The sequence below is a fragment of the Bos indicus genome, chromosome 13 (genome assembly GCF_029378745.1).
Source record: "Bos indicus isolate NIAB-ARS_2022 breed Sahiwal x Tharparkar chromosome 13, NIAB-ARS_B.indTharparkar_mat_pri_1.0, whole genome shotgun sequence".
Taxonomy (NCBI): domain Eukaryota; kingdom Metazoa; phylum Chordata; class Mammalia; order Artiodactyla; family Bovidae; genus Bos; species Bos indicus.
In genome coordinates, this window is record NC_091772.1 from 37496470 (window position 1) to 38036311 (window position 539842).

Below are 539842 nucleotides of genomic sequence, written 5' to 3' on the forward strand. Positions count from 1 at the left end.
AAATATACACTATGTCTGCAATTTCTGCACATTTATTTTAATACATATTTCATAGTCACTTTAATATAACTTCATGCTTCACTGACATCAGTTCTTCCTGTTTCCCACAAGGAAGAAATTCAGCTCCTAAAGTAAAGTGAAGCGTTTGAAGAAAGAGGAGGGAACAGTAGTATGGTTTAACATGTGCAGAATGTTGTCCCTGAGCTACCTTGGGTATCATAGGGCTCAGGATGTAGAGTGGATGCAGAACAAGAGTGATCTGGTACAGCCTTATCTTTTAATTGGAATTTCTATTTCTGTCACTGTTTCATTTGCTCGCCATAATAGTTTAAACCATAGCAATTGGCAGAAGCATCATTGTTGGTTTGGACCGCAGACAAAAGGACACATGTGAGTGTTTTATTTCCAAAGAGGCTTGGAGAGGAATTTAGGATTTTGCCTGGATTTTGCTTGGAAAACAAATTTGATCTGAAAATAGCTAAGCACACACTGAAGCCAGGTTCCTGAGGCATCTTTGCATCCAGCAACACCTGATGAGTCCTCCCAACTCTTTTTACCTCTGCTGCCCATTTCTAGCTAATGGTTAATTTTTAGAACTTGAAAGATGTATTTTCCTGAAAACAGCATATGAGGAAACTTGGAGCCCTCGTGTTTGTTGGGAGCTAATGTCCAAAAGACATCAACACATTTATACACATAAAATGTGAGCCAACAACTTTGTCCTCACATAATAGATAGCGACATTTCTGATAATTTCTGCTCCAGAGACAGTTCACAAATGGAATAAGAAATGTTGAGTCTAACTTGCCTGGAGAATAGTATTTATATCTGCTGTTCACGGGTCGACATGAGCTATTAAGGACTACTTTCTAAGCACCCTGTCCTCTCTTGCTTCCAGTAGTTGAGTCCTGTTCTTACCAAGAGTCAGCTGTGCTTGTTCCTAAGCTTCTTTATCCCAATTTCTGAAATATGCTAGCTGTTTGAAAGTCACATAAAACAATGAAATATGAATGAAAAGACATTTTAAAAAATAAAATGAAGTTGAGTACTTTGAAAAGTCTCAATCCAGATGAATAGAATGTGAGTGTGATCTCACTCTTGGAATAACTGATTTAGAGCTTATTATTAAGCTCAAACCAGCAAAGATTGGCACAAGTATGCCACTCATTGTAGCAACCCAAGAACAGAAATTTTTCAGACACTAAACATTTGAAAAGAATTTGGTGGATATTTATTATGGATAAGATGTCGGTCTGCTCAGGAGAGAATGCCAGAGAACTAGTAAAAAAAAAAAAAAGAGTCAAAATAAACTACAAGTGTGTGTTTAGATTGCATTTTTCAAAAACAGCCACATCAGTGTCTCCACATATACTCCTATATGGTGATTTGACAGTCCTCTCATGGAGAGACAGGGTCTCTGTCCCTCTCCTCAACTCTGGGTAGATTTTGTGACTACAGCAGAAGCGGCACCATGGTTCTTGCAAGGCTAGGTTGTAAAAGGTGACAGAGTATCCAGCCGCTCTCTTGGGATGCTCCTGTTGGAATCCAGCCACCATGCTATACAAAAACTCACAGCAGCTCCATCAGAGAAATGGCATGAACAGGTCCTGTGTGATTTTCCAGCCAACAGCCAGTTTTACCATCAGACAGGTGAGTGGGGCCACCTCCAGGTCATTCCAGCCCCAGCCATCAAGACAAGTCTCCTTCCAGTCTTTTCAGCTAAGATCCCCAACATCCTGGAACACACACAGGCCATCTCCACAATGCCCTGCCCACATTTTTGACCCGCAGAACTCACACTCCTAACAAAAGAGCTGTTTTATGCCCATGCACTTTAGGGTGCTTTGTTATGCAGCAATAGATAACCAATACAGAATGACCAAATTTTCTGTTGTTCCTTATAACTATAATATCAAGCTTTCGGGATAAGTGAACAATTAAATCTGAGGCTGTTACATGTAACTTAAGGATGTTAGAAATTCAGATGTATAGCTTACAGTCTCTGTAGTAAAATTAAAATGATAGGTGTGTTTTAAATACAAGATGAAATAAATCTAAACATTAAACACTGTGTGATGCTAAGAACACATCAGTGAATAGACGTGCATATAGTAATGGGAAGAGAAAGTGTGAGTGCCAAGCTGTGATTCAAACTCAGTACATTAAAGAGCAATAAGGAAAATGCCAGGTTATATTTTAATGACCTACTTAGGGATCAGTTCAGTTCAGTCGCTCAGTCGCGTCCAACTCTTTACAACCCCATGGATTGTAACACGCCAGGCTTTCCTGTCCTTCACTATCTCTCAGGATCTGCTTGAACTCATGTCCATTGAGTCAGTGATGCAATCCAACCAGCTCGTCCTCTGTCATCCCCTTCTCCTCCTGGTTCAATCTTTCCCAGAATCAGGGTCTTTTCAAATGAGTCAGTTCTGCACATCAGGTGGCCAAAGTATTGGAGTTTCAGCTTCAGCATCAGTTCTTCCAATGAATATTCAGGAATGATTTCCTTTAGGATGGACTGGTTGGATCTCCTTCCAGTCCAAGGGACTCTCAAGAGTCTTCTCCAACACCGCAGTTCAAAAGCATAAATTCTGCGGCACTCAGCTTTCTTTATAGTCTAACTCTCTGAGCGACTTTCACTTCACTTCACTTACTTAGGGATATAAAGGCACAATTATAGCCAAGACTTCATTTACAAATGACAAAATACTTAATTACATTTTATTTAAGCAAAATGAAGGCAGTATTCTTGCCTGGAAAATCCCATGGACAGAGGAGCTTAATGGGGTACAGTCCATGGGATTGCAAAGAGTCAGACATGACTGAGCAACATACATATATATTAGTTTTTTAATCCATATTATGAATATATATTAGTTTCTATAAACGTATTAGTAGTTTTGTGAACAGATTTCATTTCCTTCAAAAATTTAATGAGTTGCTAAGTGTCCCCCATTTCGGAAAACTGCAAAACTAAACATGGCTTACAAATATAATAAACATACAATAACGAAACAGGCCAATCAATCACATTACCACTGTGCTACAAGGTACCTGCTTTGAGACTGGTTCTTCTCTTCTCATGGATCCAGGAGCATGGACCTCAGGGTAAACAGGCTAAAAAGGGACGCTGTGGTCAGTTTCTCCAACATCCACCTCGAAGCTCTAGCACTGTGGGATCCCAGTTCTAAAGAGTAGCTCTTGGCAAAGCAGAAACAGAGACACAGACGTAGAGAACAAACATATATACACCAAGGCGGAGGAGTGGGAGGAGGAATTGGGAGACTGGGATTGACATATACACTATGTGTGAGTTAAGTCACTTCAGTCCTGTCTGATTCTTTGCGACCCTATGGATTGAGCCTGCCAGGCTCCTCTGACCATGGGGATTCTCCAGGCATTGAAACCCACTCCGGTATTCTTGCTCTCCTCCAGGGGATCTTCCTGACCCAGGGATCGAACCCATGTCTCTTGTCTCCTGCAATGCGGGTGTTTTTTTAACCGCTAGTGCTCCTGGGAAGCCCAATAATAGGTATATATATCTACTATAATAAGCAGGCGATATTTAGATCTCTTAAAGTTTTCCTTTTTTTTTTTTTGACTTACAGAATTTTCCACTCCAACAAGCTGCTTGCCTTAAAGGCTTGCCTGTTGGGGATATGTATGGCACTGGGGTAAGTCTTGTTTATTTTTCTCTTAATTTTGCCTGGAAGACCATCTCTTTTTGAATCTCAATCATACAAATTGTGGATTTGAGTAGAAGGCTGAGCGCCGAAGAATTGATGCTTTTGAACTGTGGTGTTGGAGAAGACTCTTGAGAGTCCCTTGGACTGCAAGGAGATCCATCCAGTCCATTCTGAAGGAGATCAGCCCTGGGATTTCTTTGGAAGGAATGATGCTAAAGCTGAAACTCCAGTACTTTGGGCACCTCATGCGAAGAGTTGACTCATTGGAAAAGACTCTGATGCTGGGAGGGATTGGGGGCAGGAGGAAAAGGGGATGACAGAGGATGAGATGGCTGGAAGGCAGCACTGACTCAATGGATGTGAGTCTGAGTGAACTCCGGGAGTTGGTGATGGACAGAGAGGCCTGGCATGCTGCGATTCATGGGGTCGCAAAGAGTCGGACATGACAGCGACTGAACTGAACTGAGAGGAATAACAGGAATGAGAAACACTTCTGGAATATTCAGAAGAAACTGAATCAAATTTGTTTGATGAAGCATCGCTTTCAGTCTAAGCAACTGTAGATGTTAAAACCTGCAAAAATGGCTAATGAAGGCAAGATTCGCACTGTGTTTTCAGGAAACAGGAAAGCACCTGCTGTTTATTTATGCTTCTTCAAATGCAGGTGTTCAGAATCTAAATACAAGTGGGCTTGCATTTCTTCCAAACAAGCTACTCTTCAGCTCTTTAGAGTCCTAAATACCCAATACACTTACAGATGAAGGTCTAACCTGGACCACAAATCAAACACAGCCACTGCTATCTTTGCACCAGAGTCACAAGCTTGCAGGATTGCGGTCTTGCTTCTCATGAGGCTCTGATTGGGAAATGGGCATCATTTAATGGCATATTGAAGAGGCAGAAGCCAGTGAAGGATGAGGTTAAAAACTAGAACCCGGCCATCTCCTGATAACCCAAAGAATTTCCCCAGTGGCCACTGGGTATCACTGGATGTTCTTGTGTGTGTGCATGCATGCATGCTCAGTTGCTCAGGCGTGTCTGACTCTGTGATCCCATGGACTATAGCCCTCCAGGCTCCTCAGTCCATGGAATTTTCCAGGCAAGAATACTGGAGTAGGTTGCCATTTCCTACTCCATCTTGTATACGTGCATTCATGTGAATGCATATATGCCTCAGCACATTCCATGTATGTTCTTACACATGTTAATAACAGTGTTTCATCAAAGACAGAGTAGAGAGGGGCACCCAATTTGAAGTGACATGTTTATAAAGAATGTCTGTGATTTCCAACCCAGTGACCCACTGGGGAGTGAAAGAATTATGTGGAATTGACATTTCTCAAAACTGAAGCATGAGCAACTACCAAAGGTACACATTTCCAGCTCTCAGAACTCCCCGTGGGAAGGAGAGTGGCTAAGAACTTGACATCTAGAATCAGATTGTTTAGGTTCAAGTCCCGGCTCCATTATGTAAGCTCTCGGCACCTCAATGCTCCCATCTGCAAAATGGGAGTGTTCAGATTGGTCAGTGATCTAATGCCTGTAAAGAGCAAGAACAGGGCCTGGTCTCATCTCAGCACATAGAAGCTAGACATTAAGATACGGCAGCAGTGAAGGACCGGCCAGTATACACTGCTTTTCTTTTTGTGTTCCAAGGATGTTGTTCCTTCCATTTTCCTAAGATTACTTTTAGATTTGTTTAGATTAGAACTTTATGCTCACGGCCAGCACCAGAGGATTGAGGGTAAAGTAACCTTCCGACGGTCTCTGCCTCTGCCTGCCTGCCATCCAAATCTCCCATGACCGCCCAGGCCCTGTTTGTTCAGCGCTGCCTCTGCCTCACCACTCAGTACCCCTCGCTCCACACGCAGCCTGTGTCCTCTGCCTGGTTTCCCAAACTCCATGCACTTCTACATAGTGGGGCAAGCCCAGAAATACCTCCCTCTTTTCCTACAACAGTGGCTTCAGTGTGAACTGGGTCCTGTGGATTCTGCTCTTTTTGAGAGGAGAAAGGAAGGGTTTTCCCAACTGGAAAGAAATAAAGGAAGCCGTGAATCAGATGGCCATTTTGAAGTTGGGAGATGGCACCATTTCAAGACTCAAGGAAGAATGGGAAACAGCCTTTTAAAATATATATTTTGTTTTTATTTTTGGCCTCACCTTGCGGCCTGTGGGACCCTAGTTCTTGGACCATGGATCAAATCTGTACCCCCTGCATTGGAAGGTGAGTCTTAACCACTGGACCATCAGGGAAGTCCTGAAAGCAGCTTTATACTCTTAACTCCCTCTTGTCTTCACATCCATGAGCCCGCCTCCCTCACCCAGCACTCGGGACATGAGAAGTAATCAGTGCCTGTCAATGTGCTGGTGATATCACAGGAAGAATTGATGTGTGGCAACCCAGTATTCTTTTTAAAAAATTATAATGGTTGTGAGAGGAAATAATTCAGAGCACAGCTCTTAGCTTTCGTATCTTCTCTTTTGCTCTTCATCCCATGGTGTTTTTGGTTTGTTTTATTTCTGCAGCATCACCTCCACTGTTCTCAGTCACCCCTTCTTATCTAGCTTTGGGTTTCAAGGAGGAGTGCTCGTGGTAGAATCCTGTAGCTCTGACTATAACTGGGCCAAGTGGAGTCCTTCCTGGGAAGTTTACAAAATCTCACCCCAATGCCTGCTCATTGCATTCTCTTGCTCACAGGCCACTGTATTGTGTCCAGCTGGGACCCTGCACACCCCCAAACCCCCCACTCCCGCTTCTGCCTTCACAGACTACCCCTCTTTCAAAAGCTAGATGAATACTTTCTCCAAATTTTATTCAAAGGTTCATTCTCTTGTTAGCATCCCATTCTGATGAAATTCAGAATTTTCACCACCTCCCACTGGCTCCCACATATTACTTCCAGCCACCCTCCTCCCACTGGCACGCTGCTCCTCGAACTTGACAGATACATTTTCCCCACCTGGGGCCTTTGCACAAATCTTTTCCTCTACCTACAATGCTCTTCCCACCAAGAATGGGTCACCCTCCCCTCAAATGGCCTCATGGAGAGGCCTTCCCCAAAGTTGCTACACAAAATAACCCCTGTGGCCACTCTGTCCACACATCCTGTTTTCCTAATCTTCTTAGCACTTGACATGACTTGAGGTCTTCCCCAGTGGCTCAGCAGTAAAGAATCCACCTGCCATGCAGGAGACGTGGGTTCGATCCCTTGGTTGGGAAGATCCCCCAAAGGAGGAAATGGGAACCCACTCCAGTATTCTTGCCTGGAAAACCCCACAGACAGAAGAGCCTGGAAGGCTACAGTCAATGGGGTTGCAAAGAGTTGGACATGACTGAGCAACACACACACACATGACCTGAAATCAGTAGTTGTGGGGTTGGTGTAGATTATCTCTTCTTACCAAAATTTAACCTTCACGAGCAAGGGGACTTTGTTTACTTTTATTCCCTGTTGTCCTTCCAGCACTGAAACAGTATTCCTCAGAGTAGGACCTCAGTAATTATTTTGTTGACGAATGTCTTACTGAACCATTTCCTTGTTGAAAACTCGTACGCTGATGTCCCCAAGCAATTCCTAAAAGACGTTGAAAGGCCACATTCATAAATGTCTTAGGAAATGAATGAACAAGAGAAAGACTCAGAAGTAACCTCATCCAATCTCCTCTTTATTAAGATGAGAACAAGGAACCAGGGTGGGCTGAGTGAAGTGCCCAGGAGTGCACGTCTATTCACGGCGCAGTTGCTTTTGGCAGAAAAATAAAAATCCAGGCTGAAGCTGTTTACTAGTTTCACAAAGGAAGGCACCCAGGCGCATGCGAACCCCTCCTGATTTCAATTACATCTGGGAAGCTCAGAGCAGGAAGCAGGTGCTGGCAGCTGGCTTTGTTGTCTCTCAGGCCAAAGCTATACTTGGCCTCCATCTCCAAAGACAGTCTCCCAGCCCCTTCTCCTGCCTCTATTATCTTTGACAAAGGGACTGAATAAGTTCCTGTAACACAAAAGACTCCCATGCCCCAGAGCCAGAAGTGGGACAGCACAAGGGGACACACCAGAGGTGTATCAGCCGCAGCCCTCTTCGGTCTCGCTCAAGCAAATGTCCCTGTTCCCTCCCTATCTCCATGGTGCACAATTGCACTCCTGAAGGATGGTGAATCACAGTGATAAATGATACCTAGCTTGTTTGATAAGAGAGCTCTAGTCCCAAGAGTCCTGATTAGCATCTCATAGATTCTTTCCACATCCCCTTTGGGAAACGCAGCCACAATAGGACAATGTAAGTCAAGAGGCAGTGCCATTCCTTTGTAGGATTTCTGCAGCACCCAGGTGAGCAAACCAAAGTCTGGGAGGTTTAGAGACAGGCCTCAGGGTCACCCACACAGTTTCTGCACAGTGCACTGCAGGCTGCAAACTTTTCCTCTAAACCAGGCTGCCTATCAAACTATATCAATTTTGGTTTCTGGAGAAGAAGCAAATTCAATTGTATTGTTCTCATTCAGTACAATTCTTAGGGTGTGCGTGGTAGACAATTAAACACTGCAAAGAGTTTTGTGTTCATTTACCTAATGAAATGCAACATATCATGGTATTAGTAGTATTGTTCTATTTGCCTTACTGTATGTCTGAAACTTCATATATGTACATGCAACATATACGTAATACATATGTGTATACATGAGTTCTTTATATATAAATATATGCATCCACTCCAACAAGCTGCTTGCCTTAAAGGCTTGCCTGTTGGGGATACCTATGTACATATATGAAGTTTCAGACATACAGAAAGGCAAATAGAACAATACTACTAATACCATGCACCCACTATCCAGTTTGAGATATGAAACAGTAAAAACACCAGCAAATACTCCTGTCCTTGAACATTATGGTTTTAATCTGAACTGCCTCATTAATAGTAAGGTTGAATGTATTTTCATATGTTTACTGACCACGCGTGTTTCCTCTTCTAGAAATCGACTACTTGGGTACTTAACTGATCTTTCTATTGGATTGCTCATCTTTGTAAGGGTCTTTTATATACTCTGGAATTGAAATCTCATCATGTATATTGATTATACTTCAATCAAATTCATTGGTATTTTCCCCCAGACTGTGACTTGTCTTTTTAATTTTTCATTTTGGCTTACAATGAACGTAGTGTTTTGGCCTAGTATAGCTGGATTTACTACTTTGGTCACCTGATGTGAAGAACTGACTCATTGGAAAAGACCCCGATGCTGGGAAAGATTGAAGGCAGACACAACTGAGTGACTAAACTGAACTGAAAAAATATTTATGATTTTTAACTCTTAGAAATCTTTTCCTACACCAATCATAAAGATTTATTTAAAAAGTTCAGTTCAGTTCAGTTGCTCGGTCGTGTCTAACTCTTTGCGACCCCATGGACTGCAGCATGCACCAACTCCCGGAGTTTACCCAAACTCATGTCCATTGAGTCAGTGATGCCATCCAACCATCTCATCCTCTGTTGTCTCCTTCTCCTCCTGCCCTCAATCTTTCCCAGCATCAGGGTCTTTTCAAATGAGTCAGCTCTTCGCATCAGGTGGCCAAAGTATTGGAGTTTCACTTTCAACATCAGTCCTTCCAATGAATATTCAGCAATGATTTCCTTTAGGATAGACTGGTTGGATCTCCTTGCATTCCAAGAGACTCTCAAGAGCCTTCTCCAACATCACAGTTCAAAAGCATCAATTCTTCAGCACTCAGCTTTCTTCATAATCCAACTCTCACATCCATACATGACCACTGGAAAAAACATAGCCTTGACTAGATGGACCTTTGTTGGCAAAGTAATGTCTCTGCTTTTTAATATGCTGTCTAGGTAGGTCATAACTTTCCTTCCAAGGAGTAAGCGTCTTTTAATTTCATGGCTGCAATCACCATCTGCAGTGATTTTGGAGCCCCAGAAAATAAAGTCAGCCATTGTTTCCACTGTTTCCCCATCTATTTGCCATGAAGTGATGGGACCAGATGCCATGATCTTAGTTTTCTGAATGTTGAGCTTTAAACCATTTTTTTCACTCTCCTCTTTCACTTGCATCAAGAGGCTCTTTACTTCTTCGCTTTCTGCCATAAGGGTGGTGTCATCTGTATATCTGAGGTTATTGATATTTCTCCCGGCAATCTTGATTTCAGCTTGTGCTTCTTCCAGCTCAGCATTTCTCATGATATACTCTGCATATAAATTAAATAAGCAGAGTGACAATATACAGCCTTGACGTACTCCTTTTCCTATTTGGAACCAGTCTGTTGTTCCATGTCCAGTTCTAACTGTTGCTTCCTGACCTGCATAGGTTTCTCAAGAGGCAGGTCAGGTGGTCTGGTATTCCCATCTCTTTCAGAAGAGGCTGTGCAGTGCAGGAGCAAGTGGCTGTGAGGAGATACCTCACGTCCAAGGTCAGGAGCAGCAGCCAAGAGAAGATACTACAAGTCCAAGGTAAGGAGCAGTGGCTGTGCTTTGCTGGAGCAGCCGTGAAGAGATACCCCACTTCCAAGATAAGAGAAACCCAAGTAAGTCAGTAGGTGCTAAGAAAGGGCATCAGAGGGCAGACAGGCTGAAACCACAATACAGAAAACTAGCCAATCTGATCACATGGACCACAGCTTTGTCTAACTCAGTGAAACTAAGCCGTGCCGTGTGGGGCCACCCAAGAAGGACGGGTCATGGTGGAGAGGTCTGACAGAATGTGGTCCACTGGAGATAGGAATGGCAAACCACTTCAGTATTCTTGCCTTGAGAACCTCATGAACAGTATAAAAAGGCAAAAAGATATGACGCTGAAAGATGAGCTCCCCAGGTCAGCAGGTGCCCAATATGCTACTGGAGATCAGTGGAGAAATAACTCCAGAAAGAATGAAGGGATGGAGCCAAAGCAAAAAGAAACCCAATTGTGGATGGGACTGGGGATAGAAGCAAGGTCTGATTCTGTAAAGAGCAATATTGCATAGGAACATGGAATGTTAGGTCCATGAATCAAGGCAAACTGGAAGTGGTCAAACAGGAGATGGCAAGAGTGAACGTTGACATTCTAGGAATCAGTGAACTCAAATGGACTGGAATGGGTGAATTTAACTCAGATGACCATTATATCTACTACTGTGGGCAGGAATCCCTTAGAAGCAATGGAGTAGCCATCATAGTCAACAAGAGAGTCTGAAATGCAGTACTTGGATGCAATCTCTGAAACGACAGAATGATCTCTGTTTGTTTCCAAGGCAAACCATTCAATATCACAGTAATCCAAGTCTATGTCCTGACCAGTAATGCTGAAGAAGCTGAATGGTTCTATGAAGACCTACAAGACCTTTTAGAACTAACACCCAAAAAAGATGTCCTTTTCATTATAGGGGACTGGAATGCAAAAGTAGGAAGTCAAGAAACACCTGGAGTAACAGGCAAATTTGGCCTTGGAGTACAGAATGAAGCAGGATAAAGGCTGATAGAGTTTTGCCAAGAGAATGCACCAGTCATAGCAAACACCCTCTTCCAACAACACAAAAGAGCCTACACATGGACATCACCAGATGGCCAACACCAAAATCAGACTGATTATATTCTTTGCAGCCAAAGATGGAGAAGCTCTATATAGTCAGCAAAAACAAGACCGGGAGCTGACTGTGGCTCAGATCATGAACTCCTTATTGCCAAATTCAGACTTAAATTGAAGAAAGTGGGGAAAACCACTAGATCATTCAGGTATGACCTAAAGCAAATCCCTTATGATTATACAGTGGAAGTGAGAAATAGATTTAAGGGCCTAGATCTGACAGACAGAGTGCCTGATGAACTACGGATGGAGGTTTATGACATTGTGCAGGAGACAGAGATCCAGAACATCCCCAAGAAAAGGAAAGGCAAAAAAGCAAAATGGCTGTCTGAGAAGGCCTTACAAATAGCTGTGAAAAGAAGAGAAGCAAACAGCAAAGGAGAAAAGGAAAGATATACCCATTTGAATGCAAAGTTCCAAAGAATAGCAAGGAGAGATAAAAAAGCCTTCCTCGGCGATCAGTGCAAAGAAATAGAGGAAAACAAATGGGACCTAATTAACCTTAAAAGCTTCTGCACATCAAAGGAAACTATTAGCAAGGTGAAAAGACAGCCTTCAGAATGGGAGAAAATAATAGCAAATGAAGCAACTGACAAACAACTAATCTCAAAAATATAGAAGCAACTCCCACAGATCAACTCCAGAAAAATAAATGACCCAATCAAAAAATGGGCCAAAGAACTAAATAGACATTTCTCCAAAGAAGACATACAGACGGCTAACAAACACATGAAAAGATGCTCAACATCACTTATTATCAGAGAAATGCAAATCAAAACCACTATGAGGTACCATTTCACACCAGTCAGAATGGCTGCAATCCAAAAGTCTACAAGCAATAAATGCTGGAGAGGGTGTGGAGAAAAGGGAACCCTCTTACACTGTTGGTGGGAATGCAAACTAGTACAGCCACTATGGAGAACAGTGTGGAGACTCCTTAAAAAACTGGAAATAGAACTGCCTTATGATCCAGCAATCCCACTGCTGGGCATACACACTGAGGAAACCAGAAGGGAAAGAGACACGTGTACCCCAATGTTCATCGCAGCACTGTTTATAATAGCCAGGACATGGAAGCAATCTAGATGTCCATCAGCAGATGAATGGATAAGAAAGCTGTGGTACATATACACAATGGAGCATTACTCAGCCATTAAAAAGAATACATTTGAATCAGTTCTAATGAGGTGGATGAAACTGGAGCCTATTATACAGAGTGAAGTAAGCCAGAAGGAAAAACACCAATACAGTATACTAACGCATATATATGGAATTTAGAAAGATGCTAACAATAACCCTGTGTATGAGACAGCAAAAGAGACACTGATGTATAGAACAGTCTTATGGACTCTGTGGGAGAGGGAGAGGGTGGGAAGATTTGGGAGAATGGCATTGAAACATGTAAAATATCATGTATGAAACAAGATGCCAGTCCAGGTTCGATGCACGATACTGGATGCTTGGGGCTAGAGCACTGGGACGACCCAGAGGGATGGTATGGGGAGGGAGGAGGGAGGAGGGTTCAGGATGGGGAACACATGTATACCTGTGGCGGATTCATTTTGATATTTGGCAAAACTAATACAATTATGTAAAGTTTAAAAATAAAATAAAAATTAAAAAAAAAAGAAATAGAGGAAAACAATAGAATGGGAAAGACTAGAGATCTCTTCAACAAATTTAGAGATACCAAGGGAATATTTCATGCAAAAATGGGCACAATAAAGGACAGAAATGGTAAAGACCTAACAGAAGCAGAAGATATTAAGAAGAGGTGGCAAGAATACACAGAAGAACTGTACAAAAAAGATCTTCATGACCCAGATAATCATGATGGTATAATCACTCACCTAGAGCCAGACATCCTGGAATGTGAAGTCAAGTGGGCCTTAGAAAGCATCACTATGAACAAAGCTAGTGGAGGTGATGGAATTCCAGTTGAGCTATTTCAAATCCTGAAAGATGATGCTGTGAAAGTGCTGCACTCAATATGCCAGCAAATTTGGAAAACTCAGCAGTGGCCACAAGACTGGAAAAGGTCAGTTTTCATTCCAATCCCAAAGGAAGGCAATGCCAAAGAATGCTCAAACTACCGCACAATTGCACTCATCTCACACGCTAGTCAAGTTAATGCCCAAAATTCTCCAAGCCAGGCTTCAGCAATACGTGAACCGTGAACTTCCTGATGTTCAAGCTGGTTTTAGAAAAGGCAGAGGAACCAGAGATCAAATTGCCAACATCTGCTGGATCATGGAAAAAGCAAGAGAGTTCCAGAAAAACATCTATTTCTGCTTTATTAACTATGCCAAAATCTTTGACTGTGTGGATCACAATTTTTAAGAAAAGTTAATGATTTACTTTATTATCTTTAATCCAAAGTGGAGTTTATATTTGCATACATTATGGAGGAAGGACTGAAACAAAATCGTCTATTCAGTGAATTATCCCACCACCACTTACTGAAAATTCCAGTCTTTCTTAGTATATCTTCATTGCCTGCTCCGCCATTTGTCAAGGTTCCACGTGGGCATGTACCTACTTCCAGGTCTTCTCTTTTGTTCCACTGTGCTCTGTTCTGGAGCCATAAAGCTAAAAACTGATAGGAAGTTGATTTTTCTTTATTTTTGAGCCAATACAACAGCTTGTTTATTTAGTTAAGGTCTTTAAAATGCCTGTTTAACTAAAAATGATTTTCAACCAGCACAACAACTATCCTCATAGGAAGAGATGCCCATATGAATTAATTTCCTTAAATATTTACTACATTCTATGTTTTGTAATTCAGAGTTTCTTTCTTTTGTTTTCAAACTTTATTTTTTATTTTGTATTGGAGTATAGCCAATTAACAGTGTTTCGGTTGTTTCAGGTGAACAGTGAAGGGACTCAGCCATGCACATACATGTATCCATTCTCCCGCAACACCCTCTCCCATGCAGACTGCCACATAATATTGAGTTGTGTTCCATGTGCTATAAAATAGGTCCTTGTTGGTTATCCATTTTGAACACAGCAGTATGTACGTGACCTTCCCAAACTCCCTAACTATCCCTTCCTCCCGGCAACCATAAATTTGTTTTCTGTGAGTGTCTTTCTATTTCATAAGTAAGTTCATTTGCAGCTTTTTTCTTTAATAACACAAGATCACTGAAGCTGGTTGATGGGCCCATGGTACCTCATTCTACCCCCCCCCCCCCATTTTGTGTACATCTGTTAGTTTCCGTAAGAAAGAAATGTGCAGGTGTTCCCTGGTGGTCCAGCCATCAGGACTCTGAACTTTCACTGCTGAGGTCACAGGTTCAATCCCTGGTCTAGTAACTAAGATCCCACACGCTGCTTAGCATGGCCAAAAAAAGAGAGAGAGAGCTGTGCAAGGACCTGGATCTCGGGTCTCAGTGGAATACAAAACTGCTTTACTGGGTACAGGTGGTCATGGGTAGTGCCGTTAGGGACACCAGATCTCTGCTGTTGAATCCTTCTCTGGGAAACATGCTTCCTTTCATACAGCACCCATTCTTCTGGCTAATGAGACTCACCCCTAATGATTTATCCCCTGGAAGCACTTGCTGACAAATCCAGGCTGAACCGTTTGGGGGCCCTTGTCCATACCGTACTCCAAGCAAGGCTCTCACTCCAGCATGTCTGGGTCTTGCCTTTCCTAAGGCTACTGCTACACTGAGCTCCCTGAGAGCAAGAAATGTATCACGTTTATTTCTGTTTCCCCACAATGCAGCACACTTCAGATATCGGATGTTTAATGATTACTGGGTGAATGACTAAATGAGTCTTCAAATATTCTTTTAGGACTAATGATAAGCAATAGGAAAGACATGAGGGGACAAGCAGGATTCTGACTCATAAATTTGGCCTTTAGCGTGTCATCAGTGTTGGGATGATTCCAGTTGTGAGACCCAGACTCCATCAGCAGAAGGGCTGGGGAAACTGATCCTGAAAAGCAGCAGGTGTCCAGAAACATCATCAGAATGTGTGACCTAATATACGCAAAGGCGTCTTAGAAATGTAAAAGCCCAGCCCTTCTACACAAAGTGATGCGATGTTATTATCAGTAGCTTCTGGTAACTCTTATACTATTCCTGATTATCTCTTGCACTCATGATAGGGTGGCATTTTTTAAAGACATTCCAGCTGAAGGTGAAAAATCATCAAGATCATTTTCTAAAAAGGCTAAGAAGTGCAGGATCTATCAACCAAGCAGACAGCACAATTCAGCAAAGAGCTCACAGGTAATATGACCTGCTTGCTTCAGTGAAATGCACTTAGGAAAAAGAAAACCCTTTACTAGCAGAACCCTTTAATTGTCAAAGCGGAGTGATAGAGTCTGTTTTGAGTGGTACAATGTTTTCTTTTTGTTTCCAGGATCAAGCACAAGTGTTTTCATGTGATTGCTAAGAGCAGTTCTCACCGACAGAGGAAAAAGCTTACCTTGGATAAAAGACACTCTACCACTTCCCATCACAGAGTAAACCCTTTACTTTTCTTTGGTTTTCCCTTTATTTCTTCAAAGGAGTAGCAGGAAGCTGTTTCCAAGAGAATAAAAAGGACAACCTACAATGTTAATAAGTAAATGCTGTGCTTAGTCACTCAGTCACGTCTGACTTTTTGCGACCCCATGGACTGTAGCCCACCAGCTCCTCTGTCCACGGGTATTCCCCAGGCAAGAATACCTGACTGGGCAGCCTATCCCTTCTCCAAGGGAACTTCCTGACCCAGGAATTGAACCAGGGTCTCCTGCATTTACAGGCAGATTTTTTACCAGCTGAGCTACCCAGGAAGCCCTAATAAGTAAATAAGTAATGGCTGTCTTGGTTTAGAATCTGGAGCCCAGAGAGATGAAGGGACTGGACCCAAGATCAGGAGGTAGTGAGTGAGCTGCAATATTTCCTGACTTCAGAGCAAATGATCTCTCCCCTCCTCCGTGAATTTATTTTTACTCTGCATTACGACCCAATGAGGATGAATCAAGCAGATAATATGTGATGCCATTTTAGAAACAGAAACAAACTTGGGCAGTTTGGTAATTGGACCACAGATGAAATCAGTGAGAACCTAGGGAAGGATTGCAGGCATTCTTCTGTGGGGTAACCCTCCATCAGATGGTGTCACCTCAGAAGCTTAAGACTAAGTCATCTACCCAGAATCTGAAACATGCTTTGATCTACCTACTTAGCACAGTGTGAGTCTATGAGAAGGCAGTGAGGTGTGGTGTGTGGTTTGATAAAAATTAGTAAACATGGTGCCAGAAGAGAGGGGAAAAACACAAACAGATGTGTAAGCATGTATAATCAGAAAGGCATTATGTGCATAATCCTAGCAGCTTTATTTAATGGCTTATTCCGTTTCGGTGATCATGTTGGTAGATGAGCTAATTGCAAATTTGTTAAATATTCATAACCAGCAATTTCTGCTAAGTGACAATGAACTGTCACAGTCGAAAGGATTACAGACCCTAAGGTGACATGATTCCATACGCTGCCTCCTGTCTTCACCCAGAGATCATATCTACCCGTTTCCTACCTACAGCACAGGTATTAAGGGGCAGGGCAAGTTGGAGGAAGTGCCCAGGTGTGGAAGGACAGAGCATAATCTGGATACCAGATGGAAACTGATGCCACAGCTTTCAACTACAAAGCTATTCTCCAACGCCCAGACTTTCCCAAGTTTGGGGACTCTGTTATTCTGTTCATTCTCAACTCATTTTCTGTAAATACTGCCTTTAAAAGTGGAAAAACTACAGGAACAGGGCAAATTATTTTCACCAATGAGTTTTTCTGTCCCCTAGAGCCTTACTTTTCAAAGTTGCGGTTGGGAGCATGTTCACACCCAGCATCTCAGGCCCCACCCACACCCTTGTGTCCAGATCTGCATTTTAACATGATTTATATCCAAGGTGAATATTATGCAGTTTACTATGCACCACAGCAAAAGGACTTGAACTTTGTCAGGGGAACTGACTGATACCTTTTGTGGTTCAAGATCACATGGGCTTAGAGCCTTAGAGGAAATAGCACAGAAACCTGTGGTTTTCAGATCTGTTAATACCCACAGCGTATTTGGAGGTTAACCCATCTGTTTTGCACATTGCTGTCACAGTTACCGCAGTTGCTCTAATAATGGTCATTAGTGTGTCTCCTTATCCAACGTGTAGGAATTCCTCGGTTCTCTGTTGGCTTTCAGGATACGCTGCCCAAGGTGAACTAAGCCCCAAGTTTCTCCATGTGATGCGATTTACTCTTTGCCAGTCAGTTCCTCAACAGCCTTACTCTTTATTAGGCAGTTTCCTCATTATCCATAGTCTGCTTACATGTCCATGCACACTCCAATCCCTCTTACAGACCTGCTCGTTCGCAATTTTACGTGTTGATTTCAGATGCATGTGTTCACAGGAATGTGGTTTTCATTTAGCCTTGACATTTGTCATTACGGTCAAAATCAACCGACTAGTTCATTGCTTGTTCATTGTCACAATGATCCATCACTATTTATCAAGCACCTACTAGGTGCCAGACACATTGCTCAGTTCAGTTCAGTTCAGTAGCTCAGTCATGTCCGACTCTTGTGCGACCCCATGAATCGCAGCACTCCAGGCCTCTCTGTCCATCACCAACTCCCAGAGTTCACTCAAACTCACATCCATTGAGTCGGTGATGCCATCCAGCCATCTCATCCTCTGTCGTCCCCTTCTCCTCCTGCCCCCAATCCCTCCCAGCATCAGAGTCTTTTCCAATGAGTCAACTCTTTGCATGAGGTGGCCAAAGTACTGGAGTTTCAGCTTTAGCATCAGTCCTTCCAAAGAACACCCAAGACTGATCTCCCTTAGAATGGACTGGTTGGATCTCCTTGCAGTCCAAGGGACTCTCAAGAGTCTTCTCCAACACCACACTTCAAAAGCATCAATTCTTCAGCACTCAGCTTTCTTCACAGTCCAACTCTCACATCCATACATGACCACTGGAAAAACCATACCCTTGACTAGACGGACCTCTGTTGGCAAAGTAATGTCTCTGTTTTTAATATGCTATCTTGCTTGCTTGCTTGCTTGCTTGCTTAAGTTGCATCAGTTGTGTCCGACTCTGTGTGACCCCATAGATGGCAGCCCATCAGGCTCCATCGTCCCTGGGATTCTCCAGGCAAGAACACTGGAGCGGGTTGCCATTTCCTTCTCCAACGCATGAAATGAAAAGTGAAAGTGAAGTCACTCAGTCATGTCGGAATCTTAGCGACCCCATGGACTGCAGCCTACCAGGCTCCTCTGTCCATGGGATTTTCCAGGCAAGAGTACTGGAGTAGGGTGCCATTGCCTTCTCCGAATATGCTATCTAGGTTGGTCATAACTTTCCTTTCAAGAAGTAAGCGTCTTTTAATTTCATGGCTGCAGTCACCATCTGCAGTGATTTTGGAGCCCAAAAAAATAAAGTCTGACACTGTTTCCACTGTTTCCCCATCTATTTCCCATGAAGTGATGGGACCAGATGCCATGATCTTCGTTTTCTGAATGTTGAGCTTTAAGCCAACTTTTTCACTCTCCCCTTTCACTTTCATCATGAGGCTTTTTAGTTCCTCTTCACTTTCTGCCGTAAGGGTGGTGTCATCTGCATATCTGAGGTTATTGATTTCAATTTCTCCTGGCACTCTTGATTCCAACTTGTGCTTCTTCCAGCCCAGCGTTTCTCATGATGTATTCTGCATATAAATTAAATAAGCAGGGTGACAGTATACAGCCTTGACGTACTCCTCGCTGCTCAGTACCACACAAATGTTATCTCCAATCCTCTATGCAAAGAAGCATGTAGTATTTTCCCCAAATACAGATGAAAAAAATCATCTCAGAAAGCTTAAATGACAGGAGAAATGACAATGTCACCTTTAAGACATGAGGGTGCCAGAATCTAAAGTGGCATCTTTTCACTGCCTCACTGGTCCCTATTGCCTTTGCCAACTTACATCATTGTGATCACAGTTTTGCATATGCGTAACAATGTTATGCGTTGATCCTTTCTAGGTGTTAAAAGCATTGACTTCACATTGTGTGATGCATCCATTTCATTTGCAAAAGCAGTGTTGACATTCTTAGCTCCATATATTGTTGAACAGCCAGTAGAGAGAGTCATAAATAATTGTCAACTCAGAGTTGAATTATCTGCCTATAGATTTAACTTTTTTTTTAAATTTCTGGAACATGTAGATATAGAAAAAGTATCAAAGAATTAGGTGGTTATTTTAAAGTTTAACAAGTAAATCTTGTTCATAAACCCTTGGGCACTATGAAATCAAAAGATTTAACCCTAAAATTCCTTTTATAGTAATATCTAATTTATATTTTTTCATTTCCAATTTACATTGAATGTATAGTCTGAAAAGACTATATCATAAATAGATACATAATAATATATGCAGTTTTAGGAACACCAAAGAATGATGTCCAAAATAAACTTTTGAACACCTATTTATACGTATCTGAATATTTTCACTCTAATATTAGGAATTTTGATGAATAGGATGAATTAATTTTAGTAGGGATACCATTTTCTTATCTATACCATAATGGCAAACGTAAATAATATTTTTGTCTTACAAGTTTTAATATGTGAGAGATTTCAGAAATTTGTTATGTTATTTTGATATCCCTTGTCTTTGAAATCTTTACACATTTTCTGGTCCAAAATCTTCAACACATATTAAAATTTTTGAGTGGTGGAGAAAAGAAATGGACTCATGTTCCCATCAGATCTCTTAGGGTTGCAAGAAGGAGAAACTCAAATTAGCTGGAATAAAAGACAAGTGTGAAGGTTCAAGACAAGGAACTCACCTGGGACCCCAGGGACTGAAGCAAGGTGCTTAGAAGACAGGAAGAACCAAAGACATCTCTGGGGTCCATGGGATCTGTCTCAGTCTCGAGTACTTCTGTCCCAACTTCTTCTGATTAGGGACCACCACCAGCTACAGGAAGTGGCTTCCCTATGTCCTAGTAGAAGGGGCCTCACTGTGAAAGAATTCCTCTTAACAGCACAGCCATACCTGCTGAACAGACCATAGTCCCAGTGATGAAGAAGTGAGCTACAGAAATGTCCTAACTTGGGGAAAATCCCAGGGAGAAATGCCTGGATTTATGGTTCTTGTCCTCCTGCATTTTATGTCTTGCCAGACTCCCCTGCGAAATCAAACCCCTTTGAGCTGGAGAATCCTGGCCCAAGTTTCAAAATGTTGTCATGAAATTAATGTCTTATTGTCTTCTCTTCCAGTATCTGGTGGCCCCAAATGGTTATCTTGACCTTCACTTCATATCATTGTATCTTATTCAGAGGGAGGGAACAGAAGAATTTTGTGGACAGAGATGCTTATGCAGCTTAGATGCTGAAATAGATGTTTGAAATCATGTGGCAACAAGTCAAGGAAAGCCATTGGCCACCAGGAGCTGGAAAAGGTGGGGAGTAGCTCTCCTCTCCAGCCTCCAGATGAAGTGTGGTCCTATCTGCACCCTGGTTTCTGCCCAGCGATATTAATTTCCTACATCTGGCCTCCAGAAATACGAGAAAATAAACTTCTCTTATTTTAGGCCACCAATTTGGGGGAATTAGTTATCGCAGCCACAGAAAACTAACACATTTGGACACACCAAAATTCTGTACGTATATGTGAGTGTATCTCTACAATAAACACTCAGAAGATGCTGACCTACAAATGCATAGTTACAATCTTCATGGCTACTATCAACTGCCTCCATAGTAACCATTGAACAGCCCCAGAAGCAAGATTTCAAGCTTGCATATGCTAGTACTCTTAGTATCACAAAGTTACTAAATGCTTTGATTATAAAATTGAAAATTATATTCTAATTGTCGTTTGAAAGTGAATTTCTATTATTCATGGGCTTGTTATTTTAAGATCATTTGTAATATCTGATTGTGTCCACTGCCAATTTTCTGCTGTGCTTTGTTTTTTGTTTACTCGAATTTTTTTTTTTTTCAAATCTTTTGGCCAAGCTGCAAGGCATGTGGGATCTTAGTTCCCTGACCAAACTCTCGACCCAGGCATTAGCAGCGTAAAGTCTTAACCACTGGACTGTCAGGGAAGTCCCTCTGCTGTGGTTTTGATATTTTGTGTAATCAGTGTCTGTGAACATTTTTATGTTCAAGTAATTAATCTGAATATGAATTACAATTAATTTTTATTTATCATTTGATTTTACTTTGCCTACAAGATTTTTACCATACAGGATTTCCTCTTTTTTTATGTAATTAATATTTATAGCTGCTGGCTTTCAGGTCATGCTTTGAAAGTCTTTTCCACATCAAAATTATTTTTTAAAGTCCTCTCTTGTAATTATGAAGAGTTTCAGTTTTGATTATTAAATTTAATTGTTTATCCACATGTGTATCCTGGAGTCCTAATGCTGCTATAAATGATCTATCTTTTGTATGTATTTGGGTCTACTTCAGGACCTTCTCTTCTGCTACAGAGATCTTTCTGTCTATACCTCATTTTAAATAAAACAAAGCAGGCTGTAAAATGTGAATTCTGATTAGGGTGTTGAGTTCCCCCACCATTGATGCATCAACCACCATCAGGTCTCCTGTTCATTTAGCTCCTAGACCAGACGTGAAGGGCCCTGCACCATGAGAAATCCCTCAGAGACAAGCACCTGGCAGCAGCTTTGATGACTGCTTCAGCTCCTGCCCGGGCTCCTGGTGAAGTCAGGCTGCACCCGAAGGACCTGTTCATGAGAGAAACTACAGGACACCTTCCACTTGGAATCAAGAAATAGTCCCTTTGAAGGGATTGGTGAGGAATCAAGTCAGGACAATTGTGGGGCACTTGTGAGAGAAATGACTAAAACCCATCCCTGGTGTTGCCAACGTGGTTACCCCAGATGCAAAATTACAGTCTGGGCTGGGGACGGAGCCAAGCACAGTCACGGGATGTCTCAGGAGTCCTCCAAGCTTCCCACCGCGGGAACTGTGAAATTTCTAAAGCCATTCCGGGAGTGAAAAATAAGGTCGTACATAGGGTCACTGAGTTCTCAGCATCAAAGACTTGAATTGTGTTCAAAACAGCGGCGGGACGCAATGACTGCCTGCTTCCCATAGATCCACGTAGGGGTGGGATGGAGTGGTGAAAAATGTTCTCTGACGTGTCCCTTTCCTGGGATTGTTTACAAATCTTGCCATGTTTTCTATGCCGTTTGCTGCTCCTTTGCAGTCTTTTTCTTGCTTGTTATTCATTTAGTTAAGCCTCTTTGACTGCAGAGGCATGCACCATATGACAATATAGCAGGATTTCTTGTTCTAAAAAAAAAAGTCAGTCAGTTAGCTAGATGCCTGTCACAGGCAAATGCAGACAGGCAGGAGAGGCTAGTTTGCTTGTCAGTCCAGGGTGGAAAGAGGTTTCTGTCAATCAGCTCCATGATAGCATCAGTCTTCTGCATCGCCTCAGAGACAAGAGACTTCACACAGAGCTATCATTGTGTCAGGACCTGCATAGGGTTAGAGATATCCTCCGAGCTCATGAGCAGTAAGGGATCCACCCTCCTTCCAGTTAGTCTAGATGGATCTGCATCTTGGGGGCAGCCTCAGCACCAGAAGACCTTATGAAAATCAAAATTAGGAACCTACTATATAGCAGGAGGAGCTCAGCTCAGTGTTGCACAATGACCTAGAGGGGTGGAATGTGGGAGGGGGGAGGTTAAAGAGGGAGGGTGTATATGTAAGCATGGGGGCACGCTAAGTCGCTTCAGTCAAACCCAACTCTTTGCAACCCTGTGGACTGTAGCTAGGCTCCTCTGTCCATGGGATTCTCCAGACAAGAATACTGGAGTGGGTTGCCATGCCCTCCTCCATGGGGTCTTCCCAACCCAGGGATCAAATCTGAGTCTCTTAACATCTGCTGCACTGGCAGGTGGGTTCTTTACTACTAGCACCACCTGGGAAGCCTGTGTATATGTACACATATAGCCAATACACTTCACTGTATAGCAAAACTAACACAATACAAATTAATAAATAAACACATTTTGAAATAAAATAAAATGTAAGAAAGATTAGCTAAGGAGAGAAAAATAAAACTTCATCCTTCTTCACCTTTAAAGCAGAAAGGTTCATCCACTGGGCTGGAGGAACCGTGTGAAAGGAACGTTGGCCTGGGGTTGACTGGGAGAGGAGGAAGAGGGTGATGGGAGCGACCAGACATAGATCACACATACATGGTGTCACTTGAAAACACTCAGTCTCATCTCAGACCTGGCAATATTGCTTTTCCACAGTAACATCTCTCATCCCTGACAGCAATTTATACTGAGCTACTAACTCTTCCTTCAAGAGGTTATACATGTTTTTTAAAAAAGATTTAAGGGTCATCTTTGGACATCTGAAATAAAAATGGTAAGGAGTAAGACAGGGAACTCTTGGAATCTAAAAATGCACATTCCTGCTGATCAGTATATAGACATACATGTGTGTGTGCTCACACATACACATATGTATGGATATTTTTCCATTCAATATCTTAGGTCATTAAGAGCTGATTAAACTGGAGAGTGACAGTGAAGGGTAGTCTTTCACAAAGTGGATTCTAAAAATGGGATATTCATGTCTTTGATTCATACCTGGCACAGTATACAAAAATTAACACAAAATGTACCATAGAATTCTATGTAAAACCCAGAACTGTAAAAAAAATTAAACATAGGAGAAAATATTTGCAGCTTGGTTTAGACAAAGGCTTCTTATATATGACAACAAAAGTATACACATAAGAACAAACTGATAAATTGAACTTAATCAAAATTAAACCCATCTGTTCTTTGAAAGACACTACTAAGAGAATAAAAAGACAAACTACAAACTAAGAGAAAATATTTGCAAAGCACATAACTGATGAAGGACTTGTGTCTAAAATACATAAAGAACGCTGGAAATTCAATAATAAGAAAATAAACAATCCAGTGAAAGAAGGAAAAGATCTGAACAGACACTTCATCAAAGAAGATACACAGATGTCACATAAATACAAGAAAACATACTCAACATCATTAGTCATTGTGAAGATGAAAATTAAAATCACAATGAGATGCCATTACACATCTATTAGAATTACTAAAATCAAAGACTGACCACTCCTGGTCTTGGTAAGTAGTGGAGGCCTCTCATATACTATTGTTGGGAATGTCAAGTAGTCCAACCACCTAGGAAAACATTTTGGAAAGATACTACAACCAGTTCAATGGAGAATCCAAAGTACCACACAGTTATAGGTATAGACAAGAAATGCTAAAATAAATTAACAGCTATATGCAAAACCAGTTAAAAGCCACAAGACATTGGTGGTGGTGGTGGTTTAGTTGCTAAGTTGTGTCCGACTCTTTGCAACCCCATAGACTATAGCCCACCAGGCTCCTCTGTCCATGGGATTTTCCAGGGAGGAATACTGGAGACGGTCGCCATTTCCTTCTCCAGGGGATCTTCCCGACACAGGGATTGAAACTGTGTCTCCTGCATCACAGGTGGATGCTTTACTGCTGAGCCACTATGGATTTCTCCACAAGGTACTAATCACTTGCATTTCACTGGAGTGAATTTGCATTTCATGGGCAAGACTCATTTGTATTACTCTCAATTTTCTGCAAGTTGCAGAGTTGTGACATGGCTCAAAGACAATGGAAGGTGAACATAACCCAGATGCATGAGCTACCAGTTAAATTATTCTCTGATGGGCGCTCATTCTTATCTGTATAAGTGTCATGATTTTACCTCTTACAAAATTATCCTTTAATAGGAAACTTGAACAATGTCTAACTAATAAGAAATACTCAATAAATAATAGTTTTTATAACATTAATTTTGTTATTGTTCAGTCACTCAGTCATGTTCAACTCTTTGTGACCCCATGAACTGCAGCACGCCAGGCATCCCTGTCCTTCACCATCTCCCGGAGTCTGCTCAAACCCATGTCCATTGAGTTGGTGAAGCAATCCAACCATCTCATCCTCTGTCATCCTTTTCTCCCTAATAATTTAAAATATTAATGTTTAAATATAAATAAGCATTAATTTTATTAATATTTAAAGTGACTGGAGTCACACTTTAAAGTCATCTGGGAAAGGTACACTGTGAAGATGGCATTCATGTGCTCAGTCACTTCAGATTATTCCAGTCATTACTGAGTGATTCCTGAGAATAAGGCCCAGTGTTAGCTGTCACTTATTGATGAGACAGAGTTGGGTGGACTCTTCTGCGGTAACGGGGAGTATTACTTAGCAGGTCTTAGTAGCACTCAGAGGGGGCAAGGTAAAGTAGATTTGAAATCTAGTTTAAAGTGAACCTTTCAGTAGGAGGGGCTGTGAGCTAGGTTAAGAATTATAAGGATCTTGACATAATGCTTTAGAACTGGTAAACACAGCAGGGTAGGGAATTTGTGGTGACGATTAAACTTGTAAGGTTCAAAGCTTCAGGATATAAAATGTCATTTGGTTCTTTCTTTGAAGAGTTGATTAATCTTTTAGGGAAGTTTCTGGAATGACCAATCAAGTTATTTGTAATTTCTTGGGCAAGAGTTATCTGAAACAGTGACAGCATGTTGATAAAGACAGTGGAATATGAAAGTCATTCAATGTAGGCTTTACACTGTGTGGGTACAGATGGTTTGGTTCTCAAGTAACATTTTTCTTTTATACTTGTTGTTGTTCAGTCACTAAGATGTGTCCGACTCTTTGCGACCTCATAGACTGCAGCACACCAGGCTTCCCTGCCCTTCACTATCTCCTGGAGTTTGCTCAAACTCATGTCCGTTCAGTCAGTGATGCCATCCAACCATCTCATCCTCTGTCGCCCCCTTTTCCTCCTGCTTTCAATCTTTCCCAGCATCAGGGTCTTTTCCAATGAGTCTGATCATCACATCAGGTGGCCAAAGTATTGGAGCTTCAGCTTCAGCAAAGTCCTTCCAATGCATATTGATTTCCTTTAGGACTGACTGGTTTGATCTCTTTGCAGTCCAAGGAACTCTCAAGAGTCTTCTCCAACACCACAGTTCAAAAGCATCAATTCTTCAGTGCTCAGCCTTCTTTTTGGTCCAACTCTCACATATATACATGACAACTGGAAAAACCACAGTTTTGACTATAGAGACCTTTTATACTTATTTATCGTTTATCATTTGTGGTCTATCTTCATAATCACATATCCTGTGCTAAATACTCCTATTACTAATAGCAACTACCAATACTACAGCGGCAGCAACTGTTGTGTTTATCCTGTGCTCACTTAGATCTGTGATTCTGAAAGCAGTCTTGTAAATAGCATTTGTTATCCCCACTTCATAGGTGAGGAAACCAAGGCTCAGGGGGTGGCAGGACACAGAACTGAATGTGGGACAGCAGGCTCCAAAGTCTACATTATGCTTTCCAACTAAACAGTAAGCTTCCAATGCCATGCCCAAGGTCATGATCTCCAGCAAGCAGCATAGTCCTGGGCCCAGAGTGTAAATAAGCCCCGAGTAAGTATTTGTGAAGAATGCTGAATAGTGAGACAGTTTGTCCAAAGGCATCTGAGAAGCCTTCCAAAACGGGAGCATCTTCTGACTTTCAATTGAATCTCTATTAGCTGCAGTTGCTGCTCACTTGACTGACCAGGAAGGCGCTGCACAGTTTTATTTCTGTTTAACGACTGAAGTCTTAAAGCTCCCACAGTCACCTGGTCCTTGATTCGGCTGCATAAGACACACAGCGAAAGCTATAAGGACTCTATTAGCAGCAAATTGGTACTTTAAGCCACAATATTGGTTCAGTCTGGATGCATTAAAGGCCCAGCACTAGGTACATACCTTCCTTCTCTAGCTTTTTCCATTATATACAGAAGATCATTGGTCCCCAGGGTGGAATAGAGGAAAAGATGAATTTAGAGCACATGACAAGGAAAGAGAACAAACCTCACGCTTGTGTCCTTTTCACCTCGGTTTCCGTGAAATTATTGTAGCTCTCAGCGTGTGATTTTGTTCATTATTTTGCTTGTGGTATTTTCTTTTACCTGGTGCACATTAATAATCTGTCTATCTAAATGTAATATGTGTTCTCAGTTGCTCAGTAATGTCAGACTCTTTGCGGCCCCATGGACTGTAGTCCACCAGGCTCCTCTGCCTGTGGAATTTTCCAGGCAAGAATTCTGGAGTGGGATGCCATTTCCTACTCCAGGGAATCTTCCCCATCCAGGCATAGAACCTGCATCTCTTGCATCTCCTGCATTGGCAGGAGGATTCTTTACTAACAGCACCAATTGGGAAGCCCCTATCTAAATATAAGATTCAATGTTAACGATCCAACATGCCCGTGCTTTTCATCTGGCCACATAAAGAACGGGTGCCTAGAAAATCTTGTTTCATGGTTCCACTGGAAATCAAGTTTTAGTCGATTTGTCTTATCAGTTTTCTCTCCAAACCTTAAGTCTTTTGAACTTTTCGTCACATACCCTGGAACTGTTAAAAGCAGTGACAATACATGCTTAGGATTCATAGTGGTTTTTATTCACCTGAAGCCTTGTTTCACTTTGTAGTTTAATTCTGTAGGGAAATAAATCAGAACAAGGTGAGTGGTGTTTGTATTCATTAGTGTGAAATGAATCACTTATTGGATCAGATTCTTTCCTTGAATTCATAAACAGTGCAAAGGAAAAAACCCTCAAATAGAATAATCAGAATATTAGGATTTATCATAATCTCTTTTGAAAGTGAAAGTGAAGTTGCTCAGTCGTGTCCGACTCTTTGCGACCCCATGGACACCAGGCTCCTCCGTCCATGGGATTTTCTAGGTAAGAGTACTGGAGTGGGTTGCCATTTCCTTCTCCAGAGAATCTTCCCAACCCAGGGATCGAACCCAGGTCTCCGCATCATAGACAGACGCTTTACCATCTGAGCCACCAGGGAAGCAATTAATTTTACAAAGTTCTAACAGATTTGATGTAGATTTGATAGAAAACTAATAATAAAATAATTTATAGGTTGAAAATATTCTAGAACTGACAGTAGGAAAATGGTTAGTCTACAGAATACTGCATTTTGTTTTGTGGGCTTAATCCCATTAGAGTTACTTTCTAATTTTATTTATTTATTTTTTCACAATACTTTCTCCTTATGTGAAAACTAATCTAAAAATTGTCTTTTTCTAAATGAAACGGGTTAAGTTAGGAAAATTTCTGTTTTTGGTAATAAATGACTAGGTAATACTTGAACTAGACAAACAGAAAAAATATATAAAAGCACCAAAAGCTAACAAAAATAAGGAATTTCTGGACCAAGATCCAGGAGAGAAAGGGAATCAAGAAAGGCAAGCCCAGAACTCTGGGCAACCTTCATCCCAAGGACAACTGTTGTGGTTTAGTCACTAAGTCGTGTCTCACTCTATGACCCCGAGAACTGCAGCACACTAGGCTTCCCTGTCCTTCACTATCTCCCAGAGTCTGCTCAAACTCACATGCCGTTCAACCGTCTCCTCCTTTGTCGCCCCCTTTTCCTCTTGCTCTCCATCTTTCCCAGCATCAGGGTCTTTTCCGATGAGTCAGTTCTTTGCATCAGGTGGCCAAAGTTCTACTATTACTACTATCCTACTAGTTCTACTTTTACAAAGTTCTTCTATTACTACTTCACAATCGTTTGGCCACTATTGGAGCTTCGGTGTCAGCATCAGTCCTTCCAATGAATATTCAGGGTTGGCTTCTTTCAGGATTGACTGGTTTGATCTCCTTGCTGTCCAAGGGACTCCCAAGAGTCTTCTCCAGCACCACAGTTTCAAAGTGTCAATTCTTCAGCACTCAGCCTTCTTTATAGTCCAAACCCTGCATCTGTACATGACTACTGGGAAAACGGTAGTCCTAATATCAGGGCTGATAATCTGAATTGCAGTTTTGAAAAATCTCACCAGGCCATACAAGCCAGAGTCCTGAACCTGCCACAGTAAACCACACCCCATTTTGGTGTAAGATTCCAAGAGTGAAACAAAAATAAACCAGTCTTTATACAGACTGCAGCCTTGCTTCAATATTTTAGTAGTCCAGAAAGTTGCAAATCTTAAAACTGGGTTAAGATGATCCCAGCTAGCCAGTGCCCCTAGGAGCGTAAGAAAGTAAATGGAAAATCTTTGGAGGAAAAAAAATTCATCCTATATGACAAATTATTTTTACAAATAATATTGCAAACACAATTTCCAGCACATAGTCAAAGATAAATGGGCACACACAAAAATAAGACATAGTGAATGAGAATCAGCAGAAAGAGCAAATAGGACTAAGCTAGAATATAAGAAAATAAAAGAAAGAGGTAAATATGTAGGTAAATCTTACTGATGATTGACTATATAAGACAGTAATAATATAATAATATTATTATTTATGATATGCCAAAAAAAAAATGAGAGCAATCAAAACGGCCTTCACTGTTAGGTTGTTTAGTTGCTAAGTCATGTGCTGACTCTTTGTGACCCCACGGACTGTAGACCACCAGGCTCCTCTACCCATGGAGTTTTCCAGGCAAGAGTACTTGAGTGGGTTGCCATTTCCTGCTCCAGGGGACTTCCCAACCCGAGGATCCAACCAGAGTCTCTCACATTGCAGGCAGATTCTTTACTGTCTGAGCCACCGTATATGTATTCTATTTTATAAGAAAAGAAATTTAAAAGGTGAATTGTATGCAAATTAAAAAGAAAACAAAAAAGGAGGAAAGGAGAGAGTGAAGAAACTGTAAAATTTAGCCCACTAGCGTGATTGATCCCACTCCAGTACTTTTGCCTAGAAAATCCCATGGATGGAGGAGCCTGGTGGGCTACAGTCCATGGGGTCGCTAGAGCCGGACACAACTGAGCGACTTCACTTTCACTTTTCACTTTCATGCATTGGAGAAGGAAATGGCAACCCACTCCAGTGTTCTTGCCTGGAGAATCCCAGGGACGGGGACGCCTGGTGGGCTGCCGTCTATGGGGTCGCACAGAGTCGGACACGTCTGAAGTGACTTAGCAGCAGCAGCAGCAGCAGCAGCATGATTGATGTGCTTTGCCAAAATGGAAAAAAAAAAAAAATCTTAAACAGTGTTTTCAACTACTACTTGATTTGATAGGCAATTTTATAGGAAATGACTGCCCATTTATAGTTTATAAAGGGCTTAGCTTTGAGAAAAGGTCAAGGTTCTTGCTGAGAATAAAATATTTATGAAAATAGCCTTGGGTTTGCTTTGTTTCCTTACTGGTGTCCAGCTGCCAAGACTTATGGTGTGCTAAAGACTCGCCCTGGTCTCCATGCCTTTCAGAGATATTTTTGTGACATCTTTTCAAAGGAGCTGAGCCTTTTTATCACCATTGGCAAAGACTTCATTCTTTTTTTTCATTTCTTCTATCTCTCTGAAAATATTCCACTTACCTTATTTTACTAAGTGAGTGACAGTTGTAGATCGTGCATCAGAAGACCTTCAGAGCTGCCATATTGCCCAGCTCCGGGGGCATGCTCACATCATGGCCACGCTGCCACTCTTGAGTTTGCCCAGTGCTCAGATCACCCAGCTTAAGCAGCAGCCTTGTAAGTACTGTGCGGGGGAGTTAGCACTCATATTTCTGTGGGTTTCAGGTAGAGGGGAATAGATTGTCTATTGCATGAAATATTCAAGTTAAACCATAAGTGAAGGGGGCTTCCTTGGTGGTGCTAGTGCTAAAGAATCTGCCTGCCAGTGCAGGAGACGCAAGAGACGTGGGTTCAGTCCCTGGGTCGGGAAGATCCTCTGGGGTAGGAAATGACACCCCACTCCAGTATTTTTGCCTGGAAAACTCCATGGGCAGAGGATCCTAGTGGATGGCAGTCCATGGGGCTGCAAAGAGTCGAACTGAGCAACTGAACCCAAATAGTAGGTGAACTTTTTGCTGTAAAAAATTCCAAGGTATTAGTAGGCACAATGCATTTATAACACTCTGCAGAATACAGAGCTCTATCTAATTTATATACCTTCTGAATTTTCATGTGCTGTGGTAGTAGATTCTCACAATCAAAAACTAATAGCAATAGCCTAAGTAACAAGTTTATGTGAACTGCATCAAATAGACCTGCCCTAACATCTTGGTCTACCTTTCATTGTGAGATCTTGCGCAAGTTGCTTAACCTCTCTGAGCCTCAGATTCATCAAAAGAAAATGATGATGGTGATGAGAGTATCCATCTACCATGGAGACAAAAGTGAGATAATATGCATGAGGCACAGTGACTGGCAGATGTGTGCCTTATAACAATTAGATAATATCTTTATTTACTCTCTGATCATTTCTGCTTCCCTTTGAAAATGTTCCCTTCATCCTCCAGTCCTCTGCTCCAGAAGCTGGGAGGAATCCTCTGCTTCTCTTACTCCTTCAGTCTCCCCACACCCATCTCTGCCACAGCCATGTAATCCCCAAGCACCTTTCATTATCCTTAATCTCACATGCTTCTATTACCTCTTCTCAGACTCTTACAAACCTCTTGAGGGACACATTGCCTCTAATGTTCCCCGCTTCTGTTTACTCGTCCATCCACCCATCTATCCATCCATCCACTCAAAATCATACTGAATACACAGAGTAAGTGGCTGAAGAAGACCTCTCTGAGGAGGTGACATCTGGGCAGCTGGGTCAACTGAGGGAGTGAGCATGGAGAGGGCAGGAGTGATGGGAAGAGAAGACATTCTTGCCAAGGCTCTGAGACAGACGTGTTTGAAGGAATTAAGAAGGCAGCGCATCTCTGCTGGGTGCCAGGAGATGTGGCTGGAGTGGCTGTCACAGGCTGAACCACATCAGAGGTGCAGCGACTGACAGGTTTAAGCAGAGGGGGCGATCTTTTTAGAAAACCTCACTCTAGAGGCAAGGGGGACACTGGGGGACTATAAACAAGTCATTACAGGGGCCGGAGGGTGAAGACCAGCTCGGCAGCAGACAGTCTTCCTAAAACACAGTTCTGAAGGGTCACTCTCCCTATCTGGCCCCTGTTGACACCACACATACACACACCTGACACCAGCCAAAGTTTTCTCCACTGCCCCTGCTGCTGCTCAGTCGCTTAAGTCATGTCCGACTCTATGCGACCCCATAGACGGAAGCCCACCAGGCTCCCCCGTCCCTGGGATTCTCCAGGCAAGAATACTGGAGTGGGTTGCCATTTCCTTCTCCAATGCATGAAAGTGAAAAGTGAAAGTGAAGTCGCTCAGTTGTGTCCAACTCTTAGCGACCCCATGGACTGCAGCCTACCAGGCTCCTCCCTCCATGGGATTTTCCAGGCAAGAGAACTGGAGTGGGGTGCCATTGCATTCTCCACCACTGCCCCTAGAATAAAGGTAAACTCGGGACCCCTTTCCCAACTCCTGATCTATGTGATCCCGACAGAGGTCATGGGTCTGTAACCCCTCCCCCATATCTACCACTCCCTCACCCAGGAATCCTCTTCTCTCTTGTCTTTTAGTTTATTCTCCAAAACTCTGCTTTATGATCATCCCCACCCCCACCACCCCCAGAAGCTGGCCTTGATCCTTTTCCTCCTCCTCTCCCAGGAAGACATTACTACCTCCTCTGCCGAGATGGAAAAATGTCATATTTATCTCTGTCCTGTATGTTGTGAGCCACTTATGTGCGATGTTCCCATGTTTTAATTTCTTATCTTGAGCCCTCTGTGTAATTACTGCCATCAAATATGTGTTTAATCTGTGATTAATTGCATAGTAAATAGAGTTTTCTCTCTGGGTAGAGCAGATTGCCTGGGGTTATTTGGGTATCTCTTTGCTGGAATGTCAAAGAATCTCTGTTCACATCCTTTTGATTTGTTTGTCTCCATGCTCTCATGTCACACTGCCAACTGCTGGATGAATTTGGATTCAGAATCTAGCAATCAGCACCTCCCCCACTATCTTCTCTCTGCTTTCTTGGGTTTTGAGTACAGTTTCAGAAGTGAACAAATGAGTTCCCCAGGGGCCACCCTTCCTGACCTTCAGTCAATCCTAGACCAACTCTCCTTTCTCATCAAAACCAAATAAAAGGCATATACCCTGTCGATTCCATCTTGACTTCAGCTCTCAGAAATTCTTCCTAAATATTCTGTCTTGAAATTCATCATTAATGTTTCACTTAGTCATCATCAAGGGTCTGCTTCACTGAAGTAGGCTTTAAAATGCTGTCTTTTACAGATTTTTCTCAAACTCCATGGATAATTAGCAGAGTGATGCTGAACTCTGGCTTGTGTCTTATTGTGTGATGTGCTTAGGTTCTGGCCTGGACACAATCTTACGTTCTCATGTGAATTGCATTTCCTGTTGCTTATCCTGCATGTTAACTTTCTGCTTGGTAAAATTGCAAATTCCCAATGAAAGCATTCTACAATTGATTATACCCAGGCCATTTGGCAATTTCTTTCTAATCTTTTTTATTGTGCTTTCCATAAAAATGACAGCCCTGGTATAAATCCTAGTTTAAATCAATACCAGTAAGTGCTAATCTCTTCACAGCATTGGAGATGAAAATGTCAAATGGTACCTTCTGGGCATCAGAACTCTTACTGTAAATCATCAAAAATTAAAGCAACACCAAATTGATTTTATTTCACTTCTTTAAAACAGTTACTTTCAGATTCATTATTTTTCTGTTGAGTTATTCTTCTCCCCACCACCAATTATATTCTGGTTGGATGAGATTGATGAACTGAATTTGGCATAGCAAACAGATTGATGTTTCATGGTAAAATATATAGGACCAAGACTTGTACTAGGGAGAGCCCTAGGATAAATTTGATGTCTTAAAGAATGATGCATATATTTAAGTTATATTTCAAACATTATTCATGTGATTGTTGCTGTTCAGTCACCTAGTCGTGTCCAACTCTTTGTGGCCCCATGAACTGCAGCAGGCCAGGCTTCCCTGTCCTTCACTATCTCCTGGAGTTTGCTCAAACTGTCCATTGAGTCAGTGATGGTATCTAACATCTCATCCTCTGCCACCTCCTTCTCCTCTTGCCCTCAATCTTTCCCAGCATCAAGACCTTTCAATGAGTCGGCTCTTCGCATCAGGTAGCCAAAGTTTTAGAGCTTCAGCATCAGTCCTTTCAATGAATATTCAGGGTTAATTTCCTTTAGGATTGACTGGATTGATCTCCTTACCATCCAAGGGACTCTCAAGAGTCTTCTCCACCACTGCAGTTTTTGATGCTTTTGCATCAGTTCTTCAGCACTCAGCCTTCTTTATGCTCCAGCTCTCACTTCCGTACATGACTATTGGAAAAACCATAGCGTTGACTATAGTAGCATCCTGGTTGAAGTAGCTATACCACAAGAAGGTATCTAAAAATGGTACAATTACAGAAAAGGATTTCTAGTCCTTTGTCTCATATCTTTGAAGATATTGTCAAAGTTACTCAAGCTTTAACTAGATGATACATCCTCTAGAGGTTGGGTGCCTAGAATCTGGGCATTTCACAGTCAAGATAAAGGAAAATGCACAGCTTATGTACTAAATTGTCAAGTGACCCTGGAAGAGCTGGGAAATCCCATGGTTTTTAAATCCAGGAGGAACTAACTTAACTAAGCATCTTTTCCAACTTCCCATACTAAATAAAACTAAATAAGAAACTGAAACCTTAGGAGACTTAGTGACAAAATGATGGTCATCACAGATTTAAAGGCAAAGCAGCAGGTCTCCAGATATTTAACCCCCATCTCTTCTTGTTGCATTGCAGAGAAAAATAGAAATGCTCTACCCACATTGAGCGAAGGACATACAAAACTCTGATATTTGTGGATGTGTGTGTGTGTATTCATAAAAAAAGAACAAACTCTTCAAATGTGCCAATAGAACAAAACAGTGGCAGGAGAAAACATATTACGGATTAGGCAAAGACTTAATTTAACTGGCCAATTTCAGGTTTACTGCCACACAAAATATTTTTTATGCTTCTTGCATGGTTCCCCTCTCTCTCTCTGCTAATTAGCAATGACATGCTTAAAAAATATGTGGCCAAAGAAGTGGCAGAAAAACACATCCCATAGAAAAAGCAGGTCATAAAGGACCCAACTTTCGAATAATGGAGGATTAGGGAAACTGCCAAGAACAAACAACAAAGATTTCTCCAATCTCTTTTAGTTCACTTAGTTATTCATTGTTTTGGTGGCTCAGATGGTAAAGAATCTGCCTACAATGAGGTAGATCTGAGTTCAATCACTGGGTCAGAAAGATCCCCTGAAGAAGGGGACGGCAACCCACTCCAGTATTCTTGCCTGGAGAATTCCTTGGACAGAGGAGCCTGGCAGGCTACAGTCCATGTGGTCGCAAAGAATTGGACTCCACTGAGCGACTAACACTTTCACTTTTCTTTCACAACAACAGTAACCAAAGTGCAAGGTTCTCAAAATTACCTGCCTTTTCTCTTATCAGCTTAAGCCCTGCAAGAGTAGCAAGGGCAGGGACTTCACATGTGGTCTGGTTAACAGTTCGCCATTCAATGCAGGGGATGCAGATTGGATTCCTGGTCAGGGAATGAAGATCTCGTATGCCGTGAGGCAACTAAGCCTGCTTGTCACCACTAGAGGAGCCCTTCAGCCTCAGCGAAGACCCAGCAAAAGAGTAGCAAGTACAGGTGACTGTGGGGGTGGGGTGTGGGTGGGGGTGGGGGCAGTGATGAGCAGGCAGGTAGCAGGAATGAGCAACGTGGAATGGGTAAAGACTGGCAAATTTCAAAGCACAACCTGAGGTCACAGCTCTTCTGTCTCCAGTTAAGACAAATTTGAGTTGTAATTTATACTCCAGATCTTCCCTGCAGGACCAGGTGGAGATTTTATTTGAAATCACACAACTGTTCCACCTGCTTCCCCCTTGTTTCTTGTCTCACTTCCCCGATTCCTTCATCAGAATGCTTCAGGAGCACATCTTCAGAGACTACTTACACATGAATCCTTTCTTGGCCTGCTTCTAAGCATCTGTCCTAGAACACCCACAAATGTATTGCCTTATTTTATTAAGAGCTGCATTTCCATCCAAATATTTAAGGTAGTTTTACAAATGAAATGATTGTGTGAATTATGGAAAAGTCATGGTGTGGTATGCTCTGTGTGTGTGTGTGTGTATAAACAGTTACACTTTAAATGTTACATAACAAATATTATTTACATCCTTCAAGACATTACATACAACTAGAAAGCAGTGAGTGATACAAATCTCACTGTGCAATTAGAGATATTTAGGCATTAGACAGGATGTAATGGCCAAGAAAGCAGAACAAAGCCATTTTACCTGATTCTTTAAAGGTAGGATATTATGATGAAAAGTATGATTCTACTATTTCTTGGATTTGACGACTATGTTGCTTATTTCAAAAAAGAGATAAATAATATGGCATTTACAATTACATTATTTTCCCATATCCCCAAATCAAGAAAATGTTTCTTCCACAACACAAGCTACATCAATTAACCAATTCTACAGTAATTGCAAATGCACAGATATGTAATTTAACTAACAGCTATTTGGGCAGCCAATTAGAACAGAAATACTACTGAAGTCATAATGCATTTTTCAAAATAACTTAGTTGAATACTTCAGTTCAGACACATTTGGTTATAATAATTGTGAAAATCAGTAGGTAGATTAATATCCAGGAATTTCCACTCTGTTCTTAAGAACCATGTGCTATTTGTTTTATTTTAATAGCCTGTACAGTTATAGGAATATCAGATCAGAAAAAAATATATCCTCACAGATAGTATAATTTCAAGTCATTTTTAAGAGATTAGAAATGAGAAGAATATTAAAATGTAAAAATGTCTTAGGAGAGTGAAGATTATTTTGTTGTGCTGAAGCAGTTTGCTAAGCCTTATATTGGTGTCTTTCCTCAGTTATACAACCGACTGGTTTTTCAAGGGCTGCTTCAAAAATAGTTTAGTAAATATGAGCACAAGTTTTTATATTAAAAAAAATCTAAAGGAAGAAAGAAGATGGAGTAATACTTTCAAACTTAGAATCTACCAGTAAAAGTTACATTTAGCAAAACTACAGTTTAATTGCAAAGGCAAAAAGTATTCTCAGACACTTGAGGTCTCAGGGATAACAGTGCATGCACGTACACACACATACACGCAGGTGCACACACACGCATGTGCACACACGCGCATGTGCACACACGCACATGTGCACACACACGCATGCACACACTTTGCTGACACCTTCTCAGAAAAGAAAGAAATGAGTTTAGAACAAATCAGTGGCTTATGGGAAGTAAGGGTAGGTAATGAAAAGTAAGCCACATATCTCTTAACTTTCCTAGTCCAGTTCAGTCTCTCAGTCACGTCCGACTCTTTGCAACCCCATGAACTGCAGCACGCCACGCCTCCCTATCCATCATCAACTCCCGGAGTTTACCAAAACTCATGTCCATTGAGTTGGTGATGCCATCTAACCATCTCATCCTCTGTTGTCCCCTTCTTCTCCTGCCCTCAATCTTTCCCAACATTAGGGTCTTTTCAAATGAGTCAGCTCTTCACATCAGGTGGCCAAAATATTGGAGTTTCAGCTTCAACATCAGTCCTTCCAATGAATATTCAGGACTGATTTCCTTTAGGATGGACCAGATGGATCTCCTTGCAGTCCAAGGGACTCTCAAGAGTCTTCTCCAATACCACAGTTCAAAAGCAGCAATTCTTTGGCACTCAGCTTTCTTTATAGTCCAACTCTCATATCCATACATGACTACTGGAAAAACCATAGCCTTGACTAGACGGACCTTTGTGACAAACTAATGTCTCTGCTTTTTAATATGCTATCTAGGTTGGTCATAACTTTCCTTCCAAGGAGTAAGCGTCTTTTAATTTCATGGCTGTAGTCACTATCTGCAGTGATTTTGGAGCCCAAAAAATGAAGTCTGTCACTGTTTCCACTATTTCCCCATCTATTTGCCATGAAGTGATGGGACTGGATGCCATGACTTTAGTTTTCTGAATGTTGAGCTTTCCTAGTAGTTCCCCTTATATTCTAACGAGAAAAACTTTGGGGGCTCCAATCAATTGCACAATCACTTTTGAGCAAATACAAAGTAGAAAGAGTATTTGTTTCTCTCCCCTCAAAATACACACACACACATGCGCATGCACATCAGGCAACCAGCACTCTCTCCTCTTCTCCCCTTATTCAAATTCCAAACCCCTGCTCAAATAAGAGTGCTACTTGCTTCCCACCTGCCAATCAACCCCAGCTCTTGCAGGCAGCCCCTTCTGAGGGGTGTGATCAGGTCCTTCCCTCTTGACTTCCACCAGCAGCATCGAATTGGAGTGCCAATCCAGACTAGACCACATCCCCTACACTAAACTGCAAGGTGGGGGGTATATGCGTAGGCAAGAAGAAACCTTGGGAGGAAATCATCTTTTCCTAGATTTTCAGACTTCATTCTAAGAATGTTCCACCCAGCTGGGATGGTATTCCACAATTGGAAAAATAGATACTTAGAAAGCATACTATCAAAAACACTGCTCCCTTGTTTAAACAAAAAGCACCTGTATAGAGGTTTTTTAAGAAAATAAAAATACAGTTACCATATGATCCTGTGATCCCACTCCTGGGCATATATCTGGAGAAAAACATGGTTTGAAAGGATACGTGCACCTCAGTATTCACTGCAGTGCTGCTTTACAATAGCCAAGACATGAAAGCAATCTAAATTTCCATTGAAGGATGAATGGATAAAGAAGATATATAAACATACATATATATATATGTACATACATACAGAAACATATATACATACTACTGTTCAGTTCAGTTCAGTTGCTCAGTCGTGTCCAACTCTTTGCGACCCCATGGACTGCAACATGTCAGGCTTCCCTGTCCATCACCAACTCCCAGAGCTTATTCAAACTCATGTCCATATACATAAATATGTGTATATGTACATATATATATATATATACATACATACATGCAGACGTATATGCACTGAAATATTACTCAGCCATAAAAAGGATGAAATGATGCCATTTGCAACAACATGGATGGACCTGAAGATTATCATAACAAGTGAAGTAAGTCAGAGAAAGACAAATACAATATGGTATTGCTTATATGTGGAATCTAAAAAAATGATGCAAATGAACTTATTTACAAAACAGAGACAGATTCACATATTTAGAGAATGAAATTACAGTTACCAGGGGGGAAGAGGTGGGGAAGAACAGACAGATTGGGAGTCTAGGATGGACATGTACACACTGCTATAATTAAAATGGATTACCAACAAGGACCTATTGTATAGCACAGGAAACTCTGCTCAATACTCTGTAATAACCTAAATGGGAAAAGAACAAGAATAGATACATGTATATATATATATATAACTGAATCACTTTGCTGTACACCTAAAACTAACACAACGTTAATCAGTTCTACTCTGGAAACAGAACAACAGACTGATTCCAAATAGGAAAAGGAGTGTGTCAAGGCTGTATATTGTCACCCTGCTTATTTAACTTACATGCAGAGTACATCATGAGAAACGCTGGGCTGGATGAAGCACAATCTGGAATCAAGATTGCTGGGAAAAATATCAATAACCTCAGATATGCAGATGACACCACCCTTATGGCAGAAAGTGAAGAAGAACTAAAGAGCCTCTTGATCAAAGTGAAAGAGGAGAGTGAAAAAGTTGGTTTAAAGCTCAACATTCAGAAAATGAAGATCATGGCATCTGGTCCCATCACTTCATGGAAAATAGACGGGGAAATAGTGGAAACAGTGACAGACTTCATTTTTGGGGCTCCAAAATCACTGCAGATAGTGACTACAGCCATGAAACTAAAAGACGCTTACTCCTTGGAAGGAAAGTTATGACCAACCTAGACAGTATATTAAAAACCAGAGACATTAGTTTGTCAACAAAGGTCCGTCTAGTCAAAGCTATGGTTTTTCCAGTGGTCGTGTATGGATGTGAAAGTTGGACTATGAAGAAAGCTGAGAGCTGAAGAATTGCTGCTTTTGAACTGTAGTGTGGGAGAAGACTCTTGAGAGTCCCTTGGACTGCAAGGAAATCCAACGAGTCTATCCTAAAGGAGATCAGTCCTGAATACTCATTGGAAGGTCTGATGCTGAAGCTGAAACTCCAATACTGTGGCCACCTTATGTGCAGAGCTGATTCATTTGAAAAGACCCTGATGCTGGGAAAGATTGAAGGCGAGGGGAGAAGGGGCCAACAGAGGATGAGATGGTTGGATGGCATCATCGACTCAATGGACATGAGTTTGGGTAAACTCTGGGAGTTGGTGATGGACAGGGAGGCAGTCCATGGGATCGCAAAGAGTCAGACATGACTGAGCAACTGAACTGAACTAAACTCCAATGTAAAGTAAAAATGAAATAAACACAGTTAGAATGCTGAAAACAATTGTAGGGCCAGATTTTCTACTAATTTTGTACACTTCCTGATAAATAAATTTAATGCTATAAGAAAGATAAAGCACCTGATCTTGTTTTAAGCCATGCTTCAAGAGTGCTCAACTTGGAAGCGATCAGGTCTCCTGTCTGCTGCTCAATTCTTGCCAACTGAGCAGGAACCCAGAGGCTCCAAACAGCGGCTTCACTTAAGTCATTCATTTTCGTTTGCTCTCCCTTGGTGATTGCACGGTTGGGACAGAACTGCAGTCACCAGAAACAATTGCCTTATTCATTCTGCGGCTGCTCTTTATTGGATGTGTGACTGCTGTCTTCATAGGTCCTGGAGACTATTTAACAGTCTGAAACTGATCAGGCTGGGTGATCCATGCCATATGCCTTATTGCCACCAAACTCAAGGAAGAGAAAAAAAAAAGAACAGCTACAATCTGTCTCTTGGAACTGCTGCCTTCCCCTTGCTCAGAGCCAACTCACAGCCTCTCAAGTCTTTCTGGAGCCAGTCTTCTATGCTCACACTCACTTCCATGCCATGGTCAGGGTGCTGTTTTCACAGTGATCTTGATGTTGTGTCCAACTCTTGTAACCCATGGACAGCAGCCTGCCAGGGTCTTCCATCCATGGGATTCTCCGGGCAAGAATACTGGACTGGGTTGCCATTTCCTTCTCCAATGGTCTTAACGTAGGGATATGAAATCACATCCGTCGTGCTCTGCCACTCATCAGTCCCTCCACAGTCCTCTGAAAAGTCACAGTGTCCAGGTCTCACATTGAGGGTCATTCAGAGTGAGGGTCCTGGGGGATATTATTGACTTGTAAAGGTGAATGTAGATGGTAGATGTTCAGAGGCGTTAACATTGCCAACAGAATACAATAAATAAAATTCTCTAAGACAAGGATGTAGTGGGTTTCAGGGAGAAAGGGAAGAGCAAAAGAGAAGTGTTTCTTCCATGAGAGCCTTTCTTGTCTTCCTGTGGGAAGCTGGAAGGTTTGAAAACCAGCTGCAGAAAATTTATTCCAATTAAGCATGTATTTTGAGTATCTTTATGCTTATATTTGTGAGCAAAACTCTTGAATAGTGGTTTAATTTTTCAGCTCATGGCACCTAGCTTAGTTCTGTACTCGTAGGTGCTCAGCAAGTAAGTAAATTGTTGCTTCAAAAGAATCCTATCTCTTGGCACTTAAAAGAACCTCAGAGAAACTAAGAATTAAAGAGATTAAGCTCAAGGTCACACAGCTAGAAAGTTATGGAATCCAAACGTGAATCCAAATCTGCTCTTTTTCTTGGTCATCAGAAAGAGAACGAGGCACAAAATCATGCCTAAGAGCAAAAACTTGGGGGCCAGACTCCCTGGGTTGGAATTCTAGCTCCACCACTTACTAGCTCTGTGATCATGGTCAGAAGAGTAACTTTGTCTTGGTTTTGGCATTTGTAAAATGAGGGTAAATATGAAATAAGTCAATGTGTATAAAATACCTAGAACAGTGCCTGATATACAGTGAGCACTCAGTTAATCATTTTAGCTATTTTACATGATTACTGAAGGTCAGGAAGTATATTCCATACAGTAATAAAAATTCATGAATTATGCTGTAAGTTCCTGTATGCTGCAACTCTTGAAAATATATACATAAGGAGAGGGTAAAGTGACTGAAAATAATCACAGCTTTTGTTTGCAACTCAAGTGCATCATCATTCTCTTCATCACCACCAACATCTTCATCAGCTTCATCACCACCATTTTCTATATTATCACCATCAACTTCATTATTTTCATCACCAAATTCCATTTTGAGACTTGTTTGCTTTCTGTTTCACTCATAATTACAAACTTCTCTGCCAGAAAAAGAAGGGACCCATGTAAAGGTCCTCATGCTTGAGTCAGGTTAAGAAGGACAGAAATGCTTAGTTTTATTTCACTGAGCCTTGTGTGTATATATCTGACTCTTTCAGCCACTAAGACAGCCTGACATAGTAGAGACAGATTGAAAGTCCCAATTCTTGTCATTCTCCATTTAGCAACCCTGATCTAGTGGCAACTCAGTTTCCTTGTACATGAAATGGAAGAAAAAATAAGATAGAATGATATAGAGAATGTCAAGACCAGATGACGCTAGGTAGTCACTGAATAAACAGATTTTGTCAGTGCTTTGTTCTGTCACAACCATTTCCTACCTGCCACAAGTTAGAGTAAAAAGCAAGTATACTTTAAGATCAAATGGGATTAATTAAATGCATGATAAAGAAGAATAAGCAAATACATTGGAAACGAAGATATTTCTTGTTATTATGCATCACATATATCTCTGAGCCTCCCAGAAGCAAGGGCAAAAATTGAATGTCCTGAAAAGGAAAAAGTATACCAATGTTTCAAAAGAAATAAATAGTGAAATAAATAAATAGCCAGAAATAGTGATACTCTTCTCACATGAAATCTTATAAAGATAATGTTGAGTGACACGATGAACAGGTCTCCTGATGCCATTTTTAATTCAGGTTTTTACATGGATCTTTTCATAAGTAACTTGCCTAACAAGCTGAGAGGTTAACATCAAAATCCATTTCAGTTCAAATAGTTTCTTGAGGGGATTAAGTTGACGTTGTCTAAAAATGTAATCCCATGTACTGATAATATGAGGGAAGAATTTAGAAATCATAACCACTCTGAGCGCTATGGAATAAGGAGTTTATTACAGGAATTCCAGTTTGCAGGAGTGTGGGAGGTGCTGGGGAAGACAGGGTCCAAAAAGGAGAGATGGAAGGTGAGGGGCCAGTCACCAAGCTGGCCTCTGGAAGCACTGCCATGAGTGGATATATTGGAGCCTTCAGAGCAATTTGAAAGCCAAGCACATCCTGCAACTGAAGTGGGACCCTCACCCTGCCAGAGCTGTGTAATAGTAAGATGAGAGACTCCACATGATTGCTTAAAGCTGCCAAGCACACTGCCACTGACATCTTGGTTCTGGGACTTCATCCTAGTATGCCTGGGAAGTCTTCCTCCTTCAAAGACACACAAACCCAGCCTTGAATTGGGCCAGAACATTATATGTCCTCTCACACATCTCTTGCAAGACATTCCTTTAACATATTGTTTTTAATTCCATTGCATCATTAAGGTCTTCATTTTATTGTCCATACATTGGACGCTGGTGAGAAGCTGTAAGCTTGTTCTGATCATGAAAGCACAGCCCCTTATTTTGCAAATGGGGTCAAGGTATCAGTGATCTGCGCTGAAACATGGCAAGAAAGAAGGGTGGTACTCCGTGTTTTGCATCCTCCATAACACATTTATCCAAAAAATTATGACCAAAATCATCAAAATAGATAGTCCACAAACCCCTAAACACGGAACCCCTAAAGACAGACCACAAGTTTCAATAAGAAATGTATTAAATGCCTTGTACTTTATTTTGTTCATGAACAGAAAAACTTTTAATAAGCCAAATTTCTAAGAAAAGGAGGAGCTGTCAGCTAAAAATGACTTACAAATTAAGTTCAAAGCCTGGGCCATGTGCTCTGAACATATTTTTTTTCCTTTAAAACATTTTCTAAGTGCTCAAGAATGGGCACATCACAGATTTGTTCAATTTATTCTCTATTGACATGAACAAGTCATGACTGAGATAGAATAATTTTATCTCTAGTTCTCAGTGTTTTCTCCCTGTAACATTTCACTGGACTGCATCAGTTAGCATTTATGTAGCTCTATTTGAGTAGAGTCTTTGAGTTCTAGTTATTTATTTTTGTACCCTCTTAAGTGGTTCATTCAGTAAAGAGTCTTCCTGTATTGCAGGAGACCCAGGTTTGATCCCTGGGTCGGGCTGGGTTGGGAAGATTGCCAGGAGAAGGGAATGGCTACCCACTCAAGTATTCTTGCATGGAGAATTCCATGTACAGAGGAGCCTGGCAGGCTACAGCTCATGGAGTTGCAAAGAGTTGAACATGACTGAGCAAGTAACACAAGGAAGTTTCCATGGTTCTGTTATCATATGATTAATTTGTTAGTAGTCATTAAATCAATATAACAGGAAAAGTATTTTCACTTTCTATAATTCACATGATTTCTACAGAGGGTACCTCCTGCTAGGTGCACAAGCAAACATACTCTTGAGTACCTTCATGGTTTGAATATTCAGGTTTGAGAGAGAAAATTCAAGGGACTCTGGATCATGGAAAAAGCAAGACAGTTCCAGAAAAAACATCTATTTCTGCTTTATTGACTATGCCAAAGCCTTTGACTGTGTGGATCACAATAAACTGTGGAAAATTCTGAAAGAGATGGGAATACCAGATCACCTGATCTGTCTCCTGAGAAATTTGTATGCAGGTCAGGAAGCAACAGTTAGAACTGAACATGGAACAACAGACTGGTTCCAAATAGGAAAAGGAGTACGTCAAGGCTGTATATTGTCACCCTGCTTATTTAACTTATATGCAGGGTACATCATGAGAAACGCTGGACTGGAAGAAGCACAAGCTGGAATCAAGATTGCCGGGAAAAATATCAATAACCTGAGATATGCAGATGACACCACCCTTATGGCAGAAAGTGAAGAGGAACTCAAAAGCCTCTTGATGAAAGTGAAAGTGGAGAGTGAAAAAGTTGGCTTAAAGCTCAACATTCAGAAAATGAGGATCATGGCATCCGGTCCCACCACTTCATGGGAAATAGATGGGGAAACAGTGGAAACAGTGTCAGACTTTATTTCTCTGGGCTCCAAAATCACTACAGATGGTGACTGAAGCCATGAAATTAAAAGACGCTTACTCCTTGGAAGGAAAGTTATGACCAACCTAGATAGCATATTCAAAAGCGGAGACATTACTTTGCCAACAAATGTTCGTCTAATCAAGGCTATGGTTTTTCTTGTGGTCATGTATGGATGTGAGAGTTGGACTGTGAAGAAGGCTGAGCACCGAAGAATTGATGCTTTTGAAGTGTGGTGTTGGAGAAGACTCTTGAGAGTCCCTTGGACTGCAAGGAGATCCAACCATTCTGAAGGAGATCAGCCCTGGGATTTCTTTGGAAGAAATGATGCTAAAGCTGAAACTCCAGTACTTTGGCCACTGCATGTCAAGAGTTGACTCATTGGAAAAGACTCTGATGCTGGGAGGGATTGGGGGCAGGAGGAGAAGGGGACGACAGAGGATGAGATGGCTGGATGGCATCACTGACTCGATGGAGGTGAGTCTGAGTGAACTCCAGGAGTTGGTGATGGACAGGGAGGCCTGGCGTGCTGCGATTCGTGGAGTCGCAAAGAGTCGGACACGACAGAGCGACTGATCTGATCTGATCTGAGTTCCATATCTGAGTTAATAATGTTGTGAAAGGCTGTCAGCGCATTGCAGAGAAAAACCAATTCTGACTCCACAGTTGGAATTGTTTCTTTAGCTTGCTTTTCATTGCTTTTGTTATTATAATCATACATAATGGCTGGCCTTAGAGAATCCTGCCTCTCTGCCTGACTGTTAAAGTGCCTTTGTTCAGAATCCTGTCTACTTTTGGATGGCAGGAAGGAAGAGGTGAACACATCCCCTGCCTGAGGCTTGCCATTCTAGGAGATATTTGCAAGATTAATGGCCTTTTTACTTTGTTTCCTCACCTCCCCTATCTGTATTCAATAAAAGAACCTGGCATCCAGACCCCAATAAGATGAGACATTATTCTGAGTTATTTTGAGACATTAGTCTGCCTCTTCTTCATCAGCCAGGTTTTCCTTGCATCAGTACCTTGTTTCTGATTTATTGGCCTGTCCTGTGGGGAGCAGAGCAAGCTTGGACTCTGTAGCCAATGGATACAAGGAGTCTAGGAGTGAAGGGGTCTATGATAAAGCAGTCTTCAGGAAGTTTCAGATACCTTGAGGGGGATTAGGATACCCCAGGCCATCTAACTGGGGCTTGGGACAATTCTATATAGATCCCAAAGGCTGGAAGAGTCCATGGAGATCTCTGGGTTACTTTTTATATACGTTTGTCTCTCTTACATTCATATGTGTGCTTATTTAAAATCCAAGGTAACCTTGTGAACAAGATAGCTTGTGTTTGGGGGACAAAATAATGTTTCAAGATGCTACAGCATCTTTATGATAAGGCTGGGAACCTAAATCCTGTCATTACACCAGATACCTTTCCAAAACTGGAGGATGAAAGGTACAAGATTGGACACAAGTTCTTTCAAGTACTTGCCTTTCCAAGTGATGGTGGCTGGAACTGTGATTGGAGGGGTATTCAGTGTTTTTTGAAAACATGATCACAAAACTGGGAAGACACCTTCCTCTTCTGTTTGGTGACCTCATCAGCTTAATTTTCTTCTCCTTGTTGCAATTACTCCCAGTTTTCTTTTCCCATTTTCACACCAGTTCATTCTAGTCTAAGAAGTCACTACCATACTCCCATTAATATTAAATGCAACATTTTAAACTGAAGATCTTTAACATCCACTCTCCAAAACTTCTCAAGACTGCCAGATGCATAAATTTTCTCATTGACAATACATTAGATATTTTCCTGAGAAACTACATTCTTTGGTTCTCTAATAATTATCAGACTAAGAGACTTTAAAGAGCTATCCATTTTCCTTGGTTAGTATTGTTATATGTATCACTTATGTAAAAGGTAAAACTTTAGATTTAAATTTTGATTTCTTCCCAAAACACAGAAGTATCCTTTGTGGTATAAGCTGACTTATTTGTACCTTAGCCTATCCTTTAAACTTAATGTCTTAAATAATTGTATTTATTTATTAATTTTTACTTGTGCTGAGTCTTTGTTGCTACCCAGGGTTTTCTCTAGTTGCCACAAGCAGTGTCCACTCTCTAGCTGTTGTGTGCAGGTGTCTCATTGCAGTGGCTCCTCTTGTTGCAGAGCATGGGCTCTAGGGTGCACAGGCAGCATGTGGACTTCATAACTGCAGCTCAATAGTTGTGGTGCTTGGGCATAGTTTCTCTGAGGCATATGGGATCCTCCCAGATCAGGGATTGAACTCATGTTGCTTGCATTGGGAGGCAGATTCTTTACCACAGGGCCACCAGGGAAGCTCTATCCTTTAACTTTTAAAAATCATTTTTGGGCATACCATTACATAATCATTTTTCAGCCCAGAAAAAAAAATAATGGAAGGTACAGTAGAAATTCAGTCCTGTATTTGTGTACAGACATTTGGAGTAATTCCATCATATGATTTTATTCTCACCTTGGCCTCTTATTTTGAAACTGCTCTTCAGAGTTCTCACATTTGTGCCTATGTTGTGGTAAATTGTTTTAGCATGGTAATATGCTTAGATCAATTGCTGGCAGCAGTAATGTTAGTATCAATCACGTACAAATGTGTAATAACTGAGAGATGGATGGTATTACTCCCCTTCTTTTAGCCTGGTACAGTTTGCTCTTCTGGAGGATGCCTTTAGTACAAAGTAATTTTCAGAGAAGTCTGAAGGCACATCAGTCAAGCATTCAGAATTCTTTCAGCTCCTCTCATCCTCAGAGGGAGAGGGGCAGTCCATGCAGTAGCAGGGACTTGGCCAGCACCATGGACAGAGCCACCACATGGATTCTAGGTGCTTCTGAGTGCCGTCATCCAACAACGTCCTGCAACCTCTAACCCAGCACTTTATGCCCTTCAAACACACACACACATACACACACGCTTTCTTTACTTTCCTCTTTCTCTGTTTCTGTATCTCTTGTTTCCTAGCCCTCAATGTTAAGATTTCCTGACTATTCACAATTTTGAATTCCGGTATTTTGTCCTGGGAACTTTTCTCCAAATTTCTGATTTTCCCATTTTATCTATGCCTCCTAATACAGTTTTTCTTAATATTATTGCATTTGCCCCAATGTATGTCACATTTTTGTTCTTATTTGTTTTTACCTTGGCTACTATTTATATTCAGCTGCTCTCCTGGCAACCCACTCCAGTGTTCTTGCCTGGAGAATCCCATGGACAGAGAAGCCTGGTAGGCTGCTGTCCATGGGGTCGCACAGAGTCGGACACAACTGAAGCGACTTAGCAGCAGCAGCCCTCCCAGGAGGTTGAAGTTTGTTTTGATTATATTTATCATAAGTGCTGTATTTAAATATGTAATAACTTTAATACACATGTATTCTATGTCCTGAAAACACATAGCAAGTGTCATATTTCACATAGGTAGTATGTTGGTCAAGATGTTAGCAAAGAAGAGATGGAATATGCAGATGGGAAGTTAAGGACAATGTATTAAGCGACTGTTTATAAATGTATGGAAGGATCAAGCAAATCCAATGAAACATAGTTGAGCTCCCAGGACTAACAACCTATGGGAGCCATTGTCCTTTCAGCCTGAAGAGACAACGTAAGGGAGTGGTCACCGGAATTGGAGAGGAGTGGGCTTCCCTGGTGCTTCAGGTAGTAAGAAATCCACCTGCAGTGCAGGAGACCTGGGTTTGATCCCTGGGTCAGGAAGATCCCCTGGTGAAGGAAATGGCAACCCACTCCAGTATTCTTGCCTGGACAGAGGAGCCTGGTGAGCCACAGTGCAGAGGGTCACAAAAAGTCAGACATGACTGAGTGATCAACACATACATCATATGGAGAGGGCTCTACAACAAAGCTGTGGCATTTAGAAAAGGGATGAAGTCAATGCATGGTGACCCAAAAAGGAGGGAGCCTAGAAAATAAAAACCTCCTGCCCTACTCTCCAATTTGTTTCAACAGTTCTTCCCATTGACTGAATGCAATGGAATGCCGTAAAGCAATGAATCTCATTGATGTGACCCATAAAAGTCAGCCTCCCAGGGCATAGCACACATTGGAGAAAGGTGAAGAGGAAATTTGAAGAGGAAAATGGTAATTACCAGGGAGATATAATATACATCATTGGAATCTACATAATAAAACAACAATGTTGAAAATTACTAATATATCATAAACTCAGATGTATTATAGACCCAGGTTATCCATATTTACCACCTGATGACCTCATAGCAAGTAGCTGACCTCAAAGGTCTCTTGCTCAGGTATTTTGTTCTCTCTTGAGTGTCAAATCTCATTATTCTTCGTGGGATTCTGACTCAATACCACTCACTCAATAAACTAGACAAATATGAGTAGGTAACTCACCATTGTCTAATGCTCTAGCCTATTTTTGAAATGCCTTCAGGCCAGTATATTCAGCCACATGAGAATGATTGACTTCATGTTCTACCAAAATCTTTTCTTTAATTTGTTCATTGATTTAGCTTTTTAAAAAAATCCCCTTGATTAAGGCTGAATATAACCCTTAAATCTGAACACAGCCACACTGCTGTGGTTTTTGACAAATCGCCTCAGCTAAAAGACGCAAGCTCATGCTTCTTATTTATTTGTCTGCTCTTGCCAACTGAACTTGCCAGTTCCTCCTGGTGTATGTCTCCTGGGAAAGAGGAGAGGAGAAATAATAAGGGCACCTTGAAGAAACAATGTAATTATACATAACGTACTGTGGGCAAGGCATTTCATGTGGAACTGAGAACAAGAGCCCTCCTTTCTTGTCATTGAAAGAAATATGAAGACTCGCTCTAGCATAGGTGTATATCTTGGCGAAGATTTATTTTTATTCACCATTGAATCCTGGAATTTACACATTGCTACTTAGTAAAATGCCTAGCTGACTTTCCCTCGTGAAGACTGAACCCATGACTTGACTTTGCTACCCCTATACTTCAAACAGTTGAGTCAACCCATCATCAACAAGTCACCAGACATGAATTTGTGACATAAGACTTGGAGCTATCATAGCTGGTTGGACACATGAACATGGCATGATTTTTCTTAACATCCACAGACAAATAACTGATGGGGGGGAAGAGGAAGAAGTCAAGAAGAAGGAGGAAGAGGGAGGAGAATGAGAAGGAGTGAGGAAGGAGGAGGAAGATGGAGAAGAATAGAAATTACTCTGATTGTTATAATCTGGAATATGTTCAAAAGTCTAAGGTCACATAACTAGATTCCATTATCTTTTATCAACTCTAGGCTTCACACACTGTATTATGGCTTAGCCTGAGTTGATGCATTTTGAGCCAAGATCAGCCTTACCTCCATCATCCTCAAACTGAAACATTGCCATTTAAGTCAGAGTCAGACCCCAGCAATGTCTACTTGGCTATTCTGAAAAAAATGTCCAGAAGGACACCTACTTTAATTCTTGAGGCCTCTATGAGGAGAGTGATTCATTCTTCCATACAGAAATTAAATTATGGAAATTTCTTTCCCAACACTTTAGAACAATATACCACAGATATATTGAAGATATTAATTTTAAAACTCACCCTTTAAATTAAAAAGTCTGAAGTCAATAGGTTTTCAATCATTTAAACTGGCTTGTGAAAATACACTTTTCAATTAAAATGTCTATAGATGCTGGACTTTGTTTGGTATATGGTCTGGATTGCTGTTCAACAAATATTATTTCCCTTTACTCTCCCGCTGTAAGCCAAGTTAGGCTTGGCAATATGACTTGCTTTGACAGACAGAATACTAGTGGACATGATGCAATGGCAGCCATAAGTGTTGTTCCATGGCTTGGCTTGGATTTTGAGCTCCATTGATAAGTCCTAAGAAGAGCATGCCTCAGGTAGCCACTGCCACTCCAACTTTGGCTTCAGGAAAAAATAAACATGGAGAAGATCTAAACCAAATTCATGGATTAGAGACAAACTGAGCCAACATGCAGCTTAAAGTAAAGCCACTCAGCCAGCCTAGATCAGCCAAACCAGAGGCAACTGTAACATGAGAATAAAATACATGCTCTAAGCCATCGAGTTTAGGGTGATTTGTTACACAGCACTGCCCTGCAATAGCGGACTGCTACACACTTTGTATGACGGCATTGCCATGTTTCATGTACCAAAGCATAGCCTTGTGAAACCAGTAGACCTTAAGAGATACGACAGGCACGAGAGAAATGAGTGCTTGGTAGAAAATATTTTTATTGAAAACTAGCCCTAAACAGAATCTTAGACACAATCAGTCTAAGCAAATACTACCCCCAACTTACATCAAAGCTCAGAGGATGAAGCCACTTACTCCAGGTCCCATGGCTAAAATAAGAGACAGCATGAAACAAAGGAGTCTTTGCTTCCAGCTCATGATCCTCCACATGAACCAAGTCAAGGATGTAAAGCATAGGAGTCATTAGGCTGGTGAACATTCTTGCAACTAGGGCAACTCAGGCCCTGTTATATTTGGTGGTGGGAGGCTAATTGTGACCGAATCACCAAATCTTTGATTATTTTACAAGAAGTCACATTTTGGACTTTGTTATGGGAAATGATTCATTTCCAAAAGATGGTGACTCTTTTTTTAACATTGTAATCCATATAAAAAAACAATACTTGTGAACCAGGTGCCACTAGCATTAATTAATACATCATAGACTGCGTTATTAGACATTAAGAATACTATGATTAGGCCCTATATGAATTGTAATCTCCTGATTGTAGAATTTTGGTAAAGAAAATAATTCTATAAAAGCCCCTAAGTATTGTCTTAAGTAGCTAGTTCTAGAAGTATGTTTCTAAGGTGTAGGGTTTGGTTTACCCTCTTTAGTGTCATAAGAAGAAAAAACAGATATTGTATGATGAAGTTTCTTAAAAATAGATCAGGCCATGTTTCCAAAACCATGAAATTATAGAATAGTTTCAGAAGAAATAGGAAAAGGAATATCTGAGAGCACAGCCATAAATTTATAGCTATTCCTCCAGCATTTAAATTACATGATATATCAATTTCTCTGCTTGGGTGAGGTCATCCAATCCAGTACTAAAGAGTGTATAATTACTGAAAGAATTTAGGTCTAAGTAAGGACTTTCCTAGAATCAGATGCTTCTTGCAATGGCAGAATTAGCCTTTAAAAACTGGTATACACATTTTAATATTTGAACTTTTGTTTTACACATAAAATTCTTATCTTTTCAAATTCCAGTTTATATTTTCTAACAAGCCATGTTCTTTGTTCTCTCTGAATTATTTCTATGTGAGGGGTAGTTTGAAGAGCTCAAAAAATCTCCCTGCTAAAGATAATTTCCATAATCATTCAAAAAAAAATGAATTGAAGATTTGCTGTATTTTTTTAAAGACCATGAAACAGAAAAGGAAATAACACAAGGTAGAGAATTCATGAATAGGTAATCACTTTCTACAGACAATAAGCAATGTTCCAATAAGCCCTGAGAAATAACTAATTAATTTTCCAAGTGAGCAAACATTATTTTGTAGTCCTGTAGACCTAAAGAGGAATCTAAAGATAGTGAATAGCAATGTGTTCCTAATTTTCAAAAGAAGATGAAAAAGGCCCTTGGTCCTCATTGTTTAGCTTCTCCAAATCCTAGCAAAATAATAGAACCTAAATTAGCACAAAAAATAAATTTTTACTGTCCTGAAAAATAAGGAAGCAATGAGTAGCTTCTGTTTATGAAGAGTCAATTAGTCTGAATAAATTTGATGGCTTGTTGATGAAGTTATAAAATGAATACAACCCATTCTAGATTTAATGCCTTGCTGATAATAAAACTCTCACTAAAACCCCATGAGTCCTCCCCACTGTATTAATTTAAGGCAGCTTAGATACAAGAGTCAGCTGAGATTTCACAACTGAAGAAAAAAACAGGGCTAGGTCATTTAAGGAAAAGGTATAAACTGGTAAAAGCTACAGGAATGGGAGATGGGACCATTCAAGTCCCAGTGATTTAAAAGGAGTGAGGATGTGGGAGGAAGGCTCAAAAGGGAGGGGATATATGTGTACATATATCTGATGCATGTTGTTAAACGGCAGAAACTAACGTAACATTGTACAGCAATTATACTCCATTTAAAAATGAATTAAAAAATAAATAAAAGGAGTGGATGCATGCCAAATAGCTAATTAAATTTTTCAAGCACCTGAATTTTTAGTTAGAGCAAATATGAGAATGTAAATAAATACTGCAGGGAAATGAAATGAGATCTTAGAAAATAAGAATTATCTGGAGAATATTTTTTAAAAGCTTGATCAATATTGAGTTCAAAATACGGCAGAAATCTATAAGGTGACAACAGCACTTCAGAAAAAGCCTAAATATGGACTTGGGCGGGGGGAGGGGAGGACAGTGTCATTAGGAAGAATCCACCCGAAGAGGCTGGTAACACACTGTGATCGTAGAGCGTTGTGGCACACTGTGAAATTATATTATTACTGCTCTTAAGGGCTTCCCTGGTGGTTCTGTGGTAAAGAATCCACCTGCCAGTGCAGGAGACACAGGTTTGATCCCTGGATCAGAAAGATCTCCTGGAAGAGTAAATAGAAACCCATTCCAGTGTGTTTGTCTGGAAAATTCCAGGGACAGAGGAGCCCGGTGGGCTACACTCCATGGGGTCACAAAGAGTCGGACATAACTGAGCATTCAGGCACCACTCTTAAAGAGCTCAGAGTGATCAACAGAAATGAAAAAGCCCAACCTGATTTCTAACAAGGCGGTATTTTAAATTGTACCTTCTGTTTTTCATATCTTACTCCCCTTCACCTCATCTAATTTGATTATCCATCCAACCAATTGAAGAGACATGAACAGAATTATCTTTCTGCTAACAGTCCAAAGACTATTCAAAGATCCAGCATCCTCTCCTAGGACTGCTTCTACCTTTTCCTCTCCTCCACGGTGATGGGTTTGCCTTCACCTGACCCTCCCTGGGGCCAAAATTCTCCCCAGAAATACATCTGAATGAGAGGATCCCAATCACATCTTGGGTGGTTCAGACACTTTTAATCACACATAGGGCTGTTGACTTAAAGTTATGAAGCCATGAAATGAAATATTCTGGTCTTTTCAGGACAATATTTTGTTTTTTCAGGACAATTTCTTCAGAGAGACTCGAGAGCGTATGTGTCCTATCTGAACCAGAACCAAATGCCCATGTTTTCTCTACATATACAACAGTATCTTTAATAGTAAGAATCTCAGAACTGATGGTTTTCATGTCGGATACTAAGTGTCAGACAGATCAGTTTATCCGTGCATGTGCACTCAGATCAGTTCAGATCAGTCCCTCAGTCGTGTCTGACTCTTTGCGACCCCATGACTCGCAGCACGCCAGGCCTCCCTGTCCATCACCAACTCCGGAGTTCATTCAGACTCATGTCCATCGAGTCAGTGATGCCATCCAGCCATCTCATCCTCTGTCGTCCCCTTCTCCTCTTGCCCCCAATCCCTCCCAGCATCAGAGTCTTTTCCAATGAGTCAACACTTTGCATGCGGTGGCCAAAGTACTGGAGTTTCAACTTTAGCATCATTCCTTCCAAAGAAATCCCAGGGCTGATCTCCTTCAGAATGGACTGGTTGGATCTCCTTGCAGTCCAAGGGACTCTCAAGAGTCTTCTCCAACACCACAGTTCAAAAGCATCAATTCCTCGGTGCTCAGCTTTCTTCATAATCCAACTCTCACATCCATACATGACCACAAGAAAAACCATAGCCTTGACTAGATGGACCTTTGTTGGCAAAGTAATGTCTCTGCTTCTGAATATGCTATCTAGGTTGGTAATAACTTTCCTTCCAAGGAGTAAGTGTCTTTTAATTTCATGGCTGCAGTCACCATCTGCAGTGATTTTGGAGCCCAAAAAATAAAGTCTAACACTGTTTCCACTGTTTCCCCATCTATTTCCCATGAAGTGATGGGACCAGATGCCATGATCTTCGTTTTCTGAATGTTGAGCTTTAAGCCAACTTTTTCACTCTCCTCTTTCACTTTCATCAAGAGGCTTTTGAGTTCCTCTTCACTTTCTGCCATAAGGGTGGTGTCATCTGCATATCTGAGGTTATTGATATTTCTCCTGGTAATCTTGATTCCAACTTGTGCTTCTTCCAGTCCAGCGTTTCTCATGATGTACCCTGCATAGAAGTTAAATAAGCAGGGTGACAATATACAGCCTTGACGTACTCCTTTTCCTATTTGGAACCAGTCTGTTGTTGCATGTCCAGTTCTAACTGTTGCTTCCTGACCTGCATACAAATTTCTCAAGAGGCAGGTCAGGTGGTCTGGTATTCCCATTTCTTTCAGAATTTTCCACAGTTTATTGTAATCCACACAGTCAAAGGCTTTGGCATAGTCAATAAGCAGAAATAGATGTTTTTCTGGAACTCTCTTGCTTTTTTGATGATCCAGCAGATGTTGGCAATTTGATCTCTGGTTTCTCTGCCTTTTCTAAAACCAGCTTGAACATCAGGAAGTTCATGGTTCACATATTGCTGAAGCCCGGCTTGGAGAATTTTGAGCATTACTTGACTAGCATGTGAGATGAGTGCAATTGTGTGGTAGTTTGAGCATTCTTTGGCATTGCCTTTCTTTGGGATTGGAATGAAAACTGACCTTTTCCAGTCCTGTGGCCACTGCTGAGTTTTCCAAATTTGCTGGCATATTGAGTGCAGCACTTTCACAGCATCATCTTTCAGGATTTGGAATAGCTCAACTGGAATTCCATCACCTCCACTAACTTTGTTCGTAGTGATGCTTTCTAAGGCCCACTTGACTTCACATTCCAGGATGTCTGGCTCTAGGTGAGTGATCACACCATCGTGATTATCTGGGTCGTGAAGATCTTTTTTGTACAGTTCTTCTGTGCATTCTTGCCATCTCTTCTTATTATCTTCTGCTTCTGTTAGGTCCATACCATTTCTGTCCTTTATTGAGCCCATCTTTGCATGCAATGTTCCCTTGGTATCTCTGATTTTCTTGAAGAGATCTCTAGTCTTTCCCATTCTGTTGTTTTCCTCTATTTCTTTGCATTGATCACTGTAGAAGGCTTTCTTATCTCTTCTTGCTATTCTTTGGAACTCTGCATTCAGATGTTTATATCTTTCCTTTTCTCCTTTGCTTTTCGCTTCTCTTCTTTTCACAGCTATTTGTAAGGCCTCCCCAGACAGCCATTTTGCTTTTTTGCATTTCTTTTCCATGGGGATGGTCTTGATCCCTGTCTCCTGTACAATGTCACGAACCTCATTCCATAGCTCATCAGGCACTCTATCTATCAGATCTAGGCCCTTAAATCTATTTCTCACTTCCACTGTATAATCATAAGGGATTTGATTTAGGTCATACCTGAATGGTCTAGTGGTTTTACCTACTTTCTTCAATTTAAGTCTGAATTTGGCAATAAGGAGTTCATGGTCTGAGCCACAGTCAGCTCCTGGTCTTGTTTTTGCTGACTGTATAGAGCTTCTCCATCTTTGGCTGCAAAGAATATAATCAATCTGATTTCGATGTTGACCATCTGGTGATGTCCATGTGTAGAGTCTTCTCTTGTGTTGTTGGAAGAGGGTGTTTGTTACGACTAGTACATTTTCTTGGCAAAACTCTATTAGTCTTTGCCCTGTTTCATTCTGTATTCCAAGGCCAAATTTGCCTGTTACTTCAGGTGTTTCTTGACTTCCTACTTTTGCATTCCAGTCCCCTATAATGAAAAGGACATCTTTTTTTGGGTGTTAGTTCTAAAAGGTCTTGTAGGTCTTCATAGAACCATTCAACTTCAGCTTCTTTAGCATTACTGGTTGGGGCATAGACTTGGATTACCTTGATATTGAATGGTTTGCCTTGGAAACGAATAGAGATCATTCTGTCATTTTTGAGATTGCATCCAAGTACTGCATTTCACTCAGTCATGTCCAACTCTTTGTGACCCCCTGGGCTGTAGCCCGCCAGGTTCCTCTATCCATGGAAATTTTCCAGGCAAGAATACTGGAGTAGGTTGCCATTTCCTACTCCAGGGGATCTTCCTGACCCAGGGATCAAACTCGTGTCTCTTGCATCTCCTGCTTTGGCAGGTCGATTCTTTACCACTGAGCCCCATGGGAAGCCCTGGGATCATTTACTCTTTCCTCAAATTTGCAAAATTAGTAAATATAAGACTCTTTGAGAGAGGTTGTGTTTGTGCTTAGTCGCTCAGTCATGTCTGACTCTTTCTGGCCCCATGGACTATGCCCGCCAGGCTCTTCTGTCCATGGGATTTTCTAGGCAAGAATACTGGGGTGGGTTGCCACGCCCTCCTCCAGGGGATCTTCCCAACCCAGAGATTGAACCTAGGTCTCCCACATTGCAGGCAGATTCTTTACTGTCTGAGCCACCAGGGAAGCCCATGAATAGTGGAGTGTGTAGTCTATCCCTTCTCCAGGGGATCTTCCCAACCCAGGAATCAAACCAGGGTCTTCTGCATTGCAGGCAGATTCTTTATCAGCTGCTCTCCCAGGGAAGCCCCTTAAGAGAGGTTACCTAACAATAAATAGGTCTATTGGCCACCATAATGTTACTGAAAAGGCATGATTGTCTTCAACATTCCTCAAGCTATTGATGATGTTTTCTATGTCAAAGTCTGTACTTGGGCATCTCTTTGAAATTGCTTTCAGATCTGGAAGGTGTCTAATTCAACCGTCTCCTTTTACGGATAAGGAGACAAAGGCTTTGAGAGATGCAACGGTTTGGCCCCAGTGACATAGCCAGTGACAGCAGAAGCTGCAATAGCGTTCTTGTCAACGGCATTCCATTTCAGTCCTTGAAACAGTCCGCTGCCATCTTCTGTTCACCTTTTACAACAAAGTTACTATTGATAATAAAAAAAAAAATGGTAGAGATAGTTATATAAAACACATGATGCACATGGATGTGCATTTGTATTTCAAATAATATCAGTGCATTTCCTCCACTTGCTTACTACATTGTTATACATTAGAAATTTAGTACTTGCACCACAAAAATTTCTATTTTCATTCACTATGCTGTTCTGACAATATTACGATGAGCTGCATTCTATATAAACCACTAAAAATGGCTTATTCTAATCAGCCACCCAGGCTTTATTTAGCTTGTATCCAATTTTACATGGTTTTAATTATTTAAAATGCAGATACATAAGATTCAACACTGACTAGCATTTCATTTTTAGAATTTATTTAGGAAATGAAGTATTGCTCTGTCGTTGCAGAAAAAAATTAATAAATGTCTCTGAATAGATGGTAATTTCATGCTCATTTTCAGAAAGAGTTAGCTACATTAGCAGCACTATTTCCCAATACCCATAATCTTCTAAATTGACTTATTTAATGCTCTTCAGATCTATTTTTCTAAAGACTTAGATTTTTATCTCTGTTGCTGCTTTTGAAATGCTCTCCATGATTGTGAATCCATCTAATGTAATTTTCACATTTGGTGCCATTTTTCTCAAATGATAATACAGGGTAGGAAGAACCACTTAGTATTTCTTCTTCCCAGCCTCATGTGAAAGTGAAAGTGTTAGTCCCTCCATCGTGTCTGACTCTTTTTGACCACGTGGACTGCACCTCTGTCCATGGAATTATCCAAGCAAGAATACTGGAGTGGGTTGCCATTCCCTTCTCCGGGGATTTTCCTGACCCTGAGATCGAACCCGGGTCTCCCACATTATGGTCTCATACTTTGATTCAAAATAGGGTAAAATATAAGGAAGTGAGAGAAAGGAAGAGTTGACAGTCTCTAGATAAGAAAACCTTGTGTTAAAATCAAACAGATGGACTATCAGTGATAAGGGATGGAGTAAGATAGGGTGTTTTTGTTTTTGTTTTTTTTAATCTTAGCAGAAATGAACCTCTGAGCAGTAAAGAACTCAGGAAATGAGAGTAGCTCTGCTCCCTTTTATTGACACTTTTCCAGAAACTTTGTCTCTACTCTAGTCTTGTGTTTTAGCACCTTCTCAGCACCTTATTTAGTTTTTCTTAAAGGAATTCAAGTAGTAGTAGAGGTAGTCATAATAATAATAATAACAACTGTATACAGATTTCTTGTGCTACTATCAAAATCTTCAGTAAAACCTATACTTTTATTTGGTAATGCCTGAACAGGTTTTCCGGGAGCCAACTTCAACAATGAGATCTGCTTCAAAGACAGTGTCCCATGGGACTGTGTATTCATTTCTACCGTTAGTGGTTTTCTTATGTAGATTCCAACTTCATGCTAAAATGAAAAGGAGGAAGTCTGAAATACACACACACATATATGTAATGTGTGATTATTATAATCTCTCTCTCCTTCCCACCTCCCCTGCTCTGGATGTATTGCATATAGTTAAGCGTCTGGGGGCGGGGGGGAACCCTCTTATCTCTTATTCAAGTAAGGCAGGATTTTGAACTTTGGAGCTACACAGTTGAGATCAGTGTACACCTCAATATTGTTTGAGTTGCTTTAAAACAATCGCATTCATTTTATTGCAGACATTGCCTCCCTGCTTCCTCTCACTAGGGCAGAAAGAAGCCAGTAGTAAGCAGTTCCTAGGACATGAGTGCACATTGCTTAACTAGATAACTTAGTTGACCCTCTGCCACTTGGCCTGAATTTGCCCCAGTCGAGGACACTCAGACAGTGTCATCCCAGTGCCTGGATCTGTGGCTGTGCCTTCCCCAAGACGCACCCTCCCTGTCCTTGGGCCATGTCCCCAAGCCTGAGAAGGCACCTCCAGGCGTCAGTCCTTGCCGAGGCGTCTTGAAGGCGGTCTCCGCGGAGCAGCCCAGACTTCTGGAGGAGTCTCATCTGATCCCACTTGCTGGTGGGGGCGAGCCTGGTCTCCTGCCAGGCTGCCCAGCTGTTTCGTTCCAGATCCGCCTGGAGCCTACAAAAAAATTAAAAAATAGCTCGCTCCTGCACTCTCGCCCCCAAGAGTCACCCCAAGAAGGCTACGTTCCCCCGCTCCCCGACTCCTTGCCTGTAAGGGAAGCTAAGCCTGCCCAAAGTGGCGGGAGGAGAGTTAATGTTCGCTTTGTTATTGAGAGAAGGGGAAGCGAGTAGGATTTCAGTGTGTGTGTGTGTGTGTGTGTGTGTGTGTGTGTGTGTGCGCGCGCGCGTGAGTGTGTGTGAGAGAGAGAGGGAGGGAAAGAGACCGAGAGAGTTGTTTTGCAGCAGAAAATAAACAGGGAAGCAGAGAAGGGAGAGGCCGGTGCCCCAGCTGTCCTCGGGGCCTCGGGAGCGGCGCACACCGTAATTCCCTTTGCAGAGCCCCACAGATTTCCACCAACAATGACATCACTCCGGCGCCACCGACCGGATTACAGCTGGGGGGATTTTCCCGGGAGCGCGCGGCCCGGGCGGAGATGGGGGCGCTCTCCAGGGTGCTGAAAGGGGCGGGGGCGCGGGCTCGCCTCACGGCGCCCCCAGCGGGCGGAGGCGCACCGGCCCGGCCGGGGGCGGGCAGGGGCGGGCCCCGGGCGGCCCGGGGCGAGGCCCGCCGTCTCTGCAGCCCTCATTGGCTGCCGGCGGGCGCACGTCACTCAGGCTGGTGCTTTCCTCCCTCCCCGATGGAACTGGAGCCGAGGAGGAGCTGAAAATGCAGATTTAGCATCAAGCACAGATACACTCGCTCTTTCTCTGAGATACACACAGCTCTGCACGTTAGCACCGCTGCGAGCGAGCCGGGCTGCCAGACCACACGGCTTCCCCGCCGGCCAGAGGCTGGAGAACACACACTGATTTGCTGCTTTCCAAACCCCTAATCAGTGTTTTCCTCTACACAAAGATTTTTCAAAAAACAAACACCAACAACAAAAACTACATCTTTTTTTTTTTTTTTTTTAATTTGGACCTTCCTTGTGGGACCCTGCTCCGCCATCCTGCGCGCCTCCTGATACCACTTTTCACTCCCAAAGAAAGATGAGAGGTGGTTGTATCTCCCAGGGGAAGGCGGCCGCGGGGCTCCTCTTCTGTGTCATGGTTTTTGCATCTGCTGAGAGACCGGTCTTCACGAATCATTTTCTTGTGGAGTTGCACAGAGGGGGAGAGGAAGAAGCTCGCCAAGTTGCAGCAGAGCACGGTTTTGGAGTCCGAAAGGTAAGCATCTCCCTTGCATTTCGCATGTTTGTTTCTAAACGGTGGCAGCCCTGCGCAATCTCATTGCAGATTCGCAAGTTTTCTTTCTTGTGCGATGCAGATATTCTGCCATCGGCTCTTCACACGACATCGCCTCCGGTGATCTTTCACGGGTTATGTAATTAAAATGCCCTTCAAATGCTACTCGGAAGGTCATGAAAACAATTGATCGCCCTTTGACTTGGTGGAGAAAACAGGATAACACCTTTCAAACAATGCGGTGCGCCCGGGCTGCTGTCCGAGCGACCAAGTTCTCAAGGCTGCCTGGGGGTGAGGCAAGAAGTGCCCGCCGTCTGGGCTTGGCGTGGCAGACCCGTCGGGGATGTGCCCCCCGCCCCTATCTCCCGGAGAAAGGCTAGTTTCCGAGGGACAGGGCTGGAAGCTTGGACATCGCAGTTCATCTGCTTGCTATTCGAACCCCGCGCCAGGAGGACTTCCCTTGCCTGACTCTGGTCCCGGCCCTTTTCCAGGGAAGACAGCCCCCAGCTCCAGGAGACTTGGAAACAGAACTGGTTTGTCTTTTCAAAATCGAGGGCTGAAACTTGCCCACCTCGCCCCTGCCCACCCACCTCGAAGCGCACTCAGTCGGCTCCCCAGTTTTCAACTTGCAGCGGTAGACGCTGGGGAGGTAGATTTTAATGGGATTTCCCCTCGGAGAAGTCGGGGTATCTCTCCCTGTATGTGGGCAGCCGGCTTGGCTTTCCCACCAGAAAGCGGGGATCCCCATCCAAGAAGTTGTCAGAGTTCAGCCGTTTCCCAGCCGGGATGCCGCGGAACTGCTTCGGAGACTCCAGGGTCCCCAGTCTGCAAGGGCGAGGGAGCGGAGAGCACTGGATGGGGGTCGCGGCTGATCTACTTGCTTCCTGCGAAATGTCCTGCCAGGGATCTGAAGTGTCCTTAGGGGACCTGACGAGGGGTGGGGTGGGGTGAGAGGGCAGAGAGAAACCGGGGCGAGCGGAATCTGGAGGACTGAGGGCTGCGTGCGATCTAGCGACCGGAGGGCTGGCCGGGTGGAAAGTCTGTGGGATTCCGGTCCCAGTCCTCCCTCCTGACCCCAGGAAAGACTCTTGAGCGGTGGGCGCTTCAGGTGATGCTTGTGCGTCGCCAGGGCAGCGCGAACTGGGGACTCGGTCCCGACTTCCCACGCGTGGCGCCTCCTTCCCAGCCGCGGCTCAGGCTCCTTCCACCTGCTGCGGGTTCTCTTGCCTCGGTAGGGCGTTGGCCACCGCGGTTCTGACCCCCAAATGGGTCTGCCAGGGAGTTGGACGGAGGTCCGGGAAACACCAGGGCTGCCGGAGGCGCGCGGGCGGCTCCTGCGGGGGAACTTGTTGCTCTAGGAGGAAGCGTGGGTGGAGCGGGGAGAGGAGACGCGGACCGCGGCATCCCGCGCTGCTGGGGCCCGGGGTATGGGGGCTGTTTCCAGAGTGCCGCCAACACAACAAACAAGCATCCCCTCCTTCTTCCCACCCTCACGCCCCCAAACTTGGCAAGATCCAGGAACCAGGCGCATAAATATAGTACTGATTATTACTAGCTGACAGTCACGGGGGGTTGGGAGGGTGATGGAGTCTCTATACACACTTTTATTTAATACTTTCAACAACTCTGGGAAACTGCTGTTATTATGAAGCCTATGGTTCTGATAAGGAAATTGCCTCAGATAAGGGTCCACGATGAAAACTGTCAAGAATTTAAACCCAGATATTTGCAGGGCAGGAATAGAGACGCAGACGTAGAAAACAGACTTGGGGACACAAGGGAAGAAGCAGAGATGAACTTACGCTCTTCAACCTGTTAGTGTATAGCACTCCAAGCTACCTGCTCTGCAGGGCATGCTCGCCTTTAGGGTATGAAAAGAGATGTGGCAGCAAGCTCTTTAAAAACCCCACCTTTGTAAAAGAGCTGCAGTTGGAGGGGAAAATCTAACCCTCTCCCCGCCCTCCGCGCCCGGGCTACCCAGGTGACTCCGTGGTAAAGAGTCCTGCCTACAATGCAAGAAACACTGGGGACTCGGGTTCTATCCCTGGGTGGGGAACATCCCCTGGAGAAGGAAATGGCAACCCACTCCAGTACTTTTGCCTGGGAAATCCCATGGACAGAGGAGTATGACTGGCTACAGTCTGTGAGGTTGCAAAAGAGTGGGACTCAACTGAGCGACTCAACTGAGCGACTAAACACCAACTCACCCCCTACCAGGCCCTTTCCATGGGATGGGCAGACATCATTATCCTGTTAACTTCTCCTTTTTGAAACTGTGCCCTTAGCATTTGATCTCAGCAATGTAAGCAAACCCAGGTGTAGCTGAGACAGATCATGGCTTAACATATTAATTTTCTAAGAAAGTTATTTCTTTTTTGTATGGTGGTGAACAGCTCAACAAGGGATTTACAGTTTTGGTGATGGGAATTGAGCAACGAGGTGTAGAAAACAATCTCGTAAAAGAATCTAAATCCTCTGCATACACTTACCTTAGAATCTCAAGGAACTCCTATTTTGGGGTGAAATCAGACACCTCAGCCTCTTTCCCATCCTTTGCATTACAGCCTCAAACTTGCAATTCCCATCTAGGAAAGATGGGTTTTTACTTTGCCACATCCTCCTTACTTTTCCACGATCTCTCAGAAGTACTCTTATCCAATGATTTTGTTCTGAGACATGTTTAAGTAAAAGTCAGTGACACTTCCGATGAATTGTTGCATGAAACTACACTTGTTGAGAATAAACGTTCTTTTCCTTCTTTGGATCCATGCCCACCCATCCTCCTAGACTGAGTCCCCAAGCTTCCCTGATGCTATGAGCTTTCCCGTCTCCAAATTCCTGTGGGATGAAAAAGCAAAGACTACGTGACTTAAGCTGTAATGTTTCATTACTTGTTCTCTAGTCAGTTCATGAAACTTTTTGCCATCCTATGGACTATAGCCCCCAGGCTTCTGTGTCTGTGGAATTCTCCAGGCAAGAACACTGGAGTGGGTTGCCATGCTTTCCTCCAAGGGATCTTCCTGGCCCAGGGATCAAACCCATAGTCTCTTACATCTCCTACATCGGCAGTTGAGTTTTTTTTTTTACTGGTAGTGCCCCCTGGGAAGCCCAGTCAGTTCATACATGTAAGTAAACATGGGTGTTAGTGTCTTCCCACTTGAAAAGGTAAATATTCAGGGATGGAATCTTCTGTATTTCTGGTTTTCTTACCAATTCCAGCTATTACTGGATTTGCCAGCCTGTAAGAAAACTTCTTTCCTTACTCCTCTGGGTTTCCCAAACACTGTTCAGTCTTATTTTCATCATGCTGTAATGTACTTTGGTCAACATTTCTTATCTATTTTTCATTTTAAACCCTCAACACTTCCTTTTCCTTCCTCTCCCTATCACCCCATCCTTCTAGATGCTCAGTGTAAGACAGCAGAGACTCTCAGCAGTTATTCATCTGAAGGATGGAGGAGGGCCTGCTATTTTACTAAGTTATTTCATCTCATGCATTGGTGAGATAGAAATTATTGGCATCAGCTCTAATTCTCAGATGAAAATCTTTAAAGCTCCAAGAGGTTAAAAGTACCCTCAGATTTAAAGCCCAATGGAAAATAATTTTGTTTTTCTATCATGCTGCCTCCAGGAAGCTTTCCCTGACTGCCAAATACTTTGCCTTTTGGGCACCATTTTAGAATTCAGTTATTTTTTCTTTTCTTTTTTCTATATTTAACACTTATTTGGTATTATATGAGCATATGTCATTAGTATGCTTGAGTATGCACTTCTTCAGGTAGGCTGTAAATCTTCCAAAAGACAATATACTATGTCTTTTTATCATGTCTATATTGAGCACAGTAGCCTATGTCTAAGAGCCTCAATGAATATTTGTCAATTATTTTGCCTAACTCCACAAGACCATGAGCAAACAGTTATATTTCCTCTTGAAAATGGAATAAAAGTACCTATAACTTTACCCTCAGGAAGGTGTGTTGAAACTAAAGTTTTCTATTTTATCATGATGTGGCCCAGATCTGTGAGAGAGATGTATATGTACTTAAAGTTTACAACAATGACAAAGACATTATTCTAAAGATTGTTTTAAAATTTTCAATGTGCTGCCAATTTTAATTCCTTTTAAAAATAAGATGATGGTACGGGGAGTGGGGTGGGAGGGGCGTTCAGGATGGGGAGCACGTGTACAACCATGGCAGATTCATGTTGATGTATGGCAAAACCAATACAATATTGTAAAGTAATTAGCCTCCAATTAAAATAAATAAATTTAAATTTTAAATAAATAAATAAAAATAAAGAATAAATAAAAACTTAAAAAAATAAGATGAAAATTATTTATCAAAGTAATGTGTTGAGGGTTGACTAAAAAGCATGTGAGAATTAAAGTAGAAATCCAAACAGCTGACAATTAAGTTTTTTTCTTTTACTATAATGTTTTATTTTTTGCTCATGAAGGACTGAGGCTAGGATGATTACACAAGCAAAATCATGTGACCACTTTTATATGTATAATTGTTAAAAAATTTTCTAGTCCAGTAGTAATTATACTATTAGGTAATGAAAGAGTAAATTTCTGGTCATTTTAATTTTATTGAAGTATAATTTAGGAAAGATTTCTTTCCCAGATGCTGGGAAAGATTAAAGGCAGGAGAAGAAGGGGATGACAGAGGATGACATGGTTGGATGGCATCCCCGACTCGATGGACATAAGTTTGAGCCAACTCCAGGAGTTGGTGATGGACAGGGAAGCCTGGTGTGCTGCTTCCAAGGGGTCGCAAAGAATTGGACACAACTGAGCAACTGAACTGAATTTAGGAAAGAGCACAGCTTGAAAATTTTTTGTTAAATGGGCACACATATGTACCCAGCCTCTAAATCAAGAGATAAACTATCATCAGCATTCCAAAAGTCCCCTTTATGCTCACCTGGATAGTTTTTAGCTTTAGGCTAAATTGCTTAAAAAATATTGCTTCTGTGAATATTGTAGTATATGTATGTTGGTGAATACATTTATACCTTTCTGTTGGGAATATTCTTAGGAATATCAGTTTTCCTTTGTTGTATAACGAACCAGTACAAATTTAGTGACCTAAAACCACACAATTTGGTTATTTCTTTTTCTTGCATAAAGAATCTGGCACGTGTTAGTTGGTTAGTGAAGCTTCTGCTTAAAGCCTCACAGACTGAGCTCTGGATATTGACCAGCTGTGTCCACATCCAGAGGCACAACTAAGGGAAAATCCTCTTCCAAGCACATTCAGATTTTAATGAGAGTTCAACTCATTGTAGTTGCAGACCTGGAATCTTTATTTTCTTGCTGGCTGTAAGACCAGGACTACTCCCAGCTTCTAGAGGTGACCCTCATGACCTTGCCACATGGCCTCCTCCATAAGCTTTCATACAATCTCACCCTTCAGATCTCTGCTTTCTGGAAGGGACAGTCCCTGGTTTACGTTAACCTGATTAAGTCAGGCCCACCCAGGAAAATTTCTCTTTTGATTCTTTTGAATCAGACTAAACTGATCTGGGGCCTTAACTACATTTGATAAACCTCTTCACCTCTGCCATGTGATGGAATCTAATCACAGAAGGAAAATTGTCATAGACACCATCCTGCTCTTACTCAAGGGGAGGGGATTATTTGGGGCACAAGGACACAGGGAGCAGAAACACTGGGGGCCCTCCCAGAATTCTGCTGACCACGGACAAACTGGCAAACAGTTTTCCAAAGTAGTTGTGCCAGTTTGCATGCCTGCCAGCCATGTGTGAAGATTCCATTTGCTCCACATCCCCACCAACATTTGATATTTTATCCCTTTTTCCTTTTAGCTGTTTTGACGGGTATGTAGTGTGTCTAGTTGTGATTTGTACTCTGTCTTTCCCTGATGATCCTCTGAAGCTGAATGCCTCTTCACATGCTTATTTGTGTTTTGGATTTTTTTTTATGCAGTATCTGTTCAGGTGTTTTGCCCTTAAAATATTTTCTTTTGGGTTATCTGTCTCAATTTTTGGTTTGTAGGGGTTCTTTACCTATTATGGATAGGACTCTTTTGGCAGATATATGTATTTTGAATATTTATTTTCACCATTTTAATAGTGTCTTAATACCCCAATAATATTGAATCCATATTGTATAACTTTACTTTCACTTCCAATGCAAGTAATTTTGTCAGTCAAAAGAATTCTCTGGCCATCTTCCTCTGTTTGGGGGATGAAGACAGAAACAATAGGAAATAGATTTGATCCTAAGTGTTTCCAAAAGGATTCCTATTTAAGAAGACCTTAAGGGATAGTTTTTCTGACTACAAGATCTACTCCCATGCTAGCTAAAGGAAAAGACCCCAGAACCCTACTTCTCCAACATGGCTGCCATGAATTCTTTTCAGACTCCAACTTAATACATTATGACTTAGGTCAAGTCCAAGTTCTTCCCTCACACCTTCTCTGATTGTTCTAGAACAGAGCATTTATCTTTTGGGAATTTCCATTGCACATAATTTGTTCCTTTCCTTGGACCAGTCACCAGTCACATCTGTCACAGATATCACCATGCCCAATGCCCCTCTTGTAGTTGAAGGAAACCAAGAACAGTAATGTCGAAAGGAAAAGATGATGTGATTTGGATTAGACAGCACTGGAGACTTGGCTCAATAATGAAATCCCTCAGAGGCTCATTTTATTTGAAATGGTTAATAAAATATGGGGGTTGTGAAAGATCAATAATATAGTGCGTGTCAAGTTCTGGACACAGTGCTGAGTGCATAGAATAAAGGTCTATTATTGGTGGTAGCAATAGTAATAAGATGATGACCTAGCCATATTTTTTACTCAAGAAAGCTTTTGTGGGTTGTACCTTCTCAGGAGTGACAATCTAATTAAGTGAAGAATTAAACACTCAACCCAATGGCAACCCACCCATGAATCAGCCATAGTCCATGAGATGGCCTGGCCCAGATAGTTCAGTGATCTATAATTCATTATAGACCATGGTAATTATCTCCACCAATCATACCGGCTTCCTTAGGAAATTTGACTCACTAGTTGCTATAGAATGGAGAATAGAGTATAGTTAGCATGAGAGCACCCACCCAGGTCTTGGGAGATGCAAATATTTCATCTGAGTTTCTAATAATTTCCTGCTCAACTTCTCAGCCAAAGAACTCTGTGACAGAGACTTAAAGCTAATCATCAAACTAACTTCCTCTTCTACATGAGCTACCTCATGTAGAAAGATCTCATTTCCCAGACTGCCTTGCAGGTAGATGTGATCATATGATAATCCCAAACAAGGTATTGTAAACAGAAGTGATGTGCATTTCTTCTATGCTTGATGCATAAAAACTACATACAGGTTGATTTTCCACACTCTTTTCTGCTCTGAGTCTTGATGTGATCGAGAACAGTAACTTTGAAAGCAAAAGCTAAAGATGTCAGAGTCAAAAGATGAGAGGAGCCCACATCCCTGACTCTTGACTTAGATGACCTTATGTGAATGAAAAATTATTATATTAAGGCACTGAGATTCAGGATTTTATCTTTAGAACAACCAGCATTACTCAAACCAATACATTCTCAATAAATGTCCCTTTATTGCTAAAATGATTCTCCAAGCCTTGCAACCAAACCAAGCCAAATTATAGCAACAATAGTATTTTTAAAAGACTTATACATATGTATGTCTTCTTTGGAGAAATGTCTATTTAGTTCTTTGGCCCATTTTTTGATTGGGTCATTTCTCCAAAGAAGACATACAAATGGCTAACAAACACATGAAAAGATGCTCAACATCACTCATTATCAGAGAAATGCAAATCAAAACCACTATGAGGTACCATTTCACACCAGTCAGAATGGCTGCAATCCAAAAGTCTACAAGCAATAAATGCTGGAGAGGGTGTGGAGAAAAGGGAACCCTCTTACACTGTTGGTGGGAATGCAAACTAGTACAGCCACTATGGAGAACAGTGTGGAGATTCCTGAAAAAACTGGAAATAGAACTGCCTTATGATCCAGCAATCCCACTGCTGGGCATACACACTGAGGAAACCAGAAGGGAAAGAGACACATGTACCCCAATGTTCATTGCAGCACTGTTTATAATAGCCAGGACATGGAAGCAACCTAGATGTCCATCAGCAGATGAATGGATAAGAAAGCTGTGGTACATATACACAATGGAGTATTACTCAGCCATTAAAAAGAATACATTTGAATCAGTTCTAATGAGGTGGATGAAACTGGAGCCTATTATACAGAGTGAAGTAAGCCAGAAGGAAAAACATAAATACAGTATACTAACGCATATATATGGAATTTAGAAAGATGGTAACGATAACCCTGTGTACGAGACAGCAAAAGAGACACTGATGTATAGAACAGTCTTATGGACTCTGTGGGAGAGGGAGAGGGTGGGAAGATTTGGGAGAATGGCATTGAAACATGTGAAATATCATGTATGAAACGAGATGCCAGTCCAGGTTCAGTGCACGATGCTGGATGCTTGGGGCTGGTGCGCTGGGACGGCCCAGGGGGATGGTATGGGGAGGGGGGAGGGAGGAGGGTTCAGGATGGGGAGCACGTAAAATAAAAAATAAAATAAAAATAAAAATAAATTATTCCTATAGTACCCATTTATTTATAGGCAGAAATTTAGAAAATAGAAGTTGTTAACAACCAGCAAATCACTGACTGACAGACTCCAGTGTTTCCCTGAAATTCCCAACTTAGAAATTATCAATACTAGAATAGATGAGTTCTTTGAGCAGAGAAAATAAAGCCTGCAGTTAAAACCTAATAAATATAAAAGAAGGGGGAAATTATACCTCTTTTTCTCAAGTGAGTGAATATCTAGAAATCAGTTTCTATTTCAAAAGGTCTTATTAGCTGTAGATCATAATGTTATAGTACATCAGAGAGTGATGCTGATAGTTAAGTTTGCAATAATTGTATATTCAAGTGTAACTACTCAAAGAAGTCAAGCTTTAAAAATAAAATATGAAACCTGATGTTTAAATGATTTCCCCCGACCACAGCAGAAACTTTATTTTACATTAGAGCTCAGATTCATCATTTTGATAGAAACCCTGTACAAAATTTCTGGAATATATTATTTGAGATTCAAATAACCACAGGGCAGTTGAAAAACAATAATTTTAGTTTGTCTTTTTCTACTAAAATGTATCTGTTATAGCTAAAGATGATTTGGTGGCTAAAATCCTCTGATGGTCAGGGAATCAAAAAATTACATCTGAGTTAACTCTTCTAACCTAAATATAATGATTGGGTATTAGTTGATGGCTTCTACATGGCTTTCTACATATAGAAAAAGTAATAAACTCTCTTGACAAGTTATTTTTGTCCCTAAAGCTATTTGACCATGATTTTTTGGATATTGTTGTGATATGCTATGGTCCTCTGATGAGAATAATTGGAAATAATAAGTTCTTAGGTTGCAAATGAAACATTGACACAAACCCTTAATTTTCTGACATAGAATGAAATAAACTTAAGAATGTTACAGCATGTTAACACTTTCTCCCATTATAAAGTTGATAAGAAAATGAAGAAAATTGTAGGATCCTAGAATGGCCCTTCATTTATAACTTTAAATGTGGCGTTGACTCCCCTAAACATCCAATTCTTCTAGTTTTTCCTAAAATCTAATTTCACCACAAGTCCTTTTACCAGAACTTCTTCAATCCCGAGCTCTTCATTTTCGAGCATCTCCTGGTTAGCTGGGTTTTATTTAAAAGTGAAGGGATGAGCCAGCACATGAAAAAGGAACTCTCCTTTCTTTGATATAACAAAGAGAAGAGTGGGCAGATGAAGTTCAGTTTTTAGGTCACAGAGGAAGATATGGGAAGAATATCCACTTAGGAGTCACAGTTATTTCAAAGATGTAGGAGGCAAGGTCAATGTTTAGAGTGAAGAAAGCAGGGCTGGGATGGGGGCTTCAAAAGAGATAAAGTCTTGTGCTCTGAAAATGAGAATGGGAGAAGATGCTGACAGAGGGCTAGCAATGACTTCTGGCCAGTACCAAGGGGCCAAGCAGGATATAGTATTACCAACTGAGTCATTTTCGTAAATAGCACTCAAATGGGGATGATGGAAGTGGGAAGAAAAAGAAATGGGGTTTTTTAAAAAATGGAATATCAAAAAAGTAGAAGAAAAGGTTAATTGAGTTTAGTAGTGAGAGAGCTGAAAGGAAGAAAGATATGGTGAGTAGGGTGTTAAACTCAAGACTCCCCAAATTGAGCACTTCCAAACAATGATAAGGTCTATGGAGGTAAGTTACCAAAGCCAAGAAGAGGTGAAGGTGATCAACTAGCTGAAAGTCAAATGTACAAGCATCCATCCACATGCTCCTCAGTCATGCCATAGCTAAATAGCCATCACCAAGGAAGAGTGTTGAGAGAAAATGAAGTGAAGAGGTTTTAGCACAAAATTTCAGGGGACTTTGGACGCGGAGGGAGAAAGAGGAGCCAGAACTTGGACTGTTAGGGATATGGAAGGATCATTGAGAGAGTGCAGGACTGTGAACAGAATGCAGTTGAGGATTAGGAAAGGAGGGATGGGGCAACAGAGGCCACTGGCTTTAGAGATGAGGTCATTATTAAAATTGGAGGAGCCACCTTAGCACATGGGAAGAAAAGTATGTTGGTTTGGGTCCCCAGGAGTAGTCCTTGGGATAAGGATTAAATACAAGTTGTTTATTCAAAGAGTGATTCTAGTAAATATTGGCAGGGGAGTGGGCAATTGAGAAAGGGAAGGGAAGGCAGGAACTTAGGGTATATCGTATAACAAGTTGTCACTGTGAGTAACTGGGACTCAGTCCCACTAGGAAACTCTGGGAGCTGGTTTAGAATCATGTCCCAGAGTCATACTGCCTGAGTGGGGAGGGAACTGGGGTATTTATACACCAATTGCAATCAGACACTGATTCATGATTGATAGTTTCTTCTGGGTGACATGGACTCTGCAGCATTTTGACTTGGCAAATGTTCAAACAGAGCATAATTTGGTCGCCAGAGAAAATTCTCAGACAAGTAGATCCAGAGGCTTGCATGCACTAAATGCTGAGGCCCAAAAGGATTTGAACAGGAAATGGATAGTGTCTGCTACAGGAAGGAAGCCAAACTGTGAGGCTGCAGTCAGTAAGATGCAGTAGAAGTATCAAGTGTTGACAATTCCTTTATATAAAGGGGGGACAAGAAGAAAAGTTTTGCTGCTCTCCCAATTTGTCTCACCCTCCACCCACCCCGGAGCACAGCCACACATCTGTTCTCTAAGTCTCTGTCTCTATTCCTGCCTTGGAAATAGGGTCATCTGTACTATTTTTCTAGATTTCATTTGTATGTGTTAATACGTGATATTTGTTTTTCTCTTTCTCAATCTACTCTGTATGACAGGGTCTATCTAGGTCCATCCACATCACCACAAATGACAAAATTTCATTCCTTTTTATGGCTGAGTAATATTCTGTTATATACATGTATCATATCTTCTTCATCTATGCATCTGTCGGTGGACATTTCGGGTGCACTGAGAGAACAGCATTGACATATATATATTGCCTATAAAATAGGCAGCTAGTGGAAGCTGCTGTGCAGCACAGGGAGCTCAGCTTGGTGCTCTGTGATGACCTAGAGGGGATGGGGTGGAAGGGAGGCTAAAGAAGGAGGGCATATATGTTCACATATAGCTGATTCACATTGTTATACAGCAGAAACTAATATTGTAAAGCACTTATACTCCAATAATAAAATTTTTTTAAAAACTCAAGAAAGAGGAAAAGTATTATTATGGTGACTTAAACTTCTATGCTTCTAATGACTTTTATGATAATGATTTCTAAACACTTGTCAGACCACTCACCAATTGGTACCCCACCAAAATATTGTGAGATACCTGCTGGTTATTCTAACTGGTTTATCCAGACTCATTTAAATTTTGACAACCAATAACTTAAGTTATGGAATTACAGCTTGTCAGAGCAGGAAGAGATCTTGGAAAGGCATTAGATTAACCCCAAATTTTACACATGAAGAAAAGGAGATGAAATGTGATGTTTATGTTCCCAGAAATTTGCTATGAGCATTTGAACCCTTTTGCTTCCTGCTGTGGTTCAAACGATGCATTCACACTAGACAAGAGAGAGAACCAGACTGAACAAGATTTCTTTGAGTGATTAGGCATGTAAACCAACTTGTTTGCCAGTTCATTTCAGGTCTTCCTGGTCTGCTTTTCAGTTTTGCTCCTACATTTTTTATGGATTCCAGGTTCCCAAACAAAACTGCTCATAGATGCAGAGATTAAAACAATGATCTATTGGATTTATACTTGATAAAAGGTAGAATAAGAATTTTGTATTTCTTTGACTGCCTCCTTAGTGTCTAACACAGTGCTGTACATTTAGCAAGCACTCAATAAATATCAAAATATGTGATTAGAAAAAATTCAAAAATTTCGCAATAGCATTAGATACTCAGTAAATGATAAACAGATGTGTTATGAGATACTGTAATCAGGAAAATCAAGCATGTTAGGAACAGTTATAAGAATATCCTAATTTGTGCCTAATTGTGTTCAATTAATTAATTAACATTAATAGTCTAAAATCTTGGGACTTAAGGAGAAATTAAGAAGCCAGCAGCAGAAAACAGCAAGGAGATCCACAAATTCTGTTTCCTCGCCCTTAGCTTGTTCTCCACATCTCTGAGGGCAGGGGTTGGGGATGGGGGGAGCAATGTCAGTTTCATCAGGACGCTATCAGTTCTCTTAAAAAATGATGGAGTTTGCATGTAAAAAGGTAGTTGGCATGAAAGTTTATTCTAGTCAGTTCTTGTTGCCTGTGTCAACCAAGAATAGGAGACCAAGTAAGACCTTGCAGAGCCCAAGATGTGGGGAGGAGTTTGGGAAACAAGCCACTGTTGGTCTCTTGGAGTCCAGGAGCAGTACCATCAGGGAGTGGGATGCAGAATCAGGCCAAGGGAACCTTGGAGAGTTGTGTCTGCAATGAGGCAAGGTGAGAGCCAAATTTGGACCCAGAAGCTGAAGCCTGAAACAAGCCATTCTGGCCATGAACTTAGAAAGGAGGAAAGGACCAAAAAAAGTTATGGGAGTTTGAAACCAATGGACAAAGAAAGTAACAGGAGCCACAGCCTTAGCAGGGTAAGCATACAAGCAGAAGGTTTAGTCCATTCAATAAACATGTGCCTAGCATACTCAGGCAAGTGTGATATCAGACCCCAAGACATGGACTTGGGGACAAGTAAGAAAGGTTTCAGATATAGAGAAGAGGTCAAACTCTTGTGTGCAAACACTTTTTGAATCTTTGGTTGTGTTACATTTATTAAGTCCCATTGGCCAAAGAAAGCCATCTGGTCAGGTTCAAAGTCAGTGTGGAAGGGAACCATCCAAAGGAACTGATACAGAGAGACATGAGCAAAGTGAGGGGAACTTCCTCAGTGGTCCAGTGGTTGGGACTTCACCTTCTGATACGGGCAGTGCCAGTTCAATCCCTGGTTGGGGGACTGTGGTCCCACATGCCTTGTGGTCAAGAGACCAAGGCATAGCACAGAGGCAGTGTTGTAACAAATTCAATAAAGACTTTTAAAAAATGGTCCACATTAAAAAAAAAAATGAGGACCACTTCTGCAACATTCTCCTACAGGACACTCTGGGAGCTATAGCAACTCTGAGTTATCCCATCCAAGGAGGAGTAAGCCAGAAAATGTAGCCACCAGCCCCTATTCTTCATCAGATTACACCTGAGGGGCAGCAAATCCCTTGTACTTCTGCCCACCCCAAGCAGACCAAGCATGCATCCACAGTCAGAGAACCCCCTCAGCAGAGAGATGCATGAAGACTTTGGCACAGAGAGACACGGTCTACAGTGATCTCCAGGGCAAGGAGAGGGGATATAGGAAGGGCATTAAAACAGTGTCTACTGCACAAGCAGTGGAGACACAGACATTGAAAACAGACTTATGGACACAGCTGCAGGGGGGTGGAAGGAGAGGGTGGGATGTATGGAGAGAGTCACATGGAAACATACATTACCATATGTAAAATAGAGAGCCAATGGGAATTTGCTGTAGGACTCAGGGGACTCAAACCAGGCTTCGGTAACAACCTAGAAGGGTGGGATGGGGAGGGAGGTGGGAGGGATGTGCAGGTAAAAGGGGACGTGGGTAAACCTATGCCTGATTCATGTTGATGTTTAGTAGAAACCAACATAATACTGTAAAGCAATTATCTTTCAACTAAAACTAAATAAATTAAAAAGAAAAAAAAATCGTCTGCTGCACAGAAGGCATAAATAAAATACAGAAATAGAGAAATCCCAGATAAATTGGAGTGTCTGTCATAGGCAACCAGAGTCCTGACCGTGTATTTTGTGATGGATCTGTGATATCCGACATGTAAAGCAGAAGGGGAGTCTTCACAAGGCAGGCAAGGTCAGGTTGAGGTGATTTGCAGTGAGGCTCAAAATTTCAGCAAGTAAAAGGGAGTTTATAAATGTTCAAGCTGGTTTTAGAAAAGGCAGAGGAACCAGAGATCAAATTGCCAACATCCGCTGGATCATCGAAAAAGCAAGAGAGTTCCAGAGAAACATCTATTTCTGCTTTATTGACTATGCCAAAGCCTTTGACTGTGTGGATCACAATAAACTGTGGGAAATTCTGAAAGAGATGGGAATACCAGACCACCGGACCTGCCTCTTGAGAAACCTATATGCAGGTCAGGAAGCAACAGTTAGAACTGGACACGGAACAACAGACTGGTTCCAAATAGGAAAAGGAGTATGTCAAGGCTGTATATTGTCACCCTGCTTATTTAACTTATATGCAGAGTACATTATGAGAAATGCTGGGCTAGAAGAAGCACAAGCTGGAATCAAGATTGCTGGGAGAAATATCAATAACCTCAGATATACAGATGACACCACCCTTATGGCAGAAAGTGAAGAAGAACTCAAGAGCCTCTTGATGAAAGTGAAAGAGGAGAGTGAAAAAGTTGGCTTAAAGCTCAACATTCAGAAAACGAAGATCATGGCATCTGATCCCATCACTTCATGGGAAATAGATGGGGAAACAGTGGAAACAGTGTCAGACTTTATTTTTTTGGGCTCCAAAATCGCTGCAGATGGTGACTGCAGCCATGAAATTAAAAGATGCTTACTCCTTGGAAAGAAAGTTATGACCAACCTAGATAGCATATTGAAAAGCAGAGACATTACATTGCCTACAAAGGTCCGTCTAGTCAAGGCTATGGTTTTTCCAGTGGTCATGTATGGATATGAGAGTTGGACTGGGAAGAAGGCTGAGCGCCGAAGAATTGATGCTTTTGAACTGTGGTGTTGGAGAAGACTCTTGAGAGTCCCTTGGACTGCAAGGAGATCCAACGAGTCCATTCTAAAGGAGATCAGTCCTGGGTGTTCTTTGGAAGGAATGGTGCTAAAGCTGAAACTCCAGTACTTTGGCCACCTCATGCAAAGAGTTGACTCATTGGAAAAGACTCGGATGCTGGGAGGGATTGGGGGCAGGAGGAGAAGGGGACGACAGAGGATGAGATGGCTGGATGGCATCACCGACTCAATGGACGTGAGTTTGAGTGAATTCCGGGAGTTGGTGATGGACAGGGAGGCCTGGCGTGCTGCAATTCATGGGGTTGCAAAGAGTTGGACACGACTGAGCGACTGAACTGAACTGAACTGAAGAGAGGATGGTGTAGCAGGTGAAACAAAATGCACTGGAATTGTATAAGGTTTACTGTTAGTGTCACCTGACTAGATGCTAAGAAAGAGGGGAGATGAAGCCACAGAAGTGTACTGAGGACAGTTCATGAGGGGTCACCCACACCATGTTAGGCATTGGAATTTTGTGCCTAAATAGAAGGGGGCATTGAAAGATTCTTGAAAAGTATAACCAAGTGGCCATATACAGGAAACCCTAGGATAACAAGTTGAGCTGATAGTGAAGTTGGAGGTAGAGGCTGCCTTGCTCTTTTGTCCTAAGAAACCATTCATATCCTGGAAGCAGGTAGCACCATCCCTATTGACAGATGTTGCTATTAGGGAATCAGGTTACCTGTCTTTTATCCCATTGCCACTGGATGATGACATCAGAGATGCTAATAGCCACAGTGAATGGCTCGTAGAGGTGGCCAGTTCCATCCATCAAATATATTCCAGCTAAGAACAAAATGATTCAATGCATCCCACTTCCTCTTAAATACACAAATACATGAATCTAAAACTAGCCCCCTAACTTACAAATCAAACAGAAAAGCCAGGACAGAAATGTCATCTCAGCACACCGGATAAGCCCCTTATTCCCTGATATTCCAAAGGAACGGTGCCTATACTAGATTTTTATTTCTGAGATGATACATGGAAATTTTTCCTTAGTCTAGAAAGGAACTGTCTGTGTGAGTAAGGCTGAGACTCAGCTATTCTTCACCTGTCTCGTTGTCTGTCATTTTAGATTTGATATAAATTAGTTGTGTAGTTCTTGGGGATAAATCAGAGTTTGAATCCCACTGTGGACTAGTAGCTCAGTCCTACAGAAATAAACAATCATGGACATCCCAAGCTGTTTTGCCTTTTGGTGCTCCTAGTTGTAGGCAAGAGAAGCTCTTAGCATGACAGAAGAGAATTGAGTGTTGTCCATGGAGAACAATGCTTAGGAGAAGCTTAGAAATGAGCTGGGTGGGTTTAGAACCAGCTGTCCTGAGTGCTAGATCAAGGATTTTCCCCTTTCTCCTTTATCTTCCTCTCAAAGAGCTGATCCCCTCCTCTTACAAATAGCTAATTCCAAAGGAACATCCATCCATATAGTTATATTCTATTGACAAGTTTTTATTGAGACCTGCAGAGACAAAGTGCTTTAAAAGGGCTAGTTTCTACAGACAGCAATGTGACATACTCAGATTTATGTGCAAAGAAAAGCATATTATAGTTCTCTAGCTTATAAGACTTCACTTGATCTGATGGCTTCATCCAGCTCTTACAAATACCTATTTTAAGTGTTGAAGTGTGGAAAGCTCTGTTTAGCAATTGGCTTCTGGTTCTACATACAAAGGGCTTTCTCACATCAGGTGACCCTTACAATATGCCCTGATAAGTTCGGGCTGAGTAAGATTTTCTGTCACATCTGGTTACTGAAAGACATGACATCCTCACACCACAGGCTTCCTCCTGTTGACAGAGGAGCTGAAGGCACAAATAAATAATTAGGCTCCTCTGCTGTTTGAGCGGCATCTGTTCAAAGGAGCTGTCAAGACTTCCACTTCTCTGGTGAAATCATATTTACTTTATTCATCTAAATAATGTGGCTTATTTGCCTTCAGTATGAAATTGTCTTGGTCTGTTTCTTGTTGATTGATTTTTATGAGATAGCATATCATTTGCTGTGCATCCCTATGCCAGTCTGCTAAGAGTGGAATGACTTCTTATTGAATAGTTCCAATTATTATCTCCTTTTATAGTTTTAGAATCACTGGATTTATTCAAAATGCCCAAGTCCTCATCTCCATGCTATTCACTGCCCAAACATGCCCCTCAAACAAATAAAAGGAAAAGAATGATCAAAAGAAATAAAAATAATAAATAAAAATTGAAAAAAAGAAAGATACATAGTCTATATTCCTGGAGAAGGAAATGGCAACCCACTCCAGTATTCTTGCCTGGAGAATCCCATGGACGGAGGAGCCTGGGGGCTACAGTCCACGGGGTCGCAAAGAATCGGACACAACTGAGCGACTTTACTCACTCACGCACTCACTCTATATTCCATTTCCAACACGCTGCTTTGTTTGGGTAATTATAGCAATTGAAATCCACTGAAATGAGCGTCTTTCCTGGTGGCTCAGATGGTAAAGAATCTGCCTGCAATGTGGGAGACCCAAGTTTGATCCCTGAATCAGGAAGATCCCTTGGAGAAGGAAATGACTACCCACTCTAGTATTTTTGCCTGGAGAATTCCGTGGACAGAGGTGCCTGGCGGACTACAGTCCATGGAGTCACAAAGAGCCAGATAGGACTGAACAACTAACACTTTCTTTCTTAAATGGATTATATTATTTTTAAGACTATTTTTAATATTATTTCTTTTAATTGGAGGATAATTACTTTATGATATTGTGATTTTTTTTGCCATACATCAATATGATTTGGCGATAGGAACATGTGTCCCCTCCATCATGAACCCCCTCTCATCTCCTTCCCCACCCTATCCCTCCAGGTAGTCACAGAGCACCAGCTTTGTGTGCCCTGCTTCACACATCAAACTCGCACTGGTTATCCATTTTACATACAGTAATGTATATGCTTCATTACATACAGTAATGTATATCCATTTTACATACAGAAATGTATATACATCAAACTCACACTGGTTATCCATTTTACATAAGTAATGTATATGCTTCAATTTGAGCTATTCTCTCAAATCATCCCGCCCTCTACTTCTGTCACTGAGCCCAAAAGTCTATTTTTAAGACTATTCTTTAAAAGCAACTTTAAGGCACTTCCCTGGCAGTCCAGTGGTTAAGACTCTGCACTTCCAATGAAGGAAGTACAGGCTCAGTCCCTGCTTGGGGAGCTAAGATCCTACACGCCACATGGCCACAAAATCAAAACAAAACACAGAAGCAATATTGTAACAAAATCAACAAAGACTTTTAAAAAGGTCCACATCAAAAAATCTTTAAAACAAAAGTATACTGCTCTTTTTTAAAAAAAGCAATTTGAAGTGTACAACAAACCTGAGAGAAAGGTACAGATAGTTCTCATACATGCCTGCCCCTACACACATAAGCTGTCTACTTTTATCAACATTTTTCCTCATTACTCACCAGAATGGCACCTTTTTTTTACCAAGGATGAACCTATATTGCCACGTCATAATGCCAGAAATTCATAGTTTACCTTAGGGTTCACTCTTGGTGCAAATTCTGTAGGTTTGGACCTGAGTATAGTGACATATCTATCATCATAATATCATACAAAATATTTGGACTTCCCCCATATTCTCTGTGCTCTACCTGTTCTTCTCAGCCCCCACCACCTCTGGCAGACACTGAACTTTTTTTATTCTCTGCACAGTTTTGCCTTTTCAAGAATTTCAGATAGTTGGAATCATACAGTATGCAGACTTTTCAAACTGGGTTCCTTTGCTTTAGTAATATGTCTTTTCGTGATTTGATAGATCATTTCTTTTTAGCAGTGCATAATAGTCCATTTGGAGAAGGCAATGGCACCCCACTCCAGTACTCTTGCCTGGAAAATCCCATGGATGGAGGAGCCTAGTAGGCTGCAGTCCATGGGGTCGCTAAGAGTTGGACACGACTGAGCGACTTCACTTTCACTTTTCACTTTCATGCATTGGAGAAGGAAATGGCAACCCACTCCAGTATTCTTGCCTGGAGAATCCCAGGGACGGGGGAGCCTGGTGGGCTGCCGTCTATGGGGTCGCACAGAGGCGGACACGACTGAAGTGACTTAGCAGCAGCAGCAGCAATAGTCCGTTATCTAGATATACCACAGTTTATTTATCCATTTACCTACTGAAGGACATCTCGGAAGCTTCCAAATATTGACAGTTATGAATAAAGCTGCTGTAGACATCTGTGCGCAGGTTTTTGTCTGAACATGAGTTTTCTACTCATTTGGGTAAATACCAAGAAGTGCAATTGCTGGATTATACGGAAATAGTATGTTTAGCTTCTTAAGCTGCCAGACCGTCTTTCAGAGTGGCTATGCCGTTTTGCATCCTCACCAACAATGGATAAGACACCCTATTGCTCCACCTTCTCACCAGTCTTTGATGCAGTCAGTGTTCTAGATTTGGGTCATTCTAATAGATGTGTAGTGATATGCCACTGTGGTTTTCATTGGCAATTCCTTATGACATATGATGTGGAGTATCTCTTCATCTGCCTGTTTGCCACTTGTGTGTCTTCATTGGCAAGGGATCTGTTATGGTCCTTGATCCATTTACTTTTTAACAATTAAAAGAATATATATACACTTAAATTTATTTGGCTGCATGGGGTCCTAGCTGAAGCTGCAAGATCTTTGCTCTTTCGTTGTAGCATGCATTATCCCTCTTGCTCTCTCTCTTTTTTTGTTTTTGCAGGAAAAATAATACTAGTTTTTGGTTTTGTTTTTAACAACAGGGAATCCTGCTTAATGCACTCTGGGAAGCTGAATGGGAAGGGAGTCCAAAAGGGAGGGAATATATGGATATGTATGGCTGATTCATTTTGCTGTACAGTATAAGCTCTTTGTACACAACATTGTAAAGCAACTATACTCCAAAAAAATTAATTTAAAAATTTACACGTGTGAACTCTTTTAGTTGTGGCATGCAAACTCTCAGTTGCACCATGTGGGATCTAGTTTCTTGACCAGGGATTGAACCCAGGCCCCCTGCATTGAGGAGCGTGGAGTCTTAGTCACTGGATCACCAGGGAAGTCCCCTTGGCCCACTTTTAAATCAAGTTCTTTATTTTCTGATTGTTGAATTTTAAAAGCTCTTCGTGTATGTTGGATAGCAATCTTTTATGTATCCTTTGCAAATATTTTCTCCCAGTCTGTCACGTGCTCTAAATTCTCTTGATATATGAAGTCAGTACCTGAGAGGCCACTCAGTAAGCTTAAATTTTTGATCCAGGAAACTGAGCTAAATAATCCGTTTCTGTTTGGAGCTACTAAGATTTCAGAGAAGGAAGTAGCAACCCACTCCAGTAATCCTGCCTGGGAAATCCCAGGGACAGAGCAGCCTGGTGGGCTACAGTCCCTGGGGTTGCAAAGGGTCAGACACGACTTAGCAAAACAACAGCAATAAGACTTTCTGTGGTTTGTAACACACATTATCATGATACATGACTGAAACCCCTATGCCTGAGAGGCTTTCTCCAAGATCAGAGAAGCTTAATGAGGACTCCAGGGTCTCCTCAGCCATCAGAGCCACAGACTACCTCCCTGGGTCTGCTGCTGTCTCCATGCTTAGCCACTCATCATGCTCTCTGAGCTTCTTTGTTAATCACCCAAGAGCCTGACAAGAGCTACAATTTATGTTGGTCCTGGGGAAGTGGAAGACAGAGAAGGAGCCTCATGCAGGAGAGGTGGTGGTCTTTACTGATATTCCTCCAGACCCACTTTCTGCCCATCTCTTTTCCCAAAACAAGACAGAAAGAGGTGGGAGTATTCAGATGGCTGAGGTGTGTGACCCTAGGTCCAGACTTGAAGGAGGAGGAACCTTGATTGGGGGATAAGATACAGGTTAGCACAGATGAGCCCTGAGAACCTATTAAACAAGAGATTATTCAGGCTGAAGAATGGGTATAACATAGGCAGGAATACACTTTGGTACCGACCCTGCCCCAGCCCCTGCCCCTTGTCCCCCATCCCCATAAATTCTCCTCTCTTCCTTTCTGGACCTCTGACCCTCCATCCCATCAGCAAATTTCAGTGAGGCCTTTAGCTGACCATGGCTTAGGGTGTCATCCTTCCCAGAGATAATTGGATTTTCACTCAAGTGTTTGATATGAAAAAAGAATTAAATTTAGGATGGAGTTGAGAGGGAAACTTTGGTGGCAAGGAGAGGCCTTTTAATGCTAAATCATATCAACTGAGCTTGCCTCTCTCCAAAATGTTCTCGGGGTACCCCTTCCTCTCTCTTTCTCTTTTTTTCCTTACCTTCTCCTAATTGTGGCTGTAAAGTTGCAATCTCCCTATTTCTGTCCATCTCTGTTTCTATAATATTATATGTTTTTGTCAATTGAACATTGTAATTTTCCTGTGTGTTTCTTCATTGGCCTGTAAGTGCCAGTAGGGCAGAGTCTGGGACCATGGCCCTGCCCCCGCCCCCCCCAGTTCCCTTTCTCCCTCCTCCTTACTGCAAAGTGAAATCCCCCACCCCTAAGAGAGTGCATGCAATCCAGGGAAATTAACCATGGTCTCAGGAAATGTCAGTAAAATGAAGAACTAGGCCCCCTTGTGAAATGCAGAATTCCTCCCCCCCCCCCAATGGAACTGTTATCAGATGGGCCAGTTTTCAATCCTTGATGTTTTATTTCCCAGATTTTACTCCTTGAACCCCGTACAGGAGCTCCCCTTGCCAATAGAATTATAAAATTCTTTATATGTGGAATGAAGTCCAATATTCCACCAAGCTTGACTCTCAAATAAACATGACTAAGCATCATGAAAATCAGCATAAGGGAAAAACCTGCCAAAGGAAAAGTGATGGGTCAGGACCAGAGACCTCCCACCATCACCGTGTTTGGGAGTTCCGGACCCATTTGAGAGCCTGTGAGAAGCAGTGGTCATTCCTAAAACAGCAAATGCACAGAAGCACAAAATTTGAGGTGGAGACTGTTTTCGCAGACCAGCGTCCCAGTGGGTGCCTAAGGGGAAGGGACCCTGGTCTAAAGGGAGACAGGTGTGGGCTCCAGGAGGATTTAGCATGCCTTTTTATCTGTTCACAATCAGGAGCCAGTTCTTGCTGTTGAGGAAAGTGAGCGTGTGGGTTCAAAGAGGAGCTTTAGCTCAGAGCCATGGTTATCCATGGGAAAAGGAGGCAAGAGAGACAGAAGAGAGGCAATGAGAAGCGTTGCTGGGATCCATAACATTCCGTGGCATAATGAGAATTTCTAAAAACTGCAAGTCTGAGTTAGCAGCGTTATTATACTGTCACCCAGCCTGAACCTTCAAGCTGACAATTTGCTGTGAATTCTTCTTTCACTTCTGTTTTCTCCTTCCTTCTGGAACCATGCATAGTTTGCCTTAAGAGACAAAGGTGATGGTGTAAAAGAAGAATAGAAGGGTATGTGTGTGTGTATGTGTGTTTAAATGAAGATAACATTGGTCCGGAAGATCCCTGGATGAGGGCATGCAACCCACTCCAGTATTCTTGCCTGGAGAATCCCCCTGGAAAGAGGAGCCTGGTGGGCTACAGTCCATGGGGTTGCAGAGTCAAACACAACTGATGCGACTAAGCATGCAAACAAGAGTTGAGATATATGAGAAGTTTCTTACTGGGAAACAAGTGAAGCTTTGAGGACTTAAGATTGCTTTTAATATATCATTCCTATTTGGAAGATCAGCATTCTACTTAAGAAATGGAGGAATGTACTGAGGTCTCTGTGGACAGCAGGTACCTTGCACTACTGAAATGGGCATGGCATCTGTCTTTCCCTGCCTGACGTAGGCTCAAACTTGCTCATAATCTCCTCAAACAGTCACTTCTCAGAGGCTCGGAGGCCTGTGGATTTGGAGTCTACACTCCAAAGACAAGAGGCAAAAAGGGCTCAGAAAAATAGCCAATGCCTGCAGGTTAATCTTCTGTTTAGTCTGTGATCAGTCAATTTACCTGTATATTGCCCAAGTTTCCAATATCAGCTCTATGAGATCAAGTATTAGTAACTCCAGGTCTTCTCTATGAGACCAAGTATTAGTAACTCCATGTCTTCTATAACCACGATAGTGCTTCTAGTCAAAGAATCTGGGGTCATGGGTCCCCAGGACACAGCAGAGGTCACTCACCAGCTTGGCTGTGCTTGAGTCACACTCCTCTTTGTCAGGAAGTCCAGCCTTCAATCTCATGAATTCATAGCACTTGTTACCAAGGGGATGGGACGTACATAGCAAGAGATTGCAGTGAAAGCTGTGTGGTGGGGAGGGTCTGGAGGAACAGTCCAGAGACCGAGGATTTCCTTTAAAAGCTCCCCCCCTCAACTAGGAAGTCCTGCTCCTCCATGAGCCATGGTGTCTTTTTCTATAAAATGAGGCAGTTAGACCAAGCCAGGGTGCCACTCAACTGCCCTCGGTTATAATCATGTGGAAGGACTTCAGGATGTGATAATGGGAAGTGATGGGACCTCCAGCTTGAACTTTTTAAACATATGACCCTCTTAAGGCCATCCAAATGTAATTTTAGAAAAATATTTTTACATTGTAAACACTTTCAATTTGGGGATCATTTTAGACTTAAAAATTTTGCAAAAAATTGCACACAGGTACACCCATGTTCACAGCAGCATGATTCACAATAGCCAAGAGGCGGAAGGTGTCCATCAGCTGGTGAATGGATGGACACAACATGGTACATACAAGCAATGGAATATTATTCAGCCAGAAAAAGGGGACAGGAATTCGGGCAATGCTTCACACAGATGAACCTTGAAGCTATTCAGCTGAGTGAAATAAGTCAGTCACAAAAGGATAAATATTGTATGATTCCACTTACATGAGATACCTAGAGTACTGAAATTCTTAGAGACAGAGAGTAGAATGGTGGCAGCCAGGACCTTGGGGAGAAGATATGAGGGGTTATTTAATGAACATAGAGTTAAATGTGCAGGATGGAAAGAGTTCTGGGTATCAATAGTAGTGAGGGTTACACAACAGTGGAGAGATACTTAGTGTCGCTAAACTGTGCACTGAATACTTTAAAATGAAAAGTTTTATATTATGTATATTTTACCACAATAAAAATTACTCCTTTTTAAATAGCAGAAAGTTCCCATATACCCCTTATCCAGCTTTTCCAAAGTCAACGTGGACAAAACCATAGGACAATTATCAAAGCCAGGAAAAACATTGCTACAACACTGATAATTAATCTACAGGTTTGGTTCACATTATTCCAGTTGTTCCACTAATGTTCTTATTTCTGATTTAGGACCCAATCCAAGATAGGAATTGATTTTGTTTTCCTGTATCGTTAGTCTCCTCCAGTTTTGAAAATTTCTACTGTCCTGATTTGACTTTCATGAACTTGAAGATTTGGAAGGGTAGTAGCCAGCTAAGGGCTTCCTCTGACTGAACACAGATTACCTTTTTTGGCAAGAAAATCATATAAGTGATGTCTCCTTCTCAGCGTATCGTATCAGGAGGCACATGATTTTGATGTGTTTCATCTGTGGTGAGATTAACTTGGATAGCTTGGTTGAGGGGGTCTCTGCCAGATTTCTCCACCATAAAGGTATTATTTCTCTTTGTTTATCATTAGATGTGACCCACTATTTTAGCATCCTTTGGTGACACTGGCCAACCACAATTATTTGTGTTTTTTTTAGTGGAGTGTAATTGCTTTACAATGTTGTGTTAGTTTCTGCTGTACAACAACATGAATCAGCTATAAGTATGCACATATCCCCTCCCTCTTGAGCCTTCTTTCCCCGACCCCACCATCCCACACCTCTAGGTCATCACAGAGCAACTGAGCCGAGCTCCCTGTGCTATACAGCAGCTTCCCACTAACCACTGTTTTACAATGGTAGTGTATATATGTGTCAGTGCTACTCTCTCAATTCCTCCCACCCTCCTCTACCACTGACGGTGCGTGTCCACAAGTCCATGCCCCACGTCTGTGTCTACCATCATAATTACTCATGGTGCTTCCAAATGGTGATATTCAGCTTCCTTTCATGACTTCTACTTTTGTTAATTGGAATTCTACTGTAAGAAAGAGTTTTCCATTTGCCTCTATTCAAATTTAATTAAAAAAAAATCAGTAAAACAGAGCCAGAACAATGTCTGTCCAAAGCTCAATGGTGCTTGATAACCCCAAATTTCCTTTCTTGTTAAAAAATTCACAGATTCTTCATGCCTTCCAGAATAGGAAATAAAATTCCCAAGTTTTTACCACCTGATTGTGGTCACAGGCACAAGTCTTTAGAGAGCAAAAGATGAGCACACCTACATTTTTTTTCCCCCTTCTCCATCTTCCCTCTTCCTTTCTGATAAATCTTAACATTTCCCTGAGTGCATCAGCAGGGTTAAGTAGAGAAAACATTCAAGAACCTTTGAGCCTGGAAAGATGCACATGAAATATTTATGTTTAATTTGCCCTGAAGAAGGTGGTTTTAATGAACAGAAGCTAAATCACAAATGCTACAGTGTTCTAAAAAATTTTCATTCACACACCCCTAGCCAAAGTTGCTATGCCCTTGAAGTTCATCCAGTATCTGCTTCCTTGGCCTCAGATCCCCTCCTCCAGTGCCAGGAACATCCCTTGAAGGCCCTTATCTGGGCTGCTCCAGGCTGGTGTCACCAACTGACAGACAGAGCCAATACTATTGTAGAGTTTCAAATACGCACAGTCCTAAAAATGGAAGGAATATAAAACTTTTTTTTTCAGCTACCCATTTGTTCCTGTATTCCATTGCTGAGTAACAAACCAACCCCAAACTTATTAGTATAAAGCAACAACTATTTTTTAAACTTTTTATTTAATAATGGACTATAGCCAATGATTACCACACAACTGCACTCATCTCACATGCTAGTCAAGTAATGCTCAAAATTCTCCAAGCCAGGCTTCAACAATACATGAACCATGAAATTCCAGAGGTTCAAGCTGGTTTTAGAAAAGGCAGAGGAACCAGAGATCAAATTGCCAACACCTGCTGGATCATCGAAAAAGCAAGAGAGTTCCAGAGAAACATCTATTTCTGCTTTATTGACTATGCCAAAGCCTTTGACTGTGTGGATTACAATAAACTCTGGAAAATTCTTAAAGAGATAGGAATACCAGACCACCTGACCTACCTCTTGAGAAATCTATATGCAGGTCAGGAAGCAACAGTTAGAACTGGACATGGAACAACAGACTGGTTCCAAATAGGAAGAGGGGTCGTCAAAGCTATATATTGTCACCCTGCTTATTTAACTTATATGCAGTGTATATCAGGAGAAATGCTGGGCTGGATGAAGCACAAGCTGGAATCAAGATTGCCGGGAGAAATATCAATAACCTCAGATATGCAGATGACACCACCCTTAATGCAGAAAGTGAAGAACTAAAGAGCCTCTTGATGAAAGGGAAAGAGGAGAGTGAAAGTTGGCTTAAAGCTCAACATTCAGAAAACGAAGATCATGGCATCTGGTCCCATCACTTCATGGCAAATAGATGGAGAAACAGTGGCAGACTTTATTTTTGGGGGCTCCAAAATCACTGCAGATGGTGATTGGAACCATGAAATTAAAAGACGCTCACTTCTTGGAAGAGAAGTTATGACCAACCTACACAACATATTAAAAAGCAGAGACATGCCAACAAAGGTCCTTCCAGTAAAGGCTATAGTTTTTCCAGTAGTCATGAATGGATGTGAGAGTTGGAATATAAAGAAAGCTGAGCGCAGAAGAATTGATGCTTTTGAACTGTGGTGTTGGAGAAGACTCTTGAGAGTCCCTGGGACTGCGAGGAGATCCAACCAGTCCATCCTAAAGGAAATCAGTCCTGAATATTCATTGGAAGGACTGATGTTCAAGCTGAAACTACAACACTTTGGCCACCTGATGCGAAGAGCTGACTCATTTGAAAAGACCCTGGTGCTGAGAAAGATTGAGGGCAGGAGGAGAAGGAGACAACAGAGGATGAGATGGTTGGATGGCATCACTGACTCAATGGACATGAGTTTGAGTAAACTCTGGGATTTGGTGATGGACAGGGAGACCTGGCGTGCTGCAGTCCATGGGGTCGCAAAGAGTCAGACACGACTGAGTGACTGAACTGCACTGAACTGATAGCCAATGAACAATGTTGTGGTAGTTTCAGGTGGACAACAAAGGGACTCAGCCATACATTTACATGTATCCATTCTCCCTCAAACTTCCCTCCCACCCAGGCTGTCACATAACATTGAGCAGAGCTCCCTGTGTTATACAATAGTAGGTCCTTGTTGGTTATCCATTTTAAATATGGCACTGTGTACATGTCCATCCCAAACTCCCTCTCTTTTCCTCCCATCCTTCCCCTCTGGGAACTTGAGTTTGTTCTCCAAGTCTGTGAATCTATTAATAAAACAACAACTACTTTATTATGTTCACGGACTTGGGATCAAAGATTTATACAGGCAAATGGGGGGACCTGGGGATGGTCCACATGGGATCCATTTTAATGGCTAATGGCCTGCAGTTTCCTTTTCTTGTGATTGCTAAGAGAAGAGACTAGAGAAGTTGGTGTGGGGATGGACATAAAGGGAAGTCCCTATGGATGAGAAGAGAAGATGAAAAGATAGACGAAAACTACAATAGTGGAAGAAAGAATGGGTTTGGGGGAGAAGGGAGGTGAACATATTACATCAGAAAAGTGGGGAGATGGGGAAGAGAACAGTGACAGAGAACCAGAGGGTCACATGTGGAGTCCCATCCCAGGAGTCCCAGCATGCACCCCGGCTCTGACATCCCTGTCCAGGGGCACCCCCAGAAGCTAACCTTGCCTGTGTCTGTCTGACTTTTTGCAGCTCCCCTTTGCTGAAGGCCTGTACCATTTTTATCACAATGGCCTGGCCAAGGCCAAGAGAAGACGCAGCCTACAGCATCAGCAGCAGCTGGAGAGAGACCCCAGGGTGAGTCTTCCTAGAAACCTGCCTTCTAACGTCTGCGGCCACAGATGAGCCTGTGGAAGGAGTGTGCAAGAGTGGGGCTGGGGGCAGGACTGTGGAGTAAAGGCACTCAGTGGTGTGTTGCAATCACCCACATGGACCCTTTACAGAGTGGTCCTGGGGACTCTGCTCCTCTGTCTTATACATAATAATTTTACCCTCAAGAGGCCAAGGGAAGGGAGTAAACAGGGATACCACCCCTTTTCTGGCCTTTCCTCTTGCATTGTTATGTGAGGACTTCAGGTTGCCAGGGGGTGTGTTTTGGCCTCTGATGGATGGGAAGACACCAGCAGTTTAATGAGTCGTTTTATGGGAGGTTTCTCCTGGTGAATCCACATGCCCTGAGGAGACTGCCATGCCCCATGTGGTGAATGGGAACATGAGAGGGCCAGCAAGCCATCAGCTTGCAGGAGACAGCTGGCTTCTCCTGTCCACACATGACTGAGTCCACGGCCTCCTCTGCCCATCTGCCCATCATGGCACTTTCTGGTCTATGTCACCCAGGCCCCCTGTCTTCCTGATGCTTAGGACTCCCACTCTGAACTCCAATCTTTACCTTCTCTTGGACTCTAGGTCTCAATTTCTACTCCCTTCCCCTCCCTGGAAATTTAAATCCATTTACTTACAACCAAACTCATCACCCTGTCCAAAAGCATCCTTCTCCAGTGTTCCCACTTCTTGTTTTCTCAGAATAGAAACTTTGGGCATCGTTGAACCCTCCCCCTCTAACCCCTTCTGCTTTCCCCACTCATTCAACTGGGAGGTTCTGATTTCTTATAGACAGTTCACCAAGAGGGAAAGTCATCATCCAGGCAGCTTGCTATCTGTACACTGAAGGCTTCATGCCCTCTTGCCCAGGACATGGGGGACACAGATGTAAAGAGGACAGATGTTTGAATTAGACATTTACATATGAGACTCCTTTTGAGCTGGTGGAATCTAGAATCATTCTGGTGGGGCTTTTCATGGAAACATGTGACTGCGCTGAATGTGGACTTTAATTAGGAATACAGATGAAGCAGATTCCCCCAGCCGATCACCAGCTGACATGCCACAGGCAATTTTCCTGGAACTCCTCAACCCAGGGGATCCCACATTCCCTAGAACGGAAACACTGCTTTGAGAATCCACTTTATCTTTGCTTTTGCAGTAGGTTTAAAGATGTCTGTACTGTCATCCTAGGCCAAGCATTCTTAAAGGGTCTGTTGTAGAAGCTGGCACCCTTACTTAAGAGAGAAACTCTTTTCTGTCATCACATCCTTGACCTTGACTGTACTAGTTCAGTGTCTGGGGATGTCCTTGAGAAGCCCATGGGCAGGGAATCCTGCCTGTCTCACCTGTGTACCCAGAGAATGTACCAGTGGACCATGACCACCCTGGTACATGTGACACTGGTTTTCCTTATGCTTCATGCCTGCCCCATGGTCTTACCCTTTATGGTCAATTATTTACTTTTATTTATATAATTCTTAAAAGTCCCTTATGTGTCTCTCCTCTTCCATGATTAAAGACAGTGCCCCGAGATCATTCAGAGAGAAACAATAAAAGAAACTGGGAAAGAAGGAAAATGATGCTTAAGAGGTTTGGATCGGGAAAGAGAACCAAGAAATAGTGAAACTAAGAAGCCATCGTTTGGTTCAGAGAGACACCTTGAGCCCATTAGATTAAGATTGTTTTATTCTTGCACTTACTTGAAACGGTCTTTGAAATGTTGATTCTTGAAGTGTACAGAGATGTTTCTGAAAGAGAAGACAATATGATGGGATGGGGAATAAAGAAGGAAATCCTGCATTGGTGATTCCAGTCACTTGTCTTTCGTCTCAAAGTAGTATCTATTTTATCCAAACGGAGCATCCATTCTCTCTCCATTGCCCATTATAAGGGTCCTGGTAGCCACTTTCCTCTGCCTGCTGGGGGTATCCATCTGCCCTATCCACAGAGAACAAGAGAAGATAACAGTGAAATTGAAGATCATAAATCTCCTGTATCTTTTATCTGCCTTCTCATACAGGTTAGGTGTCAGGGCTGCTGTCATTAATACAATCATTTTAGGAAAAGAAATAAAGCATAAAATCTCATAACTCTTTGCAAAATGAAAAAAAAAAAAAAAAAAAAAACCCTGCTAGTAATGATTGCCTTGTTCCCAAATGTGAGATTAAGGCCTGAGTCTTTTCTGCATGACATGCTTGGGGTCATCTAGTTTTGGCATCAGCTGATGCCAAACATGAGGATGACTGCTCTTAAACAAAAAAACGTTGACCAGGGAGAGTACAAAAACCGTATTATAAGGATGCTGTGAGGCCTGTGGACTTATAGACTTCAACAAAAGACAAATACATTGAGTTAGGATACCTCAGTTTGGGGGTTCCCAAGCACATTCAAACAAGGTGCAGAAAGAGAAGAAACTGGAAGAATAGGAGAGGGGAAGGACTGGGTAGCTGAAAAGGATGTTTTTGTCTCTTGCACAGATGTTGCAAGTTACTTTTCATGAATCAAGATCTTAAGAGCAAGTTGTTTTAGCAACTATATTCCAATTAAAAAATAAGTAAATAATAATAATAAAGAATAACAGAGCCACAATATGGAGAAAGCTTGGGTCCCTAAATTACCACATGGAGGAGAAACAAGGCACTGGCCTGAGTTCCTTACCAGGACTGTTTTAGAAACAAGAATAAATATTCTATGGTTGGAATCATAAAATATTAATAAATAAATGAAATAAAATTTTATAGTTATTTGAACACTAGAACAAAATATCTATTTCATCGCTTTTCTACACCAAAAATCAGTCTCACCAAGAAAAAAAGCTTGATTATTTAAAATACTTGGTGATATTTCAATGAAAAAGGGCACAGGTAAAATAAAAGGGCTTAATGAAAGGGAAAAGAAGACCAAGTTATTTCATCCTTCTTTGAAACATGTTATCTCATAGACCAATCGACTTGAATCATGTTTGCTGCCCCAGCTTGCTTCTTACCCCGTCTCTGCAATATTTCCTGGCCACCCTCACTTGCTATTCTCAGGCTTGTTAAGGCAAATACAGAGTCCGAGGAGCCATGCACATATTCCCAGGATGGTTTTAGCTTCTACAGGCTCTCAGGGCTCAATCTACCTAAGTAGATTTTTAGCGAAAGAAACCACCAAGCTCTCCTATCAACCCAAGAAATAAAGAAGACAAAGATAGAGGACCAAACTTCTGATCAGAAATTTCAAGGATGTTTGTCCTTCATTTCACTACTAAATTTTTTGTTAAAGGAAAAGAAGAAAAAGACTAGAAAGGGATAACATGGGCTTTTGCCCACACAAACACAGTGCTACTTTCAGTATGCTTACCTTTGTTCATCAATATGGAGGGAAGTAGCTAAGACAAATATTCGGATGCAGGACTGTTTTAAAGGTGCTCCCTTGTCTTTCCGCTTCTTTCTGCTAAGAGGATTAGCATAATGCTGTGTAACATCATTTAGATGCTAAAAAGCAAAAATTGTGTCTTTATTTCTAGGTATCTTTCTATAGTACCATTCTGAGTACACAGTAGATGCTTGATAAATGACTGTCAGATGAATAGATGGATGGTTAATATTTTTTCTTCAGGGTTTTAATCCATGAAATAATGTTGTTCTTCTCATCTTATGTTTTCATTATTATTCTAAAGTGGAAACAGAAATATTGCTGTCTTTCCCGGGCCTCCTTTAAATACATTCTTAATTGTGGATGAAAGAAACCACTTCATTTCATCATTTTCAAGTATTGTCACTGAGAATCCCATGAACAGCCAGCTTTTAATTTCCAAAGTCACTCTGTGTTCCTGCTCATATTCAAAGTCACAGTGCAACCACTGAAGCAAGAACAATGTGTTTGGAAAGTACGAAAAGCTAAAATAATTTGAAAATGTAATAAATAAACCCAAAGCTAGAATGAAATAAGAAAACTGAAAATTCCTTCTCAGCATCAAGGTCAAGAACAATTAATCCACGTTCAAAGCCTCTGTGACATTAGTCAAACTTCAGCTAAGAGCAGCATCAACAAATCCTAAAGTCAAACTAAACTGTGGTCCACAGTCTACATATCAAACCCCATACATTCAACAAGTGCTTGAAAAGCCGCTGGGAAATACATTTATTTAAAACATTTGTTTCACAGTCCTTCACATCTGCTCATCTGACATAGAGAGCATTGAAATGAAATATGTTCAAAAATTTAAAGACTCAGTTACTCAATGAGAAACTCCCACTAGTCATATGGAAGCCAGATAATTTACCAAAAAAAAAAAAATAATAATAACCTGAATGTCATTTGTTGAGAAAGTTATATTTGATTTAAGAATTTTAAGCATTTATTTCCTTTTCTCAGCAATGATACTAGACCATCCAATTATCTCTTGGGGTTCTCTTTAAACCTGTTTCAAGTCAGAAACTCCTATCAGTCCACTGAAACCTTTTCTTATTTCCCCTGGTCTCAAAGAATATTACATGTTTCCTCTGCATTCTTTACATTGGAGCTGCTTCTTCCTAGCTTGTTCCACATCCAAGAGTTTTGACAAGTCTTATAACCACAGGTGTCAGCACATGACCCCATAGTGAGTCAGTTTTGTTCTTTAAGGATCTATTCGGAGCATATGTGTGAGTTTTTAGGGCACTCCAAAAACCTACAAAAATTAGTTTCACTGGATAGTACTTCAAAAATCTCACAGACCATGCAACCTGAAAAAAAAAAGAGAACTTTGTCTATTCTTTAAAACTAACTGGACATGTCTGGTGTGATCTGTTTGTAAAAATCTGAATAATGAGTGAATCAGGCTTTCTTTGTTTGTGGGACTTCATAATACCATAATTGATAATGCTTTTTTAATAGAGTCATTATGGTAACTGAAACTCAGGTGGTTGACAGAAGCTGGAAATGGCTTGCAAGTGCCATTTGGGTCCTTCAGCAATTCAAACAAGCAGAGAAATTCATCTACCCTCTTCCTCCACGAGTTACATGAAATTTTGTCATAATCACTAAGCTCTTAGCTTCCAAGCATTTTCAAACACCTGGCATCACTCACAGTAATTTGTAATGATAATGACAACCCACCAGTATGTTTCATGTCTTTCCTTTAATTAATATAACTATTTGATCACAGCCATCCCTCAGTTTCCATAAGGAACTGGTCCCTGGACCCCCGCAGATACCAAATTCCAGATGCTCAAACCCTTTATGTAAGCGGCATCAAGAAGCTGGCCATCCATATCCGTGGGTTCTGCAAGGGCGGATAGAGAAGACTGACAGTACGTAGATTAAAAGTTGGAGAAGAGAAGAATAAAACACAATTATCTTCTGGAAAATCTACTTTCAAATTGAAAATGTCGTGGAGAAAAATGCCTTCCCTCACTTTTCATTTTGGTTTTGACGAAGCCTTCCCCCAGTGGGTATGTTCTGTCCTTATGTCACAGGGACACCTGAGAACATCCCAGCCCACGGGGCTGGTGAAAACAAAAAATCCATCTTGTTAGTGCCTTTTAAAAAGAATTTTTAACAATAGGTTGATTTATTTGGTTGGTTGATTTTTATACCCTAGAAAAATTGTTTCCATTTTGTACATTTCTTTTTTTAATAGGTTGTTTTTTATCTTCATCAGTTCAGTTCATTTCAGTTGTTCAGTTATCTCGGACTCTTTGCGACCCGATGAACTGCAGCACGCCAGGCCTCCCTGTCCATCACCAACTCCCGAAGTTCACTCAGACTCACGTCCATTGAGTCTGTGATGCCATCCAGCCATCTCATCCTCTGTCATCCCCTTCTTCTCCTGTCCCCAGTCCCTCCCAGCATCCGAGTCTTTTCCAATGAGTCAACTCTTCACATGAGGTGGCCAAAGTATTGGAGTTTCAGCTTTAGCATCATTCCTTCCAAAGAACACCCAGGACTGATCTCCTTTAGAATGGACTGGTCGGATCTCCTTGCAGTCCAAGGGACTCTCAAGAGTCTTCTCCAACATCACAGTTCAAAAGCATCAATTCTTCAGCACTCAGCTTTCTTCACAGTCCAACTCTCACATCCTTACATGACCACAGGAAAACCATAGCCTTGACTAGATGGACATTTGTTGGCTAAGTAATGTCTCTGCTTTTTAATACGTTATCTAGGTTGGTTATAACTTTTCTTCCAAGGAGTAAGTGTCTTTTAATTTCATGGCTGAAATCACCATCTGCAGTGATTTTGGAGCCAAAAAAAATAAAGTCTGACACTGTTTCCACTGTTTCCCCATCTATTTCCCATGAAGTGATGGGACAAGATGCCATGATCTTTGTTTTCTGAATGTTGAGCTTTAAGCCAAATTTTTCACTCTCCTCTTTCACTTTCATCAAGAGACTTTTTAGTTCCTCTTCACTTTCTGCTGTAAGGGTGGTATCATCAGCATATCTGAGGTAATTATATTTCTCCCGGCAATCTTGATTCCAGCTTGTGTTTCTTCCAGCCCAGCGTTTCTCATGATGTACTCTGCATATAAGTTAAATAAGCAGGGTGACAATATACAGCCTTGACGTACTCCTTTTCCTCTTTGGAACCAGTCTGTTGTTCCATGTCCAGTTCTAACTGTTGCTTCCTGACCTGCATATAGGTTTCTCAAGAGACAGGTCAGGTGGTCTGGTATTCCCATCTCTTTCAGAATTTCCCACAGTTTATTGTGATTCACACAGTCAAAGGCTTTGGCATAGTCAATAAAGCAGAAATAGATGTTTTTGTGGAACTGTCTTGCTTTTTCCATGATCCAGTGGATGTTGGCAATTTGATCTCTGGTTTCTCTGCCTTTTCTAAAACCAGCTTGAACATCTGGAAGTTCATGGTTCATATATTGCTGAAGCCTGGCTTAGAGAATTTTGAGTATTACTTGACTAGCATGTGAGATGAATGCAATTGTGTGGTAGTTTGAGCATTCTTTGGCATTGCCTTTCTTTGGGATTAGAATGAAAACTGACCTTTTCCAGTCCTGTGGCAACTGCTGAGTTTTCCAAATTTGCTGGCATATTGACTGCAGCACTTTCACAGCATCATCTTCCAGGATTTGAAATAGCTCAACTGGAATTCCATCACCTCCACTAGCTTTGTTCTTAGTGATGCTTTCTAAGGCCCACTTGACTTCACATTCCAGGATGTCTGGCTCTAGGTGAGTGATCACACCATCGTGATTATCTGGGTCACGAAGATCTTTTTTGTACAGTTCTTCTGTGTATTCTTGCCACGTCTTCTTAATATCTTCTGCTTCTGTTAGGTCCATACCATTTCTGTTCTTTATCGAGCCCATCTTTGCATGAAATGTTTCCTTGGTATCTCTAATTTTCTTGAAGAGATCTCTAGTCTTTCCCATTTATCTTCATACTTGACTCTAAATTGGTGAGATTTGTGGTGCTGAGATCCTGCTCTAAGAAATGGATAGGAATTCCTTGGTTTCTCTTCTGAATGTCTTCTCGAGGGAAAGAATTAAAGCTGATAGATTTAATCATTTTACTTATTTAGAAACACAGACACAGTGAGTTTATTATAAATAGTACAGCAAGTACAATAGTATTTTGAATTGCTTTCATGCTTTTATTCCAGAGGGCCTTCATGGCTGCTTCTCTTCATCTTCTCATTACCTTGGAACATGAGTTGGACCAACAGTTGTTATTCCTTCTTGAAATAAAGGTAACAAAGAGGTGGGTGTGCGCTTGAGTCACACACGAGTTTGAAAGCCAAAAACTGACTCAGGTCCCCAATATTGGCCCCATCTTTTCCACCCTGGATTTAGGTCTCTTGGTCAGCAAGGGAGCAACCTATTTGGAATTGAGATTCTTACAAGGAAAGGACCATCCAGGATGCATGATTATAAGAGCTCTGGGGTCCACGGATATGATTGTGTCCGACTCTTTGCCACCCTATGGACTCTAGCTCGCCAGGCTCCTCTGTTTCTGGTGATTCTCCAGGCAAGAATACTGGAGTGGGTTGCCATGTCTTCTCCAGGGGATATTCCCAACCCAGGGATAAAACCCAAGTCTCCTGCATGGCAGGCAGATTCTTCACCATCTGAGCCACCAGAGAAGCCCAGGAATACTGGAGTGGTAGCCTATCCCTCCTCCAGGAATCAACCCGGGGTTTCCTGTATTACAGGTGAATTCTTTACCAGCTGAGCTACCAGGGAAGCCCATGGTCCATTGATAAAGTCATGCAAGTAGAGAGTTAGCCAGTGGTGAGGTTTGAAATTCCTTTAACTCTTGAGGCCTCGGAGACACAGATTAGCTGGAATTCCCAAGAGACACTCCTGAGCAGGATAACAGGATTCATGGGTGCCTCTGGCATGTCTACTGCAAACAGAATAGTAAACTGGGGACATGGGGAATTGAAACAAAGTGAAGGTGATGCCAGAGGAAGATAGAGAAGGTGAGACGAGGCCCAGAAAACACATTTTTTAATTATTGGTGAAAATTGGATGAGACCCAGCCCCAAACCCCCCCCTCAAGGATTGTCTCAATAACACTTGAACCATGTGACCCCTTCAGTGACCTGGACCTTTCTTGCTCTGTTATCGGCTCAATTTTCTATCATGAAAAAAGGAACCACATTGACCACTTTGAAGAGGCAAATCACTTCTCAAGGAGTGCACAGAAAAACTTCGCATCGTTTCTTCCTTTTTCCTCGGGTTTTTCCTCCCTGCTTCTATGCACGTTTCCTCTCCTCGAGAACCCTGAAGTAGCAAACACACACTTTTAGAATGTGGGTCTCAGGGTTCGAAAGCAAAGCTCCTTTACAAAAAATGAACCAAAAATGCAAGGGAACCACTACAGCAACATCTAGTAGGAAGGCATTTGGGCTTATACCTCTCCACACCCAACCAGCCAGCCAGCGACCTTGTGGACGTAAGTGGGGAGAAAGCACTTTACACGGTCTTTACACAGTCCTTCAAGATCCTGCTCATGACACTTCTGTAGGACTCAGATGGCTGAGGAAGAAGAGCCCAGAGGGGAGTCTCTCCAGGGCCTCCTCTCAGTTTAATTTCATAATGGTTGTTAAGATTGGTTCGTGTCTGTTGAAGGCTGCTGTCTTAGTTTGGGTTCCTGCAAAAAGCAAACCCTGGGACAAGGACCTGGAAGAGGGTCACTTATTTGGGAGGTTGATCCTCAGATGCACAAGAGGAAGAGTAAATTGATGGCGGGAAGTGACAAAAGTAAGCAGAGGCTGAGATTTACAGCAGGTCTGCATTTAGACAGCTGAGCCTTGGTTTCACGGGCACGCTTCAGAGCTGTCCCACCAGAAAGACAGTTGCCCTTTCTGGTGTCTCTTGTTTCCGAGCTGTCTGTTTCTGAGCTGATCTGAATGTTAAACCCCTGGTACATCCTGTGCATGAGCCTCAGAATGCGGGAGAGAGTCCCCAAGCAGAGGTAGAAATGGAGATGCTTCATGGAAGAAGCTGTCGGCAGTGGCTGATGATCTCTCGCTACAAATCCTGCTGTCCAACCCATGCTAAGGATTAGCAGGCATCATCTCATTAATCCTCAGAGATCTCCTGTGCATTAAGTGGCATTGGATCCTGAGTCTACAGGCGAGGAAACAGGGGCTTAGGGAGGCTCATGACGTACTGACCATCCCGTGGTTTGTGAGGGGTCCCCACACTGCATGGTGCTGCTGTGTCACTGACTTAGATTTCATAATTTCCCTGGTCCTCTGCACAAAGAGAATTGTAGAACAGGAAGATTCCATAGGAAACATTGATTCAACACTCTGCCTTCCAGCTTTAAAATATCATTGAGATAAAATAAACCTAAGAGGGTGACTTCTCTGGGGTCACACAGTCATGATTGATGGGGAAGAAATCATAAAACTGATGACGCCTCTCAATACCAGAGATGATTTAGATAGCAAGCTAAATGAGGATTGATACTGCTTATGAACTTGTGATTCTTTAAGAACTCGTTCTCACTCACGAGTAATTGGATTCCCTCAATCAAAAGTAGTGTAATGGGAAACTATGAAGATATATCATCAGCTTATGTGATTTATGTGAATTCAACGCTTGAGTTATAAATGGAAATGTGAAAAAGGAAGGGAAATAACAACAAAGTGGGCACTTCTGCTCAGGAGTCTGCTTAACCCATGTGTGCCCTCCAGGGGCCAGAATAAGCAGAGTCATCTGAGGATGCAGCCCACATCCTTCCCTCCCAGGTCATAGTGGGAGCGATTCACCTTTCTGGGTGAGAGCCTTTAGCATTTATAGATAATACTTCTTAAGTCAGAAAGAGAAAAACAAATGTTGTATATTAATACATATATATGGAATCTAGAAAAATGATACTGATGAACCTATTTGCAGGACAGGAATAGAGCCTCAGACATAGAGAACAGACTTATGGACACAGCAGGGGCAGGAGAGGGTGGGACAAATTGAGATAGTAACATGGAAACATGTACGTTACCATATGTAAAAGAGATAGCTAATGGAAAGTTGCCACATAACACAGGAAGCTCAATGTGATGCTCTGCAACAACCTAGGAGGTGGAAAGGGATAGGAGATGGGATGCAGGTTCAAGAGGGAGAGAAACACATGTATATCTATGGCTGGTTCCTGTTGTTGTATGGCAGAAACCAACACAACATTGTAAAGCAATTATCCTCAGTTAAAAATAAATTAAAAGATAATGATAAAGATAATACTTCTGACGCAAAATATTTCCTAAGTACAAGCTAGCTTGTTCATCTGCTGTGTGAACAATGAGACAGGATTGGGTTCCTTGTGGAAGGAAATTCCACACATTTGTGATGCATTGAGACGCAGTATATTGATTTCTAACTTTCCTAAGAAATGTCCGAAGTTCATTTTGACCATGCATAGTTTACATGTTACCTACTTCAGAGCTCTGTCCCTACGGCGGGATTTCTCTACAAAAGAGTAAACAAAGATCGGGCTTTAGCTTGCATTCTGTGGAAACAGACTCTGAGGCGGGGAGTTGAGTGTATAAAAGATGTTTCTGAGAACGGGGTTGCAGTGTCTTCTCCCGTGACTCCTTCATTCTCAGATCAACAACACACATCTGATCCTTCTTGTCTTCACATCCCTCTGCTTCTCTTCTGCTTCAGGCTTCTGGGACTCCATTGGACCCACCCAGATAACCTAACATAATCCCCCTCTCTACATTTTAGCAGATTAGTCACCTTAATTCCATCCCCAAAGTCCCTTTTACCATGAGATATATCACATAGTCATGAGAGTGACACCAGGGTCTGGAGACCATGGGGACCAACATTCTGCCCTAAGCCTTGCCTTTCTGGCAATGTTGGCATGCCTCTAGGGTTGGCAGCTTTCTCTAGGCAGCCCAGCTTCCCTCACTGCCCTCCTCCCAGGACTGCATGAGCTCAGAGGGAAAAGTAAATCTGTAGACATGCAACTTTGACCACACTTGGAGCCCAAAGGGTGAGCCTGAGAAACCCACATGGAGCAGATACTGACTTAGCTTCCCAACTAGTGACCAAATTCATTTTCTAGACCCCTCGTTAAGAGATAGGCTCAGCAAGTATAAACCTTCATGGGGTGCACATTTTTGAGAGTGATGAGAGCATCTGGAGAAGGAACAATGTGTTGGGGGAGGAAGCAAAAGAGAGCCACCTTTAGTGATGTTCTAACCCAAGGGAAACTGAATCTGCCCTAATCTGCTGGCTTCACGATTCAGCAGGGAGCACTTTCTGTGTCTCCTCTGGGCGCTGCAGATGTACCTGGCTTCCTGCCGCAAAGAGCTGCTGAGAGAGCTATAATTAACTCTTTGTGGGGAACAGGGGAGCTGTGTTTACTATGGATTCAGAAAGGCACAGGGAAAGCTGCTAAGGAGTAAGTCAGGCTTTTTCTAGATGTTGTGAGCTTATTTTAAATGATCACTTATGCTGACACTGCCTCACGGCCAAAAGAGAAAGAAGAACACTGGAAGACACCATTCTGGTAGACTTCTGGGGAGGCGTAACTTTCTTTCTAAGAGGTTCTAAGGCAGAGAAAAGCAACATGGAAAGAAGAAAGTGCTTTTGTATCATCTTAGTAATTCACAAGATGATAACTCTCAGAAGGCGAGCTGGCAAACTTTTAGGACTTCCCACCAAAATCTTCAGTGTTTTTAAGGTGAATTTCCCCTGACCTGCCTCCCATCCAGGGCGTGTTTGATGTGTTCTGTGAACAACAAGGATGCCAGTAAGACTGGGAAGATGTGTGCCGAGGAGAACAGGAAAAGAAATGAAGTCAGCAAGGAAGCAAGATCACATAAGACATTATAGGTCAGGATAAGGACTGAATCGACTGACTGAATGAATGAGATGGGATTGCTCTACTTTGGGATGAATGATAGACTATGAGGTAGGCATGGGGCTGCACAATGGAAATTAGGAGATCAGTGCAAGGTGATGTCATCTTTCAAGAATGATGGTGGGGAGAGGATGGCAGCTTAAACCAGGGTAGAAGCTGGTCAAGGTGGTAAGAAACAAGTCTGATGTAGGGATGTTTCGTGAAGGTAGAGTCTTCATATTTGCTGATTCATTGGAGAAGGAAATGGCAACCCACTCCAGTACTCTTGCCTGGAAAATTCCATGCACTGAGGAACCTGGTAGGCTACAGTCCATGGGATCGCAAAAAGAGTCAAACACGACTGAGCAACTTCACTTTGTTGATGGATTAGATCAGGAATGGGAGAGGAACAGAGAACGCCAGGGTAACTAAGGCAGTTGGCCTGAGTTACTCGGGCACAGAGTAGATAGACTTTTATGTAGATGGACAGATGGGAGGAAAAGCACATTGATTGGGAGTGGGTAGGGAATCAAGAGACAAGTTTTAAGCATGTTAACATCTGAGAGTTGCTTGGAGCATCCAAGTAAAATAAGCAAGTACATTTAAAAGTTTAGGATTGAGGTTGGAGTTGATGACATAATTTGGGAGCCACCATCTACTAATAGCGTTCAATGCCATGAGACAAGTTGAAATTATCTGAGAAATGAGTGCAAATAGAGAAGATAATTTGTGTGGGACTGAGCCCGGGGCATTCTATTAATGAAAGTTAGAAATCTGGAAGATGACTGGGAGCCAGCAGAGGAAATAGAGAAGTGACAGATACCAGAGAAAAAGGGTCAGAGGTCAAGCAAAGACCCATGTAGTCAATGTGTCCTACTCATTCACTTTTACCAGAGTATCAAGATATAATTATATTTGTATATAATTCCCTATAATTATTTCTTGCTAAAACCACCTAGAAATACCAATGAAATATGAGTTTCTTCAGTTTTTCCATCTCTAACCTATTTTTTATGAAAGAGTATTGAAATTCATGGCACATACATGAGATTATGAAATAAAAATGGTGGTATGAATTTTAACTCAACCGGACACTGCTGTATCTGGGATGGATGGTGTATTTTTAAGCAGGGAGTCACATTTGACTCAGAATGGATAAGAACCAATCTAAAATCTCAAGGCCAACGAGGCAATATCTCAGAGCCAAGCCAGTTCTGTGAGTTACTAGGCGGAGTTACCCAGAAATAGCCTCTGTTTGACATGGCAAGAGGGACATCTGAGTTGGGCACTTATTTTTAATTTTGCTGCTGCTGCTGCTAAGTCACTTCAGTCGTGTCCGACTCTGTGCGACCCCATAGACAGCAGCCCACCAGGCTCTGGGATTCTCCAGGCAAGAACACTGGAGTGGGTTGCCATTTCCTTCTCCAATGCATTAAAGTGAAAAGTGAAAGTGAAGAACACTGGAGTGGGTTGCCATTTCCTTCTCCAGTGCATGAAAGTGAAAAGTGAAAGTGAAGCCCCTCAGTCGTGTCGGACTCATCGACCCAATGGACTGCAGCCTACCAGGCTCCTCTGTCCATGGGATTTTCCAGGCAAGAGTACTGGAGTGGGTTACCATTACCTTCTCCATCTTTTTAATTTTAAGAAACTAAAAGCTATGAGACAGATCAAGTTGGACTGTAGACCCACAGGTAAGAACCTTAATCACCAATTCAGAAATGCAAAATCCAAGCTCTGTTGATTCTGCCTTGATCACATTTTCATGTATTTCAGAAAGGTAGAGTTCTTAAAATAATTCCCTGTTAAGATATAAAAATCTATCTAGAAGGTAGACAGATCTGAGCGGTTTCCTCACTCTGGAAACCACTGCTCCAGAGTGAGCTGTATTCAATGCTTAGTTGAAGGAGGTTCTCTGTGCTCCTTCATGATGACACAAACAAATGGTTAAAATAAGTATGTCTATCTGGCTATGGGTTTTCCTAAGATCATGATTCATGGATAAACCTAAGAAAGGTTTAAAAAAAAAACAACCCACTCTGAAACTCTCTTGGAGTATTTTGAAACTGGTTTAGCCATTTTGCTTTTATGATGTCCATTGACGTGTTTGTGATCACATCTTCATCCATAAGCAAGCTTGTGCTCTTCAGTCCAAGTCAAAGGAATTTAGAAAAATGAGAGGAAATGAATTCCTACCATTTCCAGTAGCTTCAAACCCTTGTGAGTGGAGTAGAGGAAATGACTGAAGCAGCTGGACAAAGAGATTCACTTCTGAATAACAGTCCAATTGCTAGAGATTATCCAATTGGTTTCCCATTATCTGTACTGAAAATATTGTGTTTCCCATCTTTTCTACGGCAAGTGTGTCCCAGTCAGCAATAAAGAGCTAATTGCCTGAGAGAAAACAGGTAAGACAAAACAATTTTCTGCTTTCCATTCCCCTTGAAAAAGCAGAGCAGGCCCCCTCATATAAAGGACTGCTTAATGGATGTCAGTTTGTAAGGACACCTCGGAGAAATGACAGGGGAAAGCCCTCCCAGAGAACAGGAGTCATGCCCAACTCTTTGTGACCCCAGGGACTGTAGCCTGCCAGGCTCTTCTGTCCGTAGAATTCTCCAGGCAAGAATACTGGAGTGGGTTGCCATTTCCTTCTCCAAAACCAGAGTGGTTCACAAATCCATTGTGTGTAAACAGAATCAAAGAACTGCCAAGGGAGGAGCAAAAGGAGCATGATGGAGGGTGTGCCACCCAAGGTCATTCTTGGGTTCTGACACCAGCTCTGATAATAACTAGCCATGTTTCCTTGTCAAATCATTTTATCCCCCTGTCTTCAGTTCCTTGTCTACGAAGTGAGGAGTGTAGACTGGTTAGCCTTCGAAGGTCCCTTCTGATGTTTATATCTGAGGTTCCTCCATCTGGTTGATGTGCAAGTAGTGAAAGTATTAATCGCTCAGTCACTTCTGACTCTTTGCGACCTCATAGACTGTAACCCACCAGGCTCCTCTGTCCATGGGATTCTCCAAGCAAGGGTAGTCATTCCCTTCTCCAGGGGATCTTCCAGACCCAGGGATCGAACCCAGGTCTCCCACATTGAAGGCAGATTCTTCACCATCTGAGCCCTGGTTGATGTGAAGCCAGAACCAAAACCCAGATTTCCTGCTAGTTTGTGATCCTTCCTTTGCATATCTTTATTTTCATATGAGAAATGGGAATTTTCTTTAAATGACTACTATAAAGCAGGGGTCCCCAATCTCCAAGACCTAAGGCCTGATGATCTGAGGTGGAGATGATGTAATAATAATAGAAATAAAGTGCCCAATAAGTGTCATGTGCTTGAATCATCCTGAAACCTTCCCTCTCTCCAGTCCGTGGAAGGATTATCTTCCGTGAAACCAGTCCCTGGTGCCAAAAAGTTGGGGACTGCTACTGCAAAGTGTTTGGAAGAACTACTGCTTATGTTAGTATCCCCAGCTTTTAGAAGAAAATTTCACATCATGTGTTGTTCAAACCAGGTCATCAGAGCCCTAAAATTCCATTTCTTGCCTCAAGGGAAACAAGAGATGATGAGATAGAGGCTTTTCATTCACTTCAAAGATAATAGATTTTCCTCCTGGTTTTTTTTTTAATTCATTTTTTAATTGGAGGAAAATTGCTTTACAATGTTATGTTGGTTTCTGCTGTACAACAATAGAAATCATCCATAATTATACATACATCCCTTCCCTCTTGGACCTCCCTCTCCTCCCCCGTCTCACCCTTCTAGGTCATCACAGAGCACCAGGTTGGGCTCCCTGTGTTACACAGCAGCTTCCCACTAGCGATCTGTTTTACACATGATAGTGTATATATGTCGATGCTACTTTCTCCATTCATCCCACTCTCTCCTTTCCCCACTGTGTCTGCAAGTCCCTTCTCTACATCTGTGGATTTAGTGTGAGATTTCATTTGTCAAACTGGGTGGCAACGAGCAGAAGTATTGTTATTTCAACTAAAAAAAAAAAGTTTGAAAACCAGTGATTTCTAACTAAATTCTATTCTCCAACACAGTCAATCAGATCAGGATAACAAACAGAAGGCCTTGAGAGGCTAGGCAAATAAGTCACCAGTTGAGATGGGTTGGGTGTAAGCAGAGCAGTAACTCAAGCAAGTGGACACATGATCACTTCTTCTTCTGCCTCTAGGTGGGGACACAACAGGGAGTGGTGGGGAGTGTGGAGAACCAGGGAGCATAATCCTTTCACAGGAGGAAGCAGAACAGCTTCCTCAGATGGTTGTTATCTCACAAAAATGGAGATCCATGGCTACCAGATATGCCAATGTTTCAAGAAAATCAGAAAATGCCTACCTTAGTACAAAATCTTTGTGCTTCTTCAATATATCAGTGGCTTAGTCAAGGATTCTTAACACATGAAAAAATAAGTCAGCAGAGCAAATTTGTCCATGGGGCTCCATTTTTCAATCCCTCCTCTTCAACTTCCCCAAACAGGATGACACAGTATCGGACAAGTCACCTCTGTGCAAGCTTCCCCAACCTCTCCAACCCCTCACTGACCTCACAGTTTGCAAAGGTGGTCCACATAAAAGTTCTTCCTTGGGATTTCCCTGGTAGTCCAGTGGTTAGGAATCTGCCTTCCTAGGTGGGGATACATGTTTGATCCCTGGTCAGAGAACTAAGATCCCACATGCCATGGGGCAATGATAGAGCCCAGGCACTGCAATGAAGATCCTATGTACTGCAATGAAGACCAGATGCAGCACCCCACCCCCCCCAAAAAAAAATCTCCCAGGAAAATGAAAGCTTAAAAAAAAAATTCTTCCTTAAGGCAATCCCAATGCATTGGGACACATCCAGGTTCTGCTTTCTGGGGCTAAATGATCTCTTCCTCCATGTGAGAACACTTTAAACATTTGAATATACTTATTATGACTCTGGACCTGCTTCAGAATAAACATTCCTGGTTCTTGAAGACACTTTAATTTGGTTTGACTTCCTGTCCTTCCTCATCCCACCTCTCTGAACATTGAGAACTAAACACACAATCCAGCTATGATCTGATGTCAGAGTAGCCCTGGAGTCTCATTCCTCATACTTTGAAGGCTGTTCTATGAACACACCATTGGATCACTTTATCCTTCTTTAGAGGTCACGGATCTTGTGTTGACTAATACTGACCTTTCAACTAGTCAGAACTTCTAGTGTCTTCTCGGATGTGCTGCAAATCAATCCATCCTTGGAAGATTGGTGTATTGGTCCTAAAGCAAAGACTTAGGTTTAATTTTTGAACTTTTCATCTTATTTATATTTTATCTTTTCATCTTATTCGTATTTCAGTTTATTATGACCTGTTAAGTTTGTCTTGGATCCTGATTCAGTATCTTTCCCACCTTCCTGTCATTCCTTCCCACAGAACTTCCTGTCCTATTTTGATCAACATCAATATCCTCAACCAGTTCTTAATAAAAAGGTTGAATAGAACAGAAAAAAAAAAAAAGACAAAGCTCAAAAGCCTTTGTCCAGGATGATATAAATCTATTAATATAAACTCCACGGAATATCTCACACTGACTTCATATTGAAAGGAAATTATAAAGTACCCACAACCCACAAACATCATTCAGGTTAAATGAAAAACAGGGTCTTGCCAGGGAGGCTATTTGAAGACTGGGTTTATATAGCTTAACAGCATCACTTTGAATCTAGTTGATTTGTTTGTGTACACTGCTCTCTGAGCAATCAGTTTCTTTCCCAGGGAGCAATCTAATTCAGCTGTTCACATGACCAAAATCACCAGACCAACCAGTTTGCAATCTGGTCTTTAGAGGTAATTTGAATTCAGTTGATAATTTGTCCACACATCTGCAAATGGTTGATGTTTAATCATGAAAATTTTTAATCAAAAAACCAAAATCAATGAGTAATCATCAATGCTAATCATGAGAGCATACCAGGTGGCACTCAAGTGTAGACCAAATCAGATTCTTCTAAAACTTAATACAGTGATTCCTTTTTAATGAGTAAGTTAAACCATCTCAGAAAAAAAATAACTTGGCCAAGGGTCATATTCTCCATGGCTAAAATATAACTTGTCATTTGACTTCTTCAGAGCATTAAAAAAAAAACTCATCTCCTACTTAGTCATGCAACATGGGCAAGTCACTTAACCCTTACTAATTGCTTCTATTTTACCATCCGTAGCATTAAATAACAATGAAAGTCCAAATATCTGAAATAAATTGTCTCAATTTGTCATCTCTATCATGGAATCACAATGCAAGTGCAAATGGCTACAAATGAATGCTCAAGCATTTCAAAGCTATGAGGGTGACTTCATCTTTAAAAATACATATTAGTTTCACAAATAACAATGACTTTTGCCAGAGCAGAAAAGCTAACATTACCATCTACTACTTTTGTGTTTTCTCCCTCTTAATTCTCCATTTATTCTCCTTGCTTGCCTCTACTCCATGAAAAATTTTAGTGTGATTTAGAACAATGTTCCTGAAAGTGTATTATGTTGGGATTCTCGCATTTCCTACCAGAATGTTATGAATAATAAAAATATTAGTTAAGATAAGCTGGATCATGTTGCCCCTAAGTTCCAACAGTTTGATGTACAAATGTTTACTGTTCCTTCATACTGCATGTCCAGCATGGGTCCATGGGGGCTTTGATTCACATAATCTTTCAGCAACTGATGCTGTTGAAGATTCCAGCATCTTGAGATGCCTCTGCTCTAATATGGAAGAGGAAGGGGAAGAGGAAGCATGATGAAATCAACCCACTCTTAAATGCTTTGTTTTGAGAAGGACACATATCATATCTCCTCATCACCTATGGGCCAGAAGGTGTGTGACTCAGTTTGAAGAAGCTGAGATGGATACAGCGCCCACGTGCTCCTGAAGGAGAGAAAAACTGGACATGGGCACAGTAGAAATGCCCTTATATGGTACATTTTTACTCAAAACAGTAATAAAAATACAAATAAAAGCATGCTCTAACTTTATGGGGGACTCCTTGGGACAGAGGCTCTTTTATAAGCTCAGCACTCACATTCATAATTATATTGGCAGCAATTAGTACCATGTAGTCCCTGGTTAATGAGAAAGGATGGGGCATTTGTGCCAAACTGGGGAACTTACATTTTGCTAAGATGTCAAGAACAATATCTCTCATCACATGTGCTCTTCTGCAACATGACTTGGCCCTTCTCCATCAACAAGTGGAGTCCCGTTTCTCCATCCTGTAAATCTGAGGAGGCTTGTGACTTTGTGCAGTAGAATGTGACAAGAGGGATGCTATGCCAATTCTTACATTTATGATGAAGCCCTTAAGAGTAGCTTCCACTCTTGACTGTTGGAAGCCAACTCCATGTAGAAAGTGTGACTATCCTGAGAATACTCTGTTCTGAAGGGAGGCTGAGACACCATGAGGAGAAAAGGATAGCCAAAGTGAATCCAGATACAGCCGTAGGAATGAAGAAGCTTTTGGAAGTGGTCCTTTCAGCCCCAGCGGCCACACCATCTGCTGCTACCCAGAGACAGGTCTCTTCTGAACTTCTGACCCACAAAATCTTGACCCAAATAAGACAATTGACTCAAGACATTAACTCTTGGAGCATTTATCATACAGTAATAGTCAATTTTCTCACCATTCAGGCTAAATATGAAATGTGGAGAACTGAATCAGGTGTGGAGCATGTTACGGTGGACGGACAGTCAGAGCCACTACACCCCAGGGGTCTATATCTTATCCAAAGGGTCTTTTAGTTAATGGTATTTCATTGGGTATTATTGTACTTGTGGTGCTGTTTGTATATTACTTGTAAACTAGTGTTAGTTTCACAGGTATGTAGGAGCTATAAGCCTTAGGAGTTGCTACCAAATTCTACTTTGTGCATATTTTAAATAACATGTCAAAATGGAGAAGCCAAGGAGAAATGATTTTCTTTATAAAAGAGTCCGTTCCTTGTTCAGGTATATTCAAGTTTAAGAAATCAGTGAATCTGAAAAAGATTTCAGAGAGGTGGGCTTCTCCAAGGCATGAACTTTGGCGTGAGACAAAAGCAAAATGGCCCTTTCGGGGCAGAGGCATCAGTGGCGGCCACGTGAGGGGCTGTACGTGTTGTGGGGAGAGTGGTGCACAGAGGATCAGGAGCCGTGAGTTCTGACCACAACTCTGTCATTGTCGTCTTGGGCTACAGAAAGCCGCTTGGCTTCGTGGTCCTCATACCCCATCTGTGATATGATGAATGAACACCCTGCTCATTTTGTGTGTTCCTGTGGCAATCAGAGATGAAAGATGGGAGATGTTGATATTGTTCACAGAGATTCAGGGTAGCATTTTAAGTTTCGTGCTGAAAAATGTAAAAATAACTTGATGAAAAACGTGTAGGAAGTGAGCTTAAAAGAATGTCAAAATTATTTTTTTTAATGCAAACCAGTGCCTTATCAAATAGCAAATTACATTGGATTTGAATGCTCTTTGAAGTACAAAGAAATTTGCCCTCTGCTGGGATGCTTGGTCTGGAATAGAGGGTGAATCTAGAGTTCTGGCCATTCTAGAAATTCCTGTATCCTCCTAGTCTGTCTGGAATGTAGACTCGTGGCCAAGTTTAGGAACTTCGGTAGGTTCAGATTTTAATCACAGGTCCACTAGTTCATTTTCCAGCTGCATAAATTCACATAAGTTGTTTAGCCTCTCATAAGCTCCTCTATGAAATTTGGTTAATATTAACAGCACCTATCTCAAGGGTTGGTGTGAGCATATGATGAGATGGTGCTAATTTGTGATCAAAAGATGATAGCTGTGATTAGCAATATTTCATTCTGTAGTATATAATTACAAAGTGACTGATACTGATTTCTGAAAATTACCTGTTTTAGCTCTTTTATTCACTGTTGTCCTTTAACAATTTTATACATACGTCATGAACACATTTAGTTGAGTAGGTGGTTTTGTTTTCCCTGTAATTTTGCCAAAACAATACAGTTTTAAAAATTAAATGCAAGCCCTAACATTATCGATGGCAATGTTTTGCCCCACCTCTACCAAGTCTCAGCCCCTCAGAGGCATTATTCATCAATGCTTAGCTGTTCCTGTGTTAACTCCATATTTTAAAATAATCTATGTATGCTGGAATGTGCTGTTTCATCTCAGATGTAGTCTATTGGCTTTCTTCTATGGAGGATGAGAATTTAACTTCTTCAGATTCAACATACACACACACACACACACACACGTTTGTATTCCAGTCTTTGAATACCACAGTCCCCATTATACCTGGGGAATACAATCCAACATCCTTAGTAGATGCCAGAAACCACAGATAGTACCAAATCCTACAGATACTATGTTTTTTCCTATACATACATACCTATGATAAAGTTTATTAGGCACAGTAAATTAACAATAATAAAACAGAATAATTATAACAATGTACTTTAATAAAAGTTAAGTGGCCTCTCTTCTCTATCTTACTCAAAAGATCTTACTGTACAAATTCAATGCCTTTTCTATCTTAACAAAGCTTTTATCAGTCACTCTGGGCATAACCTTTATAGTTTGAGGTGCCACAGCAAAACCAGCACAGATTTTTTTTTTTCTTCACAGTTTCATAGATAGAAGATTTGTTCTTACTGGAAATCCTAGCAACTGCATATGATTTTTTTCTTTCTTTATTAAGTATATAGCTTTCATCTTTTCACTTAAGGGAAGCACTTCGTGGCTTCTCCTTGGCTTATTCAAATTGCCAGCATCACTACTCATGTGATTTGGGGCCTTATTAAATAAAACAAAAATTACTTAAACATAACCACCAGGATACCTTGACAGTCAGTTTGATAACTGAATGACTGAGGGACAGACCTGGGATAGAGTGAGATGTTGTGAGATTATTATTGCTACTGATGTTATGTATTATTATGATAATGATATTATTATTTTAATAATTTCTTTCTCTGTTTTCTGGAGACCTATCAGTTAGCTGCTGAGCAAATTATAGGATTAATCTTTATAGTTTTGTTATTTTTCCTTGTTTCCTTTCCATATTCTTTGTCTTTTTGTTCTACTTTTTGAGAAGATTTGTGTGTCCATATATCCACCTGGGCTTCCCTGGTGGTTCAGTGGTAAAGAATCCAGCTGCCAATGCAGAAGATGCAGGTTAGATCCCTGGGTTGGGAAGATCCCCTGGAGAAGGAAATGCCAACTCACTCCAGTATTCCTGCCTGGGAATCTCATGGACAGAGGAGCCTGGTGGGCTACAGTCCATGGGGTTGCAAAAGAATCAGACACGACTTAACTAAATACCAACAACAAATATATCCATATATATGTTATATGTATGCATACATACATGTAACTGAAGCAACTTATCATGCATGTATGCATATAGATAACATGTATATGGATATATATGTTGTTGTTGTTTGTTAAGCTGTGTCTGATTCTTTTGCAACCCCATGGACTGTAGCCCACCAAGTTCCTCTGTCCATGGGATCTCCAGGCAAGAATGTTGGAGTGGGTTGCCATTTCCTCCTCCAGGGGATCTTCCCAACCCAGGCATCAAACCCTCGTCTTCTGCACTGGCAGGCAGGTTCTTTACCACACTAGCGCCACCTGGGAAGCCCATGTTGTGTGTATATATCTATATTCACACATTATTTTTTTTAAGCAAGATTTCTTCCTGTTCCTTTTGTATGGCATCATGCTCTTGTTTCATTGATGAGACTTCTATTCCCTGTAGAGTTTTCCTCCTAGTTCTTTTAAACTTTTGTTCTATACCCTGCATTTTCTCTTTCCCCTGAATTCACTATTTTATGGTTTTACTTAGTATATATTTGCTTAAACTTTTAGATTACTTTTTCAAATGCCTGATTATCTTTAACTGTCCATTCATTTTTAAAAATTGATTTGAACCTCTACGTGCCCTAGTGGAGACAACAGCCATTTGTGAGGAGTAACTCCCAAAGAACTACAGGTCCCATCTCTTGATCATACCAGTTTCCCAAAGAGGCATACACCTACATCCAGCCTGGAGAGCAGCATCTTGCTGCTTGCACTCTGGGGTCTGGTCATGGAAAGGGGATGTTATGGTACAGTGATGAGATCATTTTAGTGAATCCCCACTTTTAACATGACACCTCTTCCCAACTCTTTATATGTTTGTTATCTCCAATATGGAAACTTTCTGGTTCAATAACCAGAAGAGTAACCCCAGTCGTTCTTCATGCAGACTTTCAATCCCTCCCCTCACCATTGACATAGCCGGTGCCTATGATTGTGGAATCTTCCTGGGATGCCACAGTGTGAGTCAGCTTCATCTTCTTGGCTCTCCCTCAGCGCTCACTTGAGTTCCAGCTTCTCAATTCAGCTACATCAGTGATACATTCTGTATGTGGCAAATAACACGTCACATGAAGTTGACCCTATTAACAAACATTTAGGTGTGCAGTACAGTGCCAGTAACTGTGAGCAGATCTCTATAATGTTTTCGTATTGTGTGGCTTAAACTCTCACAGAACAGCAACTCTCCTTTCCCTCTTCCCCAAGCCTCTGACCACCACCATTTGACTTTCTGCTTCTATGAGTCTGGCTACTTTAGATGCCTCCTATGAGTGGAATCGGGCAGCCTTTGTTCTTCTGTAAGTGGCTTATTTCTCTTACGTAATGTCCTCAAGATTCACCCATGTTGTAGCACATGACAGGATTTCCTCCTTTTTTAAATTTGTTTTAGACTTTTCACTATGTGTTTTATGCCGTTATGTGCACACCCACTGTTGCTTCTTTGGGGTAGCCGCCAGAAACAGAACTAATGGGTCAGAGCTGTATTTTGGCCCTGGACTGAGAGTGAGGCTTCATCCTACAGGAAGTGGACGTGGGTCCTTTGTGTTTCAGAAAGTATGACAGAGCCTTCCTCTCACCCTCGGAGTCACCCGAAGGAAGTTCGCTGGTGGCCTTACTCATTACAACGTGTCCTCATTTCCCCTCCTTTTTTCTTGTTTGTCCCCATTTAACTTTATCCCATTTTGCAATGAACTCACACCCCAGCTGTTGAGATACTTGGTCTCTGATGTCCCCAGCATATCACCTGTTACCGCTGTCCATTAGGCTGAACACCACACCCGCTACACCCAGCATCGTGAGCAATAGAATAGAGTAATGAGTCATAAAAGTCACAGGGGACCCACGCCTGAATGTTGTGGAGCATATATAATAAGTAGATGACTTTGCTCCAGAATCCTTTGGTTGGGGAAATACTCCAACATCTTAGATCTATCCAAGACAAACAGAGGATTCTTCATTTATTCATTCCTCCCTTCAGGAGGTGATAATAAGGTACACTTAGTGTCAGGTATTTAAGGTGAAAAATATAACTAAATAATTGCCCTTCTCCATGTCCGTGAGGCTGTCTAGTCATCCAAATAGTTGTAAGTAAGGCATAGCAAATAAACTCCCAAGTCAACAGTTGGGAGACCTTGTGTCTCCTGCAAAAATCAACTGTTTTCTCATTTGCTTCTAAGTAATCTGGCCAGATTATTCCTCTCTACACGCTGAACTTTAACTTGCTCACACCTAGCAAGTGATGCAAACACTACTTGGAGTCAACTCCGATATTCTGCCACCTTTGCCTTCTCTCTGTCTTCCCCGGAGACTTTCTTTATAGCCTTTTTAAACCATTTCACTTGAATGTGAAGTGGCCCTGGTGAAGCTCACCATCAAGCCTCCTGATTTGGGTCCAACCCCTGCAGCTGATTGACCACCATGCTGATGACCCATCTGCTAGGCAGACTTTGGGGAAAACCTCTTTATCCTCCTAACTGTGCAATGGAATTAGACATCTCCCCAGCCTGCAATAGATCTACACCCAATGTCAGTCCTGCTGGAGTACCCTTCTTGTCTAGACACTTCCCTGGGCCCTGATGATGAGGGAAGGCCAGAAGAAAAGCCAATGAACTTTGAAGTCAGGTGCACATGTCCCCTTGGAGGAAAACCTTAGTAAGGTCAGAATCCCAGACTTGGGTGCTTTTATAAAACTAGTTCCAGCCTTTGCTGTAGCTGCGTCCCCACCATGATGCTGAGAACGTCTCAAAGACTTCCCATCTAGTTTGTTATTCTTCCAGGTGGGGCAGCTGGTCCAGGCATGTAAGTGACCCTATGCAATGTTCCTCTTTGTTCTAATTCATCTGCCCACTTAACATGGCTGGGATGGCTTCTTATCTTTGGACAGTCTTTATCATATACGCAGTTTTAAATCAGCTACTTCCTGCAGGTCGCTGTGAATCCCAATGCCTACTGCGTCTGTTGGCCAAGCAGGGTATTTAAATACCTTTTCTTCAGTTCAGTTCAGTTCAGTCACTCAGTCATGTCCCACTCTTTCCAACCCCATGGACTGCAGCACTCCAGGCTTCCCTGTCCATCACCAACTCCCAGAGCTCGCTTAAACTCGTGTCCATCAAGTCGGTGATGCTATCCAGCCATCTCATCCTCGGTTGTCCCCTTCTCCTCCTGCCTTCAATCTTTCCCGGCATCAGGGTCTTTTCCAAGGAGTCACTTCTTCGCATCAGGTCACCAAAGTATTGGAGCTGCAGCTTCAGCATCAGTCCTTCCAATGAATATTCAGGATTGATTTGCTTTAGGAAGGACTGGTTGGATCTCCTTGCAGTCCAAGGGACTCTCAAGAGTCTTCTCCTACACCACAGTTCAAAACCATCGGTTCTTCGGTGCTCAGCTTTCTTTATAGTTCAACTTTCACATCCATACATGACCACTGGAAAAAACCATAGCTTGGACTAGATGGACCTTTGTTGGCAAAGTAATGTCTTTGCTTTTTAATATGCTTTCTAGGTTGGTCATAGCTTTTCTTTTTTTTTTTTAATTTTATTTTATTTTTAAACTTTACATAATTGTATTAGTTTTGCCAAATATCAAAATGAATCCGCCACAGGTATACATGTGTTCCCCATCCTGAACATAGCTTTTCTTACAAGAAGCAAGAGTCTTTTAATTTTACGGCTGCAGTCACCATCTGCAGTGATTTTGGAGCCCCAAAAAATAAATCTGTCATTGTTTCCCCATCTATTTGCCATGAAGTGATGGGACCAGATGCCATGATCTTAGTTTTTTGAATATTGAAATGTCTCTGAACCTTGAACCTTGCCCTGCCACTCTTACCTGACTCCCACATATACTGTTCCTGCCTATGGACAGAGGCTTTCTCTGGGAACTGTAGGCAAATTCTCCATGATCCTGCTTGACTGTTATTATTATGATGCCCCAAATCAACCACTTGACTACTGTCCTTGGATGAACTTCCCTATCCCTGTATCTGTTCTTGAACTCTGAGCTTCCCTGTGTTGTGTGCACAGCCCATAACAGTACTCTCCTGCCCTGTAATATTCTTTATTACTTTGGCTTCATCTTTCAGAAATTTCCCATGGTATATGCTCTATCAAGGGAAGGGAATATTTTCTTATTTTCCAATGTAGTTAAGGGTTTTTAAAAATTATTTATTTATCTATTTATCTATCATCCTATAATACTTAAGAACTCGAAGGAGGCGGGAAGGAAGTGGCTCTCAGATTGGTATTTGTGCTGATTCCTAAGTGACATTAAATATGGAACATTGATTTCTTCCCTTGGCTTGCTTGCCTTTGGCCCAAATATAATCTCCAGGATATGGCAAGCTTGCTCAAGGAAAGAAAGAGGGACGTGCCCCGTTGTTGAATCAAATGCAGATAAGTGCACACCAGATAATACCTCCGCCTCATCTTTTTTTATGTAGCTCAGGATAAAAAGAAAATCTCCAAAGGAGGCCTAGAGAACAGCCACATTAATTAAAGGAAAAAAAAATTTTTTTTCCTAAGAAGGGTCTAATAATGAATGGACCAGCAAAAGAGACTCATTAGAGGAAATATTTCCTCTGAAAGGGCATACATGCTGTGAAAAAGTGTCATGCCAGTTTTTGTTTGTTTGTTTGTTTTAATGAAGTAAGACCTTTTGCCTTTTTCCTGTTTATCCCACAGGCTGGAGAAAATTAATCTGTGTGAGTCTCGTAGATACAGATAAGCTACCATGACTTGAATATTATTCACATCCCAGGTTACTTATTTCTCCCTATTCTTAGGGAAATTTTTTCTTCACTGTTCATGGCCTTGCCTGAAGGATGGTTAGAACAGGGAAACCCCTTTAGGGAGTCAAATCTAAGTGTGGGAGCTTTGACTCCATCATCCCTGTTAACTGATCCACCACTTGCCAATAGTGTCTTTTGTGGGTCTTGCCCCACTGAGCAACTGGGTGGGAACCTGATCTCATCACTCAAGATGCTACAGTCAAACAGGAAAGGAAAAGATGCTACAATAGAAAAATGTATGAATGCATGTATAGATAGATACAGAGATACAGATACATAGATAAAGAGACTAAAGAATAATTGGAGAATAAACTCTGTAGAGGACCTATAATTTTAAAAAAGATATTCACAGGTAAGGGAGCTTAGAATGAGTGAATCCTTAAGGAGCTTTCAAGGAGGTAGGGAATAATGTCTAGTATTTGCAGGGTAAATGGAGATTGCATTTGGATTTCATTTTACCACCCCACTCCCATCATGATGGTTACACTCAGAAACAGCCCTGGAATCTCCAGAAGAAACTGGCCAGTTCAATGAGCACAGTCACTACTTGACCAAAGGAAGAGATGCCTCACATTGAGTACCTAGGCATGAGATCAAGCCTAATTTCTATTTCTCTACCAAGCCAGAGGATGACCACTGTATGATTTTAAGGATGAGCAATTTTTGACAGGTGTTTAAGCCTTCAGTTTCTTGGGCTGAAGAACGAAGTCTATAGTGATCTTGTCACACTAAGGAAAAAGGCAGAAGACAATTAGATTTCAGGTGTAGCTCTTCCAGCTGCTGTGCATACTGTGCTAAGTTGCTTCAGTTGTGTCCAACTCTGTGCGACCCCATGGACTCTAGCCCTCCAGGATCCTCCGTCCATGGGATTTTCCAGGCAAAAGTACTGGGGTGGGTTGCCATTGCCTTCTCCGTTCCAGCTGCTACCGCTCCCTAAATTAAATTAGCAGCTATACCCGGACCAGGATCAGCAGGCTGAGAAATTACTAATCTACTTTAGTTCTATGCAAGTCTTTCTTTATGGGCACAAATGAACAAAATGAGCCTCAGAGAAATTTCGTGACTTTCCTGAGATGATCCAGTTTGCCATTGCTGGTTCCATAGCTAGAACCCACATCTCCCATCTCCAGTGAGTATGGCTCCTCTGGTGTTCTCAGTTGGTATTTAGATCTTTGGCAGGCATCCATGTATATCCATGGTGCATCCATGCTACATTCACGGAGTATCCATGAAGCAGCCACGTAGTCCTACCTCTCTTGGGCGTTCCATAGTATTAGCTCTACCCCCAGCCACATCACCATCTCGGTGAGTTTAGGAGTTTACAGAGCTCTTCATCTCCCTGAGCACTGTGTGAGATGAGCCAGGAGGTATCATTGTCCCCACTTTGGGAACATTGTTCCCACTAGACAGAGACTGAGGTTTGTGGAACCAGCAAGTCAAGGAGTAAGAATAGCATGCAGGTTTTCTGTGATACCAGTCTTGGCCTCTGACTACTTCTTAGCTAACAGGACTGACTCTAATCTCCTGAGACTGCCCCTCATACTTGGCTAACTATAAGGTCCAGCATGCTCTTATTGGCAATAGTTTTCATCCTATCCATGAAAGCGTTTCTCAGTTTTCCCTGAGCCATGTCCTAATTGCTACCAAGGCCATTTGATTCTTCATTCCAGGAATTACATTCTCTGCCTTTTCCCTGTCATTTCCTCATGGGAAAGAGCAGGCTCACGCAAGCTCTAAGTCTGTCCACAGGGCTGAATTCTTGAGGAGACTGTGTTCTGAGCTCCCCCTTCAGAAAGAGTGGACAGAGTGGACCCATGAGAAGAGTAACCTTTCAGACCAACACTTTGGGGAAGTTCCAAAGCCTGGCGCAAATGCTGGACCTCTTTGGTCCCTGGCAGCTATGACCCATCATTACAATGAAAGAATTAGGAGTGGAATTTTCCTTCTTCCCGATCTAGAAGTCAGGCTGTGGTGTCCATCATCCAGGCTCAAGCACATCACAGACCCACCTGAAGCTCAGCACTGGGTCCTCAGAGGACACTTGAAAAATAATCTTACTACCAGAACCCATAGGAACTGCTGCAAATATTCCCATATGACAGCAGCTGCAGATTTATCATTGGTCTTTTCAGTTAAATTATATTTTATATAAATTTTAATTGATAGAAAATATAATTTTCAAACCCTGCAGAAAACGCATACATATAAGCAAAGATGGTCGAGACTTTGTTCCCAAAAAAATCTCCACTCCATCATTCCTGTTTTCTCCACTGTGAACAAGCTTTGCATAATGAGGGAACCGTGCTTGCTGGAGCCCCGCTGCCAAAAATTAGCAATAAAAGAAGACCTCACTACCTGGCACATGCGGCTACTCAAAAATTATCTGAAATAAAAACAAGCCAGAATCAGGATAATAGTGTATAACAAAACCCAGACGTCTCTTGAATAAAAGGTTAATCAAATGCTAATGTTAAATGAAAGAGCTTCAAAGGCAGGAGGAAGAATGTTGAAGATAAATGGGAAAATTAAGTGCAGCCTCCATGCACTGGAGAGCAAGCTCTCTGCACAGAATATTTTTTTTTTAAAGGAAATTAACCTTTTCTTTAACACCTAGGATGTGTCAGATGCTTTATAAGAAATGTACTAAATACCATTCCCGGAGTTTAGGCTTAAAAAAGAAAAGCCACTAAGATGCATTTGAAGGGAGAAAAATGTAACAGTTGCTGCAATGCTTTGAATATTACCCTTCAGCCATATCTCAGATGTTAACATATAAATCCTGGTTTTGTCAAAAATTCAATAGGAGTTTGCAGTGTCTTTAAGCCCACCTGTTCTACTTCCTGGATTGCAGACTCGTCCTGGCCTCACTTCCTAGCACTCCCAGCCTTTGTCCCCACCTTGCTGGAGAGGTCATGTACATAGTGTATATGTCAGTGTTCTCCAGAGAAACAGAGCCAACAGGCTGCATATGTAAAGAGACAGAGATTTATCTTAAGGCATTGGCTCACGTGACTGTGGGGATGCAGGGGGCTCACAGTCTTAAATCTGAAGGGCAGGATGGCAGGCTGGAAGTTCCAGCAAGAGTTGATGGTGCAATCTTGAGTCTGAAGGCACCCTGGAGGCAGAATTTCCTCTTCTTCACGAGACCTCAGTCTTTGCTTTTAAAACTTTCAACTGATTGGACGAGGCCCACCCACATTATGGAGAGTAATACACTTTACTCAAAGTCTACTGATTTAAGTGTGAATCACATTTAAAATATACTCTCACAGCAGCATCTAGACTAGTGTTTGACCAAATATCCGAGCACCTTAACATAGCCAAGTTGACGTATAAAATTAAAACCGTGACGTGGTCCAGTGGGCAAGGTCAGCAAACCAAAATAGCAATTGATGTGTGGGAGTGTTTGGGAGGGTAGCCAAGAAAGGGTGATGAACTGGAGAGTAAACCACAGCAGAAAGGGGGTCAAGAAGGGCATTTCAAGGATTTTCAGGTTCAGAATGTTTTTTTCTATTGCAGTATAATTGCTTTACAATGCTGTGTTAGTTTCTCTTGTAGGACAAAGTGAATCAGCTTCACATATGTATATATCCCCTCCCTCTTGGACCGCCCTTCCCTACTCCACTCTACCCAACTAGGTCATCACAGAACACCTGAGCTGAGCTCCCTGTGCTATATAGCAGCTTCCCACTAGCTATCTATTTTACACTTGGTAACGTATTTATGTCACAGAGTGTGTGTGTGTGTGTGTGTGTGTGTGTGTGTACATGTGCGCTTGCACATGCTGAAGTGGGAAATGGACTCCTGTGATACAAATGACCCAGAAGAAGTAACAGGCCAAGAGGAGGAGGGTTATCCTTTTGTGTCCACTGTGATTTGCTCCTCAGGCATAGAAGCAAACGTGGGTGGATATTTTTTAACAAGTGGATTAGGAATCTCCATACTTACTGGAAGTGAAAGAGTGAAAGTGTTAGTTGCTCAGTCATGACTGACTCTTAGTGACCCCATGGACTGTAGCCCACCAGGCTCCTCTGTCCTTGGAATTCTCCTGGCAAGAATGCTGGAGTGGGTAGCCACTCCCTTCACCGGAGCAAGAAGACCTCAATTCTCCAAGAACCAGGAGCTTCAGGAGCAGCAGTACCACTAGCAGCCATAGTTGGGCAAGCCATGGTAGAGTGAAAGTGAAAGTCATTCAGTCACGTTGGACTCTTTGTGACCCAATGAACTATACAGTTCATGGAATTCACTAGGCCAGAATACTGCAGTGGGTAGCCTTTCCCTTCTCCAGGGAATCTTCCCAACCCAGGGATCGAACCCAGGTCTCCTGCATTGCTGGTGGATTCTTTACCAGCTGAGCCACAAGGGAAGCATGTTCCATGGTAGCCAGGCACCAAACCCACAGCTCCTTGTAGGTAAAATTCCTGTCTGTAGCCACCCAGTGTTTCTCAAGACACCCTGTGGGGAGGCCTGGAAGGCTTAAGGAGGCCTAGGGAAACCAGGGGAGGCTCAGCAGCCTCTCCACTACCCCCCACTCTCCCCCACACAGGCCACAACATGTGCCTGTGTTATGGGCTAAACTGTGTCCTGCCAAAATCTAATGGTTCCTTGGTAAAGAATCTGCCCACAATGCAGTTAACCCAGGTTCCACTCCTTGGGTCAGGAAGATCTCCTGGAGAAGGAAATAACAACCCACTCCAGTATTCTTGCCTGGAAAATCCTATGGACAGAGGAGCCTGGAAGACTATAGTCCATGGGGCCACAGAGTCCTTTACAACTTAGTGACTTAAACAACAACAGCAGCAGAATCTAATGAAGCAGTCCAAACTCCAGTATATCGGAATATAACTCTTATTTAAAGATAAGGTCTTCAAAGTTCTACTTAAGTTAAAATGAGGTCATTGGGATGGGCCCTACTCCCATATGAATAGTGTCCTTATAAATGGAGGCCATTAGGACACAGACACACCCAGATATAGGACTATGTAGAAGGAATCTATGAACAGCCATCTACGAACCAAGGAGGAAGACCTTAGAAGAAACCAACTCTGCCACCACCCTGACCTCAGACTTCTGACTTCCAGAACGGCAGGAAATTAAATTCTGTTATTAAGACACCCCAACCCATGGTATTTTGTTATGGCATATGTGCATATATACTGGGTAATGTCCAACTCTTTGCGACCCTATGGACTGTAAACTGCCAAGCTCCTTTGTCCACAGGATTTTCCAGGCAAGAATACTGAAGTGGGTTGCCATTTTCTACTTCAGGGCATCTTCCCGATCCAGGGATCAAACCTGTGTCTCTTGTGTCTCCTGCATTGGCAGGCGGATTCTTTACTACTGAGCCAGCTGGGAAGCAACCCTAGCAAACCAACACACCCAGCTTTACTCTAAATAAGATTACAGTTAGCAGTTGAAGAAGAATGCAGGAAGCTGTCCTAAAAGGCTACAAGAAATAAAAAGCTGGGTTCTTGGGCTGTGCTATTGGATCATAGAAGGATTATTTCCTTCTATGAAAGGAAAACATACACGTATTTCCACAGAGCACCTTGTGCCTAGAAGGAGACGTCTCATTTCCTGCAACAGAAGAACAGCAGCAGAGTCCCAGGCGGTGCTGAACAGACAGTGATCAGATTCTTTGCCATTTTGAAGATAAATTTATGCAGTGCTATTGCCTTTCAACTTTGCTTGATCTTATGAGCTGGTTGGCTTAATCAATATTTAGGTTGAAGAGCAAAATAGGTGGTGGAGTTGGTCTTTTGAAACCCAAATTTGTACACCTAAAATGAGCCTAATTAATTTTGTGTACAAGAAGTACAAGACCCTGATTCTGGGAAATATTGAAGGAAAAAGGAGATGGGGACAGCAGAAAATGAAATGGTTAGATAACATCACTGACTTAGTGGACATGAATTTAAGCAAATTCCAGGAGATAGTGGAGGACAGAGGAGGCTGGCAATGAGAGTCGCGAGTCAGGCTCAACTTAGAGAATGAAAAACAATACAAGAGGTAGTAGATGCATATTGGAGGGTCTATATGACCCTCTCTTAAAGAGTAACACCCTGATTATAAGAAATGTTCTGCCGATTGTTAATAGTTGGGGAAGTTGTACATGTGTGTGGTGTGAGTGGGGATACATGGAGCCTTCTGAACTTTCCACTCTGTTTGCCTAAAACCTCTCTAAATAATAAAGTTTACTAATTTTTTAAAAAGTACCAAAATAGTAACAATTTAAAAATACTTTCACTATCAAAAAAGGAACCCTTTTATTTATTTATAAATCAATACGTATTTTTTAAAAGTCTAACTTTTGTCTTGATTAGCACAGGCTGTTGTAATAAAATACCAGACTCAGTGGGTTAACCAACAGACACTTATTTTTCATGGTTCTAGAGGTTGAAAGCAGCTTGGGTTCTTGATGAGGGTCCTCCACCTGCCCATAGCATCCACAAGGGCTCCTGTGTCCCCTACCTTTGGTCTCCAGCACTTGTCAGTCACGCTAAAGCTCTGCCAGTACCAGGTCTTCCCAGGCTGAACCCTACCTTCTGTCTCCATCAATGTGCTCTATCCACAAGAGGTCCTCCCCAAGGCTCAGATCTAGAAATGCGATGCTCCAAAGACCTGGACCTTTCATCCAGTCTCCTACAATGCAGACAAAGACACTCGGTGGAAGAGACTGGCCCAGGACCCTCTGCAGTTAGAGATGTCTGGTCCCACGGCTGTTTCTGCATAGACCCAGGACTGTGTGCGTGCATGCTAAGTCACTTCAGTCGTGTCCGACTCTGCGACCCCATGGACTGTAGCCTGCCAGGTTCCTCTGTCCATGGGATTCTCCAGGCAAGAATATTTGAGTGGGTAGCCATTCCTTCCTCCAGGGGATCTTCCAACCCAGGGATGGAACCCACATCTCCTGCATTGGCAGGCAGATTTTTTAACACTAGTACCACCTGGGCTTCCCTGGTAGCTCAGCTGGTAAAGAATCCACCTGCAATGCAGGAGACCTGGGTTCGGCTCCAGGGTCAGGAAGATCCCCTGGCGAAGGAATAGGCTACCCACTCCAGTATTGATGGGTTTTCCTGGTGACTCAGATGGTAAAGAATCTGCCTGCAATGCGGGAGACCGGCTTTGATCTCTGGGTGGGGAAGATCCCCTGGAGGAGAGCATGGCAACTCACTCGTGTTCTTGCCTACAGAATCTCTATGGACAGAGGAGCCCACAGTCCATAGGTTCGCAAGGAGTCAGACACGACTGAGCAACTAAGCACGAAAAGCGCCACCTGGGAAGCCCAGACCTAGGACTAGCCACACGCTTTCCAGGGCCTCTTATTCAAAAATTATTAAGAATTTCAATGATAGTGACACAGAACCAATTAAACCATGGGCAGGGTCCTGTGTGAACATACGAGTCACACAGGGGGCACAAAACCCACCTGTGTAGACCCCTCCTCTCCCAAAGCAATCCCAGAGAGGCAGGTGGGTGCTTTTGAATCAAGGGCGTTTCGGATATAGGAGCTCGAGTTGGACCCCAGCTCTGCTTCCCACATTCTATGTGCCTCACAGGAAGTGCTCACCCCTCTGGCCTGAGTGTCTTCACCTGTAGAATGTGGGTGAGATGGCAGGAGCGTGGCATGTGAAAGGCGCTGACCGAGAGGGGTTCTTTGCCCTCCCCTGACCTTCCTCCACCATATCAGTTATCAGTTTCTTCCCCTCAGGCTAGAAGAACCAGGACATTAAGCTTATCCATTACTGGGAAAAGTTGAAATTCATAGCCTTAAAATATTGGGTCTTCCCCTTCAAGATCACACTATGTTTCCCAATTTATTTACATCTTTTTGTGGGTTCTTCAGTAAAATGTCATACTTTTAGGTTTTTACATATTTCCTTTATTCCCAGGGCTTTTATCATTTGGATTGCTAGTATGAATACTTTCTTTTTACTATTTTTTCTCAAAGACTACAGTCGGAGGAGCCTGGTAGGCTGCAGTCCATGGGGTCGCTAAGAATCAGGCACGACTGAGCGACTTCACTTTCACTTTTCACTTTCATGCATTGGAGAAGGAAATGGCAACCCACTCCAGTGTTCTTGCCTGGAGAATCCCAGGGACAGGGGAGCCTGGTGGACTGCCGTCTATGGGGTCTCACAGAGTCGGACACGACTGAAGCGACTTAGCAGCAGCAGCAGTGTGCAGGAGAGCTATGAAGTTCTTAAATGTCGACTTCCTCCAGTTTGCTGAAGCTTACTATGATAGCCTGTGAAATGGTTCTCTTGAATTTTTTAGGAAGAAACTCAGATGAAGTATATAGATAATGATCATTTGACATATCTTTTGTAATATTTATATCTCATACGTTTTTCTTGACATTTTGGTTACAACCTCCAGAGAGAAATGAACAAGAACTGTCAGTAGGGACGTCCCTGTGTTGTTCATGATTTTAATGAGAGTGCCTCTGTTTTGTTTTTTTATATCCTTTGGTAGTGGTTTCGTCACTAAGTCGTGTCCAACTCTTGCGACCCCATGGACTGTAGCCTGCAAGGCTCCTCTGTCCCTGGGATTCTCCAGGCAAGAATACTGGAGTGGATTGCCATTTCCTTCTCCAGTGGATCTTCTCCACCCAGTAATTGAACCTGAGTCTCCTGCATTGCAGGCAGATTCTTTACCAATTGAACTACTAGGAAAGCCCTTATATCCTTTGAACCTTATCAAATATATCAAATATACTTGAAATATTTATCTATATGATTACAGTGTTTGTTTTTCTTTTAAACAATTAATTTAATATTTCCTAAATATAAAAGCACACCCAAATTGCTAGATTAAATTTTACTTTGTCATGAGATATTATGTTTATTATGCTCTGGATTTAATTTATCGATATTTTATTTAGAATTTTTGAAATCTGTATATTCCTAAAAGGTATTTGTCTGTGGTTTCCCTTTTTGTCAATCTTTTTCTTAAGAACTGTTAAGTCTATAAAATGAACTGGAAGCTTTCTGTTTTGTAATGCTTCTTAACAAAAGAACAACATGCTCTTTGAAATTTAATGTAACTCATTTTAAAATAGGGTTATTCTTGTCAGTCTTTAGAAATGTATCTTTGACAACTTTTCTGCTTCTTTTTAAATGCATATTGCCTATTCAGACTTTCTACCACTTCCTGAGCCCATTTTGGTAATTTATATATTTCTTGAAGAGTACTTATTCATCTCAATTATCAAATTTGTTGCTGTAAACCTGTGTATTTTATCATTTAAAAATCCTTTTAGTATCTATAATTATATGCTTTTATTTCTAATGTACTGTATTGCTACTTTTTCTCTTTCATTTTCTTTTTTATTATACTTTAAAAAGGTTTGTCGAATTACATTAGCCATTACAGAAAACAAAAGCTTGGGTTTATTTATCAATACAACTCTGAGGGGGGAAGGATTTGGTTTCTGCTTTTATTTTGATAATGTTTTATATTATTATTTTATCTTAATATTTCTTATTTCTCTTGAAATTATTGCTCTTGTTTTTTGAGCTAGTGCTATTTTGTTTTATTTGTTATTTTATTTGCAGTAAAACGTGTATATTTCCTATTTATATATATACTTTATTAAAATGTTTTCCTTTGAATCAAGATTTGGATTCATCTCACAGACTTTGTAAAGTGATCTTCCATCATTATTCCCTTCTCCGTAGCCTACAATTATTTTGAAAGTGATATTTGAAGAAAATGTGCAGTAACTCCTTGACAATTGCAGTTTTCCACATAATAAAATATAATAGTATAATAAAATCTGATGTGTTCCTTGTGATACATAAGTTCTCTGTATCCTTATGGTTCTTAGCTCTTCCTAGATTGCCAGTGTTTGAAGGAAGTATGTAAAGTCTCCACAGTAACCGAGGTCCAGGTGACCCTTCGTTTTATTGCTAGGAATGTTGATTTGCAATCCCAAAGCTATGATGATTGTGTAAAAGTTTTTGATTGTTGTAGCTTTTAGATCAGGGTTCCTTTTAATATGAAATATCTCCTCTCGTCCCTTTTAGTCCTTTTCACATAGTTTCTCTTCTGATATTAACATCACCAGCTCTGTGTTTTGAGAAGGTCATCATTTTGCATTTGTTTGGCAAATCTTTCATCATCTGTTTTCAGGTTTTCTCATATAGATGTGTCTGTTGCTGAGAGTATATAACTGGCATTCCCTTTGTTTTATTCAGCTGGACAAACTTGTCTTTTATTAGGTATCTAAATCGTTCATATTTATGATGATCACTGATTTACATGTATCTTATTCCTCTCATATTAAGTCGTCTGTATATTATACTTTTCTATTATTTCCTTTTTTCCCTTTCTAATCTTATGCTAGAAAACCAACTTTAATGTTATTGCTTCTACCCTCATACACAAAGCTTAGTTCCAAGTTAAATTTAGGGGTGGTTTTTGTTCTTCAGTTGCTGAGTTCTGTCTAGCTCTTTGCAACTCCATGCACCACACACAGCATGCCAGGCTCCTCTTTCCTCCACTCTTTCCCAAAGTTTGCTCAAATTTATGTCCATTGAGTTGGTGATGCTATCTAACCATGTCATCCTCTGCCATCCGTTTCTCCTTTTGCCTTCAGTCTTTCCCAGCATCAGGGTCTTTTCCAATGATCGGCTCTTTGCATCAAGCAGCCAAAGTATCCTATCGGAGCTTCAGCTTCAGCATCAGGCCCTCCAGTGAATATTCAGGGTTGATTTCTTTTAGGATTGACTGGTTTGATCTCTTTGCAACCCAAGGCAGGAACTCTCAAGTCTTCAACACCATAATTCAAAAGCATCAATTTATTGGCACTGAGCCTTCTTTATGGTCCAACTCTCAAATCCATACACGACTACTGGAAAAACCATAGCTTTGACTGTATGGACTTTTGTCAGTAAAGTCATGTCTCTGCTTTTTAATACACTGTCTAGGTTTGTCATAGCTTTCTTTCCAAGGAGTAAACGTCTTTTAATTTCATGGTTGCAGTCACTGTCTGCAGTGATTTTGGAGCCCAAGAAAATAAAATCTGTCACTGCTTTCAGTTTTTCTATTTGCCATGAAGTGATGGGACCAGATGCCATGATCTTAGTTTTTTGAATGTTGAGTTTCAAGCCAGCTTTTTCACTCTCCTCTTTCACCTTCATCAAGAGACTTTAGTTCCTCTTCACTTTCTGCCATTAAAGTGGTATCATCTGCATATAAGATCATCTGCATATAAGAGTTTGTTGATTTCTCCCAGTAATCTTGATTCTAGCATTTGAGTCATCCAACCTGGCATTTCACATGATGACTTCTGCATAGAAGTTAAATAAGTGGGGTGACAATATAAAACTTTGTTGTACTCCTTTCCCAGTCCGGAACCAGCCAGTTGTTCCAGGTCCGGTTCCAACTGTTGCTTCTTGACCCACATACAGGTTTCTCAGGAGACAGATAAGGTGGATAAGGTGGTCTAGTACTCCCATCTCTTTAAGAGCTTTCCTCAGTTTGTTGTGATCCACACAGTCAGGGTGGCACAGTGGTGAAGAATCCTCCTGCCAATTCGAGAGATGCGGGAGACCCCAGGGACATGTGTTTAATCCCTGAGTCAGGAAGATCCCCTGGAGTAGGAATGGCAACCCACTCTAGTATTTTTGCCTAGAGAATCCCATGAACAGAGGAGCCTGGAAGGCTCCAGTCCATGGAGTCACAAAAGAGTCAGACATGACTGAGTGCACATGTACTCACACAAAGGCTTTAGCATAGGCAGTGAAGCAGAAACAGATATTTTTTGGAACTCCCTTGCTTTCTCCATGATCCAATGAATGTTGGCAATTGGATCTCTGGTTCCTCTACCTCTTCGAAACCCAGCTTGTACATCTGGAAGTTGTCGGTTCACGTACTGCTAAAGCCCAGCTGGAAAGATTTTGAGTATAACCTTCCTAGCATGGGAAATAAGCACAACTCTACAGTAGTTTGAGCATTCTTTGGTGTTGCCCTTCTTTGGGATTGGAATGAAAACTGACCTTTTCCAGTCCTGCAGCCACTGCTGAGTTTTCCAAATTTGCTGACATATTGAATGAATCCAAGGTACACAATCTCTTTTCCTCTGAATTCTGTAAACTTTATTCTGTCTTGTCCTAGCATTTAATATTTCAAATAAAAAATCCTAGAATCTAAGACTATCTAGGTCCATATTGATTCTCCCTCCTTGGCATAATTTCTGTCTAAAAGTTTACATAAGTTTATCTTTACCCTGAAACTTTAGAAATTTCCCATGGCATGATTTATTTCCGGTAACCTGTCTATCATTCAGTGAGATTTCATTCTGTGAAACAAAGTTTCTGAGATCAAAAATATTTTGCTTACTGTACTCCATTGCCTCTGTTTTCTCCTTCTCAGTGACATGTTACAGATATGAGATACTCTGGGTCCATGTCTCTTACCGCTACTTTCTTTCTTTCTTTCTCTCTCTTTGCACTCTTCTCTGAGAGAGTTCCTTCAGTTCATCTACTTATTTATTAACTTGGCTTTAGCAATGTCTATTTTATTCCTGAATTAAATCAGGAACAGTAATTGTTTCAATTTTTTTAAAAGGTTCTCTTTTTCCTGTTCCTTCTTTTCTCATAGCAAATGGTTCTTGTCATTTTGATAGAAATATGCCTCAGATTTCACTGAGGTTATGAATTCAAAATTGGGATGACCTCCCCTGCTTTTGCATTTGTTTCAGTGAGGTTCACACTTATATTCAGGTAACATTTATGGAGAGCTTAATGTACTCCAGTATTCTTGCCTGGAGAATCCCAGGGACAGAGGAGCCTAGTGGGCTGCTATCTATAGGGTCGCACAGAGTTGGACACGACTGAAGGGACTTAGCAGCAGCAGCAGCAGCAATGTGTTCCAGAGGACTCCCCAGGTGACTCACTGGTAAAGAATCCAACTGCCAAGGCAGGAGAAGTGGGTTTGATCCCTGGGTCTGGAAGATCTCCTGGAGGAGGAAATGGCCACCCACTTCAGTATTCTTGCCTGTGAAATCCCATGGACAGAGAAGCCTGGTGAGCTGCAGTCCATGGGGTCACAAAGAATGGGACAACAGCAATGTGTACCAGATGTTGTTTGAAATGCTTTACATGTGTTAACGCATTTAATCCCAACAACCCTTGCAGTTATTATTACCAAACTTTCACAAGCAAGGAGAGCAGGGTAGAGCCTGGGTGCCAACCTGGCCATCTGGCTCCGGAGCCCTGAAAGCCCCACCACCCACCGAGAAAAGCTGGTTTGCTCTTTATGCTCAGGTAGGTGTCTTTTTTCAAGCTGCTGCTTTTATAGACATATGTCCATGGTTTTCCTGTTATCTGCCTTGTTTTCTTAAATAAAATGTAAAATGTATTCAGATCCATAAGCAGTGTGACCTGCATGCCTGCCCCTCCCTGAGTGAGATAAAATGACCCCAGAGAATCTGGGAGGTGCTTGTTCCAAGGATGTTGAGCCCCAGGGCAAAGCTGTGCAGCTTCCAGGGTGCAGGGCTCAGAGCCCGTCCAGAGCATACTGCCCCCCAACCCCGGAATCTGTTGTCTGTCCGATTCACGGCTCCTGCCCTTGATGCCTGCTGGCAGAAATGCACCTGTTAATGCAAAGCAGCAAGGCTGCCTGAACAAAGCAACAACTCCCTTGGGGCAGAGACACAGTGTGAGGAGGGTTAGTGCCGGGGGCAATAAGTAGGACAGCACCAGAGTCCGCTGCATCTCACACCAGACTCCCAACATCCCAGAGCAAGACAGGGCAGATCTCTGATTCACAGAAATCATGAAACCTAAACCATAGGGTCATTTTTATCTAAAAGTATAAAAAATATTACCAATTTTTAAAGATAGATAATAAATTCAGAGGCCCCTAGATATGACAGTTTGTTGACACCCCACCCTTGAGGCAGACAAACCATATGTGCCCATCACCCTTCACCTGGCCTCACCTTGATGCCATCTGTTTCCCGTCTCCCAGAAATTCTTCCGACCTGGCCTATCAAGTTTGTCCTTCTGGATTTTCAGCTCTGCTGCATATTTAATTTTACATTTACATTCATTTGGTTATTTCAATAGAATTTTTTGTAGGGGGGGAAAAAGAACTCCTGAGCTCAAATCATTGCTTTGAAAGTGGGTCTTGTTGTATTTCTGGCATGTTTTGTGTTGCATATTTTTAAATTAATTATCATAATTTTTCTAATCAGAAGGAGAAAGTGTGGGAGGGATTTCGTTACACAAAATCAGTCAGTCAGTCAGTTTAGTCGCTCAGTCATGTCCATCTCTTTGTGACCCCATGGACTGCAGCACACCAGGCCTCCCTGTCCATCACCAACTCCCAGAGTTTACTCAAATGCATGTCCATTGAGTTGGTGATGTCATCCAACCATCTCATCCTCTGTCATCCCCCTCTCCTCCTGCCTTCACTCTTGCCCAGCATCAGGATCTTTTCAGTTCTTCGCATCAGGTGGCCCAAGTACTGGAGTTTCAGCTTCAACATCAGTCTTTCCAATGAATATTCAGGACTGATTTCCTTTAGGATGGACTGGTTAGTTCTCCTCACAGCCCAAGGGACTCTCAAGAGTCTTCTCCAACACCACAGTTTAAAGGCATCAATTCTTCAGTGCTCAGCTTTCTTTATAGTCCAACTCTCACATCCATACATGACTACTGGAAAACCCATAGCCTTGACTAGACGGACCTTTTTTGGCAAAGTAATGTCTCTGCTTTTTAATATGCTGTCTAGCTTGGTCATAACTTTTCTTCCAGGGAATAAAAGTCTTTTAATTTATTGGCTGCAGTCACCATCTGCAGTGATTTGGGAGCCCCCCAAAATTAAGTCTGTCACTGTTCCCACTGTTTGCCCATCTATTTGCCATGAAGTGATGGGACCAGATGCCATGATCTTCGTTTTCTGAATGTTGAGCTTTAAGCCAACTTTTTCACTCTCCTCTTTCACTTTCATCAAGAGGCTCTTTAGTTCTTCTTCACTTTCTGCCATATGGGTAGTGTCATCTGCATATCTGAGGTTATTGATATTTCTCCCAGCAATCTTGATTCCAGCTTGTGCTTCATTCAGCCCAGCATTTCTCATGATGTACTCTGTATATAAGTTATATATAAGCATGGTGACAATATATAGCCTTGACGTACTCCTTTCCCTATTTGGAACCAGTCTGTTGTTCCATGTCCAGTTTCTTCTTGACCTGCATACATATTTCTCAAAAGGCAGGTCAGGTGGTCTGATATTCCCATCTGTTTAAGAATTTTCTAGAGTTTGTGGTGATCCACACAGTCAAAGGCTTTGGCATAGTCAATAAATCAGAAATAGATGTTTTTCTGGAACTCTCTTGCTTTTTCGATAATCCAACGGATGTTGACAATTTGATCTCTGGTTCCTCTGCCTTTTCTAAAACCAGCTTGAACGTCTGGAAGTTCACGGTTCACGCAGTGTTGAAGCCTGGCTCGGAGAATTTTGAGCATTACTTTACTAGTGTGTGAGATGAGTACAGTTGTGCAAACTACCATACAAATGCAAAATCACCTCAACCCTAATAGTTTTGGTGAATTCACTTCTACTTTAAATGGTAGACAGGAGGCCCATTGGTGATAGCTTCTAACACGTTCACGTGTGTTTCAAAAAGCTCTGTTCATTGGCCCAAAGGTGCTGTGTGAGAGTAAAATATATTTTGTTGCAGATCATGCAGTAATATACTGAGAGAATGACCTTAGCTTAAATAATACTTGAAGTGGCTCCTTTGTATTTGTATATTTATTTTTAAGAGTATTTTAGAGGATCAATGTCTTCATGACAGTGGAATTTAATTACAATTGCATATGTCCCTGGTAGCTCAGATGGTAAAGAATCTGCCTGCAATGCAGGAGACCTGGGTTAAATCCCTGGGTCGGGAAGATCCCCTGTAGAAAGGAATGGCAACCCAATCCAGTATTCTTGCCTGGAGCATTCCATGGACAGAGAAGCCTGACAGGCTATAGTCCATAGGGTCACAAACAGTCGAAAACGACCAAGCGACTAACACACACACAAGCTATAGTAACTAAGCATTGGCATTTGAGCAGAGAATTTAGTGAACGCACAGAGTTGCAGAGTACACGCTGAGTGTTGTACACAATGGGACAGTCAAGTTCAAAGTCAAAAAGATCTGTTTATGTTAGAGACATAGGAAGAGCCAGGCTGGCAGGAGTAGAGGGAGCAAAGGACGACAGGGGACTGAGTGTCTAGTAGAGACCTGGGATCTTGGAAGCCATGGCAGGGAGCTGTGATTTACTTTGGAGAAGGAAGTGAGAAGAGATGGGATTTGGGAGACTAGATCATTGACTCCCCTGAGACTTAAGAAGAGGGTGGAAATCACAGGAAGATACTGGTGTGTGGCAGGTGCTGTGGTTGTCTTTCTGGGAAGAGAAGACAGGGAGATTGTTCAGTGAGAGAGCATTCTCTGGACAGCTGGGAACAGATTTGTCAGGAGGAGGCCAGACCCAGGGCCACCATATCTCCAGTGCTAGCTGGCAGTGAGCCTGAGGTGGGTGGCTGGGTGCTTCAGCCTGTGGGCTGGGTTCAAGTCCATCCGTGAGTCCCTCTTTCCCAAACTAGTGGCTCCCTGGAGCCTCCCTTTTCATGGTGCTTCATCAGCTGAGGCTGCTATAACAGAAATACCACAGACTGGGTGTCTTAAACAACAGACATTTCTTTTTTTTTTTTTTTCTTTCTTTTAGTCTCAATTGACTTTTATTTATTTATTTATTAAACTTTTTATTTTGTATTGCAGTATACCCGATCAACAATCACAGACATTTATTTCCCACAATCTGGGGGACTGGAAAGTCTGAGATCATGGTGCCACACAAGTCAGTCTCTCTAGGGTCAGCTTCCTCTTTCATAAATGACTGTCTTCTGTGTCCTCACTTGCCAGGAGAGCGAAGAACCCTGTGGGCACTAATGCCATTCCCAACGGCCTCACCCTCATAACCCAAGCACCTCCCAAAGCCCCGCCTCCCAACACCATTGCATCACACTGAGGGTTAGGATTTCTGCATATGAATTTGGAGGGGAGACAAACGTTTAGTCTATCACACATGTCAAATGCCAAGAGTGGACTGTGTACTTTGACACAGTATTATTTGGCTCATGCTTACCATTCTCATATCATCACTGTGAACATAATGCCTTAACAATAGAAAGTCACATCATTCAATGCTTTTTGCCTTCAAGTCTACTTTGTCCAACATTAATATATCACCACCCTTGCTCATATGAGTACATGAACCAGATTTGTCTTTGCTAATCTCTTTATTTTTTGCCTACCTGAGTCAATTTCTTTTTTAGGTAATTTTTTTAAATAACGCATAATTCAATTGGGGGTTTCAGTCTCAACTGAAAGCATTTTTCTTTTAGTAAAGCACTCTAAGGCATTTTTATTATTAGAACGAATACATTTATTCTTTTGACTTTTAGACAGCTCTTTTTTTTTTCCATTTTTAATTGTATGGGTTTTATTTGTATTGTTCCTTTTTCTTCCTCTTGTGCTTTAAAAGCTACAATCCATCTTTATTCTCCTCATGGTTACTGTAAAAAAGTTTAAGTATATAGATCCATTTTATCCTAATTATAACATATAGGACTTCGCTGGCAGTCCAGTGGTTAAGACTCCACACTTAGAATACAGGGGGTACCAGTTCGATCCCTAGTGGAGAAACTAAGATCCTACATACTTCATGGCCAAACAAACAAACAAAAATATCTAATTATAAAAAGTCTACATCTAACCCATATTTATTAAAATCATTCCTGAGGCAGATAACAGGTTTCTGCCTGCTGTTACTTCCTCTCCATTTGGCTACCTTCCAATTTAAATTGATGTTGATGGGGGGCAGGGGGTTAGACTTAGCTAAAATCCACCCCATCCCTCGCTGAATCATGGACATTTTATAATTTAGCTTTAGACCAATTGGTCTCACCAGCAGGAGAGGTGATGTGGGCCCCGAGGAGACAGTCGGCAATGCCTACAGACAGTTCAGATTGTCCAGTCGCTCCTGACATCCAGGAGTAGAGACCAGGGATGTTGTTCAGCCTTGTCTAGTGCCCAGGACACAGCCCACAGCAGAGAGTTACCCAAACCCCAAAGGCCAATAGTATTGAGCTTGAGAAACTGGGCTCTAGAGGTTTTGTTCCTGTGATGGTTATTTTAAGTTAATATTACATACCATACTTAGATTACTTTTACTGCCAGTATTTTAATGCCCTCATTCTGAAAGTTTTTAATTGCTGTTTATCCCGTGACTGGCTAGAAAATGTTTTCAAGTCATGTTTTTTCAGAGACCTTAGAGAAGAGCTGTATTTTCTGAGGCTCATAGTGCTGGAGTGTTTCCCACAGACAAGCTCTCCTGAAGGAGTGTGAATCATGCCGCTATGAACACAGGGATACATGCACCTTTTCAAATCAGAGTTTTTGTCTTTTCTGGATGCTTGCCCATCTGTTGTCTCTTATGCAATTATATTCTCTATGGGTAGTAGCCTGAGGTCTGACATATGTATTAATACCACAAATATTTAAACTATGATGTTTAAGATATCATTGACACCTTAGTTGTATTTCAGACTTTTTATGTACAGAACGTTTATTTTTTAATTTACAATCTCTTCCTTTACTTTCTTTTTTTATATAAAGGTTCTTTATTTTTGGTTGTGTGGGCTTTTCTCTGGTTTCGGTGAGCAGGGACTACTCTCTAGTTGCAGCGTGCAGGCCTCTCATTTCAATGGCCCCTCTTATTGCAGAGCACAAGCTATAGGAAGAGCAGGCTTCAAGAGATGGAGCACGCAGGCTTCAGTGGCTGTGGCTCCCAAGCTCTAGGGCTCAATAGTTGTGGCACACAGGCTTAGTTGCTCCAGGGCATGTAGGATCATCCCGGACCAGATATGGAACCTGCATTGGCGGGAGGATTCTTTACCACTAGACCACCAGGGAAACCCTCCTCCTTTACTTTCTTCCCAGAATGCCCTTCTTCATCCTGAGATAAGATATTTTCCTAGTTGTCTCGAGTTACATGTTCAGATGCAATAATTTTCAGCTAACAGGATTCATCTGGGTGTTTGTTACAAAATGATCTCAAACAGTTCGCAGTTCTCACAATATAATCTAGTAAACAATCCATCCTTGCCCCTCTGATTTGAAATGCCATGTTTATGACATGCTAAACACAAAGGCCAGTTTCTGGAGTTTATGTTTTGTTTCATCAAATCTAACTTTTCTTGCGCTAATCTCTGTTTTAATTATTTTGGCCGTATAATGTTTTCATAGCTGCCAGTCGTTCTTCACTACAATCACTGCTAGCAACCGTCCTTTTTAGCTTTTCCAACTCATTTATTCTTCCAGAAGAATGCCTGTAATTTTATCCAATTCCGAAAAATATCCCTTGGAACTTTAATTAGAATTGCATTAAATTTTGGAATTAATGTGTGAAGCATTGACCCCTTTTGCAATACTGGTTTATCTTCCATTTCTCTTTTCTACCTTCATTTTTATATCTTCATCATTTCCTCTGAGTTCAGAAAGAATTTTTCAAATTTACCTTCTCTCTGTCTAATCCGATTTTCTACATTATCTGCCCTTCTCCTGGCATGGCAGTGTTGAATTTAATAATCCTGTTCTGCTCTTCATGCAATCTTTCCTGATATCAGAGCAGTCCCTTTTGAGGACTGTCAGCTCTTTCATAAACCTGGTTGGGAATTAGAAACACTTCACTCTCCCATCCCTTGCCATGGATGTGTTTTGGCAGAGAGCATCAGCTCTAAGTCTGTCATGAATGACCCAGGCTTCCTGGGGTCTGCGGAAGCAGGTGTATTGTCCTCCCTGGCTCACACCAAATGCCTCCCCGAGAGACTGCGGTCCATGTACCTCAGGCCTTAGGGAAGGAAGGAGTGAAAAGCTGAGATTCACTCTGGTTTGATCCTACCTGTTCAGAGACCCAGGGGAAGATGCCGAAGCTGGAGGCACAGTCATTCAGCCAACCCCCTGTCCCCTTGGCGGAGCAGCCACGAATTAGCCCCAGCAGGGTCTTCCAGGCTCCTGGAGGCAGCTGTCCTCATTACAAGTCTGCAGGCCTGTCCTCCCAGCAGGGCCATCTGCGCCCGTCTGGCTCAGAATCTGCACTGCTGTGGGCGCCTGCTCCCAAGTGGGTGGCATTGATGGGATTAAAGTGCATCTCCCAGGGCCTGGCTGGGGGAGCCCTCCCTGAGGGCTGCTGCCCGGCCCATCCACAGTGAATCTGCCAGAAACGCCCGGCAGCTTCTGGAACATTCCTTAGTTTATAGCCTATGCATTGGTTTCTCTGTTTACATCCCTTCTAGTGATCTCCCCAGCAGTTGGGGAGGATGAGATTTTGGTCTCTATGTCCAACCCAGTCTGTGGACACTTGAGAAGTTCAGCGGTGGTCAGGGGGAAGTTGAGCTTTTACTTGTGTTTCAGTGGTTATATATATATATAAATTAACATATTATCATTCTTTTCATTTCTTATTTTCATACTTTTTTGATTAATAATGAAATATTTCAATAATATTTTCAAAATAATTCATAAAATATTGCAGTTATCCTAATGTAAGTTCTGATTTTACTTACTTATAAACAAACCTTTGAAAATCAATTTAAAAAGCAAATGAAGTAAGTCCGAAAGAGAAAAACAAATACCATACATTAACACATGTATATAGAATCTAGAAAGATGGTACTGATGAACGTATTTGCAGGGCAGCAATAGAGACACGACATAGAAAACAGACTTGTAGACACAATGGGCCAAAGAGAGGGAGGGATGAATTGAGAGAGTAACATTGAAACTTATATGCTACCATATGTAAAATAGATAGCAGTGGGCATTTGCTATATGACTCAGGGAGCTCAAACCCAGTGCTCTGAGACAACCTAGAGGGGTAGAATGGGGTGGGAAGTGGGAGGAAGGCTCAAGAGGGAGGAGACATTTATATACTGTTAGTCTCTCAGTTGTGTCCAACTCATTGCAACTCCATGGACTCCTCTGTCCATGGATTTCTCCAGGCAAGAATAATGGTGTGGGTAGCCCTTCCCTTCTCCTGGGGATCTTCCACACCCAGGGATCAAACCTGGGTCTTCTGCATTGCAGGCAGATTCTTAACCATCTGAGCCACCAGGGAAGCCCAGACGTATGTATACGTTCTGGCTGACTCATGTTGTATGGCAGAAACCAACACGATATTGTAAAGCCATTATCCATTATCCTCCAAATAAAAATATATTAAAAAAAAAAAAAAAGGAAGACATTGAGCGTGGAGATAGTGGCCTACAGGATAAATGAAAAGAAGAAGGCTGTTTGATGTAGTATGAATAGGAATGGGGACTTGGGATAAAAATTCCGACACTGGCATCTTATGTGGATTCAAAACTGCTGTATCTCAGATACTCGCAGGGGCAATGGAGATGTTAGAAGCCCTGCCTGACACTGTGATGACTCAGAAAGCATCTGGAGGAGGAGGGTCAGGGTCAGAATCTGCTGTCCGAGGCACTTGCAAAGAGTTTGGAAAAAACAGGGTGACAGACAATGGGAGTGAAAAAGCAATGGTTTTAAATCAATACTCCATAGGTGTCATTTTAAACATGAGTAAACAAATAATCTGATTACCCCACGGAGACATTTGACTGATTCATCTACAGTTCAAAAAGCTTTTAAAGTCACATTGCCCTTAAAACATTTTTGGAGATTCTTCTAGGGAAAATGGGGCCTCGCCTTAGATTTGAGGTCACCTTTTATTTGGACAGATTCAGTATAAACACTGTCATAAAACCTAAAATATTGCAAGGCAGAAGTGGCCCTTTCATTTCATTTTACAACCCAATTCTGTTCATGACCTTATAAAATACCAAGGTTATGAACAATATATAGTTGGCTGTGTCATCCTCTTCACTTATTAGCAAGTTGCAGTATATTCCCAATGTGCAATATGTCTTGATGATTTTAATTTCAATTAAGGAGTTTGAAAGATGATGGTTATTTGGTGCTGGCCACAAAAAAAAAAAAAAAAATTGCTGATGATGAAGTTGTTTGGAATCCTCAAGCTGAAAGATACCCAACATTTTCCAACAACCAGGAGCCAAGAGATCAAAAATAAATATGCGTCCAGATTTCTCCTCTTTCACTCACATACTGGGTACTGCAGCTTTGACCTTCACATCCAAGTCAATGTCTGTGAAAGCAAAAAAAAAAAAAAATCACACATCTATCTGACTTCTCTCCATAAGCCATCTCTGCTTAACCCAGAACTGCAGGCAACCCAGGCCTTGAGGAAACCAAGAACTTTCCTGTTGGAGTCCAACAGAGGCTCCCTGCTCATGTCAGCACAGCTCTCTGATATTAAATTTTCTTAAATCCTAGAATTTCATGACCCAATACCTACTCCTCAGCTCCCCTCCAATCCATGTCAATTTCCATCAATTATTTTTTATCATTCACACCTGGGCGTGATTAAACTGACTTAGGCTAAGATTAAGTCAATTTAGATTGTTGACTTAGATTGCAACTAAGATTGTTCATTCCTGCTGTTCATTCTGGCTTCTTGTGCTTCATTCTTTCTCTCCAGACCTTTATTTCTTGCTTTAAATTCCAACTTGGCCACTTTCTAGCCATGTGGTCGAAGCTAGTCACTGTTTTCTCATCTTTTTTTTTTTAATTGAAATATAAGAGTCTGCCTGCAATCCAGGAGACCCGGGTGGATCCCTGGGTCAGGAAAATCCCCTGGAGAAGAGAATGGCAACCCACACCAGTAGTCGTGCCTGGTGAATCCCATGGACAGAGGAGCCTGAAGGGCTACAGTCCATGGGGTCGCAAAGAGTTGAACACAACTGACCAACTAACATTTTCACTTTCACTTTTCATAGTTGATTTACAATATTGTATTTCGTTTCAGGTGTATAGCATAATGATTTAATATTTTTATAGATTATGCTCCACTTAAAGTTATTCAAAGTTACTGGCTGTATTCCATTTGCTGTGCAATATTTCCTTGTAGCCAATTTATTTCAAGCATAATAATCTATGTCTCTTAATCCCTTACCCCTATCTCTTCCTCCCTTCTTCCATCTCCCCACTGGTAACCACTAGTTTGTTCTATCTGTGAGCTTTTGGTTGCTGTTGTTGTTGTTGTTATATACATTTTTAAAACATTTTTTAGATTCTACCTATAAGTAAAGTCATGCAGTATTTATCTTATTTTACCTATCATAATACCCTCCGGGTCCATCCATGCTACTGCAAATGACAACATTTCATTCACTTTTATGGCTGAGTAATATTCCATTGTATATATGTACCACATCTTCTTTATTCATTTCTCTGTTGAAATGGCAACCCACTCCAATATTCTTGCCTGGAAAATCCCATGGACAGAGGAGCCTAGCAGGCTACAGTCCATGGGGTCACAGAATTGGACCCAACTTACAGACTTCACTTCTCTCTAGGTTGCTTCCGTATCATGGCAATTGTAAATAGTCCTGCTATGAACATCAAGGTGCATGTATCTTTTCAAATTAGTGTCTCCATTTTTTTCTGGATATATATCCATTAGTAGAATTGCTGGGTCATCTGGTAGTTCTATTTTTAGTTTTTTGAGGAAGTTCCATACTGTGTTCCACAGTGGCTGTACTAACTTATATTTCCACTAACAGTGTATGAGGGTTCCCTTTTCTCCACGTCCTCACCAACATTTGTTATCTATAGATCTCTACTAATAGCCATTCTGACAAGTGTGAGGTGATATCCCATTGTGGTTTTAATTTGTGCTTATCCAATAATTACAATGTTGAGCATCTTTCCACGTGCCTTTTGGCCATCTCTCTATCTTCCTTGGAAAAATGTCTATTCAAGTTCTCTGATCAATTTTTAATCTGGTTATTTGTTTTTTTGATATTGAGTTGTGTGAGGTAGTTACATATTTTGAATATTGTTCTCTTATTGGCCACATCATTTGCAAATATTTTCTCCCATTCAGTAGTTTGCCTTTTTGTTTTGTTGATGGTTTCCTTTGCTGTGCAAAAGCTTTTAAGTTTAATTAGGTTTCGTTTATTTTTGCTTTTGTTTCCTTTGCTTTAGGAGACAGATCCAAAAAAAAATATTGCCACAATTTATGTCAAAGTGTGCTTTTCCTATGTTTTCTTCTAGGAGTTTTATGGTTTCCAGTCTTAGATTTAGGTATTTAATCCACTTTGAGTTTATTTTTGTGTGTGATGTGAGAAAATGTTCTAATTTCATTCTTTTACATGTAGCTGCTCAGTTTTCCCAGCCCTACTTGTTAAAGAGACTGTCTTTTCTCCATCATACATTCTTTCCTTCTTTGTTGCAGATTAATTGACCATAACTCCAGGTATATTATTTCTGGTTTCTCTGTTCTGTTCCATTGATGTATAAGTCTGTTTTTGTGCCAATAACATCCTGTCTTGATTACTGTGTATTTATAACATAGTCTGAAGTTAGGGAATGTGATACCACCAGCTTTGTTCCTTTTTTCTCAACACCTATGGTACAAGATCCTTCAAGGATCATTATAAGAACCTAATCAGAAAAAGATGAAGCATACAGCCTATTAAATGTGCATTCAGGACAAGAAAGAACACTGAAAACATAAAATAAGTACAGAAAGCTGTTTTATTTACTTAATTTATTGTTTGCATTTTTAGCACTTGACATGGCATCTATAATAGTAGACATTTATTAAATCTTTGTCAAAATAAATAAATGAACAGAAAAGCTTTGTTAATTCACTGAATGGGTAATTCATCAAACCTTTGTAAGTTTAGCAGGATGCCATATACACAAACATTGAAAAGAATATTACCATTGTCATTAAACTGAACATGATGCATTCCATTACTGTTAGACATTCCTGTTGTAACTGCCACAGTATTGTCCTAGCCAGACATTTTTCTGCAAAAGTGTCATTTCCAAAATAAAAGCAGAATTTGCATGAATAGTGTTTTAGTACTAAACATTAGATTTTGAAGATGAACTATTTTTATAGAGCTTTCTAAAACATAGTGACTGGACATAAAGATGGACAATACAATCTCATCCCCCTTTAGCTAAGAGGATAGTCAATACCATTTCTCCAGAGTTGACATGAACTTCTAGTCCCACTGTTCTTTCTTAATTTGCAGTTAAATTATTCATGTGAAACAGATGATTTGCTATCAACTTGGCACTGACACTAAATGAGTGAAGTGCCATGACTAAGTGACTAAGCACACACACACACACACACACACACGCCAAAATAAATAAATTAATTAAAATGAGCCCTTTGGTGAGTAACCCACATACGGGCTGATTATGAAAGGTGGGAGCTTCCTGAAGAGAACTATTTGAATCCTCAAACAGACAGCCCCATACAGGTGATGACTTACTGTGTCTACAGGGCATTGGATTTTGAAAGTGAACCTGCTTTCCTCTAAATTTGAATGTATGTTCCATGGGAACAATGTCCTCCTACCCCATCAGTGTTTCTCATTAATACTCCATCTATACAAGGCCCAGCTGGACCATTGGATTCATTAACAGAAACTTCAGTGACTTCAGAATCCTTAAGTCCCATGTAAAGAGCTCAGAGCAATATGTAGTGAGTGGCATACAAGCTTTCTAAGTCTTGATACCTTACCTGGAGAAATTGCTGTCAGAATAATTATAACTCTGCCATAAGTCTTAGAGCAAAGTCTCTCTTAAAACTGTATTGATACTTAGAAAAAACTTTGAAATCTAAATGTGAGGTGTCACTCATTTAGATAGCTAATTTGGAAGTAAAAGTGTTCTAAATGTGGCTCACTCATTCATTACATTAAGACTGCTGTGAGATGTTAATTTTTAAAATATTTTTACCCAGCTAGGTCAGCCCTAGAAACAGCCACGTTAAATTGTATGACTACAGTCCCCTCTGCCATGCCGAGTTATTTCACAGATTGTATATTGTTTAATTTGGCAAATGCATATTTTGGGACAGCCTTCTTGCCAAGCACTGGGAATGCAAAGTTAAATAAGTAACAGTCTCTAACTTAAGTGAATTTTCAGGCTATTGGAGAAAATTATCATAGAAACATTTGTGATGAGCTCTAAAAATGTAAAAGAATAATTAATTCTCCTTGGTGACAAGAGATGAGTAAAGGAAGAAACTGAAAGGTGAGCCAAGATCCTTGAGGGTTGGATGGGAGTGTGTCAAAGGCCATTCTGGAGTGGAGGCCTGGTCAGGAGTAATGAGCCATTAGGGAAAGTGACACAGGGCCCAGTGTGGCCAATGGATGGTGGTGTACAAAGAGTGAAGTGTACAGAGAGAAGTGAAGGACTGTGGCCGGTTTCACACAGTATCCCCTAAAATTGAAAAGATTGGCCTGAGACAGATCACAAAGGGTTTAGCAACCTCTGCTGCTCAACTCATGACCAGCAGAGAAGACAGTCAATGAACAGAGAGACTCTTTGCATTTATTGCATAAAATGAAAGTTAAGACTATGGAAAGGAAGAGACAGAAGCCTTAATGATGATCATGATATAATTGTCAAGCTGGAAGAGGCTTTGTTGATCCGAATGCAATTTTCTCCTCCCCACTAAGCTCCAAAGAGTTAACAGATGAGCTGACATTGAAAAGCAGGTCCCCTAATTTCCATCCAGGACTCATTCCATCCACCGTTCTGTCTGCTTAATTAGACACTCTGCAGTGTTTGCTGCCACCTAATAGGCTGGGAAATGTGGAAGCGACGTCTAAAGTTTGACCTTCTTCCCCCTGGGCTCTATGTCCGGAAGTTTGGTTGCTATCAGAAAATGGAAAACATTAATGGTAATAAACAAGCTTGATAATATTTCCTTTATGTGGAAATTTTATCATCTGATATCCTCACCATTTAAAAGAGCTAATGAAATAATAACATGATGATTGCTAACACTGCTTGAGAATTTGCCTTGTTCGTCTTACCTTGACCTCTAAAATGCCAAAAATAAATGCTAATCCATGCATGTGGGATTGTTCAAACCAGATTTTCTTTTATCGAAACATAATTCTCAAAATTGGTCTGTTTCCTCACTGCGTCTCAACTTCCTTGAGGTCGGGGACTAGGTCTCATCCATCTTCATGTGCCCAGTTGGGTCCTCAGAAAATGTTTGTAGAATAAATGAATGAAGTTTCCCTAAAGAACAGGCGAGATAAAAATAAAAAGCCATCTGCACTCCAATGTTCATAGCAGTGCTTTTCTTAACAGCCAAGACACGGAAGCAACTTAAATGTCCATCAACTGATGAATGGAAAAAGAAGATATGGCACATATACACAATGGAATAGTACTCAGCCATCAGACAGAATGAAATAATGCCATTTGCAGCAATAGGGATGAACCTAGAAATTATCATACTAAGTGAAGTAAGCCAGAGAAAGACAAATATCATGATATCACTCATATGTGGAGTCTAAAAATACAACACAAATGAACTTATTTACAAAACAGAAGTAGGCTCACAGACATAGAAAACAAACATAGTTACCAAAGGAAAAAGATGGGGAGGGATAAATTTGGAATTTGGGATTAACAGATACAGACTACTGTGCATAAAATAAACAACCAGGACCTACTGTATAGCGCAGGGAACTATATTCATTATCTCGCAGTAACCTATAACAGAACAGAATCTGAAAAAGGTTCACTGAATCACTTTGCTATATATCTGAAACATCATAAATCAGCCATAACTCAATTTTAAAAATTAATTTAAAAAATTTTAAGCCATCAGAAAGATTCAACAATCAGAGTAATTTGAGGTCATTAAGTGCAGGGCAAATATCCTTGGAGAAACTGCGATTTCATCACTGTGTATTATTTGAGCATCTTAATGGGATATAAAAGGTAGGTATTTTTCAGTGGAAATCTTTCCAAAATCTGTTAGAATGCAAAATGGACGCTAAGGCCATGTCTTCATGAAGACAGTCTACCTTTAAGAAAGGTAAGAAAAAGCCTTAGCACCCATTTTGCATTCTAACAGATTTTGGAAAGATTTCCACTGAAAAATACCTACCTTTTATATCCCATTAACAATAAGTAGATAAGTTTCAGTTCCTGGAGAAGTCACTTATGTGGAATAATTTATTTCCTGATAAATATTACAGAAATATCTCATGTGTATGTATTCATTAAAGAGCTTAAACATAAATAACCAGATTGTTATTCCAACAGGAGCAGTGAAGGGCTGGGTGGTGTCAGTACCATTTAACTTGATGCTGTAAGCTCCTGGTCTTCGCAAGGTGACCCAGAAAGTAGATGACGGAATCTAAAAGTGGGTGATTTATCATTTCATTCTGGGGGAATGAGAAGAAGTTCTTGGCTCTTTGGATGCACCTTGGGTCATTAAAGAGCACGTTGACAGTGATGGATGGTCCTTCAACTGTGTGGTTTATATGGATAGATCAGGTCTGGGACAAGAACCCAGGACTTTGGGGTCTGATAGAATCTCTTTTTAGGAAGCATCACTCCCATCGATGATCCTGCAAGGAATCTGGACTGGAGTGAAACAGGCTGTGGGGTTACAAGACAGAAAACAATGGCCCCAAACCTGGTTTTATAGGTTTAGCAATATCTCTAGGAAATAATTCTCTTTCTCTCTCCCTGATCTGTAATTGGCATATACTCCAAATGCCATTAGAACCAGCTTGCTCAAAAGATCTGTGGAGATAGCATTTTTTCTGGTTCTTTATTCAGTACTCACCCATGGCTAACTAAACAGAGGGACCCAGATAAATAAAAGACGTTTCATTCAGATGCTATAACCTGGCTGCTTTTCTCTGCAACCTCTTTTTCTTGAGAATTATCTATTTCGACTACAAACACATCATTTCAACAAAGCAATTGACATTGAAATGCCGTCTCTCCTTTTTCCATTTTAGAGATTAGGTTTTATGAACTTCAAATTCAGACGTCAGCTCTCCAACTGGGCCAGTCCTCTGGCCAAGCATAAATTCTGAAATCAGAGTGATGACAACCTCAAAGCAGGGAAACGGAGGACTTCTGATTTCCCGTAATTTCTCAGGGAGTAAATTCTCTCTCCTTCTGGACCATCACTCATTAAGAACCATTTATTACTTGCCAAAATACTTCCAAAACTAGGAACTCCTTTGATCAGTTTTATAAGGTCAGTAGGGCAAATACTAACACTTAGTGAATGAGTAAATGAGACACAGTGTTTAAGGGATTAAGCCAAAAATGAATAGAAAAACCAGAGCATCTCTAGAACAACAAAACTCTGACCTGACCCCTGACCAGGAGGTTTTCCACTTTCCCGAAAACAGTTTCTCTTCAAGACTGTGAGGGGGGAGGCGCAGTCTTATGACTGTTTCAATATAGCAATGTCTCAGCAATGGCCATCAACTTGCCCTGAAGAATTGCATCTCAACTAGAGAATGGAGCAGGTACAACTGTGTGTCTGGGCTTCTGACTCTGTTAGATTTATTTGTCCCAAATTTAGGTCTTTCCCCCCCTCCCATCAGACTCTTCCCACAAGCACTAACTTTATTTCCTAAAGGAGCATTTGGGTCCCCTGCTCTAGTCAAAGCATTTTCCCGAATTCACCAGTATAACAAATACTGTCCCTGAGTAAAGTAAAGGGAGCCACAAAGAGGGTCTTAAACTTGCCAGCAGGCACATTTTAAAAGGGGAGACAAAACAAGATGTAATTTTAATAATAGGTTTTATTTAACCCAATACACCCAAAGTACAATCATGTCACCATGCACTCCATCTTTTCAAATATATTCATGAAATATTTACGCTATCATTTTTCATCTTGAGTCTGAATAAGCAGGTACTCCACACTCAGAGCATAGCTCAGTAGGGGCCGCAACATCTCAAGTACCGGAAGCCTCAGATGACATGGTCCGTGGTCGACAGCAACAGCTCAAGAGCTCTCGTGAGCCATTCCTCATCTCTTTGGGGCTGTGCCCACCCTGCCCCTATCACCCCGACTGCTTCATCATCAGAGAGGACCCCAGATGGTCTCATACTGTTGTTTCTAAGGAGACCACAGGTAGCACTAAGCCCAGAGGTGGGGGGACAGTTAGCATTAGACCTCAGAGCGGTGTCTTTGTGGGGAGGGCAAAGAGAGGCTGGTGAGCAAGGCAGCCCCTCACCCTCACCCACCACGTCCACAGCCTCTGTTCCCCCTGGAGGAGGGAGGCCTTCATAGCCCCTTTCTGGGTCACTGCTGGTTGAGCCAAACAGTGGACTGTAATTTACAACGCCTCTCTCTGCAAGTCAACTGTGGCTAATGGTGGTTCAACATTAATGTTGATGCTGACAGACTGGAAAATAAAAAGGTGCGTGTTTGTTCCGTTGAGAAACCAGGACCCAAAGCCATTAAAATTTCCTAACAGATAAATGAGACACAAATCATGTGTACCTGATGGTCAATGAATAGCTCACATGCACAAAGTAAACTCTGAAAACTCCATTTTTCAGCCAAGAGAGCATGGATGAGTGACTCGTTTTTGTTTTTACCAAAGATTGAGGGCTTCTCTTGGGGAAAACAGACCTGTGTTTCCACCCCACCCAGAAAGGCCAGTGACTTTGAGCTCTAACATATGTTTCCAAACAAAATGCAGGTGACCAAACACCCAACAATTGTAGCCATTTAAATTGTCTTAAAACAGCACCTCACCAGATAGATAGACCTCCCACTTAGCAATTTCCAGGATTTCAAATCACTTTAATTTCCTTCCTGTGTAGCTTTAAAAAAGAAAGAAAGAAAGAAACTATTTATTTGGCTGCACCGGGTCTTAGCTGCGCCTTGTTGAATCTACTTCTCCTGACTAGGGATCAAATCTGGGCCCCCTTCATTGGGAGCACAGACTGAACCACCAGGGAAGTCCCATCTACATAGCTTTTTGATTTTGTGTTCCATCGAGCACCAACTTTGAAATATCAAGGGAAAACTGGGTTTGAGAACAAGGCCGGGACGTTGAGATTCAAACCTAGAGCACAAGTGGGCAGAGGTTTCCACATCCACAGGCAGTGAAATACTTCAGTTCTGACTGTTCACCGCCCCTGTAGACTAACAGGGTATTTGTCCCTGTTCTCCAGCGCTCAGTCTCTGCTTCAGGTGTGACTGCCTTGGGGAGGGAACGGGTTCATGTGTGTGACCTATGGGGAATACAGGAGGGTTTCTAGCTGGGCTGCACAGGTGGGCTTGTTTTTTTACTGCACACTAAACCAGATAAACTCAAAGATGGTGGTTTTTGCTTTTTGTATGATTTTTGAAACAATTCCTCTAATAGAAGATATTGATTTACTCTAGATTTTTTTAAAAATCTCTTCCAGTTCTCTAGTCTATGCTAGTCATTGGTCTCAAGAATTAAATTTTCCTGTGTTGCCTTTGGGCTTCCTAGATGGTGCAGGGGTAAAGAATCTGCCTGCCAGTGCCAGAGATGCGGGTTCGATCCCAGGGTTGGGAGGATCCCCTGGAGAAGGAAATGGAACTCACTCCAGTATTCTTGCCTGGAGAATTCCATGGACAGAGGAGGCTGGTGGGCTACAGTCCATGGGGTCGTAAAGAGTCGGATACGAACTGAGCATGCACACATGTTGCCTTTGCCACTAATGTTATCAGATGTTTCTTAAACATTTACTGATCTAAATGTGACTCTTTTCATGTTTGCTGTGTCTGAGTTTCTTTTGTGTTTGCAAATTTGTTCTCTGGTGATATGCTGATTGTTAAATTGCAGCAAGAGAGATTTAGAGTAGACGTAAGGAAGAACTCCTTTACAGCAAGAGGTATTATATGCTGAAAAGCTTCTCAAATCCTTTCTAAAGTAAGCAATGGGACCACTCTAGTGAGGCTCCCTGAGAAGTCCCCATGGTGCTCTCTGTGTGTCCCCCAAGTTGGGAACGCCAGCTTGAAACCTGGGAGTACCCCAGGAGTAGTTCTTGACACAACTGCCAGCCTCTCAAAATGAGGCCTGATCCTGCTGGTGATGGTGATCATCTATGAATGTGAAGGGGAAGGTGGGAAGGGCCAAGGAAAGGAGTTAAGTTGGAGAACTGGAGGAAGGAAGAGAGCTGGAAATTAGTCTTCTCAGAACCTAGGAAAACACAATAAAGGTTGGTCTTAGCAAAGTCGTTTACTTAAGTGAGCTGTGAACTTGGTTAACAGTTGACCCTTCTCCCTGCCGGGCAGGTCCCTCTTAGAGAAGCAGGTTCATGCCTCCAGACAGGGCTGCTCCTCGGCGGCAGCGCTGGGGGGCAGGCTTCATGTCCCTGTGGCCAAAGCAAAGGTGCTGTGAGACCCCCGTGATGCTGCTACCTTTCCTTCCCTTCCCTGTGTCTCCACCCTTCCTGCCCCAACCATGCTTCGGACACAGCACTGCAGGCTCCAACAGGCTAGAGAACCAGGGCGGTGCTGCTAGCCTTCCTCGCAGCACACCCTAGACATCTATTTGGTGAATAATTGAGAAGAAGAAAAACCAAGCATTAAGGTAGACAGGGAGCTGCTGAAAGTAAACTGACCTCAGGGCCTCTTGTTGGGCCTCCCGCTCCCCTGATGGCCTTGCAGTCCTGTGGGTTCACCTCATGGCCAGTTACCTCCCCAGTATGAACCCAGGCCTGTGGACACAGCAGAGGCAGGTAGCTGGGGGTTCTCTAGACACGAAAGCCATGTCCATTCCCGGAATTAAAGATTAACCACAGGGCTTTCCCTGGGTCTCTGTTAACAGCTCCATCATTCTTGCTGAACAGCCCGGCTCCACTTCTTAGCCTTCTTTCCCTGGGAGCAGGTGTCTCATGGGGTTCAAGGACTCAGCCTCTGACATCTGGCTGCCTGAGTGTCACCCCTAAATCCCATCCTCTCGCAGCTGGTTTATCAGCAACCAGGTGGGAACCCTGACCTCACAGGGTCACTCCAGCACCCAAAACACTGGGCACCATGGTAGGCAAGCTACTTTTCTTCCCCCTTCCCCTGTGTCTCCCATCCCCATCTTAGCTCCCATTCCTGCAGCCTGCTCTCTGCTACCATCACTCGTTTCCATTCCCACTTCCAGCTGAACTGTTCCTGACCCATAGTTAGGCTGTTGGAAGCAAAAAACATCAGGAGGGCAAAGTACTGTATCCAAGTCATTCAAGGGTTTTGAAATTATTGGGGGTGTATGGATATGTCTGCACACACATAAACATGTATGTTTGTATATATCAGCCTCTGTGTTTCAGTCACCGTACAAGTGTGTGTAGGGGTGAAGTAGCGGTTCAGCAAGGCTTTGCACAGGTTTCTATAGATCCCAGACTTGGAAACACACCCTCCCCTGCTTTCCTTGCCTTCCCTGGCCCTTCCTTACTCCCCTCCCTGAGTTGCCTTGACTTCCTCCAAATAAGCTCCTTCCTCTGGAACCCCAGGTCAGGGTCTGATTCCATGGGAGTCTAGAGGCTGGCAACATAGCATCCTTTCCCATACTCTAGGATGATAGAAAACCTGCATCTGTGCGGGAGAAAGGGGGTCTTAAGACAGCGTGAACCTACATTGACCATTCAAGGAAGAATAGCCCTCCGTTGTCTCTGTGTTTCTGATATTATGATGTGTGATGTGCAGTGTGTGATGTGACAGCTGGGCTCTAAGAGTGGAGCCAGGAGGTTTTCTGTTACATAAGTAGCTCTCAGGCTCCACACAGTCCAGTCTCAGCCAGCACTGCATGCCCAATCCAATTTAGATTCTTTCCAGTCTTTCCTGATCTCTCACGAAGAATGTCAGTGGGAGCATTTCCACAGTCTGCTTTTCTCTCCTCTCTACTTTCCTCCACTTTGTCAGGGTGTCACATCCTCTCCCCTTGCCCTGATGCCTCCTAGCACCCTGAACACCATACCCCAAAGGCTTTTTTTTCCCTCTCTCAACAAACTCTTTCTCCAGCCAGCTCTCAGGTAAATCACTTGGGTTCTCCATAGGCATTAATTTTTCTCTCAGTTCCCAAAGTCTCTGTAATAATGAAGACCTTGGGAGCTGACTTGACTGATCCTCAGAAGAATATGGTGAGCACATAAATGGAGAAATGTTAATATTTACACATTAATAACTTTTGCCCCATCAAACTTTCCTCCCTGGAGCATCCTTGCTGGTTCTGTGCATCAGGGTCCAGTGGTCACATGAATTCTTCAGAAGCTCCATCCGTTCCTTTGAGTGTCTCTCTCTGACATTTCTGGGCATCATTTCTCGTAGTTTCCTGCTTTGTTGCCTGGCTGATTCTGACTGTGTGCATTCATGCCCCTACTGGCAAACTTGAGTTCAGAAAATGGGTAACTAAATATTCATTTATTAGAGGTGTTTTTCTTTCACTAGCAGCTGCCATCTGTTCCTCTCCACCTCAACATAATCCCCACCGTTCCCTCCAACATCCTCTTGAGACATTTCTGTTCATTGTTCTTTATTCATTTGTGCATTCAATAGGCAGCCAATTTTTGAAAGAAGAGAAATAAGTAATTCAAAAATAGAAATAATAATAAAAATATTACCCTTAAGTAAAAGAGACATGGAAAGAGGTTTTTATTTTTTAAGAACATATAGACAATACATGAAATATTGGGAAGTAACAAAGAAAGTGAATGTTTAAAAAAAAATTATCTAGATGCAGGAAGGACAATTAGGGCATGGCTGGGAAGATGAATAATTACTAAAGAGCTGGAGGACAGCCCATGACAAAGATGAAGGGTATAAATCAGAAAAGGAAAAAAATGTTTGCCTGATTCTATTTTACAGACAGTCCTTTAAAGCATGACATGTCACTCGAATTTGTTTTGATGTGCCAGACTTCTCTGGCGTCCGTTCTGGGCTTCAGATACAACTTGCGTGCTCAATTGCTCAGTCGTGTCCGACTCTTTTGCAACCGCATGGACTGTACCCCTCCAGGTTCCTCTGTCCATGGAATTTTCCAGACAAGAATACAGGAGTGGGTTGCCATTTCTTCCTCCAGGGGAGCTTCCTGACCCAGGAATTGAACCTGGGTGGATTCTTTACGCACTGGGCCACGGGAGAGCTGCTTGGATGCGACTTAGGATATGTCTTAAGAGCTGCCATTCAGGTTACCTCCTGACTTACTGGCAGACAGTGAGTTCCCAGAAGGAACATAGTTCCAAATGCCGAAGAGAGCTGAAGACCCAGAACACGTCCAGTTCCACTTCCATCCACCACGTGGAAACTTAAAAACACGGTCCTCGGAACGGCACTCTGGTCTGTTATTTGCCATTTAGAGTTTCTGCAGGGATGTGGCTTCATGCCTGCCTCTGCAGAGACGAGGGAAGAGCCTGGACCATAATGAATAGTAGGCGTTTGAGATTCAAAATGCACTGAAGTTGATGTGTTTGTCATCATGTTTTCCCTTTGTCCAGGTCCCATATAGACAGAAAACAACATTACCAGCCCCTGTTTCAAAGGCAAAATGCATTCTGCATTGTATATGAGCCGTGTGATGTCAAGTAGCTATGATTGCAGCGTGGGAGTTGTTTTCGTTTGCTTTGTTTTGACTTAAGTCAGGAAACAATGAGTACGCTTGTCATTTTCTAAACATTATAGCCCCAAACCACTTTGGGCTGGTGGTCTTTCATCTCTATGGGGCATTCCACCCAACAGCCACCTCTGCAGGGATGCCTACAAATGTCAGAGTTCTGCTGGCTTTCTCTGAAGCCCGCCTCTGCTTTCAGAGCTCTGAATAAGCTGCAGGGCCACAATTTACTTCTATTGTCATCTCTTCAGAGAGACAGAGAGAAATACAGCTGCCACTTTAGACGAGGAGCCCATGGGAAGAGTACACACACAATCAGAAAGGCCCAGTGCAGGATCATTCAATTCAGCTGCAATCAAAAGGAAGGAGGGAAAAAAGAGAAAATCCCCGTCTCATTATTTCTGCACCAGTGTTTGAGGAAGGAGCATGCTGCTAACTCTGTGAGGGGAAAAAAAAACTACTTTCTTTTTTCATTTAAATAGAGTATGGTCAAGGAAGAATCCATCGTTAGAGTGGGCTGTTAAAGGGTCAGTTGTAAGGGGCAGGGCACTAATTTCTAATGATAAAAATGACATATTTTATCTCCATTGTAAATAACTTTCAACCCCATTGAAGAAGTTGTAATAGAGAATTCAAGATGAAGAAGCCATACCAAACCGTCTTTTGCTGTGTAACCAACCATCAAGGTGCAGTAGCTTACAACCAGCTTTTTTATTCAAGGTTTGTGTTTTTTTTTTTTTGATGTGGCCCTTTTTAATGTCTGTGTTAAATCTGTTGCAATATTGCTTCTATTTTATGTTTTGGGTTGTTTTGGCCAGGAGGCATGTGGGTTCTTAGCTCCCCAACCAGGGATCAAACTTGCACCCCCTGCATTGGAAGGGGGAGTCTTAACCACTGGACTGCCAGGGAAGTCCTGACAACCAGCTTTTATAACCTCCTGATTATCTGGCAACCTGGGATGGTTCAGCTGTGCAGATGTGCTCCCCTGGACTGGGGTTACTCAAGAGGGTGCCATCAGATGGGGGCATGGCTGGGAGCTGATCTGTCTTAGAAGGCCTCACTCACATGTCTGGTATTTAATGCTGGCTGTTAGCTGAGCTGGTGAAAGTGACTCGGCCCTGCACCTCCAAGAGTCTAGCTGAGTTTGTTCACGGGTTGCTGGCCACACAGCTCCCAAGTGCAAACCCCAAGATACAAGCACTTTTCAAGCCTCGCTTGTGGGATATTTGTTGTACCCCACTGACCAAAACCTGTTGTGCAGCCATGCCCATGATCAGGGTCAGGCAGGCAGGAAACACTCAGTGCTGTGTTTATAGAGAGGGATGAATTGGGACTGTCACTCTGACAATTGACCGTGAAAGTATTCTTGGGAATATTTTTATCTGTTTCTATCAGACTGAAATTAGGGGACTTAGAATCATGCAGTCATGGTACAGAAAGGATCTTAGGTGTCTCTGAGTCTAAACCCTTCCTTTGACAGATAAGGCAACTTAAATTCAGATAGATCACCTTTACGCCTAAGATCACATGATGAACTTGATAATCCACTTGTTATGAAGACACGGGAAAGCATCTGGAATCACTGAGACAGTAGTTGATTTAGTGTGTAGAATAAGTTAAAATGGTTTTTACTGGTTAAAAAAAAAAAAAGAAAAACATTTCCTCAGGACTAGACAGTCTGGAAAATATTTTAGGAAAGAAAAGATGGAGCTCAGGTCAGCAGGTGAATAGTTAGATGTAATAAGAGAAAACCAACTGAAAGCTCAAGGTATCATGTTTTCCTCTTATTCTTTTAGATTCACAAGGTAGTGTTTCTCAAATTGTTTGCATATGAATCACCTGGAATCTTGTTAAAATGCCAATTCTGATTCAGGAGACAGAGCCTGAGGTAGCAACAGTAACCAGTTCCCAGGCCAGAGCCGATGCTGCTGGTCTAAGGACCAAGATGGTCCAGAAGCTGGGCTCCTCTATCCAGTTCCTCACCTCTCATCTCTGTTTGGGCTTCCCAGGTGGTGCTCGTGGTAAAGAATCCACCTGCCAGTGCAGGAGATGCAAGGGACTCAGCTTCGAGTCCTGGGTTCGGAAGATCCCCTGGAGGAGGGCACAGCAACCAACTCTTGCCTGGAGATTCCCATGGATATAGGAGCCTGTAGTCCATGGCATTTGGAGTTTCCAGTAGAAAGAATTCTCCAGCACATTTGGCTTTTGGAGGCAGGAAACTAGCATTTGAGAAAGGCCTTCAAGTAGTGAGTCACTGGAGACTGTTTACAGAGGCAGCTCCCTACTGTGGAGGAGAGAGCAGAAGGCGGTGGGCAAGCCTCAAGTCCTCTGCCTCAACCGTCCTGGGCGAACTAACCAGAAAGGCAGGAGGAACTTAAATGTACGAAAGCTGGAACTAAAACCTAGGGAAGTGCAGGAAAACAAAACAGTATTAAAATGAGCTGACTCTTAAAACCATTCGGGTTATTTTTATTTTTTTCTCTCTTGGAATTGACAGCGGTTTATGTTGGTTGGTTAATTGGTTCCGTCTATTTTGTTGTCAACATCATTGTTTTTATGTGAACTAAGAATGCCTGACTGCCTTAAATACATGCTTGGTTGGCTTTCAACTTGGTCTACCTAAATCACTCAACAGGCAAGCAAAGATTTCTTTTCACTGCTTTCTATTGGAAAACGATAGTAGACCTGCATTTCATTCTATCCTAGTCATTTGCCTAACCGATGACCTGGGCCAGGTTACCCTCTCCAAAGCTTCAGTTTTCTCATCTATTAAAAGAGAAGAGCAATTCTGCCTGCACAAAATGGTGGTTAAGGACTAAAAGAAAAGACATATTTGAACCAGTTCACCCTCCTCCTGCTTTACTCTCTAAGACTCTCCTCATTGCTAAAGACTAAATTCTATTCTATTCCATCAATTCATATTGAAGTTTCACTATATGCAAAAAAAAAAAAAAAATCAACGAAGATTCCAGGGGAAATATAGAGCTAGTAAAACATAAGGCGGTCATATAAAGAACTCTAATAAAATCAGATAGTGGTAGGTATTACTTGCAATATAAAGCATGCTATGTTCTGATTTTACACAGAGAAATTACTCCCTATTTTCCTGTAATTTACATAACAGAAGTTGGTCCCATAATTCACACTCAACTGCTGAAGTGTGCAAAATTCCCAGCAACTGCCACATTTGATGGAATTGTATTACACGCCGGAAAAAAAAAAAAACAACAACTTTGAATAAGCTCTAATTGAGTCTGACATTCTGAAGATTACAAGAAAGAGTTGGAAATAATTTGGAAACTGCTGATTTGTATTAGGCATCAGATCAGATCAGATCAGTCGCTCAGTCGTGTCCGACTCTTTGCAACCCCATGAATCGCAGCACACTAGGCCTCCCTGTCCATCATCAACTCCAGGAGTTCACTCAGACTCATGTCCATCGAGTCAGATGCCATCCAACCATCTCATCCTCTGTCGTCCCCTTCTCCTCTTGCCCCCAATCCCTCCCAGCATCAGAGTCTTTTCCAATGAGTCAACTCTTCGCATGAGGTGGCCAAAGTACTGGAGTTTCAGCTTTAGCATCATTCCTTCCAAAGAAATCCCAGGGCTGATCTCCTTTAGAACGGACTGATTGGTTCTCCTTGCAGTCCAAGGGACTCTCAAGAGTCTTCTCCAACACCACAGTTCAAAAGCATCAATTCTTCGGCGCTCAGCCTTCTTAACAGTCCAACTCTCACATCCATACATGACCATAGGAAAAACCATAGCCTTGACTAGACGAACCTTTGTTGGCAAAGTAATGTCTCTGGTTTTGAATATGCTACCTAGGTTGGTCATAACTTTCTTTCCAAGGAGTAAGCGTCTTTTAATTTCATGGCTGCAGTCACCATCTGCAGTGATTTTGCAGCCCAGAAAAATAAAGTCTGACACTGTTTCCACTGTTTCCCCATCTATTTCCCATGAAGTGATGGGACCAGATGCCATGATCTTCGTTTTCTGAATATTGAGCTTTAAGCCAACTTTTTCACTCTCCTCTTTCACTTTCATCAAGAGGCTTTTTAGTTCCTCTTCACTTTCTGCCATAAGTGTGGTGTCATCTGCATATCTCAGGTTATTGATATTTCTCCCAGCAAGCTTGATTCCAGCTTGTGTTTCTTCCAGTCCAGCGTTTCTCATGATGTACTCTGCATATAAGTTAAATAAACAGGGTGACAAAATACAGCCTCGACGTACTCCTTTTCCTATTTGGAACCAGTCTGTTGTTCCATGTCCAGTTCTAACTGGTGCTTCCTGACCTGCATACAAATTTCTCAAGAGGCAGATCAGGTGGTCTGGTATTCCCATCTCTTTCAGAATTTTCCACAGTTTATTGTGATCCACACAGTCAAAGGCTTTGGCATGGTCAATAAAGCAGAAATAGATGTTTTTCTGGAACTCTCTTGCTTTTTCGATGATCCAGCGGATGTTGGCAATTTGATCTCTGGTTCCTCTGCCTTTTCTAAAACCAGCTTGAACATCAGGAAGTTCACAGTTCACATGAAACAGAGATTAAAAGTTTTCAAAGTGAGATTATTTTGTCAATTGGACATGACAAAAGAAGAAAATATAGATTATTTTTCCAAGCTTTGAAAATCCCGTTCTGTTGTGATGAGATTGCACTAGGAGAAAAAAAATAACATTTATTGAACATCTCGAAGTTCCAAATATTAGGACGGAGTCTTCATTTATCATTTTATTTGATCCTGTTGATGTCCCAAAGAACCCGAGAAAGCTATTGATCAGCAAAGGAACACCCTGCAGTAAGGAAGAACTCAGTCTTGAGAAAGAATGGTTTTAGAGCTGAGCTGGTGACTTTGAAGAGGATCTTGCAAGAGAAAGGATTTGTTGGAATTGGGCAAAATTTACGATTTATTATTATTTACTTCAGGTTAGTAAGCACACTAAGGGGAAAATTCTGATGGGAATTGCAACAAGCAGGCTGTTTTTTCCCTTTTCCCTGAGTCTCCTCCTCACCCCTAGTGTCTCAGGATGAGACCGTATTTGGAGGTGGGGACACCTTTGAATAAGACATCAAGAGGGTAAGCGAGGTCATATGGGTGGGCCTTCATCCCATTTGACTGATGTCCTCATAAGAAGAGAACACTGGAACACAGACACACACAACAGGGAAGTCCACGTGAAGACAAAGGGGAAGACAACCATCCAAAAGCCAACGAGAGAAGCTTCAGAAGAAACCAAACCTGCCACAACTTGACCTTGGACTCTAGTGTCCAGAACTGTAAGAAAATAATTTCCTGCTGTCTAAGCCACCCGGGCTGTGGTACTTTGCTATGACAGCCCTCGAAAACGCATACAGCAGGTTCAGAGTCTTTTCTAGATGTGGGCACTTCCAAAGAAGAAGGTTAAGTAACACACCCAAGATGACATAGCTATGAAGGTGACCCAAGAATCCTAACTTCAGTCAACCGGACCTCAAAACCAAGTTCTCATCTATGTTGAACTTTAAAGCAGAAATAATTATAAATACGGACTAAATAGAAAGTACTGGGGCTTTGCTGTACCTTTTATCAGATGGTCGGTTTCATGGGGCAGGAAAACAGCACTGGATGCCCATGGGTTTTTTTCCCTACATCCTCCAGGCTAGGTTAGCTTTGACTGTTCACAGGATATAAGGACCAGAAAGAGAGAATACTCTTGTGTCTCCTGCCCTCCCCCACCCCAACCCCAACACCTCTTCAGCCCTGACCTTTTGTGAGTGCAGAGACTCTGAAACTTCCAACTGCCAGTACCTGCAACTCATCACCTGAGTGGGTTCCCAGGGCCCTGGAGCCCATCTGGCCTGTGTTCAGGGCAGACAGGAGGCTCTGGGCAGTGAGTAACCCTGTCTTCCTGAAGCAGCTCTTAACCAATGACCCATGGAGTTGGTGGATAAATTCCCCAGCACTGTCCTCCCTCAAGCAGAATAACCCTATTCCCACAGCTCCCAGTAGGACTGACCCCTAGAGGTGTCATGCCCATGGAGGTAACTGGCTTGATGATTCCCTCTTTATGGCTGCCATCCCTCCCCTACTGGTGCTTCCAGGATCACCTCCCAAATTAGCTGTTTGCACTCAACTCCTTGTTTTCGTGTTACCAAGCCCAAGCTCGTTCTGCTCACCATGCAAAAGGCCAATAAATCAGAAGACAAGTTGTTGGAGCAAGGAATGATGACTTTAATCAGAAGGCCGACAGACCAGGGAGATGACAGACTGGCGTCTCCAAGAACCATCTCATCTCAGGATTCAGGGCTTCCCTGGTGGCTCAGACCGTAAAGAATCTGCCTGCAATTCAGGAGAACCAGGTTTGATCCCTGGGTCAGGAAGATCTCCTAGAAAAGGGAATGGCAAACCGCTCCAGTATTCTTGCCTGGAGAATCCCATAGACAAGAGGACTGAGCAACTAACACTTTCACTTTCTCACTTTATATACAATAGAGAGAGGGGGAAGGGGCATTCAATGGCCCCTATCAATGGTAGAGCAGAACTATTAACTGGTTTCTGGTTGACAGTTGCTCACTTGGGAGGAGGAGGGGCCCATACAGGTGCCCAACCCATAGCTGAGTAGTACTGTTATAGCCAGGGTCTCTCTCTCAATGGAGCTGCAGGCCAGAGCCAGGGAGGGAAAGGCCCCTTACACCTTGGGTCCCATCTGGGACCACAGCTACATTAGGATGTGAATTAGAGACTTGAAGCTCTAACTCCTGCTCCAGTACCTCTGTGGACCTCTAGTTCTCTTAGGCTAAAGGCACATTCCTCAGGCTGACCTTGAAGACCCAGCATGACCCAGTCCTTATCAGGGTTCTCACCTTTAGCAACAGAAATAGACCCTGAGTAACTAAAGCAGAAAAGTCATTTATTAGAAGGGCTTCCCGTACAAAATCAGCTGGAAGGCAGGGGACCAGGCTTGTTCAGAGCTAAGCAGCCAAGGCACTGCTGAAAGGAGCACCATGTAGGACACCCCTGGGGACCCTGTGGCTACCTTGGTCCTGATCATTCTCCTGGGGCCAGATTCTGCGGCCAGACACCCCTCCCCTCCAACAACTGAATGCTTGGCTATCAGCAGCCCCCATGGGAAAGTCCCCATCCAGCACGTGCCTTCTTGGCCCGTACTCGAGTTATGGCCTGTGAAAAAGCTTTAGGCCTGCATGCAAGCATGGTGCCAGGATGTACACATCATTCTCCCTGCTCCAGGAGCAGGGGCAGTGAGAGTGTGTGTCAGTCGCTCAGTCATGTCCAACTCTTTGCAACCTTATGGACTATAGCCCGCCAGGCTCCTCTGTCCATGGGATTCTCCAGGCAAGAATACTGGAGTGGGTTGCCACGCCTTCCTCCAGGGGATCCTCAGAGCCAGGGATTGAACCCAGGTCTCTTATTTCTCCTGCACTGGCAGGTGGGTTCTTTATCACTATTGTTACCTGGGAAGCCCACAGTGGGAGTGGGGACACCCCAAATAGGCAGCTTGTGCTCAGATAGTGGGTGATCCAGAGCCAGTGCCCTCCTATCCCCCAGACCCCTCCTTGCCCTGAAGTCCAGCCCACACCTCCTTCTGCCATAAAAAGTGATATTCTCTGTTCCCCTCTTCTGTCCCATCAATGCCCATTGCTTCAGAATTCAGGTCAGCCTTCCTCTCTGGGAAGCTTTTCCTGAGACTGCGAACAGGTCAGATCCCCCACAAATGTAGGCACAACAGCTGTCCTCTGAGAACCACAACCCTTGTCCTTGCATCCATACTCAGCCCTTCCTTGAGGTCAGCTCCTTGGGGACGGGGGCCGTGTCCATCGCCTTCGCTCACCTCCTGTGATCAACGCCAAGCAGAAGTCCCAGCACAGATTAGGCACCAACTAGATAGCTGCTGAAGAAACGCACGAGCACATTCTTCAACAGTTCAGTTTAGATTCTACTCAAATCACAGCTTGTCAGTAGCTGAAAGCATTGCCCTTTGGGCTTGGAGGTGAGGCAGCTCAGATTTTGCTCCCCCCCCTTTTTTTTTAAAGCCACTGGTAATTTTTCAAAAAATGGTTACTAATTTATTTGTTCATTCATCTCTGTAGTTTATTTGGCTGTGCCAGGTCTGAACTGCTACATGTGGGATATTCAGTCTTCATTGTGGCATGAGGGATATTTAGTTGAAGCATGTGAACTCTTAGTTGCAGCATTGGGATCTAGTTCCCTGACCCAGGATTGAAGCCCAGGCACCCTGCCTTGGGAGCGTGGAGTCAGCCACTGGACCACCAGGGAAGTCCCGAGGCAGTTCAGATTTTCAGTGACATACCTGTCCTCTTGTGACAGACACTAAAATAATCCAATGAAACCTGTGGCCCTCCTGATTGCTGCTGCTGCTAAGTCACTTCAGTAGTGTCTGACTGTGCGACCCATAGACGGCAGCCCACCAGGCTCCCCTGTCCCTGGGATTCTCAAGGCAAGAACACTGGAGTGGGTTGCCATTTCCTTCCCCAACGACTGCCGCATAACAAATCTCCCCAAAGCCCAGAGGCTAAAAATACCAACTGGTGAATATAGTCCATTCATCTGTGAGCTGGGTGGGGTAAGCTGGTCTAAGCCGGGCTCTGATGAAGGTGGTACTGCTCCTGCCAGCAGTGGGCGATCCTGGACACATGCTCCTAGTGACAACGACCAAAGCAGAGGAGTCCGGGCCCCCTTGAAGCCGCAGCTCAGTTTGGTCCCCTGTCACATCTGCCCACTTGCCTTCGATGATCAAACCCAAAGTCAAGAGGTGGGGAAATATATTGTATTTACAGTGAGGGGTGAAAAATCACGGCCACCAAGGCAGTCAATCAAAAGATCAGAGGTCAAGTACCTGACGAGACGCACTTAGAACAACAAATGGCCAGTTGACATTCATCTTCTCAGTCAGAAAGTAGGTTAGATTTCCTTTGAAAAGCAATATCCTTCAAAACTGTCAAAGAGTCAAAGGTAAGAAAAGTTTATAAATTGTCATAGCCAAGAAAGAATAAGGAAACATGAAGACAAAAAAACATAAAATGTGGAATTCTAGATGGGATTATGGGACAGAAAAAGGACATTAGATAAAATCTAAGAAAATTCAATTAACTTCCCAGGTGGCACAGTGGTAAAGGATCCACCTGCCAATGCAGGAGACACAAGAGACTCGGGTTTGATCCCTGGGTCAGGATGATCTCCTGTAGGAAGCAATGGCAACCCACTCTAGTATTCTTGCCTGGAGAATCCCATGAACAGAGGAGCCTGGTGGGCTAAAGTCTACGGGGTCACAAAAGTCGGACATGACTGAGCACACACATACAAGTATGTGTGTGTACAAGGGCAGATTATTATTGTCAGTTAATAAAAATGCTTAGTTGTGAGAAATGTACCAAACTAATGTGAGATGCTAATAGGAAAGAGAGTGTGGGGAACATGGGCATTCTCTGTACTTCCAACTTTTCTAAAACTGTTTAAACAAAAAAGCAGTCAGGTATGGAATATGGTTTGTAATAGCAAGAAAAATCTGTCCCTCAGAGTCATCAAATACATGGCCTTACTACTGTTTTACAAATGTCAGATTTGCTGCCTAATGGGAGGATGGTGGAGGTGGGGACCCCCTTTTCTGGGACGCTATGACCAGTGATTACTTTCACCTGAGAGGCACTGGACCTATGTAGGGAGGGCTCCCATCTGCCAGAAGGAAACAGCTTCCTGCAGTTGCCCGGGAGGTCATGAAGCTGCCTGCCCTGCCCTGCCCTTAATCCTATCCCTAAAGTGAAGTGATTCTGCATCCAGATTATTCAAGAGACCCCTGCCTCTATTTTCTCAACTTTTAAAAAACTACTCTCTAAAACCTGTAGTAGCTTTCAGCTGCTGCCAAATTATAAAGACCTTTTGGTTACTCTTGCCTGGAAAATCCCATGGACAGAGGAGCCTGGTAGGCTGCAGTCCACGGGGTCGCGAAGAGTCGGACACGACTGAGTGACTTCACTTTGACTTTTCACTTTCCTGCATTGGAGAAGGAAATGGCAACCCACTCCAGTGTTCTTGCCTGGAGAATCCCAGGGACGGGGGAGCCTGGTGGGCTGCCGTCTATGGGGTCGCACAGAGTCGGACACGACTGAAGTGACTTAACCTAACCTTAAAGTGAAGAGAAACTCACTCAGTTGTGTCTGACCCTTTGTGACCCCATGGACAGAAGCCTGCCAGGTTCCTCTGTCTGTGGGATTCTCCAGGCAAGATTACTGGAGGGTGCTGCCATTTCCTTCTCCAGGGGATCTTCCCAACCCTAGGATTAAACCCTGGCCTCTTGCACTGCAGGCAGATTCTTTACTCTCTGAACCACCAGGGATTTGAGGACCCTAACCCTAATCTTAATCCCGGCCCTGGGGCCTTCCTTTGGGCTCCCTCGAGCCTTGTCCCGCTGCAGTCTTGCTCCTCTGGGCACCGGCACCCTCTGGTCATTCCTCTTCTTCTCCTGTTTCCTCAGCTCTACATGAAGTCAGACTGGATAAGTTCTAGACCCAGCACCAAACTTTGAAGATTTTGGAATAACACAATGCAAACAGGCTGACAAAAATCCACACCTACAATGTGATCAGGGGGGCCACTTCAGTTTCATGTATTCCTCAGAATCTAATTTAAATCCTACCTCCTTCTGAGATGGCTTCCTTGACTGCCCCAGCCTTCATCATATGTGCTTCCTCTGGACACATGACATCCTTACATTACAGGATAATATACCTGTGTTAGGGCATCTCAGCCTGACTGTGAGCTCCTTGGAGGAAGGGACCAACTTGAATGCAATATATATCCTCCAAAGATTAATGGGAAGCTAGGTCCTCTGCCCCCAACCTCCACCTGCCAAACACCCAAGGAAGACCCATGCTCTGCACCCCTTCCCTGGGGCAAAACCAGCTGTCTGAGGCTGCAGGCAGCTCACCGGCATTGCTGCTGCCATGGCAACCAGCGTCCCTCAAGCAGACCATGCTCCATGGAGTCCTGGAGCAGCTGCTACCACTGGTCTCCACCAGTGCCATTTCTGCTTCCCTGAATTTGATATTTTCTGGGATAATAATACAAATTAAGGTATTTGCTGGTTTCTATTACCAGTTTTTGGTAAATTGCTTTTTCCATATAAATGCATGGGAAAGAAATTGTCAGCAAACATACCATTTATTTTACTGAGAAAAAGCTTTAAATGCTCAGTCATATTTTTCTAATACAATTCAGCGCTTCCAAATTTATTTACTGCCGCCTCAGTAAGTCCAAGTAAATCATTCTTTTATACACACACGCCATGCCCTTGTTGAGAAGAGATTTGTTAATAGTCTGTTTGTTGGGTCCTGACTATACACCTAGAACAATTGTAATGAAATTCTAGTTTATAGTGGAATGAATGCTAGCAAAGAATTCTTCCTTCATCCTTCAAGGAGTTCTAGTTTAGAGATGCTGGGGAAATGGAAAAACAAAGCAGGCTAAAGGGAATTTAAGCTGACCATCCAGTCCCTAAAATTCAGTTTCCAAACAACAGTTATAAAACATTTTAAAACTTAGGTTTTATTGCATATTTAGAAATATAATTAATTTAATAGTTTTTTCTTTGACTTCTCCCAGAGAAATTTTTGGAGCCTGGGAGTTTGTGCATGTTTTCCACAATTAAGTTTCTTCCTCATGTGTGTCTTTTTAGTAAACATATGCTTATATTTACATATAGTATATGATTATATGTAATTATATATAATATATGCTTTTATACACAATATAAGGTATATAAAATATATTTTTAAGGTAAATGTTTATATTTTGCTTATATTTATATATAATTTATATTATTACATATTTGATAAATCATATTATTAAAATGTAATACAAGATATAATATTTTGTACATACTTATATATAATTTAAATGTTAGTCTATGACTTAACATATAATGTAAATATAGAGTATGTGTAACTAAATAAATAGTTCATACAAATTAATATACATTAAAAGAGAAAAGTGAAAGTCACTCATTCATGTCCAACTCTTTGCCATCCCATGGACTATACAGTCCATAGAATTCTCCAGATCAGAATACTGGAGGGGGTAGCCTTTCCCTTCTCCAGTGGATCTTCCTGACCCAGGAATCAAACCAGGGTCTCCTGCGTTGCAGGTGGACTCTACCAACTGAGCTATCAGGGCTTCCATTGTGGATCAGCTGGTAAAGAATCCTCCTGCAACGTGGGAAACCTGGGTCCGATCCCTGGGTTCGGAAGATCCCCTGGAGAAGGAAACAGCTACCCACTCCAGTATTCTGTCCTGGAGAATTCTATAGACTGTATAGTCCATGGGGTCACAGAGTCAGACACAACTGAGGGACTTTCACTTAATATACATAATGCATATATTTTAGTAGTGAGGACATCTCTAATGTAGACAATTAACTGGCTTTAAATGTCAGAAAAAGCACTTGTTTTACTAATTACATTTGGAGAAAGAGGGTGATACAGAGGGGAAGGAAGAGGAGAGTAGGAAAGGCCAATTCAAAGCTGGAAATGGTTTTTGAGATTATGTTTTAATGGCCTGGAAGATGAGGTCCAAAGCAGGTATCACTATCATCCAGCTTGCCTGTGACTGAGCTGTAGTAAACAATGAATGATTCTTACCTTTTTTTTTTTTTTTTTGGCATGCCGTACGGCTTACGGGATCTTGGTTCCCTAGTTCAGTTCAGTTCAGTTCAGTCGCTCAGTCGTGTCCAACTCTGCGACCCCATGAATCACAGCACGCCAGGCCTCCCTGTCCATCACCAACTCCTGGAGTTCACTTAGACTCATGTCCATCGAGTCAGTGATGCCATCCAGCCATCTCATCCTCTGTCGTCCCCTTCTCCTCTTGCCCCCAATCCCTCCCAGCATCAGAGTCTTTTCCAATGAGTCAACTCTTCCCATGAGGTGGCCAAAGTACTGGAGTTTCAGCTTTAGCATCATGCCTTCCAAAGAAATCCCAGGGCTGATCTCCTTCAGAATGGACTGGTTGGATCTCCTTGCAGTCCAAGGGACTCTCAAGAGTCTTCTCCAACACCACAGTTCAAAAGCATCAATTCTTCGGCGCTCAGCCTTCTTCACAATCCAACACTCACATCCATACATGACCACAGGAAAAACCATAGCTTTGACTAGACGGACCTTTGTTGGCAAAGTAATGTCTCTGCTTTTGAATATGCTATCTAGGTTGGTCATTACTTTCCTTCCAAGGAGCAAGCGTCTTTTAATTTCATGGCTGCAGTCACCATCTGCAGTGATTTTGGAGCCCAGAAAAATAAAGTCTGACACTGTTTCCACTGTTTCCTCATCTATTTGCCATGAAGTGATGGGACCAGATGCCATGATCTTTGTTTTCTGAATGCTGAGCTTTAAGCCTACTTTTTCACTCTCCTCTTTCACTTTCATCAAGAGACTTTTTAGTTCCTCTTCACTTTCTGCCATAAGTGTGGTGTCATCTGCATATCTGAGGTTATTGATATTTCTCCCAGCAATCTTGATTCCAGCTTGTGTTTCTTTCAGTCCAGCGGTTCTCATGATGTACTCTGCATATAAGTTAAATAAGCAGGGTGACAATATACAGCCTTGACGTACTCCTTTTCCTATTTGGAACCAGTCTGTTGTTCCATGTCCAGTTCTAACTGTTGCTTCCTGACCTGCATACAGATTTCTCAAGAGGCAGGTCGGGTGGTCTGGTATTCCCATCTCTTTCAGAATTTTCCACAGTTTATTGTGATCCACACAGTCAAAGGCTTTGGCATAGTCAATAAAGCAGAAATAGATGTTTTTGTGGAACTCTCTTGCTTTTTCCCAACCAGGGATCAAATCCGTGTCTCCTGTGTTGGAAGTGCAGTCTTAACCACTGGAGCACCAGAGAAATCCCCAAACCATTTATATCTCTACTTGAATTGTGAGAAACCAGGAAAACACTCAAAATCTCCACTGTACACACCCAAAGTCAATTACCAGAGCTTTGGCGGTACCCAGCAATCAGCAGCCAGGCTGCCCACAGGCCCTCCTCTCTTCCCCCAGCCAGCCAGGGGGCTGTCCACCACTGGTTTCCAGAATCCTCGATGTTACTTTCTCCTCTAGCTCCATGAGCAGATTGAAAATCGTGTGCTGACTTTTTAATTAAAAATAATAATAATTAAAGGACTAAACACAGAGTTGACTAGAAACAAACCATTATTCTTCCTTAATCACTTAAGGCTGAGCAATTTATCTTTCTATTTGGCAAACTCTCAAAAAGAATAAATCAATGTTATTCTGAAATTCAATGACTCGGAGGTTTTGGAGAAAAATAAACCTCCCAAGGCATCACAAAAAGGCAAGAACCAGGATGAGTTCCACCAGTGAAAACAGATCATCAATTTTACTAGATATATACGAGCTAACCCCAAAGCACCTTAACTTCTTTATGCCATCTTTTACATTTTTGATATCGATTTCATAAAAATGTCCCCAATTATTCAAAAGCAAGCTCACTTTACATATAAAGTTTTCTGATAAAAAGCAGATACATTCTGTTTCATCACCATATTGTCTAACATTTCAAGTTGTAGAGATTTAAAATGCCTGGTACCTATATTCAAGCACAAGTAATGTTACAAAACAGGTGATTATCAGCTTGGAAGTCTTTCAACTTGCATATGCGTGACTTCACAACTGACATAGCATGATCAAAAGTGTTAATTCATTTGTTTTTATCATGTCCTATATTCCTAAAACTCACAGAAGTAACCTACAAAGTATTGCTCATTGTAGAAAATTCAAGAAATATATGTAGGAAGAAAACCCTCCATATCAAGCCCATCTTTCACTTTTACCTCCAGGGGTGACCACTATGATAAGTTTGTTATCTCTCCTTCTGAAAGCATGCTGCCCTAGAGGATATAATGTTAGCTATAAAGGGCTACATGATATTAAATAGCCACATTTTTTAAAAGTAAAAGTGAAATTAATAGTATATTTGGTATAATCCATTATATCCCAAATATTATAATTTTATCATGCGGTCAGTATAAAACTATAGTGGGATGTTTTGCATTCTTTGCTGGTACTGGGTCTTCAGAACCCAGTGTATGTTTTATACTTGCAGAATATCTCACTTCAAACTGATCACATTTCAAGCACTCAGTAGCTACATGGGACAGTGGCTATCTACTGGACCATTTGGCCCCACATGTTTCTTCCTATATAGATCGAGAGTATGGTGTGTGTGTGTGCGGGCATGCGTGAAAAAGAAAGAAAGAGAGAGAGGTATGGGATGGTAGATCAGTTAAGAGGTCTTTGCTGCCAGTAACAGAACTAATAATAGCTTAAATAATAAAAGCCCTAATTAGCCTGTGTAACAGAAATCAAGATTTCCAAAGCTATCATTTCCAAGTCTGGGCCAACAACTAATAGTCAAGGCTCTGGTTTGGTGTCTCTGAAGGTCTCTCAACCTTTCTCATGGTTGCAGGATGGCTGCTGTCAGTTCAGAGAATGCATCTTCATCTACCAGCCTCCAAAGACAGGAAGCAGGATGGCTGGGGAAGTGAGAATAGGCCCTCCCTTTATTCATGGAAGGAAAAGCCTCTCCTAGATTCCCACTTGATAGCTCATGGGCCAGAACACATCACATAGCCTTCCCTAATCACAGGAAAACTGAGTAAACAGGTGTCAAGGAGAGTGGGGTCAAGAAGGGGTAGCAGGTAGGCCCCCATAGATCAAGTACAGCTCTAGGAGTGGAGTTCCCAGCTAAAACGGCACATTCGCTGTAAAGTCAGACAGACTTTAAACACACAACCCACATGGGCTGTGCCAATTTACACTTCCTCCAAAAATAGATTTAAAAAAAAAAACTATGTTTCACCACATCTGCAGCAGCACTGGCATGATTGGATTTTCAAATATCCCTTTACAGTTTACGCTTTTATGAGCACAGCCTTCATTCTGCCCAGAAGTTAGATGACTTCCCCAGGTCATAGCAAGCAGAGACTGACCCAAGAACCACATCTTAAATCCAGGTCTTCTGTTGACATACTGCTTCTTCTATTCTCAGCTGAGATCTGCCTGACAAGAATCGTTTATGGAAACTGAATGCATAATTATAGAACCTTAAACTTAATTTTATGACCAGTCTGAACACCCAGTGTAAGTTTCAGTCCCTTTCTAGCATAATCTCTGGCCTTTGTGAAAACCTATACACCGAATCCTCTTCTGAGCACCAGGCAGACAGATCCTGGGACCCTGAATGACCTTTCTGTTGTGATCTGCTCAGGATAATTTTTATTCTTAAATAAACAATAAAAATCTCACAGTGCTTTGTGCTCATCATCTAATGTGATTTGAAAAACAGAAAAAAAAATGTAAAAACCTGTAAGATTGGCATAAATGTCCAAATTTACTTAAGTCATCATCACTGAGACTTAGAGAAGTAGAGTGATCAAGATCAAATATGTGAGCAGGAACCCAAGTCTTAGATTCTTGAGCATGAAAGAAAGGCTTAGATGCTAGTGGTGAGGAGAGGAGTGGTGAGGAGAGGATTCCATTTCTCATATTATCAAAACCTTCCCAATGGTCTAGGCACTGGATGTAGTAATAATTACAGCTCACACCTACACAGCGTCTACTATGTGCTCATCACCATTCTGAGCCCTTTGTATTTGTTATCATACTGAATTTTCACAGTAGTTTTATAAGGTTGTGTATCAGTCAGCTATTTCTCATAACAAAGAGACTTTCAGGAGCCTACAGTAGGTGTTCAGTTCTCATTAACATGTATGTAGCTGGGCTGCCGTTCAGTTGATTAGAGGAGGCTCAACTAGATGTGGCTCTAAGCCAAGGACTGGGTTCAAGTTTGTTCTGATTATCTTATCACTTAATGACCAATGGGTTATCTGACAGAAATCAAAAATTCCCAAAGGAAAAACAGAAACACCTGATTCCTTATATATGTAGGTTTCCTACGGTCCCCATAATTATACTCACATCCTATTGGCCTAAGCAAGTTACATGACCAAGCCCAAACTCAATAGAATGGGAAATATGTTCCACCCATAAAGGCTGATGAGGACAGAGGGTGACTATCTGCTGTACAATAATTTACTTTAGGAGAATTTTTTTATTATTCCTTGTCTTTAAGGTGCAGAAACTAAAGAGAGATTAAGAAACATTCTGAAAGTTTCTGTGCAGCTAAAAAGTTCTAGAGTTGAGATGAAGTAATTCTAAGATGAGTAAGACTCACTCTGTCTAGAACATGCTTCTCTTTCTTAACTCTCGCATTCATCAGCACAACAAAAAAATTCTGGTGCACCATCTCAATTTCCAGCTTTACTTAATCTTTTCAGCCACATCTATTGTCATATCAACAAATTCACAGAAACCAACCCCCATCGTGTGTCTGTCTGTCTAACGCAAAGGGTTCACACTCATTGGATTGCACATAGAAATCGTATTTTCTCAGTGTTCCTAAATAGGAACTGTAGTCACTCCAGTGTCTGGGCAGAAATGGGAGACCTCCAAAAAGCAGAGAAATTCCACAATGTCCATCTGTATCACAGGATAGAATGGAATTGAGAATAGGTCACTAGATTTGATAAATAGGCGGTTGCTGATTGAGCTGTCCTGTGAAATTCCTAGGTGAGGGCATCACCTGACGTGGGTTTCTTTAGAGCAATATGTGTCAAATTGTGGTCCGCTGGATCAGCACCAGGAGCACTACTTGGGAACTTGATAGAAATACACAGTCTCAGGCCCCACCCCAGACCCACAGAATCAGAATCCGGAGGCGGGAACCAGCAATTTGTGTTTTATCAAGCTCTCAGAGGCTTCTGATGCTGCTTCTAAATTTAAGAACCACTGCTCTAAGGGATTCTGAGCACACAGAGAAACACAGCTGCTACAGTGTTACAGGCGCTGACCTGCTAAAAAGGTTAACAGCTTTCTACTCTACTGTAGCTTTCACACTCTTGGTTCCCTGAGCTCCGCCTTCACTTTACAGCATATACAATGGATGGGTTTGCTTCCAGTCTTAGCCAGTGCCTGCAAGGAGGACCCCACTCTGTGTTAACTTGGGGTTTGGCTTCTCTAGAGATGGAAAGTTGGCAACATTTTCCTTTTTGAAAATTATGTAAATCATCTTGGATTGGATCTGAATCATTTTTTTTTCTTTTGCCATAAAGAATTTCAGTAGGATAATTGATGAAACTTGAATAAAGTGTGCAGATTAGATGATAGTGGTGTTTCAATGTTAATTTCCTGATTTCCGCAATTGAAATGTGGTTATGTCAGAGAATGTAATCGTTTTTAGGAAACACATGCTGACATATTTAAACTTAAAGGGGCATACTATTTACAACTTACTCTCAGATGGTTCAGGAAGAAAAATTGTGTGTATCTGGGTATGTGTGGAGACAGAAAAAATAATGATAAAGCAAATGTGGTAAATATAAGTATTTGGCATGTCTAAGTGAAGAATATGTGGGAATTCAATTTTGCCAACTTTTTCTATTGTTTCAAAATAAAAGTTTAAAACGGAAAAGCAAATAGAATCACCATGACAGTATGCACGCAACCAATTTCACAGGCTCTCAAGTTATTATTACCAAACGTGTCCTCATTATAAGCCACTTCATATACTTGTGGCTTCAAGTCCAGACAGTTGTGAATCCATAGTGAGTTCACAGCATGTTCAGATTTATCTGGTTCACTCTCTCATTTTACACCTATTGAAAAGGAAACCCGACAGGTTAAGTCTCTCCCCGCAGGGGAACAGAGCCTGTCAGGATGACCTACCAGTTCAAGTCATCTGTGCCTGGAATTGCCTCTGCCAACACACTCTCAAGGTTAGGGGTGTGGAAGAGCATGGTAAAGGTGCTCTTTGGTTTCCAGAGAAGGTTTTCAGGCAGGAAACAGCTTTGTCTTAGTATGAGGCACCCCTTGAAGTGAAAATACTATTTCTCAACAGAGTCATCAGAATAAGAAAGGGCCGGGTACTTCAGGAACACTGAATTCATGTTTTTAATGTTTAGTATTTTTGAGGACTATGGGAAGGAGCACAGTACAATTAGAGTCAGAAAACTGTGGGTTAAAATTTACTAATTAGCTTGAGCAAACGGCTTCATTTCTCTAAGCCCCGATCTCTGCCTCCACAAGAGATGGGTGGCAGTACTTCTCTCAGTGCAGTGACTTAAATCAAATGAAAGGATCCTGGGGGGATGTGTCTGGGGCCATGGTGATCGATGAGTTCTTTGCTCCCAAAAAGAGGATGGCTGACTTTTGGGCAGAGAAGCTGATGGCAAAGATCCAGCTTGCAAGGGTCAAGAGGAAGATGCCTGGGCGGAGGGTGGGGGTGGGGCAGGTAGGAAGCAGTTCCTAAAAGGAAGCTTCCGAGGTTTCTGACCTAAGACCTAGGATCGCAGGACAAGGACTTTTCATTCACACACTCATGGGTGTGGGATGAAGACCCTCTCCACCACCTGGATCTTCAGTAAAGCATATAGAATAGTGAGATTTCATTTTTAATTCATACATCCTCAGTGGTGTTGGGTTTCCCCCTGCAATTCCCTGACTAATTAGAAAGGCATTACAGTATAGTCAAGTGCCTTGGTTTCAAACTAGGACAAATCTGACCAAAAAAAAAAAAAAGGCAATTTGAAATTGTGTGATGTGGGGCAAGTTCCTGAAATTTTGTGAGGTTCAATATCTTCTACTCATAAAATGGTTGGTAATTGTTCCGGTTACCAATGCTGTGTCATAAGTCACCCCTGAACTAGAGATGTGAAACAATCACAATTTCACTTTGGCTCATTGTTTCGTGGGTCAAGAATTTGGAAAAGGCTCAGCAGTTTCCATCAACAGGGTCCCTTGTGGTCCCACATGGCTATAGTCAGATGGGCCCCTCCCACATCCACGGGGCCACAGGACCCATGCATGACCTTCAAGCACAGCAGCCTTAGGGTGGTTGGACCTCCTTATGTGCAACTGGCTTCCTAGGTCTATAGGACCAAGTGAGCTTTCTGACCACCTGGTGATACTGGAAGTCAGGGAGCATTTCTTCCTCCACGTCCTACTGGTCGTATTGGTTTACAAGTCCATTCAGAGCACAGGGAGGATGTGGGTTCTACCTATTGCTGAGAGGACCACTGAGGAACTTACAGACGTGTTTTAAAGCTGCCACTGCCCTTGTGGCTCAGATGGTAAAGAATCTGGCTGCAATGCAGAAAGACCTGGGTTCAATCCCTGAGTCTGGAAGATCCTCTGGAGAAGGGAATGGCAACCCACTTCAGTATTCTTGCCTGGAGAATCCCATGGACAGAGGAGTCTGACAGGCGACAGTCCATGGGGTCACAAAGAGTCATACACGACTGAATGACTAGCTTTTTTTTTTTTTTTAAATAAGATTACTGAAATCACTAGACATCCAATAATTGTATTCTACACATTGAGTTATTTTTGAGATTTTTATAGTTACCGGGTTATAGCAGAATAACAGGGTGCTACTTCTCATCAGTCAGAGAGACGTATGTTATGAGAGAAACATGGGTAGATGATATCATTTCATCAAGCCACAGTTTTATAAAAACCTAGTCACTTGAAACCAGGCTAGTGACTAGTTGAATGCCATCGATTGCTCAGATAACCAGACTGAATGACTTCTCCAGGTCCTTACAATGCATGGATCGCTAGTGTCCCTCCCCAGCACTGTGTGAATGTCACTGAATGGTAAGAGGCTGTCTAAATGGGCAGAGATATTGATTTTCTTTTCTACCTTTTCTGAAAGCTCTTTGCTTACCAGGTGCTGAGCAAACATCAGGCAAATAGCAGACCATGTAGAAACAGATCAAGTAAGCAGCAACAAAGGCATCCATGGCTTTCTGACCGTGAGGCTGGTTAAGTTCAGGAGCCCACAACTCTGGTTTTCTATTGGAAAGTACACACCTTTATTCACACTCTGCTCTCTGCCAATTGATAATACAACTCACCTAGTTGGTACTAAGTATCATCATGGAAAATGTTCCCAACCAACCCACAGAAATGAAGAGAGGTGAACGTCTGTTCAGAGTGTGAAGGACAGGGTGTGCTGTGCGTTTCGGAGGATAGGGTGTGCATGCCAGGTGTTGGGGCAAAATTGCTTATAACCTTGGAAATGGTAAGAAAGGTCTGTCTTAGTCTATCTCAGTGGTGACAGATAAACCAGGATTTCTTTAATATAGAGGACATTGGAGAAACCACCCATAGACTCTATATTGTCATTGTCACCCAGGGAAATTGAGTTGTGGTCATCTATTCTCAGGAAGAAAAGTCAACGTTTCCCCAGGGAAGCCAAGGGGAAGCAGATTAGAAGTCACCTGCTACTCACACCATCGAAAGGAAACCAGTGACTAGGATGGAGAAGGGTCCCTCTGGATTCTAATTGGCTCTGTTTCCAATGTGAATTCCTAGAGAACCACAAAAGGGAATCTGCAAAGAGTGATACTTTTTACTGATTTCACCAGATTTTCTATGGACTATAACTTTCCACAATATGGTAAAAAGCATAATGGCCCATTCAAGGGCTTGGTGTTAGGTTTTTGCAACATTCTTTAAGGAAAATTCCATAAAAAGACAGGTGTGCTAGGCTCCTCCTTTGGAGCACATTTTTGGCACTTGGTTTGAAGATCATCAATTTTGCCCTCAACTGTAGATAAGAACAGGATGCAGTGATTTCATTTCAAGCCCGAAAACAAAGTTTGCATTTTCTGCCCAGTTGCTAGAAGGAGCAAAAGAAGAAAGCCACCTTGTCTGACCTTACGAAGATGGCAGTCTTGCCTTCCCTGAAATGAATGGTAAAGTTATTTAAAAGTGTTGAGAGAGAAAAAAGAATAAGGTCTAAATGTCTCCATTCTGTATGTTATTCTTTGGCTTCAAGGACAGAAAACCAGAGATCAGGCAGGCACAGGACCTCTCCCTGAACCCATACACTTCTGCACCTGCCATCTCTCTGCACTCAGGCTTATTCTGCTGAAGATAAACTTGATTTCTTCATGCTATTCTTGTTGCTGTTTGGGTTGTTTTTTTTTTTTTTCTTTTTAAATTTTATTATTTGTTGGAAAACAATTGCTTTACAATATTGTGTTAGTGTCTGCTGTACCATGAAGTGAATCAGCTATACATATATCCCCTCCCTCTTGACCTTTCTCCCACCCACCCCCATCCTACCCCACTAGGTCATCACAGAGCACCGAGCTGAACTCCCTGTGTGGTACATCAGTTTCCCACCAGGTATTTCACACATGATAGTGTATATATATCAGTGCTACTCTCCCAAGTCGTCCCACCCTCTTCCCTCATCCCATGTCTGCACATCTGTTCTCTATGTCTGCATCTCTATTTTTGCCTTGGAAATAGGTTCATCTGTACCATCTTTCCAGACTTCATAAAGTGACCTATTTGCTTTTTCTGTGGAATCATTTCGGAGCATAGCAACCCTGAATAAGATTCCCTTTCTCTTCAATAAATCTTTCATTTTAAAAAATCAAATAAATACTTAATGATTTCCTACTGTGCACCTGCTACATCTGAGAACTGAGAAACAAAGGGGATCAGGGTTCATATCTTCCAGGGCTTTGTCTGCCACTGGGAGGCACAAGTGTACCTTATTCGTAGAGCAATTAATAGATGATGTTGCAGTGGTAAAGAATCCACCTGCCAATGTGGGAGATGCAAGAGACCCAGTTTCAATCCCTGAGTTGGGAAGATCCCTTGGAGAAGGAAATGGCACCCCACTTTAGTATTCTTGCTTGGAAAATTCTATGGATGGAGGAGCCTGGCAGGCTATAGTCTATGGTGTCGCAAAAGTCAGACACAACTGATCACACAGGCACATATGTTGAAATTCAAAGAGAAGACAGTCTCAAAACTCTAGGAGTCTGCTGCTGCTGCTGCTAAGTCGCTTCAGTCGTGTCCGACTCTGTGCGACCCCATAGATGGCAGCCCACTAGGCTCCCCCGTCCCTGGGATTCTCCAGGCAAGAACACTGGAATGGGTTGCCATTTCCTTCTCCAATGCATAAAAGTGAAAAGTGAAAGTCTAGACTCACCTAGAAGTCTAGGTGAGTCCAAATTGACAATAAAAACTTTGAGCAAACTGCCCTTCCTTCAAATTCAAGATAGCAGTCCCAGAAAGGCTGTGACAGTGTTCACACAGCATCTTGCTTTTGGGGTGATTTTGCAGAACACATCAACATGCCATGTGTTTTTTGCCAAGAGATCTATTTTTCAGGAGATCTATTCAACAATTAAATAATAAGAACTTACTCTAAAGACACCTTAAGGGTACATAGAACTTTTCAGTTTTCATATAAATTGAATGTGTAAAAGTGATTGAGAGACTTCACTGGTGGTCCAATGATTAAGATTCTGTGCTTCCAATGCAGGAGGCGTGTCTTTCAGCCTGCAAACTTCTTGGAAAGGGGTCAAAGTCCAAATTCTTTTATGTGAAATAAAACATGATGGAGCTCATCATGGGCTTCCCCGGGTGGCTCAGTGGTGAAGAATCCGCCTACAATGTGGGAGACACAGGAGACTCAGGTTCGATCCCTAGGTCAGGAAAATCCCCTGGAGGAGAGCATGGCAACTCACTCCAGGATTCATGCCTGGAGAATCCCATGGACAGAGGAGCCTAGCCAGTTACAGTCCATGGGGTTGCATTCATGTTTGGAAGTAAAAAAAAACCAAAAAAGTGAATAGAAATCATGACCTGTCAGATAACGTCAGGCTCCCAGTGCAGACGAGGTGGTGGTGGAGCTGGTAAAGAGCTCTCACAGGCCCACTGCTCCATAAATGCAAAACTGTCATACGGAAAGGGCAGACTATTTGTTCTCTGAAAGTGAAACAAAATGTACTTTTACAATTGGTTTTGTCTGCCCCTAAGAAATTACAGTTTAACAGCGGGTACCATACCCAAGTTCAAGAACTGTGTGATGGTGCTAAATGACTATTCAAGTCCCAGCTGTATGGTTTAAACAACTTGTTTTCCGGGGGGTTACCAAAAATGCCAATGGCTGTGATCAGGAAACACAGCAGATATCACAGAATGGGGAGGGTATGGGCAATGGGATGTGTGTGGATTTTCTGACACACGAACGTTGAGGCATGAGTGCCTGCGCCCTAGATAGGAGGCCTGTGAGGACACGTGCAGATTTATAGGGAAACCAGCCTGGCTGGGTCATGGCAGAGGGACTGCAGGCTGGGCAGAAGGGGTGAGAACGCTCTGGCTCCTCGAGTCCCAAACTAAAGCACCTCTGCATTCCCCAGAAGTGGTGCTGGTGACTACAGAGAAAAGTATAGAATGTAGACATGTGACAGGGTGACAGCAACTTCCCTAGCTGACCATCTGCCTTCCCCACAAATCTCTGGCTACAGAGGAAACAAGCCAGGCTGCCAGGAAATGACGTGTTCTTCTGGCCGGATCTGCCTGAGCACCTAACCCAGGAAGGACCATCTTCACACCTGAGGCAGCCCCAGCCCTCTAATCACACCCAGCATTGGAGTCATTGCAGCTGAGGCCCCAGAAATAATGTCACAGACACAAGTCCCATCCCTCTGTGCCATCTCCAAATTCCTGACCCACAGCATCCATAAATTAATGGTTGCTTGAAGCCCCTACGCCTCAGGGTAATTAGTCAGCTGAACACAAACACTGACCTCTTGACCTGTCTCCATTCCCTTCTTGGCTTCTGGCATTTTTTATTGCAGCCCAGTTTGATTTTTCATACCTTTGTGGTTAATACGGTTATTTTTTTTCTGCTTAGATGCTTCTGAGACTTTGTCTCTATTGCTGCAATGCAAATATTCCCTGGAATATGACTAAGTATATATAGATCTCACATTATGACTCTTGCTGAGAATGTGGTGAGCCTTTCCAATTATAAAATCAAGTGTTTTGCTTTGTGTCTCTTCCAGTGGCTCCGAACAGTTTCTCCCGGCAGGAGTACTGTTAGCAGCACTGCCAAGCTGAGGAGCCAGCTCCCTGGTAAATTGGGAACCTTCAGTCTGAGTAACTCCCCACTACTGCGTGCCTCCTATTACTGCCCTAGGTCTAAGGGCCAGCAGCAGGAGACAGTCAAGCAGCTTCTGAGCTGGACTGAAGGCTTCAGTTTACTCTTCATCACAGTGAACACAAGCAGTGGAAGGGTCACCAGTTAACATTCAGATCTCTCAGGACTGGAGGTTCAACCTTTGTCCTTTCTAATGTCCACGTAACCCACCCCTACAGGATGCTGCCTGTTATACAGTCCGTCCGTTAGATCTCAGAAATGATGCCTCACTGGCTATAAACTCTAAGCAAGATAATCCATCCAGAATGCTGGCATCAATACACACAAATAAGACAAAAAAGTCTGGGATCCCCCTGGTGGTCCTGTGGTTAAGACTTTGCTTCCAATACAGGGGGTGAGTGCAGGTTCAATCCCTGGTCAGTGAGTTAAGATCACACATGCCTTGCAACCAAAAAACAAGAACATAAAACAAAAGCAATATTGTAACAAATTCAATAAAAACTTTAAAAATGGTCCACATCAAAAAAAAATCTTTAAAAATTAAAAAAAAAAGATAAGAAAGCCCACCCTTATCACCTCCTTTTGAGGCTTTTTAGTAAGGAGTTGAAGCTTCTGAAGTAAAAACACACAGGCAGCTTGAAGATGGAGATTTCCAGGGCACCAAGAACTGGTTATTTGACCTTAAATTACTCCCATTAGATATCAGTTGTGTTTGCTACTGAGCAGGCATTCAGGAATGTTCCCATCCCCCCATTAACTAGAACTTTTATGTTGAATCTGTTTCTCTGTTGTATTTCCTGTGTGCGTGCTTAGTGTTCAGTCATGTCTGACTCTTTGCAACCCCATGGATTGCAGAGTCTCTCACACTGCAGGCGGATTCTTTACCATCTGAGCCCCAAGGGAAGCCCTATATCCCATGACATACACATCGACAATTTTCTCTTCACCATTTTTATCTCTTTCTGATAAAACTGTGAAAATTTACCTTTATCATGACCAATCTGTTTCTGCATTGTCAATTCTGCTCTTTGCTGCTTTCAGAAAAATGTTCATTTTGCTTTTGTGCTTGGTATCCTCTTATTTGTGCTAGTTGTGTGACTCTGCGACCCCATGGACTGCAACCCACCAGGCTCCTCTGTCCTTGGGGATTCTCCAGGCAGGAATACTGGCGTGGGTTGCCATGCCCTCCTCCAGGGGATCTTCCCAACCCAGGGATTGAACCCATTGCAGGAGGATTCTTTACCAGCTGAGCCAGTAGGGAAACCTGCTGGCTCATGTTTGAGTTGTTCTATGTTTCATCAATTCCCTTTTTGTTTTCGTCCTGATGTGTTTTTTCCTCTCAGTCTTACAAATTTGTAGCATTAAAATCCTGATTTATGTCCTAATCAATATATCAAAGAATATCCTTCTGGCTCTGATGTTGAATCACTTTTTTGTACAATGCTTCTGCCTGAGTCTTCAGCGTGACCTGCCTACCTTGTTCCTAGTATTTTTCTTTCCGGTTCTCCTATATGGGTTCCTTTTCCTCTGGGTCTTTTGTTTGTTTGTTTGTTTATTTACTGCTATTTCTGAATGAAATAAGCTCTATCCAGATCCAGCATTTGCCCTCCGACTCACTGTTGGCTTGCACTTGGTCCTACCTAGCAGTTATACCACCTTCTCAGACACAGTGCTGGGAGCACATAGTTTGCCAAATTTCCAATGTCTAAAGGACTTTCAGGATTGAGATGGAATCTTCTCTTACACTCCCTGCATACTTCCCTGACACTCTGAACAAATGTCATGGCTAAAAATAGTGTGAACTGCCACCAGGGCTCTTCCTGGAAGTTTCTACTCACACAGATGGCACTCGGCTTTTGGGATTGACAGTTTCCAAAGTGAAATGCCCACCCTGGGCATTATTCTTCTCATGGCCATGACTGGAAGGCAAGAAATCTCACAGTGGACAAGGATATTTGTTCCAGCATAAGTCCAAAGCAATACACATGGCCAAACCCATATCAGTGGAACAGAGAAATACCCCTCCTTTAAGTGAGGTGGGAGGTCAGAGGCGGGTAAATAAATAAAAATTGTATAGTTCAACCAGTGGACGTTTCTGAATCAGGCCTTGGAAGATTGTGCCCAACTGGGTCACTGTCAGGATACTCAGTAGCCCCTCCCCATCTGAGTGCCCCCCCACCACTGCAGTCTACCCTATGAACTGAGTTTCTATAACCATCTCCACTTGCCTAATGTGATGTTTCTCAGATTTGTCTTCACACTAGTTCCTTTCCTCTGGACACCAAATCTGCAAAGTGCCCTGTTGAAAGTGAACTCCAGAACCAGACCAGATGTCTCAAAAACATTTGCTCTATCCTTTACCTAGGACCCTATTTCTCCTAAAGCATCCAGAGTTTGACTTTTCTTTTTTAGCTATTGCTCATTAACTATTATTCTTCTTTCATGTTAAGCTATGTGCATGTATGCTCAGTCATGTCTGACTCTTTGCAACCCATGGACTGTGGCTCCTCTGTCTATGGGATTCTCCAGCAAGAATACTGGAGTGGGTTGCCATTTCCTCCTCCAGGGGATCTTCCCAACCCAGGGATCGAACCTGAGTATCCTGGATTGGCAGGTACTTTCTTTATCAGTGAGTCACCACGGAGACATCTGAAACCCTCCCCTCCCACCAAGACACTCTTCTCTTCCCTGTAATTGTACAACGGATTATTTTTAACCTAAGAATAGCATTGGATGTCCATTTGCACTGTCATATTTTATTTAGTCCATATAAGCCAATCACTTCAACATGCTAATGTCCTTTGGTGTGAAGATCCTCGTCCATGAACTGGACCATTCCTCCTGAATTAGAATCATGCCTCAGCTGTTGATAGAAATAGTTCCAGTTACCCCACTATGGTCCTTCTACTACTAGATAAGTTTCATCGGCACCTTGATTCATCCAATAATATAGCTGCTTTGTTTCTTTTTCCAAAGAATTCTGGGTGCTCAGTTTCTCCATCAAACATCCTTCTTTCCTGTATGGGTATCTTCAGTAGAATTGGTCTACACGCAGCCTCACTTTCCCACCATAGATGTTAGCTCCTGTCCTGCATGTGGTAGGAAAAATACTGGCCCCCAAAGATGTCCATGACCTAAACCTTAGGTCATGAATCCTTAGGTCATTCATGAGAGCCCATGAATATGTTATGGTACATGGTGAGAGCTAAGTAAAGTTTCTAATCAGCTGGCTTTAAGATAGGGAGATTATCCTGGGTTATCCAGAGCTTGATCATCACAAATACTTCATCAGATGGAAGCAGAAGAGGAAGTGGTGCCATGTAAGAAGAATTTGATCCACTGTTGCTACCTTAGAAGTTGGAGGAAGGGTTTGTTGTTTAGTCCCTAAGTCGTGTCTGACTCTTTTGCAACTCCAAGGACTGTAGCCCGCCAGGCTCCTCTATCCATGGGATTTCCCAGGCAAGAATATTGAAGTGGGTTGCCATTTCCTTCTCCAGGGGATCTTCCCAACCTAGGGATCGAACCCATATCCCCAGCACTGGCAGGTGGATTCCTTACCACCGAGCCACCAGGGAAGACCTAGAGGAGGGGGACCATGAACCAATGAATGCATGCAGCCTGTAGCAGCAAAAAAAGGCAAGGAAATGGGGCCTTTGGAAGGAATACAGCCCTGCTCACAGCTCAATTGTAGACTTCTAGCCTTCAGGACTGTAAGAAAATAAATTCATGTTGCTTTAAGCTACTGAGTTTGGAGATGTGTTAGAGCAAGCATAGGAAAGGAGACTTCAGAATGAGAGGCTGTTCCCTCCTGGCATTTCTCAGAGTGCAGATCCAAGCACATGATGGTTTCTGTACCTTCCAGGAGCACAACTGCAAAGTCGGTGCGTGACTTTCTTCATTTGTTCTGCATTGCTGGGCTGGGGCTCGTTAATGCCGCGCACTGGGTGCTCTGTGCATTAAGTAGAAGAATTGATCACTCTGACCTTTATTCTTTGTTGGTGTTTCGTCATTCGTGGGCTGCTTGGCTTGACATATGAATTACTCTCCAGCCTCCTGGTGCGGGGGATGCACAGTCACCAGCCCCCGTGTATTTTAGACATATGCCAGTTGTCATTTCTACACACATCTCCTTTTCCACTCTTTCAATCTGGGATTGTTCCACTGGCAATTAATGAAATATGGATAAAAGGAAAGAACCGACAGGGCATTGCTATTGACAAAGAGGTTAGCCTTTGAGGAAGATGAAAAATACATGCCCTTTAGGAAGAACCCACGGAGAAATGGAATATTCAGTCCCCCCTTGCCAGGACTGAACCCTGTTCCTTAATTCATTGGTCTATGGTCCTAACCCCCAAAAACCAAACTTCAGTGTGTGTGAGTTTAAGAAAAGGAGATTGTAAATTTTCAAGACTCCACTTATGTTCTGTAGCGGACTACTTTTTGGCTTGTTCGCCAACTGAAAACGTGTAAAGAAACAATGCAACCTATATTATAGCCAATCAACAGTCAGCATATCCTTCCACGCTGAAGACATACCAGGCGTAAAGAATGTCTCAGGAAGCAAACAAGTCTAGAGGGTTTTCACTGCCCTCTCACCTCCTTTGTCTTAATCCTCCCTCTTCCAGGGCCTCCCGGTTCTAAGCCCTGCATCCTTTGTTATTGCTTTCAGTAAGCACTTCTCCCCGACTTGCAAGAAACTGCCCGAGAATTTGAAAATGACCTTTTCCATAAACTCCCATTCCTTCCTTGCACCAATCTCAATCAGCATCGTCAAGAAAAGCCGTCTCACTAATGAGCTCCTGCACACGTGTTGCTAAGTGGTAACACCTGGATGTGTTGCCGTCCCCAGAGGACTTGTTCTCCAAATCTTTTCAAGCAGAGACATAATCTGGATGCTGAAGGCTTAACTCTTCATGGCTGAAACCCAGTCAGTGTGCCCGTGTTCAGGGGAGGTGATCTGAATCATCCCCGGAAGCTCTCTTTGTGCCCCTCACATCCCATCATTTGCACCGCTGCTCAGAATTCTGCCCCTGCTTCCACACTCATAGAGGAGGTGGATCCCATAGACACGTTATCCATCCTCTGATAGACAGGAACATGTAACGTGTGCCACATGGTGTTCACCAAGGAACGGTCATTCCATATGATCCTCACCATCAGCCTGTCTGGTCAAGAATTCTACCATCTCGGTGCTATACACTGGGGGGTCCACAAACTTTCTGTAAAGGGCCAGAGAACACCTACTTCAGACTTGTGAGCCCCATGGCCTCAGTTGTTTGCACTTGCTCAGTCTCTCTCAGTCATATCCAACTCTTTGCCACCCCATGGTCTGTCGATGGAATTCTCCAAGCAAGGAGATTGGAGTGGATCGCCATTGCCTTCTCCAGGGAATCTTCCCGACCCAGGGATCAAAGCTAGGACTCCTGCATTGCAGGTGGATTCTTTACCATCTGAGCCACCAGAGAAGCCCATGGCCTCAGTTACAACCACTCAAATCTGCCATTGCAGTGAAGGAAGCCAGAGGCAGGAGATAAACAAATGAGCACAGCAGCATTTGACAAACTTTATTTACAAAACACCTCTGACCTAGATGAGGAAATCATGACTCAAGAGACCTGAGGGAGCTACTCAGAACACCTAAATAAGAAGCTAACCCCTTCTGCCAGGACTGAACCTGTTCTTTCCGGTTCTGAGTCCTAGGGCTGGTTCACTGCACCACAGTGCACGGTCTTTCGCGCTCAGGTAGAGCCATGACTTGAACCGAACCACCCACCCTCCCCACCCATCCTCTTTTTCCCCACACACATTTGTGGGGCAGCATCTGGGCTGGGATATCATCAGTACCCTGTGATCATGGAAGCAAAGCGAAGGCAACAAACCCATAGGACCAAGCCAGGTGCCCCTGACACTGCAGTTCTGCCTAAAGAGGCGACCGGCAGTAGACATAATTCATGAGACTTGCATTGTACCTGATGTCAGATTCACCTGTTCCTTCCAGAAGCACACTCTTGAACCCCCAGTCAAGTGTAGAACGGGGACTAGGGATCCTAGGGACATCCTACCCAGCATCCTCTGTTTGGCCCATTAGCAGAAGTGGACCAGGTACCATCATCACTATGGAGGCTGTGCAGGGGAGGAAGTTTCTGGAAGCTGTGTGTTCTAGGTTCAGCTGCAGCCACTCCCTCCCAGCTGGGTGCCACAAGCACCTTCTCTGTGGGCCCTGCTGGCTTCTCTTCACTTCTTACCTCTGTACCTTTCCAGGAAGACGGAGCACTGAGTGGGCGAGTCATGTGTGAGGACACTTGGAGGGGCCGCAGCTGGCGTGGACAGGGCAGAGCCTTCGCCTCACTCCTCCTCCTCCCCGCTTATGACCTCCTGGGAGCCTTCTGTGTTAGCCTGAGGTCCTTCTGCCCTCCTGCAGTGGGAATCAGAGCCGACCACCTGGCCAGCAGACTCTGCATCAAGTCATTATGTGTGTAGCCAAAAACTATTAATATGCTAAAGCCACTGAGCCTTGCTTTGCTTCTTTTCCACATTTCTCAGGAGAACCTCATTGAAAGGGTCACATCATTGTGATCCCAGACAGCATTTAGGGGTTCCTGGCATCCTCAGAAAGTCATCTATCTTCTCAACTGTACCTCAGTCTAACCAGCCCTGCCCCAACACCTGGCACAGCTCCTACCATCTTTTAATGTTATTTTTTGTAATAAAATCCCCGAAACCCAACTTGTGACATTCTCTGTGGAAAGAGAACGTCAAGAGGAAGATTGAGATCAAGACGTTACACACACCTTCCAGCTGTAGTTTACCTCCTACAGGCATTCCCATCTCTGGTCTCTGTCCTTGGCTCTGCTAGAAGCATCTTTTGATCCCTCCCTAATTACACTGACTTAGCTCAAAGTATATCTTGTATACACAGCTTTAGATGATAGATAGCAATTTGTTAATATCTTGTCACTGAGAGGCAGTGACTGGAACTGTGGCCGGAGGCACACAACCGTATCCTCTCTTCTCAATTGATCGCCTTCATTCTTGAAAGATGGGCAAACCTCTCTAAATGAGGGAAATCAATACCGTGCATTCAACCATCGTTATGGCTTAACTCCCTGTTCTTTGAAAAGTTAAGCCCTGTGATTTGCCTATAATTGGACTTGCAGAGAAGTCATACCTGCCTACTCAAGGAGGAAATTAAGCCGCCAGACTCTCTGAATGTTCTCTGCCGGCTCCCTGCCCCCACCTCGGGTGAAGGACACCCGTGGGTCAAGTCTTCCCTCCACAGTCCTCTGCCTCCAGATCTTGACAGCTAAGGCCAATGATGGGTGGAAAGCGATGAATTGGAATATCTGAGTTTATGTGGCCTCCCTCTTCCCTAATCTCCCACCTCATCCAGCAGTGATGGCCTTTCTGGGTTTCTTGTTTGATGAACTGTCTTCAGCTCCTTGGTTCAAACACAGAGCTAACATGCTGCCTCGGAAATTTACCGGGAGAGAGGTGGTTATGTGCATTTCCTGCAGGGGGTCTTCTGCAGTTAAGACACCCATGAGAATGACTTCAACTGGGTACTCTCGCCATGTTGAACTTGATTTGTCTTCCACTAGCTAAGAGCAGGAAGAGTGAATTAAAGACACGCTGAGCTGCTTTGAGGGGCTTCTCTGGTGGCTCACATGGTGAAGAATCTGCTTTCATTGCGGGAGACCTAGGTTCGACCCCTGGGTCAGGAAGATGCCCGGGAGAAAGGAATGGCAAACCACTCCAGTATTCTTGCGTGGAGAATTCCATGGACAGAGGAGCCAGGCAGCTACAGTCCATAGAGTTGCAAAGAGTTGGAGGTGGCCATCTTCATCCTATCCCTTTGTATCATTCCTCCATGGGTCCTTGTTCAGATTTCCTCTTCTTATAAAGGACACCAGCCATACTGGATAAAGGCTCACCTTAGTGACCTCATTTTAACAGAATTATCTAAGACATTGCCTCAAAAAAAAAAAAACAACCCAATCACATTCTGACACACTGGGGATTAGAGCACTGACATGTGACTTTTTTCAGGGGGTCATAATTCAACCTGTAACAGATCTGACTCATGGCTCCTCCTTTGGCTCCCTGCATGACTTTTCGTGCCTTCACTCCTAATCCCTCTTCTGCCCCAAGATTGTTGTGAAAATTATCTGAGATGATGTACGTAAAGGTCTGAAACACCTCCTGGCACACAGTCAGCTCAATCAGTGTGAGTGGGTACTAGGTTTCACGTCCATTTTACAGGTGAAAAAAACAGCCTCAAATATTTTCTGTAGCTTGCTTGAGATCTCATGATAGTGAACAGTAGGTATATCAGAGTCTCTAATTCACACCTGTCTGTCCCAAAGACCAGCTCTTGTCCACAATGCCACACAGCCTGTTCTTCCACGTTTTATATTCAATAAAAGTCAAGCTATATCGTTCTTCCCATGAGATGAAGACCAACTCAATACATTTCAATTCTCCCCAGCAGCTCAAAACTTAAAAGGACAGCCCCCCAGCATGGCTCTGGCATCTCATGCACCAGAAAGGAGGGTCCTTTCCCCACCCCAGGAGAGTCATGACAGATAATCAGGCCAGGGGCCAGAGGCTGGGAAGGGGTGGGGAGTGGGAAGAATATCCAGAATGCAGCAAATTGTCCAAAGAACACAGCTCTTAAAAATAAAAATTAAAACTCTCTTAATTTGTACAGTAAATTACCTAGCCTGTATCAGCTGATGATTGGGCACAATGTTTCTGGAAGAGCTATTTTTGTTTTGTCTGAACCTATCAGAAAAAGAAAGTCCTCAGCCTCCCCTCCCCCGCCTCCCAGCAAGCAACCTGAGATGAATAAGGAGAGATTTAATTTTTTGTAAGCAAATACAATGTATGTTCTTATGGGTTTGGGTTTGGTCTCCTACAGAGAGCACACCCTTGAAGTTGCTTAGTGTAGATGCACTTTGTCCCTCTCTCATCCGTAGTTCGATTTCGTTTCTCTGTGATGTGTCAGAACGGGGTCAAGAGACAAGAAGCGGGGGATAGAGGAGTCTAGCACACAGCTGCTCAAGCCCCGGGCTCTTAGGAATCACCTGGAAAGTTCAAGAGACATGGAGGCCAGGGCTGAGTCTACTGCTCTGTTCATCCAGGCTCGGAACCTCTGCTTCCTGCATCACTGATGCACCAGAGAATCAGGAGGGGATCTTGGAGTTTGGAGTCTCCCAGAGACCTCAGTCCAGGACACACGGCGTGGCCCTCTAGGAGTTCTTCAAGAACAGGTTCCCAGGCGGCACCCCAGGCCCCCAAAACAGAATAGCCATGTTAGGGTGTCTGAGGGCCACACATGCTCAGGTTCCCCACACTCTCATGCACTGTCAGTGAGCATGCAATTCAGTATAAGCTTTCCGGGGGTCGTTTGGCAGTAACTGCCTGATGAGAATTTAAAGTCCTACCCAGTGATGAGTTTATCCTGATGACATAGTCCATAAACATCACCACAGTGTGTGTGTGTGTGTGTGTGTGTGTGTGTGTGTGTGTGTGTGTGTCTCCATCCTCTTCTTATGAGGACACCAGCTGTACTCTATTAGGACCCAGGCTGCCCTCACCTGAACTAATCACATCTACAATGGCCCCGTCCCCAAACTCAATCACTTTCGGAGCTACCAGGGATGACAACTTCAACATGTCTTCTAGGGGACATAGGTCAACCTGTAATAGGCTCATTGGTAAAGAATCTGCCTGCCAGTGCAGAAGACACCAGAGACTTGAGTTCAGTTCCTGGGTCGGGAAGTTCCCCTGGAGGAGGGCATGGCAACCTACTCCAGTATTCATGCCTGGAGAATCCCATGGACAGAGGAGCCTGGTGGGCTATGGTCCATGGGGTCACAATATGTCGGACACAACTGAGCAACTGAACATGCCCATGACACAGAAAAGCGTAGTGTGACACAATCAATAGCATCACAGATCACAAACCAAGTGCCCTCAGCCCCACGTTAGTTCCATGTTTTATGGTTTTTCTTCACAGGCTCACTGCAAGCCTAGATGTTCTCCTACTCTTTGGAGGCAGATTCCTAGATTGCCCCCTTTCTCCTGGCCTCTCCCTTGCCCAGCACAGTCAGTGCTAATTATCAGCTATTTAATTATCAGCACAGCAGGGAAGTGATCCCCGCCCTGATCCTTGGGAAGTTATAGGCGGTGAAGGTCAGTCGTGTCTGACTCTCTGCGACCCCAGGGACTGTGACCTACCAGGCTCTTCCGTCCATGGGATTTTCCAGGCAAGAGTGCTGGAATGGATTGCCATTTCCTTCTCCAGGGGATCTTCCCGACCCAGGGATCGAACCCGGGTCTCCCGCAGTGCAGGCAGACGCTTTACCGTCTGAGCCACCAGGGAAGCCCATTTAATTATCAGCCCGGCAGGGAAGTGATCCCCGCCCCGATCCTTAGGAAGTTATACTCGGTGAAGGTCGACTATGTTCCATGCCTCAGGGAGAGGCTGTGTGCTTTAGCGGAAAGTTCACAGCATTTAGAACTGATCAACTTGGGTGACTGCCATGTTTTCAATTTTTGGCCAATGGTCTCTGAACCTTTGTTTCCTCAAGTTCCTTTGAAACTGAAAGTGTTAGTTGCTCAGTTGTGTCGGACTCTTTACAATCCCATGGACTGTAGCCCACCAGACTCCTTTCTCCATGGGATTCTCCAGGCAAGAATACCAAAGTGGTTTGCCATCCCTTCTCCAAGAGGTCTTTCCTACCCAGGGATCAAACCCTGGTCTCCTGCATAACAGGCAGATTCTTTGCCATCTGAGCCACCAGGGAAGATTAAATGTAGTGAAAGTACCTTGTTAATGCAACTTGTAAAAGAGTATGCCAACATGCAGGGATGTCTGCCTCACCCTAGTACCGTCTGTAACTAGCATATTGTAGATTCACAAAAATGTTTGTGGACTGAAAATCTCTTCATTGAGGGGAGACAAAAGGAAGGGAAGGCAGTAGGTGGAGTTGTTCCAGCAAAATCTGTGTTTGTACATGTTTCCAATTAAGGTTTAAAACCTGAACCTGAATCGTAGAATATCCATCTGTTCATTTGTAATAAAATAATACCCAGTAACACATACACCTGCTTTCTCATATTTTTTTATTTGTATAAATGTTTAAGTCAATGAACCAACTTGGGGGAGCATTCTAAAACTAAATACCGAAGCTAACTGTATGTTTTATATATATATGTATATACATTTTTTTTTTTTTTTGAAAAGGCGAGAAGCCATGGTTAAGTTTTATGTGTGTCATTGATCCTACATCTAAGTGGTAATGAAGGGAATCATCTGTGAAAGGTTACAGTTCATAGGAGGAAGAAAAGAGAATAAAACTGGTCTTTTAGTTATAATGTGAGGGAAGATTATAGATGCTAGGAAATACTTCTCTGACATTAAGAGCTTTATCACACATAGAATTGTAACACTGAAACCTTCCCCAGAGGTCTTTAAAAATAGTTTATAACCTCATCTCTCTGCTCATGGCAATTTCACTTATAATAGAAAACAATTAAATGACCACTAAGAGGGAACTCGTTGTATAAGTTATGGTACATTCCCCTATGGAATGTTTAGGAAGCCATTAAAAATTGAAAGATGAGAGCTATGTAGCAATGTATTAAAATTCTTATGGTCAGATACTCAACAAAGAAAGAGTGCTCAATTTTATCAATGATGTGATTACTATTATGTAAAAATTAGGTTTAAATGCAAGTTAGGATTGAACAAGAACCAAAACACAAAAGTGACTGATGGCAGTATATGGTACCATTGTAGGGGAAACGCTGTTATCTAGTTTTTTGTGTAATAAGTGAAAATATATGTCTTAAAGGTGTTCATCCCTCTTGGAACTCTAACTGTGATCTTCACTGAGGACATGATTCAGAAAGCACTCTGCAATCTTAGGATTCTTGGTTTTTGATAACATAAGGTGCAAAACTATAGACCTCTCAAGTCATACTGTGGCGCTTCTGAGTTACAAGGAGGATGCTGTCCAGTAAGCATGGCATTCCAAAGCATCGCTGGTCTCCATTAAAAACTAATTTATGAAATTAAAAATTAATTTTATGGAAATGAAGTTAGACAGCCTTTTCATCTGAATGCACTTGGTCTGAGTTTGAAGTGACGTTGTGACAGCCATTCCTCTACTGTTATTCGAAAAGATGGAATCTGAGATAGTCTTCCTGTTCTCATGCTTCTGGGAACAACCTGCAGAGTTTTCCAACATAAGTCTATACGATGGGGCCACCGCCAACCAGGGGAGGCCAGGCAAGGTCCCCATCTGAGAGCAGAGCAGGTGAAGACTTGGGTGTGGAACCAAAATGGGTAGATGGGCACTCAGGGTGGGCAGGCAAGCTCCAGTTCCTGTACTGGAAATTCCAGTAACCAGAAGCTTTGAGAGGGGGCATTTGGTGGCTCTTTACAGGTTGAGAGTGTAGGGGAGGAAGAAACCTCCCTTGTGCTACTCACAGGTTCCCATGGCTGGCCTAATACTAAAATGGACTTGAGACAGATTAATGGAAGAAAAAGAAACAAAATTTAATTCATGCACATGGAGGTCTCATAGAATCCACAGGACCTAAGAAGTGGCCAAAGCAGGCAGCTTTTTTTAGACAAAGAAACAATAAATTTGTGAAGAATTGTCAGGACAAAGAAATTCAGGTTTGGAGTGCCCAATCTGTGAAGAATCTAAATAGAATTGAAGCTTGAGGTAGTAAATAAGGGCTTCCCAGAGTTTCAGTGGTAAAGAGATGCAGGTTCAATCCCTGGGTGGGGGAGATTGCTTGGAGTAGGAAATGGCAATCTGCTCCTCTATTCTAGCCTGGAGAATCCCATGGACAGAGGAGCCTGGCGGGCTACAGTCTGTGGGGTCACAATGAGTTGGATACAACTGAGTGACAAACACTTTCACCTTACTTTCAAGGGGTAGGGGTTAACTGTATCACAGGGAATGTCTCTTGTTGGACTCCCCACTCCCCAAAAAGAAGTCACAGAGCAAATGGCACACCCACTACTTCTCTACATGGACAGTTTCTTGCAGAATTGAGAATTTTTCTGGCGAATAAGCCCGGGCCTTCCTGTGTCCACGTGTGGAGCAGGAAAGTGAGGAACTGCTCAGCCGCAGCCTCCCTCACCTCCCAGGGCAGCAAGGAAGGGGAGGGTTTTCAGTCACGCCTATGGTCTCTCTATTCACCCCCTTCCAGCTTCACTCCTAACGTGGAGTCTTCTGTTTTCCCTCATCCCGTATCTGAGTTCATACGGTGTAGGCAACAGAAATTGATTCTGGATCATGTAAGTGAAAGTGAATCTGTTGGAAAGTGGTGCGGAGCTCACGGTCTGTGGGAGGCTGAAGGATTGGTCCTGGGGGGCTCCAGGCTGGGCTGTGGCTAACAGTGGCAAGGATCCTTTAGGGGGTGGGGTCTGGTGAGTGAGCTTCTGATATAAACACCCTCCAAGGGTCCTTTCTGCCCTCACACCATTTCCCCATGATGCAGACCCTGGAAGAGAGACACCCTCTGAGGCAGAGAGGCTTCGGTTCCTTTACAAGAGGTTGGTGCCTGGAATTTCACTCCCACAAACACAGAACCCAGTGGGCTTGAGGTCATCCCCCCAATATACTGGGGAACATGGCAGAAAGAGAAATGAACCTTTGGCAACAAAATATAATTGTAAAAAATTAACAGCATCCAGAACATACCCTTTTACCCATTTGCATAGTCCTGGAGCAGGTAGATGTTCAGCTACAGCTACTGCATGATGAGTTCGTTTTTGCCCAAGTGGAAAGAAAGCTTCCCTTTTGGGACAAAGCCCAGCTGTTGCCAGGAGCCTCCTCATTCAGCTCCTAAGTTTCATTTCCATCCAAGGGCTTGGGGTTCAATCTGACTGTCCCCAGATGAAGTGTCATCATTGCAAAGAGAGCACCAATTAATCTTTGAGGTTCCCTTACTCACCTTCTAGAACTTTGTTGTGGACTTACTGGCTTGTCGGGCAGGTTTTTCTTTTTTTCTTGTTTTGATGTTTCGTTTTGGCTGATTCCCAAATGTGATAGTACAGGACTGTCAATAAAAGTGGCTACTGTTGTTGCGGAAACCAGTACTGGAGAAACCATGCACCACACTCGGAGAGTTGGATAGTCAGGTTTATTACGCTGGCGGGCTTCCGGAAGAGTTAACACTCCAAGCTCTGAGCCCCGAACAAAGGGGTTACAGAGCTTTCTATACACAGACAGGCATGATTAAGCAGGTTTGCAGGGGCTAGGGCAATTGCAAAGAGCAGGACAAGGGTGAGTGAGATAAGCTCCAGTTCCTAGTATTCTGAGTCCCCACTTTCTGAGACCTATGTGATCCAGACTTTGTAAGGAGCAAGCTGGGTTACAGAGGCAGAAGGAGCAGGAGGTAAAATGTCTGTAAAATTTTAACTTTTCCTCTTCATTATGGTGCCTCCAGAAAACTAGGCTGTGATGGGTCCACCCCCTCCCTCTCTGAAATCACATTCATTCCCTTAATGCAAGTGTTTCATTGTTTTATTTCACCTAATGCCCCATACCACCTTATCTCCACCTAATTCTTATTCTCACAAAACTCCCTGAAGGCCATCCCCATGGCCTTTTTGTTCAAAGCAAACAATAGTAAATTATCTTAGGAAATAATCAGAAAGTAAGAGTGTTCATGAGATGAGCTCAGCTTCTACTGAGGGAATGAAAAAAAAAAACATTATATACAAACGGAATTTGAATTTGTGGAAATGAATTCTAGAAGAGGGGTGTTCGGCCAATAGTCAGGTAACACTCAGGCATTGTCATTCCAGGTAAAGAGGGCCTTGCAGCAGGAAGGATTCAACCGGAAAAAGCGAGGGTACAGAGACATCAACGAGATCGACATCAACGTGAATGATCCTCTTTTCACGAAGCAATGGTACCTGGTAAGCATCTCGGTCCCCTTCATAATGGTTCCCATCCTGGGACTTCAGACAAAAGATGCATTTCTATTTCCTCATTAGTCTGTGGGATGCTAGCCAGCGCCAGCTTGGGGGAACTTTTCTGTCCCCTCTGATCAGTATTGATTTTCCATCACCTTCCACACATCTCATTCTCTAATCGGCTTTCTTTCTGGAACTGCTAAACAGCCATAACCTTCTGGGTTCAAAGCAACTACCAAGAGCTGCTTGGTTTCTCCCAGACCAGTGTATAAGTGAAGACTTGCAGAAACATGTGAAAGTCAAGTCAACGTTCTGGGAGGAGTAACCAGGGCCTCAAAAGGTAGAGGACTGGGAGGCAAGGATGGGGCCACAGGTGTAAGAGAAAAGAGTGGGGTGACTTCACAAGGGACAAGCAAGAGAACTCAGAGACTAAAGTCGCAGGAGTACCACCTATTGGTGCTTCCTACAATAAAGGCAGTCAATTCAGTAGAGCTTAACTGATGTAGGATTCAAGGCACAGAATCCTAGTCTGTCTGGTGAAACGAATATATTTTCACAACCTATTTGGGTGGGTTGGGTTATGTTTAAAAGAGACGGGCTCACGTGCCTCCAAACCAACCCAAACCACAGAGTATATGGAATGGAAGGGGTGACTAATTTGTAAATGTTTGTAATTTATAAACAGCCCATTGTAGGAATGCATCACAATTTTTCCCTTGGAGTTTCAGAGCTGGACTATGCTCTAGGCTTCAGGGCAGGGAATTCTATAAATCCAGTCTGGGTAACTGAATGAGTTTATGTGTGTTAGGATTGCCTAGGTATCTTACAATAACAAACAACCCACAAATCAGAGTGGAATAACAACATCAAAGCTTGTTTCTCACTCACGTTATGCATCCAACACTTTGAAATCCCTTAGGTACCCAGGCTTCATCTTAGCTGCATCCCAATCCCTGGTTACAGGAGCAACTCAATGGCGGGAGAAAAGCAAATCACGCGCTGGCTCTTAAAGCTTCTGCCTGGACGTGATGAATGGCATGTAAACTCACATTCCATTGGCCAAAACCAGTCACATGGTTCTAACTTCCAGGGCATGAGGTGTCATCTTCACATGTGCTTAGGAGAAGAGTAGTCATTTCTATAAAGAGCGCTAATAAGAGTTGACTCATTGGAAAAGACTCTGATGGTGGGAGGGATTGGGGGCAGGAGAAGAAGGGGACGACAGAGGATGAGATGGCTGGAAGGCATCACCGACTGGATGGACATGAGTTTGAGTGAACTCCAGGAGTTGGTGATGGACAGGGAGGCCTGGCGTGCTGCGATTCATGGGGTCGCAAAGAGTCAGACACGACTGAGCGACTGAACTGAACTGAACTGAACTGAATGATATTTACATGTTTCAGCAGCATCATACCAGCTACTTGTCACTGTGGGCATCAGTCAATACCAGCTCTAACTTCCCTATTTTTTTTTTTAATGATTTATCTTTGAGAGAATCTCCGCAGGACAAAAATGCATAAGAAGAGGGTAGTAAACATATTTGTATGGAATTTTTCTTTTTTCCTTTTCTTTCTTTTTTGATTTTTTAAGGGGGAAGGCTTTTTTTTATTTCTTATATTAGAACTTGCACTAAAGGTAAGGCAGCTCTCTTTAATTCAGTTCAACAAATAATTTTAAGCGAGACTTGGTGTGGGGGTATTGAACTTAAAAGGTAAATAGAGCATGCTCCCTCTTGCAAAGGATATTATTATTTAGTGAGGAAATTATTCAATCAGAATAAAGCAAAACAATACGAACTAAATTCTGAAAGTGAGGAATAAATACAGAGCTACAAGAGTTGTGAGCACTTAATTCTAAACTGGGGAGGGTTTCTTGCAATGTTGGTCCTCAAGAGTTTAAAGATGATGATCCAGTAATGAGGTAGGGAGACAGAAATTGCATTTGAATATTTCCATGAGACAGAAAATACCGGTGTTCTGTGTATCAAAAAACAGAAGGAGCAGACTAGAAGAGGTAGATGGAGGGAACACCCCTAAGTCCTGTTTCATGGAAGACGTGACCTCTGATCTGGCCCTGAAATATCAGGTGGCTGCAGAGTGTGTCAAGCAAATACTTACCATCTGGTACTTTACCATCTACACCAAACTAATAAGAGCCTCTGCTTTGGCATTCCTGAACCAGATCAATACCGGGCAAGCTGATGGTACTCCCGGTCTCGACTTGAATGTGGCAGAAGCCTGGGAGCTGGGATACACAGGGAAAGGTGTTACCATTGGAATTATGGACGATGGTGAGTATTCCAAAAGCTTCATTCATCTGGAACCAAGTGTGTCTTTTGCATGTCTTTGGAACAGAAAAGATCCATCGTTTGGGAGTCAGAGGTAGGAGGGCCAGAGGCTGGGCATGGTCATGTATACTGTGCCGACATCCTCAGCCTCCTCACGTCAGTGATCCTCAAGCCCTTCACCAATATGTACTGAATTAATAAGTTTACATTTTTTTAATGAACAAATGAAAGTTGACAACCACTGAATTATAATTTCTCACTGGGGCCACTGGACTTCCCCTGGTGGCTCAGTGGTAAAGAATCCACCTGCCAATGCAAGAGACGTGGGTTCGATCCCTGGGTTGGGAAGATCTCCTGGGGAAGGAAATGGCAACCCACTCCCGCATTCTTGCCTGGGAAATCCCACAGATAGAGGAGCCTGGCAGGCTACAGTCCATGCAGGTCACAAAAGAGCCAGACAGGATTTAGCGACTCAACAACAGCAGCAACAAACACTGCTTATATCTCACCTTGAAACAGCTTCTAAACTGTTTATATTTACCACCTATGTCTCTAGATCCACACTGTTCAATGTAGTAGCCACTAGCCATATGTGGCTATTTACATTTAAGTTTTAATTAGAGTTTTAAATACAGTTTTAAATACAATTAAAAATTCAATTCCTCAATCACATTCACTTAATTTCAAGGTCTCAATAACCACATGGGGCTAGTGGCAATTCAGTTCCACTTCATTTCTATCATCACAGAAAGTTCCAGTAGGCAGTGTGGCTCTAGATCCCCAAAAGCATTTTGACTTTATTGCTGCTTTCAGAATGAGCCCTGGTAAAGCAAAGTGATCACAGTTTACTATTCTTGCCCCCCTGTAATGTTAATTCTATCCCACATGCCTGCCCGACAAAGATTTAGCGGAGCTTTATTTTTTATATATCATGATATGAAAGCCAAAGGGTTTGATGAACTGCTGTTTTTCTAACATGTGCCATTGGCTCTGCCAAGATTCTGGAGTACCTCTACCCTGCAGGCTTCTCATTGGGGATGCACTTTCACCTCTCATCAGCCGTCTGGATCCTCCATAAAAGCTCCGCTGGGCAGTACTGGTCCAATTACATATAAAGTCTGTACAGAAATGAAGCAATGGAGCCTTTCTCTTCTCAAGATCCTCAAAGAATATGATGTTCTCTAAAGCAAGCCTTTGAAGCAGGATTGATGGGAAACAAGGACAGACAGCGTGCTTAAAATCAGCGTGTCTTTGTGTGGGCTCAATTAAATATCGACATGAAAACAATGCCCAGTGCTTTCTGAGGTGTGAGATGTTTTGAAGTGGAGGCAAAAGCTTTCTCCAGTGGCCAAGGGCTTTCACAGGGAAAAAAAGGAGCTCTCACAAGAGTGAGTGTATGTGTATATGTGTACGCACACACTCATGCCACTGTGGGCAGCTTACCTGTTTTTCCTTCCTGATGCTTTGGCTCAGAAAGCACCACGGTTGAGGCCAGCTCACCTAGGAGAAAGATGCATGTAGGTTTGGGGGCAACCTGCCTAGATTATACTGGAATCACCATTTCATCACCAAGCATCTGGGGGATCAGAGCAGCACCCTTAAAAGGGGTCATAGGCAAGTGGTTTTGCTCTTACAAAACCTCCAAAGTCTCAACTGAACTGTTAACATTGTAACTAAGGATATGTACATGCAGCCCCTTGTTGATTCCCTGAGGGCTCCAGAACTGCCAGCAATTCCTGAGGATTTGGACTGTTGTAGAGAAGACTTTCAAACTAATGACAGGATACCAGTGATTTATGAACTAAAGTATAACCAAGTATTTGTCATTTGCGCACCATATTGCATCATGATGGTCTGGTGATGAGTCAGCGCCCCCTGTAGACTGCAAGCCTTAGGTGGCTGTTCAGCTCAGGTTCTGTGTCTAAATGGTCTGTTTTTCCAAGACCTGCGTAGCACCTGGCATTCATTGCTGAACATAAACCTGTGAATGAAAACAAGAATGAATCCATTAATAATACAAGAATTGAAAAATAAATAAGCTGATTAAGAAGATGTATTCAGTGTCTTCCGCCTCAAAAGATAATCAAATATACCAAAACATTGAAATACTATTTAATTACCATGTTATCGTTTTCATGCTTAGTTCATTATTATTTTTCTGGATCATGTCTGTCATCCTTAATCCATCTGTCAATAATCTTCCTCAGACCAAAGTCTGTGTCTGTTCTAACTTAACATTCAGTCTTCCACTTAACCTAATTAAAGATCCTTTATTTTAATTAGGCTAAATTTATCTTGTTTTAATTCTGATTTCCTTCGGTCTTCAAATTATCTCTGGGCTTTTCCCATCACAGAGATGAGACTATCACATCTTAGAAAATTCCTCTCCTAAGTAAATTGAATCATCAGAACAGGAAGCCATATTTTAAAAATTAACTGTTAGGGAAAAAAGAAACTTATTCTCTGCATGTGTGTGTATCTTTTCTTTTAAACTTATCTGTTTGTAACATGTTTTGCCTAACAACGAGTGCACAAAATGTTACCAATTTCAACAAACATATAGGACAATTTAATTTCAACACAACACTCTAAAACCAAGTTGCTGCTGTTGTTCAGTCGCTCAGTCATGTTGGACTTTTGTGATCCCATGGACTGCAGCACACCAGGCTTCCCTGTCCTTCACTATCTCCCAGAGTTTGCTTACATTCATGTCCATGGAGTCGGTGATGCCATCCAACCAACTCATCCTCTGCCACCCGTTTCTCTTCCTGCCCTCAGTCTTTCCCAGCATCAAGGTCCTTTCTAATGAGTCAGCTCTTTGCCTCAGGTGGCCAAAATATTGGAACTGCAGCTTCAGCGTCAGTCCTTTCAATAAATATTCAGGACTGATTTCCTTTAGGATTGACTGATTTGATCTCCTTGCCGTCCAAGGGACTCTCAAGAGTCTCCTCTAACACCACAGTTCAAAAGTATCAATTCTTTGGCATTATAGTCCAACTCTCACATCCATTCATGACTACTGCAAAAACCATAGCTTTGACTAGATGGACCTTTGTCAGCAAAGTGATGTCTCTGCTTTTTAATATGCTGTCTAGGTTTGTCATAGCTTTTCTCCCAAGGAGAAAGCATCTTTTCATTTCATGGCTGCAGTCACTGTCTGCAGTGATTTTGGAGCTCAAGAAAATAAAGCCTGTAGACTTTTTGAATTATTTCTTCTTTCTGCACCATCCACAAAACTCTAGTAATGTGGTCAATGAAAGTACTGATGAGGATGCAAGGAATATAATTGGTTACGTGTTTACTGCAAGCTAAACACTTTCAGTGAACTGGCTCCGACCTCGAAAACTGCTTTTCGAGGAGAACAGTACTTCCGTTTCAAAGATGAGGAAGCTGAGACTCAGAGAATCTATGCAGCCAGAGTCACACAAACATTTCGGTGCCTGAGCCCGGATAGAACTGGATCTGGAAGCCTGTGCTTATCCCCAGCTCCATCCCACAGCCTACACTGACATCTCTGAATCAGGGTTGAGAACAAGGGTCTTAAACTTTAAAAATATTAGCCTTTTTATCTTCCTCCCCCATCTTCCTGCAGTTTTGGGGAGCAGGGTAAAGGAGGTGAAAGAGAAGGGCCTGGCTATCGTCTCCCAAACTGTAGAAAGCAGAGTAACATCAGCAGTTGCTTCTGATGTGAAAACATCAGTAGATCAGTGACTCCCAGTCCAGGAATTACTTGTGCAACCAGAAAAAAAAAAGGAAAACTTCCTTTTAAAAATACAATATTTGGATGCAAGTTCTTTTTTGCAGGACAAAGCTACAATGTGGCCCGGCCTTGTTATGCATGCAGCAAAGATGACTGACACTTAATCATGATCAAGACTTAATGATGCCTCTGGCTTGCAAATATTGCAACCCAATAGAGTTACTGACGCCTCTGGAATAAGACGACACTGTTTTCACCCCTACCAGGTTGAGAAGAATGCAAGCACAGAGAAGCCAAGTACCTTGCCTGAAGTCACTCAGCCAGTCAGCAGCATGGTTGGGATTAAAACTCTGGTCTTTGACTCCAAAGACTACACTCATAACCATACTAGGTAGCGCAGGAACCCAGCCAATTTCTGAGAGGGCTGGATGCTCTGATGTTGTTGCTGCTTTTCAGTGATTAGATACTACAGACCTGGATGAGAGCTTTGCAGTTTGCCCTTTGAAGTTCCTCAGTGCTTTCTGAGATCTACATGTTGATGGATCCCAGCAGCATCAGGGACCATAATCCTACTGTTGCAATGACCCTGGACAAGATAGGCCGCATGCGGGAGAAAGCACAGGACTCCCACCAGAAGATTCATGGTCTCAGGCCCCCTGGAAAGCTTTCTGCAAAAACAAGAACCAGTTCCCACCTGGGACACCTCCAGGAAGCCACTTGCCCTTTGCCTAATGGCTTTTCTCGCCAAGCCATGTTTCTCTTGTTATTTCCGTGCCTGGCAATGCTCTCCTAATCCACTGCTGTCTGAGCCCTGTTAAATAATCATCGCTTTTCCTCCCCAGGGCAGGCTTCACTTCAGAAGAAATGCCAGCTGATGCTTTAGAAATGTCAGCACTTCCACAAATCTCTCTTAGATCACTTCTCTGATGAGACGTCCATCAGAAGTGTTATGCTAGGGCCCTGAGCTGTAACTGGCTTCACTCCTCTGACACATCTGGTGGCCACTGGCTCTGCATCTGGGGTGTGGGGGTGGGCAGTGCCCTCCCCCAGGGGTACCTGAGGCGGGGGCCCAGTGCTCACCCCCTCCCCATCTTCTGATGCCCACACAGAAGGTGACTTCTTGAGCAGGTCTCCTGAGGACGCGTGGCAGGTATTAACCCTCTGTTCCTGTGCTCTTGTCTTTTCACAGGAATTGACTATCTCCACCCGGACCTGGCCTCGAACTACGTAAGTGTAAGCTGCCCTGTGTGGGGAATCGCGCGTGTCCTAAATGCTCTGGTGCCCCTGGTGGTGGGAGGACACACGCACACACACACATCTGCCTGCACATAGGCCACACCCAGGGCACACAGGTACCCTGCACATGCACGCATACCAGATGGCCCATCTTATGGAAGCTGAAGCTTGTGTCAAAGACAGACGAGGCGTGGGGCCTGGACCAGGCAAAGGTGAGTGACTTTGGAGAGCAAAAGAAGGAACTGAGGTCTGAAAGGACAAAGTGTCAAGAAAGAAAAGGTAAAGGGAGCAGGGACAGAGCCTTGGCAAAGTTTAAAATCAGCTCCAGCTGAGGACATTGACTGGAGGGTGGAAATGAGCCATTTGGGTTCTTGCTGGACAAAACCTATGGCAAAAAGCCCAAAGGGCAGCAACTTGCACAAAACCCACAGCTTTATGAGAGCAAGCATGCCACCTTCTTAAGATTATCTTTGTCCTGATGACTTTCCCCACAAATTCAAATATGGCATATTGCTTCCCTTGACAGAGGAGAAATATTAACAGGGAATCACAGTAAATGTCTGGGCTCTGACTTTTGATCCAGCAAGTCACCTACTGATTCCTGATAAGATCTGCAAACCCTTTAAACTTAAGTGATCAGTTTACTATAACCCCAGGGAGTATACCATTAAAGCATCAGTGTAGTCACTCAAAATAACCCAAACTATTACTAAGCTATATTTCTCCTACAACTTCCAGATCTAGGTACTTTTTTTTTAGTATTTTGTTTGCTGAAAAGACTCATATATTTAGAGAATATAGATTTAAATAGAGGAAAGATGATTAACAAGAAGTATTTGGGGATCCACGTTCTTCCTGGAACGTGTGAGTGTCCACACTGCAAAACAAGAAGGGAGATTTTACATGCGTGTGGTGGACAGGAAATTAGGAAGCAGAACACAGACATGCTGGGTTTCTATTGATCTCATGGGTCTTATAAACCTAGAAGAGTGTACATTGGGCTGAGCATCTTTTTTAATGGAAAAAAAAAAAGTTAAATTAATCATTGGCGTTGTCCAGCCAATGTGCCTCCAGAGAGAAACAACAGGCATCAATCCAAATCTCACTGGATGAATGAGAATCCACTCTGCTAGATCAGGCAATAAAGAACTTGGACTTCCCTGGTGGTCCAGTTGCAAAGACTTCACCTTCCAACACGAGGGGTGTAGGTTCGATTCCCTGGTCAGAGAGCTAAGACCCCACGTGCCTTGGGGTCAAAAAACCGAAAGGTAAAACAGAAACAATAATGTAACAAATTCAGTAAAGACTTTAAAAAATAGACCAAAAAAAGGAAAGAACAGTCTAGGAGCTGTTTCAATAGATTCAGACTCCCAGCCATCTGCAGAGTCTAAGGACAGCAGGTGCTCGTCCTCTCAGGCCTCCCTGCTGGCACATGGAGCCACTGCCTGGCTGTTCCTCTGCTTCCTTAGAGGGACCGCCCTACGCAGGGCCTTGTCTGTCTCCTTGAAAGCCCCATGTGTGCATTCACATGTCCAGCTCTTCTCGACTCCATGGACTGTAGTCCGCCAGACTCCTCAGTCCATGGACTTTTCCAGGCAAGAATACTGGAGTGGGTTGCCATTTCTTCCTCCAGGGGATCTTCCCCACCCAGGGATGGAGACATCTCTTGCATCTCCAGCATTGACAGGCAGATTTCTTACCACTTTTGCCACCTGGATTACTCCAAAGCCCTGCCTCCCCCAGAAATGCAGAACCATGGAGAGTTTGCCAAGAAGAGGTGGGGAGATGCATGTGCCTCGTTTTCTCCCAGGTTCTGATCTTGGAAGCCCTTCCTTGCAGAGAAATGGTAGGGAAACCAGTTGCAGGCGGAGGTTCGGCCTCAGGGCTGCCCTTGCAACTGAGGCACTTCTAGTTTCCTCCCTGAATGAATTCCTCTTGCAACCTGTAGAGCATCACTGTGGAGTGGCTGCCAGTCAGGCTGGACAGTGGGCAGCACATGCCTCTCTCTTTCTAAGGCTACTTACTGCCCTTACTGGAGATTGACCTGGCCACCCCTGCCCAGCCCAGGTGTTTCTGTGACAGCTGTTCCCAACACCAGTCACCAGACAAAAAAGAGATAGTAATTCAACACCAGTCACCAGATTAAAAAGAGACAGTAATTCAAGTGGGAAAAAAATTCTTCCGGGGCTCTGGTGAATGGTAGGTATAATGCCAGTGGACAGTGTCATTCACCTGCCAAAAACCCTCATCTGAATCAGGAAAGTGAAAGATACACATTGAAGGGTGTCAGCTCCCCTCAAATCTGCAATATCAGAACACATCTGAAAAGTCTATGAGTTCTTTGAGTGCCATTTTCTTTTTTCCTTTTCTTTCCTTTGTTTCTTTCCAAAACAAATGTTTATAAATTAAAAAAAAAAAATGTCCTCTATAGAACATGCGGAAAAACATAAAACAGATTCAGAACTAGCTATATCACCATTCTTAACATTTTGACATATTTTGGACTTCATTTCTATGTGTATATTTCTAATAAAACTGGGCTCTTGTTGCATATACAGTATCCCCCCTGCCATGTGTTATGTCATGATATTTTTATATTATCAAATAATCTTCAAAGCCTGATTATAGAAGCTATACAGTATTGCCTCATGTGATAATTTACTTAAACTCTGCCATCCCCAATAATTGGACAACTAGGTTGCCTCCAATGGGCATCTCACTCTGAGAGAGGTAGTGACAGATGGTGACAAGGGTGGTTGAGGGTCTCCAAACCACAACAGGCTAAGGAGAGTGAAAAGAATTGGGAAAACACACACACACACACAACTTAAGAAGCACATTAAATACGTTTTCAAATATTTCCAGTTCTCTAGAATGGATGAGGCATTCAACCTGTTCAGTAGTTTCTCCCATGGAAATACCCACCAATGAGTGACCACTGCAGGAGGATTTTAGTTCAGTTAAAGCAAAAACTAATGATTAAGGAATAAATAAAAAGCATTAGCTCTCCCAGGAAGTAATGAGCTCTCCTTACCTGAGAATGTTCATGAAGAGCATTGATGGCCATTTGGCAGGGTTGTTGAAGAAATGACTTAAACAAATGACATCTAAGACCCAAATGGAAACGGTGAGCTCTGGACAGAACCGCATGATTCAACAACTTCCAACCAGAGGAAGGGTCCATGTCTTCAGCACTCACCAAAACGCTTTTAACTTTATGAAGTGAGTATGTCTAACTATACTATGCCTTTGAAAATGTCCTCTGTCTTTGGTAGAAGTGAGAAAACTGAACACCCAAATAGCCCATCCTTAACTCCTCAGCGGAAAACTTGAACCAGCTAGTTTTCACCAGTCATGCGTCTCCTTTACCCTGGGTAGAGTTGAGAGTGACAACTTTAAAGCTACTTTAAAGCAACTTTAAAGCTGCCAGATTTATCTTCTTTATTTTTAATTAAAAATTTTACACTACAATTAACAGAATGAGGATGGCAAGTGGAGTAGACCTGCCCAAGAGGGCAGTGAAGTCAGTGGATGGTGATAAACTCAAAAATTGTTTGAGCAAAGGATTAACAGGCAGCTTCACACCTTGTTAGGTGACTTAATGGCTTGGATTCAAGAGCTAGCCAGTGCTCTTCTAGAGAAATGTACTAACTTTGGGAAAGTCCACGTTTGGGTTCCGGCCAAAGCAGACCTGAGACAAGGGTTTGAGGGCAAGTGTTTTATTTGGGAGGTGACCTTAGGAAGCAAGATGAGAGGCAGGCGGAATGAGATGGGAGAGGGAAGGCAGCGGCAGGAGGTGCATTTCAAGCAAGTCACCATGGCAAACCAGCCGGAACTTAATCCCACTGGGGCATCTGTGAGCACATGCTGGGCACCAGAGTTCTCCCACACGGGATGGGACACCTGGAAGCTGGGGTGTTTATACTGCAGCTCCCATTAGTCACTGCTGAGGGCTTCTCCCAGGGGACATTAAGACCCCAGCACCTCTGCCCTCCCCAACATCTCGAGAAGAGCCCTCCACAAACAGAAGTGGGAACAGGCAGCTGGAGCCCATCAAGTGTGTGGAAACGACAGGCTGGGTCCTGGCAACATCTGTCTGAGGGACGGTGACTTGGCAACTTATTAAAGGTTAAAATAAACAGAAACGTGCTCAGTGAGAAGTAAAAGCCCCTATCAGAGGCTCTTAGACAAAAGGACAAAAACTTCTTCATAATCAAGCCAAGAAAAACATTTCCCAGAGCAGAATTATTATCAAAGCTTGTTTATTCTGCACATTAAAAGACAAGACTCAAGGTAGGCTGGTCGTCCAGCATTCTTTCCATTTAAACTGAGAATTTGAATCCTCTGAAAACTGCAAATTAATATACAAATGTAAGTCACTAGTGTTAATTTAATTCAACAACTCCACCCTGAATCTGTTGAGTGTTAGGAGCAAGAAATGATAGCAGCCACTTCCACTGTTGCTCTGTTGTTCTATGATTGAATTTAACCTGAGGATCCACTCTCCCTGGTAAACGCTCACTATTCCAAATAAATAAATTCTCTCTCTTCATCTCAATAGTAACAACATGAAATGAGTCTTGGCCAAGTCCCTATTTCAGACCAAGCTGAAATCAGTGTTCCTTTACCCAGCCTCTCTGGAGAAACAGTCTGGATATGGGCTCCAACTCAATCAGATGGCCATACATTGGACCCACTGTGGGTGAACCCTGAGGAAGAGAAACCAGACACAGGTTCTTCAGAGGAGCCTGTGGTCTGTAATGACATAGGCCCGGGGCATGACTTGCAGGTGAGGGGTGGGCAGGCAGCGGGGGTCACTGTCTTTGTGCTGGGTGGTCCCCTGCAGCAATGATCACGTGTTCACGGTGCAGGTCCAAGCCTGGGGTCCTCCCAGGCCTGCAGAATAGAGGGAGACTTTTGTTCAAGGACAGGCAGGTGTGACCGAGATGGCAGCTTTCAAGGTGTGGGACAGGTGAAGCCGAGCATCTCCCGCTTTGTTCCCAAGCCCGCTCTGCTGAAGCTGATGGGGTGAAGCAAAGGCTGGCAGCTCTGTAAAATCCAGAGAGGGCCTCCGTCTGTGGTGGGGGTTTTCTCAGAGGCAGACTGAAACAAAGACTTGAAGGCAAGTAGTTTACCAGGGAGGAGACCCCAGTGGGTGTCAGCCAGTTCTCCCCAGATTGCCCGCCACCCACACAGAACAGGGCCAGGCAGGGCGTGGGGCTGACACTGGCGGAGCGGCCAGCACACCCCCAGGGCCAGTGTGGAAACTGAGTGAACCCTGAGCGTGACTCCCAGCTTCCCGGCTCACAGACGTGCAACCTTAGACTCACCATGTAAACCTCTGTGAACTTTAATTTCCTATCAGGTGTGCTGTGAGGTATCGTGAAAGACTGTGTGTGTATCTCCTGATAGATAATGTGTGTGCTCAGTCACTCAGTCGTGTCCAACTCTTTGCAACCACATGGACTGTAGCCCTCCAGGCTCCTTTGTCCGTGGGAGTTCCCAAGTAAGAATACTGGAGTGGATTGCCATTTCCTTCTCCAGGGGAACTTCCCAACCTCGGGATCAAACTCGAGTATCCTGCATTGCAGGTGGATTCTTTACCACTGAGCCATCTGGGAAGCCCCTGAAAGATAACAGATGCTCAATAAACATCCATTTCTTTCTGAAGAAAGTTGAGATGACACAGGCAGCCTGTCCCGATGGAGAAACAGGGACATGAGCTTAGTGTTATCAAAAGAGAAAACAGGGTACCTCCAGACTCCGTGTAAGACTGTGAGGCTACGAAAGCAGAGACTGAAAGGTGAAGGTTACCCAAGTCAATCTCAAAAATGGATTTGAAAAAGAACATCCAAGACAACAGAAGAAACAGGGAGAGAGGACCCTTTGCTTGAAGCCAAGATGGAAGGAAGAGGTCCCACTGACATATTAGGGTCATTTTATGCAGCAGCTCTACAGTTTCCCATGCTAGACTCTCTTCCAGGTCCTCTCACAGTCACTGAAGCCATCCCAGCCTAAGAGAAAACAGATTTGTCTGGCCCCATCCCAGACCTACAGGAATAAAATCTCTAGGAATAAAAAAGCCTCATCACATGTATTTCTTTGACAATATTCCCAGATTTTGAGTGCTGAAGAACTGATGCTTTTGATCTGTAGTGTTGGAGGAAACTCTTGAGAGTCCCTGGGACTGCAAGGAGATCCAACCAGTCAATCTCAAAGGAAATCAACCCTGAATATTCATTGGAAGGACTGATGCTGAAGCTGAAACTCCAATACTTTCGCCACCTGATGCAAAGAGTTGACTCATTGGAAAAAACCTTGATGCTGGGAAAGATTGAAGGCAGGAGGAGAAGGGGATGACAGAGGATGAGATGGTTGGATGGCATCATCGACTCAATGGACATGAGTTTGAGCAAGCTCCGGGAGATGGTGAAGGACAGGGAAGCCTGATGTGCTGCAGTCCACGGGGTGGCAAAGAGACATGATGACTAAACAACAACCAGATTCTGATGGTTCACTTCATCATTTGTTTTGACACTTTCCTCATTCATTCATCCATTTATTTATTCAACAATGCTATTTCCAACAAATGTATGACCCTATTGCAACCAGATCACAAGCTCTTTGTAGGGAAGTGAGTACCTCTTCAATTTTGTGTCCTTCTTAACGTTTAGCACAGCACTGAGCAGGCATTTAATAAATCTGTGTCAAATTTCATTGCATATTAATCAATCACAATTGTGTATTAATTAATCAGTCCTTTTGCAAATGAAATCAGGACCTCAGTCACGTCTTGGGCCTCTGTTAGTGGTGATGGGAAATGCTGGTATGCAGCTGTCATCCACCCCCACCCCGTGCTGCACCACCTGTGTCACTCGTGAGGGGCACAGAGGACCACAGAGGTTAACTGAGGCTTCCCCACCACCCCCAACCCTCCCCTGCGGCTGAAGACCTGGAGAGAATGTGATTCTCAGCATGGATAATCCACCTACAGATAACCAAGAGCTCCTTCTTTTCTGTAATGCTTAGAACTCCGGAGGTTGGTAGAAATGAAAGTAAGTTCTCAGATGGGAGAAGACAAATTATGCTCTTTGTTTCAGTTCAAAATTTGGAACATTATTTATGCTCCAGGGTTGTAATTTCACCAACGGAAGTTCTTGGAAAAGAAAAGAGGCCACCCCCTAGGACCTGTACTTTTCCACTCTTTTGATGGGCTCCTGACTGTGACTGGCTTTGAAGAGGGGCCTTTGGAGCGCCCTGAAGGGTTGTCAGAACGCAGCCTGCAGCAGGTAGCTTTGAGCTCGGGCCCTGTGCTTGCTGGGAAGCCGCCATGATGAAAGGGTGGCGGCCGGAAGTGACCAGGCCTCAGTCCTGAATGACTCAGATGCTATGAAGTATCGATTGCATGCATCGCTTCAGGCTTTTAGGCTGATTAATATTTAAATAAAGCACATTAATATTGCATATGCAATTGAGGTTGAAACAACCTTGTTGGAAGAAGGAGCTGGGTTTCTTTTGATGTACTCATTAATGCTGGGCAGATCACCATGCGCACTTGATCACCAAGAGGCCAGATTGAATACTGGGGGGTAAGAACCTTTCTTTTCAGTCCTTTGGACAGACCATCAGTCAAATGAATAGGATCTGACTCAACCCATGTACTAGAGGAATCTGTCCATTTTTAGGAACAGACTTTGACATAGAAATGGAAGAATCTTGATTAATGGAAATGAAGTTACTTACTCGGACCTAGATTTCCAACTCCAGGCAAAAGCCAAGAGGAAAAAAAATCTGGTTAATCTTTCTGTATTGCTCAGTTGACTGGTTTCTTTCCGTTGAACTGAGTCAAAGATTAAGAGAATTGTATTGAATTTCTACTGTGTTGAAGATACTGTGCAAGGTGCCTGAATGGTTGTATGAAAAATCTGGTCCCAGCCCTTGGGGAGCTCAAAGTTCAGTGTGAGAGGCACACCTGTAGATGTGACATGATATCATGACATCATGACACATGCAGTGCTGACCTGGAAGGAAAAACACCACCCACAGTGGGGAAGCAGAAAGGAGAACAAGCAAGTGGGCCCTGAAAGCTAGAGGCAGGAAGAGGCTTGAATGCATTTAAAGAATGTTTTCCTGCATTGATATAACATGGGAACTCATCTAGAAGCTTTATCTACACAATATTGAACAAAGGGTCATTGGCTTCTAATTGGTTTTTCATCTGGAGTTCTGTTTCTACCAAGAAGCCTAGACTATAAGTAACCTGTTAAAAAAATTTTCTTATCCCCAAATTTCCTAAAGGCCTGTGACAGCCTCTTCAACTAAATGTAAGTGACTTTAAGAACAAGATAATATATTCTTATTCTTTTGTTCATGAGAGACTCAACCAAAGGCTTCATTCCCCAAGGAGATCATTAATAGAAACTCTTCTGTTAATGAATGACTGAATCGATGGGTGGTGGATAGATGGATGGTTGGATGGATAGATGCTAATAATATTATTAGGCTTTGAGAGGTGTTTGTGTAAGTCCCTCACTTACTACAGGAGGAAACTGAGGCCCAGGATGAAGGTGAATGGCCAGAGGCCACACACCAGGTTAAAGAAGAGCTAGTCCTGGAGTCGGGTCCCAATCCTGTGAACCCCACAATTCACACCACATGACCAAGGTGCACATCCGGCCAAATCTGGCTCCACTTGGGGAAGCCCCTCTGAGTCCCTCTGCCGGAGCTTCAAGGCCCTCGGCCCCTCCCAGCCAAGTCCTTCTCTGCCAAGTCCTCCTGCCCCACCCTCTGCCACTGCCACCCCTGCCTTCAGCCACCCAAGGGGGCCCTCAGGAGCAGAGTCTGCCTCTCCCACCCTTTGAACCTGATTTCTGCATGCCCCGACCCTGGCAGCCATCTGGTCTTGCCTCAGCTTCCGGTAGCTGTTGCTCTTCTTGGAGGATTGCCCCGGGGCTCCTGGAACCTGCCCTACCCCTCATACGTGGAGAGCTGGTGAGTCCGGGAATGTCCATCCGGTCTTGGCACACCTCAGCTGCCTACAGGAGCATTAAGGCCTTTGGGAAAATGCTGGGCTGTAACCAACCCTCTGGGGCCCCCTGCTGGACGCGCCAGAAATCACACCCAGGTTTGCCTTCCTCGCCTGTTCAGGCTGCTTCCCCACTCCCACCCTCCATCACTGGTTTACCCTGGGAGCACATCTTCAATAAATCACTTGCCCACAAGCCTTCATCCCAGAGTCTGTGTTGGAATCCTGACCTCCTTACATTTGAACAGTCTGGAGCTTCAGGCAAAACAGCATTTTCCATCCTGCATGGCCAAGGCAGAGGGAATCTCTGACGTAGCAATAAGATTAGCTTCTCAACCATGGTAACCCTGCTGGCTCCCAATCTATGGGAAATTATTTTTCACAAAGAAAGAACCGGTAATTACTAACCGATATTTAAAACCTGAAGCCACGTTCAGGACGCCGGGCTCGGCTTGGAGTCGTGCTGCTCACCACCCGTCCCCAGGACGGCAGGGAGGTCTGTACCTTGAACATTGGGCACACAGCCCCTCCACACTGAGAGCTCTGCTGGGCGGAAGAATAGGATGTATTACAGTGTGTGGGAGATATTTTCATTAAGCTATGGAAATAGGAGGCTTATGTTTTATAGCTCAAACGTTGCCAGTTTTTTTAAGTAAGAGGTTTAGTGTAAATCTCAGCTATTCAAGGAGCCCCAGCTCTAGGGATCCCACTGAATCACTGTGAGCAAATAATGCCTCCTTCGATCTTTGCGGTCCTCCGTTTCCCCCTCTGTAAATCAGGGGTGACCAGCTTCCCTGCTTCAGAATCAAAGGATTATAGTGATTGTCCACATTACTGATAAGAACAGTGAGTCTTTGTCCATCTATCCAAAAGTATACACTGAACTCCTCCGAGCTGCTGCAGGCATGGATACCCGTCTGGTGCTGAACCTGGGCCTATCTCCACCATCCCCCACAAACACACACACACATGTTCTCTCTTGTACTTGTAGAGAATGTTCCAGAAGACTTAGCAGGAAGGAGCCAGTGCTCTGTGGGTGCTGGCATGGTGACCAGGCAGGCACTGAGTCACTGGGTACAGTCAGTACCATGTTGGGATTCTTCCCAGGCACCTTACAAATAAATATATATATATATATTCCTGTGAATAAGACCATAGCTCAAGTTCATTAACACTTCAAAAACTAGTCACCTGCAAGCTACTGCAATTATCCTGTCCTACAGGATGGTTTGGTTTGGGAGTTTTCACTGTTACTTATTTCCACGTGGTTTCCTTAGTGTAGTGGTCTTCATGTTTGCCTGACACGTGTTTGTTTGATCTTGGCTCACACATCCTTATATGGAGAGTTGGTTGTTGGCAAGAGAGGGTAAGATCCCTCTTTTCTCGCTGCCTCAGTCCTGACATGTCCATCCTTTGGTATCGAGCAGCTTCTTCTGAACTGCAGAGATTCTCCACCCAGCATTTGTTAGATGGTGCTGTGTGCCTGGCTTTGTGTTTTGCATGTATTATCACATTTAATCTGCATGTTAAAATAATAGAATAGACGGTAAAAGAATCTTCGTGCAATGTGAAAGTCCAAGGTTCAATCCCTGGGTCAGGAAGATCCCCTCAAGAAGGTAATAGCAATCCACTCCAGTATTATTGACTGGAGAATTCCATGGACAGAGGAGCCTGGTGGGCTACAGTCCATGGGGTCGCAAAAAGTCAGACACCACTGAGCAGCCAACACTTTCCCTTTTTTCAGACACTTTTTACCCACCTCTCAAAGATAGGAAACTGAAGGTCAGAGAGGTTAGTCATCTGCCCTAGCTCATATAGTCGGCAAGGAGTGAGATGTGAAGTTTACCATCTGTCACACGACTTTTTGAACTTTGTTCAACTTAGCTCCCCTCCAGGCTCCCACCACTCAGCAAACGGCACCACCATGGACCCAGTGATGAAAGCCCTGAACACGAGAGTGGTCCTTGCCTCTTCTCTCCTCCCGGCTCCTGTCATCTGGTCCTAGCCACGCTCTGCAGCACACCTGCTTCTCTGCCTCCACCACAGGCATCCTGGACCAGGTCAGCATTGCCTGCCTCCTAGACCTCATAGAAGCCCCAGCTTCCTGCCACCACTTTTCCCTCTACAGTGCCCTCTCCCTCAAATCGCCAGTTATTGTAGAGGACAAAAATGACAAGAGGCCACGTCACTGCCCCAGTTAAACCATCTGGAGGCTGTTCCTGCACCCAGAGTCACACCCCTCCTTCCCAGCTCCAGCCACCCTTTCAACCTGTCTCCTCCTCCCTTGCTATATATCAAACTCTACAACTGCAGGATTTGCCCTGATTCGAGACTTACAAGGCTCATACCCTGAGTCTGTTTCAACCTCTGGTTTAGTCTCTTCCTAGTTCTTAAAGCCATTTGTAGTGAAAGTCTCTCAGTCTTGTCCGACTCTTTGTAACCCCATGGACTATACAGTCCATGGAATTCTCCAGGACAGAATACTGGAGTGGGTAGCCTTTCCCTTCTCCAGGGGCTCTTCCCAACCCAGAAATTGAACCAGGGTCTCCTGCACTGCAGGCGGATTCTTTACCAGCTGAGCTACTGGGGAAGCAGTGATTGTTTATTGTGCCTTCCACTGGAATGTCAGCTCTAGGAGCATGGGGACCTTCTCTGTCTCATTCATCTCTTCGTCCTCAACAGGGCACCATGACCATGGCCAGTATGTGTTGGATGACAGGCTAAAGAAGAAATGCTTTCCTTTTCCTTTTCTTTAGCCTTCATCCCTAATTTCTTCTGGCCATGCTTTCCCCTCACAAAACCCCTCTCCACAGCTTTGTTAGGTTCTTTCCATCCTGCTTATAATAGAAATTATTTATGTGCACCTTCATAAACACGGTGACAGGAAGCTTCTAGCCAGCACCACCAGGAGGGTGCTCTACACAGCAAATGAACATGCGTTAGTACTTGCTGGCTTCTGGGGAGAACTGCTGTATTTCTTCATAGCCGCGATCCAAGCCACAGGAGACCCCTCTATCCAGGCCGACCTATGTTTCTTAAAAGAGGAACTAGAAAAAGTGACAGCCATGATTGTCTTGATGTTTAACTCATTCGTTTGTCTTAAGCAATGAACATAGCCAATCGACTTCAGCAAGCATGCATTTTCAAGCTAAAAAAAAAAAAATCAACCTAGCTTTTTTCTACTCTGTTAAGTATCTTAAAGGTTTTGAAAATTGGAAAACAAAGCTGTCTGTGGACGTGTTCTTAGATAATAACTTTGCTTATCCACCATTCCACCAGGAGAAGGGAATTCTGAAATATAGGAATGCTACACACAGGGCTCGGAGAAGGAAATGGCAGCCCACTCCAGGACTGTTGCCTGGAAAATCCCATGGATGGAGGGGCCTGGTGGGCTGCAGTCCATGGTAGGTGGTAGTCCTGGTAGGCGGCGTGTCCACTCTTAGTCCGACCGCTAAGAGTCGGACACGACTGAGTGACTTCACTTTCACTTTTCACATTCACTTTTCACTTTTGTGCATTGGAGAAGGAAATGGCAACCCACTCCAGTGTTCTTGCCTGGAGAATCCCAGGGACCAGAGAGCCTGGTGGGCTGCCGTCTATGAGGTCCCACAGAGTCGGACACCACTGAATCGACTTAGCAGCAGCAGCAGCAGCAGCACGCACAGGACTCTCTTAAGAAACATGTGGTGTCACATGTTCTCATTATTAATATTAAACTCCAGGCACCTTATATACAAAGCCTTCCAAAGGAAAACAAACCTGCCCCAGAAACAGAGCTCATAATTATAATCACAGATGCCATTTGTTCCTCACAGGGAATGCTTAAAATATCAATTTAAATGCAAATGAATCTTATCGTTCCAAATGAGGCTCATTCTATTGTGTTGAAATTAATATAGAAAATAATTTTGAACACTAAATTATGACTAATTAATATTGACACTGCAAAAAAAAAAATACACTTATTTCGATATTCCGAAGCGGAGCAGACTCGTCTGTTTGCTGTGTATGCTGCGAGCAGCGCCCGGCAGGGCTAATTTGTGGGGTTAATACAACAGAAAGGAGGCGTGGGAGACACATGGCAAGGATACATCTTAGCTATTCTTGGATCCAAAGAAAGCACACTTACGTGATACTCATTTATTTTATTTTGTTCTGGCTGCACCACGCAACATGTAGAATCCTAGCTCCCCAACCAGGAATGGAACTCATGTCTCCTGTGGTGGAAGCACAGAGTCCTAAATACTGGACCACCTGGGAATTCCCACTTTTGTGATATTTAAGAATAAATTATTCCAGGAATACTAAAGAGCTACATTTAAAGAATTAAAATCTTTCTCTTAAACATTAAAACAAAAAGGACCTTTGTCTCCTCTACCATCGCATCTAGAGGTTGGCAAATTACCATCCATAGATCACCCACCTCTTTTGGCAAATAAACTTTTATCAGACATACCCATCTGTTGATTGATTGTTGAGGACTGCTTTCATGGTACAATGGCCATGTGGGGGAGTTGGGACAGAGACCATCCGACCTGCAAAGCCTGCAATTTTTACTATTTGACTCTTTAGAAAAAGTCTGCCAAAACCCCCTGACGGAACCAGCTGTGTATCAACAGTTTTTTTTTGTTTGTTTTTAAAAAAAAAAAAAAAAAAACACAACAGTCCAGTGAGTTGCAATGAAGGACCAATCATGGCTGTTTCACTTCCTAGCCATGGGGAATCTGAAAAAATGCTACTTGTGTTGGAAGCATAGCCGTCTCATTTGTAAGCTGAGAAAGTTGGACTCTTGCCTGCTGTAACTCTAAAATCTTATAACTCTCTCCCCCTTTCCAATAAAATCACTGATTAAGAAACAGAAGCTGAATCGGTTTTCTAAGGAAATGAAATTGTCAAGTAGTTTGAATCTCCTTAACTTGCTTTTGAGAATGACAGACATAAAGTCAAAGTTATGCTCCTTTCCCACGCATAAAGTTCTCTGCATTCACCACGGTGCCTGAGTGATTTCAGAGAGTTTTGCACTCATTTACTGTCTTAGTTCAGCTTCCTCTGGAAACCCAGCCTGAGGCTTGTTTATCGTGGTCCAAGGAAGCAGGGGTGGGAGGAGTCCAGACAGGGTGTGTATCAAGTTAGTTACCACTGGGGAGCTCAGGTGTGCTGGGAAATGCTGAGCTGTGGGTTAGAACTTGAGGAGGGAAGAGTTGGGGTGTTAATACACCAGCTCCCATCAGTCATTGATTGCAGGTTGCTGCCAGGATTGAGGGGAGAGTAGTCTCCGCTTCGGGGCTGCCACAGTCATGGGTAGATTGGGCTCTGGAGATACAGAGATGAAAATGTGACAGAGGAAGGTTGAGTCAATATGCATTGAAAAGCTAAAAGCAAGAGTCATGAATGGGATCTCCAGCAGCATTTGCTCACACAAACCACATCTCCAAACTTTCCAATCATGCATCCCCATCTGTAAAACTTTTAAGTAGGCTCTCCAAATATATCGTTATTTATTCACACAGTGTATGTGCTACTGTAATAGTTAACTGTGTTCAGTTCAGTTCAGTTGCTCAGTCGTGTTCGACTCTTTGCGACCCCATGGAATGCAGCACAACAGGCCCCCCTGTCCATCACCAACTCCCAGAGTTTACTCAAACTTATGTCTATTGAGTTGGAGATGCCATCCAACCATCTCATCCTCTGTCATCCCCTTCTCCTCCTACCTTCAATCTTTCCCAGCATCAGGGTCTTTTCAAATGAGTCAGCTCTTTGCATCAGATGGCCAAAGTATTGGAGTTTCAGCCTCAACATCAGTCCTTCCAATGAACACTCAAGACTTATCTCCTTTAGAATGGACTGGTTGGATCTCCTTGCAATCCAAGGGACTCTCAAGAGTCTTCTCCAACACCACAGTCCAAAACCATCAATTCTTTGATGCTCAGCTTTCTTTATAGTCCAACTCTCACTTCCATACATGACCACTGGAAAAACCATAGCCTTGACTAGACCGACCTTTGTTGGCAAAGTAATGTCTCTGCTTTTTAATATGCTGTCTAGGTTGGTCATAACTTTCCTTCCAAGGAGTAAGCGTCTTTTAATTTCATGGCTGCAGTCACCATCTTCTGTGATTTTGGAGCCCCCAAAAATAAAGTCAGCCACTGTTTCCCCATCTATTTGCCATGAAGTGATGGGACCAGATGCCATGATATTAGTTTTCTGAATGTTGAATTTTAAGCCAAATTTTTCACTTTCCTCTTTCACTTTCATCAAGAGGCTCTTTAGTTTCTGCCATAAGGGTGGTGTCATCTGCATATCTGAGGTTATTGATATATCTCCCGGCAATCTTGATTCCAGCTTGTGCTTCATTCAGCCCAGTGTTTATCATGATGTACTCTGTGTATAAGTTAAATAAGCAGGGTGACAATATACAGCCTTGATGTACTCCTTTTCCTAATTATGTATGGTGGTGCTAATGGTAAAGACCCCACCTGCCAATTCAGGAGACATAACAGACGTGAGTTCGATCCCTGGGTTGTAAAGATCCCCTGGAGGAGGGCATGGCAACGTACTCCAGTGTTCTTGCCTGGAGAATCCCATGGACAGAGGAGCCTGGCGGGCTACAGTCCATGGTGTTGCACAGAGCTGGACATGACTGAAGTGACTTAGCACATGCATGTACATTATAAAACATATTCAAGGAAGAAAATTTTAAAAGATAAAATAACAATAAATAACACTCGTGTTCATAACAGCACTGGTGACGAGAGCCAAAAGGTGGAAGTGACACAAGTGTTCATCAAGAAAAGAATAAGAATGAATGGACACAAAGTGGTCTGTACATAGGATGGAATATCAACCAGCAGCTGAGGGAACCGGGGATAGGAAGTTATTGCTTAATAGTTAGAGTATTTTGGGGAGAAGGCAATGGCACCCCACTCCAGTACTCTCGCCTGGAAAATCCCATGGACAGAGGAGGCTGGTAGGCTCCAGTCCATGAGGTCGCTAGAGTCGGACACGACTGAGCGACTTCACTTTCACTTTTCACTTTCATGCACTGGAGAAGGAAATGGCAACCCACTCCAGTGTTCTTGCCTGGAGAATCCCAGGGACAGCGGAGCCTGGTGGGTTGCTGTCTATGGGGTTGCACAGAGTCAGACATGACTGAAGCAACTTAGCAGCAGCAGCAGCAGCAGTAGACTATTTTGGAAGATGAAACATTCTGGAGATTGGTTGCCCAGCAATGTAAACATACTTAACACCGCTAAACTGTGTATTATGCAAGTGTTAAGATGATTCATTTAGGCAATGCCTTTTTTTTGCTATAACTGAAGACAAATACATAACTTAAAATCAGGTTAAAACTAGGAAATTATAATATTTCTCCCCACAGAGGATCTTTTTGCACATCCTCTGTGGTGGGTGTGCCCACTTTAAAGAACTTTGCATTCAACAGCCTGTAATCCTGTCCACAATGTGGTCAGTAAAAGCTTCTGAATAAAAACTCCTTTGGGGTCTTTGCTGGTTGACTCAGTGGTAAAGAATCCTTCTGCCGGTGCAGGAAACACAGGTTCAATCCCTGGTCTGGGAAGAGCCCACATGCCGCGGAGCAAGTAAGCCCGTGCGTCACAACTGTTGAGGCTGCATGTCACAACTATTGAAGCCCGCTGGCTCTAGAGCCTGAGCTCTGCAGCAAGAGAAGCCACGACAATGAGAAAACCACGCACCACAACTGGAGAGCAGCCCCCGGTCGTCACCGCCAGGGAAAGGCTGCATAACAAAGACCCAGCACAGCCACAAATAAATAAATAAATTTATGGGGAAAAAACTGCTGTGGTCAGCTCGATGTGAAGAGTTCTCTCTTCAGGCAAAATAAAAGAGTACAAAAGAAGTGATGCTGAGGAGGTCATGCAAACAGGGGGACCAGCTCCAATCCTGCCTCTAGCTTTTAGTTACCAAGATTTGAAGCAAGTTAATCAGCCTCTCTGAGTTGTATTGGGTTGGCCAAAAGCTTGTTGTGGTTTTTCCATGAGATGTAATGGGAAAACCAGAACAAACTTTTGGCCACCTCAATACATCCCTCAAATGTAGAAGAGAGATAGTAACGGGTTTTCATTTATTCATTCAACAACTATTTATTGAGTGCTATACTATGACAAGATCTGTGGTATATTGTTACCTAATGTATTATTTTGTCATTCAGTCACCAAGTAGTGTCTGACTCTTCGTGACTCCATGGACTGCAGCAGAGAAGACCTCCCTGTCCCTCACCATCTCCCACAGTTTGCCCAAGTTCATGTCCATTTTATCGGTGATGCCATCCAACCATCTCATCCTCTGTCACCCCCTTCTCCTCCTGCCTTCAATCTTTCCCAGCATCAGCGTCTTTTCCAGTAAGTCTGCTGTTTGCATTAGGTGACCAGAGTATTGGAGCTTCAGCATCAGACCTTCCAATGTGTATTCAGGGATGATTTCCTTTAAGATTGACTCGGTTAATCTCCTTGCTGTCCAAGAGACCCTCAAGCGTCTTCTCCAGCAGCACCACAGTTCAAAATCATCAGTTCTTCAGTGCTCTGCTTTCTTTATGGTCCAGTTCTCATGATGTAATATTTAGTCTATAATATTTGGTATGTTAGTCACCTATATTGTATTCGCTGCTTAAAAAATTACTCCCCAAACTTGGACATGCAGTATCTGTGGGTCAAGAATCCTGGGACAACTTGGCTGGATGGCTCTGTTTCATGGTCTCTCATGAGGCTGCAGTCAGGGCTGTGTCATCTGAAGGCTTGACTGATGCTGGTGGCTCTGCTTCCAAGATGGATCACATGGCATGGGGCTGCCGGCAGCAGACCTCCTTTCCTCGCCCCCATGTGGGTCTTTGTGGACTACTTGAGTATCCTCACGCCTAGGCAGCTCACCTCCCCTGGAGCAAGTGATCTGAGAGGTCTGTCTCTCATGACTCAGCCTCAGAAGTCACCCACTGCCACCTCGCAGAATCCTCTGGGTCGTACGTGTCAGTTTTGTTCATCGTGGGAGACTGTGTGCAAGGTCATGATGCCAAGAGGCAGGACCCCCTGGGGGCCAGTTGGATACATCGATGAATAGAGTGGACATGGTCCCCACCCTCAAAAACCTTTTTGACCGAAAGTGTGTCCCCAGATAGACTCCATCCAAATAGTTACAGAAATTACTGTTTATTTACGACTGCGGTACTTGCCTATGATTCAAGAGTCCTAGATCCTGTGAATGTGTGTGGGTTTTTTTTTTTTTTTTTTTTTTTGGCTGTTCTGGGTTTTCATTGCTGCACACAGGCTTTACTCTATTTGTGCAGAGTGGGATCTCCTCTTCATTGCAGTGCACAAGCTTCTCACTGTGGCGGCTTCTCTTGTTGCTGAGCACGGGCTCTGGGCACATGGTCTTCAGTAGTTGCAGCTCCTGGTCTCTAGAGCACAGGCTCAATAGTTGTGAATGAGGGCTTAGTTGCTCTGAAGCATGTGAGACCTTCCCAGACCAGGAATCAAACCCATGTCTCCTGCATTGGCAGGCAAATTCTTTATCACTGAGTCATGAGGGAAGCCCTGAAAATGTGTTTTATGTGAAGAACCTGACCTCATTTGCTGGGTGAGGGAAGAGTTCCCTGCAGAAGAGACACTTATGCTGATACCTTAAGGATGAGGAGGAGTTAGTCAGGTGTCTGGCAGCAGAGGAAACAGCTGTGCAAAGGCCCTGAGGCAGAAATGTGCCCTGCCCTTTCAAGGATCTGAAGAAAGCCAGTGTGTATGTGAGCAGGAGGAGGAGCCAGGAGCGTATCAGTCCAGGGAGAAAACAGCCTGAGTGACACTGGAGACACAGAAAGAGGCCCGATTGTGTGGACTTCAAGAGCTGTAAAGATTTTCTGCTTCATCCTAGGAGCAAAGGAATTTTTTTTTCCTTTGGGTGACAGTGTGGGGTGGAAGTGTGACATCAAATTATATGACTGGGTTTGAAATTTTTCAAAGATCTGTTTGCTTTGGAAATGGATTGGAGGTGGGAAGGAATGGAAGCAGGGAGACCCCATAAGGGGACCTTTCTAGGGTAAGTTATTTGCAAAAGAGCTGTCGTGTTTTTTGTTTTTTTAAGAGAGAGCAAAAGAAAATATAACATACTCTGAATTTAGGAGACACTCACCAAATGTTACCTCTCTCTTCCTCTTAAAAAACAAAGAGCTTGGGAGCATTTAAAATAAGGTGGTATCTTCAAGACCTGTGTGTGCATGCTAAGTCACTCAGACGTGTCCGACTGTGTGCAACTCTATGGACCGTAGCCCACCAGGCTCCTCTGTCCATGGGATTCTCCAGGCAAGAATACTGGAGTGGGTTGCCATGCCCTCTTTCAGGGGATCTTCCCTACCCAGGGATCAAGCCCACATCACTTATGCCTCCTGCAGGGGTTCTTTACCATTAGCACCACCTGGGAAGCCCATCTGCAAGACAGCTATCTTTAAATAGAAGACAAAACCATCATCCAACTGAAAGCCTCACTAGCCACCTTGGAAGCTCAGGGTCCAGAAGGAGCCTTGTCTTGGAAACAGGGAACAAGATTCAGCAGCAATTGGAATGCCTTGCTCCACTGTCAGCAGGAACCCAGACCAGCCCACAGAGAGCTCTGAATAGCATTTATGATCCTTAATCAGCAAGCATGCAGCGTTGATCTGGAAATTAATTGGATGCTCGGGTTTTTCACACACTGTGGAGAGTTAGATATTACAAAGATTTTGACAGGAATATATTTAGTAACAGCATCACTGATGCTCTATGGCATGCAGAGACCCACATCCACTTTGGGACTCATTATATCCTGAGTGACAGTGGATGCTTAGCAAATCTCTCTTGATTATGATGATTAACCACATTGCTCAGTGTCTTTAACAGCGAGTGAGGAGCTGGACCAGAGCTGGGGTTTTCTAAATATGACCCACTCTACTATTATTTATTTAACCATCTTTACTTAATTGACTCATTTATTAGATTGTTTTTAAGGGTAATTGTATGTTTCCACTATAATGGAAAAACCTCACTTGCCATGCAAATAGGACAGTCTTTAAAAACAGATACAGTCCTCCCCTAATCCAGAGTGTGGCCCATTGTGGGTGCGTCACGCCCCAAGAACTGCTGGGCTGGGATGGGCTTGCAGCAAAGGAACTCAGAATAAAGAGCCAGGGTCATGTGTTCCCACAGCTGTGTGAGTCTGCCGTACACAGCAGGTGATACAAGGAAGGGATAAAGAAGGAGAAGGGGACAGTTTCTCAAGTGAACAGAAGTGAAGATCTGTTGCAGTTCCTGGGAGCACCAGCTAAAAGACAGAGAGAAGTGGGTCTTCTGGACTCACCTCCAGGGATCAGAACTCAGTTGTTCAAGGAGGCAGGGACAGAAATGGACAGGGGCTCAGGGTCGTGTTTACTGCTGCTGGAAGTTTCCTTTAGCCTTTACTCTGTTAAAAAATATTTACAAATGTACATAAATGTAGGTTTCTTCAGGGGCAAAACATTGCTTCAACTTCATACATTGCTAGTAGGAAGGTCAAATGGACAACCCCTTTGAGAAGAGGCAGGGTGATTTCTTACGAAGTTAAACACACACACAGCTGCCGTATAACCAGCAAGCCCCCCCCCCCCAAGTATTTACCCAAGAGAAAATGAAAACATATGTTCATTAAAAGACATGTGCAAAAATGTTCACAGCAGCTTTATTCATCTTTGCAAAAAGTGTAAATAATTCAAATGCCCATGTGCAAGGACAAATAAAGTTGAAACATGGTCATACGATGGAACATGGTTCCACACAACCAAATGAACAAGCCACTGATGCGGACAGCAAAGTAGGCAAATCTCAAAAATGTTATGTCAGGTAGAGACGGCAAGCATGGAAAGGACATGCTCTCTGTTTCCATTTACATCAAGTTCTAAAACAGGCAAAATTAAGATGTTCTACAGAGATGGAAAGCAAAAGACTGGTTGACTGAGCGGGTGGAGACTCGGAGAACTTTCCAAAGAGGCGAAAATATTCTGGGTTTTTATTGCCATGATGATTACATGGGGGCATATGTGGCCAAAACTCTTTGAGCTGTTATTTAACATTACATATTTTGCTAGAGGTAAAATATACCTCAATTTTACCTCTAGCTAAAGAGTCAATGTATAAATGAGGTATTACTGAAAATGTCTAGTGAATATGAAAAGAAGCCAAGGGGAAGCTGCTCGTCTCCTAGGAGATGTGCTTTCTCATTGGCCTCCCAAAAGAGGTTGCAGGCCCCGCCTCCTTCCCAGGTCATCTCAGACGCAGCAGAAAGTAACACATGTCAAGACACTTGGAAATCCTCCATTCGATACACAGACTGCAAGGGATGCAGTTTAATGATCACTTTTTTGGGGCTCCAAAATCACTGCAGATGGTGATAGCAGCCATGAAATTAAAAGACGCTTGCTCCTTGGAAGGAAAGTTATGACCAACCTAGATAGCATATTCAAAAGCAGAGGCATTACTTTGCCAACAAAGGTCCGTCTAGTCAAGGCTATGGTTTTTCCAGTGGTCATGTATGGATGTGAGAGTTGGACTGTGAAGAAAGCTGAGCACCAGAGAATTGATGCTTTTGAACTGTGGTGGTGGAGAAGACTCTTGAGAGTCCATTGGACTGCAAGGAGATCCAACCAGTCCATTCTAAAGGAGATCAGCCCTGGGATTTCTTTGGAAGGAATGATGCTAAAGCTGAAACTCCAGTACTTTGGCCACCTCATGCAAAGAGTTGACTCATTGGAAAAGACTCTGATGCTGGGAGGGATTGGGGGCAGGAGGAGAAGGGGATGACAGAGGATGAGATGGTTGGATGGCATCACTGACTTGATGGACGTGAGTCTGAGTGAACTCCAGGAGTTGGTGATGGACAGGGAGGCCTGGCGTGCCATGATTCATGGGGTCGCAAAGAGTCGGACACAACTGAGTGACTGAACTGAACTGAAACTCTTAGAACGACATCACTCTGTATAGAATACTATTCAGTCATAAAGAAAGCTGAGCACCAAAGAACTGATGCGTTTGAACTGTGGTGCTGAAGACTCTTGAGAGTCCCTTGGACTGCAAGGAGATCAAAGCAGTCCATCCGAAAGGAAATCAGTCCTGATTATTCATTGGAAGGACAGATGCTGAAGCTGAAACTCCAATACTTTGGCCACCTGATGTGAAGAACTGACTCTTTGGAAAAGACCCTGATGCTGGGAAAGATTGAAGGCAGGAGGAGAAGGGGATGACAGAAGATCAGATGGTTGGATGGCATCACTGACTCGATGGACATGAGTTTGAGCAATCTCCGAGAGCTGGTGATGGACAGGGAGGCCTGGTGTGCTGCAGTCCATGGGGTCGCAAGGAGTCAGACAGGACTGAGCATCTGAACTGAACAGTCGTAAAAGAGAACAAAATGTTGCCATTTGCAGCAACATGGATGGACCTGGAGGGCATTATGCTTAAGTGAAATAAGTCAGACACAGAAAGACAAATATTATATAATATTTATATGGGGAATCTGAAAAATACAACAAACTAGTGAATAAAATGAAAAAGGAGACACACAGACATAGAGGACAAACTAGTGTTTACCAGGGGCAGGTGGGAGGTACCAAGTACTGGGTATAAGACAGGCTCAAGGATGTACTGTACAACACAGGAAATACAGTAAATATTTTGTATTAACTGTAAATGGAAAGTAGCCTTTAAAATTGTACAATTTTTTTTAATTTAAAAAGAACTGCATCACTCTTGTTTTTTTTTCCATATTTACATTTTTTAATACAGATGGAGGCTTGCTCATCATAAGATTCAGGCAGTACAGAAGTGTAAATAAAATTAAACTTTAGGTCCTCTTCTCTCCCTTCTCCCACCCATCCTCTACAAAGCCTACTCACTTGTCAGTTTGGGTGATGTAACTATTTTATGTGGATCCTTCTAGATTTCTTTCCCTCAAATTGGAATCACAGTACATCCTATCTTACAGTCCAATGTTAATGTACCAATGTCTTCTCTCCCATAGAATGGATATACTATAATTTATTTAATCAATCCCCTAAAAAAATGGTCTTTTTTACTCTCCTGTAATGTTTGCCTCTGATAAACTGTGGAATGAATATATTTCCTTGAAATATATCTCTGAATTCTTATATGAATATCACTGTAGAACAAATTCCTAGAAGTAAAATTTCTGGATCAAGGAGTATATTTTAATTTTGATAAAGCTTATCAAATTATTCTCTGAAAAGACTGAATTAATTTACAGTCCTCCCAAGAAGATCATTTCTTGTTTTGATCTATGGGAGAGGGAAATTAAAGTGAGGAGAATATTTTCAGTGTTGAAAGGCTCTCCAACGCCGTTGAAAAACAAAGGTGATGCAGAGGTCAGCACATCCTTGTTTTCACTGCTGACTTGAAATTTCCATAATGAGGACATAAAACACATCATTTAAAAACAGCTCTTAATCTGTGAGATTAATGAGAGTTGAGAGCTATGACTTGAACATTTGCTGGTTAATAGATTTAGAGATAGAAACACAGTTGCGTCAATTACAGTAATTAATCAGAGATGAAGATGAATTGAAGGGACCCTCCTTTGCCAGCCAAACCTCAATCTAAATGCCGAGTAATGAGCTGCTGGTGGGGAAGGAGCGGCCAGAACTGGACCGGCTGAGAGAAGGATGAGGCTCTCATTCCCCAAAATGTACTGTGGGTTCCCAGAAGCACAGGGCTCCATCCCACCTCGGCTTTCCAGAAAACCCCCATCTCATACAGCTAGCCCTTCAGGCGATAAACTCCTCTTGGCTGTATCCCCAAGGTGTTTTTCTTCCTTAAATGGAGTTAAACTCTTTCTGAACCCGAAAGAATATGACCCTGAAGGAAATGAGCCTGTTCCAGTGATGAAATGCATAAACAGGAAACGCCAGAGGCAGCACTTCCGCATCTTGCCCACCCGGTCAGAGTGAATTCACAACCCACTCATCTAATCATGTTGGAAACAGTTCTACTGATGCTCTTTATAAAGTAGATAACAAGTGAGAACCGACTAGATCACTCAGGGACCTAAGTGCTCTGTGGTGACCTAAAGGGGAAAGAAATGCAAAACTGACAGGATATAAGTACACGTATGGCTGATTCACTTTGCTCTAAAGCAGAAAATAACAAAACATTATAAGGCAACTAAACTTCAATCAAATAAATTTTAAAAAAATAAACTAATATGAGATTGAGAATACCATATATTTTTAACAACCTTACAATAAAGAATTATTTACATATTTAAAACATAAAAAAGAATAGGGGAAAAAAAGATTTGAGAGAAACAGTGGTACATTCCAAAGCTATAACTACAAGTCATACTATATACTCCACCAGGGGAAGAGCACTTCACTTATTGTCACTTAAAGTCACTCTAGTCTGGGAGCCAATTGCTATTTTTTCCAATTCCCTTTTTAGTTACAGAAAATAAAATGTATTCTTTTTGGTGCACGATTCTACGAGTTTGACAAATGCATAAAATCATGTAACCACCACAACCATTGATAGACAGAACGCTTCTATCACCCCTCAAAGCTCCCTTATGCTGCCCCTTTTTGGTCAGTCCACTGCAAACCCACTCTCAGCCCGTGGCAGCCACAGATCTGATCTGTTTTTTGTCCCTGTAGTTTTGTCCTCTCTAGAGAATGTCATGTATAGGGAATCCTACAGTTAAAAAAAAAAGTAAGTCTTTTGAGTCTGGTTGTTTTCCTGCATTTACGATCCATCCATGCACTTGTGTATTTCAGCATTTGTTCCTTTTTATCGCTGTATAGTATTCCATTGTGTGGCTGTACCACAGTTTGTTCATCCAGTCTCCACTTGTGAGACAGTTGGATGCCTCCCAGTTTGGGCAATTATAAATCAAGTCACCGTATACATTCACATACAGGGTTTTGTACAAAACTAAGACTGCCTTTATCTTGAGATTGCTGTGTCATATGCTAACCCAACTGCTATTTAATCTCTAGAAAATATCACTATCTTGAAAGTGCAAGGAGCCTGGAAACAATTCAGTTACCTCTGGGGTGAGCATGCTCTTGTTCAGGAAAACTGCTGTCACACAGCATAGGTCTGGGGGTGGACGTCCATTCCAGCCAGGATAAAGAACCCAGGATCTGAATTCCGATGCCTGCAGTCCAGTTAGTTCAGAAAATCAATTCCCCATTCTTGTTTTAGGCCCTATGTCAAGCTAAACCAAGACACTTTCATTTCCTTTCTTTTTCCCATCAACATTTTTATCTTAAAAGTTTCCTTAAGATTTACACACATATACTGGAATTTTTAACTGAATGAAATAAATTTAAATAGAAGTCGATCAATTTTTTTTAATATATGCATTCCCTAAATTGGAACAGTAAATGGAAATTTATGCCATATATTTCCAGAAAGCTAAAAAAATTCTAAATCACCATAATTATACAATCATTATTATATCTCATCTCTTAAGCATTAATTTTTGATGGTTTGTCCTCAAAAAGATAAGTATTTCAAATATTTCTTTTCTGTCACAACTGAACACAGTGAAGGCTCACTGAGTTAAATCCAGTGAAGGCTCAATTGAGGCTGAAGTTTTACTGAAGTTCTGCTGTTTGTAGCACAGCTAATGATCTCTATCTTGCTTCAATTGAATTAAGTTTATGAGACCTCTATTTTTATCTCTAGCATCAGCTTATTTTATTTTTCCATTTTCCACTTGTTTTTCTAAAATAATAAGGGCAAAATGCAATTAAAATATGCAAATAGTGCTGCTGACAACACCATCGTGGCTCAATGTGGTATGAAGTGGTGTGACACTGCATACAAAAGGAGGTCTGGGAATATCAATATTTAATGTACAAAAATGCAAGCAATGAAAAGGTGACTATTTAAAGATTTAGAAACCCTTGGATGCATGGTTGTACCATTTTATCCAATTCCATAAACAAATGATCTTATTTTAATCATTTTGTTTATGGGCAGAAATTGAGCACACTCCACCTGATTAGTCCCGTGATGTCAAATGATACTGGATCAACAAAATGATTTAGACAATTCTTGTCTTTGTGTGTGCATGCTCAGTCATGTCTGACTCTGCAACCCCATGGACTGTAGCCTGCCAGGCTCCTCTGTCCATGGGATTTCCCAGGCAAGAATATTGCAGTGTGTTGCCATTTCCTTCTCCAGAGAATCTCCCTGACCCAAGGATCAAATCCAGGTCTCCTGCATTGCAGGCAGATTCTTTAATTGCTGTACCACGTGGGAAGCCCTCTTGTCTTTAGTTCATTCACTTATTCAACATGTACTGAATGTTCGCTCTTTGTCCAATAGCACCAAAAGACCCCGCCTCCTTGAACCACTTACAGTGAACTGGAGAGGGTGGCAAGTGAGATGAGGGCTGTGGAGGGACTTCAATCCACAGCAAAGTGTCATGTAGCGGGGGATCTCTCCCTAAATGGGGTGACATCTGAGCTGCCTCAGTGAGCATAATTGAGGGAGGAGAGAGTTCCAGTCATGATCAGCATGGAGTTCAGTCACGGACGGAGAAGTTGACACTAGAGCCATGTGTGAGCTTCTAGGGCTACTGTAAAAACACCACCAACGGAGAGAACCGCTTTGGCGATTCTGGAGGCCGGAAGTGCAAAATTAAGCTGCCAGCACGGCTGGTCCTTCTGGAATGTCTGAAGGAGAGTCTGTCCCCAGCCTCGCTCCTGGTTTCCAGTGGTTGTGGGCAGTTAATTGAGAGACATCACTTCAGCATCACAGGGGCCCATCTAACCTGTCATCCTCCTCCATGTGTGTGTGTTTGTGACACAGTCTCTACACTGACCTTCTTATCAGGATACCAGCCTGGGGACTTAGGGTCCACCTTAATCTAGCTCGACCTCATTTAACTTCTTTACATCTGCCAAGACCCTATTTCTAAATAAAGTCTTATTCACATGGGACACCCAAAGTGCTCAGTCTCATAATTTTTTCTTTTTATCATAGAAAACAGTTGTAGATGCTAGGCACTACAGAAAGTAATGTGACATTATTTGGAAATAGTGGAGATAGGGGGTTAAGTTTTCCATACCCAAGTTATGACTTCAGCATAGCTTTTTGAGAGGGGCTTCCCTGGTGGCTCAGACAGTAAAGAGCCTGCCTGCAATGCAGGAGACCTCAGTTCCATCCCTGGGTCGGGAAGATCCCCCCTAGAGAAGGGAATAGCAACCCACTCCAGTATTCTTGCCTGGAGAATTCCATGGACAAAGGAGCCTGACAGGCTACCGTCCATGGGGTCACAAAGAGTCAGGCATAACTGAGCGATTAACACTACCTTTTTGGGAGATGTGTTTAACTCACAACAAGAAGGGCTCTGCAAACTACAGCCCACCCACTCCTTTTGATTGCTGTTATTTGTAAATAAGGTTTATGGGGACACAGCCACACCCACCAGTTTACACATCCCTGAGGGAGCCCTGCCCCTTCAAAGGCAGAGATGGGTCTTTGGTTCCACAAAGAGACCAAGGCCTAAAACACTTATCACCTGGTCCTTCCAGGAGAAGGTTGGTGACTCCTGAGCTAGAGATAAACTGGTAAAGCACTGATCATGATCTGCCTTGGGGGTGAAACTAAGGGGTGAAAACTTGACCCCCAAAACTCTGGGAGATGCAGTCCAGTCTTGATAGGAAGTATGCAAAATGAGACGGAGATATGGCAAGAAGGAAGTGGAGTGGGCAAGGGGTTTGCAGGTCCTGACAGACTGCTGGGTGATTAGAGGAGGAGAGAAGGAGGGGACAGACAGCAGACGGCAGAGAATGAAATGAGGGCTCTGTGACTTCAACAGAGTCACTGTTTTAGGTTATGACAAGATGAAAGAAGGTGCTGGGGTGAAATTGAAGGGGAGTCGTTGGAGCCTGGGGGAGAGGCCATGGGATTGGAAGGCCAGGAGGCCACATGAGCACCCCCATGGTTCTTAGAAATGCTGGCAACAGGGATGGTCAGAGGAACATGAGTCAAGGGTGTGTTGTCCTCAAAAGGACCAGAGCAGAGTATTTTCTTTCCAAGTGACCAGTGTCCACAATTCAACTGCAGCAACCCCCGTGCACAGACTGTGTGATTAACATGGAGTGTGCTGTTCCACCCTTGTAGCAACTTCACAAATGTATGTGCACAGACTCCGAACAAAGGCTGTGATCACTTTTCCATAGCTTATGAATTATGAAGTTGGATTCCCATCACAAATGCTGTCAGAGTTTTTTGGTTTCAAAACCAATTAAAATGATGAATAGCTGTGAAAGGAACCACAAGCACATTTAATCTTTCTCCAGAATGGGTGGGGATCTGTCCTTTTTTGGTGTGTGTCACATTTCACATCAACTGAGAATATAAACCTGGCCTCATTCAAAGGTAAGATTCAAACAACATCTTCATGAAAGGGAACAGATCCGCTTGGCCTTTTTCTCAGCCATAAACACTGAGATACTTGCAACGTGCCACGTCGCCCTTTCTGCTTATCTTCCAAGGTCACGGCGCTCTCTTTCCATCTCCTTCTCTTAGCAAGGTTATCCTAAAAAGAATCACCAAAGCAGAGATTAGCTGTTTTGAAGCAAAAAGAGACAAGCAAGAAGGTTGCTGACAAGCTTTTGAGTTTGATTTATTGTGGATTTGAAGCTGTGTACCAATGCAGAGTTCTTGCATCCCCACGCCTCATCTCTCTACCATTTCATGTGTCTGAGGTCTTAATGCTCCCACTCAGCTCCAAGGGCATTGGAACAAACAAAGTGCTAAGTCTCATAATTTTTTTCCTTTACTTTTCATCATGAGAAAGAGCTGTTGGTGCCATGTACTACAGAAAGGAGAGGATGAGTCTGAGTCAGAAGACTTAACTTTTAATACTAACTCAACCACTCTAGCTGAAAACCTTGAGCAAATTACATGACCTCACTGAGACTCAGTTTTCTCAACTGTTGTGAGGCAACAACTAGGTCCTACTGTACAGCTCAGGGAACCATATTCAATACCATGATAAATCATAATGGAAAAGAATATGAAAGAGAATATATATATGTATAACTGAGTCACTCTGCTGTATAGCAGAAATTAACACAACATTGTAAATCCACCATTCTTCAACAAAAATTTATCAAAAAAGAAATAAACTTCCCAAGTGGCGCTAGAGGTAAAGAATCTGCTTGCCAGTGCAGCAGATGCAAGAGACATGGGTTTGATCTCTGGATCAGGAAGATCTTCTGGAGGAAGGCATGACCACACACTCCAGTGTTTTTGCCTGGAGAATCCCATGGACAGAGGAGCTTGGTGGGTTACAGTCCCCAGGGTCTCAAAGAGTCAGACACGACTGAGCACACACACACATACACACCCGAGGCTCAACTGAGTTCAATTTGTGTTGAATTATGCACTCCTTAATTTATACGTAAAACTGACGTGTGATGTGTAATAGCAGCAGACGCCTGTGTGATATAGTCATTATTCACAGAGCTATGCTTCTGACAGAAGGAAAAACATTGTGTAAGTGTGTTTAAGACAAAGTCTCCAATAAATAATATTTGGACAGAACAACTCCTTCGAAGAGGTGACTCAGCTATCAGTGAACTCATCTCTGCTATTTTTAGGGCTGGAAAAGCAGAGGCTGGTGGTGCTGAAGCTGTGTAACCAGTCGCACAGGGTGGCTTCTCGAAAGTGGTGGCCTTGACCTCGGTGGCCTTTCACAGGGGAAGTGGAGCAGCAGCCATGAGCATCTGGGCAGCTCCGTAGAGCCCGGTCTGAGGAGGAGAGGGAGACACAGATTGCCTTGTACCTCACCCCCGCGACAGTGCTGAGTTAGACCCCGGCGGCTACATTATCTCCCAATTTCCTTTCCAAAACCGTGTCTCTGTCTGACTTTTAGGGTGGCTGTCACACGCGCTCGACAGCACACTCAGTCTTTGTGGAACTGAGCAAATGGGTTTGAACCGCCTTTAGCCGGACGCTGCCAGCCCTTCAACCTCCTACCCGGGAAGGTGGTGAGAGCAGGTGTGGGTGCTAAGTCGCTTCAGTCGTGTCCAACTCTATTCGACCCCATGGACTGTAGCCCGCCAGGCTCCTCTGTCCGTGGGATTTCCCAGGCAAGAATACTGGAGTGGGTTGCCATACCCTCCTCCAGGGGATCTTCCCCATCCAGGGATTAAAGCCTTGGCTCTTAGGTCTCCTACATTGGCAGGCAGGTTCTTTACCACTAGTTTCCTACCTGGGAAGCCATGAGAACAGCTACTTGAGCCCAACTGTTGGCTGCCCCTTTCTGTCCCAGAACCTAACCTTATCCTCTTAGGATATCATTACTGTTAAATTCAGCTGCCTTTCTCAAACCCATCAAAGAAAACCATCTTTTCATTACACCTGAAATTAGCCATTGCTTCTGCGGCTGCCTCTCCTGAAGTGTAAAGTCTCCCAGCATGGTCCAGAGCTGCTTTATCCACCTCGCTCAAGGTCACCTTCATCACTCTGGGGCACAGAGACCTCCGCAGTAAAGGCCATGGGGGAACCCTGCCGGGCTGGCCTGCAGCTGGGAGGACTGGCCAGTGCTAGGGCCCTTGCCTGAGTGAAACCAGTTAGGAGCTCAGATGAGCTTCGAGCTGCATCCAAGCACAGATTCGGACTGTGAGGCCAAGCAAAGACCGAGCACAGACTCTCTGCACCCCTGTGGTTATCTACGTGTGCCCTCTTTTTTACTAAATCCAAATTAGATCTTACAACACTGTTCATGTTAGCTTGTTTATACCATGTGTTAGAATCCAGGAAACACATATCATTTCTTTTCAGAAACAGAGGCAGGGCATAGAGATAAGCATGCATTGTGATATAAACACATTTTTTAAAGTTTTTAACTCCTATTTGCTGTTCAGGCAGCTTAGCATTTAGTTTGTCTATAATTGGGTATGGTTTTTAAGTTTTGACAGGAACTGCATTTTAAGCAGCAGGAGGCAAAAATAATTCAAAGGTTAATATTCATCAAAATTTATCTAACAGCAGGAGACCCTTCACTCTGAACTCATTCTTTCTTGCAAAATCAACCACCCCCCTCAAGAGCTCTCACCTATCAGAAGCACAGAGAATCCAAATATATGATGCATCCCAGCCACACACTTTATCTTGCTTCTTTTGTTTTCTTTGGTTCATCAGGTCCTTCCTTCAGAACCAAAGGAATCCATAGCAATAACTCTGTTCTTAGAACTGATCTTCTCCATTGGAAGAACTTCAGTCTAGATGCCAAGAAGCTTCTGATGCTCCCAGATCCTACCCTTCAATCTCTGCTATTAGGGACTGAGACCTGTAACATTTTCCAATGTCCATTCTCTTTTGTTAAAGCAAATTATATTGGGAAGGGCTATGTGCTATACTTATCCATACTGAAGTCTGAATGGCTTATCAAACTCAGTTTCTTTCTGTTGTAGAATTTAGGCAGAAGAGGAAGGAAGGAAAGCAGGAGAAGATTCTAACAAGGAAATTATGGATATATTTATTAAGGGGGATGAATGGGCCAAAGGCCAACATGTCCCTATGCAAGTATTTTATAAACAAAAGAATCAAGGTGCACACATGAATTCCCCGAAGATCCTGCTAAAATGCAGGTTCAGATTGTGCCAGTCTGGAGTGCAGCCTGAAACCCTGCGATTCTAACATCTTCTCTGATGATATCAGTACTTCTGGTCCACAGACGGCACTTTACGCAGCAGGAAGGCAGGAACTAGAATGGTGAACAAGGTGTCAGCTCAGTGGTTCTGCATCTTGGCTTAACAGAATCACCTGACGAGTTTTAACATTTTTTTTTAACTACTGGTGCCCAAGCCCCACCCAACATCAATTAAATAAAAATCTAGGGATCACTCAAGTGTTTATATTCCTGAAGGCTCCCCAAGCTATTCTGTTGAGCAGCCTGAGTTGAGAACCACTGTTAGCTGATAAGTTCACTGGACCCTCAGTTCATGAGGGCTAAAGGCAAGATACCCCAGTCAAGGGCATCTTCCTCCCCCGTGGGAGCTTGCTATCACACAATGCCTGGCAAGCGGTTCAGTCAGTTCAGTTCAGTTCACTCAGTCGTGTCTGACACTTTGCGACCCCAGGGACTGCAGCAGACCAGGCCTCCCTGTCCATCACCAACTCCCGGAGTTGACTCAAAGTCATGTCCATTGAGTCAGTGATGCCATCCAAACATCTCATCCTCTGTCGTCCCCTTCTCCTCCCAGCTTCAATCTTTCCCAGCATCAGGGCCTTTTCAAAAGGGTCAGTTCTTCACATCAGGTGGCCAAAGTATTGGAGTATCAGCTTTAGCTTCAGCCCTTCCAATGAATCTTCAGGACTGATCTCCTTTAGGATGGACTGGTTGGATCTCCTTGCAGTCTAAGGGATTCTCAAGAGTCTTCTCCAACACCACAATTCAAAAGCATCAATTCTTTGGTGCTCAGCTTTTTTTATAGTCCAACTCTCACATCCGTACATGACCACTGGAAAAACCATAGCCTTGACTAGATGGACCTTTGTTGGCAAAGTATGTCTCTGCTTTTTAGTATGCTGTCTAGGTTGGTCATAACTTTCCTTCCAAAGAGTAAGCGTCTTTTAATTTCATGGCTGCAGTCACCATCTGCAGTGATTTTGGAGCCCAAAAAAATAAAGTCTGACACTGTGTCCACTATTTCTCCATCTATTTGCCATGAAGTGATGGGACCGGATGCCATGATCTTCATTTTCTGAATGTTGAGCTTTAAGCCAACTTTTTCACTCTCCTTTTTCATTTTCATCAAGAAGCTCTTTACTTCTTCTTCACTTTCTGCCATAAGGGTGGTGTCATCTGCATATCTGAGGTTATTGATATTTCTCCCAGCAATCTTGATTCTAGTTTGTGCTTCATCCAGCCCAGCATTTCTCATGATGTACTTTGCATATAAGTTAAATAAGCAGGGTGACAATATAAATAAGCAGGGTGGCAAGCAGTTGGTACTCAGTAAACATAAGTATGTCCCATGAAAAAATAAATGACTAACTGAATGCATGAATGACTTAAGACCTTTGAAGGCCAACAGTCTGCAAAATGTCAAGGATTGAATTCTCGTTGAAATGACAATTGACAAGGCTAAAATTTAAAGACAGGAAGTTTTTTCCATGGTTCCTTCAAATACCCTAAACAGATACTCAATTGTCCGGCCACTCCTAGGGATGATTCTGCTGACAACTGGAGAAGTCCAAGCCATAAATATCACCTTTGCTTTATTCCAGTGTTTCCTAACCATCCACCAGTCATAACACACACAATTTTTTGCTCTCAGTGCTATTATTTACCTAGCTTTCTTCCTTAAATTGACTCACTTTTTTCACAAATGGATGTATTTTAAAGGGAAACTGTAAATCGCTATTTCAAATATATAGAAAAACAACCAATATCCCTCCACATAAATAGAAGTATCTGTCAAAATAAATACAGTGAAAGCAACTCAAGAAGGATGTTGCTGCCTGCCAACGCTTGCCTCTGTCAGATAAGAAGACGGATTAACCAGGAATAGGATGATATTAAAGACAAGGGCGCTCTTTATGGAGACTTGTCACTGGCGTGGTAAGAGGGATCGAAGGAGTGTTTTGCAAGAAGTCACAGTCAAATTCTGCAATGCCATGTTAGCAAAGCCACCATGCACAAGCATCTCAAAGAATACCTATCTCGGCCAATGATATTCAAGTTGAGCCCAGGAATCCAAGGGCCACCAACTAGTGCTGAAGAGGCTCTGGGAGATAAAAGGAAGTATTTCCAAGATTTCAGTTTCTGGGGAATCCAGTCATCAATGTGATTTGTCTGTACATAGGGTGATGTTTGTTTTCCTACTTCTAAGAGGAACAATATAATCAACAGAGAAATTCAAAACAGGTTGGACCTTGCTGACAAAATCAGGGGAATTAGCTTTCTCTTTGAAGGCATATTTGTTGGCTTAAGGCCTTGGAAAAGAAAAATTCACTAAATAAAATCATGCTGTTATCAAATGAATGGATCAGACAATGTAGCTCTCTAGTGAGGGGTGTCCCAGGGTGGGGGTTAAATTGTTATGTTCATACACTTGGATTTGGACAGCTTGGCCCATTGACATTTTAGGGAATAAACCCACTAAATGATTCATTTTTATCTGCGGGTTGTTTTTCTTTTAAACAACACGTGGAGAATGTGACATTATGATTCTAATGCAGAGGCAAGACAGAGAAGTTAGCAGGGAGGCCTCTGGGACCAGGCTGCCTGGTCTAAGTCCCTGCCCTGCGCCCTTTCCACCTGTGTGGCCTCAGGTGAAATACTCAACCCCTCCGTGCCTCATGCAGTCTCCTTGCTCAGAGGATGTGAGTGATAACAAGGGTACCATCACGTGAGGACATCACAGGAAGAGTAAAGAATCTGAGAGTCCTTTGCACAAAACAAGCACTCAACACGTGTTACCTTTTTCTCATTACCTTCGTATTGTTATTATTATGCTCCAAAATACACAGAACAATAGGTTATGCAATGAAATCTCTTCCACCCCGTGCCTCCCTCTAGACACAAAACAGAATAAAAAAGCTTTTATCTATGTTTATTTATGCATTTATTATCAAGTATGTTTTTCCTCTTCTGTGCTCACGGGGGCTCACCACACACTCTTTTCTCCACTTAACATATCATGGGAAGGAACGATACCTTGCAATCATTTTCCTGGTTCTTTGCTGGAACTGCAGTTTTGATTGTGTGGCTGCACCGTCACTGATGTAGGTCATCCCTCACGTGGGACAGAAGCCATTTCTGGTTTTCACTTTTACAATCATGCTGCCATGAACACACTTAAAAATTCGAATCTTTCATACACATATAAGTATACCATTAGGGTATATACATCCAGGACTTTCCTGATAGCTCAGTTGGTAAAGAATCTGCCTGCAATGTGGGAGACCCCAGTTTGATTTCTCGGTTGGGAAGATCCGCTGGAGAAAGGATAGGCCACCCACTCCAGTATTCTGGCCTGGAGAGTTCCATGGACTGTACAGTCCATGGGGTCACAAAGAATTGGACACTACTGAGCAACTTTCACTTCACTTCACTTCATACCGTTAGGATAGATTCTTTTTTTAATTAATTAATTAATTTTAATTGGAGGCTAGTTACTTTACAATATTGTAATGGTTTTTGCCATACATTGACCTGAATCAGCCATGGGTGTACATGTGTCCCCCATCCTGAACCCCCCTCCCACCTCCCTCCGCATCCCATCCCTCAGGGTCGTCCCAGTACACTGGCCCTGAGTGCCCTGTATCATGCATCGAACCTGGACTGGTGATCTGTTTCACATATGGTCATATACATGTTTCAGTGCTATTCTCTCAAACCATCCCACCCTCGCCTTCTCCCACAGAGTCCAAAAATCTGTTCTTTATCTCATGTCTCTTTCACTGTCTCACATATAGGGGCATCTTTCTAAATTAGGATAGATTCTTACAGGTGGGATTCCTGGATCAAAAAGTCTGTGCATCTTTTATTCTGATAGACATTGCCAATTTCTCTTCAAAAAGATTACACCCATTTGCATACCACCGATCAAGGTAGACAGTGTGTCTTTCTTCTCATATTCAGGAGTATTTTAAATGCATAAGATAAAATCCATAGGATAATCAAGGAAAAGCAATTATACTGAAACAGTTTTCAAAAGATTTAAAATACACTTTTGTGACGTGGTAATGTGTATCCTTCTTTATATATACACTATATTAAAAAAAAAATCTAGTGCCAGATAGGAGTGAGTAGAAAAGATATTTCAGCAAATCTACAACAGTTATAACCTGGTAGGAAAGTACATATTAGTGACAAACTCGCAGGTCCTACTAGTGATATTGTGACTCACAGTCTACACCCACAATTGAAGGAAAGACTAATTTTGAGTTGGCAGCTGGCGAAAAAAAAGATGTAAATTTTTTCCAAACAAGTGTTGGACCCTGGGCAGAGTCAGCTCTTGGAGATTTATTCCAATGAGTGGCAGCTTCTCCTCTCCTTCTTCTCCTCAGGTCAGCCCCAGGAATTCTTGCTTTTAGGGAGCTATTAAAATTCATGTGTGGAAACTAGCCTCAATCTAGCCTGGGACAGGCTTCATAGACCTTCTAAAGCATTGAGAGGAGAGAAAGAAGGCATGAGCAGGCAGAGACACTGCTAAAGGACCATCCAGAGGTGCTGCCTTGAGTGTGTCTTAGAGATAGTAACAGACCCACTTCTGCTGTCAGTATATCTGCTTCCCTACCCTACAGAGTTTTGGAGCATGTTAAATAAAGTAAGAGAACGTAAAGTCCTTTGAAAAATTTAAAGGCACTCTATGAACTTAGGGTGGGGAAGGCAATGGCACCCCACTCCAGTACTCTTGCCTGGAAAATCCCATGGACAGAGGAGCCTGGTAGGCTGCAGTCCATGGGGTCACTAAGAGTCGGACACAGCTGAGCGACTTCACTTTCACTTTTCACTTTCATACATTGGAGAAGGACATGTCAACCCACTCCATTGTTCTTGCCTGGAGAATCCCAGGGGCAGGGGAGCCTAGTAGACTGCCGTCTGTGGGGTTGCACAGAGTCGGACACAACTGAAGCTACTTAGCAGCAGCAGCAGCATGAACTTAGGGTGCTATGTTAGCCATTAGGAATTAATATTATGATTATCTCTTCTTATCTTTAGTGCAGGCTTCCCTTGTAGCTCAGCTGGTAAAGAATATGCCTGCAATGCAGAAGACTGCAATTCGATTTCTGGGTCAGGAAGATCCCCTGGAGAAAGGATAGGATATCCATTCCACCATTCTTGGGCTTTCCTGGTGGCTCAGATGGTAAAGAATCCTCCTGCGATGCAGGAGATCTGGGTTTGATCTCTGGGTTGCGAAGATTCCCTGGAGAAGGCATGGCAACCGCCTCCAATATTCTTGCCTGGAGAATCCCCATGGACAGAGGGGATGACTAGACTGAACAACTGAACAGCTTAGACTGAACAACTAAGCACAGCACAGCATATTTTGTGGCCAGAACCTCCCTTACATCTGCCAATAGGAGTAACATTAGAGGGACTTCCCTGGTGATTCAGTGGTTAAGACTCCACACTCCTGACACAGGGGGCCCATGTTCGAGCCCTGGTCGAGGAGCTAGGTCTTGCATGAACTAAGACACACCACAGCCAAATAAATAAATAATTTTAAAAATTTTTTTAAGAGTGACATTAGGACCAAAGGATGGAACTGCACAGCTTTGGAAACTAAAAAGCACAATGGTTCAGACATGGCTTGGACCTACATTCCTCTTACCTGGAGCATAGTCCATGCCATGCTAATTCGCTTCAGTTGTGTCCAGCTCTTTGCGACCCCATGGACTGTGGCCCACCAGGCTCCTCTTTCCATGGGATTCTCCAGGCAAGAATACTGGAGTGAGTTGCCATCTCCTACTCCAGCGCATAGTCCAGTGAATAGGTTAACATGCTGCTGAAATCTCCTGGTGATAGTAGGAAGTGTCCAATCCACAGAGAACATTCTGTCACTGGAAAAACACATGACTCTGGAAATCTTTGGAGTATAGAAGAAAGATTTCCAACAATTTTCTGACTATTCACCTTTTAAAAAAATTTTTTTTGAGTGCTAGAGAAATGTTAAATTTCATTAAGTTTTACTGCTAGACTTAAGATACACATAAATCTCTTTAATGTTGGTTTCAGTCAAAAGTGAACTGAACATGATCGTTAAACCAGTGCATGTGGGAGAATGAATTGAGGAAAATTCAAATATGCACCGTTGGAAAATTTCCAACGTGTCCACATCAGATGTAAGAAGGCTCAGAGCAAAATTCTCCAGACTCTAGTGGCCTGGGCACTTTTCTGCTCAATTTCCATACAGATGAGCTTTGTTCTAGGACGATAAGGTTGCAGTTTGGGAGTCTATCTGGGAAGCTTGCTCCTGTCTCATTAGTCCCTAAGCACAGAGCAATTTCAGCTGATACTGTTACCAGCTCCTAGCTGGGTTATGTGGTTAAATGCCTTGAGAGAAAAGAGCAAGCCAGAATAAAGGGACAAATGCAACCTACGCTCTTGTTCTGAGTGCCTATTGCTGCGAAATTACACTGGCAACTAATCATATGCCATGATGTACCATTAGCACAAACTCTCACTGCGTGAGATATTATTTGAGTCTGGAATTACCTGACATCTCACAGGGACACATTGTATCCCTGGTACAATTCCTCTGCGGTCTTGGCTTATACATGACTGTAACTAGACAGAAGTATTTCTTGCTGTGGCTCAAACACATACTAGTCCTTACCTGCGTTCTTGTGAAATTGAAAAAAAAAAAAAAAGCTCCCCCTACCAGTGGGTGAATTGCAAAACAGCACCTCCTTCTGGAGAACTTTGACTCTAGGGACCTTTGCCAGCAAGGTGATGTCTCTGCTTTTTAATACACTGGGTATGTCTTAGCTTTCCTTCCAAGGAGCAAGTATCTTTTAATTTCATAGCCTAAATCACTGTCCACAGTGATTTTGGAGCCCAAGAAAATGAAATCTGTCACTGCTTCCACTTTTCTCCCTTCTATTTGCCATAAAGTGATGGGACCTGATGCCATGATCTTAATTTTTTGAATGCTGAGTTTTAAGCCAGCTTTTTCACTCTCCGCTTTCACCTTCATCAGCAGGCTCTTTATTTAGTTCCTCTTCGCTTTCTGCCATTAGAAGAGTGTCATCTGCATATGTGAGTGTATTGATATTTCTCCCAGTAATCTTGGTTCCAGCTTGTGATTCATCCAGCCCAGCATTTTGCACAATGTACTCTGCATAGAAGTTAAGTAAGCAGGGTGACAATATACAGCCTTGTCATACTTCTTTCCCTATTTGGAACCATTCCATTGTTCCAGATCCTGTTCTAACTATAGCTTCTTGATCCCCAGATAGATTTCTCAGGAGACAAATAAGGTCGTCTGGTCCCATCTCTTAATTCTTCAGTTTATTGTGATCCACAAAGTCAAAGCCTTTAGCATAATCAATTAAGCAGAAGTAGATATTTTTCTGGAAATCTCTTGCTTTCTCCATGATCCATCAAATGTTGGCAATTTGATCCCTGGTTCCTCTGCCTCTTCGAAACCCAGTTTGTACATCTGGAAGTTCTCAGTTCACGTACAAGCTAGGGCTTGAAGGATTTTGAGCACAACCTTGCTAGCATGTGAAATGAGTGCAATTGTGTAGTCATTGGAACATTCTTTGGCATTGCCCTTGTTTAGGATTGGAATGAAAATTGACCTTTTCCAGTTCTGTGGCCACTGCTGAGTTTTGCAAATTTGCTGACATGTTAAGTGTAGCACTTTAACAGCATCATCTTTTAGAATTTTAACTACTCACCTAGAATCCCATCACCTCCACTAGCTTTGCTCATAGTGATGCTTCCTAAGGCCCACTTGAATTCACACTCCAAGATGCCCAGCTCTAGGTGAGTGATCACACCATCATGGTTATCCAGGTCATTAAGACCTTTTTTGTACGGTTCTTCTGTGTATTCATGCCACCTCTTCTTAATCTCTTGTGCTTCTGTTAGGTCCTTACCATTTCTGTCCTTTATTGTGCCCATCTTTGCATGAAATGTTCCCTTGTTATCTCCAATTTTCCTGAAGAGATCTCTAGTCTTTCCCATTCTATTGTTTTCCTCTATTTCTTTGCGTTGTTCATTTTAAAAGGCCTTCTTATCTCTCCTTGCTGTTTTCTGGAACTCTGCATTCATTTGGGTCTATCTTTCCCTCTCTCCCTTGCCTTTTGCTTCTCTTCTTTTCTTGGCCATTTGTAAGGCCTCCTCGGACAATACCTTGCCTTGCATTTCTTTTTCTTGGGGTTGGTTTTGGTCAACATCTCCTGCACAGTTTATGAACCTCTGTCCATAGTTCTTCAGGCACATTATCTATCAGATCTCATCCCTTGAATCTACTTTTCACCTCTACTGTATAATCATAAGGGATTTGATTTAGGTCATACCTGAATGGCCTAGTGGTTTTCTCTACTTTCTTCAGTTTAAGCCTGAATTTTGCAATAAGCAGCTAATGATCTGAGCCACAGTCAGCTCCAGGTCTTGTTTTTGCTGACTGTATAGAGCCTATCTTTGGCTGCAAATAACATAACCAATCTGATTTCGGTATTAACCATCTGGTGATGTCCATGTGTAGAGTCATGTCTTGAGGTGTTGGAAAAGCACGTTTGCTATGGCCAGGATGTTCTCTTGACAAAACTCTGTTATCCTTTGCCATATTTCATTTTGTACTCCAAGGCCAAACTTGCCTGTTCTTCTGAGTATCTCTCAACTTCCTATTTTTTTATCCCAATTTCCTATGATGAAAGGACTCTTTTTTTAGGATATTATTTTTATGTTAGTTCTAAAAGATGTCGTAGGCTTTCATGGTCAGCTTGGTCAGCTTCAGCTTCTTTGGCATCAGTGGTTGGGGCATAGACCCAGAATACTGTGATGTTGAGATGGTTTGCCTTGGAAATGAATCAAAATCATTCTGTCGTTTTTGAGGTTGCATCCAAGGACTGCATTTTGAACTCTTGTTGACTATAAGAGTTAGTCCATTTCTTCTATGAGATTCTTGTCTGCGTAGTAGATGTAATGGTCATCTGAATTAAATTTACCCATTCCCATCCATTTTAGTTCACTGACTCCTAGGATGTCAGTGTTCAATCTTGCCATCTCCTGCTTGACCACATCCAATTTATCTTGATTCATGGACCTAACAATCCAAGTTCTATACAACATTGTTCTTTACAGCATTGGACTTTACTTTCATTGCCAGACACATCCACAACTGGGCATCATTTCCTCTTCAGCCAAGCTGCTTCATTCTTTCTTGAGCTATTAGTAATTTCTCTCCACTCTTCACCAGTAGCATATTGGACACCTTCCAACCTGGGGGCTCATCTTCCAGTGTCATACCTTTTTGCCTTTTCATACTGTTCATGAGGTTCTCCTGGCAAGAATACTGGAGTGGATTGCCATTTCCTCCTCCAGTGGACCACAATTTGTCAGAATGGTCCTATGTCCATCTGTCTTGGGTGGCCCTGCACAGCATGGTTCATAGCTTCATTGAATTACACAAGCCCCTTCTCCATGACAAGACTGTGATCCATGCAGGCAAATTCTTTCTGTAAAAGATAGTAAATATTTTAAGATTTGTAGGCTTCTGTCACAACTACTTAAATCTGCTGTTACAGTGTGAAAACAGCCATATGCAACCCATAAGCAAATGAACATAATTATGTTCCAATAAAACTTTATTTAGAAAAACAAGTGGTGGGCTGAATGTGGCTCAGGAGTCATATTTTGTGACTTTTGACATAGATGCTAAAAGAAGGTAAAGCAGATGATAAAAGCAGAAGTGTGAGGTCATCCATAGGGTGCTTCCTGGCTCATATCCCTTCCTTCCTCCCTTTTACCCTCATAGCAATAAACAGTTACCATTTTGTCATTTGCATTTTAAAGATGAGGAAAATTTCAGTTTCCAGAAACTATGAATATTGCCAAGACCAAATAGCCAAACTATGAATATTGCCAAGACCAAAACCAGATCTGTCTGATTTAATGCCTCTTTTCCTTCCCCTACTCCAAGCTGACACCTGCAGACACATCCACTTGTACAACCCAACAAGGAAAATCCAATGGTCCCAGAGCAGGTAGAGTCCAGATTGGGAGGTCAGGGTGGCCGTGCCAGAACTGAGTTCAGTCTCAAAAGTCTCAGAAGCTTCTCTGAAAACGTTAAAGCAATTCAGACATGGTTGCTACCAGGCCCACCACCAGCTTCCACGGTGAGACCAGCCCAAGCATCAGACATGCCTTTAACGGCAGTACCTCAGATATAATGGGGTCAGAAGATTTTGTGAAAATGTGTAAGTCCTTTGTCCTTACTAAGCCAAGAGGGCAGGCAAACCAATCTTATGCGAAATGCACAGGGTAACAGGCAAACCCGTAATTATTACATTTCTTTTCTGAGAGCTAATCTAATATTTTTTGTGCTCCAAACTCACTGCAGATGGTGACTGCAACCATGAAAATTAAAAGACACTTGCTCCTTGGAAAAAAAGCTATGACAAACCTAGACAACATATTAAAAAGCAGAAACATTACTTTACTTACAAAGGTCCATATAGTGAAAGCTGTGATTTTTCCAGTAGTCATGTATAGATTTGAAAGTTGGACCATAAAGAAGGCTGAGTGCCAGATAATTGATGCTTTTGAATTATGGTGTTGAAGACTCTTAAGAGTCCCTGCCTTGGACTGCAAGGAGGTCAAACCAGTCAATCCTAAAGGAAATCAGTCCTGAATATTCATTGGAAGGACTGATGCTGAAGCTGAAACTCCAATACTTTGGCCACCTGATGTGAAGAACTGACTGACTCATTGGGAAAGACCCTGGTGCTGGAAAAAGATAGAAGGTAGGAGAAGGGGACAGCAGAGGACGAGATAGTTGAATGGCATCATCAACTCGATGGACATGAGTTTGAGCAAGCTCCGGGAGATGGTGAAGGGCAGGGAAGCCTGGTGTGCTGCATGCAGTCCATGGGGTCACAAAGAGTCAGACATGACTGAGTGACTGAACAACAATCTATTATTGGGGCTATTCAGGTGGTGCTAGTGGTAAAGAAGCCACCTGCCAATGCAGGAGATGTAAGAGGTGAGGGTTAGATCCCTGGGTTGGGAAGATCCCATAGAGTAGGAAATGGCAACCCACTCCAGTATCTTGCCTGGAAAATTCCCTTGGACAGAGGAGCTTGGTGGGCTACAGTCCATCGGATCGTGAAAGGTCAGACATAACGAGCATCTGAACAATCTAGCTTTGCTTTCTGACTATGCATTCAAGTATTCAGAAACTAAGACTTAGATAACTAATTACTGGATGTATTTTTTTCCCTGCACTCAACTCTTAAAGAATAAATGAGCCATTATCAGAAGTTTCTTTCAGAAATAACTTGCAGAGATGCCCTGAGGTCATTTTGGATTCAACCCAATCTTCCAACTTTCTCCACCATGTTACTCTTAATGGTGACTCTGAATCAGCCTGAGCCTGAATCATCAATGATTAAATTATGTTCACTAAACAGCTAGTATTTTCTAAAGGAAAATAGACTAATGTATTTTTGGACAATGTTACAGAATTCAAACCAAAACAAGCTTCTGGCTTAGCCTTGAATTCCCAAGTATTAAATCTACAGAGACTCTACTTCCTCCCAAACATCCATGTTAATGGATATTTTAGAAAATTCCAGTATAATCCAAGGCCAGTTTAATTTATTCCTGTACACAGACAACTTTATGGATGACAACATTGTAGTTCAGATCAATAAATGATTCAGTTTGGGCTATAAAATTATAAACAGAACACTTGCAAAAAGTTGCTCAGCCTTTCTTGCTATAAACCATTTGATTTTTAGCCAGAAAATACATGACCAAACAAAAACAACTGTTTGCCTTCCTTAATACGCAGTCTCAGCATAGACTATTACACAGGGAATTAGCATTAGTCATCAAATTAATTGTAAAGACAACAAATTAAAGTTCCTATATCTTTGTCCATTTCAACCTTCAGAGGTGAAGCTGACCTCAGATAATACATGGTCTTTCTTCTTGCTATAAAAGTGGTCTCAGAGTCCGTGGCTTCTCAGAATCAAACTCTGTTGTCAGAATTCTCCAGTTCCTCCCTCTGCCCCAAACTCACCTCATGGCAAGCCATTTCCTCCAGAACCAAGACTTAGAGCCAAAGACCTCAGCCCAGACCTCGGGAGACAATTGTGAGTGAGAAACCTGGAGAAATGGGTCAGCTGCTTAGGCAGCAAACACAAAAGTGCAGAAAATCCTGACTTTAATTTTCCTCTAGTGGAAGTTAATTTCTATCCAACAAGCTACTCTACCGATGGTAGAAATTTGACATTGTCCTGCTCAAGTTGTGCCCCCACCCTCCTGCCTCCACCCTCAAGCTTCAAAGGACTAGCACAGAATCAAGAAGAGGGGGTGGGGTCCTAGAGCTCATGTCTTATCACCTCTCCACCTTGGAACCATCAGCTGCAGCCCCACCCCCACGGGCCTCAGTCATCCCTTCTCCTATATTCTCTCTGAACCCTGGATCCTCACTGTCCTGACCTCTGGACTTCCTGGGGCAGCCTGTTCTCTCATCGTGTTCTCACTAATCTCAGCCTCCCAAGATTATTCCACTGCTTCCAGCTCTGCGCTGTGTATCACAGAGCACAGAGGGGGGCCACCCCAAGTCCCTCAACTAACACACCCCATAGAGCTGCTTCTGGTCCTCGGCTACTGTCCTAGAATGAGTCCCAGACCTCTCTGAGGTTCAACATTCCAATGCATCCCCTTCCCACTCCAGGAACCCAGCTCAGAAGAGAGAGGTAGCACTCAGGATCCCCTCTGAGGGCCTCAGGAGGGCTAGTCCATGAATTTTCCATTCAGCTCACCTTAGACTGGGGCCTTTTAATCTCTTTTACATAGGAAAAAACCAAGCTTAGCAAATAACTTCTTCCAAATCAACTGTTTAAAGTTTCAACCTTAGCTTTGAAACCCAAAAGATAAACTATTACCTTGTATTCCTCTTGATATTCCCACTCCACCAACCTTACCTAAGGATGCTCTTGTCTCAAAAATTCAGGGAAGTTTAGAGGTAACCAAACATACTTAGGGAAGAGAAAGAAGTTACTTTTAAGATAGTATCCCTTGAAAGAACTGACTCTAAATAGCTCAAGAAAAGTCAAGGAAAAAAAAAAAAAAAAACGCCAAATCTGAGAGGGTCTCCCAAAGATGGGATTATATTAACAGTGAATGCAGGTGATTTGGGTATTTGCCAATAATTATGGCCAGTGGAGACAGGACATTATCCTCTCTAAAGCCAGGAACTGAAGGAAGACCTAGATTCTAGAACACAGATAGCCATGTTCAGTGTCCAATATACAATGACTGGTCCAAATTTTGAATGGAATGAGGAATTGTTTTTCAATGAATATGACATTTCCTTTACACAAAAGAATAAATTCTAGACCTCTGTCATGTAACAGTCAACAATACAGTATTATATACTATCAAATATGTTCAGAGGATAGATTTCATGGTAAATGTTCTTACCAAAAAAAAGAACACAAGAATGTTTTTGGAGGTAATGGGTATGTGGAGTACCTAGGTTGTGGTGATGGTGTCGTGAGTATATACACATGTCCAAACTCAGCGAGATGTACACATTAAATGTACGGGATATTTTGTGTATCAGTTATACCTCAATAAAGCTAAAAACTTTTAAATGAAAAAATTTTAAACAAATTTCAAGGTGACTTCTGCCCCAAGCACATATATTTTAATACATTAGTATTACAATTCAGGTCGTTCCAGCTACTGATGGCCCTTTGCCTTCCAACAAATGGAAACCCAGACTCATGGAACTGGTCAATTTGCTCTTAAAAACATCATGCAAACATCATGTAACACTATTACAAACTATAGTGTTTTGTCTCATAAAAGGGCACAACTCCTGAAAATGTCTCAAGGTGCCTTGGAATCAAGACATTTCCAAGCTGGAATCCGCACCTAAGCCAGTGATTCCCAGCCAAGTGGATACTGTGAACCAGGAAACCATCTGGGATCTTGGTTGCAGACCTCAAAAACAAAGGAGGGAGGGTGGGATGAGAAGAGAGGAGCTTCATGGAACTCTGCATCCCTGGGCAACCTACAAGGCAGAGAGGAGGAAGGACGGGATTAGCCACCCGATGGTGGGGGACCATCTCCCATCATGGACCAAAATAAAAGACTGAGATGGAAAAAATTAAAACATGAAATCACTTAGAGACAAATAAAGTGAGTACATTATTGATTTCTGAGGAGCAAGACTCTTAGTGGGAAAAATGGAGGTGCTGGACTGCATAGAATTTAAACTCCTCATTGTAATCTGTAGGGTTAAGAGGACCCTTGTTTGCAACCCTGTATTTACTTGTTGGATTGATATCTGTCCCCCTAATCAGGCTGTAAATTACACACGGGCAGGGATGTCACCACTGTATTCCCATCCTTGGAAAAGTCCTTGGTATACGAAAGTGAAAAGTGAAAGTGGCTCAGTCATGTCCAACTCTTTGCCACCCTGTGGACTATCCATGGAATTCTCTAGGCCAGAACACTGGAGTGGGTAGTCATTCCCTTCTCCAGGAATCTTCCCAACCCAGGGATCGAACCCAGGTCTCCTGCATTGCAGGTGGGTTCTTTACCATGTGAGCCACCAGGGAAGCCCAAGAATACTGGAGTGGGTAGCCTATCCCTCCTCCAGTGGATCTTCCAGACCCAGGAATCAAACCGGGGTCTCCTGCCTTGCAGGTTACCAGCTGAGCTACCAGGGAACCCTGGTATATATTAGACTCAATGATATTTGTTGAGTAAATAAATGAGGTTGATATTGTGGCCAGTGTTTGGGTCTTGGGTTTAACACTCGTAATTGTAAAGGAGACAAGCCTCTGTCAGCCCAAAGCTGGGAGCTGGGAATGAGTTCTACATAAAGCAAGAGGCTTCCTCACTTGTGACAAGAGAACTAGAACCTTCTGGCCATCAGTCCAGGGAAGCTTAATGTGAGTCTTGGCTCCAAGTGAGCCCCACTGACCCACAGTGGTCCCTCAACTTAAAATGGAGATGGTCCTGGGTAGCACAGAACCCAAATTTGCTAACACTTTGAGAACCTGGAACAGGATGGGGTGAGGGAGCTTGGAAAAGAGGATACCAGGAGAGGATGGAAACCTCCATGGACACACACCTGCTCTGTCGCCTCTTCAAGGGTTGGTCCAGAAAGCAGGTTGACATAGCCCTGGGTGAGGGACCGTCCACATGAGACAGTTGCGTCTCTTAGCATCTTCTCATGCCCGTGCTCTGGATTTATGACCTGGTGATGCACCTTGTGTTTTGCAGAACGCTGAGGCGAGCTACGACTTCAGCAGCAATGATCCCTATCCGTACCCTAGATACACAGACGACTGGTTTAACAGGTAAACTGGGCCTCTGGGGATGTCTGGGACATCAGGAGTGGGGTTTTAGTTCACTCTGTTCTGTGTTTTAAGGCTTGAATATCACCAGAAAAATAATCTCAGTGCCTCACGAAATTATACTGTGACTTTTTCCTTTATTGTGGCTATATTTTTTAAATTCTCGACTTTTTTTTAATATGGCAACATTCTTCTAGAATTTTCTTTCAACCATATTGTTCAGTTGAATAGGAATTACTTGCCACCTTATTAACGATAAAATAGGAGTAATAAGAAATCCTTTCTGAACTCACCACAAGGTGAATGTAAACCTATGAGTTTCACTTATCTCTTGCAACTGTTGCAGAGAACATTTTTGCCCCTCAGGTCTGTGTCTATATGTTTTTGAAAAGTGTTTTCGCTGTAACCTTGTACAAGCTCATACTTTTGACAAAACAGTACATGTAATTGGCATAGGTTTGAAGTATTTTTCACTAAGGCATAATTAGTGTCAGGTATACAACATAACGGGGCTTCCCTGCTGGCTCAGTGGTAAAGAATCTGCCTGCAATGCAGGAAACCGGTGTTCTGTCCCTGAGTCGGGAAGCTCCCCTGGAGGAGGAAGTAGCAACTCACTCCAGTATTCTTGCCAGGACAATCTCACGGACAGAGGCGTGGCAGGCTACAGTCTGTGAGGTCGCAAAGAATCGGACACGCCTGAGTGCACATGCATACGACATAAGGATCCCATGTTTGTATATACTGCAAAATGATCACCGCAATAAGTTCATTAACATCTTAGTCACATTAACACCCATAGTCACATAAAAAATTTTTTTTCTTGTGATGAAGATTTTCTGTCTTAGCAGTTTTCAAATACACAATACAGTATTGTTAATTTAGGTGTGATATACTGTTTGATATACTATTATGCAACACTACCCAATGGTAGTATGACTTTTCTTCAACCTATTTTGCTACTAAACATGAAAATATAGCCTCTTTCTTCTCCAAGTAAAATTCATGCCTAATTTCTCACATGTAAGAAATATCAAGAAATTGAGACAAGTGGTTTGTCAATCAATATCGATTAAGTTTGAAACCTAATACTTCCCCATTATTGATGTTTTTGAGTGAACTTGATAGAACATATGAACTTCAATTAGTGACTGAAGCTCACTTTAATCACTTCTACTTCTTTATTCCCTTTACTCATCTCTTCTACTTCTCGTGACAAACTTATGGTAATTGAAATAAAGGCTGTCCTCCTCAGTTTAGTGATAAGGAAACAGGCTCGGAAAGACTGCCTCACTTGCCTGGTCAAACAACCAGTAAATATCAAAGCCGACACTGGAACCCAAGCTCTGTGTTTCTAAGTCCAAGTTGTACCATTATTTTATAAGCATCGTTTTTATTATAAAAGGCAGAGTGTATTATAAAAGACCAAAGAATGGCCAGGGACAGGTCCTGAGTGGACCAGGTAGATCAGACTGTGTTCCTACAATTATTGAATTGACCAGAGACTGTCTGGGGCATAGACAAAGCACACAGGGCTTGGTCATTACCGAAAAGGCAGAAAAGAGTAAAGGGGAAAACACAATTCCAATTTGTAGCATTTTAAAAAGATCATTGCTAATATGCAAGACCATAGTCCCCACTCTCCATTAACCTTCAGTTCAGTTCAGTCGCTCAGTCGTGTCCGACTCTTTGCGACCCCATGAATCACAGCATGCCAGGCCTCCCTGTCCATCACCAGCTCCCAGAGTTCACCCAAACTCATGTCCATCAAGTCGGTGATGCTGTCCAGCCATCTCATCCTCTATCATCCCCTTCTCCTCCTGCCTCCAATCCCTCCCAGCATCAGAGTCTTTTCCAAAGAGTCAACTCTTCGCATGAGGTGGCCAAAGTACTGGAGTTTCAGCTTTAGCATCATTCCTTCCAGTGAACACCCAGGATTGATCTCCTTACTTGCAGTTTAAAGTCATCATGCAGAATTTGTAAGTGTGTGTTTAGGATTGGTAAAAGTGAATGAGCTTGAAAGTGTTAGTCACTCAATCATGTCCGACTCTCTGTGACCCCGTAGACTATAGCCTGCCAGGCTCCTCAGTCCATGGGACTCTTTAGGCAAGAATACTGGAGCGAGTAGCCATGCCCTTCTCCAAGGGATCTTCCTGACCCAGGGATCAACGGGACCCAGGAATCGAAACCAGGTCTCCACATTGCAGGGAGATTCTTTACCATCTGAAATACTAAGGAAGATATATTAAAAAGGTTGGAGAACTTTTGATTTGAAGTGTCTCTTACTCCCTGTGACTTACAACCCTAGATCCTTGCTAATAAACCACTTTCAGACACAAGGATGTGAAGTCATCAAATCGAAGTCACTAAACCACGGACAAGACATTATTATAAATGGTGCCTGGAACCTTGCTCTGAGAAGGACCATGAGCGTGGGCCTGGTTTCTGCACTGTCAGTCACCAGCTGTCCACAAGCCATCAGAAAAGGCAGTAGCTATATAGGACAGGGAATTCTGCTCACTGTTATGTGGCAGCTTGGACAGGAGGGGAGTTTGAGGGTGAATGGATACATGTATGAGAGTGGCTGACTTGCTCTACTGTGCACCTGAAATTATCATAATGTTGTTAATGGGCCATGCTGCTGCTGCTACTAAGTCTCATCAGTCATGTCCAACTCTGTGCGACCCCACAGACGGCAGCCCGCCAGGCTCCCATCCCTGGGATTCTCCAGGCAAGAACACTGGAGTGGGTTGCCATTTCCTTCTCCAATGCATGAAAGTGAAAAGTGAAAGTGAAGTCGCTCAGTCGTGTCTGACTCTTAGCGACCCCATGGACTGCAGCCCACCAGGCTCCTCCATCCATGGGATTTTCCAGGCAAGAATACCGGACTGGGGTGCCACTGCCTTCTCCGGGGTTAATGGGCTATACTCCAGTATAAAATAAAAAGTTAAAAAAAAAAGAGCAGTAGCATTACATGTGCCAGCTAATTGCCTCCCCTTCTACAGCTGCTGCTGCTGCTGCTAAGTCACTTCAGTCGTATCCGACTCTGTGCAACCCCATAGATGGCAGCCCAACAGGCTTCCCCACCCCTGGGATTCTCCAGGCAAGAACACTGGAGTGGCGTGCCATTTCCTTCTCCAATGCATGAAAGTGAAAAGTGAAAATGAAGTCTCTCAGTCGTGTCTGACCGTTAGCGACCCCGTGGACTGCAGCCTACCAGGCTCCTCCGTCCATGGGACTTTCCAGGCATACCAGAGTGGGTTGCCATTGCTTTCTCCCCGTCTACAGCTAGGAGATATTAAATTCATCTCTGATGGATTGATCCAAGCACAAAAATATAAACGACAGAATGGTTCCCGTCCCACTCATTTTCTGAACCCGAACACAACCCCCCACAAGTAAGTCTTCCCTTGTAATGAGCTATAAGAATATTCTTTAAACAAAAACAAAAGCAAAGTGGAAGTGTCCTCTATCTTAAATAATTTCATTTGCAAACTTGTTCTTGAAAGTTCAATTTTAAACAGCCTAAAGTCCTCCAGGACTAATGAGTTCTTAGGGTAATGAAATTCTTCATTGCCAGCAGTGAAATCCCCAAGTGTCCAATTGCCTCAGACACAGTCACCATGAGTCAGGCAAGGATGATCCTTGCCTCCTAAGGCGCCAATGACTCAAGACACAGTGGCCACTCTGACTGGTAAATGAGATTTTTCTCAATTATCAAGTGATTTTCAAAGATCCTCATCCATCATGGCTTGTTATTACAAAGCCTGGATGGCACCACAGATCAGATCATGGTCTTTGTTTACTGGTTTACAAAACCAATTTTGAAAAAATTAATTAAAAATAAACAAATAAAAACTACTATTGCAAGTGATTATGGGAGGAAGGCAGGTCAAAGTTCAGGCCCATAGCACTGGGAGGCTCTGTGGTCCAAACAGTAGGGTGCTGGGATCCTGGAGGTGCTTCCTACTTGGCACAAGGAGAATATATCATCATTCCCAGGAGTATAGGATAAGTTCATTAAAAAGTCGCCCTTGGGAGAAATGTTATGCCCAGTATTTCCTTCAGTATAGCTAGGGGCCTGGGGAAGAGGAAAACAGAGTAAGGGGGATTAGAGGAAATAAAACTAGCCATGAGTTAATAATCATAGAAGCTGGATGATGGTATTTACAAGAGATTTCACTCTAGTTTTGTGTATTCTGATGTTTTCTATAGCAAGAAGTAGATTTTAAAGGCAAAGGGCACAGGGACTTCCCTGGTGGTCCAGTGGTTAAGACTCTGTGCTCCTAATGCAGGGGGCCCAGGGTTCGCCTCGGTGAGGGAACCAGATCCCACGTGCTGCTACTAAGACTCAGCACAGCCATATAAATTAAAAACATTAAAAAATAGTAATAAAGTTTTAAAATTAAGTCATAGGGCATAAAAAGAGATAAAGAGAACTGGGGCTTTAGTGTGGTGCTCATGAAGCTATTAGTTTTGGTGGATAAGCTTCTGAGGAGCCTGCAATGTCCCGTGAAGAGGCCACAGAAGCCTGAATCACTGATGCTAAGTATACCCACGGTTGAAACGATACAAGGAACCATAACGCCTGTTAAGCAGTTACTTGGGTTTCCCTGGTGGCTCAGACGGTAAAGAATCTGCCTGAAATTCAGGAGACCTGGGTTCAATCCCTGGTTTGGGAAGATCCCCTGGAAGAGGGCATGGCAACCCACTCCAGTATTCTTGTCTGGAGAATCCCATGGACAGAGGAACCTGGTGGACTACAGTCCTTGGGCCTGCATAGAGTGAGACACAACTGAATGACTAACAGCCACACGTGTTTAAGGCACTGTCTTCGTGTTTTGTGTGCACTAATTCTAAACCTAACCTCCTGAAATAAGTGTGGACGTTATAACCCCCATTTTGGAAACTGAAGCCCAGCAAGATTAAGTCATGTGTGCAAGGTCACACAATTGATGAGTGGTGGAGACAGGACTTGCCACCAGTGAGGGGGGTGGTTACAAGCACTGCCTCGTAGTAAAGGAGAGTGTGGAGAAATGCAAAACTCTTGTCATCTCTGCCTGGGGAAATGGGGACAGGCCTCCTTGAAGAGGTGGCTTTTGGTCCCGGATCTAAACGAAGGTACTAGGCAGACTTTGGAGGAGGGGTGAGTGTATTCTGGGGTGAATAGGGTATTAATAGAAATTTGGCAAAGAAGCAGAGGCAAGGGGTACAGATGTGTTCAGTAGCTGGGTAACTGGTCCGGGAGTTAGAGACTGGCGCACAGGGCAGCAATCCGAGAAGGCTCCATGGAGGAGGCAGGCATGAAAGGTTTGGATGATTGCTAGGAGAAGAGAAGAGCTCTTGTGGTTGCGTGGGGTGGGCACAGAAGAGGATCCTCCAGGCATGCTGCTGCCTGAGGTTCTGAGAGCATTGAGCCCTTGTCTCTGGCCAGAGCAGTGTTTCCTGTCCAGGAAGCCTGAGCCTCTGGTTAGCTGTGCAGCCCCGAGGCCTGCCAGTTTCTTCAGGCATTCTCTTCTGGGCCTGGAGAAGGAAATAGCAACCCACTCCAGTATTCTTGCCTAGAGAATCCCATGGACAGACGAGCCTGACGAGCCGCAGTCCGTGGGGTAGCAAAAAGTCGGAAGCAACTGAGCGACTATCACTCACTCACTCTCTGTCTTCTGGGCATGGGCATAAAACCCAACACCCTATCTTTGCTCTGCAGACTCGGGCTCTTGGATAAGATAGTTTCAGCATCAAAATGCCCATGAAGGGCTGACAGGTGCTGATCGGCAATGAGCTTGCTACTGCTGCCGCAGCTCCAGCCAAACCCCCTGGCCACAGAGGCTGGTCATAACTCTGAGGCAGTAGCTGCCCAGGAAATCTCACGCTCTCCATCACGGTCTCCTTACCGCCATGGAAAGTAAAGGAGAGGGTGGGATGAATAGAGAGAGTATCATTAAAACATATACACTACCACGTGTAAAATAGATAGCCAGTGGGAATTTACAGCCAAGGACTTTTCTGAAGGCAAACTTCATACATGTGCAGGACAGCTTTTAGAGGAGATGTGTATTAGAATCCCTTGCCCTGCGCTTAATTTTATTTTGTTGGTTTCTTCCTTTTTCAGCAGAGAAAGTATATTTATTCTACTGCGAACCATTTGATAATCACATGTGGCATCTGTGCTCCAGGGATGTATTTGAAACACAGTTGAGGAATTTGGAAAAGGAGTGTAATTTCCTCCTCGCTTGCAGTCAGAGAAATACAGACTTGGGCCAAGCAAAATAATAATAGTAGCCACAGTAGCAACAATAACTCGAACCACAAGAAGGCAGAAATAACACACATTTAATAAGCCTCCATAATACCCAGCCCAGCTACAGCTGATATGTCAGGATCCAGCATCACATTTTTTTCTTGTTGGCATTCCATAAATATTGATTGGCTGGTTGATGGATGGGTGGCACACCTTCTCAGCCGGGCCAAGATGTTGAGTGGCCTTGACATCTGTCCATTTGAGAGCTGCCAGCTTCTCCCTAGGCTTGCAGCCCATGCTTTGTCAATAATCTTCCAACCCTGCTGGGTTTAGGTCAGTGTTTGGTGATGCATTGCAGATCCGAAGTCTATTACCATGCTGCTGTCCATAAGAATCTCTCTTGCATAGCATTTCTTTGACAGGTGTGCACCACTGAAATGTCATCCCCGCCATCAGAAATGTTCAGGGAGCATCACCGAGTGCAGCGTGCTCTATCCATTACGCCCTAAAGAGTCAGAGATTTTGGATTTGATGCAATTCCTGGTTATGAAAAGTTTACTATAAATTCAGGAAGAGAGAAGACATTTATTATTCAACCAAAATGAAGGGAAGGGAGGATAAATGGATGAGAAGGATCATCTATCTCTAGGTGAATGTATTTGATTGATAGCATTAGTTAAACCTTCAAATAAGAAAGATTTTCAGTGATTAACTTTTTTAAATTAAAAGTCATATTTCATTTTGAATAACCCAATGCAACAGGCCAAAAAAGAACATGTGAGAAAAATGTCCTCTCTGGTTGGCTATTAGCACAGTGATAGAAACCAATACTTTACCCTGGTGACATCTAATGGTTTAGAAATAGATGAACATCTTTCCCTTTCATCTTCATGGACTAATTCTAAAATCACCTCCTGGATAATAAAATCCAAATTGCCTTCAAAGACCTAATCTAAGTTTTTCTTTCATGTGAGCATTGAGACTACCTCATAAGCTGATATTAGCTCAAACTTTGCTGTTTGTAATCAACCCTCTCTCTATCCAAACCAAAGCACAGTGAAATCCAACACAGTTTAATGTGGAGAGCTCTTCTGAGCCACTGAAGAAATACCACTAGGGCTTCCCTGGTGACTCAGATGGTAAAGAATCTGCCTGCAATGCAGGAGACCCAGGTTCGATCCCTAGGTCGGGAAGATTCCCTGGAAAAAGGAACAGCAACCCACTCCAGTATTCTTGCCTGGAGAATCCCATGGACAGAGGAGCCTGGTGGGCTACAGTCCATGGGGTCGCAAAGAATTGGACACAACTGAGCAACTAATACTTTCACACTTTCTGAGTCACTGGAGAAATACCACAAAGTTCCGAGTTTTTCTTTTTCTATTCCCCTACCAGGATTATGCAAGTTTTCATCGTTTAAGTTTTCCCCTTCGGCTAAAAGAAACAGACATAATGCAGATTTAGGAGTAACGGAGAGAGTGATGTGGATTGCAATAGAGATATACTGGTATAATCATTTCTACTTTGGAAACTTTACCATATAAGGGGGATTTTATGATCCCCAGGTGTTAATTATTCTTAACAGAGAAAAATTCAGTAGATTATAATGGACAAATGCTGCTACTGCTGCTAAGTCACTTCAGCCGTGTCTGACTCTGTGCGACCCCACAGACGGCAGCCCACCAGGTTCCCCCATCCATGGGATTTTCCAGGCAACAGTACTGGAGTGGGTTGCCATTGTCTTCTCCACAGTTAGGCTCACTACAATAATAAAAAATGGACAAATGCAGTAGTATAGTATTAATTGCTTGGTATGAAATAAGAGATCCCTGAATTGAATCTGTTTTTCTTATCTGTAAAATGCAACTAAACTCCACCCTGAAGGTTTGCATGAGGTACTAAGGGTATGCATACAGCCTTGATACAGAGTGTGGCAAATGGTAGGCACCCTCTAGGCGCCAGAAAATGTAATTGTGAAATTCATGGAGAGGATTTCTATAGGATCTAAATCAGAGGTTCTCCACCTAGACAGAAAGTGAGGCAAGTTATGCCAAAGGGATAAATGAATGTTCCCACCATTTTTCCTCAGACATCCATCCTCTCATCTGAGCTTTTGAGGTTTGTTATTTCTTTAAAAAAAAAAAAAAATCTAGGGAATTCCCTGGAGGTCCAGAGGTTAGGACTTGGCACTTCCACTGCCAAGAGTGTGTGTTCAATCTCTAGTTGGGGAACTAAGATCCCAAAAGCCACACAGCAAGGCCAAATTTTTTCTTTAAAAAATCTCTACCAGAGTGAAGTAAGCCAGAAAGAAAAATACCAATAGAGTATACTAACGCATATATATGGAATTTAGAAAGATGGTAACAATAACCCTGTATGTGAGACAGCAAAAGAGACACAGATGTATAGAACAGTCTTTTGGACTCTGTGGGAGAGGGAGAGGGTGGGATTATTTGGGAGAATGGCACTGAAACATGTATAATATCATATAAGAAACGAATCGCCAGTCCAGGTTTGATGCAGGATACAGAATGCTTGGGGCTGGTGCACTGGGATGACCCAGAGGGATGGTACAGGGAGGGAGGTGGCGGGGTGGGGTGGTTCAGGATGGGGAACACGTGTACACCTGTGGCGGATTCATGTTGATGTATGGCAAAACCAATACAATATTGTAAAGTAAAATATATATATATATATGAGACCTCTAGTCAGCCATTCAACTGAAAGGACTTCATTATGAAAAATTTTGCAACAACCTGGACAACATTCTTTCGACTTCTATGATAGCTGTGCATCAAAATTCACTTGACATAAAGAGGTCTGCTATGCTTAAATTCACATTAAAATTTCTAACATAATGGATTAAAAAAAAAATCTCTACCAGTATAAGACAGAGGGATGTGCCCTTGTAATTACTGACTCCTTTGGCCACAGTGAAGTCTGGGATGTCCTAATGGGTTGTGTTCAGAACCACACACTTTGCTTTGCTCAGGAAGGTGGGAATTGGGCTGGGGACCATAACTTCACCACATATTTGCTCTGCTTTTTAACTTTCTTCTGTGAACAGTGTCTCCATGACAAATAAGGTAAATATTCTTTACCTGTCCTTTGTTCCCTCAAGGGTTCATTTTCCTCAAGGCATATGCTTTAAAATTAAAACCATCTGGACTACAACAGGATACAAGTGGGTAACATGATCAAAACATCTCATTTACCTTCCCTGGAAAACTGAAGGTATCTTAAAAGAGCCACAATAGAAGTGCTCGTTATAAGCTAAAGTTCTCTGAACAACATCCCTAACTGTCCATGGCCTTAGTTTTCATCCTTAGCACCTCAGCAATGACCTTCTCATCTTTAAAAAAAAAAAGAAAGAAAATACTTTATTGATTAAATAAGTACATTCTGTTTAAAATCAAAACATTAGCCAAAATAATTTTGAAGCATCAAAAAGCAGATGCAATAGAACAGACTACTGAATCAGCAACACGGAGGATAAATAGAGAACCGTTTATATAATTCAGAAGAATTTTTTTTAAGATACATAAAATGTAAATGAAGGCAGCAGACATGAACAGTCTATAATAGAAGTTTCTGCTGTGAATGACTCTGTCTTTCTGCTCTTCCAGAAAAACAACTACCATTTTGTTAATTATGTTATATGGTTATTTAGGATATCATCATTTTTTAGAGATATATATTGAACAATTTGGGGGAAAATAACATCTATATTTTCCTTTAAACTCATTCACAAAAATGATTAATCAAATATGGTAAATATTAACTGTGCATGTATACACAACGTTGATCATTTGTATTTAACAAAAGAATGGTGATGGTTTAGTAGCTAAGTCTTGTCTGACTCTTGTGACCCCCACAGACTGTAGCCTGCCAGACTGTTCTGTACATGGGATTCTCCAGGCAAGAATACTGGAGTGGGTTGCCATTTCCTTCTCCAAACAGAAGAAAAAAGACACCCACATGTCTATTATTAATAGGGTTCTGATGAACAAACGATAGTATACTCACAAAAAATCTAAGTTATGAGAAGCCCTTGACTTTTATAGACTTGAGTGTTGGCCATCTGAGATTCATTCTGTTATTCACCGAATTTGTCTGTACTTTTTCAATATTTCCTGTTTTTAAAATAATAAACTGAGCTAAATCGGTTATCCCTCCAGCCTTGCTTGTCCAGCGTATCAGTTATCTGTTGCCTAATAATGCTGCATAACAAATCCCAAAATGAATAAGCACCGACATTGCTCACAAGTCTGTAGGTCAGCTGGACAGGTCAGTTGATCTGGCTGCCCGTGCATCCACAGTTGGATGGCAGGTGGGCTGGCGACTGGCCAGCCTAGGTTGGCCTCTCACATTTCTGGGGGATGGCTGGCTATCAGCTGGAGTGACCGGCATGAAGGGTTACCGTCTCTCATCATCCAGTGGGGCAGCCTGGGCTTGCCACTTGGCACCTGGGCAGTTTCAGGAGAAAGAACAGCTGTGGTCCTCTTGGCGGCCAGGCTCATCTCTTCCACCACATCCTTTTGGACAAGACAAGTCACCGGGCCAAACTCAAGAGAGAAATGAGCTTCATCTCTTCATGGAGGAGCAAGAAGACCACACTGCCAGGGGCCTGGACATGGGGGAGCAGAAGAACGGGGCTACTCTGGCAACATGACATACTCCTGACTCCTGTCACTTGCCCCCCGATGATCTTTATCAGAAGGAGGCCAAACAAGCCACCATATGTGTCCCTCACCCCTACCAACAGCTATTCCCACTTTTGACAGATCATGTTTTATTCTAGAGGCAAAATGGAGCTACTGAATGTTCTCGAAAGCCGAGGGGCCAGGTGAACATGGAATCGGAAAATGATTTTCCTAACATTCAGGGGAGCAGGGACATTTGCCTGAGATGATCAGGAAAACAGGACTGAGGGAAAGACATCCAAGGCTGTGGGAATGAAGTCCACAGAGGCCTGGGGCCTGGTGAAGAGGCCTGGTATTACCAACAGGGAGCCACTGCCACTTATAATTAATTGGCACCACCTAATTTAGCAATGATCTCCCTGATAGCTCAGTTGGTAAAGAATCCACCTGCAATGCAGGAGACGCCAGTTCAATTCCTGGGTCAAAAAGATCCCCTAGAAAAGGGATAGGCTATCCACTCCAGTATTCTTGGGCTTCCCTTGTGGCTCAGCTGGTAAAGAATCCACCTGCAATGCGAGAGACCTGGGTTCGATCCCTGGGTTGGGAAGATCCCTTGGAGAAAGGAAAGGCTACCCACTCCAGTGTTCTGGCCTGGAGAATTCCATGGACTGAATATCCATGGGGCTTCCCCGGTGGCTCAGCAGGTAAACAATCTACCAGTAATGCAGGAGATACAGGAGATGCAGATTTGACACCTGAATTGAGAAGATCCCCTGGAGGAGGAAATGGCTACCCACTCCAGTAGTCTTGCCTGGAGAATCCCAAGGACAGAGGAGGGGAGTGGGCTGGAGTCCATGGGGTCGCAAAGAGTCAAATATGTTTCTTCCCAAATGTTCCTGTGGAGGAACCATGACCAGCATCTCCCCATTTAAAAGCCAAAATTAAAGACACAGAAGCCTTCAGTGTCTTTAGTCTGCTCAAGGAAGTTTGCACAATTTTGTCCTCCAGGTTTCTGTGAGCAGTTTTAGGGCAGAGAAGGTTTGTCCCCTGGGTGGGAGGGTGGTGGAGGGTCCAGTCTCAGTCTCAGTGGGTCACTGAGCCTCAATCTCAGACCTGGCCCAGGTCCGCTGAGACTCAACTTGGACATTTGTGAAATAGAACAGTGCCTGCCCGCACAAGGAGTAGAGGCAGTGAGCATGTCACGCTCAGTCCATGGCAAGAGGCTGGTCGTCCTCTCACCCCTCGGAGCTGGGCTCCCTCCGCAGCAATGGTGGGGTCTCCTCCAACACAGTCATTCTTGTTCCCGAGGGAATTCGGAGTCCCTGTGATGTGTAGCTTTCATGGAGGCAGAATTTGCTTTTGCTCATGTAGAGAAAGAAAATACGTATATTTCAATCCTCAGATGTGATTTCTTTTAATGGACTGATGTGGTAGGTTTGCATGTCCCAGGAGAATGTATTAACCAGTCTACACTGCAGAAATCAGGACTTTCTGGGCTATGCAGCCAATAAGCCCCTTCCCCACGTGCCCTCCTGCACCCGCCGTATAAATAGCAAGCAGGCAGCCCTCACTGCCATCACCTCTGCGGGCCAATCAGATGCTGTTCCAGCCGACTTCAAATCTGGCTGCTTCTTGGAGTGTAAGGAAGGCCTTGCAGGGTTGGGGCTGGTGGCTTGCAAGGACATGAACACTAGGCTCCTCCATAGCTGGGATGCTGTTTGGGGTCCAAACACACATTCTGATTGACTTCAAGCTTACGCTTGGTTCCGTTGCCATTTAACAAAAGGCCCTCAAACCTAGTGGCTTAAAAGAGAACAAACCCTTGCTTGCTTGCTCATCATGCTGTTAACGTAGGTGGGGTACCTGTCTCTCTCCATACGCTGCTAACGGGGCGATTGGCTGGGTCTGGAGGAAGAAGACCTCCAGGGGCCTCCCCTGAGGTGCTGTCCGGTCAAGCTCCCTCCATGGCCTTGTCCGTGGCCCAAGCTGCTCTGCACACTCCACTGCATCCAGTGGGCCCAAGCCAGCCACCAGGCGGCCTTGCTCAGGGAAGGAGAAGTGCTCACAGGAGGGAGAACTGTTTGGATCCCTTTGGTCTAAAGGAAAAGGGAGCAGAAGGGAGAAGCTTAATGAAATTACGGTGTCTATGGCAGAACTATGTAGCACCCAGTGCCCCCTGGGCCCCTGCACTAACATGAGCAAACAACTTGCATGCCTTCGGTGATGGTGAACTCACTACCTCACAACGAAGTCTGTTCTGCCTTTGGACTTAAGACAGTGTCTAGAACTTGAGCCCTAAGAAGGCCTTGCTCAGAATTGTACGCTTCAGGCCAGCAAACTTCAGAAAGATGGATCTAATTACTGTCCAGGGTTCTTAATCTGGTCAGCCTCAAAGTTTCTGTGGAGCCCTTCAAATTGAATGTGAAATGTTGCCAGTGTGTGCTTTTTTGGTTCCCAGAGGAAGGTGGGGGTCTGTAGCATATATCTGAAAGGAGCTGTGTGTGCTCAGTCGCTCAGCCGTGTCCGACTTTTTGCAACCCTATGGACTGTAGCCCGCCAGGCTCCTTTTTCCAAAGAGATTCTCCAGTCAAGAATACTGGGGTGGGTTGCCATGCCCTCCTCCAAGGGTTCTTCCCACCTCAGGGATTGAACCCCCAGTCTCCTGTATTGAAAACGGATTCTTTACTGTCTGAGCCACCAGGGAAGCCCAAGAATACTGGAGTGGGTAGCAGTTCCCTTCTCCAAGGGATCTTCCCAACCCAGAGATTGAACTCAGGTCTCCCGCATTGCAGGCAGATTCTTTATCATCTGAACCATCAAGGAAGCTTTAAAGGAGGCTAGAATCCAACAAAGGTAAATAAGCTTTGTCCCACAGCTGACGGGCAGCATTCACTGCCTGGTGGCCACAACCAGCCTTGAAAATAAACACTAGCCCACAATTCTAGCTGTTCAAAAAAAAACAAAGTCAGCTACTTCAACTAGCACCAATCTGTCTATCTCGTTTTTCCTTTTCGCAGCAAGCCTATGACTGCCTTCTGCAGGAAGGCACTTCAGATTTAAAGTAGAGATCACCTTTCAAGGTTGAAATGTCCTGAGAAGACTTCACGGTAGAAACAAGCCAAGGGCGGCTGGGAGGTGGAAGGGGTGAGAGGAGAGACACAGACGGAAGATGCGATGGCCTGGACTGGCTCCAGGCTAACAGAACCACTCAAAAGAATCAAATTGCTTCAACTGACAGAATTTAAGAAACCTTCCCCAAGTCGTCTGACCCTCTGTCTGACCCATCTTCACTTCTCTCCACAGCCACGGGACGAGATGTGCTGGGGAGGTCTCTGCGGCTGCCAACAATAACATCTGCGGGGTCGGCGTGGCCTACGGCTCCAAGGTCGCAGGTAGGCTGTCCCGTCCCTGCCAAACATCCCCAGGAGGCATCACACCCAGTCTCCATCCCAGCCAGGGCCCGGCAAAAACTCCCAGTGGGGCAAGAGGGCAGGGATTGGTACAATTTAGCAAGGGTGAAAAAAAATTTTTTTAACTTAAACTGTATGGCAATATCAGAAAACTTAAAAAATTTTAAGGTGCACAGACTATAAGCCCACAGGTCAATGAAGTTTCACAAGCGAACCACACACACTTAACCATCAAGAATCAAAACATTATCAGCACCCAAAGCCTTCCTTGTGTACCCCTCAGTTGCTGGCCATACACACAAGAACACTCCTGACTCTGACTTCTAACAGCAAACATGGGTTATTCCCAGTTTTTTAACTTTATATGAATGGAATTGTCCTGTCTGTACTCTTTGTGTATCAGTATCCTTAATATCTTTTTAAAAAAAATTTATCAAAGTATAGTTGATTTACAATGTTGTGTTCATTTCTAATGTATAGCAAATTGATTTGGTTATACATGTGTCCGTGTGTGTGTGTACGCGTGCATACGCATGCACGAGTGCTTAGTTGCTCAGTCGTGTCCAATTCTTTGCGACCCCATGGACTGTAGCCCACCAGGCTCCTCTGTCCGTGGGGATTTTCCAGGCAAGAATACTGAAATGGGTAGACTATCCATTCTCCAGGGGAATCTTCCTGATCCAGGAATCCCACCAGGGTCTCCTGCATTGCAGGTGGGTCCTTTACCAGCTGAGCTACTAGGGAAGCCCATATACATATATACACATAAATATATTCTTTTTTATATTCTTTTCCATTATGGTTTATTACAAGACACTGAATATAGTTCCCTGTGCTATACAGCAGGACCTTGTTGTTCATCCATTGTATATATAAGTTTCATCTGCTAATCGCAAACTCCCAGTCCTTCCCCCTCCCAACACCCTCCCCCTTAGTAACCACAACTCTGTTCTCTACGTCTGCAAACCTGTGTCTATTTCATAAATAAGTTAACTTCTATCGTATTTTCTATTTCACATATAAGTGATCCCATGTTACACTTACCTTTCTCTTTCTGACTTGTTTCATTTAGCATGATAACCTCTAGGTCCATCATGTTGCTGCAAAAGGCACTATTTCATTCTTTTTTATGGCTGAGTAGTATTCCAGTTTATGTGTATGTGTGTGTATATATATGGATATACCACATCTTCTTTACCCAGTCAACTTTCAGTGGACTTTTAGGTTTGTCTCCATGTCTTGGCTATTGTGAATAATGCTTCTATGAACATTGGGGCACCTGTATCTTTTCAAGTTATAGTTTTGGCTGGGTATATGCCCAGGAGTGGGATTGCTCAATCTTGTGGCAACTCTAGTTTTAGTTTTTTTGAGAAGCTTGTGTATTGTTTCCATAATGACTGCACCAATTCACATTCCCACCAACAGTGGAAGAGGGCTCCCTATATTTTCAAAGTATAGTTTTGTCCACGTATCCATAAGACATAAATAGGACTCAGATAAAGATGGTAGAAAATGAGGAATGCACAAATTATTGCAAACATACTCCAAACTCTTCAAAATGCTTTTGGTGGCTTGTTTCGTTTGTACCAAGCATCTCATTTTTAAGAGAAAATACTCTACCTAGAAGAATCTTTTTATTAAGTTCTACAGGAAAGATGTTTAACAAATTCCCCTTTATGGGGTCTTTAGAAACCGAGGGTGGCAGGTTACTAGAAACTTAGAAAGAAACACCTTCCCCCTGCCAAAAAAGAAAGGGAGAGAGAAAACGAATGAGGGGATAAGATGCTAGAGAAGGAAGTGGCTCCTCATTCATTCCAAGTTTTGCATCAAATTGGCTTCTTAATTTATTCAGGCTGAGTCACACAACCTTGTTTTTCTTTTTTTACAACCATCTCTATGTGTTTTTTTTTTTTTTCCTGGTGATTTAATGGAACCATAAACATACTTTGTGCTGACACTTGCATTTCCAGGGACCTAAATAAAGCAAGAGAAACCTATACAAATCCATCATTAACCTCCTTCAGCGCTGTCTGCTAAGGTCTGCCTGAGTTGGGTGCTGAATTTCATAGAAGAATATATCCAGAGCGTTCTGAAATATAACTAGGGAGGCTTTGCCCCTCGGGTTTCAGCGCTCTGTGTTTGGTGAGCCTCCAAAAACCTGACATCAAAATGTCAGAGGCTGCTATGAGCTCAGGGGAAAATATAGCACCCAATTAATATTTGATAAGGCAGGCTCACATGTCGGGTGCTATCTGAATGGGGGGAGGGGCAGTTTCCTATTCACAGGACAGAGTGGAGGCAATGGAAAATTTCAAACCTGGATTCCTCACTCACAGTGAGGTTTTCCAAAGAGTTTTTAAATTTTCTTTATGCCCACAGTAACTGGGTTTTTTTAACAAGGGATTCTTAAAAAGTACTTACTGCAAAAATGAAGTGTTGCAATTAGTTCACGGCATTCAGGGATCCATTGGGATCTTTTTCTCCATCGGCTTCTTTTTCTCTCTTGTAATTTGTGCTCTGAAAGCATTTGAGTGTTAGTCGATCAGCTGTGTTCAACTCTTTGCAACCCTATTGGGCTGTAGCCCGCCAGCCTCCTCTGTCCATGGGATTCTCCAGGCAAGAATACTGGAGTGGGCAGCCATTCCCTTCCCCAGGGTATCTTCCTGACCCAGGGATTGAACCCGGGTCTCCTCCATTGCAGGCAGATTCTTTCACCATCTGAACCACCAGGGAAGCCCCAAAGGACCTAATTCTCCAGCTCTTTTTGTTTGAATTCCTTAAAAGCAAACCTGAGGCAAGGATCTGGGTGCAAGGAATTTATTTAGGAGGCAACCCGGGAAGCCAGTGAGGGAAGAGAAAGGAAGATAGTGGGAGGACAGACCAACAGAGGGTGTGTAGGTGAGCTGGGGCTTAAGGGACTGTGGGGACACCCCCTCAGCATTGCCCTCCCTGAGGGGAGGAGGCTGGGAGTTTAACCACCAACTCCCATCTGTCTTCAGTGGAGAGGTAGGGGTGCTCAGCCATGAACCCCTGGCCTGTCCAGCCTGCGGCTCACATGGACTGAGCTCCACCCCAAGGCAGAGGACACGCCCCAGGCAAAGACCCACCCCCTCCCACTCACCCCAGACAGGGCCAGCAGGGCCAGGTGGGATGTGCCAGCCTCTGGCTGATCCCCAAGGTGAGCGAGTGCAGCCTGGCACCTCAAAGACAGAACCTGACTGGTGTCTGTGAACCCCGACACCTCACAGGTCTCACAACAACACTCTGAAAATCCAGAAACTAAGCCCAGAGCCAGTGGGAGGCATTGCAGCCACACAGAGACTCTGAGCAAAGGAGCCGCCTTTTCCACTCCCTTAACCCAGCTTGGCTCCATTGTATCCATTCCTATGGGTCCTAAGTGCTCAGAGCCAGGCAGGTCCAGTCCCATCCTGTGTGCATCCAGACATCCCAGGGACCTCTGGGCTCCCCTAGAGGAGCAGAAGGAATTCTTGCTGACGAACCCCTAGAGAGGCACTCAGGAATCACAGCAGTCTACCTTTCAGACTTGGGGAAACATTTTGCTCATCCTGGCTATCAGTTCCAAACGTTGGCTGGTTTTCATTCTAAATAAGGAATCAATTCCAAAAGTTGGCTGGTTTTCATTCTAAATGAGCTATCAATTCCAAAAGTTGGCTGGTTTTCATTCTAAACGAGCTATCAATTCCAAAAGTTGGCTGGTTTTCATTCTAAGCGAGCTGTACCCTCTAGAGAATCTTTCTTTTCAGGAGCTTTCTGAGCTGGGGTCTGGGGCGCCACCTGGTGGCCAACCAAGATCACCGCAAGTCTCAAAGTGTTGAGTTAGGGGGACAACGTCCCAAAGGACCTCTGTGTGTGCTAAGTTGCTTCAGTCGTGTCCAACTCTTTGCGACCCTATGGACTGTAGGGGCTCTGGCGCGCTCTCTCTCTCTTTCTCTCTCTCTCTCTCTCCTAGTCGCTAAGTCGCGTCTGATTCTTGCGAGGACTGTAGAGTCGTGTCTGACTCTTGCGACCCCATGAACTACATGTAGCCTGCCAGGCTACTGGGTCCATGGGATTCTCCAGGCAAGAATACTGGAGTAGATTGTCATTTCCTTGTAGGGGCTCTAAAGTTGCCTTATTCTGAAGACCCACTGGCATTTACATAATGATAACAACAGTAAGACAAGGCTGTGGTCCTAGTGTGATTAGATTGACTAGTTTTCTGTGAGTATAGCTGTGAAAAGAAGAGAAGCGAAAAGCAAAGGAGAAAAGGAAAGATATAAACATCTGAATGCAGAGTTCCAAAGAATAGCAAGAAGAGATAAGAAAGCCTTCTTCAGGGATCAATGCAAAGAAATAGAAGGAAACAACAGAATGGGAAAGACTAGGGATCTCTTCAAGAAAATTAGAGATACCAAAGGAACATTTCATACAAAGATGAGCTCAATAAAGGACAGAAATGGTATGGACCTAACAGAAGCAGAAGATATTAAGAAGAGATGGCAAGAATACACAGAAGAACTGTACAAAAAAGATCTTCACGACCCAGATACTCACGATGGTGTGATCACTGACCTAGAGCCAGACATCCTGGAATGTGAAGTCAAGTGGGCCTTAGAAAGCATCACTACGAACAAAGCTAGTGGCGGTGATGGAATTCCAGTTGAGCTATTCCAAATCCTGAAAGATGATGCTGTGAAAGTGCTGCACTCAATATGCCAGCAAATTTGGAAAACTCAGCAGTGGCCACAGGACTGGAAAAGGTCAGTTTTCATTCCAATCCCAAAGAAAGGCAATGCCAAAGAATGCTCAAACTACCGCATAATTGCACTCATCTCACACGCTAGTAAAGTAATGCTCAAAATTCTCCAAGCCAGGCTTCGGCAATACGTGAACCCTGAACTTCTTGATGTTCAAGCCTGTTTTAGAAAAGGCAGAGGAACCAGAGACCAAATTGCCAACATTCGCTGGATCATTGAAAAAGTAAGAGAGTTCCAGAAAAACATCTATTTCTGCTTTACTGACTATGCCAAAGCCTTTGACTGTGTGGATCACAATAAACTGTGGAAAATTCTGAAAGAGATGGGAATACCAGACCACCTGATCTGCCTCTTGAGAAATTTGTATGCAGGTCAGGAAGCAACAGTTAGAACTGGACATGGAACAACAGACTGGTTCCAAATAGGAAAAGGAGTTCATCAAGGCTGTATATTGTCACCCTGTTTATTTAACTTATATGCAGAGTACATCATGAGAAACATTGGACTGGAAGAAACACAAGATGGAATCAAGATTGCCGGGAGAAATGTCAATAACCTCAGATATGCAGATGATACTACCCTTATGGCAGAAAGTGAAGAGGAACTAAAAAGCCTCTTGATGAAAGTGAAAGTGGAGAGTGAGAAGGTTGGCTTGAAGCTCAACATTAAGAAAACGAAGATCATGGCATCCGGTTCCACCACTTCGTGGGAAATGGATGGGGAAACGGTGGAAACAGTGTCAGACTTTATTTTTCTGGCCTCCAAAATCACTACAGATGGTGACTGCAGCCATGAAATTAAAAGATGCTTGCTCCTTGGAAGGAAAGTTATGACCAACCTAGATAGCATATTAAAAAGCAGAGACATTACTTTGCCAACAAAGGTCCATCTAGTCAAGGCTATGGTTTTTCCTGTGGTCATGTATGGATGTGAGAGTTGGACTGTGAAGAAGGCTGAGCGTCGAAGAATTGATGCTTTTGAACTGTGGTGTTGGAGAAGACTCTTGAGAGTCCCTTGGACTGCAAGGAGATCAAGCCAGTCCATTCTGAAGGAGATCAGCCCTGGGATTTCTTTGGAAGGAATGATGCTAAAGCTGAAACTCCAGTACTTTGGCCACCTCATGGGAAGAGTTGACTCATTGGAAAAGACTCTGATGCTGGGAGGGATTGGGGGCAGGAGGAGAAAGGGACGACAGAGGATGAGATGGCTGGATGGCATCACTGACTCGATGGACGTGAGTCTGAGTGGACTCCGGGAGTTGGTGATGGACAGGGAGGCCTGGCGTGCTGCGATTCATGGGGTTGCGAAGAGCCAGACACGACTGAGTGACTGATCTGATCTGAACAACAGTAATAATAGCATTTTGACTCTTTCAACATGCCAGGAAGGATGCAAAACCCTTTACTCACTTTACTCTCTTTGCAACTTTATCATACATTGTTACATATTTTATATATGTGTTCCTGCTAAGTTGCTTCAGTCACGTCTGACTCTGCATGATTCTTTGCCACCCCATGGACTCCTCTGCCAGGCTCCTCTGTCCATGAGATTCTCCAGGCAAGAATACTGGAATGGATTGCTACACCCTCCTGCAGGGGATCTTCCCAACCCAGGAATCAAACCTGCATTTCTTATGTCTCCTGCATTGGCAGATGGGTTCTTTACCACTAGCACCACCTGGTAGAACATGAACATGTTTACTATCTATTATTATCCCTATTGAACACGAGACCACACAGCTAGTAAACTGTAGAACAGTGTAGCACCCAGAGCAGCCTGGGCCCCTGCATTAACGTGCATCAACAACTTGCATGCCGTCAGTGATGGGGAAGTCACTCCCTCACGAGGAAGTCTGTTCTGCCTTTGCATGTGTGACTCTTAGAAACTTCTTCCTTAAGATGAGCTCTCTGTTTGATTTTTGTTGTCTGTTCCATGAGCACAGTAGTTTCCACTTTTTCTAGGTAACACTTGGCTGGAAGGGAGGAAAATTCCAATCAGTCCAATTCCTATAAATTCTCTGTAACATGCAGACCTGTGCATTTGAGATGTCCCAAAGTCTTAGCACTGTCTCAAAACCTTCAATTCAGTTCAGTCACTCAGTCATGTCCGACTCTGCAACCCCATGGACTGCAGCGTGCCAGACCTCCCTGTCCATCACCAACTCCCAGAGCTTGCTCAAACTCACATCCATCGAGTCAGTGATGCTGTCCAACTTCAATTTTTTTGAAAGTTTAATTATTTACATTTCCTTACCCACTTATTTACTTTATAAATTTTGAAGGAAAAGTTAATTTCCATTTTTTTAAATTTTAAACATGGCTGTCTCAGACAGTAAAGAATTTGCCTGAAATGCTAGAGATCCGGGTTCAATAACTGGGTAGGGAAGATCCCCTGGAGAAGGCAGTGGCAAACCACTCCAGTATTCTTGCTTGGAAAATCCCATGAACAGAGAAGCCTGGTGGGCTACAGTTCATGGGGTCCCAAAGAGTCTGACACGACTGAGCGACTAACACACTTATCAAAGTAACTCTTTAAGAAGACAGCCTATTTCTTTCCTTAGTTTTAGCATTTAAACCAATGTTTGGCATTTTCAGTCAAAGGGATCAAGATAAAATAATCAAAATTGAAAACGTCTTACACGAATTCACAAAGTCCAATAAATGGACATGAAATATAATGAACTCTTCAATTGATATTTCTTGCAAGTTTGTCAGATATTTACTTCTAAGAGTATTAAAAATGCTCAAACTGCATCAAGCCTTTTGGGAAATACTGTCTCTTGCCTCCAGTCCCTTCCAGGACTCAGCAGTCATGACCAGGGGGTCTACCATATGCCAGTCCTGCTGAGGGTGGGAGGATGCAGCCATGAGCCAGAAGACAAGATACCTACCCTCACACAGCTTTGAGTCTAAGGGGGAGACCCAGACCAGGAGCAAACAGACACAATAATATCAGATCATGACGCCAGCGTGCACAATAACCAGGGGATGATTCGAGGGTGGGTCCTGTAGCATCACTTCTGCGGAGCCCCTCAGAGCAGCCCTGGGAGGGGGCCAGGCCAGGTAGCATTGGCCTTACCTGCCTTCCTCTGAAGGCAGAGCAGGTAGACTTATGCACCTGCTGTGATCTCCGTACAAGCTCATAACAAGCTCTCCTTTCATAACAAGAGGAGAGGCAGAGGATTTAGCACAAATCCTTGGGCCGTGGAGGCCCTAGAGCCCAGGACTGCAATCCTGGGCAGCAGGCAAGACGCTCAGACTCTGAAAGGGAGGAGGGAACCACCGAGTCACCACGAGTCAGGATGGTGGGGACAGAAACGCTGACGTGCCTGTCATCTTGCCATCACGTCGCATCAGCCAGCAGAGCATTTTGCAGATGCTAGGATGCTGAGTCCTGGTTGCCTGGGCTTCCTTGCTTCTCTCCCTTCCCCTGGCCCCGACTCCATAGCTCCTACAGCACTCAGGACAGAGTACCTCCCTAAAAACCCTTGGGTCACCCTGAGCCTTGGTCTTGGCCCGTAATGCTGCTGTTGCCTGCAGACATTAATCCTGTATCTCATTCAATTTATGCATACCTCATTCCTCCCAAGCTTAACGAGATTAAAAGAATGCCCGGGGCCTGGCCCCTGAATACAAATGAGAACTTGGCTCCCAGCCTGTGGCCGTCCCCGCCTCCCTAGATGCCAAGAAGTCAGAAGATGAACACACAACAGCGCTGGCTTTCTGGGAGGCATAAAGGCAGCCAGGGTGGGATGGAGGGGGAAAGAGGCAGAGGACAGGAGCTGCAAAGACAGGGCAAAGGGCACCAGCCAGTGACAAGATTCAGCGGGGACAGTCCAGGCCCACTTAGGCTGGAGTTGAACTTCTTTTTGCCCCCTTCCTGTGGAGGCAGGCTGCTCAGGGCTGGTCATCTGGGCACTGGATGACTTCAAGACCATCTGAGCCTTCTCCTGGCAGTGAATACCTGTCTCCCAGCAAAGTCTCCCCATCCACAAAGTGGATATGACTTAGGAGAAGAAGCTGTGCTGTTCAGTTGATTCTGTAAACTGGTGGCCACCTTTGTTAAATAGGTTTTTTTTTTCCCCCCTAATGGGCAGAATATAGTTGGACCAAGAGCAAAATGTGGAATTTTAGATTTTCCATCCCTAGTGAAATGAACCATAAAAACTTAGCTTCTGGAAAGTTCAAACCAAAGACTATGCTTATTCTGTAGGAGATTTTTTTCCAGGAGAAAGAATGTTAACTAATAATTAGTTAACACTGGCAAAAATGGTGACCTGATCTATGGGTAGAGGATGGAAAAGTCTGGACCTGTTATCTCTGTTTGGGGGAAAATCAACTAAAAGGTGGCCCAGGCACAGTATTTAGGAAGTACTTTCCAGATGATCCTATAATTGGCTTTAAGATAGGTAACGCTATTACCTGCAACTAGAAAAGGAAAATCAAGGCGCGTCTCTAACTTTGTTCAACTATCAGCAGTTAGTTCTCAGGAACTGTCTGTAGATTTTGGGGAGTGGTCACATATACATAGATAACCAACATACATGAATCTTCCTTCTTTAAATTGGTGCATACACCACGTTTCAGGCTGGCCCTTGTGTAATAAAGTCCTCGGACCACTGAGGCTCTGCCTGTATACAGCTCAGGCCTTCACTCCAAATTCCAGTGAGAAGAATGACCAACACTCACCAACACTCTAGGCTCCTTGACTTAAAACAGTGTATGGAGCAGAGAACAATACTGCTTCCAACAGCCGATATTCTGTGGGTAACGATGAAGGGAAAAAAAAACCCTCTCCGTTGGCTGCTGCTCAGTGAACCCCCAAGAGGTTTTTTTCTAAGCGGTCCCAGGGAGGGGGGGTGATGTGAACCCCAGTTCCCCAGATGCTCAGGCCTGAGAACAGAGGACCTCTTCCTCCAGAGTCCCTGGACACACAGACACACAATCATGTAATCAAAGAAAAGCTCCCAGCAGGAAGTCACTCCTTCCAGGCATCTGGGTAGCACAAACTTTACAAAGGTGACCCAGGGGGAAAGGGGTGTCTTCTGCACCCATTTCAAGTATACTTTAGAATTACCTCTTGGACATTTCTGTTGCCCCAAAGCCCCTTCTCAGTTATGATGCAACTGAAAGTTCCTCTTAGACCTTACCCTCCTTCTCTCCTCAAATATCTGAGAGCAATTGCCTCCCGCCACACTGTCATGCACAGTAGCTTTACTTCTCCTCTGAAAGGTGTCCTCCATCAGCCCCCCAGTCCCTGGAGGCCAAGCTTCCACTTAGAAACTGGCCTCATTTAGGAATTCTAGCAACCTTTGTCGGGGGTATAGAATTGCCTCCCAATAGGGACATAAGAAAAGGGGTGGGTGAGGTGCAAGGAGATGGGGTGGGTAGTTCTGTGCATCTTCCTGACCCCCTGATCACCCCACTGTGTGAGGCTGGACTCAGGGTCGCCCCACTGACTCCAGGGCACAGGGACCTGTGGCAGACCCCCCAGCCACATCCAGGACCTAGCCCCCTTCCCCACCTTGTCTCCTGCGAACCCGGGACCCGCCCACAGTGCTTCCCTGCCCCTGCGTGTCCGCAGGTATCCGGATGCTGGACCAGCCCTTCATGACAGACATCATCGAGGCTTCCTCCATCAGCCACATGCCTCAGCTGATTGACATCTACAGTGCCAGCTGGGGCCCCACCGACAACGGGAAGACGGTGGACGGGCCCCGGGAGCTCACGCTCCAAGCGATGGCGGATGGCGTGAACAAGGTAAGGTCACTCCTGTGTCCTCACGGGAATGGGGCAGAATGGGACTGGGTGGGATGAGGTGTGTGGGGGTGGGGAATGGAGAGGAGGTAACGGTGGGGTGGAACAAGGGCAGGGCAGGGGTGGAGGTGGGAATCGACACCTTCTGCCGTCACTCAGGTCCTTTGAGAAACAGATCCCAAAATGGGGTTCAGGGTGCAGACTTATTGGAGGAGTCGCCTGTGAAAGACAAAAGGGAGCAATGGGGCCCTTCAGAGGGCGAGGCTATCCTGGTCCCTGCGAAGAGGGGTGGGCAAGAAGGGTGTCGCAGAAGGGCTGGACTAGCGCCCCCACGGCACAGGCATGGCTGGGAGCAGCCCCGGGAGAGATGGATCTTTGTGCAAACCAGGGGACTTCAGGGCACAGCAGGGGAGCTGCATCCAGCTGCTCCCTTGGCTGGACTCAGCCACCCGTTTCTGGGATCAGCCCGGGAACGGACAGAGCCACGGAGAAGGGATCAAAGCAGCATCTCAAAGGGAGGCAGCCAGAGCCTCGGGGTCACTGAGCAGGTCAGCAGCCCCTGGGGAGGGGAAGGAGGTGGCCTCTGGGATCTCTGGGCAGAGTCCACTGCTACTTAACATAGCCAGGCACCGGGGCAGAGTCTCCCTGGGTTCAGGCCCCTGGTCTGCTGCGCAGGGTCTGAGTGTCTCTCCGAAGTGATCTGACCTCACAGCGTATCAGTGTGCCTGCCTGTAAAACAGTGACAATGGTGCATTTCTCCTGGGGTCACCATCAGATGTGAGATAGACATGCAAGTGTTGGGCCCTGGGAGGTGCCCTGCTAACCACAGTGTTTGTCAGGGTCATTAGGGACCCTTAATCAACTGCCCCCAAACTCCAAGGCATAAAGCGGCAGGTTTCCCTAGGCTTGTGGACTCTGTGGTCCAAGAATTCAAATGGGATCATGGGGAGGGACTGTCTCCGCTCCAATCCCTGAACTTGGCTAGAAGGCAGGGGACTGGATCTCGAGGCTAGGTGTGTCCACTTGTCCCTGGGAGGGACTGGATTACTCACTCTTGATTCCACTGCAGCAGCTCCTCTGGGCACTTAGTCATTTTGTCTAAGTCATCTTAGTCTTTTCCCAGGAACGGACTTGCCCTCTGGTTGATGTGGTGCCCCATCCCCACTCTCGGCTTGTCTGAGACGCCATGAAGGTCCCTGACACTGGAATGGCACAGTGCAGTATACAGAGGGGTTACTGATAACATTGGGAGGTGGTGTAGGAAGTGATGCCGCTACCCCATCTCAGTGCCCAGACCCTTAGGAGTTTACAGGGTGAGACTTCTGACATAGAGACAGCTACTTCCTTATTGAGTTATTTACAGTTTTAAGGAGAGAGAAGGCTGCCCATCAAGCCCAGGATCAGGTGACAGCAGGGACCCAGGGGAACACACCCCCCTCCCCATCAGACACGGTTTTTCACTGAGAAGCATTTTTTTTGACACCCAGAGGCCAAGAGAGTCAGGGAGGAGGTGACATTTGGCCTCAGTCGGAATTTACAATGCAGATGGGCTCAATGGAGTACCTCCTGGGGCAGCTCCTGTCATTCTCCAGGAGCTTCTGAATGGCTCCATCACATCCCCGGGCAGGGGAGTTCTCTCTCTTCCATCTGCGATGTCCCCTGTTGCAATTAAAAAGGCTCTTTCAAGTGTGATCGTTCTGCAAACATGCCAAGTACGCCGAAACTTAAGAGAAAAAAAATTGTTATGACTTATCATCAGACAACAGCATGTAAATATTTTACAAAGTGGAGAGTGGTGAAAAACACACAGTTTCTCATTTGAATCTCCCTCAAACTGTGGGAAAGACTCTTTCCTGGTTTCAAGGTAAAAATACTTTCGGACAAGTTTACAGATGTGTGTGAGCAACGGGGTATTATTACACATGAGCAGAGCCTTCCTCCCGCTTACTCAGCTATCTGGTCCAGTCTAAAGGAAAGCACGCTCTGAAAAGTGATCTCTACCTAAACAAATTCCCTGGTGGCTCAGCTGGTAAAGAATCTGCCTGCAATGCAGGAGACCTGGGTCCGATCCCTGGCTTGGGAAGATCCCCTGGAGAAGGGAACGGCTACCCACTCCAGTATTCTGGCCTGGAAAATTTAATGGACTGTATAGTCCATGGGGTTGCAAAGAGTAGGACAAGACTGAGCGACTTTCACTTGGACCTAAACAAAGGTGTCAGACAATTACCTATTCCACTAAAGCACTTCTGATGCTTGTCGTTGAATTTTAGCATCTTGCAGACAGGTTTGCTTCACCGATATCATAATGATAAAAAGCAAGAAGAAGAGGGACTTACCCGGTGATTTGGTGGGGGTCTGCAGTGGACGTGGCTTCAATCCCTGGTTGGGGAACTGAGATCCTGTGGGCCGCATGGGGTGGCCAAATGCATAAATAGATTAAAAAAATTGTTTTTTTAAAAAACAGGAAACAGAGGATAAGAGAACTTTTCAGGAATGTACCATTTGCCACAAACCACACCACTCCCAATCATATGATACCTTCTTCTCACATGCACATCACCTACGTGGCTCCTTAGGGATTTAAGTCAGTGTTTCCTAAATTTGCTCAGTAAACACTTTAGGGAGGAAGTAAGGACCAGGCATGAAGGAAGAGAGGGAAGCCATTCCCCCTTTATTTCCCGTCTTTCCTCTTTATAGTCTACGTGCTGAATTTCCAGTAAAGACATTCTTCACATTACATATGAGAGTAGGCGACAGACAGAGATCCCTGAATTATGATAGCCAGGAACTGACTTCTCAGTTCAGGGTAACTCAGACGCGGACCCTGAGACAACAGCTGAGTTCAAGTGGTTACTTTGGGAGGTGAATGGGACACCAGGAGTGAGCGGGGAGGTGTAACCGGGAAGAAAGGGGCCAATAAGGGATTTGTCTTCCAGTCAGCTACCATTGAAGCTGGGACTCAGCTTGGATTAACTGGAGCTTAATCCCATGGGAGAACTGGGAAACTTTGCATAACACACGCTAAAGCTAGCAGCACGGTAGCTGGCAGAAAAGTCAGTGGTTGAGGAGGTTCCCAAGTGGCACCTTCAGCCCAGAGGCAGGTGTGCAAGGCAGCCTTCAGCCTCTTGGGAGAAATCCCTTACACGAAGACATGCCTGCACTGACATCTGCTGACGCCCAGTGTACCAAAAGCCATAAGGTCGAAGGAATATGGGCGGCAACCACTACCATCTACCACAATCTCCAGACTGCAGCTTGGGCAAAGCCTAGTTGAGCTTGGAGTCATCTTTCTCTGGGTGATAAAGGACCAACAAGGTAATGCATTTGTCGGTTAGAAAAGGATGTAGCCCTTGCAGAGAGACTGATGGAGAACAAAGGCCTGTGGATACAGAGCACAGCATGTGACATCACTCTGACAACCAGAAGAGGAATTCAGAGACCACTGGAGGCTCTTGAATATGACAACTGACTCATGAACTTCTTTTCACATCTTAAGGAAATGTACCCAGGGCAACCTTGGCCCATGTTTGGCTCTGATGACTATACCCCAACCTCTTATTAATCACACCTCAGGGTTGCTATCAGAGGGAACACCTTAGGAATATTTAAAGATGAAGCAACAGAAAATGTCTGAGGCCCAGATGAGACAAAGCATTGATTGTTTATTTCCTGAGCATGGCAGGGAGGGTTGCAAAGAGCACGGACACAGGTCCCAGATCTTGGAACTGAATTGTACATGGGGTCACTTGCAAGACCCTGGCTTGAAAGGCACCCTCCAGGAAGCGGGGGTGGGGTGCGGGCAGGCTTCCCAGGGAGACAGTGATTAATCAGGATGAGCAAGGATAAGCCTGGTGACCCTGCTGAAATTTAATCAGAGCAGCGGGTGGACATGGTGATGCAAGTGCCGGGCCTCTGGCCACAGTGACGCCTCGTGCCAAGGAGCTCTCAGGACTCCTCCCCAAGCTCTGATTAAGGCTCTGAAATGAAGGTTTCAGACAGAGGTTTTCAACTGAGTGGCAGCTGCTGCTGTGTGGAATGCTTATCACAGTTACAATCCCTCCTTTCATTTCTGAGAAGGAGAAACAGGAGCAAAAGCTGGTGGATTTCTAGTGGCCTTTCCTAAGTACCAGCCAGCCTCAGGCGGAGTGGTCAATCACCCTGGTTGCTCAACGCTTTCCGGATTTTAGCACTGAGAGCCCCACTTCCTGGGGACTCTCCAGCTCTGGACAAACCAAGGCGGCTACCACTCCCCTTAAATAAGCCTTCTTGATGGTGGTGATTATCTGCACCCAGGGAGAAACCCAACTACCTGCTTCACAGATTGATGTGAATGTCAGCCTTCGACAGCCCCCATGACATCAGAAAGGCTCGTCACAGTGTGTCTGGATCTTGTTAGAAAGAGACAGGATGGTATAGGAGCCTGACCTCCAAGGTGGATGTACAGCAGGAGAAGCCATATTTAAAGGCAACCGCAGGTGCAGTGAAACACAGGCTCGAGTGATGGATATAAGCAGAGGCTACAGTGCCATCCTCGTTTGGCTTTCTTGGGACTCAGACACCCCACCCACTCCTGCTGAGCTCCGAGGAACCCATGGGGCACCATGCAGATGCTGGGATCCGGTGGTCTGGCTGCACCTGCCCGGGTGTGGCTTCCTACCCATCACCAGCTGGCCTCTCCCAGTGCTGCTTGTACTTGGGACCTGCTAGCACTGTGGGGGCGGTCCCAGGCCCCGTGCACACAGCCCAGATCATGGGGGAAGGTTTTCAGGGGTCTCCAGGGGCTGGGGGTGCTCCTCATCAGCTCAGCCCTGGTTGGCCTTTCTCCCACTCCTTCCCCGACTCCCATCTTGTACTCACGTGTGCTTCCTGAGGTCACCCCCAAGTCCTGGTCTCAGCAGCTGATTTTGAAGCCACATAAATTGGAACCAACCACTTCTCCCTGTAGATATGGCCCCGCTGTTCTCCAGAAGTTAACCACACTCCCAGGAGGGGACCACTCATCCATCATCCTCATTTAAAGCACTGTGTGACTTCACCCCACACTCCCAACACTCCACGTACAGAAAGGAAGGAATAAAGAATGAAAACATAGAACAGCTACACGGAAATATAATTCAGTCCCTGATATTGTGCCAGAGAGGGACTTTCTAAACATACAAGAGAACATATTTACCCCCAATAAAGAGTAATAAATATTACTCATAAAACCTTTCAAAATTTCTGCAAGTCTGGTTATTGTCAAAGCTGATCAATAGATACATGGGGATTCATTATACTAGGTACTCTAATTTTTGTGAAGCTTAATGTTTTTCAAATTAAAAGGTTTTTATTCACACTAAAAAGAAAAAAAAAGCAATTCAGTAGGTGGTTAAGTTGTCAAGAGTTAGAATATACATCTAGGGAAAAGTGAGAATAGGAACTGTGCTAATATTATACAAATGGCTACTTATGGCTCAGGATAAAATTTTCAGAGACTGCATTATACAAAGTGGTTTTTTTTTGGTGGGGGGAGGTGTTTTTGTGCAGCATGCAGGATCCTAGTTCCCCAACCAGGGATGGAACCCTCACCCCCAACATTGGACGCACAGAGTCCTAACCACTGGATTGCCAGGGAAGTCCCCAGAGAGTTTTTTAAATGCTGTATGTTTTTTAATGTTACATCTATATAAACTGAGTGGAACTGAACACGACCAACTGTATCAGTCAGGAGAGGCTCTCTCATCCTGCAATAACAAACAGCCCCAAAAGTTCAGAGATTTGAAAGCACAAAGATTTTTACTCAATCAGTGACTCATCCACCACAGTCAGTAGAAGGCTTTGCTCACCACAGTCTCCTGGAGGTCAGAGCTGACATCTGAAACATTGCTGCTTACTGTGCAGAGGGAAGGAAGAGCTCTGTGGGTCTGGCATTGACCAGTAAATGGTTCAGAATGTCTTACAGGATCCCATCCAACCACAAGGGGATGCTGTCATGGGCCCAGACAGCAGGCAGCTAGAAATACTTGGCAATCAATTCAAAAGCACAATAATGTGCCCAGAAAATCTGCTCGGTGACCCAAGATGTAACCAGTGATCTTGTGAGGAAACACACAAGTGTCAAAGGTATTTATGAGTAGTTTGAATATAATTCTTCCATGAACTGTGAGTACAAAAAAGCAGTACTTGTAAATCAATACATTTTTTATGTTATTTAAATATAGGTGTGAAAAAATAGACTAAAGTCATTAAAAGGAACATTTTCTGCAAGTCAAAATGTAGGCAAAATACAAAAGAAAAGAGTATATCTACATATGTATATAAAGACATATGCAATATTTGATGACAAAAATTTGGTTAAGTTCTTTAATATAGGAAGAGCTCTAACAAATCAATAAAAAAAAGATATGAAAGAAAAGATATGCATAGGACATATCTTTGGAGACATGGTGCTTTGCTAAGGTATTTATAAAGAATACAAATGAGCAGCAAATATAGAGAAAGAAAAACTCAACTGATAGTGGGAAAAAAAACACAAAAACCTCAAAACAGTGAGTTTTGTTTTTGTTCACTCAGTTGGCAAAACTATTTTTTTAATGATTCTAAATCTTGACCCAGATGAGCTGAATACTGAGTTCTTGTGCAGTACTGGTGAAAATATAGATTATTATTAAGCCTTATAAAACCAATAATATGGCACCATGGGTCAAAAACCTTCAAACATTTGTTCCTTTTCACCCTACATTCCCTATTTTAAAGACTCTGCTTGAGGAAATAAATAGAAATACAAAGACATATATAGAATCATGTTCATGTCAGCACTTTAAAACCTAGAAACAGCCTTCTAAGAACATCTAAGAAAAAGAGTAAATAAACTATGGAATGGCTATCTAAGAAGACGAATAAAAACTTATGGTATAGAAGAGTATTTAATTATGTGAGGAAATATTAATGTAATGGTAAGTGAGAAATACATTTTAAGCAGGGCCACAGAGATAGATGGATTTTATGATCCCATTTTCATTCTTAAACCTGTTCTTATGCTTTGCATATATATATAACTGGCAGGAATCCACCAAATATTACCAGTGATTTTATATTCATGGAAGATTACATAAGATTTTTATTTTCTTCTTCATAGTCTAGATCCCAGTCATTCTACAAAGAACATGATTTTCATAATACAAATACAATGACTTTTTAAAGTATATCTATGTTCTATTAAGATGTCAAGGTGACTGGAAAATAAAAATCAGTGTAATTAAGTGTCTGGGAAAAGGCAAACTGTATCAGGCTGGCTTCATCAGTATCTGCAAGCAGATACCACCACTGGGTCAGGGCCTGGCGGGGGTGGGGGCGGGGGTGGGGGGCGTGGGGGAGGGTAGTCATTCCTCCAGGTCACTAGGCATTGGGTAGGATGAAGGGACCAACTCACTTCAGCCTCAAGCTTCTCAGAGCAGGATTTCCACCTCCTGGCACAGGTGATATGCTGAGAGTACACTGAGCCAATGTACCAGCCTTGAGCTGGAAATTTACATTAGCCAATGGTAAGCAATTTGTGCCATTATTTTTTTTTATAATAATAAATTTTTATTTTTTTTATTTTTTTTAAAAAATGATTTATTTTAATTGGAGGCTAATTACTTTACAATATTGTATTGGATATTTTTATATTAAAAGTGAAAGGTTGTTGCTGAGCCATGAAAGACGCTGGGATTCTTAGCCTCTGGAGGAGGGGAATTCAAGCCGGGGCCAGTGACAAGGCTTGATCCCTCAGAGCTTTTGTGTAATAGAATTTTATTAAAGTATAAGAGATAAAGTTTCTGACATAGACATCAGAAGGGGGCAGAAAGAGTATTCCCCTGCTAGTCTTTAGCCAGATGTTTTATAGCTACTGGGCTTCCCTTGTGGCTCAGCTGGTAAAGAATCTGCCTGCGATGCTGGAGACCTGGGTTTGATCCCTCAGTTGGGAAGATCCCCTGGAGAACGGAAAGGCTGTCCACGCCAGTATTCTGGCCTGGAAATTTCCATGGACTATATAGTCCTTGGGATCGCAAACAGTCGGACATGACTGAGCAACTTTCACTTTCTATATAGCTAATAGCAGTCCGCTAATTAGAGAAAGAGAATGTCTCAAAACTCAGAGACTGGAACCAGGCCCTTCACCCACAACATGCATTTTGAGATAACATTGGCACAAGGTGAGTCATCCCAGGCCATAAACCTATTGACATGACTCTTAAAGAAAGGCAGGTTCCAAGTAGATATATAGTTTCATTAACATAGATTAGGAGAACAATGTACGAGTAAAACAAACTGGTTTGTCGAGCCCTTATCAGTTCTGAGTCTTAAGCGGAACCAACTTGAAGAAAGACAGAGTCTAGGGTAAATACATAGCTCATTCAGTTCAGTTCACTTCAGTTGCTCAGTCGTGTCCGACACTTTGCAACCCCATGAACCACAGCATGCCAGGCCTCCCTGTCCATCACCAACTCCCGGAGTTCACTCAAACCCATGTCCATTGAGTCGGTGATGCCATCCAGCCATCTCATCCTCTGTCGTCCCCTTCTCCTCCTGCCCTCAATCTTTCCCAGCATCAGGGTCTTTTCCAATGAGTCAACTCTTCACATGAGGTGGCCAAAGTATTGGAGTTTCAGCTTCAACATCAGTCCTTCCAATGAACACCCAGGGCTGATCTCCTTTAGGATGGACTGGTTGGATCTCCTTGCAGTCCAAGGGACTCTCAAGAGTCTTCTCCACCACCACAGTTCAAAAGCATCAATTCTGCACTCAGCTTTCTCTATAGTCCAACTCTCACATCCATACATGACCACTAGAAAAACCATAGCCTTGACTAGATGGACCTTTGTTGGCAAAGAAATGTCTCTGCTTTTTAATATGCTGTCTAAGTTGATCATAACTTTCTTTCCAAGGAGTAAGCGTCTTTTAATTTCATGGCTGCAATCACCATCTGCAGTGATTTTGGAGCCCAAAAAAATAAAGTCTGACACTGTTTCCCCATCTATTTCCCATGAAGTGGTGGGACCAGATGCCATGATCTTCATTTTCTGAATGTTGAGCTTTAAGCCAACTTTTTCACTCTCCACTTTCACTTTCATCAAGAGGTTTTTTAGTTCCTCTTCACTTTCTGCCATAAGGGTGGTATCATCTGCATATCTGAGGTTATTGGTATTTCTCTCAGCAATCTTGATTCCAGCTTGTGCTTCATCCAGCCCAGCGTTTCTCATGATGTACTCTGCATGTAAGTTAAATAAGCAGGGTGACAATGTACAGCCTTGACGTACTCCTTTTCCCATTTGGAACCAGTCTGTTGTTCCTTGTCCAGTTCTAACTGTTGCTTCCTGACCTGCATATAGGTTTCTCAAGAGGCAGATCAGGTGGTCTGGGATTCCCATCTCTTTCAGAATTTTCTACAGTTTATTATGATCCACACAGTCAAAGGCTTTGGCATAGTCAATAAAGCAGAAATAAATGTTTTTCTGGAACTCTCTTGCTTTTTCGATGATCCAGCAGATGTTGGCAATTTGATCTCTGGTTCCTCTGCCTTTTCTAAAACCAGCTTGAACATCTGGAAGTTCATGGTTCACATAGTGCTGAAGCCTGGCTTGGAGAATTCTGAGCATTACTTTGCTAGCTTGTGAGATGAGTGCAATTGTGCAGTAGTTTGAGCATTCTTTGGCATTGCCTTTCTTTGGGATTGGAATGAAAACTGACCTTTTCCAGTCCTGTGGCCACTGCTGAGTTTTCCAAATTTGCTGGCATATTGAGTGCAGCACTTTCACAGCATCATCTTTCAGGATTTGAAATAGCTCAACTGGAATTCCATCACCGCCACTAGCTTTGTTCGTAGTGACGCTTTCTAAGGCCCACTTGACTTCACGTTCCAGGATGTCTGGCTCTAGGTCAGTGATCACACCATCGTGATTATCTGGGTCGTGAAGATCTTTAAAACCCATTAGTTAGCTCAAGGTTTGAGAAAAGTTAAGTTCAGGTGGAACCAGGTGTCATCATGGCAACAAAGAATTTTAAGAGAAACCTTTTAATTTTGTATAGAGAAGGGAAAAAAATCTGACACTACTAGTTTGTTTCCTCCTGCCGCTTAAGAGAGATAAAAAATGTCTGACACTTGCAGCCTATTTCCTCTGGTTGGAGACCCTTAGCCTTCCTTCCTGTTACTCTCTCAAAAGCACACTACAGAATCCATATGAACTTTTAAGAAACTTGGGATCTGTGAAAGGCTGCTTTAGGTTATGCTCTTAAAATCACTGCCTTTGCCAATAGGTTAGAGCAAAGACTCAGCCTCTTCTCTATTGACACTTAGTCCCCCTCATTCTTAGTTGTAGCTGGTGGGGGCAGGGGGAGAGGCAGAGGGCTGTCCTCTGCGTTAAATGTTTAGCATCCTTGGTCTCCACCCACTAGATGCTGGTAGTGAGCACCAAAATGCCTCCAACTGTGCCAAATCCCCCCTGGGATACAAAATCACCCCTGGTTGAGAACATCCGTGGTTAAATACCCTCAATAGTGCCTCGGTGACAAATTCTCACTTAGTGAAATCTTTTAAGAGAGATTAATCCTGCTAACCTGCAAAGACTAATACAAAGAGAGAATTCAAAGTGGAGTTGCACCACATATTAAATTTCATCTAAATGCACTTGCCCTTAAAAAATGAGGGGGAAAAAAAAGAGCAGAGGGGTAGGAGAGGCAGAGAAGATAATTCCAGCCTAAACCAGATAAACATGGAGGCAGGTAGACAGCCAGTCTGCTCCAAGCACGTGCTGCAGAGTAAGGGCGGGAGACCCCAGCAGGCAGCCCACCCTGAGCAGTGCAGGCTCCTAGACCATCTCCTCCCTAATCTCTGGGTGACCCCCACACCCCAATTGGGGTTTAGTAAGTAGTAAGTAGGGGCTTCCCTGGTAGCTCAGTGCTTAAAGCGTCTGCCTGCAATGCGGGAGACCCAGGTTCAATCCCTGGGCTGGGAAGATCCCCTGGAGAAGGAAATGGCAACCCACTCCAATATTCTTGCCTGAAGAATCCCATGGACGGAAGAGCCTAGTACTTACTCCCTGGATAAAATTCCCTGTAGTGAACTGCCCAGCATGGCAGAATCTGCCTGATTAAGTCCCAAACGACACAGTGCATCTGTAGGGACCAAGTTAAATTTGTAAGTTAACTTGGGGAAAATCAACAACCCTGTGATGCTATCTTTCTCTCCACTGGTCATATTTTCATCTGCATCCCTCCCCAGAATTTCAAAGTCCTACTTAGCTCTTTTGTTTGTTTGTTGTGTTTCTTATGTATTTTGTCTTCCGTGTGGCTGGTACGAACGGTACTGCCACGCAGGACGGCTGTAAGGATGCAGTGAATGACGATGTAAGGTATTCAGAGTGGTCCCTGCTTCACACTAAGTGCCCTAGAAGTGTATGCTGTGATTATCATCCTAATTTCTCCCTTGTACCCTCCAACTGATTATTTGAATGTGAGTCACAGTTGCTCTGTTTCAGTTTCATCCCAGCTGTGGTTCAAGTGAAGCTGGGGGACAGAACTGGATCTTGGGGTATTGTTTTAACAGGACAGTATGGTGTGCCAGTAACAGACTCATCCCACAGTCAGCTCTCAGCCCTCTTATAGATGCCCCTTCCCCACTCAACTGCTCCCAGAACTGGGGTCTTCTCTTTAGTGGCCCATCTTGCCCAGAAGTCAGGGACTATTTGCTACTGATACCCAATCATTAGAAGCAAGAATATAATTATTATCGCCCTCGTAAACACACACACACAAACAGCTTAGGAAAATGAAGTGTAAAATTCCTAGCAATCAAAATATTCCTGTGGGTTAAGTCTTACAGTCCAAAACAAAACTAATGTTTGCTGCTGACTCTTCAGAAACATGGTGATACTGCTCTCTGTGTATCAGGGAGCAAAGCCAGATAACACACTTCCCCAAAACTCGGTGAGTAACAACCACTTAACTCTGATCATGGGTCTACAGGCCAGCTGGGTTGCTCTGCCAACCTGGGCCATCCTTGGCGAATCTCAGGTGGCCTCACTCATGCATCTGTGGTCAGCTGGAGGGTGAGCCACAGACCGCCTGGTCTAGGGTGGCCTCCCACGTGGGGTCACTGTTAGCTGTGGCAGTGAACCTGACCAGACTATCTGTCATCAGCCACACGCTAACTCAGGTTGGTTCCCATGGTCTCTGAGGGAAAGCGGACATGGGTTGGGCTCCTTGAGACTCATGCTTAGAATCGACCCAGCACCACTGCCCACCACATCCTGTTTGCTGAAGCAAGACAGGAAGCCAATCCAGACTCAAGGGTGGGAAACAGGCCCCTCCTCTTGGTGGGCAGGGCTACAAACTCTAATATAAAGGGGTCATGAACACAGAGAAACCTGACAGGTTAGAGTCACAACCAGTCTCCTGACATCAAGGTGAGAATGCTTTTAGCATTGGTTTCCTTTTAGCAAAGGTTGCCTGTCTCACTAGCAGCCCACCTGCGGGCTGGTTCAGGGGAAGGTTCCCCAGTGGGTAGCCTCAATCACTGATGCTGATTCATGTCTGTTTCACTTTCCAAGGGCAGCATCCTCGACACTGAGCCCAAATCTGAGCCTGCTTTAGAGGGCTGCACCCTCTCGCACCCTCTCAGTTGTAAGGATGCTACGGTTCCTTCTGTGTCTTGGTTTCCGCGGGCAGTTGCCTGCTTGGATGGAGTTTTCCAGGACAGATTTACCAAGACACTGAGGACACTTCTCAGCCAGTGGCTAAATCAATCTTTGTTGATGTATCGACTCAGCCAGTCACAGGCTAATTAACTCCAAGTCCTCTTAGAAGCAATCAAAATGTCACTTCTCATTGTCAGGAGGCAGGAGACCTTGGAGGTAATTCAGACATCTCCTTTCCTCTGACGTGTGTGCGTGCTCAGTTGCTAAGACTGTCTGACTCTTTGCGACCCTATGGACTGTAGCCCTACAGGCTCCTCTGTCCATGGGATTCTCCAGGCAAGAATACTGGAGTGGATTGCCATGCCCTCCAGGGGATCTTCCCAACCCAGAGATCGGTATCATATACATATATATATAAAATCTGTAAGTGTGTATTATAATACTCACAATATCTATATATATATGTAAACATGTAAAATATACATAATACCTGTAAAATGGAAGCTATATATAAATATCTTTTACATCTTACATAGCTAAGTATAAATTTACAGGTTCATTTGCATTTTTGCTAAAAAATGCCTGAAAGAATATGTAAGAATTACATGCAGAGGGATTTGTTTTTTTCATTTTCCTTTCCATATACTTTGACTTTTTACCATGAGGATTATCAATGTTTAAAAAGCAGTCCATTTGTCAGTTTTAAGGAGATTCTTCCAGTCCTTCCCACCTTGTTATTCCCAGATTAAATGTAAATTGAGATGACTTTATATTGAATCCTTCCTGAAAAGAAAAATTCTCAGGGTGCCTGTCCAGAAGGACAGTGGTTTTCAAGGACAGATAGAAACCAAGCCAGTCCTTAGGTTCAACTGCTTAAGAGGCCAGGCGGACCCCGCTGCAGCCCGCACATCCCTCTCTGTCCCCCACCCCCAGGGCCGCGGGGGCAAAGGCAGCATCTACGTGTGGGCCTCGGGCGACGGCGGCAGCTACGATGACTGCAACTGCGACGGCTACGCATCGAGCATGTGGACCATCTCCATCAACTCGGCCATCAACGACGGCAGGACCGCGCTCTACGACGAGAGCTGCTCCTCCACGCTGGCCTCCACCTTCAGTAATGGGCGCAAGCGGAACCCCGAGGCCGGCGTGGTGAGTGAGGGCCGGGGGTGCGCGAGGACATTAGTGACATCATACGCAGACACGGTGACGTCATGGAAGGAGGGCCTGCCTTCAAAGAGTCAGCCCCTGTTCCGAGGGGAGATGCACCCCTCTTCTGGGCTGATGATGTTTGTTATCAAGGTCGAGGCCTCACGAAAAACAAGAGTGCCATGACCTCCTTCCCACTCATGGTCCATAGATTTTCCTGTTTATTGTTCTGGCTTACAAATAATGATGAACTCTAGTTTACCAAGATGTTGCCCCAGCATATTGCTTATAAGGTGACTAATATTAAGAACTGGAGCATCACACCTGCACCCCATCTGAGCCAAGAACATATCCATTTATTAGTGTAATTTAGAAATGGCATCCACGGATGGATTTTTCCCGGTCCCTAGACCTCCCCCAAAGTGGGCACATGTGTGTTTTTGCAAAGGAAGAGTAGTGTGTTTCATAATATTTTAAACCGGGTCCTCAGTTGAGAAAACCAAAAGGTTAAGAATCATAGACATTTATTGCACTCTTCTGAGCAACTCTGCCTTCCTGGGCCCTAGGTTTAACAGTGAATTTTCCAAGTCCGCTAGGCATACAGCCTTTTCTCGGTCCTCCAAGCTAGGAATTTAGTGGGTGACTCAGTAGTCAGGCTGGGCTACATTCTGCCTGGCCACCACCTCCTCCAGGGTTGGGAAAAAGGCAGGAACAAGAATGCAGTCATCAGTACCAGCTAGCCCTTCAGTCCCAAGGTCCTGCCTGGGCTCCACCCGACCAGCTCTCACATGAGCTGGCAGAAGTCCCTTCCCTGCAGGAGACCCAGACCTTAGCCTGGCTCCCCCATGAACCCCCCTAATTTCTCCCATGAGTCTGCTCAGCTCCCCTTAGTCTTGGGGAGGATGGAAAGTGTGTCAGCTCCTCCCAAGTGGAAAGAGGCTTCATTTTCTCATCTTCTGAGCTGTATGAGCAGAAAGGGACGAGCAAGTGTGGCCCCAGTCTTGTTCTGCTTGTAAGCCTTCTCCCAAACACCCCCCAGAAGCTCCCCTCCCTGCCCCAAGGGCCTTCCAGTGGTATCACTCTGTCCTCAACCCCTGTCTGTGACGCTACTCCAGCTGGGGAGGAGCACTGAATTCTCTTTGAATATAGTCACTTTCCCCAGGAGATGACTTTAAACTGCCCGGATGCTTTGTCCCCCAAAATAAAAGACCCACTCAAGGAGCCTACAGACAAACAAGATAAATGAGTATTCTCATGGTTTATAAACAATCTTAATGAAAACCCTGTCTCTCACAAACATTGAAGATGAGGACTTTCTCTGTAAAATCCTTTAAAACTCAGCTGATCAACCTCCCCACTTGGGGTAATCACTGATGTAGCAGTTGTCTTGTTCACTGTGTTCCAGAATCTCTTGGTGGGTTTTAGATGTAGAGAACGTAACATTTTCTCTTTAATGGCTGTCCCTCTAGGCAAACTTTAGCTGAACTTGTTTCATTTTTCCTCTTTAGGAATGCCACCCTTTTTTCCTGAAGGGAAAATAATTTGTTGATGAAGTGGCCCTGCGCTTTCTGAGCCAATCTCATTTTAACAAACCCCACCATTGCATTGAGTATGGTGGTGGTATTGGCTTGTCACTTTAAATATCTCTTTATTAGAATAGCTGCAAAGTTGACTCTCTAAACAGTTGACTTGCTTGTATCTTATGGACACTGTAACTATAACTGATTGTGTTTCCCTTTTTGCATAGGCTACTAGGAAGCTCAGATAAAAATGTGTGGCAAAATAAATACATGAGTGCTAAGCTTATTCTTGCCTTCATCTAAATCATCTTCAGAACAAGGCAGACTTTAAGTAAAAGAAACAGAAGATCTTCTGCTCTGTGTTGTTTTGAGTTTAAAGCAATGGGGCTTCTTTACTCATTCCTCACTCTCTTCCCCTCCAGGCAACCACAGATTTATATGGCAACTGCACCCTGAGGCATTCTGGGACATCCGCGGCTGCTCCCGAAGCAGCCGGAGTGTTCGCACTGGCTTTAGAGGCTAAGTATGTTTCCAGCTTGGGACCAAGGGCCAACTCTTCAGGGTGAACTAACACAAGTCTCCCAACCCAACACCTCCAGTGTCCATGGAGGCAAAAGTGGGTGGGAGAGTCAGTAAAAAGTCAGGGCCAATGAACTCTGCTGGGTGTTGCTAATGATACACACACACACACACACACACACACACCCCACAAAACTACATCCCTAGAGAGCACAAGAGTCCAACACCCAATCACACATGGGGTCACAGAGATATTTTCTTTTATCTGTGGATTTCATGGCTGTTTCACTCTAATAATACTCCCAATCAGGTAAATGAAAGATCATTGCCAAGCTGGTTATCTAGCAAGGTTTTCAGAACATGTCATGGAAACAAGATGCTCTTGCTCCAAATTTGTTAACTTATATGGTGAACTCACTTTAATACTGAGACAATGTGGGCAAAGTCACACAATGTAGTCCAAGAAATGGGCTTTGCTACTACCTTCCAGCTACCGGTGAGAGACCCCCACCCTCTCTGTTCTCACCATCCCACGGAGAAGCCACACATCACTGCTGCTGGACCCACCTTGGATTTGAGCACCAGCAGAGGTCCCTGCCCACCTGCTCCCCTGTCTTAGTGCAAACCAGAGACTTGCCTTTGGTTTGAGCAATGATTTGTGGCTTCAGGCAACATCCATGTGGTGTAAGCGCACATGCCCACTGTGCAAGGAATTATCCGAGAACACAGAACCAGAAACTTGTAAGAAGTTGGATTCTGGCTCCTGGGGAAGGGAAGTTGAGTTCCCATCCCTGTCAGCTGTTGCTAGGCAACCAGAGCTTCTAGCATCAATCTTCAGGCAGCCTACTTGACTCTCCAGCGATTCAGTGCATTTTCTGACTTGCAAAGGAGGTAAGAGCTGATTCCTAGAATAGGAAAGGACTTCAAAAGATTATCTAGTCCAACCCCTATGCCTTCAAGCAGAAAAAGGCATCGTTATCCTCCTTTTACAAATTGGGCCCCAGATTGGGGATGACTTCTGTCTTTGGGCCAAGCCAAACTTTGATTCTGTTAACAAAACTCAGGTGGAAAATTTAAGAAAGAAGAAACGGACACTCTCTTCCTATTAAGTACCAAGACAAAAAAAACCTTACATATTATGTGCATTTCCTAAAAATGAAACTCTTCTTCTCAGGGCCTGTCAGGTCCTAAAGTCTGAGTTGGTCTCGCTCACTCTGATTGGGAGCAGACAAGCAGAGGGAGGCTGGTCCTGCCACAGAGTCTCACAGAGGACAGGGAATAAGGAGTTTCTTGTCTCCCCTTAAATCGAAGAGGAAAGAACTCACCTTAAAGTCTCCCTGGATTCTGACAAGCAAAAAAGTCACTTGCTCAGGCATATATGCCAACAGCTTAGCCTACTAGTCTTCTCTGTCCATGGGATTCTCCAGGCAAGAATACTGGAGTGAGTTGCCATGCCCTCCTCCTCCAGGGGATCTTCCCAACCTAGGGATCAAACCCACGTCTCTTATGTCTCCTGCATTGGCAGCAGAGTTCTTTACCACTGAGCTACCTAAGAATCCTATATGCCAACAAAGTGACACCTAGATCCATCAAAGTGCTTGAGCAGGCTTCTGGAACTTTCAACAGATTTGTGGGCTCTGCAACAATTATTCCTCATTCTTTACCATGCTTGCAGCTTTCCTTACAGAAAAGAATGCAGTCACTGCTTAGGCATACTTCATTTTGGAGCAGTGGTCATCAACTGAGCACTCTCTTGCCATAAACGGGGGGGGGGGGGGGGGGGGGGGAAACGATACCAGGTAGTAGGTGGTTCAAACCCATCTAGGAAGCCAGTCCTCAGATTTCTCAGGACACCAGCCACCCGGGTTGGAAACCCTGAGATTAGAGTTTGGTGCGATTCATTAAGAATGGGCTCCCAGCAGAGACCATTGGGAAAGAGAGGAAGTAGGTTAGAGATGGAAAAGGATCTGAGCAAGGATGCTTTTCCAAAGGTTCTGGCCTCAGCCTGACTCCAGGAGGAGTTCTGGAATGTAAATCTTGCCTCAGAGTTTATTCCAAATCAAGGCAAGGGAGGGGGCTGCATAAGCCCTTCCTGGGGTGGTAAAGCCCAAGAGTTTTCAGTGGGCAAAAGGGCTCTAATATTCATTGGAAGAATGAAGCTGAAGCTCCAATACTTTGGCCACCTGATGTGAAGAGCTGACTCATTGAAAAATATCCTGATGCTGGAAAAGATTGAAGGCAGGAGGAGAAGGGGTCAACAGAGAATGAGATGGTTGGATGGAATCACGGACTCAATGGACAAGAGTTTGAGCAAACTCCCGGAGATGGTGAAGGATAGGGAAGCTTGACGTGCTGCAGTCCATGGAGTTGCAAAGAGTCAGAAACTGCTGAGCGATTGAACAACAACAAAGCCAGGAGTTAAAACCTCTGATCAGCATGAAATAGCCCCGGGAGAGAGCCCAGAGGAAGGAGGCCAGAAGGCTCTCTTTGTGAACACTTCCTGCAGCTCACCTCTCTTTGTGTTCAGACGAGGCACGTGGGAGTCCTTGGGGACATATGTGGCAGCAGTCAGGGCTGTTTCCTGCTCAAAGGGCCAAAGGGAAAGCTTTTCCAAAACAACCTGAATTCAGTAAACAAATTATCCTGTCTAAAACATCTGCCCATCAGGACCATGAAAGAGGGAGAAGGACCATCTCTGTGGCTCCAGGGGACAAAGGGAACCCAGTCCTCTGTCCTGACCAGTCATCACCTTGTTGTTTAATCTCATAAAATGCTTTTCTGCCAAATGCTTGAAAATACCTTCTTGATTCCCCAGAGATCATTGCTCACATTTCCCAGGGAGTCCAATATTAGTTTTGCAGGATATCTCTAGTGGGGGTTAGGTGGCACTATTGGTAAAGAACCTGCCTGCCAATGCAGGAGATGTAAGAGATGCAGGTTCGATCCCGGGGTCAGGAAGATCCCCTGGAGAAGGTAACAGCAACCCAATCCAGTATTCTTGCCTGGAGAATCCTTTGGATAGAGGAGTCTGGAGGGCTGCAGTCTACAGGGTCGCAAAGAGTTGGACAAAACTGAAGTGACTTAGCACACACACACACGCAGCTGTCTTCCCATATGTGGGGTTCTCTCCATGACTCCAGACTTACTGTGGGGTTCTGAGGGGATCATAAGGAGGCAAACTTATGGCCCAGGAGAACCATCCATAGTAAAGCAGCCCACATTCTGGGCTGGGGCAGTGTTTCCAAAAGTGACCTTCCAAGGAATGATTTTGTCATGTAAGCCCCATCAAAGTATAATAAACACAGAGACAAGTGCACACATGTTAGGGAAAGCTCAAAGACTTCTTATAAAGTTAACACATCCATGTAGTATTGGTGTTAGTCACTCAGACGTGTCTGACTCTTTGAGACCCAGTGGACTGTAGCCCACCAGGCTCCTCTGTCCATGGGATTCTCCAGGCAAGAATACTAGAGTGGGTAGCCATTTCCTTCTCCAGGGAATCTTCTCCACCCAGGGATCAAACCCATATGTCCTGTATTGCAGGTGGATTCTTTACCATCTGAGCCACCAGGGAAGCCTTACACATCCATGTAAGCAGCACCCAAATCAGGAAACAGACAATCACCTAAGTATCAGTATGAGCATTTTGGTTCAACATTATGTCTGAGAGATTCCTCCATACTGCTGTTGAATATTACTTCCTTGCAGTCCCACACATCTTAATTCCTTCTCTGGGTGATGTTTCTGAAGATCAGCTCAAGCACCTCTGCCTTCATATCTGTTCCTCAGATAAAGTTCTGATGTTCTAACATGTGGTTCTCTCCTGCCTCAGTCCCTGGCTCTCCCTCCCTGAAACTCGGGGCTCCTGACCTCCTGTGCTTTTTAGAGTTTATCACCTGAGTAATGCTTGCCTTCTCCCACCTCTGGATCCTTCAAGCCTTTGGCAGATGTATGGACAGGTCCATGGAAGCAACAATTCTGGGTCCTGTCTGACGCCATCGTTGTGTTCATGCTGTCCACACGTGCAGCCGAGGCTGTGAACCACCATCTCAGACCCGTGTTCTCAAACCCCGTGTACAGAAGCATCACCTGGGCACTGTCCTAAGTGTGCATCCTCAGGCCCGCAGCCTCCAGGAGGTCCAATGCCGGAGACCTGAGGTTGAGACCAGGAATCCGTGTTTGTCACAGGTTCCCACATGGTTCCAGAGCTGGTCCACGTTCTGTGAGATGCTCTCCTTGGGATAACTCCGGGACCCCATTGTTGGCTCCCTCGGCATGACAGGGAGGGAGCTCAGCTCCCCCCTTTTTAAATATTGAGCTGTCTGTCTATCTGCCCCCCAGACTATAGGCTCTGAGACCTTTCCACAGCCTGCTCATAACCAGTGCAGAGCCTGGACATGATACACACTCAACAGATGCTCATAGAATCACTTCACTGTGCAGTGCTTTTCCTTAGGTCTGTCTTACTTTTCCAACTCTTATATAAACTATTTAAAAGCGTGACCTATTCCTTGCCTATAACACTGAACACAGTGACTTCCATACTGCAGGTGGTCTGTACGTTTATTTTGTATTAGTTAATAGGTGTCACCTACAACCCTTGAGCTGCCATAGAAGGATTAAAGCTTGAAGCAGGTTGTGAGATCCCTGTTTTACACAATGGGGCTTCCCTGGTGGCTCAGACAGTAAATAATCTGCCTGCAATGCAGGAGACCCGGGTTTGATCCTGGGTCAGGAAGATCCCCCTGAAGAAGGGAATAGCAGCCCATTCCAGTATTCTTGCCTGGAGAATTCCGTGGACAGAGGAGCCTGACAAGCTACAGTCCATGGGGTCCCAAAGAGTTGGACACAACTAGACTACTAACACTAACACACTGTCTTCTGTCAGGCCCTCCAGGTGGTGCTAGTGATAAAGAGCCCGCCTGCCAATACAGGAAACACAAGAGACGTGAGTTTGATCCCTGGGTTGGGAATATCCCCTGTAGAAGGGCATGGCAACCCACTCCAGTATTCTTGCCTGGAGAATCCCATGGAGAGGAGTCTGGGGTCACAAAGAGTCAGACACGACTGAAGCAACTTAGCATATATGCACATCTTCTGTCAATTCAGAAGTTGCTCAGAATGTAAAAATAGGAGGGACTCAGTGTTACTTTTCAGGCATAAGCAAATGGTTGTTCAACCGGTGTCACAAATTCTGACACTGGAGTATGGGCCTTGCTCTGATTTAGTTTAGAAATGAGAACATCCTTGTTCTAACACATTCTTTCTCTCTCATGTGCCCCATGAGAGTAAATCCATGCAGAAAGGTCTAATGAGGTCCCTCAGGAAGCATAGCACATTATTGTGGCAGAACCTCTTGCAAAGGTGAGAGCTACTCCACCTGCCAGCCAGCCCTCTGATTACCCTGAAGTTAGCAGTTTATCAACACGTTTGGGTTATCAACACTTTTGGGGGTTATCAACACTTTTGGGTTAAATGAATTCAGAATCCTGTTCCACCAAAGCACTGAGCTTTCAGCCACAATCAACATCAGGGAATTTCACGCTGTTCACCTAGTCCATGTGTCCAGGGGACCATATGTCCAAAATAAATATGTTCTTAAATTTCTCAAATAAGCATTGACTTTCCTTGAAACGTTCTCCTTAAAACCTGAAAGTCTACATTTCAAGAGTGTATGAATCACAAGTGTCTTCTGACTCTGATTCAAAGCTTTGAACCAATGAAACCTGCCCATGATGAGATTTTATCAAATGAGTGATGTTCTTTGAATCATTTGATTCTGAGGAGAACTGTAGTACAAGGTTTTTCCAACATTGTTGACCATGACTCTTAGTGAGAAATACATTTTGCATTCTAACCCAACACATAACACACACACACACACATACACTTTCCCCATATTACAGTCACACTGTCATTCTCTTTTGTTCTCTTCCACTCATGACAGCTTCATTCATAAAGAACCTGGTACTCAACCTCAGCTGTCTCCTGGAATGACCCAAGAAGTGTTAACAATTTCCCAAGCCTGGGTCCCCCTCCCAGAAATTCTGATTTACTTAGTCTAAGATGTGGCTGGAGCGGTTTGGTCTTAAATGTCCCACAAATGATTTTAGTGCGCAACCCAGATACACAGGCCATGCAGTCAGTCTACCTTCTGGCCCACAAATGGGTCGTGGCTGACATCTTGAAAAACACAGTGAGAAACAGTAGACACTAATTTCCAAAGACACTTCTACAAGCCAACTTGTTTATTTGCTGAATGACGAGTGTGCCAAGGAGGGCCATCCTAGGCCTTGGGGAGACAGATGTTGTGGCTGTTGTCAGATATTGTGGCTGTTGTCTCTGCTCTTGAAGAACTGGCAGCCCATGTTCCCAAATGGAATGCTTGCAAGTAGCCAACACTCAGGTCCAAAAACAAAGCTCAGCTAGCACCCAGAAGCCCCTTGTGTCCCTTCCAAACACCAGCTGTGCAAGACCCACCATTAATCTGACTTCCAACAGCATACATTTGTTGCGCCTCTTTCTCTTCTTTAAGTGACTGTAATCGTATAGTTTGTTCTCCTCTGTGTCTGACTTCTTTGGGTCAGCATTCTCTTCATCCCCGTTATTCTGAGTAGCTATAGTTCATTCTCACTGCAGTGCAGTGTTCCATGTCCAATAAATATGTCTCATTTGGCTTATTCGCTTTACTGTGGATGGGCATTTGGGGGCTTCATAGTTTGGGCTTATGGACATTTCCAGTACATGTATATCTGGTGAATATATACACATGTTTCTGTTGGCTACACACCTAGAGATGGAACTTCTGGGCCACAGCTTAAGCATGTGGGCAACATTAAAAGATAGAGTCAAACTGTTTTCCAAAGTATTTGCAATAATTTACACTCTCATCTGCAAAATACTCAGTTGTCCCTCATCTTTGTCAACACTTGGTACTATCAGCCTTTTTCATTTTAGCCATCCCGGTGTGTGTCCGCTTTTGCATTTGAAATATATTTAATTAGGAAAGGCAAGACTTTTAACTGACGTACAGCTATACCTATATTATAAATAATGCATGGATAATCCTCCCTTGACTTGGGGGTTCACAGATGTTCCAAAATCTTACTGGAGGTCTACGTGCTATCTTAGTCATTGTGTCCCTTTTTTCTTCTCTTCACCCCTGTCCCATGCCCTTGTCCTTGAATTCTCTGCCTCCGGTCCACAGCCTGGGTCTGACCTGGAGAGACATGCAGCATCTGACTGTGCTCACCTCCAAGCGGAACCAGCTTCACGACGAGGTCCATCAGTGGCGGAGGAATGGGGTCGGCCTGGAGTTTAATCACCTCTTTGGCTACGGAGTCCTAGACGCAGGTGCCATGGTGAAGATGGCCAAGGACTGGAAGACGGTGCCCGAGAGGTTCCACTGCGTGGGCGGCTCCGTGCAGAACCCAGAGTAAGTGGGGGCAGCAAGCTCTGCCGCTACTCGTGGAAAATACCCTAAAGACACTAGCACCGTGCTGGCGACCGTGTCAGATGCCCTCTTTCTGTCCTCCCAAGATGCACTGGGTTTGATTCGGGGACAGCCAGCTTCCAGGCAGAGCTGTAGCATTGGGCAGTTTCAGAGTATCCAGTCTCCAGAGTCCTAGGGCCTGGAACTTCCATTCCTTATTGCCAAGAGGGAGAGATTTACAAAGAGGGACTTTGCTAAGGGGGAGCCCTTCAGCATCTGTGCCTTTGTAGGCTCTGGGCCACAGCAGGTGGGGGCCGTGGGCAGTGTGACGAGAGCAGGATGTAGTCAGCTGCGTCTTGGCTTACGTTCCCAATTAGCAGAAAGGTGGTACAACCGCAGTATTGAGGAGAATGAGCACTGGGGCGCCGCTTAGTCATGGTTTGTGTTGACATCAGACCTTGTTCTCCACGATGGTCCCGGACAGGAAGACTGGGTTTCTGTTGATCCTCATGCTCTGTGCTTTTGTGGGGAGGGGGGTGGGAAATGGAGAGTGTATGCCAGGATGAATGACGGTCTCCCTCCCAGGTCCAAGTGCACTGAGCACTCTGTCCTAATTCAGATACTTTCTGGAATTTGGAGCCAGAGGCAACACTGGAAATAGGCCATCTGATGCCCTCATGTTAGTTAAGGAATCTGAGGCCCTGAAGTGTGACCATCCCAGAGACTCACAACCAGCTGGGAGCTTACCCAGTGTTAGCAGCATTATATATATTTTTTTAATCTGGAAAAGTCTTTTATTATGTTTCAGCTGTTCAGGTTAAATTCATGTCACTATATATATAGATGTTCTTGCCTATATGGTTCTTACAGGGTTTTATACAAATTCATCAAGAATTTACCTTTCCCAAGTGATCTGTTGAGACAGTTTTATTCTCAGCAAAATACACATGTACACATATACTATGACAGCAATTTTAAACTTTAAAATATATAGAAATTTCTTAGGGGAAAAAAAAGGGGGACTTCTCTGGTCATCCAGTGGTTAGAACTTGGCGCTTCTGCTGCAGGGAACCCAGTTTTGATCCCTGGTTGGGGAACTAAGATCCCACAAGCCACCCAGTGTGCCCAAATAATAGAAAAAGAAAGTATATAGAAATGTGTTGGTTTGTGTGGTAAAATACATCTCTCAAGGCCCCACTCCTCAGAGGTTCTGATTTCTGAGATTTTAGATAAGGTCCAGAAGACTGAATTTTGTGGGTGGTCTCAGAAGCATTATTTTAATGAAAGGAAACTTGAGAGCTCTTTTTTATAAAATTTATTTAATTGGAGAATATATCCTGTACAATGTTGTGTGGGTTTCTGCCATACAACAAGGCAAGTCAGTCATGAAAAGTGAAAGTGTTAGTCGCTCAGTCATGTCAGACTCTTTGAGACCCCATGGACTATAGACCGCCAGGCTCCTCTGTCCATGGGGATTCTCCAGACAAGAATACTGGAGTGGGTTGCCATTCCCTTCACCAAGGAATCAAACCCACAGTTCCTGCACTGCAGGCAGGTTCTTTACCATCTGAGCCACCAGGGAAGCCCCAAGTCAGTCATAACTATATGTGTATATCCCCTCCCTTGAGAGCACTTTCAGCATGAACTCAGTTGGGTTTCCCGAGGACAGGAGCCTAGCCTGTCCCATTTGCTGGTGTGTCCTCAGGGCCTAGAACAGCGCCTGGAATTTAGCAGTCATGGGATCAATATTTGTGGAATGAATGACTATTCAGCCAGCTTCACCTGGGCACAAGGAAGGCATCTAAACAGTGGTGATAGGCAATAGGGCGGTCAGACCAGCCAGGGAAATTTGGGGTGGGGGAGGTCAGGCCTTGTTGGAAGGGCTCTGGTCTCCTGGGTGCCCTCTGCCCCCTCACCCACCCCTTTCCACCTGAACTTGATCTCAGGTGCTGATGAGCAAGGTCTGGGGCAGATGCCATGCTGGAAGAACTCAGAGGCTGGGCAGCGAGGTTCCAGGGGCAGCACCCAGACCAGCTGGGCCTCTGGCAGAAGCAGCCCTCACTGTCAGGAATCAAGCTTCTCTGGGGCCAGCCGCAGGGCTCCATGACCCCGCCGGCAGCGGCCAAGTCTATGCGGGGCTGCTCGGAAACGGGCTGGGAGCCGCTGAGTGGCGACTGTCGGGTTTATGAGTCTCCTCAGTGCTCATCTTCCCAGAGAAGCGGTCAACTCGAAAAGCAGTTTTCTAAAGAGACTTGATCAGGAGAATCCATGAAGGATGCTTGCCTAAAATAAAAGGGAAAAACAGACCTGACTGTGAGGCACCTGCGCTGGACCATCCAAGCCAGTGAGCAGAGGCACCTGGCCCACCACCCCCGCCCCGACAGCGCATTCCCCGAGCATCCTGTCTGGCTCAGCCCCCACCCTCCCCCGCCCACTCAGCTTCTTGAGCAAAGTGTTAGTTGCTCAGTGGTGTGGGACTCTTTGCAACCCAATGGACTGTAGCCCACCAGGTTCCTCTGTCCATGGGGATTCTCCAGACAAGAATGCTGGAGTGGGTTGCCATTCCCTTTTCCAAAAGATCTTTCCCACCCAGGGATTGAACCCGGGTCTCCCGCATTGCAGGCAGATTCTTTATTATCTGAACCACCAGGGAAGCCCCTGAAGGTCATGACAAACTCTGAATTTTAAGTGAATTTGGAAATCAACATTAACACTTGACCTGAATAGCAGAAGCAGCTCAATAGAGAGTGGAGGGTATGCTCAACTGCATACCAGTCAGGTGTGGCTGTGCAGTCACATTGTTATGCTAGTCATAGCAATCACTTTAGCAATAATTTCTCTTTATCAAAGTACTTAGTGCTGTAAAAGAAAGAGTTCTGAGCTCCCGTCTCACTCTCAGTTGCCCTGGTGGGACTTAGGTGCTGACAGTCGTTTTTGTTTTTGTTTTCTTTGAGAGATGATCTCAGGAGACACAGGTGAGGAGGAGGGGATGTAGACAGGGAAAGAGAGCAACCAGTAGAGAGGACACTGAGGATGCACTGACTGGCACCTCGCTGCCCTGGGTAACTAGGCTCAACCCCACTGGGGACACTGAGTTGTCCCCACCAGCAGTGAGGAAAGCAGGCTATATTGACTCACCTCCTCCTGTCAATCATTGGTTAGGGTTTTCCCTTCCGGATCAAATCCCTGACATTTTGCCGTCAGAGCCCACAGGGGCCTAGGCTGCAAGAGAACCCAGCAGAGACCTGGGAGAAGTGGGAAGAGGATCAACTGCATCGGCTGCATCGTACATCCAAACAGATCAGAGACTGCAGGTGACTTTCTCAGGGTCACACAGCTGGTATAATAATTAACCCCAGAGTCCCTGCTCTCCCCACTCCCCAGAGGGGCCTTCAAAACCCTTAGGAATCCCCAGTCAGTCCAGTGATCAAGACTCCGACTTCCAATGCAGGGGGCGTGGGTTCAATCCTTGGTGGGGGAACTAAGGTCCCACATGCCCCAGGATGCAGCCAAAATTTCTTTTAAAAACAACAAAAAACCCTGGGATAGTGTCCCCACCCCTCACTGTGTCTCCTCGCCACTCTGCCCTCAGGAAAATTCCGACCACTGGCAAGCTGGTGCTGACGCTCACGACCGACGCATGCGAGGGGAAGGAAAACTTCGTCCGCTACCTGGAGCATGTCCAAGCGGTTGTCACGGTCAACGCAACCAGGAGAGGGGACCTGAACATCAACATGACGTCCCCCATGGGCACCAAGTCCATCCTGCTGAGCCGGCGCCCCCGGGACGACGACGCCAAGGTGGGCTTCGACAAGTGGCCTTTCATGACCACCCATACTTGGGGGGAGGACGCCAGGGGCACCTGGATCCTGGAGCTGGGCTTCGTGGGGAGTGCGCCCCAGAAGGGGGTGCTGAAGGAGTGGACGCTGATGCTGCACGGCACGCAGAGTGCCCCCTACATTGACCAGGTGGTGCGGGATTACCAGTCCAAGCTGGCCATGTCCAAGAAGGAGGAGCTGGAGGAAGAGCTGGACGAGGCCGTGCAGAGAAGCCTGAAGAGCATCCTTGGCAAGGACTAGCACCTGCCCCCCCTCCCCCATCCCCACCGCCCCCTCCAGGAACCTAGCAGTGACCCTCCCCCTACACCAGCGATGCCCACGTCTAGATCTGAAGCTTCGCTCACTGTCAGTGATTCTTTTCATTCCCATGGAAGCAACCTTTTCTATTCTGTGCCCCAAATACAATGCTCCCACCCATACCTCTGTCCTGTTTGTGACTTCAAGGTCTTCATTTCTATCCTTCAGATAGGTGATATCGTGCCAACCAACCCAGGACAGCTCTCCCCCTCCATTTCTTTCATAGAAGAGAAGAGAAAGCATTTAAATAAGCCAGCCCTGGGGACTCCAAGGACGTTTTATTCACGAGCTCAAGGGAGGACCCGTTATGTAAAAGGAGGAGCCAGGTTTATGAGAGGTGAGCTCTGAGTCTCTTAAAGCCCAGATGCTGTAAATCCTTTGGGGAAAGATGTTTTGACTTTTAGCAAGATTTTCCAGGGATGTAAATGAAGGTGGCGCGAATCGAAAGGTCCCCTAGTTACCAGATGGGGAGGAGAGAGTCCAAAAGCATGAACGCAGGAAATCTTACCACCATGGTCAGCACTGTAGCTTGTCTGGCTCGCCAGTGTAGTAGGCGTAAGAGCTCAGAGGCCTGGCTGCCTTTTCATCAGCCTCTGCTCTGAGTTATGGTAAACTCTGGGAGATGCCCCCTTCACTCTCCGTGTGCCTAGTCTTTCTCCAGCCCCAGTTTTCTGGGGCTCCTCCCATAGTTATGCCAAAAAAAAAAAAGGAAGGCAGGATGGAGACACATCTAGGAAAGAGTAGCTTAGTAGTTCTTAGCACAGGGATGTTCCTTTCTGTTGCTGCTCTGGGGCTTCTTAATCTGATGAAGGGGAGAGAAGGTGAGCATTTTCTAGAGCTTTCCACACACGATTGGAGGAAAACAGCTTCTACAGTTGATGAGTTGGGGAAATGGCCTCTGTTCTGGAAGAGGTGTGTGAAGGCAAGGGGTCAGGTTTGGAGAGGTGGGCAGCCACTTCACAGGAACCCCCATTTGTATGGAGCTCCTTCCCACTGAAGGGGGAAAAGCCAGCTCATCTCCCTGTAACTTGAGACCCGAAGGAGGCAGAAGCCCTTCGCACAGAAACCACTACAGTCAGCTACAGTTGTGGCAGCCAAGCAGTCCAGGAGGGGCTTTAACCTGCAACCCAAAGGTAACATGCCCCCTTCCCCCAGTCACCCCCAGAGACAGCATCTCATCACCAAGTAGAAAGGCTTTCTGAGAGGCTGTCACTTTGTTCTCCTACCCAGGGAATAGCTCACCAGTTCCCCCCCAACCCCCCAGAACTGATGTGTTGGTTTGATTTGATTCCCAAGAACTGATCCACCCCTTCTGGCTACATTTCTCCCTTTCCGTGGGAGTAGCCTGGAGTTCCTCATCTCTAAGTTGGCAACACAGAGCAGGAGGGCCCTTCCTTGAAGGTGGGAAAGCCTGGAAAACCCAGGTTCTTTCTCTTTTCTCCCATGTTGGCATGGATTTCTACCTTCTCTAACACCATATGATCTTCTCTATAGAATGCTTTATGATGTGATAATATTTATGATTTTTAAAAGAAATTTATTACATGTTGCAAAGGTCTTTTTAAACCAGTTTAGACTTAAAGCAAAAATAAATGGAAATCATCAAAATTTCATTTCTCATTAACAGTCTGAAAATAAACCAAAGGACATTAAGTGTGCATGTATGTTTAACTGCACACAGAAATATATATACATATGTAGACTAATACACGTGTGTATATATGTGTATATATCTTTATATACACTTGTATAACTCTATATACACACATATACCTAAAATGTGTGTATGTGTATTTACTGAAGAAACAGATACCACATTCATTTCTAAAAGCATATTCAGAGGATATCAAAATGATTCTGGCTGAAGAAAAAGGCCAGTGGAAATTCAGGTGAAATGTTCATGAATTCCCATTACTTCACCTCTGTAATTTTGCACCTTTCTGTATAAACTTTAAGTATCTTATATAGCAGCACAGATACAAAATAGTTGTCCATATTTTCACAGTTGTGGTGTAATTTATGAAATTAGAGAGTAACTTATCAGCTTCTTAATAGAAATGGCAAGTTTTGATATGAGTATACAGTACATAAAATATATATAGTGCTATTTAAAAATATTTGGTCTCTATTTCATTTTTTGCATCAGTATTAACACTAAAATATGTTCAGCTAGTGAGGTTTTTATGATATCCTGATTCTAATGCAAGAGATAGTTATTTATAGTCATTTATTTTAAAAAAGAAAATAAGTGAATAATAATCACGTTCATATTGTTATTCCCTGTGACAACATTTTATAAGTAAACTTAAAAATACATGATGTAAATTAGGAGATTCAACAATAAAACATTACCTTCCAGAAATTATGTGGGATGTGATATGTATTACATAAAAACACTTCCATCCATTCTGGGAGAGAAAATTAAAAGTTGCCAGAGAAAGAGCTAGAAAGCTTGCTTTCATAAATATGCATGAAAGATTTAAAATTAGCAAATAAATCATACACAAATTATGATCTACAGCAGCATTTTTTAGACTCAGGTTATACCACATTGGCAGTTGTCATATAAATTTAGGACGTTAAAACCAGCATTTTGGAGTAGAATAGGCTAGCATAACAACAGATCATGCATATTAATGATAACAATTGTTTCCTGACTTTTTTTTTCCCAGAAATGTGTGTGTGTGTGTGTGTGTGTCTGAGTGTATTTGTAATACATTTCTTATTGGAGTCATGGCCAAAGATCTTTCAGAACGCTCTTCTAGAATACATTCACCAAGGTAGACCAGTTCTACTGTAGTGAAACAGCCCCCAGATCTCAGAGGTTTCACACAACAAAGGTGTGTTTATCATTTACACAAATTTCATGGAGGATCTGGGTAACTCCCCAAGACCATTTGCCACGCAGTGGCTCAGAGATTCAGGCTGCTCCAACCTTCACCCTTAGGTTTGTCATAACAGCATGAGGCTGTGACGGTCAGTAGGCGAGAGAAAGAACCCATGAAGACTCACCCTCTTCTGCCTTCAGTACGAAGGAGACACACAAGTCATTTGACATAGTGTGCGCTCGCCAGTCCTGGTCAATGACGCTGCTACACAGGAAGCGACAGAGAGATAACAGGACAACCAGTAGAATCCTCAGTGAGCACCGGGGTCTCTACCATGGAGAGGACTTGATAATCCCTTAAAACATACTCTTACATATTGATTTACATGGCAACCTGTTCATGAAAAGTCTCTCAAACTGGCTCCACCCATGTGACCACACACTATTCTAGCAAATCTGGAGAGTTATTCATAAAAATACAAATATCTTACATTTACCATATTTGTTGTAAAAACAATTTTCAGTTTTGTCCTGTGATCCACTACTTACAAAACCCAACTAGTAAAATCTTAAAAAAGCCTGTGGCTGAAAACACATACTGAAAGGCATAAGATCCAATCTGATCTTATGACAGACTGAATGCTGCTTTTCAACACTTAGATCCAAAGAATGATTTCCCAAAGATAAAATTTAAAAACTGATCATTCTTGGGACTACCCTGGTGGTTCAGTGGTTAAGGCTTCACCTTCCAGTGTGGGGGTTGAAGGTTCGATCTCCTGGTTGGGGAGCTAAGACCCCACATGACTCAGGGCCAAAAAACCAAAACATACAACAGAAGTGACATTGTAACAAATTCAGTAAAGACTTTAAAAATAGTCACATCAAAAACTGTTTTTTAAAAAACTGATAATTCTTACAGACTCACTACCATGCATCATTATTGTCGTCACTTATAAATTACGAAGAGCGGTTTTCATGAGAGCGATGCCTTCATGGATTGGCATCACCTGAGAACCACACATTACAAAACCTTTAGGAAACGCAACCAAGCATTTCCTATTTAGAGATAAAAGTGCATTAGGAGGATTGGTGAACTCATAGCCAGAGTAAGTTTTTTGGATGCCAAGAGTCTAATTTGATAGAAATTTCTAGAACTCAGAATGCCAAGATTAGAGACACTGGCTGTAGGAGAGGACAAGGGGATTGAAAAACACTGGGAGTTTGCCGTAAACACAAGCACAGGCTGGGTCTTGGGCCAGGGAAGGTGATTTGATTGTAGCTGCCATGCGGTCTTCTGTCAAAGAAGGACAGAGTTGCGGCGGGGCGGCGGGGGCGTGGTGGGCATGCAGCACATGGGAGCTTAGGAAATGCAGAGTCATGATGGAAGCTGGGGACAGTATCTGAGTGCTCAGTGTAGGGGAACACAGAGGCCGGTATCAAGGGGGATTCTAGCCTCTGAAGAGCTGACGTCAGTTGAGGACCGGGCATGGAGAGGCCCGCCCCAGGCGAGCTCCTGGAAACCCCTCCACCCCCTCCACCTGCCAACGGTGAATCCACGCCCACGCACAGCCTCCCAACACTTTATTCGGCTTCCCAAGGACACTGGCAGCAGGAGAGAGGGTGACCTGCACCTGGACTCTAGGAAAGAGGCTCCCTCTTTGCTTTACAAATTTATCAACTCCTACTTGAGTTGGTCCACTAGTCTCTTGGGCATTTCATTGCCAAGAGGCCCTTTCCTTGGGTTCAAGCACCTCTCTGTTGAATTTGGTTTTGAGCTTATAAGGGGCCAGGAATCAAAATCTAACCTGAAGTAAATTTCCCAAGCCAGCCTGCCAGCTTCATTTTTCTTCTAGAACTTAGAAGACACGCACTGTCAATCTGGGGATAGAATAAACAAACTGATGATGGAGAAATGCGCTCGGCCCCAGAGATGAAGACTCTAATATTCAGTCCTGGGCAGTTTGGGATGGGATGGGGGTGATTAGAAATCTCAGCCCACAGGGTTTTACATGCCCAAACAGCCAAATGAGGCTGGGAATTCCTTAGTTCTAAAGTGAACTGTTACCAGTTCCCACCTGGATGGCTTCAGGCCACCCCACCTTCACCATCCCAGCATGGTGGTCTCATGTCATAGTGCCCTGAAAGATGTTCTGGTTCACCCAAGAGGACAGCCACGGGCTCCTCCAAGCTGGATGGAAGACAGAGACTGCAACTTATCTTTTTCTCTTTTGACCCTATGTCCTGGAACTGGCCACAGGTGACAGAGAAGCTGCCACAAGCACGCTAGCATGCAGGTGAAGGTGAGTTATTGACTAAGGATGTATCTCCTGATAGAATATACATCTCCACTCAAAACCCCATTTATTTGAGTAAAACATAGGTCAGCATGGCTTCTCTGTGGCATTTATTTGCTTTCATCCAAGCACACGGGATCAGAGTCAAGCATTTGCAGTAATTGTGGTACTTAAATGATGCTCTTCATCATCAATGTGCCAAGTGCCATACAAGTTTTGAGGTGACTTTACTCACCACTAACAGTCCAACTACAAGTCTAGGATATAGTACTTAAGGATAAACTTGATCATAATGGTTGCTTGGAGATTCTTTCTTATAATAAAGCTTCAAGTCAAGGAGAGACTTAAATGGAATTTTCCAACATGAAAAAGAAAAGGAAAAAACCAGCAGCAATGCCAGGTAAGCAGTATCTTCTGATGCAAGTTGGATTTTGTATGAGACCTTGTTGGTGCGTGTGCCCTACAGCAGGGATCAGCAAACCTGGTATATAAATGTAAATATTCTTGTTTTGTAAATACAGTTTTATTGGAAGCCATCACATCTATTTGCTTTTGTGTTGTCTGTGGCTGTTTTGAGGCTAACATGGCAGAGTTGTGTAGTTATTAATACAAAAGAGCCCAAACAGCCTATAACCTGGCAGAAAAAAAGTTTTCCAACCTTTACCCTGTATCTCTCTCCCTGGACAGCCCCGTAGGTCACCACACACACCAAGCATGCTCTCTCTGTTAGGGGTGTCCTCTGGCTGCAGAGGTGCATAGGACCTCACGTGCAACAGGCCGAAAAGCCAGGGAATCAGTGCCCCAGAGCCATGCTCACCTGGAGAAGGAGGGGGAGCTGATCCACAGACACCCCAGCTTCCTCACCTCCTGTAGGGATGACTGATGATGCTCTACGTGGCCTCTTCCCTGCAAGTGGACCACAAAGCAATAGCCCGAAGTTAGTGCAGCCTGAAATACCACCGGTGATATTAACAGACAGAACTGAGTATAAGGCGCTATTTGTGTTATTTAGTTGCTAAGTCATGTCTGACTCTGCGATCCCATGGACTGTAGCCCACCAGGCTTCTCAGTCCATGGGATTTCTCAGGCAAGAATACTGGAGTGGGTAGCCTTTTCCTTCTCCAAAAGCACTATAAATAGAGCATAAAGAAGCATTATCTTCTTAATTAGAAAAGCAGAAGAGACCACTAATGCACCACATGGACAAAGCACCTGCATCGAACAAGCAGGCTTGCCGGACACCACCACCCCTGCCCAGAGGTGGAGCGTGAGCACCCCTGGCAGGATGCCCTGGAAGACCCAGGTCTCTGAAGAGACCGTAGTGAGGCCACTTCTGCAGATGTTGGAAAGACGGAACTGGCTTTCAGCTGTTGCTCAGGGAAGGAAGTGCCACGACCAGGATGAAGTAGCAAACGAGGACCACAGTCTCTCTCTTCCTGCCTTCCCTCTCCCTGACCAGGGGGATGATGGTGTATCAGGGATAAGACCGCAGCTTCACAGCCCTGGCACCCACCGGAGGATAGACAGGCTGGCTTGGAGCTAAGAGCCTGGGCTTTCTAATAGCATGCCCAGGCCCTGTGATCACCACTCTACAAACCACCGGCACCTGAGATCTTGTTTAGGGTCTGCTCTGGGGGCAATCCCACCTAACTGAAACCTCCATGAATCTCCACCTTGATACCAAGCCTCCTTCACTGGAGGTTTTCTTGGGGATCTCTGAGGTTGCAAGAACAGAAACCAACTCTGACTCATAAAGACACGGAAGCTGCATATCCAAAACAGGCAGTGTAGCACTCAGAACTGAAGGGAAGCCTAAAGAGCCAGCCTGAACCAGCCTGGAAAGGGACAGAGGCTGTAGCGAGCCCCGGGACCAGAAGGCACAGTGGGAACCATGGGGACCACATCAGGACTCCCCAATCACAGGGCGGCTCCTGCATGTTCATCTTGGCTCCACTGGACTTGGATCTCCTATTCCAACAGTGGGTCTGGTTTGGGACACTTGCCCACCCACGGTGAGAGGAAGGCGGGGTCTCGTGGGTCTGATCAGGGCTGTAACTTGTGTGAAGGCGCAGCTCCTCAGGACAAGATCAGGGCTTCCCCCACCCAGCAGTGGGGAGGGAGGGGTGTTTGCTGGGCAGATGCCAACCAGCCATCTCAGATTGTTCCTCCCAGAAGCTGACTCTGACACAGGAGTCGAGGTCAAGTCATTTATTTGGAAGGAATCATCTTTATGTAGGGAAGCAGGCAGTGGGACAGAAGAGGAGGAGTCCCATTTGGACCACGGGGATGGGTGGGTCTCTCCACCCACATCTGCAGCTGACACCCACTGGAGACCATGTACAACAAGCCTCTGGGTGGTCCCAACGGAACAGCAAGAGAGCTGGGGTGTCCATGCACCTGGACATCACCATTCTAGATGAGGGCCGCTCCCGGAGCCCCAGTACTGACAGCCTGCCCCATGTGTGGACTGAGCTCACTCCTGGGGCTGCAGGAACCCCCAGCAGAGTCACACGTGCCTGCTCTGCTGCTTATGCCTGAACCAGACCAGTGAGGGCTGGAGGACCAACCTGGGGGCCAGCTCCTAACTGCGGCTGAAACAACAGTAGTTACTGGTCACCGTGACTCAAATGCTTGAAAAATGGTGGGTCCTGGGAACTGGGAGGCAGTTTCTTTATGGAGGAGGTGGCTCTGGACAGTCTCGGTCCTGGGCTTGAGGCTGAGTCAAAGAGGAGACCAGCCTCCTCCTGCTCCCTGATACAGCAGTTTGGACCAATCATTCCGACCACTGGCACTTTGGGGTCTCGGTGTTTGGCAAAGCTCCAGCGTTCTCCTGTCATCCATGTTGTTGGGGAACCTGCTTTGGGCCCCTGTGTTTATTTTTTATACAAACTTAAGTGCTTGTTTTCAGAGACCTCAGGAGAGGAAAGCCCAGGAAATGAACCCATTCTGCAGCTCTCCCGGGGAAAACAGAACCAGGTAGGAAAAGTGCAGAGGAGCAGCCAGGAAAATGAGCGAGTGGGGCGCTGGGGCAGGGGGAGCGGGATGGGGGAGGGGGCGCGGAGCGTCGAGGGTCAGAGAGCCCGCCGAGACCCCAAGGAGCTCACCGCAGGCTTCCCTGCACTTCACACTGCAACCCTGGCTTCAAGCAAGGGGGGCTCCGTGAGACGCTGCTCATCTGGTCCCTTGGTCCCCCTGGACCTACCGCCTTCCTCCCCTCCTCCGGGTTCTCCCACACTCCCCCCTTTACTTGTCTTCCTTGAACAGCCTAGTCCGTTCCTGCCCAAGAAAAGGCATGGAAGTAATAAACCCACCGGACTCATATTTCTCGGTTCTTTCACCTGCCCTGGAGTCTAAAGGTGCCCAGGGATGAAAGGTGCTTGGAGTCTAGGTGATGTGCATGGTTGATACTGCGAAACCACCTACCACGGGTGTGAGTTGGGCTTTGCTAGCCGGCACCGCCCTGGAATGGGCGGGGCCGGGGCCCTCGGGGGCGGGGCTTGAGTAGAGGGCCCGTTTCCCGGGTGACGGCCGCGCGGAAGAGGCGGGGCTAGGGCCTCCTGGCTCCCGCGGCCGCGACCTGAAACCGTGGCCTCCGACAGTCGGTCTGTAGTAGAGCAGAAGAGAGCGCCAGAGGCCAGCGGCTCTGGACCGAGCAACTCTAGTCGTGGGGACGGGCGACCGAACGGAATGAGGCTTGGGAGAGGCCGGTCCGAGGGACAGGCTGGGGGCGTGGCCTGTGAGACCCGGAAGCTAGCGAGGCGTGAGTGGGTGTGCCCGGCTCTGGGCAAATAGCAGTATATCGGTAACCCGGAGCTCCAGCTGTGGTCCCGCAGGTCCAAGTGAGCGACCGCGCGTCTCGGGGGCAGCGGCGCGGGCGGGCCATGCCTAGGGACTCCCAGTCACTGTGGGAACTGGTAGAAGAGCACGTTCCGCTCCCGGAGCGGCCCGAAGTGAAGAGGATTCTAGGGGAGACGACAGTGGATCTGAGCCTGGAGCGGGCAGAGGTGGGGCGTAGGAAGGTGGGCCCCACGGCAGACCTGTCCCACGACTTGGATGCTTTTCTCACCTTTTACGGGTCCTTAGCCCTCCCCAGTAACTCTCGAGCTCTTGTCGGATCTCACTGTCCCCCCAACCCTCTCCAATTTAACTGACCGGCCCCTCATTCCCCCAGCTTCCCTGCCTCCCTTCACTTCCCTCCGCAGTCGCCGAGGTGCCCCAGCTCTCCTTGCAGGTAGTGATGTTACAATCATTGCTCCAAGAGGCCCGATCTATCCAAGCCTCTGGATCGCGCCCCACCTCTGACCTCTCCTCCCTTCTGGCACCACCGCCCCTCTTAAGAGATCTTGTGTGCCAGGAACTGCAGCAGCTGCTCCAAGGTCTCCGCCTGAAGGCCATCTGTGAGGGCAGGTGGAGCTCCAGACCCGGGTCTGAGCCCTGTCTCCAGAACTCAGATGGGCTAGCCTGGCAACTGACAAGGGGCCAGGGTCGCCTTTTCTGTGGTTCCCTGGAAGGAGCCCCTGAATTGCCTTTAAATCTTCTGCAGGGACCAGACCCACGCGTGGGTCCAGTATAGCCCCAGCGTCCTGTGCTTTGCCTTGGAGGAGCCCAGGCGTGATTTGCCAGAACAGGAGATGTTCCAGATGAGAGCTGGTGAACCCAGGTATAGTAGTAGGAGAGGCGGAATCTGTCCTTGCTAGGAAAGGGTCCCCAGCCAGCTGGTAGGTCCCACCTGCGGGCATAGAGGAGTTCCTGGTCTGGGACTGACACTTCTACAGCTACCTGTGGTAGAGGTCAGCCCATGAGGGCTGCAGAAGCCCAGGAAACACATCAATCCTGAGAGCTTGGTTCCAGCTGGGTGTTAAAGTATGAGGAACAGACTTCCAGACAGATACAAAAAGAAGTGCTTTGCAGGAAGAGGAAGAAGTACACGAAGATATGAGTGGAAGGAAGGACTTCATCCAGGGGCCAGTTGTCCCTCAGGCTGGGATAGCCAGGCTGCGAGGACTGGGTTAAAGAGGGCTAGGGACTGAGGGAGATAAATGAGCAGCAGCGTGTTCATCAGTGAATGGCAGCAACTTACGTCTCACACATCCTTATGAAGAGGGTGGTGTCCCCATTTTGCAGATGAGGATACTAAAGCTCAAAAAGGATGATTGACTTTCCCAGACTCACACATAGGAAAAGGCAGAACCCATGCGCAATCCCAGGCTCCAGATCTCCTCCTTTTAGTACCATCGTGTATTGCCTTTGTGAGAAAGCACAAAATTATCTAGGAGAAATGGCGATTTTGTCCTGAAGGCCTGGGGTGAAGCAGCATGGGAGAGTGAGGTTGACTTCATCTGCCAGCAGCTGTCACTGGGACCTCAGCGTCATCAAGGACCAGCTGAACGTGTCCCACACTGACCAGGCTGCTGGCCACCTGCGGTGAGGCCCCCAAGTGTGTGCAGTGGGGGTGGAGACAGGGAGGGTGGGACTGCGGATGGACCCTGATGTACTGGGACTACTGGGAGGAGAAGGGACAGAACACACCTGGCTGGGAGACCCAGGAGAGAGGGGCTGAGAGGTGGAAAGGGCAGGATGCTGATGAGGTTGCTGCCAGGAATCAGTCAAGTACAGATGCCTACATGGGCCTTGGCCTGAGGACTTTTATCCTGGGAGGTGGGGAAGAGATGACACACAGAAGAGTTTTTAAAGCAGGGACGGGGCTGTGATGTGAGAGAGAATGGAGGCAGGAGGACCCGCAAGTCTAGTCCTATCATGTAGAGAGAATGCTGCTCCTCAGGGTGGGCACTGGGAGGCGGGCAAGGAAAGAGGACACACCCTGCCCAGGAAGAGGCTGGCAGGGCTGCAAGGCTGTGCTGGAACAGCATGAGGGCAGCAGAGGAAGAGGTGGACTGAGATAGGAGGGCGTAGAGGAGGGTCCTGGGGAGGCTGGGGGTGGGGACCTAGTGGAGGGCTCTGCTGAGACCCGGGCCTGCTTCCGGTGCTGCACTGTCCATGTCCCCGGGCCCTCCTGGAAGAAGAGTGCCGTGCACTGGAGAGGGAGATTCCCATCCTGCAGGTGAGCTGCAATCCTGGGCCGCCCCACCCCCAGCCCTTCTGCTGAGCGTAGACACCTCAGTGTCTTACTCAGGGCATGAGATTCACACACATGTGTCTGTGTGTCTGTGCCTGCAGAGGTTGTGTGAACCCTGGGTCCGTTTTTCCTGTGTGCACACATATGTGTGTCATCCTTAAGTACGTGAACCCATATTCCAGTTGAGTCCCAAAGTCCGAGGTCAGCACTTTCAGATCAACTGCTGGGTCTGCCTAGGTCTTTTGCCTCCTTCTCTTCCCCAAGTCTGGGTTCAGGCCTGCCACTCCCTTGCCAAGCTCAGCTTTTCAGGGAGAGGCTGGTGTTCCTCTCAGGAGTGCCCCCAGGTGGTTGGGAGGAAGAGACTGCACGGGCTGGTTCCTGTGCCTCACACTGTGGGGATCCTGGCCTGGGCACCCTGCCCACTCCTGTCCCACCCCTGCTGTAAAGCCAGGCACTGAGCCAGCCCTCCGTGCAGCGCTGCCTGGAAGATGAGTATTCAGGGGCCCCTCGGCCCTCTGAGGCAAGCCTAGAGCCCACCCTAGCAGGTGAGGACCCTAGCAGGCCCCAGAACACCCAGCACTCTGCTCCCACCCCGTCCCACCTTGCTCTTGTAACACAGCCTGGAAGACCGGGTGCTGTGTCTCAGGCAGAACCTCTCCTCCAGAGCTAAAGCAACAGAAGGCAGCCATGCAACAGGAGCTGCAGGCACCCCTGAGGCCTTCCTATGTCTCCCCCAACCACAGGTAACCCAGAGCAGACAGACAGCTGAATGAGGCAGGCTGAGGGGCAGGCCATGGCCCCCTTGCAGCTACTCCCTCCCATTCAGGCCACAGCCCTTGGAGTCCTCCAGCCAGGGCACTGGACTCCTGCCTTGCCTCCATGGGGCTACTAGAGTTTGGGCCAGGCTTCTCCAGTGCTTCCTGCCCGCTCCCCGTCTGGAGCGCTGCCCCAAACTTCGCAGCCTGGCTACCACCTGCCACTGGGGACAGAAGATTCAGTGCCTCCCTGGGAAAAGGCCAGCTTCTACTCTGATGTCCAGTGTAGCACCCCAGGCCCCAACATGAAGGGCTGCTCAGGAAGGAGGCTTCAGCTTCCATTGGAACTCGTCCTGTCTACTACTGCTTTCAGCTGCCAGGGTCCAGCCCACTTCAGATCTAGTCTAGGATGAGCCCTCCCCAGGATTCCACTGCTGTCTGTCTGTCTGTCTGGCCCCCACCCTACCTTCTTACCAGGGCCTCAGTGTCCGGTCCTGACTGTCACAGCCTCTGGCCTTTCTCCTCCCAGGCATCCCCCCAAAGGCCTGGCAGGAGGAGGTCTTGTCCCAGCCCTGACTCTTGTCCCCCTGGAGGACCCAGACAAAGCACAGCAGCAGCTCAGAAACAGGAATAGAAATTTCATTAAAACCTATGGACTTTAAAATCCTAGTGGTACGCAGATGGTTGGGGGTGGGAGGCGCACTGTTATTGCTACAGAGGATTAGAGGCAGCTTTTCCAGGGCTGTCACTGCACGGAGGACAGACACACAGACCCTGCAGGGCTTGGGGGAAGGAGTTTTGGCTCCAGAGAGTGGTTCGGGCACACGGGCTCAATTTGGCACGTTGAACAAGAGTAGCCCAGTTCAGGAAGACTGGGCTTCAGCCTAGTGGTGGTAGGGCAGTGGGATGTCATTTAGGGTCCATTCCCCGGGGCTCTGGGCTCAAACCTCCTGCTGAGCATCACCCCCAGAAACGAATTCTTTGGGCAGGTTGTTAGGTCATGGGCCTCTGCTGGGCAGGCCCTGACAGCCAGTGCTGGAAGGAGGTGCAGGGACCTCAGAGTTGCCGAGTGACATGCAGGTGTTCCTGGAAGACAGATTGGGCCCGAGGCCAAGGCAAGGGGGTAGCAACCATAGATAAGACAAAAGGGCCAGGCCACACAGCCTGACCGGTAACACTACACAGCCCCCTCCCTCCACCTCCCTGCCTCCAGGTAGGAAGATCTGAATTAGCCTGGGGTAGGAAGATCTGAATTAGCAGAGGCTGGGGTCCACCCCAAGGGCGGGAACACTGGTCAGGAGGCCGAAGATTCAGGGACAGGGACAGGTAGGGGACCCACCCAGAACCTCAGCTCAGGGCAAAGTGTGGGGGCATCAGAGGCCATGTGAAGCCCAGCAGGTGTCTGGGGACCTGACCTGAGACCCCTCCAAAGTGCTACTGGGCCCCCCAGAAACCCCCACATCACCGAAAACCCCCAGCTGCCATCTTGGCATCTAAAGGACCTGTAAACACTAGGGAAATGAGCAGAAATGACCGTGCTAGCAGTGGTGGCCAAGGTGACAGGTGCCACCCCTGAGCAGGGCGTGGTGGGGGCAGGCAGTGACACCTCTCCACTGTCTCCCGAGTCTCTGTGTTGGGAGCACAGGGTGGGGATGGGGTACTCCCCCCAGGAGCTGTGCTCACATCTGGGAGTCCTGCAGACGGCTGGAGTCATTACTGCCCACCATGGGAATCTGGGCCTTGTCCAGGTGCAGCGGCTGGAACTCAAGTCCATCTTCAGGGGAGGGTGGAATGGTGGGGGCGTAGCGCCCTGTTCGGTGCTTCAGGAGGGCGGGACCCCAGTCTCTGCTTGGCTTTGTTGAGTTTTTCAAACGCTGCAGGAGAGGTAGGCATGAAGGAGGGACGGGCGGGCAGAGTGCATCAGAAGGGAGCCCTGGAGCGCCATCCATCCATCCACCCTCTTCTGATTCACCTGGCTGCCCCTGCTCCCCCCACCCCTCACCTGGAGGAGGGTGTCCCCATCTGTTCTCCGGAAGTGGAACAGGGCGTAGAATGGAATGCAAATAACAGAGGACAGAGCCATAAGGAAGCCAATGGCCTCGGCCCAGCTTGGATAACGGTACTGGTTGTAGGTGATTGGCTGGTACTGGATCACCAGGAAGATGAGAATCAACTGCAAAGAGTGGGGGTTGGGAGTGGGCGTGAGTCCTGCCCAGCCCTACCCAGGCCTTAGGCCTCCTATCAGCACTGCTCCCCTCCCTCTCCAGTTTCCCAGACTAGAAAGAGGCATTTCAGGGAGGGCAGGGGTGACATCAACATTTGCTTAGCGGAATAAGCTGATGGCACCAGGGGTCCAGGGTATGATGGGCAGGTGGACACTGTGGAAGGGGAGGGGTCTGGCTTCTGGATAATCCTGAAGCAGGCAAGAAACTGTTCAGCTGCCTTGGCCCTTGGAAGTCAGTTCTACTCAAAGACTTGCAGCGGCCACCCACTGCCTTGCTGAAGTAAGGACGAATCGGTGGCTTTTAAGGCTTCAATGGCATTTTCCATCTACTAAGGATTTTTTGAACTGTGGTGTTGGAGAAGACTCTTGAGAGTCCCTTGGACTGCAAGGAGATCCATCCAGTCCATCCTAAAGGAGATCGGTCCTGGGTGTTTATCAGAAGGACTGATATTGAAGCTGAAACTCCAATACTTTGGCCACCTGATGCGAAGAGCTGACTCATTTGAAAAGACCCTTATGCTGGGAAAGATTGAGGGCAGGAGGAGAAGGGGATGACAGAGGATGAGATGGTAGGATGGCATTTCCGGCCCAATGGACATGAGTTTGGGTAAACTCCAGGAGTTAATGATGGACAGGGAGGCCTGGCGTGCTGCAGTTCATGGGGTCACAAAGAATCGGACACGACTGAGCCACTGAACTGAATTGAAGCATTTTTTTAATGTTTCCTCCAGACCTGGGAGCTCCTGGATTGCATCAGCTCTAGGTCTCCAGTGCCCAGCACAGCGCCTGGCACAATCTCATGTGCTGATCTGAACTGACTTATGCAGGGAGGTGGGAGCAATGGGGGAAAGGAAAGGGAGAAGTCCTGCCAGTCTATGGCTGCAGAGACAGCAGCGGACAGCCAGGGGAGGCTCCGAAGCCTAGAAACCGTGTCAGGCAGGGGGTGCTCTCAGGAACCGCTTTGGAAAGAGCCGAGGGACACCAGAGATAAAGCCTAGGGTTGCAGCAACAAAAATACTACAGGAAGCAGAAAGATGGGCAGGTGTTTCATGGGCCACTTGGAGGGCCTGGAACAATGGGTGCTGCTTGGCAGGAGGCCTCAGCATACACCTACCAAGCCTTCAGCCACATCCTCGAGCTCAGGCCCCTCCAGCCTTTTTAGTGACTAAATTCTAGAAGTCAGGACCTGCATCCGGGGGATGCTGCACTTAGAGGAGCTTATAACAAGTTTCCTGAATGGAACTAGAGCCTGATCTAATGTGTGGACAAATTCCTTATTTGAACTGATAGAAGGATGAGTTTATAAAAAAAAAAAAATCTTTTCAGCACTATGAAGAAGTAAAGCCTCCAAAAGAAAGCTAACAGCCCAGAAGCACACGGTCCACAGAGCCTGGCCTCCTCACCCGAGGGGATTCCAGCCTGGCTTTCTGAGCACAGAGAAGATGCTGCGGGCTTTGCCTCAGTTTCCTGGAGACACCGGACCCAGGCTGCCTCCTTCCTCCTGCCCTGCCTGGGTGGTGCCCTGGGTCTCCCCACAGGGCAGCAGCTTCCTGGGAGCCCTGGAGGATGAGCTCCCCCAGAGCAGGTCCTGGGCCAAAGCCATAACCCCCGAGGGCACAGCGTTTGGCTGTGGTGTCTGCCCTTCCCTCCCTCCCACCACTTACAGGACACTTCCTCTCCTCCTGTTTCAAAGCTGAGCCAGTAGCCAGAGCTGGTGCCTGTGCCAGGCTTGGGAAGATTCCACATTCCATGTGATGGAGGCCTCAGCCCTCAGGGGCCTTTTTTATTTTTTTCCAGAAACATGAGCCAATGTGGAAATCCGGTGCTGACCTCTCTGGGGCACAGAGAAACTGGCACGGCTCGGGGGCATGACTCCAGACACTGCCCTGACCATCGGGCTGACCCCTCTATCACTCAGAGACAGCCCTGCCTCTTCTCTGTGGAGGGACCATTACACTAGCAAATCCCTCCCCGCAACCCCCCACCCCCACTCCCGACTTCTCACCCTGATCATAAAGGAACAAAATCAGGTTTTTAGTCCACAGACCACTCCTCCTCCTAAACTTGTTTCTAGTGCAGCATGGGCCCAGCACACACGCTCCAGATCAGACCACCTGCTTTACATGAGGGCTCTGACCCTTAGAAGCTATATAACCTTGGATCAATTACTTAACATCCCAGGGCCTCAGTTTCCTCATCTGTAAAGTGGGGATAATAATGAAACCATGGAGAGTTGTATCACGAGACTTAGTATATTGTTCCTGGTCATGGTGGGCTTTCCCTCCACCACTTCTACTCCGTGCTGGGGGGTCTGTCTTGCAGGTGTTGAATACTGGTGAAAACCCAGAACTCCCCTTCCCAAGCCAGCCTATTCCAAGGTGGCTTAGGAGGGTGTCCCGGATCCTGAGCTGATACCTGACTTGCACAGCCTGCTTCTGGAACATGCGTTCACACCACATACCCTGAGCACTCCAAGCACCTTGGCTATGAGGGACTAGAAACACGAGCTCAGTGAAGCTGTCAGAGGCCAACGCCAAGGTCAGTTATGATTTCCAAGGCTCCTCTGGGGGGATGCCAGGTTTATACCAGGGAGGGAGGGCCGGCTCTCAGCTGCTGCCAGCCTATTTTCCCCTTCTGAAGCTGGGCACTGTCTTCCATCAAATACAGGGCCCTGTGCTCCATTCCTAACCCAAGGCCAGGGCTTGGGTGGTTCTGAGTCTCCACACCTGTCTGACTCTGTACAGCTTCACTCAGACTTCCAGTGACCTGAACTGTGGGTGTGGAGCCCCAGGGGGAACTCTGGCCTAATGGTTGGGCTCGTGCTCTTCCTTGGCTGGTTCCCAAGAGAAGGATGCTCGCCACCGGGGCAGCAGGGGAGGGGCCAGCAAGGAACTTACAAAGATGATGGTTGGTGAGATGAAGCGCCAGCAGATCTGGAAAAAGCAGGGTGGTGGGAACCCCAGCATCATCTGGACGTCCTCGGAGTAGTTCTGGTGCCCTGGACAGAGGGAGGTCAGCAGCCCACAGAACAGCGTGAGCAGGCCAGGGGCTGGGACACAGGAGGCCGTGGAAGCTTGGGTACTTACCGTAAATGTACATAATGGACACACACATGATACAGGAGATGATGACCAAGGAGTAGCTGGCCGCATAGTTGTCCATCAGCAGCAGCCAGTAGATGCCTGCCTATGGGCCAGTGGGCAGCTGAGTTGGGGGTGGCTGAGGCTACGGGCCCCTTCTCTCTGCTGTCTTCCCCCCACCCCATACCCTGGCAACTTCAGCCCAGCCTTTGCCTTGGTTCTTACCTGGCTGGTGAGGGGGATACCCAGAAGGAAGCCAGCCACAGCCACGCCCAAGGTCACATAAATCTTTTGCTGTAGGATCCACTGGTTCCCTACCTCATCCACAATGGCTGTGACCAGCGTCTCTAGGAGGCAAAACTGCAGGACACGGCCATCAGAGCAAGGGCCTATTCTTGGCCCTGCCTCCTCCCACCCTGAGCCTCAGGCCCGAGTCCCATGCCTCGTACCTGAGTGCCCAACCCCATCAAGATGAGCATGAAGAAGAAGAGCAGGGACCAGAGTGGGGCAATGGGCAGCAGTGTGAGGGCCTCTGGGTATGCCACGAAGGCCAGGCCTGGGCCGTGTTCTGCCACTTGGGACACGTCCTCACCCAGGTGATTCGCCATGGAGCCCAGGACGGAGAAGATGACGAAGCCAGCATAGACACTGGTGACACAGTTAGTGACGCTGATGACCACACTGTCTCTAATGGGAGGGAAACACGTGGTCAGGACACGCAGCTCAGTTCCTCCTGCCCAATTTGGGCCAGCAGACTTGGAGACAGGGAAAGTTCTAGGAACAAAAGTACCCCCAATCTCCTCTCTGGTCTGTTCTGGACCTGTATAAGTGGGTGTGAGGCTCTTGAGTCCCTACAGACCCCTGGGGCATCACTATCATCACCCCTTCTCTCTTCTGCCTAAATGTTCTGTGTTCTGCAGTGACTGGAACCAGACCCGGCATTGCCAGCATCTCCAGGCTGTGAATGGAAGGAAGGGTGCTGGCAGGCCAGAAGGCTGCACTGGATCTGGTGGGTCTGGGGGAAGCAGAGTCAGGCTGCAGAGAGGGCAGGAACAGGGGGCAGCCCCAGCGCTGGTGGAGAGACTCTCACCGGTAACAGTTGTTATGGAACCTGTTGTAGGAAGCCATGGTGATGAGACCACCCCATGCGCAGCCCAGCGAGTAGAAAATCTGGGAGGCGGCATCCCCCCATACCTGCAGGAGGAGCTGTGGTCAGAGGCTGGTGCCTCTCTGCCCCTCCCTATCCCTCCAGGTCACCTTCCACCCACAGCCCACCTTGGCCTCCAGGATCTTGTCCCACTGTGGAGTCAGGTAGTACTTGATGCCCGTGGAGGCTCCTTCCAGGGTCACACCACGGAAGAACAGGATGGTCAGCACCACGTAGGGGAATGTGGCCGTAAAGTACACCACCTGGGGGTGAGAGGGGCCCCACTGGACTCCTCTGGGCTCTTCCCACTCCACCCCTCAACCTGCCCCCTCAACCACCACGGGTCCTCTGGTCCCTCCTACATGCCTTCATCACACACCCCCCCACACACACACAAAACCCAGGCAGGGAGGCAGGATATTTCCGTGGGCACAGATCCTGGAGGGAGGGGACTTACTTTCCCTGAAGACCTGATCCCTTGCATGAGGCAGAAAAAGACGACCACCCAGGAGACAAGGAGGCAGCTGAGGAGGTGCACCTGCACCTCCCCGAAGTTTCCAACGTCATCCGACAGGTTCAGCACGCAGAAACTAGAAGGGGATACTCTGGCACTGAGGGCCAGCCGCACCATCCAGCAACACATTCCCAAGGCCCAGGGCCCAGCCTGGCAGCTCCCTCCTTTCTCACGGAGGCCCAGCAGCCGGCTTGTCTGAGATGGGAGCCTTGGTGAGGCCCCAGCCCCAGCCTGCCCAGGCCTCTCTGCCTGTTGCCTCTCCCAGGATCCTTGAGGGTGCCTGCAGGCCACACCCCAGGCCTGGGCTACCTTCCTCAGCCCCTAGGGTGTGGAGGTCTCCCTGTCCCTGCTCAGACCCGGCACAGGCCTTTCCTTTAGGAAGCCCCTCTCCTCCAGACTAGACGTACCCTATCTGGTGTCACCTCCTCCAGGAAGCCTTCTGTGATCTTTTCACAAACACTAGTCCTCCAACTCTGATGAACAGAGGGAGGCAGTGGAGTACTGAGAAAAGACAGAGGATTCCCAGCTGGCGCTAGTGGCAAAGAACCCACCTGTCAATGCAGGAGACGTAAGAGATATGGGTTTGATCTCTGGGTTGGGAAGATCCCCTAGAGGAGGAAATGGCAACCCATTTCACTATTCTTGCCTGGAGAATCCCATGGACAGAGGAGCATGCAGGGATATAGTCCATGGGGTCACAAAGAGTTGGACATGACTAAAGTGACTTAGCACACACACTGGAGCACACAAGCCTAGACTTGAACCTAAATTCCTCTCCTGAGTATGCATGACTCTCTCTGGAGCCCTATGCCATGCCAGCTGTGTTTCTTCAATCTACTGGATGTTGACGTGCCAAGCCCTTGCTGGGCATATTGACCTAAATCAGGTATTGTGGGCACTGCCAGTAGCGTCTTAACCCCATGGGGACGAACACGCTGGAAGTATTCCTGGAAGAGGGGAGGCTTGAACCAAAGTTTGAAGGATGGAGAAAAAGCGGGTGAAGAGAAATGAAAGCACATGCCAGGCTGAGGGCACGGTCAGGGTCAGGTCATGACGCAGCAGGACAGGGTCAGGAACTGCCTGGGCATGTCAGTAACTCAGGAAGGCTGGAGGAGAAGGGGAGAAGAACAGAGAAGGATAAAGATGGGAAGGAACAAGATCAAGAGAAGTTGTGAAGTCAAGATGCAGAACTTTGAATTTTATTCTGAGATCAATGAGAAGCTTCTGGAGGGTTTTTAGAAGAGGTCTTTCAAGGCCTCTCCTCGGCTCAAAACCTTGTAGCAGCTCCCATCTCTGGCCATGGAAAAACCAAAGTCCATACAGTGGCCCAAAGCCCTTCATGATCCACTATCTCCTAACTGCCGTCTCTCAAATCTCCTCTCCTGCTCCTTCCCCCCTTACTCACTTCTCCAGCTGCATCGGGTTCCTTGTTGTTCCTTAAACGTGCCAGGCCCACTCCCACCTCAGGGCCTTTACACATGCTCTTCCCTGTCTGGTGTACTCTTTCCCCAGACCCATGTCCACATGGGTGTGAGATCTGTGCAGGCACACAGGGCCCCGTGCTTAGAAGGGCCTTGTGCTTGGTTTAATGTCCTGCCATTGCCATCTTGAAATTCTGAACACATTTGAACAAGAGGCCCCATCTTTTCATTTTGCCCTGGGCCCCACAAATTACACAGCTGGGCTTGTCGACATGGTTGCCTCCCTCCTTGCTTCCTTCAAATCTTTACTTGGGTGTCCTCTTTGCAAAGGGGCCTATTCTGGATACCCGGATTAAAACTGCAACCCCAGCCCCAGCCTGGCACACCTTACCCCGTTCTTGGCTGTATTTTCCTCCAGTGTATGTCTCTTTCTATCACACTGTACATTTTACTATTCAGTTTGTTATCTGCCTTCTATGAAGGCAAGGGTTTTTGTCTGTTTTGTTCATTTGCGTATCCCTCCAGTGGTTTGCAAAGTGCCTAACACAGAGCCATGCCCAATAAGCATTTGCTGAATGGATGAATGAATTAACATCATGGAAAATTGACTGGGAAGTATAAAGGGGAGTATCTGGAGGGGGACTGGCTTGGCTGTTGGAGTTGTCCAGGCTAAAACTGATGAGCAAGAGACAAACTATTGAGCCTCAGTTTCCTCATCTTTAAAATGGGCATCATAACTTCAACCTAGGATAATCTGTAGATAAATTTAGAAAAATACGGGCTCCTTTCTTTCCCCTCTTTCACTGAAGACTTCTCAGCATAGCTCATAGGCTGTCCTCTAATCTTAGCTCTTTTTATTTTTTTTTCCAACTCAGTTCTCAAACCTCATGAAAACATGTTTAATACCTTGTGATGGGTGGTCACCCTGGTCCCTCATGGGACAATGTTGCCAGGTCCGGGATTTGTTTGTTTGCTCAGCCCACCGGACTGTCAGACGTGCAAGCACCTGAGAAGGCGTCCTCTGCCTCCAATATTCTCCTAGGCTGCCCTTCATATTGTGAACTGCAGAGGGCGCTGACCAATACATCCCTCTTCTGCCAAACTCCTGCCTCTGTGTTGGTTCGCTTGACCGCCATCAGGGTCAGAAACTTTCCAGGCTCTCAGTCCATGGGGGAACCAAAGATAAAGGGATGAATAAGATCCACCCCCTCCTCCCAGGAGTGGCTCCTGGACCCTTGCGGCTGGCTGTGCTTTCCAATCTTTTTCCCTTTGGGACATGCAGAAAAAAATAGTTTGGGCCCATGGGGCAAATAGACAAGGTCACTCAAAGCTGAAGGCATCGGGGCTGGAGATTCTGGGCTGCCCAAGCCTGACCGGACTGGCACACTATTTGGGGCACGTCATGTTGGGAGGCTCTGCCTTCCAGAACAGCCACCGGGTCAAGCACCAGCATTCAAAGTAAAAAACCCATTCCTTGCTCAAAAGACTCTTCTAAAAACTTTGTCTAGTTACATATGTTACACTGGTAGTACTTTGTATTATTTTATCTTTTTTTGTATTATTTTCTTATTGCAAGAGTTTAGCATACAATACAAGGGTTTAAAGAGTTTGGAAAGCTCATCTTCTGAACTCTTTCTCTTTATGGCACCATATTTAACGTTTGGTTTTGGTTTTGGACCATGTGCTTTTGAGACCAAACAACTAACTGAAAAACTTTTGGAACCACACATATTTACAAGTTGGCTTTCACATAACATCTCTTGACTTATTCTGCATTATTTTTTAATTTCCCCAACCAGATGGTAAATGCCTTGAGAACAGGACACTCATCTATTTTCACTGCATCTCTAGCAGTGGCTATCACTGTGCTTACTGAGCACCCGTCACTGTTCTTAGTGATTTCTGCTACATCTTTATAATAACAAGAATGATGTTGTATCCACTCCCACTTAATGGATGAACAGTTGAGACTTAAAGAGGTTTGGTGACCTCACAAGGCCAAGCTGGTATGTAGCACAGCCAGGATTTGAGTGAGGTCTGTGTGGCTCCGGAGCTGGCATGAAGACACTGAGAGAGGGGTGCTGGGATCCAAGTCCCATTGAGTGTCAGGTGTCTTCTGGGGAGATGAGGGCATGGTCCTGAGCTTAGGGCCTGCCTGGCAGGCATCAGATCAGCTCTCAGAGGACTGTAAGGTAATGCTGTAAAGACGTGGTGAAGGCAGAGAAGGCTGGAGGCCAAAGGGTGGGCGAAAGGCAGACATGGGCTCAGAAATCTGCCCTGGGAACTCTTCTTCCTTTAGAGGAGTCCATCTTTCTCTTGATTTGCTTTGTTCACTTGTAAAATGGGAATATTTTATAAAACCGGCACACACTATCTAATAGGGTTGCTGTGGGGCTCAAATGAGATTGTGCAGCTTTCCAAAGGGTCGCTGGAGACTGTGGACCCAGAATGCCTGCAGAGTATCATCGGCCTAATTCACATTAGGCCCCAGGCACAGCAGGGCATGCATATCCTGACACATGTATATCCTGATACATGTATATCCTGACACAGCATTGCGGCCTAGTTCCTTAACATCGGGGAATCAGTCTCTGAATCTGAAAATGGGGGTGATATCATATAATATGCCTAGCACATAGTTCCCTGGTGGCTCAGGGGTAAAGAACCCACCTGCCAATGCAGGAGACGGGTTTGATCTCTGGGTTGGGAGGATCCCCTGGAGAAGGAAATGGCAACCCACCCTAGTGTTCTTGCCTAGAGAATCCCATGGACAGACGAGCCTGGAGAGCTACAGCCCATGGAGTTGCAAAAGAGTTGGACACGACTGAGCAACTAAACAACAATAAGCACATAGTAGGTGCCCAGAAATGGGGGTGCTTGCTCACCTCATCTCGCTGAAGCCAGCTTGGGCAGCCCTCTCAAAGGTCACTTCCCTAGGCTCTCCAGGAGGCGGCAGCAGAGAGCCATCCTGAAGGGAAGGAGTCCTGCCTGGGACTGCGGCTCCTTAGGGAGGCCTGGCTCGAGCCCCAGACAAGGAGTGGAGTTTAGCGGGCCATCCTGTGGACCTCCTGACCCGTGGCTAGTTTTCTTGGAGGGAAATTCCCCTCTAATTGCACTGGATAAAATCTCCTGATCTTTGCCAAGCAGTAGCCCCACCCTGGAAGACAGCCCCTGGGGTGATAATTTCTGGAGCCTCTCCGGGTTTTATGCTTCTGGAACCTTCCAGAAGGTTCTCTCTAGATCAAGTTGCCCAGTCCACACCATGCCCCAAATGTAGCAGAATAACTAAGTGGGTGGAGTCTCTTAGTCCCCGCTCTGTCCCTGCTCTGAGTACAGTCTTCGGTGCCTACTTGGTGCTCAGGAAATGACCCATCCAATGACTGAACGACTGAATCTGCCCAGAGGTATTTTTGCCCAAACCTCACTGGGAGGCAACGGCTCTATGGTCTCCACCATGAGTCTTGAGGACGGCAAACATATCTTAACCATCTTTGAACATCTGTAGCGCAGCACATGGCCTTCCCAGGTGGCTGCCAATGCAGGAGGTGCAGGAAACACTGGTTCAATCCCTGGGTCAGGGAGATGCCCTGGAGTAGGAAATGGCAACCCATGCCAGTATTCTTGCCTGGAAAATTCCATGGACAGAGGCACCTGGCAGGCTACAGCCCATGGGGTTGCCAAGAGTCAGACACAACTGAGCACGTATGCAGCAGCAACAGCCCAGGGACACTGGGCCCTGAGGCTCTGAGTGCTGGCCCTTGGTTTAGAGGACATGGACGTGCTAGGACTTCAAGTGTCACTGGGACCTCCGCTGCTCAGCCCTGACTCTCCATCACAGCGTGGAGAAGGCCTTGAAGCCTCTGACCGGCAGTGGAAGCCCTGTGTCTTTTGATGTCCTGGCCTCCTCTGTCCCAATACTCTGTCCTACCTGCTCCCAGCCCCAGCTCCAGTCTGCCACCTCCTGGCTGCAGCTCATCTGCCCATGTCTCCCAGTCCTTCTATACTTCCTTTCTCCCTCCTCTGGGAAGTCTTGGGTTTTTTTATGATTTGTTTTTTGACCCTGTCATGCTTGGCATGTGGGATCTTAGTTCCCTGAGGAGGGATTGAACCTGTGCCCCCTGCAGTGGAGGCACTGGAAGCTCGGAGTCTTAGACACTGGACCTCGAGGGAAGTCCATGGGAAGTGTTCTTGATCACCTGCTCTTGCCCTCACCACATCCCTGCATATACCTGCATGAGGCCCCTTCCCCAAATAGCTTTAACTACCCATCTCCCTTCTGGACTGTGACCTCCTCGTGACATGGTCTCAGGGCCATTCATACTCCATGGGCACACAGGGCCCAGCAGAGTGGACGCCATAAATGTTTGTGGAATGAATGAACGAGGTGTGCCCACCAGCCCACAGAGCCCTCTTCCCACGAGCTCCTCAACAGGACATGGGGAATTTCCTCCAGGATGTCCTGCTGGGCCCTCACACCCACCCAGCTGGGACAAGATGTTCCAAACACCCCCAGCAACAGCTTCCCTTCAAGCCAGCCCTGGGACTCCGTTCTCTGTCAGCACAGAGCTCAGGGGTGCCAGGCTGCCCTTCCCAAACACAGCTTGATAATGACAGCTCTGGGCTCAGGAAACTTCCACAGCTCTTCTTTGGTTCTGCAGGGTTAGGTCTATGCTTCTTTCTTGTAAGCCCTCCAAGAGGTCACTTACTCCCTGTAGGCTACCACATGGCTGGTGAGTTCCTGACACACCTGTTACCCCTCGTCACAACGGTTTCCCTCAGGCTTATCTGCAACTAAGGGCCTCTGCCCGTGCTCTTCTGCGTACCAGGAAGCCACCCCTCTTTGCCGCGACCCTCCTTGTTTGACCTGACTGCTGGAGCCTCAGTCCTGCTGTGTAAGGATGCTCACAAACTCACAAAGCCTGTGTGTCAGCTTCTCCTGAAGTGGGCTGCGAGCTCCTTACATTTCTTCCCAAACGCCTGCCCTGCTCTATTCCTGGCACCCTCCCTAGACTGCAGACTACTGCCCTTTAGCGAAGAGGGAGGGCTGAAGATAGGCTCCCAGGATAACCCCTAGAAGCCCAGTTCCCATGGGGGCCTCACCTCCAGTACTCCTCGCTGGGGCTTGTCCTCTGGAGGGTCTGGTTGAGTGCCTGAGAGACGTTGCCAAGCATGGCAGAAGGCTGCGTGCTCTTGGTGATGTTGGGGTTTTCCAATATGCTCACACAGTTGGGCGTGTTCCAAGGGTTATCACAGTAGGTCCAGGGCAGCACGGACGTCAGGGACGAGAAGAAGTAGTAGAAGGCGATGCAGACGACCACATTGTAGTAGATGCCGATGTATGTGGACACCACCATCATGCCGTAGCCCACACCTGGGGGAGGGGAAGGGCAGGAGCAGCCTCACACACCTAGCTGAAGGACGCAAAGCTAATTTTGAAGGGCCTGAGGGGCAGGCTTTCATGGAAGGCCACAGAAGGGGCAGGTCAAAGCCTTGGCAGGAGCGAGCTGGGGGCTGAGTGGGGGAGTGGGCAAAGGGCTTTTGTGTATGCATGTGGTAGGAGGAGAGGGTGGAGGCCAAGTAAACAATGGATCCCAGCATGTGTCCCTGGCCTTGGCCGCTGATGTGGACCTCGGGTCAACACCCGGGTTCCATAGAGGTTGGCAGTCTTTATACAGATGGGTGAGTCAGCACGGCCCCCCGAGGCCCGTGTGTGTGTGTGTGTGTGTACCCATCCGGGCCTCACCTTTGAACATGGGGCTGATCCTCCAGACCCCTAGGCAGCCCTGACTTGCAAACTGGCCGAAGGAGAGTTCCATGAAGAAGATGGGGATCCCGCAGAAGATGAGCATGACGAAGTAGGGGACCAGGAAGGCTCCTGGTGGGCAGGGAGAGGGCTGGCTCAGGGCCAGCTCTGGGGGATCCCACCCTCTTCCTGCTCAGAACCCGACAGCAGAACCTTTGCAATTGGCTGGGCTTCCAGGAGGGTGTGCCATGCCCTGGACTGGAGCCTCAGTCTGAAGCACACTGCTCACGGCCTGTTTTTGAACTTGACAGGGGTTCCCAGGAAATCTGCTCTGAGCTGAACCCAGGTCCTAGAGCTGCCATGTTTGGGTGGGAATTGATGACTTAACCAAGCAATTTCACATACATTAGCTGATGGGGTCCTCAAATATCCCCTGAATCATTTTGGGGGTGGCTGTTGAAATGCTGGGGGGTATAAAACTGAGACTTGGGAAGTTGGGTTTCTTGCCTCTCTATCTTTTCTCCCCTCGAGGGATCAGGCTGCCAAGGTCAGGGGGTAAAGTTTACCTAAGCCAGGGTGGGGGCAAAGGAGATTAGGGCCAGAGGCCGGCCTGTCTGGAGTGGGGTCTGTCCTGGAAGGGGGTGTGGTTGGGCCATGGTGGCTGGGCTCTGTCCATGTGGGTGGTCCCTGCCCTGTGCCCACTGGGTACCTCCCCCGTTGCGATAGCAGAGGTATGGGAAGCGCCAGACATTGCCCAGGCCCACGGCATAGCCCACGCTCGTCAGTACAAACTCGATCTGGTTGCCCCAGTTGCCCCGTTGGAGGCTGTGGTCCTCGTCGGGCATAAAACCATTCTGTGCAGACAAGAGAAAAGCCACCATCGGCAAGGCATTAGCGTGAGGTGCCTGACCCTTCAGACCTCCCCTAGTGGGGACACCATGGACCCTCCAGGCCCCCAGCCCACCCTGGGCTTCCCCTCTGCTGACAGAAGCTGCAGGCAGGCCTGGCAGAGGAGCACAGAGGGAAGACTGGCTACCAGAGGGTGCCAAGCGGGGTCTCCCTCACCAGCCCCCTAGCACCCTGTGCTGGGGGAACCAGCCCACCTGAGGAGCTGCTGCCAGCATCTGAGAGGTGGGACACTGAGAGGGAGCTCGAGTTGAGAGCCCCCCAGCCCCAGCCCCTCCAAAGCCTCCCCTGTCCCCACTGGGTGAGGATCTGGGAGCAGCTGAGCCTCATACCAAGCAGCCAAGCTGGATTGGGCACAAAGGGGCCTGTGTCCAGACAGCCCCGCAACCCACCACCACCATATCGCCAGGCTAAGCACGCTGCCCATAGCAGGTGGCTGTGGGGGAGGGGATGCTGGGCCCCTCCCCCAGCTGAAGGCTTTTTCCAGGGGGCACCTGGTGGTCAGGGCTGTAGGGTACAAGAAGGGGAAAGCAACTGAGCTAGGCCAGACCTGAGGAAGGCATCCTGAGATTCAGGATAGGAGGGCCAGAGGAGCCCTGGGAAAGCTGACCTGGGCTGAGAGCAGGGAGCTGCTGGCCATGAATTGGAAGAGGAGACCAGAATTGTAGGCACCATGCCAGACTTGGAGGACAGACTCTGGGGAGTTCTACTTCCAGTTCCCTCAGGAGAACTAGAGGAAGTGACTCTAGAAAAGGGTCTCTGAGCTAAGAGAGAGCATGAGCTGCAGAAGAGGGGGCTGGTCAGGAAGAGCTGATAAGGGGTTTGCCCAAAAGGAAGGATGCGGGCTTGCCTGGGGAGCTGTGGGGCTGGACTGGGTGGCCTGAAGCCCCACTGAGGACCCCAACCCCACAGTTGGGATTAACCCATTAAGTCCCTTTATAAGTGTGAGCAGACCGGTCCCCCATGCCATGTCCGTTCCACCCCTCCCACTGACTCAGCCACCCTGAACCAGAGCCTGCGGGGTCAGAGGAATCTCAGAGGCAAGGGAGGACCCAGAGAGTCATCAACAGAGAAGCCCAGAGACTCCCTGAGTGACACAGACAGTCTCCCAGAGGTGGGCTGTTCTCCTGAGAGAAATGGCCAGGGTCCTTGAGGACACCCAGGATCAGAGACATAGCTGCACAACCTACCTGAGGTACAGCATGGTAGTGACACTGACCCTCACTTTGAAAGAGACAGATTCAAGGCATGCAGGCAAATAAACAAGTGGGCCTGGTGCCTTGACATGCTGCTGGACTCTGACGCTGACCGACAGGCGCAGAGTCGGGGAATGGTCTCACCGGCCTGCGCCTTCCAGGAAGGCCTATTTGGGAAGGCAGGCCCAGAGGCCCCAGTACCCGATGGTGGCCCTCCTAGCCATGCACACTTTGCTCTCAGAGGGCGCATCTGGGGGCCGCTCCGGGCTTGCACAGCACATGGGCACTACTGCACAGACACCCTTGTCCTTGCCACAGGTGTCACCTCCCACCCAGCACTGCCCAGAGGAGACCCTGAGCCTCACATGGTTCTGGGAGGTTTGGGGCCCAGTACCAGGAACCCTTCACAGAGCACCCAGAGCCGACCAGCAGAGCCTATATGCATTCATTCGCAGAGGTTTACAAACACCTACTATGTGCCAGGCCCTACCTCAGGCTCAGGAAATTCAGAAGGGAACAAAACACACCCAGACCCACTCAGAAGTCCAGGGGGAAGTAAGCCATTAATGAGATAAACACATAATTTTTGCATGCAACTTCAACGTGACCACAACGAGAACGTGAAAGGATGACTAGGGTTGGGGTAGGAGCAGGGTGAGGTCACAGAAGGCTGCCCTGATGAAGAGGCTTGAAGGCCACCTTGGCCCTGAGAGAGGGCAGCTCCTAGTCCTGGTGTGACAGGTCCCTACAGAATCCCGGCTAAGCCTGTCACCACCTCCTAGGGGCTTTCTGGGGGACAGGCCTAGCAATAATAGTGTGGGGTCCAGGGGGCACTTTTTCAGAGGGCATGAGGCCTGCCTGGAGTAGTTTATCCATTCCCAAACAAAGCCCAGCCAAACAGGCTTCCTGTATGTTGATCCTACAATAACAGTTTTATTCTGTCTGAGGCTTGTTTACTTAGGGGCACAATGCAGAGTACATGGGTGGGGTCACAAAGCAGCAGTTATAGCTGTAAGAGAGACAACTGAGGATCCAGGTGGCCTCACGGGTGGAGCAGGGCAAGACCTCTTGCAGAGACCGAGGTCCTAAGGTTTGATATTCAAGGCCTGACCAAGTGGGCCTCTGAGGTCTCTGCTCCTCCCTTGGTGTGGAGGGGTTTGGGAGGGTGGCCAGCAGCGAGTCACAGGCTGACTGAGCCCTCAGGAGTCAGGTGGCATTGACGAGCAGCACACTACTGAGCCTTGCGCTCAACAGTTCAGCCCTGCTGGCTGTGCCCCTTGGAGGCCCGAGCCTGGGGGACTGGAGCCTGGAACTGGAGTTGGGGCTGGGACTGTGGCGGGAAGTAACAGACAACATGAGGGGTCCACTATGCAGAAGGAGGTGCAATGACACAAGTGGTGGGAGGAGCTCCCAGCAGAAGCAGCGCCAGCCGCTACCCCCTGGCCCTGTATCCCAGCCCTTCAGTGCCCCATTCAGGAGCTGTAGAGGGAATGCTGCCGTGGGGGCCTGGTCCACAGCTAGGCCTCTGACTTTTCACTCCAGTGCAGCTATGTGCAGGCAGTCTGACTGGTGAGGGCGTGGCGCTCAGCAAAGGACAGAGGAAGCCCACCTTCCTCCAAGAACACTGGAGGGAAGGGTCCCTCTGTGGGGCTTCCTGGGGGCTCTAGTTCCCTTTCAGCCCTCCTCTGGGGACTCCCCTACACTTCCTTCCTGGACAGCAATGCCCAAGGCCAGTGAGACTTTTCTAATGCTGCACAAGTTTTTTTCTCCTTGCATAATTTTCCTCATTCTAAGCCCTCCATTCTTTTTTACCTGCTGGGTGGAAGGCCTGTCACTGATAGTAACAGTCCCTGTTGGCTCTGAGGTGCCCACAAAAGAATCTCTTTGTGCTCATAGGTTTGACCCAGACTGGTGGCCTGTCTGCCAAACCAGCTCAGCCCTGCCGACTGGCCAGGCTCCAGGCTCCTGCTGCCCATCACCCATCTCCCACTGTCTGCTGCCCCTCGCTGCCCTCCCAACCTCCCTCCCTCGCTCACACCTGGGTGGTGAGTTAAACCAGAGTGGTCTGGTGCCCTTCCGGGTTGGTCCCTCTTCCTTGGGCTCCCTGGATAGCCCCTACCCTCACCTCTGACTCGTCCTCATAGGCCTCATGGGTGATGTCCCGGGTGGGGATTGCCTCGCCCTGTGCCCAAGCTTCCCCAGGCTCAGCAGGATGCAGGCTGTGGGACGTGCCTTCCACGCCTGTGTGGATGGGCTGGCTGATCATCCTCCATGACATCTGCCATGCAAAGACATACACATGTAAGACCCTCAGCGCCCCTGTCCTAAGAAGCTGTCATTGAGGCAGCAGTGTCCATGCCTGCACAAGGATCTGTGACCAGTCTTGGGTTCACAACCTCCCACCCCATCCCTGCCCAGGAGGGTGAGCCACACTGAGCAGTTGCTTATGTAAGTCCTCTCCCTAGCCCTCTGCCCTCTGTTTGTTCACTGTTCTGGGTGAGCTCCTAGAATTCAGGCAGTTCAGCTCCAACGGCAGAAACCAGAGCTCCCCCAACCCCACACCGCAGAGGTGCCCCTCCCTGTTCCATGTCCAGACTCAGAGGCAGCCCAGATTTCTGCTCTGGGTGATAGCTGTGCCCAGGCTGCCAACTCCCGCCCTCCAAGAGCAGTGTCCACTGGATATTACTGTGAATTGAGAGCTCTCTCTTCTGCTCGTGGTGGACACTGAGGACTCCTGGAGCAGGCCAGGCGGGGCAGGCCCTGCTGGGAGCCGGCAGGCTTCTTGTCCAGTACTCTGAAGCCCCAGGGTTTGCTCAAGGGATGAAGTCCTATCCTAGACAAACTTTGCAGAGGAGAACGGGCAAGACCCTATATCCTAGACTGACCTTGAGCCAAATCCAGATCCCTGGCAGCCTTCTCTGAGCTCCAGAGCGGGAATTCAGGCAGAACAGCCATGACAGTAAAGCGTGGCTGCCTCGGGAAACCCTGTGATCTAACGCCCTTTGGTTCTTGGTTCCCCAACTTGTCTTCCTGAGGTAGCACCTGCCCTGCAATGACAGAGCCTTCCATCCTTCAACTGGCTTCCTGATCCAGACCCGTGAAAGAGTCAAGGGCTGGGCTGGAGGAGCAGGACCATGGGAAAATCTATCCCAGACTCGAGCAGTATACAGGGGCTATTAGTGTCTCCAGCCTCAAGGAAAACCTCACGGCACCTCTCAGGAGATCAGGGCCTCATACGGGAGGTGAGAGTGGCAAGGACGTGCCCAGTACTGTTTCATCCCAGAGCCCTGACTAGCAGAGGGCTCTGCCAGTATTGACTTGCCAAAATTGTGGACGGCAGACAGGAGATGCAGCCTAGGCATGCCGGGCTCCACTCCAGACCCTGGGAGTAGTGACGGGACCTTTGGATGGGCTCTGTCTCTGCCCTGGAGCCCAGCAGTCCTGCCCTGCACTGTGGAAGCCGTGAGCAGCCTCTGCCCCGTCGGCTGGCAGCGGGCTGGCATTTTGGAAGTGGCTTTGGTTGCTGACCCTGGCAGTCCTGAGGGTGGAGGGCAGCCCTGCATAATGCTACTCCCAAACCCAACCCAGTTCTCCCTAGAGGACATGCCTTCTCTTGCCTTCTGGAGGTCAAGTCAGAATGAGCTGCAGAGAAAGAAGGTGACCGTCCCAGTCCCCTCTCCCTCACTGCCGTCAGCCACACTGTGCCTGCCATCCCTGCCCACCCCCAGCTTCCAGGGATGAGGGCACACCAGTGGTGCCCACCCCACCCGGGCCCTAGTCCTGAACACTGGCAAACATTCCGCAGGGTCTGTCGCCTCCCAGCTGAGTTGCTTGCCTGCCCCATTCCCCCATCCTCACCATGCAGCCCCTGTACCAAGTTCCCCTGCCCCCTCACCCACTCTCCCCATAGGAGTAACTGCCATGGCACAGACAATGGGGCCTAATTGATTAGTACAATTCCTGGGCACCTCTGGCCCATCTCCCCGGGAGCTAGGACAATGCAGCTTTGATACACAGAGCAGATTCTCAGCAGGTCCTTGGGTTGGGGGAGCCCTCACACCCCCATTCTCCTCTCCCGTGGCCCCACCACACAGCTAACTCTTCCTGCTCCTTTGCACAGTTGCAACTTTCTGCCTCACTTTTGCTGGTGTTTGTCTCTCTGGCTGGCTGTGCCTGCCCCTCCGTGGCACAGACCACTCAGCCCCTCTCCCCACCTCCAGTCCTGCCTCCCAGTCTGCCTGGCACCAGAGAGGGGGCTCAACCTCCTGGAAAATGACTGACCTGTTCTGGGGAGGAGGGGTCCACAGGTCCCTGAGCCGCCGCCATCTTGGGGTGAACACTTGGAGTGGAGTGTGTGTGTCTCCTCCACTCATTCACACCTCTGCCAGCTCCGGGTGACACTGATGCATCCCCTGCCTCTTCCATTGCCTGCTGGGCAGCATCAATTACTTTTACTTCATCTACTCCTGAAGCTCTGCTTACCCCTTCCCCTGGCCCTCCCACTTCGGCCAGTCCCCATGCAGCCCAGCGTGGATGCTCCACAGCTAGAGTGAGGCGTGGGGCTTGTTGTGTTTCTCCCTCTTCCCAGCAAGTTATTGGAACAAAACACACACACACACACTCACAACCACAGGGTGAGGCAGAGCAGGCACAGAAGAGAGAGAGAGAGGGCGGCTCATTCCCATTCTAGAGTGGGGTCTGGGGCCCAGATGCTTCTGAGCATACAGGCCTGGCACTTGGTGGGGCTCCTGGTAACGAGGTTGGGTACCTCTGGGCACTAGAGATGGTGAAGGGGCAGGGAGAAGGGGACGTAGCCACAGGGCACTACCAGAGCATCTCAGACTTCGTAGAGTGCTGTGGCCTGAGGGGTGATGGGCACTGGAGCAATCCCCCAGGACTTGGGGATCTCCAGCTGGCCAAGATGGTAGAGTGTGTCCTCATAGAAGAATGTGACTGACTGAGTTGTGGCCGCAAAAGAGTTGTAGCCTGGTGAACTGTGCTGTCACCTGTCTGAAGAAAGACAGCATTAGCCAAGAGGGCAGCTGCAGAACACGGACTCTTGAGGATTAGCACTGCGTCACCTAGAACCTGAGGAGGTCCCTCTGGAAGAGTGTGCTGAGTGGTCTGGGTAGAACGTCACTCAGACCCTCAATCCCTCTTCTCTGAGGCCACACTCACTGGTCAGTCTCCAGTGGGTGCTGGGACACCACAAACCAGTGACCAGGAAGGTGGGCACGAGCGTTCTGGTGCTGGGAAGACACAGCTTCCAGTTTTTGGAAACTGATGGGTGGGCAAGGTACAAAGTAGGATCTTAGTAACCTAAGATCAAGCATGAATTCTGATGTAAAGGACAGCTTCCCTGTGAGTTTGGTAAGTGTGCTGACGCCAATGGGAACATGGCAAGATGATACCATTTTAACCTTTTTTGTTATTTTCTTAAAAATATTTATTGGGCCTTTTGGGTCTAAGTGCAGTGCACGGGCTCTTTGGTTGTGGTGCCCGGGCTCAGTAGTTGTGGTGCGACAGCTTAGGTGCTCTGCGGCATGTGGGATCTTAGTTCTCTGACCAGCAGCCTCGAACCCATGTCCCCTGCACTGCCAGGTGGGTTCCTAGCCACTGGACTACCAGGGAAGTCCCAACATCATTATTTTTAAAGGGCAAAGTCTTTAGAGTCAGACAGGCCTGGGTTCAAACCCCAGCTCTGGTGGATCTCCCTCTATGTATCTCCTTAGGCAAGTTACTTTACTTGTCTGGTCTTAGTTTCTTTATCTCTATAATAGGGATCATATCTACCCATCTTTGAAGCTAGTAAGCATTATAAATAATAGTAATAGATAATATATATGAAGTGCTTACTGTGAGCCAGATGCTGTCCTAAACACTTCATATTAATATATATTAACTCATTTATTCCTCGAGGTGGGTATGATACTATGCCCATTTTGGGAGAGAAGATGGGGAGTGATCTTGGCTCAAGCAAGTCTCCCAAGAGAATGGCCTCAGACGCTAGCAACTGAGCTGCTTCCAGGCCAGCCTCATGCAGCCGAGTCCCCAGACATGCTCTGCTGACTTCCGCTGACTTCCTGAGAGTCCAGACTGAGGGCCAAGCCCCTGGCTGGGCCACCGGCTCCGGGAAGGCCCAGTCACCCATGATGCCCAAACGCTCACTTCCACCCAGGGTGGGCTCTGCGCTTTGGCTGCCCTGGCCTGGGCCAGGTGCCCAGAACAGGCAGCCCTGGCTGGACAGCTTTCTCTGGCTCTGGCCATGGGGACAGCAGGCGGCAGCAGCCCAGCTGGGTCCTGGCCGTAATGAGGCCTCATTAGTGGGATCCAGCTGCTCTAGCCCTACTCAGGGAGGCCGGCTCCCCCAAGCCCGCCTCTGACTTTTCTTAATAAAAGTGGGCATTCCTCCAGAGGGCCAAGGAGCCGAGGGGCTTTGTTTGCAACCTGTGACTCTGAGGGAAGGTCCTGCTGAGGCAGGACTGGAACGTGCTGGGGTGCTGGGGCTGCTGGGAAGCTGTGTGAGGGGAGGGGAGGCCACAGAGCTGAGTCGGTGGGCTCCAGGGGGCCAGGGTGGGGAGGGAGGCCAAGTGGAATGGAGGGCAGGTCCTAGGTCCAGAGAGGAAGCCTGAGGAGGTTGGGCTTTTTCCTCTGGATCTAGATATTGTCCATTTCACTGGGGAGGCAGCAGTTGTGAATCCAGGATCCCCAGTCATTGTGCAGGCTGCCCTGGCTAGGACAGCACCTCCTCTGTGCTAGTTCTTGTCATGTAAGTAGAGTGCACACTGTGTGTTGGTGCCTGAGATAGGAGAAGACCTACTGTGTGTCAAACCGCACTAGGACGGCACCTAGTGTGTGCCAAGGCCAGTGCTGGGAGAGCACCCACTGTGTGCCAGCCCCATGCCAGGGAGCCCTGGTGGTTTGCTGGGTCCTGCACTAGACGAGTGTCCCATGTATGCCAAATTCTGGGCCAGGTGAGGACCCAGGATATGGTCAGCACTGAGCATGGTGAGCATGCACTGTGCACCTGGCACTGTGCCAGGGGAGTGCCCAATGTGTGCCACGTCACACTGGTTGAGCACTTGCCACAAGCCAGGACCCAGGCTGGGTGAGCATCCACTGTGCACCAGGCTCTGTGATGGCTGCTACAGACAAGAAGCATCTAAATACTTTTGTCAAAGCATAACAGAACACGTCAGGGTGGAACAGCCCCAGGCGGCCTGTGGTGCTTTCAAAGCCTTCTAGGACGATTTAGATGCTCCAGCACCGGGAGCCCTAGCCTGGGTGACTCTGCTCATCATGAGGCTTCCCAGTAGCAGAGGCACCCAATGCAGCAGAGATGTGGGGAGAGACCAGTAAGACTCACCAAGGCCTATCTGCCCAAGATGCTATATGAGTGGGGAGCAGGCACAGGGGAGGGGACTGAGGTGGACTTCCTGTGAGTCCATGGGGTTAAAGCTGACCCAGTGGGGCTCTGCTGTCCCGGGCTCCTCTCTACCAGCTCCCTGTCCTCTGAGCCCCAGGAAACCTGGCCCTACATGTGTATAAATAGAGGCACTAGGTCTCCATGAAGGGAACCACCCCCCGCACCACCCCTGGTGCCGCCAAGCATCCCAGCTGCTCCCAGGCTCAGAAGCACCCTGGCCAGCTGGGTTCCTGCATGGCCCTGTCCTAGGAGCTGCTGAGGCATGAGGGAGGCAGCTGAGCTGGCCTGGCAGAGACCATCTGGGCTGGGAGTCGGGGGGAGGAACATGTGTGGCAGGCAGTGGGCCTGGGCACGGGCTGGGAAGTGGCTTGCCCTCCACGGGGCACCTGCTGCATGGGAAGACCAGCAGAGGCTCCAAGGATGACACATGGTAGACACTGAGAAGCCCCAGGGGCCCATGTCTTCACACCCAAGCCTGGGGCATAGGGGGATGGAAGTGAGGACCTCGTGGCCAGGGCCAGCTGCCTGCTCCCGATACCAGGACACACATAGTGACAGAAGTCACACACCTGGAGGGTCCAAGTGCCCCTGGTTTACACGCATGGCCCTCAGCTCCCTCTGTTCTGCCCCACCGTGGCCTCTAGAGAAGGAGCATCCTTCATGATCTGCCCTTAGGGGACCACGGGCAGCTAGTGAAGTCCAGATACAGCTGCCCAGGTTAGCAAAGAGGGATGGTGCTCCTCAGAGACAAGGGCTACATGGAGTCAGCACTGGTTCCAACTGAGTCCTGAGAATAGTGTAGCCCAGGGTCATAAGCAGAACTGAGAAAGAACAGAATCTCAAGCAACCACTGGGGGTACCCAGGGGACCTGCTATGGAGCCTCAGATGCAGCAGCAGTGGGCACATGTCAAAGGGAACGAAGGAAACTATGCTCTGGCTATCTTTAGGCACATCCTGGTCTGGGAACAGGCGTCCCAAGGCGGCATTCCCTTCTACAGATGCGCTAGCCGGCATAGCCTGGGGTCTGGGAAGCTCAGCCCCGGCAGGGGTTCTGGGACCTTGGGATTCAGGCTCTCTGTGCTGCCCACGTGGGTCCCACATCACCCCTGCTTGCCCGTCCCAGTCCTTTCAGGGTCACTCCAGAGAAAGCAGACCACCCAGTGAGTCTTCAGAGGGTTTCTTAAGTTTCACGGGGCTCAGAATCTCCATGGAGGGAGGGGCAGAGCTGCACTCCACTTTCTGCTACAGGCCCATGGCAATTCCAACACTTCTGGCAAGAAGGAAGCCAGTCTTGATCCTATCATGGCATCTACTCCCCCCTAGCAAGTATGTGGGTCTGGGGACCTCCATGTCTGCCCACATCTGAGCACTCAAGAGCTCAGGCTGGCTCAGGAATACTTTGAGAAGCCTAATTCATTCAGACTTGTTCCAATCAGGAGTTGGCCAGACCAGAGCAGGCCTGAGAGCTGGATGCTGGAAGTTCAGGACCAGGCAGGAGACAGGGTCCTCAGCCTGGAGCACAACTGTTTGGCTCCCTCCCCAACAGCATGTCTCTGGACCGAGGACAAAAGAGTCCCAGAAATCCCTGGTGGGACAGGGCTTGTTTGGGGAGGGCTCTGCAAGAGACCCTGGGTCAGTCTTTCAATGAATCAAAACGGCAACAGGAGAATCCCTGTGGGGAAGGGAGGAGCCAAGGGAAGGGCCATGCTTAGCCACTGGCTTCCTCCCGGGCAGCTGCCCAGTCTCACTGCTTCTTGAGGCAACATCCCCAGAGAAGGAATACAACGGCCGCCCTTGGGGTATTTTCCTGCCTTCTGATTTCAGAGCGGGCCTGCTCCATCCATCCATGAGCCATCCATCTATGAGCTGGCCCTACTCTTGCCCTCTGCTTCGCACCACCTCTCCTGTGCTCTGAGGCAGTGGGCAGTGAAGAGCCGTGACCTGGGGAAAGGGGAGAGGGATGTTTCCTGAAGGACCTCACAAGAGGAATCAACATGAAATGTTCTATGCTATTTTTCGAATGGAAGAAGAGAAAAATCAGTCTCTGAGGACTCCTTGATCAGCCCCTACTGAATGCTCCCCACAGCAGGCAGAGCATAGGATGAGGATGTCAGGGTGTCAGCCGCAGGACAGCCCTCCTGGCAGGATCGACTGCAGCCTGATCTCCAGGGTATCTTGTGATGAGGGTGGGGAGTGTGCTTCCTGCCTCCCAGCAGGACCTTCGGGCCCTTTAGCAGAATCTGTCTGCTGTGGGCTCCAAACCGTGGCAGTATCTAACCTGCTGGGTGAGGGGCTGCCTGCCTGGGCCTGCAATAGCCCTAGCACTCAGGAGTCCTGGCAGTGCCAGACTTGGGCCCCATGGAGCCTCCTCGGCCCTCCTGTCAGGGCCAGTAGCTGACAGCAGGCCCCAGAAGGGACGGACGGTGCTCATAACCCCCAGCCCCTCGCAGCAGTCTGGTCCCTGTACTCACCAGCATCCCTTTGGCACCTTTATCTACCATGGTGGTGGTGGGTTAGGGGCTCTGGAGTGCAGATCACACTCACACGCTTTGTTTCTAGCACCTTTCAGAGTACAGGCCTCCAGAGCTATAAAGAGAGCAGAGAATGAGGTGAGGATTTGGCCCGGAGAAGGCAGGGCAGGACGAGTGTGACTCTCCAGAACAGGTAGTGCAGGGCCCAGACCACCTGCCACTCTTCCCTCCCGTCCTGTTCCTTTCTGGATGACCCTCAATCCAGTTCCTACCTCACTCTTCTCCCAACCCTTCCCCTGAAACCCTTGGTCTCCAGGCTTCCTGTCCTAATGGGCAAAGGTTTAGTTTTGATTCTCCAGATGCCGAATTTTATTTTTTTTTAAAAATGAACACAGAACTGGGACAGGGTCCAATTCATTCATCGTCTGTGTGAACGGCCTCAACCTTTCCCCTGAAGGGGAGTCAGCTTGGATCAGCACATGCTCCCCCACCTCGCCCCAGCCAGGTGGCCAGGATGGGCCTTCCCTATCCTGATGCTGCTCAGCCTGGGCTCCAGGCATATGGCGTTCCACTAACTTGGACCAGAAGCTCTGGGCACAGCAAACAGCATGTGGGTCATGCCTCCATGCCCTTGCTCAGGTGGGCCCCGACCGAACACCTTCCCTCCTGCTCCCCAGGTGAAACTCTACAAACCCTTTGGGACCCTGCCTCAGTGTCACTTCTCCTCTGTTGCTTTTCCTGACACGGCCCCCACTCCACTCCAGAATGAACAAATTGCTTCCTTTTTTGTGTTTTGTGCTACCAGTGTTCTTATAAACTTACTCCAGACATATTTGCTTATGTCTGTCAACTGTGGTTGGGCAGCTCCCTGAGGGATTGCATGTGCTTAATTGACCCCTCTGTGCCCTGCTCAGCCTGCCCTCAATCCTTTCCAGCATAAGAGTCTTTTCAGATGAGTCAGCCCTTCGCATCAGGTGGCCAAACTATTGAAGTTCCAGCTTCAGCATCAGTCCTTCCAATGAATATTCAGGACTGATTTCCTTTAGAATGGACTGGTTGGATCTCCTTGCAGTCCAAGGGACTCTCAAGAGTCTTCGCCAACACCACTGTTCAAAACCATCAATTCTTCAGCGCTCAGCTTTCTTTATAATCCAGCTCTCACATCTGTACATGACTACTGGAAAAACCATAGCCTTGACTAGATGGACCTTTGTTGGCAAACTAATGTCTCTGCTTTTCAATGTGCTATCTAGGTTGGTCATAACTTTTCTTCCAAGGAGTAAGCATCTTTTAATTTCATGGCTGCAGTCACCATCTGCAGTGATTTTGGAGCCCCCAAAAATAAAGTCTCTCACTGTTGCCACTGTTCCTCATCTATTTGCCATGAGGAGTTGGGACCAGATGCCATGATCTTCGTTTTCTGAATGTTGAGTTTTAAGCCAACTTTTTCACTCTCCTCCTTTTCATCGAGAGGCTCTTTAGTTCCTCTTCACTTTCTGCCATAAGGGTGGTGTCTCCTGCATATCTAAGGTTATTGATATTTCTCCCGGCAATCTTGATTCCAGCTTGTGCTTCATCCAGCCCAGCGTTTCTCATGATGTACTCTGCATATAAATTAAATAATTAGTGTGATAATATACAGCCTTGATGTACTGCTTTTTCTATTTGGAACCAGTCTGTTGTTCCATGTCCAATTCTAACTGTTGCTTCCTGACCTGCATATAGGTTTCTCAATACGCAGGTCAGGTGGTCTGGGATTCTCATCTCTTTCAGAATTTTCCACAGTTTATTGTGACCCACACAGTCAAAGGCTTTGACTTAGTCAAAAAAGCAGAAATAGGTGTTTTTCTGGAACTCTCTTGCTTTTTCAATGATCCAGCGGATGTTGGCAATTTGATCTCTGGTTCCTCTGCCTTTTCTAAAACCAGCTTGAACATCTGGACATTCACAGTTCACATACTGCTGAAGCCTGGCTTGGAGAGTTTTGAGCATTACTTTACTAGTGTTTGAGATGAGTGCAATTGTGTGGTAGTCTGAGCACTTTTGGCATTGCCTTTCTTTGGGATTGGAATGAAAACTGACCTTTTCCAGTCCTGTGGCCACTGCTGAGTTTTCCAAGTTTGCTGCCTTACTAAAGTGCAGCACTATCACAGCCTCATGTTTTAGGGTTTGAAAGAGCTCAACTGGAATTTCATCACCTCCACTAGCTTTGTTCATATTGATGCTTCTTAAGGCCCACTTGACTTCACATTCCAGGATGTCTGGCTCTAGGTGAGTGACCACTGAGTTGTGAAGATCTTTTTTGTACAGTTCTTCTGTGTATTCTTGCCACCTCTTCTTAATATTTTCTGTTTCTGTTAGGTCCATACCATTTCTGTCCTTTATTGAGCCCATCTTTGCATGAAATGTTCCCTAGGTATCTCTATCTCTAATTTTCTTGAAGAGATCTCTAATATTTCCCATTCTATTGCTTTCCTCTATTTCTTTGCCTTGATCGCTGAGGAAGGCTTCCTTATCTCTCCTTGCTATTCTTTGGAACTCTGCAGACAAATGGATATATCTTTCCTTTTCTCCTTTGCTTTTCGCTTCTCTTCTTTTCACAGCTATTTGTAAGGCCTTCTCAGACAGCCATTTTGCATATTTTCATTTCTTTTTCTTGGGGATGGCCTCAATCCCTGTCGCCTGTACAATGTCACAAACCAGAATGTGGTCCACTGGAGAAGGGAATGGCAAATCACTTCAGTATTCTTGCCTTGAGAACCCTATGAGCAGTATGTAAAGCCAATAAGATAGGACAATGAAAGATGAACTTCCCAGGTCAGTAGGTGTCCAATATGCTACTGGAGATCAGTGGAGAAATAACTCCAAAAAGAATGAAGGGATGGAGCCAAAGCAAAAACAATACCCATCTTTGGATGTGACTGGTGATAGAAGCAAGGTTCGATGCTGTAAAGAGCAATATTGCATAGGAACCTGGAATATTAGGTCCATGAATCAAGGCAAACTGGAAGTGGTCAAACGGGAGATGGCAAGAGTGAACGTCAACATTCTAGGGATCAGCCAACTAAAATGGACTGGAATGGGTGAATTTAACTCAAATGACCATTATATCTCCCACTGTGGGCAGGAATCCCTTAGAAGAAATGGAGTAGCCATCATGGTCAACAAAAGAGTCTGAAATGCAGTACTTTCAGACTCAAAAATGACAATGATCTCTGTTCATTTCCAAGGCAAACCATTCAATATCACGGTGATCCAAGTCTACGCCCTGACCAGGAATGCTGAAAGAAGCTGAAGTTGAACGGTTCTATGAAGACCTACAAGACCTTTTAGAAATAACACCCAAAAAAGATGTCCTTTCATTATAGGGGACTGGAATGCAAAAGTAGGAAGTCAAGAAACACCTGGAGTAACAGCAAATTTGGCCTTGGAGTACAGAATGAAGCAGGGCAAAGGCTAATAGAGTTTTGCCAAGAGAACGCACTGGTTATAGCAAACACCCTCTTCCAACAACACAGGAGAAGACTCTACACATGGACATCACCAGATGGCCAACACTGAAATCAGATTGATTATATTCTTTGCAGCCAAAGATGGAGACGCTCTATACAGTCAACAAAAATAAGACTGGGAGCTGACTGTGGCTCAGATCATGAATTCCTTATTGCCAAATTCAGACTCAAATTGAAGAAAGTGGGGAAAACCACTAGACCATTCAGGCATGACCTAAATCAAACCCCCACTAGGTTCCCTTGGCCTTTCCCCTGGCCACCAGGTGTCCTGCATAACCTCCTCAGGGCCAGGCAAGGCTGTGACTTGTGGCCGTTTCCCTTCACTTAGTCACCCAGACCAGGTTTCCTGACTCTCTAGATACATCCCTGCTCATGGCTTTGGTCTTCTAGGGGCAGTCAGGAGAAGAGGGAATGTGATCATACCCTTCTTCTCACTCGCCACATCCTTCCCACCAAGGTATAAACTCTAGACATGTTGTTTTCAAAGCTGTCACTCTGTGGCTAACAAATAATGACAATGATGATAGTAATGAAGCACAGCCACCTCATGGCTTGGACATCATGCCTTCTGGTCAGATGAGTAAACTGAGGACACTCTGTCCTGGAACTTGGGCTACAGGGCGATACCCCTGAGTAATGCAATATGGCCCTTGTGTTCAAGGTGCTTCTCTTTCTCGGTGGAAAAAAAGACTGCTTGGCAGCTGCTCCCAGGACAATGAGTTGGGTGCAAAGCTTTGCTACTTCTCCTGCCTCTGCTGTTTCTGTTAACTGGCCCCATCCATCCATTCAAAAGGTACTACCTGAAGGCCTATGATAAGTCAGGCCTTCTGATAGCGGTAGGGCATCCATATTACCCAGGCACCAGGCCTGCCCCTCACCCACATATGGACCACTGTTGACAAGCTGTCTGTGCCATGAGGGTCAGAGTCAGGTTAGCTTGTGATGAAGACCTTGGACTCTGGGACCTGGGACGAGGAACTGACTCTGCCAACTCACTAGGTATGTGACTTCAAGCAAATTACTGAACCTATCTGACCCTTGCTATCTCAATCTGGAAGATGGGGCTAATTATACTTCCTTTGTACCTTCTGAAGTTTCTGCTTAAGTTTCGACTCTACAGGGCCTCCACTTTCTCCTCCCCTCCAATCCATTCACCTTCCCAAAGTCCTGAAACCCTGATTCCCTCCAATAGTCTTCCACAGCCAACAGGATATGTCCTAAATCGTTCAGCAGGCAGTTCAATTCATTTATTCCAAAAATATTTATTTCGGGCTTGCTCTAGGCCAGATGTGTGTTGGAAGCCATGAACTCTTCAGTCTCTGGCCTCCTGCAGCTTACAGGCTGGGTGGAAACAGAAACCAGTGAAACAGGTGACTCAAATACATATAATTAGAGCCTACGATAAAGGGTGGGAAAGTGAAAGATCCTCTTTAACCAGAGTCTACACCAGTGGGGCCTGCCCTTGTCTGAGAGTTACAGAGGACTTCCCTGATGAAGTGATGTTTAAGAGTGAGAGGGGGATGAATAGGCAACAGTGAGCAACAGAAGAGGAAGAGAGATTCAAGCAAATGAAATAATACAGAGAGTGAGGGAGAAAGTGGCCAAAGATGAAGGTGGATGCAAAAGCAGGGTCAGGGTTTTGGGGGCCTTGTTTTGATCTTTATCCTGAGGGCAATGACAGGCACTGAAGTCTTGAAACCAGAGTTGTAACTGAGAGGAGGAGCAATTGGTGGTGTGTGCATTTTGAAAACGCCAACCTAGATTAGTATGGAGAAAGGACTGGAGGGAGGGAAGAGGGGAAGAAAGGAAATGGATTAGGACTAGGCCAGGAGAGGAATGAGGGGGCTTAGCTCAGGAAGGTGATGACAGGGTGGGGAGAGATGCACAGATTTGAGAAAAATATAGAAGGTAACTTTGGTAGGACTTGGTGATGCATTGGACTTGGGGGTGAGGGATAAGGAGGGGCCTCTGGTTTCTAATGGTATAATAGGAAGAAGCCAGTGCTCATCCCAGAGACCAGAGACAGAAACGCTGGGGATGCTGCAGGTTTGGAGTGCGGAGGGGATGAGCTAGGTTGGGTGAGCTGGGTTCAAGTCGCCTGTGAGCCACCCAAGGGAGGATAGTGAGAGGATAGTCATAGGACCTGGTCCATCTTTACTGTCTCATTGCTCAGTCTTCCTCTCCTCCAAACAGGACTGTCAGCTCTATCAATTTTAAGGATCCATCTGGGCCAAGCCTTGAAGTCTTTACTGGGGATGGAAAGATGACAAGGTTTTTATCCCTGACTTCAAGAACCTCACAGTTTAGGAGAAAGATAGAAGAGAAAGCATAATTTCCCATTCACTGCGATGGAGGGAGGGGAGGGGCAAGTGGGAAAGGGTCCTTAATTCTGCCTAGAGCCAAAATCAGCTAACTACAGCCACTTATGGCTACCTGTGGGCCATGTGGGACTATCCTCAGAGCTGGGCACTGAGCCTCAGTCACAGTGTAGGCCGAGTTAAGGGGGCATTTTCTTGAGTTGCTTGGAAACACTTGGGCATGCTCAGTATAGCCCATTAGTCCCTTCCTGGAACCAGTCCCCCTCACCCACTACCCTCCAATCTTCTGACACTCCCTCACTTTGGGGTTCTTTAACCTCTCAGGCCCTTCTCTCCTCCACTCTTCGGCCCCCCAACATTTATCTTCTTGCAGCTGCAGCATCAAGCTTGTTTCAGCAAAGAAAGAGACCTAGGCCTTATGAGAGGTGTCAGGGAGATGGGGACTTGGCCCCTTTAACAGTGGCCAGCGAGGGGGCGTGGCCTGCGGAGAACTGGCCCGAAAAGGGACGCGGCTCCTTTAAGAAGCGGCTGGTTCGGTGAGAAGAGGCCTCTGAACCGCAGGAAAAGGCTAGGTCGCTTTCAAAGCTGTAGCATGGCCTGGAGAGCCTCGATTCCTCGAAGCCGGCGCCTTCGCCTTAACCGGGTGCGAGGTGTCCGGAGCAGCCGTTCTATTAACCGCCACGTGTGGGCCTCTCAGCTGGTGTGGGGACCTTGACCCTGCCCCCGACCCCTGCCCTCGAAAATACCTGGGCGCCCAGGTCCCCGCCCCTGGGCCGGCTCGGGGCCCCTCTGGGCTGTGAGGGAAAGCCTCCCTCCCGCCCCGCCCCAGCCTTGCGGTCAGCTCCCACCGGTCTTTGTCTGCGGGGTGCGAGGCCCCGGCTGGGGGTGGGCGCCCCGGGGTGCTAGGCCCCTACCCTCACCTGCTGCTGCCCGGGCCGCCCTAAGCGCACCTGGAATGACGGTTGGGGTGGGGAGGGCGCGGATTCTTCCGGGAGAGCAACAGCCAGAGAACACCGCGGCCGTAGCCCCTTCCCAAAGCCGGAGCCACAGACAAGGGTCCGAGGGCACCGAGACTCCCTGGCACGGCTTCCCAGGACCTTTGGGCGCGCAGGAACCCGACCCGACCGGCGAGTGGCGGGCAGATAGGGAGGCAGGCCGGCTGGTGGTTCCAGGCGTCTGCAGGGCCCCAGCGCGCAGACCCAACTGGAGCCTCGAACGGAACGGATGCTCTGGTTCCGGCGCTACAGTTACTGCCACGTGCCCGCCGCTGGGGGCCAAACCGTCAACGGCACGCAGCTCCCCTCCTCCAGGAGCAGCCCCCCGCAACCCCCACCCCCACCTCCCACCTTGCCGCCGCCATTCCGCCCGCTGCAGCTCCTTGGTGACAGCGGTGACACCCAGACACAGGCAACTACCCAGCCTTTCTGGCTAGACAGATATCCCCACGCGTGTACCCACCCTGATCCACAGATGCCCGCATGCATCCACGATCACACACACATACTCGATCGCTCTCTCGCTTTTCCTGAGGCTCAGCCCCTTGGAGCCACCAAACACCCAGACCGAAGGCCGGATAGAGAGAGGCTCGGCCGCAGCGCGCCCTTCCCTTAGCCCCCTTCCTTTGATGCAGGCCCTGGCCCAGGCGGGCAGGGTCCGCACCGCGGTGCGCCCAGGAGACTTTCTTAAAGGGAAAGTTGCATCAGCCTCTTGAGGCTCTGTGCCTCCGCGAGTCTGCCCGCCCCACGGTGCTGCTTGTCCGCCCTGTCCTTGTTGTGTTTTGGTTTCGGGGAGGCGGGGGCCAAGAGTTTGGTGAAAGTTTGGAGAGTGAAGAAGGCCTGGGAGACCTAGCCAAGTCCCTCCCCTCTCCCAGCAGCTCCCCTGGCCGCCCTGCCCACCCCTGCCACCCCTCTACCCCATTCTCATCCCCACCCCCGGCCGACTTCTCAGGCTCCTCCTCCCAGGGAATAAATTTACAAGTTGCTCCAAGCTTTCCAAGGACTGAGTCCGATGAACCCCTGGGAGTGGGCTTCACAAAGGAACCTCCTGCCGGCCTCATCCTCACTGCCCTCCAGCTGGGGCCCTTGGAGGAAGTTGATGTCCTCCCCTTGGGCTACGCTGGAATGAAGCCAGAAAGGCCTGGGGCACTTGGGAGACTGGGACTGGAGTTAGCCTGCCAGGCCCCGGCCTTCTGCACCTGCCTTCACCCTAGAGAGAAGTCTGAGCAAATTCCATCCCCTTTGGATCAGTGCCCCTGGGGACTGTGGGCACAGCTGGGTAAGGCCTGGGCCCTACTCCTTGGAACTGGAGGGCTTGGGGGTCCTTTCTCCACCGACCCTCTCACTGATTTGGTCACACCTACACTACCTCAGGTTCTATCCTTGGGTTGGGAAGATCCCCTGGAAGAGGGCATGGCAATCTGCTCTAGTATTCTTGCCTAGAGAATCCCATGGACAGAGGAGCCTGCTGGGCTACAGTCCATAGGGTCACAAAGAGTCAGACACTACTGAAATGACTTAGCACACACGGGGGTTGTTGTATTACAAGGGCTGCAGACACCAACCTGGGCCCTCTGTTCTCACCCTGGGGAGACATGCAGAGGTTCCAATCCTAGCTAAAGAAGACTTTGCCAAAGGGAGCTTTGCTGAGCTTCAGTTTCCTGTCCTACAAAATAAAACACCTTGCTCCGGGCTGCCTCTGAGCAGCAGAGGTTGGCAGTTGGTGGGAAGGGGCTCCCACATTTGCTTGTCTTGAGGCCGCCAGCTTTCAAGGAGAAGGGCCAGTTAGTACTGGCCATCAGGGGACTGTTGTCGCCCCAGCATCTGCTCAGGAAGGGACCAGTCTCTTCTCTGCACCCTGAGTCTGTCCTCACTGTTGTCTGCCCAGGAAACCAGTTTTCTTTGTTCCCTGGGGATAGTCAGCCTCCAAGAAGCTGACTCACACATGCCAAAATCGAACAAGATCAGTTGACAAGTGAGATTCCACTTTACTAATTTACAGAGGCTCTGAGCAAGATAGCAGGTATCAGGCACAGACACTTCCTGCCAAGGAGCGCCAGTCCATTCCACCAGGCTTCTCCAGGGCCCAACCACTCAGAACTTACAACCTATTCACCTTAGAGGCTTGGTCAGAACCAGGAAGATTTGGAGACATTCTTCTCATCAGCAAGATTATTTTTGTTTTTCCTTTGTCCCCAGCCTTGCAGGTTTGTGATTTGTATTCTATGAAGGAACTGCAGGTGTCTTGTGTGTGTCCTCTTCCTGAGCAATCTGTGGTTCCCATGGCCCCTGCCCTTGTGGATTTGTGTAGATGAATCTGTGTTTGGAGGAGAGTGACTGTGCACTGAAGCAGCTCTGGGTCTCAGTGTGCATGTGTGCCCAACTCACGCAGGGCACAGATCACAGGGACTGGGCCCCTGTGATCCAAGTCTCTCTCCCTCTGCCTCTCCTGCTGGGACATAAATTCTCTTTCTGGTTTCTCCCTCCTTCCTGCCCGCTGGGGCTTGTCAAAAAGGGCCACCACACAGGGAAGACAGGATGGAGGCTGCTGAAAGATCCTCCATGGAGTGGAGTGGGGACAAGGAAGCATAGGAGGGTGGGACAATGGCCTTCATTCCCCTTGAAGGAGTAGACTGGGGCTGCGGGCCCCTGAGAAGAGAGCACTGAGTGTCAGTGAAGCTTCTGGAACCAACATGGCCACCCCACTCTAAGGACTCCACGTGAAGTGGGGGGTGGGGAGTGGGCTGAGATTGGATGAAGCAAGGGGAGGAGTGCTCAGGACTCAGTCCTGAGTCAGGGAGAAGGTATATTTGGGATGAATCCCGGGACAGGGAGACAGTCTCACACTTTAGCCCATGGGGTGGGGGAAATAGATTTTCCCTGGGGATTTGGGAAAGTTGGAGATTTTGCCCACATGGGTTTTACTAGACTGATGACATCACACAAAGTACATTTGCATACATACAGAGACTTATAGATCTGTGCATTTTACCCATTTTGATCTAGAAAGGGCTTCAAGCAGATGCACAATGAGGTGAATCCTGAGAAAAAGCTTAGGAGAAAGATTCTGTTTTGAAAAATCGTCTGTCTCCACGAATCAGAGACCAAAGCGGCTTTTTTCTTCCAACCAGAATAAGGCCCCAAGGGAGGCAGGATTGGGCCTAGCCTAGGTCAGAGCCGAGATGGATTCACCCCCACCGTGAGCTCCCCACCCTCGACCGCTGGCCCACAGGATGGGAAGGGCATGGCCAGCCTGAGCCATCGTGGGGAGAAGTGGGGGATCAGGCCAGAGGACAGAGGGGAGGACCGATGGGGTCAGCCATCTCGCTGGCTGGCTTCCTCCTGGGCAGGGCAGCAAGAGGACAGGCAGCGGCCGGGCCCCACCCACTGTGGTCTAAGGCGTGTCTCAGGAGCCTCCCAGTGCAGTGCTATTTCCTGGGAGGGCTGGGTCCACGTCAGATCCCCCTGGTGCTGACTGGTTTCACTTGTCATCATCAGCCCGAAGAAGCAAGGCCTCTGTCGGGTGGCACAGAGTGTGCTTAGGCGTGTGTTTGGTGGGATAAGGGATCAGGCCAGACGTGGGCCACTTCTGGAGGAACTGTAGGAGCTGGTGGCACTGGGCACTTGGTGGAGGGATGCTGGGAGACCCGGCAAAGAAGTAGGGGAAGGGTGGACATTGCTTTGAGTTACAGCCTGGCCTGACCAGGCTTGAAGCCCCAGCCTCAGGATCTCCAAGGCAGCCAGCCAGGGTCAGGGAGCCCTGGCAGAGCCCTAGAAAAGGGGTGGGAGGGGTCCCCAAGACAGCCATGGCTGCCTGCATTCTTATCCCAAGACTTCCACTTGATAGCCAGGTAAACCGGAACCTCCCTTTCCTTGGTATTCCTCAACAGAAGACTATCAGTACTGGCCACCAATCCCAGTGCTGTTGTGGGGATTAAACAGGGTGAAGTAGGCACGGAAGAGGGCCTGGTACCTAGTAAGTGCTCATCCTCCTTCCTAGGGAAGGCCAGGATCCTCCCAGGGCCCTACCTGGCCCAGGAGCAGCTCCCGGCTGGTCTGAGCCTTGCGGGGTTTTCCAGAATCTGTGCAGCCCCATCCCCACCCCATCCCAGTCTGCACTTGACTCCAGACTCCCCAGGAATCCTGGGCTTCCTGGCAGAGTTTCTTCCAGTGCCCTGCACTGACTTCTTGGAGCCCTGGTGCCCTCTGGTGACAAAATCCATCCATGGCAGTTACAGCCTATCCTTAGGGCACATCTGTCCAGACAAAGTGCTGTCTTTATGCCTTCCTCACATCATGTTTCCAAGTAGGAACTATCCCCATCTAGAACTGAGGCTTAGGCAGGGTAAGTAATTTGCCCAAGGGGAAAGAACTAATAAGTGGTAGAACCTGAGCCTGAACACAGGTTGGCCAGTCTCCAAAACCTATGCTCTCACCCTGCGAACCATATACACACACGGTCATGTGGTGACCTAGTCAAAGTTTTATGTGCTGTACTGATAATTGGAATGCAGCGATGCTTGGGTGTGCGCTCACTGAAATTCTTCAGCTGTGAAATCAAAATCGTGTGACTTGGTTTTGAGCACAGTGAGGTTGGGTGTTTGACCATGGAGACGTTTTGCGTGGCTATATGATTGTATTGTGTGAGTGTAACCATAGTTAGACTGGTCATTTTTGTTAGACTGGTCATTTGTGTTGTGTGAAACTAGCCATGGCAAAGTGCAGCTCTGTGTGTGTGTGTGTGTGTGTGTGTGTGTGTGTGTGTGTGTGTGACTGTTGTGGAGGGGTGTGTGGCTAGCTAGCGAGATTGTGGGGAAGTGGCGGAGGGCCCTGAGTTCCCAGCACCCCTTGCCTTTGTGGTCCCAGGACTGTGTGTGCTCACCATGACACGCTTGATGGGTGGCTCCACACACCTGATACACTCCCTTGGGCCTCCCAGGTCTTAATCCTCCCCTCACCCCCACTTTTTTTGGAGGAAGTAAGGCAAATAGTGCTGCCAATGGAATTGGCTTTCAGTTTTTCCATAGGATATTTGTGAGAGCATTTTATGAACCTTTGAGTGATGACTCCATTAAAAAATCATTTAAAAAAGAAAATATAAATAGAGCTATTCTAATTCTTTCATTTGAATTCAAGTGTCAGCTCTTATTCGATCTCCAGGTATGTTCACAGATCCCTGGGGGTCTCCAAGACCCTTCCAGGGGATCTACAAGGCAAAAATGATGTTCATAATACTACTGAATTGTTCTTTGCCATTTTCACTTGGTTGATATTTGCACTGATGACACAGAGCAGCAGCGGGTAGAACTGCTGGCACCCAAATAGGAACCAAGGCGTGGCTCGCAACTGCACCAGCAGTCTCAGTCTCTCTCTTTTTGTCTGTCACTGTGCCAGCTCAGCACCAAAAAAGAAGAAAAGGCTGATTTTGCTGTTGATAAAGCAACAAAATTATAAATTTTATTAAATCTCGAGTTTGGAAAACTTCCATCTGCTACCATGAGTTTGAAAGTGTCCCAAGTTTCATGAGATTGGTAATGACATTAATGAATGTACAGGCTTTTTTGTTTGTTTGGATTTTTGTTTTGTTGGTTGGTTGGTTGTTGGTTATTGTCTATGTGCGATGTGTCAACATTTGGAAGATCTGATAACTAACTCAGTGAACCAATATTTTCCGAATGACCAGGGTACGAGTTCCAGAAACATGCATGGATAAAAGAACCATTTAAAAGCAAGACAGACCAATGGATTTTAATAGAGTATAATCGGTTCACTGATATAGTTTCAGATTCCACACTGTCACTAACGTTTAAGAAATGACACCTGTCAAGTTTTGGTGTAGTACCAAAGAGGAATAGCCACAGCAAGCTAAAAGACTATATATAGTTCTTGTTCTTTAGTGGCTCAGTCATGTCTGCCTCTTTTGTGAATTTTTTTCAACTGTAGCCCTCTAGGCTCCTCTGTCCATGGGATTCTCCAGGCAAGAATACTGAAGTGGGTTCCCATGCCCCTCCTCCAGGGGATCTTCCAGACCCAGGGACTGAACCTGGGTTTCTTCCACTGCAGGCAGATTCTTTACCATCTGAGCCACGCACCTTTAAGGTGCTATACAGTGAAGGTCCTCCATTACTTTTAAGTGTAAAGGTTCCTAAGATGAAAAAGTTTGAGAACCATTGAATTAGAGTTTTACTTTAAAAAAGACAAAACTGTGTTTAAAAACTTGCTAAGAAACTAGATCTAATTTGTCCCTATAATAATGGTTATGTAAAACAATAGAGGCAATAGTTAATGCTACAATGGCTATCACATTGCAATATATAGATGTATCAAATTAATATGTGGTCCCCTTAAATGTACACAGTGTTATATGTTAATTATATATTTTTTAAAGGGGATTTTATTTTTTCTTGTCATTATTAATGTACTATTAGAGAATAAGCTTCTTTTACTGCTTCCATCACAAAGCAAAGAAGTCACAGATTTTCAGCATTTTCACGGTGTGCCTGCTGGCATTGTCTCTCCCTTGTGGAATGTTCACCTTGTCACCTTCTCCCTGTACAGCCTGGTCTTCCTTCATGAGAAGAAAAATTGATCCCTCAGTAGCTCCTGCCTCCAGGAGCGCTGACATTGGCCAGTTTTCTGGCTGGGCTGTCTGTAATTACTGACACTCCTTCTCACCCCGTCTCCCCTGTTTCTAAACACCCTTTTAAAAAAGCGATTATTTGTTAAGGACTGTGTTAACTTTATATTTCTTTTCTCATTTAATCCTCACAATGATTCTACAGGCTAGAAACTATGATTCTCCTTTTATAGGTAAGAAAACTCAACCTCAGAAAGCTTAGGAGAACCCTCTGGGAATGGAAATGACTTGAAAGCCCTTTTAATTCACACATTCAAAAAGTTGCCCAGCTGAATTTTGGTACTTCAACAATTGTTCTTAGTAATAAATTACCACTGAAGGGAGACATGAGCACAGACATGAGCACCCGAACCCTGAGAATGTTTGGGTCCTGGCCCGTAAGACCCCCCCATGCTGAGAGCATGTCTGAGCCCTGCTGATGATGTCTTGCCTGGACTATTTCCAGAAGCTTTGTACCGAAGCTTCATCCCCACCTCACCCCCACATTCTCTGAGCCCTTACGTGGGGCAACATGCTCAAGCTCCTCACGGCATCCTGTATACCTGGGCCCTATGATCCACCATCACACCAGAACCTTACTCCTGGAGTTGAGATCTGGGTGGGTTCAGACTCCAGGATGGCACCTTTTAGGCAGCAGCAGCAGAAGTGGGGGCTGGAGGGTGAGGGGAGTGGGTAGAGATGGAGTGTGAGCTGAGAGAAGCAAGTATGAAGAGGAACCTTGGGCTGTTGGCCCCCAGCCACAGCCAGGAATGTTCCCAGACAGTGCTGACCTCTCACTCCAGCCCTCTTCAGCTCAGGATCCACAGTCCCCACCACTTCCACTTCAAGGACCAGCAGCCGCCTCTGGAGCAACTGGCCATCACCATAGCAACCAGGCCAGACAGGATGGGAGTGTGGTGGAGCTGCTTTAAAGACTTCTTTTGCTTCTAAACATAGGCCTATTCCTCTCATCGTGGTCATGTTCAGGGGCCCTGAGGACTGGGAGATCCAGAGGAGCAAGGACCACCTTCTCCCTCCATGTCTCTCAACTCAGGGAAAGAAGTTTCTGTGGTCTCAGCCAGGTCCTTGCCAACACACTCCAAGGGGAAATTCAGGCTCTCTGTCCAGGCCTGCCCCACCCCAGCACTCTGGATGCTGGTGAACATCGGGCATTCTGGTGGCAGAGTGGGAAGGGAGGCAGGGAGGGGCTGACCCCTTGCCTCTGCCGCTGTGGGCTGAGCCGTATTACGGACAGGACCTTGTCAACTGAGTGCCTGATGGGAGGAGTAGAGGAGTGACTGTGCGAGGTGGGGGCTGCTCAGGGCTCAGTGACCTAGACAGAGGCCTTGTGCAGCCGATGAGCTGTCACGCTGGGTCTAAGCCCCTTACCTCGGAACTCGAGCCTCTCCACCCCTAAGGCTAATCCAGAGGTGAGCATGGGAGGGCCTTGATAGGTCTCCAGTGACCCATGTAGCCTAACCAGCTGTGGCCCCGTGGGGGTCAGGCTTCTCTCCGGCCCTCTCTGTGAATCTGTTTCTGGGACTCCTCTGCCTGCCTTGCCTTGTGTGGTGCCTCTGTGCTTTGGTCTCCCTGACTCCACATGTATTTCGTGCCTTGTCTTTGTGAAGAGCCCTGTGGCCCCGACTCCCTGAAACCCTGGTGCGTTGACAGAGGGGCTCGGACACCACTAGGAAATGGGCTACACAGACCTCAGTGACAGGGCCGTGGTGACAGCAAGTCTTTGGAGACACAGACTGGTAGGTGATGTGAGGTCTTAGACGGCACAGGGTCTCGGTGGCAACGCATTGCGGCTGGCCCAGGTTTGAGGGACGTACTTGGCACACAGATAGGGTGACTCTGAGTTTGTGGTAACACAGGATCTGGTGACTCAGAGAGAGTGATTCAAAATGAGTTCTTGGGCAGTTGGGTTTCTGGCCTTTTTATATCTTGTCCATAATTTGCCCTAACTGCATGTGCACACTTATTTCTCATGCCTTATAGTTTCTTTGTATTTTTGTTGCTCCAGGAACATTTGTCCAGAGGTAAGCATTGCAGCAAAGGGCCCCAAGTCCCAGCTCTCAGCCAGTCTTTTCATGTCATGCAGATGTAGTTATTTCTGAGGAAAAGAGACAAATATCTATAAATCCCAAAGAAATGGCTCTGATTGGCTAAGCCTAGGTCACCTCACCACCCACGTTTTGCAGAACACCACGTAAATAGACTAACTCTTCTATTCTCCATGAGGACTTCCCTGGTGGCTCAGCAGTAAAATATCTGCCTGCAATTCAGGAGACCAACGTTCGATCCTTGGGTTAGGAAAATCACCTGGAGAAGGAAATGACAACCCACTCCAATACTCTTGCCTGGGAAATCCCATGGACAGAGGAGCCTGCAGGACTATAGTCCACAGGGTCTCAAACAGTCAGACACAACCCAGCAACTAAACAACAACAACAAATTTTTCATGACAACTCTCTTGAGTAGAACTCTTACTTTCCTCTTTTAACAACTAAGGAAACTGATGCCCAGAGGTTCAGTAACTTGCAAACCCAAGATGGAATCAAAGCAGTCTGGTTTAAAAAGATGCACCCTTCCTTCACTGCCACCATCTTGAATGTTTATATTTAGATATATCAGGTTTTATTTTTAAATGTGCAAAAAGAAGCAACATTGTATATGTTCATAAGATGCATTCACAGAAGCATTTTCATTACAAAGAGCTGCTCATTTTTCTTTTTCTAAGATAAAGCAATTGCATTAACCATTAGTCATCTGGCTTCTTGAGTGGGCTAATGAGAGAATGGTTGTGATTTTCTTGGTGAGAAAAAACAATAAGTGCTGGTCCTGGGGTGAAGGGTGGGGTAGGACGGAGGAAGGGACCTTGGTGATGAGCAGAACTAAGCCTAGAGAGAATCTAGACTTGTCCTTGTCCTGAGCTAGGACTGCCATGGTTGACAAATTCTTTGTTTGGATGATGACCCACGATGGGACTCAGGGACTTTCCCTGAAGCATTGATAGGGATACAGCACAGAAAAATCAATAATTCACTAATAATACATCTGCTGTCAGTTGCACACATCCTGAGCGAAAGAATGCCTGCATTGTGAGATTTATCTTGTGCTAGGGCCAAGGGTGCAAGACGAGGGGCACAGATAGACCGGTATGCTACTTATATCCTTATTCATATCACCTAATGCTTCTTAGGTGCTGCAGTTCAGTTCAGTTCAGTTCACTTGCTCAGCCATGTCCGACTCTTTGCAAGCATGCAGCATGCCTAGCCTCCCTGTCCATCACCAACTCCCGGAGTGCACCCAAATTCGTGTGCATCGAGTTCGTGATGCCATTCAGCCATCTCATCCTCTGTCGTCCCCTTCTCCTCCTGCCCCCAATCCCTTCCAGCATCAGGGTCTTTTCCAATGAGTCAACTCTTCGCATGAGGTGGCTAAAGTATTGGAGTTTCAGCCTCAGCATCAGTCCTTCCAAGGAATACCCAGGACTGGTCTCCTTTAGGACGGACTGGTTGGATCTCCTTGCAGTCCAAGGGACTCTCAAGAGTCTTCCTCAACACCACAGTTCAAAAGCATCAATTCTTCGGTGCTCAGCTTTCTTCACATTCCAACTATCACATCCATACATGACTACTGGAAAAACCACAACCTTGACTAGAGAGACCTTTGTTGGCAAAGTAATGTCTCTGCTTCTTAATATGGTATCTAGGTTGATCATAACTTTCCTTCCAAGGGGTAAGCATCTTTTAATTACATGGCTGCAGTCACCATCTGCAGTGATTTTGGAGCCCAGAAAAATAAAGTCTGACACTTTTTCCACTATTTCCCCATCTATTTCCCATTAAGTGATGGGACCAGATGCCATGATCTTCGTTTTCTGAATGTTGAGCTCTAAGCCAACTTTTTCACTTTCCTCTTTCACTTTCATCAAGAGGCTCTTTAGTTCCTCTTTACTTTCTACCATAAGGGTGGTGTCATCTGTGTATATAAGGTTACTGATATTTCTCCCGGCAATCTTGATTCCAGCTTGTGCTTCTTCCAGTCCAGCGTTTCTCATGATGTACTCTGCATATATATTAAATAAGCAGGGTGACAATATACAGCCTTGATGTACTCCTTTTCCTATTTGGAACCAGTCTGTTGTTCCATGTCCAGTTCTAACTGTTGCTTCATAACTTGCATATAGGTTTCTCAAGAGGCAGGTCAGGTGGTCTGGGATTCCCATCTCTTTCAGAATTTTCTACAGTTTATTGCGATTCACACAGTCAAAGTCTTTGGCATAGTTAAAAAGGCAGAAATAGATGTTTTTCTGGAACTCTCTTGCTCTTTCCATGATCCAGTGGATGTTGGCAATTTGATCTCTGGTTCCTCTGCCTTTTCTAAAACCAGCTTGAACATCAGGAAGTTCACAGTTCACATATTGCTGAAGCCTGGCTTGGAGAATTTTGAGCATTACTTTACTAGCATGTGCTAAGTCACTTCAGTCGTGTCCAACTCTGTGGGACCCCATGGACTGCAGCCCACCAGGCTCCCCCATCCATGGGATTTTCCGGGCAAGAGTACTGGAGTGGAGTGCCATTGCCTTCTCCATACTAGCATGTGAGATGAGTGCAATTGTGCGGTAGTTTGAGCATTCTTTGGCCTTGCTTTTCTTTTGGATTGGAATGAAAACTGACCTTTTCTAGTCCTGTGGCCGCTGCTGAGTTTTCCAAATTTGCTGGCATATTGAGTGCAGCACTTTCACAGCATCATCTTTCAGGATTTGAAAGAGCTCAACTGGAATTCCATCACCTCCACTAGTTTTGTTCATAGTGTTGCTTCCTAAAGCCCACTTGACTTCACATTCCAGGATGTCTGGCTCTAGGTCAGTGATCACACCATCGTGATTATCTTGGTCATGAAGCTCTTTTTTGTACAGTTCTTCTTGTATTCTTGCCACCTCTTCTTAATATCTTCTACTTCTGTTAGGTTCATACCATTTCTGTCCTTTATCGAGCCCATCTTTGCATGAAATGTTCCCTTGGTATCTCTAATTTTCTTGAAGAGATCTCCAGTCTTTTCCATTCTATTGTTTTCCTCTATTTCTTTGAATTGATCGCTGAAGAAGGCTTTCTTATCTCTTCTTGCTATTCTTTGGAACTCTGCATTCAGATGTTTATATCTTTCCTTTTCTCCTTTGCTTTTCACTTCTCTTCTTTTCACAGCTATTTGTAAGGCCTCCTCAGACAGCCATTTTGCTTTTATGCATTTCTTTTCCATGGGGATGGTCTTGATCCCTGTCTCCTGTACAATGTCAGGAACCTCCGTCCATAGTTCATCAGGCACTCTATCTATCAGATCTAGTCCCTTAAATCTATTTCTCACTTCCACTGTATAATCACAAGCGATTTGATTTAGGTCATACCTGAATGGTCTAGAGGTTTTCCCTACTCTCTTCAGTTTAAGTCTGAATTTGGCAATAAGGAATTCATGATCTGAGCCACAGTCAGATCCTGGTCTTGTTTTTGCCGACTGTATAGAGCTTCTCCATCTTTGGCTGCAAAGAATATAATCAATCTGATTTCAGTATTGACAATCTGGTGACGTCCATTTGTAGTCTTCTCTTGTGTTGTTGAAAGAGGGTGTTTTCTATGACCAGTGTGTTCTCTTGGCAAAATTCTTTTAGCCTTTGCCCTTTTTCATTCTGCACTCCAAGGCCAAATTTGCCTGTTACTCCAGGTGTTTCTTGACTTCTTACTTTTGCATTCCAGTCCCCTATAATGAAAAGGAAATCTTTTTTGGGTGTTATTTCTAAAAGGTCTTGTAGGTCTTCATAGAACCGTTCAACTTCAGCTTCTTTCAGCATTCCTGGTCGGAGCATAGGCTTGGATCACCGTGATATTGAATAGTTTGCCTTGGAAACAGAGATCATTCTGTCGTTTTTGAGATTGCATCCAAATACTGCATTTCAGACTCTTTTGTTGACCATGATGGCTACTCCATTTCTTCTAAGGGATTCCTGCCCACAGTAGTAGATATAATGGTCATCTGAGTTAAATTCCCCATTCCAGTCCATTTTAATTCACTGATTCCTAGAATGTCAATGTTCACTCTTGCCACCTCCTATTTGACCACTTCCAATTTGCCTTGATTCATGGACCTAACATTCCAGGTTCCTTTGCAATATTGCTCTTTCCAGCATCAGACTTTGCTTCTATCACCAGTCACATCCACAACTGGGTACTATTTTTGCTTTGGCTCCATCCCTTCATTCTTTCTGGGGTTATTTCTGCACTAATCTCCAGTAGCATATTGGGCACCTACCGACCTGGGGAGTTCCTTTTTCAGTATCCTATCATTTTGCCTTTTCATACTGTTAATGGGGTTCTCAAGGCAGAATACTGAAGTGGCTTGCCCTTCCCTTCTCCAGTGGAGCACATTCTGTCAGACCTCTCCACCATGACCCGTCCGTCTTGTTTGGCCCCACATGGCATGTCTTAGTTTCATTGAGTTAGGCTGTGGTCCATGTGATCAGATTGGCTAGTTTTCTGTGATTATGGTTTCAGTGTGTCTGCCCTCTGATGCCCTCTTGCAACACCTACCATCTTACTTGGGTTTGTCTTACCTTGGACAAGGGGTATCTCCTCACGGCCGCCCCTCCTGACCTTAAACGTGGAGTAGCTCCTCTCGGCCCTCCAGGCAATTGAACAACTGGATAGCAGATTAAGATTCAGAGATGTATTGAATTCAAGGAAATATCATAAACATTTATTACAATTTACATTGGCTCTGGGTCACAGGAATGAATCCATTTTTAATGAAACATTAAAACCTTTTAGTGGTGATGGCTATTGTAGAAAGAGTATGGAAGTATTGGAAAGTACCCTGGGTACAGAGTGCGTTAGGAGAGTTTTATTGGTCCTATTCCAGCAGCAACCAGAGTAACTTTTTTTTTCTTTTTCTTACATCCTCAGACTTCAAAAGTCTTCCTAGAGGAGGAACACAGGCATTGTGGGTGTCCCAGGAGAATTGATCCAACCACTTCAAGATATAAAGTTTCTTCATGAACAGAAGGAATAGTTGAAGAGCAGAGTTGTATTTTTATCCCTGGATTTTTGATACTCAAAAATTATGTATACACAAAAGATATATATAATTCTCCAAGCCAGGTTTCAGCAATACATAAAATGTGAACTTCCAGATGTTCAAGCTTGTTTTAGAAAAGGCAGAGGAACCAGAGATCAAATTGCCAACATCCGCTGGATAATGGAAAAAGCAAGAGAGTTCCAGAAAAATATCTATTTCTGCTTTATTGACTAGGCCAAAGCCTTTGACTGTGCAGATCAGAAAATTTCAGAAAATTCTGAAAGAGATGGGAATCCCAGACCACCTGACCTGCCTCTTGAGAAATCTGTATGCACGTCAGGAAGCAACATTTAGAACTGGACACGGAACAACAGACTGGTTCCAAATAGGAAAAGGAGTACGTCAAGGCTGTATATTGTCACCCTGCTTGTTTAACTTATATGCAGGGTACATCATGAGCAACACTGGGTTGGATGAAGCACAAGCTGGAATCAAGATTGCTGGGAGAAATATCAATAACCTCAGATATGCAGATGACACCACCCTTATGGCAGAAAGTGAAGAAGAGCTAAAGAGCCTCTTGATGAAAGTGAAAGAGGAGTGTGAAAAAATTGACTTAAAGCTCAACATTCAGAAAACTAAGATCATGGCATCTGGTGCCATGACTTCATGGCAAATAGATGGGGAAACAGTGGAAACAGTTTCAGACTTTATTTTTCTGGGCTCCAATATCACTGCAGATGGTGATTGCAGCCAGGAAATTAAAAGACACTTACTCCTTGGAAGGAAAGTATGACCAACCTAGACAGCATATTAAAAAGCAGAGACATTATTTTGCCAACAAAGGTCCATCTAGTCAAGGCTATGGTTTTTCCAGTAGTCATAGATGGATGTGAGAGTTGGACTCTAAAGAAAACTGAGCACTGAAGAATTGATGCTTTTGAACTGTGGTGTTGGAGAAGACTCTTGAGAGTCCCTTGGACTGCAAGAAGATCCAACCAGTCCATCCAAAAGGAGATCAGTCCTGGGTGTTCATTGGAAGGACTGATGTTGAAGCTGAAACTCCAGTATTTTGGCCACCTGATGCGAAGGACTGACTCATTTGAAAAGACCCTGATGCTGGGAGGGACTGGGGGCAGGAGGAGAAGGGGACGACAGAGGATGAGATAGTTGGATGGCATCACCGAATCAATGGACATGAGTTTGTGTAGACTCCGGGAGTTGGTGATGGACAGGGAGGCCTGGCGTGCTGCAGTAAAGGGATTGCAAAGAGTCGAACATGACTGAGCAACTGAACTGAACTGAATTATTGTATTGTTGCATATTATTACCTTTATTAAATTAAATACCTGTTAATATTTGCCTCATATATTTAGGTGCTCATATTGGGTGCATTTATTTACAATCGTTTTACCCTCTTGCTTAATTGATCCTTTTATCATTATATAATGACCTTTTTGTCTCATAACATTTTTTGCTTAGTCTATTTTTCTGATACAGGATAGCTCACCTGCTCTCTTTTTGGTTTCCATTTGCATGGGATGTATTTTTTCATCTTTTTACCTTCAGCCTACGTGAGTCTGGAAAGCTGAAGTGAGTCTCTTTTAGGCAGCTTATCGTTGGATCTTGTTTTTTATCCATCCAGCCACTCTGTCTTTTGCTTGGAGAATTGAATACACTTACATTCAAAGTAATTATTGATAGATAAAGACTGACTATTGCCATCTTGTTAATTGTTTTCTGGCTGTTTTATAGTTCTGTTTTTCCTTTCTTTTTTTCCTGTTGTCTTGTTTGCGGTTTGATGATCTTCCATAGTGGTATGCCTTGATTCCTTTCTTTTTATCTATTATGGGTTTTTATTTTGTGGTTACCATGAGGCTTACATAAAACAACATATAGTTATTAATATAGCAATTTTATTTAAGCTGATAACTGATCACATACAAAACCTCTACTCTTTGATTGCTCCCCCATTTTATGATTTTACTGTCACAGTTTACATTTTTATATTGTATATTTGTTAAAATTATTATATTTAGCACTTTTGTCCTTTAACCTTTATACTAGAGTTAAATGGATAACACTTTACCATATCACAGTAGTGATCCATGTGAGCTTTATACTTTTCAATGTTTTCATATTACTAATTACTGTCCTTTCATTCCAGCTTGAAGAACTCCCAGTTCTTAGAACAAGTAGGTATAGTGGTATGAACTAGCTTTTGTTTGTCTGGGAAAGTCTTTATCTCTCTTTCATTTCTAAAGGACAAGTTTGCCCACAGAAGTATACTTAGCTGAGCAATTTTTATTATCATTGTTCTTAGGTGGAAAGTTTTTTTTTTTTCTTTTAGTACTTTGTACATATCACTCTATGCTCTTCTTTTCTCTGCTGAAAACTTCACTGATAGCCTTATGGGGGGTTCACTTGCATGAGATGAATTAAATAATTTTTTTTTCTGCTTTCAAAATTCTCTGTTTTTGTTTTTTGAGTTTTATTATAATGTGCTTCAGTGAGGTCTTCTCTGAGTTGAATCTGTATAGGGACCTATGAGCTTCATGTACCTAGATGTCCATATCTCCTTCCAGATTTGAGAATTTTTCAGCTCTTATTTCTTTAAATAAGCTTTCAGACTTTTCTCATTCTCTTCTTTTTCTGGGGCTCTCATAATGCAAATATAGCAAGTCCCCTACATATGGATGAGTTCCTTTCTGAGAGCATGTTCATAAGTTCAATTTGTTTATAAGTCCAACAAAGTTAGCCTAGGTATCCGGCTAACACAATTGATATATAGTGCTGCACTTTAATGGAGAAGGCAATGGCACCCCACTCCAGTACTCTTGCCTGGGAAATCCCATGGATGGAGGAGCCTGGTAGGATGCAGTCCATGGGGTCGCTCAGAGTCAAACACGACTGAGCGACTTCACTTTCACTTTTCACTTTCATGCATTGGAGAAGGAAATGGCAACCCACTCCAGTGTTCTTCCCTAGAGAATCCCAGGGATGGGGGAGCCTGGTGGGCTTCCATCTATGGGGTTGCACAGAGTTGGACACGACTGATGCAACTTAGCAGCAGCAGCAGTGACTGCACTTTAATAGATTTATAATACTCTTCAGACAAGTAATATATAAAAATAAACACAAAAATAAAGAAACTATTTTAAATCTTCCAGTATAGTACCTTGAGAAGTACAGGAGTACAGTACAACAGCTGGCATACAGGGGCTGGCATTGAGTGAACAGGCAAGTTACTGACTGGAGCAGAAGAGGTAGGAGATGGTAGAGCTAAAGGACTGTCAGCAATAGGAGATAGAGGGCAAGTTGCAATTTCACTCAAGCCTGATGTTGATAGAATGCACATGTGCATCTTCAAAAGTTCTCAACTTGAAGGTTCATGTGTATGAGTCTTACTGTATTTTTTGCATAACAGTGTCATATAATTCATGTAGGCTTTCTTCACTCTTTTTTTTGTTCAGTAAGAATGTTCAAGAATGCTCTTTGTTCTCCTCTAACTGGATAATTTCAAAGATCCTGTCCTCTACTTTACAGGTTCTTTCTTTGGCTGTATCCTGTCTGCTGTTTATGTTCTGTTTATTGCATTTTTCATTTCATTTAATGTATTATTTACCTCCAGAATCTGTTTGGAGTTTTTTCCTTAAGTTCCTATCTCTCTATTGAACTATTTTTCAATATTTCAATATTCAATGATTCTACTGAATTATTTTGTTCATGTATTGGTTTCCTGGTTTCACTGAACTATCTTCTTTGATATTTACTTATAGCTCACCAAGTTTCCTTAAAACAGCTATTTTGAATTTCTTATTGGGCAAATTGCAGATATTCATTTCTCTGAGGTTGGTTACTGAAAAATTATTTTGTGGGTTTTTGTGTGTGTGTGTGGTATCATGTTTCCTTGATTGTTTGCATAACTTGAAGCCTTGCATTGCTATCTTCCCACTTGAAGTGGCAATCACCGCTTTCATTCTTTACTGACTGGCTTTGGGGTAGAAATATTTTCTGTCACCCCTGCCAGGCATTCTGAGGCTTTCTCAGACTTTTTCTAAGGGTACATGCTCCATACTTGTCCCCTCTTGTGGTAGAATCCTTAAGCTTGCATACTTTCTCAGTAATGGTACTGAATGCCTCAGTTTGTGCTTTCTCCCAGGCCTACAGAGTTGGACTTGCTTTGCTGTGTGCTTGCTTTGTTGTTGTTCAGTTGTTCAGTCCTGTCAGACTCTTTGAGACCCCATGGACTGCAGCACACCAGGCTTCCCTGTCCATCACCAACTCCCAGAGCTTGCTCAAACTCATGTCCATCAAGTCAGCAATGCCACCCAACCATCTCATCCTCTGTTGTCCTCTTCTCCTCCTGCCTTCAATCTTTCCCAGCATCAGGGTCTTTTCCAATGAGGTTGTTCTTCGCATCAGGTGGCCAAAGTACTGGAGTTTCAGCTTCAGCATCAGTCCTTCCAACAAACATTCAGGACTGATTTCCTTTAGGATAGTTCCTCTTCACTTTCTGTCATAAGGGTGGTGTCATCTGCATATCTGAGGTTATTGATATTTCTCCCAGCAATCTTGATTCCAGCTTGTGTTTCATCCAGCCCTGCATTTTGCATGATGTACTCTACATAGAAGTTAAGTAAGCAAGATGACAATATACAGCCTTGACATACTCCTTTCCCAATTTGGAACCAGTTCATTGTTCCATGTCTGGTTCTAACTGTTGCTTCTTGACCTGCATACAGGTTTCACAGGAGGCAGGTAAGGTGGTCTGGTATTCCCATCTCTTGAAGAATTTTCCAGTTTGTTGTGATCCCACAGTTAAAGGCTTTAGCATACTCAATGAAGCAGAAGTTGGTGTGCTTGCTAACTGACTGCAGAAGCTCATCCTCACCGCTGCTGAGAGCACGGATAGGGAGCCAGTCATGAGGTGGGGGTGTGCACGGGTGAGGCAGGTGGAGTCCTGGGGGTGCTGTGGGACATTTGGGGGGATTTGAAGGTAAAGCATCTCCAGTGGCCCGTGCGCAGACCTCCTGATGGAGTTTGTGACACAGTTACTAGGATCTGTGTCCCTTGGATGCCCTCTGAGGGCTCTATCTGCTGCTCCCTACCTTGCTGTTGTGCAGCACACCTCAGGTTTTGGGATGGAGCAACAAAGAAGTGGGAGTCTTTGGCAGTGGCTTGCACAACTGAGGATGCTGGGCACTCACTCATAAGCTCCTTTACCCCATGGGAGGAATCATGGGCCAAAATGGTCCCTCTTTGCACTGAGCTGTGCCTCTCTGGGGAAAGTAAAGCAAAACTGGTCCTCTTATCATCTTTGTTCAATCTCAAATTGCCTAAATTGTTGCTCTTTGGGAGGAAGATGGTAGAAAGCTCTTCTTCTGCCATGATGATAACATAACTCTTTTGAGTCATTTCAGTGTTATACTATAGTCCAATAGGATTTATTAGTTAATTCTCTAGGGGATGTACCTTTGACTTGCTATTACTACTAATTACAGCCTAGATTCACTGAAGTTACACGTTGACTTGTAGATTTTTGCCTAGTAAATGTATAAATGATATTTGGCCAGTAGAGAAGATAACTCCAAATGTAGTGCAGTACATTGTTTTGCTATAACAAAGTACCATAGACTTGGTCGATTATAAACAATAGGAATTTATTTTTCACAGTTCTGAAGGCTGATAGTCCAAGATCATGGTGCCAGCATGGTCAAGTTCTACTGAGGGCCCTCTCCTGTGCTGCAGACTGCCATCTTCTCGTTATACCCTTACATGACAGGAAGAGAGTGACAGAGCTCTTTGGGGTCCCTTTCATAAGGGAACTAGTCCCATTCATAAGGGCTTCAGCCTCCTTACCTAATTATTTCCCCAAAGCTCCACTTCCTATTACAATTACATTTCAACATATGAATTTTGGGGGACACCAACATTCAGTCCATAAGCCTCTACTTTAGCAAACTTATTTGAATATTTCCTTCCCGTCTAATTATGTAAATCTCATTTCTTTATATTACTGAGAAATGAAGATCTGCTCTATAGCTATATAATGAGACAATTCAGAAAGCCCTTATGATCTTTTCTCCTTCCTGGGGTGGGGGGGGGGGGGCGGTGAATAGAGTAACAGTGATCACCAATGTACTCATCTTCCAAGTTTTTTTCTAGTTTTATTGACATAATTGATACAGTATCAATTATGTAAACTAAATGGTAGTATATCGTTTATTTTTATGTTTTGGTGCTGCCCTGTGGCTTTGGGTATCTTAGTTCCCCAACCAGGGATTGAACCTGTGCTCACTGCAGTGGCAGCTTGGACTTCTACCCACTGAACTGCTAGGGAATTTCCTCACCAATTTTTCCATTAATGTCCTTTTCCTGCTCTAGGATCCAACCCAGGATGCTACATTACATTTGTCAGAGTACATGTTTGAGGTTTATAATGATACATGGCATTCTTTTTTATTCATTCTGACTGAAGATAGAATTCCATTCTTTGACTGTCACCAAGGTATGCATTCTCCTGTTGGTACATGTTTAGGCTGCTTCCAAATGTCCTTTGCTATTATAACCTGGTGCAATCCTAGTGGCTTTCTCCTTATCTTCTTTACGTTGTCAGGAAACAGAGAGAGAGCATCTATCTGTAATTTATGATGAAGCGCCAGCCTATAACCTTCAAACTCTGGCTCTAATTTTCTGTTCTAGCCTCATCTTCTCTCCTAGACAACCTTTCAAGTTCACTACTGACTTCTCTAGCTCTCTAATGTTTTCTACTCTGCCCAGTGCTTTCCTGTTCCCCAGGCTTGCCTTTTCTGGTCATCTGCCTCACCCCACCATAAGCTTCAGCAGTATCTGTTAGAATGCTGTACAGATTAAGAGCAGAATGGAATTATATGTATGGCTGAGTCCCTTCGCTATTCACGACATTGTTAATTGGCTGCTGTTGTTCAGTTGCTCAGTTATGTTCGACTCTTTGTGACCCCATGGCTGCAGCATGCTAGGCTTCCCTGTCCTTTACCATTTCCCAGAGCTTGCTCAAACTCATGTCCATTGAGTCAGTGATGCCATCTAACCATCTCATCCTCTGTCATCCCCTTCTCCTCATGCCTACAATTTTCCCCAGCATCAGGGTCTTTTCTAATGAGTCAGCTCTTCACATCAGGTGGTCAAAGTACTGGAGATTCAGCTTCAGCACCAGTCCTTCTAATGAATATTCAGGACTGATTTCCTTTAGGATGGACTGGTTGGATCTCCTTGCAGTCCAAAGGTCTCGCAAGAGTCTTCTCCAACACCGATTGTATTCTACTAGCTACACCCCAATACAAAATAAAAAGTTTAAAGTTTGAAAAAATAAAAGTGAGCAGAATGGGATTTGTAAGTATGTTTAAGAAATAACTATGTGCTTAATTTTTTTTTAAATGATAAGTATACATATGGAATAACACATCAAGGCATATGAAAGTCAAAGAGATTTACCATACTCACAGGCTGTAGAAGAGAGAGATAAGCATGCCATACAGGGGGCTATGTGGGAGGATCACTAAGGGAGCCAGCTCAACCAAGCATGCCAGGTGCTGCGAGAGACTGAAGATGGTGGGCAAGTTCCTCCCTGAGGGTCAGGGTGATGTACATAACAAAAGGAATGAAGGGATTTCACTGGTGTGCTTGATGTTACTAGGTCACAGTCAGGATAGGACAAGAAGGGGAACTTGTGGCAGGGACCAGCCTCCTCACGCTGTGCGCCTTTTCTCCTGGGCAGGGGGCTCACAGACTGTGGGGTTGTTGAGGCAGCAGGAATGTATGATATCTAGCCTTCCCAGGTGGTCTCATACCTCCTAATGGTTTCAACTCTGATATCTACACCTCCAGCCTAGACTTTGCTTCCCAAGGATCTGACCCATATATCTATCTGCCTCCTGAATATCCCTATTTGGCTATCTCATGTACGGTGCTGTGCTGTGCTTAGTTGCTCAGTTTTGACCTCATGGACTGTAGCCCACCAGACTCCTCTGTCCATGGAGATTCTCCAGACAAGAATACTGAAGTTAGCTGCCATGCCCTCCGCCAGGGGATCTTCCCAACCCAGTGACTGAACTCAGGTTCTCCAGCATTGCTGGTGGATTCTTTACTGTCTGAGCCACCGGGGAAGCCCATGAATACTGGAATGGGCAGTCTATCCTTTCTCCAGGGGATCTTCCTGACCCAGGAATCAAAGCGGGTCTCCTGCATTACAGGCAGATTCTTTACCAGCTGAGCTACAAGGGAAGCCTGGTGATCTCGTAGGTAACCTCAATGTCAACCTGTTCAAAAATGAACTCATCATCCGTTAATATGCCCTGAATCTGTTCCCCTTCCGACGTTCCCTATGTATTAGGGAATGGCATAAGCAAGCTCCCAGAACTCAAGGTAAACACTGGACTCATTTCTCTTCCCCAGCATTAATCTAACACAGTACTAAGTTCTGTCTATTACCTTAGGATAGACACATTTGACAACTGAATTCACTTTTTATTCACTTTTGCATTGATTCGGTGTCTTTTTATACTGGAACCTATCCTGGCTTCTGGGAAACAAAAGCCAGTGCTTCTCAAACTATCCTAATGAAGGACCATTTCTTTTCTTTTTTCTTTTTCCAACCAGTCAAGAATGGATTCTTTGGGGACTTCCCTGCTGGTCCTGTGGTTAGGAATCTACCGGGGTCCAGCCCCGGTTGGATCCAGGGATTCCCTCGGGAGGATGGCATTGGTGAAAAGAATAGATAAAAGGAGAAAGAGACAGGGAAAGAATTTTGTAGTTAAGAAAATAGAGGAGAGAAAAGAGGCTGATATTCCTTTATTTATGCAGAAAGCCAATAAAGCCCCAGCACAGGACATGCTCTGTTCACATAGGCCACAGGCGCCCTCTCGAATCGCGGAAGGTGCCCCACCTTAGGTACCTTCTCGAGTGGGTCTTAGAAGCCCAGGCAGGAAAGTGAACGCAGAGAGCCCCTGCGCTCCAGGGAGATCAGCCTGAAAAGGAAAAGGAAAGAGAAAGAACGATATGGGGAGACCAAGCTTCGGTGAGCATGGCCCGCACTTTATTTTCCAAAGTAGTTTTTATACCTTAAGTTGTGCATAGAGGATAATGGCGGGGGGATAGTCATGCACGGTCAGCAGTCCTTGATCCTTATCGAAGCCAGGCTTTCTTTCTGCAAACTTACCATATGCAAAAGCTTTAGGTGATTTACATCATCTTCTGGCCAGGAGGCCTGTTAACATTTTATGACCCTTTCTTCAGAAAACTTATTTTTCTCTAAAGGTGATTATTCTAAAGTCAGGTGCCACCCTCCGAAAGCATTAGATAAAGTTGCATTCCTATAGGGCAAAAGTGTGGTGGGCTATAACAAGAAAAGAATTAACTCAAGGGTCCAAGGTTACAAACATTAAAGCTACTACTTACATTTCTATACACCAACTATATTGCTCAGTACACTCCCAGGGACACAGTAGGTAAGGGATATGGAAACTTGGCAGCAAGCATTAGCTCAACAAAGAAATCCTCTACTAGTTCTATTTTAACAATTTTAACTCTCTGAGAAGCTCTGAATTGTTAGAATTTCTTAAGCTTCCCGTGCCTCTCATGGTTGGGAGGCTGTGAATCTGAACAAACCTGTCAGGCAAGCTAGAAAGTCATCAGAGGGGTTTGAATTGAAACACACCTAGGAGTGTGCCCAGGAGACTTATTAACTAGAGTTTTAAGTTGATTTTCTTACAGAGAAAGGTGGTCGGGGATAGCCCCCCCTTAATGTCAGAAGAGTTGGTGAAAGTCCTGAAATAGTAAAACAGACAGATTTTGGTTTGGGGGTAGATGCTCGGGCAGGTCCAGGGGGGCTCCTTGAGCCCTGACTTGCCTTTGCATAGCAGGCCTCTCTGCATGACCTTTGTCATGGGTGGGAACTCCCATGCTGGCTCCCGGCAGGAATCCACCTTGCAAGGTAGGAGACTCAGGTTTGATCCCTGGAGAACTAAGATGCCACTTGTCTCGGAGTGACTAACCCACAGACCTCAACTACTGAGCCCACATGGCACAACTAGAGAGTCTGTGAGCCACAATGAAAGATCCCTGTGATGACGCAACAAAAATCCCGTGTGCCTCAACTAAGACCTGAAACAGCCAAATAAATAAGTGAATATTTTTTTAAAGGATGGATTCTTTTATAGAATACAATGAAAATCAATTACTAGAAAAGTAAAGTGAAAAAAGGACATAAACAAGTCCCAGTTTTTCATTACTAGATTCAATTAACAGAAATTACTTGCCAAATTACAATAAAAGTTCATAAGTGTTTCTCTCGATTTCTGTATCTATCTCACTGCAGACTGGTTAAGTTTGCAAACTGGTGTCATCCATGGACCACACTCTGAGTAGAACAGAGGAGAGAGAGCAAACAGAATGGAGTATGTACATGTGGGCCTCACAGTGAGAGGGGGGAAGGTGAAAAGAAAGACTCTTAAGCAAATAAATAATAACTGCATCATCAACAAAAAAGCAATTAGTTATTTGGGCTAAGATGTGGATAATCCAAGGCAATGGGAGCACAGAGAAGGCGCTTAAGCCAGCCTAAGTATCAGCGAAGCCTACCTTATAGGAGGTGCAAGACAAGTAGGAGTTAGTCAGATTGCAGAGGCTCTAATGATGAGCAGGAAGGATACTCCTTGCAGAGAAACACGTTCTGGAGATATTAAGTAGCATATGGCTTTTTAATGACCTTCCTATGATTTGATGGACTCCTTTTCTCTGAGCCTCAGTATGTATAAATGGATGTGATAATCTGAATGATGAAAGAAGTGGTGGTGGTGGGCCAGTTGCTAAGTCGTGTCTGACTCTTGCAACCTCGTGGACTGTAGCCCCCCAGGCTCCTCTGTCCATGGGATTTCCCAGGCAAGAATACTGGAGTGGGTTGACATTTCCTTCTCCAGGGGATCTTCCTGAACCAGGGATCAAACCTGGGTCTCCTGCATTGCAGGTGAACTAAGCCACCACAGAAGCCCTAAGAGAGATAAGGATGAAAATGTAACAATGTGCGGGGGGGATGGAGGGGGAGAGGGGTGCGGTCAAAGATGGCAGAGATATAGGATGGGGAGACCACTTTCTCCCCCACAAATTCATTGAAAGATCATTTGAACGCTGAGCAAATACCACAAAACAACTTCTGAACGCTGACGGTAGGCACCAGGCACCCCAAAAGGCAGCCCATTGTCTTTGAAAGGCGGTAGGACAAAAATATAAAAGATAAAAAGAGAGACAAAAGAGTTAGGGATGGAGACCTGTCCTGGGGAGGGAGTCTTAAAAGAGGAGAAGTTTCCAAACATCAGGAAACCCTCTCACAGGTGGGTCTGTGGGGAGTTTTGGAACCTCAGAGAGCAACATAACCAGGAGGAAAAAAGAAATTAATAAAACCCACAGATTACGCGCCTAACCTCACTCCCAGCAGACAAGTAGCCCAGCAAGCCAGGGCTGAACAGGGAGGCACGGGCTGCATTGCTTAGGGTAGGGACCAGGCCTGAATGCCCTGAGGGCAATCCGAGGGCACTAACGTGAGATAGCAACCCAAACCGTGGGATACCCAGAGAGCGGAAAAAAAGAGGAAAGAGAGAGACAGAGAGAACTTCCCCAAGAAAAGCTCTAACCTAAGGCACTGCAAGAGAAGACTCTACACATGGACAAGAGAAGACTCTACACATGGACATCACCAGATGGTCAACACTGAAATCAGATTGATTATGTTCTTTGTAGCCAAAGATGGAGAAGCTCTATACAGTCAGCAAAAACAAGACCAGGAACTGACTGTGGCTCAGATCATGAACTCCTTATTGCCAAATTCAGACTTAAACTGAAGAGAGTAGGGAAAAACCACTAGACCATTCAGGTATGACCTAAATCAAATCCCTTATGATTATACAGTGGAAGTGAGAAATAGATTTAAGGGACTAGATCTGATAGATAGAGTGCCTGATGAACTATGAGGCACATGACAGAGGTTCATGACATTGTACAGGAGACAGGGATCAAGACCATCCCCACGGAAAAGAAATGCAAAAAAGCAAAATGGCTGTTTGAGGAGGCCTTACAAATAGCTGTGAAAAGAAGAAAAGCGAAAAGCAAAGGAGAAAAGGAAAGATATAAGCATCTGAATGCAAAGTTCCAAAGAATAGCAAGAAGATAAGAAAGCCTTCCTCAGCGATCAATGCAAAGAAATAGAGGAAACCAATAGAATGGGAAAGACTAGAGATCTCTTCAAGAAAATTAGATACCAAGGGAACATTTTATACAAAGATGGGCTCGATAAAGGACAGAAATGGTATGGACCTAACAGAAGCAGAAGATATTAAGAAGAGATGGCAAGAATACACAGAAGAACTGTACAAAAAAGATCTTCACGACCCAGATAATCACGATGGTGTGATCACTGACCTAGAGCCAGACATCCTGGAATGTGAAGTCAAGTGGGCCTTAGAAAGCATCACTACAAACAAAGCTGGTGGAGGTGATGGAATTCCAGCTGAGCTCTTTCAAATCCTGAAAGATGATGCTGTGAAAGTGCTGCACTCAATATGCCAGCAAGTTTGGAAAACTCAGCAGTGGCCACAGGACTGGAAAATGTCAGTTTTCATTCCAATCCCAAAGAAAGGCAATGCCAAAGAATGCTCAAACTACCGCACAATTGCACTCATCTCACATGCTACTCAAGTAATGCTCAAAATTTTCCAAGCCAGGCTTTAGCAATATGTGAACCGTGAACTTCCTGATGTTCAAGCTGGTTTTAGAAAAGGCATAGGAACCAGAGACCAAATTGCCAACATTCACTGGATCATCGAAAAAGCTAGAGAGTTCCAGTAAAACATCTATTTCTGCTTTTTTAACTATGCCAAAGCCTTTGACTGTGTGGATCACAATAAACTGTGGAAAATTCTTAAAGAGATGGGAATACCAGACCACCTGACCTGCCTCTTGAGAAATTTGTGTGCAGGTCAGGAAGCAACAGTTAGAACTGGATGTGGAACAACAGACTGGTTCCAAATAGGAAAAGGAGTACATAAAGGCTGTATATTGTCACCCTGCTTATTTAACTTATATGCAGAGTACATCATGAGAAACGCTGGGCTGGAAGAAGCACAAGCTGGAATCAAGATTGCTGGGAGAAATATCAATAACCTCAGATATGCAGATGACACCACCCTTATGGCAGAAAGTGAAGAGGAACTAAAAAGCCTCTTGATGAAGGTGAAAGAGGAGAGTGAAAAAGTTGGCTTAAAGCTCAACATTCAGAAAGCAAAGATCATGGCATCTGGTTCTATCACTTTATGGGAAATAGATGGGGAAACAATGGAAACAGCGTCAGACTTTATTTTTCTGGGCTCCAAAATCACTGCAGATGGTGACTGCAGCCATGAAATTAAAAGACACTTACTCCTTGGAAGGAAAGTTATGACCAACCTAGATAGCATATTGAAAAGCCGAGACATTACTTTGCCAACAAAGGTCCATCTAGTCAAGGCTATGGTTTTTCCAATGGTCATGTATGGATGTGAGAGTTGGACTGTGAAGAAAGCTGAGCGCCAAAGAATTGATGCTTTTGAACTGTGGTGGTGGAGAAGACTCTTGAGAGTCCCTTGGACTGCAAGGAGATCCAACCAGTCCATTCTGAAGGAGATCAGCCCTGGGATTTCTTTGGAAGGAATGACACTAAAGCTGAAATTCCAGTACTTTGGCCACCTCATGGGAAGAGTTGACTTATTGGAAAAGACTCTGATGCTGGGAGGGATTGGGGGCAGGAGGAGAAGGGGATGACAAAGGATGAGATGGCTGGATGGCATCGCTGACTCGATGGACATGAGTCTGAGTGAACTCCGGGAGTTGGTGATGGACAGGGAGGCCTGGCGTGCTGCAGTTGATGGGATTGCAAAGAGTCGGACACGATTGAGTGACTGAACTGAAGGCACTGCCAGGCCCGCTCACAGAACAAAGGACTGAGCAAATACCAGAGGAGAGTTAGCCAGCTGTGGACCGGCCCACCCCCTCTGGAGGCAGGGAGGCAGGCGGGTGACAGCCAGAGCGGGAAGGTAAGGGGCAAACTCGGCCCCAGAGACGGCATTCCCTACCAAACCGCAAGTAGGCTCCCAGTTGCTAACCAAGTCTTCCTGGGATCCTGGACGGTTGACATCTGTCAGGAAGTTCGTAGCAGGAGATCAGCTCCCCAGAATTGACACAAAGCACACCTGAGATGGCACTTCTGCTATGCACCCAGGAAACCCAGCGGCTGGGACGGAGGAGGTGATAAGATGCACCATCCAGCTGGGAAGAGTGCACTCTGCAACCACTTGGTCGCCTGAGCTGCTCGGACCTGGGAAGGGCACAAAACACTCAGCTGAGTCTGTGTCTCTGTAGGGGTACCCGAGAACCTGAACCAAGTGGCGTAGACCTAGGAAGTGCATGCAACCCAGGGCCCTCCTTAGACAGTTCCCCGGCAGAGCAACCTGGAGCCTGAGCAGTGTAGACTAGGAAAGCACACACCCCGTGAGCGGGGGCAAAACCAGTGTGGCCCAGACACTTCGAGAACTCCCCACACACGCCAGTGATATTTCTTTGCAGTGTTCTTCCCTCCCTACAGCACAATTGAACAAGTGAGCCTAAATAAATGACCACCTTTGCTCCCTGTGTCAGGGCAGAAGTTAGATACTGAAGAGACTTGCAAACAGAGGAAGTCAAAATAAACGAAGAAGAGGGAATGGCTTTGGAAGTGGCAGATGCAACAGATTAAAACCCTGTAGTTACTACTGGCTACACTGGAAAGGACCTATAGACCTTGAAAAGAAGTATAAGGTGGAACAAGGAACTATCTGAAACTGAACTGACCACACACTGCCCTCAACAGCTCCAGAGAAATTCCTAGATATATTTTACTATTATCACTTTATTTTTTTTATTTTTAAGTTCTTTATTACTCCTTTAACTTTCATTTTTAAAACTTACTATTACCTTGAAAAAAGAAAAGACCCTATTTTTAAAGCAAATTTCATATTTTTAATATAACTTTTGTGATTTTTTTAAATATTGTATTTTAGAGAGTCTAACCTCTACTTTAGATTTTTAATCTTTGCTTTTTGGTATTTGTTATCAATTCTGTACCTTTAAGAATCCAATCTTCAGTACCCATTTTTACTTAGGAGTGTGATTACTGGCTTGATTACTCTATCCCCTTTTGACTCCTTTTTCTCCCCCAGGTCACCTCTATCTCCTCCCTCCCCCTGCTCTTCTCTACTTAACTCTGTGAATCTCTTTGGGTGTTCCGGGCTGTGGAGAAAACTTAGGGAACTGATCACAGGCTAGATCGGTCTCTCTCCTTTTGACTCCCCCTCCTTGCCACCTGGTCACCTCTATCTCCTTCGCCCCTCTCCTCTTCTCTGTGGAACTCTGTGAACCTCTTTGAGTGTTCCAGACTGTGGAGAACAAATAGGGAATTCATTACTGGATAGACTGCTCTCTCCCCTTTTGATTCCCCCTCTTCTCCTCCTGGTCACCTCTATCTCCCTCCTCCCTCTTCTCTTTTTCATGCAACTCTGTGAGCCTCTCTGGGTGTCCCTCACTGTGGAGAATCTTTTCACCATTAACCTAGATGTTTTATCATTGGTTCTGTATGGATAGAGAAGTCTTGAGGCTACTATAAGAATAAACTGAACGCCAGAGGCAGGAGGCCTAAATCCAAAACTTGAGAACACCAGAAAACTCCTGACTCCAGGGACCATTAATTGACAAAAGCTCATCCAAAAGCCTTCATACCTACACTGAAACCAAGCTCCACCCAAGAGCCTACAAGTTCCAGAGCAAGACATACCATGCTAATTCTCCAACAATGCAGGAACATACCCTGAGCACAAAAATACAGGTGGCCGAAAGTCACGCCAAACCCATAGACACCTTAAAACTCACTACTGGACACTTCATTGCATTCCAGAGAGAAGATATCCAGCTCCACCCACCAGAACACCGACACAAGCTTCCCTAACCAGGAACCCTTGACAAGCCACTCGTCCAACCCCACCCACAGGGAGAAACCTCCACAATAAAGAGGAACCAAAAACTTCTAGCATACGGAAAGGCCACCCCAAACACAGCAACCTAAACAAGATGAAAAGGCAGAGAAATATTCCGCCTTTATAAAAGGAACATGATAAAAGCCCACCAAACCAAACAAAAAAGGAGGAGATAGGGAGTCTACTGAGAAAGAATTCAGAATAATGATAGTAAAAGTGATCCAATATTTTGAAAACAAAATGAAGTTACAGATAAATAGTCTGGAGACAAGGATTTGAGAGGATGCAAGAAAAGTTTAACAAGGATCTAGAAGAAATAAAAAAAGAGTCAATGAATAATGAATAATGCAATAACTGAGATCAAAAGCACTCTGGAGGGAACCAACAGTAGAATAACTGAGGCAGAAGAGTTTAAGTGAGGTGGAAGATAGAATGGTGGAAATAAATGAAGCAGAGAGGGAAAAAGAAAAAAGAATTAAAAGAAATGAGGACAACCTCAGAGACCTCTGGGACAATGTTAAACACCCCAACATTTGAATCATGGGAGTTCCAGAACAAGAAGACATAAAGAAAGGCCATGAGAAAATACTTGAGAAGATAAAAGTTGAAAACTTCCTGAAAGTGGGGAAGGAAATAGCCACCCAAGTCCAAGAAACCCAGAGAATCCCAAACAGGATAAACCCAAGGAAAAACACCCCAAGACACATATTAATCAAATTAATGAAGGTCAAACACAAACAACAAATATTAAAAGCAGCAAGGGAAAAACAACAAATAACCCACAAGGGCATCCCCATAAGGATAACAGCTGATCTTTCCATAGAAACTCTTCAAGCCACAAGGGAATGTCAGGACATACTTAAAGTGATGAAAGAAAAAAACCTACAATCCAGATCACTGGATTGTACCCAGCAAGGATCTCATTCAAATATTAAGGAGAAATCAAAAGCTTTACAGACAAGCAAAAGCTAAGAGTATTCATCACCACCAAACCAGCTCTTCAACAAATGCTAAAGGATCTTCTCTAGACAGGAAACAGAAAAGGTTTATAAACTCGAACCCAAAACAACAAAGTAAATGGCAACGGGATCATACTTATCAATAGTTACCTTAAATGTAAATGGGTTGAATCCCCCAATCTAAAGACAAAGACTGGCTGAATGGATACAAAAACAAGACCCCTATCTATGCTGTCTACGAGAGACCAACCTCAAACCTAGGGATACATACAGACTGAAAGTGAAGGGCTGGAAAAAGATATTTCACGCAAATGGAGACCAAAAGAAAGCAGGAGGAGCAATATTCATATCAGATAAAATAGACTTTGAAATAAAGGCTGTGAAAAGAGACAAAGAAGGACATTACATAATGATCAAAGGATCAATCCAAGAAGAAGATATAACAATTATAAATATATATGTACCCAACATAGGAGAACTGCAATATGTAAGGCAAATGCTAACAAATATGAAAGGGGAAATTAACAGTAACGCAATAATAGTGGGAGACTTTAATACCACACTCACACCTATGGATAGATCAACCAAACAGAAAATTAGCAAGGAAACACAAACTTTAAATGATACAAAGGATCAGTTAGATCTACTTGATATCTATAGGACATTTCACCCTAAAACAATGAACTTCACCTTTTTCTCAAGTGCACACAGAACCTTCTCCAGAATAGATCACATCCTGGGCCAGAAATCTAGCCTTGGTAAATTCAAAAAAATTGAAATCATCTCAAGCATCTTTTCTGATCACAATGTGGTAAGATTAGATGTCAACTACTGGGGGAGGTGGGGGAACTATTAAAAATACAAACACATGAAGGCTAAACAAAACACTTCTGAATAACCAACAGATCACAGAAGAAATCAAAATATGCACAGAAACGAATGAAAATGAAAACACAACAACCCAAAACCTATGGGATTCAGCGAAAGCAGTGCTAAGGGGAAGGCTCATAGCAATACAAGCCTACCTCAAGAAACAGGAGCGAGATCAAATAAATAACCCAACTCTACACCTAAAGCAACTAGAAAAGGAAGAAATGAAGAACCCCAGCATTAGTAGAAGGAAAGAAATCACAAAAATCAGGGCAGAAATAAATGCAAAAGAAACAAAAGAGACCATAATTTAAATTTGATTAAATTAAAATTGATTAAATTTGATTTAAATTTAAATTTGATTTAAATTTTTGATTTCTTTTTTGATTTAAGTTTTTCTCCTGTAATTGAGATCTAATCGTTTCTATGCATATTTTGATTTCTTTTTTGATTTCTTCTCTGATTTGTTGGTTATTCAGTAGCGTGTTATTCAGCCTCCATATGTTGGAATTTTTAAGTTTTTCTCCTGTAATTGAGATCTAATCTTACTGCATTGTGGTCAGAAAAGATGCTTGGAATGATTTCAATTTTTTTGAATTTATCAAGGCTAGATTTATGGCCCAGAATGTGATCTATCCTGGAGAAGGTTCCATGTGTGCTTGAGAAAAAGGTGAAATTCATTGTTTTGGGGTGAAATGTCCTATAGATATCAATTAGGTCTGACTGGTTTATTGTATCATTTAAAATTTGTGTTTACTTGTTATCTTTCTGTTTAGTTGATCTATCCATAGGTGTGAGTGGGGTATTAAAGTCTCCCACTATTATTGTGTTATCGTTAATTTCCCCTTTCATACTTGATAGCATTTGTCTTACATATTTTGGTGCTCCTATGTTGAGTGCATATATATTTATAATTGTTATATCTTCTTCTTGGATTGATCCTTTGATCATTATGTAGTGTCCTTCTTTGTCTCCTTTCACAGCCTTTGTTTTAAAGTCTACTTTATCTGATATGAGTATTGCTACTCCTGCTTTATTTTGGTCTCTATTTGCGTGAAATATCTTTTTCCAGCCCTTCACTTTCAGTCTGTATGTGTCCCCTGTTTTGAGGTGGGTCTCTTGTAGACAATATATACAGGGGTCTTGTTTTTGTATCCATTCAGCCAGTCTTTGTCTTTTGGTTGGGGCATTCAACCCATTTACATTTAAGGTAATTATTGATAAGTATGATCCCATTGCCATTTACTTTATTGTTTTGGGTTCAAGTTTATACACCCTTTCTGTGTTTCCTGTCTAGAGAATATCCTTTAGTATTTGTTGGAGAGCTGGTTTGGTGGTGCTGAATTCTCTCAGCTTTTGCTTGTCTGTAAAGCTTTTGATTTCTCCTTCATATTTGAATGAGATCCTTGCTGGGTACAGTAATCTGGGCTGTAGGTTATTTTCTTTCATCACTTTAAGTATGTTTTGCCATTCCCTCCTGGCTTGAAGAGTTTCTATTGAAAGATCAGCTGTTATCCATATGGGAATTCCCTTGTGTGTTATTTGTTGTTTTTCCCTTGCTGCTTTTAATATTTGTTCTTTGTGTTTGATCTTTGTTAATTTGATTAATATATGTCTTGGGGTGTTTCGCCTTGGGTTTATCCTGTTTGGGACTCTCTGGGTTTCTTGGACTTGGGTGATTATTTCCTTACCCATTTTAGGGACGTTTTCAACTATTATCTCCTCAACTATTTTCTCATGGTCTTTCTTTTTGTCTTCTTCTTCTGGGACTCCTATGATTCGAATGTTGTAGCATTTAATACTGTCCTGGAGGTCTCTGAGATTGTCCTCATTTCTTTTAATTCATTTTTCTTTTTTCACCTCTGATTCATTTATTTCTACCATTCTATCTTCTAATTCACTAATCCTATCTTCTGCCTCTGTTATTCTATTTGTTGCCTCCAGAGTGTTTTTGATCTCATTTATTGCATTATTCATTATATATTGACTCTTTTTTATTTCTTCTAGGTCCTTGTTAAACCTTTCTTACATCTTCTCAATCCTTATCTCCAGGCTGTTTATCTGTGATTCCATTTTGATTTTAAGATTTTGGATCAATTTCACTATCGTTATTCAGAATTCTTTATCAGGTAGATTCCCTATCTCTTCCTCTTTTGTTTGGTTTGGTGGGCATTTACCTGTTTCTTTACCTGCTGGGTATTCCTTTGTCTCTTCATTTTGTTTATATTGCTGAGTTTGGGGTGTCCTTTCTGTATTCTGGCAGTTTGTGGAGTTCTTTTTATTGTGGAGTTTCCTCGCTGTGGGTGGGTTTGTACAGGTGGCTTGTCAAGGTTTCTTGGTTAGGGAAGCTTGTGTCGGTGTTCTGGTGGGTGGACCTGGATTCCTTCTCTCTGGGGTGCAATGAAGTGTCCAGTAATGAGTTATGAGATGTCTATGGTTTTGTAGTAACTTTGGGCAGCCTGTATATTGGAGCTCAGGGCTGTGTTCCTGTGTTGCTGGAGAATTAGCATGGTATGTCTTGCTCTGGAACTTGTTGGCCCTTGTGTGGTGCTTGGTTTCAGTGTAGGTATGGAGGCATTTGATGAGCTCCTGTCAACTAATGTTCCCTGGAGTCAGGAGTTCCCTGGAGTCAGGGTTTGGACTTAAGCCTCCTGCTTCCGGTTTCCAGTCTTATTTTTACAGTAGTCTCAAAACTTCTCCTTCTATACAGCACCATTGATAAAACATCTAGGTTAAAGATGAAAAGTTTCTCCACAGTAAGGGACACCCAAAGAGATTCACAGAGTTACATGGAGAAGAGAAGAGGGAGGAGGGAGTTAGAAGTGACCTGGATGAGATGAGGTGGAATCAATAGAGGAGAGAGCAGGCTAGCCAGTAATCATTTCCTTATGTGCACTCCACAACTAGACCGCTCAGAGATGTTCACAGAGTTATACAGAGAAGAGAAGAGGGAGGAAGGAGACAGAGGTGACCAGGAGGATAGAAGAGGGGAATGAAAAGGAGAGAGACAGATCCAGCCAGTAATCAGTTCCCTAAGTGTTCTCCACTGTCTGGAACACACAGAAATTCACAGAGTTGGGTAGAGCAGAGAAGGGTTAGGGAGGAGACACAGGAGACCTGGTGGAGAAAAAGGAGAGTCTAAAGGGGGAGAGAGCAGTCAAGCCAGTAATCTCACTCCCAAGTAAAAGTGGGTACTGAAGATTGGGTTCTTAAAAGTATAAAATTGATAACAAATACCAAAAAGCAAAAATTAAAAATCTAGAGTGGAGTTTGGAATTTAAAAAATACAATGTTAAAGAAAAGAAGAAGAAAAAGAAAGAGAAAAGAAAAAAAAACAAAGTCACAAAAATTATGAAGAAAATATAGGTACAAAATTGATAACAAATACCAAAAAGCAAAAATTAAAAATCTAGAGTAGAGTTTGGAATTTCAAAAGTACAATGTTAAAGAAAAGAAGAAAAAGAAAAAATAAAAAAGAAAGAGAAAAAAAACAAAGTCACAAAAATTATAAAAAATATATATATGAAGTTTGCTTTTAAAAAAATAGGGTCTTTTTTTTTGCAAAGTAATAGTAGGTTATAAAAGTGAAGATTAAAGGAGTAATAGAGGACTTAAAAATTTTTTTAAAAAAGAAAGAAAGAATGATCTTAAAAATAATAAAAATATATCTAGGACTTTCTCTGGTGTTGTTGTGGGTATTGTGGGGTCAGTTCATTTTCGGCTAGTTCCTTGGTCCAGCTTATATTTCTCAAGATCTATAGGCCCCTTCCTATGTAGTCGGTACTAACGACAGGGTTTTAATCTATTGCACCTGTCACTTCCAAGGCGGTTCCCCCTGTTTTAGTTTCTCCGCTCATAGCGCGTGTACCCTCCCTGCCCACACTGCTCAGGCTCTAGGTTGCTCCGCCAGGAACCATCCGAGGCCAGCCCTGGGCTGCATGCACCTCCCAGGTCTAAGCCGCTCAGGTTCACGCACTTGAATAGTCCTCAGAGGCGCAGACTTGGTTGGGCCTGCATTTTGTGCCCTTCCCAGATCTGAGCAGCTCTGGTGATGAGATGTTTGGTGAGCGTGGCCGCTGCAACTTATCGCCTCCCCGCCGCTCAGTTTTCTAGGTGTACAACCGGCGCACCTTCTCAGGCGGATGTTGACCGACCATCCAGAATCCCAAGAAGTCTTAATTATCAAAGAAGCCTGCCTACAGTTTTGTAGACAATGTCTCTCTGGGGCTGCGATTGCCCCCTTCCCCCTCTGGCTGCCTGTCACCAGAGAGGGATGGTCTGCAGCCTGCTATCTCTGTTCAGTCCTTTGTTCTGTGCATGGGCCTGGCGGTGTCTTAGGTTAGGGCTGGGTTTTTGCGTGGTAGTTATCCCACAGTCTGGTTTGCTAGCCCAAGTTAGTTCGCTCAGATAGTGCTCGGGGCATTCAGGCCAGATCCTTACTCTAAGCAATGCAGCCCATGCCTCCCTGCCCAGCCCCCCGCTTGCTAGTGGTGGGTGCAGGCGTCTGCACTGCTTCTCCGCTGGGGGAGTTACTGTTGGGCTCGTAATCTGTGGGTTTTAATTATTTATTTTTCCTCCCTGTTATGTTGCCCTCTGTGCTTCCAAGGCTTAGCACAGACTCGGCAGTAAGAGTGTTTCATGCTGTTTGGAAACTTCTCTCTTTTTAAGACTCCCTTCCCAGGATGGAGCTCCATCCCTCCCTCTTTGTCTCTTTTATTTTGTCTTTTATATTTTTTCCTACCTCCTTTTGAAGACAATGGGCTGCTTTTCTGGGTGCCTGATGTCCTCTGCCGGCATTCAGAAGTTGTTTTGTGGAATTTACTTGGCGTTTAAATGTTCTTTTGATGAATTTGTGGGGGAGAAAGTGGTCTCCCCATCCTATTCCTCTGCCATTTTAGCTCCTCTCAAAATTTTTTAAAAATTGTTTTGAAGTACAGTTGATTTACAATATCATGTTAATTTCTGCTGTACAGCAAAGTGATTCAATTATACACACATATATATTCTTTTTCATATTCTTTTCCGTTATGGTTTATCACAGGATATTGTGTATAGTTCCCTGTGCTATAGAGGAGCACCTTGTTTTTTACTTAGATGTAATTCTTATTCAAATTATCTAGTTGCTCCTAGAGTGCCCTTTCCAGTTACTGTGTTCAAACCAAAATCCAATTTAAGTCTCTTTCAAATTAGAGTTTTCTTTTCTCCTGATTGATCTTTCATTTTTCATCATATTAACTTTTGCCTTGTAGACTGTTCCTCCTTGTGGACTTATCAGATTGCTTTCTTGTGGTATGATTTCAGTTCAGTTCAGTTCAGTCACTTAGTCATGTCCAACTCTTTGCAACCCCATGGGCTGCAGCACACCAGGCCAACCTGTCCATCACCAACTCCTGGAGTTTACTCAAAATCATGTCCATGGAGTCAGTGATGCCATCTAACCACCTCATCCTCTGTCGTCCCCTTCTCCTCACACCTTCAATCTTTCCCAGCATCAGGGTCTTTTCAAATGAATCAGCTCTTCGCATCAGGTGGCCAAAATATCGGAGTTTCAGCTTCAGCATGTTGAGCAGTCGAGACTGACTTCCTTTAGGATTGCTGGTTGAATCTCCTTGCAGTCCAAGAGACTCTCAAGAGTCTTCTCCAACACCACAATTCAAAAGCCTTAATTCTTTGGTGCTCAGCTTTGTTTATAGTCCAACTCTCATATCCATCCATGACTACTGGAAAAACCATAGCCTTGATTAGATGGACCTTTGTTGGCAAAGTAATTCCTCTGCTTTTTAATATGCTGTCTAGGTTGGTCATAAGTTTACTTCCAAGGGACAAGTGTCTTTTAATTTCATGGCTGCAGTTACCATCTACAGCCCCCCAAAATAAAGTTTGTCACTGTTTCCCCTGTTTCCTCATCTATTTGCCATGAAGTGATGGGACCGGTTGCCATGATCTTAGTTTTCTGAATGTTGAGTTTTAAGCCAAACTTTTTCACTCTCCTCTCTCACTTTCATCATTATGATTTAGCTTGACCTAAATTATTATATACTGTATTCTCTCTAAAGATCTTAAAGCTAATTGGATTCCTGATTTGGGGTAAGGATGTCTCAAATGTACTATCCGAAGATACATCTGGCTCCCACCTTTGATGACATTAGGTATGGCCCTTGAATTAGGGGAGAGAAAAGCCTCATTGATCTATTTGAACTTATATTTCAGCTTTATTGTCAGAAAGTAATTTGTAATTTTACTTGGGATCCATCCAAATGTCTACCTCCCCACTAATCATTCACTTTCATTTAAACAAATACTAATTTTTCCTTAATCAAAAGTCCCTTAAAGGTTGTAAATTGATTTTCCTTTTCCACCATTCCTTCTGTATGTATAGTTTGTACTCTTCTGTAAAGTAGGATTTTTCTTAAACAACTGGAATCATTTGGTGAATTTGAAATAATAGTTTCCTATCAGATAGAATAAATGCTTAATTTTTCACTTCAGTTTGCAACATTCAGAGCTGGGATAATATCTGACCCATTGTCACTTTTGGTTCATGAATTTTCATAGATTTAATCTATTAAAATCAGCAATTATTCTTTTTGATTCTCAAATTGTTCCAAATTTGGCCAGTGGGAACCCCTTCTGTGCCCCTTTTTAAACATTTTAAAACTTATGGTAAAATCTGTATACCATAAAAATATCATTATACGTAGTGATGTTTATATAGTTCAGTGGGATTAGACACATTTACATTACTACTTTCTGTCTCCTTGAGTTTGACTTCCTTAAGTATCTCATGAATAGAATCATACATTGTGTTTTTGACTGGCTTATTTCACTTGGCTTAATGTCTTAATGTTGAAGCCTGTGTCAGAATTTCCTTCCATTTTAAGACTGAATGATATTCTACTGTATGCATATATCATATTTTGTTTTATCTGTTGATGGACACTTGGCTTGCTTCCACATTTTGGCTATTGTAAATAATGCTGCTTAAATATGCGTGTACAAATATCTATTCCAGTCCTTGCATTTGAATGGGTTGCCTTTAGGCTCTTTTGATAGTGTCTTTTGATACAGAAAAGTTTTAAACTTTGATGAAGTCAATTTTGTCTATATTTTCTTTTGTTACCTGTGCCCGCAGTATCATCTCTTAGCAATTTTTGCCAATGTAATATCATAAAACTTTTCTGTTTTTTCCCCAAGAGTTTTATAGTTTCGCCATTTTTTTATCCATTTTGAGTTAATTTTGTGTGTGTGTATGTTTTTTTTAATTTTGTAAACCCTTGCCTGAGATCAACTGCCGGAGTCCAGCATCAGCAGAGTCCAGGGTTACCCTCAGGATGAACAGCATCGGCGAAAGATGACATGGGGAGACCAAGCTTAGGTGAAGCGGGGTTTGCAGCTTTATTTTCAAAAGGAGCTTTTATACCCTGAGTTACACATTTCCAGAAGTGAAAGATACAGAGTCATGCAGAGTCAGCTCAACATTCCATCAGTTTTGACCTTTATCAAAACCAGGATGTTTTCTGCATACCTTTCCATTTACAAGGGTCTTATGTTATGTATGTTTTCTTCTGGCCTGGAGGCCTGTTGACATTTTATGACCCTTTTCTGATAAAGGTTGGTCAACCAGAGAACTTGTTTTCCCTTAGAGTGTTTTTTCTTTATTTTTCCAATCTGTGTCACCCTCAGAAAGTACTAAATAAAGTTACATTCTTATGGAGCAAAGGTGCAGTGGGTTACAACAAAGAACTTATTAACCCAAAGGTCTTATGTTGTTAATGCCAAGGCTACTACTTGTTTTTCCTGCATTCCAACTTTATTAACTAATGCACTCCCAGGCACACAATGGATAAGGGATATGGAAACTTGGCAGCAAGCATTGGCTCAACAATGAAACGCTTCACCAGTACTATTCTAATAATTTTTCACCCCTCGAAGGGCTCTGTGCCCATTAGGACTTTTAGAATGCTTAGGCTTCCTGTGTCTTTCATGGTTGGGAAGTTGTGAAGAATCATGTGCGTTAGTTGCAAGAGTATGGATAAACCTGCCAAGCAAGCTAGAATGCCAACAGAGGGGTTAGAATTGAAATACTCCTTTCATGTCCAGGAGACTTATTAACTAGAGCCCTAAGTTGATCTCCTTCAGAGAAAGGTGGTCGGGGATAGCCCCGTTAATGTCAGAAGAGTTGGTGAAAGGCATAATATAGTAAACAGTAGACAGACAGACTTGGTTTCGGGGTAGATGCTTGACCAGGTCCAGGGAGTCCCTCGAGTCCTGATCCGCCTTGCCTGTCAGGTCTCCTCCACATGACCTTGTCACGGGTGGGATCTCCTGTGCTGGCTCCCGGCAATCAACATGTCCACACTGCTATATTTTTTTATTTATATTATTTATGTATTTATTTTTGGCTGTACAGGGTCTTCATTGCTGCATGTGGGCTTTCTCTAGTTGCAGAGAGCAGAGGCTACTCTCCAGCTGTGATCACTTCTCTGGTAGTGGAGCACAGGCGCTAGGCCTACTGACTTCAGTAGTTGCAGCACAGGGGCTCGTTAGTTGTGGCTTGGGGACCCTGGAGCATACAAGCTTCAGTAGTTGTGGCTTGTGGGCTCAACTGCAGGCTCAGTAGTGGCGGTGCACAGGCTTAGTTGCTCTGAGGCATGTGGACTCTTCCCAGACTAGAGATCAAACTCAAGTCCTCTGCCTTGGCAGGTGGATTCTTATCCACTGCGTCCACCACCAGGGAAATCCCTGTATATGGTGTTAGGTAAGGGTCCAACTTCATTTTTTTCCATGTGGATATCCAATTATACCAGTACCAGTTTATTGAAAAGATTGTCCTTTCCCCTACTGAATGCTCTTGTCATCTTTTGACAATCATTTGACCATATATGTAAGGATTTATTTCTTGGCTTTCTTCCTTTCTGTTAGTCTATCCTTAATGCCAAATATACTGTTTTGATTCTGTAGCTTTATAGTAAGTTTTGAATCAGGAAATGTGAACTTTCCAATTTGGTTCTTCCTCTTCAAGATTGTTTTTGGATATTTGGGACTCCATATAAATTTCAGGATGGATTTTTCTATTTTTGCAAAAAGTAGATTTTGACAGGGATTGCATTAAACCTGTATATTGTTTTGGCTATATTGTTTCTTCCCTTTTTCTCTATGTCTTTAATTTCCTTCAGCAGTATTTTGTTGTTTTCAGTGATTAAGTTAAACTCTGGTTATTTCTAAGTAATTATTTTTAAAATTTTATTTATTTCTGGCTGCACTGGGTCTTTCTCTAGTTACAGTGTGTGGGCTTCTCATTTCAGTGACTTCTCTTGTTGCAGAGGGCCAGGGCACTCAGGCTTCAATAGTTGTGGCTTCTGGGCTTAGTTGCCTTGTGGCACATCCCTTCCTGGACCAGGGATCAAATCTGTGTTCCCTGCATTGGCAGGCAGATTCTTCTTAACCACTAGAGCACCAAGGAAGTCCCTAAGTAATTATTTTTGATGCTATTGTAAATTGTTTTCCTACTTTCATTTTTAGGTTATTCATTGCAGTCTATAGAAACAGCGAATTTTTGTGTGCTGAATTTGTATCCTCGTAGTTTGCTTAATTTATTTATTGGTTCTAACAGGTCTGTATGTCTGTAATCTTGAGGATTTTCTACATGTAATATTGTACCATCTGGGAACAGAGATAGTTTTACTTCTTTTCCCGTTTGGATGCCTTGTATTTATTTTTCTTGCCTAATTGCTTTGGCTGGAACTTCCATTGCTATGTGAATAGAAGTGATGGAGGCAGGCAACCTTGTCTTTTTTCTGATCTTAAGAGGAAAAGCATTCAGTCTTTGACCATTTACTGTGATGTTAGCAGTGGGTTTTTCATGTTGATTTTTTTTTCTATCCCTAGTTTCCTTTAGTTTTTGTTTTTTCTTTTTCTTAATCATGAAAGGGTATTGGATTTTTCAAATGCTCTTTCTGCATCAGCTGAGATGATGTGGTTTTTTCACCTTTATTTAACTTATGTAGTATATTATATTGATTGCTTTTTGTATGTTGAATCAGCCTTGCATTCCTGGATAAATTCCACTTGGTCATTTTGTATAATCTGCTTAATATGCAGGTGGATTTGTTTTGCTAGGTTTTGCTTTTTTTCAGGATTTTTGTACCTATTTTCATAAAAATGTTGGTTTATACTTTTCTTTACTTGTGATATCTTTGTATAGCTTTGGTATCAGGGCAGTGCTTAGCTCATAGAATAGATTAAGAAGTAGTCCCTTTTTTTCAGTTTTTTTTTTTTTTTTAATTATTTAGCTGCATTGGGTCTTGGTTGTGGCACTTGGGATCTTCATCGCATCATGCAGGATCTCTAGTTGTGGAGCGTGGGCTCAGTAGTAGCAGCACGTAGGCTTAGTTGCCCTGCAAAGTATAGATAATTCCCCAGCCAGGGACTGAACCTGGGTCCCCTGCATTGTATGGTGGATTCTTAGCCAGTGGACTACTATTATTTTTTGTTAGAATTTGAGAAGCATTGACATTTTTTTTTTTAATGTTTAATGTAGGATTCAGCATGAAACCATCAGGTTCAGGATCTTTCTTTGTCCTGGAAGTTTTTGGTTACTGATTTACTAGTTGTGGGTGTATTCAGATTTTCTATTTTTTCATAATTCTGTGTTGCTATGTATTGTTTTTCTATGATTTTATCCATTTCATTTAGGTTACCCAGTTTGTTGGCATGCAACTGTTCCTAGTATTCTATTCTTACAATTCTTTTCATTTCTATATAATTGGTAGTAATGTCTTCACTTTCATTTCTGCTTTCTTGATCAGTCTAGCTAAAGGTTTGGGAATTTTGTTAAGCTTTCCCAAAAGCCAACTTTTGGTTTCAGTGATATTTCTCTAATATTTCTTTCCTGCTAACTTTGGGTTGATTTTATTCTTTTTCTAGTTCCTTAAGGCAGAAAACTAGGTTGTTGGTTTGAGATCTTTTTAAATTATAAGCATTTACGGTTATAAATTCCTTCTTAGCATTGCTTTTGCTGAACCTTGTAAGGTTTTTAGTGTTGTTTTCATTTTCGTTTGTTTAAGTATTTTCTAATTTCCCTTGTGATTTCTTTTTTGACCTATTGGTTGTTTAAGAGTATGTTGTTTAATTCCATAAATTTGGATATTTTCCAGCATTCTTGCCATTATTGATTTCTGTCTTTTAAAACCTCTTAAGCCTTAATTTGTGACCTGACATATGCTCTATTCTGAAGAAGAATGCACTATGTGCATTTAAGAAGAACGTGTATCTTGTTGAGTAGAGTGTTCTGTATATGTTTGTTATATCTAGTTGATTTATGTGTTGCTCAACTTGTTTCCCTACTCATCTTCTGTCTGGTTGTTCTATATTTGTTATTTAGAGTGAGATACTGACATCTCCAACTGTTACTTAGAACAGTTTATTTGTCCCTTCAATTCTGTCAGTTTTGGTTTCAGATACTTTGACCTATTATTAGGTGTAAATCTTTATAATTATGTATCTTTTTGCTGTGTTGAACCTTTATTAATATACTGATATATATTATCCTTTGTCTCTTGCAATCTTTTTTGATTTAAAGTCTATTATATTTTCTAGCCACTAGTCAAGGCTATGGTTTTTCCCAGTGGTCATGTATGGATGTGAAAGTTGGACTGTGAAGATAGCTGAGCACCAAAGAATTGATGCTTTTGAACTGTGGTGTTGGAGAAGACTCTTGAGAGTCCCTTGGACTGCAAGGAGATCCAACCAGCCCATTCTAAAGGAGATCGGTCCTGGGCGTTCTTTGGAAGGAATGATGCTAAAGCTGAAACTCCAGTACTTTGGCCACTTCATGGGAAGAGTTGACTCATTGGAAAAGACTCTGATGCTGGGAGGGATTGAGGGCAGGAGGAGAAGGGGACGACAGAGGATGAGATGGCTGGATGGCATCACTGACTCAATGGGTGTGAGTTTGAGTGAACTCCGGGAGTTGGTAATGGACAGGGAGGCCTGGCATGCTGCAATTCATGGGGTTGCAAAGAATCGGACACAACTGAGCGACTGAACTGAACTGAGTATAGCCATGTGCCGGGAGCCAGCGTGAAGAGCTCCGCTCATGGCAAAGGTCATGAGGAAGGAGGCTCGGCATACGCAAAGGCGAGATCGAGCCTCAGGAGTCCCCCTGGATATTCTCGAGCATCTACCCCCAAAAACCAGAGTCTGCCTACTTTACTGCTTTGTGCTCTCACCTCTGACTTTACTGGGGGCTGTCCCCCATCACCATCTCGCTCTCTCTGATAAAGAGTTAACTTACAGCTCCAGTTAATAAAGTTCCTGGGCATTAGGAGTGTTTAAATCTAAACCCCTCAGGAGTTGCTTGTATATTTTTGAGATTAGTTGTTTGTCGGTTGCTTCATTTGCTATTATTTTCTCCCATTCTGAAGGCTGTCTTTTCACCTTGCTAATAGTTTCCTTTGATGTGCAGAAGCTTTTAAGGTTAATTAGGTCCCATTTGTTTATTTTTGCTTTTATTTCCAATATTCTGGGAGGTGGGTCATAGAGGATCCTGCTGTGATGTATGTCGGAGAGTGTTTTGCCTATGTTCTCCTCTAGGAGTTTTATAGTTTCTGGTCTTACGTTTAGATCTTTAATCCATTTTGAGTTTATTTTTGTGTATGGTGTTAGAAAGTGGTCCAGTTTCATTCTTTTACAAGTGGTTGACCAGATTTCCCAGCACCACTTGTTAAAGAGATTGTCTTTAATCCATTGTATATTCTTGCCTCCTTTGTCGAAGATAAGGTGTCCATATGTGCGTGGATTTATCTCTGGGCTTTCTATTTTATTCCATTGATCAATATTTCTGTCTTTGTGCCAGTACCATACTGTCTTGATAACTGTGGCTTTGTAGTAGAGCCTGAAGTCAGGTAGGTTGATTCCTCCAGTTCCATTCTTCTTTCTCAAGATCGCTTTGGCTATTCGAGGTTTTTTGTATTTCCATACAAATTGTGAAATTATTTGTTCTAGCTCTGTGAAGAATACTGTTGGTAGCTTGATAGGGATTGCGTTGAATCTATAAATTGCTTTGGTAACTCCTACAGCTCAACTCCAGAAAAATAAACGACCCAATCAAAAAATGGGCCAAAGAACTAAATAGACATTTCTCCAAAAAAGACATACAGATGGCTAACAAACACATGAAAAGATGCTCAACATCACTCATTATCAGAGAAATGCAAATCAAAACCACTATGAGGTACCATTTCACACCAGTCAGAATGGCTGCGATCCAAAAGTCTACAAATAATAAATGCTGGAGAGGGTGTGGAGAAAAGGGAACCCTCTTACACTGTTGGTGGGAATGCAAACTAGTACAGCCACTATGGAGAACAGTGTGGAGATTCCTTAAAAAACTGGAAATAGAACTGCCTTATGATCCAGCAACCCCACTGCTGGGCATACACACTGAGAAAACCAGAAGGGAAAGAGACACATGTACCCCAATGTTCATCGCAGCACTGTTTATAATAGCCAAGACATGGAAGCAACCTAGATGTCCATCAGCAGATGAATGGATAAGAAAGCTGTGGTACATATACACAATGGAGTATTACTCAGCTCAGTATTACTCAGTATTACTCAGTATTACTCAGTAATAGTATTACTATTAAAAAGAATACATTTGAATCAGTTCTAATGAGGTGGATGAAACTGGAGCCTATTATACAGAGTGAAGTAAGCCAGAAGGAAAAACATAAATACAGTATACTAACGCATATATATGGAATTTAGAAAGATGGTAACAATAACCCGGTGTACGAGACAGCAAAAGAGACACTGATGTATAGAACAGTCTTGTGGACTCTGTGGGAGAGGGAGAGGGTGGGAAGATTTGGGAGAATGGCAATGAAACATGTAAAATATCATGTAGGAAACGAGTTGCCAGTCCAGGTTCGATGCATGATGCTGGGTGCTTGGGGTTGGTGCACTGGGACGGCCCAGAGGGATAGTATGGGGAGGGAGGAGGGAGGAGGGTTCGGGACGGGGAACACATGTATACCTGTGGTGGATTCATTTTGATATTTGGCAAAACTAATACAATTAAGTAAAGTTTAAAAATAAAATAAAATTAGAGAAAAAAAAAAAAAAATCTAAACCCCTCAGATAGCTCTCTAACTCGCCTGACAAGTTTACCCGGACTCCTACAGCTATGCATATGATTGTTTACAGTCTCCCAGCCTCGAGAGGCACGGGAAGCTTAAGATATTCAAATAGCTTAGAGCCTCTCAAAGAATTAGAAACTGTCAGAATAAAACTAGTAAAAGATTTCATTGATGAGCCAATGCTTGCTGCCAAGTTTCCACATCCCCTGTATTGTATTCTTGAATGTGTATTAATTAATATAGTTGGTATGTAGAAAAAATAAGTAGTGGCCTTGGTGTTAGCAACTTGAGACCCTTAAGGTAATAAATTCTTTCCTTTGTTGTAAACCCACCGCACTTCTGCCCTATAGGAATGCAACTTTATCTAACACCTTCAGAGGATGGTGCCAAACCTTAAAATAATTATTCTCAGAGAAAATAAGTCTTATGGATTGACAAACCTTTGTCAGAGTCATAAAATGTTAACAGGCCTTCTGGCCAGAAGATGATATAAATCACCTAAACCATTTGTATACGATAAATTTGCAGAAAAGTAACCCTGGTTTCAATAAGGATCAAAGACTGCTGACTTTGCATCATTTCACACCCCCTATTATCCTCTATGTACAACTTATGGTATAAAAGCCCCTGTTGAAAATAAAGCTACGGGCCTTGCTCACCGAAGCTTGGTCTCCCCATGTCATTCTTTTTCTCAATTTCTGGCTGAGTCTCCATCTGGAGCGCAGAGGTCCTCTGCGACCATTTATTTGCCTGGGCTTCTAAGACCCACTCGAGAAGGTGCCTAAGGTGGGGCACCTTCCGCTATTCGAGACGGCGTCTGCGGCCTCTGTGGTCAGAGCTAACCTGATGTCACAGGTTATACTGATTTTCCGCATAAACCAAGCTACTCAGCCTCTTTTCTCTGCTGAATTTTCCTACTGAGCTATCCTCATTCTATTACTCTTTATATCTCTAATTCATATTTAAATAAAGCTATTGTATCCAGTGAACTCGCTGAAGCCGTCTCCCCTTCGAACTCCCTGGATCAGCTGGGGCTGGACTTCGGCAGCCATGCCAACTCTTTTGTTTACTATTTCTATGGAATATCTTTTTCCATCTTGTCACTTTCAGCCTATTTTTAGTCTCTGGATCTAAAGTAGTCTCTTCACTGATGTATAGAACAGTCTTTTGGACTCTGTAGGAGAGGGAGAGGGTGGGGAGATTTGGGAGAATGGCATTGAAACATGTATAATATCATGTATGAAACGAGTCGCCAGTCCAGGTTTGATGCACGATACTGGATGCTTGGGGCTGGTGCACTGGGACGACTCAGAGGGATGATACCGGGAGGGAGGAGGGAGGAGGGAGGAGGGTTCAGGATGGGGAACACGTGTATACCTGGGGCAGATTCATGTTGATATATGGCAAAACCAATACAATATTGTAAAGTTAAAAAATTAAAAAATAAAGTAGTCTCTTGTAAACAACATATAATTATACCATGTTTATTTGAATCCATTCTTCCAAACTCTGTCTTGATTGGAGAGTTTAAACTGTTTATATTTAAAGTAATTAATGATAAGTGGGGACTTCTGTCATTTTGCTCTTTGTTTTCAGTATGCATTTAGCTTTCTTGCCCCTTGTTTCCTGTATTATATCTTTTGTGTTTGGTTGAATTTTTTGTAGTGAAACTTTAATTCCCTTCTCATTTCCTTTTTTTTATATCATGTAACTATTTTCTTTGTGTTCACTGTAGGGATTAAATTTGACATCCCAAAACTTTATCATACTAATTTGAATTTTTACCACTTTAATGTGATTAAAAGCTCTATCCAGTCCTGTCCACATTCCAATTCAGTTATTAATGTCACAAAGTTACATCTTTATGTATTAAGAGTCCAAAAATACAAAATAGTTGCATTTTTTATGCATTGATACCTAAGAAAACTGTTTTCCTTCATTCTCTCTCACACAACACTTATGACATCAGATATGTGGGTTTTCTGCAACAAGAAACTAACTGCCTGGAATTAGTGCCCAGTCCTACAGGTTAAGGGCTTAATCCCACAGACTGTCCCCTACCCTTTATTTCCTCTTTTCTTTGATATTTATTTTTAATTTAAAAAATAATTTTATTTATGTTATTTATTTTTGGCTGTGCTGGGTCTTTGTTGCTGTGTGGGTTTTTCTCTAGATGCAGTTTGAGGGCTTCTCGTTGCAGTGGGCTCTCTTGTTGTGGAGCACAGGCTCTATGGAGCTTGGGCATCAGTAGTTGTGACACATGGGCTCAGCAGTCACAGCTCCTGGACTCTAGAACACAGGCTCAGTAGTTGTGGTGCACAGGCTTAGTTACTCCACGGCATGTGGGATCTTCTCAGCCCAGACATCGATCCAATGTCTCCTGCATTGGCAAGTGGATTTTTGTACCACTGAGCCACCAGAGAAGCACCGTTATTTTTATTTCTTTGGCTGTGCTGGGTCTTAGTTGTGGCACGCAGGATTTTTAGTTGAGGCATACAAGATCCTGTAGTTACAGCATGTGGGACCTTGAGTTGTGGCATGGGAACTCTTAGTTGCAGCATGTGGCATCTAGTTTCCTCACCAGGGGTGGTGCCCAGGCCCTCTGCATTGGGAACATTGAATCTTAGCCAAGGGACAAGCAGGGAAGTCTTTACCCCCTGATTCAGACACCAATCACAAGTCCAGGTTGTCACCTTGGTATCTGCCCAACTGTCTGTAAATTGGGACCAGTTTCTATGACCTCCTCCTGAGATCTGATCATTTTCTAGAGCAGCTCACAGATCCCAGGAAAAGTTTATTTACTATTGCTAGTTTATTACAAAATGATACCTTAAAGAATACAACTGAACAGCCAGGTAAAGAGCTACATACAGGGTGAGGTATGGGAAAGGGGCACAGAGCTTCCATTCCCTCTCTTAGGTACACCACCCTCCTAGCGCCTCCATATGTTCAACAACCCAGAAGCTCTCTAGTACTTTGGGGGTTTTTATGGAGACTTGATCATGTAGACATCATCAAATATTAATTCATTTTCTAGGCCCTCTCTTGTCTCCGGAGAATGAGGGATAGGGCCCAAAAGTCCAAGCTTCTAATGATGCCTTGGTCTTTCTGGTGACCAGTCCCTATCCAGAAGGTCACCAAGAGTCACCTCATTAGAACAAAAGATGCTCTAATGGTAATAAACTCTTCCAGCATTTATCTGGGAATGACTTAATACCTCCTTCATATTTGAAAGACTGTTTTGCCAGTTATGAGATTTGTGGTTAGACAGTTTCTTTCAGCATTTTTGATTATATCAACCCACTGCCTTTTGGCATCCAAGGTTTCTAATGAGAAATCTGTTAATAATCTCATCTGGGATCCCTTATATGTGATGAGTTACTTTCTTACTGCTCTCAACATTCTCTTTGTCTATAGACAGTTTGATTATAATGTGTCTCAGTGTGGAGTTCCTTGATTGATTGTATCCTACTTGAAGTTCACTGAGCTCTTTGGAGGGCTATGTGCATGTTTTTCATCACATTTGAGATGTTTTCACCCATTATTTTTTCAAGCAGTCTCTCTGCTCCTCTCTCTCTATCTCTTCTAGGATTCCCACAATGCATATGTTGATCTGCTTGATGTTGTCCCACAGGTCATTTAGGCGTTCATTTCAGTTTTCTTCAATCTTTTTTTTTCTTCCTGTTCCTCAACTTGACAATTTCAATTGTCCTATCTTCAAAGTAGCTGATTCTTCTGCCTACTCAAATCTGCTTTTGAATCCCTTTAGTCAGTTTTATTTTAGTTATATTTTAAACTCCAAAATTTTTTAGTTTATTTTTAGGTTTTCTCTCTATTAAAATTACCATTTTGTTCGTACATCAGTTTTTTGACTTTGTTCACATCTTCTTTTAGCTCTTTGAGCATCTTTAAGACAGACAGTTGTTTTAAATTCTTTGTGTAGGAAGTTCACCATCTGGTCTTTCTTAGACATTTATTTTTTCCCCTTTGAATGGGTCATAACATTCCTGCCCTTTTATGACTCATGATATTTTTGTTGTTGAAGCAGGACATTTGAATCTTATGATGTAGGAATTCTGGAAATCAAATTCTTCCTCTTCCTCGGGGTTTACTGATTTTGTTTATAATTTAAACTGGTGTATGTTGTCTCTGTGACAGCATCAACCTGATACTTATCTGATATAGTTACCTGATGCACAGGTAAGCTTAAGGTTTCCCAGATGTTTTATGAGTCTGGATCTTTTCTTAAGTATGTATGGTGACTTTCTAAATTTTCTATATATGTGGTTGCTTTTGAGTGTGTGTGTGTGTGTGTGTGTGTGTGTGTGTGTGTGCATGCACGTGTGTGCATGCGTGGCAGTCGCTTCAGTCATGTCTGACTTTTTGTGACCCCAAGGGCTGTAGCAGACCAGGCTTCTCCATTCATGGGATTCTCCAGGCAAGAATACTGGATCGGGTTGCCATTTCCTCCTCTAGGGTATTTTCCTAACCCAGGGATTGAACCATTGTCTCCTGTGTCTCCTGCATTGCAGGCAGATTCTTTACCCACTGAGCCACCTGAGAAGCTTTTGAGTATACTAGTTCTTAAATGTATGGTTTCCAAAAGGTGAAAAAGGGAAAAATGAAGGGAGAAAGAAACAGATGCCAGGGACTTCCCTGGCGGTCCACTGGTTAAGACTCTGTGCCTCCACTGCAGGGGGCACAGTTTCCATCTCTGGTCTGGGAACTAAGATCCTGCAAGCCATGCGACATGGCCAGAGAGAGAGAGAAACAGGTGCCAGTCCTTTGAAATACCCTGTAGTTTGTCATTTGGAGGAGGAGAGGTTTGTGACGATTGCAGTGGGAGTTGCAACAATGGCTTCCCACCTCTGTCTGCACATGATCAGAAGCAGCAATTATAACACAGATTACCCGTGATTTGGAGCACAAGGTTTTCATTGCCCACTCGGACTCCCACAAGCTGAGGCAGGCTGCTCCAGAAATGTGTGCACAGCCTCCTGGTATGGGGCCCAGGCTGTTTGGGGACAGCCACTAACTGCCTAAGAGCTGAAACTGTAATTAACTGCAGTATACCTTTCCCAACTTCCCTTGAAGTCACAAGCATTTAGCAGACTCCTTTGTTCCAAAGTAATTACATCAGGCAAATTCTGCAGTCAGGGACGTGAATTCCTGGTGCTTCCTACTCTAATATCTTCCCTGGTGTCACTTCAGCTGCGTCCATTTGCTGCTGCTGCTGCTAAGTTGCTTCAGTCATGTCCGACTCTGTGACCCCAGAGACGGCAGCCCACCAGGCTCCCCCATCCCTGGGATTCTCCAGGCAAGAACACTGGAGTGGGTTGCCATTTCCTTTTCCAGTGCATGAAAGTGAAAAGTGAAAGTGAAGTCACTCAGTCACATCCAACTCTCAGCAACCCCATGGACTGCAGCTTACCAGGCTCCTCCACCCATGGATTGTCCAGGCAAGAGTGCTGGAGTGGGTTGCCATTGCCTTCTCGGCGTCGATTTGACACAGTCCTAATTATCTTGTGAAGTTCCCTTATTTTCTGGCACAATAAGAGCACCAGGTTCACTTATTCATTCCTTGTCCCAGACTTGAAGTCAGGAAATTCTCCCAACTCTTCCTTTTAGTAAGGAATGGAATAGAAGGCAAAAATCTGAGCATGAGGGATTTGTGCTTGTATAAAATATTTCCTATTTCAATCTAGCATTATTTTTTTCTGATTTTTATAATTTCACTTATGCTGAAAATCCGCATTTCTCACAGTATTATGTTAAAACCTTTTTATTGTGATAAATAGCACTCAAACAGAAAAGTGAATGTAAGTGCACAGTTTAATGGATTATTATAAAGACCTTTGAAACATTGTTAGCACCAGGGAAGCCCCTATAGTTTCCCTTATCATTGTCTCCTCGCCTCCCTCCCCTCTATTATTACTCATAGCCTATTGTCTGGACATAACTTCTTTGAATTCCTCTGTCTGCCCTGTGGTGTTCCTGTAATTGGTAAAAGCTGCAATTACTTTCTTAAGTTTTGTTTTCTTTTTAATTTGTGTTTCAATGTTAACTTTTCCTTGATCTTCAACAGCAATTTTCTATTGAATTTTCTCTCTTGAGAAGTTACAATCTTCCATTTCTGTTTTGGTGTTTTAGTATCTTCTGTGGATACTGTATTTTACTCATGTTTTGGTTTTCATATTTGAATGGATTGGTCTTTTCTGGAGAGATATTGGAGTTGTGTTCCCAGTTTCTCAACTCAAGAGCTCTCTCTATTGGAACTGTAATTGACATCCTTAAAAAATATGATTCTTGGATCCTGTTCTGTTTCAAGAAGTTCTACCACCAATCTTCTGTTTTCCCTTAATATCAGTCAGTCAAGGAATACTGCCCTTGACTTCCAAGACAATCCCTGACACTTGTAAACACTGCTCTTAAAAGTCTTCCCCTTTTCTTTACTTCCTCCAATGCTTGATCTCAGACTTAGCCACTGCATTCCTACTCAGATGAGAGCCTTTTTTTCTTCCATAAATTAGTACCTCTAAAATTTTTAAATGTATTTTTGGTTGTGGTGGTTCTTTGTCGCAGCACACAGTGTTTCTCTAGTTGTGGTGAGTGGGCTCCTCATTGCAATGACTTCTCCTGCTGGAACACGGGCTTTAGGAGAGTGGGCTCAGTAGTTGTGGTGCTCAGGCTTACTTGTTCTGTGGCATATGGGATCTTTCTGGACCAGGGATCCAACCTGTGAACGCTGCATTGGCAGGCACATTCTTAACCACTGGACCACCAGGGAAGTCCTGAGAACCTCTTCTGTAGGAAAATATTTGTGAATGGTTTCTAAGTTTTGCCAAAGCCAAGACCTTTCTGAACCCTCCATTCTTCTTAACTTCATGGTTTTCTGAACCTGTTCTGCTAGTTTGGGATGATCTTTCACCCTCACACTTAAACACAGTCTGGAATTTGAGAGTTTTCTCAGAGTCTTAGCTGAAAATGCAGGTTGTCGAATATTTTATGATCCCTTTGTACATTTGGTCAGGCGAGTGTAATCTCGGTTCTGTCTCAACAAAAATTTGAAGCGACGGACATTAAAGTCCTCAGCGCGTCACAGCTCTCGGACACATCGTGTTTTAGCTCTTGGGTCTTGAACAGACCGTGCTATACCCCTTATATCAGTGTTACAGCTCCGTGTTACAGCTCAGTTTTATTTAGAAAAGAGCAGGAAAATACATCCTCGAGGCGTGAGAGCATGTGGACCCAGAGACATGAAGAGAAGACAGAGCCCTGCCTCTTTGGCTCCTCTTATGTTTTTTCCTCCCCCTGGGCCTGCCCTATGTAAATTGGGCAAGCCAGGAGTGCCACTTGTTCCACCTGAGGTCCTCACTCTAGTCCTCGGACCTTCCTTTGTTCTATTTTCATGGGCTTTTCCCTTCCTTGTCTTTTCACCAGCAGCATTATGGTCCCTCCACAGAGAAGAGGCAGGGCCATCTCTGGGTGACAGAGGGGTCAGCCTGATGATCAGGGCAGCGTCTGGAGTCGTGCCAGTTCCTCTGTGCCACAGAGAGGTCAGCACCAGATTTCCACATTGGCTAATGTTTCTGGGGGGGAAAAAGGCCCCTGAGGGCTGAGGCTTCCATCACATGGGGTGTGGGATCTTCCCAAGCCTGGCACAGGCACCAGGTCTAGCCACTGGCCCAGCTTTGAAACAGGAATTAAACTATTCTGTAAGCGGTGGGAGGTGGCGGAGGGCAGACGCCACCCCCAAGCACTGTGCCCTCAAGGGTTGTGGCTTTGGCCGAGGACCTGCCCTAGGAGAGCTCATCCTCCAGGGCTCCCAGCAAGCTGCTGCCCTGTGGGGAGACCCAGGGCACCGCCCAGGCAGGGCAGGAGGCAGGAGGCAGCCTGGATCTCCAGGAAACTGAGGCAAAGCTCGCAGCATCCTCTCTCTGTGCTCAAAAAGCCAGGCTGGAATCACCTTTGGGTGAGGATGCCAGGCTCTGTGGATGCATGCTTCTGGGCTGTTAGCTTCGTTTTGAAGGCTTTACTTCATAGTGCTGAAAAGATATATATATATATTTTTTTTTTTACAAACTCCATCCTTCTGTCAGCTCAAGTAAAGAATTTGTCCACACATTAGATCAGGCTCTAGTTCCATTCAGGAAACTTGTTATAAGCTCCTCTAAGTGCAGCGTCCCTCAGATGGATGCAGGTCTTGACTTCTAGAATTTAGTCCCTAAAAAGGCTGGCGGGGCCTGAGCTCCAGGATGCAGCTGAAGGCTTGAGAGCTGTATGCTGAGGCCTCCTGGCAAGCAGCACCTCAGACCCTCCAGGTGGCCCATGAACCACCTGCCCATCTTTCTGCTTCCTGTAGTATTTTTGTTGCTGCAACCCTAGGCTTTATCTCTGGTACTCCTTGGCTCTTTCCAAAGCGGTTCCTGAGAGCACCCCCTGCCTGACACGGTTTCTAGGCTTTGGAGCCTCCCCTGGCTGTCCACTGCTGTCTCTGCAGCCATAGACTGGAAGGATTTCTCCCTTTCCTTTCCCTCATTGCTCCCACCTCCCTGCATAAGTCAGTTCAGATCAGCACATGAGATTGTGCCAGGCACAATGCTGGGCGCTGGAGACCTAGAGCTGATGCAATCCCAGGAGCTCCCAGGTCGGGAGGAAACATCCAAAAAAGGCTTAGTAGATGGGAAATGCCATTGAAGCCTTAAAGGCCATGGATTTGGCCTTAATTCAGCAGGCAGTGGGGGGCCACTGCAAATCTTTGAGTATAACTGACTTCCAAGGGCCACGGCAGTTGAACAATTTCTTGCCTGCTTCAGGATTCTCCAGAAGCCAGACCCCTCCCCTTCTGCAGTGCCCATCATACCTTGGACCCCTGGTCCCATCAGCTTCTTCTGCTACCCAAACGTTGATGTCACCCCTGCCCTCCCTGAAATGCCTCTTTCTAGTCTGAGAAACTGGAGAGGGAGGGGAGCAGTGCTGATAGGAGGCCTAAGGCTTAGGTGGGGCTGAGCAAGACTCATGCCCACTCCCAGCCCCCACTCTTTGCAGTTGATTGTCAACTTCTCAGTGACTCAGTACCAGACAATCAGGTACAGCCAATCCCAGTATCCAAGTTAAGCCAAGATCATTGGCTTCCTTATGGTTCTGTCCTTGTCATTTGTATTACATTCTACGCCCTGGTCCACTTAAGGACAACAGATGGGGACACCCTCCTCCAGGTGAGGGGTGGGGGCAGGGGCAGCCAGGTGAATCAGAAGAGGGTGGATGGATGGATGGTGCTCCAGGGCTCCCTTCTGATGCACTCTGCCTGCCCATCCCTCCCCCATGCCTACCTCTCCTGCAGCGTTTGAAAAACTCAACAAAGCCAAGCAGAGACTGGGGTCCCGCCCTCTTGGATTACCAAGCAGGGCCCTAAGCCCCCACCATTCCACCCTCCCCTGAAGATGGGCTTGAGTTCCAGCCACTGGACCCGGACAAGGCCCAGATTCCCATGGTGGGCAGTAATGACTCCAGCCATCTGCAGGACTCCCAGATGTGAGCACAGCTGCTGAGGGGAGTGCCCCACCCCAACCCTGTGGTCCCAACACAGAGACTGGGGAGACAGTGGAGAGGTGTCACCGCCTGCCCCCACCATGCCCTGGCCAGGGGTGGCACCTGTCACCTTGGCCACCACTGCTAGCACGGTCATTTCTGCTCATTTCCCTAGTGTTCACAGGTCCTTTAGATGCCAAGATGGCAGCTGGGAGGTTTGGGTGATGTGGGGGTTGCTGGGGGGCCCAGTAGCACTTTGGGGCATCTCAGGTCAGGTCCCCAGATGCCTGCTGGGCTTCACATGGCCTCTGATGCCACCACACTTTGCCCTAAGCTGATGTCTGGGTGGGTCCCCTACCTGTCCCTGTCCCTGAGTCTTTGGCCTCCTGACCAGTGTTCCTGCCCTTGGGGTGGACCCCAGCCTCTGCCCAGGCTATTTCAGATCAGTCTGAGCCAATCACCTACAAACAACAGAAATATCCAAGCTGGGCCAAAGTCATTGGCTTCCTTATGGTTCTGTCCTTGTCATTTGTATTACATTCTACGCCCTGTTCCACTTAAGGACAACAGATGGGGACACCCTCCTCCAGGTGAGGGGTGGGGGGAGCAGGGGCAGCCAGGTGAATCAGAAGAGGGTGGATGGATGGATGGCGCTCCAGGGCTCCCTTCTGATGCACTCTGCCTGCCCATCCCTCCCCCATGCCTACCTCTCCTGCAGCGTTTGAAAAACTCAACAAAGCCAAGCAGAGACTGGGGTCCTGCCCTCTTGGACCACCAAACAGGGCCCTAAGCCCCCACCATTCCACCCTCCCCTGAAGATAGGCTTGAGTTCCAGCCGCTGTACAAGGCCAGACAAGGCCCAGATTCCCATGGTGGGCAGTAATGACTCCAGCCATCTGCAGGACTCCCAGATGTGAGCACAGCTGCTGGGGGGAGTGCCCCATCCCCACCCTGTGCTCCCAATACAGAGACTGGGGAGACAGTGGAGAGGTGTCACCGCCTGCCCCCACCATGCCCTGGCCAGGGGTGGCACCTATCACCTTGGCCACCACTGCTAGCATGGTCATTTCTGCTCATTTCCCTAGTGTTTACAGGTCCTTTAGATGCCAAGATGGCAGCTGGGAGGTTTGGGTGATGTGGGGGTTGCTGGGGGGCCCAGTAGCACTTTGGGGGGGTCTCAGGTCAGGTCCCCAGATGCCTACTGGGCTTCACATGGCCTCTGATGCCACCACACTTTGCCCTAAGCTGAGGGTCTCAGTGGGTCCCCTACCTGTCCCTGTCCCTGAGTCTTTGGCCTCCTGACCAGTGTTCCCGCCCTTGGGATGGACCCCAGACTCTGCCCAGGCTAATTTAGATCAGTCCAAGCCAATCACCTAAAAACAACAGAAATACCCAAGCTGGGCTAAAGTCATTGTCTTCCTTATGGTTCTGTCCTTGTCATTTGTATTACATTCTACGCCCTGTTCCACTTAAGGAGAACAGATGGGGACTCCCTCCTCCAGGTGAGGGGTGGTATATCAGGGTCCATCCGCAGTCCCACCCTCCCTGTCTCCACCCCCACTGTACACACTTGGGGGCCTCACCGCAGGTGTCCAGCAGCCTGGTCAGTGTGGGACATGTTCAGCTGGTCCTTGGTGACGCTGAGGTCCCGGTGACAGCTGCTGGCAGATGAAGTCAACCTCACTCTCCCATGCTGCTTCACCCCAGGGCTTCAGGACAAAATCACCATTTCTCCTAGATAATTTTGTGCTTTCTCACAAAGGCAACACATGATGGTACTAAAAGGAGGAGATCTGGAGCCTGGGATTATGCATGGGGTTTGCCTTTTCCTATGTGTGAGTCTGGGAAAGTCAATCATCCTTTTTGAGCTTTAGTATCCTCATCTGCAAAATGGGGACACCACCCCCTTCATAAGGATGTGTGAGACATAAGTTGCTGCCATTCACTGATGAACACACTGCTGCTCATTTATCTCCCTCAGTCCCTAGCCCTCTCTAACCCAGTCCTCGCAGCCTGGCTATCCCAGCCTGAGGGACAACTGGCCCCTGGATGAAGTCCTTCTCATATCTTCGTGTACTTCTTCCTCTTCCTGCAAAGCACTTCTTTTTGTATCTGTCTGGTAGTCTGTTCCTCGTCCTCTAAAACCCAGCTAGAACCAAGATCCCAGGATTGGCACGTATTTCCTGGGCCTCTGCAGCCCTCATGGGCTGACCCCTACCACAGGTGGCTGTAGAAGTGTCAGTCAACACCAGGAGCTCCTCCATGCCTGCAGGGAAGGGAAGTGAGTTGGACTTCGTGTGAGACCGTGGGATTAAAGCTGACCCAGTGGGGCTCTCCTGTCCTGGCTCCTCTCTACCAGCTCCCTGTCCTCTGAGCCCCAGGAAACCTGGCCCTACATGTGTATAAAGAGAGGCACTAGGTCTCCATGAAAGGAACAACCCCCCGCACCACCCCTGGTGCCGCCAAGCATCCCAGCTGCTCCCAGGCTTGGAAGCACCCTGGCCAGCTGGGTTGCTGCATGGCCCTGTCCTAGGAGCTGCTGAGGCATGAGGGAGGCAGCTGAGCTGGCCTGGCAGAGACCATCTGGGCTGGGAGTCGGGGGGAGGAACATGTGTGGCAGGCAGTGGGCCTAGGCACAGGCTGGGAAGTGGCTTGCCCTCCACGGGGCACCTGCTGCATGGGGAGCCCAACAGAGGCTCCAAGGATGACACATGGTAGACACTGAGGAGCCCCAGGGGCCCATGTCTTCACACCCAAGCCTGGGGCACAGGGGGATGGAAGTGAGGACCTCGTGGCCAGGGCCAGCTGCCTGCTCCCGATACCAGGACACACATGGCGACAGAAGTCACACACCTGGAGGGTCCAAGTGCCCCTGGTTTATACGCATGGCCCTCAGCTCCCTCTATTCTGCCCCACCGTGGCCTCTAAGAGAAGGAGCATCCTTCATGATCTGCCCTTAGGGGACCACGGGCAGCTAGTGAAGTCCAGATACAGCTGCCCAGGTTAGCAAAGAGGAATGGTGCTCCTCAGAGACAAGGGCTACATGGAGGCAGCACTGGTTCCAACTGAGTCCTGAGAATAGTGTAGCCCAGGGTCATAAGCAGAACTGAGAAAGAACAGACTCTCAAGCAACCACTGGGGGTACCCAGGGGACCTGCTATGGAGCCTCAGATGCAGCAGCAGTGGGCACATGTCAAAGGCTAAAGGGCACGAAGGAAACTATGCTCTGGCTATCTTTAGGCACATCCTGGTCTGGGAACAGGCGTCCCAAGGCGGCATTCCCTTCTACAGATGCGCTAGCCGGCAGAGCCTGGGGTCTGGGAAGCTCAGCCCCGGCAGGGGTTCTGGGACCTTGGGATTCAGGCTCTCTGTGCTGCCCACGTGGGTCCCACATCACCCCTGCTTGCCCGTCCCAGTCCTTTCAGGGTCACTCCAGAGAAAGCAGACCACCCAGTGAGTCTTCAGAGGGTTTCTTAAGTTTCACGGGGCTCAGAATCTCCATGGAGGGAGGGGCAGAGCTGCACTCCACTTTCTGCTACAGGCCCATGGCAATTCCAACACTTCTGGCAAGAAGGAAGCCAGTCTTGATCCTATCATGGCATCTACTCCCCGCTAGCAAGTATGTGAGTCTGGAGACCTCCATGTCTGCCCACATCTGAGCACTCAAGAGCTCAGGCTGGCTCAGGAATACTTTGAGAAGCCTAATTCATTCAGACTTGTTCCAATCAGGAGTTGGCCAGACCAGAGCGGAACTGAGAGCTGGATGCTGGAAGTTCAGGACCAGGCAGGAGACAGGGTCCTCAGCTTGGAGCACAACTGTTTGGCTCCCTCCCCAACAGCATGTCTGGACCGAGGACAAAAGAGTCCCAGAAATCCCTGGTGGGACAGGGCTTGTTTGGGGAGGGCTCTGCAAGAGACCCTGGGTCAGTCTTTCAATGAATCAGAACAGCAACAGGAGAATCCCTGTGGGGAAGGGAGGAGCCAAGGGAAGGGCCATGCTTAGCCACTGGCTTCCTCCCGGGCAGCTGCCCAGTCTCACTGCTTCTTGAGGCAATATCCCCAGAGAAGGAATACAACCGCCGCCCTTGGGGTATTTTCCTGCCTTCTGATTTCAGAGCTGGCCTGCTCCGTCCATCCATGAGCCATCCATCCATGAGCTGGCCCTACTCTTGCCCTCTGCTTCGCACCACCTCTCCTGTGCTCTGAGGCAGTGGGCAGTGAAGAGCCGTGACCTGGGGAAAGGGGAGAGGGATGTTTCCTGTAAGACATCACTAGAGGAATCAACATGAAATGTTCTATGCTATTTTTCGAATGGAAGAAGAGAAAAATCAGTCTCTGAGGACTCCTTGATCAGCCCCTACTGAATGCTCCCCACAGCAGGCAGAGCACAGGATGAGGATGTCAGGGTGTCAGACTCAGGACAGCCCTCCCGGCAGGATCGACTGCAGCCTGATCTCCAGGATATCTTGTGATGAGGGTGGGGAGTGTGCTTCCTGCCTCCCAGCAGGACCTTCGGGCCCTTTAGCAGAATCTGTCTGCTGTGGGCTCCAAACCACAGTAGTATCTAACCTGCTGGGTGAGGGGCTGCCTGCCTGGGCCTGCGATAGCCCTAGCACTCAGGAGTCCTGGCAGTGCCAGACTTGGGCCCCATGGAGCCTCCTCGGCCCTCCTGTAGGGGCCAGCAGCTGACAGCAGGCCCCAGAAGGGACGGACGGTGCTCATGACCCCCACCCCCTCACGGCAATCTGGTCCCTGTACTCACCAGCATCCCTTTGGCACCTTTTCCTACCATGGTGGTGGTGGGTTAGGGGCTCTGGAGTCCGGATCACACTCACACGCTTTGTTTCTAGCACCTTTCAGAGTACAGGCCTCCAGAGCTATAAAGAGAGCAGAGAATGAGGTGAGGATTTGGCCCAGCGAAGGCAGGGCAGGACGAGTGTGGCTCTCCAGAACAGGTAGTGCAGGGCCCAGACCACCTGCCACTCTTCCCTCCCGTCCTGTTCCTTTCTGGATGACCCTCAATCCAGTTCCTACCTCACTCTTCTCCCAACCCTTCCCCTGAAACCCTTGGTCTCCAGGCTTCCTGTCCCAATGGGCAAAGGTTTATTTTTTATTCTCCAGATGCCGAATTTTATTTTTTTAAAAAAATGAACACAGAACTGGGACAGGGTCCAATTCGTTCATTGTCTGTGTGAATGGCCTCAACCTTTCCCCTGAAGCGGAGTCAGCTTGGATCAGCACATGTTTCCCCACCTCACCCCAGCCAGGTGGCCAGGATGGGCCTTCCCTATCCTGATGCTGCTCAGCCTGGGCTCCAGGCATATGGCATTCCACTAACTTGGACCAGAAGCTCTGGGCACAGCAAACAGCATGTGCGTCATGCCTCCATGCCCTTGCTCAGGTGGGCCCCAACCGAACACCTTCCCTCCTGCTCCCCAGGTGAAACTCTACAAACCCTTTGGGACCCTGCCTCAGTGTCACTTCTCCTCTGTTGCTTTTCCTGACACGGCCCCCACTCCACTCCAGAATGAACAAATTGCTTCCTCTTTTGTGTTTTGTGCTACCAGTGTTCTTATAAACTTACTCCAGACATATTTGCTTATGTCTGTCAACTGTGGTTGGGCAGTTCCCTGAGGGATTGGATGTGTTTAATTGACCCCTCTGTGCTCTGCTCAGCCTGCCCTCAATCTTTTCCAGCATAAGAGTCTTTTCAGATGAGTCAGCCCTTCGCATCAGGTAGCCAAACTATTGAAGTTCCAGCTTCAGCATCAGTCCTTCCAATGAATATTCAGGACTGATTTCCTTTAGGGTGGACTGGTTGGATCTCCTTGCAGTCCAAGGGACTCTCAAGAGTCTTCTCCAACACCACTGTTCAAAACCATCAATTCTTCAGCGCTCAGCTTTCTTTATAGTCATACTCTCACATCCATACATGATGACTGGAAAAACCATAGCCTTGACTATACGGACCTTTGTTGACAAAGTAATGTCTCTGCTTTTTAATATGCTGTCTAGGTTGGTCATAACTTTTCTTCAAGAAGCAAACAAGCGTCTTTTAATTTCATGGCTGCAGTCACCATCGACAGTGATTTTGGAGCCCCCAAAATAAAGTCTGTCACTGTTGCCACTGTTCCTCATCTATTTGCCATGAAGTGTTGGGACCAGATGCCATGAACTTAGATTTCTGAATGTTGAGTTTTAAGCCAACTTTTTCACTCTCCTCTTTCACTTTCATCAAGAGGCTCTTCAGTTCCCTTCGCTTTCGGCCATAACGGTGGTGTCATCTGCATATCTGAGGTTATTGATATTTCTCCTGGCAACCTTGATTCCAGCTTGTGCTTCATCCAGCCCAGCATTTCTCATGATGTACTCTGCATATAATTTAAATACACAGGGTGACAATATACAGCCTTGACAGACTCCTTTTCCTATTTGGAATCAGTCTGTTGTTCCATGTCCAATTCTAACTGTTGCTTCCTGACCTGCATACAGGTTTCTCAAGAGGCAGGTCAGGTGGTCTGGAATTCCCATCTCCTTCAGAATTTTCCACAGTTTATTGTGATTCACACAACAAAGGCTTTGGCATAGTCAATAAAGCAGAAATAGATGTTTTTCTGGAACTCTTGTTTTTTCCATGATCCAGTGGATGTTGGCAATTTGATCTCTGATTCCTCTGCCTTTTTAAATCCAGCTTGAACATCTGGATGTTCACGGTTCACATATTCTGAAGCCTGGCTTGGAGAATTTTGAGCATTACTTTACTATCATGTGAGATGAGTGCAATTGGGCGGTAGTTTGAGCATTCTTTGGCATTGCCTTTCTTTGGGATTGGAATGAAAACTGACCTTTTCCAGTCCTGTGGCCACTGCTAAGTTTTCCAAATTTGCTGCCATATTGAGTGCAGCACTATCACAGCATCATTTTTTAGAATTTAAAAGAGCTCAACTGGAATTCCATCACCTCCACTAGCTTTGTTCGTAGTGATGCTTCCTAGGCCCCACTTGACTTCACATTCTAGGATGTTTGGCTCTAGGTGAGTGATCACATCATTGTGATTATCTGGGTCATGAAGATCTTTTTGTACAGTTCTTCTGTGTATTCTTGCCACCTCTTCTTAATTTCTGCTTCTGTTTGGTCCATACCATTTCTGTCCTTTATTGAGCCCATCTTTGCATGAAATGTTCCCTAGGTATGTCTACCTCTAATTTTCTTGAAGAGATCACTAATCGTTTCCATTCTATTGTTATCCTCTATTTCTTTGCATTGATTGCTGAGGAAGGCTTCCTTATGTCTCCTTGCTATTCTTTGGAACTCTGTAGTCAAAAGGGTATATCTTTCCGTTTCTCCTTTGCTGTTTTGCTTCTCTTCTTTTCAGAGCCATTTTGCTTTTTTGCATTTCTTTTTCTTGGGGATTGTCTCAATCCCTGTCTCCTATACAATGTCACAAACCAGAATGTGGTCCACTGGAGAAGGAAATGGCAAACCACTTCAGTATTCTTGCCTTGAGAACCCTATGAACAGTATGAAAAGCCAACAAGATAGGACACTGAAAGATGAACTCCCCAGGTTGATAGGTGCCCAATATGCTACTGGAGATCAGTGGAGAAATAACTCCAGAAAGAATGAAGGGATGGGCCAAAGCAAAAACAACACCCAGTTGTGAATGTAACTGGTGACAGAAGCAAGGTTCGATGCTGTAAAGAGCAATATTGCATAGGAACCTGGAATGTTAAGTCCATGAATCAAGGCAAATTGGAAGTGGTCAAACAGGATATGGCAAGAGTGAACGTTGACATTCTAGGAATCAGTAAACTAAAATGGATTGGAATGCGTGAATTAACTCAGATGACCATTATATCTCCTACTGTGGACAGGAATCCCTTAGAAGAAATGGATTAGCCATGATAGTGATCAAAAGAGTCTGAAATGCAGTACTTGGATGCAATCTCAGAAACGACAGAATGATCTCTGTTCGTTTCCAAAGCAAACCATTCAATATCACGGTGATCCAAGTCTACGCCCTGACCAGGAATGCTGAAGAAGCTGAAGTTGAATGGTTCTATGAAGACCTACAAGACCTTTTAGAAATAACACCCAAAAAAGATGTCCTTTCCATTATAGGGGACTGGAATGCAAAAGTAGGAAGTCAAGAAACACCTGGAGTAACAGGCAAATTTGGCCTTGGAGTACAGAATGAAGCAGGGCAAAGGCTAATAGAGTTTTGCCAAGAGAACGCACTGGTCATAGCAAACACTCTCTTCCAACAACACAAGAGAAGACTCTACACATGGACATCACCAGATGGCCAGCACTAAAATCAAATTGATTATATTCTTTGCAGCCAACGATGAAGAAACTCTATACAGTCAGCAAAAATAAGACTGGGAGCTGACTGTGGCTCAGATCATAAACTCCTTATTGCCAAATTCAGACTCAAATTGAAGAAAGTGGGGAAAACCACTAGACCATTCAGGTATGACCTAAATCAAACCCCCACTAGGTTCCCTTGGCCTTTCCCCTGGCCACCAGGTGTCCTGCATAACCTCCTCAGGGCCAGGCAAGGCTGTGACTTGTGGCCGTTTCCCTTCGCTTAGTCACCCAGACCAGGTTTCCTGACTCTCTAGATACATCCCTGCTCATGGCTTTGGTCTTCTGGGGGCAGTCAGGAGAAGAGGGAATGTGATCATACCCTTGTTCTCACTCGCCACATCCTTCCCACCAAGCTATAAACTCTAGACTTCTTGTTTTCAAAGCTGTCACTCTGTGGCTAACAAATAATGACAGTGATGATAGTAATGAAGCACAGCCACCTCATGGCTTGGACATCATGCCTTCTGGTCAGATGAGTAAACTGAGGACACTCTGTCCTGGAACTTGGGCTACAGGGTGATATCCCTGAATATGCAAATATGGCCCTTGTGTTCAAGGTGCTTCTCTTTCTCGGTGGAAAAAAGACTGCTTGGCAGCTGCTCCCAGGACAATGAGTTGGGTGCAAAGCTTTGCTACTTCTCCTGCCTCTGCTGTTTCTGTTAACTGGCCCCATCCATCCATTCAAAAAGTACCACCTGAAGGCCTATGATAAGTCAGGCCCTCTAATAGGGGTTGGGCATTCACATTACCCAGGCACCAGGCCTACCACTCACCCACATATAGACCACTGTTGACAAGCTGTCTGTGCCATGAGGGTCAGAGTCAGGTTAGGTTGTGATGAAGACCTTGGACTCTGGGTCCTGGGACAAGGAACTGACTCTGCCAACTCACTAGGTATGTGACTTCAAGCAAATTACTGAACCTATCTGACCCTTGCTATCTCAATCTGGAAGATGGGGCTAATTATACTTCCTTTGTACCTTCTGAGGTTTCTGCTTAAGTTTCGACTCTACAGGGCCTCCACTTTCTCCTCCCCTCCAATCCATTCATTGTCCCAAAGTCTAAAACCCTGATTCCCTCCAATAGTCTTCCTCAGCCAACAGGATATGGTCTACATTGTTCAGCAGGCAGTTAGGGCTAGCCACAGTTCAATTCATGTATTCCACAAATATTTATTTCAGGCTTGCTCTGGGCCAGACCTGTGCTGGGCGCCATGAACTCTTCAGTCTCTGGCCTCCTGCAGCTTACAAGCTCGGCTGAAACAGTAACCAGCGAAACAGGTGACTCAAATACATACAATTAGAGCCTACGATAAAGGGTGGGAAAGTGAAAGATCCTCTTTAACCAGAGTCTACCCCAGTGGGGCCTGGCCTTGTCTGAGAGTTACAGAGGACTTTCCTGAGGAAGTGATGTTTAAGAGTCAGAGGGAGATGATTAGGCATCAGTGAGCAACAGAAAAGATAGATTCAAGCAAATGAAATAATACAGAAAAAGACCAGGAGCCTGGGGCTCAGAGAGTGAGGGAGAAAGTGGCCAAAGATGAAGGTGGATGCAAAAGCAGGGTTAGGGTTTTGGGGGCCTTGTTTTGATCTTTATCCTGAGGGCAATGACAAGCACTGAAGTCTTGAAACCAGAGTTATAACTGAGAGGAGGAGCAATTGGTGGTGTGTGCATTTTGAAAACGCCAACCTAGATTAGTATGGAGAAAGGACTGGAGGGAGGGAAGAGGGGAAGAAAGGAAATGGATTAGGACTAGGCCAGGCCAGGCCAGGAATGAGGGTGCTTGGCTCAGGAAGGTCATGACAGGGTGGCAAGAGGTGCACAGATTTGAGAAAAATATAGAAGGTAACTTTGGTAGGACTTGGTGATGCATTGGACTTGGGGATGAGGGATAAGGAGGGGCCTCTGGTTTTTAATGGTATAATAGGAAGAAGCCAGTGCCCGTTCCAGAGACCAAAGACAGAAATGCTGGGGATGCTGCAGGTTTGGAGTGGGGAGGGGATGAGCTAAGTTGGGTGAGCTGGGTTCAATTTGCCTGTAAGCCACCCAAGGGAGGATAGTGAGAGGATAGTCATAGGACCTGGTCCATCTTTACTGTCCCATTGCTCAGTCTTCCTCTCCTCCGAACAGGACTGTCAGCTCTATCAATTTTAAGGATCCATCTGGGCCAAGCCTTGAAGTCCTTACTCGGGATGGAAAGGTGACAAGGTTTTCTCCTTGCCTTCAAGAATCTCACAGATTAGGATAAAGATAGAAAAGGAAGCGTAATTTCCCATTCACTGCTTGGAGGGTGGGGAGGGGCTGTGGGAGTGGGGAAGGGGCCCTTAGTTCTGCCTAGAGCCAAAATCAGCTACCTACAGCCACTTATGGTTACCTGTGGGCCATGTGGGACTATCCAGCATCCCCAGAGGGTTCTTGCCTTCATTCCGTGGCTTAGGCAATTCCCTCTTCCTTGAGCACCCTTGTCCCCATTTCCTTCTGTATATACCCCACCCATCTTCAAAACCTGTTCCAAAGCCATTACCACCAAGAAGCCTTCCTTTCTCTTGCATTTGCAGTCAGCCTTCCCACTGTGCCTCCGGTTACACCCAATGCACGCAGTGTACATCTGATCAACACGTTCCTCACACGCAGCCATTGTAGCATGTTTGCTGCTGCTGCTGCTGCTGCTATGTCGCTTCAGTCGTGTCCGACTCTGTGCGACTCCAAAGACGGCAGCCCACCAGGCTCCCCCGTCCCTGGGATTCTCCAGGCAAGAACACTGGAGTGGGTTGCCATTTCCTTCTCCAATGCATGAAAGTGAAAAGTGAAAGTAAAGTCGTTCAGTCGTATCCGACTCTTAGCGACCCCATGGACTGCATCCTACCAGGCTCCTCTGTCCATGGGATTTTCCAGGCAAGAGTACTGGAGTGGGGTGCCATTGCTTTCTCCGTGTAGCATGGTTACTTGTGTCCAAATCTTCCTTCCCCACCAGCTGGAGAAATCCCAGGGCAGAAGTGTGATTCTTCTGCATCCTCAGAGCTGGGCACTGAGCCTTAGTCACAGTGTAGGCGGAGTTAAGGGGGCGTTTTCTTGAGTTGCTTGGAAACACTAGGGCATACTCAGTGTCGCCCATTAGTCCCTTCCTAGAACCATTGGAGAAGGAAATGGCAACCCACTCCAGTGTTCTTGCCTGGAGAATCCCAGCGACGGGGGAGCCTGGTGGGCTGCCGTCTATGGGGTCGCACATAGTCGGACACGAATGAAGCGACTTAGCAGCAGCAGTAGCAGCAGAACCAGTCCCCCTCACCCCCTACCCTCCAGTCTTCTGACACTCTCTCACTTGGGGGTTCTTTAACCTCTCAGGCCCTTCTCTCCTTCTCCACTCTTCGGCCCCCCAACCTTTATCTTCTTGCAGCTGCAGCATCAAGCTTATTTCAGCAAAGAAACAGACCTAAGCCTTATGAGAGCTATGAGAGACAAGGGCGCGGCTCCTTTAACAGTGGCCAGCGAGGGGGCGTGGCCTGCGGAGAACTGGCCCTAAAGGGGGCGCGGCTCCTTTAAGAAGCTGCCGGTCTGGTGAAAAGAGGGCCCTGAACAGCAAGAAAAGGCCGGGTTGCTTTCGAAGCTGTAGCACCGCCTGGAGAGCCCGGATTCCTCGAAGCTGGCGCCTTCGCCTTAATCCGGATGCGAGGTGTCGGGAGCGGCCGTTACATCAACCGCCAAGAGTGGGCCTTTCAGCTACTGTGGGGACGGTTACCCCGCCCCCGGCCCCTGTCTTGGAAAATACCGGGGCGCCCAGGTCCCCGCCCCCTTGCCCCGGCCCTCTGGGAGAGCCTCCTCCCGCCCGGCCCCAGACTTGCGGTCAGCCCCGCGTGCCGTTGTCTGCGGGGTGCGGGGCACCGGCTGGGGGTGGGCGCCCCGGGCTGCTAGGCCCCTACCCTCACCTGCTGCCGCCCGGACCCGCCCTAAGCGCACCTGGAATGACGGTTGGGTGGGGAGGACGCGGATTCTTTCCGGGAGAGCAACCGCCCGAGAACACCGCGGCCGTAGCCCCTTCCCAAAGCCGGAGCCGCAGACAAGGGTCCGAGGGCACCGAGACTCCCTGGCACGGCTTCCCAGGACCTTTGGGCGCGCAGGAACCCGACCCGACCGGCGAGTGGCGGGCAGATAGGGAGGCAGGCCGGCTAGAGGTTCAGGGCGTCTGCAGGGCCCCAGCGCGCAGACCCAACTGGCGCCTCGAACAGACGCTCTGGTTCCGGCACTACCGGTACTAACACGTGCCCGCCGCTGGGGGCCAAACCGTCAACGGCACGCTGCTCCCCTCCTCCAGGAGCGGCCCCCCGCCCCCCTCCGCCGCCATTCCGCCCGTTGCAGCTCATTGTTGACAGCGGTGACACCCAGACCTACGCATTTACCCAACCTTTCTGGCGAGACAGACATCCCCACGCGTGTACCTACACTCATCCACAGATGCCCTTATGCATCCAATATCACACACGCTCGCTCGCTCTCTCGCTCTTCCTGAGATTCAGCCGGGTGGAGCCACCAAACACCCAGACCAACGGCTGGATAGTGAGAGGCTCGGGCCGTAGCGCCCCCTGCCGAAAGCCCCCTTCCCGTGCTGCAGGCCCGGCCCAGGCATACTGGCTCCGCACCGCGGTGCGCCCAGGTGACTTTCTTAAAGTTACATCAGCTTCTTGAGGCTCTGTGCCACCGCGAGTCTTCCCGCGCGGCGGTGCTGCTCCTTGCTCCTCCTGAGCTTGTTGTGTTTTGGTTTCGGGGAGGCGGGGGCCAAGAGTTTGGTGAAAGTTTGGAGAGTGAAGAAGGCTTGGGAAACCTAGCCAAGTCCCTCCCCTCTCCCAGCAGCTCCCCTGGCCGCCCTGCCCACCCCTGCCACCCCTCCACCCCATTCTCATCCCCACCCCCGGCCGACTTCTCAGGCTCCTCCTCCCAGGGAATAAATTTACAAGTTGCTCCAAGCTTTCCAAGGACTGAGTCCCATGAACCCCTGGGAGTGGGCTCCGCAAAGGAGCCCCCTGCTCTGCCCCATCCTCGCTGCCCTCCAGCTGGGGCCCTTGGAGGAAGTAGATGTCCTCCCCTTGGGCTACGCTGGAATGAAGCCAGAAAGGCCTGGGACACTTGGGAGACTGGGGCTGGAGTTAGCCTGCCAGGCCCCGGCCTTCTGCACCTGCCTTCACCCTAGAGAGAAGTCTGAGCAAATTCCATCCCCTTTGGATCAGTGTCCCTGGGGACTGTGGGCACAGCTGGGTAAGGCCTGGGCCCTACTCCTTGGAACTGGAGGGCTTGGGGGTCCTTTCTCCACCGACCCTCTCACTGGTTTGGTCACACCTACACTGCCTCAGGTTCTATCCTTGGGTTGGGAAGATCCCCTGGAAGAGGGCATGGCAATCTGCTCTAGTATTCTTGCCTAGAGAATCCCATGGACAGAGGAGCCTGGTGGGCTACAGTCCATAGGGTCACAAAGAGTCAGACACTACTGAAATGACTTAGCACACACGGGGGTTGTTGTATTACAAGGGCTGCAGACACCAACCTGGGCCCTCTGTTCTCACCCTGGGGAGACATGCGGAGGTTCCAATCCTAGCTAAAGAAGACTTTGCCAAAGGGAGCTTTGCTGAGCCTCAGTTTCCTGTCCTACAAAATAAAACACCTTGCTCTGGGCTGCCTCTGAGCAGCAGAGGTTGGCAGTTGATGGGAAGGGGCTCCCACATTTGCTTGTCTTGAGGCCGCCAGCTTTCAAGGAGAAGGGCCAGTTAGTACTGGCCATCAGGGGACTGTTGTCGCCCCAGCATCTGCTCAGGAAGGGACCAGTCTCTTCTCTGCACCCTGAGTCTGTCCTCACTGTTGTCTGCCCAGGAAACCAGTTTTCTTTGTTCCCTGGGGATAGTCAGCCTCCAAGAAGCTGACTCACACATGCCAAAATCGAACAAGATCAGTTGACAAGTGAGATTCCTCTTTTCTAATTTACAGAGGCTCTGAGCAAGATAGCAGGTATCAGGCACAGACACTTCCTGCCAAGGAGCGCCAGTCCATTCCACCAGGCTTCTCCAGGGCCCAACCACTCAGAACTTACAACCTATTCACTTTAGAGGCTTGGTCAGAACCTGGAAGATTCGGAGACATTCTTCTCATCAACAAGATTATTTTTGTTTTTCCTTTGTCCCCAGCCTTGCAGGTTTGTGATTTGTATTCTATGAAGGAACTGCAGGTGTCTTGTGTGTGTCCTCTTCCTGAGCAATCTGTGGTTCCCATGGCCCCTGCCCTTGTGGATTTGTGTAGATGAATCTGTGTTTGGAGGCGAGTGACTGCGCACTGAAACAGCTCTGGGTCTCAGTGTGCATGTGTGCCCAACTCTGGGGACTGGGCCCCTGTGACCCAAGTCTCTCTCCCTCTGCCTCTCCTGCTGGGACATAAATTCTCTTTCTGGTTTCTCCCTCCCTCCCTCCCACTGGGGCTTGTCATAAAGGGCCACCACACAGGGAAGACAGGATAGAGGCTGCTGAAAGATCCTCCATGGAGTGGAGTGGGGACAAGGAAGCATAGGAGGGTGGGACAATGGCCTCCATTCCCCCTGAAGGAGTAGACTGGGGCTGGGGGCCCCTGAGAAGAGAGCACTGAGTGTCGGTGAAGCTTCTGGAACCAACATGGCCACCCCACTCTAAGGACTCCACGTGAAGTGGGGGGTGGGGAGTGGGCTGAGATTGGATGAAGCGAGGGGAGGAGTGCTCAGGACTCAGTCCTGAGTCAGGGAGAAGGTATATTTGGGATGAATCCCAGGACAAGAAGACAGTCTTCACACTTTTAACCCATGGGGTGGGAGAAATATATTTTCCCTGGGGGTTTGGAAAAGTTGGAGATTTTGCCCACATGGGTTTTGCTAGACTGATGGCATCACACAAAGTACATTTGCATACATACAGAGACTTATATATCTGTGCATTTTACCCATTTTGATCTAGAAAGGGCTTCAAGCAGATGCACAATGAGGTGAATCCTGAGGAAAAGCTTAGGAGAAAAATTCTGTTTTGAAAAATCGCCTGTCTCCGCGAATCAGAGACCAAAGCAGCTGTTTTCCTCCAACCAGAATAAGGCCCCAAGGGAGGCAGGATTGGGCCTAGCTCAGGTCAGAGCCGAGATGGATTCACCCCCACCGTGAGCTCCCCACCCTCGACCGCTGGCCCACAGGATGGGAAGGGCATGGCCAGCCTGAGCCATCGTGGGGAGAAGTGGGGGATCAGGCCAGAGGACAGAGGGGAGGACCGATGGGGTCAGCCATCTGGCTGGCTGGCTTCTTCCTGGGCAGGGCAGCAAGAGGACAGGCAGCGGCCGGGCCCCACCCACTGTGGTCTAAGGCGTGTCTCAGGAGCCTCCCAGTGCAGTGCTATTTCCTGGGAGGGCTGGGTCCACGTCAGATCCCCCTGGTGCTGACTGGTTTCACTTGTCATCATCAGCCCGAAGAAACAAGGCCTCTGTCGGGTGGCACAGAGCGTGCTTAGGTGTGTGTCTGGTGGGATGAGGGATCAGGCCAGATGTGGGCCACTTCTGGAAGGAACTGTAGGAGCTGGTGGCACTGGGCAGTTGGTGGAGGGGTGCTGGGAGACCCTGCGAAGAAGTAGGGGAAGGGTGGACATTGCTTTGAGTTACAGCCTGGCCTGATCAGGCTTGAAGCCCCAGCCTCAGGAGCTTCAGAAACCCACCTGGGCTCTGCTCTCAGAATCTTCCTCCCTTGAATGCCTAGTGGTCAGTGCCTAGCACCTTCCCTATCCTGTCCCAGTGCAAGGGAGGGATCTAGGTTGGTTCCAGAAACAAGAGCTGCCTCTGGGGCTCCGTGTGCCCTTCAGGCCATCCTGCTGTGCTTACTCTGGCGCTGGTCCAGGGGGCAGCATGAGCCAATTACAGGAATCAGAGCAGGGGCCCAGCCTGGATCTCAGCAGCTGCAGGTAAAATTAGAAGGAGAGATTGGAAACAATGACTTTGGCCTGTCTGGGGTACAGCCTTGATGTCCAGAGCATTCAGTGTTCAGATTTCTAAATACCTTAGCGCTCTCAAAATCCAGGATTCCCAATGCCAAGGGTGCCAGAGCTCTGAACACCACAGTGAACCCGAAAACTAGAGTTCCCAGCACCCAGAGGCCCTAAATGCCCAGAGCCCCTCATGTCTAGATCTCTGGGGTTCCTAACATCCACTGCTCTGAGTGCCAATTCACTGGGAAGGAATCTGGAGTGGGGGGAGTGGCGGCCCTGTTGACCCAGTTCCCTTCAGTGACTGGCACTGCCTGAGGAGTGGCCATCACAGAAGCTGGGCCAGGGGTGGTGCTGGAAGCAGCAGCAATGCTTCCCTGATGCTCTCATCCTGTCCTGAAGTGGGATGAAGACTGATGCCCTTTCCTCCAGTCCCTCCCCACCCCCGGTCACATGACCTGTGTGAGTGAATGTCCACTAACTCACACGTATGAATGTACATCTGCTCTGTGCTGGGCGCTGTGCTGATTTCTAGGAACTCAGCCCTGAGAGGAGAGGAACTCCTGCTTTCCTGTATTGGAACCTGACCCTATGTCATGTGCTGGGGTGAGACAGCATGTTTCTGAGGCCCACGTGTAGTCAAGGGCTTGGCTGTGGATGTCAGGCTGTGAGCACAGACAGTCAGCAAGTTGACGTGTCTAACAGAGCGGATCTGACTATGTCTCTCCATCAGGCCGTCTCTGCCTCACTGCTTTCTTAACGGGTGGAGGTAAGGCCCCTATTCCACCGGATCGGGCCTCCCTGTGAGGAGCAGGAGGCTAGTCCTGGGCTAGAGGCTGACACCCAGAGCCATCCTGTTGAGGGATGAGGGATGAGGGATTCCTCCCACTGCCCCTGCCCACGCTGAACCCAGAGCCTCCTTGGATTGGGAGAAGTGGCTATAAGTGAAGCAGCCAACACCAAAAATGGCCATCCACCCTGGAGAGAATCCTGAGACACCACCCCCTCCTCCCATCCAGCCCACCCAGCTTGCCGACCTGGAGACTGGATAAGGCTCCTGTCTGACTCTGCTTCCCCGGGTCCTGTCTGAGTAATCCTTTCAGACTGGGAGAAGGAACAAAGCCATGATGTGCCTACCAATGGACATCACAGGGAGCTGTGACATGATGGGGAGTGATACCAAGCGGGTGGTATCTGGCGGCCTGAGTGGGTGGGTCTCCATCAGCTGGCAGCACCCCACAACTCCCAGCAGCTGAAGATGGCGACACTGGATAAGGTTTACTGGAGGGCCCTGCCTTACCAGTCTCCCCCACATGCCTTATAGCCTCTTACCCCTGGGCTAGCTCAGAGAGCAGGCTGGGAGCAGGCTGGAAGAGGGGAAAGGGTCAGCTGTGGCTGGCTGAGCTCCAAGGCAGCCAGCCATGGTCAGGGAGCCCTGGCAGAGCCCCAGAAAGGAGGTGGGAGGGGTCCCCAAGACAGCCATGGCTGCCTGCATTCTTATCCCAGGACTTCCACTTGATAGCCAGGTAAACAGGAACCTCGCTTTCCTCAGTATTCCTCAACAGAAGACTCTCAGTACTGGCTACCAATCACAGTACTGCTATGGGGATTAAACAGGGTGAAGTAGGCACAGAAGAGGGCCTGGTACCTAGTAAGTGCTCATCCTCCTTCCTAGGGAAGGCCAGGATCCTATAAGGGGTCCACCTGGCCCAGGAGCAGCTCCCAGTTGGCCTGAGCCTTGCAGGGGTTTCCAGAATCTGTGCAGCCCCATCCCCACCCCATCCCCGTCTGCACTTGACTCCAGACTCCCCAGGAATCCTGGACTTCCTGGAAGAGTTTCTTCCAGCGCCCCGCACTGATTTCTTGGAGCCCTAGTACCCACTGGTGACAAAATCCATCCATGGCAGTTACAGCCTATCCTTAGGGCACATCTATCCAGACAAAGTGCTGTCTTTATGCCTTCCTCACATCATGTTTCCAAGAAGGAACTATCCCCATGTTCTAGAACTAGGGCTCAGGCAGGGTAAATAATTTGCCCAAGGGGAAAGAACTAACAAGTGGTAGAACCTGAGCCTAAACACAGGTTGGCCAGTCTCCAAAACCTATGCTCTCACCCTGCGAACCATATACACACACGGTCATGTGGTGACCCAGTCAAAGTTTTATGTGCCGTACTGATAATTGGAATGCAGGGATGCTTGGGTGTGCGCTCACTGAAATTCTTCAGCTGTGAGTACAAAATCATGTGACTTGGTTTTGAGCACAGTGAGGTTGGGTGTTTGACTATGGAGACGTTTTGCGTGGCTGTATGATTGTATTGTGTGAGTATAACCATAGTTAGACTGGTCATTTGTGTTGTGTGAAACTAGCCATGGCAAAGCGCAGCTCTGTGTGTGTGTGTGTGACTGTTGTGGAGGGGTGTGTGGCTAGCTAGCGAGATTGTGGGGAAGTGGCGGAGGGCCCTGGGTTCCCAGCACCCCTTGCCTTTGTGGTCCCAGAACTGTGTGTGCTCACCATGACACGCTTGATGGGTGGCTCCACGTGCCTGATACACTCCCTTGGGCCTCCCAGGTCTTAATCCTCCCCTCACCCCCACTTTCTTTGGAGGAAGTAAGGCAAATAGTGCTGGCAATGGAATTGGCTTTCAGTTTTTCCATAGGATATTTGTGAGAGCATTTTATGAACCTTTGATGACTCCATTAAAAAATCATTTAAAAAAGAAAATATAAATAGAGCTATTCTAATTCTTTCATTTGAATTCAAGTGTCAGCTCTTATTCGATCTCCAGGTATGTTCACAGATCCCTGGGGGTCTCCAAGACCCTTCCAGGGGATCTACAAGGCAAAAATGATGTTCATAATACTACTGAATTGTTCTTTGCCATTTTCACTTGGTTGATATTTGCACTGATGACACAGAGCAGCAGCGGGTAGAACTGCTGGCACCCAAATAGGAACCAAGGCGTGGCTCGCAACTGCACCAGCAGTCTCAGTCTCTCTCTTTTTGTCTGTCACTGTGCCAGCTCAGCACCAAAAAAGAAGAAAAGGCCGATTTTGCTGTTGATAAAGCAACAAAATTATAAATTTTATTAAATCTCGAGTACATCTTTTCAACATTTCATGTGACAAAGGGGAAGTGTGCATATAGAAGTATGACAGTTATCTCCAAGAAAAGCACTCAAAACGACTGAGTTGTGCGCCGAGGGTCACTTTTCTCACCGACTGGCTTCTTTCACTTAAAAGAGCACATGACAAAATAGTTACTCGGACTTGAGTTTTTGGCATGATTTTCTCAAGTGAATGAAGTGAGCCTGTCACTTCAAGGGAAAAAAACTATTGGTGTTGTGGCCACTGATACAATTAGAGCTTTCAAGTGAAAATTAGAGTTTGGAAAACTTCCATCTGCTACCATGAGTTTGAAAGCGTCCCAAGTTTCATGAGATTGGTAATGACATTAATGAATGTACAGGCTTTTTTGTTTGTTTGGATTTTTGTTTTGTTGGTTGGTTGGTTGTTGGTTATTGTCTATGTGAGATGTGTCAACATTTGGAAGATCTGATAACTAACTCAGTGAACCAATATTTTCCGAATGACCAGGGTACGAGTTCCAGAAACACGCATGGATAAAAGAACCATTCAAAAGCAAGACAGACCAATGGATTTTAATAGAGTATAATCGGTTCACTGATATAGTTTCAGATTCCACACTTAAACATCACTAACATTTAAGAAATGACACCTGTCGAGTTTTGGTGTAGTACCAAAGAGGAATAGCCACAGCAAGCTAAAAGACTATAGTTGTTGTTCTTTAGTGGCTCAGTCGTGTCCCACTCTTTTGTGAACTTTTTTCAACTGTAGCCCTCTAGGCTCCTCTGTCCATGGGATTCTCCAGGCAGGAATACTGAAGTGGGTTGCCATTTCCTTCTCCAGGGGATCTTCCCCACCCAGGGATCAAACCAGTGTCTTCTACATTGGCAGGTGGATTCTTTACTGCTAAGCCACCTGGAGGCCCAGAAAGACTATTAACTTCTCTCTTTTCCAACTACATATATTGTGAGACTGAGTTTCGTTCACATCTTGCAACCAAAACTATTTATTGCAACCGATTGAATACAAAAGCAGGTATGAGAATCAGTATGAATCAATATGAATATCAACAGATAAAACTCAAAAATGTTGGTGTCCTCAATATTTTAAAAATGTTTTATTTTATATTGAAGTATAGCCAATTAACAATGTTGTGATAGTTTTCAGGTGGACAGGAAAGGGACTCAACCATAGATATACATATATCCATTCTCCCCCAAACTCCCCTCCAGTCCAGGCTGCCACATAACACTAAGCAGATTTCCCTGTGCTATACAGTGAAAGAAAGTGTTAAGTAATCACTTAGTTGTGTCCAGCTCTTTGCGACCCAGGGGACTGTAGCCCTCCAGGTTTCTAGTCCTTGGGATTCTGTAGGCAAGAATACTGAAGTGGGTTCCCATGCCCCTCCTCCAGGGGATCTTTCAGACCCAGGGACTGAACCTGGGTTTCTTCCATTGCAGGCAGATTCTTTACCATCTGAGCCATGCACTTTTAAGGTGGTCCTCAAATTGAGTGAAGGTCCTCAATTACTTTTAAGTGTAAAGGTTCCTAAGATGAAAAAGTTTGAGAACCACTGAATTCGAGTTTTACTTTAAAAAGGACAAAACTGTGTAAAAACTTGCTAAGAAACTAGATCTAATTTGTCCCTATAATAATGGTTATGTAAAACAATAGAGGCAATAGTTAATGCTACAATGGCTATCACATTGCAATATATAGATGTATCAAATTAATATGTAGTCCCCTTAAATGTACACAGTGTTATATGTTAATTATATCTTTTTTTTAAAGGGGATTTTATTTTTTCTTGTCATTATTAATGTATAAGAGAATAAGCTTCTTTTACTGCTTCCATCACAAAGCAAAGAAGTCACAGATTTTCAGCATTTTCATGGTGTGCCTGCTGGCATTGTCTCTCCCTTGTGGAATGTTCACCTTGTCACCTTCTCCCTGTACAGCCTGGTCTTCCTCCATGGGAAGAAAATTGATCCCTCAGTAGCTCCTGCCTCCAGGAGCGCTGACATTGGCCAGTTTTCTGGCTGGGCTGTCTGTAATTACGGACGCTCCTTCTCATCCCGTCTCTCCTGTTTCTAAACACCCTTTTAAAAAAGCGATTATTTGTTAAGGACTGTGTTAACTTTATATTTCTTTTCTCATTTAATCCTCACAATGATTCTACAGGCTAGAAACTATGATTCTCCTTTTAGAGGTAAGAAAACTCAACCTCAGAAAGCTTAGGAGAACCCTCTAGGAATGGAAATGACTTGAAAGCCCTTTTAATTCATACATTCATAAAGTTGCCCAGCTGAATTTTGGTACTTCAACAATTGTTCTTAGTAATAAATTACCACTGAAGGGAGACATGAGCACAGACATGAGCACCCGAGCCCTGAGGATGTTTGGGTCCTGGCCCGTGAGACCCCCCATGCTGAGAGCATGTCTGAGCCCTGCTGATGATGTCTTGCCTGGACTGTTTCCAGAAACTTTATGCCGAGCCTTCACCCCCACCTCACCCCCACATTCTCTGCAATGGCCACTCTGAGCCCTTACATGGGGCAACATGCTTGAGCTCCTCACTGCATCCTGTATACCTGGGCCCTGTGATCCACCATCACACCAGAACCTCACTCCTGAAGTTGAGATCTGGGTGGGTTCAGACTCCAGGATGGCACCTTTTAGGCAGCAGCAGCAGAAGTGGGGGCTGGAGGGTGAGGGGAGTGGGTAGAGATGGAGTGTGAGCCGAGAGAAGCAAGCATGGAGAGGAACCTTGGGCTGTCGGCCCCCAGCCACAGCCAGGAATGTTCCCAGACAGTGCTGACCTCTCACCCCAGCCCTCTTCAGCTCAGGATCCATAGCCCCCACCACTCCCACTTCAAGGACCAGCAGCCACCTCTGGAGCAACTGGCCATCACCATAGCAACCAGGCCAGACAGGATGGGAGTGTGGTGGGGCTGCTTTAAAGACTTATATTGCTTCTAAACATAGGCCTGTTCCCCTCATCATGGTCATGTTCAGGGGCCCTGAGGACTGGGAGATCCAGACCAGCAGGGACCATCCGCTCCCTCCGTGCCTCTCAACTCAGGGAAAGAAGTTTCTGTGTTCTCAGCCAGGTCCTTGCCAACACACTCCAAGGGGAAATTCAGGCTCTCTGTCCAGGCCCGCCCCACCCCAGCACTCTGGATGCTGGTGAACATCGGGCATTCTGGTGGCAGAGTGGGAAGGGAGGCAGGGAGGGGCTGACCCCTTGCCTCTGCCCCTCTGGGCTGAGCCGTATTACGGACAGGACCTTGTCAACTGAGTGGCTGATGGGAGGAGTAGAGGAGTGACTGTGCGAGGTGGGGGCTGCTCAGGGCTCAGTGACCTAGACAGAGGCCTTGTGCAGCCGATGAGCTGTCACGCTGGGTCTAAGCTCCTTACCTCGGAACTCGAGCCTCTCCACCCCTAAGGCTAATCCAGAGGTGAGCACGGGAGGACCTTGATAGGTCTCCAGTGACCCATGTAGCCTAACCAGCTGTGGCCCCATGGGGGTCAGGCTTCTCTCCAGCCCTCTCTGTGAATCTCTCTGCTTCTGGGACTCCTCTGCCCGCCTTGCCTTGTGTGGTGCCTCTATGCTTTGGTCTCCCCGACTCCACATGTATTTCGTGCCTTGTCTTTGTGAAGAGCCCTGTGGCCCCGACTCCCTGAAACCCTGGTGGGTTGACAGAGGGGCACGGACACCACTAGGAAATGGGCTACACAGACCTCAGTGACAGGGCCGTGGGTGACAGCAAGTCTTTGGAGACACAGACTGGTAGGTGATGTGAGGTCTTAGACGGCACAGGGTCTCGGTGGCAACGCATTGCGGGTGGCCCAGGTTTGAGGGACGTTGGGCTGTTCGTACTTGGCACACAGATTGGGTGACTCTGAGTTTGTGGCTAACACAGGATCTGGTGACTCAGAGCAATTTAAAATGTGTTCTTGGGCGGCCGGAGCGACAGCAGTGGTTCTTGACTAGGGCAGTTTGTCCCTCCCCTCCAGGGACGTTCGGCTGTGTGTGGAGATGCGTTCGGTCGTCTCATCTGAGGGGAAGCTGTGCTATTAGCGCGTAGCGTGCAGAGCCAGGATGTTGCTCCACAGGCCACATCACAGGCCCGTCCCACACAAGGACCTAAATGTGGGGCCGACTCTGAAACCCGACTGCCAGGCTGAAATCCTAGCTCCTGCCTTCTGTGACTCTGGGTGAATCTTCTTATGTCTAACGTGGAGTACGCAGGCAGTACCCTTCTGGAGTGCTGGGATTGCTGAGCTGACTCTTGTCAAGTGTTTGGAATTGGGCCTGGCACAGAATAGGTATCGTTTTTTTGACTCAGGCCTGGAGAGAACAAGGGTAGGTTTAAATTCAGTGACTCAAACGTTCTCTCCCTTTCTTATTACAGTTTCTACTTCAGACAGCCTTCTTCCATCAGGAAACCACGTGGCCAAAAGCGCTCCTGTCTTATAGTTACCAACCAGGGTTCTTGGCCTTCCTTGTGAGTCAGTCCCTAAGTCGTGTCTGACTCTTCAACCCCATGGATTGCAGCACACCAGGCTTCTGCACACGTATCCTTCACTATCTCCGCAGTGTGCTCACATCCAACTCACATCCATTGAGTTGGCGACGCCATCCAACCATCTCATCCTCCGATGTCCCCTCCTCCTGCCCTCAGTCTCCTGCCCTCTTCAGGATCTTATTCAATGAGTCGGCCCTTCACATCAGTTAGCCAAAGTACTGGCCTTCCTTACTCAATAAAAAATAAGAGGCCAGACAAGAAATTCACACAAGGACTTTACTGGGGCTTCTACCGCAGCAAGGGGACACGAAAACAAATAAGTTTCGCTTGCTGGCTCCCTGAGCAGGGAGGGCAAGGTGGTTCCGTATATGGGGTGAACTTAGGGCTCTGTCCAGGGGTTGGGCCAGAGGGGTGGCTTGGGTGGTTTGCCCACCCCGAGTTGGTATTGAGTGCAGGTGGCATGTGGAATACCCTGCTTTTGTTCCTGACCCCCGCTTTTGTTCCCAGCTCTTTAGAAGTGGCAGTTGGGTTTCTGGCCTTTTTAATATCTTGTCCATAATTTGCCCTAACTGCATGTGCACACTTATTTCTCATGCCTTATGGTTTCTTTGTATTTTTGTTGCTCCAGGAATGTTTGTCCAGATGTGAGCATTGCAGCCAAGGGTCCCAGGTCCCAGCTCTCAGACGGTCTTTTCATATCATGCAGATGTATTCCTCTTTTCTGAGGAAAAGAGACAAATATCTATAAATCCCTAAGAAATGGCTCTGATTGGCTAAGCCTGGGTCACTTGACCACCCACGTTTTGCAGAATACCTCGTAAATAGACTAACTCTTCTATTCTCCATGAAGACTTCCCTGGTGCCTCAGCAGTAAAGTATCTGCCTACAATTCAGGAGACCAAGTTTCAATCCTTGGGTTAGCAAAATCACCTGGAGAAGGAAATGGCAACCCACTCCAGTACTCTTGCCTGGGAAATCCCATGGACAGAGGAGCCTGGAGGACTATAGTCCATAGAGTCTCAAACAGTCAGCTACAACTTAGCAACTAAAGAACAACAATGACAAATTTTTCATGACAACTCTCTGGAGTAGAACTCTTACTTTCCTCTTTTAATAGCTAAGAAAACTGATGCCCAGAGGTTCAGTAACTTGCAAATCCAAGATGGGATCAAGGCAGTCTGGTTTAAAAAGATGCACCCTTCCTTCACTGCCACCATCTTGAATGTTTATATTTAGATATATCAGGTTTTATTTTTAAATGTGCAAAAAGAAGCAACATTGTATATGTTCATAAGATGCATTCACAGAAGCATTTTCATTACAAAGAGTTGCTCATTTTTCTTTTTCTAAGATAAAGCAATTGCATTAACCATTAGTCATCTGGTTTCTTGAGTGGGCTAATGAGAGAATGGTTGTGATTTTCTTGGTGAGAGAAAACAATAAGAGCTGGTCCTGGGGTGAAGGGTGGGGTAGGAGGGAGGAAGGGACCTTGGTGATGAGCAGAACTAAGCCTAGAGAGAATCTAGACTTGTCCTTGTCCTGAGCTAGGACTGCCATGGTTGACAAATTCTTTGTTTGGATGATGACCCACGACGGGACTCAACCTTTCAACTTTCCCTGAAGCATTGATAGGGATACAGCACAGTCAAATCAATAATTCACTAATAATACATCTGCTGTCAGTTGCACACATCTTGAGGGAAAGAATGCCTGCATTGTGAGATTTATCTTGCCCTAGGGCCAAGGGTGCGAGACAAGGGGCATAGATAGACAGGTGTGCTACTTACATCCTTATTCATATCACCTAATGCTTCTTAGGTGCTCAGTATAAGGAATAAGCAGATGAAAACATGTGAGTGGGTTGAACAGGAGGAGGAAGTTTCCCTTGGGGAATTTGGCATCAGAGGTGGGGTTACAGTGCTCTCTAGTGGACACTTTGTGAATTTACACAATATCAGACGATGAGGCAAGTTGGTTTTTGTTTTTGTTTTAACCAAGGGGTTCCCTCTTCAGAGTGTTTGGGAAGCAAGCCCATAAGAAACACTGTGTGTGTGTGTGTGTGTGTGTGTGTGTGTGTGCGCGCGTGTTGGGAGCTATGCAGCTTTGCCTAACTTCACCATGCAGAAATCAGGAAATGATTAGAGAAGAAAGCTGTGCGAGTAGTTGATGGCAATAACCCAAAGATTTTATTTAAAATGTGAGAAAACCCAAGGCTGTGGAGATAGGAACTTCTCCCCTCGCTTGACATGGACTAAGGTGATTTAAATAAGGCACAGCCAGTAACTTTCCAAGCAGACCTGGATGACTGCCTGGCTGATTCTAGATGTTAGTTAAACTGAGAAATACTCTAATTCCGCTGATTCCCCTGATTCACCCGGAACAAGAAATAAAAAGTGCTTTGCCATTATTTAAAAAAAAAACAAAACAAAGCAAAAGAAGAGAAGGACCAAGAGATAGTATGCCCACAGTAAACAAAAGTACATTTTTTTTTCAGGATGAGAAAATAGAAGGGTTTGGGGGGAAGGGCATGTAAGAGGAGATGAGTTAGAGATTTCATCTTAATGGTGAATATTTTTGTCTTTAAATATGTGTTTAACTTTTTCTCCTTCTGAGAGGGTAGCACACTCTGTTTCCAGCCAGAAACTGTCTTTGATCCAATTGGATTTAGAGCTCTTTGGTTAAAAATTAGTATCTGGGGATTTAGAAAATATTTTGTTTGCTTGAATGGCTTCTCTTAAGTTTGTAAATGAATTGTTCTACTATGAGCCTAAATTGCTCTTGGCAAAACTGTCTTTATGTGTTTAACTGGCCAAGGTAAAATTTGTTTCATTTATGAACACAGTAAGATGAATTAAGAGACATTGAAAAAGCTGAGTTATTCTGATAATGATGTTAAGATGTTTTTGGTTTTGTGTGTGCAAATAATCGATTAGTTTAATAAAATTTAATTGAAATTGCTCATTAATGCACCATTATAACTTGAACACATCTGTGCAAATATAACTGTTTTAGTCTCTTCAGGTCATAACAAAATACCATACACAGAGAGGTTCAAACTTCAGGCATTTATTTCTAACATCTCTGGAGGCTGGGACATCCAAGATCAAGGTGCTGGCAGATTCAGTTCTTGGTGAGAGCCTTCTTCCTGGCTTCCTGGCTTGCAGAAAGTTACCTTTTTGCTGTGCATACACATGGTGGGGAGGGACGAAGGGAGAGAGAGAGGGAGAGAACGATGGAGAGAGAAAGTTTTTGGTTTCTTCTCATAAAACACTAATCCCATTATGGGGGCCTCACCTCATGATCTCATCTAAACCCACGCACGTACCTCCCCCAAGTCCCACCTCACAATATAACAGAGAACAAACCTGACTCCATATTGGAGCTCTTGCTTTAGCTCGAACCTGTGTGCTCTGTTTCCTGTGCCTACTCCTGCTGGCTCTGCACCCTGGAAAGGAATGCTGCCTACAGCCTGAAACACACACCATAGCTCCTTTCCAGGGCTCTGACTCCCAGGCTGGACTATTGAAGATATCACAATTTACATTCATATGGAGATAATTTTTCTCTTTTGGAGATTTATAGGAATATGGTGATGAGACCTAGAGTGGACAAGACCAAAGGATATCACATTCCCTCTGGGGTCTGGTCAGCACCAAGAAGTTTGCAACAACCAGCCACATCCCCTACCCTTTCAGTATAAAAGAAGCCTGAATTCTAACTCGGGTAAGATGGTTCTTTGGGATACTTGTCATATGGTGAGCAGTATGAGCTTAGACTCGGTAACAATATTATCATATTAGGGGTTAGGGTTTCAGCACAGAAATTTTAACACATAAACACTGAACTGAACTGAACATAAATTTGGGAGAACACAAACATTCAGTCCATACACGAACCATCCAGGAAAGATACTCCTGATCACTACCTTCTCTGTCCTTCCCAAAGCAACCATTACCCTGACTGCTGATCCCCCACAGTAGATTTGCTTGGTTTTGAACTTTTTATAGTTAGAATTATACAGTATATATGCTTCTGTGTGTGTGAGATTCATTCATGTTGTTAGGTGTAAAAGCAGCTTATTTGTTTCTATTGCTGTATAGTATTCCATTGCATGAATACGCAACTATTTATTCATTCTAGTTTTTCAGTTTTTGATGACCAGAAAATATAAATATTTTGGTACACATACCTAGGGTTTGGATTGCTGTTCCCCAGCATTTGCATACATTCAACTTTTACAGATATCATCAAATGGTTTTATAAAATGGTTGTAGCAATTTACACTCCTACCAACAAATTGTGAGAGTCAGCCATGGTAAAAGTATTTATCCCACAGAAATTGGCAACTTCTACAAATCACACTTTCTTTCCTAGTGAGCCAGTTGTTAAATAGTTACCAGGACACCACAGCCAATACACACTGTCACAAAAACTTCATATGTTTTTCAATTCTTGGTATTATCAGTCCTTTTCTCCCCTCAAAAGAAATAATAGAAGATATTTTAGTTCAAAATTTTAATTGAATGTATTTTAACTAATATAAGACAGAATTTAGAGGTATTATTTTTATTTTATTAAGATAAAAACTAATATAACATTGTAATCATCTACTCTCTAATAAATTTTTTAAAAGATCAGATATACAAGCAATCAGATATCTTTTACTTTCTATACACATATACCCCTCAAGTTTAAAAATGATAAACTTATTTTTCAGTCTTTTCAAAATCATACATACTTTTATGAAAAATTAAGTTTTATTGACTCAACTAGGGTTTTCTTTTGCTCTGCAGCATGCAGGATTTTCATTCCCCAGTCAGGGGTTGAACCCGAAGCCCCCTGCATTGGGAATGCAGAGTCTTAACCACTGGACTGCCAGGGAAGTCCCAAAACCATACATCTTAAAGTCAAGGATGAGGAAAAGCCAGGATAACCTTACATTGTTGGTGCATCTCAAATCTGTCAGAATGTCTATCATCAAAAAAGAACATAAATAAAAAATGTTGGCGAAGATATGGAGAAGAGAGAATCCTTGTACACTGTTGATGAGAATGTAAATTGGTACAGTCACTGGGGAACACAGTATGAAGATTTCTCAAACAACTAAAAGTGGAACTTCCACATGAACCAGGAATTCCTCTCCTTGGTGTATATCCCGCCAAAAATCAACACTAATTTAAAAAGATACATACATCCCAATGTTCATAGCAGCATTATTTATAATTGCAAAGATGTGGAAGCAATGTAAGTATCAACACATGAACGGGTACAAAAAATACAACTTTATAGATGTGGTATATACCACATCTCAGCCACAAAAAAGTATGAAATTTTGCCTTTTGCAGCAACATAGATGGACTTGGAAGGCATTATGCAAGTGAAATAAGTCAGACAGAGAAGGGCAAATATTGTATGATAGCACTTATAGGCGGGATCTAAAAAAATACAACGAACTAGTGAACATAACAGAAAAGAAGCAGACTCGCAGATACAGAGAACAAACTAGTTGCCAGTAACACTGACTGTAAGAGAGAAGGAAAAGAACAATTCATACACCCATCGACCACAGAATGGATAGTTTGTGGTGTAGTCACACATGGAATACCACACAGCAGTAAAAAGGAAAATGATATTCCTTTTTGTGCCACAACATGGCTAATCTTCATAATTATAATTTTGAGTGGAAACGCAAGTGTCAAAAGACTACTTTTTTCACTAAGATCAAAAGCAAATAAAAAAACCAATAGCTTATTTAGGCATCAACATATGTGATAAAACCCTCAGATAATTGTGACCTCCTAGGGGAGGCATGAGTATTGGATGGAAGAGGAGTGCGTGGTAGACCTAAGTTACTGATAATAGTTTAGCTCTTGGGATGAGTACCAAACTCATGGGTTCTCATTATATTATTTTAAAAAATGAAATCAAGAAATGAATAGTCCTCACCATATCATCCTTTACTACTAACAGGATCTTCATTGCATTCAAACTCAACCAGAGAGGATGACCAATCTCACCCCTAAGGATGCCAGACTCTCAGTCCCTTGAGCGTTTATTGCTGCAACTATTTTTGGTGTGAATCACTGTATTGGTCAAAGTGCTTTGTGCAAACTACAGAATCTAATACTCAGTTTAAAAGAAAGGGATGCATTACAAGGTACTAGGTACTGTGTGGGCTTCCCTGATAGCTCAGTTGGTAAAGAATCCACCTGCAATGCAGGAGACCCCAGTTCGATTTCTGGGTGGGGAAGATCCACTGGAGAAGGAATAGACTACCCCTTCCAGTATTCTTGAGCTTCCCTCGTGGTTCAGCTGTTAAAGAATCTGCTTGCAATGTGGGAGACCTGGGCTGGACCCCTGGGTTGGGAAGATTCCCTGGAGAAGGGAAAGGCTACCCACTCCAGTATTCTGGCCTAGAGAATTCCATGGACTATACAGTCCGTGGGATCGCAGAGTCGGACCCAACTGAGTGACTCACTCACTCACTCACTCAGGTACTGGGTAAAGCTGAATTTTTGAGGCAATAAATTGTGGCTGATGCTAATTATGAATAACAAGAGGCTGTCATAGGGTGGGGTCCCTAGAACAGAGTCTGCAATGGAGATTTTTTTAATATTTATATTTTTATTACTATGTGTTGCTGTGCTGGGCCTTTGCTGCTATGCGTGGGCTTTCTGTAGTCGCAGAGAGTGGGGGCTGCTCCCTAGTTGCGGTGTGCAGGCTTATCATTGCAGTGGCTTCTCTTGTCGTGGAGAACGGGCTCTAGGGTGCGTGGGCATCAGTTGTTGCTGCGCGTGGGCTCAGTAATTGGCTCAGCTTGTAGGCTTCAGAGAATAGGCTCAATAGTTGTGGCCCCGAGGCATTTGGAATCTTACTGGACCAGGGACTGAAGAGGTGTTCCTTGCTTTGCAAGATGGATTCTTAGCCACTGGACCACCAGGGAAGCTCTAGAGGTTCTTACTTAAGATTCTTATTTAAGAGATTTATTTTACATCTTAATTTAAATTCATCGATATTAATTTAGTTAAGATTAATGAATCAATCTTAATTAAGAGATTATTTATTTGTTTATTATATTTATTTAAGGAGTGCTCTTGGGAGTTGATGAGTGAGGGAAATGAGACAGGACAAGAGGAAGAAAGTTAAACATGAATTTGGAAGTGTTCTCATCTGGAGACTGTCCTCAGCCTGGATCTCAGGGGAGCATCAGAGCATAATGATACCACAGAACTGGCTCCCGCTTCAGGCAAGTGGGATAGGCTAGCCCTTTGTACCTGAGAGAGGGTACCTAGCTTCCAGAGGAGTTGATTTCCATTTGGCTGGGAAGGGGCCACCGGCTCTGACAGAGATTGGAATTGGGTGCACTGAGCAGGGCAGAGCCCTGTAAGTGACTCAGCACCAACCTGACCTCACTGGGAAGGGCGGGGGAGGTCAGGGGTGGAGGAGGGCAGAGGTGGGGAGAGCAGAAGAGGGGACTGTCTGTGCACCCTGGAAGTGCAGCCTGAGACCTGGGGGCTTGGCCTTGCGAAGCAATGACCCCTCATCCCCATGGGTATGCAGAAGGACAGGCCAAGCCCTCCCCTTAGCTTCTCATTCCAGAGAGTGCCAAGCACATCAACCCACCCCAGTCATCAGTATCACCCTTCCTGTTACTCAGGCAGAGTGAACTAGGCTTCTCTCTTAGCAACCTGCTTCCCCCTCCCTCCTCACTACTCTCTGCAGCCCCAGCCTTGGCCTTGATCTCAGGCTTTGAAGGTGCTGGATTCAACGTGATGGCTGATTCATTGGGTGATAGGCAGTTTTCCCCCAAGCTGCCTGCCTCAGTCTGGAGTGGATCATTCTGGCCTCATAGGACAGCAGACCAGGAGGCATTAACCCCTGCTCTGCCAGCATGTCTGTCTAGGACCAGAACCCAGGATTCTGGAAATTTTTCTCTCCAAGGTGGCACCAAAGGGAGCCTTGTGGAGGGCTTTGGCCACTCCATATACTTCCTCATTCTCACCCAGGCCATCCTGGAAATACTTAATCTGAATAAAAGCAGTGTCCCCTGGCCCGCCCCTTTTTGAACACAATTGCCACCTTATGTCTATACTTTCTAGAGCCACCTGTGCCTTCTGCACACTTTCCCCTGCCATCTGCTCCCAGGGGTCAGCCCCCACCTTCAGCAGAGATTTATACCTTTCCGAATACTCACACAGGAAGCCAAAGCCAGCACAAGCTGGTGCCGGAAGTTCAGAGGCTGAGACAGGCCTGGGTAGGAGCTATTTCAACATTCCAGTTGTCCCATCCTTCCGGGTGGCTGGCGGATGGGGGCATCTCGGCAGTGTGGGGTGGGGGGCCTGAGCATGGGGTAGGAGCTTTCTAGGAGGGGCCTTGACCAGATGAGGCTCAGCAGGATCCCCCCCAAGTTGGTGGTCCCTCCTGCACTTAGTCCTGTCTTGAAGGTGCTGAGGGAGAGGGTGTAATTTATGACACTATTAATCTTCTGTAATGATGTGTGGTTGTCTTGCCAGATTGGAGATGCAATAATCCATTTCAGCACATTTATTCACTGTCTACAATGTATTTTGGAGCATCTACATGGAGAAGGAGTAATTTCTTATTTGGCTAAGCAAAAAAATACTTTTGGACTATTAGCAGAAAAAAAGAGATGCCTATAGGCAACACAAAAATGTTTGTAAAGATTCTGGTTTCAAGTAATTTCTGTTTCCTAGGATGTGACACTGCAGATACCCGAGTGCACATTTATGCACAGGAGAATACACATATGTGTATTATGGGACATTATATTATGATAATTGAGATCATTAATAAACTTGTAAACTCTCCCTTATCAGCACTGCACTCTGCCTGGCACACACACAGAGTATGTTCAGTAAATGTGCATCTGTGCTCAGTCGCTCAGTCATGTCTGACTCTTTGCAACCCCATGGACGTAGCCCTCCAGCCTCCTCTGTCCATGGAACTTCCCAGGCAAGAATACTGGAGTGGGTTGCCGTTGCATCTCCATGTGATCTTCCCAACCCCAGGATCAAACCCGCCTCCCCTATGTCTCCTGAATTGCAGGCAGATTCTTTACCGCTTGAGCCATCAGGAAAGCCCCTCAGTAAATGTTAGGCGAGTTCATTAATTAACTGCTGAACAAGGAACTGTGTGGTGACATTTGATTCTGCTTTTGCAGCCCAACCCAGGAGTGCAATCTCTGAGTGAGAAACTCTTAAGTGACTCAGCCAGGACACAAGGCACGTGTGCTATGCAGGCGGCCCTGGCACCCTGCTTCTTGCCCATGACCCCTATTGCTTCCATGCATCTCCACGCCTGGCGTCCAAAAGCCCACCTGCACCTGTGATTCTCGGTTGAGGGCTGTCCTGGGCCCTCCCTTCTGGCCAACAGGGGTTGGTGGATCAACACCCAGCTCCCACACCCTCGGGCAGTGTAACTGAAGACCGAGTTCCGCCCCGTCTCCTAGAGCCCCCAGGTATGGGGGCTGAGCGCCAGCAGCCCACAGTGCCAACCCACCTGGTAGCGCCTCTCCTCTCTGATGCCCTGCTGCCTCCACCTCCGTCTCCTGCCCTCCTGACGCTTCTTGGGACCACGTCCCCAGAAATGACATCAGATCCTTGCTGCAGGGTCAGCTTCTTGGGGAACCCAAACTGAGACAGACACATTTAATCACCTGACTTCTAACAAAGCACCCGTCATGCAATCGTGTGCTTGTGCCTGAAATGCGGTGAAAACAAGCCGAACCATCACCTGACATGTTTCAGGTGTGAAATCCAGACTCTGATCCTCTAATGAGCCCCGCGATGCCCCAGGGCAAAGGGCTCGTCTACTTTCTTAAATGAGCTCAGCTCAGTGGCCGTTAGCAGGGCACCCCTGTCCTGAGTGAGGCTGGCCCACCTGCAAGCCCAAGGCCCCTGTTAATCAGACAAAGGATGTGCAAGCAAATAAAACATTTTAATTAAGGCTTCATTGGTAAGCCAGATGGGCCAACCATGATCTAATCCAGAGAACCTTGTACCCCTGTAGCCTCTGTTCTAAAACATCCAAGCACGTGTCTACAGGGGCCTAGAGGCACCTCCTCCCGGTTAGCTCAGGCACTGGAGGATCCCTTCTCTCCCAGTTTCTTCTTGTTTGCCTTCGTCTTTTCAATCATGGTCTCCACAATGACAGCAGTCTCTTCGTACGTCTGGATGCTCTCGGTGGAAAACTTCTCTATGGATTCCATCACCTCCACCTTCTCATAGGCCAGCTTCCTGGGAGGGCTTCTCGCCAGCCGGCTGCCGCTCCGAGCCCCATGCCCCTCGGACCCACCCAGAATGACCTGAGGCCCTTGAGACCGGGGTGTAGACGGCCCCTCCGGACCAGGCGCCACCATGGGACAGGGCCCTCTGGCCCCCTCCTCCTTCTGGTCATCCTGTTTCCCCTGAAGCCCCTTCAGTTCTTTGGCATTTTTCTCATCCCCTTTGTCTGCAGGGTGCGGGGTGGGGGGGCGTCCATCTTCTTTCTCCTGCAGGGGCCCCTCTTCCTCCTTCAGACCTTCTCCTTTCCCCTCAGGGGGCTCCCCTTCCTTCTTCACACCATCTCCTTTCCCTTCAGGGGGCCCCCCTTCCTCCTTCACACCGTCTCCTTTCCCCTCAGGGGGCCCCCCTTCCTCCTTCACACCGTCTCCTTTCCCCTCAGGGGGCCCCCCTTCCTCCTTCACACTGTCTCCTTTCCCCTCAGGGGGCTCTCCTTTCCCCTCAGGGGGCCCCCCTTCCTCCTTCAGACCATCTTCTTTCTCCTGGGGGGGCCCCTGTCCCTCCTCCAGAGGGGGCTCAGGCTGCTGGGGAGAGGGTTCCACGCCGCTGTCAGGAGGCACAGAGTCGTCCCCCTTAGACACCACCACGCCCCCTTTGGCTGGGACAGAGAAGACACAGAAGCCAGGATCCACGAAACTGCCATCTCCGGAGACCATCACGTACCGCCCTTTGGTGTACAGGTCGGCGGGGGGCTCGGGTTCTTTGGGGCCTTTCACCTTCTCCTTGATCATCTTGCCTAGTTTCTCAAAGGCTTTGCTTATCTTGCCTCCATCTGGGACATCCTCCGGAGCCCCTTCCTGGGTCGGGGGACTTGCTTCTTCATCTCCTGGTTCAAGCTTAGACTCGCCCTCTTCTTTGATTACCACCCGCCCCGGCTTCATGTCCTCTGGACCTCTCAGCAGTGTCTCTTCCAGAATTTCATCTGCTCTGTCTTTTGCTACCATCTCCTTTTTCCTCGGAAGGTTCTTGGGGAGGCCTTTGAGTCTTGGTTTCGCCGCAGTTATATCCTGCACAGCCCTGGTGAGATCTTTGAAAAAAGAAAAAAGGAGGTGGGTGCAATGAGTAAAGGCCAATGAAAGAGGAAGAAAAAGTATTTGTTGAAAAATACATGCCTAGCACTGAGGTGGGGTTTCCTGGTTGGCTGGTTGGCAACAGGTAGGATACATGGCCCACACTGAGGACCCAGCCCTGCCGGCCGCTGTGTAACTTTGGGACAAGTCACTTGGCCCCTCCGGGTTTGCAGAGCAGAGGGGAGGCCCCCACAGTTCCCTTCATACTGGGTACAACTTACTGAGATCCGTGTTTCTCCTGCAATAACATTCTGTGGGAGCAGGGCCTCTGCCCCACCCCAGCACCCTCACCTCGAGGTCACAGGGGACACTTGGATCCAGACCAGACCAGGAAATCCAGTCCAGGGAGTCACTGTCACCTCAGGCTTCCCCAAAGGAGCAACTCAGAGTCAACCCACCTTCCTCTGATGGGTTTGGAATAGCCTCCAGGCACACCCTTGTCCCCCTGCACCCCAAACCAGATAAACACCGCCACTCCTTGCTCACCACCCCCTTCCTCCTGTGGAACAAGAGGAAACGATGCCCTTAAACCCAGAATGGGAATCCCCTGGGCCAGAGGCCACATTCACTGCTTCAGACCAGCCAAGAGGAGAAACTTAAAGTTTCAGAAAACACAAAGTTTCACCCTGTCTCATCCAAAAGGCAGGCTTTTAGTTCCAGGTGGCACTGGTGGTAAAAAAAAAAAAAAACAAAAAAAAAACCCGCCTGCTGTTGCAGGAGACATAAGAGACACAAGTTCGATCCCTGGGTCAGAAGGATTCCCCTGGAGGAGGGCAGGGCAACCCACTCCAAAATTCTTGCCTGGAAAATCCCACGGACAGAGGAGGCTGGCAGGGTAGAGTCCATGGTGTCGCAAAAGAGTCAGACATGTCTGAAGTGACTTAGCACACACACATACATCTGAAAGGCTTTCGAGATTTACTAACACAGTGATTTTTTAACTTTTTAACCCCAAAGTCTTCTCCAGCTACCCTCCTCCCTTTGTTAACCAGAGGACTTGGGTTCACAGAGCCAGGGCATCCCACAGGGGTGACCCTCAATGACAGAGCTGAGTGAGCAGGCATGGCGGTGCAGGTCATGAAGCCACGGGGGAGGGACACAAGGGGGACATGTCAAAGCAGGTGTCCAGAAGCAGGTGCAGAATGGGGTGCTTGCAAGACCAGTTGCTGAATTTCAGGGCCTGCTGTTCAAAACTGTGAAGAATTTCCAGACTGCGACAGTAAAGCATCAAGCCCAGCACCCTGCACACAGCTACGGGCCCCTGGAGCCAGCCTGGGTGTCTGGGGACCCCTGCCCCTTCTCCCATCTCCACAAAGCCCTCTGAGCTTTCTGAGACCCTGGGATTTGACGGCACTGGAAGCCAGGCTTTCCTTCCTCCGGGCACCGTTCTGTTCGGTCCTGACTGGGGAGACTGAGCCATGAGTGGACATCTCACAAGTGCGGGAAACCGCCACAAAGGACCAAGTGTTGAAGGCAGAAGCTCCACTGCCCACCAAGCTCTTCCTGCTCAGCTTTGAACGGAAGAGAAAACGAACAAAAGTTGAGCATCTCCTCTGCTCCTGATGCTAGATTAAGCACCTTTGCTTAAAAGAGTTCATTTCACTGGGGGAGGGGGAGGGTAGATAGATACATTTCATTATCTACTTCTCGCCAAACTAAATGTTAATTGCGATTTTCCTCCCCAGTTAAATGCCTCACGCTCATGGATGGTGGCCTCTCGTGTGGCCTGACTTTCTCCTTGTAAACTTTTAGACTCAGTCACTCGGCACCAGTGGGAGGACATCAGCAGAAAGAGAAAGGACCCCACATAAAAGCACTGAATTTCCAGCTGGATCGGAAGGGAGCATGAATGTTACATTTGGAGACAAAGTCGCTTGATTTTTTCCATTTTCCTAGGACAGAAAAGTAGAACAAGCCAGAGTTGGGGACTCACCTTTCCCACCGTGCCGAGGGCTGAGGGAGGCCCCATGGCTCGCAGTGTACAGGGTGATTGGAGTTTCAATGAAGGCAGAGCTCAGCCTGACAGGAAGAACCAGAAAGAGGGAGGTCACCATCGTTAAGTCATCAAGGCAAACAGAATGGGGTTGTGGGGTAAGAGGGAGGCTCTAGTGTCCAGCAAAAATGAACAAGGCTTCCTCTAGATCCAACAGCTCAAGAATCACAAATGTACTCACACATTGCATGATGATGGGAAAGTCATGTCATAAACTGTGAAACACACATAAAAAATGGTAAGGTATAAATGACTGATAATCTAAATATGCCACTTTTCTGTTGAACAGGAGTTCTCTGTGTTTTCGGGTGTTTTGTAAATAAGAGAGGGTTTCCCAGGTGACTCAGTGGTAAAGAATCCACCTGGCAATACAGGAGCCGCAAAAGACATAAGTTTGATCCCTGGATGGGAAAGATCCCCTGCAGGAGGCAATGGCTACCCACTCCAGTATTCCTGCCTGGAGAATTTCATGGACAGGGGAGCCTGGTGGGTTACAGACCTTAGGGTCTCAAAAGAGTCAGACACGATTGAGCATGCACACCACCCCTAAAATAAGAGAATGGCCAGCCCAGGATAAATTATTTAGGGCAACCAGCATATGATTCTCCAACTTGTTTTTTAAAGAATAGTTTCTATAACCAGAGATAGCAGGAAGATAAAAGCAATTGAGACAAAATGTAAACAGCTAGTGAATCTAAGAGGATTCAGAATTTCCTTGCTCTGTGCCTGCAACACTTCTATCAGTGTGAAATCATATCAAAATTAAGAGTTCTATATAAACACACAAAAGAGGTACCCAGTTACCTTTTGATGAAGTCCTGCCTCCAAAACAAAACTTTTCACAAAGACATTTAAATACCAGTTCAAGACATTTTGTATATGTGTGCATGAAGCATTCACTGTGACATAAATATAATTGAGTTCAGCACAATACATTGACCGGAACTAGAGAAAACAAAAGAAAATCTTCCTTTTCCTGCAACACATTAGAGCACTCATATACCAAGACAGAGCCCCAGAGAGAGGACAGAAGTGTCCCTGGGGGAACACCTGGGTGTTTCTCTTTTATCTCAATCTAAACCCCCCAAACACACTCACACATTGCATGATGATGGGAAGGTCAATCATAAACTGTGAAACACACATAAAAAAATGGTAAGGTAGAAATTGCTGATAATCTAAATATGCCACTTCTTTGTTGAACAGGAGTTCTCTTTGTTTGGGGGGCTTTTTAAAATAAGAGAGGGCTTCCCAGGTGGCTCAGTGATAAAGAACCCGCCTGCCAATACAAGAGCCACAGGAGATGTAAGTCCAATCCCTGGGTTGGTGGAAAGATCCTCTGGAGAAGGCAGGGGCTACCCACGCCAGTATTCCTGCCTAGAGAATCCCATGGACAGAGGAGCCTGGTGGGCTAGGCTGAACTGAAGAATCTCCACTTAATAGAGAAGCAGAGTCCTTACACTGGGAGGCTGGCCTCAATCCATTCTCCACACATCTAGGGCTATAGGTACACAGGTGGATACAGTCATATATGTAGGCATGGGTACGGATAGGAATAATGGAGACACCATTGTAGATGTGTATGTACACAGAGACAATGCAGGTGCCAATGGTTTATACATGTACATGAAGACGACGGAGGTGTAGACAGTTTATGCATGTACATAAAAATAATGGAGATGTAAACAGTTTATACATGTACATAAAGATGACAGAGACATGGACAGTTTATGCATGTACATAAAGACAATGGAGGTGTAGACAGTTTATGCTGCTGCTGCTGCTAAGTCACTTCAGTCATGTTCGACTCTGTGCGACCCCACAGACAGCAGCCCACCAGGCTCCTCTGTCCCTGGGATTCTCCAGGCAAGAATACTGGAGTGGGTTGCCATTTCCTTCTCCAATGCATGAAGGTGAAAAGTGAAAGTGAAGTCGCTCAATCGTGTCCGACTCTTAGCGACCCCATGGACTGGAGCCTACCAGGGTTAGGGTTAGGGTTAGGACGTGTACATAAAAACGATGGAGATGTCGATAGCTTATATATGTACATAAAAATGACAGACATGTATACAGTTTATACATGTACATAAAGATGATGGAGATGTAGACAGATGAAAACCATGGAGGTATAGGGTTAGTAGAAGGAAAGAAATCTTAAAAATTAGGGCATAAATAAATGTAAAAGAAACAAAAGAGACCATAACAAAAATCAACAAAGCCAAAAGCTGGTTCTTCAAGAAGATAAATAAACTTGACAAACCATTAGCCAGACTCATCAAGAAACAAAGGGAGAAGAATCAAATCAACAAAATTAGAAATGAAAATGGAGAGATCATAACAGACAACACAGAAATACAAAGGATCATAAGAGACTACTATCAGCAATTATATGCCAATAAAATGGGCAACTTGGAAGACATGGACAAATTCTTAGAAAAGTACAACTTTCCAAAACTGAACCAGGAAGGAATAGAAAATCTTAACAGACCCATCACAAGCACGGAAATTGAAACTGTAATCAGAAATCTTCCACCAAACAAAAGCCCAGAGCCAGATGGCTTCACAGCTGAATTCTACCAAAAATTTAGAGAAGAGCTAACACCTACTATCCTACTCAAACTCTTCCAGAAAATTGCAGAGGAAGGTAAACTGCCAAACTCATTCTATGAGGGCACCATCACCCTAATACCAAAACCATACAAAGATGCCACAGAAAAAGAAAACTACAGGCCAATATCACTGATGAACATAGATGCACAAATCTTTAACACAATTCTAGCAAACAGAATCCAACAACATATTAAAAAGATCATACATCATGACCAAGTGGGCTTTATCCCATGGATGCAAGGATTCTTCAATATCTGCAAATCAATCAAAGTAATACACCACATTAACAAATTGAAAAATAAAAGCCATATGATTATCTCAATAGATGCAGAGGAAGCCTTTCGACAAAATTCAACATCCATTTATGATAAAAACCCTCCAGAAAGCAAGAATAGAAGGAACATACCTCAACATAATAAAAGCTATATATGACAAACCCACAGCAAACATTATCCTCAATGGTGAAAAATTGAAAGCATTTCCTCCAAAGTCAGGAACAAGACAAGGGTGCCCACTCTCACCACTACTATTCAACATAGTTTTGGAAGCTTTGGCCACAGCAATCAGAGCAGAAAATGAAATAAAGGGAATCCACATTGGAAAAGAAGAAGTAAAACTCTCACTGTTTGCAGACGACTTGATCCTCTACATATAAAACCCTAAAGACTCCACCAGAAAATTACTAGAGCTAATCAATAAATATAGTAAAGTTGTAGGATATAAAATCAACACACAGAAATCCCTTGCATTCCTATATACTAAGAATGAGAAAACAGAAAGAGAAATTAAGGAAACAATTCCATTCACCATTGCAACAAAAAGAATAAAATACTTAGGAATAAATCTATCTAAAGAAACAAAAGACCTATATATAGAAAACGATAAAACACTGGTGAAAGAAATCAGAGGACACAAATAGATGGAGAAATATACTGTGTTCATGGATTGGAAGAATCAATATAGTGAAAATGAGTATACTACCCAAAGCAATCTATAGATTCAATGCAATCCCTGTCAAGCTACCAATGGTATTTTTCACAGAACTAGAACAAATAATTTCACAATTTTTATGGAAATACAAAAAACATCGAATAGTCAAAGCAATCTTGAGAAAGAAGAATGGAACTGGAGGAATCAACCCACCTGACTTCAGGCTCTACTACGAAGCCACAGTCATCAAGACAGTATGGTACTGGCACAAAGACAGAAATATAGACCAATGGAACAAAATAGAAAGCCCAGAGATAAATACATGCACCTATGGACACCTTATCTTTGAAAAGGGAGGCAAGAATATACAATGGAGAAAAGACAATGTCTTTAACAAGTGGTGCTGGGAAAACTGGTCAACCACTTGTAAAAGAATGAAACTAGAACACTTTCTAACACCATACACAAAAATAAACTCAAAATGGATTAAAGATCCAAACATAAGCCCAGAAACTATAAAACTCCTAGAGGAGAACCTAGGCAAAACACTCTCCGACATATATCACAGCAGGATCCTCTATGACCCACCTCCCAGAATATTGGAAATAAAAGCAAAAATAAACAAACGGGACCTAATTAAAATTAAAAGCTTCTGCACAACAAAGGAAACTATAAGCAAGGTGAAAAGACAGCCTTCAGAATGGGAGAAAATAATAGCAAATGAAGCAACTGACAAACAACTAATCTCAAAAATATACAAGCAACTCCTACAGCTCAACTCCAGAAAAATAAAAGACTCAATCAAAAAATGGGCAAAGAACTAAACAGACATTTCTCCAAAGAAGACATACAGATGGCTAACAAATACATGGAAAGATGCTCAACATCACTCATTATCAGAGAAATGCAAATCAAAACCACAATGAGGTACCATTTCACGCCAGTCAGAATGGCTGCTATCCAAAGTCTACAAGCAATCAATGCTGGAGAGGGTGTGGAGAAAAGGGAACTCTCTTACACCGTTGGTGGGAATGCAAACTAGTACAGCCACTATGGAGAACAGTGTGGAGATTCCTCAAAAAATTGGAAATAGAACTGCCATATGACCCAGCAATCCCACTGCTGGGCATACACACCAAGGAAACCAGAATTGAAAGAGACACATGTACCCCAGTGTTCATCGCAGCACTGTTTATAATAGCCAGGACATGGAAGCAACCTAGATGTCCATCAGCAGACGAATGGATAAGAAAGCTGTGGGTACATATACACAATGGAATATTACTCAGCCATTAAAAGAATACATTTGAATCAGTTCTAATGAAGTGAATGAAACTGGAGCCTATTATACAGAGTGAAATAAGCCAAAAAGAAAAACACCAATACAGTATACTAACGCATATGTATGGAATTTAGAAAGATGGTAACAATAACCCTGTATGAGATACAGCAAAAGAGACACAGATGTATAGAACAGTCTTTCGGACTCTGTGGGAGAGGGCAAGGGTGGGATGATTTGGGAGAATGACACTGAAACATGTATATTATCATATGTGAAACAAATTGCCAGTCCAGGTTCGATGCATGATACAGGGTGCTCGGGGCTGGTGCACTGGGATGACCCAGAGGGATGGGATGGGGAGGGAGGTGGGAGGGTGGTTTAGGATGGGGAACACATGTACACCCATGGTGGATTCATGTTAATGTATGGCAAAACCAATACAATATTGTAAAGTAAAAAAAAAAAAAGAAAACCATGGAGGTATAGACAGTTTATACATGTAAGTAAAGACAATGGAGATGTAGACACTTTATGCATGTACATAAAGACGATAGAGATTTACATACTTATGTGGAGATGAGGTGCAGGCTTAGGTGATAAAGATGTAACTATAACCATAGATAATGTAGACACAGGTGTATGTAGATACAGATATAAGTGATATAGACGTGGATACAGATGATGTAGATGTGGGTGGAAGTAGAGATGCAGATGACATAGAGGTAAGTGCAGGTGTAAATGTAGGTGATGCAGGCATCAGCATAAATAACAGAAGTGCTGAAGATGACGCAGGCACAGAAAATGCAGATGTGGGGTAGACATACATGTAGATGATCCAGACAGACGTAGATGGCAGAGTAGGTGTCAGATGTCGATACAGATGATGTAGGAGTAGGTGATGTAGAGGCAGGAGTAGGTGTAGATGATACAGATGTAGGTTAGGTGATGTGGGTGTAGCTACAGATGACGTAGAGAACGCAGGCATAGTGTAGATGTACACATACAGACGCTGTGGACACAGATGTGGACATAAGTATACGTGTAGGTGCAGACACGGTCACATAGATGAACACGGAGGAAACAGAGAGTAGCTGATGCAGGTGTAGATGTGAATGAGGCTGAGACAGAGACAGAGACACTTGCCAGCAGACTTCACATCCCAATCCATCGTGCAGAGGAGATCAGACAGCCTGTTGGTAGCCACAGTACTGGCAGGCCAGGTGCTCAGAGTCACCATGGCAGCAGCAGTAATAACACCAACCTCTCTGAGCACTGGTCCAATTCCAGGTACTGTGCAGGCATCTCACCTGTAGCATCTCAATAACCATACCTGGTCATCCTTTCAGCTAAGACATTCCTGTCACCAGAAGCCTGTGGAGCTAAAAGGCACCTTGACATCCAAACACTCCCACAGTCATCTTCATCACCTCTCCCCTCCCCCCACCATCACTCACGCCAGAGCCCACATCTCTGTTGCAAACCCATTCATCCTCTGCCTCCCCCACTAGCATTCCAGCCCCATGAGGTCCTGGATTTGGGGGTCTCTTTCTGGTGGCTCAGACGGTAAATAATCTGCCTGCAATGGGTCGGGAAGATCCCCTGGAAAACAGAATGGCTACCCACTCCAGTATCCTTGCCTGGAGAATCCCATGGACAGAGGAACCTGGCAGGCTACAGTCCAGGGCGGGTCACAAAGAGTCGGACACGACTGAGCAACTAACACTCACTTTCCTGACACATTCCCTACAGCCTGGAACTTGCACATGGAAAAACGTGGAACAAGTAAGTGTTTCTGTGCCCATGGGCTCTGCCCACCCTGACCCCACCTGTTGCCTTCATTCTCGATGATGCGATGATACCGGTCCAACTCGTTCCTCAGGGTCTGCTGGACGACCACCAGCTGCCGGCAGTCATAGGATGATCTCTCCAGGCTCCTCTCTGCCTCTTCAATCTCCTTCCGCAGGGTGTCTATCTGCTCGTTGTAGAGCTGAATCTCATCATCATAACACTCGTGGGCGTCTCTGATGGCTTGTTCCAGGGCCGCAGTCTGCGGGCAGAGACAATAGTCACAAGAAAACCCAGCCACCCTCTCCCTGCAGACACAGACACAGCAGGGGAGAATCTGGACGGCGTACCCAGTTGTATTTGTTTTGTTGGTTTGTTTCTCTGTCCGCAGAGAATCTTAAAGCCACAGAAGGATGTGACAACTGAACCCCTTCCCCTGATGCTTGTATCAGCACCCCAGGAAATCAGCCTGTAGCGGAGCCCCCGACCCAAGGCAGTAGGAAGATGAGAAACTCAGAAAATAAAAACTGCCATCCCTGGACTAACATGTACAACTCCGAGTACATTCTTCGTACTTTACTGAGTTAGCATGAAAAAGTAGTAAAAAAAAGAACATGGACTAAATAGATAAGATGCTATAATAATAAAAAGGGGGGGATCTCCTTGATCTTATTCAATCACTACGGCACTTTAATTTTCTCCTGATTTCTGACCAGTAGAGTTACATATATGTTTTGATAGCTAAAATGTGTGTGTTTGTGTGCGCTGGCACTTTTGTAAAATAACTTCAGAGAAACGCTATTTATATATTAAAGCAGGACAAGTCAAAATTAAGGTAGGAAAATGAAAAGAGGTTCCTCGTCTTCACTTTTAGAGCTATGACAACCCACAAGCAGCCATAAGCTTCTTACTTATTTATAAGCAAACTTATTTACAAGCTCAGTACAAGCTTGCTTTCCCACAGAGAAAAGATCTAACAGGCGTAGCCAGTCCTCAAAAGCAAAATAAAACATGTAGACTGAAACCCACTTCATCTGGAAGAGCATTTGTCAAACTTCAACACACATATGAACCACCCCAAGGATACGGTTTTGCTCAGATTCTGGCTCAGTAGCTCCAGTGGGACTGGAGGGGCCGGGTTTCTAAGTGGCTCCTCCACAATGCCCGTGGCTGTGGCTCTGGTCTCCGGGCCACATTCTTTGAGTCGTGGGGAACTAAGCAAAAGTCTGAATCTATCCTCATGTATGTGCATCACAGGATGCCTGACACATGCAGCTTAATGAACACACTGGACAACATGGAGGGTGATTGTTCCTGAGAGCCTGACCCTTCACTATGTACAGATAAGGTCATGAGAAACAGAGATGGGCAGGAACTGTCCCAGCCTCGAGGAGGCTGAGGAGACAGGACACCTGAATGCAGGCAGGACCCAGGATCAGGCAACCTGTGAACAGGGTAAGGGGTGAGATTTCAGGCAAGTCTCTCACCAGTCTGGTCTGCTCACCAATGTCCTGGTTTCAACCTTGGTGCTTTGCTATTTGGATGTTGACTTTGGGGGAATTGAATGAAGAGTATGGGAAAACTCTGAGCTATTTTCACAGCATCAGAGAAGTCTAAAATTATTTCAAAATAAACAAAGAGAGTTTGGCCAGGTTTCTGTTCCTCATTTAAAACTGCCTCCATTCAGGAAACAATCTAGATGTCCATCAACAGATGAATGGATAAAGAAGCTGTGGTACATATATACAATGGAATATTACTCAGCCATAAAAAGGAACGCATTTGAGTCAGTTCTAATGAGGTGGATGAACCTACAGCCTATTATAGAGTGAAGTAAGTCAGAAACAGAAAACAAACATCATATACTAATGCACATATATGGAATCTAGTGATGAACCTCTTTGCAGGGCAGCAATGGAGATGCAGACGTAGAGAACAGACTTGTGGTCAAGGGGCAGGGAAGAAGAGGGAAAGAGTAGCATGGAAACATACACATTACCGTATGTAAAGCAGATCACCAGTGGGAATTTGCTGCATGACTCGAAATAGCAACCCACTCCAGTACTCTTGCCTGGAAAACCCCATGGATGGAGGAGCCTGGTAGGCTATAGTTCATGGGGTCCCTAAGAGTCAGACACGACTAAGCGACTTCACTTCACTTCAGACCTCAAACCAGCACTCTCTGACAACCTAGAGGGATGGGATGGGGTAGGAGGTGGGAGGGAGGTCCAAGAGGGAGGGGACATATGTGTACCTATGGCTGATTCATGCTCATATTTGGCAGAAACCAACACAATACTGTAAAGTAATTATCCTTCAATTAAAAATAAATAAATTTTAAAAAATAAACAAAATTGTCTCCATTCAAACAGTCTCCTAGGACATCAAACACCAAGGCACAGCCTCTGACTCCTGGTGTGGCCACACCCTCTTAACCATACCAGCGTCTACACGCTCCAGGAAAGGCTTCCATGAAGGGATTCAAAGGACCCCTCCAGACCTGAATCTCAGAGACAAGAAGCCATCCAGGAGTGGGTGAATCCCCATGTAAGACTCTCCGTTTCCATGGAGCGGTCCTGAGAACAAAGCCTGCAGGTCACAAACCGGTGTGGCTGGGCTCCATCCATTCCAGAGTCAGCTGGGCAGTAGGGAAACATGAGAGCTGGACACACTTTCATCAAAGCTCACCCTTCTACCACATGAATAGGAAAGAGATGTGACCGCAGCACCCATGTGTTAAAGCTCAATAATTGAAACCTCCTCCATCAGAAGGAGGGGTGCTCAGAAAGAAACAGTAAAAGCCCCCCTTTCGGCAGCTCAAAGGGGGCTAACGAGATGTCTCTGAGGGGACTGACTTCCATGTGGGCTTCAGACACCGTCTAGCACCAGACTGATCGTAGGAGAAAGAGACCCTCCTTCCTGGAGCCACAGTCCAGGTTGGCCACAGGGTCAAGCACAGGGTGTCAGAGAACCCACGGAGAGGCCCAGGGTGCTGGGGAGGTGGGGGGAGGGGGGAGGGGGCGGGGCATCACGGAAGGCTTCCAGGAGGAGGTAAGTCCAGTCCTGGGCACTGCAGAAGCAAATGGACTTGCAGAAAGAGGCGTGAGAAGCAGAGAGGCGGGCGCCAGGTCTGCAGGGGTGGTCAGGAGAGGAGAGGGGAAGAGAGCTGCCCACTGACAGCCCTGGGTCACTTCGAGAACAGTAGTCAAGCTGATACAGGGGGCAGAGGCAGGTGGCAGGCATGGGCCTCAAAGCAGCCTGAACTTCACTGTGAGCCAGGTAACTGGGCATTTCTGCCTGGACCATTTGGATCGACCAGCTGATATTCATCTCCCCACTTGGCTGCAGGCAGGAGCCCAGCCAAGCTCTGCTTGGTGTTCCCGGACCTCACATGGGGCTCGCCAGAAACATCTGAATAAAAGACAAGTGTTCTAGCTCAGTTGTGGGGCTTGCCTTTGCACACACAGTCCTCAGGGATCCTGAGCTACGCCTCATGTGAGCCCCGTCTGGAGGGGTAACCTCCTGCCTCAGTCCTCTTAGGCCCCTGGACTCCTTTGGGTTCAAGGTCATTTCAAAAAGGAAAAAGAAATCATATCCTTCCGAGATTACATGCCATCTTACCAAAACCTGCCACCAGATGGTGCTAAGGGACTTTCACAAAAAATGACGTCTGGGCAACACACTCGTAAAAATCTGCATTTTTTCACTTCCTGTCACAAAAACTCAACTGATGCAACTTAGAGAATTTAGAGAGCCTGTCCTTTCTCGGGCACCTGGAATAAGTACCATCTCATACATCACGTTCAGGGATCTCATGCGTGGTCCACGTTCAGGGATCTCATGCGTGGTCCACGTTCAATCTCAAAAGCAGGGGCCCCCAGCTCCAATCGTGGGTGCTGTTGCGGGCAACCTGCAGACCAGTGTTCTCAAAGCTGGCAGAGCCACCTGGGGGGCTTGTTGAAGGAGATGCTGGCCCCTCGCCAGTGTCCCTGATTCCACAGGTCTGGGGCGAGCCTGTGAATGCCCTAACCATAGGCAGAGCCAAGGAGTGCTGCCCCACAACATCCCCACCACATCCCCAGTCCTAGCCCTGGCCCCACTGAGGGGCTATGATGACTGGTCTCCCTGGGAACGTACAGCTTAGCTACTCCATCCGAAAGTCATGGCAACATTTTAAAATTAGCAAAAAGCCAGCTGTAAATATCTCATGAATCAGGCTATGGAAGGCCCAGGCCAGGAACATGAGTGGCCCAAATGTAGAACATCCTGACCCAGCATGGGATTCCCACCCCCGCCTCCCCCCGCCTCCCCCGCACAAATTAGTGACCTCCAAGTGTGGTTCCTGGGCTAGCAAGCAGCACCTGGACTTCAGAAAGGTAGGTTCTTGGGCCACAACCCAGACCTACTGAGTCAGAAACTCTCAGGTGGGTCCAGACATGTGTGTGTTTTAATTTGAGCTAATCAGGCAGACTTTTGGCCCCAGTGACCTTTACCCCTTAGCTTCTGCCCAAGACTCTGTGGTGTTAGTTGGCAAAGGGACTTTGCAGATGTAAGCAAGGTTCTTAAGCAGTTGAGCTTAAAAAATAGAGAGACTATTCTAGATTATTCCTGATCACATGAGCCCTCAAGAGCAGAAATCAAAGAGAGTAGATGCATGAGAAAGAGTCAATGTCCCTGAAGATGGAGGAGGCCACCCACCAAGGAGAGTGGGCAGCATCTGGAATGACTACTGGCAGTAAAGAAACAGGATCCTTGTTCCCACAGGCACACAGAACAGAATTCTGCCAACGTGACTGGGCTTGTGTCCACTTCTCCAAATGCTTAGTCACACGCACACATGTACACACACACACACACACACACACACACACAACTTATACACACATATATGCATACACATGTACACACATTCAAAAATATTCACACACATTATACACACATGTGCACACACACACACACCCTCCCTCTATCCTCTCAGAACCTCAGAGAACACTACATACTCATCAAGTCACCAAATCAACGTGCCTGGTCCTCAAGCCACAGTTTATCACCAGAGCAGGATGAGTTCTAAGGGGTCTCTGCAGCTGGGGTCTCTGCCTTGGGGACCATCTGCAGACCCCCATGTGCTTTCCGAAGCCCCTGAGTCACTGCACAGTGAGGGGTGTGTGGTGCGTGGGGCAGGAATAGAGATTCTGGACTCAGGTCCTGAAATTTGGTAACACTGAGAACCCACGAAAACCACCACACCCCACAGGGCTCCACCATGTGATTCTTCTGTCGGCATTGGTGGAGTTCAGTTCAGTTCAGTCGCTCAGTCATGTCTGACTCTGCGACCCCATGAATCATACCACGCCAGGCCTCCCTGTCCATCACCAACTCCCAGAGTTGACCCAAACTCATATGCATCGAGTCGGTGATACCATCCAGCCATCTCATCCTCTGTCATCCCCTTCTCCTCCTGCCCCTAATCCCTCCCAGCATCAGAGTCTTTTCCCATTGAGTCAACTCTTCGCATGAGGTGGCCCAAGTATTGGAGTTTCAGCCTCAGCATCAGTCCTTCCAATGAACACCTAGGACTGGTCTTTAGAATGGACTGGTTGGATCTCCTTGCAGTCCAAGGGACTCTCAAGAGTCTTCTCCAACACCACAGTTCAAAAGCATCAATTCTTCAGCACTCAGCTTTCTTCACAGTCCAACTCTCATATCCATACATGACCACTGGAAAAACCATAGCCTTGACTAGATGGACCTTTTTTGGCAAAGTAATCTCTGCTTTTTAATATGTTATCTAGGTTGGTCATAACTTTTCTTCCAAGGAGTAAACATCTTTTAATTTCATGGCTGCAATCACCATCTGCAGTGATTTTGGAGCCCCCCAAAATAAAGTCTGACACTGTTTCCACTGTTTCCCCATCTATTTCCCATGAAGTGATGGGACCAGATGCCATGATCTTCGTTTTCTGAATGTTGAGCTTTAAGCCAACTTTTTCACTTTCCTCTTTCCCTTTCATCAAGAGGCTTTTTAGTTCCTCTTCACTTTCTCCCATAAGGGTGGTGTCATCTGCATATCTGAGGTTACTGATATTTCTCCCGGCAATCTTGATTCCAGCTTGTGCTCTTCCGGCCCAGTGTTTCTCATGATGTACTCTGCATATAAGTTAAATAAGCAGGGTGACAATATACAGCCTTGACGTACTCTTTTTCCTATTTGGAACCAGTCTGTTGTTCCATGTCCAGTTCTAACTGTTGCTTCCTGACCTGCATACAGGTTTCTCAAGAGGCAGGTCAGGTGGTCTGGGATTCCCATCTCTTTCAGAATTTTCCACAGTTTATTGTGATCCACACGGTCAAAGGCTTTGGCATAGTCAATAAAGCAGAAATAGATGTTTTTCTGGAACTCTCTTGCTTTTTCGATGATCCAGCGGATGTTGGCAATTTGATCTCTGGTTCCTCTGCCTTTTCTAAAACCAGCTTGAACATCTGGAATTTCACGGTTCACATATTGCTGAAGCCTGGCTTGGAGAATTTTGAGCATTACTTTACTAGGGTGTGCTGCTGCTGCTCCTAAGTCGCTTCAGTCGTGTCCGACTCTGTGCAACCCCATAGACGGCAGCCCACCAGGCTTCCCCGTCCCTGGGATTCTCCAGGCAAGAACACTGGAGTGGGTTGCCATTTCCTTCTCCAATGCATGAAAAGTGAAAAGTGAAAAGTGAAAGTGAAGTCGCTCAGTCGTGTTCAACTCTTAGCGACCCCATGGACTGTAGCCTACCAGGCTTCTCCATTCATGGGATTTTCCAGGCAAGAGTACTGGAGTAGGGTGCCATTGCCTTGTCCGTTACTAGGGTGTGAGATGAGTGCAATTGTGCAGTAGTTTGAGCATTCTTTGGCATTGCCTTTCTTTGGGATTGGAATGAAAACTGACCTTTTCCAGTCCTGTGGCCACTGCTGAGTTTTCCAAATTTGCTGGCATATTGAGTGCAGCACTTTCACAGCATCATCTTTCAGGTGGAGTAGAGACAGAGTAACATATAACGTTTAATGGTATACGTAGAGGTGCAGATTGTTTAAATTCTTGTTCTCTTGTCCTTTACATGTACTTGTCAAACCGAACATCAATTTACTTTTGGATTTGGGAAATGTGGTCAAACAGGAAGGAGCGTGTTCTAACCCAATGTCCCCATCAGAACAGCCAGATACATGGAACCACAGAAAGAAACTGAAGGAATCACGGAGGTGCCCCGCAAAGCCTGTGAACCACAAAAGAAGCCTGTAGAAATAGGACCGAGCTTTTCTGGTGAGTTCAGTTTGCAAATTAAGCTTCACCAAGAACAGAAAAGGGGTGGGGTGAAAATGCAAAGTTTCCACTAACAAATTCTGAGCAGGAGCAAATGCAGAAACAGCCCCTCTCTCCAGTCTCCCCTCTGACTGGAATCTGCAGTCAGATTCCAGAGGAGAGAGTTCAGGTCAGAAGCAGGAAGCACAGATTCAAACGAGTGGAGGATTAAAATCCCCAATCTGTGACCATTTCTTATTTTTTACAACAATTTTAAACTGGGAAAAATGGGTCGGTTATGCACAGGTGGGAGCTTACCCTTGGTGGGGGAGGGGGCCTGAGGGAACCTCTCGGGAGCCAGAAATTAGTGGGATCTATTGTCCCTGCTTCCCTGGTGGCTCAGACAGTAAAAGTGTCTGCTTGCAATGTGGGAGACCCGGGTTTGATCCCTGGGTCAGGAAGATTCCCTGGAGAAGGAAATGGCAACCCACTCCAGTACTCTTGCCTGGAAAATTCCATGGATGGAGGAACCTCGTTGGCTACAGTCCATGGGGTCGCAAAGAGTCGTACACAAGTAAGCAACTTCACTTTCACTTTCTCTGTCCCCTCTGGCGCAGGCCCTTTCCAGTCTGAGCAGGAAGGGCAGTGCCCTGGGCAGCCCTCTGTCTATGCGGACAGCTGGTCACCCCCCTAGGGACGCTGTCTGTCACTTGAGGGCTGGGCACACAGGTGTGCCAAGTTTGTGAGAATGTACAGTGAGACAGGTCTTCCCTGGTGGCTCAGTGGTAAAGAATCCATGTGCAATGCAGGAGATGTGGGAAATTTGGGTTTGATCCCTGGGTCGGGACGATTCTCTGGAGGAGGGCATGGCAACCCACTCCAGTACAGAGGAGCCTGGCAGGCTATATAGCCCATGGGGTCACAAAGAGTTGGACACAACAGAGGGACTAAACAACAACAAAACAACACAGTGAGACAAACGTGCGCAAGTCTCTCGGGCACGTGACACCAGAATGAGCCTGCAGAGGGTGGGGCGCACCTGGGCCTGCAGCTCGGTTCTCTGGGCTTGCAGGAGGCAGATCATCTCCCTGCCGTCCTCCAGCTGGCACTGCAGGGCGGCGGCTTCCCGTTCTGTCAGGAGCTTCTCCTGTACAAAGAAGCCAGACTCAGCATCACACACTTGTCATGGGAGGAAACACGTAGAGGAGCGGAGAGGCCTCCTGTGTTCTGCACATTCACATCCCCCTAACCCCGCCCTCAGATTCACAGGCTGAGGCCCTGACCCCCTCCTGCCATGGGAAGGCATCTGGGCTGGGACTTTGGCAGGAAGGGAGGTGGAGATGAGGTCACTAGAGTGGGGCCCCCATGGTGGGATTAGTGCCCTTACAAGCAAAGAAGGAGGCACCAGGATCTAAATGTGCTTTGCAAAGTGCACATGAATCCCTGAGCATCCTGCTGAAATGGGGATTGTGACTCAGTGGGTCTGCTGGGGGGTCTGGCTGGAGATTCTGCATTTTTCTCAAGTTCCCAAGTGATGCTGAGGGTCTCTGACAATCACTGACGCCATCAAACTAAGTCTAGATGGTTCTACATTCCTACAACTCAGACAAATGGGGCTACAAGAAAACAGACTATTATGATTTTATAAGTGTGCTCTGATACAAAACACCTTTGAATTAAAGGGGAAAATGTTTGCAAAATACAATAAAGCGTCTGGAAAGAAATCTCTGACAAAGAAAATTATGTTTTAGGAAAAGCTGTGTTTTAGACCAGTTCACTTGTGACTTCCCAGGTGGCACTCGTGGTAAAGAACCCACCTGCCAACGCAGGAGGCGTAAAGAGATGTGGGTTTGACCCCTGGGTTGGGAAGATCCCCTGGAGGAGGATATGGCACCCTACTCCAGTATTCTTACCTGCAGAACCCCATGGACAGAGGAGCCTGGTGGGCTACAGTCCATAGGGTCACACAGAGTTGGACACAACTAAAGCAGCTAAACACACATGCACACAGTTCACTTGGGGTCATTGGTGAGCAATGTGGACAAGAATATCCCCATCAAGGCCAAAAGAAGTAACCCTTCTGCCTCTCAGATGTTACTTGGCAGGATTCAACTATGTTCCAAAAGCAAATTTGGGGATTTCTTTAGCTTTGATATAAAAAGTTAGGTTCAAATAAACATAAAGCAGTCAGCTACCCTTGCCCACTGGTTCTGCAGGGTGTGGGCTTGAGCAGACTTCTATCCTAAGTCATCTCTGCAGAAAAACACAGAATCTCATCAGCTGAACAGTCCACAAAACTCTGACCTCAGTGTAACACTTCTCCAGAGAAAGACCACATGACATTTCTGTTTTAATCTGTATCCTTCTCAGTCTGTTTCTACACATACCGTATCATGCATCACAAAATCCCATAAACCACAGTAGGAAAAAATATAGGTCAACATCCTGTTGAACTGTTAAAGAGCTGAGTGAGGAAGGAATCTGGAACATTATACTGGGAATACAGTTTTACACCCAAATTCCAAAACAGCTTCAACCATCTCTAACCGGTCCTGACAGTTTTCATGCCCCAGACTTGCCTCCTCATTAGTAGAGCCTGACCTGAAAAACAGAGTCACTCACTATCTTCAATTTTCTGGATTCAAAATTATGGTCAAATTGATAAGGGGAATAAGAAAACAAACAACCCAATAATATATAGATATAGATATAGATATATATGCAAAAGACTTGGGTCTTGGTCCAACACAGAAGATACGTGAATCATAGATACATGGATGGCAGATAAGCATCCATATGTCTTGACTGAAAAGATACTCAACAAGGAATTCCCTGGTGGTCCAGTGGTTAGGACTCTGTGCTTTCACTGCTGAGGGTTCGATCCCTTTCGGGAACTAAGATTCCTGCAAACCATGTGGTGTGGCTTAAAAAAAAAATGCTCATAACAAGATACACAACACATTTATTAGAACAGCAAACAGCAAAACCAAAATAAAAGCCCAACATCCCAGTGCAGACAAGAAAGCAAAGCAACAGAAGCTCCCATCTGTGGCTGGGGGCGGGGATGCAGTGATGCTACAGAGCTTGGGAGATAGTCTGGTAGTTTCTTATAAGCTAAACAAGGAAGAGAGGACAAACACCTAGGAAGACGGTCAGCAGCAGAGTTTACGTCCTCAAATGTCTAGATACCCTTGTTCACTTACAGACTGAAAGAGCAAAAGAGTAAACTTGAATATGAATGCTCAGGTTGGGTTGGGGGCCCCAGACAGTCCAACCTGATGACTCTCCCTGGGCCTCTGGGCACCAGCTCTGGGGCTGCAGGACCAATGCCCACGTGTGGCCACCCTGCTGCTGCGGCTCCTGCTCTTACCTCCCGCATCCCACTCGTTATGGCAGCTGCCTGCGGCGTGGTCTGGATGATCTGCTGCAGGATGGTGACATAGGTCTGAATCTCCAGAAGATTCTGTCAGGGAAGGAAAGAGTTCTCATTAAAACCTGAACTGCCTGAGTTTCTCCCTCCGGGCTAATGTGACCCTCGGGATATCAGACAGTGACCTGCTCGGAGGGCGCCTGATGCCTCCTTTTATCTACACAAAAGCCGCCCTCTGCCGCCTGGAGCAGGTCCTGAGGCAGAGACACAGACACTGAAGCTGGAGGGAGGCCAGGTCCCCGGAGAGGTCAGCCCTCAGGTCTGCTGTGCTCAGGTGACACAGCTGGGCAGGAAAGGAGTGTCTGGCACTTGCATTTTCAAGATGCACAAGCTCAGAGAGGTTAGACCACTGGCCTTAGGTTACATAGCTCCGGGACTGGACTTTCCCAGAACACCAAGCACCCCCACCCCACCGCAGCATGAGGCTACGAGAAGCCGGTAGGGCTGTGGGCAGAACACAGCAGTACCTGAGAGAAGGCTCTTGCTATTGCTGTTTAGTCGCTAAGTCATGTCCGACTCTCTGCAACCCCGTGGACTGTAGCCCACCAGGCTCCTCTGCCCATGGGATTTCCCAGGCGAGAACGCTGGAGTGGGTTGCCATTTCCTTCTCCAGGGGGCTCCTGCGGGCCACATGTTCCCTCAGAGGCAGCAGTGAAAATTTACAGTTTTTGCATTTTCTCCATTTTCTGATCTGAACCAGTTTTGCCTAATCAAGACGGATTCACGTGCAATCACTCTGTGGAGTGTAATGTCTCCCATAGATACTGGCTCCCACCCCATCCCCTGACACACACACCCCACAACCACCCCCCCCCTCTGCACGTCTGGTTCACTAAGCACTGTCCAGCCCAGTTCACCTGGGCAGCCCACTGCAGCCATCTCATTTTTCAGCCACGAGAGCCCCGGACTGGTTTCCGGTGGGAAAGGGCTGCAAGAGGGGTTGTGGTTACCTTTTTGTACCTGTCCTTGGCTGCACTGATGTCATCCTGCAGAAACTGGGCTTCAATCTGAAGACGCAGGTTACGTAGCAGGGCTTCGTCTGCCTCCTGCAACAAGAGGGTCACAATTCCGATTTGGAGAGGCCATGGGGTGGGTGTGAAATCTGAACACACAGACCACTGGGGGTCTGGTTAACAGGCAGACTGCTGTTTGGTAGGTCTGGGACGGCGTCCGGGATTCTGCATTTCTAGCAGAGCATTGGGTTAGCCCACTGGACCTGGTCTACCACAATAGCTCTCAGGCAGGGGTGATTCTGCACCGCCCCCCCCCGGGGACATTTGGCACAATCTGGACATACTTTTAATTGTCACCATTTGGGAGGTGGAGTGCTACTACCGGCATCGAGTGGGTAGGGGTCACAGATGCTGCTAAACATCTCACAATACATAGGACAACCTCACACAACAAATAAACCTCCAGTCCCTAATGCCAATAGTGCCAGGGCTGAGAAGCCTTGATCTAGAAAATTCAGGGAGAAACAGTATGCTTGCATGCCAATAACCTTAAAATTGCTTCCCTGATGGCTCCCGTGGTAAAAATCTACCTGCAGTGCACAAGATGCAGGTTCCGTCCCTGGGTGGGGAAGATCTTGTGCAGGAGGAAATGGCAACCCACTTCAGTATTCTTGCCTGGAAAATTTCATGGAGAGAGGAGCCTGGTGGGCTACAGTCCATGTCCGGCTCTCACAAAGAGCTGGACATGACTAAGAGACTAACACAGTTTCGAATTATGGTGCTGGAGAAGCCTCTTGAGAGTCCCTTGGACAACAATCAAACCAATCAATCTTAAAGGAAATCAACCCTGAATATTCATTGGAAGGACTGATGCTGAAGCTCCAAAGCTTTGGCCACCTAATGTGAGGAGCCAAATCATTGGAAAAGACCCTTATGCTGGGAAAGATTGAGGACAGGAGGAGAAGGGGGCGACAAAGGATGGGATGGTGGGATAGCGTCACTGAATCAATGGACATGAATTTCAGTAAACTCCAGGAGATAGTAAAGGACAGAGAGGCCTGGTGTGCTGAAGTCCATGGGGTCGCAAAGAGTCAGACAGGACTTAGCAACTGAACAATGATAACACATACGCAACCTTAAAATCTGACACATCTGTATTTGTTCTAGAGCCTCTCATCAGTGAGTTGAGTTTCTAAGACTAAGAAACAGGTTTCCCTTAACACTGAAACCTTTACTTTAGAATGAAGCTAGAGCCCTATTTTATACCATTCAAAAACGAACTCTAAATGGGTTAGCTGCTGCTGCTGCTAAGTCGCTTCAGTCATGTCTGACTCTGTGCAACCCCATAGACGGGGGCCCACCAGGCTCCCCTGTCCCTGGGATTCTCCAGGCAAGAATACTGGAATTGGTTGCCATTTCCTTCTCCAATGCATGAAACTGAAAAGTGAAAGTGAAGTCGCTCAGTCGTGTCTGACTAGCGACCCCATGGACTGCAGCCTACCAGGCTCCTCCGTCCATGGGATTTTCCAGGCAAGAGTACTGGAGTGGGGAAATGGGTTAGAGACTTAAATAATTTTATACTGAAACAAAACTCCAAGAAGAAACAGGAAAAAACCTCCCTGGCATGGGTGTTGGCAATGAATTTTTGGACGTGACACTTAAAGCACAAGCAACAAAATAAAAAATTGGCAAGTAAGACTATTTCTTGCTGCTGTTTAGTCGTTCAGTCATGTGGCATCTTTTGCCACCCCACAGATTGTAGCCCACCAGGCTTCTCTATCCATGGGATTTCCCAGGCAAGAATACTTGAGTGGATTGCAATCTTCTTTTCCAGGGGATCTTCCCAACCCAGGGACCAAATCCACATCTTCAGCATCTCCTGCACTGCAGACGGTTTCTTTACCACTGAGCCACTGGGGAAGCCCAAGCAAGACTATATCAAACTCAAAAGCTATGCATAGCAAAAGAAACCATTGATGAAGTCAAAAGACAAACTCTCAAGTAGGAAACCTTAATTTTAATAGCTTTCTCCCGAGGACTGTTGACACTTACCTTGGGACCACCCATCTTCAATACAAAATGCATTTTTTTAGCATGAATGCTGAGGTGAAGAGTGTTTGCTCCTTTAAAGTTGGAAATGACACAACAGAAGGTTGAATGTTCTTACCAAACTTTTTGATAATTCACCAACTTTTATCTCATCAATCTTCCTTTGACCAACCAAACAGGTGTGAAGAAGTATTTGTGCTCTTAATAAGAAAGTAATATGATGTGTGGAATTGACTTAAATGCTTCAACAATTCAGTGAGATGTTACAGGGCCAAGGACCTTGTTCCTCTCCCAAGACACCTCTGCCTTGCATTTCTACCAATACCTGAGGCCTTGCTAAGTGCGTTTTTACTGACTTCCTAATGACTTATTAAAAAGCACTATGAATGTTAGCAACAGGCTCTCATCCATACAGGTAGAATGTGGTCTGCTAAAATACTTAAGATGTTCTCCACCCCTGCATGAACAGAGTTAAGACAGTCAAGGTATGTGGACAGGACAAGATATTCTGAGACACTTGCCCTCCTGGTACTAATAGGGGTTAGGGTCATCATGATGAATTGTCCCTGGGAGAGCACAGCATTACTGATGGTCTCACGCAGATGCTCCAGGGAAGGTGGAAGGCCCCTTGGAGGTCCTGGTGAATGGGCTTCTGAATTACTCAGAATTGTCACATAGCCTGAGGAAGCCTCTTCAACAGAGAAATGCTGAAGGAAAGGAAGCCTGGTGTCTTCCCAGCAGTGGAAAAGGGCTGAGGAGCCAGAAATACCCCAGGTAATCTACAGACCCCAAGGGAAAAAGAGTCAGGCCTCAGGAAGGATAGAAACCAGTGCAGTCCCAGCAAAGCAAGTAGCAGCGGGCTGTGGCCTGGACACCAGGATGACCAGCTCCAAAGGCACTTATCTCTGCCCCTCAGGAGCGACATCTCTGAGAGAGAGCTATGATTGGCCCACATGATCACGTGACTGTTATCTTGCTGACAGTCCTACCAGGACCACACTGACAGGAAGGAAGGTCCAAGGGCTCAGGAGTGCAGCCCTGCCCACTTCAGGCACGGTGGTTCCTGGTGGAAGCGCCTCTCAGCTCCAAGGAGTGAGCCCTGCTTAGTAGGAACAGCTAGCCCTGGGGCCAGAGGCGGGGCAGTGCTGGGTGCAGACGTGTGAGGCAGCCCTTTGGGATGTTTTCCCACCTGCCCCATCCCTCGACCCCTCAAGACTGCTGAGGATGGGGTGGGATAGGGAATTCTCAAACATCTGAAACTTTCACCAAAAATTCATCCACAACTGATACACAATTACTGGACTGAAGACCTTTTGTGTAATGACTTACAAAGGGCTATCCTTTTGTAAAAGTTTTAGAAATAGAAGGGACCCTAGAGGCCATGGGTCCTCAGACATTTTGTAGCCACATCCTGCAAACAAAACATCTCAGGGAAGCCAACATATAGAAGCAAAGCAGAGATGTGTTTCATAAGGGACATGATGGTTGGTCGGAGGCGGGCGCGGATAGGAACCCTGACTGTCCAGCAACCCTCCTCCATCAGATGCCCTTCAAGCAAATCCGAGGACCTTAAGGGCTCTGCCTAAGACAGCTCAGAAACGATAGAGTCTCAACTTACAGACAGGGAGACTTGGAGCCAGTGGGTCATTCAGATGATTAACAGAAGTTAACAGGAGCTAACAGGCCTGGGGTCTGTCCTGGACTTCTCCCTACTAGTCAGGAGTTGAACGCTGAGTCCTGACCCCACCCTGCAAGGTGCCTTCTGCTCTTCCCTGACCTTCCTCAGGGTCAAGCCCAATAACCCCTTAGGTCCCATCAGCCAACTTTTTAAACTGCTGAGAATGATAACAAAAGGCCAGCCCACATTTGCCCTTAAAAGAGAGATTAATCAGATGCCCTGCAAGCACATTCTCTCGCTTTGAAGACAATCATCTGATAAACTGCCCGGAAAAACTCCCGAAGGTGAGTCGCTGCTGCTGGAATGTGCAGCTGCTGGTAGAGGGGGGTAGAATTCTTTTGGAAGTGTTTTCTTTTGTTTGCACCAGAATTCAGCAATGTGTGGACGCTTGTGTTTTTATTATGCTTTTGGATGCTGTCAGCTGCAGTTTCAAAAGCTCCACCAGCAGAAAAGCGTCTAGATTTTTCCAAATCAAGACTCTGAGCCAAAAGTCTAATTTTAGAAAATGCTCCAACCCTGATACTGTGTGTTTTACATCTAGTTGAGTGGTTCGCAAAGTGTGGTTCCTGGACCACACTATCTGGAAATGATTTGAAAAATGAAAGATCTGGTGGATCCCAGACCTATTGGATCAGAATTTCTGGGGTGAAAGGACGAGGAAACTGTTTTAACACACCTTCCACGTGTTGCTGATGCTAGATCCACTGGTCTAGACCATCTTTCTTCAGGGGGGCTTCTCGAGTAGCTCACATGGTAAAGACTCTGCCCACAATTCGAGAGACCTGGATTCGATCCCTGGGTCGGGAAGATCCCCTGGAGGAGGGCATGGCAACCCACTCCAGGATTCTTCCCTGGAGAATCCCTTGGACAGAGGACCTGGCAGGCTACAGTCCACTGAGTTGCAAAGAGTTGGACACAACTGAGCGACTAACACTTTCACTTTTGAGACCATGTTTTAGAAAGGGACTGGAGAAACTAACTGGAGTCCAACATACCCTTGAAAAATCAACCTTGCTAACTCAGCCACAGAGATGCTGGAAATCCATTAAAAACTTCAACTGTCTGTCAGTTCAGTCGCTCAGTCGTGTCGACTCTTTGCGACCCCATGAATCGCAGCACGCCAGGCCTCCCTGTCCACCAACTCCCAGAGTTTACCCAAACTCATATGCATCGAGTCGGTGATGCCATCCAGCCATCTTATCCTCTGTCGTCCCCTTCTCCTCCTGCCCTCAATCCCTTCCAGCATCAGGGTCTTTTCCAATGAGTCAACTCTTCACATGAGGTGGCCAAAGTATTGAAGTTTCAGCCTCAGCATCAGTCCTTCCAATGAACACTCAGCACTAATCTCCTTTAGGATGGACTAGTTGAATCTCCTTGCAGTCCAAGGGACTCTCAAGAGTCTTCTCCAACACCACAGTTCAAAAGCATCAATTCTTCAGTGCTCAGCCTTCTTCACAGTCCAACTCTCACATCCATACATGACCACTGGAAAAACCGTAGCCTTGACTAGACGGACCTTTATTGGCAAAGTAATATCTCTGCTTTTTAATATGCTATCTAGGTTGGTCATAACTTTCCTTCCAAGGAGTAAGCATCTTTTAATTTCATGACTACAATCACCATCTACAGTGAATTTGGAGCCCCCAAAAATAAAGTCTGACACTGTTTCCACTGTTTTCCCATCTATTTCCCATGAAGTGATGGGACCAGATGCCATGATCTTAGTTTTCTGAATGTTGAGCTTCAACTGTCTGTATCTACACCCAAACCAGTCCAACTAAAAAAATTTAAAAAAACAAAAAAACCAGCTGCTGGGACTTCCCTGGAGGTCCAGAGGTTAGGACTCCACGCCTCCACACTTCCAATGCAGGGGGCACAGGTTCAACCCCTGTGAGAACTAAGGGGAACTAAGATCCCACGTGCTCCCAGATTGGGCCTAAACAAAAAAAAACAAAACCAACTTCCTGCCTTCCACCACCAGCCTCCTCCAAAACTCTGCTTCCCAGATCCTTCTCCTCTTCTCCAGAAGTTCATCCCCAGCCTCAGAGGAATTCTTGTACGTACGAAGGCTTGTAGGCCTGAAAGCAAAAGTGCTTTCACCTCTTAAACTCCCTCACCTCTTGCTCTTTTCCAAACATGTTTAAGATTCACGACTCACACAGAAAAACACACATGGCAGCTTTAGGTATTTCTTTACCCTGTTTTCAAGTGAAAGCCTTCAGCTAGAACTTACAGCATTTTAAGATTCTGGGAATTTTTTTTTTAAAAAGAGAAATCTTGAAGTCTACACCTTACCATTTATATATGTAAAACAATGAGTCCTAGAGATTAGCCAAACCCAACTATTTAAAAATCATCAGGTCAGTTCTAGTAACTTCTAATGGAGCATAGCCTATACAAATACTGAAACCCTATGCTGTACACCTAAAACTAACATAATATTGAAAATCAACTATTACTTCATTAAAAAGTTAAAAATAAAAAACAAAACAATTAAATGCTAATGGAAAAAATAAAGGAAGACCCTGTCCATACCTACTAAGAGTGAATGGGGGGCTCTGAGTCATTTAGATTCAGTGAGGGTGAGCTCCAGCCCTGACAGAGATGTGATATCCCACCTCTTTTTTTGGGGAAAAAACCCAAAATCCTCAAGGCTGTTCTGAGGTTCCGAGAGCTGATGCAGGGACCTCTCCATTCACTGCATTTGCATCCTGTGTTCGTGATTTCTGACACATCCAAATCTACTATTCACCCTGTATTCTTTTCCAATTGATTCATGTTTATTGACATGTATTTAAAAAGGAATTTTTTTAATTTCTTAAATTTTTAAAATTTTTAAAGAATTTTTTTTTATAGTTTTAAAACTATTTTTGATCCAGCCCTGTCAAATCACTTTACAGATAATTTTCTCATTTTGGCATCAAGGTTGTTGATGTTATAAATACATCTTTTCATTACCTTAATTATTTCTAACATTTCTTTTTTTTATTTATTTAACTTTACAATATTGTATTGGTTTTGCCATATATCAAAATGAATCTGCCACAGGTATACATGTGTTCCCCATCCTGAACCCTCCTCCCTCCTCCCTCCGCATACCATCCCTCTGGGTCGTCCCAGTGCACTAGCCCCAAGCATCCAGTATCGTGCATTGAACCTGGACTGGGGACTCGTTTCATATATGATATTATACATATTTCAATGCCATTTTTAAAGAATTTTTTTATGTCATCCGCTATAGACAAAAGGTATTCACAAAAATAAATTCACAGCAATTCCAAAGCTATCCCTCTACACACTCCCACTCCCCTGGGGTTACACAGCCACATCTAGAGAGAACTAAGCTGGTGTCCATTGTATCAGGTGACCTACAGTAACAACTGTAGCAGGCAGGTCACATCTACGATTGTGTCACTGAACCTTCACCAGCCATGCAGACAAACACCTGCTCTTGAGGTGGGAACCGACATTGTTCCCATTTTCCAGACGGAGAAACTGAGGTGCCGAGAGAGGAAGCCACTCGCAGTGGAGTGAGGGGTCCTAGTAGCAGGCCACCCTCCTGCTCTGGACGGCACAGCTCTCGCGGGGAGCAGGGTCTCCCCTGCACCCGGGAACAGCCATGCCGAAGCCTGTGTGGCCCCTGCCCACCCTACTGCCTGGTCCCATCCTCCCACGGAACCTTCATAACATCCCCACTGGACTCAGATCCCAACCGTCCACACGCTACATCACAGAATGAAGCGGGGAAAAGGGTGGAATGCCTTTCCCTTATTTTCCATTTTCTATTTCTTATTTGTCTACTGGGAATACGCACTGCTTTTGTAATAGCAGAAAAATTGAAGGTTTGAGCTTGTTTTTAAGTCGCATCACTTGCCACCAAAGGTTAAACGGACTAAGTTCTGTCTCTTGCCTCTTTGAGGAAGGCCCAGGATGACACTCTGCAGGGCAGGCGACAACCTCAGTGCCATGTCCAGAGGGGGCCCTACCTACGGTGAGGACAATTACAAAGCAGAGCGAGCCGTTCGGGGCGCGGGGAAAGGGCTGAAAAGTGCGTAAAGCTGATGGCGGTCAGCTTTCTCTGTTCCCAGAGGCCTCGGTCTGTGGACACAACAGTAGCCCCACCTGGGAGCCTGGAATTTCTGCCAAAAACAATGGGGATGAGCCATGGGTGTCAGTCGAACTGCTGAGTGAAGTCGAAGGCTAATAAGGCCCAAATCAACTCAGACTTCCAACCCAGCTCAGCACACGGCCAGTCACTGAACTGTGTGCACAGGACCCCTCTGCAGGACACCCTCCCTGCCAACTCTGGGCTCACGTCTGGGTGCCCACCTGCCCAATTGGCCTGAGACCGTCCAGTTTCTATCAATCGACATGTGTGATTACTAACATTTCCTTCACTCAGTGTCCTGACTTGGACAACATGTCAGACATTCACACATGGACAGACACAGAAGAATCACACAGTGGGTGATATCCACGAAGCAACACGAAGTATCCCAAGTGTAGTTCTGACCCTCCCACCAACTGGCAGAATAGTCCTGGACAACAGAGATCGGACAAAGCCAGGGGACTAGTAACCAACACCCTGAGCAAACCCTGACAGTCTGAAGTCCCTGCCTGGAGTTCCATGTGGAGAAGAACCTTTTTTTAATTTATTTTATTAAAATGCAGTTGATTTACAATGTTTTGTTAATTTCTGCTGCATAGCAAAGTGACTCAGTTATATACACATAAATATGTTCTTTTTCATATTCTTTTCCATTATGGTTTATCCCAGGATATTGAATATAGTTCCCTGAGCTCTACAGCAGGACCTGTTAATTTCTGCTACATAGCAAAGTGACTCAGTTATACACACATAAATGTGTTCTTTTTCATATTCTTTTCCATTATGGTTTATCCCAGGATATTGAATATAGTTCCCTGTGCTCTACAGCAGGACCTTATTGCTTATCCAGTCTCTATACAATAGTTTGTATCTGCTAATCCCAACCTCCCACTCCATCCCACCACCATGCTCCTTCTCCCTGACAAGCACAAGTCTCTATATTTGTGAGTGTGTTTCTATTGTATAGATATGTTCCTTTGTGTCATAGTTCAGGTTCCACATATAGTAATATCATATGATATCCGTCTTTCTCTTTCTGACTTACGTGATTAGTACAGTAATCTGTAGGTCCATCCATGTTGCTGCAAATGGCATTATTTAATTATTTTTTATAACTGAGTAATATTCCATGGTATATATGTGTGAATGTGAAAGTTGCTCAGTTGTGTCTTAGGGATCCCATGGACTATACAGTCCATGGAATTCTCCAGGCCAGAATACTGGAGTGGGTAGCCTTTCCCTTCTCCAGGGGATTTTCCCAACCCAGGGATCAAACCCAGGTCTCTCGCACTGCAGGCAGATTCTTTTCCAGCTGAGCCACCAGGGAAGCAGCTTCTTTATCCATCTGCTTTATTCATTCATCTGTTGATGGCTATTCAGGTTGTTTCCAAGTCTTGGCTACTGTGAACAGTGCTGCTATGTACATAGGGGTGCATGTATCTTTTCAAATTATGGTTTTGTCCGGATTATGGTTTTGCCCAGGAGTGAGATTGCTGGATCATATGGCAACCATTTGGAGAAGACTCTTAAGGCCACATCTGGGTGCAACAGGGAAGGGTGACAGATTTTATCAGCAATGAGGTTATGGGTGGGGAAGAGGAGAAGGTGAAAGCAGCCAGGTACCCTGAATAAGCAGCCCTTCAACTCATCAGTCCCCGTAGGTCCTTCCTTCTGACATTTGAGCTCCAAAATGATCAGAAAAGGACCATGCTCAGACCTATTGGCCACGGATAACCTCTGCAGTCCAAGATCACTCTGCTATCTGGTAGTCGAGCTCTCCTGGCTACAGCAGAAAGATCCAGTCAGTTAGGAAATGCTGGAGGATCCAGAAAAGGAAACTGCCCCGGCAGAGAACAGTTCCCCCTAAGCTCCGGTACCTCCCTCACGGAGACAGTTCATACTTCGAGAGTGAGGAGTTTGAGGGGAAAAGGAAATTTCGTCCTCTGTTCTCGTGGGACTTTCCCCGGGGAGGAATCTTCTCAAGACTCTTAGCCAACAGGATACGGTAGCACTGATCCAAGTAACTACTGCCTGGAGCAAGTCCTCTCCCAAGTTTGGTGCAAACCACAGCCAGCCTCTGTGACACTGACATCCTGATGGCCGAACAAAGCAATGAGCTTCATTGTCTAGAGATCTCTCACAAGCTCGTGTAGCTTGTGGGATAGGAGTGCATGGGGGTGTGTGCACTCACTCACAAAGATTTCATTGAAGTTACAAAGCCATGAAGGATGGCAGCAGACAGACACAGAGAACAGACTTGTTGCCAAGTTGTGGGGGGAGGGGAGGGATGGATTGGGAGGCTGGGATTCGCAAATGCAAATTATTATACGTAGGAAGGATAAACAACAAGGTCCTACTGTACAGCTCATAAAACCATCAGTTCAGTTCAGTTCAGTCGCGCAGTCATGTCTGACTCTTTGCAACCCCATGGACTGCAGCATGCCAGGCCTCCCTGTCCATCACCAACTCCCGGAGATTACCCAAACTCATGTCCATTGAATCGGTGATGCCATCCAACCATCTCATCCTCATCCTTAAAACCGTAATGGGAAAGAAGATGAAAAAGAATGTACATATATGTATAACTGAGTCACTTTGCTGTACAGCAGAAATTAACATTGTAAATCAACGGTACTTCAATAAAACTTTTTTAAAAAGGAGAGTGACCCCAAAAGACATGGAGGAGTCTCGAAAGAACACAAAAAGGAGGCGTGTGGAACAACAATCGTTCAGCCGCTTAGCTCAATCCCACCATGCTATGCTATGCTATGCTATGCTAAGTCACTTCAGTCGTGTCCGACTCTGTGCGAGCCCATAGACGGCAGCCCACCAGGCTTCCCCGTCCCTGGGATTCTCCAGGCAAGAACACTGGAGTGGGTTGCCATTTCCTTCTCCAGTGCATGAAAGTGAAAAGTGAAAGTGAAGTCGATCAGTCGTGTCCCACCCTCAGCGACCCCATGGACTGCAGCCTTCCAGGCTCCTCCATCCATGGGATTTTCCAGGCAAGAGTACTGGAGTGGGGTGCCAATCCCACCATGAATCTACTCAAACCCCAGGTCCGGTTCTGCTTACCTTGTTGAGTCGTTCCAGCATCTCCTTCAGCAGCAGTTGACACTCACACTCATTTTCATACCTGCAGACGGGACACAGAAGGCAGAGTGGGACATTCAGTCAGCCTGAGTCCTGCGCCCTCTCTTTATGGGAAGCAGGAGCTGATGCTGTCTTTCGGAGCCCACTCACCCTTTCCCAACCTTCTCCATGGTATACATAGGGGGCGCCATACATGGAGACCCAGCCCCAAGCCCCCAGCACCCCCTCCTAGCCACCCAAGGATGCAGGAATCAGACCTTAGCACAGCTGTCACCCTAGGATCGCAGTTACAATCCTGGGGGCTGCCCTAAGGTTCTGCCTCAAACACCACTGCCCTGACCTCACCTGGCTATCCTATACTATTGTATTCATCCACCTGAGATAGCTTTTCTAGACTGTGTCCTTTGATCCTTACAAAACCCTGGAAGAGAGCAGCTGCTGTTACCCCTATGTGAAAGATGGGGAAACTGAGGTTGAGAAACTGGCCCGAGGCCCCTGTAGATGCTCTGGGCGCTTCACTCACAGCCTCAGCATCTGTCAGAACCGTTCCGCACACCCAGAGCCTCCCCTGGGCTGGGGGCAGGGCAGACTGGACAGGTCAAAGAGCCAGTCAGCCTGGAAGCAGCCTGCAAGCTCCGGAGTGGGGACACACATGCCCCGGCTCCCTCCCTCCCAGATGGGACCACAGACAAGGGCTCTCCACCCCACAGGTGGGCGCCAGTGGTCACAAAGGGTAACTTGCCGGATGAGGCACCACTTGGTCTTTCCCTGCCTCCCTCACTTCCCCACTCCCCAACTGCTGCTCCCTGACACCATCCCCCAAATAAACAACTTTCTCAGGCTCAGCTCCTGGAGGACTTCACACATAGAGGGGTGAGTCAGGATTCAGATGTGAGCCTGCCACATCTACCACACTGCCTGGGTAGAGCGGGGACACCACCAAAGTTATAAGCATGCACAAGATTAAGAAAGCAGCCAGTGCTAGGAGCACGTGTATTTTTTTCTCCTAGTCTGCTTCTTCCCTGGAGTCCTAAAAAAAAAAAAAAAAAATGCTAAAGATCAAGGAAGCAGAGAAACACCAGAAATCATTCTGATCAGAACAAGGTTCCCTCTAGGGGGAATTTCATCCCCTGAAGAAAAAGAGAAAGCCCCTTCCGCAATGACCCCCACCTCACTTCCTGTAAGCTGTCCCCAGTATCCATCCTAATAGGAGATAGGAAGCCATGTTTGGAAGCCACAGGGCTGCCTAGAATAAAGACTACATTTCCCAGCCTTCCTTGCAGCTCAGTGTGGCCATGTGACTCAATCCTGACCAATGGGAAGCAAGCATGCCTGTGGCCACTTGAAGATATCTTTGGTAAGAGATGGTGTAGGTATGTCCTTCTACATCCCTTCCTCCATCTTGTCCCTTGAAACACCAATGCTGCCTTCTTGAAGGCCACACACAGCCTTGTGGGCCTTGATTACCCTAGGGTGCCATACTAAACTGCTAGCCCAGACCTTACACAAGAAAGAAACAATCTTCCACTTGGAATAAGCCAATGTTAACTTGGAATTTATTTGTAGTTGAAACTAATCCTACTTAGCACTTAGCCCAACCTACAAAGCCTGGCTTTCTGTATCCCTGCACACCCATGCCACAGGTTCAAGTTAGGACTTTACACTGACAGGTGCTGGGAAACTGCAGCTCAAAATCATAAGTCCTGACCTCGGGGAAGAACACTGTTCTCAGTGTCCCCATTTCCAGAGCCATCCAAGAAGCTCAGCTGTAACCAGTAAGCAAAATATATGTGCATAAGTTTTTCTTTTCACACCAGGATGTCACATTTAGCAGTTTGTTTTCTGTGTGGCTCTAATGAAGCCAGAAATGATTTTTTTTTTTAATAGTTAATTCCCTTTAAAAATAAAACTGTTAACAAAATTTAATTTTCTTACTGCTTTTTCCTGCTAGAAACATCCAAGAATTTCTATACCTTAAAAACATATTTAGGGATTTCCCTGGTGGTCCAGTGATTAAGACTCCACACCTTCAGTGCAGGGGACCCAGGTTTGATCCTTTGTGGGGGAACTAAGATCCCACATGCTGCACACAGCCAAATACTTTTTAAAAAATAATTTTTAAAATGTTTAAAACATACTTAATAAACAAGATATTAACCTAGTTTCATGCTGTAGACAAGTCTAGGTATTATATTAAAGACGGGTGACCTCATTATAAAGAATTCATGGTAAGAATTCATAATATATTCATATATTCATAGAAGTGAATATAGAAGTGAATTCATAAGGTGGAAAAAACCACTTTGGCTTCAATCGTCTGACTGACAGAATTAATTTTAGCTTTCAGCAATTTGGATAATTGACTCATCATTGTATTTTGTATGCATCATTGTATTTATAGTATTTTGGTAGTTTTGTTTTATAGTTTTTATTTTATTTAGCCTTTCTTTGATGTGCTAAAGACCTGATTTTGAAATTATACAACTATCCAGGTAAAGAATATGCCTAACAAGGCTGCATATACCTTCCTGTTTCTGCATTAATTTCACCTATTTCTGGCTAGTCATCACCACACCTCTGGAATTAAACCAAACTCAGTGTATGTCCCCAATGTATTACAGATGTGTATAATTTTTACAATGATTTTCTAATCTCACTACCCAATTTTAATTATCAAAACTTCTCTAAGGGGGCACTGGGAGGGAATAAACTAATGAGAATTATCAAATAAATCAGAGAGCCTGAGGGGCCTGCTCCATGATGGACACATAACCCAGAATCAAGTAAAATCAGGAAAACTCAACACAGCCACCCTCCATTGAGGGCTCCCAGGAGTCATGCTTGCCCAGTCAAATCACAGCCGACTGTGACCCAAGGACTGTGGCCTAGGTAAAGGCCATCTAGGGATCTGGGGTATCCAGATGACCCATGGAGCTGCCTTGTGTCATTCACCAACATTCACCTCCATTGCTTTAGGTAACATGAACTTTATATGAGTGAAGGCCTCACTCCACAGGCGTCCAAGGAAGGTTTCTCTCCAGACACAGCATTCTGGAAAGGGTGTGGGCCTCCAGGCGAAAAACCCAAGTTCAAGTCCTGCCACCCACAGGCCCTCTGCAAATCTCAGTTTTCCCTTGAAGAGCTATAGGGATTTTCAGGTGCCTTCTTCCAGGATCAAAACCAGAAACAGGGACTTTCCTGGCAGTCCAATGGTTAAGACTCTACACTTCCACTGCAGGGGCCAAAGGTTCAATCCCTGGTTAGGGAATTAAGATCCTGCATGCCACACAGCACAGCTAAAAAGAAAGAAAACCAGAAACAGCAGGACTGATGGAATGAATGCTTATGATCAGATAAACAGGCTCGATATACAATGCTGAATAACCTGTTCACATCTGGGGCTGAGAATATGTAATACAAACACAGAGCACATTTGAAGAAAACTCTCCAGCTACCCTAGACCAGAGATCCTCAAACCTGGCTGTTCACTGAAATTACCAGTGGAGCTCATTAAATATGGAAATCCTGGGCTCCACTTGAGGCCTCAGATCAGGTCTACCTCTGAATTTTTTTCATTAATTTATATAATTTTTAAACATATAAATCTCTTACATGGTCAGAGAATTTTTTAAATGACATCAGAAAACATTAAGTTAAAATTCTCCCTCTACCTCTGTTCGTCCTCCCTTATCCTCATAGGTAAGCAGTGTTGTTAGGTTTCTGTGTGTGCTTGTGTCCTTTTGCAAGCAAAAAATCTCTATGCCTCCCCCTGTCTTTTTAAAATAGATAATAGTAACACTATTTTTTTTTTTTTACAATTGCATAGAATTCCATTGCATGAATGAAGCACAATTTCATAACCTGACTCCTATTAACAGGCATTCAGGTTCCAAGTCTTAGTTACTGAGATCATGCTGCAGGGAATATCCTTGTGGACATGTCCTTTGACACCTGCTTGAGTATCAGAGGGAACTGCCCAGTGGCGCTAGTGGTAAAGAACCCACCTACCAAATGCAGAAAACATTAAGAAATGCTGCGGGCTCGATCCCTAGGTCAGGAAGATTCCCCAGAGAAGGAAATGGCAACCCACTCCAGTATTCTTGCCTGGAGGATTCCATGGACAGAGGAGCCTGGCGGGCTACAGTCCATAGGGTCATAGAGAGTCAGACTACACTGAAGTGACTTAGCACACGCACACACAGAATATCCGAGGATAAATTCCCTGAAGCACCCAGCTGAGTCAAAGTGCACACTCATTTATAACCTGGAAAAATGTTGACAAATTGCTGAGCATCTTTTTTTTTTTTTTAACAGCTTTTAGGGTGATTTTAAAGCATTATTCATTCTATCAAAAGGGGGCACATTGCCCAGGACCAGGACTTTTGAAACTTCAATGTTTAACTTAAATGCTGAATCACCTGGGGGGGGGTCTTGTAAAAGTGCAGTCAGATCCAGGAGCTCTGGGTTGGGGGGGGGGGGGGGGGCCAAGAGTCTCCTTTTTTAACAAGCTCCTGGGTGATGGGAAACTGCTGGTCCATGGATCGCACTTTGAGTAGCCAGACCCTAGAGGACACAGGTTGAAACAATGTCCAGGTGTCAGCTGTGATACAGTGAAGACAGTTAGACTTTGCAAGTTCAAGACCTGAATTCCAATCCTGATGCAGCAGTCACCAGCTGAGTGACCTTTCCCCTAAATCAATACATTGTCTGAATCCCAGTCTGTGAAATGGGTGCAATACCCTCTATAACAGGATGAGCCTGGAGCATTAATAAACATCCATCATGGGGTGGCAAAGAGTTAGCCTCGACTTAGCAACGAACAACAACAATCTCAAAAACACTATGCAGAGCAGAAGGAGCCAGACACATAGAATATGTCTAGAAGATTCCATTTTTTGTGAAATTCTAGAACAGGCAATAGTAATCTATAGTGACAGAAATCAGAACCCTGGGCGCCTCCGTTGAGGGGACTGGGGAGGGGGAACCAAAGACTGGGAAAGGGCAAAAAGGAACTTTTTGGGTAGAGGAAATATCTTGTTTTAGTAGTTAAATGGGTACCTACGTTTCTCAACTCATTACACGATGCTCTTGAATGTGTGCATTCTATTGCATGTAATTATATCTAGATATTAAGATAGGTTTAAAAAGTAAATTACACCATTTCATGTGACACGGCGTCACAACGGAAGCTAGCCCTAGCTCAGGAAAACGCACCACGTGCGTGCCTCCGCGGAGATAAAGTCACCGGTCGCCCGGAGATCAGAGACTGCCCTCCCAGCCCAGTGGCCGCGCGCTCCCGGCCCGCGCCGCCTGTCACCCTAGAGGCGCCGCTTACTTGCTCCGGAACTCGTCGAGCGCGCGCTGCGCCTCTGCGCCCTGGCGCTCCAGCCGGGTGCGCTCGGCCGCCAGGTCCCGGGCGCGCTGGCGGTTGCCCTCGACGTGGCGGGCCAGGGCATCCTCGGGGCCGGCCAGCTCGTCCAGGCGCTGGAAGGCGTCCAGCTGCCTCCGGAGGACGGCATGGCGCTGCTCGAGCGCCCGGGCCCGCTGGACGTGAGCGGCCACGCGCTCGCCGAGCCCCTGCAGCGCCGCCAGGTTCGGCGCGGCCGCCCGGGCCTCCGCCAGGCGGTCCGGCTCTGCGGCGCGCGGCGCCTCCTCGGCGCGCTCGTACTGCTCCTTGCGGGTTTGGAACACGTAGCTGCGCCGGTACATGGCTCCTCCGCGGGCGGGCGCACGGCTGGGTCCCGGAGGCACCTAGCCGAGCCAGCAGTCCGCTAAATAAACATCGGAGGCCCAGGGTGCGCAGCTGGGACGTTCCAGAGCGTGTCAGCTGTCTCTCCACGCGGCGCCCAGCCTCGGGAAGAACAAAAGAGCGGCGGGGCCCGCTTTTGTGCGCTGGCTTAGCGGCCCATAGAGCTCTGAGGGTTGGAAGGTTACCCAGCGCCATGAGGGTTTTGTTCCGGGATTGTCGAGCCCGTTGCTTTTGAGTAAATGGAGGGTCAGGAGGACAAAAGAAGCATACCTTTCTTCTGACTTGTTTCCACTGTGGAATTGCGAAGAAAGCCCAAGGGGGGCTTGTTAACCTTGGTCTAGCTGGAGAGCTCAAGGACCCCTGGCTTTGTCCCTTCTCTCTCTTTCTGTCAAGCTCTCAATTCTAGAGCTTTTTAACAATACCTTTTTCTTTTCTGATTACTTAAGCAGCTACTTTTCGTAATTACACCATGGCATTAAAGACCCCTCTTTAAGTGGTTCTTAACCTTGGATGCAATATCAAATGGCACTTCTCAATAAATTGTGCGGTGTGTCGCAAGATCTTACTGATACTTGTACGTGTTTGTAAGGAATCTCTTCTTTGCACAGTAACCCAGAAAACCTTGCACAGTTGTTACTATTAATACTATCCTGAGGCTCATGGATTCTGACAGCCTTTTGAAGTAGGAGATGCAAGCCGAGCTCCATCCGGACATTGGCATAATAGATTCTTCCAACCAAAGAAAAAATTCTTACAGCCTAAAGATTTGATAAATTGGCCAACTCTAAATTAGATATATAAAGGAATTTGTGTCACTATGTTTCATTTTAATTTATATTATGGAAATAATAAAGCTAGGCTTTGACGAATTTAAAAGTGAATTATGGGTGTTGAAAGAAATGAATAGCATTTGATGAGACTGTTCCTAGATAGAAATATTTGTCCTATCTCCAATTTAACAAATCATTATCAAAAGCCTGTTTTCATAAAAAGATTAGCAGTACCATATAATTAACAACTCTGTTGATTGTATATAGTATACTACAAATTAAAGTCATAGTTAACAAAGATGAAGAAAATTACACAGATCTTTGTTGGGTTTCTCGGAGTTTATTTTTTCTCCAGAAAGACTAGGACATGGATTCAGTCTAGGATGAATCTATGTAAGGGCCAAAGTTGTGCTGGTAGTGTAGTTATTCTATTTTCTTGTGTTAAGTCATTTAAAAATAGATTTTATGATCAAATCAAGGAGAACCAATGCTTATTAATATTTTATATAGTATGGCACACATATACCATGCTGATGCCATAGCAAATTGGTTTCAGGCTTCCTAGAGAGCAAAACCAACATAGAACAAGAGTTGATTTATATAAAAAAAAATCATTCCTTCCTTTTGACATCATGTGTCAGGTATTTCAACAAAACACGCTGACACCCCCCCACCCCAAACTCAGTAGCAGATGAAAAGTCATTTTTTGTCCGATGCTTAGTTTGCAGGTCGGCTGCAGAGCTTTTGTGCAGGCTTCAGGTCTTCTGATCCACCAGGGCAGCTCTGCTCCCAGTGGAGCTGCTCTTCCCGGAACTCACAGTGACAGAAGGACGGGAGCCAGCGCAGATACACAGACCACTCCAAGCCTTTGTTGGCTTTATGTCCACTAACATCCTTTAGTGAAACCAAAGCACAGGGGGACTTTCCTGATGGCCTAGTGGCTAAGACTCTGCACTCCCAATGCAGGGGGCCCATGTTTGATCCCTGGTCAGATTGAAGACAGGAGAAGAAAGGGACGACAGAGGACAAAATGGTTGGATGGCATCACCAACTCGAGGGACATGAGTTTGAGCAAGCTCCAGGAGTTGGTGCTGGACAGGGAACCCTGGTGTGCTGTAGTCCATGGGGTTGCAAAGAGTCAGATACGACTGAGCCCCTGAACTGAACTGAACTGAACTGAACAGGGAACTAGATCCCACGTGCCACTGTCGTAGCGATGTGTTCTGGGAAACAAACTCACTCAGAAGGACAATGTATATAGTGGACTGCAGTTTATTACACCAGCGTGCCCAAGGCAGAGTCTCTTCTTAGCAAGGACCCTGACCAGTTTTTTGTGAAAACTTTATATACCCTACCACGTGCACAAACCCACCTCCCCAGATTTCCTGACAATCAAAGTTAACCCATAATTCATATGCTTAGGTAGTTAACAGTGGACAATTATCAATAGGCCTGTGGTCATACCCCAATAAGCATAATAGAATGTATGATTCTATTTGGTTACACAGATAATTAGGGTATTCTTTCAGCGATGTCGACGTTCTAGGAATCAGCGAACCGAAATGGATGGGAATGGGTGAATTTAACTCAGATGACCATTATATCTACTACTGTGGGCAGGAATCCCTCAGAAGAAATGGAGTAGCCATCATGGTCAACAGAAGAGTCTTAAATGCAGTACTTGAATGCAATCTCAAAAATGACAGAATGATCTCTGTTTGTTTCCAAGGCAAACCATTCAATATCAAGGTAATCCAAGTCTATGCCCCAACCAGTAACGCTGAAGAAGCTGAAGTTGAACGGTTCTATGAAAACCTACAAGACCTTTTAGAACTAACACCCAAAAAAGATGTCCTTTTCATTATAAGGGACTGGAATGCAAAAGTAGGAAGTTAAGAAACACCTGGAGTAACAGGCAAATTTGGCCTTGGAATACGGAATGAAGCAGGGCAAAGACTAATAGAGTTTTGCCAAGAAAATGCACTGGTCATAACGAACACCCTCTTCCAACAACACAAGAGAAGACTCTATACATGGACATTACCAGATGGTCAATACTGAAATCAGATTGATTATATTCTTTGCAGCCAAAGATGGAGAAGCTCTATACAGTCAGCAAAAACAAGACCAGGAGCTGACTGTGGTCAGACCATGAACTCCTTATTGCCAAATTCAGACTTAAATTGAAGACAGTAGGGAAAACCACTAGACCATTCAGGTATGACCTAAATCAAATCCCTTATGATTATACTGTGGAAGTGAGAAATAGATTTAAGGGCCTAGATCTGATAGATAGAGTGCCTGATGAACTATGGACGGAGGTTCGTGACATTGTACAGGAGACAGGGATCAAGACCATCCCCATGGAAAAGAAATGCAAAAAAGCAAAATGGCTGTCTGGGGAGGCCTTACAAATAGCTGTGAAAAGAAGAGAAGCGAAAAGCAAAGGAGAAAAGGAAAGATATAAACATCTGAATGCAGAGTTCCAAAGAATAGCAAGAAGAGATAAGAAAGCCTTCCTCAGCGATCAATGCAAAGAAATAGAGGAAAACAACAGAATGGGAAAGACTAGAGATCTCTTCAAGAAAACCAGAGATACCAAAGGAACATTTCATGCAAAGATGGGCTCGATAAAGGACAGAAATGGTATGGACCTAACAGAAGCAGAAGATATTAAGAAGAGATGGCAAGAATACACAGAAGAACTGTACAAAAAAGAGCTTCATGACCCAGATAATCACGATGGTGTGATCACTGACCTAGAGCCAGACATCCTAGAATGTGAAGTCAAGTGGGCCTTAGAAAGAAAGCATCACTATGAACAAAGCTAGTGGAGGTGATAGAATTCCAGTTGAGCTATTCCAAATTCTGAAAGATGATGCTGTGAAAGTGCTGCACTCAATATGCCAGCAAATTTGGAAAACTCAGCAGTGGCCACAGGACTGGAAAAGGTCAGTTTTCATTCCAATCCCAAAGAAAGGCAATGCCAAAGAATGCTCAAACTACTGCACAATTGCACTCATCTCACATGCTACTCAAGTAATGCTCAAAATTCTCCAAGCCAGGCTTCAGCAATACGTGAACCGTGAACTTCCTGATGTTCAAGCTGGTTTTAGAAAAGGCAGAGGAACCAGAGATCAAATTGCCAACATCCGCTGGATCATCGAAAAAGCAAGAGAGTTCCAGAAAAACATCTATTTCTGCTTTATTGACTATGCCAAAGCCTTTGACCGTGTGGATCACAATAAACTGTGGAAAATTCTGAAAGAGATGGGAATCCCAGACCACCTGACCTGCCTCTTGAGAAACCTATATGCAGGTCAGGAAGCAACGGTTAGAACTGGACAAGGAACAACAGACTGGTTCCAAATAGGAAAAGGAGTATGTCAAGGCTGTATATCGTCACCCTGCTTATTTAACTTATATGCAGAGTACATCATGAGAAACGCTGGGCTGGAAGAAACACAAGCTGGAATCAAGAGTGCCAGGAGAAATATCAATAACCTCAGATATGCAGATGACACCACCCTTATGGCAGAAGTGAAGAGGAACTAAAAAGCCTCTTGATGAAAGTGAAAGAGGAGAGTGGAAAAGTTGGCTTAAAGCTCAACATTCAGAAAACGAAGATCATGGCATCTGGTCCCACCACTTCATGGGAAATAGATGGGGAAACAGTGGAAACAGTGTCAGACTTTATTTTTGGGGGCTCCAAAATCACTGCAGATGGTGACTGCAGCCATGAAAGTAAAAGACGCTTACTTCTTGGAAGGAAAGTTATGACCAACCTAGATAGCATATTCAAAAGCAGAGACTTTTTTTGCCAACAAAGATTTGTCTAGTCAAGGCTATGATTTTTCCTGTGGTCATGTATGGATGTGAGATTTGGACTGTGAAGAAGGCTGAGCACCAAAGAATTGATGCTTTTGAACTGTGGTGTTGGAGAAGACTCTTGAGAGTCCCTTGGACTGCAAGGACATCCAATCAGTCCATTCTGAAGATCAGCCCTGGGATTTCTTTGGAAGGAATGATGTTAAAGCTGAAACTCCAGTACTTTGGCCACCTCATGCGAAGAGTTGACTCATTGGAAAAGACTCTGATGTTGGGAGGGATTGGGGGCAGGAGGAGAAGGGGACAACAGAGGATGAGATGGCTGGATGGCATCGCCGACTCCATGGACGTGAGTCTGAGTGGACTCCGGGGGTTGGTGATGGACAGGGAGGCCTGGCGTGCTGCGATTCGTGGAGTCGAAAAGAGTCAGACACGACTGAGCGACTAATCTATCTGACCTGATCTTCAGCGATGGAGAGCCCTGGTTCTCTTCCTTCTGAGGGCCCAGTTTTCCAGTTGGTATGTTGTTTCCAAAGATACTGGGCATATAGCTCAAAGTCCACAGTCTGGCCCAAGATGGAGTCCTGCTTTCAAGATAGAGCCTGTTCTCTTTCCTCCTTCATTCCCCCTTCTTGATGCTCTTAACTCATAGTATGAGCATCATTCATAGGGATATATTGCACCCTGGCTCTCCGACTGCCAATTTGGGAGAACACCACCAACCTTTGGGTTACAAAGTTCATAATACATTGTAAGATGTTGGGTCCACAAAGCAGAACTATCAAGGCAACTATAACAATGTTCCACCAATCACCCCTCACACAAGATAGTACCGAGGTCCAGAAAGGAATGTTTTTATTTGACATTGCTTTTACCTGGTTTTTCATGTCATCTATGAAGTGACTTAGCAGTAGCAGCAAACCAGCTGATACATTGCTGGAGAAGGCAATGGCACCCCACTCCAGTACTCTTGCCTGGAAAATTCCATGGGCGGAGGAGCCTGATAGGCTGCAGTCCATGGGGTCGCTAAGAGTCAGACATGACTGAGCGACTTCACTTTCACTTTTCACTTTCATGCATTGGAGAAGGAAATGGCAACCCACTCCAGTGTTCTTGCCTGGAGAATCCCAGAGACAGGGGAGCCTGCTGGGCTGCCGTCTATGGGGTCGCACAGAGTCAGACACTACTGAAGTGACTTAGCATTAGCAGCAAAGCAGCTGATACATTGCCAGATAAATCAAGAATATATACACAACATTCAGCCTTAATTATAGCACAGGTACCTCCTTGAGCAGCTGTAAGCATGTCCAAAACCATTCTGTTTTGAATTACCGCTTTTGTTACTTCTATGAAACTGGTGTTTACATAATATGTAACCCCATGACCCAAGCCTATTGACTGTAGATCTGGCTTACACCGAGAGAACAGGGAGAGACTATGATTGACAAGAGAAAGGAAAGTCTCTTTTTGTTGTCCCAGAAAAGAGTAGAGTGGTTTAAAATCTCCTTGGCAGAGCGGTGACACCTGCCAGGAATGTCCATCCATCACAGACAGAGGCACAGCCCCACAACAGGCCCCCTTTGGGGCCTCCCATATACAACTTCATCCACAGAATAGCCATGGAACCACGGGGTTATCCTGAGTCTGAGCAGAGCCGTTGGAAGCAAGTCCACCCAGGAGCAGTCAGTCTCTATGATCCATTTGGAGAGTGTCTCTTTAAGTGTCTAGTTGGTTCGTTCTACCATCCCAAAACTCTGGGGCCTATAGGCAGTGTGCAGTTTCCATTTGATGCTTAAAGTTTTGCTTACTTGTACTAAATCAGCTACAAAAGCTGGGCCATTGTCTGATCCAAAGCTGGTAGGAAATCCAAATCTGGGAACTATTTCCCTAAGCAGGCACCAGGCTACTTCTGATGCTTTTTCAGTCCGGGTAGGAAAAATGTCTACCATTCCGAGAACGTACATACCATGACAAGCAGGTAATGGCAGTGTCGGTGAGGTTTCATTTCAGTGAAGTCTGCTTCCAGGTGTTCAAAGGGAAGCGTGCCTTTCAGCTGAATCCCTGGAGGCTTCTGTCTATGCCGAGAGGCAGCATTACCCTGTGAGCAGGCAGTGCAGTTCTGAGATTCTGTCCTGCCTAGGGAAGAGAGGCGGGGAACCAAGAAATATTTTCGAATTAGCTCTTCCAGTTTATCATGGCCTAGGTGGGATGCTTGGTGTGTTTGGCTTACCAGAGTGGGTGCCAGCTCCTCCGGTACCAATAATTTGCCACTTGGAAATTCCTACCATCCCTTTTCAGTCTTGATGGCCCCTTCCACTTTGGCTAGTTGGTTTTGGGCTTCAGTGTATTTTGGAGACGCCAGAGTTAGCTCAGGCAGCTCTGCCAATACGAGAGCTTTAATAGGGGCTTCACTTGTCACCTCCAAGCCCTCAGCTGCTTGTTTAGTGGTCTTATCTGCCAGTTTGTTTCCCCGAGCCTGGGGGAACATCCTCTTTTTGATGTCCTCGGCGGTGTATGACTGCAACCCTTGCTGGTTCCCAGACAGCATCTAATAGGGTCAGAATTTCTTCTTTACTTTTAATGACCTTTCTGTTGGCTGTCAGAAGACCTCTCTCTTTCTGTAAAGCCCCATGTACATGTAAAGTAGCAAAAGCATACCTGGAGTCTGTGTAAATGTTTGTCTTCTTGCCTTTTGACAGCTGGAGGGCCCAGATTAGAGCATATAGGTTGCCCCATTGAGCAGACCAGTGTGATGGCAGAGAGCTAACCTCACCGATGGTTTCTTCCATGACTACTGCATATCTCGACAGTCATTGTCCTTGTTTCACCAGGCTGGTGCCATTGCTGTACACGACCCAATGTGGGTCTGGGGTTGGCTGGTCTCTTAAGTCAGGTCTGCTGGCATAAACTTCTAGGATTTCCTTGCAATCATGTGAGGGCCAGGGCTTCCCTCATAGCTCAGTTGGTTAAGAATCTGCCTGCAATGCAGGAGACCCGGGTTCCATTCCTGGGTTGGGCACATCCCCTGGAGAAGGAAATGGCAACCCACTCCAGTATTCTTGCCTGGAGAATCCCATGGACAGAGCCTGGCAGGCTACAGTCCATGGGGTCGCAAGAGTCGGACACGACTTAGCGACTAAGCTGCTGCTACCACTACTACTACATGTGAGGGCCCACCTTCTCCCACAGGAAGGAGAGTGGCTGGATTCAGGGCCTGACAAGGCTCAATAGCAACACGGGGGTTCTCACATAACAGTCCCTGGTATTGAGTAATCCGGGATGTCGACAGCCATTTATGGGGGTCCCCTCGCAGGAGAGTATTGGCCTCATGCATGACTTTTATGATCAAATCTTGGCCCAAAGTCAGCTTGGTTGCCTTCTGGACCAGTAAGGCAACCACAGCAACTGCCCATAAGCATCCTGGCCACCCAATGGCAACATTGTCCAGCCGTTTCAAGAGATAAGCCACAGGTCTGTCCCATGTCCCCATAGTCTGGGACAACAGTCCCATAGCTACCTTGTCCTTTTCAGTCACGTAAAGAGTAAATGGCTTAGCAAGGTCTGGCAGGCCCAGGGTGGGTACTGACATAATTGTAGTGGGTTTGAGTTCTATTACCACTGGGACTTGTTTTGCAAGCCTGGGAGGGTTGTCTTCCAGCCAGACCTGAGGGAATTGTTGAGTTAACTCTCTCTCTCAACGGTTCAGCCCATCCGGTTTCCCTTCCAGGAGATGGTGTAACCTCCATTCATCTTGGGGGTTACTGAGAGTAAGAGTAAATAAGTGGTGAAGCCCACTCAAAAAGTGGGTCTTTCATGGGGGGGAAAGGTCACTTGTGCCCCCAATTTAGACAGCAAGTCTCTTCCCAACAAAGTTACTGAGCATTTAGGGATGTATAAAAATTCATGAGTCACTTGGTGTCCCCCCATCTGACATTTTCGGGGTAGACTTGAAACACAAAGTCTGCATTTATCACCATCTGAGACCCAGCAGCCTCTGGATCTATTGGCATATAAAGTACACAGGCCTCGCACAGTCTTTCATAGAACTCAGAGGGTGATTCACTTTCCCTTTGAATCACTTTGACGGGTTTTGCCCTATTTATAGGTTTTTGGCCCCCCTCTTGAGACCTTGTAAAACAGCTGCCTGATCTCTCCAGGCGGCCCCTCCCTTCCTCTGTGTTATAGTCCCAGCTGGGCCTCTAATCGGGGGTGGCTAGCTCTGCCCACTGCTGCGGGTTTGCAGTACCCTCGGGTGCCACTTCTCTTAACCATTTTCTGGCCTCGGGATCCTGTGTCTGTTCTCAGTGATGAAGAGGGAGACTAGTAGTTGGATTATGTCATCCCATGTAGGGCTGCTGCTGCTGCTGCTGCTGCTAAGTCGCTTCAGTCGTGTCCGACTCTGTGCGATCCCATAGACGGCAGCCCACCAGGCTCCTCCGTCCCTGGGATTCTCCAGGCAAGAACACTGGAGTGGGTTGCCATTTCCTTCTCCAATGCATGAAAGTGAAAAGTGAAAGTGAAGTCACTCAGTCATGTCCGACTCCTAGCGACCCCATGGACTGCAGCCCACCAGGCCCCTCCGTCCATGGGATTTTCCAGCCAAGAGTACTGGAGTGGGTTGCCATTGCCTTCTCCGCATGTAGGGCAGTGGGTTCGAAAAATAGTCTCCATTAGCCTAATCTGGTAATAATAGGCTACAGGGGGCTGATGGTAGTGGCCGTCTGCCCCCTGAACCGGAGGCTGCTGTAACTCTCTGAGGGGCATTTGTAGCGGGGCCCTTTCCTCTGGCTCCTTAGCAGAGCGCAGCCTCTGTTTGATTCTGGTGTCTCCTTTCCCCTTCCTGTCAGTACTCACTGGGAGAGGCGGGTATAGCTTGGGCGGTTCGGCTGAAGCCGGATCCTGAAAGTGTTGGCCAGAGGCTTCTGCACTGGGATCAGAGCCTGCCAAGGTGGTGGCTCTACGACCTCTGGGAGAGCTGGTGGAGGAGCAGCGGCTGCTGCAGGAACTTCACCTGGCCCTGGATTGGGCGTTAAGGCAGCCTCCGGTCCTAGTGGAGCAGTGGGCAGCTGGCACGTCATCATCCAGTATGGCGGGGGCATGGGGGGGGGGGCAGGTCATCCTCATCCAAAACCTTCCAGATCCCAGAGGGAGAAAGGGGACCGGCGTGTCTTCACCTGCCGGTCAGCATGGCCAAACCAGAACACCACACGGTTCAAGACTGTTTCTCCCTAAAGTCCGTTCTGCCTTGATGGGCTTGATCAGGTGCGGATGAAAACACAGAGGGGTTAAATATCCCATGTCCCAGGCCGTCTCCAGAAAGGCCAATTCATACTCACTTATGTATCCCCTTCCTTCTAGCCTGACAATTATGAGGGGGTCAAGAATTTCACAGCAGACAGGACACCTCCTGGTGGAGGGAAGAATATGAGCACACAAGGACCAAGTTTCTTCTCCTAAAAAATCCCCTCGAGATTGCTTGGTAATAATTTTCCCTAAGACAGCGTAGACACACCTCCTAAATGACCTTCACAAATTTCCTCCCTAAACCCTAACATGCTCGTCGACCTGTGTAACAAGCAATCGCTGCCTGCCTATTCCAGGCTCCTGTGGGTCTGTGCCCCTTCTAGTCCCTCCCAGGCAGGTGATCAGGCCCCCTCTTCCACTCTGCCAGGTAGGTTCCTCCTCACCTGAGTGCTAAGTTCCCCTGCTGCCGGCCACTACCTGCTAACATGAAAGGTCCAGACGTTGAGAAGCAAAATCCTTCCAGAAGGGCGAGGCGCCTTCCCCCCTCTAGAAGATTCAAGTCGGAGTAGTCCCAAATGGGACTTGTCTCCTCAAAGTGAGGAGTTTCCTGGCCAATGCACCAAATGTTGTAGCCACACGTTCCAGGAAACAAACTCATTTAAAAGGACAATGCATATAGTGAGTGCAGTCTATTACACCAGTGGGCCCAAGGTAGAGTCTCCTCTCAGCCAAAAACCTGACCGGTTTTTGCGAAAACGTTATATACCCTAAGTGTACGTGCACAAACCCACCTCCCCAAATTCCCTGACAATCAAAGTTAACCCGTGATTCATATGCCTTAAGCTTAGGTAACAGTGGACAATTATCAATAGGCCTGTGGTCATACCCCAATAAGCATAATAGAATGTATGATTCTATCCGGTACACAGATAATTAGGGTATTCTTTTACAATGGGCTTCCCTGGTGGCTCAGAGGTTAAAGGGTCTGCCTGCAATGCGGGAGACCCGGGTTCAATCCCTTGGTTGGGAAGATACCCTGGAGAAGGCAATGGCACCCCACTCCAGTATTCTTGCCTAGAGAATCCCATCGACAGAGGAGCCTGGTGGGCTACAGTCCACGGGGTTGCAAAGAGTCAGACAGACTGAACGACTTCACTTTCTTCCGGGGGCCTGGTTTTCCAGTTGGTATGTCGTTTCCATAGATACTGGGCATATAGCTCAAAGTCCATAGTCCAGCTCAAGATGGAGTCCCGCTTTCAAGATAGAGCCTGTTCTGCTTCCTCCTTCACCACAACTAAGGGTTTGCATGCTGCAACTAAGACCCGGTGCAAGTCAAATAAACAAATAAAAATAAATGAAAGGTTTTCCTGGTGGCTCAGTGTTAAAGAATCTGCCTGTCAAGGCAGTGGACACCGGTTCGATCCCTGGCCTGGGAAGATCCCACATGTCTCGGAGCACTCAAGCCCATGTCCCAGGACTACTGAGCCTGTGCTCTAGAGGCCAGAAGCTACAGCTACTGAGCCCACGTGTTGCAACTACTGAAGCCCACATGCCCTAGAGCCCGTGCTCCGCAACAGTGAGAAGCCCTCAAAGAAGAGTAGCCCCTGCTCATCACAACTATAGAAAGCCCTCACAGCAACAAAGACTCAGCACAGCCAAAAATCAGTAAATAAATGAATATTAAACAAAGCAAAGTACCCAGCCACAGTCAAGGGGCAAGGAAGAGACGTGGCCCACCCAAGGGCACTTCAAGGGTGTGGTGTGTGACTCTATCACAACAGAATGAAGCGTTGGGACCAGCCACCCAGTCTGTCCCCCATGGAGAGCCCTTTGGGAAAAATACAAACTTCCAGAAACATAACAACAGAAAAAATATTAATTCTGTTTAATCCAGTGGAACACTTAGAAAATATCTACTCACAAAGCATCACCTGGAAGAGTTAAATATTGGACAAGGTCAAGTCCTTACCCTTAAAGGGCAGGAGACAAATTCCTACTTAACAAATGAAGATACAAAGAAATCTGGGATAAGTTCAAAAACAGAGATGGTAACAAAGCACTGTGGTTGCGTCAGGGCAGCAGCAGTGAGTGGTGGGTGGGCAGGTAGGCAAGTTAGAATTCCAGATGAAATAGCATAAACGAGGTGTGTACTCTGAGTTCCCTGAACTTGTAGCTAAACCGGGGCAGGTGTGGCAAGAGGAGTCCCACAAAGGAAGGCTCAAAGGCTCCACATGAGTGACCCTGGAACATGGGCATTACCTCCATTCCTTTCACCAAGCCCCACCAAAAATGAGAGTAAGGAATCTTTTGAGATTAAAGTTTCACAAAAATAAGGAAGAAAAGATGACAGTGGACAAGTTCCGTCAACAGATTTTCAGAAGGCTGACCAGGGACAGATTCCGGGAGACTGATGTGGTGCTGTGGAGAAAGCTGAAACCCAACTGTCTCCGGGACTGTCTCCGGGGGTGGGAGAAGAAAGCTGGTTCACGCAAGAGGATCTCAGAAAATTTTAGGAATCGTACGTAGCAGATACAGGAGAAGATGGAGGTGAAGGGTAGTGTTTGCCAGTCCAAGTTCGTACTCCTTGCCACATGACAGGTCAATAACTGGAGAGATGAGTTGTCAGGGCAAGGAACAGAGACTGAGAAGATGGTGGACTTGTGTCCCAAAGAACCATCTTCTTTGAGTTAGAATTCAGGCCATTTTTATACTAAGAAGGGAGGGGGGTGTGGCTGGTTGTTGCAGACTTCTTGGTGCAGGAATCCTTTGTTCCAGCAGCTGTCCAGGTACATCTGGTCACAATGTTCCTATAAACCTCCAATAAGACAAGTGTTATTCTCTATTCTGCAACTTTTTATCTCTATACAAATGGAAAAGTGTTACCCCTTTAAAGGTCAGAGCTCTGAGAAAGGACTTTCAAGTACATTCCAGACTATAGGCAGCACGCTTTGACAGAAGGTGCAGACCCCGGAGAAGTTAGCACAGGTGACAGGGCACAATGGTTACGGCTAGAGGAACAGACCCAACATGGAATCAGGTTTGTTCATCTCTGTCACAGTAGAGCTGAAACACAAGAGGGCTGCCTGAGAGTCTGCACGGGAGCAGTTAGCATTTCAGATCTCACACTCTATCCTGCACAGCCAGGCAACCAACCAATCTTCATCATGACAGGAGACCTGAAAGTTACTCCAGGTAAATTTGAACAAGAGATGTCTTGACTTCAAGGTGGCTGGGCATAGCCAAGGGCAGGACGGTGGCCAGATGAAGCAGCTGTGGGTGGTAGGAGCTCAGCCAGCAAACCCATCTGGCCCCAGTATGGTAAAGGGGAATAGTCACTTACAGAACAAGGGTCACTGTGCCTCCCAGTTCACCTGAGACCATCCACATTTACCCCCTCTATCACAGTGTGAGTATAGGTGGCTCCCTCTTTCACTCCCAAGAGTATTGCGGTTTGTCTGAGGACACAGCATCTCATCCCAGCCTTGAATGCATCCGTTTCAGTTCAGCCGCTCAGTTGTGTCCAACTCTTTGCAACCCCATGGACTGCAGCACGCCAGGCTTCCCTGTCCATCACCAACTCCCGGCACCTACTCAAACTCATGTCCATCACATTGGTGATGCCATCCAACTATTTCATCCTCTGTCATCCCCCTCTCCTCCTGCCTTCAATCTTTCCCAGCATCAGGGTCTTTTCCAAGAGTCGGTTCTTCGCATCAGGCAGCCAAGGTATTGGAGTTTCAGTTTCAGCGTCAGTCCTTCCAATGCCTAAATCTAATCATATAAAAACATCCAGACAAACCCCAAATAAGAAATGTTATTAATAAAAATAGACGGGAACAATATTTTTTTAAATGTTAATATCATAAAAAATGAAGAGAGACATGGAAACGTTCCAGGTTAAAGGAGACATGACATCCAAATGCATAGTGATCCTAGACTGGATTCTGTACTGAGGAGAGAAGACGCTGTAGGGTCACCTCTAGGTCCACTGGCAAAACTGGAAGATGGACAATAGATTAGAACTGAATCAATATTGAATTTACTGAAGTTTATGACTACTCCACAGACAAGTAAAATAATGTCTGTATTCTTAGAAAATATCCTCTGAACAATTTGGGGGTAAAATGCATGATGTGTGCAACTTACCCTCAAATGATGGTTTAAAAATTACTTGTATACATGTACACATAAACATAAATATTGACACATATAGACGGACTTGCCTGGAAGTCCAATGGGACCCGGGTTCCATCCCTGGTCCAGGAACTAGATCCCATATTCTGCAACTAAGAGTTCACATGCCACAACTAAAACTCACACACACCACAGCTAAGACCCAGCACAGCCTAATTAACTAATCAAATGTATGAAAAGAGAAAGGAAGTGGGGCATAATAGCAACAATAGTAAGCTGATAACTATTAGTAAAGGTAATAATAGTAACTAATTAGTTACTATTCTAATAGTAACTAATAATAGTATTAATTAGTATTGTTACTAATAATAGTAACAATGAATCTGGATAAAAGGTGTATGGGTGTTGTTTGTACTATTCTTGCAGTTTTTCTTAGGCTGAGATGATTTTCAAAACCCTTTGGGAAAACTGTGATCACCTTATACATGAAGCACTTTGCAATGCAGACATCTGAAAAAGATTCCTTGCTTCACTCTATAGCTGTGTAGCTATGAAAAAAGCAAAGAGAGGGAGGGGGACAGAGAAGAAGTAGTTTAGTCAACTGGGCAAAAACAATAGGAGAAAATGGTCTGTAACCATTGACCAGTTTTAATCATGGGGAAATACGTGATGACATCAGTGAAATGTTTATAACAAACATGAACGGGAGGAGATAAAACAAAAAGCCACATGCATGGTGATTTCAGTCATATAAAAATATATATAATTAGAAATTAGTTTAATCTACCAGGCTTTATGTTCATCACATCTTTTTATTGCCATGTTAACTTGCTTCAATACATGATATTTTAAAAAAAATTTGATTAACTTGTTTATCCACTGAACAAATACAAAAACTAGGCAGAGATGGTTTGTCTTTTAGTCAGTTTCATACCCTATAGAGTTTTAAACCTTCCCTTTCAGTTAAGATACATTCTGAGTTTGCTCCGGGCTTTTTATAAACATAAAGGGTAGAGGGGGGTTCCCTGCCGTCTGACAGTTGTGTGGCCTTGAATGATTCCTTTAACCCATTTTCTAAATTGATAGATCTGAGCTAAGGTGTCTGTATGAGCTTCCTGCTTGTTATGGGCTGACTTGTGTCCTCTAAGATTCATATGTTGAAGTCCTCACCCTCTGGTTCCTCAGAATGTGACTGTATTTTGGAAACAGGGCCTTTGAAGAGGTAACTCGGGGGAAATGAGGTCATGTGGGTGGGCCCTGATGAAATATGACTGGTGTCCTGATAAGAGGAGGAGATTAGGACACAAACAGGAAAAGTGAAAGTCGCTCAGTCGTGTCTGACTCTTTGTGACCCCATGGACGATACGGTCCATGGAATTCTCCAGGCCAGAATACTGGAGTGGGCAGCCATCCCCTTCTCCAGGGGATCTTCCCAAGCCAGGGATTGAACCCAGGTCTCCTGCATTGCAGGCGGATTCTGTACCAGCTGAGCCACCAGGGAAGCCCAGACAGGAACAGAGGGTGAACACCTCGTGAAGATACAAGGAGAAAAACAGCCATCTACAAGCCAAGGAAAGAGGCCTCAGAAGAAACCACCCTGCTGACACCTTGATCTCAGACTTCTAACCTGCAGAACTGTGAGAAAATGAATTACTATTGTTGGAGCCCCAGGTCTGCGGGACTTTGTAATGGCAGCCCTGATCGTCTAAGAGGCTGCGGGAGCATTCTGATTCTATACGGTCTCCTTTGATAGTCTATCCTTTCCCAGGACATAGAGATGTGTGCCACAAGAGGGCCACGCTGCCCTGAGAGTGGACACCTGCCTCCTGACCCCTAGGGCAATTGCAGTCAGCAGCGGGTGGCGGTGGGGGGAGGCTGGGTGCACAGATGCACAGCTTGAAGCCGTGCCACCAAACTGGAACAACAGGTCCTGCAGGAGAGGCTCTTACTGAGTAAAGTGGCCAACAACTCCAGAGTGAAAGGGCAAACCTCTGACTCCCAGGCCCTGCTCCTTAAACCGACCTCCCCATCAGCTGTAGAGCAAGCTCGGCTGCCATATAAGTGATGTGTCACCGTGAAGGGGGACAACGGAGGGAGAAAGACACTCAAAAGCAAGGCTCTCTCTCTAACTGCACATGCACTGTGGATGCTACAGGCTTTCGGGAAAGTGAAGCTGCAGGTTCTCTCACTGTCAAAGCCAGGAGGGCACTAAGCATCTACCTGCTTTCCTTCGGGTTCAGTACAGACACCGAAGCAAATATCCAGTGTGCTGATACGTGTATTCCTTGAGGTTTTGGATTGATGGGACCGAAAAAGTATGACAACTGGATTCAGTGCATGAACTTGAATGGGATTCTAGACCAGAAAAAACAAAAACGCTACCATGAAACATTACTGTGACGTTTGATGAAATTCAAGTATGGAAAAATGGAATAGATAGTAACAGTATGTGTTAAACTGCCTAATTTTGATAATCATTCAATGGCGTATGAGAAAAGGACCTTGTTCTCAGTAAATACATGCTGGTTTAAGGAATAATTAGGCACAATATCTAATTTACTGGCAGTGTTTCAGAAAACAAATAATATATACGTGTATATATGATACAGGAGGGCATGGCAACCCATTCCAGTATTCTTGTCTGGAGAATCCTCATGGACAGAGGAGCCTGGCCAGGTACAATCCATGGGGTCACAAAGAGTCGGACGTCACTGAGTGACTGAGCACAATATATGATACACACATATAAATCAATTCATAGAATAGTAAAACAAATGGAGAAAAATGTAAATAATTGGTGGATTTAGGTAAGGGGTATAGTAGGAGTACCCTGTACTATTTCTGCAACTTTTTTGTAAGTTTGAAATCACAAAAAAAAAAGAGAGAGAGAGAGAAAAAGCTGCCCTCCAAAATCCCAAACACCTCTGGAAAATGTGTGCTGAGAGTAGATGCTTCATAATGATAGCAAGAAAATGCAAAAATGCTCCTTTGATTCACCAGGATTTCATGGTAGGAGTTTAACACACAAATGACGAAGGGGTTTTGAAATATACCTAAGCTCACCTTCCCTGAGCACCAGACGATGGGGCACAACCATGGAACGTGGTCGAGACCTTGTCACACCTACTTACGTGTCATCACTCTGGTTATGCATGAGAAGTGATCGTATCCTTGACCCCAGGGATGCAGCAATGAGTCATTGTCCCAACAGGCAGCATTCTCAGGACCAAGTTTGGAGATGTCTCTTTCACAGTTATAATTTCTTGTGGATTTCAATCCAGCCATGCTGTTCACATTTCTGCTCTGTACTTCAAGATATCATTAAATGATATCTTAAATGATATCACTACTGCCACATTCAAGTTGGGTCAGGGTACATCTGAACCACCCTCTTCTCTTCTAGGAATAGATTGTCCAGTGGTTTGGTGTATCATCAAGCCACAGTTGGCCAAATGGCGTGCTCACTGTGCCCTAAAAGGAAGCTGTTCCAGACCCCGATTCACACCACTTAGGAAATGGATCCTAAGGAATTAGACACAAACATCCATGAAGGCATTTCTATTAGGAATACACAGCCACAGATTTAAGCCTACATCTGGTGTATCCATTGTTTCTACGGGTCCATACTGCTTTCTTACGGAAAACAAGAGGAACTGATTGAGCTATTTTACAAGAGATGTCTTATCTTCCAAAGTGTACCAGCTTACCTTTGATCTGAAATCAGGAGGGATGCTATTCCAAGTTATATCTTTACTTATTACTCTTATAAACTTTTAATTTTTTGGCCATACACACGGCCTGTGGGACCTTCAGTTCCCTTAACCAGGGGTGGAACCCATACCCCCTCCAGTGGCCTCACAGTGTCTTAACCACTGGACCACTAGGGAAGTCCCAGCAATGTTCTTTTTCAATATATGATTCATTTTCTCCATTTTTCCTATTGATGGTGGTCTCCAGGATGAATCCAGTTTCAGTCAACATCCAGTGCTTTAGTCATTGGTTATACTGGAGACAAAGTGGGCTCCTTATCACTTTGAAGGCTGTTAGGCCTCCAAATTGGAGAACAGTTCCCTTAAGGAGAACTTTAACTACCTCAGAGTTTCTTTGTCCAGGTGAAATATGCTTTCATCCATCCTGCAAAAGTGTCCACAAACACTAAGAAGCATCTGAAGTTTTCCGCAGCCCCTCTGCTTGCCAGTCCTCAGTGGGGCAGGTTCCTCTCTAGGACTGAGTTCCCGAGGGGCGAAGGGGTGTCTAGAACAGGTTTTGGATTGTTTTTTTAGCACAAATCACACAATTCTGAGTGACTCGCTGGATGGTTCTTTGCAGATTAGGGCCCATTATATGCTTTGGAATCCTTGGTAAGGTGGCATCTCTCCCGTCATGGGTTTTATTATGAAGGTGCCTCCGGAGAGCATCTAAGCCTCAGGGATCAAAACAATTCCTTCTGCACTGTATTTCCAGCCCGGCGAGGTGTGATCAAGAGTGAATTCCTTTTTTCAACCCCTCCCTTGTCCTTTCCTGAGTACACTGGCTGGGATTTTGACAGAGCTGGGAAAGACGTGACCCTCTCATGTCGTGATGACTGCCTTCTTTGCAGCGTGGTCAGCTAACTGCTTGCCTTTTATTGTATGAGTTTCGCCTCTTTGGTGTCCTGGGAGGGACATTACGGCCACTTGTGAGGGCTTATGGGCTGCCTCTGACAGTGACAGGATTTCAGCAGTGTGATTTGTGTCCTTAGTATTTGAAGTGAGGAAGCCCCTCTCTTTTCCGATTGCCTCATGTACATATACTGCAAAGAATGCAGAGCGAGGGTCTGTATATATGCTCACCCACTTCCTTCAGCAGCAGAGACGGTTCTTGTTAGAGCAATGACATCTGCCTTCTGGGCTGAGCTCCCTGGACACAGGTTTCACTTCAACACTCCTCTCTGGGGTATTTCTGTGTACCCAGCGCATCACCTGCCTCGTCTGTGAAGCTGCTCCCATTAGTGAACACCTCCAACTCCGGGTCAGCCCAGGGTTGGTCTGTTAAGTCTGGTCTGCTGGAGGACACCAGCTCTGTGTTGTGTGGCTCCCATCAGGAGCAATGTGGCTGGATTCAGGGCTGAAGAGACCTGCTGTCTTACACTGGGATTGTCTAAAGAGAACGGCTTGGTACTTTCCCATTCTCCCAGAGGTCAGCCAATAGCCCCCTTTTCATTTCAGTAAAGAAAAGACCTGGTGAGGGACGTACATAGTGAGGAGCTGCCCCAGGGTAAATTTCTCAGCTTCCTGAAGTCTGTCACAAGTAGCAACTACAGCTTGAAGGCAAAGGGACCACCCCTTACCAGGATGATCTAGCTACTTTGAGAAGTAGGTGACAGGCTGAGGGATGTCTCCCAGAACCTGAACTAACACCCGAGACTTACCCTTGTCTTTCACAGATTTTCTTCAGATGTGGTAGTCCAGAAGCGTGGGCTGAGATTAACTTTGTTTTTATTGTTTCAAAGGCTCTCTTGTACTCTTCAGCCCCAGTAAGGGGTTTGTGTTCTCTATGTGAATGGGGAAATGTTATACATTGGCAGATTGGAGTTTTGAGAATGGGCTCTTGGGTATATTCCAGGCTACAGTCAATATTCTTTTACCAAAAGTGCAGAGCCCACAAGACTAAGCCCCAACAGTAGAGAACAAACCTCAGAGCTGAAGGAACTGATCCAATATGGAGTCAGGTCTGTTCTTCTTTTTCACAATAGATTTGGCCCAAATCCAGAGAACGACTGATTGCAACCATGTGACTTGTTGGTTCATCTGGATAAGGCTCTGAGTGATGTGGGTGTTCCTGCTGCTCCACCCTCTGCTTCCTGCTCCCGGTTGATTTCCGTTGACTCCCACCACTTCATTAATTTCAAACTTGTGTCATCTGGCTTTCCTTCTCACCCTATAGATACCATCCTTTTCTTCATTTGTCTACATCCCTTGGTTTGGATACCAATACGTTCCTTTGCATCTCTTACACCTCAGCTTGTGCATATTAATTCATGAACATGGATGTCAAGACAGGTCTCCACACCCGAGCCCCCATGGCTGAGCCGAGATACCTTCTGGCTAAGGCTCCACCTCTCTCTCTACCATCCTGGCTACCAGCAGCTCTTTGAGGGCGGAGCCAATGATATTAATGCTGTTCATTCTCCAAAGATCGTCACTGCCAGAGGATTGTCCCAGAGACCCACCTTCCACGCTTCTCCAGGCCGCTCTAAACCCCAAAGGGCTGGGCCTCCAGGGTTGCATCGCCTATCTTCCATGTCCTCTGATTTCTTGTGCAGTTTGGCAAACAGGAGTCACCAGCAGGAGGTCAGGGAGACCCCTTTCCTACCTCCCTCTTCTTCAAGCATGACCCCTACCTGTTCCTGCCAGTTCCTGGGCCCCTCACCATGCTTGGTGGATTGAAACACTTAACCCCGCCCAGAACCCTAGAAGTTGTCCCTTGATTAAATCCTCTCTAGCTAGACTGTTTGTGTCATTATTTCCTGCTAGATACAGAAGAACCCTGATGGGTATCTCATTCATCAACTAGTAGAGCTTCTGATTCAGAGTAGGTGTCTGATAAAAACCAATTAAAGAGCAAATGAATCTTAGATAGAAACTGGACATGAAAGACACATTTTTTGAATGTTGGGAGGTTCGTGTTGAAACCTTAAAATGGGAAAGCTGAGTATTGCTGGGTATTCAACAATGAAGCACGAAGCTCTGACCAACAGCTGGACCTGAGGCCTGGCCCTTTCACCCCACATTTGCTGACGGGGCTGTTTCAAAGTCAGATTTAGTAGCGGCTCTCCCCTGTGATGGTTCTGTTCAAACTTTCATCTTTAGAGGAAATACACAAGGACAAAACAAAAATACATTACTTGTGGAAGAAAACAGTGCACCAGTCAGCAGAACGACTGCAGTTACAAGACACATTCAAAGGAAAAATTAATTCCTTGGAAAAGAGCTTTCTATTTTAAGAGGATGAAAAAAAGAAGAGATGTCCTCAAGTGATACATAATGAAGACACTTCCCAGGCTCCTCCAAGGCTGTGGCTTTTCAGATGTAAACATGAAACAAAACCCATCACCAAGGGTGGCATCCAGGGTACATTCTGGTTGCTTATTTTGTTCTGCGGTCAGTCTCTGCTGAACACGGCAGTTTAAACTCCAGCCACAGAGCTGCCGGCTGCCCTGGTCTCTAACATGCCTTGGACTGTCCTCGATGACCCTAACTTGGGTCGCAGTCCTCCCAGGGCACATTGCTTTTTTCCAGGCAACCTGAGTTTAGGGGTAACACACACATAGTGGACCTGAAGATGCCACTTTGCCAGGATTTGCTACGTGAAGTCGAGGGACCTCTAAGACCAATTCCAGAGCACCTCAGAGCTAACAAGCCAGTGGTCCCAAGCATGCATTTGAGGCTGCTTCTTAAGAGCTAATAAGACCCAACTGTTAGGTTTTCAGGAATTTGAGGAGTGGGGGGACACCTCATTAGTAGCTTGAAATTAGCCAGATGGGAATGTCTACACCACAGTGTGGAACCCTATACCAAGGTCATGGGTGTAAAGCCTTGTATCAAGGCCATAGATGTGGAGCCCTGTACCAAGGTCAACTCTGGACTGAGCCCCATAGCAACTGTTACCATGAATCCCTTCCCATCTATATCAGTCAGCTTTCTGATTCCATCTTAGATAAAAATACCCATCTTATTACCCACCTATAGCATCCTAACCAGTCACCTAATGCTACCCTTCCAGCAGGAATTTTGTCTTGAGGCTGTAAAAATTGGTTACCAACCCATAAAAGTCGTTGGCTCTCACTTGAGCCAGACCACTGTACTAACAGCGTCTCTTGCTCTAATAAACTCTATTCTGAAATACTCTGTGTCTGGAAATTCTTTTCCAACCCACTCACAGACCATGATGCACAGGAACTGACAAACACCATAAACACACTCGGGGCACATGCCCCTTGAAAGTCAGGTGCTCAACATTTACTCTATCACATTACCTGTGAAATAATACAGACCCAGCTCTCCAGTCGGAGAAGGCAATGGCACCCCACTCCAGTACTCTTGCCTGGAAAATTCCATGGATGGAGGAGCCTGGAAGGCTGCAGTCCATGGGGTTGCTGAGGGTCGGACACAACTGAGCGACTTCATTTTCACTTTTCACTTTCATGCATTGGAGAAGGAAATGGCAACCCACTCCAGTGTTCTTGCCTGGAGAATCCCAGGGACAGCGGAGCCTGGTGGGCTGCCGTCTATGGGGTCACACAGAGTCGGACACGATTGAAGCGACTTAGCAGTAGCAGCAGCAGCAGCTCTCCAGTGGCAGAAATTCATGTGGAGAAATTTTTAATGTCCTTTCTTCTGGCTCTGCCAACTCAAAGAGAATCAGTCTTCCCAAGTATGTAAAGTGGTACCCTAACTTGAAATGCTCAGTTTAAGAAACAATTAGACTATATAGCCTGAGAAAATGGCTTGTTTTCATGTCAAGTTGGCTCAAGAAGTTTCTGAAAAGTAATTTACAATAAATTGCCTTATAGAGTTAAAACAGCTTCCAAAATGTTATGGGGCCATTTAAAAAACTGGGGGAGTCAGCCAGTAAATTAAAGTATAGCTCTATAAAGGAAGAAAAAAGATTAATCTCAAAAATAATGCAGGCCCAGCTGGAGGAATCAGTCTCTATTTTAGTGGAATGGTAGACAGCAATCCTTAGCTAATCTCAGGACCTTTTTTCCCCCTGAAATAATGGCTGACCATTGGCTCTGTTGTTTTTGGCCAGATTTTCTACCCAAACAAGAATTTTGCAGCTGCAATGACCTAACTTGGGAAACAATTTGATAACATTTTCTAGAAAACACACAACATTTGTTTTACTCTTTCTGAAGACCAACAGAGGGACTGAGAAGACAGCATAGTATTTTGCCTTGAAACAAAGAAAAACGTTAATAAGATCAGTGGCTGGAAGAATATTTCAGTTCAAATAAAGGTCATCTGAAGCCTGTGAAACGTTGTCTTTCAAACCAGTAATGAACATGTCTCACACAACCAGCTAACATCCTGGGTCCTTTCAATTGGTTATTAGGGCATAAATGGAAACCCTTAACATATGAGAAATTGTAAGCTTGGTAGCTAGCTTCGACAAAAACAACAGGAATGGTGATTCGCTAAAAAAAAAACAGACTTATGTTTTAGAAAAACCAGGAGAAAAGTTATTGTTGTGGTTGGGGGAAAAAAAAAGGCAGCTTGCAGTGACTCAGATTTCAGTTGGATGGTAAGAGAGTGTAAAAACAAAAACTGTATCAGCTCATCTCTCAGCAAAATGCCCTCCCAAAGCTGATTGAATACTCACGTGCTTCATCCCTAAGCTGGAGATGATATTAGCTCCCAAAAGATGTTGTTAGGGTTAAGTGATGTGCTTACAATTGTTGTTACTGTTTAGTGGCTAGGTCATGCCCAACTCTTTGCAACCCACATGGACTGCAGCCTTCCAGGCTTCTCTGTTCATGGGATTCCCCAGGCAAGAATACTGGAGTGGGTTGCCATTTCCTCCTTCAGGAGATCTTTCCAACCCAGGGATCGAATCTGTATCTCCTGTATTGCAGGTAGATTCTTCACCACTGACCCACTAGAGAAGCCCTTTTGTGCTTACAATGGTAAGTTCTTAATAAATATTAGCCATTATTGTTTGCATGTAGCCGACTTACTTTAAGCATTTGTCTTGGCTTGGAGTCCCCCAAAAGCAGACCCTGAGGCAAGGATTCAAATACAAGTATCATTGTCATTCTGCGTCTGTGGGCTCCACCAACCGCAAATTAAAAATATTTGGGGGAAAAATTGGAAGGAATTTCCTGGTGGTCCAAGTGGTTAAGATTTTGTGCTTTCACTATTTCGGGGGGCCGGCTCAATCCCTGCTTAGGGAACTAAGATCCTGCAAGCCTTGCCACATATATCATGAAAAATTATATATAATTTATATAGAAAAATTTTACATACATATGAAAAAAATTCCAGAAAGTTCCAAAGAGCAAATCTTGAATTTGTCCACATTCAGGCAACTATTTACACAGCATTTATATTGCATTTACCACTATTTACATAGCATTCTATTAGCTATTATAAGTAATCTGGGGATGATAGAGAATGTAAGAGAGAATGTGCATAGCTTGTATGCAAATATGACACCATTTTATAGAGACTTGAGTGTTTGGGGAAGGGGGTCCTGGAACTGACCCCCCATGTATATTGAGGGGTGACTGTAGTGTACTGGGTAGAGGGTCCTGAGGCACCAGTAGATGCTTCTGAAGAAGGGGGATAGAGAGAGAAGGCAGCAAGTTACAGGGATGTTCCCACAATGACCATGGAGGACAACTGGAGCTCAGTGTGAATGTGTGCTCCAGGAGACTGAGCAGGACCCCCAGAAAGACACCCCACCGAGGGGTGAGGGGGGCTGGGTTCTTACCCACCAACTCCCTATCTCTGGTTGAAGGCTGATCCCAAGGGCAGCCTTCAGGTTTAGAGGAACAAGTTTAGGGACACGGCGAGGTGGTGGGGCAGGGGGTGGGGGAGGGTGGGGAGGGGGGGGTTGGGCCTGGCAGAGCTTCTAGAATCCGAATCCTTGTTTTCTGATAATTAAATGAGTTCCTCTACATACTCAGTGGGTCGACCCTATAGTCATAATAATGCAACAAAACAACTGTGTTCATTCTCTGCTGGTTTTAATGGAGATATTAAGATAGGAAATAAATTATGTAACTTAAAAACATGTATCCTGGAGAAGGAAATGGCAACCCACTCCAGTATTCCTGCCTGGAGAATCCCATGGATGGAGGAGCCTGATAGGCTACAGTGCATGGGGTCGCAAAGAGTCAGACACGATTGAGCGATTTCACTTTCACTTTCAAAAACATGTATAAGTTTCTATCAAGTCAATACAGCATCGAGAATAATATGTGAAGTTTAAACTCCAACTCTGCCTTGAATTGCTTAACATTACTTCAATACTTATCACCTGAAGCTAGAAATTGTGGCTAATATTTTTTCACATTGCTGTGGAATTGCCAAGTTTTCATGAAAAAGGGAAAAAAAAAATCCCTCTTTCCCCCCCAAATCACCAAACTTTAACAGATGCAATAACATGCTTTCCCAGTAACTGAAACCACTCAAGTTTTTAGGAAAAATAACATATTAAGTTCCCAGGACTTCCCTGGTGGTCTAGTGGTTAAGACTTTGCCTTCCAATGCAGGGGGTGAGGGTTCAATCCCTGTTCAGGGAGCTAGGATCCTACATGCCTCTGGGGGCCAAAAAAAACAAAACATAAAACAGAGGTAATTTTGCAACAAATTCACTAAAAACTTTAAAAATGGTCCACATCAAAAAATCTTAAAAAAAAAACCACAAAACTTTCCCATGCATCCAGGAAAAGATTCAGATACTAGAGTGATATTAACACTTATGAACTCCATTCCTAAATTGAGAAATTTATGTTACATAATCTGATCATTTGTGTCTTTTTCATGTGAAAAGAGGAAAGTAGTTGACATTTCCAAAATAAATAACTGCCTCAGAGAAAAAGAATGAATGATTTGGCCACATAAAATATACTCTTTTGTGCTACAAAAAACCCAAAAAACACCCAAACAAAAAACCTAACGGCAACAACCCCAAAACAATGTTAGAGGCTAATCAAAAACAGGGGGAAAGTTTGCATAGTAGATAAATGACAAAGTATTATATAAAGATTACAAATCAATCGAAAAGGACAAATATCTAATAGAAAAGTAGACGAAGATCAAAAGCAGTTGAGAATTTTTTCTGTTACAGAGTCTGACCATTCGTAATATTTTCAAATGAAAAGGAAAATCATATATAAATGGCCTAGGTTTCTAGAGGAAATAAGTATAGAGTTTGATATGAAATGTTAAAGTATAAGGAGGAAGGTGCATGGTCAAAAATATGAAAAGATATTCAATCTCGTTATTCATCAAATATTGCAAATTTAAAACGAGAAAGTGGCACCTCCCAACAAATTGGTGAAGGTTAGAAAGATCATTGAGACTTACCTCACACTGAAGTGGGGCCAGGGACCCAGACATCATTACACTGTTCCTAGGAATGTAACATTTCTAGATGGCAAACTGACAACATGCTTCATATTTCTTTAGATAGCTCAGGAATTTCGACCGAGCAAATTCTACTCATAGGAATTCAGCCTAAGGAAATAATTGGACAAATGTCTGAACATATTCTCAACAGACGCTGTGTCAGTCAGGGCTTTCCAGAGAAACAGAACTAATATATATATGTATATATATATTTAGAGAGAGAGAGAGAGATCTATTTTAAGGAACTGGCTTATGCCATTGTGAGGGCTGGAAGGCTGGCAATTCATCTAAGAGTTGAAGTGCAGTCTTAAGTTTGAAATCCATCAAGGCAGGTCAGTAGGCTGGCAATTCAGGAAGAATTGCTACCGTTACAGCCTTGAGGCGAATTCCTTCTCCAGAAACCTCAGTTTTTGATGTTACAGCCTTTAGCTGATTGGATAAGGTCCATCCAAATCAGTAATCTGCTTTACTCAGAGCCAACTGATTATAAGTGTTAACCACATTATTTTATTATATGCTATATCTACAAAATACCTTCACATCTACACCTTGACAAGTATTGAACAAGCAACTGGGCACTGCAGCCGAGCCTCAGAGACACATAAAGTTAATCATAAAGATTGGTCAAGACTGACTTCACAGATTAATAGGAGTCAACAAAAGATGCTCTTAGTCCAACACCCCATTTCCCCTTCTTGTGTCTCCTCACTAACATTTGGGTGTTGACCACATGCCCTTACTTTTCTTTTTAATTTTTAATGGAGTATAGTTGACTTACAATGTTGTGTTATTAATAGTTTCAGGCATACAGTACAACGAATCAGTTATACATGTACATTTATCTACTCTTTAGGTCATTACAGAGTACTGAGTAGAGTTCCCTGTGCTATACAGGAGGTCCTTATTAGTTATCTATTGTATATATAGTAGTGTGTATATGTCAATCCAATCTCCCAGTTTCTCTCTCCCCCCTTACCCCCTGGTAACCGTAAGTTTGTTTTCTACATCTGCAACTCTATTCCTGCTTTGTAGATAAGTTCATTTGTACCCTTTTAATAGATTCCACAAAAAAGTGATATCACATGATATTTGTCTTTGTCTTCACTCAGTATGATAATTTCTAGGTTCATTCGTTTTGCTGTAAATGGTGTAATTTCATTCTTTTTATGGCTGAGTAGTTTTCCATTGTCTATATGTGCCACATCTTCTTTATCCATTCCTCTGTCCATGGACATTTAGGTTGCTTCCATGAACCACTCTTTCTTAGGTCCAAGATACCATGTGCTTCTGGATTTCCCATTTCTTTACTCCTTCTTAGCCTCTTGAAGATATCCTCTTCAAATTCACATCTTTGAATTATTGGGGCTCTTGCATCCGGATACATGGAACAGGCACCCAACAATAGCTTAACCAAATACAGTGGGGTGTAGAGGCAGGCAGTTTAGGGCTGGCTTGCTGCTGCTGCTAAGTCGCATCAGTCGTGTCTGACTCTGTGTGACCCCATAGACGGCAGCCCACCAGGCTCCGCTGTCCCTGGGATTCTCAGGCAAGAACACTGGAGTGGGTTGCCATTTCCTTCTCCAATGCATGAAAGTGAAGTCGCTCAGTCGTGTCCGACCCTTAGCAACCCCATGGACTGTAGCCTACCAGGCTTCTCCATCCACAGGATTTCCCAGGCAAGAGTGCTGGAGTGGGGTGACATTGCCTTCTCCAGGGCTGGCTTGGTGGACCCCAATTCCTTCCCACTCTTATTCTGCTGACCTGGGTTTGTGGCTCTGGTGCCCATGCTCACAAGATACCTGCTGCCCTCTAGCAGTGTCTACACCCACAGGGTCTACACCAGCAGTGTCTCCCCACCAACTCTTTGGAATCAGATTCATTTATTTATTCAACAGGTGTTCTTCACAACCTATGATGTGCCAACACTCTCCTGGCACTGAGATGACAGAAGTGAAAAAATATATAATGATCCTTGTTCTTGGGGAGCTTATATTCAAATGACGGAAACAGAAAGTAAAGAAGATAAACAGGTGAAACCTGCCCTGTGTCATATGGTGGTGGGTAACATGGAGAAAAATAAAACCGGGAACTGCGCTTCTTACTGTGCATTTTCACCTGTCACACACAGGTTTAGGGGTGGGGTGGACCCAACATTTTTCAGGGAACCTATTTAGCCATATTGGGTCTCTTTTAGCCTTGCTCAATGGCACCCCACTCCAGTACTCTTGCCTGGAAAATCCCATGGATGGAGGAGCCTGGAAGGCTGCAGTCCATGGGGTCGCTGAGGGTCGGACACGACTGAGCGACTTCACTTTCACTTTTCACTTTCATGCATTGGAGAAGGAAATGGCAACCCACTCCAGTGTTCTTGCCTGGAGAATCCCAGGGATGGGGGAGCCTGGTGGGCTGCCATCTATGGAGTCGCACAGAGTCGGACACGACTGAAGTGACTTAGCAGCTTAGCAGCTGAAGCCTTCAGTACTCTCTATTCTTTTTATATGTATATATTTTTATCTCTGAATTTATAAAAGTCCCCAAAGTGGGTAAAACCACTCTCAGTGACTGGTTTAGAAGGTGTGTTAAGAAATGGAGATGCTCAGAGCTCAACCTCATTGTTTTTTTTTTGTTTGTTTGTTTGTTTTTTTCAACCTCATTGTTTAAGCAGCAAGACCCACCTCCCTACAATCCTCTGAAGGTTTTTACCTGAGTCCTTTCTGCTTCTCCAGAGCTCTTTCCCTTCACATGGACCTTGGACATAATTTCTTGGATGTGACTAGGGAAACTCCCAGGCAATTAGATCAGTATTAACCAGCTCTCACGGAGGTGTGCGGACATGCTTCTCATACAGTTTCCCCCTATTTTAAAAAAGGGATATAAAATTTGTTTTTTCTGTAGAATTAAATATTAAAATGGAAAAAAAAAACAACATTAAAAAGCAGAGGGGACAGGATGGCTGGGGTGTGTGTGGTAACTTCAGACAGGGTAGTCAGGGAAGGCCTCGAGGAGGAGGTGACATCTTAGCTGAGAACTGAGAGAAGTGATAGGCAAGGATCAGGGCGTCTTCCCTGCACAGGGGTACTCGCTAATGATAGAATATGATGCTGGTCATGGCTTTGAAAAGTCATAGGAATGCAAAGCTATATCTATCGAAAGATCGGTTGTGTGTGTGTGTGTGGTTGTGTAGGTGTACAAACTAGAAGATACATTCCAAACCAATGCGAGAGCTTCATCTTGGTAAGGGGCAAAGAACTGCAGGAGAGAGAAATTGAAATTTTCTGTGTTTTTTTTTTTTTTTTTAATGAGAGAAACTACTCCAGGTAATTTGTATAATTACATTTTTTTTTTTTTTAAATCACCTTCTAAAATGACTGGCTTAAGGCAATGGGGCAATGAGTGGGGAACATTTTCTTTCTAATACATTTTCAGAACTAAAAAAGTAAGCCTGCATTTTTAAACAACCAGGAAAAAAAATGCAACAAGGTGATCTCTGACCTGTAATTATTTTTACTGTCCTTTGGCCCAGTCAGCAGATGACCAAGGGAAGCTCTTATCAGGCTGCCTTCCTCCCACAATGTCTGGCTCTGTGCTGCCAGCATCACCATGGATAGCTACGGGCACTCCTGCCACAACCTCAAGGGTAGAAAGAGCTTCCCCCTAGCAGGTGACAATACTTATTAACATAAGATGATGGAGAAGCAAAGGGAGAAAGAATGCAATGGGCTGGGCCTCCGGAAGGCAAAGTCCCAGATCTTCAGCACCCATACCCAGCCCGGGGCTCATCTGCCTGATAACCTGGTTCTCACAGTTTCCCTCCCTCCGGGAAACTGGAGATAAGCTTCCTGGACACCGGGGCAAAGGGCAGTCGGATGCAGTGTTTGGCTGCCCTCTTGCCATGGTCCAGGCTGGTCAATGGCTTCCCTACCAAAGCACAGATAAAGTCACTTTATCATGTCTCTGCCCTCTGACCTCCCTTACAAACCGCTCCAGGTTCTCTGTCCTGCAGGTCTGCATCAATCCCACCATGGTCTTCTCTTCCCAAGGAAGTCTTCGTGCTGACCTCGCAGATGGACAGAGACGTCTTTTCAGATCTGTGGCCTTGTCCCGGGTCCCTGGCTCAGGACCCTCACACGCCTGACAGTCATTAGTCCATTTTCTCTGAGGCATGGAAATGTAGCCTGAGCTTTTTCTCACTGTTTTTAATTTTGGCAGCACCACATGGCTTCACTTTATTTCTTCATGCTATGGTATGCTAAGTCACTTCAGTGGTGTCCAACTCTGTGCGACCCCATAGACGGCAGCCCACCGGGCTACCCGTCCCTGGGATTCTCCAGGCAAGAACATAGCACCTCCTTATTATGGATTTATGATGACTCCAGACTGTAAAGTGCGTGTGTATGTGGAAAGCCAGTCCTGAATAACACTGTTGTTCTTGTTTTTAGTCTCTAAATTGTGTCTGACTCTTTGTGACCCCATGGACTGCAGCCCACCAGGCTCCTCTGTCCATGGGATTTCCCAGGCAAGTATACTGGAGTGGGTTGCCATTTTCTTCTCCGGGTATCTTCCCAACCCAGGGATCGAACCTGAGGCTCCTGCATGTCCTGCATTGCAGGCAGATTGTTTACCACTGAGCCACCAGAGAAGCCTCCCTGAGGAACACTACTAGTAAGTAAAGCTGCTCTGTTAATAAACTTACTTTGGTCCCATAGGATAAAGCAGCTGAAAGGAAGATTTAAGCTACTTATTACCAGGTTTTGGTAAGCTGTGACATCAGTCTTTGCACTGGGTATGAATATTTGTATACTTTCTTTAGAAAATATGGAGAAGGGAATTACTACCCACTCCAGTGTTCTTGCCTGAAGAATCCCATGGACAGAGGAGCCTGGTGGGCTTCAGTCCATGGGATCGCACAGAGTCTGACACAGCTGAGGGACTAACACTGTAGAAGATCAAATCAGCTGATGGAAGTTACATAATGCTGACTTTGTTTCACGAGAAATGAAAATCCTACTCAGGAGTCCAACCATTATTTATGGCTCAGACTTTCTAAGTTTTCCCTGAAACAAGTTGGCATTCTGGATTCCCAACATTCTTCCCAGAATGCTTCATTGCTTCTACACTGAGAGATGGAGGAATTTTTACTCAGGAAGGAAAATATTTTTCTTTTCTGAGAGGAAAATATTTCCAACTGTACCCGCATCAATTTTTATGTTTGGTAAAGTATTTTCATTATATTAGTCAGAAACAGTCAGGCCTAAAGTACAAAACCACAGGTATCTGAAATGGCTTCCTAGTCAGGAAGGTCTCACAACAGCTCAGTTTTTGGACTCAGGAAAAACACACGAGGTTGTGGCTGGCCAGGAAGGCCACCTCACAAGGGGGCTGACTCTTTTTTTCTCTGAAAGCTTGGAAGTGGAGTCCCAGTTTATTTGTTGACTACACTGTTCTTGTTTCTTGTAACCATAGAGTCTGGTTTGGTTCAGTGTTTCTTCTGTCAAGGCTCCTGCCGAGCCAATATTTATCATTTTAGAAATTTCCGTGAGTCATAAAATAAACCCGAACTCCGCTGTACCTTCTATGGGTACTTCTTTGCTAGAATTATTTAAAATATAAGGAAGAAAAAAATGCTGGAATCCAACACAGCATTTACCAGACCACATACACACTTTCTTCTGCATTGAGGGTCCTTCTCTGAGACGTCAAAGCCATTTAAGCTGTGCGGCCTGCTGCCTGGACCCTTCCTGCTCACCAGTTCAGAGCCCTGGCTGGAGAGTGCGGGGGGAGATGGGCGGGAGGGAAGGAGAGCAGGCTGGGGCTGGGAAACAGAGGAAGCTGAAGTTTGAAGCCAGGAAGTGACTCACTGGCTCACAGCACGAGAAATACAAATGAGCAAGTGATTCCTTCCAGCTCCAGCATGGAAAACCTTGCCAGGGGACCACCTCTCAATGACTGAGCCTGAATTTACTGACCAAAAAAATAAAAATAAACAAATGACTGTATGATGTGACATGTCAGCCTCTCACTGACATGGATGAGTACGTGACATTAATGCTATTTTCTCCCTTTGTGCCAATCAGCTCCCTCCCCCTAGGTGTGGCTGCCTGAGAGAAGCCCATGAGGCCACCACCTGGACAATTATAACAACTTGTTGATTTTGCTGTAAAAATAGGCCCTGTGTCAAGAGCCCAAGGCCGAGTTTCTCAACCAAAATTCAAGGGTCTGCCTTAGTAACACCAGAACAGGATATACTCTACAAATGGCTGATACTGCACCAGACGCTCAATAAATCTTCTGTTTAGTGTAGGCATCACATTTTTGAGCTAAAGAAATTAAACTAATCAATACCTTGTTTGCAGGTGAGGACAAGGCAGCCCGGAGAGGGGCACTGTGCAAGGGGTTACACAGCCAGTCACAGCTGGAGCTGGCCACAATGGTATCAAACACCGCACTGAGAGACTGATGGCAGAAATACCGGTGTCTTACAGTAAAAGACCCTCGAATGTCACATCACAACTACGGTCCCTCAGCTGTTTCCCGTATGGGAGCTGTCATAGAGCCTGCCGCAAGCTCCTCATTGGGCAGACCTGGGTATCTTTGGCTGAATTATCAGCTGGCATCCTTCTTCCCATCCCCAAAGGAAGGGAAAACTAGGAAGCACAGCAAAGCATCCCCTCGGTGGGGGGGAAATCACATTTATATCTATCTAGGTATCTTGGTCTGTGGAGTCTAACATTTTGGTAGAAAGGCTTTGTGTTTTTTCCTTCCAAACATCAATCTCTGAGCGTCCCCTCTGGACTCGTGTTCCCCAACCTCAGTAAGAAATCATGTTGGGAACAAATGCTTTCTTCGTCTCTCTCTGGATGCCTTTGCTCATTAAGCTCCAGTAACATCTCCCTGCTATGATCTGCCTCATCAGTGGGAGTTTGAGAATTCCCAAGAGATCCTGGGTGGCGTTTATCTTGGCATCGATCTGTTCGCACTCGTGATCTCCTTGTGGCAGGGCCCATGACTTATTCATCTTCTTGTTCCTGGTGGCAACATGGCCACAGCTGGCAAAGAGTAGGACCCCAGTTGTCAAATCTAACTGAAAAAAATGCAAAGTGGTGTCCTGCTGTGAATGCAATGTTTTGCCTCCAAACACAAACTTTCATTTTTTAACACCTCTTTTTCATGAGAAATTCAGGTGGTGAAAACAGATGGGATGGTGCAAACATCCTTTCAAAAGGCCGGCTGCTAGGACTCCTACTTGGTTGGTGTGCATTAGGCTGAACCATAAGAAAGTTCTGTTTTTGTAAGTCAGAGGTAGTTGAGTGTTGCCCATTTTCTTTGTTTAGACTAACAGAAGTGAAAAGAATATAACTGCAGATACATTGCTTTTTACTTTTCACCAGACTCTTGAAGGGAATGTATAGGCCAAGAGGGATGAAAACTCACTGATCAGAATAATTGTGTGACATTCTACCCCATTTTCTCTAGTAGTACACTATCATCTGAAAAACACATGTCATAGGTGTTCAAATTTTATGTTATATAGCAGTATATGACTTTAAGGATTAACAGAGAAATCGATAGTGTTACCATGTGGGACTATCCTGTTCCGATGAATACACAACAATATATTTAGCGCTTTTCTAAAATAGGCCCTTGGGGCTGCCTGGACCCGCAGAACTAGGCTACGGTAAAGGAATGCCCAGAATGCCATTTGCCTTGGTTTGTATACCCCCACCCCCTGTGGTATTTAGGAAGCAGCAAAGAGTCCCCAGTTCTCTTGTTGGCACCACTGTGAGTGATGTCATGTGGCCTGATGATAATAAACAGACAACTTACTCCTCTGGGCTCCTAGAGACCATCTCCTCCCCTCACCACATCTGTAGAACAGGACTAACAATTGTTTCTACCTGTGCCCATCACCGCTGTCACCTCCCAATGTTCCCTTCTTCCTCAGGAAAGGAACTCCAGCTTCTTAGCCAAGCGCATTGCTGCTCAAAGAAAAGACCACACTTCCAGACTCCCTTGTAGCCATACAACTGAGTTCTCGTTGGTGAGATAAAAGGAGAAGCCCCGCCTGGCACTTCTGGGAAGTTTCTTTAGAAGGCAGAGGTAGATGTCACATTTCTACTTCTGCCCTTAAGGAGCCTGGAGGCTGCCACTCTGTCCTAACCACAAGTCAGAAGCTGGACAGACTACTCTCCTTGGATCCGTAAGAGAGAGAACTGGGGCAAACCGCTGCCCCTCAAACTGGAGACAGACAGGAAAACACAGGGAGCTGTGGCTTCCAGATCAGAAACTCACAAGGGGAAACCGCCGTGGGAACCAGTGCTGTGTGGGAAGCTCTGAACTGTGATGGACATGTTGCTGGAGGCTCAGGGTGGACAAGTCTGACAGTGAAAAACTCCAGAGACACTCAGTCACAGGGGGACCCCCACACCCTCTGTTTGCCTCCTGGAGCTCCACCAGATTCCCACAGTAAATATCAGAGAGAAATTCCCTCCTGCTTGCAGTTGGGGATGGGGAAAGGAGCCACTCTGAAATCCTTCAGAGCAGCGGTCCCCAACCTTTTGGGCACCAGGGACCAGTTTCATGGTAGGCAATTTTTTTCCATGGACTGGGGAGATTTGAGGATGCTTCAGCACACTACATTTATCGTGCACTTTATTTCTATTATTATTACATCAGCTCCACCTCAGATCATCAGGCATTAGATCCCCAAGATTGAAGCAGATCCTTGCTCCAGAGCATTTTCTTCTTCTTTTTTAAAACATTTATTTGGCTGCATTGGGTCTTATTTGCAGCATGTAGCACAGGGGCTTCTCTTTAGTTGCCTTGCGGCATGTGGGATTCCAGTTCCCTGACCAGGGATTGAATCCAAGTCCCCTGCACTGGAAGACAGATTTCTAACCAATGGACCACCAGGTAAGTCCCACTTTGTTCTTCTTCACAAGGCCTGCCCTCAGGGTAAACTAGTTAACCAGACCTTAACCAATCAGGATTGTACTGAAGCCTAACTCCTCTGGGTTAGGGAAATACCTAACTGGACACAGCTGAGCTAGAGAACACAGCAACAAAATCCTCAAAACCAAAAAGGAAAAAGAACTAAGACTGAAAAATACAGAACAGATAATTCAAGGACAGAGGGACAACAGCAAAAGGTGACTTACAGGTAATGAGAAAACCAGAAGGAGAAGGAAAAGAGAAAGGAATAGAAGAAACAATAGAGACTGAGAATTTCCCCTAATTATTTTCACCAAACCACAGACCCAGAAAGCTAAGAAAACACCAAGTGGGATGAATAACAAAAAAAACAAAACCAAAAACCTACATCTAGGTCTATCATTTTCAACTTACAGAATATCAAAGACCAAAAACAAACAAAACAAAACACAACACACTGAAAGAAGCAAGGAGGATAAATCTTATCTGTAGAGGAAGAAAGATAAGAATTACTTTTTCCACAAAGCTCATTCAAGCAAGAAGAGGGTAAAGGGAAATATGTAAAAGTGTTGAGAGAAAAAAGCCCACCAACCTCAAATTCTGGACCTTGCAAAATTATCCTTCAAAAGGGAAAGAGAAGGGATTCCCTGGCAGTCCAGTGGTTGACTCTGCACTTTTTCACTGCTGAGGGTCTGGGTTCAATCCCTGGTTAGAGAACTAAGATCCTGCAAGCCATGAGACACAGCCAAAAAAGAAAAAAGTGAAGCAGCAATAGACTTCCTCAGACTAACAGAAATTAAGAGAACCTGTTGCCAGTAGATCTGCCTTGAAAGAAATGTTACAAGAAATTCTTTAATGAGAAGGTATAGAATAGAGGTCAGGAACTTGGATCTATATGAAAAAAGAACATCAAAGAAGTGAAGGGAAAATAAAAGGTTTTATTTTTCTTATTCTTAATTTGATCTAACGATTGTCTGAAATAATAGCAACAATGTATTCAATTAAACATGCTTTTGTATATATCATATGCATGCCTATCTATGAGTATCTACAGATGAGATGAATCACAGGAATAATATAAGAGGCGAAGGGCAGCAGGATTGTTACTGCCAGGTGCTCGGTGTGGCTTTACTTGAAAGCAGACCTCACTATGTGTCTTCTGAGGACGAGTACCATGTGAATCACCTGGGGCATATGAGACCCCACTTCTAAACACCTGAACTTGCATTTTAACAATATCTTCAGGTGGTCTGGATGCTTATCAAGATTTGAGAAGTGATGAACTGTGGTACTAAAGAAGGACCCTCTTTTTTTTTTTTTAATTTCAATCTTTTAACACCAAAAAATATTTTGTATGGGGGCATAGCCAATGAAGAATATTGTGGCAGTTTCAGGCGAACAGCGAAGGGACTCCGCCATAGGTATACGTTTATCCTTTCTCCCCCAAACCCCCCGCCCCCGCATCCACACAGGCACATCATCACACTGAGCAGAGTTCCCTGTGCTATACAGTAGGTCTTTGCTGGTTATCCATTTTAAATATAGCCGTATGTACATGACCTTCCCAAAGTCCCTAACTATCCCTTCCCCCTGGCAACCATAAGTTCATTTTCTAAGTCTGCGAGTCTCTTTCTGTTTTGTAAGTAAGTTCATTTGTATCACTTACTAAGGACCCACTTTTGATCCCTTGGAAAGTGGTCAGAGATCTCCAGACTCCTGGAAACATTCCAGGATGAGACTGGCAGGCCTGTGATCATGACAGAGTAAGAAGAGTTCTGGAATGAGAAGTTTAGTTGGGAAGGAAATTGGGAAATTTGCAAAATGTGGAAGACAGGACAGAAAAGGTAGGCTGAGGCCAGAGGCAGGAGGGCCGGACTGACCTGCTGAGATTTCTGGAGGAAGTCACAGAAAATTTTAAGCATTAAAGAAACAGGATCAAATTCTTATTTCTGGACGGAACTCTGGTGGCAGCGTGGAGGACAAAAGACATAAGAGAGGCCGGAGCAGGCCTGACTTGTGTCCTTAAATGAACACGATTCAGTTTGGGACTAGAAAGGAAGTCTTCGAGGACTCAGAGGTGGAGGGTGACTCCAAGTCCCAGGCCAACAGGGTTCCAGACACAGGTTCCAGTTTCAGGTGGATACAGGTGGGTTCTTTCCTCTCAAAGTGCTAATACCCAACAGCCACATCAGCATCACCCAAGAATCCTTAGAAATTCCTGGGTCTCACCTGAGATATACTATCAAGAAACTCTGGGATAGGGCACACAAATCTGATTTTAAGTTCTCTTTCACGTTGAAACCCACTGCTCTAACCTGCCAAAAATTCTGCAGTAGCTGCTAAGGCTTAAAAATTGCCACTTTTAAAAACTTTTCCTTAAAAACAAAACCAAACAAAAAAACAGAACAGTAATGAGAAATGGGTTTCTATGCCAAATGGGCAGAATAAAAAGCTACATATTATCTAGACCTTATATAGTGCCCAGGAAAAACAAAAAGCGTATTGATTATCTCGTCCAAAAACCTAACATTGGGAGAATTAAAATAGTTCTGGTAGAGGCCTGCTGGGGCTTCTCTTGTGGCTCAATAATAAAGAATCTGCCTGCCAATGCAAGACGTGCGGGTTTGATCCCTGGGTTGGTAATGGCATGGCTGAGCGACTAAGCATAGCAAAGCACATAGCTTCCCTGGTGGCTTAGATGGTGAAGAATACGCCTGCAACGCAGGAGACCTGGGTTCAATCCCTGGGTCAGGAGGATCCCCTGGAGATGGCAATGGCTACCCCTTCCAGTATTTTTGCCTGGAAAATCCCATGGATAGAAGAAGCTATTGGGCTACAGCCCATGGGGTCGCAAACAGTCGGTGGCGACTGAGCACAAAGCACATAGGATAGGTGCGTTATGCTCTGGGGAGCCTAAATTAAGTAAAACGTCATCATGCAGGTTGTAAATTCTCTGTTCCCTTTATCCTCCATTGAAACGCCCTCTGAAAAAAACGCTGGGATTCCTTCTGGCCCTCTGAAAAGTGTGTTTCTGATGCAACTGCCCATGAAACAAACGGAATCCCAAATTAAAAAACCCCCAAAGCCGGGCAGCGGGGCCGGCGCCACCCTCCCTAGGCGAGCAGGCCGTTTCCAGCCGCACCCTGCGGGCTGCAAGGCCTTCCTTCCCCGCGCTGTTCTCGAAGATAAATAAATCGCTCCTTGTTTTTTTTTTTTTTTCCAGACCTGAAATTAGCGGTGACTCAGAGAACTCAGGGCTGCCACAGTCGCCTTGGGAAGGAGGAAAAATGCGCAGACTTTACCCCTCGCCCGAGGGCCTGACGTGCCGGGGCTGGGCCAATCATTGGAGGCTGGCGGGAATCGCACCAAAGTAGGTAAAAAAATGCGGGACGCGCCCCCCATGAGGCCGGCGCCGGGCTCCAGCGGACCCTCCCTGCGGTCTCCACAGCCGCGGGCCCCGCCCCTCTGCCTTCCTCGGCCCTCAGGCCCCGCCCCTCGGCCCTCCTCGGCACCCCCCCCCCCTCGGTCCCGCCCCTCGCCGCGGCGCACACCTGGCCAGGTGGCTACTTCCATGTAAGGACAACGGCAACGCAGTGGGCGGGGCCCCACGTGCCCCGCCCCCTGCTCAAGCTCCGCCTCCTCGTCCGAGCTTGGGGAGGACCTTGTCAGCGCCCCTAATTGATGAGGGGTACTGGGTCCACCCCCCGGTATCCGGAAGCTGAGGAGGACCCCGCCTGCCCGGAGTCAGAGGAGGCTGAGGGATGGAGATGGGGGAGTGGGGCGGGTCCGCGGGGACGGGGCGTTGCCAGGCCGGCCGGTTGCCTAGCAACGGTGGGCAGCGCGTGACGTGCGCAGCCGCGTCGGGGCCCGCGGTGCCCGCCCACCCCCGGGAGGCTCGCCCGGGCTGCGGTGAAGAGGACGCTCCGTAGACTCGGCGCCGGCCGGCTCCCTCTCCGCGCTCTGCGACCGCCGCGGCGAACATGGTGAGCGGGATTCTGGGGCGCCTCGAGGTCGGGGCGGCAGGGGAGGGAAGAAGGGACCCCGGCTTCCGCGACCCGCCGGGCCGCGCGCCGGGGCGACTCGCCGGCCTCCACATTCTCGCTGTCGCCGCCGCCGCGAGGCCTCCCGCGCGGCCTCGGCAGCCCAGCCGGGGCCGATCGCCCGGCGCCCCGGCTTCGCCGCCAGGGCCCACCTGCCCTCCCTCCAGTGGAGGCTTCGTCGGCGCTGGTTTGGCCGAGGCCGGGCGCGGGCGGTCAGCGACTCGGGTGGTTTCGGCCCGGTAGGTCTGTGCATCTAGAGAAAGGAATGAGGCCTTGATTGAGCCACCTGGGGCGGGGGAGGGGGGGCGCGGGATGACCACCTGGCCTGACCCTGGTGATTCTGAACCTGGCCTGTGGCACTTGACTGCTGCCCCCGACGGTTCGGTCCGCGTCCCTCCGGTCCGGCCGGGCGGTGGCCTGTCTGGCTTCCCCGTGTGGTCACAGATTTTCTTTTACCTGCAGGCAGGTTGGTTCTGCCAGCCCTTGGCGTACAGCGGGGTGGCCCTGACGCTGGGATGCTAATAAAAATAAATGAAAAAGCTTTGTCAAGTCTATCAAGTTATCCGAGTTGCTTAAAAGTAAACAGATGTTCTGCATATTCTAGATGTTGGACCTTTTGTTTAATGTACCTATTTTTCCCTCCAAAGTAGCATTCTAGTTTGCTGTAGAACCGTGGTATTAACTGGACAACCAAGTAGAACGTTTAGTCATTTTCTTTAGTCCGCGCACACTGTTACCATTTTTGGTCAATGATTTGCAGGCGAAGGCTTACCAGACTTTGTTAGAAATATTACACTGTTATTGCATCTGTCTGCCTGAAAGCAGCTAGTACCAGTTCATCTGCATACAAAATGTTTTCACTGAGTAACAGTTTGGATTTTCTTAAGGTATTCTTTCATAGTTATGCCGAGTGGCTCATTAGTGGAAGAAAAAAGATTAACCAGTAGTTTCTTAATGACTGAGAATACGGAGTAGGAATTTGCTGTTCGATTTTTGATTCTTCTTTGGTTTAATTCTGTGAGCTACAGAGAGGATCAGCATCTTACAACTTTTTAACTGCTTTAAGATTATACTACTTTATATATTACTCTACACTAAAAGACTTCATCCAACGGCTTTGAGTTTTCATCAATTTAAGGCCATCCACTCCAGTGAAAGTGCTTTGAATCAGATTGGAGCCTGCTTTAGTGCTTTCTGATATGATGTAGCTTCATTTTCTGTTTGAAAAAAGAATCAAACCTTTTTACTTTAGTTAAATGCTTGAATTTTAAAGCTTAACTTCATTTCTGTACATTCAAATAAAATGGTCGGTTTTATTTATGGCTCGAGGAGGAGAAATAAAAATCAAGATGGGTGGAGTCTGAATACGTTTCAAACTTAGGAAGAATTTATGAACTACTCTTGTTTGGATGCTTTCAATGTGAGTTCAGAATGCAGATGACTATTTCTATTTTTTTAATTGTGTAGTTGATTTACAATGTGTTAATTTCTGCTGCCCAGAAAAGTGCTTCAGTTGTACATATATATATATATATACACACACATACATACACATGTATACATTCTCTTTTTAAGTATTCTTTTCCATTGTGGTTTGTCACAGGATATTTGAATATGATTTATTTTGCTGTACAGTAGGACCTAGTTATCCATTCTCTGTATAGTAGTTTCCATCTGCTAGCCCCAAACTCCCACTCCATCCCTCCCCTAACCTCCTCCCCCTTCACAACCATGAATTGAATTTGTTCTCTGTGTCTGAGACTCTTCTGTAGATAGGTTTATTTGTGTAGATGACTATTTTTAAAAGTTACTGTTCGATTTAGGCTTATGAGCACAAGAGCATCCTCCCTTCAATCCAGCTGTTAAAGAATATAGTGAAGATTGAAAAGATTGAAAGTTATTCCAGACTGTAGCACTTTATGTCTGTGTTTGAAACTATTTAGATCTGTTGGTTAGATGCTTGCTTCCAAGTTTCTTAGCTTTTTTTTTAGGATTAAGTATTAACTGCTGATGAGTTTGTTCTACATTAACAAAATCACTTCCTGGTACTCACTAACTTCTAGAAGCACTTGGGAATAAAGTAACTTGAAACCAACCCCCAAAATCACCCTGGGCACTTTAAAATGAGATTTCATGTTTGCATAGTCTCACTTTACAGTGCCAAAAAAAAGAAAAAAACAAAAAACACCCCATAAGCCTGCCCTTCACAGGAACCATATACACACTCCAAACAAAACTTTGGTGTGCATGTGTACTGGGTGTGCCAGCTTCCTCATACGAAGATTATTTACCAGCCTATCATCAAATTCCTAGGGTTATCTGCTGAGTAGTTCTTCCTGTTGGGTATGGATTGACACATCACAGGAGACTGGCCTAGCTACTCTTGTGATAATGTAAATGCATTTGCAGCATAGCTGTGTGGCTCTCTGGCCAGTCAGTGTAGTCTTGCCCCCGAAATAGTAAAGGTCTGCATGATAATCTCACCCTTCAGTCGCTCAGTTGTGTCTGACTCTTTGCGACCCCATGAACTGCAGCACAACAGGCCTCCCTGCCCATCACCACCACCTCCTAGAGTTCACTCAAACTCATGTCCATCGAGTCGGTGATGCCATTCAACCATCTCATCCTCTGCCATCCCCTTCTCCTCCTGCCTTCAATCTTTCCCAGCATCAGGGTCTTTTCAAATGAGTCAGTCAGTTCTTCCGTCAGGTGGCCAACGTATTGGAGTTTCAGCTTCAACATTAGTCCTGTTCCAATGAATATTCGGGACTGATTTCCTTTAGGATGGACTGGTTGGATCTCCTTACAGTCCAAGGGACTCTCAAGAGTCTTCTCCAAAACCACAGTTCAAAGGCATTAATTCTTCCTTAACCTCACCCTGATCAGAACTCGGCTCTAACAGACTGAGCTGTTGGCTCAGAATGAATTATAAGTGTATCCTGCCACCTGATGATTAGCAAAAACGTTTTTACTTACAGCCATCCAGTAGAAAAGGCTGGTCATGTATTATTCCTATGCCTGTTTAACATATTTGAAAACAGTCTGTAAAGGATTAATTGACTTGGGGCCTTTTCTGCTCCATATCTGGTTTTAAAATAATTTAAAAACTGATTTTGAAACATTTTAAGCAGGAAGGTACACAGAATTAACAGTTTCCTATGTACAAAAGAAGATTAACTTTTTGCCATATTTCAGGTTTTTATGTTAGATAAATTATGCATCTTCATCCCATTTCCTTCCCTCCCTAGAGGTAACATCTCCTTGTCAAAGAAGTAATACACTTACTGGCCAATTAAGGAGATTATTTTTGCAGGCTGTTGGGATTGAGAGAACATTAATTAAAATGAGGAACATCTGCAAAAAAGAAACCTGGGGCTGATAAACTGAGAAGGGCAGGGTCATTTTGTTACCCTGAACACAAAATGATGGGAGTGGATTTCTTAATCATCTCTGCTTTCCAGGAGCACAGGGCTCAGGTACAGTTCAACATGGTCACCTGCAGCTGATTCATTTGATTCTCATTGATGTTCCACACTTTGAGCTGTACATGTGTGTATCTGTATTATGTTTCCTTGATGTATTGTTAGTTTTTATATAAATGTTACCATGCTTCATGCATCCTTTTGCAACTTTGAGAAAAAGAGCTTTGTGAGGTTTAGTTCTAGTTTGCATCCCATCAGCCAGTTACTCTATGTCTTTTCATTACTTGGCATTATGTGACCTTGAAAACCAATCCAGTAGGTGTGAAGTGGGTTCTCATTCTTTTAATTTGTGTTTCTCTCATTAGCAATAGCTGAGTATATTTTCATTTTTTACACGCATACATTCTCAGTGAGCCTGACATTGTTTAAATACTCCTCATGTCTTCATCTCAGCTCATTTGTGGATCCATAAAATCCAGCCTTAAAAGAATATTAATGAGACATTTCAGAACCAGACCTGCGTAATGAAGACTGATGTCCCTCATCTCTGGCACCTGCTTTTCTTTAAGCTCAATACTCTTAATTCTAGCCAGCTGCCCTTGTGAGGCTCTGGTAGTGGTAGAGTGATCCAGAAGAGAGTTCTATGTTTGGGTGTGGAGATTAACATCCTCTGCTTTATCCGTATCCTTTTCTTTCTTTTTTCCTAGGCAGTATATTTAGCCAAGATATTTTAAAAAGAAAAAAGAAAACAAACACGGGGATAGATGGAAAATCTGTACTTTCTGCTCAATTTTGCTGTGAACCTAAAACGTCTCTAAAAAAAAAAGTTTATTAAAAATAAGCAAAAATAACCATTATCGTTTTTCACAAATAGAACTGGTTTAAGTCAAAATGATGTTTTTAGTATATAGGAAGACTAAACATTTGTGTTTTTATGACAATGTAGCTATTTTCTTTCAGTAATAATTGAGCTGAACTCAATTTGAAATTTAAAAAAAAAATTGAAACTCTTTAAAAACTGTTTTTTTAAAATGTACATTGTTTTTATCTGCAGAGTGACTGATCTGATCTGATCTGAAGGCTCTAGTCTGAATAGCCAGGTCTAGTCTCTGTTGGACTCTTTGGTATTTGCATACCTAAATAATGCTTGTCATTTCAGCATCTTGAGCTTCCTACCCACATAGCATAATATTCCTCTCCAGGTTGTCCATGAGAGATATACCCAAAGATTTGTATTATACATCGCACTCAGAAATGTTTTAATTCCTTTTTCTTCTGTCCCTGCCTCCTTGCCTCAATGTTACAAGTGAGTTTCACTTGGAATTGTTCTTCTAAAAGCTGTCCCCTATTCATTTTGCTTGAAATTTTACATCGGGAGAAGCATAGAAGAGAGACGTCAGATTGGTCCATCTCAGTAATGCTTTGACAAACTTGTTGCTTAATTCATCATGGACTCTTCTGTACAAGGACTGCATAGAGTTGAGTGATCTTTAACTCTTTTAAGATTGCCTTCTAGTAGCTGACATTGTAATGCTTATGTGCTGTTTACCCTATTTCATGATGTGTCTGCTGTGTTAAAATTGAAGAATCTATTTTTTGGTAGATCTTTAAAAAATACCCGATTTCAGTAAAAATGCAATCAAAATTCTTAAAATTCATATTTTAATTTGTAGTGTGAAATAACGAGACTTTGGCTTTACTTATTTTTGACCTGACAAGGGACCATCAAAGAACTCTTATCTTACACTGTTACAACAAGGTTTAGGATGAGTGCTTGAAAGATGGAAACTTCAGTGCATACTATAGCAGGAAACCTAATTTAAAACTAATTTATCTTTGTTTGTGCTTTTGGATCATGTTAAGGAAAGACTGTTTACTCCTTTCAACATTTTTGCGTTACTTTATAGGTTGTTGCTACTCTTTGTCTTATCACAGAAAAGAAAGATGAATTTTCTACCCATATTCCTATCTTGATCTGTTTTCAGGAGATTGCCAACTTGTAAATGTAATTAGTGTTTATTTTTTAATTGTTTCATGTAGCCCATTTTTGCTCATAGTTTTTTTTTTTTTGGTAGTAATAGAGCTGAAAGTAAAGCATGGGCAAATATGGGTAAAACTTCTCTAGGTTGCTAGGGAGCAATCTTATAAGTCAGTTGTCGAAGCTCTGAGGAATTCTCAAATTTCTGTGTTGAGAATGTTTTAAGTCATCTTTAGACCAGTGTTGTTGAATAGAAATAAAATGTGAATTACTTACGTGTTTAAATTTTACAGTAGCCCCATTAGAAAAATAAAAAGATGAAATATATCTGAAATATGTCAACATTTAATCAATGCAAAAATGAGACATTTTACATTCTTTTCTCATACAAATTGTTTGAAATCCAGTATATATTTTTATACTCAACACATCTCAATTCAGACCCTCAGTTTTCACTGGACACATTTGGTATATATTTAGATATAAACTTTACAGTTGAAAAAGTAGATTCACATACCTAAGTTGCTCCAAGCTTATTTGGTTTTCCAGTAATGGAATGGATAATTGATTTTAAATTTTAAGTTAATTAAAGAAAGTAAAAGTGAAGTCGCTTATTTGTGTCTGACTCTTTGCAACCCCATGGACTATAAGCCTGGCATGCTCCTCTGTCCATGAGATTTTCCAGGCAAGAATACTGGAGTAGGTTGCCATTTCTTTCTCCAGGGGATCTTCCTGACCCAGGTATCAAACCCACGTCTCCTTCATTGCAGACAGACTTCTTACCGTCTGAGCCACCAGGGAAGTCCCTAAGTTAATTAAAGTGAAATATGGTTAGAAATGCAGTTCCTTGCCACACTGGCCATGTTTAATGGACTCAATAAACCACATGTAGTGGCTAGTGGCTACCTTGATGGACCAGTGTCAGACTTTGTAAGGGGAAGTTAATGTGGATACCAGCACTTTTGTTAATTCTCTGCATGTTTGCATATGACTGCTGACATAGCACTGTTACTGATTGCACTGTTTTATGGGACTTGTTAAGATGTTTTGTGGAACTGGACCGTTGAGCTCCGTAAGACAGGATTTGTGTGTTTCAATAGCATGAAGTCTCTGCTAGTAGGCCCGCAACAGATGTTGTTGAATGAAAGTGAATGAGAGGACATTCTTCGTTATGATGGGGCAGGTTCCCATAGAGATGGATTGCTTTGATTTTTATGCTTATTATTCTTCCTTACCTTTTTTTAAAAAAATACAATGAAAATTGAGTTTTAAGTATCTTCTCTTTGTATAGTGTTATAATGTAATTTGAGTCTTACAGTGAAAATCCTTTGAGATAGATAAGGCAAGTATTGTCCAGAGTGGCAGCTTTGATACAATTCTGGCATACAGAAGCCCCATCAGCAGTGCCAGTTCCCTTCTCTTAAAAATGAAACAATGATATTTGATGCTCACCGAGGTATCCTGAACCATAGAAGAGCACTTGAAAGCTTAACAAAGAACAAGAAGTAATGCTGTCTCAGATAACTTATAAGTATTTACTGTGTGTCGGGCATTGTGTTACTGTATCTCACTCATCCTTACAGCAGCCCAGGGAAGGGGTATTGTATCATAGCTGTGAGACTACACCGGGTCTGGCTGTCTAGGTGTTTTGACTCTTGCCACTTATTAACTATATGACCTTAGACACATGACTGACTGTGCGGTGTCTCCAGCTCATCATGCTTCCAGATGGGGATGGTAATAGTACCTGCCATCCCAGCATTCTGGGTGAGGTGTGTATGTAATAAACTAAAGCATACCTGGCACATGGTTAAGTGCTGCTTATCAGCATTGGCTGCTGCTGCTAAGTTGCTTCAGTTGTGTCCGACTCTTAGCGACCCCATGGACTGCAGCCTACCGGGCTCCTCCGTCCATGGATTTTCCAGGCAAGAGTACTGGAATGGGGTGCCATTGCCTTCTCCGCAGCATTGGCTAAAATAGTAATATTAAACCACCTTTGATCCAAATTACATGAATAGTCTCATTTCTTTATATTCCGATTACACTAGTGCATACTTAAGTTTAATTGTAGATAAAATGCAAACAGTGGGTGAGTGCATTAAAACATGTCTTTTTAATTGTTTATTATATTCTTTAAATTCATGTTATTTTGCTTGGAATCATTATACATGATCATTTTTTTATGATCAACTTTTTAATTTGACTTTTCAGATGACTTTGATTCTAAATATAAAAAATCTTGTCTTCCACTCATATTTTTCCTGAAGTAATTAATGGAGATTGAAACACAGTTCTTCTTGGCCCTCAAGGTTTACAATGGAAGTGGAAGTGTTAGTTGCGCAGTCATATCCAGCTCTTTGCAGCTCCATGGACTGTAGCCCACCAGGCTCCTCTGTCCATGGGATTCTCCAGGCAAAAATACTGGAGTGGGTTGCCATTTCCTTCTCCAGGAGATCTTTGCAACATAGGGATCGAACCGAGGTGGCCTGCATAGCAGGCAGACTCTACCATCTGAGCCACCAGCGAAGCCCCAATGTTTACAACATCAACAGTTTATTCAGTAAATACTTAAGAAATTATATGCCAAGAACTGACCTCAGCACTTAGGATACAGTTCTGGGTAGAGGGGGATTGTGTGTATGTGTTAGGCAGAGGACATTGATAAAGATACCAGAGATAAGTGGTGTGTCATTGTGATTTTGTTTCCTTGATGTTGAACACCTGTTCATGTGCCTCTTGGCCATTTGTATGTCTTTGAAAAAAACATGTATTCAGAGCTTCTGCCCATTTTTTAATTGAATTTTTTGTTCCTGAATTGTATGAGTGAGTTCTTTACATATTTTAGATACTAACCCCTTATCAGGTACATGATTTGCAAATATTTTCTCCCACGAGTTCAGTTGGATGGTTTCCTTTGTTGTGCAGAAGTCTCTTCATTGATATAGTTCCACTTATTTGTTGCTTTTGTTGCTTTTGTTCTTGTAGTCAGATCCAAATACTCATCACCAAGACCTGTCAAAGAGTTCGCCATCTGTGTTTTCTTTTAGGAGAGTCACCATTTCAGATCTTACATTCAAGTCTTTAATCCATTTTTTGAGTCATTTTCCTTATGTTGTAAGATTCTTTTGCACATGACTGTCTACTTTTCCCAGCACTGTTTGTTAAAGCACTGTCCTTTCCCATTGTACAGGTGACCCTTGAATAGCACCAGTTTGGGTCCACTTAGCCACGGATTTCTTTCAATAGATCTGTGCTGCGGTACTACACAATGTGTGGTTGGTTGCATCCACCAATGTGAAACCACGGATTCAGAGGGCTGACTGCAAAATTATATGCTGCTTTTCAGCTGCACTGAGGGTCGGGCCCTCTAACTCCCAAGGTATTCAAGGGTCAACTGTATAATCTTGGTTCTTTTGAGGTAAATTAATTGACTATATATACATTAGAATATCAGTTATAAGAAAGAAATGTTAATAACAGATGTGGGTGAGGATGTGAAGAAAAGGGAACCCTTGTGCACTGTTTATGGGAATGTAAATTGGTGCAGTCATTATGGAAATTGGGCTTCCCTGGTAGCTCAGACGGTAAGGTGTCTGCCTGCCATGTGGGTTAGGTCTGTAGGTCAGGAAGATCCTCTCAATAAGGAGATGGCAAGCCACTCCAGTATTCTTGCCTGGAGAATCCCGTGGACGGAGGAGCCTGGAAGGTTATAGTCCATGGGGTCGCAAAGAGTTGGACACGACTGAGTGACTTCAGTTTCTTTCTTTCTTTTCTTTTTTTCATTATGGAAATCAGTATGGAGATTCCTCCAAAAGTTCAAAAAGAACTACCATATGATCCACTTCTGGGTATTTATCCAAAGGAATAAAAGATGTATGCAAGCCCTTGTTCATTGCAGCGTTTTTTACAGTAGACAAGACATAGAAGCTGCCTGTGTTCATTGATGGATGAGTGGATAAAGAAAATGTGGCATATATATGTGCACTTATAAATACATAAATGTAATATTACTTAGCCATAAAAAAGATGTTTTACCACTTGCAACAATATGGATGGAGCTTGAAGGCAACAAGCTAAGTGAAGTAGGTAAAACAGAGAAAGACAGATACTGTATGATCTCAATTATATAAGGAGTCTAAAGAAAAAACCCACACTCACAGATAAGAGAACAAACTGATGGTTGCCAAAGAGGATGGTGAGCGAAATGGGTGAAGGGGATCTAAAGACACAAACCTCCAGTGTCCCCGGGATGTCATGAACAGCTTGGCGACTATAAGAAATAGTACTTACTGAATATTTGAAAGTTGCTAAAAGAACAAATCCTTAAAAGTTCTTATCACAAGAAAGAAGATTGTAAGTTTATGTTGATGGAAGTTCACCAGACTTATGGGGACTGTTTCACAGTGTATACAAATACTGAATCATTACATTGTACTGTACACCTGAAATTAACAGTTTATCAGTTATAGCGCAAAAAATATCTTTCAGTTTCACCATCTTCACAAGTACTTTCATGGATCCTTGATGTGATATGCGGTGAGTTGTCACTTATAAAATCAAGCTATGTGAAATTTTTCCTTCTTTAAAAGTTTTTTTTTTTTGTCAATCAGTTATGAGGAACCTAAAAACCAAACATAAATTTTTGCAAAAAGCATTCAGAGGACTGAAGTTTTGTGTCTTTAAGAAAAAGACAAGAATAGCATGTCTCATCAGGGGAAAAAACAGTCCAAGGGAGATCAATGGAAATTGCTAGAAGTGTTTTTAAAGTGAAAGTGAAGTCGCTCAGTCGTCTTTGACTCTTTGCGACCCCAGGGACTGTAGCCCGCCAGGCTCCTCCAGCCATGGGATTTTCCAGACAAGAGTACTGGAGTGGGTTGCCATTTCCTTCTCCAGGAGATCTTCCCGACCCAGGGATTGAACCCTGGTCTCCCACACTGTGGGCAGACTCTTTACCATCTGAGCCACCAGGGAAAAGGAAATTTAGAAAGGAAATTCCTTTTTTTAAAGGAAATTTAAAACAAAAATTATTTATTTGGCTGCGCTGGGTCCAAGTTGTGGCATGTAGGCTCTAGTTTCCTGACCAGGCATGGAACCCAGACTCCCTACTTTGGGAGTGAAGAGTCTCAACCTCTGAACCCCTGAAGTTCTGCTTACAAGTTTTTTGCTCTTTTTTTTCCCCTTCAGGAGACCCTAAAGTTTTGAGATACAATCTTTTCATTGGTGTAAGAATTGTACTGTAAAGGATGGGGAAAAACATGTTGAAGGGCATTTCATAAAAATGGAAGAATCATTTTTCAGAACCTAATCAAGTAGATGATATTTCTTAGGTAGAATAGTTAGTTCTTCCCCTTAAGGAGTGCAGTCTAGAGAAAGTTGATCACGTCCTTGGTGATGCTGTGCTAGGAATGATTATCCTCTGTCTTGGCACATGGAAGCCTTGAGTCACTCGGGTTCAGATGGTGGTTGAGGGACCAGGTAAGCCTTGACTTCCCAGAGGAGATGCCTGAGCTGAGCCCTAGAGGCTTTGCCAGAGGAGAGGAGGAAAGTAAAGCACCACTCGTGTGTGGTGCATTCAGGGAGTCACAGTTGTGCCTGACTGCAGTTACGTGGTAGGTGTCGGGGAGAAGTGGGAAAGGAGACTGGAAGGTTACGGCATAAAGGACTTGCGTGGCATGGGTTTATCCTGAAGGAAATGAGACGCTTGAAAGAGAACAGGAAAGACCTAGGACTGCTTGCCATTGTGCTCGCTGCTGCTTGGTGTTCCCCCTCCCGCTCTTCGACATTTTGGGAGTGGGTAGGAGGGGAATGGGGACTTTTATTTTCTCTGTCAGGTTTATTGTTACTTTTTTTTTTATTGTTGTTTTTAAATTTTTTGTTAATTTTATGTATTTTATTGTTGTTGTTAGGTTTTATTTCTCTGTCCGGTTTGTTATTGTTCCTCCCCACCCTCTCTGACTCCCTGCTTCCCAGCTTGGGTGAGGAACCTGTTAACCCTAGTCAGATTGTCTGTATGAGTGCAGGCAATCCGAGCAAGAGAGATTGATTATTTTTTAGCAACTGGGCTTTTATTATGTCTAGTCTACTTTGGTGTTGAAATAATTTTTCTGTAAGATTTGTTTTTCTGGTGAGGTTATGGCTGGTGGTTCAGAGAATTTAGGTTTTTGAAGTAGAGGTTCCCCGCACCACCCCCACCCCCCGCCCAACTAAGTAAAGTGTATCCATAAAATCATTTTTGTGCACCTCTGAATTTTACCATATAGCTGGTAGAGTTGCTGTTTGATCTGCATAGACTGTCTCAAGGACATGGTTTGTTTCGCTGTGAGGTGAAGAAGGACTTGTACAAGTGGTAATTGGCTATCAATTTAACGCTGTTCGGTCGCCCTGGTTTGGGGGAATGAACCAGTGAGTTAGGGCAGGGAGTTAACTTGGAATGTTTTCTGGATCACTGATAGTCTTTGTAGTGACTGTTTAAATGAAAGAGTGGCCATCCCTCGGGGTGGTGTGGCCTTGGGAGACAGGCTGTCCCACATCGAGGGCCTATGGGCACCTACCTATCTTGGCTAGTGGGACAGGAACTTAACTAGCTCCTTGTTGCGCCCTTGGTCAGGCCCCCATGAGCAAGGCACAATATATAAAACCATCCTCAGCAGCTCTGGACAGTTTGGACTTACCAAGGGATAGAGGATGCTGTGTGTCGATGGTCTGATCTATACTTACTGGGCAGGGACAGACTGTAGTACAGAAACTGTTAGCTCACCCCACAGGTCCAAGTTTTCATCCTTGTGAATTGTGGTTTACTGATGTAGGTCAGGTTTATAAGTTTTAAATTATCTGGTTGTTTTGACTTTTTCCAAATTAACACATGGAATACACCCCTCTCAGAGAGTCTATTATCTGAATTCCTCCCCAAGATTGCCTCCTCATCTCCAGGAGTAGTTGGCTATAATTGTTAAACTCAAGTTGAAATCCTGACCCTTGGAGGCATTATTTTACTGCCTACTACAGTAACTGAGGTTCCTGATGATACGAGGCATCCATAAAGCTAAATAGTTTTTCCAAGACAGAAAATGACATAATAAGCTATATAAATTTGTTTACCCAAAATGTACTGTTTTAGTATGTATTGAGTAAATTTTTTGTATGTTTTATATTAAGCTACTTAAAGTCCTCAGTTGCATCAGCCGTAGTTCACATGCTCAGTCACCCGTGTGGTAGTGGCTGCTGCGTTGAACAGTGCAGACGGAGAACGTCTGTGTCATCACAGAAGGTACTATGGCTCAGCACGGCTCTCTGGAACAGTGGACTGCAGAGTCAGAGATGCCTGGTCAGGCTTCAGGGCCTGGTGGTAGAGTGACACCTACACATGGCCACCTATTTTCCTGTTTTCGGCGTGTTAACTGAGCCAGAAAGACTCTTCTGTTGACCCTCGCCAGAATTCCTGGGATGTGGGGTGGCGGCAGAGTGGCATTCAGGAGGAGACCTGGGCACCTAAATCCTTCTCAGACTTTCATTCGTATTTATTTGAACATTCAGTGGCATTTTGGTAGGGAGACAGATGTACGTGTTCAGCACCCTTCTTGACCCAGAATCTGTGAGGCTTTTAAACCTTACATGTAAAAATGTCCCTGACATAGTTGTCACTCTCATTTGTTATCTCAACATTATTGCTCCGAGGCACTGTGTGTAGTAGGCAGAAGCCTAAATATTTTGTAGTCAGTAATTTTCTGTTTCTCCTGGCCCTTGTGCAAGGAGAGTGTAGGTAAAGGATATTCATGAACCCATTTAAAACTCCCCAGTTCCTTTGATTAGCATTTATGCTGGGTGTTAAGAGTTGGCAGGTTGAGAAAGGACGTAATTAATGCCTTTTTTTCTGCCAGGTTTTTGTAAATTTGAAATTGTATTTGTCTGCTATGCAATATCCTACTTTCAAATATTTCAGACTCTCTCAGCTTAGAGAAATAATTTTTTAAAATATAATAATTTTCGGAGGTAAGACAGTAGCTTTCATTCCTGTTTTCTGCAGTGAGGGCTTTGTTGGGTATAGCTGACATCAAGTTTGGAGCCGGTCAGGCGTCGTCCTTGCGTTTAGTGGTGTAGGCATAGACCACTGTGATATTCTGGGGAAAGATGGGCTGCTGTGAACCATCACATTTTAGCTGGTTCAATTGTTTACAGTAATTGAATCAGAAACTTGAGCTTCTTTCGAAGCTTACCACCCTTCCACTAGAATGGAGAGAATTGATGTTTTAAATGTGTTCACTCATCTGCAACTTTAAAATACCCAGTGTTTTACAGTCTTTGTAGCTTTTCCTTCCCTCTCTGTTAGTAAAGATAAGTTTTTAAAAACAAGTGTACATTGAGTGTATGTTGAGTATAAAAGGCAGTGCCTCCATGTATTCATTTAGTCTCTGAATCAGTGTTTTACAGAAGCTCTTCTAGAGATGACTCAGGTTTGAGATCCGTTTCAGACGGTAAAGAATCCACCTGCAATGCAGGAGACCTGGGTTCAATCCCTGGGTTGGGAAGATACTCTGGAGGAGGGCATGGTAAGCCACTCCAATATCCTTGCCTGGAGAATCCCCATGTACAGAGGAGCCTGGTGGGCTAAGCACTCCCATGCTTCAAGAACAAGTTAAAACTGGTAGCCACATGAGATAAAATACAGTGAAGTTAATCATTTAACAGCAACTATTTTGACATGGGGGTGGAGTTCTAAGAGCAACTGCTAATTCTCCAGTGGTCACTGATACAGAACAGAGAGAAACTCAAATCGTGGATAACATATCTTTTTAAGGTAATCACAAGGCTCTTGTTGTAATAGCAGATCTATTTTTGCTCTCAAGATTTTCTTTCCTAACTGCAGCAGATTTTGGTCCTATTTCAGAGTATCCTTTAAAGGTCTTTATTGTTAAAACTTTGCAGTTGAATAAAAATAACTCTCTAGAAATAAATTTCCTTTTTTTTTTTTGGCCTTGCTGGACAGCATGTGGAATCTTAGTTCCCCAACCAGGGATCGAACTGGTACTCCCTGCAGTGGAAGCACGGAGTCTTAACCCCTAGACCACCAGAGAAATTAATTTAGAATCCCAACTGAGCTTGGTTTTCCTTTTAAAAAAAAAATAGACTTTGGATGTTTTTTATGACAGCTTAGCAGTTAATATGTTAATAATTAACATTTTAGAAAAATACTGAAAACTGATACTTATGGGAGAGGATCTTTTCTGTTAGGTAAAAACACAGTAAACAAGTGGTTGTGTGTATCAGGGTTACACCTGCTTTGAAGATTCCTTGTAATGTCTTTTTGTGGTAACAAATCCAGGGGACTTACTACTCATAGGAATTCTTAATCTTTATGATAGATGGACCATATTTCAGAATAATTGGCTTCTTTACTGCTGTGTCTTCTGTTTGAAACACCATGTGGAGAAGGGACCCCTTTAGGCTTTACAAGGAGACCGTGTTCCCAAAAATGCTTTGACTTTGGGCCTATTCATTTTTGTAATGTACTCTTATCTCTACTGCTTCATTATAAAAATTAAACTTGTAGGCAGAGAAGTAAAATAGCAATGAGTGCTAAGATTTTATCATGTTTCTTGAAACTTAAAGCAGCAGTGTATCAGTCTTCGCCTGGAGTTTATTGGCCATGTAAGAATCTCAGAGTCTGCCCCAGATACTCTGAATCGGAATCTGCACAATCTGCATTTTAACAGGATCCCCAGGTGATAATACTGATCTAATAAGTCAGCTGAGGAACTCGTTTACTTTGGAGATGTTAAGTGACACACCCGAGGCGACGCAGCTGGTTGTGGGGAAGCTTGGGTGGAGCTGTTGCTCTCATAATTCTGATACTTTAATTTCAAGTTAGCTTCTTTTGGCCTCTAAAAAGTTAGTAAACTATAGTTACTTAAGGATTAGTTTTCCTTTTTTCCATCCCACCAGTCTCTATCCCAGCTTTGCAGTTGGCTCCCTGTCGCCTGCTGATGGAAGGCGGAAGAAGAGCCCTGCTGGTGCCCCGAGCCGTAGTGGGTGCGGGTGAGGGGCGCGGGCAGAGCCAGTTGGGCTGGAGGAGTAGTGGTTCCCTTGCCTTCTCAGTCGGCCCTTGCGGTTTTTGTTTTAGTTTAGCTTCATAAGAGTCATTATCAGGGGTCTAGGGACCAGTTGTTTAATCTTCCATACCAAATACATTCCAAGTATACGCTAAGTAAACCAAAGTCTAACATATTGAAGCGTATTTTATTCATTACAATTGAATCAAATAAACATGTTGCCTTGTACATTTTTTAAATTACTTTCAAGGGCAAAAGCTGGTGTTACAGCATTAACTCGTCACAAAGAGATTGTGCTTGTATAACGTCCGGTTAGAGAAGATGAGTGTTTCGTGATGTTAGTCAGCCTCCTGCTGACTAAATACTGATTCTGACTCACTCCTTCCGACCCTCCCTTCCCAGCCAGGGTGTGGTGCACAGGTGACTGTCACCTTCAGCGCGTCCGCCTACCCTCCTCCCTGCGTGCTTCCCCTTTCCCTGATGAGGTCTTCATCAGCTCTTGCCTTGCTGACAGAATCAGCCTTGCAGGTGATGGTCTTGCCACAGTTCTCTTCCTGCTTGGTTGTCTTATGCGTCTCTTCATTATTTTCCAAAAGCGCAGCTCTGGTCACCTTTATGTTGAAAATATCCAGTGCCTCCCCCCTCCCCCTGCCCATCCCCATCTCAGTCCCCTCTTCTCGTGTTGTGCACGCTGGGTCCTGTTAGTCAGAAACTGTCTTTTCATCCTTCCAGTCCCTCAGAAAGAGTGACTCACGAGAGAGTGGAAACGCTCCGTGACTTACCTGTGTCCCCACCCCACCCCCAGTTTGCCTGCTATAAACGCCCTTCTGTTGCAGTTTATCAAGGAATAATGAGTGTTTTACCCCTGTCTTCGTCTTCTCCATCAGTGCATGTCCTTGAGAATCTGATTCATCTTTGATTTCAAGGGAATATAAAAGTGAACAAGACAGACTTAAGAGTGTTAAGGCACTTACCACCCCTTTGGGGAGACAGTCAAATAATCTTACAGACAAGACTTGAAACTGTAGTGAGTGTCATGGGTTTGAGACACATGGAAGTATGCGGTAGTGGTTTTAACTCAACTTGGTTTTAGAGAATTGATCTGAGGTATAAAGAGTGAATGAGGCAGAGAAGGGTAAAAAATCAAAATAAAGATTAACTTGCTTTACATAGATGACTGTGACGACTGGAACAATATTTCTCCTAAAGCAGTAACAGAAGGTTTAAGAAAGTAGTTTTTAGAAGTGGGAAAGTGATATTGTGCGACTTTTGAGGTAATTTTCTGGCCTTAATTTTCTGTATCTATGTGGATCAGATTAGTTAGGACTGAAGTGAATATGGTTAGATTTGGATTAGATCAGGTGAGATTGAGGTGAATTATGGCTTCCCAGGTGGCTCACACAGTAAAGAATCTGCCTGTGATTCAGGAGACCTGGGTTCAATCCCTAAATTGGGAAGATCCCGTGGAGAGGGGAATGGCTACTTACTCCAGTATTCTTATCGGGAGAATCTCACGGACAAAAGAGCTTTGTGGGCTACAATCCATGGGGCCGCAAAGCGTGGGACACAACTGAGCAACTGACACGTTAACTTTAGTGATTGGATGTGGATTAGATTAGGTGGGACTGTGGTTCAGTTGCTCAGCCATGTCCGACTTTTATAATGAATGAATGATTAAATGGCCCAGTTACCTTAATACTAAGTAACTGCTAGGATCTTTGTGTATTTTAACCCCCAGAATTCTTACATGCAGTTTTAAGTAACAGCTTTATTGAGAGTCAGTTCATAGACCTTAAAGTACAGTTCACAGATTTTCAGTTTTATCTCCAGAGTCGTGCACCCATCACCACTGTCAAATTCCACAACATTCTGTCTCTACAGAAAGAGGCTCCGTAGTCACTCTCCATTCCCTCTCCAACCACTCATCTACTGTCCATGGATTTGCCTGCTCTGAACATTTTATGAAAATAGAATTGTGAGATATGTGGCCTCTTACATCTGGTCTTTCATTTGTTCAGTTGCTCAGTCGTGTCTGATTATTTGCAACCCCATGGACTATCATGCCTGGCTTCCCTGTCCTTCACTGTCTCCCGGAATTTGCTCAAACTCATGTGTATGGAGTGATGTCATCCAACCATCTCATCCTCTGTCGCCCCCTTCTCCTCCTGCCCTCAATTTTTCCCAGCATCAAGGTCTTTTCCAATGAGTCGACTCAGCTCTTCACGTCAGGGGGCTAAAGTATTGGAGCTTTAACATCAGTCCTTCCAGTGAATATTCAGGGTTGATTTCCTTTAGAACTGATTAGTTTGGTCTCCTTGGTGTCCAAGGGACTCTAATTAGAGTCTTCTTCAGCCTCCCAATTCAGTCTTTCACTTAGCATAATCTTTTTCAAGGTACAGTTTGAAGTGTAGCAGGTGACAGCATCTCGTTGTTATGATGAGTGAGATTCCATTGTATGGATATGCCACGTTTTGTTTATCTGTTCACCAGCTGATAAACATTGGGTTCTTTCTACTTTTTGGCTGTTAGGAATAATGCTGCCATGAACTTTCAGGTACAGATTTTTGTATGGACATTCACTTCCTTTGTATATACAACTAAGAGTGGCATTGCTGGGTGTTAACTCCATGCTTAATGTTTTGAGGAACTGCAAGACGGTTTCCTGAAGCATCTGTGCTGTTTGACAGGTTCTTTCAGCAATGTTTAAGGGCCCTGTTTTATCAACAGCCTCACGAAGATTTGTCATTGTCATCTTTTTTTGTTAACAGCCATCCTAGTGTGTGTGCAGTATTTTTTCATTATGGTTTTGACTTTATTGCACTTTCCTAATGACTAGTAATGTTGAGTATTTTTTCGAAGTGCTTCTTGGCCATTTTAAAATTTTCTTTAAAGAAATGTCTATTCAGATCGCTTGCCCATTTTTAGATTGGGTTGTCTTTTTTTTTTTTTTTAAACTGTGGTTATAAGGTTTCTTTTTATATTCTAGATACAAATTTCTTATTGGATGTATCGTTTGCAAATATTTTTTCCTAGTGTGCGGGTTATTTTTTCATCTCACATGCATTTTAACTTCTTAAAAACTTGATGTTAATTTTGGGTATCATTAACAATTGGTATTGTTCTGTAGTTAAATTCCATTAAGTTTACAATTCTTGTTTTAGAAAAGCTAACATGCAAACCAAAGTAGTTAATGAAGCATAAAAAATTGTAAATAAAGTTAATGAGAATAGCACATTCCTTAAGATGAAAAGATCAAAACCCAGTTTTAGATCTTCTGTTACCAACATCTTGTGTGACCACTTCTTCATTTAGGGATAGCAAATATTATATGATAAAAGGTTGTGTGTTTTCTTCTGGTCAGTACAATCCCGAATTAAGTTATCCTCTTTGTTATAACAGTGAATATCTACTTTTAATTAAGATAAAATTGACATGTAACATGTAAGCTTAGGGTTTACAGGGTGTTGGTTTTTGATACATTTATGTATTGCAATACAGTTATCACTGTTAGTTAGCTAATACTTGTATCACATCACATAAATATTTCTTTACTTGTGGTGTAAATAGTTAAGGTCTAGTCTCCTAGCAATCTTACTTATTCTAATTTTAATTTAAAAGTTGGCGATTTTTTAAGTGAAATTTTAAAGGTATGTGACTGATACATTACTGGATATTAATCATAATTTTGACATGTGAATAGAACAAAAACCTTTAAAATATTAGCAAAGGGTATGCTGTAGAAGTGGAGTTTTCCCAACCCAGCTACTCTGACCATCTGTTACTCGTTATGAAAAGAATTTGGGAGGGGGTGTTAACACCTGAACTGCAGAGGGAACTCCCCACAGTCTGGGCTCTGAGCAACCTCTGTGAGAAGAAACTAGCCTACCACCCCAGGAAGCTCTGTCTTCCAGGTTCTGGGGTCAGAGGAGCCGCTGTGGCCACATCTTCCCTTACTCCCACGTAATGTGATGAACGGCTTTGTACGTGTCATCTTTTTAAAGTTTAATGACTGCGATTAGTGTTTGCAGCTCAGATTTTCTAGTCTTCCTAGTAGATGACATGTAAGTGCATACCAGTCTATAACCAGAAGTCATAGTGTTTTTTATTTGGCATGATAAAGGTTGTACCCCTTTAAGATGTTCTTTTCTTCTCACTCTAGGCCTCAGGAGTGCAAGTTGCCGATGAAGTATGTCGCATTTTTTATGACATGAAAGTTCGGAAGTGCTCCACGCCAGAGGAAATCAAGAAAAGAAAGAAGGCTGTCATCTTCTGTCTCAGTGCAGACAAAAAGTGCATCATCGTGGAGGAAGGCAAAGAGATCTTGGTGGGAGATGTTGGTGTCACCATAACCGATCCTTTCAAGCATTTTGTGGGGATGCTTCCTGAAAAAGATTGTCGCTATGCTCTGTATGATGCAAGCTTTGAAACAAAGGAATCCAGAAAAGAGGAGTTGATGTTTTTCCTGTGGTAAGCATTGTTAAAAATATCAAGTTTTCATAAACTCAGAGTTAATCTCTTGTTGTCAGCTTAGCTCCTCTCCAGAGTCTTCAAGACACTGTGCCCAGAGCCAGCCCTCTTCCCAATTGATTTGTGCTTTTGAAGCGGGTGCGGTCGTCATCTCTGATTGGGATTTGTTCTTCGTCCATACTCTCCAGGAGGGTAGCTGCTGGCCTCTTGGGGCTATTGACATGAGACAAAATCAGAAGTTCGGCTTTAGTTTGAGTCGCCACATTTCAGATGCCCAGTAGTCACGTGTGATGAGTGGCCGCCTCGTTAGGCAGCGCTGAGACAGAACATTCCCATCACTGCAGAAAGCTCTGTCAACAGTGCTGCTTTACACAGCGGGAAAGAACTGTAGAGCCATTTACATGGCCTTTTTCTTGAAAGGCTGTTTAAATTATTCTGGTCTTTTCAAGTAAATTCATACTTGAGATTAAGTTTGACTTGAAAGTCACCCTGATCCTCACTTAATCATATTACTGTACATCCCATGATATGGAATTGCCACATAGTGAGAATCTCTCCAGCTTCTAAAGGGGCAGGTGGTAATGGCTTGTGATTTGGGGAGCAAGGGTGGGCCCTGTGGGTCCTCTTGATCCTTTGGCCTGAGCTGGGCAAGGCAAGCAGGGGTTTAGCTCTTTAGCTGTGTGCCAGGGGACTGGGAGATCAGAGCATTCTGGTTTCAAGGAATGTGACTCTAGGCCACCCCTAGTCCACTGCGGCCCTTGGCTGCACCTGGGGAAACAGATGCCATGGGGTTGCAGAGATGCCTTGGGGTTACAGTCGTGAGGTCATATTGGGCTCTTGCTGTGGAGCAGGCCTGGTAGCCACAGACACATGCTTAAAGATAGTACTGAGTATTAACACTGAGCATGTTGAATGAAAGTGCATCTGTTAAACTTTTATTTCTGCTGCATGCCAGGTGTTGTGTTAGGGCTGGGAAAGTAGCTGTGAAAAAAGCAGGGAGAGCCCTGGCCCCTCTGGAATTTACTCTGAGCCGCAGATACGGCAGGTAAAAGTTTAAGCTTTTAAATTGGTGAATATTTCCTTTATTTGCACTATTTTTATCCTGGTTTTTTATCCCTTTTTTTCCCCACTAATAAAATGATACATTGTCATTAAAGAACATTTGGGAAATGAATGAAGAAGAGAAAATTCCAGTGTTAGTGCTGTGTTTTATTTTGCATTGTTACTTTTTAAAACATAAAACCTTATTTTAGGAGTTTCCTGTAAAAGGCTCTGTTTAGGGCCCAGGGAATGGCTCTTAAAGTATTTTAAAGATCTGGTTAGAGTAAAATGAGAACAGCTAAAGCTTTTTTTGTCCCTGACCTATTTTGCATAAGAAACGTACCCACTGAATTTTGTAGCTCGTGTATCTGAGGTCCACGTTGTGGCTTTGCCACCCTCCTTGGACCCTAGAACGGGGAGGAATGCGCATCTTGTTCCCAAGAATAGACTTGGCCTGCTGTTGGCAGGCATCAGACTAGGTGAGGGACACACAAGTCCATGGTGTTCATGATTGTTGATGTCCTGGAAATGTGGCCACTAAATGGAGTTGTTAAGTGCTTAAAAGTATTTAACTACACTCCTTTTACCCTTTGGTGTCATGTAGTGTAGAACGCAGGCGGGCCTGAGGTTCAGTGGTGCAGTGAGAAATAATGCATGTGTGGATATGCAGTTTGAGGAGATGAGATTTTTCTGTGGGTTGTTAATATATCTGTTGCTTTTCAGTATTGCTGCTAATGAATGTGGTAAAGCGTATGCAGTATTTTTTCAAGAGGGGGAGGCACTGAAAAATCTGTGAATGTAACGTAATAGTAATATTAGCAAGACATCATTATCGCTGAACTTCCATTAAGCTTAGAAGAAGAAATCTTTGTGTTGTGTTTTGTGACGCTAGACCGAGATGGAAAACAGGCGCACACGGTCAGAGTTTGCTGCTGGAGTGGACCTGGGCACAGTGACCAGGAGGGCAGTGTGGGGACTTGGACTTCACTCACATTCTTCTCCCGAAAAAACCTGAAGCAAAAATTGGGAGCATTTCTTAATTCTGGGTGGCAGATACTTGATTCACAGATTATTCTCTATACTTTCCTGTATTTTGAAAGTTTTTCCCACCAGAAATTATTAAAAAACCTCTCACGAAGATGGTGGTTATTAGCCTGAACTCAATCCTTTATTGATACAAATGATTAAAAAGGTATTTTCAAGAAGACAATTGATAATACAGTGAATTATCCAGTGTTGTTTATTTTCACTCCATTAACTGAATCTGATCATTGGTCCCTGACTTTTTTCCTTGGTCAACACAAGTTGCTCTATGTATGCGCGTCCGGCACAGTCTCGGAGCAGAACTGGAAAACCGTGCAGTTGGAAAAGTTCTCCCAGAAGGCTGAGGGCCCTCCCCCATCTGATGCAGTTGTGTAGCGCGATGTTAGTTGTGCTTTCTCTAAACTGGTTTTCTTCTTTTGGGGCCCCTCTCCTCTCCAGGGCACCAGAACTAGCTCCTCTGAAGAGTAAAATGATCTATGCGAGCTCCAAGGATGCCATCAAAAAGAAGTTCCAAGGTAAGGTCTAGCCTCCGCCAGGTGTCGGGTGTGGCAAGCCAAGGAGTGGGGCTTCATTTCAGAGCGGCGCCTCATCTCCTTGGCAAACCTCCACACAGAGCGAAGGGCACTGCTTGTTCTGAGGACACCCGGAGGCAGAGCCGGCTCTCAGCACGTCTCTGCCTCCTGCAGGTCCTTGGGCCGGGAGGCCTGTGCCTGATACTCTGCCCTCTCAACATTGTGTGTGTGTGTGTGTGTGTGGCTTGTTAAGTCTGGTTTGAAACTAGTTTCAGACGTTGCCAAGTTTCTCTCAGGGCAGGTGGAGACAAATTGGTTTATATCGGTCATAGTAAGTGATAAATCTGCTATTACCTCTGAACGTAGCCAAGTAGCAAAAAGGACGTGTTCATAAATGGGAAGGGATGCTCTTATTGCTGGCTTTTCTTTGGAATGGTATGGTTTTTAGGTTATTGACTCAACTGTGTCCAAAGGAGACTGGCCAGGGCTGGCCGGTTATATGTGACTTGCCGCTGGGTCACGGGGATCCTGAGAAGATGGCCTGGACCTACTTTCTGTCTCCAACCAGATGGAGATGCTGGTATGATGGACAGAGCATGGGGCCAGTGCCCGTAGCCCACTGAGGGCTGAGCTTGTCATCTAACTGCTGTGTGGCTCAGCCCAGACTGCATAACCTCTGTGGGCCTGGGTCCTCCCAGCTGAGGGTGGGAAGGTGCCCGCCTTCCTGCTGTGACTGGCTCCAAACCGCTGGGAGAGCCAAGGTCACAAGGGCTTGGCCCATGATCATGTTCATTTGGTTTCACTGTGACTGGTTTTATATTCTTGCAGTAGGGCAGATTTGCCTTAGCTTGTTTTACGTGGGAAAACAAAATTCTCACTTCCTTCCCTGAAACCTGGTGCTGCCTCATTGCATCCCTGCCTGGCTCCGCACGTGCTTGTTTGGTGTGGGATGTATCCCGGCTCTGTGTTGCCGTCCCGGAGAGGAGCTGCTCTGTGGACACGCTCTGGTGACTCGCAAGGCATCCCCCTCCTGCCCTTCTCCCCAGCGAAAGCATCTCTGGCTTTCTCCCGGTGGTCCCGCGTGGTCTAGAAGTTGCCCCTCTGTGCTAAAAGCAGCTCAAGAAACAGTCTCAAAACTACGGAAAACCAGAAAACAAGGCAGCTGTTCAGAAGCGAGCAGCTGTTTGCAGAGCCTCTGCTGTACACGGGACTCCCGGTGCCGTGCGCTGTCCTCCCGAGAAGGCCATCACTAGGCCGTCTCTGAGAGAGCTGCCTGGACGTGGGGTGTGCAGCCACCGGAGGGCTGCTTTCTGGGCAGAATGATCCCCTTTGTGCTCTTACTCCTCAATCCAGCTGGCTGAATCAAAGTGTCAAATTCATGTATTAACGTACGTTTCAAAAACCAGGAAAAAGGATTCCTACTCCCGCTTTTTAACTTTTTTGTTGAAAACAGCCTACCTATGGAAAGCGTACGTGAAGCATGGTTGTCTCCTGATCTGATGACCAGCATCCCAGCCTCACTGCTGCCCCTCCCTGTCCCCTGCTCCTAACAGCGCAGAGTAATTCTGGCTGATTTTGTTATGTGAGTGGAAGCGTCTAGAATGTGCGCTGCTAGGTCTGGCGCCTCTTTGTCAGCACTAGTTCGAGAGTCTCTCTCGCCGGTGCCCGTGCTTTCAGATGACTCATCACCGTGTACTCGCCCGCGGTTTGCTCTGCCACAGCTGTCCCACCCCTGTTTAAACCGGCCTTTTAAAACAGTTGCTGTGTTAAAGAAATAGGTAAACCGCCGCCATAACTAAACATAATTGTTTTCTTTCCTCCCTAGGCATAAAACACGAGTGTCAAGCAAATGGGCCAGAAGACCTCAATCGGGCTTGTATTGCTGAAAAGCTAGGTGGATCCCTAATTGTAGCTTTTGAAGGATGCCCTGTGTAGACCATCATCTGGTGCCACAAATCGAAAGCTTCTGTGTTTAATGTTATCCTCTTGCTATGTATAAGTAAAGCAGATAATGTTTAGGCTAGGGACTCACTGAAGGGGAGCTGTCTTGTCATTTGTGGGGGTAAACTATTCTATGAACATGTGCAAATGGCCCTAAATAAATCTACACTCTAAAACTTTATTGGTGTGAAATTAACTTCTTACTGGCCAAATGCCTGTTTGGATGAGTTGGCTTGTTATAAACATTTTTGTTAAAGCTCGTAATTTTTAATATTTAATAGTGCAGTTCACAAACCAGTAGGTGGCCACATGAAGAGAATTACTGCATCTTTGTTAACCTCACCAGGTATTTACTTTTTTCTTTTTTGCTTAGAGATTTGGTCATAATCTGGTTGTAATTTTGGCCCAAATTTCTTTATTCTGTTGAGCTAAACTGAATCACGGAAAGTAGTTCTCCTCACAACATGTAACAGCACTAAAGTCCTAACTTGGTGATTCTACTGAATACATGGTAGAGACTGCCTTGAAAGGTGTAGGCTTCGAACCAGTGCTGACCTTGCAGAGCGCTGTTGCAGCCCATAGTTGGCAGAGGAAGCCACTCGCGAACCTGGGGCCACTCACTCACAGGGCTGGTCGGGAGGCTGTTCTGAGAGTGGCCTTGCACCCTGGATTCAGGAGAGTGTGCACCATCTTATAACAGCGAATTGTAAAGCAGACCTGGGCTCCAGCGTAACCCACTTTGTTAATGAAAAACGGTGAGGGTGGTGTATTGACAGACTGTGACTCTGTGCTGTCTTTAACTAATTATGTCTCCTTCAGAACTTTGTTGCTTCTGGTATGATAAAGTATGGAAGAATGTTACTTTTACTCTAGGGCCCGGGAGAACTTCCTCTCCTAGAGTAGCTTGCAACTGTACATGCGGTGTGGAGCAGGTATGATGGACGACACGGGAAGCCGCGCTGAGCACCCTGGAAGTGACTGTCCTTCACATCACAGGCATAACACTGAGCACCTAGAGACCCACAAACGGTGGAATTTAGAAGTAGCAGTACTGGCTTTATGTAATAAAGGAAGCATTTTTAACTTCTCTCCTGTGTAATTATTCACGCGTGACTTGGGAATAAAGGATTTTGCCTTCCACATGTGTGGTTAGGTGGGGAGGCTTGGCTATTTCAGACAATTACAGTTAAGATCACGGCTCCTTCCTCCTCTGATTGAATGAAAAGGTTGGTATATATTTGGAAGTCGTTCTTATTCCAAATGTTTATCTAAATGCCAGGCTGTTATCTCTTCTCTTGTTTGGGAGCCAAAAAAAGGTTATGCTTTGATCAAAATACTTCTTTCCAGATTATCTAGAAAATGGTGCTGGCCACTGGTGACATACAGGCTGCTTGTCATTCTTTCATCCTAAATTTCTCTACTGCAAAGCAGTGCTCTCAGTGACTGTATGGATAGGCGCCCGAGAAGCACTGCAGGCCCCAGACGGCCTTGGTGAAGAATCAGCCTCGGAGGCAGAGCCAGGAGGTTCAGGAGACAGTCTTCTCTGTGGTTTCACCTTGTGACGTGTGGAGCCGCTTGTATGAGCACCTGCCTCCGTGCAGGTATGTGTGTGGGGTGCTGTGGGGAAGGTTTCGAGCAGTGCCCGGGGGTGTGACATGTAAATAGCTCCTGGCACTCAGCTCCAGAAATTGGGAAATGCTAATAGTCAACTTCTCTGTCAAGGAGCTTCTAGATTCCTGAGGTTGGGGCCCTAGATTCTCGCTCACCAGCACTACAGGTAACTCTGTTGCAAAATGAGAGTCTTGGACCTCAGCTGACCCTGGTGAGGAATACAACTGCAGGTATTGTCTGCTTCCAGCACATTTACACTTTGACAGGTGCTCACACATTGCAGAAGAGTGGGTGGAAAGCTGACTCAGGGTTCATTGAGCGACTGCTCTTCTGCCCCGAGGCAGTGGCAGCAGATACCACCACTGACTTTTAGAGCTAACAGACATTTAGAGGTGGGCTGTGAAGTTAGTTATTCCGAGAATATTAATCTCAGAGAAAACCATGAACACAGTGACGGGTGGAAAGATGGGGCTTGGTCGAGTGGGTTCCTTTCCTAGAGCCCCTCTCCCCTCAGAGTACAGCTGGTCCACACACACCTGTGTGACTTCCACTCTTTACCAGCTCGTCCTTGGACTCTCAGAGCCTAAATGGGCCTGAGGACAGACATGTTGATTGGTCACGATTTGGGGTATTTTCAAAATGTGGAAGCCATCTCCAGACCAAGTTCTAGCTGGGCTGGGGCTGGAAGAACGGTCACTACATGGTTGGGGAGGGGCACTGAAAGGGGACTTACTGAGCCAGGGCCTCAGCCAGTCCAGAGAGGTAAAGTAACTTGTCCAAGGTCATACAGCACTCGGGTCTCTCCCCCCACCCCCCCCCCACCCCGCCAAGGTATTCCCATCACACCCCTGGTGAGTTATTTATTTGTAAAATCTGGAATTCTGAGTTAGGTTTTGTTCCATTTGAGGCTGGAAGGAAACCAACTCTTCTTTTGGGCTCTGCGTCCTATTAGGCATTTGTGGAGCATGTCTGGTGGTTTCACTGCCTGAAGGCCAGGCGTCCCAGGGGTTGTGCATTTTATTGACCCTCCCACGCAGGTGACCAGAGGTAGTCCAAAAAGCTGCAATGGGGCTTCCAGGTCTAGAGGGGCTGCTAATGGGCAGCGAGACCCTGAGCTTCAGGTCAACCCCGGGAGCCTCTGAACTTGGATGTTTTCAGAGCTCCCAGCTCTTCTGTCACCTGGGGTCTGGGGTAGGTGGCTGTCTCTCCACGCCCCCATCTACCCCTGACCGCCTCCCCCATCTTCTTGAGCCTGAGGTTGGACCTGGCCCCTGGACAGCAAGGTCTGCAGGCTCCCCCTGCTGGCCGGGAGCTGCTGCTGCCAGGCCTCTGGCTGCTGGGCCAGTGGTTGGCAGGTGTGGAGGCCCTCACCCTGCCCATCCCCAGACATGGATGCTGGAGCCCTCCAGGTGGTCTGAGGATGGAGCCCACAGGCAGCAGCTTGGCACCCCTAGGGTCTTTTGAGCCTTCCTTCCCCAGAGGTGACCCCGTTCCTTTAGCCTAAGTTTAGTCACTCAGTCATGTCCAGCTCTTTGCCAACGCCACAGGTTGTATGTAGCCTGCCAGGCTCCTCTGTCCATGGGATTCTCCAGGCAAGAATACTGGAGTGGGTTGCCATTCCCTTCTCCAGGGGATTTTCTCGATCCAGGGATTGAACCTGGGTCTCACCCGTTGCAGGCAGAATCTTTACCATCTGAGCCACCTGGGGAGCCCTGCCTAAGGGTCCCCAGCTTTTCAGCCGCGTGGTGGGGGAGGGGAGCTTAGTGGAAAAGCAGACTATAGAGGACCTGAAGGAGGTCCTGCGGGTGACCTGGTACAGGACATAAGGGCGGCTGTTCACCAGAAAATGGCCCTGAACCACTGCCCTTGGGTGAAGGTTCCTGTATGTGGATGAGTCGTGAGCCCTGCCCGGAGTTAGGAGCTCACAGGGGTGTGGGATGAGGGGCTGCTGGTCACGGCTTCCACAGTCACAAGCCTCCCTTCCAGCCAAGGCAAGGCCCCAGGCCTCCAGACTTCAGCAGGTATTAGAGGCCGCCTTTCACCAGGTGAGCTGCTCCCACTCCCTGGGGGTTCATTGCAGGATGGGGGAGGTGCCCCTTCCACGAGCACTTGAGATGTCACATGAGAACCGAGCCTGTGGCCTGACAGGCATCATCAGTCACTTTTTCCCGCTGAGGCTTCTGGCCAGAACCCTTGGCCTGTGTCCCCCGGCCCTTGGGGTTCCTTTCTCCACTTAAGCCGCCTGCAGGGGTCTGGAACAGGTAGGTCTCATCTCCCTTCCTGGGAAACCTAAGTGGCTCCGGTGCCCTGCCCATTCAGACCCCTTGCCTTCATGACCCAGCTCCACGGGGCCCTCTCACCCACCCTGGCCCCTCATCCCATTTTTCTGCACCCTGTCCCCTCGGCCCTGACCCCTCCTCCCTCCCGGCAAACTCCAGGTCCTGCTCTGTCTCTGGGGAACCATCCCAGAATTTCCAACACCATGATCCCAACACAGTCACCACACCTAAGGCCACTCAGCAGTCAGGTGGCCCACGGACCTAGTGCCCTCTGCAAGCCAGCACCTGGTTTTGGTCATGCAGCCTGAGGTCAGCACTGCCCAGCCCCTGGCCGCTACTTGTGTATGTGGCCCAAGGCAGCTAGAGGAACCTTCCCTCCCTGAGGTCTTGAGGTGCTGGTGACAACCACCCTGGAGGGAGTCAAACCCAGCCTGGAGGTGTGGGATGCCGAGGCTCTCAGGCAGGGGTGAGACCCCCCTCCCATCTGGGTGCACCTGCCATCCAGGTGCTTGTCTTCCCCCAGCCACACTCAGCCCATCAGACCCCTCTCCCAGGCTTCTGAGTCTTGGGACTGAGCTGGAAGTACCACAGAGACCCCTGGGGGCTGCTTCAGTTCAGCTTCTGTTTCTGGGTTGATGCAACCACTCCCATGACCCTGCCTCTAAATCCACTTT

At 44.9% G+C, this 539842-nt stretch overlaps 5 protein-coding genes across 19 annotated transcripts; 3 read left to right on the forward strand and 2 right to left on the reverse strand.

The window, feature by feature from the left end:
* The first annotated feature begins 60958 nt into the window (after window positions 1–60958).
* PCSK2 (proprotein convertase subtilisin/kexin type 2) lies at window positions 60959–300065 on the forward strand. Its single transcript, XM_019973253.2, has 12 exons — window positions 60959–61483; window positions 89765–89869; window positions 192714–192827; window positions 195006–195114; window positions 200001–200038; window positions 247065–247141; window positions 261320–261408; window positions 271767–271942; window positions 285529–285744; window positions 287684–287784; window positions 294988–295215; window positions 298805–300065. Exons 1-12 carry the CDS (start codon window positions 61307–61309, stop codon window positions 299289–299291), a joined length of 1917 nt encoding a protein of 638 aa, XP_019828812.1. The 5' UTR covers window positions 60959–61306; the 3' UTR covers window positions 299292–300065.
* Window positions 300066–311844: 11779 nt separating this feature from the next.
* Window positions 311845–344484, reverse strand: LOC109568099 (sodium- and chloride-dependent glycine transporter 1-like). 15 transcript variants are annotated; one of them, XM_070801021.1, is made up of 17 exons: window positions 344180–344484; window positions 337430–343190; window positions 331813–331959; window positions 329657–329809; window positions 326139–326283; window positions 325430–325561; window positions 324787–325057; window positions 318209–318341; window positions 317880–318014; window positions 317695–317798; window positions 317054–317291; window positions 316830–316964; window positions 316611–316710; window positions 316422–316522; window positions 313303–313473; window positions 312984–313174; window positions 311915–312386 (listed from the first exon to the last, which is right to left on the reverse strand). In XM_070801021.1, the coding sequence occupies exons 2-17, from the start codon at window positions 337457–337459 to the stop codon at window positions 312299–312301; spliced, it is 2274 nt and encodes a 757-aa protein (XP_070657122.1). In that variant the 5' UTR covers window positions 337460–343190; window positions 344180–344484; the 3' UTR covers window positions 311915–312298. The 15 variants fall into 15 exon arrangements, with proteins under 15 accessions (XP_070657109.1, XP_070657111.1, XP_070657112.1 ...); XM_070801020.1 differs by having other exon boundaries at window positions 311916–312386; window positions 331813–331962; XM_070801008.1 differs by having other exon boundaries at window positions 311845–312386; window positions 312984–313473; window positions 316422–316710; ... (1 more) ...; window positions 337430–342282; window positions 343085–343190.
* Window positions 344485–351402: 6918 nt separating this feature from the next.
* Window positions 351403–419314, forward strand: LOC139186643 (sterile alpha motif domain-containing protein 1-like). The gene is made up of 3 exons (XM_070801934.1): window positions 351403–351489; window positions 411371–412137; window positions 413862–419314. Exons 1-3 carry the CDS (start codon window positions 351403–351405, stop codon window positions 414172–414174), a joined length of 1167 nt encoding a protein of 388 aa, XP_070658035.1. The 3' UTR covers window positions 414175–419314.
* Window positions 419315–433405: 14091 nt separating this feature from the next.
* On the reverse strand, window positions 433406–471970 carry BFSP1 (beaded filament structural protein 1). The gene is made up of 8 exons (XM_070801023.1): window positions 471355–471970; window positions 466002–466062; window positions 455092–455187; window positions 454082–454174; window positions 451751–451858; window positions 443480–443700; window positions 436772–436857; window positions 433406–434795 (listed from the first exon to the last, which is right to left on the reverse strand). The coding sequence occupies exons 1-8, from the start codon at window positions 471726–471728 to the stop codon at window positions 433561–433563; spliced, it is 2274 nt and encodes a 757-aa protein (XP_070657124.1). The 5' UTR covers window positions 471729–471970; the 3' UTR covers window positions 433406–433560.
* A 38647-nt stretch (window positions 471971–510617) lies between these two features.
* DSTN (destrin, actin depolymerizing factor) lies at window positions 510618–535459 on the forward strand. Its single transcript, XM_070801025.1, has 4 exons — window positions 510618–510770; window positions 530433–530740; window positions 533264–533340; window positions 535163–535459. Exons 1-4 carry the CDS (start codon window positions 510768–510770, stop codon window positions 535270–535272), a joined length of 498 nt encoding a protein of 165 aa, XP_070657126.1. The 5' UTR covers window positions 510618–510767; the 3' UTR covers window positions 535273–535459.
* The last annotated feature ends 4383 nt before the right edge of the window (window positions 535460–539842 follow it).

Coding starts and splice junctions, on each gene's coding strand:
- PCSK2 (XM_019973253.2), top strand. CDS start 61,307: ATGAGAGGTGGTTGTATCTCCCAGGGGAAGGCGGCCGCGGGGCTCCTC. Junction 285,745..287,683: donor GGAACCCCGAGGCCGGCGTG/GTGAGTGAGGGC, acceptor CTTCCCCTCCAG/GCAACCACAGATTTATATGG. Junction 295,216..298,804: donor GGCTCCGTGCAGAACCCAGA/GTAAGTGGGGGC, acceptor CTCTGCCCTCAG/GAAAATTCCGACCACTGGCA.
- BFSP1 (XM_070801023.1), bottom strand. CDS start 471,728: ATGTACCGGCGCAGCTACGTGTTCCAAACCCGCAAGGAGCAGTACGAG. Junction 451,859..454,081: donor TAACGAGTGGGATGCGGGAG/GTAAGAGCAGGA, acceptor TTCTTTGTACAG/GAGAAGCTCCTGACAGAACG. Junction 443,701..451,750: donor GAACCGAGCTGCAGGCCCAG/GTGCGCCCCACC, acceptor CTCTGCCCGCAG/ACTGCGGCCCTGGAACAAGC.
- DSTN (XM_070801025.1), top strand. Junction 530,741..533,263: donor GAGTTGATGTTTTTCCTGTG/GTAAGCATTGTT, acceptor TCTCCTCTCCAG/GGCACCAGAACTAGCTCCTC. Junction 533,341..535,162: donor CATCAAAAAGAAGTTCCAAG/GTAAGGTCTAGC, acceptor TTTCCTCCCTAG/GCATAAAACACGAGTGTCAA.
- LOC139186643 (XM_070801934.1), top strand. CDS start 351,403: ATGCTCAAGCTCCTCACGGCATCCTGTATACCTGGGCCCTATGATCCA. Junction 351,490..411,370: donor CTCCTGGAGTTGAGATCTGG/GTGGGTTCAGAC, acceptor CTCCTTTAACAG/TGGCCAGCGAGGGGGCGTGG. Junction 412,138..413,861: donor CTCTGGTTCCGGCACTACCG/GTACTAACACGT, acceptor TCTAATTTACAG/AGGCTCTGAGCAAGATAGCA.
- LOC109568099 (XM_070801011.1), bottom strand. CDS start 337,459: ATGGTAGATAAAGGTGCCAAAGGGATGCTG. Junction 331,963..337,429: donor AAGGTGCCAAAGGGATGCTG/GTGAGTACAGGG, acceptor GATGCTGCCCAG/CAGGCAATGGAAGAGGCAGG. Junction 326,284..329,656: donor CCTATGAGGACGAGTCAGAG/GTGAGGGTAGGG, acceptor TTGTCTGCACAG/AATGGTTTTATGCCCGACGA.